This window comes from Papio anubis, chromosome 3, assembly GCF_008728515.1.
Source record: "Papio anubis isolate 15944 chromosome 3, Panubis1.0, whole genome shotgun sequence".
Taxonomy (NCBI): Eukaryota; Metazoa; Chordata; class Mammalia; order Primates; family Cercopithecidae; genus Papio; species Papio anubis.
Genome location: NC_044978.1, coordinates 90,599,901 through 91,176,616, shown reverse-complemented (window position 1 = coordinate 91,176,616; position 576,716 = coordinate 90,599,901). Strand labels below are relative to the sequence as shown.

At 37.6% G+C, this 576,716-nt stretch overlaps 5 protein-coding genes, 1 long non-coding RNA gene and 1 pseudogene across 29 annotated transcripts in view; 4 read left to right on the top strand and 3 right to left on the bottom strand.

Moving 5' to 3' along the window:
• Positions 1-164,820: 164,820 nt before the first annotated feature.
• Positions 164,821-190,069, top strand: GNPDA2 (glucosamine-6-phosphate deaminase 2). Of its 4 annotated transcripts, none has more exons than XM_009206774.4 (7): positions 164,846-164,976; positions 169,248-169,409; positions 173,399-173,500; positions 174,501-174,683; positions 180,626-180,810; positions 183,983-184,157; positions 188,805-190,069. In XM_009206774.4, the coding sequence occupies exons 2-7, from the start codon at positions 169,286-169,288 to the stop codon at positions 188,864-188,866; spliced, it is 831 nt and encodes a 276-aa protein (XP_009205038.2). In that variant the 5' UTR covers positions 164,846-164,976; positions 169,248-169,285; the 3' UTR covers positions 188,867-190,069. The 4 variants fall into 4 exon arrangements, with proteins under 4 accessions (XP_017814160.1, XP_009205038.2, XP_021794338.1 ...); XM_021938646.2 differs by lacking the exon at positions 164,846-164,976 and adding an exon at positions 170,406-170,434 and having other exon boundaries at positions 169,296-169,409; XM_017958670.3 differs by lacking the exon at positions 164,846-164,976 and adding an exon at positions 170,406-170,492 and having other exon boundaries at positions 169,296-169,409.
• Positions 190,070-191,216: 1,147 nt separating this feature from the next.
• Positions 191,217-213,560, bottom strand: GUF1 (GUF1 homolog, GTPase). 10 transcript variants are annotated; one of them, XM_009206765.4, is made up of 18 exons: positions 213,181-213,560; positions 211,423-211,534; positions 211,134-211,282; positions 210,778-210,858; positions 209,576-209,653; positions 208,673-208,756; positions 205,946-206,010; positions 205,250-205,453; positions 203,829-203,968; positions 202,570-202,693; positions 202,008-202,140; positions 201,143-201,286; positions 200,195-200,328; positions 197,386-197,487; positions 196,170-196,289; positions 194,498-194,534; positions 193,479-193,583; positions 191,217-193,382 (listed from the first exon to the last, which is right to left on the bottom strand). In XM_009206765.4, exons 1-17 carry the CDS (start codon positions 213,325-213,327, stop codon positions 193,518-193,520), a joined length of 1,920 nt encoding a protein of 639 aa, XP_009205029.1. In that variant the 5' UTR covers positions 213,328-213,560; the 3' UTR covers positions 191,217-193,382; positions 193,479-193,517. The 10 variants fall into 10 exon arrangements, 9 of the variants coding, with proteins under 9 accessions (XP_009205029.1, XP_003898686.1, XP_009205035.1 ...); XR_646895.4 differs by having other exon boundaries at positions 193,352-193,382; positions 193,479-193,536; XM_031664413.1 differs by lacking the exon at positions 191,217-193,382 and adding an exon at positions 194,333-194,373 and having other exon boundaries at positions 193,516-193,596.
• A 67,015-nt stretch (positions 213,561-280,575) lies between these two features.
• Positions 280,576-342,203, bottom strand: LOC103884504. The gene is made up of 9 exons (XR_001902676.3): positions 341,775-342,203; positions 337,605-337,697; positions 313,319-313,510; positions 308,566-308,646; positions 306,513-306,666; positions 294,921-295,071; positions 292,609-292,755; positions 285,941-286,072; positions 280,576-282,056 (listed from the first exon to the last, which is right to left on the bottom strand). It is a non-coding gene; the product is annotated as an uncharacterized LOC103884504 (long non-coding RNA).
• An 86-nt stretch (positions 342,204-342,289) lies between these two features.
• Positions 342,290-515,198, top strand: RAP1GDS1 (Rap1 GTPase-GDP dissociation stimulator 1). Of its 10 annotated transcripts, none has more exons than XM_021938648.2 (16): positions 342,290-342,483; positions 373,528-373,635; positions 414,500-414,622; positions 422,148-422,273; positions 455,433-455,579; positions 459,929-459,958; positions 468,724-468,852; positions 481,585-481,710; positions 489,179-489,322; positions 489,796-489,927; positions 491,071-491,205; positions 492,438-492,563; positions 493,652-493,791; positions 506,080-506,206; positions 508,773-508,901; positions 513,379-515,198. In XM_021938648.2, exons 1-16 carry the CDS (start codon positions 342,480-342,482, stop codon positions 513,504-513,506), a joined length of 1,854 nt encoding a protein of 617 aa, XP_021794340.1. In that variant the 5' UTR covers positions 342,290-342,479; the 3' UTR covers positions 513,507-515,198. The 10 variants fall into 10 exon arrangements, with proteins under 10 accessions (XP_021794340.1, XP_009205480.1, XP_009205482.1 ...); XM_021938649.2 differs by having other exon boundaries at positions 342,303-342,483; positions 373,525-373,635; positions 493,655-493,791; XM_021938647.2 differs by having other exon boundaries at positions 342,303-342,483; positions 373,525-373,635.
• LOC116274384 lies at positions 424,866-424,994 on the top strand (annotated as a pseudogene).
• A 4,672-nt stretch (positions 515,199-519,870) lies between the features above and the next one.
• LOC101010829 (fibroblast growth factor 13) lies at positions 519,871-523,394 on the top strand. Its single transcript, XM_003898991.5, has one exon. It carries the CDS (start codon positions 521,370-521,372, stop codon positions 522,114-522,116), a length of 747 nt encoding a protein of 248 aa, XP_003899040.2. The 5' UTR covers positions 519,871-521,369; the 3' UTR covers positions 522,117-523,394.
• Positions 523,395-543,010: 19,616 nt separating this feature from the next.
• Positions 543,011-576,716, bottom strand: part of TSPAN5 (tetraspanin 5) — a 181,165-nt gene continuing 147,459 nt past the window's right edge. For 2 of the 3 annotated variants that reach the window (XM_003898992.4, XM_009207220.4), the window contains exons 3-8: positions 558,143-558,289; positions 553,383-553,553; positions 550,811-550,936; positions 548,561-548,608; positions 548,337-548,453; positions 543,011-545,212 (exon numbers count right to left, since the gene is read on the bottom strand). In XM_003898992.4, the coding sequence (XP_003899041.1) occupies positions 545,147-545,212; positions 548,337-548,453; positions 548,561-548,608; positions 550,811-550,936; positions 553,383-553,553; positions 558,143-558,289 (675 nt within the window). In that variant the 3' untranslated portion in view covers positions 543,011-545,146. The remainder of the gene's footprint in view (positions 545,213-548,336; positions 548,454-548,560; positions 548,609-550,810; positions 550,937-553,382; positions 553,554-558,142; positions 558,290-576,716) is intronic. The other variant, XM_009207222.4, reaches the window with a different exon arrangement.

Sequence of the window (576,716 nt, the reverse complement as noted above, 5' to 3'; positions counted from 1 at the left end):
CAGCGTGTTTTTCATACCTCCAAAGGATTGCACTAGCTCCCCAGCAATAGATTCCAACCAGATTGAAATGTCTGAAATAACAGACATAAAATTCAGAATCTGAATAGCAAGGAAGGTCAACAAGATTCAAGATAAAGCTGAAAACCAATCCAAGGAATCCAGTACAATGATCCAAGAGTTGAAAGAACCAAACTGAACCAAAGGTAAAAAGAATAAAGAAAACTCTATCATGCAAACAAAACCCAAGAAGCAGCAGAGGTCATTATTCTTATATTACATAAAACAGACTTTAAACCAACAACAGTAAAAAAGAAAAATACAAAGAAGGACAATACATCATGATAAAAGGATCAATTGAACAGTAAGTGTTTACTATCTTAAATATATGCACACCCAGCACTGAAGAACCTAGATTCATAAAACAACTACTTCTTGACCTACAAAAAGAGTTGGCTACAGAATAATAGCAGGGGATATCAACACTCCACTGAAAATGTTAGACAAATCATTAAGACAGAAAAATAACAAAGAAATTATTGACTTAAATTCAACAATTGACCAATTGAACCTAATAGACATCTACAGATCTTCACTCAACAGCTACAGAATATACGTTCTTCTCATCTGCACATAGAACATACTATATGTTCAAATATTTTTTTTAATTTCTGGCTTAATTTCATTGTTTACCCCCAAAATAATTTAGGAACACGTTGTTTAATTTCTATGTTATTTTGTGATTTGGAGAGATCTTCTTGGTATTGATTTCTATTTTTATTCCACTGTGGTATGGGAGTATACTTCGTATGATTTAGATTTTTTGAATGTATTCACACTTGCTTTATGACTGAGTATGTGATCAGTCTTCAGTAATGGTTCAGGATACAAAATTAATATCCAAAAATAAGGAGCATTCTTACATACCAATAACATTCTAGCTGAGAGTCAAATCAGGAGCTTAATCACATTTACTACAGCCACAAAGAAAATAAATAAAATACCTAGGAACTAACAACAGTTAAAAAAAAAAAAAAAATACAAAGAAGGACACTACATCATGATAAAGGGATAAACTGGGGATCAACAACTAACCAAGGAGGTGAAAGATCCCTACAAGGAGAGTACAAAACTGCTGAAAAAAATTATAGATGACACAAACAAATGGAAAAACATTCTATGCTCATGAACTGGAAGCATTAATATTGTTAAAATGGCTATACTGCCCAAAGCAATCTACAGATTCTATGCTATTCCTATCAAAATAACAATGTCATTTTTCACAGAATTAGAAAAACATATGCTAAGATTCAAATGAACCCAAAACAAGCCCAAATAGTCATAACAATCCTAAGTAAAACAAACTAAGCTGGCATCACATTACCTGACTTCAGACTATACTATAAGCCTACAGTAACCAAAATGGCATGGCACTGTACAGAAATAGACATGCAGACCAATGGAGCAGAAGAAATAACCCAGAAATTAAGCCACACACCTCTAATTATCTGATTTTCAACAAAGTTGACAAAAGTAAGCAATAGAGAAAAGACTCCCTATGCAATATATCATACTGGGATAATTGGCTATCCATATACAAAGGATTAAACTGGACCCCTATCTTTCATATATACAAAAATTAACTCAAATTGGATTTAAAAATATGAGATGTCAAACTATAAAATCCCTAGAAGAAAACCCAGAAAATACCCTTCTCAACATCAATCTCAACATTGGTTTTTGAGGACCTACGGCTAATTGCTTTTGAGGACATAGCCAAAAGTCCTCAAAAGCAATTTCAACAAAAACAAAAATTGACATTTGGAATGCTCTCCACAGCTTCTGCACAGCAAAAGAAACTATCAACAGAATAAACAGCCTGCAGAATGGGAAAAAATGTTCACAAAATATGCATTCCACAAAGGTCTAATATTCAGACTTTATAAGAACTCAAACAAATTGATAAGGAAAAACAAATCACCTCTTTAAAAAGTTAGCAAAGACATGAATAGACACTTTTTAAAATAAGACAACTATCCAACAAATATATTTTAAACTGTTCATCACCACTAATTATTAGATAAATGTACATCAAAACCACAATAAGATATAATCTCACACTAGCCAGAATAACTATTATTAAAAAGTCAAAAAATAACAGATGTTGGTGGGGCTGCAGAGAAAACGGAATGCTTAAACACTGTTGGTGAGAATTTACTTAGTTCAGTCCCCATAGAAAGCAGTTTGGAGATTTCTCAAAGATCTTAAAATAGCATTTGTGAACTACCATTCAACCCAGTAATCCCATTACTGAGTATCTACTCAAAGAAAAATAATTCTATGAAAAAGAATTCTATGAAAAAGACCTGTGGTGTTCATTGCAGCACTATTTACAATAGTGAGGACATGGAATTAACCCTGGTTACCCATCAACAGTGGACTGGATAAAGGAAATGTGGTATATATACACCATGAAATACTATGCAATCATAAAAAAGAATAAAATCACGTCCTTTGCAGCAACATGGATGCAGCTGGAGTCATTATCCTAAGTGAACTCATACAGAAACAGAACATATACCACATGTTCTCACTTATAAGTGAGAGTTAAACATTGGGTACACATGAACATAAAGATGCACACAATGGGCAACTGTGCTACAAGAGGGAGGGGAGAGGGAAGGGGACAAGGGTGAAAAACTACCTGTTGGGTACTATACTCACTACCTGGGAGACAGGTTCAATTATACTCCAAACCTTAGCATCACACAATACACCTTTGTAACAAACCGGTGTATGTACCCCCTGAAGCTAAAATAAAGGTTGGATAAAACAACCCAAAACCCAACATACAATCATATTACCAGACCCACATAATGACAGAAATTGTGACTGATAACCAAGAGAGCAATGGGGACAAACTCAAAGATTGGTGTAGCCAGCTACCAAGACGGTCCCCAATGGTGCATGCCTCCTGGTAGTTTACTCTTTTTTACTCTTTTTTTTTCTTTTTCTTTCCTTCTTTCTTCCCCCCGCCCCTTGAGACAGAGTCTCACTCTATCGCCCAGGCTGGAGTATGGTGGCACGTTCTCCGCTCACTGCAACCTCTGCCTCCTGGGTTCAAGTAATTCTCCCTACCTCAGACTCCCGAGTAGCTGGGATTACAGGCGTCTGCCTCCATGCCCGGCTAATTTTTGTATTTTTTAGTAGAGACGGGGTTTCACCATGTTGGCCAGGATGGTCTTGAAGTCCTGACTTCAGGTGATCCGCCCACCTCGGCCTCCGAAAGTGCTGGGATTACAGGCGTGAGCCACCGCGCCTGGCGGTAATTTACACTTACGTAGTCCCTTCCCACACTGACTATTCCTGACTTTGTAAGCAGTAAAATACAGACAAAATGAGAATGTGACTTTCAAAGTTAAGTCATGAAATACTTTGCATTTCTGCCATACTTCCTTTCAGATCATTAGCTCAGGGGGAAGCCAGCTGCCATGTCATGAAGATTTCCAAGCATCATTCCCAAGCAGGCCTCCTGCCAACAGTCAGCAAGGACTAAAGATGCCTACTAACAGCTACTCATGGTGTAAATGGATCCTGCAGTTCTAATCAAAGCTTTGGATCACTGCAGTACTGGGTGACATCTTGACCGTAACCTCACAAAATACAAGCTAGAACCACTCAGTGAAGCAACTCCTGAATTTCTGACCACCACTACTGTGTGAAATATTCAGATTATTATTATTTTAAAACATGAAGTTTGGGAGTAATTATGTAAAAATAAATAACCAAAACAGGTATTGGTACCTTGAAATGCAGTGCTGCCATGACAACACTAAAAAATAGGGGAGTAACTTTGGAAATGGGAGAGTGCCCAGGAAGTGGGCAGAAGCTGGAAGGACTTTGAAGACAGTGTTAGTGAAGACCTGTGGAGCTTTAACGAGACAGAGAGTAGAAATGTAATGCCTTTTGCAGAGGCTGCCAACAGAGAGACTACAATCCCACTTTCTATAAACAATGCTACACACTTAGGAAAACCTGGATGAAGAACCTGCAGAGTGCTATCCACCATCAAGGATCAGCCCCAGCGCCTCTGCATCTGAACAGAAATAGCAATGAACATTACTCTTCTACGCACAAAAGACTGCTGGTCATCCCAGGAATTCCCTACTACGATGGATCCCCTGTCAGAACCTGGCAGCAGCATTCAATCTGAGAAAACATTGTTTTGCATAAAACACTTGTTTTCAATGTAGCAAGGGACAATTTTGCCCCTTAGGAGACATTTGTCATGCCTGGAGACATTTCTGGTTTTCACAACTGGAAGTCACTGACATTTAGTGGGTAGAGGGCAGAGATACTACTGAACATTCCGCAATGTGAAAAACAGCACCCCACAACAAGGAACTATCTGACCTAAAATGTCAATAGTGGCCCAAGGTTGAGAAATCCCGGCCTAAATAAAATACATTTATTTATTTAGAATTGCAGTTTACTCATTAGTCTTTTAATGTAGTACTTTTGAAACATATTACAGATATTTGCTGGCAGAGACCTAATAGGGATATTTTTATTCTCATTTGCTCGGAAGAACAACAACTGCAGTTCTAAAATCCCCACTCAAGGCTTCTAAAGGGGCTTCCAAGTACCACTGGTTTTTAAATACATTTTACATACACACTTAACTCAGATTTGAAACTCTATTTTGCATTGATTTCCATTTTCCCTAAGCTAAAATAATGACAAATCCTTTGAAATAATAAAAGCCTTTGATTCATTCTGGGGACTTAAGTACATTAAGATTGAAAAAAAAATCTTGAAAATTTTTTACTGAAATATAGTGCTTCATATTCATTCTGAAAAAAACATTTCTAAGTATAAACTAATTTGCACTTAAAAGACCCATATTGCCCAGTTTATCTTATATGTTTATTGACAAATAATAACATATTATTTTGCTACTAAATAGACAGAAGCTAAAGAAAGAAAAGTAAACATGGTCACTTTACTGCTGTCATCTAAAATTAGTTTATTTTTAATCATTTGTTAGAGATATTAAAAGGTTTATGTTTCTGAGAAGGAGGTCGAGTTGATATGAAACACTCGTATTTACACTGTATGATCATTTTATTCGTGATCGCCACATAAAAGCATTTGATTTGACTTCTGTTTATATAAAATATTATAAAGTTCTTTCTGGCAGCCACTTCAACACATATTAAGAGAAAAGATGCAAGTGTCTTAAGCTTTTGAGACACAATTATAATGAAGGCATCTGAGTTTAGTGAATTTAAAATATAGTAAGATAAATTTAAGTCACTATCTTCTGAAGCAATATTTAGCAGTCTCTTGTTTTGTTACCTTACAGTTTATAAGAGACTGGAATAATAGAGTAAATAAAACTATGGAATATGGGGGCATATTTTTAGTGAAAAAGTTGTAAAGACATGCTTTGCAGATGCATAGAAATTGAGTCACTTCCTTTAGTAAATTTATCTAATGCCGCAAGTTGTTGCAGAATCACAAATTTATTAGGGATGAGAGATCATCTTGTCTTACTTCCTCCTCTCACTAGAGAGGAAATGAATCTGACAGTGATGGTTTGACTCAAGTTGAATTAGAGCTCTTGTTTCCCAATACTCATTAATAACTTCACTTTGGCATAAAGGTTTTAAGAAAGTTAATTTAGAGACTAAGTTTATACAAAATTCTGCCAAATTTTTGGAGGATTTTTTCTTTTAACTTTCAACATTTTATAGGAGATAGCAAAGCAAAAAAGAACAGATGGTTCCCTGGAAGACCCCAGCAACTCCTCCTCCAGCAGCCTTAAAGTCAGCTGTCTGAGCTGGGAGGCTGTGAGTGACAAGCTCTCCAGTTAAAACCAAAACTGACATGGAAAGAGACATCAGGGGATGCCAGCAAGAATGAAATCCATATTCTTAAGCTCAGGGTGTCCCAATTAGGATGATTTCATTACTCCAAATCTCCTCCAATATGAAAAGCTTCAGAGAAACCAGGTCTTTCTTCTAGAGCAAAACCATGCCACCCAAGAAAGTCACATGTATTACCAACCCTGCATCTGTAAGTTTCTTTGATCCTAAACCGTATGTCATCCGTAGACTTGGCCAATGCCCATCAGTTGAACAGAAACACAAAGAAGATTAAATAAACCTAATAATAACCTAATAGTAGACTATGAGATACAAAATACAGAATATACAGGTAGTTGCCTGTCTAGCCATTTATATACAGAATATGGTTCCAGGGTACTCCCAAGAGCAATATATCTGTTTCAGTTCTACATTAGGGAGACAGTGCATTTTGTCCATTTTGTGTGACAATCACCCATAAATGGACTTGCTACAGTTTAAGAGAAAAATATAGAAATATGAGGTAGAAATGTGGTATGTAAAATACTGCAACAAAATAAGATAAACTCCTATCACTGCAAAACTTCCTTAGGAAGCATTCGAATACAAGTAATTATTTTATTAAAATACAGGACTAGCTACATAATTCTTCCTGTCAATGCACTATCATTTAGAGAGACAAGAAGATCTCAGATGATTACAATAGGCAATTTTGGCAAGTGCTCAGTGAAGTGGGGTAAGTGTCCTTAATTTACATGGACAGAACTGTGTGTGTGTATATATATATATATATATATATATATATATTCATGACAGTGTAACTATATTTTGGGTTTTCCTCTTAAACCTTTGAGCATAGTATGGTATGTGGTACATATAAATAGAAATCCTATTTAGAGACATTTGTCTCCCTAACTCATTCTCATTCTAATATTTTTAAGCAAGAAAAATTGGATCAACCAAAACTCTAGTTTATCATCAGCTTCTCATGTGTGCATTTCATGACTGATTTAACTAATGTGTGAATTCAGGGGAATAAATAGTAAGAGTTTTTGCAAATTCTGTTAAGGAGTGATATTTCATTTATGCAAAGAAGGGGATCATTTATAAAAAGAATTTGTCATTGCTTCTCCTTCAGAGCAAAAGAAAGCAAACTTTATTTAACTTCCTCAGATACTGATGACCAGGATACAGCAAGGATGAAAAAGAGTTATGGGGAAAAGACTTCTTTTCAAAGGACAGTTTTGCTATTTACCATCTTATGCCCAAATAAAATAGTGTGGGGCAGTTCCAGATAGCTAGTGGTTAAACCCATTTACAGAGATAAGGCTAATGAGTCCTCCTTTTTCACTGGCATTCTGTTGTCCTTAAGAAACCACTTATGTTTAAAGATCAAAAGGAAAGCAACTTCTGATGAAAGCCTTCTTCCTGGTTATCAAAACAATGAGCCAAAAACTTAAAAGACAATCTTCTAACAGCTTTTTTGAGTAACTCAAGCCATATTGACTGGGTTCTTTTGATTCATTCAGATGCAATGCCTGGATACATATATTCCCTGCAGAGAAGCAATAAATAGTAGTTAAGGGCATAGGTTTTGTACTTTCAAAGACCCAGATTAAAATTCCAAGTCTGTCCCTGATTAGATGTCAAGTTATTTAACTTCACTAAATTCTAGAGTCCTTGACTTGTTGATAAATGTACCTAGAGAAAATATCTGTGGCAGAATGAATTTGGGATACCACTTCAAACAGTGCCCAGTACATCATAAATGCTCAATAAATGTCAGCTGTTACAATTAGCCCTTGCTTTCCACTCTCAGCTATGTTAGATAAAGCCCTTCCTTTTTACCTTATGAACAGGCAGTTGAAATAACCTCCTAGCTAGTATCCCTACTTTCTTTTTCTTCTGTGTCACCGTTTTCCCTTACGTTTACATTCTATGAGAGCATAATTTCAGAAAGAACAAAGAGAAAGTGAGAGGCAGAAACAGACATAGAGAAGGAACCAGCAGGAGAGAAAAAATAATGATAGCAGTATTAAGCACTCACTCTGTGGCAGGAGCTTTTAAAACACTCTATAGGTATTTACAAATTTTATCCTCACAATAGCACAATGAGATATACACCAATTTTATCCTTCAGTTAAGAAAATGAAGACATAAGTGAAAGAAGTTACTTAACCAAGGTCATACAGTGATATTATAGAGCGGTACAGAGATGACATTCAAAATATGGAATAACAGCAGAGGCACAAACAATCAGAACCGAGAGAGAACCATCCTGGTGTATATCAGCCAACTCTCAGCCCAGTGCGAAAAAACAGCAGAGTTGGATTCAAACCCAGGCACTCTGGATCCAGAGCCCTTGCTCTTACCTACTAGAAATAAGATCAGTGAAAGAATGTCATCCCATAGCTAACAGGACAGGTTAGTTTGTTTCTTGGGGATAAAAATCTCTCTAATCAAGTAGATATTTTGAATCATCACATTGTGAGGACACATGATAGCAAATTAATTCTCAATCATTTTTGTAGAAGACTGTTCTATGCAATCACCAAAAACAGCAGCTCTTCTAAACACCTATACAATTTTCAACCCACACATAAATCTCGCGTAAGAGCTTTTAAAATAATTTTTACAGAAATTCAGTAGGAAAAGTCTCTAGTTGAAGATGAAAAATGCACCTGGTAATTTAATATTATTAACATCAACACATGAGACAACATATGTTGAATAGAAGATAGCTTTCTGGAACATAAAATTTCTGATTTTTTGTTTTTGTATTCTCTTCAAATAGTCAGTAGAAGTTGATATACCCAGATTACAGGCATGATTAAAAGGGTACTTCTTTACTTCATTGCCACAATTTGTGCAAATGTCTGTAATTTTGTGACACTCACAGAAAGAAGCATATTTAGAAGTTATGAAAGGGTCAAGCATATTTAGAAGTTAAGAAGCTTTTATTATTTTGGGATTTTTTAAGAAATTAACGCATTTAAAACAGGATATCTAACGTACATGCACACACACAGACATTAATTGCATATACAGTAAAGTGTAACCAATGTTAAATAGAAATAACACATACCTTAAAATAAGGATAGATTTTCCTAAACTTTCAAGACTGGGTGAGAAGGTTAGAAAGTAAAATTAAGAACAAAAAGTGTCGGTGGAAAACCATGATGATTATGTTGAGAGCAATTCATAAGGCCCCAAATTGTGTAGTAATTGCTATCTACCACACAATCCTTGAGGTCACCAGATCCCCAATGTGAGCAAAAATTTCTTTGTCCTCTGATCAGACAACTGTAAAAACACTAAGCACATAGGCAGTAGGATGGTGAGCCTGAGGAATCAGGAAAACATTGGGATGTCTAAACAGTCTGATATTCAGCTGTGCTATCATTAACAAATTGCTCACTCTTTGCTTTCCCTATCTTAATCCTCTGGCCAGAATTTCTGCCCAAATTCCAGGTTACAGTAGAATCAGATTGCTCACGTAGCACTAAGATTGCCAGAACTCGTTGGTAGAATAATCCAGAGATTTTTCTTAGGAGAAACTGATTTGCCCTGAAATATTCAGTAGTTTAATTACCTTTAATTCTCAGTTCACTGTTTTGTATATGATTCAGATCTCAGATAAAATCTTAAGACAATCATCATCAATATGATTTAATAATACATGCATAACCCTTAGAAGTATATAGTATGCTTTCATATATACCATTCTATCTAAATACTAACTATTGTAGAGTTTTTTCTGGTATGTGGGTAAAGATAAGGATGCGTATATAGCCTAAAAAACTTGCCACAGATAATACCAGATCTAAAATTTCCAAAGTTTTCTAGCATAAATTTTAAGCTCTTCTACCAATTTAGGTTGTCTTCTGTAGAGTCCTCCCTCATATCTATTTCCATTGGGTGCCTCTCTTCCTACCAGCAATTCAATGTCTTTTTGCTCTTGATCAATTACTAAGGATCTCTTTGGCCCATATGTTTGCAACCCACGGGGTTCTGCCCTCTGGACTCTGTCTCCTCTACTCTTGCTGCATATAGTATGGTTGTCTTGTGACCCAACTCATGAGGTCACTGCCCTATACTATATAAAAGAAGCTTGATGTAAGAAAATATTCATGTGTTTTAAGGGGATTTATTGTCCATTCTAGAGTTCACATTAGTATTTAAAGAAGTTTCTGTGAAATAAAAGACTTAAATTAATCTAATGTTAGAGACTTTTTAAATTATGGTAAACTTTTTGGTTATAATATTGCCTTCTACTCATAGCTGCACTTTCAAATTATTAGGAATTCTGGGTTTTTTTCCATTTTTCTAGCTATGAAATTAGGTCATAGTAATCCTAAGATCTAAAGAGTATAAATCTTCCATAATTAGAATTTTATAATTCTCAGTCTCTTCTTACATAACATGAGCCATATTTATTCTACTGTACTTCTTATAAGCTTCAATTTGAATCTTTATCTACATAACAGTCATTTTCCCCCAAAGATTCTTACTACAGCTGGCACCAGCACAGAAACTGTCTGATAATCCAGATTGTTTTCTCAGAGATCTGTTAAGTACTATAAATTAATGTGCATCACAAGGTGAAGGAAGAAGACATAAGCTTAAAAGAAATTGGAAGGCATGCATGCAGGAAGAAAGACTGAAAATCAAGAAAGAATTTTTTACTATAAATAACAATTTTCTCATGGAAGAAAGAAATGGCTCTAAAGATTATTCTAAGTAAAAAGGTAGTTTTAAAAAGGATCTGGGAGAAGTTAGCCTTTCTGGATTAAGTTTACACCTTTCTCAAATTTTGAAATTTGTGAAATCTTAGTTTTTAATTTGGAGAATACCTTAGCATGCAAACTGTTCAACTCCCATTCTGTATAAGAGTCGGCAATATCTGCCACTTACGATCATTCAGGGTCTACTTAAAACCATGGTTCATTCTACTGAATTTGCCTCCTTAAGATACCTGCCCATTTTTCTTCATTCTGACATTTGAAGTTAAAAGAATAAATCTTATCCCTCATCCACATATTACCATATCGAATGATCCAGTTATTATTTTTCTCTTACCAAGCAAGAGAGCTATTTTCTCTCCACCATTACATTTATTGGGGTTACCTCCCACTGGACAATTGGATACATGAGCTTTGGAATAAATTAAAAAAAAAAAAAATACAGCAACAACAAAAACATCTTTCTCTGAGAGGATTTCATATTAAATCCTATAAATTTTAAAGAAATCAACAAAAAGTAATTTTTAAACTGCAGTTTAATGTTTAGAACAATATAGAAATACTTGATTTTATGGATTGAGTTTCAACAACCAAATCTATTCAGTGCTACAACTTTATAATTTACTATACTCGGTAGCATTAAAAGATAAAAAGGAAGAGTGGGAAAATTCTAAGTAAACATTGGTTCACACGTTTTAATACAGAAATGCCTGTTGTAATATTAGGTGCAATGGGAAACTAGTCTTGAATGCTGGCATTGAAAAAATGATAACTCAAAAAAAGTGGAGGAGGGGGAAACTTTTACTTTCCAATGCTAAAAATGAAGCAAGTTGATTTCTAACTGGACATCAACACAGGAAACTTTACAACTACATGAGAATTGCAAACTTGAAGAATTTCTATTGCAGTAGGTAAATAGGCAAGTCTTTTCTGTACAGATTTTTATTATTGTAGAAGTAAATATTTTAGGGTCTCTCTTAGTTATGAAAATGCAAATATGGTCAAAATAGGCAGCCAATGCCTTGAGGAGAGTACAGTATATAGCACAACATTTTTCTCCTATGGTTTAACAAATGTCCATCTTGGAAAATCTTTTAGTGTCCAAAGATGGGGTTGAACAGGGTGACAAAATCCATTTTCCAAAAGCTTCTAGATATCTTCTTTTTAGTAATCATCTTGACTACTTTTTAGGAGGATATTGGGGAATATGCCCTCCTTACTTGCTGGACAACCTCACTATCTGCTTTCTGCAGGCTATAATCTCAGCCTCAGTTTCTTTCAGTTCAAACTGGCTTGCCAATGCTTTTGTCAACACATTCCTGACAATTTAAAAATGCACAAGGGAATTTAAACACTTCAACACGAATCTACACAGCACAATGATTCTACTGTTATTCCACAGGATGATGAGGCTTCCTAAAAACTACTACTCATTGGTTCTTATTTAGTGCTCTAGAGTTCTTTATGGAAGAGTTCTTTATAGTCACCAAGTAAATACTTACAACAATAAAATATTATGTAGAAACATTTGGTGGTTTTTCTGTTCTTTAAAGGTTAATGTGTCTATTTATAAATTAAGAAAATGATAGCATAAGAAAATGATAGCATAAGAAAATAAACAATAAATTGGGGAAAGTCCACATTATTGTCTTAGGTTTACTTTTTTTATTATTTTTAATCGTATGGGTACATAATAGTTGTACATATTTATGGGCTACATGTGAAATTTTGATACCAGGATATAGTGTCTAATGATCAAATCAGGGTATTTGGGACATCCATCATTTCAAACATTTATTATAGCTTTGTCAGAAAAATTTCAAATATATTCCTCTAGTTATTTTGAAATATGCAATAAATTATTGCTAACTATAGTCATCCTGTTGTGCTACCAAATATTAGATCTTATTTCAGCTATGTAACTCTATTTTTGTAGCCATTAACCAACCTCTCTTTACCCTCCCCTCTTCACTACTCTTGTGAGCCTCTGCTAATTATCATTCTATTCTCTTCAACTCCATGATACCAATTTTTAGCTTCCACATATGATAAAGGACATATATTAAAAATTCACAACTAATATGATACTTAACAGGAAAAATAATTAAAGCCTTTCCTCTAAGATCTGGAACAAGACAAGAATGCTCACTTTCACCATTTTATTTAATGTAGTTCTACCCAGGGCAACTAGACAAGAACAAAAAATAAAGAGCATCCAAATTAGAAAGAAAGAAGTCAAATTATCTTTGTCTGCAGACAATATGATCTTATATTTGGGAAAACCAAAGACTCCACCACAAAAACAATTACAACTGATAAATGATTTCAGTAACGATGAAGGATACAAAATCAGCTGACAAAAATCAGTAGCATTTTTTTTATTACAACAGCACGCTTTTTCTGAAAAAGTAACCAAGAAGCAATCTGTTTACAATAGCTACAAAAAAATGTAAAATACTTAAAAATGAACTTAACAAAAGTAGTGACAGATGTCCACAATGAAAACTAAAAAACAATAGTGCAATAAATTTAAAAGGACACAGTAAATGGAAAGATAATTCATGTTCATGAATTGGAAGAATCAATATTGTCAAAATGTCCATACAACCTAAAGCAATCTATGGATTCAATGCAATTTTTGTCAAAATACCATTGACATTCTTCATAGCAACAGAAAAAAAAAATCCTAAAATTTATGTGGAAGCACAAAAGACCCAGAATACCCAAAGCCATTCTGAGCAAAAAGCAAAACTGAAGGCATTACATTACCATACTTCAAATTATACTACAAAGCTATAATAAACAAAACAGCATGGTTCTGGCATAAAAACAGAAACATTATTATTAAACAGGATAGAGAACACAAAAATAAATTCATGCATTTACAGTAGCTTATTTTCAACAAAGGCACCAAGAACATACATTGGGGAAAAGACAGACTCTTCGATAAATGGTGCTAGGAAAACTGGATATTCATATGCAGAAGAGTGAAACTGGACCCCCATCTTTTGCCATATACCAAAATAAAATTAAAATGAAATGAGACCTAAATATAAGACCTGATACTATAAAATGACTAAAAGAAAACATTGCAGAAATGCCTTAAGACACCGATCTGGGCAAATATTTATTGAGTAAGATGTCAAAAGCACAGGCAACTAAAGCAAAAATGAAAAAGTGATATCTGTACTGGTCCGTTTTCATGCTGCTGATAAAGACATACCTGAGACTGGGAAATTTACAAAAGGAAGAGGTTTATTAGACTTACAATTCCATGTGGCTGGGGAAGCCTCACAATCATGGCAGAAGGTGAAAGGTGAGGAGGAGCAAGTCACATCTTTCATGGATGGCAGCAGGCTAAGAGAGAGCTCATACAGGGAACTCTCTTTTTCTTCTTTTTCTTTTTTCTTTTTTTTTTTTTTTTTTTTTTTGAGTCAGACTCTCACTCTTTTTCCCAGGCTGGAGAGCAGTGGCACAATCTCAGCTCACTGCAACTTCCGCCACCTGGGTTCAAGTGGTTCTCCTGCCTCAGCCTCCTGAGTAGCTGAGATTATAGGCACATGCCACCATGCCCGGCTAATTTTTGTATTTTTAGTAGAGATGGGGTTTCACCATGTTGGTCAGGCTGGTCTTGAACTCCTGACCTCATGATCTGCCCACCTCAGCCTCCAAAAGTACTGGGATTACAGGCATGAGCCACCACACCTGGCCCTGGAACTCCCATTTTTAAAACCATCAGATCTTGTAAGATTTATTCTCTATCACAAAAACATCACTAGAAAGACCCGCCCCCATGATTCAATTATCTCCCACCGGGTTCCTCCTGTAACACATGGAAATTGTGGGAGTTACAATTCAAGATGAGATTTGGGTGGGGACAAAGCCAAACCATATCATTCCATCCCTGGACCCTCCCAAATCTCATGTTCTTACATTGCAAAACCACTCATCCCTTCCCAACAGTCCCCCAAAGTATTAACTTATTTCAGCATTAACTCAAAAGTCCACAGTCCAAAGTCTCATCTGAGACAAGGGAAGCCCCTTCCACCTATGAGCTTTTAAAATTAAAAGCAAGTTAGTTACTTCCTACATACAATGGGGGTACAGGCATTGGGTAAATAGAACAATTTCAAATGGGAGAAATTGGCCAAAACAAAGGAGTTACAGGCCCATGCAAGTCTGAAATCCAGCAGGGCAGTCAAATCTTAAAGCTCCCAAATGATCTCCTTTGACTCCATGTCTCACATCCGGGTCACACTGATGCAAGAGGTGAGTTCCCATGGTCTTGGGCAGCTCTGCCTCTGTGGCTCTACAGGGTGGAGCCTCCCTCCCAGTTGATTTAATGGGCTGGCATTGAGTATTTGCACCTTTTCCAGATGCACAGTGCAATCTATCAACGGATCTATGATTCTGGGGTCTGAAGGATGGTGGCCTTCTTCTTACAGCTCCACTAGGTGGTGCCCCAGTAGGGCCTCTGTGTAGGAGCTCTGACTCTACTTTCCCTTCTGCACTGCCCTAGCAAAGGTTCTCCATGAGCAACCCACCCCAAACTTCAGCCTGGGCATCCAGGCATTTCCACACATCTTCTGAAATCTAGGTGGAGGTTAACAAACCCCAATTCTTGACCTCTGTGCACTTGTAGGCACACAAAACATGGAAGCTGCCAAGGGTTGGGGTTTGCACCCTCTGAAGCTACAGCCCGACCTCTACATTGGCCCCTATCAGCCACAGTTGGAGTGTCTGAGATACAGGGCACCAAGTCCCTAGGCTGCACACAGCACAGGAACCCTGGGCCAGACCCATGAAACCAAGTTTTCCTCCTGTGCCTCTGGGCCTGTGATGGGAGGGGCTGTGGTGAAGACCTCTGACATGCCCTGGAGACATTTTCCCCACTGTCTTGGGAATTAGCATTTGGTTCTTCCTTACTTATCTGTAGCCAACTTGAATTTCCCCTCAGAAAATGGGGTTTTATTTTCTATCACATTGTCAGGCTACAAATTTTCTGAACTTTTATGCTCTGTTCCCTTATAAAACTGAATGTCTTTAACAGTACCCAGGTTACCTCTTGAATGCTTTGCTGCATAGAAATTTCTTCTGCCAGATACTGTAAATCATGTCCTTCAAGGTGAAAGTTCCACAAATCTCTAAGGCAGGGGCAAAATGCCACCAGTCTCTTTGCTAAAACATAACAAGAGTCACCTTTACTCCAGTTCCCAACAAGCATCTCATCTCCATCTGAGACCACCTCAGCCTCAACCTTATTGTTGATATCACTATAAGCATTTTGGTCAAAGCCATTCAACAAGTTTCTAGGAAGTTCCAAACTATCCCACATTTTCCTGTCTTCCTCAGAGCCCTCCAAACTGTTCCAGCCTCTGCCTGTTACCCAGTTCCAAAGTAACTTCCACATTTTTGGGTATCTTTTCAGCAACCTCCCACTCTACTGTTACCAATTTACTGTGTTAGTCCATATTCATGCTGCTGATAAAGACATACCCGAGACTGGGCAATTTACTAAAGAAAGAGGTTCATTGGACTTACAGTTGCACATGGCTGGAGAGGCCTCACAATCATGGCGGAAGGTGAAAGGCAAGGAGGAACAAGTTACGTCTCACATGGATGGCAGCATCAAAGAGAGAACTTGTGCAGGGACCTCCTATTTTTAAAACCATCAGATCTCATGAGACTCATCCACTATCATGAGAACAGCACAGGAAAGACCCTCCCCCATAATTCCATCATCTCCCACTGGGTGTTTCCCACAACACACAGGAATTGTGGGAGTTACAATTTAAGATGAGATTTGGGTGGGTACACAGCCAAAGCATATTAGTATCACATTAAATTTAATAGTTCTGCACAGCAAAGGAAACAATCAGTGCAGTGAAGAGACAACCTATAGAATGGTAGAAAATATTTTCAAATGATTCAACTGAAAAGGGATTAATAAGCAGAATACAGTAAAACAGCACTTTAGCATCCTGTTTCTCAAAATTCCAATTATACTTTTTAGTATTTTAAAACTCTAGATGTTTTTTAATGACCTATTCAGTTTATGTGTCACTTCTGAAAACACAAACCTGCATTATCTATACCTCTGGCTACATCTTGGCTAATGCTTTTCTCTTACATGGAATTCCTATAAATATCCACTTATCCTTCAAGAAGGTTGGCCTACTGTCATGGTTTGCCCAAGACTCTCCTGATTTTCATACAAGAAGTCCTGTATCCCTAGAAAACCCTCAGTCCCAAGCAAACTACAATAGTCCATTCTACCTTCAGGACCAAGCACAATGACCTTCACTCCTCCACTTGATCAACTCATTCACTTGATTGAATACTAGAACTTTTCACTCTTCAAAACTGCTTATCTACTAAATGCTTAAAATGGTTTATCTCTATCTTCATTTTTTTAAAACATGTACCATAACTTTCATGCTTCTTTACAGTTAAAAAAAAGAAAAAAACTCATACCAGTGGATTTCTACTTTATACCAAATATTTCCTGTACTCTACACAAATCTATACTCTGCTCCTCTGCCACCTATTATCTGCCCCCTTGCAACTCTGAGTTTGGTGTTTGGGTGAGTTCAGCCAATGAGTTATGGACATGATATCAGAGGGTAAGAGAGTGAGTTTAAGAAATTTATTCTCCTGTCAGTAGGCTTCTCTTAAAATGCAAAATGCTCTTGTTCATTCCCCTCCCTGCCCCGTCTTGTTCTCTCACTTGCTCTTTCCTACCCCCACCCCCAACTTCCTTCCCTTCCCTTAATTTTTAGGTTTACATGAGGTAACAGCCTCCCACTGTTGATAATCCAGGGAAGTTTTACCATGCTTTGTGAATTCTCAATAATGCTTTATCATGCTTTACTGATTGCCTATGTATTAATATATAAACTCTTAGCTTTTACCTCTTTTAAGAATACCATCTATTTTCTACTAGAAACTGATACATCCATTTTTTTCCAAGACTATAAATTTTATTAGCTGTATTTTTTTTCCAAATCCCCATTTAATAATTCATTATTTTAATCTCTATCTCACCTGTTTGCTGTTGTGGTTATGGCCATTCAGCAATTCCTCTAAACATGTATCAAACTAATCATATGCTTGCTCTTTTTTGTTACCCCAGTGATTGAACACAGCTGGTAAAAATAACACACTCAAGCAGATTGGTGACTTTTCAAATTAAGATGTGAGTATGGCGGCTGGGTGCGGTGGCTCACGCCTTTAATCCCAGCACTTTGGGAGGCCGAGGCGGGCGGATCACAAGGTCAGGAGATCGAGACCACGGTGAAACCCAGTCTCTACTAAAAATACAAAAAATTAGCCGGGCGCGGTGCCGGGCGCCTGTAGTCCCAGCTACTCAGGAGGCTGAGGCAGGAGAATGGCGTGAACCCGGGAGGCGGAGCTTGCAGTGAGCCGAGATCGCGCCACTGCACTCCAGCCTGGGAGACAGAGCCAGACTCCGTCTCAAAAAAAAAAAAAAAAAAAAAAAAAAGATGTGAGTATGGCCAAAGTCATTGGCCTGGAGGCCAGAAGAGATAAGAAGAATGGTTAGGATAGCCACTAAAGACTGAGCTTTGAATGCTTAAAAATCACTTGTGGTTTAGAATATCCTAGAGCACAAGGCATAGCTGATCATTTATGTGAGAATTGATAGTGAACAATAAAAAAGTGGTAAAAAGAGTGAGGAAGAAGAGGCAGATGGAGCCTAGATGAATCAGTCAGAATGTGACATCACTTCTAACCCCAGCTTATATTCATATTCTAAAATAACTGATAAATCAGAAAAGATTGAAGAAAAAAGAGAGTTAAAGAGTAGAGTGATATTAAATTTAACTTATTCCAAAAAAGGCATGAAAACCTGATAAAAGCTATATATTCAAGGAACTAGCTAGAATAGATCTTTAAGGAACTTCTTTGAGAAACTAAAGAGAACTATTCCTTCTCATCCCAACTGTTGATGCCCAGCATGTCTTTGAACAAAGGTATTCCCTATATACACAGTTTTTAGAGAAATTTCATTAGTGGTCACTGCCTTTTTATTTAAAATGAAGGTAGATTTGGCCATCATATAAGTAACAGGAGGTAAAATTGTTTTGTTTTTCTTAGGTAACACAGGGAAGAAATACAGTTGAGTCATTTCATTTCCGAAAAGGAAAACAATGGCTTTTTTGAACTAAGAATCCTGGGAGCTACATTTCCTAGAAACCTTTTTAGTGTGATGCCTATTTAGATATCACCAATAAAAGACGCTTGTTGGAAAGTCAGAGGTCATTATCTTTCTATTTGTTCAGACTTGAGGGCTTTAGCAGATGGGTAGTTTTGCTAAAGCCTTCAGGTGTTCTCCCATGAATCATCTGCTAGGCATTGAACACAGATGTGCCTATTGTAAATTGTTTTCTAAATTTCCTGAGCCAGATCAGCGGAATGACTTCCTGATTCACAGAAAACTAACAGAGAAATTGAGAGTTAGTGGTGGTCTTCCCCTGCCTTCCCTGATCTTCACCTTTAGGTTTTCCAATATCTTCAAAGATTCTTCCGTGTATTAAGACCCTGTCTTCTCAAAATATCTAGAGTATTTTGTTTTCTGACCAAACTCTGAGAGAGATTAGGTTTCTTTTCCATGATCAGACATCTAACCAAACTTTCTTGTTCTATAGAATAGATTTCTAATCATCAGGCAAAATGTTACAATAATGTACTCTGTCTCATATCATGGCAGGAGTACAAAGTGACTGAGTAAAAAAGTGAGGCAAAAGGAGGCAGGGCAATTAACTGCCACCATCTCCCTATAAGTAGATTGATGATCAAAGACTAACAATGAGCAAAGCAATGATAAAAATGAGTTGATTCTCAGGCAATATTGTAAAACAAAGAGAGTTATGGCAAAAAGAGTAAGGAAAACAATAACTGACCAAAAGGATTTTGTTCTCTGAGAGTCTTGCTCTGAAGTTCAAGTATAGGTCATTTGATCCCATCAAAATTGAAATCACTTTTCTCCATAGAATTTTATGGTTGTTCACCTCACTGGTCTATTCCCTGCTCTTTAGAAAGAATAGGTGGGTAGCTACGAGGCTGAGTATGGTAGGTAGCGGGAAGAGCTACTTCACTGGCTATTTAGTGAAATTCTCTTTTGTGATTATATAGTTAATATTCAGATTTAGGAGAAAATGGTAAAGCCCATATGGTAATTGCCTTGTGTGTTTTTCATTTTTTTTGTACTTCAGTGACAATAGAAAAATTTTATTGGCATAATCTGAGTTCATTGATAATTACGTTTTTCCCTTAAAATGCATCTGGCAAGATGAATGTGTTGTATTCCTAATATTTATTATTTCATACAACTAAGAAAATTGAAGGCATTGAATAAATTAGGTCTTCACTCCTCTGATCAGGCTTAAAAGTAACTGAAGCTATGAGTTTCCAATTCCATTTAGGATAATAAGCCTTGGAGGAAAGGAGCTATTTACAAAAACTTTTGTATCTAATAGACAGGTGCTGGAGACTGAGAATGGTAAAGGAATGGGGAAATGCTGATATTAGCTGAAAGAAGCCCCATTACAGAATAGGTTGTTATGAGGTATATTTGGATAATGTCTTGACACCCACGTTTGGTCCTCCTGATTTTCCCCATGAGAGAACAAATAACAGCACACAAGGATTATATGCAACCAACTCATATCACATTCATTGCCAGACACAAGCATCCTGAAAAAGAAGACTTCCTTCTATGATTTGAATGTTTGTCCCTTCCAAAACTCTTCTTGAAATTTAATTGCCATTGTAATAGTGTTACAGGGGCAGTTAGGCCATGAGGGCTTCACTCTCATGGGTAGAATCAGCACCATCATAAAAGAGTGAATTTGCACCTCTCTTGTTATCTCTTGTCCTCTCACTTTCTCCCATGTGATAAAGCAACAAGAAGACCCTCATCAGAGGCCGACACATTGATATTGGACTTCTCAGCCTCCAGAACTGTGAGCCAATAAATTTCTGTTCATTATAAATTATTTTATAGCAGCACAAAAATGGGCTAAGATATTCCTACAGCAAGAGTTACTTTCCTTTAAGCCAAGAGTGGAAGAGTAAGGGATGGATTAATCATACTCTTATTTTTCCACTTTAAAAAAAAAAAAAAACAAATAACCCTCTTTACCTTTCTGGTGTGTGATTTTAAGATTGCTTAATTTGAGATCGCTTAATTCAGTGGCAATAATCAGATAGATTAGAGAGCATCAAAGTAAGCTGTTGAAACAAGCCAGCTCAGGGATCATTCTGCAACAGCTTACATGTGCATTTCCCTCTTTTGGAACTGTCTATCCTAGAGGTAAATTATTTTTTATCCACATTTTTCAAATCTAGAAAATTTCTCAACAATTCTCATTTTATAAGTAAATGTCTGGAAAAGAAGGAAATAACCTACAACTCTTTCTGGCAAGGTAGTGAGAAATTTGTTTATGGTCAAGCAGTAGATATCATGGATGGTTCTTTTTTGGCCCCATCAAAGGCTTCTTCAGGCTGACTTGTTTGTTGTAATATATTCAGAGAGGAGTTGTGTCTTGACATTTTCCTGGCAGAGATGATCTCGTATGCTCCCTGTTGTGGGTTGGTTTTCCAGAAGCAAACAATGAGAAAGTGGCTGGCATGCAGGATAACCATTAGAGAATGTGACAAGGGAAGGAATCAGGATTGGGCAGAGTGAGGAGTTGAGCAGTGATGCAGTCCCAGCACAGCCCCACTTAACCCCATGCAGAGCTCTGCTGCATATGGCCCATTCCTCAGTGGAACAAAATGACTGGGCCTTTTTCCACCACCGTGCTTATTCATTTGAGGTAGACTATACTGGGAAGGCCATCACTGTGGTGAGATAGCCCTCTTAGGCTTAGGCCAACACTGCAGAAGCTAACAGTTGGAGGCCAGCTGCTGACAGCTGGAACAAGTCTTACCGTTAAGGGAGATGTGGGAGACCATTTCCCTGTTCACCACAGTCCCTTCCATGTATTGATTACAGTTGCTTTTAGTAGGAATTAGATTTCAGTGGGAGAGGCTTCCTGTTATTTTTCACTTTCAAGTCCAGAATCATTTATCTGGTTAGGTCTTAAATGATAAATAAGGACATCTAATCTCCGAGTCTGTTGGATGTGGGCTGTTTAAATTTTTAGTGTTAGTCTCCCTCTCATCTGGATACATAAATTAATTAAAATATTTTTCAAGTCCAAACAAGTGGGGCTTTTAAACATACCTATGACATTTTAAAACAAGTTTAATTCTACAGTATAACTTCCATCAACCAACTCTTGGCTTAATATGGTTTCACTGAATCTACCTTGGCTTTGAAACCTAGATTTGATTTATCAAGCCTGTCAAGGCCAAGATACATCTCTCTTTTTAAAAATGGTTCTGTCTTTAATGATGCGGGGAGCATGATTTACTGGATAATGTCATCAGCCACAGCCATTGTTGATGCTAACTCTATAGAATACTGTGTACTGAGAGGCAGATTTAGCTTATCCACTTCAAAATACTGGTAGAACACAAAAAGCCTGTGCTCACTTGGCTCTCAGTAATCATGCAACCAACAGTGGACTGTAAAGTGGCCCACTGAAAAGAGCCAGCAGGCTTGAATAGCATCCTTTTAATGACCTTTTTATTATAATTGATATTGTTCAAGTGGTTTCAATAAAAAATGGGTCTGTGTGTGAGCTTAACAAAATGGCTAGATCTCCCTTATTAAGTTTTTATACTGGTAAAAAAAATATATACATTTTTGGTCATTGTCTCCTCTTTTATTATTCAGAACACTCTACTTTGAAAATTTTCCATTTGAATAGGAGTTGTTTTCACTTTTCCCAAACATCTGTCAGTACACAGCAATGCTCTACCAGTTGTTATTTTGTGGGGGGTTAGGGCAATTCTATTCTAATTACTCCTACCTGGTTGGTTCTTGAAGTACAAAAATACAAATATGAAAATAGACATTTTCATAACCCAGGCTCTAATGTCTATCCTATCAGTTAGAATTCTTAGAATTTACCCAATATCTATAGTATTCCCAAAAAGATGGAACACTTCATTTCAGAAAAGAAGGCTCTATATAATTCATTCATCTTGCAAATGGATGGAACTAGATTTTTAAAATATCTGGCACAATTCAGTCATTGCATGTTAGGTGTAGAATACTTGAGGACATTAAGAGGGCTGGTAGATGAAAATTAATTTCAGAGATGTTAATATATGAACAACTAATGAAATGTAGTAATATGATACACTTATTGCCTCTGAGCATCATTTTTCCGTTAGTGGGTTTTAATTAATGAAAATTCTTATAACGATTACTCTATGGATAATCTTTGATTTATCACTGGAAATAGTAAGCTCTGACAAGGGTAGAGCACACAAAGAATGTACCTGCAATGACACATGTGTAAGCAGACATGTCATTATCAGTCATGAGAGCAATAAATATTTTAATATAATTCAGTCAGTTGACGTAGAGTAATACTGCTTATTAGAACATTGTTATTTAAATTAACATTATACAGCAACTCTAAGCGTAAATTGGGATCAAATATGGAGACACTATATTCTGGTGACAATGATAAAGTACAGCTAGGCAAAATATGGGGCTGAACATGTGAGCATTCAAAGGTTATGACAAAAGAGTATTGTTTTTTAGTACTAAGGAGAGCCCCAAAGAAGTTATTGTTTTTATAAAACGTTCAACTCAGCTTCTCAAAAACAGAGAGAGAGAGGAAGAGAGAGCACTGGAAAAAGAGAGGAAATGAATCTTCATGCTGGGTATTTAATGCATAATTGATGGAAAAAAATGTTGTTTTAAATGGACTGTGATACTTTCAGTAAATGACTCAACACCTAGGGAATTGAAATGTCTCATCTTCTTCCACTTCGAGGTGTATGTGTCTAGAGAGAAATCTCCGTTGTCTATTTGGGAGTTCTCTACAGAAGTCACAATGTCCCTAGAAGTGGCAGCAAGTGCCTGTAGTCCCACCTATTTGGGAGGCAGAGGTGAAAGGAGTTTGAAGCCAGCCTGGGCAGCATAGTGAGAAAAAGTCAAGGTGTCTCAGAGACTTAATTGGACTGGACTCTGGAAAAGAAATAGTTCTTTTCCTCCTAGAATGAGACCTTCTCTTCAGTATCAGAGAGGGTCATGAATCCTTGTGAGAGTAATACTGACAGTCATTTTCTTGAAGTATACGTGCAAGAAGACATTCCAGTATGTATGGTTTATTATTGAGTCAGTCTATAGTTTAGAACCATGAACAAAGGTAAAGAAAAATAAGTTTTGTCACCATACACACCTTGAGGGCCGCAGAACCATCTCTGCCTCCAGATATTGTGGGCCAGCTAAGCAATGGCATCTAGGCAAAGATGATTGGATCTTACAACAATTTAAGGAAAGTGCAGAATTTTGCAATAATAAAATAGCTTATTTATCACAATCAATTATATTTACCTATCATTATCTAATGAAGAGGAAATAATCAGGGTAAAGTGCACAAAATATGCTCTTTCAGTTTAAGTGAGATTGGAAATGCAAAAGCTAAAAAGATCAACATAAAAATTGAGAAACATGGAAGAAGTTACAATATAAGATACATACATAGCTAAATCCTATGTCAGAAACAATTGAAATCTTTTTTCTTTTTCTTTTGATAATGATGTGTGCCTCAGAATCATTCTGGAAAGCACTGAAGAAAAGCTATGAGAGAGCATCATCTTGGAAGCTATCTGCATATTAAATGAAATGATTAAAAAATGACCTTGGAGAATCACCTTTTGTGACCTCTACAGGACTAGTTCCAGTGTCTAAAGTTGTCATTTTGATTTATGTTTTAGTACTAACTTCTGGAAGTGTCACACCATGGAATGTATCCAAGCAACCCAAAGAAAATGTGGTCTTTAAAAAGTTGAGGGAAAAGAAAAAATGTAATTGAAACATTTTTAAAAATTTATCACATCTCACAGAACCCCCCTTCTGTTTGATTTGTTTTTCAATATTCCCATATAAATAGAAAGAGTGAATTATATTTTTCTATTATGCTATTGTTTCCATCAATATCTTCTGTTGCAGTATTTACTGCTTTCATATTGTTATTTCATCCCTTAGTATATGAAGGAACAAATAAAATATGGCAACACAGTATTTCAAAGCCAGCACTTAAAAAACTATAAATGGAACACATCTCTTGTGGCAAAGAGGAAAGAATTGCCATAAAACTATTCATATTTACTTTGTTACTTTTCTATCCTAAGTATGTCTCAAAATCTTTGCAAAAGAAGTTAAAATGGTTACTCATGGGATTTTTGTAAGAAACGATCTTCATTATTTAATATTTGCTCTTGGTGCTAAATTGATGCCAGGCTTGACAAGTTAATACATTTTCCAAAGTTACTGAAAGATTATTAGATCCACTAGGCTATCAATCTTCCTATGGCAGGGATTCTATCTAATCTAAACATAAACCTTTGCATTCACTGTATGCTGATAAATCCTAATAGAAGGAAATGTTGGGCAATCATAATGATCGTGACAATAGTGTCATTATTCAAACACAGTACAACATCTTTATATTTAGCTATTTTCTAAACATGGCTATTATATTTCAGAGATACTGTACCGATTGATATGGTTTCTTCCTCTTTTTATTTCTGAAACTATTTACATTTAATTTTTAAAAATCTGTATACCAGTTACCTATATTAACCAATCTAACCACAACTCGTAAACATTATCAAACAACTAAATAGCACTAGAGGTTTGGGGACCTTTTTATGCCGAAAAAGAAATACTAAGATGAGCAACTACAGTAACATGATGTAAATCATGAGAAATAATTTGGAGGTTAAAATAAAAATTTCAAAAAAAATTGAGTGAATTACTTACCTCAAACCTTAGCCCTTTTTCATGGTAACTAAGACTCTCTGTCTGCTCCAGCTAGCTTCATTTCCAAACCCATAGCCACGTGCTTACATTCATCACCACACATAGGCTGGTGCCCAGACAGGCAATTGACTACTGAGAAGTCTACTTCCTGAAACATGTCATCTAGTCAAGTAACAAAACTGTTGCCATGTAGAGAGATGACTCCTTTACCACCTTCCATGAGATGAGTGATGAGAACATGTCTCCAAAACAGCATTTGAAGTCCTGAAACTCACACTTACTAAGCTTGCACTGAGACTTAACCGCTGGTTCTTCCACTCTAATCAGCACATCGCTGACAAGGAAGACCAATACCTATGCCCAAGGGCACTCTATCACTGTCAGGGAAATCATTAATTTAGTCTTGGACAGAATTTACAAATGGTTGATGACTGAAGAGACCTTTAAAAATTCTTGGTTGTTCCATAACTTTGGAGGGGGAACAAATTCTGGATTTATTTCCTGCTTATGGAAAGTTGCTGTTGAATAAGGTAACAAGTCCAAGCTTACAATCTCTATTTACCTAGACCTCACCTGTAACTGAACTACATGCCCCTATAATTCCATCCTCACCCCCCACACTATCCTGAAACTGTCATTGTGTTTCTAGTAGAAATTAAGATATACATTTTTCAGTATTGAGTGCCCAAACTACACTAAACTTAACATCTTTATTAGATAGATAGTACTCCATAACTATCTCCCTTTGGTTGGAAAATGCCTTTAATGTGGATCTGCCAGAATTCCAGACCAATCTTAAATGCCATCCTTTTACATTAAAGTTCCCTGTAGCCACGTAAAGTACAGTCATCTCTGCCTAGAAAGCTCATGATAAACAGCTTTTCATAGCAGAGATTGCAGAGCCAGCCAACCACATGGTAACATGGACTGTGACTTTTGCCATGTTATATGTAGTGGTGTTGTGGTTCCCAAAAGTGTTTATTCTGCCTTCCCATCATCAAGAAAAGTGTAGCATTCAGTTTGCATATTGGTACCCTACTGCACTCCAGGTTAGTGTTAATAACCAGATTCCTACTGTGATTCCTGGTGGAGACTTGGCCAAGGTACAGCCATTGCTGAAGATTAGACTCACTTGATCATAGGTTTGCCCTAATCTATTTCAATCATGCCTAGGAATGTGCATAATGGGTTGGATGAGGAAGAGTATGATGGGCATTTAAGAACATTGCTATCCCAGAAAAGATATTGAGGAATTTCTTTGGTGTGTTCAGGGTCTGTTGATGGAGACAGGAAGGGGAGGAGCAGTAGTTATCCCTCCTGTCTGTCCTACAGCATGTCTCACCCAGAGAACTTCTGTCTCCACACTAATGAATATTAGCATAGCAATAGCTATGATTAGGTTGCCTTCACTTTCACCTATGATTGTGTTTGATTTTTTTCCATGTGTACCTGTAAAATTTTGACATTATATCTCTGAAATTAAAAGTTTTGTAACAAAAGGATATAATTAGCAATCTCAGCCTATGCAAGTAGATATTAAAAGCAAAATTCTAGAAGAGGCCATAACAAAAAATGTAAGAAAATAAAAAATCTTTTTGACATTACATTAAAAATATAATAACTGAAATTTAAAATGTAGTAGAAGGAAAAAATAATAAGATAAACAAAGAAGAAGACAAAATTTTTGTTATTTAAGACAGAGCTTAAGAAATCTCTGAGAACAGCTTAAGTAGGGTGTGTTAGATAGTATGTCAAAGTGGGGGTTTTTGCCTGCTTTCTATTATATTTATAAAGCCTAGAGCTCAATATTTGTTTCAGAGGTATCCAAAATATATTTGTTGATATATTAATGAATTAATAAATAATTATAAAGCATGTAAATTGACAATTTAGAAAGACGTAAATTATTAAAATGAAGAGACAGATAAAATGCAAGAAGGATAACATCTTTCTAAGAGGAATTCTAGAAATTAGGATGTAAAGAAAATGGGAAAAATTTAAAATATATATTTCCTGAGATGAAGGAGAATATAATCTCTAGAATGAAAGATTTTATTTTACGCCAAAAATATTAATGAAAAGTTAATCCACACAGATGCATATCCTAGCAAAATCTCAACACCAAAATAAAAAGCATGTGTTCAAAATATTTAGAAAATAGATCTAGATAAAACAGATCTAGATTATCTACCAAGGAAAAAGAATCTGGCATCAAGTTTCTCATTAGCTGAAATGAAGGGTAAGAGACAATGGACCGATGCCTTTGATATTCCTGAGGAAAAATTAGTTAAAGCCTGGAATTTTATACCCAGTCAAAATATCAATCAAATTTAAAGAGAAATTAGAAGCATTTCCAGATCTCGGAGATTAAAAAATATCTCCTTCCAAACATCCTTCAATAAATAAAATTACTTGCGTTCCTGAAAGGTCAAAAAGGAAGTCAAGAAAGAGAAGCACACTCGAATTCATTGGCTTTATGCAATGAAATCTCTGTGCCATCGATAAAAATAAAAGCAGGAAATCAATGGCTGCTATAAAAAAATTCCTTAAAGAGAAAATCAGTTCCATTCTACATTCTATATGATTGATATAAAAATGTATGGGTATTTTGCTGCCAGTAACAACAAAGAAAGAATTAGAAACACTTTTGAGAACAAAAAGCTGTATAAAAAACATAGACCACATATTGAGCACATTAAAATATAATTTTGAGCATTAAGAACTTGGAATGTGCTCTTTTTTTTTTTAAGCACAGTTTCAGTTAGGAGTAAAACTCTTTTCAATGTGTCCCTTTACAGTACTTTGATTGCAATATTTATTTGTTTTTAATGTTGTTTGTGCATATTTGTCACACTTACATAATGTTAATGTTTATGAGGTTGCTTTGTTTATAATTTTTAAAATCAAACCGGTGAGAAAACACAGAAGATAACATAAGACTTGACAGAACAAAACAGAACATAAGCTGACAAAATCAAACAGTGGCACGGTGGGCAGAACTTAGGAAATGTAAAGGGCAAGAATAATGAAAGAAAAATGGGTGTACAATATTTTCCACTTATACAATGTGAGATAAATAACTACTCTTAAATTACATGAAGCAAGAAACGTTTGTTAAAAATATTATTTAAAGTCAAACGTGTGATACTAGAAGAATCATAATAATATAAATAATAAAAATTGCATATAGAAATCGGGAAGGTAGAAGTTAGTGTGATGATCTCAACTCATCTTTCATAGCAGCGAGTTAGTAGACACTGTCTAAAGTTGATAAAACAAGAAATAGAAATAAAAACATAAAATTTAGAGATCTAATGATAACCACATAAGAGCCGAAAACAAAAAGCAATTTCAAGTGGTTACAACTGTAGATTACAGCTGGAAGTAATGATAGAGAAAGGAACTTTCATTTTGTTTAATTTTATATTCTTTTACACTATCTGAAGATACATACATATATATATATAAAAAAACATATTTTGCTCTTTTTTAATACAATAAGACAATGGTTTATTTTAAAGTTATATGCACACCCATATCACTAACTAGTTTTTATCTATTGACCAAATCAATTAGAATAGCAATTAATCTTGGTTATTGTTATAATTATTATCTTACCCTATATTTTAGAGCATTCTGCAAAGTTTTTATGCACATTCTCTCAGTTAATCTAATAAGTAATTTATTATCCCCATTTTATAATTGGTGAAATTTTATTTCTGAGCAGTTCAATAATTTTCTTAAGCAATTAACTTTTTCAAAAAGCTGTGTGTGTCAGAAACTGAGATAGGCACAGGGGATCCAGTGGTCAGGGACACAGATGTCATTCCTGCTCTCGGGGAGTTAACAGTTCAGTTGAGGTGTCAACGTTGATGACACAAATTAATATTCAACTAAAAATGGAGATAAGCGATCCAAAGGAAAGCAACATATTTCATGAACACCTGTAAAAACTAATCTGTTCTAAGTGGGAGTATTGGAAGTTTTAAAGGCAAGGAAAAGAGTGCTTTAGAGAGAAAAGTTGTATGATTAATGGTCCTGAGAGATGGAGCATTGTCTACTCAATGAACTACGGCTGTGGTGGCTGGAAGCATGATCATAGCCATAATGCACGTACATGTGTTTCAGTACTCACAGCACATGTGAGTCAGCACTGAAAGATGGAGCTGGATCATGCAGGAACTGTATATAATGTTATAAACTGTTTTCTTTATCCTAAGGACAATCAGAAGCCTTTAATAGACAAGGAAACATACTACAATCCTATTTACATTCTAAAATAACGATTCTGTGTGGAGAATCTGTACATGAAGGCCTGTGGTTTCAATGTAGATACCTGGTCTCCAAGTCTGGTATTATTTCCATAGTAACTGCCTTTTGAGATACACCTATATTTTGGATGACTAAATAACTTATATTCGTATTTTCTTCTATTAGCACAATTGCCAGCAAAATGTGAAGAAATGAATATTATTACCATTTTAAATATTGCCCAGACCGGTACCTTACATAGGGAAGAAAAATCAATTAATTCTGGGTGAACAAATGGATATATTTATTCTACATAACCTTTTAAATCACTACACCAGAGATAACATTCATATATCTCTTTGACCTGTACTTCCTTTCCATGGAATACCAATTATTTCTCTTTGCTCTTCTCCTCCCACAAATAAGGAAAATGTGTCTTGGATAGTTTCAACTCACAATAGTAGTGACATTGTTATAAAGTACAGAGGAACAAACTAGGAGAAAGGGAAGGAGAAGAAAAACACTAAATTCTCAAACAGCAATTTAATCTAAGAAGGGCTTACATCATTGCAAAGGGTTATGTGAACCCTGTATTAGGGAAATAAGGTGATAGGAAGAGAATCAAACAAACAAAAACCTGGAGTTCTGAGGAAGTAATTAGCGAGCATGGAATGAAATGGGTAATCACGTTAACAAGCACTACAGGGGCGGAGCAAGATGGCAGAATAGGAACAGCTCCAGTCTCCAACTCCCAGCGCCAGCGACACAGAAGACCGGTGATTTCTGCATTTTCAACTGAGGTACTGGGTTCATCTCACTGGGGAGTGCCGGACGATCGGTGCTGGTCAGCTGCTGCAGCCCGACCAGCGAGAGCTGAAGCAGGGCGAGGCATCGCCTCACCTGGGAAGCACAAGGGGGAAGGGAATCCCTTTTCCTAGCCAGGGGAACTGAGACACACAACACCTGGAAAATCGGGTAACTCCCACCCCAATATTGCGCTTTAAGCAAACAGGCACACCAGGAGATCATATCCCACAACTGGCCGGGAGGGTCCCACGCCCACGGAGCCTCCCTCATAGCTAGCACAGCAGTCTGTGATCTACCGGCAAGGCAGCAGCGAGGCTGGGGGAGGGGCGCCCGCCATTGCTGAGGCTTAAGTAGGTAAACAAAGCTGCTGGGAAGCTCCAACTGGGTGGAGCTCACAGCAGCTCAAGGAAACCTGCCTGTCTCTGTAGACTCCACCTCTGGGGACAGGGCACAGCTACACAACAACAACAACAACAACAACAAAGCAGCAGAAAACTCTGCAGACGCAAACGACTCTGTCTGACAGCTTTGAAGAGAGCAGTGGAGCTCCCAACACGGAGGCTGAGATCTGAGAACGGACAGACTGCCTGCTCAAGTGGGTCCCTGACCCCTGAGTAGCCTAACTGGGAGACATCCCCCACTAGGGGCAGTCTGACACCCCACACCTCACAGGGTGGAGTACACCCCTGAGAGGAAGCTTCCAAAGCAAGAATCAGACAGGTACACTCGCTGTTCAGAAATATTCTATCTTCTGCAGCCTCTGCTGCTGATACCCAGGCAAACAGGGTCTGGAGTGGACCTCAAGCAATCTCCAACAGACCTACAGCTGAGGGTCCTGACTGTTAGAAGGAAAACTATCTAACAGGAAGGACACCTACACCAAAACCCCATCAGTACATCACCATCATCAAAGACCAGAGGCAGATAAAACCACAAAGATGGGGAAAAAGCAGGGCAGAAAAGCTGGAAATTCAAAAAATAAGAGCACATCTCCCCCGGCAAAGGAGCGCAGCTCATCGCCAGCAACGGATCAAAGCTGGACGGAAAATGACTTTGACGAGATGAGAGAAGAAGGCTTCAGTCCATCAAATTTCTTAGAGCTAAAGGAGGAATTACGTACCCAGCGCAAAGAAACTAAAAATCTTGAAAAAAAAGTGGAAGAATTGACGGCTAGACTAATTAATGCAGAGAAGGTCATAAACGAAATGAAAGAGATGAAAAGCATGACACGAGAAATACGTGACAAATGCACAAGCTTCAGTAACCGACTCGATCAACTGGAAGAAAGAGTATCAGCGATTGAGGATCAAATGAATGAAATGAAGCGAGAAGAGAAACCAAAAGAAAAAAGAAGGAAAAGAAATGAACAAAGCCTGCAAGAAGTATGGGATTATGTAAAAAGACCAAATCTCCGTCTGATTGGGGTGCCTGAAAGTGAGGGGGAAAATGGAACCAAGTTGGAAAACACTCTTCAGGATATCATCCAGGAGAACTTCCCCAACCTAGTAGGGCAGGCCAACATTCAAATCCAGGAAATACAGAGAACACCACAAAGATACTCCTCGAGAAGAGCAACTCCAAGACACATAATTGCCAGATTCACCAAAGTTGAAATGAAGGAAAAAATCTTAAGGGCAGCCAGAGAGAAAGGTCGGGTTACCCACAAAGGGAAGCCCATCAGACTCACAGCAGATCTCTCGGCAGAAACTCTCCAAGCCAGAAGAGAGTGGGGGCCAATATTCAACATTCTTAAAGAAAAGAATTTTCAACCCAGAATTTCATATCCAGCCAAACTAAGTTTCATAAGTGAAGGAGAAATAAAATCCTTTACAGATAAGCAAATGCTTAGAGATTTTGTCACCACCAGGCCTGCCTTACAAGAGACCCTGAAGGAAGCACTCAACATGGAAAGGAACAACCGGTACCAGCCATTGCAAAAACATGCCAAAATGTAAAGACCATCGAGGCTAGGAAGAAACTGCATCAACTAACGAGCAAAATAACCAGTTAATATCATAATGGCAGGATCAAGTTCACACATAACAATCTTAACCTTAAATGTAAATGGACTAAATGCTCCAATTAAAAGACACAGACTGGCAAACTGGATAAAGAGTCAAGACCCATCAGTCTGCTGTATTCAGGAGACCCATCTCACACGCAGAGACATACATAGGCTCAAAATAAAGGGATGGAGGAAGATTTACCAAGCAAATGGAGAACAAAAAAAAGCAGGGGTTGCAATCCTAGTCTCTGATAAAACAGACTTTAAACCATCAAAGATCAAAAGAGACAAAGAAGGCCATTACATAATGGTCAAGGGATCAATTCAACAGGAAGAGCTAACTATCCTAAATATATATGCACCCAATACAGGAGCACCCAGATTCATAAAGCAAGTCCTTAGAGACTTACAAAGAGACTTAGACTCCCATACAATAATAATGGGAGACTTCAACACTCCACTGTCAACATTAGACAGATCAACGAGACAGAAAGTTAACAAGGATGTCCAGGAATTGAACTCATCTCTGCAGCAAGCAGACCTAATAGACATCTATAGAACTCTCCACCCCAAATCAACAGAATATACATTCTTCTCAGCACCACATCGTACTTACTCCAAAATTGACCATATAATTGGAAGTAAAGCACTCCTCAGCAAATGTACAAGAACAGAAATTATAACAAACTGTCTCTCAGACCACAGTGCAATCAAACTAGAACTCAGGACTAAGAAACTCAATCAAAACCGCTCAACTACATGGAAACTGAACAACCTGCTCCTGAATGACTACTGGGTACATAACGAAATGAAGGCAGAAATAAAGATGTTCTTTGAAACCAATGAGAACAAAGATACAACATACCAGAATCTCTGGGACACATTTAAAGCAGTGTGCAGAGGGAAATTTATAGCACTAAATGCCCACAAGAGAAAGCAGGAAAGATCAAAAATTGACACTCTAACATCGCAATTAAAAGAACTAGAGAAGCAAGAGCAAACACATTCCAAAGCTAGCAGAAGGCAAGAAATAACTAAGATCAGAGCAGAACTGAAGGAGATAGAGACACAAAAAACCCTCCAAAAAATCAATGAATCCAGGAGTTGGTTTTTTGAAAAGATCAACAAAATTGACAGACCACTAGCAAGACTAATAAAGAAGAAAAGAGAGAAGAATCAAATCGACGCAATTAAAAATGATAAAGGGGATATCACCACCGACCCCACAGAAATACAAACTACCATCAGAGAATACTATAAACACCTCTACGCAAATAAACTGGAAAACCTAGAAGAAATGGATAATTTCCTGGACACTTACACTCTTCCAAGACTAAACCAGGAAGAAGTTGAATCCCTGAATAGACCAATAGCAGGCTCTGAAATTGAGGCAACAATTAATAGCCTACCAACCAAAAAAAGTCCAGGACCAGATGGATTCACAGCTGAATTCTACCAGAGGTATAAGGAGGAGTTGGTACCATTCCTTCTGAAACTATTCCAATCAATAGAAAAAGAGGGAATCCTCCCTAACTCATTTTATGAGGCCAACATCATCCTGATACCAAAGCCTGGCAGAGACACAACAAAAAAAGAGAATTTTAGACCAATATCCCTGATGAACATCGATGCAAAAATCCTCAATAAAATACTGGCAAACCGGATTCAACAACACATCAAAAAGCTTATCCCCCATGATCAAGTGGGCTTCATCCCTGGGATGCAAGGCTGGTTCAACATTCGCAAATCAATAAACATAATCCAGCATATAAACAGAACCAAAGACAAGAACCACATGATTATCTCAATAGATGCAGAAAAGGCTTTTGACAAAATTCAACAGCCCTTCATGCTAAAAACGCTCAATAAATTCGGTATTGATGGAACGTACCTCAAAATAATAAGAGCTATTTATGACAAACCCACAGCCAATATCATACTGAATGGGCAAAAACTGGAAAAATTCCCTTTGAAAACTGGCACAAGACAGGGATGCCCTCTCTCACCACTCCTATTCAACATAGTGTTGGAAGTTCTGGCTAGGGCAATTAGGCAAGAGAAAGAAATCAGGGGTATTCAGTTAGGAAAAGAAGAAGTCAAATTGTCCCTGTTTGCAGATGACATGATTGTATATTTAGAAAACCCCATTGTCTCAGCCCAAAATCTCCTTAAGCTGATAAGCAACTTCAGCAAAGTCTCAGGATACAAAATTAATGTGCAAAAATCACAAGCATTCTTATACACCAATAACAGACAAACACAGAGCCAAATCATGAATGAACTTCCATTCACAATTGCTTCAAAGAGAATCAAATACCTAGGAATCCAACTTACAAGGGATGTAAAGGACCTCTTCAAGGAGAACTACAAACCACTGCTCACTGAAATAAAAGAGGACACAAACAAATGGAAGAACATACCATGCTCATGGATAGGAAGAATCAATATCGTGAAAATGGCCATACTGCCCAAGGTAATTTATAGATTCAATGCCATCCCCATTAAGCTACCAATGAGTTTCTTCACAGAACTGGAAAAAACTGCTTTAAAGTTCATATGGAACCAAAAAAGAGCCCGCATCTCCAAGACAATCCTAAGTCAAAAGAACAAAGCTGGAGGCATCACGCTACCTGACTTCAAACTATACTACAAGGCTATAGTAACCAAAACAGCATGGTACTGGTACCAAAACAGAGATATAGACCAATGGAACAGAACAGAGTCCTCAGAAATAATACCACACATCTACAGCCATCTGATCTTTGACAAACCTGAGAGAAACAAGAAATGGGGAAAGGATTCCCTATTTAATAAATGGTGCTGGGAAAATTGGCTAGCCATCAGTAGAAAGCTGAAACTGGATCCTTTCCTTACTCCTTATACGAAAATTAATTCAAGATGGATTAGAGACTTAAATGTTAGACCTAATACCATAAAAATCCTAGAGGAAAACCTAGGTAGTACCATTCAGGACATAGGCATGGGCAAAGACTTCATGTCTAAAACACCAAAAGCAACGGCAGCAAAAGCTAAAATTGACAAATGGGATCTAATTAAACTAAAGAGCTTCTGCACAGCAAAAGAAACTACCATCAGAGTGAACAGGCAACCTACAGAATGGGAGAAAATTTTTGCAATCTACTCATCTGACAAAGGGCTAATATCCAGAACCTACAAAGAACTCCAACAAATTTACAAGAAAAAAACAAACAACCCCATCAAAAAGTGGGCAAAGGATATGAACAGACATTTCTCAAAAGAGGACATTCATACAGCCAACAGACATATGAAAAAATGCTCATCATCACTGGCCATCAGAGAAATGCAAATCAAAACCACAATGAGATACCATCTCACACCAGTTAGAATGGCGATCATTAAAAAGTCAGGAAACAACAGGTGCTGGAGAGGATGTGGAGAAATAGGAACACTTTTACACTGTTGGTGGGATTGTAAACTAGTTCAACCATTATGGAAAACAGTATGGCGATTCCTCAAGGATCTAGAACTAGATGTACCATATGACCCAGCCATCCCATTACTGGGGATATACCCAAAGGATTATAAATTATGCTGCTATAAAGACACATGCACACGTATGTTTATTGCAGCACTATTCACAATAGCAAAGACTTGGAATCAACCCAAATGTCCATCAGTGACAGATTGGATTAAGAAAATGTGGCACATATACACCATGGAATACTATGCAGCCATAAAAAAGGATGAGTTTGCGTCCTTTGTAGGGACATGGATGCAGCTGGAAACCATCATTCTTAGCAAACTATCACAAGAACAGAAAACCAAACACCGCATGTTCTCACTCATAGGTGGGAACTGAACAACGAGATCACTTGGACTCAGGAAGGGGAACATCACACACCGGGGCCTATCATGGGGAGGGGGGAGGGGGGAGGGATTGCATTGGGAGTTATACCTGATGTAAATGACGAGTTGATGGGTGCAGCAGACTAACATGGCACAAGTATACATATGTAACAAACCTGCATGTTATGCACATGTACCCTACAACTTAAAGTATAATAATAATAAATAAATTTAAAAAAAAAAAAAAAGGACTACATACAAGATACACAAACACAGACACACAAGGCCCACTTATCATCAATCATGCAAACAAATATATACATGTATGCATGATTACATGTATTTACACAAATCTCAACAAATACAAACTCTATCAGCAGTCAGAAGACAGCAATTACACACATAAAATGGCCAAGCATGTCTGGGCATGGTGGCTCATGCCTGTAATCCCAGCGCTTTGGGAGACCAAGGGGAGTGGATCACCTGAGGTCAGCCTGGAGACTATGGTGAAATCCCGTCTCTACTAAAAATACAAAAATTAGCCAGGCGTGGTGGCACACGCATGTAGTTCCAGCTACTTGGGAAGCTGAGGCAGAAGAATTGCTTAAACCCGGGAGGCAGAGGTTTCAGTGAGCCGAGATTGTGCCACTGCGCTCCAGCCTGAGTGACAGAGTGAGACTTTGTCTCAAAAAAAAAAAAAAGGCCAAACACGCAATTGAGTGCCAAAGAAAGCTGGTATTCTCTACCTAAAATTTATATCTGTACCTACGTGTGCTAAGATGTTTCAGGTGACTATCAATACCTACAGAAAAACTCAGAATGCAAGGGAATGACAGGAGGTAGCTGTGATTTTCTGCTTAGAGATGCTGAAATTCCACCTTCAGATGAAATATGGCCCAGTGACTTTTGTCTTATTAGCCCCTGATTTATCATGTGACGTTCAATACATTTACTTTAATATCAGACATAGGCAAAAATAGTCATTTTGGCAAAAGACTTCAGCACGTTCATTTGGTAGAAAAATGTTGGAAACACCTTATGATAATATTCTTATATTTGCTTCTCAGCTGATGGTGTCTGGAACACCCACACACACGATTTAGTTAACAATATGCCAGAAACTATTGTCCTTGCTTTTACTTTCCCACGCATGATTGTATCCCTCCTTCCACTAAGCTTGTTTTTCAGGTTGTAAAAAGATTGGAACACAATGTCTATTTCTATTAGCTTTGAAGAAAAAGCTAATAAGATACACTTCTAGCTGAGAAAGTATATTTTAAAAGTTTATGTTCATGGTTCGTAATAATGAAATAAAAAGGATTGAATCATTTGAAATGGATTTGCATTAAAGAATTATGAAAAGAAAATCTTGCACACATTAATATGTAGAAATCTTTTGGCATATAAGACAGTTGAAAATTTATCAAAGATTTGATTTTTTTCAGGACACTTAATGGAATATTAAGAGTATGTAATTGTCTTTAAGATTCTGAGGCATATTTTGACTTTCACATAAACAGAATTAAATTATGAGTTTATAATGTTAACTAAATTAATAAATCCTCTATGAAAAAGCCTCCGATTAATAATAGGCCCAGATTTGTAAGGGATGTCATCTTTTAGTATTGACTCTGTGATGGCAGAACCTGACAAGAGACAGAAGCTGTCTGTAGTACAGGTCTCATGAGAGTCTCCAAAGGCCATCTGAGGGCCCTCTTGTCTCCCTGAGCTCAATGATCCAATTGCCTGAGATTTTTTTTTAAAAAGTTTCCTGATTTGTTTTATCAACATAACACACATACTGTATTTTATTCTTGCCTGGGGGCATATTGAAAGTGAATCTATCAACGAGAACTTTCCAATGGTGAAGAAAATCAACCAACTCTAACTTATCTAAGAAGCAACAAGTTCAGAAAGAACTGACCACCCGAGCTGTGAAAAAAAGCAGGAAAGCAACTGAAATTTGCAGATGATCATCCTATGGAACTCATTTTATGATTTAAACTGATGGTATTTTGTATTTGTATATTTCCACATGGGAATAAAAAATTCCTGGAGGTGACACCTAATTATCCTTGGGTTGGTCACCTTCATATTTTTGTAAACCTAAGGGGAGGTTAGTTTTGGGGTAGGTTATGGTGAAATGCATAAAAGTCATCTCCCTAAAGAAGGAAGAATACTGCCAGAGCAGATGGACCAGAGACAGAACCATGATGTGTGTATAAGATTGTGCTAGCCAGACTCCCAAATGGCCCCCAATAAGCTGCATGTCTTTGTATAGTGCTATAGTTTGAATGGTTATTTCATAGGTCCAAATTCATATCTTGAAACCTAATACCCAATGTGATGCTACTTGGAGGTGGGGCCTTTGGAAGGTGATTAGGTCATGGAAGCAGAGCACTTAGGAATGGAATGACTTCCCTTATAAAAGAGACCACAGAAAACTGCCATGCCCCTTTTTCTATGTGAAGACGCAGCAAGAAGATTCCATCTATGAATCAAGAAACAGGCCTTCACCAGACACCGAATCTGCCAGTACTTTGATCTTGGTCTTCCCAGTCTCTAGAACTGTGAGAAAGAAACTTTTGTTCATTGTAAGTCACCCAGTCTATACAGCATTTTGTTATAGCAGCCCAAATGGACTATGACATAGTCTTCTGAATGTTGATGAGGACTGGTTTCGCTGACCAGGAGAATATAGTAGAAGTGAAGATTTGTGTCTTCCATGCCAAGAACATAAGTTCTTTGGAGTTTCCATATGAATCTCTTGAATTGTTACTCTAGAGAAAGCTAGCTTCCATCCTACGAGGTCACTCAAGTGGTCCTGCAGACAACCCCATGTGAAAAGGAACTGAAACACCCACTCTCTTTAATAGTCAGCACCAAATTGCCAGCCATGGAAATGAAACACCTTGGAAGCAGAACATTCAGGCCCAGTCAAGGCTTCAGATGACTGCCATCCCAGCCAGCACCTGACTGCAATCTCATATGAGACCTGAATCAAGAGCTGCACAACCAAACTGTTCCAAATTCCCAACCCACAGAAATAATGAGAGATAACAAATGATTATAGTTGTTTTAAGTCATTAGGATTTGCATAATTAGTTATATAACAATAGATAACTAATACAGTGACCTTTAGCCACTAAAGGGGAATATAAATTTGAGAGATTTATAAGTCATATTATCAGGAATTAACGTTTATTAATTAGATATAGTCCCTAAATAAGTGTATACTAAGCACCTATGACATAGTGAATCAGTATCATATAGTCATTAGGAACATGGATTTTGGAACTAGACTGCCTGCATTAGTATCCTAGTTACTTTACTGCGTGCACTTCAGTAATTTACTTATCTCTTATCCCTTTGGAGGATAGTACCATTTTTCTCATGTATAAATTGAGAATAATAAAAATGATATGTAAAGATTAATTATAAAGATTATGGTGTGATCCAGTAAAACACAGAATTTTGAGTGTCAAGCATATAATATTTCTTCTTTGTAGTATACATAGATATACTCAGGCACTGACATACATGCATATACTCATGTAATCCTTATGATAACTTTATGAAATATTTAACTATACTTCCCATTTTACAGATGAGGAAACTAAGGCACAGCTAATAAGGTATAGATCCACGTTTCAAATCGAGATGGTTTGTCTCCAGAGCTTGCACTTTTAATCATTATGGTATAGCATCATTTAATTAACTAGGACATGCTTCATAAATACCTGATATTATTGAGAAGTCATGCTAGTTGATGTCAGAAACAATATATTTACCTTTTTTTTTTTTTCTTGAGGAGGTTACATTTTAGATGAGAAGGCAAGATTGATGCTAGGAAAACCAAAGATGTGTAAGGGACAGTTTGCTTTTTAGAAAACGAATATCATAGTGAGTGATAATCACACCACTTCACTCCAGCCTGGGTGATGGAGTAAGACACTGTAAAAGAGAGAGAGAAAATAAGAGAAAGAGAATAAGAAAGAGAAAAAAGGATGGAAGGAAGGAAGAATACAACTATGTTTTTTTCTATATAGAGCACTTTAAAAATGAAGATATTAAATGTGTTTAGAGTACACATTTATTTCAATGTTTAATATTAGAAATGCTTTGCTCTGGCCAGGCGTGGTGGCTCATGTCTGTAATCCCAGCACCTTGGGAGGCCAAGGCGGGTGGATCACGAGGTCAGGAGATCGAGACCATCTTGGCTAACATGGTGAAACCCTATCTCTACTAAAAATAGAAAAAATTAGCCGGATGTGGTGGTGGGCGCCTGTAGTCCCAGCTACTCCGGAGGCTGAGGCATGAACCTGGGAGGCAGAGCTTGCAGTGAGTCAAGATCACACCACTGCACTCCAGCCTGAGGGACAGAGCAAGACTTCATTTCAAAAAAAAAAAGAAATGCTTTGCTCTTTATTTAGAAGGTTTGCCATAGGAACTTAACTCTTGCTTATGTCAATTAGTGTAAGATAATATTGGTTTTGTTATGTGTTGCTTCCTGTAAAATGACAGTTTCTGAGCACCCATTGAGGATGTTAAGTGAGGACTTCCTGTACTTATTGTAACCTACTTTTCCTGCTTAATTCTATCATGACCGCCTTTCTATGTAATATATTGCTCCATTTTAGATATACTATAATTTATTCAAAACAATCTCAAGCTATTGGGTGTTTAAATAATCCTGACTCTTCAGATTTTTTTTTTTAATTTTACTTTAAGTTCTGGGATATACATGCAGAACATGCAAGTTTGTTACATAGGTATACATGTTCCGTGGTGGTTTGCTGCACCTATCAACCCATCATCTAGGTTTTAAGCTCCGTATGCATTAGGTATTTGTCCTGATGCTCTCCCTCTACTTGTCCCCCACCCACTAACAGGTCCCAGAGTGTGATATTCTGCTCCCTGTGTCCTTGTGTTCTCATTTGTTGTGGGAAGTCAGGGACCCCAAACGGAGGGACCAGCTGAAGCCATGACAGAAAACATAAATTGTGAAGATTTCATGGACATTTATTAGTTCCCCAAATTAATACTTTTATAATTTCTTACACCTGTCTTTACTGCAATCTCTGAACATAAATTGTGAAGATTTCATTGACATTTATCACTTCCCCAATCAATACACTTGTGATTTCCTATGCCTGTCTTTACTTTAATCTCCTAATCCCGTCACCTTGGTAAGCTGAGGATGGATGTCGCCTCAGGACCCTGTGATGATTGCGCTAACTGCATAAATTGTTTAAACAATATGAAATCTGGGAACCTTGAAAAAAGAACAGGATAACAGCGATGGTCAGGGAACAAGGGAGATAACCATTAGGTCTGGCTGCCTGACAGCCAGTTGGAACAGAGCCATATTTCACTTCTTTTGAAAGCAAACAGGAGAAATATCACTGAATTCTTTTTCTCAGCAAGGAACAGCCCTGAGAAAGAGAATGTGTTCCAAGCGGGAGGGTTCTAAAATGGCCATTCTAGGAATGTCTGCCTTTTACAGTTGCAGATAAGGGATGAAATAAGCCCCAGTCTCCCATAGCGCTCCCAGGCCTATTAGGAAGAGGAGATTCCTGCTTAGTAAATTTTGTCTGCTCTCAAACCCTGTCTCCTGATAAGATGTTATCAATGACAATGCATGCCTGAAACTTCATTAGCAATTTTAATTTCACCCTGGTGCTGTGATCTCACCCTGCCTCCATTTGCCTTGTAATATTTTATTACCTTGTGAAGCAGGTGGTCTCTGTGACCCACACCCTATTCGTACACTCCCTCCCCTTTGAAAATCACTAATAAAAACTTGCTGGTTTTGCGACTTGGGGGGCATCATGGAACCTGCCAACATGTGATGTCTCCCCCGGACACCCAGCTTTAAAATTTCTCTCTTTTGTACTCTTTTAAAATTTTAATATCTTTTCAAAACTCTCTTGGCTTAAACAATAAGCCTAACATAAATGACATAAAAGTGAGATGCCATTATGAGCCATGGGAAAGTCTATGGAGAAGCCTACACAGAAGTGATAAAACTTGAATAAAGCCTTGAGGAGAGGGTAAGAGTTAAATAGGCAGAGTTTATAGGATTCCAGTTAGGTAAATTGGCATGTACAATGATATGGATGTGCCAGAGGAAAGAATATAGTCTATATGCTGTATGTAATGGGTAGAGATTGCATGTATTTGAGTAGGAGGGAATATGGTGAAACTAAGGTTTCATAAAAGTTAATTTGTTAATGTTGTACAAAATGTTTTTATAATGACTTAAGGCCTTGATGAGGTTATAATGGGAAAACATTACTTAGTGGGTCTCTTAGTATATAGTATACTTAAGGGACTAAGTGCATTGCCACTTACCACTGCCAGACAAGAAGACCTCTTTCTTCATCATTAAATTTCAATTATCTCAATAAGTTCAATCTCTTCTCAAACAGTTTCATGTGCAGCAAATAGAGTAAATCAAAAAGGTTGCTCTTAGGATCCAAGAGCTGAGGTTAGTGAATAGCCCACATAGCCCAGCTGTCCTTAGGATAAGGAATCAATTTACTGAGTATACTTGTAAGCCATTCAAAGCTGACCAACTAGAAAGTTCTATGCTAAAAGAGCAAATTACCTCAGACTATTGTAGTTTAAATTCTATTAATACTCTCAAAATTCCTTTCTCTTTACTTCTATATTGACAAAGTTACCATCTTAATTTAATTTCCAGTTAAACTATTCTTGTTACCTTCGTGACTACACCAGTTGGCATGCTTGGGGTCAGGTTCCAGCCCATGCTGAGGTCCAAAGGGAGTGGGTGGATGAGTAGCAGGAAGACTTGGGGGCTGCAAGGAGGTGAATGATTTTAATCCACAGCAGCTCCCATCCACAGCTTTCTCACACTGTCTGCCCTGTCTCGGCTGCTTAGTCTGGTGGCCCCCACAAAAGCTGTGCCACCAGCTCTCCCTTGCCTTCAGGGTCAGAAGCTTAACTCTTTCTCTCTCTGGGCATGAGCGAGCCAAGCTGTGTTATGGCTCCCTTCTGTCCATTTGCAAAGATGGATAGCTGTAACTCCCTTTCTCTGGGCACCATCATGCCCACCATGTCAAGCCATGTTGAGCTGAGCTGAGCCAAGCCAAGAGCCCCTGTACAGTGTTAGCAGGACAGTTATACCTTTTACAGACAACAGTGGCTTAGAGCCAAGTATGAACTTAGACAAACAGGTTATATAACAAGTGGAGGTGTGCACTTGCTTGTCAAACTTGCTGAGTCCTGCAGGCCTAGACATCTGCCTTGACCTATTCCTTGACCAAAGCACATCCATGTATCTTATACATGTGTAAAGAAAGCCTTCAGTATCATAAAGTTATTTTTATTTTACATAAATAAATTTGTATTCTCTGTTCAATGCCTTGCTCATTCTTTGTTATATTTTATTACCTAATTGTTTTCAAACCCTGACCAGAGAAAGTTTCTGGAACTTTGAGCAGAAATTATCTACATGACAGAAGTATTTAATATATTACTGTCTAGCTTTAGCCAATCTTTCCTTGAACAATGTTACCGTCATTTCCATCTATAAATTAGTCAAATGAAGTAGAATGCACCTGCTGACAATTCAGATGCTACTGCCAAAAAAAGCTTCCTCTTTTTAGCCAATTCCAAGTAATTAGTAGTGGCTTCCTGCAATGCTGTGGAAAGAAGTCTATTCTCATCTGGGCTGAGGTTTGCCAATGATCTACCAAGGATATGAAATGGAGTAGGACCAGCAGATGCACTTTCTGACTCCGATTTTCATGTCATTGACCTTAAAAGAATTATTTTCTTTTAAAATTTCTTTTATATTTTTGTTTTCCATGTTTTGGGGAACCAAATACAAATTATGAAAAGGGAATTTAAGAAAAAGGTAGAAGAGGCAAAAGAGGATGCAGAGTAAATACAGGCAGGTAGAATTTGCAGAGTGATGACAGTGAGAATTGGCTGCTTTACTTTCCGTGTGTCCAGTCAGTCCTTGTCATACCGAGCCCCTATTGACTTCAGTGGGGATGGCACCCGGTTCATGAAGCCAAAGAAGAGACCCAGAGCCAGTAAACAAGACACAGGGTTTACATACAGGGGAGAGAGTTCAGTGGCAGCTGGCTGAGCAGGAAAATCACAACTGCTTGCAAACAGCATGCAGTTTACACAGCATTTTCACTTAACATCCTACCCTAATATACTCCACCTGGCAGCCTTCATTTGGGCCAAAACTCTGGGTCTCAATCCCCTGTATGGCCCATGTTCCACAGGATGGGGGCTCAGATGTTCCTCATGGACAAGGAATGAATCTCCAGGTTTGCCACTCCTGGATTTCCCAGCTCATCGCCACACCCTGGGCCTGGTAGTTAAAGATCGACTCCTGACCTAACCAGTTATGGTATCTATAGATTCTGGACATTGTATGGAAGAGCATTGTGAAAATCCCTGTTCTGTTCTGTTCCATTCTGATTATTGGTGCATGCAGCCCCCAGTCATGTACCCACTGCTTGCTCAATCAATCACGACCCTCTCACGTGGACCCCCTTAGAGTTGTAAGCCCTTAAAAGGGACAGGAATTGCTCACTTGGGGAGCTCGGTTTTGGGAGATGTGAGCCTGCCAATGCTCCCAGCTGAGCAAAGCCCTTTCCTTCCACAACTCAGTGTCTGGAAGCCCAGTTCAGGTGCATCCGCCATATACGTTCATTCTAAGGGTATGCTGAAGTTAGTGCTATCAGGTGTGTTTACCCCACAGTCCTGACAGCCTTCATCGCTAATAGATTCTCTGTTTCTAGAGTTTAGAAGCTAATATAGTGGCTTATCAGAGTTAACTCATCAAAATCAACACTGATCTGATTTTCAGTTAACCCAGACTATCCACGATATCAGAACTATGCAGTATTAGGTAAGTTATTCCTTCTCTGATTTAATTTCCTCATCTTAAAAGAAGGGTTGATATAGCCCCTATCTCACACAGTTGTTATTAGGATTCAATTAAATGATAGACATAAAAGTACTTAGAACACAGGAAGTGCACAATACATTTTACCTACTACAACAATGATGATGAGGATGATGATTTTCAACCAAATCCTTTTTTCCCTTGCAGAAAATTTCCAAAATGGACATAAAAGTTAATGTGTTGTTGATCTGTTCAGAAGAAAGTCTATATAGTTAGTCACTATAGTTAAAGTTTGAAGTTAATTACCTCTATTGGGACATTAAAAAAGATTAAATCCCTCACAATAACCACATAAGCACAATAAGAAAAATAAATAATAAAAATAAAAAATTACAATATTTGTTCATGGACACAGTATTATTGACACTCACTTCTTTATATGTTCAATATCAGACTTTTGTTCAATTTGATCATTTTGGTTGGAGATACTTATAAAATAGTAAGGGAGAAGACCATCCCTCATATTGTCTTATGCCCTATTTCTGCCTCCAAAGAAAAAGAAGTAAAAACTAAAAGGCAGAAGTGAAATCCACAGGCAGACAGGCCAGCACCACTGTTGGGGTCTGCGTGTTTCCTAAACAAAGGAATGAACACACAAGACAACACAAGACAAGACAAACATGGCGGCCGCCTCGAATGGTGCACTCTGCTTTATTTTATACAGTCGTTTGTGGAATGTTGCCAAGTCACAAGACCCATTGTTATTTTTCTGACCTTTCCCTGACTTTCTGGATTTTCAAGATGTTTACACATAAACAAGCCCCCAGGGTCTGCTGTTTGCAGCTGGCTCCTTTGTCCTCTCTGTTTACAGGGAAGGAATGCCCTGCTTCGTTTGCAAGAGCAGGACTTATCGGGAATGTCTCATTTGTGAGCACGTAGTCCTCTACATTTCCCCTTTCCTTTTTTACAAGTTTGAATTTCTTTTAAAACCATCATTACATGTTGGTCTCGCTGGGATTTGGTGTTTGCCCTTTGGCACCATCTCCAGCAGACTGTGAAAATGACAAAGGCAAGAACAACAATCAATACATTACTAGTAACAGAGGTCGGCAAAGTTTTTACAGGGCTCATAGGGTTCAAAGACGTCAAACTTTGTGCAATACCAGTCATCAAATCTGCACCAGTCAGCAACGGTAACTGATTGCGAAATGTTTCAGAAATGTTCTGTGTTAATTCTTGTATTTCTAGGGAAAGATTGTTATGACCAATTAAAAGTCTCTTTATCTCAGTCCAGTTATGTACAGTGCTGTTAAAAGGAACAGGAGTAATACAAAATTGGGTAGTGTTCCAATCAAATTTCAACAAAGCTCGGGTATCCCAACCAAGAAACCACTTGCTCCAGATTATCCACTTGTTCAGTCAAATGAGCATCTATGTCTCGTTGCTGCTGCCACAACAAATGTGATTGTTCATGCCATTGTTGCACAAATTCTGTATTTTGTATACTCTGGTGTAGAGATAATCCAGCAACAGCGGTGGTGGAAGCAATTGCTACAAGTCCTATCACCGCGGTCATGATGATTCCAACCATCCTCTGACTGCAGTGGACAAGATCTTGCATAACCTTGTAAATTTGAGTAACCCCAGCAGATTCACTCCAGGTACGTGTTAAGTTTACAGGTAGCCAGGTTTCTTTTCTGGCTCTTAGTATATATAAATCGGAATAAGACTCATTCCAATTATTATTCCACCAAGTAGTATTTATACAACGTAAGAATGTACAATTGTTTGTACAGTTAACAACCCCTGTATAATTATCCCATTTAAAAATTCCTGTTAACAAATAAGGTTTTCTTGCACATGCAATAACATATCTAGAACTATTTCAATGCAAAGATATATGGAAAGGGTTAGCAATATTAGTAAGACTTAAGGACATGTTTCCCGTGAAAGTGAACATTGGTTTACCAGCAGCTAGCAACTTCCAAATATGACCTTGTATTTGTGAGGTATTAGCCAAATGTGGCATAGGGGGTGATAGACCACCATCATGCCAAATAATAGTTTCATTGCCATCTGCAGCAATGCTGTGATTACCTTTATGCCAACGCAGGTTGACATGGCTGAATTTAGTCTGAAAATCTCCATATACACTCCAATCTGTAACAAGGTATTTACGACTCTTCCCTTTTACTTCTAACAGCAATCGTGGCCCACTACTTCTACATCTAGTCCACTCTAGTTGGGAAACACCTCTGGACACATCAGGGATAGGGCATAAAGATAATGTACTTGGCAGAGTTTCATTAAGTACTGCAGTATGATTATACTTAAAACTTTGAGCCACAATAATCATAGTAAAGGCAGAGATATGACTATGGTTATAGCGAACAGCCCAAGCCTCATGAGAAAGATGTAGACAATGTGGATTACCCCCAAGACATATAGGTAACCCTTCAACCCCAAATTGATATGAACTATTTACTGTGCCAGTGTTTAATTCAGGATCCTGGTTTTAAAAAGGCGATGGCATCCAAGCAGTATCATTAGTAAATACTGGGACTTCTCTGTCTCCCCAGGCCACACCTTGATATAAGGGTGGAAAAAGAATATAAGCCCAGTATGTAAATTCTCCAGCTGTTACCTGACAATTTACTATGGCCAGCATAGCCAGGAATAAAGTCAGTGGGGTTTTGAGCTGCCCAGCTTGTTGAACAACCCCTTCAGCTTCTTAACTTTTTCAGTTGTCCCCATGTCGGGGGCTCCGCACGTCGAGTTCCGAAGGTGAATGTTCTCTGAGCACTCAGATTTAGCTCCTGGAATTCCTTCAGGAACTCTTCAGATCAGCTCCTCTTCGCCATGGCACCGTTTCAAACGTCGAGATGGAAACCACTTGTCTCCAGCACCTGTACGGACAAGAGCATAGCCTCGGCCACATTGTAAAACTTTTCCTTTTAAATATTTCCCTTGTAATGAAGGATAATACACCCACAGATTACTGTTTTGCGGCTTTTCTAAAGGCTGTTGAAAATGTTTCACCGATGCAGACTGCTAGAATTGGTGCCAATGGTTGAGAAAAATTTAAAGTAAAAAGGGCTTTCAGAATTTGATGTTTTGGGGAATCTCGCCCATGTCCCCCTTTTTGTTTTAAAAGTTGTAATTTTAAGGTAGCATTGGCTCTTTCAATAATTGCTTGACCTTGACTGTTAAATGGAATACCAGTGGAATGATGAATATGGTATAAAGAGAGGAAGGCAGCCAATTTGCGAGAGCAATAAGCAGGGCATTATCAGTTTTTAATTCAGCAAGGACTCCCATAACTGCAAAGCAAGTAAGTAAATGAGTAATAACAGAGTCAGCCTTTTCAGGGGGTAATGGCGTAGCCCACTGGAAATGTGACCACATATCAATAGTATGATGAACATATTTTAAACGACCAAAGGAAGGAACATAGTTACATCCATTTGCCAAATGTGATTTTGTTGAATGCCTTGAGGATTAATACTTGGACTTTAAAAAGGTGCAATAATAGGAGCACAAGATGGGCAGGCTCTGACAATAGCTCAGGCTTGATGGCGTGTTATAGAAAATCGCAGTTGTAATCCTAAACTATTAGTATGATGTAGTTGGTGCTCATCCTGAGCCCATTGGACACTGCCAATAAGTAAAGAATCAATCTGACTATTGCCAAAAGATAAAGGTCCTGGCACAGTTGAATGAGAATGAATATGAGTGATTTAAAAAAAGGGGGGGCAGTGAGGAAGTAAGAGTTACAAATAATAAAGAAAATAGTTTTTGTAAAGGAGTTTGAGGAAATAATGGTAAAGAAGTCTGAGAAATATATTTAGTTACATATAGGCCAGTCTTGTAGAACCATAAGAATGGCAAAAAGTTCTCCTTGTTGTACTGATTCAAATGGATAGTGAGAAATTTTTGAATTGTCTGAAGTCCAGTATCCAGCCTTTCCATTGCTTGAAGCATCAGTAAAAATGGTGGGACCTTTAACTGGAGTGTAAGAGATAGTATTATATGGCAGTAAAGAATATTGTTGCAGAAAAGCAAATAATTTATTTTGAGAAAAAGAACCAGTATACTCAGTGCAAGCCACTTGCCAACCCTTATGAATTTCCAACAGAGATTCAATGTATTGATTAGATAATCAGGTAATAATTTTTATAGGGTCAGCACCAAGCAACTGATGAGCTCGATGTCATCCTTTAATAATTAATTTAGCCAATTTATCAATATATGGGTGAATTTTTTAAATGGCTTTATTAGCCAAAAACAGCCACTCCAGAATATTATTATCTTGGTGTAAAACAGCCATTGGCGAATGGGGAGTATCAAAAAGACACAACGAAAGTGGAAGATTGGGTGCAATATAATCAAGGTGAGCTTCACTAATTTTATTTTCTACAAATGACAATTTTTCTTTAGCTACAGGGGATAAAGTACCCATAGGTTGAATACAAGTATTTACAGTTCTAAGATCAGTTAATAAGTGGATTTTCCTTTTTTTTTTTTTTTTTTTTGATGAGACAAACACAGGGGAATTCCATGCAGAAGTACTTGGTTCAATATGCCCCTTGGCCAATTGTTCCTTAACTAAATTCTTTAAAGCCTTAAGTTTTTCTTTAGATAATGGCCACTGTTCCACTCAAACAGGAGTTGTAGTTTTCCACTTTAATTGTAAAGCTTGAGGCTTGTGGACATTGGCTAAGGGTTTAAAGGATTGTAGCCCATTTTGAACATCATATTTTTGGCAGCTGAAGAAATATGAGGAATGCTTAAAAAGGCACCAAATTATTGTAAAAGATTACAGCGCCAAAGGTTAATATTAATGGGAACAATATAAAATAACACTTTTCCTTGTTGTCCTTCAGGTCCTACACAGCTCAGGGGCTTGACACTTTGGTAGACTATAGAAGCAGTACCTATGCCAGATAGAGTAACCAACTTTTGTTTCTTTTTCCAATGATCAGGCCATTGAGCCAAAACATAAAGGTTTTTGATCAGAAACTAAAGTTTCCCAGAAAACAGTTTTCCCAGTATTACCAAAACCTCCTTGACAAGACACATCTCTAGATAAGAAAGGGGAAAAAAGCAATAAAAGCAATTGTGCAATATGTTCCCCTGCCTCTAGGCACATAAATTGTGAGACTTGTACCATAATAAGGATTTCATCAGTAAAATCAGGATCAGTAATTCCTGGGACCACCATTAACTCCCACATAGTGCTGCTGCTTTGACCTAGTAAAAGTCCTACATGTCCCTTTGGCAAAGGACCACACACTCCGGTAGCCAACTTATATATTCCTCCATTAGGAGATAAAGTATAAGGTTGGACAATAGCTAGGTCAGCAGTGGCACTCTGCTTAGTGGCAGCATAAAGCTGAGAAACTGGGGTAGGGTAAGATGTCTTTAAGGAGGACTCAAGGTCATTTCTTGATGTTGTAAGCCACTGGTCACTGGGTACTGGGGTAGGCCTGCATTATAGTTGTTGGGGCCCCAAGCCTGTGGGCCCTGATTCCCGTTTCCCAGGAGGGGTGACAATAAATTTCCACTTTTATCAGTTTTTGAACGGCATTCATTGGTCCATTGTCGACCCTTGCCACATCGTTTACACATATCAGATGGTAACCTTTTTTCTTTTAGAACAGAAGAGCCTAATTTTTTCAGCATTCCTTTTTAAAATGACTGAGTTTCCCACATAGATGGCATATACCTTGTTTAAAATTGCCTTTTAAAGCCTTAGAAAGTGCCCCAGCAAACAATTCAGCATTGTAAATAGCTCCTCCAACACCTGCACAAGCCCGAATGTATTCAGCTAAATCACCTCCACTAGCCTTTAGAAAACGCAGCAATTTTTGGCACTCGGGATTAGCACTCTCAAAAGCCAGAGTATCCAAAAGAATTTTAGCAGCAGGGCCTGAACCTACAGTCTTTAATACAGCATCTTGAAGATGGGCTAGAAAATCTGGATATGGCTCAGTGGCTCCTTGTAGGATCTTTACAAAAGATAAAGAAGTTTTACCCCCTATTTCAACCTTAGTCCATGCTTTTATAAACAAGGCTTTAATCTGAGTGAGAGCAATATCATCTAGGCCTACCTGAGCATTAAGAGTGGTGTATTGTCCTGAACCTGTAAGCTGCTCTTCAGTAGGTCCTGGGGGATTTCAGGTAGCATTTTTTCTAGCTTGTACTCTTGCTTCCTCCCACCACAAACTTTTTAATTGAAGCCATTGCAAACGATCAAGGACAGCCTGTCCCAATGTTTCTCAGTCAATAAGAATCATCATATGTTTTGAAGAGAAGGAATCGAGAAGGCCAAGAACAAACGGTGACTGAGGTCCATAATTAGAAATTGCAGCTTTCATTTCTTTCAAAAATTTAAATTGCAGGGCTGTAAAAGTCACATTCTGGCCACCGTTTGGGAACTGAGCATTGGAGCCAAAAGCAGCCCGTGTTATTGGGAATAAATCTAATTCCTCGAAATCATCCTTTCCTTCGATTCCTTCTTTTCTCCTACAGGAGGAAGAGGCACGGAGAAAACCTGACCTGACATAGGAGAAACAGGAGCAGCGGTACCTTGCAATTTTAACAACTGTTGTAACAGCTCTAAAATACTGCAAATCAGAATTTCCTTCAGATGAAGGAGGCATTAGCTCTTTTTCCAATTCCTTGTCCTCAACAACCGGGATGTAAATATGTTCCTCTCTAGGATCATTCTTCTCTAAAGCTTCAGATGCCTCACCTCCTGTGGCAGTATTGCCATGCTTTGAGTCAGCTTCAAGTAACTCTAATGCCTGAGTAATGGAACTACACAAAGTCCACAAAGTCAGAGGCATCGTTTGCCCTCACTAATGAACTCGACGCAGGACTTTAACCACTTGTAACCATTCCTTTCGATTTAACTGCACTTTGGTTTGATATTGAAACCAATAACAATGCTGTTCAACATGGGAAAACAATCGCTTCAAAGTCTTATGTTCCTTAACTAACTTCTACTCCTATAGACATCAACAGTCCCTGGAGTAACCACAAATATTCAGAGGCCAGAGAGGTGGAATTCCCCATAATTTTCCCGTGGGTCCCCCTTTCTTTATTTACCTGCCTGGGGAGTTCCCCCTCCGGTTCCTTGCTCTCGTGGAGCCACAGACCCTGCTCACTGCACCAGATGTTGGGGTCCATGTGTTTCCTAAACAAAGGAATGAACACACAAGACAACACAAGACAAGACAAACATGGTGGCCACTTCGAATGGCACACTCTGCTTTATTTTATACAGTCGTTTGTGGAATGTTGCCAAGTCACAAGACACGTTGTTTTTCTGACCTTTCCCTGACTTTCTGGATTTTCAAGATGTTTACACATAAACAAGCCCTCAGGGTCTGTTGTTTGCAGCTGGCTCCTTTGTCCTCCCTGTTTACAGGGAAGGAATGCCCTGCTTTGTTTGCAAGAGCAGGACTTATCAGGAACGCTCTGCTTCATTTGCAAGAGCAGGACTTATCGGGAACATCTTGTTTGCGAGCATGTAGTCCTCTACACACCACACCCTGGGCCTGGTAGTTAAAGATTGACCCCTGACCTAACCAGTTATAGTATCTATAGATTCCGGACATTGTATGGAAGAGCATTGTGAAAATCCCTGTCCTGTTCAGTTCCATTCTGATTATTGGTGCATGCAGCCCCCAGTCATGTACCCACTGCTTCCTCAGTCAATCACTACCCTCTCACATGGACCCCCATAGAGTTGTAAGCCCTTAAAAGGGACAGGAATTGCTCACTTGGGGAGCTCAGTTTTGGAGATGTGAGCCTGCCAATGCTCCCAGCTGAGCAAAGCCCTTTCCTTCTACAACTCAGTGTCTGAGGGGTTCTTGTCTGCGGCTCGTCCTGCTACATTTCTTGGTTCCCTGACTGGGAAGTGAGGTGATTAACGGACAGTCAAGGAAGCCCGTTAGGCAACTTAGGCCTACCCTGTGGAGCATCTCTGTATGGGATTCCAGCCAGATTGAGCAACATGGATCCTGAGAATGCTCCCGGGTAGGCAAGTGCCCCGGTGGGACACCTCGCCAGAGCAGTGCATGGCAGGCCCCCATGGAGGATCAACGCAGTGGCTGAACATCAGGAAGGAACTCGCACTCGGAGTCTGGACATCTGAAACTTGGTAAGACTGGTCTTTGGGACTTGCCCACTCCATTTGAGTGGAAGCATGGCCACGGCGTGCCTGTGCCGGTACTTTAGTTTTTGTTTTTGACTTGACTTGGATTGCTTGATACTTTGGTTTTCGTTTTGACCTGGCTTCGATTTTGTGATAGTCTGATTTTGGTTTTGATTCTATTTTGGTGTAAACTGTAAAAGTGTGTGTGTGCCCTTTTAACCTGTTCTTTGTTTTGTGGAGTGTGTGTGGTGTGAGCATGTGTTTTGTCTCAAGAAAGCATGGGTCAGGCACAAAATAAGCCCACCCCACTAGGAACTATGTTGAAAAACTTCAAGGAAGGATTTAAGGGAGATTACAGTGTTATTAGGACACCAGGAAAACTTAGAACTTTGTGTGAAATAGACTGGCCAGCATTAGAGGTGGGTTGGCCATCAGAAGGAAGCCTCAGCAGGTCCCTTGTTTCAAAGGTATGGCACAAGGTAACCTGTAAGCTGAGGCACCCAGACCAGTTCCAGTACATAGACACTTGGTTACAGCTGGCTTTAGACCCACCCACCCCCACAGCGGTTGAGAGAACAGCAGCATAAGCAGCTGGCAGAGGCAAGGAAAGACAAGCAGAGAGAGAGAGAGAGGAAAGAGACAGAGAGAAAAAGAGGCAGAGAAAGAGGAAGAGACAGAGGCAAAAGGAAGTCAAAGAGAGAGAGAGAGAGAGAAAGTCAAAAAGAGAAAGAGAGAGAGATACAAGTAGTTAAGGAAAACAGTGTACCCTATTGCTTTAAAAGCTAAGGTAAATTTAAAACCTATAATTGATAATAAAAGGCATTCTTCCTAACCCTGTAACACTCCATTACCACTTTGTTGTCAGTGTAAACAAGGGCATATCCCAAAAGCACTAAGGCCACTGATAACCCGTAGCCTTCCTATCAAAAATCCTTAACCCAATGACCTGCAGATGGCCTAAATGCATTTAAGCTGTAGTGGCAACTGCTTTCCTTATAGAAGAAAGTAGAAAAATAACTTTTAGAGGAAACCTCATTGTGAGCACACCTCACCAGTTCAGAAGTATCCTTCTTTTAAAAAAAAAAAAAAAAGATGAAAGATGATTTAACATTTTTAACATTAACCACTGAAAATTCCCTTAACCCAGCAGGTTTCCTAACAGGGGATCTAAATCTTAATTACTATACAAAGGTACAACCAGACCTAGGAGGAACTCCCTTCAGGACAGGACGATAGATGGTTCGTCCCAAGCAATTGAAGGGGGAAAAAAAAGCCATCTATACCAATTCTAGGTTAATTTGGACTAAACAAGGTCTTATTAATAGCAAAAGATAATTGAAATCCCAAACTTACAAAGTTTTCAACAAAAGTAAAGTTTGCTAAAAGTTAACAGTGTAACATGTTTTATAGTAACTTCTAATCTTGTGGCCTTAGACACAGACATAAAGGAAGTTCACATTGGAAAAGAAGGGTTATCATCTTCGAATAAAAAGGGAAAAAAAGGGTGGGGCAGTATTTATGTAAAAAGAATGTTATATGGCATATTCTTGTCCTGAAATAAGTTAACTGGTGATTTAAAGAAAGAAATGTTCACAATAAGTCAGAAAGTTGAGGCATGTTGAAGGGTTATATGTGAAAGTTGTGAAACAAAAAAAGTTATTAAAAAAAGAATTTATGCAAGAAATGTTGTATAATTTAAAAGTAATTAGGCCTCCTGAATGTAAAACTATTGAAGAAAGAGTTTATGTGCAAGGTGCATAAGGAAAGTAAAATATACCTCTGGTAAAAGGATTATAAGAAGGCATAAGAATGTGGAATTTTACCTATATTAAAAGGCTAAAAAAATTGTTTTGAAAGTTTAAGCAAGTTTTAAAATGTTAATTGTAAAGGAAATTCTGTGTGTAAACATATTGGCTAAAGTTAAAGGGGTATCATCCAGTTTTTTCTGTGAACTGAACATAAAAATAAAAACACAACGGGTTTTTCTTAAAGCACTAACCTGCTCTTTAACAAAAATCATAAAAGGTTTAAAAGAGTCTATAAATCTTACCTTATGGTCTGACATTAAAAATTGAATAAATATGTCCACAAAGTTTTATTAAAACTAAGTTTAACATTAATATATCACTAATATAAAGGTGAAATTTAGCTTATCTGGTATAAAAATCTTGTAGGTAGCATTGTCAAATATAAAATGTTGTTTGGCTTCTTTGGTCTAAAAGCTAATAAAAAACAGGAGCTAAAGGAAATTTCTCAGTAAAAAGGCACCAAGGACTACAAAGTCCGCTGCTGATGTTCCCACATTTAAAACAAAAGGTCAATTTCTTGAATATTATATACTTGGTTTAGCACATGTACTACCACTAGAATTTCCAGTAAACCAGCACCAGCCTAAAGAACACCCTTCTCATCAAAGGGTGGAAAGAAGAAAACCTTGAGCCAGCCTAGGAAATACCCTACCTTGTGCTGCTAACCACCAAGACTGCTCTTCATACAGTGAAAAAGGAATGGACTCATCACACCTGAGTCAAAGTGCCACCCCCTCCAGAGTCATAGGCCACAATCCCAGAGGAAAACCCTACCAAATTAAAGCTAAGAAAAATTTAACTCTTTCATCTATTCTATTACTCTTTCTTCTTTCCTCGCTCTATTGCTAAGTATCTAGTTATTAACATGAGCAAGTCAATTTTGCCTCAAACTATTGCTTTCTTTGTTACCCTATGGGGACTTGCCAAGTCAAAGACAGCTCTCTACTTCAGAAAAGCACCTATTTCCCCCGACTCTCCTCAGACTAGTCACCAGTAAATTAGGACCATTTAATCCAGGAAGATTTCGATAAAGACCCTAGTTTCAATCAGGAGTCTCACCCCCGATATAGAGCTTTTATGCCGTAGTTGGTCCAACATTCTGTGGACCACTAAAGAGCAAGGATGGACTGCCTCAACCGTTTTTTGTAATTTCCTAAAATCATACATTCATTTTATTAGAGGATCATAGAAGTTAAAGACTTAAAACAAACCTTGTCAATTAAGACAGGATACCAAGATGCAAATGCCTGGTTGGAATGGATCAAATATTCCATCTGCACGTTAAGCAAAAGCAATTATTATGCTTGTGTACATGGCAAGCCAGAGGCCCAGATTGTCCCCTTTTCACTAGGGTAGTCCTCCAGTCGACTAGGCGTGGGCTGCATGGTAGCTCTTTTCCAGGATTCTACAGCCTGGAGTAGTGCCAAGCTGTCTCTGCTATATCCCGAAGTTCGACACCCTGCAGGTTAGCCCCCGAGGGTCATCCAGCTTCCATCTCCCAACACTAAGTTCACTTCGTGTCTCTCGTGACAGGGAGGAAACTTAGTGTCCTGGAGACCTGAAGGGATGCTGTGAGCTTAAAAATTTTCAAGAGCTTACCAGTAAGTCAGTCCTTGTTCGTCCCTGAGCGAATGTGTGGTGGTATTATGGTAGACTTTTGCTGGACACTCTGCCAAATAACTGGAGTGGCACTTATGCTTTAATCCAATTGGCTATCCCTTTTTCCCTGGCATTTCATCAACCAGAGGGAGGGCAGGTAATAGAAGAAGGATGGATCTGGTTATTGGATGGAAGAATAGCCATGCCACAACTGCTAGGAGCCACAGTCGTACTGGCTGTGCATGAGACCACCCACCTAAGCCAAGAGTCACTTGAGAAGTTGTTAAGCCAGTACTTCTACATCTTGCATCTGTGAGCCCTTGCCAAACAGTGGCACAGCAGTGTGTCACCTCCCAGCAGCACAATGCTAGGCAAGGTCCAACCATCCCGCCTGGCTTACAGGCTTATAGAGCAGCTCCCTTTGAAGATCTCCAAGTGGACTTCACTGAGATGCCCAAATGTGGAGATCTCATCCCTAGGTTTGGACTGCTCTTACAAATTGGCTCAGACAATGAGCCAGCATTTGTGGCTGACTTGGTACAGAAGATAGCAAAGGTAATCAAGTGTAGATCAAGGATTAGAATGTAGGCCCCTTGTGGCTATGGTGAAAAGGACCCCAGACCATCATCTTGACCACTCCCACAGCCATAAAAGTAAAATGAATCCCAACCTGGATCCACCACAGCTGCGTGAAACCCCCAGCACCTGAGACCTGGGGGGGTGAGACCAAGCCCGAATAATCTCTGCAAAGTGGCTCTGATCAAGATGACAAGCCCTGCTCCAGTCACACCCAGAAGCTGACTGGTGCACGCATGACCGAAGCATGAGGAAACTCACTGTGGGACTTATTTTCCTTAAATTTTGGACGTGTACAGTAGAGACTTCAACTGACCTTCCTCAAACTAAAGACTGTTCCCAGTGTATACATCAGGTCACTAAGGTAGGGAAAAAAGTTAAAACTGTCTTTTTGTTCTATAGTTATTATAAATGTGGTAGAACTCTAAAAAGGACTTGTTTGTATAATGCCACAAGTGCAAGGTATGTAGCCCAGGAAGTGACAAGCCTGATGTGTGTTTTAACCCCTCTGAGCTTCCCATGTCCACAGTTTTTGAAATGAGATTAAGGACTGAAGACTGGTGGGGACTCATAATTGGTACAAGAAGTATTAGCCAAAACAGAAGAAATAGGGGTGCCCAAACACATACTCTTCAAATTTGATGCCTGTGCTTTCATTAATAGCAATAAGTTAGGAAGGGGATATGGCTCTTTTAATTGAGAAAAAGGTTATATGACCAAAAATAAGTACATTTGTCATAAATTAGGACTATGTGGAAATAAATGTGGATATTAGTTTTGTGTCATTTGGGCCACTTGGATAAAGAATGAAAAGGATCCAGTCTACCTTCAGAAAGAAAAAAAAGTGGCCCTTCCTGTACTGAGGGACAAAGTAACCTCTTAGAGCTAGTAATAACCAACCCCCTTTGATCCTCACTGGAAAAAAAAGGGGAGCATGTGACCCTAGGAATTGATGGGGACAGACTGGATCCTCGAGTAAATATCTTAGTTAGAGGAGCAGTTTACAAATGCTCTCCTGAGCCAGAATTTCAAATTTTCTATGATGAACTGAATGTGCCAGTGCCAGAAATTCCAAGAAAAACAAGAAATTTGTTTTTGCAATTAGCTGAGCATGTAGCAGAGTCTCTCAGTGTCACTTCATGTTATGTATGTGGAGGAAATGTAATGGGAGATCAACGGCCATGGGAAGTCCGAGAATTAGTACCTACAGACCCAGTTCCTGATGGATTCCCGGCTCAAAGGAATTACCCTGATAATTTCTGGGTCCTAAAAGCATCAATTATTGGACAATATTGCATAGTTAGAGAAGAAAAAGAATTCATTCACCCCGTAGGATGACTTAGTTGTCTAGGACAGAAACTGTATAATGGTACTACAAAAACGGTCACTTGATAGAGTTCAAGTCACACAGAAAGGAATCCATTTAGTAAATTCCCAAAGTTGCAAACCGTGTGGATCCACCCGGAGTCCCACCAGGACTGGACAGCCCCCACTGTGTTATACCAGATTTGTGGGCATAGAGCTTATGCCAAATTATCTGACCAGTGGGCAGACAGATGTGTTATTGGCACTATTAAACCATCTTTCTTCCTACTGCCCATAAAAACAGGTGAACTCCTGGGTTTCCCTGTCTATGCTTCCCATGAAAAGAGAAACATAGCTATGGAAAATTGGAAAGATGATGAATGGCCCCTGAGAGAATCATACAATATTATGGTCCTGCTACTTGGGCACAAGACAGCTCGTGGGGATACTGAACCCCCATTTACATGTTCAACCAAATCATACAGTTACAAGCTGTCTTAGAAATAATCACTAATAAAACTGGCAGAACCTTAACTATTCTGGCCCAGCAAGAAACTCAGATGAAAAATGCTATCTATAAAAATAGACTAGCCCTAGACTACTTGCTAGCAACTGAAGGATGGGACTGTGAAAAGTTTAACCTGACCAATTGCTGTCTGCACATAGATGATCAAGGGCAAGTAGTTGAAGATATAAAAATACAACAAAGCTGGCACATGTGCCCATGCAGGTGTGGCATGGGTTTAATCCTAGGTCCATGTTTGGAAAATGGTTTCCAGCACTAGGAGAATTTAAAGCTCCCATAATAGGAATTATAATAGTAATAGAAATCTGCTTGTTGCTTCCCTGTGTGCTGCCTTTTCTCCTTCAAGTAATGAAAAGTTTTGTTACTACCTTAGTCCCATCAAAATGCTTCAGCACAAGCGTACTATACGAATCACTATAGATCTGACTTGCAAGAAGACGTGGGTAGTGAGGATGAAAGTGAGAACTCCTACTAATGAGGGAGGTTCTCAAAGTGGGGGAATAAGGGAGGAGACCATGCCTCATATTGTCTTATGCCCAATTTCTGCCTCCAAAGAAAAAAGAAGTGAAAACTAAAAGGCAGAAATGAAATCCACAGGCAGACAGCCCAGCGCCACGCCCTGGGCCTGGTAGTTAAAGACCAGCCCCTGACCTAACCAGTTACAGTGTCTATAGATTCCAGACATTGTATGGAAGAGCATTGTGAAAATCCCTGTCCTGTTCTGTTCCGTTCTGATTATCAGTGCATGCAGCCCCCAGTCACGTATCCAATGCTTGTTCAATCAATTACGACCCTCTCACGTGGACCCCCGTAGAGCTGTAAGCCCTTAAAAGGGACAGGAATTGCTCACTCAGGGAGGTTAGTTTTGGAGAGGTGAGCCCACCAATGCTCCCCACTGAGTAAAGCCCTTTCCTTCCACAACTCAGTGTCTAGGGGTTCTTGTCTGAGGCTCATCCTGCTGCAATCATACACATGTTCTACTTTAAATGAATGATACTGTCAATGGTTATATATTAAAAAAATTAAAAGATGACTTACATGTATCTCTGTTAACATTTGCACATAAACATATATATTTGCTGATAAAGTCACAGCTATGTGTTTGCATTTACTTACAAAATAGATAGTGTGTCTTAAATTTTCTTATACACTGCACATATAAATACATAGCCAAGTTAATATTTATACAATGTTCTCTGTGAACTAGTAATGGGACAAATCCACACAGAAACATATTCCTGATATAACACTTATGTATATACATTTGGGAACTGAGATGTAATGCACACAACACATAAGTGTGTTTTAGAGTTTTTAGCCTTTCTCTCACTCTCCATTTGTCAGCCAACATTTATCAGTGTTTCCCACACGCAATCTCAGAAGACTCTTTAATCTGCCCCTGATTCTACTTCTAGTTTACTTCTAATAGTAATAGTGGGTTGAATAGTGTCCTCAAAAATTCAGGTCCACTTGGAGCTTCAAAATGTGAACTTATTTGGAAATAGCATCTTTACAAACTTAATGAGTCAGGGTAAGATGAGGTCATACTAAATGAGGGTGGATGCCTGTATCAAAACATCTCATGTGCTCCATAAATATATACACCTACTATGTACCCACAAAAAAATTTTAAAAGTAAATAAAAAGTAAGTAAGAGTAGAGTCTAAATCCAATGACTTTTGACCATCTAAGAGGAGGAGAGGCACACACAGACACACAGAGGAGAAAGCCATTTAAAGATGGAGGCAGAGATTAGAGTGATGCAGCTAACAAGCCAAGGAACACCAAAGATTGTGGGGAGCCACCAGATGCTACACAGAAACAAGGAAGGATTTTTCCCTGGAGCCCTCAGAGGGAATGTGGCACTGCCAACACAGTGATATAAGATTTCTTGCCTCCAGAACTGAGAGAATAAATTTTTGTTATTTACAGTCACCAAATTAAATAGTAATTTGTTACAACAATCCTAGAATACTAATGCACCAACTTTATAGAAATTGTATTTAAGGCAGGGTGTGATGACTCATGCCTGTAATCCTAGCACTTTGAGAGGCTGAGGTGAGTAGATTGCTTGAGCCCAGGAGTTTGAGAATAGCCAGGGCTACATGGCAAAACCTTATCTCTACTAAAAATACAGAAAAACAAACAAATAGCTGGGTGTGTTGGCACGGGCCTATACTCCAAGCTACTTGGGAGGCTGAGGTGTGAGGATTACCTGAGTTTGGGAAGTTGAGGCTGCAGTGAGCCAGGATTGCACCACTGCACTCCCGCGTGGGCAACCAGAGTGACATACTGTCTAAAAAGAAAAAAAAAAAAAAAAACGGCCAGCACGGTGGTTCACACCTATAAACCCAGCACTTCAGGAGGCAGATGTGGGCAGACCACCTGAGGTCAGGAGTTGGAGATCAGCCTGGCCAACATGGTGAAACCCCGTCTCTACTAAAAATACAAACAAAATAGCCAGGCATGGTGGTGGACACCTGTAATCCTAGCTACCTGGGATGCTGAGATAGAAGAATCGCTTGAACCCAGGAGGTGGAGGTTGCAGTGAACCAAGATTGCGCCATTGCACACCAGCCTGGGCAAAAAGAGTGAAATACCATCTCAAAAAAAAAAAAAAAAAAAACACCTTGTACTTAAACAGGTCATTAAAATGCAGGTGGGTTCTTCTTTCTCTAAATGTAGGTTAAATGTACCTAAATTTAAATATAGGTTAAAGAATCTTTGCTAGGAGAAAGAAAAAAAAAAAAGCTAGGTAAATATACTCTCTACGTGGTTTTGAAGATATTTCAGGAGCCCAAAAAACCTCTAGGTGTTTATTCTGGGCTAGAAGTCAGACGCAAAAGTCTGGAATGGTTAAGTTGTCAAGAGAACAAGGGAGACCTGGAAATCAAGGATCCCTGTCTTGCCTGGTAATAGCATAACTTGTCCCAGAGATCTTTTAAATTCTAGGGGAAAATGAATGTATTATTCCACCTGAGAATCTTGTTACTTGAACCAAATACAGGTGATAATCCAAGGTCGGTGCCACAACAGGGAAAATAGATTGGTCTCAGTTGGAGTCTCCAAGCATCATGCATCGCACTTGAGTCAAATTTCATGGTCTCACTCTCTTGAATTGTGTTTATCAGCAACAGCAGATTACATTATAAAAGTTAGTGGTGTGCTTTTAGAAACTGCAAAGTAAAGGTCACTTCAAAATTGTATTTGGATCAAGCTGTGTTCTACATTCTATTCTTTGTACCTCACTGCTTATTATTAGAAATTTTCAAAGGGGAGTATCAGAGTAGCAAAAAAAAAAAAAAAAAAAAAAAAAAAAAAAAAATAATTTTATTAAAAAAAAAAAAAAAAATTTATTTATTTTTTTAAAAAAAAAATGCTTCTGAAATTCTTCAGTTGGCTTTTGATGATTCACAGAACCATAGTGCAGCATGAGAACAAGTCTGTTAAATGTACTCCCCAAACTTGGAGCAGGAAAAAAAAAAAAAACTGAGGAAGATGGCTATTTTTCAAATGATATAACATATGCAAAGTGCCAGGAATATAGCATAAGTACTCACTAAAAATTAGCTCCCGTCACAGTTACCCAAAGCCTCCCTCCTTCTCCTCTTCCTTCAACTCCTCTGCATCCGCCTTCTCCTCCTGTAGTGTAAAAATCAGAGATAGATTGCCTTGGCAATTCCAGAGTCTCCACAAGCCACATACTCAAAAATAAATTTCTAAATTCTTCTCCATTTCCCATTGTCCTGTGCTTACTAGTACTAATTCTAACAACTAGGATACATCACATCATATACTTTAAGGCAATTGAGTGTTTTCTCACTTTTTTTGCACAGAACATTAAAAATTCAGTTCTTTAGAATGTATCCATGAGCTTATTGTTTTATGGTTTTTCTTGTTTTCCTGGTAAGGTCTGAATGTTGCTGTTTTCCAAAATTTTATATAGTGAAATCCTAATCTTCAAGATAATGGTATTCGCAAGTGCATCCTTTTGGAAGGTGATTAAGTCATGAGGGCCCAGTTCTAATTAATGAGATTAGTGCCCTTAGAAAAGAGACCCAAGAAAGCTACCTTGCCCCTTCCACCATGTGAGGACACAGCAAGAAGGCACCATCTATGAACCAAAAAACAGGCTCTTACCAGACACCATATCTGTTGGCATTTTTATCTTGGATTTCCCAGCCTCCAAAACTATGATAAAAACATTTCTTTATTTATAAGCCACCCAGTCTATGGTAGTTTGTTATAGCAGCCTGAATGGACTAAGACATTTCTATTAGAGGCTTATAAATTTTTTTCTATTTTATATGACGGCTCAAAAAGAAAAAAAAAAAACCCACATTATGGAGTATGTCCATGTCAAAGGGACATGGGAGCTAACTAAAGGAGCTCCCAGTGACCAGCACTGGAACAATTTGAACAACAAAATTAATAAACTAGTATTGTATTACAGCCCCATAAAATAAATATTCATGAGTTTATAAAAACATAAATAAACAATTGAATAAATAAATAAGAAGAGACAAATCTTCCCTGTAGAAGTACAATGTATCTAGAATCTGTGCACACAAGGCTGTGGAGCATAGCTCCTCATTCCTGAGATGTGGACTGCACATAGCGGCATCTTTGCAAAGAATACGTTACAGAAAGGGTTGGGGGGGATGGTAACTGACAGTGGAGAAGCCTGAGAAACGCTATCTAGCCAGATGATCAAGGTTAATATCAACAATGACAAGGCATGTTGATAGTGTGTACCCTTGATATGATGTGATAAGAATGGCACTTTATTTCCTCCCAAATACACCTAATCCCACTTGAAGCATGTGAAGAAGATTAGTTGCATGCCTGCTGAAGCATATTCTATGAAACACCTGCCTAGTATTTTTCAAAACCAACAAGGTCATCAAAAGCAAGGGAAGTCTGAAGAATTGTCAATAGCCTAGAGTAGCCTAAAGAGACATCACGACTAAATGTAATGTGTTATCTTGGATGGAATTCCAGAAGAGAAAAAAAAAGGATATTAGTTGAAAACCAAAAAATTCTGAATATGGACTTCACTTAATAATAATGTGTAATTCTCTTTAATTTTTATAAATGTACTGTATTAATGTTAGATATTAATAATAGTGGAAGCTGGCTAGAGGGTAACGGAAACTCTCTGTACTATATTTGTAATTTTTTTGTAAATCTAAAACTATTCTAAAATAAAAAATTTATTTTAAAAATATATACACAGATGTACTCTTGGTTTTCTAAATATAGTTAGCTAGCTTTCTCAGGGAGCTCACCCAATCAAGCACTGAATTAAACCTCAAAAAAATCCTTATGAGGTAGGTACTATAATTATGGCATTTTTACAGATAAGATAACAGACTGAAAGAGTTTAAACAGCTTTACCAAAGACTACCCAAAAGTGGCAGAGCTGGAATTGAAATACAGAGAGCCATGTTCTGGAACCTATACTTTTAATCATTATCTTGTACTATCTCATAAAGTCACAATACACATAGAAAATACAAAAAATCTACACATGTATTTTTTAAATTAATAAATTATTTTAGGAAAGTTATTGCTTACAAGGTCAAGATAGAAACATCTGTTATAGAAGATGTCCAATTAGAAGCAGCTGCAGTATGTGACACTCACAGAGAGAAATGAAAGGGGAAAGCGAATACCGCAACTTCACCTGAAATATCCAGGTACTCACACTGGGATTGATCAGGGAAACAATTCGACCCATGGAGAATAAAGAAAAGCAGGGCAGGGAGACGGCCCACCTGGGAGTGACATAGAGCCAAGGCAACCCCCATCCCCAGCCAAGGGAAGTGGTGAGTCAATGTGCAACCCCAGGATACCACACTTCTCCCATAGATCTTTGTCACCTTCGGATCAGGAGGTCCCCTTGTGAGACTGTGCCACCAGACCTTGGGTCAGACACACAGCTGTGTGGAGTCTCAGCAGAGCATCTGCTCAGGCATATACAAAGATTCAGAAGATTTACATACCAGGATTCCCAGCAAAGGTTACTGCAACTCAGGAAAGGCAGGAAATCCAAACATACCCCTAGGAAGGGGACAGAATCCAAGGGTAAAGCAACATCATTCTGCGGGCTCTACTTCCACAGCACCTCACAAGATAAGACCCACTGGCTTGGAATTCCAACCAGCCACTGGCATCAGGATGGAGCCTACCTGAGACAGGACAGATTCCCCAGTGGGGAGGGACAGGCTGCCATCTTTGCTTTTTGGTCGACTCAGCTGTTCCAGTCTTCAGGCTTTGCAGAGTCCAAACAGTCCAGTCAAGGAAGAGTTCCCCTAGTGCAACACAGCTGCTTTGCCAGAAAGTGGCCAGACAGCTTTTTAAAGTGGGACCTGTATCCATTCCTCCTCACTGAGTGGGACCTCCCAGCCGAGGCCTCTAGCCACCCCTGCCCACCCATATTCTATGTATAGAATTCTAATTTCTCCCTGGGACAGAGTACCTGGGGGAGGGGCAGGCCATCATCTTTGCTGTTTGGGTGACTCAGTGGTCCAGCCTGCCAGCTTTGGAGAGTCCAAGTCAACCAGGGCAGAGCTGGTTCCCCACCACAGCATGGCTGTTTTGTCCAGGCATGGACAGACTGCTTCTTTAAACAGGACCTGGATCTATTCCTCCTTACTTGGCAGGTCCTCCCAGCTGGGGCCTCTGGCCACCTCTGCCTGTGTTTTACAGCCAATAGAGCTCTGTTTCCTCCCTGTGATAGAATGTGTGGAGGGGCAGGGTAGGCTGCCACCTTTGCTGTTTGGGCATCTCAGCCAATCCAGCATACAGGTCTTGGAGAGCCCAAACCAATAGGGGGCTGAAGGGATCCCCACTACAGCACAGCTTCTCTACCAAAACTCAGTCAGATTGCTTCTTTAAGCAAGTCCATGATCCTGTTCCTCCTGACTGAGTAAGACCTCCCAACTGGGCTCTCTGTCGCATTTTATAGGAGCATTTGGGCTGGCAACAAGTCAATACCCATCTGGGACAGGACTTCCAGAGAAAACCGCAGGCTACCATCTTTGCTGTTTCACAGCCTTCACTGGGGATATATCCAGGTACTGGAAAAGCCAAAGCAACTAGGGTCTGGAGTGAACCCCCAATAAAATGCAGCAGTTCTATGGATGAGTGGCCAGACTGTTAAAAGAAAAACAAACAAACAATAAACAACAACAAAAAAGCAACATCTCCATCCAAAGGCTGGCAACCTTAAAGACAAAAGGTAGATAAGCCCACAAAGATAAAATAAAAAGCAGCACAGAAATGCTGAAAACTCAAAAAACCACAGTGCCCCCTTTCCTTCAAATGACCCCAGCACCTCTCCAGCAAGAGTACTGAACTGGGCTGAGGCTGAGATGGCTGAAAAGACAGAAGTAGGCTTCAGAATGTGGATAAAATGAACTTTGCAGAGTTAAAGGAGCATGTTGTAATCCAATGCAAAGAAGTTAAAAATCATGATAAAACAATGCAGGAACTGACATACAAAATAGCCAGTATAGAGAGGAATATAACCAACCTGATAGAGCTGAGAAACACACTACAAGAACTTCATAATGCAATCACAAATATTAATAGCAGAATAGACCAAGCAGAAGAAAGAATCTGAGAACTGGAAGATTGTCTTTCTAAAATAAGACAGGCAGACAAGAATAGAGAAAAAGAATGAAAGAGAAATATGGGATTCTGTAAAGAGACTGAATCTGTGACTGATTGGGTTACTTGAAAGAGATGGAGAGAATGGAACCAAGTTGGAAAACATACTTCAGGATATCATCCAGGAGAGCTTCCCCAACCTAGCTAGGTAGACCAACAATCAAATTCAGGAAATCCAGAGAACTCCATGAAAAAACCATCTCCAAGACACATAATCATCAGATTCTCCAAAGTCAAAATGAAAGAAAAAATGTTAAGGGCAACCAGAGAGAAAGGCCAGGTCACTTACAAAGGGAAGCCCATCAGACTAACAGAGGATCTCTCAGTGGAAATTCTACAAGCCAGAAGAGATTGGGGGCTAATATTCAACTTTCTCAAAAAAAAAAAAAAAGAATTTCCAACACAGAATTTCATACCTGACCAAACTAAGCTTCATAAGTGAAGGAGAAAGAAGGTCCTTTTCAGACAAGCAAATGCTGAGAGTATCTGTTATCACCAGACCTGCCTTTCAAAAGCTCCTGAAGGAAGCACCGAATATGGAAAGGAAAAATCATAACCAGCCACTACAAAAATACACTGAAGTACACAGACTAGTGACACTATGAAGCAACCATATAAACAAGTCTGCAAAGTAATCAGCTAGCATCATGATGACAGGATAAAATCCACACATAACAATACTAATCTTAAATGTAAATGTGCTAAATGGCCCAAATAAAAGACCCAGAATGGCAAGCTGGATAAAGAACCAAGACTCATGGTATGCTGCCTTCAAAAGACTCATCTCACATGCAAAGACACACATAGGCTCAAAAGAAAGTGATGGAGGAAAAATTATCAAGCAAATAGAATACAGAAAAAAGCAGGGGTTGCAATCTTAGTCTCTACAAAAACACACTTTAAACCAACAAAGATGAAAAAGGACAAATAAGGGCATTACATAATGGTAAAGAGTTCAATTCATCAAGAAGAGCTAATTATCCTAAACATGTATGAACCCAGTTTAGGACCACCCAGTTTTGTAAAGCAAGTTCTTGGAGACTTTCAAGGAGACTTAGATTCTCACACTATAATAGTGGGAGAATGTAACACCTCACTGACAATATTAGACAGATCTTAAAAACAGAAAATTAACAAAAATATTCAGGACCTGAACTCAGTTCTGGATTAAGTGGACCTGATAGATATTTACAGAACTTTCCTCTCAAAAACAATAAAATACATTCTTCTCATTGCCACACAGCACTTACTCCAAAATTAATCACGTAAATGGAAGGAAAACACTCCTCAGCAAATGCAAAAGAACTTAAATCATACAGTCTCAGAGACTATAGCACAATCAAATTAGAACTTAAGATTAGAAAATTCACTCAAAAGCATGTAATTGCACAAAAATGGAACAACCTACTTCTGAATTACTTTTGGGTAAATAATAAAATTAAGGCAGAAATCAAGAAGTACTTTGAAACTGATGAGAACAAAGAGACAACATACTGGAATCTCTGGGATGCACTAAAGCAGTGTATTAAGAGAGAAACTTATGGTTGGGTGCAGTGGCTCATGCCTGTAATCCCAGTGCTTTGGGAGGCTGAGGCAGGCAGATCATGAGGTCAGGAGATCAAGACCATCCTGGCTATCATGGTGAAACCCCATCTCTAGTAAAATTACAAAAAAATTAGCCAAGTGTGGTGGTGGAAACCTGTAGTCCCAGCTACTCGGGAGGCTGAGGCAGAAGAATGGCATGAATCTGGGAGGCGGAGCTTGTAGTGAGCTGAGATTATGCCACTGCACTCCAGGAGGGTGACAGAATGAGATTCCATCTAAAAGAAAAAAAAAAAAAAAAAGGAAATTTAGAGCACTAAATGCCACATTAAAAAGCTAGAAATATCTCAAATTAACAACCTAACATCATAACAAAAAAAAAAAAAAAATAGACAACTAAGACCAAACACTCCCTAATGCTTGCAGAAGACAAGAAATAACCAAGATCGGAGATAAACTGAAGGACATAAAGAGATGAAAAACCCTCCAAAAAATTAATGTATCCAAGGCTGGTTTTTTGAAAATATTAATAAAATAGACCACTAGCTAGACTAACAAAAAGAAAACAGATAATATTCAAATAAATACAATCAGACATGATGAGGTGGATATTACCACTGACCCCACAGAAATACAAAAAAAAAAGAAATCATAGAATATTATCTCTGCACATAAACTGGAAAATCTAAAAAAAAAGCAGCTCTCCCCCTCCAAAGGAACATAGCTCCTCACCAACAATGGAACAAAGCGGAGAATGACTTTGACGAGTTGAGAGGAGAAGATTTCAGACAATTGAAATTCTCTGAGCTAAAGGAGGAATTACAAACCCAGCGCAAAGAAACTAAAAGTCTTGAAAAAAGATTTGACAAATGGCTAACTAGAATAACTAATGCAGAGAAGTCCTTAAATGAACTGATAGAAATGGAAACCATGACACGAGAACTACATGACAAATGCACAAGCTTCAATAACTGACTCGATCAACTGAAAGAAAGAGTATCAGTGATTGAAAATCAAATGCATGAAATGAAGCAAGAAGAGAAGTTTACAGGAAAAAGAGTAAAAAGAAATGAACAAAGACTCCAAGAAATATGGGACTATGTGAAAAGACCAAATCTATGTAAGATAGGTGTACCTGAAAGTAACGGGCAGAATGGAACCAAGTTGGAAAACACTCTGCAGGATATTATACAGGAGAACTTCCCCAACCTAGCAAGGTGGGCTAACATTCAAATTCAGGAAATACAGAGAATGCCACAAAGATACTCCTTGAGAAGAGCAACTCCAAGGCACATAATTGTCAGATTCACCAAAGTTGAAATGAAGGAAAAAATCTTAAGGGCAGCCAGAGAGAAAGGTCAGGTTACCCACAAAGGAAAGCCCATCAGACTAACAGTGGATCTCTCAGCAGAAACTCTACAAGCCAGAAGATAGGGGGGCCAATACTCAACATTCTTAAAGAGAAGAATTTTCAACCCAGAATTTCATATCCAGCCAATCTAAGCTTCATAAGTGAAGGAGAAATAAAATCCTTTACAGACAAACAAATGCTGAGAGATTTTGTCATCACTAGGCCTGCTCTACAAGAGCTCCTGGAGGAAGCAGTAAACATGGAAAGGAACAACCGGTACCAGCCATTGCAAAACCATGCCAAAATATAAAGACCATCGATGCTAGGAAGAAACTGCATCAACTAGCGAGCAAAATAACCAGCTAATATCATAATGACAGGATCAAATTCACACATAATAATATTAACCTTAAATGTAAATGGACTAAATGGTCCAATTAAAAGACACAGACTGGCAAATTGGATAAAGAGTCAAGACCCATCAGTTTGCTGTATTCAGGAGACCCATCTCACATGCAGAGACACACATAGGCTCAAAATAAAGGGATAGAGGAAGATCTACCAAGCAAATGGAGAACATAAAAAAGCAGGGGTTGCAATCCTAGTCTCTGATAAAACAGACTTTAAACCATCAAAGATCAAAAGAGACAAAGAAAGCCATTGCATAATGGTAAAAATATATATGCACCCAATACAGGAGCACCCAGATTCATAAAGCAAGTCCTTAGAGACTTACAAAGAGACTTAGACTCCCATACAATAATAATAGGAAACGTCAACACCCCTCTGTCAACATTAGATAGATCAACGAGACAGAAAGTTAACAAGGATATCCAGGAATTGAGCTCAACTCTGCACCAAGCGGACCTAATAGACATCTACAGAACTCTCCACCCCAAATCAACACAATATACATTCTTCTCAGCACCACATCACACTTATTCCAAAATTGACCACACAGTTGGAAGTAAAGCACTCCTCAGTAAATGTACAAGAACAGAAATTATAACAAACTGTCTCTCAGACCACAGTGCAATCAAACTAGAACTCATGACTAAGAAAATCAATCAAAACCGCTCAACTACACAGAAACTGATCAACCTGCTCCTGAATGACTCCTGGGTGCATAACGAAATGAAGGCAGAAATAAAGATGTTCTTTGAAACCAATGAGAACAAAGATACAACATACCAGAATCTCTGGGACACATTTAAAGCAGTGTGTAGAGGGAAATTTATAGCACTAAATGCTCACAAGAGAAAGCAGGAAAGATCTAAAATTTACACCCTAACATCACATTTAAAAGAACTAGAGAAGCAAGAGCAAACACATTCGAAAGCTAGCAGGAGGCAAGAAATAGCTAAGATCAGAGTAGAATTGAAGGTAATAGAGACACAAAAAAATCCTTGAAAAAATCAATGAATCCAGGAGCTGGTTTTTTGAAAAGACCAACAAAATTGATAGACCTCTAGCAAGACTAATAAAGAAGAAAAGAGAGAAGAATCAAATATACGCAATAGAAAATGATAAGGGGATATCATCACTGACCCCACAGAAATAAAAACTACCATCAGAGAATAGGATAAACACCTCTATGCAAATAAACTAGAAAACTTAGAAGAAATGGATAAATTCCTGGACATATACACTCTCCCAAGACTAAACCAGGAAGAAGTTGAATCCCTGAATAGACCAATAACAGGCTCCGAAATAGAGGCAATAATTAATAGCCTACCAACCAAACAAAGTCCAGGGCCAGACAGATTCACAGCTGAATTCTACCAGAGGTACAAGGAGGAGCTGGTAACATTCCTCTGAAATTATTCCAATGAATAGAAAAAGAGGAAATCCTCCCTAACTCATTTTACGAGGCCAACATCATCCTGATACCAAAACCTGGCAGAGACAGAACAAAAAAAGAGAATTTTAGACCAATATCCCTGATGAATATCAATGCAAAAATCCTCAATAAAATACTGGCAAAACGAATCCAGCAGTACATCAAAAAGTGTATCCATCATGATCAAGTGGGCTTCCTTCCTGGGTTACAAGGCTAGTTCAACATACGCAAAACAATAAATGTACTTCAGCATATAAACAGAACCAAAGACAAAAACCACGTGATTATCTCAATAGATGCAGAAAAGGCTTTTGACAAAATTCAACAGCCCTTCATGCTAAAAACTCTCAATAAACTCGGTATTGATGGAACATATCTCAAAATAATAAGAGCTGTTTATGACAAACCCACAGCTGATATCATACTGAATGGGCAAAAACTAGAAGCATTTCCCTTGAAAACTGGCACAAGACAGGATGAGCTCTCTCACCACTCCTATTCAACATAGTGTTGGAAGTTCTGGCCAGGGCAATCAGACCAGAGAAAGAAATAAAGGGTATTCACTTAGTAAAAGAGGAAGTCAAATTGTACCTGTTTGCAGATGACATGATTGTATATTTAGAAAACCCCATCATCTCAGCCCAAAATCTCCTTAAGCTGATAAGCAACTTCAGCAACTTCCCAGGATACAAAATCAATGTGCAAAAGTCACTAGCATTCTTATACACCAATAACAGAGAAACAGAGAGCCAAATCATGAGTGAACTCCCAATCACAATTACTTCAAAGAGAATAAAATACTTCGGAATCCAGCTGATATGGGATGTAAAGGACCTCTTCAAGGAGAACTACAAACCACTGCTCAGTGAAATAAAAGAGGACTCAAACAAATGGAAGAACATTCCATGCTCATGGATAGGAAGAATCGATATTGTGAAAATGACCATACTGCCCAAGGTAATTTATAGATTCAATGCCATCCCCATTAAGCTACCAATGACTTTCTTCACAGAATTGGAAAAAACTACTTTAAAGTTCATATGGAACCAAAAAAGAGCCCGCATTGCCAAGACAACCCTAAGCCAAAAGAACAAAGCTGGAGGCATCACCCTACCTGACTTCAAACTATACCACAAGGCTACAGTAACCAAAACAGCATGGTACTGGTACCAAAACAGAGATATAGACCAATGGAACAGAACAGAGTCCTCAGAAATAATACCACACATCTACAACCATCTCATCTTTGATAAACCTGACAAAAACAAGAAATGGGGAAAGGATTCCCTATTTAATAAATGGTGCTGGGAAAATTGGCTAGCCATAAGTAGAAAGCTGAAAGTGGATCCCTTCCTTACACCTTACACAAAATTTAATTCAAGATGGATTAGAGACTTAAATGTTATACCTACAACCATAAAAACCCTAGAAAAAAACCTAGGCAATATCATTCAGGACATAGGCATGGGCAAGGACTTCATGTCTAAAACACCAAAAGCAATGGCAACAAAAGCCAAAATTGACAAATGGGATCTAATTAAACTAAAGAGCTTCTGCACAGCAAAGAAACTGCTATCAGAGTGAACAGGCAACCTACAGAATGGGAGAAAAAAATTTTGCAATCTACTCATCTGACAAAAGTCTAATATCCAGAACCTACAAAGAACTCAAACAGATTTATAAGAAAAAAACAAACAACCCCATCAAAAAGAGGACAAAGGATATGAACAGACATTTCTCAAAAGAAGACATTTAAGCAGTCAACAGACACATGAAAAAATGCTCATCATCACTGGCCACCAGAGAAATGCAAATCAAAACCACAGTGAGATACCATCTCATACCAGTTAGAATGGCAATCATTAAAAAGTCAGGAAACAACAGGTGCTGGAGAGGATGTAGAGAAATAGGAACACTTTTACACTGTTGGTGGGACTGTAAACTAGTTCAACCATTGTGGAAGACAATGTGGTGATTCCTCAAGGATCTAGAACTAGAAATACCGTTTGACCCAGCCGTCCCATTACTGTATATATACCCAAATGATTATAAATCATGCTGCTATGAAGACACATGCACACGTATGTTTATTGCGGCACTATTCACAATAGCAAAGACTTGGAACCAACCCAAATGTCCATCAATAACACACTGGATTAAGAAAATGTGGCACATATGCACCATGGAATACTATGCAGCCATAAAAAAGGATGAGTTCATGTCCTTTGTAGGTACATGAATGCAGCTGGAAACCATCATTCTCAGCAAGCTATCGCAAGAACAGAAAACCAAACACCGGATGTTCTCACTTATAGGTTGGAATTGAACAATGAGAACACTTGGACACAGGAAGGGGAACATCACACACTGGGGCCTGTTGTGGGGTGGGAGGAGGGGGGAGGGATAACATTAGAAGATATACCTAATGTAAATGATGAGCTAATGGGTGCAGCACACCAACATGGCACATGTATACATATGTAACAAACCTGCACGTTGTGCACATGTACCCTAAAACTTAAAGTGTAATAAAAACGAAAAAAAGAAAAAAAAAAAGGATAAATTCTTAGACACATACACCCTCCCAAGGCTAGGAGGAAATTGAATCCCTAAATAGAGAAATAACAAGTTCTGAAATTGAGGCAGTAATGAATAGCCTATTAAAAAAAAAAAAAAAAACCCAGGAGCAGATAGATTCACAGCTGTATTCCACCAGAGGTACAAAGAAGAGCTGGTAGTATTCCTACTGAAACTATTCCAAACAACTGAATAGGAGGGTTTCCTCCCTAATTCATTCTATGGGCCAGCATCATCCTGATACAAAAAGCTGGCAGAGATACAAAGAAAGAAAATGTCAGGCCAATATCCTTAAGGAACTTTGATGCAAAAATCCTCAACAACATACTAGCAAACTGAATCCACCAGCACATCAAAAAAATTATCCACCACAATTAAATAAGCTTCATCCCCGGGATGCAAGGCTGGTTCAACATATGCAAATCAATAAATGTAATTCAGCACATAAACAGAAATAAAGATAAAAACCATGGGATTATCTCAATAAATGCAGAAAGGCCTTTAATAAAATTCAACATCCCTTCATGTTAAAAACTTTCATTAAACTAAGTATTGAAGTAACATACCTCAAAATAATGAAACACGTGTATGACAAACCCACAGCCAATATCACACTGTAGAGACAAAAGCTGAAAGCATTCCCATTGAAATCCAGCACAAGACAAGGTTGCCTTCTTTCACCAATCCTATTCAATACAGTATTGGAAGTTCCTGCCAGGGCAATCAGGCAAGAGAAAGAAATAAATGGTTTTCAAATAGAAAGAGAGGAAGTCAAAGCAGATGGCATGTTCTTATTATCTAGAAAACTCCATCATTGTGTCTCAGCCCAAAAGCTTCTTAGGTGATAAGCAACTTCAACAAACTTTCAGGATACAAAATCAATGTGCAAAAATCACTGACATTCTAATATACCAACAACAGTCAAGCCAAGAACCAAATCAGGAATGCAATCCCATTCACAAGTGGCACAAAAAGAATAATCCTACGCAAAAAGAACAAAGCTGGAGGCATCATGCTACCTCACTTAAATCTATACTATAGGGCTACAGTAACCAAAACAGCATGGTGCTGGTGTAAGAACAGACACATAGACCAATGGAACAGGATAGAGAACCCAGAAATAATAGTGCACACCTACAACTATCTGTTCTTCAAAAAAAAACCTGACAAAAACAAGCACTGGAAAAAGTTTCCTCTATTTAATAAATGATGCTGGTAGAACTGTCCAGCCACATGCAGAAAATTGAAACTGGACCTCTTCCTTATACCATATACAAAAATCAGGTCAAGATGGATTAAAGGCTTAAGGGGAAACCCAAAGCTGTAAAAACCCTAGAAGTAAACCTAGATAATATCATTCAGGACATAGTCACAGGCAAAGATTTCATGATAAAGACACCAAAAGCAATTGCAACAAAAGCAAAAATTGACAAAAATTGATTAAACTAAAGAGCTTCTGCACAGCAAAAGAAACTATCAACAGAGTAAACAGTAAACTTACAGAGTCAGAGAAAAATTTTTCCAATTATGTATCTGACAGAAGTTAATCTCCAGCATCTATAAGGAACTTAACAAGTTTACAAGAAAAAAAATTTAAAAGTGGGCAAAAGACATGAACAGACACTTCTCAAATACACACACACACACACACACACACACACACACACATATATATATGCAACCAAGAAACATGAAAAACTCAACATAACTGATCATTAGAGAAATGAACATCAAAACCACAATGAGATACCTCACATAAGTCAGAATGGCTATTATTAACAAGTCAAAAAACAACAGATGCTGGTGAGGTTGTGGAGAAAAGGGAATGCTTTTACAATGTTGATAGGAGGGTAAATTATTTCAATCATTGTGCAAGACAGTGTGGCAATTCTTCAAAGATCTAGAGGCAGAAATACTATTGGACACAGCAACGCCATTACTGGCATTTATAAAGGAATATAAATCATTTTATATACCCACAAAATTTTTATTTTATGCCCAAATTATAAAGGTATATAATGAACACATGCATGTTCATTATACCTGAACCTGGAATGGAATACTATGCAGCAATAAAAAGAAACTAGATCATGCTCTTTGCAGGGATATGGATAGAGGTGGAGGCCACTATCCTTAGCAAACTAACGCAGGAACAGTAAACCAAATACTGCATATTCTCACATATAAGTGGGATCTAAATGATGAAAACACATGGATACATGTTGGGGAACAACACACACTGGGGCCTGTCAGAGGGTAGTGGGTGGGAGGAGGGAGAGGATCATACGAATAGCTAATGGATGCTGAGCTTAATACCTGGCTGATGGGATGATCTGTGCAGCAAACCACCATGGAACACATTTACCTATGTATCAAACCTGCATGTCCTGCACATGTACTCCTGAACTGAAAATAAAAGTTGGAAATTAAACAAATAAAATAAAATACAGATGAAATAATCTATTGTGTTTCTGAAAGTTCCCATAACAATTGACTAGAAAATAAAAATGTTAAAGGACATACTATTTACCGTGGCATCAAAATTATGAAATATAGTAAATCTAGACCAGATGTGTAAGGTTTCTACAAACAAAGCAATAAAACATTATTGAAAGAAATTAATAAATACTTATAGAAATGTAGGGGTATAACATGTTTATTTGGGAAAGACTTGATATTATGAAGAAATAAATCCTTAGATTCTTCTAAAACTTCTAAAAAAGTCAATGAAGTTACAACAGGATATACAGGTGTGGAGTGTGGTAGTGTGTGTCTATCTTTACAAATTATCTTAAAATTTAAATTGAATGCAACAGACTCAGAATAGTTAAAATACTATTCAGATAGATGAAGACAAAAGAATTATCACTAAAACAACTGGATAAAATATTGGAAAAAAATAAATGTACTCTTGTGTCACATCATAAATAAATATCAAAACTAGGTATAATATAGGTGTAAATGTAAAAGACAAAACTAGAAATTTTCAGAATGTACTGTAAGAGAACATCTTTATGACCTTGGGGTAGGAAAAAGCTTTTTAAACAAAACACAAAAAGCCTAAACCAGAAAAATTTCTTAATTGGACTACATAAAAATTAAAAACTTATATCCTTCAAAAAATATAATCAAGGAAGATAAAGGCAAGCCAATGTACAGAAGAAAATATAACACACATATATGACTATAATGAACGCCTACAAATCAAAAATAAAAAGCTAGCCAAAATAAGCAAGACAGTTAAACAGTTACTTCATAAAACAGGACAGCACTAACGGCAAATAAATATATGAAAATATTTTCATCTTAGAAGTAATCAGAGAACTACAAATGAAAATCCCAAAGAAATACCACTAGAAAACCATTAATGACTAAAATTGAGACTGAAACATTTTAACAGGGATATAGATTAACAGAAACTATCATACAGTGCTGGTGGAATTATAAATTGGGACAACCATTTTGAGAACAGTTTGGAGTAAGCTACTACTATTGAAAATACGCACACACTATAATAGAAATTCCAGTCCCATCTATATAACAAAGAAAGATGGGGACACATGCAGCAAAACATATATACAAAACTGAGTATTATTTACAAACACCTCAAACTGGAGAAAGGCCAAATGTCTATCAACATTCAAAAAGAGGAAGATGAAGAGAGGTTGCTAAATGGGTACAAATACAATTCCAATTGAAGAAATGAAAATTAGTGTTAGATAGATCAGTAGAGTTAATATAATTTGCAGTCATCTATTATACATTTCAAAATAGTTTTGTGAATTTGAATTCAATTTCAAAATAGAATTCGAATGGTTCTGGTATAAAGAAAAGACAAACACTTAAGGTAATGGATATCCAAGTACACAGATTTGATCTTTACCAATTGTATGAATGTATTAAATTATCACATATATCCCAAAATTATGTACATCTATTATGCATCAATTAAAAAAATAAAACAAAATAGATCACAATTTGTGGAATAATAAAACAATAGAATACTATGCATCAATGAAGGTGAACAAACTGCTACATGAAACAACATGGATGAGTCTCACTAAACATAAACATTGAGCAAAGGAAGCAGATAAAATGAATCATTTACTGTATGATTTGATTTATATGAAGTTTGACAAGAGATGAAACTATAGTGTAACGATTAGAGATTTGTGCTTCAGTGAAAAAACTGCAAAGAAAAAAAAGCGTATATTATAAAAGTCAGAAGCATGTTTACTTTGGAGGCTGGGGTGGTGAATCAGTGGTTGGACACAATCAGTACCGGACATGAGGGGGAATTTTGTGGTGGTGGCATGTTTTATTTCTTGATCTACATGGTTGTTCATTTTGCACTTTATAATTCAATGGGTTATAATTTTTTTTACACTCCTAAACAGAATATATTTTTAAGATGAAAATATGTTACTTTATTTTACATTTAAATATATATTTTTTATATATTTAATGCATATAAATCTTAGTATATATAATTATAATTTATATTATATAATTATGCACATTGTACCTTATTATAAAATTTTACATATATAAAATAATATTTATTTAGCATAAACAAACTTTTATAAAATAGTTTATTAAAAAACAAACTAATTTTACATTTTTATTATAAAACAAGGCACATTTTATAATAAGAGATTTTCTTATCCTTAACTGTCACAGACACCCTTGGGATCCCATTCCCAGGTATACCTAACTTGCAAAATACCTAACCAAAATGAAAGCGAAACAGAATTTCATTCTAGAAAAAAGATATATTTACCAAGGATGATTGGAACTTCTTCTTTAATTACAAATTACTCATGGTTTCCAAGAAAGTCTTTCTGCAGAAGGCAAGACTATAATCACTCTCAGAGCTATACAGTGTCCCTATTGTGCTGTTAGACAGGATGGTAATTAACATAGTCACAACTATAACTGTCAAGCATGAAAGCAATGCTGAGTGTATTTCTGATCCAGCTGCTATCAGCATGGGGTACAAAGATTGAAAACATTGCCAAGAAATCAGTCTCCTTCATCAAAATTGGGCTGGCTTTGAGCAGTAGTTCAGAAGCTTTCTGAGAACAAACACAAGTACAACTAATTGCTACCAAGAAAATTAATATAGAAGGCTCTATTCTGTATTTTACCTGTGGTTTATGTGCAGGTGTTCTAAATGCTTGCCAAGAAAGTAATACAAGTTGTCTCAGGAAACGAAAAAGAGGTGAATGGCATCTCTCTCAGTACACAAAATAAATATATCAATTGTCAAAACTAGTTACAATCAAGATCAACTTGTTATATTTTGTTATATAAAGCATCTCATTTCTAGAAATTAATAGTGAATGTTACTGACACACTAAGCGAGCAGTGAGGGGTCATTGGTATGAGAGAAGGAATCAGAGGCCAGTGTTCTCCAGCAGAATTTAGTATAGAGTAAGATAACTATCCAAGAAATGGACTGCACAGGTTATGTCCCCTAGTGGCTACATCTAGGTTACATACTCAGGGCCACAAACAAAAGTTTTTATTTTTTTTTCAGAGTCCCTTTCTATAAAATAATTTGATTAAAAATACATTACAGAAATCCGTGAGTCTGTGAAAGATATAGCAAGCAGAAGTGAACAGGGGAAGAAGTTTAACTGCAATGCAGACCTAACAAAGTCTTGGCCAACCTGTGAACACCTCTAAAGGGAATATTACCTGTCAGGGTGGTTGATGCCAGGCTAAAATGGCCAGACCTTAGATATCTAACCCTCAGTCATCAGTTGTGGGCTTCCAAAGGAATGTTGTGACCTGGAGTGAAACAGCTTTGGGCAACTAAGGCAAATCCTGAAGGAGCTGAGATCTGGAGGCTGCCTGTTGACTGCAATGACCACAGCTGGGCATCAAGATCTCTGAGGTAGTATCTGCATGATATATTTCTATGTCTACCATAGTTCACCATGATGTCTCTTCTACTGACTTTTCCATAAACGTTAGAGAGACAGACTCTCCAGGATTGCTGCAGGCCTCTTTTTCTGAAGGAAAACAGAAGAGGGAGGGAGTGAAAGTTAACCTTAGGAAGGCAATTGATTCTCATCGTCTTTCTTCTCTGCTATGCATTCTAGAATTCCCTCACTCTCAGCTACCAACTCTGCTGAGCTTAGAAGCTTACCTGATGGTGTGAAACAAACACTCATATCTGAAATCCCTGAACCATGATAATTGTGTTCTTCTCCAGCTGAGATTGCTATCACTGTCCATTTATAGTTACAATAAAGCAAGAAAGAACCAAGAGACATTGTCTTAGTCCAGTCTACTATAACAAAACTAGCATAGATTGTGTAGCATAAGCAACACACTCATTTCTCACAGTTCTGCTTACTGGGAAGTCCAAAATAAAAGTGCCAGCAAACCTTGTGTCCAGTGAGGGCCCAATTATTGGTTCACAGACAGCCATCTTCTTGTTATATTCTCACATGGCTGAGAGCAAAGAGAAAGAATGTAAGCTCTCTTCTGCCTGTTCCGATAAGTGTACTAATCCCAGCATGAGGGTTCTATCCTGATTACCTAATTACCTCCCAAAAGTCCCATGTTCAAATGCCCTCACATTGAGTATTAGGGTTTCAATATATGAATTTTGGGTTGACACAAGTAGATCATAAGAGGAACTCGAGTAGATTACCTGTTTTTATTTATGTCTCTCTCTATCTGTATTGTGAAACAGCAGTCTGAACAGATGATAACTTTACTTTTGTCTGCTGGTTCCCAAAGAAATAGAGCTCAAACTGCCCAGGGAGCAGTGACAGTTTATGATTCAATGGTACTATTTTTGTACCACTGGTGAAAATGTTCCCCCTTTGGTAATCAGGACCTGTAGCCGTGCAGAACTCAGATTTGTAAAGACAAGATATGCAAATTCCTCATCAGTCTCTGAAATTAATGGTATGAGGTACCATTCTTCTTTCTACACTTTGGTTTCTGAACTCATGCATTCCTTCCTTCGAGGGCATGCACTACATATAGGTCTTTATGTAAATGTGTACAATGCAACCTAGACTATAGTGCCTTTTCTAGCAGAATATTGCTGCCAAGTTAGTACACCAGCTATACCTTCAACAGGCTGTTTCAATGCTCTCTCAAGCTAGCAACTTGGAGTGACATTAGCAATAGCTCTCACAGTAATAGGCCCATTTCCACACCCCCTTTGCTGTAAAATAGTTTATCTCGTCTGACACAGTTTTGTGTGGGACCACAAGCCAATGAATAAAATACTCTCTAAGTCTCTGGATAATGTGCTGATCAAAATTCTATTGACAAAAAAAGAAAACCAATAACCATGATACATGTCTGCATAAAAAAAACACTGGCTATCTGGAACAGAGGTCCTGTTATAATCAACTTTTTATCAAGTGTCAGGTTGGTCTCCTGAAGAAATGGTTTATTGGGGTTTCAGAATTAGTCTGTTGCTAGTAGGGAGGAAATTCATGGGCTAAGCTAGATCCGGTGACATAAGTGGGAGTTCACAATTCTGGGCCTAGGCACAGTTCCTATATCTACTATGAAGTAGACACTGTGGCCACTTCATCCATGAGCCTATTTTGCCAGCATTGGGGTAGCTGCTGAAAGAGTCTGGCTAATGAAAATTGGCTAGGTCATTTTGTCTACTTGGTTGTTTGTGCCTCCTCAATGGTTGGTATTTGCTAGTGGTTGTTATGTGCAATACAAAGATCCTCAAACTTCATTCACTTCCATATGTTCAGCTACACACCTTTATCCCAAATCTTCCTGTTCATGATCTTCCATTCTTTTTCCATGAGTGTGTGTGTGCATTCTAACCTTGGGTCACTTCTCTTTTCATACTAAGTCAATGCCTGGATGCATTACAATCACTCTCCCCATTGGAAAGATTTTTTCTGTATCACAGTTTTTCAAGGCATCTTTGAATATGGTTATAGTGTAGCTGGTATCCATATTTGGCCTACACTTACATACCAAACTGACCCATCTGGAAGCCAAACTCAGAAATGTTTCATTTCTTAAATTTTAGTCCTATAGTATGTCATACAGCCATAGAAATGAGCTGAGAGAGAAATGCTTGTACTACTACTGGTGGGAGTCATAGGGTTCTCAACTACCTGTTTATGCAAATTTCTTGTGTCCTTTGAACCTGTTTGTGTTCAATCCTGGATATCACACTTTCATCTTATAATGGGGTCACTGTTGGTATTATCTGACTATGACTTAGTAACACTTACAGGACCTAGCTCATGATACTTCTGTCCACAAGGTCACTTGCAGTCCCATGGTCAGACCTGGTAGCTTGTCAAGAGTTATTTTTCAAAAGACATAATATTCCCTGGTTTTATGGCATTTCTGTATTATCCCAGGAACCTCTCTTATGCTTCACACAAAATCAACAAGGTCCCATTTCCTATCACTGATACTTTTAACATGTAGATTCCAACAGATTGCATAGTTCAAAAAGAAATACTGCTTATGTCACAGCCTCAGTCTGCTCAGAGCTCTTTCCTGCTCCATCCATACTCAAAGATAGCAACATTTTAAATTTGTTTTGTCACTCAGCATCTAGGCAAAGCAATATACCTAGGTGTCAGATATGCTGTCTCCAGAGCACAAAGTAGCCCACAATACACTGTGCTTTCTTAGTCATTGCAGAAGAAGCAATATGTAATAATTTAACTTTGACTTTGGACAAGGATGTACTGACAGGTCCTGGCCACTGAACCTCTAAAATTTTCCTCAAGTGGTCAGCCCCCAAATCTTTTAGGGTTTATTTCCTACTCTCTGGAGCAAATTTGCCTTACTGAGCCTGCAGCAAGGCTAGCCACCTCTTGCTCATCCAGCCAGATCTACATATTATTGATGCAATGAATCAATGTAATGTTCTTCAGGATATAAAAAAAAAAAATGGTCCATATCTCTTTAGATTACATTGTGAAAAGAGAGTTAACATAGTCCTGGGGAATAACTATATGCGTGAGGCCATATTAATCCTCCTAGCAAAGATACTATCTTTGGCATGGTAGTTGTAATTACAGCTATTATTTACTAGAGTTTGCTGTAATGCACAGTCATTTTACAGGATACATCTAGTTTCTGCAGTGGCCAAACTGGTAAATTCACAGTATATGTGATAAATATCACCATCTCTTCATTTTTTAGATTCTTAATAGTAACTCTATACTCTCCATCTATGCCCAGTTTTTCATTATGCACCTTTTAAAAAAAAAATTATCTTCACTGAAGGCAGAGAGGGCATATTCAGAGGCTTTCATTAGGCCATTGCCCTGCACCCAAGGACCAAATATGCAATAGTGCCAACTTACAAGTATCTAAATCCCAATTATATAGTCAGGATAAATTAATATATAATTCAGGGTAAATGATTACCATGGATTGTGAATGCACAACCTCAGTGACGTTTCCTTCCTGCAACTGAGCCTGGCCCAAAGGGACTGAATGTAGGAAACTCTTGGCTGGCTACCATCTTCAGGGTTGGGTAATAATTCCTTCCTTGAAGAGGGAATGGAGTTGCACAGCTCCTTGTCTACAACAATAGATTAAAATTCAGATGTAAAAGTAAACAGACAACTAATGAGAGGAGAATAATGTAATAGGGAAGACTAGGCTTTCAGAAATCAGAAAGTTGTGGTTTCTAAGGGGAAGGAGATGATGAAATAAAAGTCCAGTTAAGAACCAAGATAATCCAACAGACAAGAGACTTGTATCACTACAATTGTCAGTAGCAAAGAAAAGCAACACTCCACCTCCTCCTAAAATGCAATGTGCTTTGTATAGATATCAGCTTCAAAGTAATTCCCTATGCTCTTTGCATTACCTTTTTGCTGCTTTTGAACCTCGCTTACATAAAGTCTCTTAAGCAGAATGGTTTGTAGACCATAATCAGAAGCTTAAATTTAATTCTAAACATTAAGAAATGCCAATTCAAAGTTTTTTGTCAGAGTAGTGATATGATCTGATTTACACTTTTACTAGCTCTCTTAGGCTTCTCGATCAAGAACGTATTGTGAGGGGAAAAAAGTAATAAGTAAGAATTCCAGTTAAAAGACCATCACACAAGAGTTCTGGAATAACAAAGTAAGTCAACTCCATGGTAAGCACAAAAAACACTTGCCCAAAAATGGTCAGAATCAACTTTTTTTAAAACTCCAGAAATTAGCCAAAGGCTTGCAACATTATAAAGAGCATTTTTTAAAGAAAAATAGCTGAATCTTCATAATGACAGACAATTTTGTGGCATATTAATTTTCTCTACTTCCATCCCCCTTGCCACATCTCCAAATATCCTTGAAAATAATCAGTCTTGCAAAAACAGTAGCTGTAAAAATTCAACAATATAGCAGCTACTGGAGGGGGCACTAGAGCACCTCCCTAAGACTCATATACAAATATTGTTACTGTTTGGCATGCTTTGCAGCTCCCTAGAGAATTCTCATTCACAGAGCTTTTCTTTGTTTTATGTAACTCAGCATTCACTCAGTGGTATAAGCTCTATACCCAAGACATTTTTCAGAAACAGTCAGTGTTAACTGTTTATCAGAGCCAATTAGGGCAGCAACACCAGTTGGAACAAACAAACAGAAACTAACCGAAAACTTTAGGTCTTAAAGTTCTAAATCTTTAAGGAATATGGAGATTAAAATGTTCTTAGGAAGACATACATCTAGAGATCTAGAAGGCTGTGCACATGTGCAGGGCAATGTGCTTGCCCAGGAACAGTATGAAAGGCCATGATCGCTCACCTCTGGCTGATTATGAGACTCTGCAAAACAGGATGTGAAGACTAAGGTAGAGTTGTTAATCAATGAAACCTTGAAGGCATACACCAACACACACTGTGTTACAGCACAGCAATAACAACAAATATGAAAGTGAGGAATTCTGATATCAACATTTTTCATATTATGCAATTTAAAATATCTAGTTTTCCACAAAAATATTGGGGCATACAGAGAAAGAGAAAAGTATGGCCTATATACAAGCAAAAATACATTCACTAGAAGCTGTGCCTGAAGAAGCTCAGATGTTAGTTTACTAGACAGAGACTTTTAATGAGTTAAATAGATGTCTGTGTGTGTGTACACACATGTACACATATTTTTCAAGTACTAATAAAACCAAGTCTAAAGAATTAAAGATATGTGTGAGAACAATGTCATAATAAGAAAAATCAATAAAAATAGAAATTATTTCAAAAAAACAAAAATTCTGGAGTTGAAAAGTAAAATAACAGAAACGAAAACTTACTAGTGGGGCTCAACAGAAGAGTTGAGCTGGTGGAAGAAAGAAGTAGCAAACTAGTATCTATCTTACTAAAAATAGTAAGATAGGTTAGTTGAGATTATCTAGTTGTATTAGTCCATTCTCACACTGCTATAAAGAAATACCTAAGACTGGGTAATTTATATAAAAAGAAGTTTAATGGGCTTATGGCTCCACAGGCTGTACAGGAAGTATTGTGGCATCTGCTTCTGGGGAGGCCTCATGGAGCTTTTACTCATGGTGGAAGGCAAAGTGAGAGCACTCGTCTTACATGGCAGGAGCAGGATTTAGAGAGAGGGGAAGTGCCACACACTTTTAAACAACCAGATCTTATGAGAACTCACTGTCACAATGACAGCACCAAGGGGGAATGTTGTTAAACTATAAGAAACTGCCCCCATGATCCAATTACCTCCCACCAAGCCCCACCTCCAACACTGGAGATTACAATTGAACATGAAATTTGGATGAGGACACAGATCCAAACCACATCATTCCACCCCAGCCCTTCCCAAATAGCATGTCCTTCTCAAATTGCAAAACACAGTCATGCCTTCCCAACAGTCCCCTAAAGTCTTAACTCAAAAGTCCAAAGTCTCATCTGAAACAAGGCAAGTCCCTTCTTACCTATGAGCCTGTAAAATAAAAAACAGGTTAGTTACCTCAAGATATGACTGGGGTACGGGCATTGGATAAATATTCCCTTTGAAAAGGAAAAATGTGCCAAAAGCAAGGGGCTACAGACCCCATGCAAGTCTGAAACCCAGCAGGGCAGTCATTAAATCCTAAATATCCAAAATAATGTCATTTGACTTCATTTCTCACATCCAGGCATGCTGATGCAAAGGGTGGGCTCCCAGGCCTTGATCAAACCCTGTGGCTTTCCAGGGTTCAGCCCCCGTAGTTGTTCTCATGGGGCTGTCATTGAGAGGCTGCAGCTTTTCCAGGCATGTGGTACAAGCTATTGGTGGCTCTATCATTCCAGGGACTGGAGGATAGTGCCCTACATCTCACAGCTCCATGAGGCAGTGCCCTAGTGGGGACTCATTGTGGGGGCTCCAATCTCACATTCCCCTCTGCACTGCCCTAGAAGAGGTTTTCTATAAGGGCTCTGCCCATGCAACAGACTGCTGCCTGGACATCCAGGCTTTTTCATACATCCTCTGAAATGTAGGTGGAGGCTCCCAAGCCTCAACTCTTCCATGTTGTGCACCCACAGGCTTAACATCACATGGAAGCTGCCAAGGCTTATGGCTTGCACTCTCTGAAGCAGCAGTCCAAGCTGTAACTGGGACCCTTATAGCCATGACTGGAACTGGAGTGGCTGGAATGCAGGGATCAGTGTCCTGAGGCTGCACTGGACAGTAGGGCTCTGGGCCTGGCCCAGAACACCATTCTTCCTCCTAGGCCTCCAGGCCTGTGGTGAGAGGGGCTGCTGCAAAGGTCTCTGAAATGCCTTTGAGGCCTTTCCCTCATTCCGTTGGCTATTAACATTTGGCTCCTCTTAATTTATGCAAATTTCTGCAACCTGCTTGAATTCTTCCCCAGAAAATGGGTTTTCCATCTATACTGCATGGCCAGGCAGAAAATTTTTCCAACTTTTATGCTCTACTTCCCCTTTAAATATAACTTGGAGTTTTACATCATTGATTTTCTCACACATGTGGGAATAGACTGTTAGAAGCAGCCAGGCAACATCTTGAACACTTTTCTGCTTAGAAATTTCTTCTGCCAGATACCCTAAATCATCACTGTCATGGTCAGATTTCCACTGTCCCTAGAGCAGTGGCACAATTCCTCCAAGTTCTTTGCTATAGGATAACAAAAGTGACCTTTGCTCCACTTCCCAATAAGTATCTCATCTCCATCTGAAATCTCCTCAGCCTGAACTTCATTGTCCATATCAATACCAGCATTTTGGTCACAGCAATTTAACAAGTCTCTAGGAAGTTCTAAATTTTCCCTCATCTTCTTGTCTTCTGGGCCCTCCACACTTTTCCAATTTCTGCCTGTGACCCAGTTCTGCAGTCACTTCTGCATTTTCAGATATCTTTATAGCAATGCCCTACTCTTCAGTACCAATTTTCTGTATTAGTCTGTTCTCACACAACTATAAAGAAATGCCTGAGATTGGGTGATTTATAAAGAAAAGAGGTTTAATTGGCTCAAAGTTCTGCAGGCTATACAGGAACCATGGCAGCACCTGCTTCTGGGGAGTCCTCAAAGTGCTTTTACTCATGGTGGAAGGCAAAGTGGGAGCAGATGTTTTACATGGCAGGAGCAGGACCAAGAGAGAGAAGTAGAAGTTGCCACTGTTTTGTTTTGTTATGTTTTGTTTTGAAACGGAGTCTCACTCTGTCACCAGGCTGGAGTGCAGTGGTGCGATCTCGGCTCACTGCAATCTCTGCCTCCTGGGTTCATGCCATTCTCCTGCCTCAGCCTCCTAAGTGGCTGGAATTACAGGCACACTCCAATACGCCCAGCCAATTTTTGTATTTTTTTAGTAGAGATGGGGTTTTCACCATGTTGGCCAGCATGGTCTCGATCTCCTGACCTTGTGATCCACTAGCCTTGGCCTCCCAAAGTGCTGGGATTACAGGCGTGAACCACTGTGCCTGGCCAGTTCCACACACTTCTAAACAATCCGATCTCACAATAACTCACTATAGTGATGCAAGCACCAAGGGAGGATGGTGTTAAACCATGAGAAACCACCCCCATGATCCAATCACCTCCAACCAAGCCCCACCTCCAACATTGGGGATTACAATTGAATATGGGAATTGGGTGGGGATACAGATCCAAACCATATGAAACAGAAAGGAAATGAATACAGAAAAGTAAACACAGTTACAGAGACATATGAGACATGAACAAGGCTATCAACGTATGTATTATGGAAGTATCAGAAGGAGAAGAGGGATAAAGAAAAAGACAATGAATATTTGAAGAAACAGTGTCTAAAAGCATCCCAAATTTCATGAAAAAGTGTAACCTACACATCCAAGAAGTTTAATTTAATAAACTAAAAATAGAATAAACTCAGAGACTCACACATTGACACATCATTATCAAAATGTCAAAAGGAGTGAATTATCATGTGGAAGAAATCCTCAATCAATTAACAGCAGATTTTTCAAAAACTGTAAAGGCCAGAAAGTAGTGAGATGACTTATTCAAAGTATTGGAAAAAAAATGAGTGTTAACTGAAAATTCTACATTCAGCAAACTTATCCTTTAAAACTAAATTTAAGTATTCCAGAAAAATAAAATAGGAGAGAATGGAAAAGGACACTAGGCCATAACTTGAATCCTCACAAATAAATAAATAGCATCAGTAAAGGTAACTACATCGGTAAACGTAAAAGACAGTATAAACGTATTTCTGTTTGAAACTCTTTTTCTCTGCTATATTACTTAAAACATAATTTCAGAAAGCAATAATTATAAAACAATGCTAATTGGCTTATAATGCATAAGAATATAATTTGTATAAATAATAGCACAAAAGAAGAGAAAGAAATAGAAATATATGCATACAGGCATACATATGTATGTGGTTTTATATATTATTGAAATTAAGTCAATATTAATCTTAAAAATACCATTTCAAGTTGTCAATTACAAATCCCAAGGCAATGTATAAACAATATTTCCTAAAATATAATAAAAGAGACAATACAAGAATGAAAGTAGTATAATTAAAAGTATCTACTTAACACAAAAGGGAGTAATATTGGAGGAATAGAGAAACAACAAAGAAAAAAAAAACTTACATAATTAGTAATCATGTTAAACTTAAATGGATAAACATTCCAATCAAAAGGCAGAGGTTGGCAGAATGAATAGGAAAAAAGAAAGAGTCAACAGTATGCTTTCCAGGAGAGATACACTTCAGTTGAAGACAAAATAGACTGAAAGTTAAATGACAGGAAAAGGTATACTATGGAAACAATAACCAAAAGAGAGTTAATGTGGCTATAATAACAGACAACACAGACTTCAAGACAAAAAATGTTGAAAAGGAGATGAGAGGACATATTACAATTATAAAATGGCCAACACATCAGCAAAACAATTATAACTATATATATATATATTTCTAAATATATATAATATATATGTATTTAGATATATATATTTCTAAAACAGAGTCCCAAAATACATGAAGCAAAAACTGACAGAATTGAAGGGAGAAATAGTTCAACAGTGGTAGTTGGAGCATTCAATACCCCATTTTCAACATAGGATAGAAAAACTATCCAAACAACAAAGATAAGATTTGAAAAATATCATAAGCTAATGAGACCTAACAGACATCTATAAAGCACTCCACCTGACAACAGCAGAATACTCATACTTCTCATGTGCATTTGAAACATTCCTCAGGATAAACTTTATGCTAGGTTATGAAACAAGACTCAATAAATTTAAAATTATTCTAAATAGAGAAAGTGGTTTCTCCTATCTTAGTGAAATGAAATTAAAAATCAAGTATAGAAGGCCATTTGGAAAATTCACAAATATGCAGTAAACAACACATTCCTAACCAATAGGCCAAAAACTCACAAGGAAAAATTAGAAGATATTTTTGAGATAAATGAAAACAAAACAACATAGTATAATTTATGGAATGCAGCTAAAGTAGTGCTCAGTTCATGAGTTATAGCTGTAAACACCTATGTAATAAAAGAAGGAAAATTTCAAATAAACAACCTAATAAACTTAAAGTTTCCACTTTAAGAAACTAGAAAAAAGAGCAAACTAAATCAATGCAATACAATGGGAGAAAATAGTATGAATTATAGTGGAAATTAATGGAATATAGAATATAAAAACAATACAGAAAATAGACAAAACCAATAATGTGTTATGTTAAAAGAAAAACAACAAAAAAGACAAACATGTAACCAGACTGAACAAGAAAAAGAGTCACATTATTAAAATCAGTATTAAAAGAGGAATAATTTCTACCAACCTTATGAAAATAAAAAATATTAAAATGGATTATTAAACAAATGTATATGAACAAATTAGATACCTAGATGAACAGATTTCTGTAAATTTACAAACTATAACAACTAACCCTAAAAGGTATAAAAAACCCAAATAAACCTATAATGACCAAATAGGTTGAATTACTAATTTTTAAGTATCTCCAAAAGAAAAGCACAGGAACACACAACTTCACTGGTATATCCTACCAAATAGTTTAAAATTAACACCACTATTAAACTCTTTCAAAGAGCGGAAGATGAATGAACACTTCTCAAGTCATTTTAAGGAGGCAGTTTTCAAACCAGATGAAGATATTACAAAAAGGAAACTACAAACCAATATCTTTTGAGGAATATGTACACAAAAAATCTCAACAAAATACTAGCAACAGTTCAGTAACCTAGAAAGGATCAAGAACCATGAACAATTAGGATGTATCCCAGGACTGCAATGTTAGTGTAAAACATCTTGCTATGGTTTGAATGTTTGTCCCCTCCAAAACTCATGTTGAAAGCTATTTGCCTTGTGGCAGTGTTGAAAAATTGTACCTTTGGGAGGTAATAGGGCCACGAGTTCTTTCCTCTCTTGAGTGGGATTAATACCATTATAAAAGGGCAAGTCTGGCCCCCCATTGTCTCCTTACCTCCCACTGTCTGTCATGTGGGGACCCAGTATTCCTTTCTTCCAGAGGACCCAGCAAAAAGGCCTTTAACAAATATCAGCACTTGGATTTTGCACTTCCGAACCTCCAGAACTGTAAAAATATAAATTTCTGGGTTTTGTAAATCACCCAGTTGTGGTTTATCAGCACAAAATGGACTAAGACACATGAGAAAATAAAGCTGTGTCATATGCCATATTAATAAAAGAAAGTAAAAAAGCACATGACTATTTCAATAGAGAACTGGACAAATTCAGCAACTCTTTATGATAAAAGCTCTCAACCAAAGTAGGAAGAGAAAGAAACTTTCTAAATTTGATAAAGGGTGGCTATTAAACATGCTCAGCTAATATCATATTTAATGTTGAAAGTCTGAAAGATTTCTTCATAAAATCGGGAACAAGCATATCAACTCTCAACAATTTTATTAAACATTGTGTCCAAGGAACTTCCCAGGTAAATTAAGCAATAAAAAGAAATAAAAGTTAACCAGATTTGAAAGGAAGTAGTAAAACTATGTTTCATAGATGACACATTCTTGTATACAAAAAAATCTTTAAAACTCCACCGAAAAACTATTAGAACTAATAAATGGGTCCAGCACATTGCAAGATACAAGTTCAATATACTAAAATCAATTGTATTTCTATATACTAGCAAAAAAAGACAAAATTAATAAAGCAATACTATTTATAGTAGCATCAAAACAATAAAATATGTGTATATTTAATAAAAGTAGGGCAAGATTTGTACATTAACAAGTATGAAATATTGAAAGAAATAAAAGAATAGCTAAATAAATAAACATTCCATGATCATGAATCAATATTGTTAAGATGTCAATACTCCCCAAATTAATTTACAGATTCAATGCCATCTTTATCAAAACTCCAATGACTTTTTTGAGGGTCAGAAAAGGGAAAGTTGATCATCAAATTCATTTGGTGGCCACCAAACCAACAGCTAAACAATTTGGTGATATCTGTACAATGGAGTACTACTCAGTTATATATATATACACACACATACACACACACACACAAAAAAAAAACACAACTGCGTGGGTCCATCCTGCAGACCCTGACTCAAAGACAGATGAATAATGTACACTGACGTAGATAGCATGCCTGATTGCTTTGCCAATCTTGCATTACTGGGCAGGCTAAGAGCTCCCCTTCTAATGCTGCATGCTTAAGATAAGGTCCCATAGCTGGAGCATGTCTCTTGTCCTTTTTTCTATTTATTGGAGGAGGGGGCTCAGGTAAAATCTCCGTTTCCTCTTTGTTATTTTTGACCCGGTGATATTGGGGCTGAGGGAAGAGGGGGCGGTAAGGCAGGTGACAGTTCCTCCTCCTTTCACTTTTTAGGTTCTTCTGTGTGTAACGGAACCAGAGCAGCTCTAACTAAAGCCCAAAGCATTTGGCTGTTACTGGGACCCGTTGCCCTTGTGCATAATGTTGTTTAAGATTTCCTCTGGCTGGGCGCAGTGGCTCATGCCGGTAATCCCAACACTTTGGGTGGCCGAAGTGGGTGGATCACGAGGTCAAGAGATGGAGACCATCCTGGCTAACACGGTGAAACCCCATCTGTACTAAAAACACAAAAAATTAGACAGGCGTGGTGTCGGGGCACCTGTAGCCCCAGCTACTTGGGAGACTGAGGCAGGAGAATGGCATGAACCCAGAAGGTGGAGCTGGTAGTGAGCCGAGATTGCCCCACTACACTCCAGCCTGGGCACAAAACAAGACTCCATCTTAAAAAAAAAAAAAAAAGAAAAGAAAAGTAGAAAGCTGAAACTGGATCCTTTCCTTACTCCTTATACAAATATTAATTCAAGATGGATTAGAGACTTAAATGTAAGACCTAAAACCGTAAAAACCCTAGAAGAAATCCTAGGTAATACCATTCAGGACATAGGCATGGGCAAGGACTTCATGTCTGAAACACCAAAAGGAACGGCAACAAAAGCCAAAATTGATACATGGGATCTAATTAAACTAAAGAGCTTCTACACAGCAAAAGAAACTACCATCAGAGTGAACAGGCAGCCTACAGAATGGGAGAAAATGTTTGCAATCTACTCATCTGACAAAAGGCTAGTATCCAGAACCTACAAAGAACTCAAATAGATTTATAAGAATAAAACAACCCCATCAAAAAGTGGACAGAGGATATGAACAGACATTTCTCAAAAGAAGACATTTATACAGCCAACAGACACATGAAAAAATGTTCATCATCACTGGCCACCAGAGAAATGCAAATCAAAACCACAATGAGATACTGTCTCACACCAGTTAGCATGATAGTCATTAAAAAGTCAGGAAACAACAGGTGCTGGAGAGGATGTGGAGAAATAGGAACACTTTTACACTGTTGGTAGGACTGTAAACTAGTTCAACCATTGTGGAAGACAGTGTAGTGATTCCTCCAGGATCTAGAACTAGAAATACCATTTGACCCAGCCATCCCATTACTGGGGATATACCCAAAGGATAAATCATGCTGCTATAAAGACACATGCACACGTATGTTTATTGTGGCACTCTTCACAATAGCAAAGATTTGGAATCAACCCAAATGTCCATCAGTGACAGACTGGATTAAGAAAATGTGGCCCACATACACCATGGAATACTACGCCACCATAAAAAAGGATGAGCTCGTGTTCTGTGTAGGAACATATATGCAGCTGGAAACCATCATTCTCAGCAAACTATCGCAAGAACAGAAAACCAAACACCGCATGTTCTCACTCATAGGTGGGAACTGAACAATGAGATCACTTGGATACAGAAAGGGGAACATCACACACCAGGGTCTATAGTGGGAGGGGGAGGGTGGAGGGATAGTATTAGGAGATGTACCTAATGTAAATGACGAGTTAATGGGTACAGCACACCAACATGGCACATGTGTACATATGTAACAAACCTGCACGTTGTGCACATGTACCCTAGAACTTAAAGTATAATAAAAAAAAGAAAAGAAAAGAAAAGAAAAAGAAAATTCTTTGCAAGAAAAAAAAATATGTTTCTCCTTAACTTATTCCTAGAACTCTACCTATGGACGATGGTTTACAACCGTTTGCATTAGGTCCCTTAATTGAGCCTGCAAAACTGAGGCTCCACTAGCCTTATGCAGCTGTTTCAGTATTTTTATAAACTGTTTTGGTTGAGCTGATAACTGTTGTCTCATGATGAAACCTCAGCCTGAACAATGCCCCCCGAACTTGGAAATCCCAACTGGGCACCAATGACTTACTGACTCACTGACCGCATAGTCCTTTTCACTTTCATTTTCAGGGGATCCATCACACTCCCTTCGCAGTGTTCCTCACACAGGGCACCAGCTGGGGGGGTCCATCCCACAGACCCTGTCCCAACGACAGATGAGTAACATACACTTACACAGATATTATGCCTGTCAGTCCAGCTGAGTGTCCAGGCCACTTACAGATTCCAAGGAGAGTGCTGTAAAGAGTAGCAGCTGGGGCCCTGACTCACTGGCCCTCCTGGCATTTATTCAGTACACATTAAATGATAAAAGCTCTCAAGTAAACACATCACTAGAAGGTAATTACCATTGCAGATCCCCCCCAGTAGAGAACAATCATGCGCCCTTCGATGGTCAAAGATTAGTCTTAGGACCACATGATTAAACAAGCTATTTAGATAGACTCCTCTACATTCCTATGTTAATTATCCTTGCTATAGCTCAAAGAGGATTAGCCTGCCTTCAGCCATAATTTTATCTTAAGGCTTTTGCAAAAACCTTCAGGACTTCCAAGAAAGTTTGTGTTTATTTTACAATTTCTCCCACTATCCTGACGAACCCTTACACACCACAACATTAATAAATGGTAAAATATTGTTATAGAAAAGAGATGCAAAATAAGTTATGCTGGATAATTTATTTATGTGAAATTCAAGAATAGTCTAAACTAATCTAGGACTATAAAAATAAGAATAGAAATTATTGGACAGATGGAGATGGAGTAGAAGTGGATGTGAGATAACCTTCCAGGCTTATTACAATATTTTATATTTCAACTAGGGTGTAGGATACCTGTCTGTGAACATTTATCAATCTGTATACCTAAGATCAGTGCATTTCTCCTTCTCTAAATTATACCTCAAATTTTTAAGAAGTACAAATCAAGTGCTCGCTTCGGCAGCACATATACTAAAACTGGAAGTACAAATCAAATTCACCCAATTATCAATTTTCTGAAAGCCAATTATTTATTTTTAGGTTGACGTTTTTCTCTGCCTCTTCCCCGAATCTAATTTTTCTATGTCATTTGCAAGTGAATGAACTTCCAACAGGCATTTCTTTTTTATATTTTCAAACTTACATCTTTCTGCACCTGCCCCAGAAGCTCCCAAAACAAATCAAGTGTCATTTTGTGACAGTTGTTTCATGCCAAACTATTGAAACAGGAGTAAGGCAGATAAAGATATGATGCCACAAGATAAGAGATGATAGCAGACTCTCATTTAAGTAAAATATAATGCATTTGCATATAAAACGTCTTGTTAGGGAAAGAAAATTCAAGAACGGTGCAAAAGCAAAGAATGGAGTCAGGCCACTTAAAAAGAAACTAAACCTTCAAAAAGTTGTTAGAAAAGAATTTTTAAAATACCTCCTCATTTGAAATAAAAATATGGCTCACAGTAACTTCTTGTCAGCTTCCATTTGAATATAGGAAAAACATCTTCTTTTTTTAAATCCTCTTTTAAAAATTGATCTCATGGTAATAGTGAACAGCATGGTGGTTACCAAAGGCTGGGAGGAGTAGTGGGCAGGGGAGATAAAGAGGGGTTGGTTTTAATGGGTACAAAACTACAGCTAAATAGTAAAAATAAGATCTAGTGTTTGGTAGTACAATAGAGTAACTATTGCTAACAATAATTTATTGTATATTCCAAAATAGCTAAACAAGAAGATTTAGAATATTCCCAACACAAATTAAATGATAAAATTTTGAGATTACGGGTATTCCAGTTACCCAGACTCAGTACACATTGCATATTTGTATCAAAACATCACATGTATCCCATAAACATGCACAACTACATATCCATAAAATTTAAAAATAGATGTTTTAAAATGTGCTTTTTAAAATCTTCTGCTGTGGCATTTAAAGCAAACACATGGGCCAATGGAACGGAATAGAGAACCCAGAAACAAATCCACACACAATGAATTAATTTTCAACAAAGGTGTCAAGAACATACTCTGAGGAAAAGGCAGTCTCTTCAATAAATGATTCTGGGAAAACAGGATGTCCATATGCAGAAGAAAGAAACTAGACCCCTCTCTCACACAGTGCATAAAAACCAAATCAAAATGGATTAAAGACTTAAATCTAAGACATAAAACTATGAAACCACTACAGGAAAAAAAATGGAGAAAAGCTCCAGGATATTGGTCTAGGCAAAAATTTCTTGAATAATACCCCACAAACACAGGTAACCAAAGTAAACATGGACAAACGGTCTCACATCAAGTTAAAAAGCTTCTGCAGAGCAAAGGAAACAATCATCAAAGTGAAGAAACAACTTACAGAATGGGAGAAAGTATTTGCAAACTACCCGTCTGACAAGGGATTAATAGCCAGAATATATAAGGAGCTCAAACAACTCTACAGTTAAAAAATCTTGTAATCTGATCAAAACATAGGCAAAAGATTTGAATAGCCATTTCTCAAAAGAAGACTTACAAATGACAAACAGATATATGAAAAGGTGCTCAACATCATTGATCATTAGAGAAACGCAAATCAAAACTGCAATGAGATAGCATCTCACTCTGGGTTAAAATGGCTTATATCCAAACTATAGGCAATAACAAACGCTGGTGAGGATGTGAAGAAAAGGGAACCCTTATACACTGTTGGTGGAAATATAAATTAGTACAACTACTGTGGAGAACAGCTTGAAGCTTTCTCACAGAAAAGTAAATATAGATAACATATGATCCAGCAATCCTGCAGATGGATACATACCCAAAAGAAAGGAAATCAGTATATTGAAGAGATATCTGCACTCCCTTGTTTGTTGTAGCACTGTTTACAATAGCTAAGATTTAGAAGCAACCTAAGTGTCCATCAACAGATGAATGGATGCTGAAAATATGGTACTTACACACAATGGAGTACTATTCAGCTATAAAAAAGAATGATATCCAGTCATTTGCAACAACATGGATGGAACTGGAGATCATTATGTTAAGTGAAATCAAGCAACTACAGAAAGACAAATGTCACATGTTCTCACTTATCTGTAGGATCTAAAAATCAAAACAATTGAACTCATAGACATAGAAAGTAGAAGGAAGGTTGCTAGAGGCTGGGAAGAGTAGTGGGGGGAGGGGGAGGAGGTGGGTATAGTGAATGGGTACAAAAAATAGAAAGAATGAATAAGGTATACTATTTGATTGCACAGGAGGGTGACTACAGTCAGTAATAACTTTCTTGTACATTTAAAAATAACTGAAAGAATGTAGTTGGATTTCTTCTAACACAAAGAATTGAGGGGATGAATACCCCATTCTCCATGATGTGATTATTTCACATTGCATGCCTTTATTAAAATATCTTACATACCCCACAAATATATACACCTACTATGTACCTACCAAAGTTAAAAATTAAAAAAACCTGCTGTATTAACATTTTAGTAGCTTTCAGTGATTATTTTGATTCCTCTTCTAGGTTTCAGTCTCTCTCTTTTTTCAATTAATTTCATTTTCATGGTTGATGCTTTAAAAATGTCTTCAGCCTTTAAAGCATAATAAAATATATATGTTTTGTTCTGTGTAACAATACACACACACACACAAATTATATCTCACATTTTATTCTTGTAATGAAAGTTATTGCATTTTTGCTGAGATTTACTTGTAGGTAATTGACAAATATATATCACACTTCATTTAGCTGTATGTGAAATGCTACAGTATTTTTTGTTTTCTTTTTCTTTTTTTTTCTTCTTTGAAGAAATGTTTTTATATGTCCTTCTCTAAAGAAACATTATCTTTCAGAAAATCACACAGACAGCTAAAAGATTTATTCCAGCCCCATACCAATAATATTATTGCCACTTCACCATTTGGGATTTGCCTGGATGAATAAATGACAAAATAAATAAATAAATGTATTCTCTTGAGTTTATTTTTCAAGCAAGTAACCATATTTTACATTATAAAAGCAGCAACTTATTATAGCAAAGCCATAATGTCATACTTTTTTTTTTCAACTTTTTAATGACAGGATTTAAAACTCATAAACTCTAATCAAGTAATTTTTTGATGTATTTACTCTTAGTTACAAGGATGCCCTTTAATCATTTAAATGTTTTCTCTTTTAAAAAATAAATAAAGGTACTTAATGGTAGCAATAACATTTTTATAATTCTAGTTTTGATGGTATATTGTGCACCTGAAGACACCACAAACAAAATTAAAAAGTAAAAATGGGGGGTAAAATATTTGTAGTAAATAAGATCAACCACAATTAAAATCTCTTGGAAAGATGTACTTAGTTCAGTCAACTCACAAAAAAGAAACAAAAACTGATAAATAAACATATGGAGAATGTGACCCCCTTGGAACCAAATATGCATTAAAGTAGTACAATACTATTTTTTTCCTAGCAATTTGACAAAATTTAAAATATCAATATTTATTGTTGAATACGATGCAATAAGTTAGCTGAAGGGAATTTAAATTGGAATAAGCTCTGTAAAGGACTTTAGTTACATATAGCAAAGCCTTGGAATTACTCATACTTTTTTATATAGAAGTTCCACTTCTAGTAATTTATTCAAAGGATAAAGCACAAAGTATTATCATAGCAGATCTTTCTCAAGTTTAAATTATTAGAATTAAAAATGTTTGGTAACTGTATTAGTCCATTTTCACACTGCTGATAAAGACAGTGGGCTTGCTGATAAAGACAGTGGACTGGGCAATTTACAAAAGAAAGAGGTTTATTGTACTTACAGTTCCACATGGCTGGGGAAGCCTCATAATCATAGTGGAAGGCAAAGAGGACCAAGTCACATCACGTGGATGGCAGAAGGCAGAGAGAACTTGTGCAGGGAAACTCTCATTTTTAAGACTCATGACACTCATTCACTGTCATGAGAACAATACGGGAAAGACTCACCCTCATGATTCAGTCATCTCCCACTGGGTCCCTTCCACAACATGTGGGAATTATGGGGGCTACATGATGAGATTTGGGTGGAGACACAGAATGAAACCATATCAGTCACCTAAATGTACAAAATTTGGGCACTAAAATAAATTTAAAAGAGCCTATATTTGATGAAATGCCATGCAATGCCCCTCAAAATCACATTTTTCTAAGACTTAATGCTAGCAGTAAATGCTCATAATTCAATCATAAGTGAAAAAACAAAAGAAAACTAATAAAAACAAACAACTATACACCTACCCAGTTTGACTACCTGTACATGACAGGGCTCTCTCTCTCCTGAAAAATTCAGGGGAAATTAAATTATCTTCAATGGATTAAGTTTTATAATCAGCACAGACTGACTCAGAATAGGCATGTGCAAAAACCTCTGAAGGGGCAGGAGAGCATCCATGCAACCAGCTACCATCTCTGGAGGGGAAGCCCCCATATATTATATCACTGAGATTTGTCACTTACTTGAAAATGTTGGCTAAAATGGGCAATTAAAAATATAGATAGAAATATGATGACATAAAAACAGATGATAGGCAACAGATTGATGAATCAATAGATAGAGTTATTCTTTTACCAACCTTGTGATATCTGACTAAGGGTTAGATCTCATGTATAGATCTGCTGACTGTAGTTTAGTGCCTTATTATTGATAAACATATACAAACTTTCTAAAATCTATAGTTTTCTGTATATACTTCTTCAAAGCTAGAAAACAACTTAAAGTGAATTGTAAGTAATATCAGTGTAAAATCTTTTTTAAATGTTTTCCATGATTTTATTTATAATTATATACATTTGGCTCACCTAATCCTAATTTGAGAGCAATTTCTTTTTAGCGACTTCCATTACTGTGTCTTTCCACAGCTTTCATGTTAGCCTTCAAAAATATAGTAATTCCATTTCTTTATCCAGTCATATTTCATTAATTTACAGAAATTTAATTTTTTTGTTTTGTTTTGTTTTTGAAATAAAGTCTCGCTCTGTTGCCCAGGCTGGAGTGCCATGGCACAATCACAGCTCACCGCAAGCTTGAACTCCTGGGCTCACGTAACTCTCCCTTCTCAGCCTCCATAGTAGCTGGGACTACAGGCACATGCCTGTAGTCTGGGTAATTTTTTGGTAATTTTTACTAGAGACACGGTCTTGCTATATTGCCCAAGCGTGTCTTGAACTCCTGGCCTCAAGTGATTCTCCTGCCTTTGTCTCCTCAAATCCTGGAATTACAGGCATTACCCACAGTGCCTGCCCCAAAATTTAAATTTTAATTTGAGTTACTTTATACCAAAAAGTCTAAACTGTGTGACATTAGGTTAGTGGTCAAGTCAGATAGAGAGGAAAATGAAATGAGGAAGCAATAATTACAATTTATGTAATGCAGTGCTAAAAAGTGGAGAAAAAGAATAACGAGACTAAACTTCACTCCAAATAGCTGAATAAACACCAAAAGTCATCATGGAACTTAACTTTAATGCATGATTAATTTTGAAAAATCTGCTATTAGCTTCAATACAGAGATTCACAGTAAGAAATCTATGGCTACATATCCTTTTGCTAACAGTATTTGCCATATGTTACAAACAACGGAAGTGTCTTTTCCAAGTTCGGTGAAAAGACTATGAGTTGTAATTCTGGAAAATTTCTACTGTTTTGGTTTTCTGTATATCATTTCCAATAACCTTGTAAATTGTCTCAATATGATATATGGTAGGAATTTTAAAACACGTGTTGCCTCCATTTCGAGCCTCCTCACTATTTCCCACAGGTAACAGGACCTTTAATCTAGCTATATATAGTAAAACTCCAAGCAGAAGAGATGGACATGGTTAGAAGGGACAGAATGAAATTCTCACAAGAAGGTTGTCTGGGATTGTGTTATGGTTCGAATGATGGTGTCCCCTCCAAATTCATGTCAAAATGTAATTCCCAATGCAGCAGTTTTAAGAGGAGGGACTTTTTTAGTAGTAATTAAGTCATAAGGGCAGAGACCTCATAAATGAATTAATGGCCTCCTAAAACAGGCTTCAGGGAGAGTTAGCCTCTCCTGCTCTTCCACTCTTTCTTACATGATTATGTGCCATTCCTTCCCTCCAGAAGATACAGTAACAAGAGTACACCATCTTGGAAGCAGAGACCAGGCCCTTACCAGATACCAACCTTACTGGCACCTTGATCGTAGACTTCCAAACCTCCAGAACTCGAGGATAACCTTCCATTTTGTATAAATTACCTAGTGTCCGGTATTTTGCTATTACAACCCCAAAGGATGAAGAGAGCTTGTTCCATTGCTGAGAGCCCAAATAAGAACATTTTGTCTGTTTTTGGTTGAGCAATTTGGGAGACCCCAATTTAAACTAATTACATCATATATAAAATAGTTTTTCAACTCAGGTACTTAAATAGGACATAAGCGTGCTGCAAACTATTGGTGACTATACATTTTTTACAATGATAAATTTTTTGCAATTCAGACAAGTTTACCATAGTTAAAATTATGTTTGAATACTCTTTGTGTGACTTTCTTTCTGAACACTATTGGAATAAAATTATCCACGAGTTTCTCATATTTCCCTGTGTCTTGCAAGCAGTGTTACTAGCAGATATTTTTCTGGACTATCTTTTGAAGGATGTTTGGATACCAAGGACCCATGGAAGATGGAGATATTATCTACCTCTGAGGCAGAGGGCAAGTCTGTTTTCTGTGCAGTATAATAAAAATAACGTCTCCCTTCAGAGCAAAGATCGGTCAAGTTTCCTTTCAGCCATCTTATAATACATTGGGGTTTCCTAAGCATGAAGTTTCTCAGCTGTGATACAAACACAGTGGGCACAGCATCCACCTTGACCCATCTACATTGCTCCTGTCGGGCTTAGTGTGGGTAAGAGCATGGGGATCAAATGAAACGTGAAATGCATGCTACCTGCTGTGCCAAGGGTAATACAGTCCTTTGTCTTTGAACAAAAATAAAATCCCATGTCTGCTGGTGAGATCCACGAAACAGTGGCAGGCTAACTTGTTAAATTATAGGTAGGATAAAAATCTCAGACCCTTCATAGTTCTTGATAAACTTCTAAATTTAAAATCAATATTTTTGCACACATGACCTCATCTGCTTTGACAGACTGATCTGTATTCACAATACCTCTTAATATTGCCAGGTTGTCACTATAAATATATGGATTCAGAAGTCTCCTAATTTTAGTATAATAGATTCCCTAAAATGTGACCTTCAAAGAACATGGGGTTTTTTTTTTAACTTATATTATTTTCAAGCAAGAGACTTGGACTTCAGAGGAATCATCTATTCACTTTCAGAGTCTTGTGGACTTTTATAACTTCAGCATTCAGAGATAGAATTAGCAAAAAAGAGGGCTAGTTTGGCCATTCTTATCTGTGTCAACTACAAAGGAACTGTCACCTAGCTCATATCACTGAAAATTTTTCTTTCTGATACCTGTTCAGTTCCCTGGAAAGGTATGTACGGTTTGTTTTAAAATGTACATTTCTTCTGTCAAGGCATATATCCAGTGCTAAAATATAAAATATCTTTTTAACTGTATTTAACTTTTATTCCCCATATGCCTTGGCAGAATTAGCTAAACCTGCAGATATGAATATTAAGATTGGGTATGAATCATGTGGGTGTCCTATTAGGAGGTTTCACAAATCCTTGAACTGATTCACCTTCAGTTATAAGCATCTCACCTATACTCCTGCTATAGCAGCCTAATTTATCTCTGTATATTAGTCAGGGTTCTCCAGAGAAACAGACCCTATAGGATACCTATAGATATAGAGGAATATATTCATTATTAGGATTTGGGTTGCACAATTATGGAGGCTGAGATGTACCACTATCTGCCATCGGCAAGCTGGTAGGCCATGAAAGCCAGTGGTATAGTTTCAGACCAAGCCTGAAGACCTGAGAACCAGGGATCTGATGGTATAAGTTATGGCTCAAATCTAAGGCCCAAGAATGAAGACAGCCAATGTTTGTAGACAGGAGAAGATGGATGGACTTGCTCAAGTAGAGAGAGCAAATTTGTCTTTTCTCTATTTTTTAATTTTGTTTGGGCTTTCAATGGATTGGATGATGCCCATCTACATTGGTGAAGGCCACTTTCTTAGTCTACTTATTCAAATGCTAATCTCTTCCAAAAATTCCTTCATATTAACACCAAGAAATAATGTTTTACCAACTGTCTGGGCATTCCTTAGCCTTGTCAACTTAACATATAAAATTAACCGCCACCTCTTGATTTCACTATTGCCTTCCAACAATCTTCTACAGATGGCCACCAAAGTAATTTCAAATATAAATTGTATCATAAAATATTCTGTAACTAAAATGATTGTTTTGGAAATATATTCTCTAACTCTTAAAGGACCCTTAATCAATAAATTTGCACAATATGTTAAATCCATTCAGTTACTTTGGCACACATTTGGAGCACATACAAGAAAGGAATATTGCTCAAGGTTAAACATTCCATAAATGTTTCAGTGAGCTTTTATTTATGCCTGGGGTGAGCATTTGTTTACACCTGCTTTCAAAACTTTCCAAGGTAAAATTATTGCACCTCTGCTCTCTGATTTAAAATTTGTGAGTTTCAATTGCACATTTATTTAGATACTGGGTCAAGCCTCAGATTACATTTTAGCAATAATATTAACATTTCCCACAGGTAGCCTCAGCGCATCTCCATGCAGAAAAAGAGGGTTTCTATTCAGATGTGTTTTTATCAAGTTTCTCACTTTTAAATCTTTTTTTACTCCTTCCAAATACCAAACATGAGTTTTACACTTAATCAACAACTCCGAATGACTGTACTCCCAGTACTTGTCAAAGTATAACCACAAAATCAATACTGATCAATACTTCTCACAAACTATGTTGAATGAAACTATTTCTAAATGATTATCTGAATAGGTAAATTCTTATCTGAAGAACAGATAAACTCATTCATCTACTATGAAATATCTCATTGAGTTATGTAGGATCGTCAAAGAACTCTGAAACTTTTGGCTTACCCAAAAACTTACTGTGAGAGAAATTCAATTTGACATTAGATTATCATTACTTTTTGACAGTTTTTTAAAATAATAAATTGTATTTCAGTAACAGTGGTAGCTTAATATTTTGTGTTGACTATGTGCCCACCACAATTCTAAGAATCATATGTGGCCGGGTGCAATGGCTCACACCTGTAATTCCAGCACTTGGAGAGGCCAAAGCAGGTGGATCACGAGGTCAGGAGATTGAGACCATCATGGCCAACATGGGTGAAACCCCATCTCTACTAAAAATACAAAAATTAGCTTGGCATAGTGGCACATGCCTGGAGTCCCAGCGACTCAGGAGGCTGAGGCACTAGAATCAACTGAACCCGGGAGGCAGAGGTTGCAGTGAGCCGAGATTGCACCCACTGCACCACTCCAGCCTGGCAACAGAGCAAGACTCCGTCTCAAAAAAAAAAAAAAAGAAAAAGAAAAAAGAAAAAAGTATCATGTGCATAAGATTTCATTTACTCTTCTCACACATACACAAAAACTTGAGTTAAACCCTATGATTTTCAATATTTTAACAATGAGGAAATTAAACCAACAAAGATTAATTTTCTTAAGCCCATTCATCTTGTAAATAGTGGTAGGAAAATTTGAACCCAATTTAAGACCCCATTCCTTAATCATTATAGAAACCACTACTGTAGTTAATTTCAGGATGTAACTAAGGAGCATGTTATTGCATTTATATAGTGCCCTCTTCATGAGGACTCATGGAAGGGAAAGTTCCTTCATATCAGTAGAAAGACAAAGAAATATTCTTCTTTGAAGCCAAACATTCTCCTTAATTTTCTAGACATTATAAATTATGTAAATAAAAATTTATTCTAGGGTTTTTAAGGTTTTAGGTCTAACATTTAAGTCTCTAATCGATCTTGAATTAATTTTCATATAAGGTGTAAGGAAGGGATCCAGTTTCAGCTTTCTACATATGGCTAACCAGTCTTCCCAGAACCATTTATTAAATAGGGAGTCCTTTCCCCATTTCTTCTTTGTCTCAGGTTTGTCAAAGATCAGATGGCTGTAGATGTGTGATATTATTTCTTAGGGCTCTGTTCTGTTCCATTGCTCTGCATCTCTGCTTTGGTACCGGTACTATGCAGTTTTGGTTACTGTAGCCTTGCAGTACAGTTTGAAGTCAGGTAGCGTGATGCCTTCAGCTTTGTTCTTTTGGCTTAGGATTGTCTTGGCAATGCGGGCTCTTTTTTGGTTCCATATGAACTTTAAAGTAGTTTTTTTCCAATTCTGTGAAGAAAGTCATTGGTAGCTTGATGGGGATGGCATTGAATCTATAAATTACCTTGGGCAGTATGGCCATTTTCACGATATCAATTCTTCCTATCCATGAACATGGAATGTCCTTCCATTTGTTTGTGTCCTCTTTTATTTCACTGAGCAGTGGTTTGTAGTTCTCCTTGAAGACATCCTTCACATCCCTCGTAAGTTGGATTCCTGGGTATTTTATCCTATTTGAAGCAATTATGAATGGGAGTTCACTCATGATTGGCTCTGTGTTTGTCTGTTATTGGTGTATAAGAATGCTTGTGATTTTTGCGCATTGATTTTGTATCCCGAGACTTTGCTGAAGTTGCTTATCAGCTTAAGGAGATTTTGGGCTGAGATGGTGGGGTATTTGTTTCTCTAGCCTGATTGCCCTGGCCAGAACTTCCAACACTATGTTGAATAGGAGTGATGAGAGAGGGCATCCCCGTCTTGTGCCAGTTTTCAAGAGCAATGCTTCTAGTTTTTGCCCATTCAGTATGATATTGGCTGTGGGTTTGTCATAAATAGCTCTTATTATTTTGAGATATGTTCCATCAATACCGAATTTATTGAGAGTTTTTAGCATGAAGGGCTGTTGAATTTTGTCAAAGGTATTTTCTGCATCTATTGAGATAATCATGTGGTTTTTGTCTTTGGTTGTTTATATGCTGGATTACTTTTGTTGATTGGCATGTATTGAACCAGTCTTGCATCCCAAGGATGAAGCCCACTCGATCATGGTGGATAACATTTTTGACGTGCTGCTGAATTTGGTTTGCCAGTACTTTATTGAGGATTTTTGCACAGATATTCATAAGGAATATTGGTCTAAAATTCTCTTTTTTTGTTGTGTCTCTGCCAGGCTTTGGTACCGGGATGATGTTGGCCTCATAAAATGAGTTAGGGAGGATTCCCTCTTTTTCTATTAATTGGAATAGTTTCGGAAGGAATGGTACCAGATCCTCCTTGTACCTCTCATAGAATTTGGTTGTGAATCCATCTGGTCCTGGACTCTTTTTGGTTGGTAGCCTATGAATTATTGCCTCAATTTCAGAGTCTGTTATTGGTCTATTCAGAGATTCAACTTCTTCCTGGTTTAGTCTTGGGGGACTGTATGTGTCCAGGAATTTAAACATTTCTTCTAGGTTTTCTAGTTTATTTGCGTAGAGGTGTTTATAGTATTCTCTGATGGTAGTTTGTATATCTGTGGCATTAGTGGTGATATTCCCTTTATCATTTTTTATTGCATCTATTTGATTCTTCTCTCCTTTCTTCTTTATTAGTCTTGCTAGCAGTCTATCAATTTTGTTGATCTTTCAAAAAACCAGCTCCTGGATTCATTGATTTTTTTGGAGGATTTATTTTTTCTCTATCTCCTTCAGTTCTGCTCTGATCTTAGTTATTTCTTGCCTCTTGCTAGCTTTTGAATGTGTTTGCTCTTGCTTCTCTAGTTCTTTTAATTGTGATGTTAGGGTGTCAATTTAGAACTTTCCTGCTTTCTCTTGTAGGCAGTTAGTGCTATAAATTTCCCTCTACACACTGCTTTCAATGTGTCCCAGATATTCTGCTATGTTGTATCTTTGTTCTCATTGATTTCAAAGAACATCTTTGTTTCTGCCTTCATTTTGTTATGTGCCTAGTAGTCATTCAGGAGCAGGTTGTTCAGTTTCCCTGTAGTTGAGCGGTTTTGATTGATTTTCTTAATCCTGAGTTCTAGTGTGATTGCGCTGTGGTCTGAGAGACAGTTTGTTATAACTTCTGTTCTTTTACATTTGCTGAGGAGTGCTTTACTTCCAACTATGTAGTCAATTTTGGAAGAAGTGTGATGTGGTGTTGAGAAGAATGTGTATTCTGTTGATTTGGGGTGGAGAGCTCTGTAGATGTCTATTAGGTCTGCATGGTGCAGAGCTGAGTTCAATTCCTGGATATCCTTATTAACTTTCAGTCTCATTGATCTGTCTAATGTTGACAGTGGGGTGTTAAAGTCTCCCGTTATTATTGTGTGGGAATCTAAGTTTCTTTGTAGTTCTCTAAGGACTTGCTTTATGAATCTGGGTGCTCCTGTATTGGGTGCATATATATTTAGAATAGTTAGCTCTTCTTGTTGAAATGATCCCTTTACCATTGTAATGGACTACTTTGCCTCTTTTGATCTTTGTTGGTTTAAAGTCTATATTATCAGAGACTAGGATTGCAAGCCCTGCCTTTTTTTGTTTCCATTTGCTTGGTAGATCTTCCTCCGTCCCTTTAGTTTGAGCCTATGTGTGTCTCTGCACGTGAGATGGGTATCCTGAATACAGCACACTGATGGGTCTTGACTCTTTATCCAATGTGCCAGTCTGTGTCTTTTAATTGGTGCATTTAGCCCATTTACATTTAAGGTTAATATTGTTATACATGAACTTGATCCTGTCATTATGATGTTAGCTGGTTATTTTGCTTGTTAGTCAATGCAGTTTCTTCCTAGCATCGATGGTCTTTACATTTTGGCATGTTTTTGCAGTGATTGGTACCAGTTGCTCCTTTCCAGGTTTAGTGCTTCCTTCAGGAGCTCTTGTAGGGCAGGCCTGGTGGTGAAAAAAATCTCTGAGCATTTGCTTGTCTGTAAAGGATTTCATTTCTCCTTCACTTATAAAACTTAGTTTGGCTGGATATGAAATTCTGGGTTGAAAATTCTTTTCTTTAAGAATGTTTAATATTGGCCCCCACTCTCTTCTGGCTTGGAGAGTTTCTGCCGAGAGATCTGCTGTTAGTCTGATGGGCTTCCCTTTGTGTGTAACCCGACCTTTCTCTCTGGCTTCCCTTAACATTTTTTCCTTCATTTCAACTTTGGTGAATCTGACAATTATGTGTCTTGGAGTTGCTCTTCTCAAGGAGTATCTTTGTGGTGTTCTCTGTATTTCCTGAATTTGAATGTTGGCCTGCATTGCTAGGTTGGGGAAGTTCTCCTGGATAATATCTTTCAAGTGTTTTCCAACTTAGTTCCATTCTCCCGGTCACTTTCAGGTACACCAATCAGACATAGATTTGGTCTTTTCACATATTCCCATATTTCTTGGAGACTTTGTTCATTTCTTTTTACTCTTTTATCTCTAAACTTCTCTTCTCACTTCATTTCATTCATTTGATCTTCATCACTGATACCCTTTCTTCCAGTTGATCGAGTCGGTTACTGAAGCTTGTGTGTTTGTCACATAGTTCTCATGCCATGATTTTCAGCTCTATCATGTCATTTAAGGACTTCTCTACATTGGTTATTCTAGTTAGCCATTCGTCTAACTTTTTTTTTCAAGGTTTTTAGCTTCTTTGTGATGGGTTCGAACTTCCTCCTTTAGATTGGAGAAGATTGATCATCTGAAGCCTTCTCTCAACTCATCAAAGTCATTCTCTCCACCCAGCTTTGTTCCATTGCTAGCGAGGAGCTGTGTTCCTTTGGAGGTGGGAGGTGCTCTGAGTTTTAGAATTTTCAGTTCTTCTGCTCTGTTTTTTCCCTATCTTTGTGGTTTTATCTACCTTTGGTCTTTGATGAAGGTGATGTACAGATGGGATTTTGGTGTGATATCCTTTCTATTTGTTAGTTTTCCTTCTAAGAGTCAGGACCTTCAGCTGCAGGTTTGAGTTTGCTTGAGGTCCACTCCAGACCCTGTTTACCTGGCTATCAGCAGTGAAGGCTGCAGAAAAGTGAATATTGCTGAACAGCAAATATTGCTGCCTGATCGTTCCTCTGGAAGCTTTGTCTCAGAGGGGTACCCAGCCGTGTGAGGTGTCAGTCTGCCCCTACTGGGGGGTGCCTCCCAGTTAGGCTTCTCAGACATCAGGGACCCACTTGAGGAGGCAGTCTGTCCGTTCTCAGATCTCCAACTCCATGCTGGGAGAACCACTACTCTCTTCAAAGCTGTCAGACAGGGGCATTTAAATCTGCAGAGGTTTCTGCTCCCTGTTGTTTGGCTATGTCCTGTCCCCAGAGGTGGAGTCTACAGAGGCAGGCAGGCCTCCTTGAGCTGCATTGGGTTCCCCCCAGTTCAAGCTTCCTGGCTGCTTTGTTTACCTCCTCAAGCCTCAGAAATGGCAGGCACCCCTTCCCAAGCCTCGCTGCCACCTTGCAGTTAGACCTCAGACTGCTGTGCTAGCAATGAGGGCAGCCCCGTGGGTGTGGGACTCTCTGAGCCCGGTGCAGGATATAATCTCCTGGTATGCCATTTGCTAAGACCCTTGGAAAAGCACACCATACCGGGGGAGTGACTCGATTTTCCAGGCACTGTGTGTCACAGTTTCCCTTGGCTAGGAAAGGGAATTCCCTTACTCCTTGTGCTTCCCAGGTGAGGTGATGCCTCACCCTGCTTCAGCTCTCAATTGTTGGACTGCACCCACTGTCCTGCACCCACTGTCCAACATGCCCCAGTGAGATGAACCTGGTACCTCAGTTGGAAATGCAGAAATAACCTGTCTTCTGTGTCGCTCACACCAGGAACTGTAGCCTGCAGCTGTTCATATTCAGCCATCTTGGAACCGCCCTCACAAATAGAGTTATAATCAGCATATGCCCACCCTATTCTCTTTATCTCTAAAGCAATTTAGGTAGTCTCTTTCCTTACTCTACGCTCACCATTGTTAGGGACAGTGAGCCTCAATTCTTCCTCCTCAGAGGAAAGAATTTGAGAGGCATAAGGCAGAGTGAGAGACTGAGGCAAGTTTTAGAGCAGGAGTAGAAGTTGAGCAAAAGTTTAGAGCAGGAATGAAAGAAAAAGGGACAAGTGGGCGACTTGAGAGATCAAGTGCCCTGTTTGACCTGAATTCTGACTTGCAGTTTTATACATTGGCATATTTCTCCCCTCCCCCTTCTCCCCTCATTGTTTTCTTAGGGTTGCTGTCCACACATGCAGTGGCCTGCCATCACTTGGGATGGGCAGTGTGTTTACGAAGTTGTGCACATGGTCACTTTTTCCTTTGCCAGTTGCATGTTCCTAGAGGAAGATTACATACCAGTTAAACTCTGCCATTTTGTCTCTTAGTGCGCATGCTTGAAACAACTCACCTGACTCCTAAAATCTTATCAGAGAGCTGATCATTAGTTTCAGGTTTCTCTATCTATTGGGAGACTGCCTTTCCCTGGCACTTGATGCAACTAATTATTAGGTTGGTGAATAAGTAATTGCTGTTTTGCCATTACTTTTATTTTAGACAGTTAACAACCACTTGACCATCACTGATGGTCATCTGACGTTCCTGGTTGGGGAGAGGGGTCCTTTCCTTCTTTGCTAATGTCTGACTAACTGCCTACTATAACATTTCACACTTCAAGAGTCCAAGACCCCAATTCTTTGGGGAAAATGGATGAAAGTCAGTCTTCTCTAACTGCCTCCTGCTGATAGCGGGACCATGGTGGTTGTTCTATGGGCCTTGGGCTCTTGCTACCTGTCAGGGCAGTGTAGCTCCATGGGTTGGCAAAAGCAGTATCTAGCCAGGTCCGAGGGAAAGAGGGGCATGATTTCACCTCTGTCTTGTCCCACTGATGGGCATCCTATGGGTACCCTACAGAAGGGTGGCTCTTGAACATTAAGGGGATGTATCACTCACTGAGTGCTTGAAGGCCTGAAGGCAAGAGAAGACAAATCAGGTTATTAGATTTAGAAGTTGTCAAAATGAAATAAGTGAGTGAGGACAGCTTCAAAAAAATATCCTGAAGCTGCTGACATGCCCAGGTAGCTGAAAGCTATAGTCAGGCCTGCTAAGACTTAGAGGGATGGATTTGCTAGCCAATTTCAATATGTACCCAGCATTAGAATATTGATCCAAATTTTTGCATTATCCATCCCTCCTATTTCTTCTGAGCTGAGGCTAGAGATCACTAGTTGGTTCACAGAAATAAGCAGGGTTAGTCTAAATTGCAGACAAATCTCAAAAACAACTGATGAGACTAGAACCTAATAACAGGTACCATGGTACATGAACATAATTTTTCTCTCACCAGATCTCATTTCTATTAAAAACAAATCATGATAGAACTGATTTATTTGCAAAATAAGCTTTAGTCTTATTATACTTGGCCTGGCTATTTGTATAAAGGATAGCAAGAATAACTATTTGCCATATAGGCTACTTTTTAAATTGGCTTTGATGGAACTTTGTTCCAAGAGAAATCTCAGATAAGAATTTTTAAAACCTTAAGCTCAGCCATGGGTTTAAGTCTTCAAATACCTGTACCATCAAATACCTGTATCAGTTCAATAAATTCCCTTCCACTTGAGGTCCCAAGATAACTTGGGGCTCCTGGGCCTGTCACAAAGTGATATTCTTTACTTACCACAGGTCAGAAAGCCTATACAGGGACTGTGTAGGGTAGGTATGAGGCCAGTTTTCCCAAAGGGCTTTTATTGGATCTATAAGTCAAATATGATTACTTAATGGAAAACACAAATTCCAGTTAGCAAGGCTTTGCAAAGTCTTGGTAAAATAACCAGTTTCCAATTGTGTCCTGTTGCAAAAGAAAACAGATTCTTACTGCACTTATGCAAATAACTATATTGACATAAGTTAAGAATATTCATAGTTTCCCAGTTATAGAGAAACCAGGTACAGAGAAACAAATATGCTCCGAATTTTGTTTACAGGAGTATACTTTACTCAGTTGTTAAAAGGTGTAAATAGAAGGATTATTTCAGTCTTCTATTAGGTCAGTCCATACAGTTGACTTATGTTCTGCTTAACATTCATGAACATTTCAGCTCTCCATAAGTGTCCTGAAAGTTTTTCCTCTATTCTCATGTCACAATCTCCAAATCAGAAACCTGCATTTAAGAACACCAGTTAGAGTCTGATAGCTGATGATAAAAACACATTTTAAAGAGGACCAAAATGGGGCCAGGTGCAGTGGCTCAAGACTGTAATCCCAGCACTTTGGGAGGCTGAGGTGGGTGGATCCTGAGGTAAAGAGATCAAGACGAGCCTGGCCAACATGGTGAAACCCCATCTCTACTAAAAATACATAAATTGGCTGGGCGTCGTGGCACATGCCTGTGGCCCCAGCTACTTGGCAGGCTGAGGCAGGAGAATTGCTTGAACCCAGGAGGCAGAGGTTGCAGTGAGCTGAGATCACGCCACTGCACTCCAGCCTGGTGACAGAGCGAGACTTCATCTCAAAAATAATCATAATAAAAAAAGAGGATCAAAACAAGACAACAATTTTATGTGGATGAAAAAAAGTCTTAGGGAAGCCACAGTCAAAGGCACAGTTGACAAGGAAATTTGTTACCTTGTGGCACAAAATAATTTAACACTTACAATTATTACTGATAACTTTTACTAAGTTACATTAGAATTATAGAAGTTTCACATGACTTTGGCCAAATATTACCTTTGCTTTAGTGTACTATTAATGTTTAATCTAGTTCCTAATAAAACCTTATACACAAATCTATTCAATCTTTATCCGTTTGACTATAAGGTAAGATTCTCATCACCCTTTATAATTTTCTGTTAAAGAACAGAATGATGCTCTAAAAAAACATGCTGTGCTTTTATTCCAATGTTAAGTTTATGGAAAAACTGAAAAATACCTCTTTAACTTTAGCCTATATGATCACACACAGAATTTCTTTGACAAAATTATTTGACAAACCTCCCACAACTTGCTTTAACCTTCAGCTTTATCCTGTCTACTTTATAACAATCCTTTAACCCTCTAAGCTAGGCAAAAATTTACATTCCTATGCCTTCTTATAATCTTTTACTAAAAGTACATTCTACTTTCCTTACATGCCTTGCATTGAAAACTGTTTTTCCAGTAGCCTCAAGCATATGTTACACTGTTAGCACTTAGCAACTTTTACTTTTGGTGTACAACTTGGTAAGTAAATGATGTTAATTATGTACTCGGTGTGGAGTCTAGGACATCAGATGGAAATACAGATAAGGTTTGACTCTTACAAGCATAGCTAGGGAGCATGGATAACTCTGTATATCCCCAGGCCTTATCTAAAATTTAATGACTTTAAAGTGGGCAAGCTGTACATTTAAGAGTCATAGTAGCAGTTTATGAAGCATTTATTATGCCTAATAACCTTTACAATTATATACTATTTATTTATGTAAATTCCCTTTCATGAATCCTTTTATGACCTACACCAAATATCTATTAGGACTTTCTGACTTGTCCTAAACATCCTTCTTTTTAAACAACCAGTCATTTTACTTTGGGACAATAATTTACCATACAAGATCCTTTCTCATATAAAATCTACTTTCTTTATAACCTTCCTTAGCAAAAATACTTCTTTACCTTAATACTCTTTGAATTAGACAGAAATCATTTTCCTTTCTGTTAGTAACTCATGGTTTGTACTATGTGTTGCCATGAGAAGTACCTGTGAAGGGGGAGCAGATAAAGAGTTTATCTATATACTGTAGAAGTTATCCCCCCTCAAGAGATTGCTCAATTAGAGTTTTTGCTAGGGCCTATCCAAATAAGTGTGAGCTATTTCAAAACCCCTGAGGAAAGACAGTCCAAGTCAAAGTTATTGCTTAAATATTTAGGTATTTCTCCCCAAGAGAAATAGAGATATTAGAGCAAAAGACAAATTTAGAGGTTGAGTAAGTATTAAACTGGCACTCATTTTGAAAAGTATGTTTTTGCCCCAAAGGGTCATGATTCTTTTCTTTTGGAGGGAAGAGGTGCCATTTACCCAATTACCTGACAGGATTTGGAGGACACCTGCTCAGAGAAGGAGATTAGCACAGAGTAGGAAGCTCTTGAACCCAAAAGGGAAATTTATAATTTTATATGCCACCTCCAAAATTGCTCTTGCCCTGTTGATGATGATGTCTAATCTGGGAGCTGGCTGGAGCAGAGAGCCCCTTCAGCTCAAGCTCATCAAAGGTTGGGATTCTATCCCGGGGGCTCTTTGGACTTCAGGGCAATCCAGTTTTAGTGGCTAAGTTTGTGGCAGAAGGGACAAGCCATGCATGGCTTTTTCCCATTTAACCCAGTGGGGCAGTTTGCCTTCCAGTGAACCTGGCTTTCCCTATCAATGGCAGTTACCTGGAGGAGTGTCCTTAGGACAATCTGGAGGGGACTGGAGAGCTTGTAAAACAGCCAGTAGTTGAACCTGTCTCTTATTTCTGTGTTTTTTCTTCTTTTTTCCTCTGTCCTCTTTATTCCTGCTCTCAGTTGTAAAAGACTGGAGGCTAATTTGAGGATTTCCTGCATAAGATTACTGGGGTCTAAGATGATTTTTGTATTTTATCCCAGTTCATTTTTAGGTCAAACAGTATTACATAGGAAAACTAGTTTTTTGTTAAAGGTTTAGGAGTATCAAACTTCTTTCAATTTTTGGGAATCATCCAAGCGGCAAATCCTCTGTCATGGAGATTCTATTACTCATTTGTGAAGAGATAAGACAGGAGAAAAAAAGGAAAAAGAAGGTGTCCCTCTTGCTATCTTATTATCCTGAATAGGGCATCCCCCATTTGTCCTTCGCAATCTGGAATAAATCTGTCCTATTTTGTAACCTTAACCTTGGTCTCATCTCATCACAATTACCCACTCGAGAACACAGGAGATACCAGAGTGACAGAGAGCTGACTGTTCATCCTTGGGGTTCCAAAATAACCAGTCTTAACCCTGCCTTTATCTCTGTTCTAGTGGTAATCTGTTAACCTGGGACCAACCTTCATCTCTTTCTAACGGGTCCCTTGAACCTCTGGTCTTGGGCTGGCCTATATCCTTGTCTCCATGACCTTATAATGACTCTCACTCAGAGTATTCTACCAACAAAATGATTATCTATTTTCTCAGATTTCTATTTCCCATGGTCTTTGAGTAGACAAGAAGCCTGTTTTTTAGCTAACGACAGCGAGGACTGGACTTCTCTCCCTTTGAATATGATCTTGAAGGTCTTTTTTTTTCCTAATTTTTTTTTATTATTATACTTTAAGTTCTAGGGTACATGTGCATAACGTGCAGGTTTGTTACATATGTATACTTGTGCCATGTTGCTGTGCTGCGCCCATCAACTCGTCAGCACCCATCAACTCATCATTTACATCAGGTATAACTCCCAACGCAATCCCTCTCCCCTTCCCTCTCCCCGTGATAGGTCCCGGTGTGTGATGTTCCCCTTTCCGAGTCCAAGTGATCTCATTGTTCAGTTCCCACCTATGAGTGAGAACATGCAGTGTTTGGCTTTCTGTTCTTGCGATAGTTTGCTGAGAATGATGGTTTCCAGCTGCATCCATGTCCCTACAAAGGACACAAACTCATCCTTTTTTATTGTTGCATAGTATTCCATGGTGTATATGTGCCAAATTTTCTTAATCCAATCTGTCACTGATGGACATTTGGGTGGATTCCAAGTCTTTGCTATTGTGAAGAGTGCCGCAATAAACATACGTGTGCATGTGTCTTTATAGCAGCATTATTTATAATCCTTTGGGTATATACTCAGTAATGGGATGGCTGGGTCATATGGTGCTTCTAGTTCTAGATCCTTGAGGAATCGCCTGCCTGTTTTCCACAATGGTTGAACTAGTTTACAATCCCACCAACAGTGTAAAAGTGTTCCTATTTCTCCACATCCTCTCCAGCACCTATTGTTTCCTGACTTTTTAATGATTACCATTCTAACTGGTGTGAGATGGTATCTCATTGTGGTTTTGATTTGCATTTCTCTGATGGCCAGTGATGATGAGCATTTTTTCATGTGTCTGTTAGCTGTATGAATGTCCTCTTTTGTGAAATGTCTATTCATATCCTTTGCCCACTTTTCAATGGGGTTGTTTTTTTCTTGTAAATTTGTTTGAGTTCTTTGTAGGTTCTAGATATTAGCCCTTTGTCTGATACGTAAAAATCCTCAATAAAATACTGGCAAACCAGATCCATCAGCACATCAAAAAGCTTATCCACCATGATCAAGTTGGCTTCATCCCTGGGATGCAAGGCTGGTTCAACATATGCAAATCAATAAACGTTAATTCAGCAAATAAACAGAACCAAAGACAAAAACCACGTGATTATCTCAATAGATGCAGAAAAGGCCTTTGACAAAATTCAACAGCCCTTCATGCTAAAAGCTCTCAATAAATTCGATATTGATGGGACGTATCTCAAAATAATAAGAGCTATTTATGACAAACCCACAGCCAATATCATACTGAATGGGCAAAAACTGGAAAAATTCCCTTTGAAAACTGGCACAAGACAGGGATGCCCTCTCTCACCACTCCTATTCAACATAGTGTTGGAAGTTCTGGCTAGGGCAATCAGGCAAGAGAAAGAAATCAAGGGTATTCAGTTAGGAAAAGAAGAAGTCAAATTGTCCCTGTTTGCAGATGACATGATTGTATATTTAGAAAACCCCATTGTCTCAGCCCAAAATCTCCTTAAGCTGATAAGCAACTTCAGCAAAGTCTCAGGATACAAAATTAATGTGCAAAAATCACAAGCATTCTTATACACCAGTAACAGATAAACACAGAGCCAAATCATGAATGAACTCCCATTCACAATTGCTTCAAAGAGAATGAAATACCTAGGAATCCATCTTACAAGGGATGTAAAGGACCTCTTCAAGGAGAACTACAAACCACTGCTCAGTGAAATCAAAGAGGACACAAACAAATGGAAGAACATACCATGCTCATGGATAGGAAGAATCAATATCGTGAAAATGGCCATACTGCCCAAGGTAATTTATAGATTCAATGCCATCCCCATTAAGCTACCAATGAGTTTCTTCACAGAATTGGAAAAAACTGCTTCAAAGTTCATATGGAACCAAAAAAGAGCCCGCATTGCCAACACAATCCTAAGTCAAAAGAAGAAAGCTGGAGGCATCACGCTACCTGACTTCAAACTATACTACAAGGCTATAGTAACCAAAACAGCATGGTACTGGTACCAAAACAGAGATATAGACCAATGGAACAGAACAGAGTCCTCAGAAATAATACCACACATTTACAGCCATCTGATCTTTGACAAACCTGAGAGAAACAAGAAATGGGGAAAGGATTCCCTATTTAATAAATGGTGCTGGGAAAATTGGCTAGCCATAAGTAGAAAGCTGAAACTGGATCCTTTCCTTACTCCCTATACGAAAATTAATTCAAGATGGATTAGAGACTTAAATGTTAGACCTAATACCATAAAAACTCTAGAAGAAAACCTAGGTAGTACCATTCAGGACATAGGCATGGGCAAGGACTTCATGTGTAAAACACCAAAAACAATGGCAACAAAAGCCAAAATTGACAAAAGGGATCTAATTAAACTAAAGAGCTTCTGCACAGCAAAAGAAACTACCATCAGAGTGAACAGGCAACCTACAGAATGAGAGAAAATTTTTGAAGGTCTTGATGCATGTTGAAAAGGGTGTGGAAGTTGTCAGAGAATTTGAGGGTACAGAAGTAAGTGGGAGGAAGCAAGAGGGATACTCATAAAAAACCTTCATATACTTGCAGAAACAGTAGCCTTTAGATTTAAGAGGGAAACATTTATTTGCCCTCTTAACATAAAGTAGTAACTTCCAGAGGACTTGGGGCTTGGGGAAAAGTTTGCCAATGGCAAGGGAATAACTGTCCTTCCTCCTAAAGGGGTGCTAACTCAAAAAAAGAAAGTAGGTGGGATCCTTAACAAACCACATGTGAAGCCCCATGCAGGCAGATAAAGTGCTTCAAAAGCCACCAAAAAATTTAGCCCTAGAGCATAACAGGGACAAAAAGTGCATGGTAAGTCATAAAGAGCTGGCAGAGTCCAGGTTCCAATTACTGTTGGTCCCAGCAATGTGCCAGCAGATGGGAAGAGTTGGAAGTAATCTGAGCTGGTAGGGTAAAAACAAGAATAAATCACAGGGAATATTTGCAAGAGAGCCTGTGTATTTGCTTCCATGCTAACGCAAGAGCCACAGGTACATGAATATCAGGGAGTATATATTTAAGAAGTCACGTGGCATGTGAGGTGAAAGTAATGAAAAGGCAGAGATGGATGGTCTTGTGGTGCACACGGCCATTTCAGAATACACGTGGAGAATAGGTCGTGGGGTTTTGGGGAACCTCAGTTGGAAGAGCAGAGGAAACCCCAGATATTGCATGGTCTTATACTTTAGACTAACCACTCTCACAAGCCTCTTGTCCAGGAGGGTCATTAGTGTCTCCATTCCACTCTGCAGACTCCAAAGTCCTTCCCAACCCTGCAAGCCACCCAACAGAGCAAGCTGAGGGATCAGCCATGGGGAGCAGAGCCACTGTGACTGGGAGGGGGTTGGTTAGTAAGCAAGAGAGTGAGAGGGGAGAAGGAAACTGTGTACAAGGACTGAACACCTTCAGCCAAAGAAGGCAAGGCATAAAGGTGTCTTACCACTAGGGAATGTATCCAAGTCATGTGGCACCATGTTAGCAGCGGTGAATCTATATGGGTATGCAGCAACCTCAATTTTTGCTCCCTCAGAAGAAAGAATTTGACTGAAGGGCATAAAGCAGAGTGAGAGACTGAGGCACATTTTAGAACAGGCATGAAAGTTTATTTAAAAGCTTAGAGCAGGAACAAAAGGAAATAAATTGCACTTGGAAAAGGGCCAAGCAGGCGACTTGAGAGATCAAGTATCCTGTTTGACCTTTGACTTGGAGTTTTATATGTTGGCATACTTCTGAGATCTTGTATCTCTTCTCCCAATTCTTCCCTCGGGTGGGCTGTTCCTATGTGCAGTGGCCGGCCGACTCTTGGGAGTGGCTGCATGCTCAGTGTGTTTACTGGAATTGTGCATGTGCTCACTTCAGGCATTTTTCTCATACCAGTTGAGTGTTCCTAGAGGAAGTCATACAACAGTAAACCTCTGCCATTATTTCCTCTTAGTGTTCATGCTCGAGACCACTCACCCAGTTCCTGAGACCTTATCAGGAAGCTGATCACCAGTTTCAGGTTTTTCTATCTATTGGGAGACTACCTTTCTCTGGCGCTGGATGTGCCCAACTGTTGTTTTAGAGAGACGGCTAACAACTGCCTGACCGTCATCTGATGTTCAGCTGACATTCCTGGTGGGATGCAGGGAGCTCTCTCCTGCCCTGATCATGTCTGACTACCTACCTACTATAACACCATTACTGATTCTCTCAGATTCATGAAAATGCTGTGTAACATACAGAAGCTGCTAATATTTTCAGGAATCCATTGTTCTTATTTTATGTTGATAGCAATGTCAATGAGAAGCTCTTTGAGAAGTAATTTGGCAACAGTTATCAGGAACCAAGAATATGTTTTCTCTTTACATATTTCTAAAGAAAAAAAAATTGAAATAAAGTTTAACAACCGTGAACATATCAGAAGTGTTAGCACCTTTTCCTGCTTTCACTTTCCTCTCTCTCTCTATCTCTGTCTCTGTCTCTCTCTCTCTCAACCTCAATAGTGTCACCTCTATTTCTATTTTACATTATTCTCCACTCTTCTCAAAAGTCTTGATCTTCACTGAGGTTTTAATATCTCACCTTGTACCTTGGGTGTTTGCAATATATTTTTATCAGGACAGCACCTCTCTGAAAGAAATTTTAGTACTCATTCCTAATATTATTTATGACTATGACAAATTGGTAAAACTTAACTGTTAAACACTACAGAAACAGGCAGTTATAGCCATTAATGAGATTATCTTAAAACTAACAAGAATATGGAATAATTGTCATACACAAATGCTAGGGTAAAAAGACTGAATTCAAAATTTAATCCATGAAGTGATTAAAAACCACCAAAAAATGAGATGGATATATATGAATAATACCTTAAATGTACAAGGCAAAAGAGTGAATAAAATATATTGCCACTGGTTTAATACATAGGCTTTTGGGTGAATATATTTCTTTCAGAATCTTTGCTATGATTATAATTTTATTTGCATAATGAACACATATAAAATATAGTGGAAAAGGAGTTATAAACAAGATACAGTGTTATGCCTTGAGTCTCAATGGACACTGTTGATTTGGAGATTCTCAGTGGAATCTCAGCTCTCCTACTCTGAGCTCTCCCACTACATACTCAAATTTGCTGCAGTGCTGCAAGGGATAATTTTTAACAATAATTTTAATTCACAAGAACAGAGACTTTCCTACTCACTGCCCACACATTATTCCATTTCTATCTTTTTAGAGGAATAATTCCTTAGCCGTGCCATTAGGTTTCTAAACATAGAACCCCAGAATCCCTTGTCTGCAGAGAGCTTAGAGTCATGTGCACACAGCAGTGGCTCAAAATTCCCATGAAAAGCAGCAAGAAACCATGTTTCTCCAAAATTCCTTTTGTATGGCAAGTTCCACATCTCCTCAGCACCCTTCTTGGGTTTTGTTCCCAGTCATTCCTCTTATATTTGTTTGTTTTGGAAAACCTTCAATCATTTGTCTCCTTTTGGATGCAAGAGAAATCAGAAATGTTTCTGATTTACCAAAGCACTCTTAGAAAAGCGCATACAATTTTTGTCAATTTATTCTTCATAATTAGGCCATCTGCACTGATAACAGAGCTTGAATGCTTTGGAAGTCTTAAGATTTAGAACATTATGATTTCTGTTTTGTAACTTTTCTAACTTTGCCTCCCTTCCATGTTTTTTTGAGAACAATTTTGCTTCCTAAACTCCACTTCATACTTCTCTTTGGATACGAAATCATTCCCCTTCTCAAAAGTTAAATTAAATGAACCTTGTGTACACTGTTATTCCTAAAAAGTAAAAACCAGAATTTAAACATTGTTTCTTTAAGATATGTGCCTCAATTATTTGTACCCATCTTTTAAATTTTATTTTATCTTAATGTATCTTTGAAGTTTTTCTTTTGACAGATAATGGAAAACAAGAGGGAAGGAGGAGGGAAGGAGAAAGGACACAAGCCTGCATTTACTGAGCAGAGCAGCAGCACCAAAATAACTTCCACTATTGTATTCTTTTCCACCTCCAGCAAAGGTGGTATAGTTTCAGACTGGGAACAATTTGTCTCCTTTTGCTTCAGATGACTCTCGCTTTAACTAACATTGTGGGTAGGGGGAGTGGACACGATCTGTTCCAAATGTTCTTAGGCAGAATAACAGAGTTTAGGTTAAATGAACCTAAGAATGCACACAGCACCATTCTGCATTTAGCATATTAAACAACAACCAAAAAAAAAAGCAGATTTTTTTTTTATAGCTTCACATGCTTCTCCTCTTTCCCAGTGGTTTTCCCAGTAGCTCTCAAGCTATTTTTAAACACTAAAAAAATAACAAAGCACTGACACCTTTTCTGAGGACAGATGAGCCTTTAATCTTTCATAACATGCCAGTGAATTTAGTTGAGACATAGTTTTTGGTATAAGTTGTCTGTGATTTGTGTTGCTAGGTTATAAAAATGTCTATGGCCCAGTCCATTTTTCCATTCTTTTGGAGAATGGAATCCTGCAGTAGTTGGGGTAGTTATTCTATGGCCATGCTCATTTTGTAGGCATTTTGTGGCCCTTAATATATTGTCTTAGATCTAGACAACAACCCATCTGTGAAAAAATCTCCATAGCAAGAGGCACCAAATTACAATGATAAGCTAAAACAACCCCAGAGAGCGTGGAAACACAAACACCCTGCCCCCCACCCCCAAACTATAAGACTGATACACAATCCTCTGGAAAATGAGCTGAGAAAAAAACCATAACATGTAATAAATTCTCAGTGAATGAATGGATAACCAAATATGTAATACTACAGAAGTGTTTATATCTGAAGAATATTTAATAAATTTACTTGTGGAGACACCTTACCATTTTAAAATTCTGAACAGACTTTTTATGGAGGTAAAATACACACAACATAAGATTTAACATTTCCCACCATTTTAAGTGTACAATCCAGTGGTATCAATTATATTCACAATGATGTGCGACCATCACCACTATCCACTTCCAGAACTTTGCATTCTGTACCTATTAAATAATAACTCCCCATTGACCCCTTCCCCACCCTTGGTAACCTCTGTTTCTATCTCTATGGATTTGCGTATTCTAGGTACCTCATGTATGTGAATAATATAATATTTGTCTTTTTGTGGCTGGCTTATTTTAAACTGCATTTTCTTTCCAGGTTTGCCCTTATTAGGGCATTATCAAAATTTCATTTCCTTTTAAGACTGAATAATATTCCATCAAATATTATTGTATATTAATATATACACCACAATTTGTTTGCCTCGTGTGCTGATGAATATTTGGGTTGTTCCACCTTTTAGCTATTGTAAATAATGTTGCTATGAACACTGGTATACAAGTATCTCTCTGGGTCTGTGCTTCCAGTTGTTTTGTGTAAATCTTAGAAGTGTAATTGCATGATCGTGTGGTAATTTTAGGTTTAACTTTTTGAGGAATCTCCATCTTGTCTTCCATAGTGGCTATACTATTTACATTCCTACCAGCAGTGCACAGAGATCCCAAATTCAGGAAGATATTTTACTTTTTAAACCCCACCTCTCCTTCTATGTGTGTCAAGCATTTATTGAACATTTATAATCAACCAGATGTCAGAGTGAGTCAAGGAGAAATTAGGCATTGTTGAACTTGTGTTCTTTGAATTGAAAAAAAAGTCCTGATAAGAGTTTGGGTAGTTCAAAATTAAAATCTGATGTTCATTGATTTATATAAAAGTATGTATTGCCTATCAGTTGAACTTATTTGCATTAATAGGGTATTTTCTTTGCTTTATTCCTGTGTATATTATTTTTAGATCCTAGCAATATCAAAAAATGAGTACATTAATAATATTCATGTTGGCTACAGTCAACTGAATGCAAATACTCTAACTTATTTTAGTCTGTCCAATATTTAATAATACTATAACAGGCAAGAACAAGATAGTTATTATAATCATGATTAATTTTAAATGCTTACTAGGTGGTAAAAACTGGGTTAAGTGCTTTACATACATTATCTATGACATAGGAACTATTATGTTCATGCTAGGAATGAAGAAACTGAGACTCAAAGACACTGGGGAAATGTGTCCAAGGTCACATGGTTAGTATATGGTAGAGTTTACACATACCAACTCATCCTGGTCAGATTCAAGTTCAGAATCCTAATTGCCTCATTTATTTTGACAGTGCTTGGTAATAGTTAAATACACAGGAGTTTTATGAGAGGAAATATTAAGAAATAATTTTCAAATTTCATCCTAATTTTCAAGTTTCATCTTAACTCTTGACAGCCATTAACACTGTTCCAATTGCTTCTACACATAGTTTGAAACAGCTGGAATAGGATTATATTGCTATTATTTATCAATTTAGAATGTTGTTATTATTTACTTCTGGGAAATCACATACCTCCTCAGAATAGTATGTATCTATATTTATTGAATATATGAAAGTTTCTTTACACTTTTGAATATAAAGCCCAGCAGAATTGGAACTAGAACATTTAATCAATTTTAGGAATTTCAGAAAGTTTAGCAAAAACTCATCTAAAAGGTTTTTCTAAGATAAAGTCTTCCTTTGGCTTCCTATTTTACTTAAAGTAAAATCTCAAACCCATTACCTAAAACTCATGACATCTCTCAGACCTCATGGCCACAACTCCCACCTCGTTCATTCTCCTCCAGGTTTACAGGACCCTGTGGCTGTTGCTCTAACACACTAAGCAAACTCCCACATCAGGACATTTTCACTTTCTATCTCCTATTTGAAATCCTGTCCTTCCTGGCATTCACGTGGCTCATTTCTTAGTTCCTTCAGGTATCAAGCAAATGTCACACTCCTGACAACCCTCTATAAGATATAAAATATCCCCTCAACTTTATCAGTCACCCAGGCTTCACTTTGCTTTACTCATCTTTATAGCACATTTCATTATGTAACATATTACATGCTTGTGTTAGTTATCCATATCCTTCCATTAAAAAATGATGGTCTTGATTTTGTTCACGTCTAAGTTTTCTTTACATAAGATGTAACTGGTTCTCAATCAATATTTGTTGTTTGAAGAAAGAGAGAAGGAAGGAGGAAAAGAAGGATGATATAAATTATTTCATTTATATGCAGAGCAAGGAACATAAAATATCCTTAAATCCAGGCAATTTGTGATGCTAATAGAGATTTTTTTTATTATTTTTTATTTTTTATTATACTTTAAGTTCTAAGGTACATGCGCACAATGTGCAGGTTTGTTACATATGTATACATGTGCCATGTTGGTGTGCTGCACCCATTAACTCGTCATTTACATTAGGTATATCTCCTAATGCTATCCTTCCCCTGCTCCCCCAATAGGACCCAGTGTGTGATGATCCTCTCCCTGTGTCCAAGTGTTCTCATTGTTCAATTCCCACCTATGAGTGAGAACATGCGGTGTTTGGTTTTCTGTTCTTGTGGTAGTTTGCTGAGAATGATGGTTTCCAGCTGCATCCATGTCCCTACAAAGGACACGGACTCATCATTTTTTATGGCTGCATAGTATTCCATGGTGTATATGTGCCACATTTTCTTGATCCAGTCTGTCACTGATGGACATTTGGGTTGATTCCATGTCTTTGCTATTGTGAATAGTGCCACAATAAGCATACATGTGCATGTGTCTTTATAGCAGCATGACTTATAATCTTTTGGGTATATACCCAGTAATGGGATGGCAGGGCCAAATGGTATTTCTAGTTCTAGATCCTTGAGGAATAACCACACTGTTTTCCACAATGGTTGAACTAGTTTACAGTCCCACCAACAGTGTAAAAGTATTCCTATTTCTCCACATCATCTCCAGCACCCGTTGTTTCCTGACTTTTTAATGATTACCATTCTAACTGGTGTGAGATGGTATCTCACTGTGGTTCTGATTTGCATTTCTCTGATGGCCAGTGATGAGCATTTTTTCATGTGTCTGTTGGCTGTATGAATGCCTTCTTTTGAGAAGTGTCTGTTCATATCCTTTGCCCACTTTTCAATGGGGTTGTTTGTTTTTTTCTTGTAAATTTGATTGAGTTCTTTATAGGTTCTGGATATTAGCCCTTTGTCAGATGAGTAGATTGCAAAAATTTTCTCCCATTCTCTAGGTTGCCTGTTCACTCTGATGGTAGTTTCTTTTGCTGTGCAGAAGCTCTTTAGTTTAATTAGATCCCATTTGTCAATTTTGGCTTTTGTTGCCATTGCTTTTGGTGTTTTAGACATAAAGTCCTTGCCCATGCCTATGTCCTGAATGGTATTACCTCAGTTTTCTTCTAGAAAATGGTTTTAGGTCTAACATTTAAGTCTCTAATCCATCTTGAATTAATTTTGGTATAAGGAGTAAGGAAAGGATCCAGTTTCAGCTTTCTACTTATGGCTAGCCAATTTTCCCAGCACCATTTATTAAATAGGGAATCCTTTCCCCATTTCTTGTTTCTCTCAGGTTTGTCAGAGATCAGATGGCTGTAGATGTGTGGTATTATTTCTGAGGACTCTGTTCTGTTCCATTGGTCTATATCTCTGTTTTGGTACCAGTACCATGCTGTTTTGGTTACTGTAGCCTTGTAGTATAGTTTGAAGTCAGGTAGCGTGATGCCTCCAGCTTTCTTCTTTTGACTTAGGATTGTCTTGGAGACGTAGGCTCTTTTTTGGTTCCATATGAACTTTGAAGCAGTTTTTTCCAATTCTGTGAAGAAACTCATTGGTAGCTTGATGGGGATGGCATTGAATCTATAAATTACCTTGGGCAGTATGGCCATTTTCATGATATTGATTCTTCCTATCCATGAGCATGGTATGTTCTTCCATTTGTTTGTGTCCTCTTTTATTTCACTGAGCAGTGGTTTGTAGTTCTCCTTGAAGAGGTCCTTTACATCCCTTGTCAGTTGGATTCCTAGGTATTTCATTCTCTTTGAAGCAATTGTGAATGGGAGTTCATTCATGATTTGGCTCTGTGTTTGTCTGTTACTGGTGTATTAGAATGCTTGTGATTTTTGCACATTGATTTTGTATCCTGACTTTGCTGAAGTTTCTTATCAGCTTAAGGAGATTTTGGGCTGAGACAATGGGGTTTTCTAAATATACAACCATGTCATCTGCAAAGAGGGACAATTTGACTTCTTCTTTTCCTAACTGAATACCCTTGATTTCTTTCTCTTGCCTGATTGCCCTAGCCAGAACTTCCAACACTGTGTTGAATAGGAGTGGTGAGAGAGGCATCCCTGTCTTGTGCCAGTTTTCAAAGGGAATGCTTCCAGTTTTTGCCCATTCAGTATGATATTGGCTGTGGGTTTGTCAAAAATAGCTCTTATTATTTTGAGATACGTTCCATCAATACTGAATTTATTGAACATTTTTAGCGTGAAAGGCTGTTGAATTTTTCAAAGGCCTTTTCTGCATCTATTGAGATAATCATGTGGTTTTTGTCTTTGGTTCTGTTTATATGCTGGATTACGTTTATTGATTTGTGTATGTTGAACCAGCCTTGCATCCCAGGGATGTAGCCCACTTGATCATGGTGGATAAGCTTTTTGATGTGCTGCTGGATTTGGTTTGCCAGTATTTTATTGAAGACGTCTGCATCAATGTTCATCAGGGATATTAGGCTAAAATTCTCTTTTTTTGTTGTATCTCTGTTAGGCTTTGGTATTATGATGATGTTGGCCTCGTAAAATGAGTTAGGGAGGATTCCCTCTTTTTCTATTGATTGGAATAGTTTCAGAAGGAATAGTACCAACTTCTCCTTGTACCTCTGGTAGAATTCGGCTGTAAATCTGTCTAGTCCTGGACTTTTTTTGGTTGGTAGGCTATTAATTATTGTCTCAACTTCAGAGCCTGCTATTGGTCTATTCAGAGATTCAACTTCTTCCTGGTTTAATCTTGGAAGAGTGTAAGTGTCCAGGAAATTATCCATTTTTTCTAGGTTTTCTGGTTTATTTGCATAGGGGTGTTTATAGTATTCTCTGATGGTAATTTGTATTTCTGTGGGTTCAGTGTTGATATCCCCTTTATCATTTTTTATTGCATCTATTTGATTCTTCTTCTCTTTCTTCTTTATTAGTCCTGCCAGCGGTCTATCAATTTTGTTGATCTTTTCAAAAAACCAGCTCCTGGATTCATTGATTTTTTGGAGGGATTTTTGTGTCTCTATCTCCTTCAGTTCTGCTCTGGTCTTAGTTATTTCTTGCCTTCTGCTAGCTTTTGAATGTGTTTGCTCTTGCTTCTCTAGTTCTTTTAATTATGATGTTAGGCGATCAATTTTAGATCTTTCCTGCTTTCTCTTGTGGGCATTTAGTGCTATAAATTTCCCTCTACACACTGCTTTAAATGTGTCCCAGAGATTCTGGTATGTTGTATATTTTGTTCTCATTGGTTTCAAAGAACATCTTTATTTCTGCTTTCATTTTGTTATGTACCTAGTAGTCATTCAGGAGCAGGTTGTTCAGTTTCTGTGTAGTTGAGCGGTTTTGATTGAGTTTCTTAGTCCTGAGTTCTAGTTTGATTGCACTGTGGTCTGAGAGAGAGTTTGGTATAATTTTTGTTCTTGTACATTTGCTGAGGGGTGCTTTACTTCCAACTATGTGGTCAATTTTGGAATAAGTGTGATGTGGTGCTGAGAAGAATGTATATTCTGTTGATTTGTGGTGGAGAGTTCTGTAAATGTCTATTAGGTCCACCTGGTGCAGAGTTGAGTTCAATTCCTGAATATCCTTGTTATATTTCTGTCTTGTTGATCTGTCTAATGTTGATAGTTGGGTGTTAAAGTCTCTCATTATTATTGTATGGGAGTCTAAGTCTCTTTGTAAGTCTCCAAGGACTTGCTTTATGAATCTTGGTGCTCCTGTATTGGGTGTATATATATTTAGGATAGTTAACTCTTCCTGATGAATTGATCCCTTTACCATTATGTAATGGCCTTCTTTGTCTCTTTTGATCTTTGATGGTTTAAAGTCTGCTTTATCAGAGACTAGGACTGCAACCCCTGCGTTTTGTTTTGCTTTGTTTTCCATTTTCTTGGTAGATCTTCCTCCATCCCTTTATTTGAGCCTATGTGTGTCTCTGCATGTGAGATGGATATCCCGAATACAACAAATTGATGGGTCTTGACTCTTTATCCAATTTGCCAGTCTGTGTCTTTTAATTGGACCATTTAGTCTGTTTACATTTAAGGTTAATATTGTTATGTGTGAACTTGATCCTGTCATTATGATATTAGCTGGTTATTTTGCTTGCTAGTTGATGCAGTTTCTTCCTAGCATCGATGGACTTTACATTTTGACATGTTTTTGCAATGGCTGGTACCTGTTGTTCCTTTCCATGTTTAGTGCTTCCTGTAGGATCTCTTGTAGGGCAGGCCTGGTGATGATAACATCTCTAAGCATTTGCTTGTCTGTAAAGGATTTTATTTCTCCTTCACTGATGAACCTTAGTTTGGCTGGATATGAAATTCTGGGTTGAAAATTCTTTTCTTTAAGAATGTTGAATATTGGCCCCCACTCTCTTCTGGCTTGGAGAATTTCTGCCGAGAGATCTGCTGTTTATCTGATGTGCTTCCCTTTATGTGTAACCTGACCTTTCTCTCTGGCTGCCCTTAAGATTTTTTCCTTCATTTCAACTTTGGTGAATCTGACAATTATGTGTCTTGGAGTTGCTCTTCTCGAGGAGTATCTTTGTGGCGTTCTCTGTATTTCCTGAATTTGAATGTTGGCCTGCCTTCCTAGGTTGGGGAATTTCTCCTGGATGATATCCTGCAGAGTGTTTTCCAACTTGGTTCCATTCTCCCAGTCACTTTCAGGTACACCAATCAGACATAGATTTGGTCTTTTCACATAATCCCATATTTCTTGGAGGCTTTGTTCACTTCTTTTTACTATCTTTTCTCTGTGCTTCTCTTCTCACTTCATTTCATTCATTTGATCTTCAATCACTGATACTCTTTCTTCCAGTTGATTGAGTTGGTTACTGAAGCTTGTGCATTTGTCATGTAGTTCTTGTGTCATGGTTTTCATCTCTATCTGTTCTTTTGAGGTATTCTCTGCATTGATTATTCTAGTTATCCATTCATCCATTCTTTTTTCAAGGTTTTTAGTTTCTTTGCACTGCTTATGTAGTTCCTCCTTTAGCTCTGAGAAGTTTGATTGACTGAAGCCCTTTTCTCTCAACTCGTCAAAGTCATTCTGCATCCAGCTTTGTTCCATTGCTGGCGGTGAGCTGTGTTCCTTTGGAGGGGGAGATGCGCTCTGATTTTTTGAATTTCCAGCTTTTCTGCAGTGCTTTTTCCCCATCTTTGTGGTTTTATCTGCCTTTGGTCTTTGATGATGGTGATGTACTGCTGGGGTTTTGGTGTGGGCATCCTTTCTGTTTGTTAGTTTTCCTTCTAACAGTCAGGACCCTCAGCTGTAGGTCTGTTGTAGTTTCCTTGAGGTCTACTCCAGACGCTGTTTGGCTGGGTATCAGCAGTGGAGGCTGCAGAAGATAGAATATTGCTGAACAGTGAGTGTTGCTGTCTGATTCTTGCTCTGGAAGCTTCGTCTCAGGGGTGTACCCCACCGTGTGACGTGTGAGGTGTTGGTCTGCCCCTAGTGGGGGATGTCTGTCAGTTAGGCTATTCAGGGGTCATGGACCCACTTGAGCAGGCAGTCTGTCCATTCTCCGATCTCAACCTCCATGCTGGGAGATCCACTGCTCTCTTCAAAGCTGTCAGACAGGGGCATTTGCCTCTGCTGAGGTTTCTGCTGCTTTTTGTTTAGCTATACCCTGTCCCCAGAGGAGGAGTCTACAGAGGCAGGCCAGCCTCCTTGAGCTGTGGTGGGCTCTACCCAATTCAAGCTTCTGGGTGACTTTGTTTACCTACTTAAGCCTCAGCAATGGTGGTTGCCCCTCCCCCAGCCTCGCTGCCACCTTGCAGTTAGATCTCAGACTGCTGTGCTAGCAATGAGGGAGGTTCTGTGGGCATGGGACCCTCTGGGCCAGGTGTGGGATATAATCTCCTGGTGTGCCATTTGCTAAGACCCTTGGTAAAGTGCAGTATTAGGGTGGGAATTATCCTATTTTCCAGGTTTTGTGTGTCTCAATTTCCTTTGGCTAGGAAAAGAAATTCCCTTCCCCCTTGCACTTCCCAGGTGAGGTGATGCCTCGCCCTGCTTCAGCTCTCGCTGGTTGGGCTGCACCTGCAGACCAGCACCAACTGTCCAACACGCCCCAGTGAGATGAACCCGGTACCTCAGTTGAAAATGCAGAAATCACCCGTCTTCTGTGTTACTCACACTGGGAGCTGGAGGCTGGAGCTGTTCCTATTCGGACATTTTGGGCACGCCCTGCTAACAGAGATCTTACTGCAGTATTTTGAATCCAGACTGTTGTCCTTCCTTGAGGTTTATAGAGAACTGTTTAATATTTTCCAGAAAAAAAAAACTCGGTTTGAAAGATAACTTAAATGAGAGGGGTAAGCCACTGAATGGAAGACAAACTCAAACAGCATGGGTAAAGGAAAACAATGGAAAGCAACAGGTGAAGCATATCTGGTTGCCAATAGTGTTCTCATGGTCCAGCTACCTCCATTCCATTTAGGGATGACAGTAGCAGTATTAAAATATTTTTTCAAAGCATTCTTTAGACTATAGCTATAAACTTTTAACTGAAGAACCACTCTAGAAATAAAAATTAGATATAGATTTCTTCTTTATTTTCTTTCTTTCTTCCTTCCTTCCTTCCTTTCTGTCTTTCTTTCTTTCTTTCTTTCTTTTTGTTTATTTATAGAGACACGATCTCACTCTATCACCCAGGCTGGAGTACAGTGGCATGATCATAGTTCACTGTTGCCTCAGATTCCTTGACTCAAGTAAGCCTCCCGCCTCAGCCTTCTGACTAGCTGGGACTACGGGTATGTGCCACCAAGCCCCAGTTAATTTTTTTTTTTTTAAATATTTTACAGAGATGAAGTCTCACTATCTTGGCCTATCTGGTCTTGAACTTCTGTCCTAAAGCAATTCTTCTGCCTCAGCCTCCCAAAGAGGATTTTGTCTTCAAATATTCATAATGGATTCAGTTTACCAGGTACAATCTAAGACACAAACACAGCTTCTGGACATATTAGCATTGCCTCCTCCCTATACCCCATTTATGTCACAAAGATGCTAAGCTCCATGTGAGGTGAGGAAATGTGTTAAGCGAATGTTATAAATGTTAACAGCAGCAGTTCATAAACCACCTATTAAAGACTGGGACACCTAAGACACTGTGTGCTCTACAACAGTGTAAAAAAATGTCCAGTTTCTCTTCAAACAAACAATTTTTCTGAAGAAAGAGTACAAGCACCATTTTTTGAGTAACCACATTTAAAAAACCTAACTCCTGTGTTAACCATTCTAATTAAGCTAAAGCAATGCTTCCAGACCAAGAACAGGTTCTCACAGGTGGAGCTGCAACTCAGCAAAGAACATATAAAATTTGAAGCTATAACTTTGAGAACTTTGTTCCCCTTAATGTGCTCAGGCATTTATTTCTGTGCAGCATGTCTTCTCACCATGTCTGCCGCTGCTCAATGCACAGTCACGCAAGCTGACAAACAGCTTGAACATCCTGAAGTGTAGTCTCAAAGGTGCTCAGAATTCTTCCAGGTGAGCTTTATTTCTTCTACAAGTTTTATTGTTTGGCCATTCACACTTAAATCTGTAATACACCCAGCATTAAATTTTATGCATAGTGGAAAGAAGGGGTCAAATTTCATTTTTTTTTTCATATAGGTATCCAAATGAGGCAGCACTAATACTGAATTATCTAGTCTCTCTACTCTTCAGTATCACTGAAATAATATTTTAATTTTGCCTATGCTAGGTTCCTTTTTCAAGAAATCTTTCCACTTCAACTAGAATTGTATTTGTTTATAATATTCTGTTATCATTCTTTATAGAATCTATAGTGACAATCTTTCCCTTCCTGAATGTTCATTTTTGTTTGACATTTTCTTTATCAATTTTACTAAAGTGGTATATATACTTATAGTCATTTTTTGCAGAACTGAGTTTGACTTAGTTAATATTCTATTCATTTCTTCCATTTTAAAAAATGTCTGCTCTGTATTACCTCCTTTATTTGGCTTACTTTAGTTTTAATATGTTTATATTATATTTAATATGTTTATAATAGTTTAATATGTTTATAGTTTTAATATGTTTAGTTTAATATGTTACTATTAGTTTTAATATGTTAATATGTTTATTTTAATATGTTTAATATGTAATATATTAAAACATATTTAATATGTTTAGTTTTAATATGTTTAATATGTTATATAAATATATACATATATTTATATGTATATATTTTAATATGTTTAATATGTTAAAACTTTAGTTTTATATGTTTAATTTTGAAATTCTTACAATGAAAACATATCACTGACAGTGAATATAGACATTTAACATTAAAAATTCCCATTTAAGCACTGTGTCTCACAAATTTTGATGTGTTGTAGCTTTAACTTTTATTTTTATTTAATTCAAAATATTTTGTAATTTCTCCCATGATTTCTTGAGCCATTAAGCATTTATAAGTATATTGTTGCATAGATAATCATTGATTTTTAACTTATTTTCTATGGTATAGAATATACTCTGTATGATATCAATCTTTTGAAATATATTGAGACACACTTATGACCCTGTAGATGGTCTATTTTTGGGAATGTATCACATACACTTGAAAAGAATATATATTCCACAACTATTGGATGAAGTGCTCTACAATTGATCTTAGTCAACAGTCTGAGAAGCAATAGACGAAGTGCTCTAAATATTACTAATTAGGTCAAGGCTAAAATTGTGTATCTTTTTACTGATCTATATCTACTTGTTCTATCAATTGCTCAGAGAGCAGTGTCAAATTATCCAGCTGTGTTCATATGTCAGTTTCTCCCATTGGCTCTGTTTATATTTTTGTGCATGTGTTTTCAAGCTCAACTATTAGGGGCATATATAGTTAGGATTGTTATGTCTTCTTGATTCATTGACCCTTTTATCATTATGAAATGATAAAATGGCCCTCTTTCTCTCAGATAATCCTATTTGTCTTGAAATACATCTTATCTGATACTAGTATAATCACATTAGCTCTTTGATGGTTACTATTTGCATGACATATATTTTTCTGTTGATTCAATCTGTCTGGGTTTCAGCAACCAAGTTGTTTGTTCTAAATAGCATATTTTAGATATTTGTTATAAATAGCATATTTAGGTGTTTGTTATAAATAGCATATTTTCAGAAGTTTTAAAATTTAGTAGTATAATCTCTGCTTTTTACTCTGAGTGTCTAGTTTATCTTTGTTAAATGTAACAATACAGTGGAGTTTAGATCTAACATTTCTAAATGTTTAGATCTAACATTTTATACACCAGAGATTACAAAATTAAGTATTATAACAGTCTACTGACATTTAATCTTATATCACATTATACAAAATGTTAAGAACTTTGCTAGAATATCCTTCCATTTACCCTCCCCTCATGTTCTTTTTGCTATTGTTGTCTTATATTTTACATTTTACATCTACATATTACAAGCCCCACAATCCAAACATATAATATAGCAAACAACTTGTAAGAAATTCAGGGAAAAAATGGTCTTTTATATTTACTCTCATTTTACCATTTTTGGAGCTCTGTATTGTTGCCTGTAAATCCAGGTGTATGTTTAATGTTATTTCCTTTCATCCTGAAGACTTTATTCTAGCTTCCTTGCACTCCAGATCATCTTGAATTATTTCAGCTGTTCTGTATCTGTGAATATCTATCTTGCTTTTCTTTTTTATATTGAATGCTACATATAAAAGATTGACCCATTTTTTCCCTCTGAGTACTTTGAAGTTATAATGTCATTGTCTACCCATCTTTGTTTCTCATGAGATGATGGTGCGTTTTGTATTATTTTTCACACTTATGAACTTTATCTAACCCCTACTCCCAACTGCTTCCAAGGTTTCTTTCTTTACTTTTGGTTTTCAGTCATTTGACTATGATGTTCCTAGTGTTATGTGTATATATTATCTTAATGATGCTTAAGGTATATGTTTCTCTAGGTACGTGTTTATTTACCATATCTGGAGAAATTTAGCCATCATTCTGTTTTTAAAAATTTTTTTAACCTTTTCTCAAGACAGGGTCTCCCTCTATTGCCCAGGCTGGAGAGCAATGGTGTGATCATTGCAGCCTCAAACTTCTTGCCAGGCATGAGATATTCTCCCACCTCAGACTCTTGGGTAGCTAGAACCACAGTTTCAAGCCACAACATTTGGCTAATTTTCTCTCTTTCTTTTTTTTTTCTTTAAGAGATTAGGTATCATTATGTTGCCTAGGCCAGTCTAGAACTCCTGGCCTCAAGCAGTCCTCCCACCTTGGCCTCCCAAAGCTTTGGGATTACAGGCATGAGCCACCATGCCCAGCCTACCTATCATTTATTTAAATAATGTTCTTACTCATATCTTGTGCTTTTTCTTTTTATATTCCAGTTACACATATATTAGTAGTATGATATTGTCCTACAATGCACTGAGGTTCTATTCAATTTTTAAATTATTTTTCTATTCTTCAGACTGTATGATTTCCACTAATTTATCTTCAAATTCATTCACCAACCTTTTCTTCTGCCATCTTCTGTCTGCTATTAAATCTCACCAGTAAATTTTCAAGTAATATTACATTTCAAGTAATATACTTTTAAGTAGAATTCCTTTTTTTTTCTTATAACATCCATTTCTCTGCTGAGATTCTTCATCTCTTCAGCATCATTTCTTTTACATCCTTGAACATATCTATAATAGTTGAATTTTAAATCTTTGTCTTCCAATTCTATAATCTCCAAGAATGTTTCAATTGTCTACTTTTACTTTTAAAAATCAGCCACATTTTCCTGTTTTTTTTTTTTTTTTCTCATGTGTAGTAACTTTTGGTTTTATGCTATGCATTATGGATTGTAAAAACTAGACTCTGGATTCTGGAATCTTCCTCTAAAGAGTGCTGATTTGTGGTTAGTAAATAACTAAATTACTATGTATCTTCAACTTGTGTGGGCTTGATTTTATAATTTCTTAGGGAAGGTTTGTTTTAGTTTAGCCTTAGTCTTAGGCAGAATGCCTAGGCCTGAAGAAATAATCATTATTCCTAAGTCATAGCTCTTTTGGGGTTTCAATTAAAAGCAATTCCCATTTGGAAATATTTAAGTGTCAATTCCCATGATCCTTGTGCTGGGCAGAAATTCAAATCTTTGCTTAGCATTTTCAGCCTACGAGCAGGTTTTCTTTTTATATTCCTTGGAATCTCCACTGTACATGCACAGTTCTGGTTTATCCAATGATGTGAGAGAAGTTTACATGCAGATTTTGGGTCGTTCCTCTTTTTCAAGTATTTTGCTATTCAATTTCCAGCTGGCTGGCAGTCCTGAACTCTAACTCTAACCACTTAAGCTATTAAAACTGTGGCTTTCCCTGGCACCACAGACAAATATTTATTTATTTATTTTTTTAATCACTGACTGATCTGAGGCACAAGATCAGGGATACTTGGCGTAGAACTAGCGCTAGAGAATGAAATAGCACCGGGGTAGAAAATGGAGGGTAAGTGTTCATCTGGGAGTGAATCTTTCTTGGCCAAAAGTTAAATGAAGATATTCCAGCAGCTCCTAGGCTGGGAATCATTGTTCCTGTGGATCAATCAGAACCAGATAAGTCAGGGAAAAGCACCGGTCCAATAATAATTTATTAAGCAGAATTGATCAAAAACACGTTAACTGGATCTAAAATGTTCTAAGAACTTTCCAGGGTATTGGATCCCCCTTGTGTCTTAGGTCACTCACTACAAAAGAACACCTTGTAGTAATAGTCACTTGATCATGCTGTCATAAAATATTTTATTCAACCAAAAAAAAAAAAAAACCACTTTTGTTGTTGCTGTCTTAATATTTGTCTATTATGGCAATAAAAAAGTAAAAACATTTTCATTCCCTTTCATCCAAAAACTTTACAATCTAACAGTTAATGAAAGGTACTCTTAGAGAGATAGCATGACAAGGGACTACTGAAATCATGAAACCTACCACCGTCGTTTTACAAAGTGGAAAACCGGAAAGTAAGGGACTAGATTATGTCCCCAAACAGTGAATGAAAGAGCCAGATCTGAACCTAGCTCTCCTTCCTGAGTCATCGACCCTGTTCCATCTATTTCACTGCATCCTGTCTCCTCCATTATTCCCTGGGGCCCTGGAAAGCATCCAGCCCATAAACTGCCTCAAATTGGCAAAGCATCCTAAAATACATACATGGTTATTTTGGACATAATCACGATTTAGTTATCTCTGAATAAAATCTCGAGAAAAATCAGTAGCTCTACGGAATCACTTAATTTACCAAGGATGGTATTTTAGTCTCTAGGAACGTCTATCTAAATTTAGACTTTTCCTGCAGCAATATTTCTTTAAACTGTACACCACGCACCACAAATTATCCAGTTACATCACTTCGTTTTTAAGTGATTTTTTTTTTAAATCTAGGTAAACAGTGACCCCCAGTGGCAAAACTTGTTAGTATCCGCACACGGTAAAGAAATAAAATGAGATACTGGTCAGGACAGTTTTGACTGATTGTAGAATATTACTGTCCAATAAACATACCCTAACTAACATTAAAAAAAAAAAAAGAAAATTACTCTTATGTATTTCTATGAAATATCTCTAAAAGAGAGATGGAAAGGTATTTCTTATTGTGTAATTGAATACTACTGTTTAATTTTAATTGTAGTGCCATTTTTTTCTTTTATTATATTCTGAAAATTAATTTGGAAATTGATTTAAAAAGCTATAACCATGAATATAAACTAACATATTTAGAAATAACTGACCTTAAGCTACATTTTTATGTTGGTACTTCTTCAGTAAAATCCAGAACACAATCCGTATATCCACGCTTGCAGATTGACTCGTATGTATTAAGTGAGTGAGAGACTAGTAGGCAATGATTATCTCTTTGCTAAATAAATATTACCATTCCAGGAGGCATATGCTGAAGCTGTGAAGATTCTCCAAATTCTTAAACATTATTATAGCATATGATTTCCTTCATAAAATGCCATAACTAAATGAAGAAAAAGTTCTTCACACCCTTATGGATTTCATAAAATAGCTCTAAATTTTTGCACTTATAGAGCTATAAAAATTAATTCATCTTAGAGTACCCACTGAAATAATTTCATGACCTATATTTTCACATTTTTAGGTAAAATATGTAGTGATCTTGCATATGACATACAGTCATGCCATAAGTTGAATTTGACTGCTTGGTTTTAACATAACCCATGCTTCTATTTCATAAGCAGTCATTTTGTGAGACTTCTTTACTTTCTCATCATTTCCAGTTCATTTTCTTTTCAGGTCCATTTTCAACAGAATAAATAGAGTTATTTATCACGTACGTGATAAATCAAAAGCACTAAATCCTTGTGCACGCGTGTGTGCGTGTGTGCATGTAAGTGCACAATTTACAAATATCAAGCATCTTCTGTATCTGGTGGAAATTACTTTGAATTATTGCTAGGATTTAAAATATACATCAAAACACGGACATTTACAGCTAAATGCTCTGTTTGAAAATCATACTGTATATGGGGCCAATAAGATGAGCTCTCATTTAAGGTAACAAGTATCAACATGCTTCTAAAGGAAAATATTAATAATATAAATGTGAACTTGTGACTGATTTAGAGAAAACAGAAAGCAAGCTAGAGCATAAATGGAAGCTATTTAAAATTTTTTGTGTGATGTCTGTAAGATATAGAAAAACTAATTATGACTTTGACAGTAATCTGTTTAATCTGTTTAGTTCATAAGAGCTCCATCTGCCCAAGTTATTTTGCTTCATGAAGAAAGGGACAGGACATTTGCATGCAAAGACCTATTTACAAATTGATGTAATTTCATTTTGGAAAACTGTGGAAATCTACTACTCGGAGTTTTTAGTTTCTAGACTTCTTTTTCCAACTAGTTTATTTATTGAGTAAATAATCATTAAGGTCACTTAGGTTCTCTGGGATGTTAACATAACAAAACAGTGGATAAAACACACTAACAGTTGATTTAACTCTGAGAATATATTCACAATAAATTATCCCACTTTTGATGTTTTAATTTCCCCCACAGGAGCAACAGTCAATAAACAAGTCACAGGATTAAATAACTGACAAACAGCACCAGAATACATAAATATGTTACAGTTCCTTTTAATCTGAAGCTATAGCTACTACATAATATTGAAGTGTGTATATTAAATGTTGATTTGGCTGACATTGTATTGATTACAACCTTTTATTCAATAGCATGTCTAAAAGCTTAGCAGTAACTAAGATTCATATTAGTAACCTGGAGGCCCTAAAACATTCCTCTATGTGTAATAAAAGATTAATTATAATGTTTATGTAGTTTTCTGTTAACTAGGTGGCAAAAGTAACAGTAACAGGAGGAGTAATAATAGTAATAGCAACAGCAGCTTACATTTATGGAGAAAGATGTACTCGTCATTGTCCTAGTCTTTATATCAATTATGTTGACTAATACAACCCTATGAAGTAAAGAAAAATAGGTGGTAAGTGGTATAAGGTAGGTGTTCAAGATGACATAGGTAATAAGTGGTGAAAGTTAAGTGTTCAAGGTCAGACAGACGGCAAGTGGTAGCAATTACATGTCCAAGGTCACAAAGGTATTAAATGGTAGAGGTTTTGTGCCCAAGGTCACATAGATGCTAAGAAGTTAGTTATTCAGGTCGAAATAAAGATAGAGGTTATTTCCTCTACTGTGGAACAGGTGGAAAGTGATAGAGTTATATGTTCAAGATTACAAAAGTGGTATGTGGTAGGATTTACATATCTGAGGCTATATAGGTGGCAAGTAATATTCTCTCTAATCTCAGTTTTCTCATTAGTAATCTGCAGTTTTGGTCTGGCTGACTGTGGAAAACACCACTAGTTGCCGCAAATCTGTCCTTTTTTCTGACACAGTAAGGCAGCTATGGCTGACATGACTGCCTAATGAAGACTTTATTTCCCCGTGCCCCTTGTAGACAGGTGCAGCTTAGTGATTGAGTTCTTACTAATGAAATGTCAGCAGAAGTGACATGTAACTACTTATGGCCTAGCCTGTAAAACCTTGCACTGAGACTCTGTATCCAGGCTCACTTCACAAGCTAGGAGAAAGTACCTGAACCTATCTTCAATGAAGCTGTTGAGGACAGTGGCCTAGGGTTTCGCCCAGAAACAAAGTAGAAACAAGCCAGTTCTCTAAAGGAGTGGCTGGAGCATAGCTATATGCCAACCTAGAATGCTCACCTCAGACTGTAACATGCAAGAAATGATTATTTTCTCTAAGCCACTAAACTTGTCTTATTTGTTATAGCAGCTGAGCCTTCCCTTAACTAACTTGCAGGTGCCTTGAATTCTAAAATGCTGAAGTTTTAAATAAATGAAAAGTTAGTAATGTTATGGTCATAAATTTTAAAATGTATAAAGCAATAAATCATTTGATAAATCTAGAATCCCTAGCACTGACTCCTTTCCATAATATGTTTTATAATATATATCATGTCTGATGTTTAGTTATCTGGATTCTAATCCTTTGCCTTTCTTTATATCATGGCATCAGTTATAACAATTTCAACATCCTCTATCATATTTCCTTAGACTTTAATCCATACCAATATGTTAAGTAAAAACCATAATAAAGAGATCATGGTATTTTGCTGTGGATAAGAAATCATGTCAGATCAATTTTCCAGCATTTGAACAACTTTATGCTCAGAATCCACGATTAAACTGAAAAAAAATTTCTTTCCATAATACCAATCACCTTTAGTTTTAAATAATATAAAAGAGATGAAAACTGTGAAAATAAATCCATGCATTCTTCATCAGAAAAGTGCTTGTAGTAAATAGTATGTTGGATAATTTAAATTATAAAAAATACGTTTGATTTTTTTTTGAAAACAGTCCTATGGAAATTATTTCAATTTTGGAAAGATGAGGGCAAGTCTCAGACATGCTGCACATTAGCTAATTGTAGCGGCTCCATCTTGTTCCATTCACAAGTGTTTCAAAATATCCATTAAGCACCCTATGAATCAGGGGTGGCAGGGTGGGTCACAAAAATATGTAAAACACAATTCGAACTTTCCAGAAATTTCCAATCTAGTTAGGGAGAGGAAACTAATACTTTTGATGTTTAATACAAATATGAAAGACATTCATAGAAAGAATAATTCAATACATGCTGAAGTGAATTAGAGAAAAACTTCCAGAACAAAAGCATCTCAATTTTAATTTTGATTGGCAGCACAAAGACTGTTTCCAAAATGTGAAGAAACTGGAATGAACAAAGTTAATGAAAATAGTGGGACATTTCCAGGTCAGGAGAAGTAAGGAGGTGGAAATCTGGGCCTAACTAGAACAAAAATGAAGGCAGGAAAGTTAAGATGGTGCTAAATTATTGAAGACTTTGAAATGTAAGTTTAGAATTTGTGTTTGACACCACAGGAAATAAGAATAAATTCCATATTTCCAAGAGAGTTACCTGCTGAAATGCTTTAGAAATATCACTATGAAAGGTTTGTGGGAAATGAACTGAATTAATGAGAAACTGAAGACAAATAAACATCAGTTTCATGGAAATATGAAATACACATGTTGGTAAACCGTAACAGCATCATTGATGATGTGGAGAAATCAAAACCTTTATACTATGCTGATAGAAAATGAAAATGGAGAGGCTGCCTTGGAAAACAGCTTGGCAGTTTTTCAAAGTCCTAGACATATAGTTACTATATGACCCAGAAATTCCATTCCCAGGTACATACCAAAGGGATTGAATGCATATGTCTACACAAAAGTTTCATCATGAATGTTCATAGAAGCATTCATCATAATAACCAAAAATGGAAATAACCTAATGTCCAGTGACTGATAAATGAAAAAGTAAAATATGGTATATGCATACAATGGAATATTACTTGGCAATAAAAATAATGAAGTACTGATACATGTTATCGCATGAATGAACCGATAAAACATTATGCTAAGGATAAGACACTGGTCATAAAAGGCCAAATATCACAAGACTCCATTTATATGAAATGTCCATAAGAGTCAAATCTAAAGAGGCAGGAAATAGATCAGGGGTTACCTAGGGTCAAGGGGGTGGAGGGCTATTGGGAGTGATTACTAGTTAGTAAAGGGTTTCTTTTGAGGCAGATAAAAACAAATGTTCTAAAATCGTTGTGATGATGGTTGTATAGCTCTGTGAATATACTAAAAACCATTGAATTGCATACCTTAAATGGCTAACTTTTATGGTATATGAATTATATCTTAATAAACTTATGTTTAAAAAGGATTTGTTGGGATAAAGATAATAGCGGGACAACCTTGAAATTATAGATTTACAAATAGATACTAGAATAAACCCTGTAAATTTAATGTGTAAATATTTAGAACAACAAATATATATTTTTTAATTTATATATTTTATATATATACATTAAACATTTTTAATTTATATATTTTATATATAAAAATATATTTATTATAAATATTAATTTATTAATTTATATATTTTATATATAAATTAAAATGTTTAATTTATATATTTATATATATAAAATTTTACAAGGCTAACCCAAATTGAAGGGGAGGGGACACATATCTGCCTGTTGATGAAAAGAACTGCAAAGTCACATTCCAAAAAGTGTGGGATGTGGAGGAATAGGTAATTGTCACCTTATTTTTCAATCTAACTGAAGAGAATGGTTGGGGGGAGCATCAATAATGAATCCCTGGTTTCTTACCTAGGAAACTGGGTGAATGATGGTTCCATTTACAGAGATGGGGCCAGTAAGGCCCTATACTGGTTTTCCCCCAGAAAATGAATAAATGTTCCATGCATGTTTCCAGTATTCTAAAAAGTAAATCTATACAAATGGCACAACAATAATAACAGTAAGAACTGTGATAGAATAATCAATGTAAGACCCAATTTAAGAAAACACTTATTATTGAAAATAATATGGCATTGGGGGCAAGAGTAGAATCTACTAAACTCTCATAGCAAACACTGCCAGAATGTGTATAAATAAGTCATGATTTCCTTTGACGTCTGAAGCCATATAAAGTCCAATCTCACATGTGTCACATCAAGCTTCTTGTGGGAATTCACAAAATGCAACAATTTTCAAGGATGCTATATAAACAGGCTTTGTATTTATGTGCTTTGCTATGTTTAAATCAAGTTCAAGGTCCTCCCAGGAATAGGAAAATCCCATATGTACTATTACAGAAAAGAGGAGAGTGGGTTTGTAACAGAGAAGGCATCTTTGAGGTGAGGGGAGGCGACTGAAGGTATGCATTGTCACAACCTAGGATGCACCATTGTACAAAAGAAAGGAAGTTAAACTAGTTACGATTTGTCAACATGCATTCTTAGCTTAGCTCAAAGCATATTTTCAGACTATCAGCTGGTTTTATGAATGGGGTTCCAATTTTTGAATTTAACTTGCTTCTAATTATTGATTCCCATTCTCAGTGCAAGTTTCCCATGACCAAATGAAGTAAAAACTTTAGTTTTCTATCTTGGTATTCAAGGCTTTCCCTAGACTTCCCCAATTCATCTCTTGACCCATATTTCTCAGTCCTCTCTTACATTTAGCCAAAGCGATTGTTCAAGTGTGCTGTCCCACAAACACACCTTGTCCTTTGTTTCTTTGTCTTTACTTACCTCTTTATTCTCTGCCTCATGCTTCCTCATGATTTCAAACATTCAAAAATTGTATTTGCCCTTCAACTTAGGACTCCAACCAATTCCAGGAGCTTATTAGAATTTCTGTTTCTTGAACTTCCACTCTACTTTGTGCATCATCTTTGTCACTTATTTCAGTCTGTCTTCTACTGCATTTTTGTCTACCCCCTACATTCTTGTATATTTCCTGATGAGACATGAATCCGCTTTCAGGGTGAAGTTGCCAGAAGTGGGATGTGAGAAGTGAGATCTGAAGCCCCCCAACCCCACCAACAAAATGGTTCCATTGATATCTGCTTTATATACTGATCTATAGAATTCCATATAATATGTCATTAGGGAAAAAAAAGAGTTCTGTAGATGTTTAAAAGTTTTAAAACCACTGTTTGCTTATTTTTGCATCCTCTGCTGTTCTAGACATAATCTTTTTCCCATGGTGGTAGGCAGCGGTATATGTAAGCTAAAATTGTTATGATGTATAAAATTGTTCTCTTACTGCCAGAAGGAACAATAAAGGAATATCAAGTATGAAAAATCACATATTAAGTCAGTTGGCATATATTACTGATAATTGCAAATCATTTGCTAAAAAATAAAAGTGGCAATCCAGCAGAAAAATAAGTACTTTTAAGCACTATTATATAAGGTAATTGTCAGTGATGGGTTCAATTGGGATCAAATAGCCATGAAAAAAAGCAAAATCACAACTTTCTAAATCATCAGAACTTCTTAAAATAAGTAGTGAACTAAGATATGAGCAAGTATTAAATTGCAGTGTGTATTCACTCCTGCACTCCTGACATAAGTATTCAATCATAACTATAATATTTCATACCACCTTAAGCCTCCATCTTTGCTTTATCCACTCTGGTGGGCAAAATAATGCCCCTCAACATATGATCACATCCTAATCCCCCAGACCTGTAAATATGTTATATTAGATAGCAAGGGAGAGTTAAGGTCGCAGACGGAATTAAGGTTTCTTAGCAACTGAAGTTATGGTAAGGAAATTATTCTGGATTATCCAGGTAGGTTCAATGTAACCACAAGGTTTTCTTTTTTTTTTTTTTTTTTTTTTTTTTAATTTTTGAGACGGAGTCTCACTCTGCCGCCAGGCCGGAGTGCAGTGGTGTGATCTTGGCTCACTGCAACCTCTGCCTCCCAGGTTCAGGCGATTCTCCTGCAGCAGTCTCCCAAGTAGCTGGGACTACAGGCATATTCCACCATGCCCAGATAATTTTTGTATTTTTAGTAGAGATGGAGTTTCACCATGTTGGCAAGGACACAAGGTTTTCTTAAATATAGAAGAAAGAAACAAGACAGTCTAAACCAGAGAGATGGCATTATGAGAGTGGTTTTGCTGGCTTCAAAGATTTCAAAAGAAACATGAATCAAGAAATCCAGGAAACTCCCAGGAGTTGTAAAAGGCAAGAAAATGGATTATTTCTTGGAGCCTGCAGGAGGGAATACAGCCCTGTCAACACCTTTATTTTAGTCCAATAAGACCCATTTCATATTTTGACCCATAGAACCATAAGATAAATTTGTGTTGTTTGAAGCCATTAAGTCTGTGGTAATTTTACACAGCAGCAATGGGGAACTAATACACACCTCAAGTTATTTAAACCTTCCCCCGACATGCCCAGAAACTGCTTCCTCCTTATGAAATATCTTTCCTATTTCAGTCACCTGTCATTACTCCCAAACTATATTTATTTGCAAGATGATCATTATAATTTGATAAGATAGTGATGTTTTCTATTAATTTCTTTGTCAGAAAAATTACTAGGAGAGATATTCCAGGCTTAATGAATATTTAAGCCATGATTATACAGCTATTTTAATTAATGTCATTTCAGACACCAATTTAGAAGCAACACATATTTTTAACTCCTCAAATGGCACATACTAACTTTTTTAAGTTGTTATTTTTAATTTTAAGGAGATACACTTGCTGTTTGTGTTATGAGTTGATCTCTCCTAAAAAAACTATTTTTAGAAAATTGGGCATTGTTGCTACAAAGAGAATAAAATGCCTAGGAACACAGCTAACAAGGGAAGTGAAATACCTCTTCCGGGAGAACTACAAACTATTGCTCAAGAAAATCAGAAAGGACAAAAATAAATGGAAAAACATTCCATGCGCATAGATAGAATCAATATTGTGAAAATGGCCATACTGCACAAAGTAATTTACAGATTCAATGTTATTCCCATTAAACTACCACTGATATTCTTCACAGAATTAATTTTTTTAAAAAACTACTTTAAAATTCATGTGGAAGCAAAAAAGAGCCTGTATAGCCAAGATAATCCTAAGCAAAGGAAGAACAAAAATGAAGGCATCACACTACCTGACTTTGAACTATACTGCAAGGCTGCAGTAACCAAAACAACATGGTACAGGTACAAAAACAGACACCAGACCAATGGAACAGAATAGAGGTCTTAGAAATAAGACCACATATTTATAACCATCTGATATTCAACAAACCTGACAAATACAAGCAATGGAGAAAGGATCTCCTATTCAGTAAATGGTGTTGGGAAAACTGCTAGCTGTATACAGAAAACTGAAACTGGACCCTTTCTTTACAGTGTATATAAAAATTAATTCAAGATGGACTAAAGACTTAAATTTAAAACCCAAAACCATAAAAACCCTAGAAGAAAACATAGGCAATAACATTCAGGACATAGGCATGGGCGAAAATTTCATGACAAAAATGGCAAAATCAATTGCAAAAAAAGCCAAAATGGACAAATGGGATCTAATTAAACTAAGGAGCTTCTGCAGAGCAAAAGAAACTATCATCAGAGTAAACAGGCAACCTACAGAATGGGAGAAAGGTTTTGCAATCTACCCATCTGACAAATGTCTAATATTCAGAATTTACAAGGAACTTAAACATATTTACAAGAAAAAGACAAACAACCCCATCAAAAACTGGGAAAGGGATGTGAGCAGACACTTCTCAAAAGAAGACATTTACATGGCCAGCAAACATAATGAATAAAAGCTCAACATCACTGATCATCAGAGAAATGCAAATCAAACCCACAATGAGATACCATCTCATGCCAGTCAGAATGGAGATTATTAAAAAGTCAGAAAACAATAGATGCTGGTGAGGCTGTGGAGAAATAGGAACGCTTTTACATTGTTGGCGGGAATGTAAATTAGTTCAACCATTGTGGAAGACAGTGGCGATTCCTCAAGGATCTAGAGCCAGAAATACTATTTGACCCAGCAATCCCGTTACTGAATATATAACCAAGGGAACGTAAATCACTCTATTATAAAGCTACATGCACACATATATTCATTGCTATTCTTATTCACAATAGCAAAGACATGGAATCAACCCAAATGCTCATCAGTGATAAACTAGATAAAGAAAATGTGGTAAATATACACCATAGAATACTATGCAGCCATAAAAAGAAAGAAATCATCTCCTTTCCGGGGACGTGGATGGAGCTGGAAGCCATTATCCTCCAAACATCACATGTTCTAACTTATAAGTGAGAGCTGAACAATGAGAACACATGGACACTAGGAGGAGAACAACACATACTGGGGCCAGTCGGAAGGGGCTGGGGGAGGGAGAGTATCAGGATAAATAGCTAATATGCACGGGCCTTAATACCTAGGTGATGGGTTCACAGTTGCAGCAAACCATCATAGCACACATTAACCTATGTAACAAACCTGCATATCCTGCACATGTATCAAATAAATAAATACACACACACACACACACACACACACACACACACACATATGAATGAAAAGGAAAAAGAAAATTAGACCTTGTTTCATCTTCCTATAATAGGTATGTAGGTGGAGCGTAAGTGAATGAGAAGAATTATAGTGATCTCATTTTCTAACACAATTTCATCAAGATATTTCAAGAAACATATTTAAAAGATTGTGAGGGTCAGATACAATTGAGAATTGAAGAAGAAATCTTATTAATGTTTATGGATACATAGATTGCTTCTGCTTAAAAAATATATTTATGGAGTGCCTTTTAGAAAATGTGACTCTTTTAATGTAAACATTAAAAAAATCACCAGTCAAGATTTGCCAATATACTGACTTTCATTTAGACAGAGAATCTCTCTAAATCTCAGCTTTTTCATATTTAAAACTGAGCTGATTTTACCTAGCCTATTCCCTAAACAGATTGCTTCTGAGGATAAAATGAGATGATATATTTAACGCAACTTGCAACCTGCCAAATAACATTTTTTTTAATTTATTTATTTTATTTTTTAGAGCTAGGGGTCTCACTCTATCACCCAGGTTGGAGAGCAGTAATATAATAATAGCTCACTGCAGCCTCAAACTCCTGGGCTCAAGGGATCCTCTTGCTTTAGCTTCCTCAGAAGCTTGCACTACAGGTGCACCCCATTATGTCTGACTCCAAGTCACTTATTTTCCCAGTTCCTACTATTAGCCAAACACAAATAATAATTAGGCAACATATTAATAATTAACATATAATATTATATATATATATAAAATATGTAAGAGAATTCTATGAAGACTAACAACACAAATTGGGAGAGAAGTGATGAGGTATCTCTGTACCTAGGGAATCAGAGTGCCTACTATGTGCCAGGCACTAGGCATTCTAAGTGGTTTATGCATGTTATATCATTTAACCCTCCAATCCAATCATGCTATTGTTTTTTTCTTTTTATTAATGAGAAAGGCTGAGAAGATTAACTAACTTTTCCAAGGTCTGGCAACAATAAGTGGTAAATCCAAGTCTTATTTACTTACTAATTCATTCAACAAACAATTACTAAGCATCTATGGTGTGTGAGACAGTGTCCCAAAGATGATCAGTGAAGTCTCATGTCAAAGATGTTCAATCTGACATGTTGTTAGATACCGAAGTGTAATTGTCAAGCAGGCAGTGAATATATGAGAGAAGGCAGCATTTGGATAATTGCCTAAAGGTAACCAGGGAGTTTGGCATGCAGACATCTGAGTGGAAAGCGCTTAAGGGAGAATAAACAACAAGTAGAAAGGCCCTCAGATGAAAGGCTGGTGTGGCTGAGGCTAAGTGAGAAAATGGAAAAGCACCAGAAAATGAAATCAGGATGACAAAGGGTGGAGAGGGGAAGATCATACACGACCTTATAGATCATAGTCAGGTCTTCAACGTTGTTCATGATAAGAAATCAGATTTTATTTCTAGGAGGCCATGTTTTAATGGATTGCTTTGGCTTATTACACTGAGAACAATCAAGAGAGGAAACAAAGACTGGTTAGAACACATCTTCAATAATCCAGAAAACAGAAGGTACCAACTTGTACAAGTGTGATAACAGTAGAGGAGTGACAAATCATAAGATTCTCAATATATTTGAAAGTTGAGCCTACAGAATTTGCAGATAATTTAATGTGGGGTGTAAGAGAAGGAAAGGAGTCAACAATGACAGCAAGATTTGCAGCCTGCACAACCAGAAAGATCAGTTGCCATTCGCTTTTGGGAGGAAAGGGTTAATTGGGAATATCAGGAGCTTAGACTTGGACATAGTAAGGCTGATATTCTTATTGGACATTCAAGTATATTTGTCAAGTAGGAAGTTGGATATATCAGACTGGAGTTTGAGGCAAGAGTCTGGGCTAGAGAAATAAATTTGGAACCCATCAACATATAAATTCAAATCCCAGATCTGTTTGATTCCTAGCTCCTAACTGTTGAGAGCAATTTTCCATTGCATTTCCTCAATTTTCGGTTAGCAAATATTCTTGGAAACAAGAAAGATTTTCTCCCTCTAGGTCAGAGAACAGATTTGTCTCCTGATTAAGACAGTAAAGACGTTGTCTCTCTCAGGAACAAAAATTGGAAATGTTGACTCAAAACATGCAGCTCCTTAAAAGATTGGCTTCCCAAGCTCAGTGTTTCTCAGCTGCAACACAAACCCACTGTGTGTGCAGCGTCCACCAGGGCCCACTCTGCATCACCCCCATGAGCTGAAGAAAGGGCAAGGGAAACAGTGCAGTCCTGAAACCCATACTGCCTAATGCCGCATGAGTAAGAAACTGACTGAATCTGTTCAGGTTCATTATTTCCTTACCAACCAAATTTACAGAAGTGTGGGAAGTGAGTCAATCTAGCAGCTTAAATAGTAGTGGCTGCCTAGGGACTACTTGACTACTTAACAAAACCTACTAATATTTTTTGCTATCCGGGAAAAATGGAACATAATATAGAGGGACTAGAAATGAGGTGGGACTGGACAGAGATAGAATGGAAAAACAAACATTCTAGACAGAAGGAAGATCATAATAAATGTCTTGAGGTGAAGAAGGGTGTAACCATTAAGGGAAACCAAAACTAAGCCTACTAAAGCCTTCATCCAGAGATCTTTTGACCTGCACATTATACCATAACTTCTATCTATCTGAGGTTAAAACCAAACTTATCTTTCCATAACATTATTGTGTATGTTAAACTATCTGAGAATAAATAATCCCATTGAGGTACAAATTCATTGCAGGTAAATTGGATCAGGAAAGAAGCTTACAAATCTCAGCCTTAAAAGTAATAAAAATTGTATCTCAATAAAACTAAGCACAACAGCTCAGTACAAATAGCATATAGTGGGAGTACAAAACTGAAGGAGGTGGGTATGGAGAGCCAGTATAGATTCAGGAGTGGCCTTTTATGCTTTGCTTTGAAGGAACTTAAACTTTGTCTTGAAGTTTAATGAGAATCATTGAAAATTTTGTAACAAGGACAAAGACATCCTCTGACTTGAAGTTTACATATAAAATCACTCAGATACTAGAGAGAAAGTTGAACTGGAGAAGAAGAATTGAGATAGAAGCAGATAAACCCATGAGGCTGTTGTTGCAGTAATCCATGTCAGAAATAATAGAGTGAAGCACAAAGGTATTAGCAAAGGGGGTTAAAGAAGGAGTCAAATTCAAAATACATTTAGCAGTTAAAATCAATTAGCCTTAAATTTCAGTAGACTAATTCCAAATGTAAGTACGAGAATAATTTGCGGTCATTTTCTTGTGTAATAAAAAAAGAGATGGGCACATGTATTATTCAGGGTCCTCCAAAGAAATAAAACCAAAAGGACATACATAGATATGTAGAGAAAGATTTATCATGAGAAATTGGTTCATTTGATTATGAGGGCTGAGAAGTCCCCAAATCTTCCCTCTGCAAATTGGAGGACTGGGAATGCTGTGGCATAGTTCCAGCCCAAACCCAAAGTCCTGAGAACCAGAGAAGCCAATGATCTAAATCCAATCCAAGTCTGAAGGCCTGAAATCAGGAGTACCGATGTCCAAAGGTAGAAGAAGATGGATGGCTCAGCTCATGAAGAGAGAACAAATTTGCCCTTCCCCTGGCTTTTTGTTCTATTCAGGCCCTCAGTGGTCTCAGATGATTTCCACTCCTTGGTGAGGGCCATCTCACTAATCCAAATGCGAATCTCTTACAGAAATATCCTCATAATCAAACTGAGAAATAATATTTTACCAGTTATCTGGGCATCCTTAAGTCTAGTCAAGTTGATACATAAAATAACCTTCACAACACAGTTGCTACATTCTTGTGAGAACTCTGTGTTGACTTCTCCATGCAGCTCTCTCTCTTTTTCAAGCAGTAGCCTTGAGCATCATATCTTCAAACAGCAGTGTTCATAACAGGAAGTAAAAGGATAAGCCCTCTGCACAGACGTCTCTGTTTCTTTATCAGAGAGAAAGGTCTTTCCCAGAAGACTTTAAGCTCATCTCCCTCAATGTCCCATTAGGTAAAATGTCCATTCCTTAAATGCAAGGAAAATTGAGAAAGCAAAATCTGGCCCTTCAGCCTCTAAAATAGGTGGCAGTTTCCAGCAACAAGAAGAGAGGGTTGAAACTGGCTGGTGTACAGATAAGCAATAATGTCTCCCAGAGTCATTGATTAGACGTGGAGGCTGAGAAAGAAAGTGAAATTCAAATTACTGCCAAGACACCTGGCTTGGGCCCTTGACCAGATGGTATTGCCATTCACTGAAATAAACAATGAAGTAGGAATGGATATGGGGTAAAGAGTGCTGAGATCTCTGAACACATCTGAATTTCCAGCTGGAAAGCCTAGGACTCAGTTTCATAGGGATTTGGAGCTCAAGTTTGACAGGAAATCTAGAGTTTAAAATTTCAGACAATATAACTGAAGTCACAGAATGGAAGTACTTGTTCAGAGATACTGTATAAAGTGAGAAGAGAGCCAAAGAAGAAATCTGGGAAAGAAAAGCCCATCTGAGAGATTAAAAAGGAAAGTCCACAAAGGTAAGAAGGAAAGCAGGTAAGAACAATATTTTTAAATGGAAGAGAGGTCAATGGAACTAAATGTTTCCCAGAGACTAAATAGGAAGATAAAGAGTGCCCATCAATTTTAGCAGTGAATATGTCATGGTGACTGTTGCCAAGCAAGAAAACTATCTAGGAAGTTAGCTCTAGAGGATTTTTTTATTGTTGGTTTTGGGTTGTTATGATGCTTATTTTTGAATAAGACCATTGTGAGCCCATGAGGAGAGAGCTGGAAGACAAGGGAGCAAGGGCGAACTATAATAGCTATACAATTGCAATTTACAATTGTCAGGAAGTGTCTGTGCCTTGGATCTTTGTAGAACCAGCACAGTCACCTAACAAGTCTATCTCCTTCTCCCCAACATATAAAATATTAGCAGCCACTTCTCCAATTTCACCTTTTGCTTTTTATTGCCATTTTATTCTCTAAATAATCAATTTTCTTTTTCAAGGTTAACTTTGTTGATACTAGTTTCTTCACTACTCACAAAAGTGGAAAAAAATGAAATGTAAGGAACGTGCTATCCAAAGACAAGCATGATTCCCATAGTAATAATCTGAGACAGAGCTCTAGTTCATATGGAAAAGTTGCTCTTCAAGAAAATCTCCTGAATTTTTTTATCACTCTATTTTGTGTTTCTTTTTGAGTTATCTGGTAAATCTGTTAAACCTAACAAATGAAAATGGACACTATGTTTTATACTGTAGAAAATTTCAGTTTAATGGATTTTTAAATACTTTTTGCTGCCTGTTGCTGCTATTCTATAGAAGGGCATCCAGAGTGACCTGCTATCCATAAAGATGGACTAGAAAAAGGAAAACCCACAGTTTATATGAAAATGCAGTAGTGCTATCAGCATATCCTGTCTTATATCAGTTTCAATCACGCACTCTTGTGTAAAAGTGTAGCATAGCAGCAGCTTTCATTTCAAACAGAAATAACGTTGAATACCGAGCACCTACTAAGTGCAGGCTTTATGCTTAATGCCAAGAATATAGCTGAGGACAAGACTTACAAAGTCCTCATATTCATGAAAGTTATTTAGGACTCATTTTAATAACTCTGGAAGTTTAAATTCTATTCCAAAACCTCTATGAATATGAAACATTTCATTGTATGGTACGAATAGTTTTATCAATAAAAGAGAAGTATTGTCAATAATTTCTTTGGCATATAATCTTAAATTATTTATCCATATGCCTCTAAACTTTTCTCTTTAGCTTCCATTGGTAAATTTTAGAATACACTGACTAAGTTTTATAGCTATTTTTTTACAACAATATATTCTTCAATACAATACCTTGTGTTGTTTAATTCTAAAGTTCTTATTTAACCTTAGTGTTAGTTGTCTTTGGGAAGCCTCTGAGGCTATAATTTCACAGTTTATGATCCCAGAAAAACATTCTTTATTAAATTACAGTCAAGAGACAGTGCTTTACTCTATGTTATTAAAATTGAAATTCCCTAAATCTCATTATATATTCTTACCATGTGCATTTTTATTATTCTTGTCTAAAGAAATCTTATGAACATCTCAGTGCTGATATAAATTTTTCAAATTTTACTGTCTGGCTTTTTTGGCTTTCAAAATCAAAAATTCTTGTTTTAATTTAGAGGAATAGTGAGTAAATTGAAATGGCAGCATATAAATGGTGTTTTATGTTGCTCAGAATGAACCTTCCTGTAATAAATGCAAATATGCTAAGATGTAAACCATGGTGGACAGGTTTGGTAAAATTAGATTTTAATAAAATCCTTAAATCAATAATCATCCATGCTAGCTTCTGATTACACAAAGACTATTTCTTCACCTATAGCAGTTAAATCATCTTATCTCTGCATCAGGAGCTTGTTCCTTCATTCTTACTTGTGAACACTGTGCCTTGCTCATTTAATCAATTGTCCTCTTAATCTTTCTGTGGTAAACCTTTATTCTACTTCAGTGTTTGTATAGAGGGGGGTAATCTGGTTAAGTTTAGTCTTGCAAGTGGTGACTTTCGCCTTTCACCCAACTTTATCAAGCCTAGAATGACTGAAATAAACCTAAAATCTAATTAAAAATAATTAGCCTGCTATGCAAATGTATCTTGCAGTAGTTTCCCCATCTCTCCTTATAACCAGATGGCTGACTAAAAACCCAAATCACATTAACAATCTAAATGCCCCATTTGCCCTCTTAGACTGTACATTTTCTGTAAGAAATGGGTGATGTGAGCATATTCCACTTTCCTGTAGGAAAGCTTTTATTCTATCTAATTATATTTTCAACTATCTGGCTAAAATTATGAATGAAAGCTCATTAAACCTTTAGACACCCCGTATTGCTTGCTTTGTCAATGGAGGCCCCACTCATGAGCCAAGAGACCTGATCTGATACACATTTGCTCCTGCATGAGGCAAAATGTGTGGCAACACCTTTTCTCAGGAGCACAAAACCCATCTTGGAAGATATAGCCAACATCTCTGAGAGCCTTGTCATCATTCCTGAGGGTGCAGGGAACAAAACAAGGCCACATCCTTTCTCTGATGCATTATGGCAGATGTGCATCAGTTAGCAATAGCTACCATGATGTTCAATAATGACCACAAAGCTCGATCACATTAGAAAGGAAGTAGAATAAGGAGATAGAGAATTAAGGTTATTTTTGCAGTCTGTATGCCACAAGATGGCAAGTAGTTATTTCTATAAATTATCTTCTTTTTTAATCAAATCTGACCTTATTTTTGCTTGTATTACATAATCTGAACAAAAACATTTATACACACACACACATGCACACACAAACTTTCTGGGTACCCTTTACTAATATACATGAGCTCACACACTGATCCAAATTTCTTCAGTTTCTACTTCTAGCACCAAGATCCTCCAGATTTTTACTGACTTCTCATCTAGGGACTTACAAATGTTTTCAATTTCCTTTTACATAATTCAGACAAGAAAAATGAAATACAAAGTATTAAGAAAGACATTAACTTTCAATTTATATGAAACTTCCAAATAACATCTTTCTATTTTTATTTCCTGAGAAATTTGAAATTGATTCCATGAACACAGTATTTTTCAACCAGGTTTTATGCTTAACACAGTTATAAATAATTGTTGATAATGACTTTTTAAAAGTCATTTAAAATTTAATAGTCACCCTTTACAGAGAGCAAACAAGTTGTAACAACTGGCAGAAGAAAATATATTGCTTTTTTACTAACCACAGCAACTCATTTTTCAGCATTAGACAGAATTTGGGTAATGAGATTCTACTGAATTGTATTGGAAGGGGTCAACCATTCTTTAAATCCAGCTGAGATCATGCATAGAGATTTGATTTACCCTCTTGACTTACTAAGGAATGGGACAAAATGTATGAAAAAACATATTTGAAAACACTGGACATTGGGCAGTGAAGGACAGAGATTCCTAAGTGATGGGGAACAAAAAAAAATGAGCCCTACAATTGTCTTAGATTAACGTCTACAGAAAGTTTCCATGTTTTAGTATAGGGCGAGGAAACTCAAACAGAGACCCACTGTCTCTCTGTTAAGAGGACAGAACTGGGAGTCCACGAAAGCCAAGGTGGCTAAGTTTGCGAGGCAAAGAACCAAGAGGAGAGAACGTACAGAAGGAGAACTCAGGAGATCTCTGCACAGAAAGAGAACTCTGGAAGAATGTTCCCCTGGACCATTCAGCTGAGTATTGATGAGCACAAGTATGTGAGGAAATTATGTGAGTCTAGGGAGACAGATACTTGAAAGGTGAGAGAACAGTGTCTGAGGCACATGTAGGGAAAGACATATTGTCTTTTCCCACAACTAGAAGAGAAAACACCATAATTCATAAAGTAAAGGTTAAAATACTAAGAAAGTTCTTACTTCTGTAGTGGGGAAAGTTAACCCTAGAAAAAAGCCCTGCTCTAATCCTACCTAAAGACACATAAAAACAAGACTGAAATGGACCAAACTATTTCCTAACAGTTCTGAGTAACTTAGCCATATCCCAGAACAAATCTCAAGGATATTTTTAGGAAAACAATAATATCCAGCCCTCAAAAAGGTAAAATTCACAATGTGACTATCAAATGGAAAATCACCAGTAAGGCAAAGAAGTAGAAAAGTATGAACAATAAGAGGAATAAAAGTTGATCAATTGAAAGATAATCAGAAATAACACAAATGATAGAATTAGTAGATAAGAACATAAAAACATTTATCGTAACTCTGTTCCATATTTTCAAGAAGTTAAAGAGAAAAATTTCTAAAGGAAAACCTAGCAAACTCTATCAAAATCAACTTTTTCAGAACTCTAGATATTAACAAAAGACTGGCAGAAACCTAGGGATGACTTATTCAATAAAAGTGGCTAAATATTAGTAAGAACAGTAAGTTCTGTCGTGTTTTAGTATACCCTAGGTACATCCTCATGCCCCAGATTAGTGGCAGAAACAGGGCTGCAGCACTTTCAAAGCCTCATTTCCAAAGAATAGCCATACTTAGCCTGTGTGTTTAAGACAGAAGAACTCTGGAAGAATCTACTGAAAGACTTGTCTTTATTTTGCCCAACTCAGAACTCATCTAGTGATAAAGTCACTACCAATAGGAAGGAGACATTTGTCAAAAATTCTTAACAGGCAAACTGTTTAGTTGCTGCTGGCTGAGTTGATGGTTAATACTTGGGGTAAACAATAGATCAACCAACACACATGGAAAGGCTGGGGAATAAGATATCATTGGAAACTTGAAAACTCCAACATGTTCTTTGGAATCTAGAATGTCAAACACATGCATAGGGTGATGTACACGCTCAAGAAAGACCCAAGAGACCCCAAGCTCTTACCCATGGCTAACCTATAGGCTCTGTTCAAGGAGGAAGTAAAGGCTAAAGCAGAGTTGTAAACTGCCTGTGTTGCAGGTGTGTCCCAACACACACACACACACACACACACACAATCACTCAGCAAGGACTGTGGAATTATTCAGACATTTAAGGGAATCTCTGTGTAATCATTATCTGATCATTAGGTTAACAGAACAGAGATCTCAGTGGCCACACACATGAAAGAATTTACTTGTGACTTTTGTGCAGAAAAGTCTCTAAACAAACAAACAAACAATAACTACAAACAGCAACAAAACACTTCGTGTGGAAACTAGTAAAAGAAGAGAAACCTAAAGCCAAAGCAAGCAGAAGGAGGGGAATAACAAAGAGGAGAGTAGAAATAAAAGAAATAGGAAATAGAAAAATAATGCAGAAGAATCAACAAAATCAAAAGTTGGTTTTTTTGACTCAGATCAACAAAACTGATGAACTTTTAGGGAAAAAAAAAAAAAGAAAATTATTCCAATAACTAAAATCAAGAATGAAAGAGAGGATATTTCTAGCAACCTCACAAAAACTAAAAGGATTAGAAAGAAGTACACTGAATGATTATATGCCAACAAACTAGGTAATCTAGATGAAACAAATTCCTAGAAATGCACAAACTACCAAAACTGACTCAAGAAAGAAAATCCAAATAGATCAATAGTAAGTAAAGAGACTCAATTAGCCATCAAACAACTTCCAACAGATAAAAAGCCCAGGAACAGACCATTTCACTGGTAAATTATAGGAATTAACACACCAGTTTTTCTCAACAAGAAGAGGAGAATAAACTTTCTAACTCATTCTGTGAGGCCCCTATTACTCTGATACCAAAACCAGACAAAGACATCAAAAGAAAAAACTACAGATTAGCAGCATTATAAAGATAGATGTTTAAATCCTCAGCAAAGCACTAACCAAATCCAGCAACATCTAAAAAGAATTGTACATTACCAAGTGAGATTTAGCCCCTCCCTCTCCCCACTAATAGAACCCAGTGTTAGTTAGTTCAATATAGGAATATCAGCATAAACACCATTTAATAGACTAAAGCAAAAATCCCATCAACAAACACAGACAAGTAACAGAATTCAATATACTTTTCTTTAAAAAAGCACTCAGCAAACTAAAAATAGAAGGGGACTCCCTTAAGCTGATAAATGACATCCATGAAAAACACACAAACCTCATGCTTAATGGTGAAAGACTGAAAGCTCTTCTCCAAAATTAGGAACAAGATAAGGACGTCTTGTATTAAATATTGTTGTGGAGGTTCTAGCCAAAGCACATAGCATGAAAAAGGAATAAATGTCACTCAAACTGGAAAGGAAGTAAAACTATATATAATCTTACATATAGAAAATCCTTACACAGACACACACACACATAACTATTATAGCTAATAAGCTAGTACAGCAAAGTTGCAGAATACAAGACTGACATTTAAGAATCAATTGTTTTTTGTCTTTGTTTTGCTTATTAACCCAGTCCTGGCTTTATTTTTATTTTTTAAACACAGTTTGATTGAGAAAGGAATTATTTGCAAATCTAGAAGTACTGGCTTCATGGATTGTTTTAGGCACCATGATGTTTGATATATGAGTATTTTCATTTTGTTTTAATTTGCTTTTCTTTTTGTATTTTGTTGTTTTTAAAATAATTTTAACTTTTGTATTAGATTAAGGGGTACATGTGCAGGTTTGTTATTTGGGTATATTGAGTGACACTGAAGTTTGGGGTCTGAATGATCCCATTACCCAGTAAGCATAGAACCCAATAGGTAGTTTTTCACCCCTCCCTCTCCCCACTAATAGAACCCAGTGTTTATTTTTCCCACCTTTTTGTCCATGTGCACTCAAATGTTTAGCTCCCACTGATAAGTGAGAACATATGGTATTTGGTTTTCTGTTCCTGTATTAATTTGCTTAGGATAAAGGCCTCCAGCTGCATCCACGTTGCTGCAAAGAATGTGATTTCATTCTTTATTATGGATGCCTTATATGCCATGGTGTGTATGTACCACATTTTATTTATCCAATACACCATTGGTGAGCACCTAGGTTGATTCCATGTCTTTGCCATTTTGAATAGTGCTGTGGTGAATGTACAAGTGCATGTGTCTTTTTTGGTAGAAAAATTTAATTTCCTTTCAGTATATACGCAAGTAATGGGAATGCTGGGTTGAACAGTAGTTCTGTTTTAAGTTCTTTCAGAAATCTTCAAACTGCTTTCTATACTGGCTGAACTAATTTAAATTCCCACCAACAGTGTATCAATGTTCCCTTTTCTCCATAGCCTTACCAGCATCTGTTATTTTTTAAACTTTTTAATAATAGCCATTCTGACTGGTGTGAGATGGTACCTCACTGTGGTTTTGCAAAATCAGTTGAGTTCTTATACATTAGTAAAGGGCAATGCAAATATGAAATTAAGAAAACAATTCCCTTTACAATAGCATCAAAAAGATACTTAGGAATAAATATAACCAAAAAGGCTCAAGACTCATATGCTGCAAACTGCAAAATGTTGCTGAAAGAAATTAAGAGCCAAATAAGTGGAAAGACATCCTGTGTTCATGGACTGATCGACTTAATATAGTTAAGATGGTAATACTCACCAATTGATCAATATATTCAGTATAATTAATATAAAATTCCAATGGCCTTTTTTTTCCCCCAGAAATAGTCAAGTTGATCCTAAAATTCACATGGAAATACAAGGTATCCAGGATAGCCAAAACAGTCTAAAAGAAAGACATGGAGGACTCATATTTTCTGATTTCGAGCTTTACTACAAATTGATCTCAATCAAAATAGTGTGGTACTGGCATAAAGATAGACATGTAGCTCAATGGAATAGAACTGACAGCCCATGTTTCTGTGGTCAACTGATTTTCAGTAAGTTTGCCAAGACCATTTAAGGGGGGAAAGAACAGTCTTTTTTACCTATGATGCTTTTACAATTGAATATTTATCTGTAAAAGAATGAAGTTGGACCTCTACCATATACGATACATAAAAATTAACTCAAAGACTTAAATGTAAAAGACAAAACTATAAAACTTTTATAATAGATCATAGGTGTGAATCTTCTTGACCCTGAACATCGGAAGATTTGAAGTCACCCCTTCCCTTTCCTCCCTGGTTAAGGGAACAACTCCCATAGCAGTTGCTTATGACCTGTTCCCTGACTCATCCCTTCCATCCCTGTTCCCTTGGCACCCTGTTTTGGCCACTGTGTAGGGCCACAAACATACCCTAAATATCATCCAGTGTAAACAGGATAGGTCTTAAAAACAGCACTTATCAAGCTATCTGTGGTGAAGGATAATTTTTTTAAAATTTTCAATTTGTCACAAACCAGTGCTTTGGTAAAATACAATAAAAATGAATAACTGGAAAAATAGAAGGAAAAATGACAGAAAATACAAGCCCAAATTTTTCTAGTTACATAGCTAGCACATCAAAATCATGACATCTGAAGAAAAAGTAGATGAACTGAACTTCATCAAATTAAAAAATGTTTTTCCTTCCAAGGACAGTATCAAGAAAGTGAAAAGATAAATCATAAAATGGGGAAATATTTCTAAATCATGTATCTGATAAAGGTCTACTATTGAGAATATATGAAAACCTCCTATAATTCAACAATAAAAAACCAAATAGCCCAATTTAAAAATCAAGAAATGATTTGAATAGACAGTTCTCCAAATAAGATATCAAAAGTGCAATAATCACATGAAAACATGCTCAACATCATAAGTCTTTAGAGAAATGCATATTCAAATAATTTCATACCCACTAGGATCATTATAATAAAAAAGATAGAAAATAACAAGTGTTGGCAAGGATGTGAGAAATTTTTAACCCTCATGCATTTTTGGTGGAATATGAAATGGTACAGTTGCTGTGAAAACATTTTGGCAGCTCTTCAAAAAGTTAATCATGTAGTTACCATATGGCTGAGGAATTCCACTTCCAGGTATATATCCAAGAGAACTGAAAATAAATGTTCACACAAAAACTTTTGTTTAAATGCTCATCGTAGCAGGAAACAATCCAATGTCTATTAACTAGCAAGCAGATAAACAAAATGTGGTATATCAACACAATGGAATATTACTCTGCAATAAAATGTGATGAAGTACAACATGGATGGAGCTTGAAAATATAGTGCAAAGTGAAAGAAACGAGACACAAAAGGCCACATGTTGATTCCATTTATATGAAATATCCAGAATAGGCAAATCCATGGAGAAAGGAAGTACACTAGTGGTTGCCAGGAAATGAGGTAGGCGAGGGAGAATTGGAAGGGACTGCTAACAGGTGATGAGGTCTCTTTTGATGTGGGGGTGGGGGACAGAAATAGAAAAATATAATTAGATAGTAGTGATGGTTACACATCATTGTGAATATACTGAAAGTCACTGAATTGTATACTTTAAAAGCCTGAGTTTATAGTATGTGAATAACATCTCAATGAAAATTATGTAATAGATAACCTGAATAATCTTGTATTTATTCAGGAAATTGGATTTGTAGTTAAAATTTTTCAAAAAAGAAAACTCTATGTACATACGGCTTCTCTAGTGAATTCTATCAAGTATTTAAAGAGTAAATTATATTATTACAATTCAACACAAATTCTTCCAAAACATTGAAGAGGGAAATTTTCCCACTCAGTTTATGAGTTTGTTATTACTATGATACTAAAACTAGACAAAGACTTCACACACAAATAAAAACTATAAAACAAAAAAAACTATGGACTGATATCCCTCATACACATAGGTGTAAACTTTTTAAACAAAATTTTAGAAAATTGAACCCAACAATAAATGTATAAGAAAGACCCTGACCAAGAAAAACAATGACCAAATTGAATTTTCCCCAGCAATAAAAGTGTACTCAACGTTGAATTCACCAACATATTAAAATGGAAAACCATACAACCATTTCAATAGATACATAGAAAGTGTTTGACAAAATTTAACATCCATTGTTGACTAATAAAACAACTATCAGCTATTAGTGAAATGCCTGATACTAAGGCTGGGCAGGAAAAATACAAGGTACACTCAGAGTCGTTCTGTGTTGGAGTCTTCCTACCATACGGTCATGCATCACTTAATGATGGGGATACATTCTGAGAAATGCATCTTCAGGCGATTTCATTATAGTGTGAATGTTATACAGTATATGCACACAAACCTAGTATATGTACACAAACTACACATATGTGGTATAGCCTATTGCTCCCAGACTGCAAACCTGTACAGCATATTACTGAATACAGTAAGCAATTATAACACAATGGTATATATTTACATATCTAAACAAATAAAAGGTACAGTATAAAAAGTATAAAAATTAAAAAATATTAACAGTACACCTATATAGGACATTTACCATGAAGGGAGCTTGCAGGACTGGAGGTTGCTCTGGGTAGGTCAGTGAATGAGTGGTGAGTGAATGCGAAGACCTAGGACATTACCGTATACTACTGTAGATTTTATAGACATTGTACAGTTAGGCTACACTAAATTCATAAAACAATGGTTTTTTTCTTCAATAATAAATTTACCTTAGTTTCCTGTAGCTTTCTTACTTTATATTTAAATTTTTAAAAAACTTTTTGGCCAGGAGTGATGGCTCACGCCTGTAATCCCAACACTTTGGGAGGCTGAGGAGTGGGGACCACGGGGTCAGGAGATCAAGACCATCCTGGCTAACATGGTGAAACCCCATCTCTACTGAAAATACAAAAAATTAGCCGGGTGCGGTGGCATGCGCCTGTAGTCCCAGCTACTTGGGAGGCCGAGGCAGGAGAATTGCTTGAATCCGGGAGGCAGAGTTTGCAGTGAGCCAAGATTGTGACACTGCACTCCAGCCTGGACGACAGAGTGAGACTCCATCTCAGACAGAAAAACTTTTTGACTCTAGTAATAACATTAAAGTTAAAACACACATTGGAGAGCTGTCCGAAATATTTCCTTTTTTATATCCTTATTCTATAAGTTTTTTTATTTTAAAATCTATTTTTAATTTTTTTTTTCCTGCTAAAATTTTTTTGTTAAAATGAAGACACAAACACACACATTAGCCTAGGCCTACACAAAGTCAGGATTATCAATATCCCTGTCTTTCACTTTCACATCTTATCCCACCGGAAGTTCATCGGGGCAATAATGCACAGGTAGCTGTCATCTATAATAACAATGCCTTCTTCTGGAATACCTCCTGAAAGACCTCCCTGAGGCTGTTTTACAGTTAACTTTTTAAAATATAAATAGGGCTGGGCGCGGGCGCTCATGCCTATAATCCCAGCACTTTGGGAGGCTGAGGCAGGCAGATCACCAGGTCAGGAGTTCGAGACCAGCATGGCCAAAAAGTGAAACCCCGTCTCTACTAAAACTAAAAAAAATTAGAGAGGCTTGGTGGCAGCCGCCTGTAATCCCAGCTACTCGGGAGGCTGAGGCAGGAGAATTGCTTGAACTCAGGAGGAGGAGGTTGCAGTGAGCTGAGATTGTGCCATTGCACTCCAGCCTGGGCGACAGTGCAAGACTCTGTCTCATAATAAATAAACAAATAAATACAGAATGAATACACTCTAAAATAATGATAAAGAGTATAATATAGCAAATACATATACTAGTAACATAGTCATTTATTATCAAGTATTATATCCTGTACATAATTGTATGTGCTAGACTTTTATGAGACTGGAAGCACAGTAGGTTTACACCCATGTAGCCACAAACACGAGTGATGTTACTCTACAGCTTTACATTTACTACAATGTCTGTAGGTTTTCAGTTCCGTTATAATCTTACGGGACCATTGCCAAATATCCAGTCCATTCCTTACCTAAACTTCCTTATGTGGTACATATCTGTAATTCAAGACCGTAATTCAATCTCCACCTTTCTACAGCATTCTTTCTAAAACACGTGTGTTCTAGTCTCTTATCTCTAATTCATAAAGCTTAAGTGACTCCCTATTGCCTATAATACAAACCCTAAATTCTTTGCACAGCCTACTAACTACTTCATCATTTTACCTCAATCTTTTTTGCAGAGACAGTGTCTGGCTATGTTGCCCAGACTGGTCTCCAACTCCTGGGCTCAATCCATCCACCCGCCATGGCCTCTAAAAGTGCTGGGATTACAGGTGTGAGCCACTGAACCTAGCCAAAAATCGCTTTTGCAAACTTACTCAAGGCTATAGTACTAACAAAGCTGTCTATTATCAGTATGTGAGCAATGTTGCTGTTTAAAGCTAAATCAACGAGAATGTAACATTCTGCTCTTGACTAAAGGATGCACCAGGAGTCATTTCATCCAAAGAAGCAGGCTGGATTTACAATCCAGGTGAAGAATTTCATATAACGAGTTTGAGGACACAGCGTTTTACAATTTTTTAACTCGTAGTTTCCACGGAAATAGAACCTTAAGTCGGCTAGGAGTCAAGATTGTATTGTTCCTAATAGAACTCTAAATAGTGTTCTTAATGGAACAGTGTTCCTGGTGGAATATGGTGAAGACACAACAACCTTTTCTCCTTTTGAATGATTGCTGCTTTCTTTACAATAATTTCCACAGCGCTACTTCCTTCCCACTCCTGTATAGACATCTGTGATACCCAGCTCAAAGTTGATTCCAGCTTCCTCTAACCCTTTCTTAGACTCATTCAGCAAAAGCCGGTACCCTATTATAGTCTCTGTTTTCTCTTACTGAGACGCTCCTGATTTCCCATGGTACTGTTTGCCCTTTTGCAAACTTGACTTTGATGAGTTTTTTGACACAAGACGCTTATCTGTCATTGCATTTGCAAATACGCATTCAATAACTTGGAGTAGAGAGAGAAATGTATTCATAAACGGCAAATGTTTTCATGTTGCCAAACAGCAACATAAGCAACAAAGTATGTATGAGCACTACGGTACTACATACGAAATCTCATAAGCCTAAAAAATCTACTGCAAATCCCTCTCTGAAAGATGGCGGGGGGGAAAGTAGCGGTAAAGTGATGTCCTAGAAACTGCGATCATCCAAGCAGGAAGCGCGCCCCGCCGCACAGCACTCGGACCGACCTCCCAGAGTCTCAGCTCAGGAGCCCAAAAGGCAGCGCGCATGCGCAGCGCCTGCCCGCCGCGCCGCGGTTCCTTCCTGCGCCTTTATCTGCATCCGGGTCCGTGGGATTCGCGCTCCACTGGTCCGCCGGGGTCGCTCGTGGGTGGTTGGGTGTTGCTTGTTCCGGCTGTTCCAGCGTCGGAAGATCCATTGGGTCTGCCGGTAAGTTTAGAGGCGGGGGGACGGGGGGACGGGGGGAACGCCAGAAGGGGACTCGGGCCGGGGGACCCAACGGCGACTTCGCCCTGTGCGGGCTTTGTGCCGAGACGGGGACGCTGGGCCGGTCAGAATGGGGTCTCAGGAACCTCGAGGCTGGGGGCGCGTGGGGTCTCCCGTCCTGCCCCTCGCGGACCTGGTTGTCCTCTCAGGATTTGTATCTACGGGAGGAGGCGTCCCTGTCCTCTCCTCTCTCGCGGCTTCCTCCTGACACCTCTCCCTACACTTGTTTAAAATTCCTAACAGTCATCCTCATTTGCATTCGCTGTCGTTTGCCGAGTGAGGGCCAGGCAAAACCGCGGCTGAGGGTATTTGCAGTCCCCGCCTCCCGGGCTGGAACCACAGCCTTCTCTACTGTCTCTGGTCCCTCCTCGGGTCGGTCCCACACGCGCGGCCAGGCCACCCTTACCCTTTGAGGTCAGGTCAGGTTAAGTAAGGAAAAGCTCGGAGCAGAGGTTCTGCAAGTGTAGATTCTGGTTCTGGCCCCGCCATTAACTAGTTGTGTAACTTCACGGGTGTGGAAGTTGCGATCCAGCTTTGAAGTTTTGCGATTTTATATTCAGCAGCCCTTTTTCCTAGCGATGCACATCCAAAATGAATCAGCACCTGAAGGAAGACGAGGGAAAGGGTGGTGCTCTGTTGTTTTTTGATGCTGTCTTGTCGTGATGCCAGGGAATTGCATAAGGCCATAGTAGTTTGGATCTCTGAGGATTGGCAAAAACTGGAAAAGTCAAATCTTAAAAACTTAAATAAATGTGAAGAAATTCTTCTTTCTTCTGGGTGAAGGGATTCATTTGGGACTTTTGGAGATGACTCTGCGCCCTCCAGAGAGTTTAATAAAACAACAAGTTGCCTGTACTTTGGTCTGAGAGACTTGCTTGAACTTCGTTTCGGTGAGGTGTGTGGTGTTCTTAACAAATTTCACCTGATTATGAATATCACCTGTGATAATTTGCAAAAGCAGAGATTCCTTGGACTTCCAGATCTTTGAAACACTGTGTCTAGGGAGAGGGACCTGCGAATCTATATTTTTAGCTAGCATCCTAAGTGATTCTCAACCTATAAGACATCTGTGGCATATGGGCCTTTGAGTCCGATACACTTGGTTTTAAAGTCAGCTCACTGGGCCACTTTTTAACGTCAGCAATAAACTTCTTGGAGTTGCAGTTTTCTGTATCTGAAGAGTGAGAATAATAATTTCAATCTCAGAGACAATTAAGTGATTCTAAGCACTTTGACAATAGAGTTCTTAATCATTTTTGTGTCTACAGAACCTAGCAGTGCTTAGTACATAATAGGTCTTCAAATGTGTGTTGAACTGAGAAAAATAACATGCCCAGGACGCAGAAGACATTGGAAAGCTCTAATGCTTCTCGTCCTCCTTACCTTACTTTTTTTCCCCCCATTTTATTAACAATCAGCTTGCCATATAGTCTTGTTAGAAGTAAATGTATCTTTTGATGGTCATGACAGCCAATAATTGTTTCTGATTCTTTGCTTTAAGTCTAAAATTGTTTTTGACATTAGATTATGGATACATTTAAGTGGAGGCTGAGTCCATTTGTTGTACTGAATTTATGATTTACTATGTAATTTATTTTCTGTAAATAAATAATTGTTATTGGGCCAGAATTCTAGATCATGGTGACCATAATATTTTGTTGTGTGTCGGAATTCGAAACTGTTATCTTCTTAAAGACATTTAGATTCCATACATTTATTTTAATAAGAACTTTAATCTCATTAATTTAGAAAATTTGACTTATTACTCTATGTAAAGTGTGTGGGTACAAAAGTCAGAAATGCCGAAACCATGTTATAAAAAGCTTCGTATTGGTGACTGATGCATTTAAATATAAAACTAAGAATTAAAAATCTAAGGATTATGGGAATTGTTATAGAATGTTGAGTAAATGTTATAAGGGGACGTTTATAAGCTATTGGTGGTAATGTCCGTTCCACTTCTGTAGAAAAGAATGTATGAAGATTTCTCAAAGAACTAAAAATAGAACTACTATTTGGCAATCTCACTACTGGGTATGTACCCAAAGGAAAATAATTCATTATATCAAAAAGATAGCCACACTCATTTTTATCTCAGCACTATTGACAGCGAGGCAGTAGAATAGGGTCTGGAGGCGGGGAACTTAAGGCCAATTCGTGCTGACTTCCTAAAGCTGAATCAAGGGAAAACACCAAGGTCTAGGGGCAGGAAATCTAAGGCCAATTTGTGCTGACTTCCTGAAAGAGAAAGCACCTGCGTCTGGGGGCAGGGAACCTAAAGCCAGTTAACCAATTAACGGAAACTTCTTAAAGCTAAACCAAAAGGAAAAAACCCATCTCCCCATACCCAAGTAGCAAAGGACCAAAGGCTACTCTCCCTACAATCTGCCTTCCGCCACCTCTCAGGTGGAAGGGGAATGTGCCTTGGATTGGCCGTGGACTGAGCATGGGCCATCCCTTCATCTTCATAGGGAGCCAATTCACCTCAGCCTTTAATTAGCCACGGACCAAATCCTTCATGCAGATAAGGTGTAACCGATAAGGGACCTCAAAAGGAGTACTTAAAACCCAGAAAACTTTGTAACCCGGACCCTTGAGCTGCTTGCTTGGGCCCACTCCCACCCCATGGAGTGCTTTTCTTGCTTCAGTATCCCTGCTTTCGCTGCTTCATTCCTGTGTTTCCTTCCTTTTGTGCAGTTCTTTGTTCAAAATACCAAGGACTTGGACACCTCACGCTTATGGCCTTCCTTCCATTAACAACATTAGCAAAGATAAGAAATCAACCTGAGTGTCGGTCAATGAATGATTGGATAAAGAAAATGTGGTATATATACACCGTGAAATTCAGCCGTTGAAAATGAAATCGTGTCCTTTGCAGTAACATGAGTGGAACTGGAGGCCATCATCTTAAGTGAAACAACTCCAAAACAGAAAGAAAAATACCGCATGTTCTCATTTATAAGTGGGAGTTAAATAATGTATACACGTGGTTGATGGAAAGCAGACTGATAGACATTGGAGGCTCAGAAGGGTTGGGGAGTAGGAGTGGGTAGATGATGATAAATTGCTAGGATCAGTGTACATTATTCAGGTGATAGATACATGAAAACCCCAGACCTAGTCACTAAACAATATATCCATGTAACGAAATTGCATTTGTACCCCTTAAATTTATACCATTTTTTTTAAAAAAAGGAAAACAATATGTCTTACAGATATCAGAAACTGTGAGTTACTGTAAGAATGCTGATTTCCACATCTTTCATGGTATTAACCTACATTGTGTAAAATGGAATCGTGTAGCTTTTAAGTGACTGATCTCTTAATATACGTATAATTTTCTTTAGAACAATTTTTGAGGAACTAAAATTGCTTTCTGTGAAGAAATTTCTCCTCCAGAGATCAGTTTATTTAGTTCACTTTGTTTTCTTTTTCTTCTGTTGAATTCTCTTATTAAAAATAACATGTCTAGTGTGATCCCATTGTTACAATTTGAATTCTGACCTTGTTGCTTACTACCTGTGTGACCTTAGTCAAATCATGTGAGTCCATTTCCTCATCTACAACTGGGCATTTTATTTACTTCACAAGATGGCTGTAAGGATTAAAATATGTACACTTGTCCCTGGTATCTGTGGGTGGTGTCTGTTGGTATCTGTTAGGGATTGATTCTAGGATCCCCCTTCAGATACCAAAATCCACAGATGCTTAAGTCCCTCAAATTATATGGCATAGCACTTGCATATCACCTGCACACATACTCCCATATACTTTATCTCTAGATTACTTATAATACCTAATACAATGTAAATGCTGTGTAAATAGTTGTTATACGGTATTGTTTAGGGAATAATGACGAGAAAAAAAAAAAGTCTGTACCTGTTTAATACAGATGCAAACATCTTTTTCCCCTGAATATTTTCAGTTCTTGGTTGGTTGAGTCCTCGAATATGGAATCCACAGAAGGCTAACTGTACTTTTAAATGACCTAGCCCACTGCCTTAAACTCCGTGTCTGCTCAAAAGAGAACAGCTATTATTACTATTTTTAAAATTCAGATTGTATATGTGCATATCCTTCTTCAGTAATGCACTTTTAAAAATCATCAATATATTCTGCTGTTTCAGTGCTCTATTAGTTACATCTTTTAAAAAGTTATTAAATTTAAATTATCTCTTTATTATATAAAGTGTTCTAAAATGGACTTTTCTCAGGTTTGAACTTCTGTTTCTGGAAGCTCTGCGTCGCCATAATGAGGCTTGTAATTCTTGATAACTATGACTTGGCTAGTGAATGGGCAGCCAAGTACATCTGTAATCGCATCATTCAGTTCAAACCTGGACAGGACAGATACTTTACACTGGGTTTACCAACAGGTAATTAACTACTTTTTCCATTTTATATTCTGATGTTACCCAAATTTAATTCTGGTGGAATTGAAGGGTTTCTCTTAGTAAGATACTTTTCTCATTCATTTTTGCCATATCACTAATTGAACATCGTAGTATAAAAGGCCAGAAAAATGCATGTATATAAAAATCTACTGTCTATAGTGTGTTACTAGGTCTTGTGCCAAAGTTTAGTCTCACCTATCACTCCAAAATGCAATAGGATATATTGTAACTTAAGTGTTGTTCATATTTTTTGTACATTTTTCTAGTAGTCCTTTGTTTTGGGGAGCATTGCTTTTACCATTCATACCAGTTTTTAGTTAATTGGCTTTCTTATTAATCATTAAGAGGTACCTAAGTTATGTACTGTTGCCTCTTAATTTAACTTCACCTGCCTTATAAATCCTTATTAATATAGAAGTTATATATTATGTAATGCTTATTAGCCTTTTACTATTTATGTTGCTTCTATTATAGATATATTACAAGTGAAAAATATGTCTTCATCACAGTTTAAGGAGAAGCATTAATTACATATTTTATTGAATTAAGTTTTCCATTAACCATGCTCTTAAAAAACAACCAGGTGGTATCATTTGATCTCATGGCACTTTATTTGACCCATGATTTTCACAAAGAGTATTAGACCTGGAACTAAAGTTGCTCCTTATTGACTACAAGGCATTTGTTCTATACCCCTGAGCCTTGGTTTCCTTACCTATAAGAAAAATATGGATAATAACTTAAGATGCTGTTTTGAGAGTCAGCTAAGTGTATGTGTAAGTCCCTTGTATACTGTAAATAGTCTATAAATTTATAGTTTCTGTGTTTTATTTAAACAGACTATTTTCTCCAGCTCCTCCCCTCATACATGCTAATTACATAAAAACTACAATTGTAATTTTTTTCCACTTGAGTAATTTCCATGAATGGTACTCTTCAAGCTGATTGTTTTGTTTTGCTTTTTCTCTTTTGGTCCAGGGCAGTAGATCTTGGTGAGAATGGCAAAGGTGACTTTTTTCACTGGACACACCAGTACTACACCCCCAGCACCCTCAGTTCTGATATGTGAGCCCTTGGGGTTGAATGTGGTTTCTGTATAGTTTCTATGCTGTTATCCTTAGTTGCACTCCGCCTACCTCTGTTAATGACATTGTGTTAATTACGATGCAGAAAAAACAGTAATTTGAATGGGGACAAAAAGACTTAGAGAGTCTTAAATACCAGCAGTGCTAAACATCTTTTTGTGTATTTAGATCTACAGCTTTGCTTTATTTTGAATAGCATAACTGCTAGTAATATATCTGCCAAGGGAGTATCTCTGGAAAACCTTGTTGAAATTTTCCATTACTCTCCTTCATTGACCATTGACAAGGTTAATTATGTCCCCTTCCACCACTGCTTTTGAGACTTGAACATACATGTCGGTAATTGCTAGTACCAGGCTGTATTGTAATTATCTCCCCATCAAGCTCAATTTCTGGGCAGTATCTGTTCAATTTTATATTTACTCACGTGATCTTAATGAGGGTGACATTTAAAGCCCGTATGCTGTGAGCCTGATCTGCTTCCCAAAACTTATTCCCACCATTTCCTTACCCAGAACTGGGCTAGGTAGATTTGACTGCTTGCAGTTCAAGAATAGGGCTTGAACTTGCCGGCTGCTTTGCTTTGCTTTCACTCATATTCCTCGCATGTTATTTAATGGAATCTATATGAGCTCTGGCACCAGACGTATCTAGATTTGAATCCCTGGTTTCACAGCCATATGATATTTGGCAAATTCCTTAATCTTTTTGACCCAGTTATTCTGTCTTCAAAATAGGAAAGATAATGCCAGTTTCTCCAGGTTGTGAGCTTTATGTGAGGTAATATATAAAAACATTAGCACAGCATCTAGCCACATGGTAGACAGATGTCATCATTGAATCTCCGGCTCCATCTTTGCTCTGCTCTGAGTTAGTTTCCTCTTTGTCGAAATTGTATCCCTTCGTCAAGACTGAATTGAAATGCCATTTTCTTTTATTGTTCTTCCAACTAGCAAGATTGTAGTCTTTTTTATTTGATGTTCTACAATACTCAGACTTCTTTTAGATTATAGCGTTTTTCCTGTGTTATCGCTATTTTGTACTTGCTTATCGTTATATTGTGAGTTCTTACAGGAAAGAAAATGTCTTAATCTTTGTTTTATATAAATCATAGTAGGTACTTGCTAAATTGTGTTAGTAATGACTATTACAAAGCAAATATTAAAATTAAGTTGCTTTAACCAGTTCTTTTTTCTTCAGTCTTTTAGCCACATTGATTACAAAATAGAAAATGATTTTTTTTGTCACCTCAGTTGTGACAGATCACCTTTTTATTCATATATCCTTTAATTGACAGAATCCTATAACTCGTCTCTTGACACTAAAAGAGAGAAGAGATTCATTTATCCTTCCAGAAAGGAAGAGGGAAAGCATATTTATCCATCTTTTAGGCAGGTTTCATGTTAGTGGGCTATAGCGTATTGAGAAAGAAATGTAAAATTTTACTACATAAGTTTTAAATTAATAATTGTAATCTAAAACAACATATGTGCTAAGCTTTTAGAAAATCTTTTATTCTTCTGTTCTGTGAACCTGTGTGGTATTTATTTATAGCCTTGTCTATTCTGTCATCTCAAATGAGAGGCAGTCTTTTTACTATTCTTGAATTTTCTTTATATTTGTTTTTGTCAGAGACTGTTTCATCAGATTTCTGTATGATACTTGGGTTGAAATTTTTTGTGCAGCCTTTTGTTTTGCACTGTTTTGTTTTGTGATGGTGGGTTAACTAGGAATCAGTACTCCAACTAGGATTGGGAGGGCCAGATAACTTCTTATAAGAATGCAATCTGGCCGGGCGCAGTGGCTCAAGCCTGTAATCCCAGCACTTTGGGAGGCCGAGGCGGGCGGATCACGAGGTCAGGAGATCGAGACCATCCTGGCTAACATGGTGAAACCCCGTCTCTACTAAAAATACAAAAAACTAGCCGGGCGTGGTGGCGGGCGCCTGTAGTCCCAGCTACTGGGAGGCTGAGGCAGGAGAATGGCCTGAACCTGGGAGGCGGAGCTTGCAGTGAGCCGAGATCGCGCCACTGCACTCCAGCCTGGGTGACACAGCGCGAGACTCCGTCTCAAAAAAAAAAAAAAAAAAAGAATGCAATCTGGCCTTTCAGTTTGAAGTTAAAATGAAAAAAAAAAAAAAAAAAATTTAGAAAGCAAAGATGAAGGCCATCAAGTGGCTAAATTAATTTATTTTTATTCTGTCATATCATGAAGCACCATCTTTTCACATATCAAACTGTAATTTTATAAAAGAATCAAGAACTCAGATGAAATATTAGAAGATCCTCTTTCCTGTAAGTTCTGTCCTAAGCAAAAATAACTTCTTTTTCTCACTTTACACATTTTAGCTGATACATGCTGAAGTTATCAAAAGATGAGAAACAGGGGCTTCATTTAGAAAGCTGTAAAGCTAAAGTCCCTACTCAGTGTTTGCCAGTTTGAGATTCTATTTTGAAAGTAGGGGCAATATTTAAATTTAGCTCTGTTTTCCCTTTTGATTTCAGTAAATGGTCAACACTTGACCTATTTATATATCATTTGTGCAAGAACTCAAGATTTTCTTTTCAGAAAGGGAGATTTTTAAAAATTCAGGTACATACTCTAGAAGCTTCTAATCTTAGCATTTGTAATAGTATATCCCATACCCAACAACTCAAGGATAATTTTCCAAACTTCAATTTTTATTGACAGATTTCCAGCTTTATTCAGCAAATTCTAGTTTACCAAAATGTTTAAGTACTTGTTAATTGATTATGTATTTAAGTTAATAATTGCCTAATTAATCGGAACGACAGAATATTATTAAGAAGAAAAACAAAGTTAATAAAAAGTTTTTTTAATAGATTATTAAGTCATGTTAGAAAATGGTATTTTTATGTCTTTTAGGGAGTACACCTTTAGGATGCTATAAAAAACTAATAGAATATCATAAGAATGGACACCTTTCTTTTAAATATGTGAAGACCTTTAATATGGATGAATATGTAGGTAAGCTATACTTAAAGATACTATTTGGGTATGTTACATTTTGAAAAAAATGAATGTAGTCTTAGAATATTAGTATATTTGAATTTATGTTTTGAATATAATATTAATGTATGAATATATTTCTAAAATGTAATGTACTGCTTTGAGATGAGATTGGGAGTTTATATAAAAACCTGTATTTTTGTGATAGTAGCACAGAATAGTGGAAGGAATGAAGGACTAGAAATCAGAAGATCTGCATTCATCCTGGGCTCTGCCACTCACCAGTGATGTAACTTTAAGCCAGTCTACTCACATTTCTCATTCTCTTTTTTCTTAAGGCAGAGTTAAAATCAGTGTTGTAAGGATAATCTAATGTATATGTAAAGGTAATTAGTTAAGTATTTTTTCAAATCAAAAGCTATATTGGTAGCCCTGAAACTTTTATTTTTGAGTGTTAACTTGCCTACCTGAAATCTATGATGTATAGAAACTCTGTTAAAATTTAAATATAGCAATACATATTTAATGGTAGCATAAATGATAGCCAAAGAAGTGTTGTGATCCCACATAATCTGCACACATATAGTATGAATAGAGGAGGAACATGGCTATCATTTCACTTGAATGGCTGATTATTTTGAGCTTAACATGAAAGTCAGTTTCATTGATTAAAATTTTGTGTGTTTGAGAATATAGTGATGAAGTGCACATGAACTAGACTTTGTTTGAATCCTGTCTCCTTTGTGAACGATGGGACCTTTGGGAAAGATTCCTATGTTTCAATTGTTCACCTATAAAATGAGATAATAGTATTCCATAAATGTTTTATGAATTAATGCATACATTTAAAGTGATTAATACTGGGCATATAATCATATATTCTACATAAAAATGCTTTTAAATTGAATATGGTATAGAGAAGTTAGATATATTAAATAACACTTATGACTTAAACAGAAAAATAAACTTTAGATTTATTTCTGGGAATACTTAACATTTTTATTAACTTCATCTTTAGGACTTCCGAGAAATCATCCTGAAAGCTACCATTCTTATATGTGGAATAACTTTTTTAAGCATATTGATATAGATCCTAATAATGCACATATCCTTGATGGGAATGCTGCAGATTTACAAGCAGAATGTGACGCTTTTGAAAAGAAAATAAAGGAAGCTGGAGGAATAGATCTTTTTGTTGGAGGTATGTAAAAACCTTTTGTCATTAACTGTTTGTTAGTGTTTGAATTAGGGATTTTTAAATTTAAAAAAGAAATCTTCTCATTGTGTAATGTGAAGAGCACCTGTGGCTGTCCATAATACCCTTTAATTCTGCTACTGATTCCTGTTTTACTTCATTTTCATTAGAAAATAATCTTAAAATTCCCATCTTAATCTTCAAATTGACAGCTGGAATTATTTACATTATGCCTTGAGAGGTACATCCCAATCCGTGTTAAACTCTTACAACTACCTCTTTAAAGTTGACAGTTTACCACATCTTTCAAAATGAGTAATATGTTTCTTTACCTAAATGATAGTTTCTTTTTACTATTTCTTTAAAACTCTAGCCAACCTACTTATCAAATTACAGAGTTTAAATGATTGCATGAGGAACAGGTGGATTTTAGTAGATCACTTTAATTGTTTCATCTTACTGAGTAATCAGTTAAGAATGATGTAAAACTTTTTACTTATCAGCCTTAATATGAGTTAAGCTGTATAACTGTCATAAATTCCAAAATTAATGTTTAATTTGCCAAATTCCACTTGTAATTTTTATATGTGTGTGTGTATACATAATCTACAGTTAAAAACAGGAAGTTCTTTATAAAGACAATATGGTTTTCTATCAGTATAAACTATCGCAGTCAGCTAGCTAATTGCTATAAGAATAGTACAACATCAACTAAACTAAAATCAATTTTTTTGCCATATTCTTTAATATTCAACTAAAAATACTAATGCTGTAAATTATCTGTATATAACTTATTATTAACTTAATAGAACACTGATCAAAATTACATGAATTTGATCTTCAATAGAGCTGTACTGAGGTTAATTTATACTTGAAGTGGCCAAGTATGGTTGAGATAGTTGATTATCTTTGGAGGAAATTTGGTTTTAAAGTCAGATGTAAAATTGTATCCTGTTTTAGCCACTTAGTATCTCTGTGACCTTGGAAAGTTTATTGAAGTTCAGTATAAGTACATCGTTTGTAAAAGAGGATTAATATTAACCATTCCAAAATTTGTGAGAATTAATCATGTTGTAACATGTATAAAATGCCTTACACGGTGCTTGGTATGTAGTTGGTACTCCATAAGTGCTACTTCAGTCTTCTCTTTCTCTCTCAACTGTAAATGCTGAAATAATTGTCCCTTAGAATTACTGAATTCCTTGGGATTTTTACCGAATTCCCTCTAAGGACATCCAGCTGGATTGAAATCTTCTCTTTCAGTTTTTACTTCTACCTAGCAGAGTCAATAACATTTACTTTCTTAATAGAATGGTTTATTGGAGCAAGAAACCAAGTTAGACTATTGCTTTTCAAATTAGAAGGTTATCTGTTTTAAATAAAATTTACTAATATTACTTCTGTAATCCTAGAAAATATGCATACTCCTGCTTTGTACGTATGGCTCAATTTGGGGATAATTAACCATTTGTACCTTCCAATATTCAGGCTAAGACAGTAGATATTTGAGAGTATCTGAGGGGTGTATAGACCATCTAATCTTTAGATTTTCTAAACTCCACACCAGAATCTAGTAGAATTACTGGAGTACAACATACTGCAACTGCTTATATAAAAAACAGTTTTCACTCATTTACTATAATAAAAAAAAAAAGGCTTTTAGTTGTTGGAGGTTCATTATTAAGTGACTGCTTGAAAATGTCTTCATTTGTGGACTTTATTTTCCCCTTGTTAATTTATTGACCTTACATAAGTATGCATATGACAAATCTCTTGTAGACTCAAAGATAGGAAACAGATTTTACTATGGGGAATAACACTGATAAGAACACTTGATTTTGTTCCTTTGCCTGCCTTCCAGAAAGCATTCATAGCATAAAATAATGTTTAAGCCTGTAACTCTTATTCAAGATGTCTGGTAGAACTTTCCTCTTTCCTTATAACTTTAAATCATTTAGTACTTCTTTTTAGTTAATTTTTTTTGGGGGGGGGGTTATGTTTCTTCAGTATAAACCACCTCAGTTCTCCTTTTGAAATATATGTTGCATAAGTTGTAATTATGTTGATCACTGACACCACTAAAATGAATTTGATTTGGTTTTTTAACCAATTAGTCTTAAGCTTCCTGTAGTTCTTTCTCCGCTCCTCCCCGCTCCCAAATATATTTTAAGAGAGTTCCCGTGCCTCTTACATTAACATCTTTACTGTAGTCATGGATGATCCAATGCCTGACATTTTATATGTGCCATCTAAAGGACATACTTGTGCATACAGAGAGAAGGATTATTGCATTTTCTTTGAACTTTTCCTTATTTGGGATGCCCTATTATTGGATATGTATTCATGAAAGAATCTCATTTGTTGATCTAGGTTTATCATCATTGGATTTTTAGATGAGGATTGGCATCTGGGTCTTACGACTACCCTTCTTTTGTTCCAGGGTTTGGTTAATAAAAACTCTAAGAACTGTGCCAAATGGGATCAAAATATCAGCTTTATTAAAGGTAAAGTTGAAATAGAGATTGCAGTTTGGGCTTGAAGCCAGAATGGGGTTTTTCACTCCTACCCTTTGAATTGAAACAGTAGAATGAAAAGAGCTCAAAAATGTTAATCTGCTATTGCTCATTCCAGGGAATTAGAGCAGAGTTCCCTATCCTAGAGGGAAGAGGAAAAGAAAAAGAAGGAAATACATACTTAAATGTTCTCATTCTTCCTCTTGATGGCAAACATGTTGAGAGAAAGGGTAAAGGTGTATCATGCAATTCCTGACTTAACCCCAGCAATAAGATACACAAACATGGATTTTTAAAAATAAAATGTAGCGCTGGTCCCAGTGGCTCACACCTATAATCCCAGCACTTTGGGAGGCCGAGGTGGACGTATCACCTGAGGTCAGGAGTTCGAGACGAGCCTGACCAACATGGAGAAACCCCATCTCTACTAAAAAAATACAAAATTAGTTGGACGTGGTGACGCATGTCTGTAATCCCAGCTACTCAGGAGGCTGAGGCAGGAGAATCGCTTGAACTCGGAGGTGGAGGTTGCGGTGAGCTGATATCATGCCATTGCACTCCAGCCTGGGCAACAAGAGTGAAACTCCATCTCAAAATGAATAAATAAATAAATAATTTTAAAAATCTAGTTTTACAATAAAATCTAAATATATAAACTTTTAAAATATCTTAAGGCAGTAGTGTCTTGGGTTTTTTGTTGTTGTTGAGATGGAGTCTCGTTCTGTCGCCTGGGCTGGAGTACAGTGGCTTGATCTTGGCTCATTACAACCTCCACCTCCCAGGCTCAAGCAATCCTCCTGCCTCAGCCTCCCGAGTAGCTAGGACTACAGGCACCTGCCTCCATGCCCAGCTAACTTTTGTATCTTTAGTGGAGATGGAGTTTTGCCATGTTGGCCAGGCTGGTCTCGAACTCCTGACCTCTGGTGATCCACCTGCTTGGCCTCCCAAAGTGCTAAGATTACAGGTGTGAGCCACTGCACTCGGCCTAGGTGATAGTGTTTTTAAAAAGTAAAAATAAGACAGTGGGGAAAATGTTAACCTTCTGATTTGGTTGCATGCTTGGATTCTTTGCTTTACTAGAAAAAGGAAATAATGGCATCAAAAGTAAATTAACTGGAATGATTCTAGGTTAACTCACCAACTGAAGGAAAAGTTGAAACAACCAAGTCTTTGGAAAAACAACCAGAGAACCTCAGATCTCAGAAGTAGAAACTCATCAATCTTCTCCTTGCAGTGCTATCATCCAGTACTTCAGTTCGCCATGCCTTCTTCCTTACTGTATCCCTGGTCAAGATTCAGATTCACACAGAGATTCTGATTGGTTCAGCCTGAGACAAGTGCTTGTCTCTAGACCACAGTAACTTTACCTAACAGGGATATAGGAAATTAAAATTGTTCCAGCCCCTCTGGTGAGGGGAGCAAGGCAGAAGAGAACAAGGTGGGAGGTGGAAGAAACTATACTGAGCTGACCAAAGAATAGCAACCATGCATTCATTTATCCAGCCATTATTTAATAAGTGCATCCTGTGTGTCACTTGTTGTTCTAAATGGTAAGAATATAGTGATGAAGATAAAGCCCGTACTTTCATGAAGAGTACATGTACACTCTACCCTTAGAACTGTAGGAACACAGGAATGACATTTACTCCAGACAGTGAGTTTTAGAGATGTTTCATAGAGGTGCTGATATCTTAATTTAGACTTAAAAGCTGAATAAAAATTAGCCACATTTAAAAAAATAATTTTATTTCCGGAACCTCAATTTTTGACAGTTACAGCCAACAAGCAAATATCTTGACCCAGCTCTATTATTAACCTTTGCTCATAATTTCAGCTTAGCAGTACTAGCTGTACACTTCTGTAAGGCCCAAATCATCAGTGAGGTCACTAGTAGTAGATCTTAGTAGACTTCATATTTTTTCCTGAAGCTTGTATTTTCCTGATCCCATCCTTCCCTCTTTACACATATATAGAGAAATATAAATGTTAGGGATATGTATACCTAAGAGGAGAAACAGAACACTTTTACAAATCTAGAGAATTTAATGCCTATAATTAATATATATTTATAAGCAAATACATACTTAATAGTAGAAACAGTCAATGCATATTAACCACATGTAGGTCTGGTCTTATGTCTCCTTATTAAAAATTCATAAATTGTTGTCCTTTGGCATCTGTACCTGCTTCAATAGAGTATTCATTTCTTCATTTTTCAAAACTGGGTTACTCTGTCATATTTTATATAAATTTTGTTAAAATTGTGTGCTAAGTGTCAGTAAAATACAGATATCATTAAAGTAAAGACAGAATATAAATGTAAAAGATATTTTAATGACTCAAGGAATTGGCAGATTTATTTTTTGTCTGAGGTTGCCAGAAATGTGACTAGCTACTAGGGTACTTATAAATAAAACTTGATTTATGTATGTCATTGGAAAGATTCTTAAGTTTGTGAAAAGAATTACCTTCCATTTCCTTCAAATAAGAATGTCATATTCCTGTCTATATTTTAGAGGTAATCCTAGAATATTAGAGTTGGCACTAGGTCTCTTTAAAGCAGTGTTTTTAAAACTGGTTGTCACCTATTATTATATCATAAAATCAATATAGCCAGTTACATGCAACATTTTCCTTTTGTTAATGAAATGCAATGTAATAGAAAACAGCTTGTATGGTTCCTAGTAAGGGTAAGTATGATTTCATGTAATTTTTGTCTTAATTATATTTTATATGTTTGTGTTGTATATGTGTATATATATACTAGATTACAACATCAAATGTTATTTCTTACAAGGGTTATAGTCAGAAGTTTGAAAAAGAAAAAAAAACTCTTCACCTAGACATTATCTTGTCCAATCCACACATTTTTATAAGTGAGGAAACTATCCTACAGAAAGGTCTACTAGTTATTGCGCTATCTGGACTACAACCAAGTAAATTAAAGTGTGACTATAAAGATGTCCGGGTAGGAATCAGAAGAAAGATCCGAGTCCTGTCTCAGTATTTACCCAGTTGTGACGTTGAACAAGTCATTTATTTTTCTTGAGCATCAAAATTTCCTTTTGTATGTAGAAAAAGGTGGAGGAAATGAGGGAAATAGATATGGCTAATTTGACCATCTCATAAGATTATTAAATAATATTTAATAATCTGTTATGATGCATGTGAACGGGCTTTATAAATTATCAAATGTATTAATATAAGGTGATACTTAATTTTACTATTAGAATCATGTCAGCTCATTGCTAAGCATGTAGAAAACGTGGAAACATTTGTTGAATCAATACAGAAACAAATATTTTAATGCAGTAATAGGAATTCAAGTATAAAATCAAACAAGGTAAGTGTTTTGTTGTTGTTGTTCTTTAACGCACATTGAACTTTGTGAAACCTATTTACATCATGTATATGTATGTATATTTCTTTTGAAAGGAATTGGTCCAGATGGTCATATTGCTTTCAATGAGCCTGGATCCAGTTTAGTATCAAGGACAAGATTAAAGACTCTAGCAATGGATACCATCTTGGCAAATGCCAAATATTTTGATGGAGATTTATCAAAAGTGCCAACTATGGCTCTAACTGTTGGTGTGGGGACAGTGATGGATGCTAGAGAAGTAAGCATTAAATGTTCTTTGTTGTTTTTCCTTTGATGTCAATGTATTAATATTTTGTAGGGGTTATGATGCTGAATAAGTGATATTTTGATTGCATTCTCTTTGCAGTATAAATTGTTTTCTAGTTTTCAGTAACTAACTTTTGTCAATCTCACTGACATGTTTAGGGATCAATTAAGTCTTTTGAAGCTGTAAACTAAGAATTAAGCACCACCACTTTTGAGGTGCTACTTGCCTGTTCCTGCTCCAGTTTGAGGTCCTAAAATCTTAACTGATCACATGGTTTGTTTTTTATTGTAAGTGTCTCATGAAAGGACTGTTGGGACAATGATGCATTGCTAGTTACACAACATCTTTTTTGGAGCTCTCAGGATGATTTAAATGCTTTTTTACTGTATGTTATGTAGGATGATAGAGCCCTGTTGGTTTCCAGGAGAAAAGAAACTCAGCTGGGGCTGCAACTATTCTACATTTGGTATATTTAAGCATGGAAGAGCTCTGAACAGCAGACCCTGTGTAATTTAAGTTTTTTTAAAATTGGGCTGTCATTTTCTTCCTTGAGAATACAGAACAAATTGTAGTCAGTTCATGGTTGTATGTAGTTAAATTATATGGAAACGCAGAACTTTGTTCCTTCCTGGTAGCCAGATCGGACAGGTTCAGAGGAAAAATGTATAGACAAGGTATGATGAATAAGTAACTTATCTTTTTTCTTTTCTTCCTTAAGAATACAGAAAAGATTAACTTATCTTTTCTTCCTTGAGAATACAGAACAAATTGTAGTCAGTTCATGGTAATATGTAGTTAAATTATATGGAAACCCAGAACTCTGTTCCTTTCTGGTAGCCAGATTGGACAGGTTCAGAGGAAAAAAGTATAGACAAGGTATGATGAATAAGTAACTTATCTTGATATAATTAAACTTGAACATACAAATAGATACAAACTGTCAATCAAAATATATGAGAAACCTAAAAATCATAGGTATATGAAAAAAGACCTTTCAAAGACTGAAATTTCATAGTCAATAAGTTGAGAAAAGGATTTTAGAGCAATCTTATTTCTAAAATATGAAACTGAGTTATGTAATACATTACATTTAACAAGATGTAATACAGTTTTTAATGCTGATTTTTAGAACAAACAGAATAACTCAAATACTAAGTTTTTTTCTTTGGGTCAGTTTTTGCCTAGACAGGAGTGCAGTGGTGTGATTACAGCTCACAGCAGCCTCAACCTCCTGGACTCAAGAGATCTTCCCACCCCAGCCTCCTAAGTAGCTGGGACTTCAGGCGCACACTACCATGCCTGGCTGATTTTTCAATTTTTTTTTTTTTTTTTTTTTTTTTTGGAAGTGACAAGGTCTCACTATTCTGCCCAGGCTAATTTCCTCATTTATTAAAAATTACATTTGACTTAAAAATTCCAACCAAGAAGGGATATGGAGGATTTAATATGAGGTTATAAATTTTTGTAAATCATTTATATCAGTTTATGGGATGATTAAATGTTGATTATTCTTTAGCTTTTTCATAACCTTTTAAAATAGTGTTACTGCGACATTTAAGTAGCATAAAGCTGTATCAGTGCAACATCTGCCTGAGCACTGGTTCTCAAACATTAGTGTACATAAGGATCACCTGGTATCCACACCTAGATTGATTCTTTAAATTTAGGGATTCTGCAGTTTGAACAAGCATACCAAATTATTCCATATAGTTTGTCCTTTCCCATGATGTGAGAAATAATCTCCTTGAGAGTAGAACAGATATAACTAATCACAGATCAAGTCTATTTAGAGAGCAATTTGTTTTATCTACACTTTAGCTGTAAACACCAATAATGAATTCTTCATCCTATAAGCTTCCAGCAGCCTTCTTTCCTCTAAACTCCACTCCCTTCATAACGTTAATGGTAGGTATGTACTTACTTTTCTCGCCAATAAAAGTTTGGTTGTCTTTTTTTTTTCTCAGTATATATACTTGATGTTGAGATTTCTTGCCACCTGTCCCATTACCTTTTTATAGAGTGTGCTTCAATAATGAAAAGACTCTTAGCTCATATTGTCTAATTGTTAGAACTTTTACAAGAGGCAATGTAATTGTTAATCGCTAAGAATATGGGCTGTAGAATAAAACTGCTTGTTTGTATCTTACCAAAACCTGGGCAAGTTACAGAATATGCCTCAGTTTCCTTACCTTTAAAATATGAATAAGAATAGTATTTATCTCATGTTGGTTTTGAGGAGTTGATGTAATTCAAGGAGAGTGCCGAGTATTTCCTCCCATTTTAGGTCTAGTTACAAAATATGTAATACAAAGTTTATTATAAATATTTTAGAACTACAGCAGTTTTAACATTCTTTTTTAAAACAATTGTAATGAGGAAAAAAATGTTTAAAGATGTATTACATTACAAAAATGTATGTGTAGATGAGGTGTTAAGTGGGATCAGTTTCCAGCTGAAAGGTGCTAAAGACAAGATTCTGACACATACATTCACATTTGCAACATGTCATTGCATTATTTCATTGGCAGTTAGGGACTGAGGACCAAGATCTTGGATTTTCTGTAGCTTATAAGGGTAATATCAGTCATATGTGCTTATAAGACAGTTCCTGTGTTTAAATAGATCCCTAATCCGTCTTTAAATCCAGTTTTTATTCTGAGTCAACTTTGAATAGCACATGTTCAGTGAAATGCTCTTCAGGCGTTTCTTGGTAACTCATCAAATTATCTATTGTTTTAGAGTCTTTGCTTTTCTGGCGTAATATCTATTGCTTATCTAGACTACAGCAATTTGGTGTATCATTCTACATTGTATAAATTATTCATAGATTTGTAAGTCTGCTTTTGCAAGACAGTCTTTTTTCTTCATTGTCCCAGGTTTCTTTTATACATCATTTACTGTGTTAATAATTACAGGTATTATAATGTTTGCACTAATACCCCATGAGAAGGTATTGTTTTGCTTTGTTAAACTACAAGCAACATTTTGTGCTTGTTACCTTAAAAAGTAAAAATAAATACCTTGAGCTATGATGTGGAGCTATGTATTTTTCTTTTTCTCTCAGAAAAAATATTGGTGCTGAAGTCCTTGTTTTTTAAAAAAAAAATAGAGCTCATTACTCATTTGGAACAAGTTTTACCAATTGGTGTTCATAATTTTTCAGGTAATGATCCTCATAACAGGGGCACACAAGGCATTTGCCCTGTACAAAGCAATAGAAGAAGGAGTCAATCACATGTGGACTGTTTCCGCTTTCCAGCAGCATCCCCGAACTATTTTTGTATGTGATGAAGATGCTACTTTAGAATTAAGAGTTAAAACTGTGAAATACTTTAAAGGTGAGCACTGAATTTCAAAAGCCGACTGAGATATTCTGTTGTGGATGAAAATTGAAACTTACTGTGACTGTGGAGTTAAATCTCACACTGTGAAGTGTTGAAAAGTGGCAACACAGCTGGTTCTTTCAAGGAATGGAAAGTTCTCAGATAATAGTGTCTTCAAAGTAGTACCTATTTTTTTTGTTTTTCATGAAGAATCTCTTCAGTTTCTATTTTCAGTAAACATTTTTTCTTGAAATCCAAGGTTTAATAATTTACTTTCATATTGAATATATAAGACCAAATAACCTAAAAGAAAATGTATCTTTGTTCATTCTGGATTTCTTTTCGTATTTACCAGTCCCACCTCAATCCCTCTCCCTCACTCCCCTCTAACCTAAATTTAGAACCTAATCAGTGGATAATAGAGATCTCCCACTAATTTAATCTTTACAATTTTAAGCCAATTTATTCCCATATATTAAAGTTATAATGGCTAAATGTTAAAACAGTATGGAATAAACTCTGCAAGTAAGCAGGAGTTTGATTGCCCAGGCTTCATGTTGATTTTCCTTTTTGCTTTTTCCTGTAGTCCAGTAATTCAGAAACCTTACTGTACCAGGCTGTGTATTACAAAACACATATGCTTGATATAATGGTTTTAAGAGATTTTCAAGGGACATTTTGCCTATACCCAATGTCGAACCCATTCTCTAAGAGTCAGCTCCACATACTACACATATGTAAGCAAGCTGTACAAACAGGTAATTTTCATAAAGCACCTGTATTTACATAGCTGACATTAAAAGTTATATAGTTGATCCTATAGATAGGTCAGTGATAAGCATGTAGTAGGTATGCCACTTTTGCTACATGATTATACTTTTTAATCTTTTTTACTCTAGTAACTAGGTATTTATTTTAATGCCTATTGGAAAATACACTGAATAAATGAAAGCTGTATTTTTTGGATATTATTGCTTAAGACAGGGTCCAAAAAAGCTACCATATTTGATTGGCTCTCATATACATTGATCTTGCTGATGTTGGACCGTGTCTTAAAATTGGTGTCAGATCATAGCTTACCGGGTAGCATTTTTTTCTCAGTGGTACATAAAATGATGTGTCTTACAGTCTATAGCATCTCGTATTCAGAAATAAAGTATATAATCTTAAATTTTTAATTCAATGCAAACAAAACCAGTAACCCATATTTCATGTAAATGTGCGAATATGGCAAATATCTTGAAGGTGTTATACAAATAACTGACATTTGGCAAGCATAAAATAGTCTTTTTAAACAAAATACTGATCGTGCTTTGTATATAGTTTTATATTTGTACTTATGTTTCATGAGCATTTGCCTCTTCTAAATATTTGGAAGCATTTTAATGGATAGTCAAGTACATAAATCATAATTTATTTAAACATTTCCTTATTGTTTTAACACTTAAAGATTATTTCTAGTTATTTATATTTAGCATTTAAATTATTAATTTACCAAGCCACAGATATATCAAACTGAAAAATTGAAAAACTGAAAAATTTCTGATTTGTGAATAAAACAGAGCATTTGATGGAGTTTTAACTCTGTTTTCCCAAGTAATCCTTCAGATTTCATCCCAAATAATAGATTCCTTGACTACAAGGAATCCTTATTATCCACAAATTTTAATTCCAGTTTTAAGGAGATTCGTTTAACATGGCCGTTTTCTAGTCCTAATTAAGTCCCAGATAAATGCCTGTACTAATCTGATTTTGTCACAATTTTTTTAATCAGATTTTTACATTTTGGTGAATATTATTTTGGTGAATATTTAGTAAGATATTTAATAACAGCCAATATCTCTATGACCAGGCACTATTCTAAATGCATTTTACGTTTTGATTTACTTATCACAAAAATGTTATGAAATGGGTACTCATAGTCCCATTTTTAAATGAATTAATAGGCTTAACAGACAGAGATGTTAAGCTACTTACCCAAAGTCATACAGCACATATTTGGGCAGAGCTGGGTAATAGAAATCAAAATCAGGCTGATCTCTGGAGTATATAGGCTTTTGTCTATTCTGCTATACTGCCTCCCAGAATAAACTCTAGGTATGATACCATCTACATCAAAATCATACTTCCATATGCTTTTTTCCCCATATCATAACCAGTGCTTCCAAAAAAGGTATATAGACATATGTTAGAGAATTTAAAATAGAAGGGTGGTAGATGTTTATATGTATTTAGTTCTTTTAGTTCATCTAATTGTAAGCTCTTATGAAAAATTTTGAAACAGACCATTCATGAGAAGATAGATGCATTACCTAAAAAGGACACAATATTTTTCACTTTGGAGCTGTCTGTATTTCTGAAGAGGTTTCAGGATATCAGCCTCTGTTAGGGTATCTCCTTCAATATGAAGACAGAATTTAGATATTCTGGGCTACATATGGGCCTCATTTTATAGTATTTTAGTAAAGGGTAGAGAAATTGAATATTCTTAAATAAACACATTTCAAATGTAGTTTGTATACTTTTCATACCTCCATTGAGTTACTAGTATATCAAAATACTGGAGTATGTAAATTCCTAAAATTGTCATCCATAACTCTTCAAATTCCATTCATATCACTACCCTTTCTTCTGTCATCACTAAAAAGTGCCAACCAGCATCTTAAAGGGTTCTATTTAGTGCCTAGATAAGATCTAGGTTAACTAGATCCAAAACAATAGAAACTGTCAGTAAATGCAAGTTTATTTCAGTATACACCTATATAGCAGTATATACCTTTTGAAAGATACAAGTTAATCACAAGACAACAAGTTTAGTACCTGGGGATTTGTTTTATTCATTCTAGCTTTTCATTTTTGCTTTTTAAATAGAACAGTTTATTTTTGATTTTAGTACATTTTCATAACATCATATGAATTTTTTCTCTTACTTTGTATTTAGGCTCCACCTCAGTAGTTTGACAAAGGTAGAATGAGTTCATTTTGAGTCAAAACCATAAGTTACTTTGTATAGACATTGGTTAGAATCTGTGACATTTAACCTTTCTTCTGGTAAGGTTTCAGGAAGTCTGGTGCATTTTTATCAGAAGAATTATTTGTTTGACTTAAGTAGCAATTATTTATTTATATAAAATTCATATGTAGAAAGTTGTCAATTTTTACCTAAAGTCACAGTAAATATTTGAGTTAATACCTAAAAAGCAATTAATAGAATTTTCAAAATAATTATTTCTAGTTTGGAAGCAGTCCTATTTGATGTATAAAAGATATATCCAATGTATAGTAAAGGAAAAAACTTTATAAAGGAGTTGAATTTCTAATGTTTTTCCTGTTATTTTAAGTTGCATGTATTTTAAAGCTCTGTGTATTCTTTCCATAATCAAAGTTGTTAGCAAATGACAGATGAATACTATTTAAGTAAAAAAAATTATTCTCTACAAACTGATACTCTGGAAAATGTTACATCTTCTAAATCATACAGCTGATATTACCCTTATCTTTGTTGTCCCCTCTCCTACTGGACGTGAAGTTTCCGGTGCTAATATGACCTTCAAGTAGGCTGTTGAGAAGCATTCTCTCACTTTCAGTTGCAGCACTAGTGAATGGAATGCTTCCCCCTTCCCTCCTTTACAGTCCTGTTCTTATGGTTAGAATTTCTCCTACTACACAAACACTTCCCAGTGCTCTTTACTTGTCCCTTAAAAGTGGGTCTTTCTCAAAGTTGGGATTTTAGAGTCCTTTTTGCAGCCTTTCTGACAAGGAATATCTGTTCACTAACAAGCAACCTATCTCTCCAATCCAGTAATTCCATTTCCTGCAAAACCGCATTGTAAGTGCCTTTCCCCAGCCCCTCATGTTCTTAATAACCTGGAAATTTTAACTCATTTCTTTACCCTCCAAAATATAAAATCTCTGGTTCACTAATTGGGTCAAAGACAGTCTTCTTAGAACTTTTTTTCTCCCTGAAGTAGTATAGTACTGAGGCATTAAAACAGGAGTAACTGGAAGATCAGCTATTTCCCAAGCAGCTTTCATAGCTAAGAGCAGTCTGCAAGTATCTGTACTAGTTACAAAATGAAAGTTATAATATATCTGATTTAAAATCTAAATTTCTATTCTGAATTAAATGATTTAGTACAGGTTTTCTGTATTTAGTAACCCTCCCTCATTGTAGAATTTGTAATCAACTTTTGTCATAAATACACATGCCAAACTATTAGAAAATAATTTGCCAGATGAATGGATAGGGTAATGTATTAAGAGTGAGACAGCAGTTCTGAGCCCCTGGCTGGAGTCTAGTAGAGGAAGTGCCAGAAGATCAAGATCAACATAAACTTTCAGATGTAATTAAAACATATCATCTAAGTCAGTATTCAAATTTGTCATGCTGAATCTCTTTGAAGACAAGAACTGCTCTTCTGATTACTCCCAAAATGCCTGTACACATTCTAGATCTGACTGTTACATAATTATAAATTGGTATTTGCTAGGTAGATAAAAGACATTCTGAAACATTTCTATTTGTACTTTTCCAATAAACTTGACTATCAAGATGGGAACTAAACAGCTTACTGTGTCTTATAAAAAATACTTTGTTGTCTGAAGTAAATGAAATAGTTCAAAATTAACAAAACAACTAGAACTGTGCTTTTTTTCTTTAAGGTCTAATGCATGTGCACAATAAACTTGTGGATCCACTATTCAGTATGAAAGATGGAAATTGAAGGAGATTGGAGCAAAATTCTGCTTGAATGAACAGAGCACTTTTTACTAAGTAGTAGATGAATTTTCAGCTATGCAATATGATAAAACATGGGGAATTTTGAAGACTGTCATTTTTTCATTTGAGTATCTATGTTAAACATTCCATAATTTGAATATTTATATCTTGTACTTGGGTTTAAGAGAAGTAGCTGGCTCTCAAGATTGGCTATTATAAAGTATTGAAGTCACATAGCCACCTATAAAACAGCATAGAAATGTCTGCCCATTTAAAAAGTCATTTTAAAGGTAGAGTGTACACATCAGGTGCCATTTGTGATATGACTCCAGTGGCATATATTTCATTTTTTAATGACATGACACTCCAAACCTTTCAGATCAAACTGTCATTGCAGACCTTCACTTTTGGAATGCGATCTTTATATTTTCTGTGCATCACCCACATGCTTTTCTGCACGTGGTTGCCTTAGTCATCTTCCTACAGCACTATCTAGACATCAAAAATTGTGCTATATATCGTTGGTAAAGGAAATTTGAAGAGATGACAGTGCCTAAAAGTAGTTTACATCCTTTCGGAAAGTATGTGTAAGTGCATGTTTTTTGTGCACCACCTTCTATAGCACTTTTTTACAAATATCTTATTTTTAACGACTTGGGTTCATGTCCCTAACATAAGTATCTTGACAATTATGAGCTTTATACCTAGCAATCCACTTCAGGAAATTCTTTTGGAGAATATTTTCTGATTATTGTTAACTTAATATACGACTAGCTTTATTCCTTATGTCTAAAATAATAATATGAAGTATATATAAAAGGAATTACTGTAAACTACATTGCCATAGCAATTTACATAAAAGTATATTGTTTTCTATCTTTAACTCAAATAAAGCGTGTAATAAATAAGTTATCTAAATTTTATTTCCAGAAGTGAAACTGAATACATGCATTCAACTCCCAACAATTATAGTATATGTGAACCTGCATTTATTTTGCGTTTGTTGCCATCATGCATCAGGAGTTAGGTTAAAAGATGTCTCTGCCTCTGTGGGGAGCAAAAAAAAATGCTCCTTTTGCTTATTTTGCATTTCATAAGCCCACCTGGTCGAAGAAGCCTTACTTACCTGCTTGTCTATGTGATTAAAATGTATTTAGTTTCTTAAAATATTGAAAGAGCAAATAAATTAATGAAATAAAATTGGTAATAGGATTTTATGGTTAAAAGTGGGGGATGGGGTAAATTTGCTGCTTTAATTCCAGATGATGTTTTAATAGCCTTATGTTTTTTAAGTAACTAGTGAGTCAGTAACATTCCACGTACACTTCCAGTAATAAGAATCATTTACTACAAACTATGCTGACTACTTTAGAAAGTCATACAGCATCACAGTGAAAAAGCTAAAGGTACCTGTTGTGGTACATGATTCACCAGTTATTTCTGTGCTTTAAAGGTCTAAAAATTCTCCTTTCCTGACCTTGATGTTAGGGGCTTACTTGAGGTTCATGTACTCAAGCTCCTCCACAAGCTGAGTAGCGGAAACTCTGGTCACTTTCATTCCTGCTTTCATTCCCTAACTCAGGAGCTAAGCTGCTGTTAGGCAAAGAACTTAGCTTTTTGAAGAAAGAAACCATGGAATCCCAGCTCTGTCTGTCAACAATGGTGACTTTGGAAGATAAACTCTGCTTCTTCCCCAAAATTTTTAAATAGATTGAATGAGGGAAGCATACATAGGTCAGCAGAGTGGTCGTCACATATTAAATTCAATAAATAGTGCTATTTTAATATTGATAACAGTGTTTAGACATATTTTAATGATTGCTAAAATCTTATTAATGTTAGGTCCTCTGAGGAATACACTTATAAAGCACACAACTCCAAGTCACTAAAGTCTTCTGACTGAGAAAGTGGGACGGGGAAAGAAATTAAGCTTATGAAAATGCTTTTTTGTACTATTATAACTAAAACTATTTCCTAAAGAGTCATAGGTTAAAAAAAAAGTCTGACTAAAAAAGGCTAATATTGGTAAATTATTAAATAGCAAGCACACAGTACATACTATGTTCCAAAAACCAATTTGTAACTTATCCCTTGGCAGTGATAGAACACTTTGTTTTACAATTTTTTAGTTTCAAATACTGTCATTTTCAAAATACTGCTGTCATGGTCTTTCAGATTTCATCTGTTTTATCAGAACCTGGAAGGGGGAGGGAAGATACATAAGATGATAATGTATGTATCTAGGACTACATCTCAGGCTACTTCTATAAGTGATTTTAAGTAAATCTCTACTTAATTTATAATTAAGATGATTTCACAATAACTGGGAGCTCAAAATATCTGAGACAGCTCTCGTCACTTTAGAAAGTTTATTTTCCCAGGGTTAAGGATGTGCCCGTGACACAGCCTCTGGAGGTCCTCGCCACATATGCCCAAGGTATTTGGGGCACAGCTTGGTTTTACACATTTTTAGACAGACATGAGACATCACTCAGTATGTGTAAGGTGTACATTGGTCCTGAAAGGAAGGACAACTCGAAGAGGGGCGGGGGCTTCAAGCATAGGCAGGTAAGAAAGAGTTGCATTCTTCTGGGTTTCTGATTAGCCTTTCACTGAATATACAATTTACGTGTGAGAGGAGGGTAGGGGAATACTTACACCTTAATCTGGCTTAGTGAAACACGGGGCACAGGAAGCAACCATTTATGCATTTGTTTCATGTGAGCAGAAGGAAGACTTTGAGTTCTGTCTTTGTCCATAAAGAATTTCCTTGTGAGCAAATTTTATCTTTGTGATTGTCTTCATTTAGGAATAAAATGGGAGGCAGGTTTGCCTCAATCAGTTCCCAGCTTGACTTCCCTCTGGCTTAGTGGTTTTGAGATTTTTTTCTTTCACATAACCTTAGTATAAAATTCATCCTTGACAGTGTTTATCCCTAAAAGGCATTTTCTTCATTCAGTTCATTCAAGCAAGGCAGAAGATAAAAATCAATGGCTAAATAATGTTATCTTGCTATAATATAGTCTGCAGTCTGGTTTGTTCATTGGCTGAATAAACAAGGCAGATGAGAGCTTTGGAGAAATACAGCCATTTAGGTGGCTCTGAAATCTCAAGTTAACTACTCTAAAATCGCTTCAATTATGAAATTTAGACAATAATTATTAAAATGTCATTAAGAGTTCCTGGTAACACCAAACACCTGTCATTTTACACAAATGCGTTTTGAATGTCTGAAAGACAGCTCCTGCCCTTAATTTAGATGTAAACCATTTAGTTTCAAACAACCTGATAAAATCTATAAACATTTTATCATGAACTAGAGCAGCTGTCTAGTTAGTATGTTATTTGAGTTCTGTTTAATAAATGAATTCATATCAGATAAATTAATCCTGCTAACAAATTTGACACTTAAGGTGATTCTGAAAATCCTTTAACTTAAAGTAGATGGAATCTTAAGTATGCGGCCTTTTAGTGTCAGTAAGGAAAAACTGCACGCAACAAAATATAGCAGGTCCTCACTTGTTGAGATTCATGGAAATTGTGACTTTAAATGAAATGACATGGCTGGGCATGGTGACTCATGCCTGTAATCTCAGCACTTTGGGAGGCCACGGCGGGTGGATCACGAGGTCAGGAGTTCGAGACCAGCCTGGCCAACATGGTGAAACTCCATGTCTACTAAAGATACAAAAAATTAGCCAAGCATGGTGGCGCGCACCTGTAATGGAGGCTGAGGCAGGAGAATCTCTTGAACCCGGGAGGTGGAGGTTGCAGTGGGCCGAGACTGTGCCACTGCACTCCAGCCTGGGCGACAGGGCAAGACTCCCGTCTCAAAATAATAATAATAATAATAATGAAATGATTCATAAACCAATTATTTTTCCTCATCAATGTTATAAACCACTTAGAAGGAAATGTCGTCATTCAAGGACCTGCTACGTGACATCTTGCTTAAAGTCAGTTTCTAAGGACCTTACAATGCATTTAAGGACATAACTGCATTAAGGACTTAACAACTGAGTGTCTTTTACCTCTGAATATTTAATGTATTACTTCATTTAATCTTCACAACAACTTACGTAGGTAGTATATAATCTCTATTTTACTCAAGAGGAAACAAAGGTTAATTTGGCAAAGGTCACCTTACTAGTGAGTGGTTGGAACAGGTATCTGAGAACAGGCAACATGGCTTCAAAATCTTAAGCTCTTAACCTACCCACTCATTACTCCCTTTCAACAAAAGGCTAGTAAGTTATTTGAACCTGAATACCCTGAAAGTAACAAGCAAATTTTATAATTTTCATTCTGTTGTCAGCATATTACAAATTGCAGTGAAAAACAGATAGTTTTTAATTTATGAAAAGTCTTTGTTTTCCCACCAATTATTTAGAAGATTGTGTTTTCAGCACTTTTATAAAAGCATCTTTTGGAACTTCAACGTTGCCAATTTTCCTCAGCTTTTTTTTCCCTTCTGCTTGTCTCTTCAAAAGCTTCATTTTTCGGGTAATATCACCACCATACTGAAAAATATTTTTAAAAATTGGAAGTCTGAGTCACTCTAAAGAGAAAATAATCACATGATTACAGAGGCATCAGTACAATCTTAATAAGCATACCAAATTATTTTCCATAAGGCAGACATCTCTCTAATCTTCCTAGCAGATCCTAATTTTACTGTCAAAGAATGATAAAGGCTTTAATTTGGATGGAGGTGAAGATCCCTAAAGAAACCAAGTATTATAATATGCATGTCAAGGAAGAATTATCAATCTCATTACTGATTCTAAGCTTGGAATTTTGACTATAAAGCCACAGTCTAATATAGGAAACTCTTAATCACATAGGAATAAATGTGCCAAAAACTATACTGAGCATTTGGAGAAAGAATTGATCATTCAATTCTCACTATATTTAAGAATAATTTTTCTTAATTTTTGAGATAGAGTTTCCCTCTCACCCAGGCTGGAGTACAGTAGCATGATCTCTGCTCACTGCAACCTCCGCCTCCTGGGCTCAAGCAATTCTCGCGCTGCACCCTCCCGAGTAACTGAGATCACAGGCATGCACCACCAGGCCTGGCTAATTTTTGTATTTTTAGTAGAGATGGGGGTTTTCCATGTTGGCCACGCCTGGTCTCGACCTCCTGGCCTCAAGTAATCTGCCCATCTTGGCCTCCCAAAGTGCTGGGATTACAGGTGTGAGCCACCAAGCCCGCGCAAGAATAATTTTTTTAACAGCTCAATAACAGCACACTGGCAAAGCATATGTCAGGAGAGATTGATTTCAACTGTAAAATAAAGCCATTGTTTTCAAAATCTTTCATTATATGTTAGATCAAGAAAACATGTTACCCAGATCATAGAAATAACTGTTATAAGAATCTTCCTTAGTATTACATATAAGAACAATTTTCATAATTCTTTTGTAAATTTTTATTTTATAAATAAGATGAAAAAATATTTAAGGATATGGGCAAAATGAACCGGTTGCCATGGTCAAGCTGAAATTTACCTATTCAAAAAGAAAACTTGGAAAAATGTATAAAAACCAACAATAGAAATCAGTAAGCTTATGCCCCCTTTGATTTAAAACCCATAAAAGTTATAAAGTAGAATAAATACAACTAGATACATACACATTTTGCCAAAACATTTTTCCTATAGGCTTTCACACTGTAAAAGAGAGAATTTCGTTTAAGTACATAATTCCATACTGTTTAAAAGCACTTTCTTACCAAAAACAATCTCCCCTTTACTAGAAAATTTTAATGACAGTATCATTACCTATGTAAAATTTCCATAAGCATATTAATTAGATACTTCAATTGCTCTTGTATTTATTTTCATGTACTTGGCATAAAAGAACAAATTCAACATGTTTGTCAACACACATTAAGAAAAAAGGTCAAGGCTTGTGGTAGGTTTGATTAGGCCAAATTCAAGCGTGATGTGACCTTGATTACACGAAATATATTACGTTATTTTTTACTCAATCTAAAAATACTGTTACCACTACTACTTCAGAAAAACAAAACATGTTTATTATCTTATTGCCTCTACTGAATGTGGATGGAGTGGCTAGGAAGATTAATATATCTACCCCACCAGTTATAAACTAATCTATTTCTATAATGTTTGAGAAATTTCTAGATCATCTAATTTTGAAAATAGCACCACCTTTATGTATTCCTTTAGAGAGAAAAACCTGTTTTTTTAAGGTATTCTCTCAACACACTTATGTTAGAATGAGCATTTGCTAACTGTCTTAAGTTGCACTTTCCAGGATGTTCCCTGGTTATCATCTCCACTCTGCCTGATCTCAGTATTTACGAAACACAGAATAACTAACTGAAGCAAAATTGTGTTAGGAAATGAAATGTATTTCAAACAGTGGGCCTAAAATTAACCTCAAGTCTATATTAACATGATAGTTGTACTTCCCCATTAGGTTTGAGTAAAGGTAGACTTTAATAACAATTTTCAACTTTTCATAACTGAGGAGATACTTCCTGTTTCCCAGAAGTCTTAGTATCATTAAGGAAAGGAAATGGGAAGTGCTACAAGACACACCCTGCATCTGCTGTTATAAGCTGAGCAGCTTATTCAGTGTTCTTCATTGCTATTTTTGTTTTTTTGTTAAACAGGGTCTATGTTTCCCAGACTAGTCTCAAAGCAATTCTCCTGCCCCAGCCTCCCAAGTAGTTAGGATCACAGACTGAGCCACCACACCCAGCCAGTGTTCTGATTGATGTATTACATTTCCGTGTCCTATAGAAACTAGCCTATCTTCCATGTCTACTATAATTCATGTGAGGTCCCTAATCTAGAATGCAAATCCTAACATGGTATTGGCATTCCTTGGTTTATAACCTCCCTAGCTCTGGGGAAGTAGGGAAGTGATATTAAATACTTTGGGTTTAAAAAAAAAAATTGTAATTTTGTCATTAGGAAGACAAAACCTTTTAGTTTCAGTTTCTATTAATTTATAATCTACCTAAAGGGATAAAACCATAAAGAAATTCCTTACCCGGGAAATTCAGTTATAGACATTCATATGAGTGGAAATTAAAACAGTTCCTCAAACCCATACATATTAATACTAACTGCAAATCACATCACCCAATGGTGTTATATAAGTAATTCAAACTAACAGTCATTACTTAAATCAGAAAAATGGAGAGCACTATCGTACTGTTTCTACAAGTAAGAATAAAGCTTAGGCCAATGTTAAAATGTTCAATATTCTTTCACTTTTTAGGTATATCATTTCTGAAACTGGCTCAAGAACAAAAATCAATTTCAACTCACGTTTCTCTTGCAATGATTTTACTTCCAATAGCAGCTTGAATTGCTATCTCAAATAGTTGCCTAGGAAGAGAATCCTTCAGCCGTTCACATATGGCTTTGCCAATTGAGTGTGCTTTGTCTCTGAGACAGAAAAATACAACTGTTTATATATCCTAAATAAAAATATTTCAAGTATTTCTCTAGGCCAGTTGCATAATCAATGTAAAGGTGATCTCTTAAGGAGGTTCAAATGGAACTTACTTATCATAAATATCTCTTACTCTCTGAATCATGAACAACTTCTCTAAGAAAGCAATGTATGATTACAGGAAATTTAGAAATACAACATTAGAGAATAGAAACCGTTCTTGATTCTCTTTCCTTAGCCACTGAAAACGGTAAACATTTTGGAATGTTTATTTTAAACATATATCTTTCTAGTCATTTTTTTGCATATTTTTGTTATGATCAGTGTTTATGATATATTCTACCCTCTTATTTAATAGACATTTTTGTTACTAAATACTACTCCACAAGTTTTAATGGCTGAAAATAACAATATGGGTGCTTTGTAATTCATTTTAACCAATCTGCTGTTTCTTGAACACGTGGGTTTTTTCCTAATTTTTTTACAAATATAAAAGGGTGCGGTGGCTCACGCCTGTAATTCCAGCACTTTGGGAGGCTGAGGCAGGCAGATCAGAGGTCAAGAGATCAAGGCCATCCTGGCCAATATGGTGAAACCTCATCTCTACTAAAAATACAAAAATTAGCTGGGCATGGTGGCACGCGCTTGTAGTTCCAGCTACTCAGGAGGCTGAGACAGGAGAATCGTTTGAACCCAGGAGGCAGAGATTGCAGTGAGCAGAAATTGCGCCACTGCACTCCAGCCTGGTGACAGAATGAGACTCCCATCTAAAAAAACAAAACAAAACAAAACAAAAAAACTTGTTCCCAATTCTAAATCCATCATCATAAAATTTTCAAAACATTTTTTTTTTTTGCGTGGTAAGGGGAAACATTTCTATTACACTATTCTTTTTGACTATTATAGCTCTGTTCTATTTTTAGCAGTCCAGAGAGAAGTGTGGAAAAAGAAGAGAAAGCAAAGTAAGTAGGGTGAACTCTATTTTAATTACCTTTAAAAGTTTTTTAAATGCAGCTGCTCAAAAATAAGTGAAAAACATATCAAAAGTGAGTATTTTCACATTCCATGATTAGTTTCTATTCAACTTACTTGTGTACAACAGTTACTAGCTCCTCTACAGTATTTCCATTCAGTAGAATATCCATTTTCACAAGTTCTGCAGTCTGGTAGCCTGCATCTTCGTAATCAAAACTAAAAGGAAAAAACTCCAAGTGATAAATATTACACTTCCCAAGAGATTACTTTTTTTACTCTTTACAAAATGTCTTACTTTCTGCCACATTACACTCCCCAAAGAGATCTAACTTTCCATCAAAATATTACACATACAATTTCTTGTGAATGGATCTAAATGTTATCTTTTTATGTTTATTAAATCAAGGGCAAAAACAAGGGGAATATGTTTATAGGGGAAAGGGAAATAAATTGGTGAACCTGACAAAGAAAAGGGTTTATTGAAAACAAATATCATGCCTTCCCATGTTCCCAGCAGCTGGCAGGCTTCAGACAATACTATATATTAATGGATCATTTTCAGATTTATGAGTTGGGTTTCTGTTTAACTTTCTATTACCAATGACAACTCTATGTTTAAATAAATGCTATGACACTCATAAAATGCCATTAATAAATGAGACCTTTGAATTTCCTATTTGGCTCTTCAGTTTGCACCTCCCTTCAGAGGGCTTTTGTGAGGATTAAATGAGTTAATACATGTAAACCACTTAGAGCAATGCCTAGTACATAATACATGTTTAAACAGAGCCAAACAGAGCCTAGTTTAGCATGCAAACAAGCACTTAGTTTCAGCTGTTACTTTTAACAATGTGGTCAAAGCTTGCAATGTTAGTCAAAACAGGTATTTAAATGTTTAACTTATAAAACTGAAGTCTAACAAGAAAATTTCAATTATAGGCTTACAAGTTGTCCCAATCACAGACAAGAACATGTATACTCCTACTGTCTTAATTTTAAAACAACTGGTGCCTGGACTTGCAAAATTATGTTTGGTTTCTAAAGATTTTCAGCAGAAAGGTCATAAAATGACAATAATACACTCTATTAACAGATTCTTTTCAGAAGTATTGTTAAAATATTTTCTTCAGAAAGCATCACTTATTAAACATTTACTGTATGAAAGATACCATGTTAAGTATCCAATGAATACAAAGCAAATAGGAAGAGAAAAAAACAGACGTGGTCCTTAACTTTGAAGTTGTTACAGCTCCAGCTATGTTGTGGTCCAAAATATTAAAAATCTTAAAAATTTCTTAACTCATTTTTTCAAAAGAAATCATTATAAAAATTGTGTTTTCTTTTTCCAAGGAGCCCAATCAATTCCTAACCTCTACTGAAAACACAGGTATTCTAGTGTTCCCTTAGAATGCAGGAAACACATCTGCAATTCCAAAAAGCTACTGGGGTTATGGGTTGAGGGCAAATGCCTGTTTGATTAGACACCACTACAGTTCTTGTATAACACAGGACTCCCTGCTCTGACCTAGTTGCAGTTGATTCTTGCCTCCTGGTATGAAATAAATTTTTCCCTGATCTTAATTCATAGCCTATGATGACTTTCTGTTAAGTGTGGAATTGACTGCATATGTAAAACATCCATCTTGAACATAACAATTACCTTAATGCTGGAAGCTGGAATATTTTATTTTTATGTAGTTCAAAAATGACATTCTCTCATTAAATTCAAAATGTATTTAAGTTTCCAAATGAAAAGGGTTTTTAAGACCACTTATAATTCAGAAAGTAGTACCCAAATGCAAACTAAAATTGACAGACTTCTGTTAAAAATATTTATAAACATTAAACCTAGTAATCTTCCTTTCAACTCTAGTAATTTTAATATGCCTCCCAATTCATTTTACTTTAAATGCCACAGCCACTTACTTGCTCAAGGTCTTGTCTGAAAGAAGACATAAAAGAAAAAAAAAAACAAACAAACTGGGTGACAAAGTAGAAAAAAATTCTCAATACAAAGGAACATGAAGATTCCTTGGTAAGAAGAATTATATATGCTAATTCTCTTCACTGACAAGATGATTGATTAAAGTTAAAATTCCAAGTCATTGTAGCATGTTCGTTAAACACTGAAATTTGTCTCTGCACGTTAACATTAATATTCATGCACTGTGTGGGAGTTCTATAGATGTCAATGTTCATTTTTCCCCTTTTGCTTCCCCATGTTTCATATCTATTTTCTACTATATACTATCCTGTAACATAAGATTTTAGGGCATAGTGAGGGTATCTAGAGTGATATGCCCCAACAACAACAACAAAAAAAAAAAAACAGCCTCTCAGAATGCCATGCCCTGAGTTCCTTATTTGTTATTTAATAGTAACTCTTCTTTCATTTTTATCTGGCTTTTCTCCATGTACTCCTATCAGATACACAATGGTTTTCATGATGTGGACAACCTGGTCCTGGAAAGACTAAGTTATTAAAGTGTTCACTAATGGAGGGGCACACTTAACATTTTTTACAGACTGAATATGCACTTTTATTTTTCAAATGTAAATAGATGCTCTTGAGATTGCATAACATACAAATACATTTTAAAAGTGCCACTGAGGTTACAGTAAATTTTTGAAATTAGGTCTAATTCTTAACAGACAAGGAATACAACTCTTCATGAAAAGGGGAGTAACTTTTTTTGTTAAGAGAAATAAAAGTTAGAAAATAAATCAAAGGAAGTTTTTCTCCTATAAGCAAATCACAAGTAGTCTGTAACACCTATAAGGTTGTTCCAAGTCATTTTAACCTTAGCATATGATTCTCAACTATCTTCAAGAAAGCTGAAATTACTAAAGAATTAGTGTACTCTTGCTCATCAATATTTCAAAAAAGTTGGTCAGGCATCTTAGGTTCTCATTGATTTTTTACCTAGCATATCCAGAAGATAGGGATTTCAAAGAGTCATAAAAATCTACCACAATTTCATTCAAAGGAAAGAGATATTTAAGCATAACTCTATTTTGATCAATAAATATCATATTCTTCTGAACTGCTCTTCGAGCCTAAAAAGGGAAGGAAAAAAATGGGTTTAATGATAACCTACTCAAATACTGAGGAATAATGTATTTCTCTAATGGTCTACTAAAAACTTATAGGCAGTATTTATAATCCAGGGCGAAACATTTTATATTTCAATTACCTTAGGCTTGCTATCAAAGCTTTTAATCTTTATCTAAGAATTTTATCTTTTAAAATAAACACTATTTCATTTAACAGTAAATCAAATGTAACTACATATAAAGTCAAAAATCCTAATTTCTTGTTTTATAAATAATTAGGTCCAGAGAAATTAAAAGTATAAGACCAAGATTACAATCTAGTTTTTAACCTAATTAAAACTCAAGTCACCATTTGACACTTTCCAATATGTATCTGAGTATTTCAAATAAGTATTTTTAAAGAATATAATTACATACCATTTGTGGATTCAATCATTTATTACAATGTGGTGAGAACTAAAGCAAAATGGGAGTACCTTCAAATTTATGGTCCTTGAAGTACTATAATCATCTTTCAAACTACTCAAAAAGGCGAAAAGAAATTATACATTTAGCTAATTATCAAATTTCTTTCCTTTGGGCTAAAATATCAAATCAGTGAATTACACAAATTATCAGAAATATTTTTCTTATTTGAAATCAAAATTTTAAAAGTATATATATCTATATCTATGTATACAGACACAGACATATATATATAAAAGAAAATCTCTTTAAATTCAGTATGCTCAGCAGAAAGAAATCTTTTAAAACAAGTTGGAAATCACTATTTCAGAGGACTAAAACCTAATTTTGTATTAAATTGTATTAGTTATACCTCGCAAAGCATCATTATTTTTCCAGTGTATTCATCTGGTGTGATAATTGTGCCCAAAACAACTGGCTCCAAATATTCTGTTACTTTTGATTTATCAGGGAATTGTGCAGGATTGATAATTGTAATTTCTTTTTCTCTATATTCCTAAAAATTAGAAAAATCAGCAATACTTAAAAAGAAATCTTAATATAATGATCATTTTTCTTGTTTGCTTTATATTTTAAAATCTCTCCCGCTGAAATCATTTAGTATTAATAAGTATTAGTAAACAATATATTCCAATTATTGATATTTACTAAACATATTTCATGGACCATTTAGAAAAAGTATGACAAAAGAATACATTTTAACTTGACATTTAGAAAACATTATAGTTTAATAGTTAATTTTGTTGGAAAATATTTAGATTGCCAAAATTAGTATTTGCTTAAAATGAACAGATTGCCACTTACATGGAATACAATATTGTCTTCATCACTGATTTGAAATTTAAAATTTCTCAGTCACTGGAATGAATGCTTCACTTTTTATGAGAGAAATTACTTATGACCAAAATTACATTTTGCATCTTTGTGCTAGAATCAGAACATTGTTTTCACGACTAATTTTACTTTTTACTATCAGCAATAGACTAGTTTTGATAATGTGGAGATTATATCAGGTTAAGAAAAATACTGCATAAATTAGTTTTCAAAAAAGTTCTTCATCATTAGGCATAGGGTAATTCAATGTTTATTACTACTAATCAATAAATATTTAAAACTTAATCAGCTACTGGTATAGTAAAAAGCTTCTCCTGCATTGTATATACACACATTTATTTTTTCCAAGAGACTAATGCAAAACAGTACTAAATACTAAGTACCTTTATCAATTTTGATGATGAAAGTACAGCTTTATATGGAACAGTAGGGGTTGTTAAAATAACAGAAGCATTATATTCTTGCTCCAGTCGCTGGTTGAAAACTTCCATGTGCAAAAGTCCAAGAAATCCTAGCCTGGGGGAGGAAAAGATAAACCCCAAAATGTTTATGTCCCATGGGCTTCATTTTTTTTTTTTTTTTTTTTAATGAACATATTGTTATTTTAAGGAAGGGATGGAATTGAGTCAAAGAATTTACAATATAATTAAATGCTGGCATAATTTCATTAAATAAGATTAAAATCTTCCACTGGAAATCTATTTTAAATCACAATAAAACTTACCCATAAAATGTCAATCCACAACGTGAAACAGGCAGATAAAAATTGTTTTTGTCCACTTTACACTAATATAAACTTATTTTCAGTAAATGTTCCAGAACAATGCACCATTTTATACCTCCCGTACTTGATACTTTAAAAAAACCTCCCTTTCTTATAAAAATATTTTTAAAATATACCATTTATACCTTTCTTTCCTATAAAAAAAAGTGAATGAATCTTACCTCCAGCCAGCACCCAGAGCAAGGCTACTATCCCGATGAACTGTCACACTGGAATCATTTAAAGTTAGTTTTTCTATAGCACTCTTCAGGTTGTTATATTCAGATTGGTCTATAGGATACATTCCTGGGGATACAATGATTTCTAATTATCACATGATAAGCTGCCTCCAGACCAATCAAACCACATGTGTAGTGCTGCCAAGTTCCAAATTAGTCATTTACCTTTTAAATTACTTTCTTGTATTTTATGGACCAAAATACTAGTTTGCTAAAAATTTATGATAATTTGGTTTCAAAGTATCTTACAAGTCATTAAAGAATATACACCTAGATTGGCACTCCAAATAATGTTTTCAATGTTTTTGAAAAACTACAGGGAAAAGAAAAAAAAAAACATGGGAATTAGGCCTATTAAGGAAACACATTGTAATTGCAAAAACAAAAGCACAAGACATCCCACAACCCAAATGAAACTTTATTATTAGATAAAAATAGGAGTAGAAATGAAAACTATACTGCACTCTCAATTTTCTAAGGCAGATTATCTACTTAAAACCATAGTTAAATTTTGCTTTTTGGTATTTACTTACAAAAACTATGGGAATCACTACTGATTCTCTTTCATCTGACAACTCTGAAGTCCTCTAAAATCCAGATGACTGACTTTGCCTAAAGGTAGGGGTAAACAAAGTTCCTAATTCCCAGTGAGAGAGACTGTAGGGCGAAAATCAAGGGTTAGATACTCGGCACAGAGTAACCTGATGACCTTCAATCAGGTCTTCCTTTCTCCAAAATAAAGGAAGTAACAGATTCTGAAATGATATATACTTGAGGCAACACCATTCTCTGTCATGTCTACATGAGTACAATACAATATTAAAGAAACTCTATCGAAGATGAAGATACTCAGTGTCTAATGATAATCAGTAATAAGAACATCCTAATTAAAAAATGTTTCAAATATAATAATGAACTCCCTAGAAAAGTAAGAAAAATTTATATTACTGTATTCTATACATCACAACTTCTTCCTTAAGAGCTTATTTCTTAACACATCCTAAATGATCTCCCACATATAATTTCATCATACATATGAAATTATAAACTGATAAACAGCACAAAGAATTAAGTGAAACAATAGGCTAGAATTCGTGGTTATTTAACATAATCAGAATGTGTATTTTTTCCTTAACCACTGAGACAAACTTTTAGTTTAAAAATATCATGGCCTTCAACCTTTGAATTTGTGAGCTCCTCACCTGCAAATACCATTGGTTTCGCTGATTTAAACCCAGGCAAGGGCTCCACTGGTTGCTTATGTAAATATAATGTATCTCCTATTTGCGCTTCAGTGACATTTTTCATCCCAGCAATCAGATAGCCCACCTGTCCTGCATATCTAAATAAAATTATTATATGCAAATATTTACTGCTTTAATGTTTCAAGCACATAACTCACAATTAGTTCTACCTTCCCAGGAAACTATCATACACTTTCCAAACTTTCCATACACTTTGAAAATAAGTGCTCCATATCAATTATCAAACTCTGAAGCTTGCCAGCAAATGAACACACCAAGTCTTACAATCCATTAGACCTCTCTACTTATAAACCTATCACCTTTTTCATGATTCTGCCAACCTTTGCAATTTAAACAGCAGTTTCTAAAGTATATTGTAAATACAGTGAAACTAGTAAGTACAAAAGCATTACAATAAGTACACTACTTGTGATGTCTTTTATTAATGAATTGTGTTGCAAATGCTTTAACAATGGAAAAAAAGGTAACTTTTTATCCAAGAAAAATGTGAACTCTGAACAAACTGGACATCTGATGTTCCTCCTTTAGCAAAAGAACGAATTCTGAGTTCAGCTGTAGTTTAAAAAAAAAAAATCCCTACAAAGGTAAAATAATTTACACTTACAATGAGCTTTAAGAACCTTAAATGAAGATGTGATAATGTTCAGTATATATGGCAGAATATAAATAGATGTTAAAATATTTCAGTAAAATAAAAATAGACTTTGACTCAATATAGTGCTGTTTTTAGACATACAACACTCAACACTCAAATGTGATCTGATAGTCATCTGGTTCCATAATTTCTACAAATGAGGAAACAGGACCTCACAAAGCTCAAATTATGTATCCAAGGTCATGTCTCATCAGTACCTGATATGGAGTAGGCACTCAATAAATAGTTCTTTTACAAGTCAATTCAGATGTGTTTTTCTAATGCACACTACCCTTGCTAATCCCACTCCCCAAGAATTTTAATCAAGGTTTTACCATGAATTCCACACTAAAGATTTATTAAGGTTTCTGTTATACCACCTTTACAATGGAAAATCTAGTTACGAAGAACTGTCAAAAATGATACCCAATATGGGTGGAGGGAACTCTTTCATTGTCTCATCAAATGTATCAATATAGGATCCAATCTACCCTTGATCGTAAACCTAGTTATAATTAGTCATTTAGAATAAAAAAAGTATCAACTGACATTTCTATTGTCCTTCACCCAAGATTCCTTCTGACAGAGCATTTACTGTATAGTTGCATTAAATAGTTTTTTTTAAGTTATCAAATGAGGATCATTCTAAGACTACCAAGTTGAGAAAAATGCAGAAACAGAACCACATACAAATGCATTTTAATTACTAATGCAGATTACTTACAATTTATGAGTTGGTTGCTCATTAGGATTCAAAACTCCTACTTCATTAACTTCGTATGTCTTTTGAGTATGTGCAGATACAATTTTATCTCCTTTGGAAACCACTCCGTCAAATAATGCTACATTGGCTATCACACCTCTATACTGGTCAAAGGTGGAGTCAAATACCAAAGCTCTCAGGGGATTTTTGCGATGCACTTTAGGGCTAGTAAATATAAGTAAAAAGTAAATACATATATACTAAATTAAAATCTTAATAAAATTCCTGTTTTCAACTTAGATATTGTACTTAATTTGAGTTCTTGAGAAAGTTTGATACACAACAGCCTAAATAAAAAGACCTTTTTATAAAATATATTAGATTTAATAACCTCCAGTTTTAACAAATTATTTATAAATATATTTGTTCAGCTTAAAGCAAAGGAAAATAATTGCCAATGTACTGAGGTATATTTTATAATGATTGTCATGAAAAGACCTCCATCAATCATCTTTGCTTTTTCTTTACTTTACTGTACTTGCCTTCTATATTTTACTAAAAGCAAATAAATTTATTCTCACTCCCTGCAAGAATATTTGCCACATCTGTTAAGCTAAAATAACAGTTCAAGCTGATAAAATCTTTGAACTATTAAGCATAGACAGTTTTTGAACTATTAAATAGAGACAACTAGTACAAAAATCACCAAATACTCACGGGGGAATTCTTTCAATAACTGCCTGAAGAACACTCTCAACATTTGTTCCAAGTTTAGCAGAAATCTAAAAAGATACATGTGAAAAATATAAGCATTTAAAGTTGACTATACTTTTCTATCTTGATGACCTGTGACTTACGATCAGAAGGAAGAAATAATTCCAACAGTTATCAATTTGAGAAATACAGCAAAAGGAAAAGAACAAAGCAAACAGTATATTGACAAATACCTCTTTTTCTATTATAATTGGGTAGTTCTACAGTTCTAGAATTGAATTACAAGAGAGTCCTGATTATGGCACTGAAAGAGGAATAGACTAAGAGTTCAAAATCTGGGTAACAATCATATCTCTGCATTGAATGCGTGTATTTCACCAGTATCTATCTCCTTGAGTATAAATTCTGTCGTCTAAAAAATGAAGTGATTATTCACACTCTGCCTAAATGTCAAGGTTGTTGTGTGAATAAACAATGTATGTGGATGGCATAAAACCATAAGGCATCTGACTACTAACTTTACTGTTCTCACACCAGAAAAGCAAGCCAACACTCAAACCACATGGTATGACTAACCTTTTTCACCAGTAATAAATGGACTCTCTCTGAAATCCTGATTTCAAACTTCTTACCCTTCCCATTCACTCTAGACCAGGAATTTTCAGTTTCAGCCCTACTGACATTTTGTGCCAGATAATTCTTTGTTTTGGGAGGCCGTCCTGTGCATTATAGGATGTTCAGCAGCAACCAGGGCACCTCATTTACCCACAAGATGCTGGTAGCATCCTTCCCAAGATGTGAAAACCAAAACTATCTCCAAATATTTGCTCAGGGGCAAAACCACCCAACACTGACAACTACTGCTCTAGACTGTAGCACTTTCTTTACAACAGTCCTTAAGTTGTAACTACTGAATATACTACTTGATGCTGTCCATCAGCTCCACCCTCCACTCCATTTCTATTCTTTCCCAGATGGGACTCCAAGATCCATCATTTACAATCGCTCTGGTTCATCCACTTTCTATTCTCTCCTTATTAGAGGCAGCTGGCAAAACCTCAACCTTGACTGCATCCAATTATGTTTTTTCTATGCCCATACACAGAGCAGCTTAACATTACCAGAAAAAAGAAATCAAATGAACGGTATGGTTCATTTCTTGTATCTGACAACAAGCTATCTTGCCTCTGGGCAGCCGTGCTTCTTATATACTTAACTCCAAATCAAGAAACATCATTTAATGCAATGCAGATTTTAAAATTAAGGTTATTAATTTTAAAGTATGAAAATGGAGGTTTGTAGACAGTGCTCAGTTTAGCAATGAACTGTTATGTTTTATGGGTTATGTTGTTTCCTCCTGGATCATAATCTCCTTTTCATATGGATAGTTAATACTTAAGATATAATAATTTCACATCTGGGCTACTATTCATAGCTGGATTCCCTCTATCTCTTCTTACACCTCTTTGATCCATTCTCTGTAAGGCTACCTGAATTTATTTGTTTCTCTTGCTTTAAAATCCTTCCATTGCCTCAGAATAATTTTCAAGCTCTTTAGCACAAGAGTCCCAGCACAACTTGATTCCTGCATATCCCTACAAAGCCTTCTCATCCAATCTACCTTTCTGATCAGTAAACATGCCAAATCTTTTCTAATTTAAGTCCTTTACACACGCTCTTTTCTATTCTTGGAATGCTTTTCAGAAAATTATTCATTCCTCCATGTTTCAGTTTATCAGAGACGCTTTTGCTAAGCTATTCTATGTCATAACATTTCTCTAAGAAAAAAGACTTTTCACTGTTCATTATGGTATTTCACCTAGAATAATAACAATTTGCCAAATGAATTTCCTCGACAAACTTTATCCTAGTCAATAATTCCTATGGTTACTTCTTTGTTTACTTATTTATTGACTGTTTGCAGAAAGTCTGTCTGTCTTTACTTATTTATTGATTGTCTTGTCTGTCTTGTTCACTGCCATACTCTTAGCTGGCATATACCAAATAAGAATCTGAATGAATTTTATTAAGATTAAAATCAGAATAGTTAATTGCATTTTAATATAACACAATCCAAAATATAAAACCATGTATAACTTGCTCTTTTGAAAATTAAATGAGATTGAAAGAAAAACATTACAGTGCTACGCTGACATACTTTACACTACCATGTAGCGTAGCAGTTTGGCAGTGGCTATTTAACAAGCAAATCATCATTTGAAAGGTAAACAAAAATTCAAATTTATAATGGTGGCAACTTTGATATAAATAAAATCCACTGTTTCCTAGCACTACTATAGCTTTTTATAAAATAGGTTTTTGTCAGTTCCAAGAATGATACATACAAATGCCTTGAAATTAGTTTGAACCTGCTCTTCAAAGACAGTATTTCCACTGGGCAAAATGACACACAAGAAATACCGCAGGGAGTTTCAGAAGGCCTGTGTTTTAGTCCTGGCACATTGGCTAACTAAACCCATGATCTTAGGAAAGTGATTAAAACCTTTGCGCCTCAGTTCCTTTAACTACAGCATCACAATAATTTCTGTATGTCCCAACAATATAAAAGGGACTTTTGGTAAGGATAAAAGGAAATTAATAGTAAAAGAAATTTGCAAAACTATTAAAAAAAAGCATATAATGTCAGGTTATCAAATACCATGAAATTTCACTTAGTCCAATTTCCTGTGACTTTTTTCAAAGTATAATCTTTTTAGGAAAGTATTTTACCTTAATACATTCATCACTTGGAATATCAAACACTTTCTCAATTTGGTTTTCAACCCTTTCAGGATCAGCATTCTTCAGATCTATCTTTAAAAAAAAAATCCATTATGTGTTAGTATAATAAGGATAAGATGTATTATGTATTAACAGTATTCAGAGGTAGTTAAAAGCTTACCCACTTCAGCCTAACTGACCCCTCTATGATATTTTTTCAAAAGCAGTAAAATAATCTATATATTAGCAGTACAATTTAATAACCATGATTGAAAAAGAGAAGTTAGGTAGCAGAGCATGCAAAAAAACTTTAAGCAGTTAGCTACCCAGGGCAGCAGAAGAGATCAGTAGTAATTTATCAATTAAGCAGCATGTGAACTGATTTGAAAAGTTAAATATAACATTAAGTCTGACAACAAGCTGTCCTACCTATGGCCTTCTTTTAAACTTAACTCCATTACCAATAAATATAATTTAAAGCAATGCAGATTTTAAAATTAAGATTCTAAATTAATTTTAAAATATGAAATGGAAGTTTATAGACAGAGCTCAGTTTAGCACTAAATTGTCATGCTTCATGTGCTGTATTGTTTCTTCCTAGATTATAAACTTCTCTTCTTTTCCTATGTATGGTTTAATCGGACAAACATGTTTCATCTGCTCTGCATTCCTTCCCTACAGAAATGGCCCTCAGTTACTGTAAGATAATTCAGGGGAACTATCTTCTCAACTCTGTGCAAGGGTGAGTTTAAGTTGCACTTCTGTTACATACAATTCAAAGAGATAAATCCCACCAATATATTTAATAAATAGCAGGAGATCCCTCATATAATAAATAGTACAACTGACATTTAAACACTAATTGTATTTTTAGAAAGTGAAATAACAACACTGTTGTCTCATTGTAATTACCTTATTTATAACTGGAATTACCGATAGCTGTGCTTCAAAAGCAAGAAAGAAGTTTGCTACAGTTTGGGCTTGAATACCCTGAAAATATCAAGACACAAGACACTGAGATGACCATTCTATTATCTATCACAAAACTTGTAATTTAAGACCATTCCACACATCTTCTTCAAGAGACTTTGCATCATGCTAATAATAAAATTAAACAAAATGCCACGTAGCTACCCTTCATACTTTTCTCTCCAACTTGTCTTTGGGATCAAAATGAAAATCGCTGATGGTAAAGCAATAACCACACGAAGTAGAGTGAGCCAACAGTCTACTAAGTTTGAGATAAGAAGCCTTTAAGGAAAGGTACAGGGCAAATCAACTATGATAGCTATTCTTCCATGCATCTGAATCATTCTCTGTAATAATTCCTTTCAGTTCAGAAAGCATTTATTGGAGGGCTTTTTCTGTGCCAGGAAATACATCAGGCATTGGAGAAACAAAAGATGTAACATGGACTCTCAAGGACCTCAAAGCTTAGTAAAGAACACAGTCATCAAGGCAGTTTATAAAGCCCAGTACTGCCTATATAAGGTCAAGATTGACTTTCCTTGATGGGATCAGGAAAGGCTTAACACAACACCACCACCACCACTAAAAAAAGTTGGGTTTTGAATGAAGAGTTTGTGAGAAACATGTATCAAAAGCTTACTTTAGTATATTCACAGCTCTTATATGGTCATCTGCTGAATGTCTTTATGGTTTACACCACAAAAGAGCTTAGTAATGCTATTGATTTTTTAAAAACCTAATACTTCCCAAATTATTGCCTTAAAATCACCTAAAATGATCTGAAACTAATGATTTATTCTTAAGATCTGCGAAAAAATGGATATAGAAACCTCAGATTAAGAAATGCGAAAGTTGGTGGGGTTTTTTTGTAAGATGCATTGATAACATGATGTCACACTTCAAAAAAAAATACAACAATCTTTTGAACAATTCCAATTTAAAAACTAGTCAATTCCAGAGAATGCTTTAGTGTAATAATATTTCAAGTTAATAGGATGAAACCATATGATTTTCAATAAGTAATAAATCTATTTTTCAAACACTAAAATTCTATTTCCAAAACACATTTTAAAGAAAAACTCTTGAAACAACCAAATAGTCATGTCATATCACATGTCACATCATGCAAAATGAAAAATGCCTACCTCATTTGCATCAACCACAAGTAAAACACCCTGGCAAGCAGAAAGTGACCTGGATACTTCATAACTAAAATCAACATGGCCCTGAGAAACAAAAATATTGATACCTGTAAATCTGAGGTAGTTTTTTAGGAAAGGGCATTATGTCAAATTTATTGACTTGATAAAAGTTGTTAAATACTCGTTTCTTTTTTGTACCCTACACTTTTGAAACAACTGACACTAACACAAGAACACTGAGAAAACAAAAAGCAAAGGCAGATGTTTAATATTCAGTTCAAAAATTAAACAAGGATCTGTCTGCACTACTGACACAATGTTGACTTTAATAATACACGCAAAATTAATATTAAACTTACCGGTGTATCAATGAGATTTAAAAGGTACTGCTTTCCTTCACAATTGTGAAAAAGAGATGCTGTCTGTGCTTTAACAGTGATTCCTCTTTCTCGTTCCACTTGCAATTTATCAAGAACCTGCTTATTATTCTTTGTTTTATCAATTGTCCCTATAAACAGAAACACTTACTGATATTTCTCTGGGCTTTTAAAAAAAAGAGAATATTACGTATAAAATTAAAATTTAAGAGTAAAAGTAATTCTCAATAACTCGCAGCCATCAGTTAAGTATGTAATATAAATGAAATACCTGTAAGTTCTAGGAGCCTGTCAGCTAAAGTACTTTTGCCATGATCCACATGTGCAACAATACTGAAATTTCTAATATTTTCAACAGGAAACCTAGACATGTCAAGTTTTTCCTAGAAAGGGGAAATACCACATTTAAGAGTATAAATTTTGCATACTATCAAACAAGTATAACAATTCAAAGAATATTCTTTTAATCGTTGAACAATATCATTTCTAGCATTTATATTGTTTATATTATTCTTCTAAGAATAAAGACATATATGGTTAAGTTCATATTACAAGGAACATCAGTTTAATAGTCAAAAGTAACTATACAGCTAAATAATAATCCCTTAACATTTCTACACCATTTTTAGGGCCAACCAGGAACTGAATTTATAATTGTGAATGACCTTAAGATACCTAGAACTTCTAAAGACCTGAGAATACCTTGTCCAGTAACTTTTGAGGCAACGGAACTACAGAAAAGCTGAAAGAAATCTTCTGCTCCTATCACACATTTAACCAGGAATCAGATTTATTTAAAAATCTGTGTTTCTAACTGAGCCTCAAAATTTTATTTTAGATACAATTTTGCTACTTTACAGCTTCTCTGGTGAGAAAGAAAAACAGATGACATCCAACAAAAGACTTTCACTTAAAACTTAAAAATATTTTTAAATGGAACTCCTGGTTTTAAGTGTACACATCTTTAACGTTTTTACTAAAACACATCACAAACTGCTAGAAATTGTTATCAAGCAAAATATACCAGTTTTTTGTACTCTAAACATTTCTTTCCAATCAACTCTATATTTCACAATCAAAACCATAAAATTAAAATGAAATATAAAATTCACAAGAGCTTTAAGTTTTTTTTATAACAGCCTCATATAAGACAGATAATAAAAGCACAGTTATAGCTGAAAGTCTGCCCCCCCCCAAAAAAAGACCAATTCTGATGTTTGCCCTGTAGATTTTCTTTCCCTTTAGTTCAAAAGGTAGAGAATTGCACCATCTTTAAAACCGTGAATTGCAATATAAATCCATTTCTGAAACCACAGGCATATTAGGGCCAAAGTTGATTAATTATAAGGTTTTGTCTTTCTGCCTACTTACAGCTTGCCTTCAGTCACCTCACTTTTCTGCCTAAACTGTATCCATTCACAATTATCAGAGTTGTTGAACCTCCCACCCTCTCCCACCAGAGTCAAAAGTACACAGGTTTGCTCTGGCTGAGGTAGAAGGAAATAATAAAACTACAAAGACAGAGCACTTCCTGCATTCTAGGTATTAGTCTAAAAAAGTCCACTCCTCAAATCACACAAATCTCACCAATTAGCCACTGGATGTTTGATTTGTTCTGCATTCAACAAATGAAGCAGGAGAGTGACAAAGAAGTAACTTGCCCAGGCCACATAGCTAGTTAATTTACAGGAAAATGGACGTTATATTAACATTTACTAGCAACTTTCTCAGCAGACTTTTTAGGAGAATTAAATAGATGAATACCCGCAAAGCACTTCGACCAGTGGCTCGCGTAAACAAATCAACATTTGACACTGCAAATGAGAAATCCTACGAAGTTAGTGACTTGCCCAAGGTCACACTAGTGAACGGTGGAGGGTCGGGAACCTGAGCCGTGCTCACACTGTGCTCTGCCTCCCTGTAAGCAGGATTCAGAGCTAGTCCCAGAAAGTCCTACACATTTCCAAGATCGCACAGGGTACTCCAATGTTTTAAAACATGGCTATATCAGATTCCAGGGGGCAGTCACCTTGAATTCTGCGGAGCTGTAGACCCTGCAGGTAGGCCAGGACTCTGGAGCAGCCCCAAAGGTCGGCGCGGGCCCAAGCGCGGCCCCAGTGGCCCACCGCGCGAGAGTGCGTGCGCACCCCCAGCCCCGACCCACGAGGGTCCACATGACCCGGGCGACGGAGGCGTCAGGAGAGGGTACCGACAAGCAACAGCAACATAGCCCGTTTGTTTTCAAAGGTACCCCGGGTAGGGTCCGGTGGACAGGACTCAAACAGACCCTGTGAAGCGAAGACAATAAACCCCGGGTAGCTCTGCTCAAGTACCAGCTCCAGAAGCACCCCGAAGGCGCGCCGCACCGCGGCGCAGCTTGCTGACGCCTGCACGGCGCACGACGTCGTGACATCAGCGCGTCTTGGCGCCGGGCAGTGGAGTGGTCACGTGAGTGGGGGCTTTCAATTAACCCTAAAACGCAGTGTGCAGGCAGAGTATATATTAGCTTATATTGTCTGTTGAGTGCTGTGCCAATTCCTTTGCATTGTCTGTTTCTCACTACTGCCCTGTGTTGTGTGTTGTACTGTCAGTTCCCCCATACTACGTCAGGAAATCCGGACCGAGTGACTTGCCCAGGAGGTCGCAGTTGGGGAGCTGTCAGCCTGGAGTGCCGCCCAGGCAGTCTGATTCCCCAACCAGGAGCGGAGGTCTTAGTCCAGGGATAAACGATGCTATTATTAGCACAACGTTGAGACTTAGCCTTCTACCTAGTGTCTAAATAATAATGGCACTTTTAAAATCTGAGGTCGAAATATATTCCCCATGTTGTCAGTGACTGAGCTAATCTTGAAGTGCATCTGAAAGGAAACGGGCCATAACATTGATTGTAATAGTGAAAGAAAAACTTTATCTGAATGACACAGTGTCCTTGATACCACGTCTATAGCTCACCTAAATCTATCTTGGTGCCTCCACAGGTATTTGTCCCACACTTTAGAAAACCGCAGTATCTTATAAGGCTGATATTATAATATTTCCCAACCTACAAACGGAAAAACATATTTATTAGAAAAATGCTGAGCTCCACTGTGTCAGGTTATATACCAGCTCTGGGAACTCAAACAAATTAAGCAAAATGTCTAAAATTACATCATAGATCAATGTAAAAATTATTTGAATCCAATTTTTTGGAAACTAAAGCTCATGTCTTGCAATATCTTTGTCAGCGTAAGTTTATTATTCAACTTGAGAAGAAACAGGAGGTATCTTTTCTGGGCTTTGAAGGATAGGCAGTTTTTTGTTTTTACCCAAGGAGATAAATGGAACTTAAGCAGAGGAATAATCAACAGCATAACACATTTTTCTCAGTTCCCAGTACTATTCTACATACTTTGTATCAATTCTTTTGATCTTCACAGAGCCCTCTATTGCTGGCCCTTTTAATATCTGTTTTATAGATTTCCAAGAAAAATGTGGCCCACGCTTTTTAAATAACTGCCTAGAGTCACAGTTAGTGATGAACCGGGGCTGTGAGTCCACACAGCCTGTCTCTAGAGCCTGCACCTTTAACCACTCCATTAAACTCGGCTCAGCTGAGCAAGGATACAAATGAGGAAAAACACACAATATATTGGGTTAATAGTCAGTAGAGAACACGGCCAACATTCAGGACAGTGGCATTTTATTTGAGGCAAGGATTTCTGAAGAGTTCAAATAATTTACAAACTCATAAATCAAGACTCAGTTTCTCTGTAAGAATAAATATATAATATGGAGATTGCACTCCTATATAGTACATTAATCCACAACTATTGTATGGTTTCTATATTTGTAAATATACTGAAGGGAATATGAGTTTGCTAGGGCTTCCTAGGGCTTCCATGACAAAATACCACAGATTGACTTGGTGGTTTAAACAATAGACATTTATTTTCTCACAATTCTGGAGGCTTAAGAGTTTGAGATCAATATATCAGCACAGCTGGTTTCTTCTGAGACCTCTCTGTTTGGCTTGTAGATCAGTACCTTCTGTTTTCTTACAGGGTCTTCCCTCTATACATGTCTATTTCCTAATTTTCTTACCAGAAATAAGTGAAAGAAAAACTTTATCTGAATGACACAGTGTCCTTGATACCATGTCTATATCTCACTTAAATCTATCTTGGTGCCTCCACAGGTATTTGTCCCACACTTTAGAAAACCGCAGTATCTTATAAGGCTGGCATTTCTGATATTTTTCTTATCAGAAAATTATATGCTTTCTTTAGAGCATAATCACACAATATTTAAAAAGGTTCTCTAGTATTGCTGTTAGGCTGCTAAAATAGTGCCACCGTGTGTCTGCAGTATAAAATACATCTTTCAGTTCATTTTTGAGTCATCTTTGATTTGGGCCGATCCTAATAATTTTAAATTAATTTTCTCATTAAAGACCCTATCTTTAAATACAGTCACATTCTGAGATACTGGGGGTTTGAACATCAACATATGAACATGGAAGTGTTGACACAATTCAGCCTAAAACAAAGGAGTAATAAAAACAATCTATAAATAACTATCACCTCTAAATTCTTTTTCAAAGTTAATGATATTGTGGAGCATTTTTAGCACTAACAATACCATTAATAAATGATTAAAGTAGTATCACATTAGCCATTTAAAGCACTTGCACAATTTTAGCACATAATCACACAATATTAACAAAGGTTCTCTAGTATTGCTGTTAGGCTGCTAAAATGGTGCCACCGTGTGTCTGCAGTATAAAATACATCTTTCAGTTCATTTTTGAGGCCCATTTTTAAATTATTCTGAGTTTTTTAGACTTTTATATTTTTTCAAATTTTGAACATAAAAATTGGATCTTTACCAATATTTTCATATCACACAATAGAAAGTGTATGGGGTAGAGGAGGAATCACAGAAAGAAGAGTTTGTATCACTTTGTGAAGGGCTTTGAATGGGGACTTACTAGTTAGTATTTCACCATTAATCTATGCAGAAACCATTGTAAGGAAGGAAATAACAGTTTTTTGCTCTAGGGGGCTTTCTCTAACAATGGTGTATAAAATGGATTGAAAAGAAGTCAAGTAAGGTCATGAGAATCAAAAGGAAAAGAGAGTATTTTATTTTAATAATCTAGGTAAGATACAGTACAGTCCTGGGTGAATCAGTGGCAGAAAATGAAGAGATGATTAGTAGGCATTTTGGAGACAAAATTAACAAGATTAATTTGATGTAGAGAGAGGGATAAGTCCAGGATAACTCCAAATTTCATCTTAAGAATGCAACCTTGAGCTGTTAGAAACTATATTAGTGTTTGTTCAAGTCTTTTGATATGTGTGTAGGGGTAGGAGAGGGGAGGATGTGGATGAAATCAGTTGTGCTGAGAGTCTGTAGTTTTTATAGGCCAAAGTGGAGGCTTTGCCAGTAAAAGGGATCAAGGAACCTGGCTATAGTTTAGTCAGGAAGAGTATTTTATCAATCTTCCTATTTCTCTTATATACTTAATTTTTTTTTAAATTAACCGACCTTTTATATGTAAATGAATTTTAAAATAGAAAACTGTATATGATTAATATAAATCGAAACAGCATAATGACCCGTTAAAAACTAACAGTATCAACATAATGAATAAAAAATGTGATTCATTTAGACTTTGATTTCTTTTGATTTAAAAGGGAGATTAGTCAGCATTAGGGAAGAATTTTAAAAATTAGCACCAAAATAAGGTGTTGGCTGGAACAAACAGATGCTTTTGGCATCTTTGAGCTTTCCCAAACTGAAACTTAAAGAGACTGGGGTCGTCATCTGTTTTTCTGGAGAACATTGACTAATACAGATGCTTAGAGGTAATTTTTGAAAAATGTAAGAACAAATGGATATAGGCTATTCTGTTTCCTCAAGGCATGTTTCACAAAAGGGTACCCTCAAGTGTATTGAGTTATTCTCTCTTCTTTTCTCAACAACTTTATTTCCTACCCTCTGGCTTCAAAAAGTTATCTAGTACCACAGTTTTTTAAAAAAAATTGTTTACAGATAGTTTTCAGAACTCTAGACCTGAATCATTTTCCCTAAACTCCACTTATAACTACCTATGAGATATTGAATATTAAAAACCTTCTAACAGCAATGTTATTCTCCAATCTATCTGAGCTAGAAATATTGGATACAATGGCTTCTCACATTATTTTTCAAGGTGCTTCACACACTGTCTGACATGCTAGGTATATATACTGGCTGTACACACACACACACATATAAAATGTATATGTATATATTTATAGCCATGCATGGCATGCACTTGCATATGGAGACAGAGAAAGAGATCATATTTAAAATTTTAAATAGTTGACTCACACGATTGTGGAAGCTAGCAAGTAAGAAATTTGTAGACCAGGATGGCAGCCTAGAAATTCAGATAAGAGTTGATATTGCTCTCTTGAGTCCAAAATCTGCGGGAAATTCAAAATCTGCAGGAAAACTCAGGCAGGATTCCTTCTTCAGTTTATCTTTTACCTCTCGTATTTCACTGTAAACAACAAGGAGAAACCAGGCTGCACCTTCAATACTTTGTTTAAAATTCTCCTCAGCTAAATATAAAAAGTTCATCATGGATAAGTTCTTTCCACTCTACAGAACACAATTCAACCAAATTCTCTGTCGGCTTTTCTTCAGTTTCCATTAACATGGATCACCTATTCTCCAGTTTCCAATAAAATGATCCTCATTTTTGTCTGATACCCCACCATCTTTAACATTCATATTTCTAGCGACATTGTTTGTGTTGATGTATGATCTAAGATGATAGAAGCTTTCTCTCCAGCTTTCCTCTTTATGAACTCTCCACAGACTCTCCTTTAACATCCGTAGTTTTTACCAACAATCCCTTCAAGGCAATCGAGTTTTTTTCTGCCATTTACCTCAAAACTCAGTCTTTGTGCATTTCTTAAGTTCAAAACAATTTATACTTTTTCAGGTATTTCTTGCTGAAGCAGCCCACTCCCTTTTGCCACCTGTATTAGTTCTCTAGGGCTTCCGGAAACTGAGTGGCTTAAACAACGGAAATCATTATCTTACAGTTCTGGAGGCTAGAAGTTCAATTGGCAAAGTTGATTTTTACTGGGAACCAGGATGGAGAATCTGTTCTATTCCCCCCTACTAGCTTCTGCTTGATTCCTGGCAGTCTATGGCATTTCTTGGCTTGTAGCTGCATCACACCAATCTCTGCCATATGGTGTTCTCCCTGTGTCTCTTAACGTAGTCTTCTGTCTGTGCATGTCTCTCTCTGTGTTCGGAATTTCCCTTTTTATAAAATACCAGCAGTATTAAATGAGGGCCAAACTAATGACCTCATTTTAATATGGTTATCTCTGTAAAGACCCCATTTTCATATAAGGTCACATTCTGAGGTACTGGGCATTAAGACTTCAACATATCTTTCCGGTGGGGACAGAGTTTAACCACAACAACATCTAAGAGCTGACCTCCAGGCAGGCCCAGAGGTAGCCTTCTGTCTAAATCTTGATCCTGCTTAAGAATCTGGATGAACCTCCTCTTTCAGAGCCTCAAAAATGAATCAGACTGAGACTGTTATATCATAATTTATGGTAATTTGTAAAAATTACGTTAAAATTAGCCTTAAGTTCAAAGACTCTTTTAATGATAGTAACTTTTAAAGTATTTATGTTCAAGCAGAAACATTACAAACCCAAATACTCTGAATAGATACTTATGTGGTAGTTCTAAAATGGCCATAGCAGTATTTCTTGTCTGAATACTTTCCCCAGAAACTCCATTGTTTTAGTTTTCTATTGCTATGGAACTAATTACCACAAATGTAGCACCTCAAGCGATACAGATTCATTAGTTCACAGTTATATAGGGCATAAGTACAGCATGGTTCAGCTTAGTATTTCACAAGGCTGAAATCCGGGATCTAGTCAGCCCGGACTTTTACGTGGAACCTCTAGGGTAATATCTACTTCTGAGTTCATTCAGGCTGCTGGCAGAATTCAATTCCATGTAGCACTGAGATACACATTTCCTAGTTGGCTGTCATCAGGGGGCAGCTCTCATCTCCTAGCGGCTACTCACATTCTTTGGCATGTGGCTCTCTCCGTCTTAAAGCTAGCCATGGTACATCAAATCCCCACTGAGCTTCCAATATCTCACTTCTTCTTCTGCCGCCAGCCACCAGCCAGAGAAAATTTTCTGTTTTAAAAAGATTCATGTGATTAGATTAAGGCAGTCAGATCATCTCCCTATTTTAAAGTCAACTAACAAGTGACCTTAATTATATGCCTTTTGCTAAGGTGACACCCAGCAACAACCACCAGACATATGGACTCAGCAAGCCTTCGCATGATTCCAGCATTTAGTTTCTGAGCTAACACAGATTTTGCCAAGGAGAGCAGGGAAGAGCTTTCCCCATCAGCACAGCCCAAATTGCAGATTTCTGAAAAAGATAAATGTCTCCTTGCTTAAATTCAGTAAATTTTGATGTGTGTTGTGTGTGTGTGTGTGTGTGTGTGTGTAGCAATGGCTATCTGTAACAACTTACGTACATATATTTATTTTATTCTGAGAAATCTGCATTCATTGATAAGTATATTAGCCCATTTTCATACTGCTATAAAGAACTACTGAGATTGGGTAATTTATAAAGGAAAGAAATTTAATTGACTCACAGTTCAGCATGGCTGGGAAGACATCAGATAACTTACAGTCATGGAAGAAGGCAAAGGGAAAAGCAAAGCACCTTCTTCACAAGGCGTCAGGAAGGAGAAGTACTGAGTGAAAGAGTGACAGGGGACGAGCCCCTTATAAAACCGTAAGATCTCGTGAGAACTCACTCACTATCACGAGAATGGCACAGGGCAAACCGCCTCCATGATTCAGTCACTTCCACCTGGTCTCTCTCTTTACACATGGGGATTATGAGAATTACACCTCAAGATGAGATTTGACTGGGGACACAGAGCCAAACCATATCATTTATTAATCACTCAACAAATATTAGCTGGATGTTTACTACATGTCAGACACTGTATTAAGCAATGGGCATGCGAAAATGAAATAAGTGTGGTTGTAGTACTGATAAAATTTACGATAAATTTAAAAAGCCATTTTATAAAAGATAATAATGTTACAATGTTATAATTACTTTGATATAATTTTCAATAAAATATTATAAAGGAATGGAGAAGAGGCCTCTTCTACAGCCAGAGAGTGGTGGTATCAGGAAAGTCTTTCCATGGCAGGTGACAATAATACTTAGTTATACACATTAATAATGAACTTGCTGTGTGTCAGGTACTCTTCTATACACTTTGTAAATATCTCAATCTTCAAAGCAACCTTATAAATAGGTATTATTGCCCCTGTTTTACAGATAGGGCAGTTGAGCTTGGGCCAGTTGAATAACTTGACTGAGTTCATACAGCTCATATGTAGTGAGGGGGCATTCAAACACCACTCTGGCAGATTTGAAAACTATTCCCTTGACCACAGAGTTATGCCCCTAACTTGGGGGCTAAAGGATAAGTCAAATTCAACCAGGCTGAGATGAAAGTGAGGTGTGAGTTCCAGATGGAAGATCCTATGTGAACAGAGGCATGATATATGCCTCTATATGTTGCAGGAATTTAGAGTTTGGCAAGAGGTGAAGTTGAAAAAGAAATTAGGAACCAGACCAGGGAAGGAGGAGCTTGGATTTTATGTTGCTGGTAATTGTAGCCCCTGCAAGGTTAGAAAGATTTTACACAGGGGAGTAGCGTGGCAATTTTGTGTCTCATTTAGGTCATTTTGACAGCTGCGTGGAAGCAGGGAATAAATTAGTTTCAAGATATAAATGATGTCAACCTACATGGGGACAATGATACTGTGTCTGGAGAAGAAATGTGTTTGACTGGATGGTAAATTTATCCTGCCTTAATATAGAATATGAAAGAAGCAATTGCCTATTACAAATCCAGAGTAAAGAAAATTTTTGCATTTCACACTTGAAATGTATCAACTGATTGCTGGTTTCCATTATGCCTCCATTATCATCTATTGGTTAAAAAATTAAGCATGGCAGGGAGAGGGAATATTTTGTTTAGTTTTGCACTGTAGAGACTTGTGTCATTCTTGTCAGATGAAGACCAATTCAACTACTTTCTAAGCTTGTTGTTATATTATTCTAAAACAAAAATCTCAAAAGCAAAGTTTATTGTTCTCCAAGTCTTCAGTGAATCTTATTGATTCAGGAAGTTAGTAATAACTGAAAATGACTTGTCTCTGGCATCCTTCCTTTTGCTCTTTAGGGTGTACAGAAACTTGTTTGATGCCTTAGCTTAAAGTCTTTGCTACTCATGCACCAAAGTATATACACAGAAAAGGCTTGGCTATTTTTTCACCAGTCCGGTAACTTTCACAAATCCCAAGGCAATCCCCAGGCAATGGTCGTGGCCTTTGTACTGTCCTATATTTGGGAACACACATATTCACACATACATCTTTCAAAGGTATGTCTTCTTCAGAAACCTATGTCGTGGAGCAATGGTATTTTGTTTAGGAGCACATTATTAAGAGTTTTGATAGGTTTCACTATTAAAAATAAAATATAGTATTAATGTGTGATTTTTATCCCCATAAAATACTAGGAAGGATAAGATTAGAAGTGTTTAAATTGGAAAATATCCCAACCCAACATACACAACAGTAGCTAAATAAAAGGCATCAATTAAAGGCACTTTGGAGTTTGGGGAGTTTGGAGCAGTGACTCATGAGGCCTGTAATCCTGGTGATTTGGAAGGCAGAGGCAAGAGGATCACTGGAGACCAGGAGTTCAGAGCTACAGTGAGCTATGATTGTGGCACTACACTCTAGCCTAGGCAATGGAGTGAGACACTCTTATCTCTTGGGGGAGTAAGACGCTTTGGTTGTTAACTATGTTTTTACAGGAAAGTGTATTGTAAACTTTAAGTTACAATTATAGAGCTTAACCTGGTCTAAATAAGAAGTTCTGTTGGCTTTTATCACTGCCAAGTCTCTTTAAGCCTTGGATTTATCAGAACCACAGGTCTGTTTCTCTGATAGTCCATTGGTTCTGCCTTCCTCCATAATTTGGTTTATTCTTGTCTTACATCCTTAAAAAATGAGTCAGAAGCAATTGAAACACTGTTTTTTCTTATTCAGATACAGGGAGAGAGCACCAGTTTTCACAATTAGTGAAATAATCTTTTTTTGAGGTGTTGATCTGGATCTACTAGTAGCACTATGGAAGAAATTCTGATCTGAGCCCCACAACTCTTATACAATGTCAGCAGGGTGTTCCCCAAAAGGGAAACTGGGTGCTGACAGGAAATGAGAAGGTGGATTGGATATTGAGTAGCCATATATGTCCATCACAAGGATTAAAGAATTCTTAAGCAACCCAGAAGAGTACATTTCTAAGTGCACAATGCCAAGGAAAATAGATCTTTATTCCTTAAGGAAATTAATTTTCCTGTGACTTTGTCTTTTTAAAATATTACTTTAGCATCTATTTCTTACCTGTGTTATTTTTTGCTTCTCTGACATTTTGTATTCTTATGTGAGTCATTTTTTGCATAGTACTGATCAATTTTTTCTCTAATAATTCCTCCTATTTTGTCACTAGTTTTAGATTTATTAAGCACCTCACAGTAGTATTCATTCATTTGAAAGTGAATTATCTTAGAAAAACATCATTTCCTTTTGTGCTTGTTTCTCTGTGGCAGTTGTGGAATTCAATATTTATTTATGCTCGCAAGGAAGGTAATTGTCACATGTTAAATAAAGAATATGAGAAATAAACACTTTTAATCTTGCAGTAGGAATACGAAAAAAAGAGAACATTTTTTTAGGCCTAAAAGGATTTATTCAAAAGAATCCCTACAGAATCCAGTAGATTGGAGTTTGCAATAAAATGTCTTAGCAGAAATTTTTGGCACATTTAGGCGATATATCAAGCAGCTTTGCAACACAGATAATGTCTCCCCATCAGAAGCTTCTGCTGTGGCCATGTTAAAAATATAAATATTTTTAGGTACACTTACAGTATTTGAAATATTTCAGCAGGTGTGGGGGTGTCCTTATATACCATATAGTCCAAAAATATAATTTTATGCTTAGAAAACTGACATGCAGAGAAATTAAGTAAATTGCCATAGGTCACAGAGCGGGAAGAAGAGAACTTATGTTGTAACAGAAATACAATGCTAGCCTACAAGTTTACAGGAAGCTATTATTAGGGAAATCTCTGTGACAAAACTTGATGGCTCTCTTAGGGGAAAAATTTGATGATGTTTTCCCCTTGGAAAAAGATGAGCTGGAGGCCCTCTGGTACCAGGTTAAGTTTTGTTCTATGAATGTAATGTCTCCCATTTTCCTTCTTTGTCATAATAGATGATTTAGGGAGAAATAGCATGAGCATAATACATCAAGAGAAGATGTAAGAATGGCTACAGGTTTATCTTGTAAGGTAAATTATCCAGTTTTCTTAGAAAATGAAAATTGCACCGTATTAACAACATATGTGAGGGTAAGTTCTTATATGTTTAATTAGTAGTTTAAAAGATTTTGATGTGAAGACATATTTAAGTTTGTCAGTTTTACTGACAAGTTATTGTATTAGTTATCTACTACTACAGAACAGCACACATTTTTTATCTTATAGTTTCTTTAGGTCAGGAAACTGGGCATGGCTGAACTGGGTTCTCTGCTATGCAACCTATCACAAGGCTGCAATTAAGATATCATACAAAGATCAGCAGTCTCATATGAAGACACAACTGAGAAAGGATCCTTTTCCATGCTCATTCAGTGATTTGGGGCTGTATTCAGATCTTGTGGTCTGATGGACTGAGGACCTCTTTTTCTACTCATCCATGAGAAATGGGACGGGTAGAAAGTGAGGCTTCCCTGATTTCCATGCCACCTGGGTCTCACCCATACTTTAACTTGCTTCATCAAAGTGTGCAAGCCAAAAAGGCAATAGAGTCTGCTAGCAATATAGAAGTCATAATATTTTTCACTTAATCACAGAAATGACATTCCATTATCTTTTCCATATTTTATTGGTTAGGATCAAATAATCAAGACTATGCTCAAGGGGAGGGGATAACACAAGAGCATGAATATCAGGATGCTGGGATTATTGGTGACCACATCAGAAGCTGCCTATCACAGTTAGAAAACAACCTTTCCAATAAAGACTGTCAGTAAAACTATTAATATTATTCTATGAAAACCACAGTGCGATATCCACAGCCTAAAAACATGCTCAGCAATAGATTTTTATATAGAAATATTGATGCAATAGAAAGAAAAAAATATTTTAAGCTAATTTTGCTATATTTAAAGCCACATAACATACTTAGGCAATAAAACAATGCCAGAAACTATTTATAATCCAAAACTTCTGATTTCCCCAGCCAAAAACAATCAAACATATGTAATAATAAAATTTGAAATACATCTTTTTAATATAAATATTTGTCTTTAATATATAGTAAGCAATTTAATTTATCAGTTTTATTAATTGCTGTGATTTATCACTGTTTTTAGTTCCACAATATGTATATGTGTGTGTGTGTATGCACACACAATTAAAACAAGCTCATGTAAGTCATAAAGATCATTACATTATTTGATACATTTTACATCATTTGATAAATATATTTAAAATAGTCCTGAAAATCAATTCTGCCACATGAATTTGAGAGTATATGTCTTATTAGTCTCATTTTTCGAATGTCTGCTGTGAACATAATACTGTATATTTCATTTATCATTAATCAATTTATTCATTAATCAGAAGAGAAATAGATTTATATGTATATCTTATTTTTAATAAACTGCTAGTTGTAAATGACTATGAAAAGAGAAAATATATTGATGGGGTTTTGCTATGTTATATGATATTTTCAAGTATATTACACTGATAAAATATTAAGAAAGCCTCTTACACAGAGATTTTATTATAAATAGATACACATTAATTTTCTTAAGGTAACAAAAAAGTGAGGTTAAAAAAAGTCTCGTTTGAGCATTCATTAATTCAGCAAACCTTTATTGAACATTTATTGCATCTCAGGAACTGTGCTAGATGCTATGAAGAATATATGAATGCAGTTAAACTCTCAAGTGAATCACCAGAATAGAGTATAAGCCTTGTATATAATTATAGTAGATGGTAAGTGATGGCAACAATGAGATATCTGAAAGAAAGATTTTCAACTTAAAGCAGTGATTGCCTATGATATAATTGGACTATATGATATGCTGTGTTTCACCCCAACTAGTTCTAACCAGCTGAAGCTTTTAAGCAATCATGAACATTGAACATTCACAAACCATGGCTGATAAGTGAATGTAAACTTTGAGTGACTCCAGGATATTGGACCATTACTGAACACAATTGAAGACTCTTTTTTTTTTAAATTTCAAAAACTTTTAATTGCTCAAAACAGCACAAAACGACATCGCACTATGGTAATATCGAGTCACAGGGGTTACTCTACAATAGTGAACGTTGTACTCTTCTCAGAAACGAGAAATCAAAGGGCGCGCAGGAGAGGAGATGGGGGTAAAACAACAGGACCAGGTGAGTGGGCATCAAGGTGAATAAACGTGACATATTCCACAGCGAAATATACTATAATACAACAAATCAGAGGCCCTGGATGACACAGCCCGCTGCATCTCCAGGCAGAGTTTAGGCGCTGAAAAGATTGGCTGCTCGGTTCAAATCCTTCTGACTTGCTCGCAAGCCTTGCTCCTTGCCGGAAGCTCGGGGTGTGGGGCAGAAAGCTCCAAGCAGGTTCCCCCAACCCCGGAGCCTGGCCTGGCCTGGGTTACATGCTGCACATTCACGCAGCAGGTGCTGCTGCTGGTGGCCTGCTCCATTGCCCTAGCCTCACTTGTGGGTGACGTTACACAGTCGCCCTCCTGGGCTGCCTCCAAGGACAGGTTCTCCTCCATTCTCCACTCTTTCCATGACAATTTGTGGGAGGTGGCACAGTGGCTGCGCAGAAAGCAGCAGCCCTGTGTGGGAGGCGGCAGCCGTGGTGTTGAAGGAGGGGACTTAGGAACAGCTGTGAACCCAGGACAAGGAGTCCCCAGCCCACCCTCAAATCTCCCTCAGGCTGTGCCCTATAGGTGCAGAGTGATCGCCCATGAGGAATGAGCTGTCCTTCTAGCGGCCTAAGGATAGGCAAAGGGGCAGAGGACAGGGGCAAGCAAAAGGAAGTTGGCCTGAGAAGCAAACAGCAGGCCTCACATGGCAGATTCCACACCTCTCCTGCCATGACTGGCCCCAGCTTTTCCTCCAGAAAGATTCCTGCCAAGAATTAGCCAAGGAGAAAACACACACACACATACACACACACACACAGAAAAAAGATTATACTCTGTACACAGGTAACAACAAAAAAGAGACAAAACCTCACATGCTAAAATTACAATGAAAGTGTGAACTTCACTCTTTCTTAACAGGTGAACGATGGGGCTTGTTTTAACTAACCTTGGGCAGACTTACGGACTGGCAGTCCTATCCAGAAAGCAAACATCAAGTATTCATTAGCATAACCATCACAAACTCTCACCACATCCCTATTGCATAGTGCTCCCTAAAGTTTTTCCCTCAGAAAACTACTCCTTGAATTTCTTCTCTGGTGTGTGTGCTCTTGCCTGGCAAATCAATAAACTCTGTGCTCACTTTGATGATCACAATAGTGGTTCTGGTCTTTCCTTTATTATTAGATGCCAAAACACCCATCTGAACTTTAGCAATTAGAGCAACTACATTAATCACTTAAAACCTAAAATCTATAGGAGATGAGTTCAAGAATATCCAAAACCACTTCAAGAAAAAAGAATAACGTATAGTAGTTCCTTCTTACACGTGGTTTCTCTTTCCAAGTGTTGTAGTCCATTTGTGTCGCTATGAAGGAATTGCTGAGATTGGGTAATTTATAAAGAAAATTGTTTTATTTGGCGCACGGTTCTGCATGCTCTGCAAGTAGCACAGCATCAGCATGTATGTCAGATGAGAGCTTCAGGCTGCTTTTGTTCATGGCAGAAGGCAAAGGGGAACTGGTGTGTGTAGATCATATAGCGAGAGAGGAAGCAAGAGAGAGTGGGGAGGAAGGTGCCAGGCTCTTTTTCACAATCAGTTCTCACAGGAATTAATAGATCAAGAACTTATTACTGTAAGGATAGCACTAAGCAGTTCATGAGAGATCCACCCCAGAACCCAAACACTTCTCAGTAGGCCTCACCTCCAACATTGCGATCACATTTCAAATGAGGTTTGAGGGAACAAATATCCAAACCATAGCAAGCATACAGTTTCAGTTACCTGTGGTCAACTGTGTTCCAAAAGCATTAAATGGAAAATTACAGAAATAAACAATTCATAAGTTGTAAGTTGAGTGTCATTCTGAGTAGCATGATGAAGTCTTGCCCTGTCTTGTTCTGTCCTTCTTCTACTCCACTCTGCCCAGGACATGAATCATCCTTTTGTCCAAAGTATCCACACCATGTATGCTCTTTGCCCATTAGTCACTTAAGCAGCCTTCTTGGTTATCAAATCAACTAAAAGAAGGGTGATTACAGTACAATAAGATATTTTGAGGGAAAGAGAGAGAGACCACATTTACATAACTGCTATTACAGCATGTTGTTATAATTATTCTGTTTTACTATTAGTCTCTTACTGTACCTAATTTTTTTTCTGTACAATTTTTATTTTAGACTTTCATGTAAATTTATTTTTTAAAATTATTGTTATACTTTAAGTTCTAGGGTACATGTGCATAACGTGCAGGTTTGTTACATATGTATACTTGTGCCATGTTGGTGTGCTGCACCCATCAACTCGTCAGCACCCATCAACTCGTCATTTATATCAGGTATCACTCCCAATGCAATCCCTCCCCCCTCCCCCTTCCCCTCTCCCCATAATAGGCCCCAGTGTATGATGTTCCCCTTCCCGAGTCCAAGTGATTTCATTGTTCAGTTCCCACCTATGAGTGAGAACATGCGGTGTTTGGTTTTCTGTTCTTGCGATAGTTTGCTGAGAATGGTGTCTTCCAGCTGCATCCATGTCCCTACAAAGGACACAAACTCATCCTTTTTTATGACTGCATAGTATTCCATGGTGTATATGTGCCACATTTTCTTGATCCAGTCTGTCACTGATGGACATTTGGGTTGATTCCAAGTCTTTGCTATTGTGAATAGTGCCGCAATGAACATACATGTGCATGTGTGTTTATAGCAGCATGATTTATACATTAAGCTTTATCACAAGTATGTATGTATAGGAAGAAACAGTATATATAGGGTTCCATACGATCTGTGCTTTCTTAGGCACCCACTAGGGGTCTTGTAATATATCCCGTAGGGATAAGGGGTACTGCTGTACAGAACAGCACAACAGTTGGTATAATGTAACAAATGGTTTCAATATAACTAAAGAAAAGCACATGTTCATCAGAAGGAAGATAACTCAGAAACAAACAAGGAAGAAAGAGCATTGAAGAGAAAAAGGCTGACAGTACCTCTATAGGATTCAAAGTTGTGAGTGCCTTGAACCAAGAACTCTATCTGCTGGCTAGAGATGGTGACAGATAAAAACCAATTAACTTGGTAATTAAAGACCTGGTCCCCATTCTCTGATTCCGCCTTGCTAAGTAATATTTCTGTAATCTTTTGTCTTCCGCGTGGGTTTATCTGCAACACTTTTTGTTGAATGTACATTTTTATGTTAAGAATTTGAAGGTTTAAGTCCAATAATTCTCACCTCCCAATGAATGATGTCTTCTCCCTGGTGGGAAACATATAGGATTAATAAATTATGCTGCTTTTTATTGTTGTTAAGAAGATGACATAAAGAGACCTGTGTACCCTTTACAAGTGACAACAAATGCATGTTGCAACAAATGGAACCTGTAGTACTTGCAAACTTTGTGTAAGAAACTTTACTATCTACAAATCTTACCAGCTTCTGTTCAAAGAACAGAGATGCTCAGTCAATTCGCTGACTCCCTATTTGAATTTCTTATGGATCAATTTATAATTCACTTCGCCACAAATGTTTCTTCCCAAGACAGGCCTTTTTCTACATTAGACCCCCTGTGTGGTTCTTGTGGGATGTTAATATTTCTAAAACCCTTGTTGTTTAACTGAGAGGGTTCACAAGACGTGCCCATGAGATATTTAGAAGCCCTTCTAAGTATACCCTTACATCTGTCTGAAGTCTTAACAAATAGTTTACAGTCACAACCTTGAGTTTATCTCTGAGCCCATACTTTAATGGTGGCATCCTAAGTTTTATCTTTGTGCTGAAGCTATTTTCTACTTTGAGAATTTTTGCTAAGAGAGACTAAGGTTGGAAAACTATTTTGTTTTCAAATCCAGCAAGTCCTGGCCCTTTGAAATTTCCTCTAAATTCCATTTAGAATCTTAACAGTTCCTGCTTTAGTTTTTGTAGTTCAGTCTCTTTATATGTTCTTATAACTTGCTGCAAGAAACTGTTTGGCATTTTCTGTATTTTGTCTGTAAAGTTCTGCTGTCTATTTTTCACATTAACCTGGGCACCAGTATTGCCAAACTTTTTGGTACTACATAAAATAAGGCTCAATTTTTTCCATCCTACAAAAATGTATTTTTCACTCTCCTTCAAATCCTCACCGTGGGACCCTTTGAGCTTCCACTAATAGTCTCCTTGAGGCACTTCCATCTTTTTCCTACTACTTGGTCTCAGAGCCAATGTAACATTTTCAAAATCCAATTCAATTCACCAAATGTGTTCTAGTTATTTATTGCTATATCACAAACCACTCCAAAATTTAGTGATTCAAAACAATCATTCCTTTTGTGCATTCATCTGCAATTTGGGAAAGCCTGGCAGGAATGACTTGTTTCTGTGATGTCTGTGGCCTCCACTGGGATGTCTCGACCAGCTGGGAACGTGAAAATCAGGCATCTCTTTCTCTCTCATCTTGTAGTCAGTCTCTCCATGTGGTCTCCCCATACAGCCTCTTCAGCATCACAATCTCAGGTACTTATTACATGGCAGTCAGACTCAAAGAACAAGTGTTCCAAGGGATCCAGACAAAATCTAAATGGCTTCTTATCCAACCTTGAAAGTCTGAGAACATTGCTTCCTCCATATTTTATTGGTCAACCAAGTCACTAAGGCCAACCTATATTGAAGGTGAAGGAAATTACATCCCTTCTTAAAAAAGAGTGTCAAAGAATTTGTAGCTATATTTAATCTGCCTCAAACTGCAAAGTGTTCAATTGCATAGGTGTATCATGATTTAATTAACTAGTCCTCTAATACTAGATATGCAGGTCACTGTAGGTTTTTTTTTTTTTTTTTTTTTTAAGACAGAGTCTTGCTCTGTCGCCCAAGCTGGAGTACAGTGGTGTGATCTCGGTTCACTGCAAGCTCTGCCTCCCGGGTTCATGCCATTCTCCTGCCTCAGCCTCCTGAGTAGCTGTGACTACAAGCACCCGCCACCACGCCCGGCTAATTTTTTTGTATTTCTAGTAGAGACGGGGTTTCAACGTGTTAGCTAGGATGGTCTTGATCTCCTGACCTCATGATCTGTCCGCCTCGGCCTCCCAAAGTCCTGGGATTACAAGCGTGAGCCACCGCACCCGGCCAAGATTTTGTTTTAATATATATCACTGATTAAGTCTTTAGGATAAGTTATTTTTGCTAATAAGATTTGCTATAAAATTTGCTAAATCAAGGGAATATAGATGTTTTATAGTGCTTTTTAACGCTTACCCACTAAAGATTTTTTAAAACAATATATACTAAAATAAACTTTATATGAGATTTTTGGTTGTCTTCAGCCTTACTAAAACTAGATATTTTTATTTTGTTTTATCTTTGCTAACTCGATAGGTCAAACATTATGTCTTATTTTAGTTTAAAATTATTAACAGTGAGTTTAAATGCTTTCCACAGGTTTTTCCATTATGAATTGGTCATTTCTTTGCTCTTTATTTTCTTTTTCATTTTAATTTTTTTGCCCTTTTATTTTGAATTAGGAGATAATATCTTAAGTGTAGTCTCTATAGCCCTGATCCAGTTGTCAGCACTATCATTTATACTCTCTATAATTTGCATTATTTTACTAGATTTTTTTACATTGCTTCCTAAACGAACACGTCTTTGTTTCCTACTCTTCTCTGACTGACTTTGAAGCCATGTGTGCGTATTGTAAGGGCAAGCTTAAGTTAAAAAAATATAATTTATAACTACATTTAATGCACACTTGCAAACCACAGTACACTGTGGCTCTGTAAAAGGGAAGGAATGAAAATGGGTGCTGCTTTCAACATCTTCATGTAATGGGTTCCCGGTCTTCCTCATGATCCAGCCAACTCTGCAGATAAACCCAGGCAAACAGGGAGAGTACAGTAATTGTGTAGACTAAATACTAGTAATGATTAATATATTTCATATTTTTATATAGAAATAAATATAAATAATAGTGATATGGTTTGGCTGATATGGTTTCCTCATCCAAATCTCATCTTGAACTGTAGCTCCCATAATTCCCACATTTTGTGGGAGGGACCCGGTGGGAGATGATTGAAGATAATTGAATCATGGAGGCAGTGCCTCCCATACTGTTCTCGTGGTAGTGAATAAATCTCACAAGATCCAATGGTTTTATAAGGGGTTCCCCTTTTGTTTGATTCTTATTCTCCTGTCTGCTGCCATATAAAATGTGCCTCTCACCTTCCACCATGATTTTTCTTTATAAATTACCCAGTCTCGGGTATGCCTTTATCAGCAGCATGAAAGCTGCTAACACAAATAGTCTACTATTGTTTTCTCTCTCCATTGGATCGTCTTGCACAGTTTCACATCAGAATTTTGGGTGAAAGTAGTGTGATACATGAAAAGCTTCGTTCCCCTAGTATGTATTGTCATTGGGTGCTGCTTGTCTCTGATCTTGTAACAACAGGGTAGTGGGAAGACTATAGTTCCCAGGATGCATAGAAGCATTATTAGTGTCTTAGTCTATTCAGGCTTCTATAAAAAAGTGACATAGACAGGGTGGCTTGTCAACAGTGGAAATTTATTTTTCTTAGTTCTGGAGGCTGCAAGCTGAGAACAGGTTGCCAACATAGTGGAATTCTGATGCGAGCTCTCTTCCGGGTTGCAGACTGCTGAGTTCTTATTTTATCCTCACATATTGGAAAGAAACAGAGCTAGCTCTCTGGCCTCTTCTTATAAGATTACTAATCTCATTCATGAGGGCTCCATCCTCATGACTTAGTAACCTCCCAAAAATGATATGTTTGGCTTATTTGGTATAAAAATTGTACAGGAAGCATTGTCAAATATGAAATGGTGTTTGGCTTTATTTGGACTGTATTTGTATAAATGTGTTATTAGAATGTGTTCCAAAATTATGGGAAACTTCTATAATTTTGATATAATTTAGTGTATGTTATTAACAGCTATAGTTATGTAAATTTGTTGTATGTCACAGAAGTAACCAAAATTCTTAGTCAATTGTAACTTTAATAGTGGCTGTCCTAAAACTTTTGTCATCCTTAGACATTTTGTCTTGCTTTAGTCCTTTTCAAAAGGTAGTTTATAATCAGATATAGGACCCTAAGTGCAGGTCTCTGATAACTTTAAAAATTGTGCTATTGGAATAGAGAAAATAAATGGAGGGGGGCGGAGCAAGATGGCCGAATAGGAACAGCTCCAGTCTCCAACTCCCAGCGCGAGCGACACAGAAGACCGGTGATTTCGGCATTTTCAACTGAGGTACTGGGTTCATCTCACTGGGGAGTGCCAGACGATCGGTGCTGGTCAGCTGCTGCAGCCCGAACAGCGAGAGCTGAAGCAGGGCGAGGCATTGCTTCACCTGGGAAGCGCAAGGGGGAAGGGAATCCCTTTTCCTAGCCAGGGGAACTGAGACACACAACACCTGGAAAATCGGGTAACTACCACCCCAATACTGCACTTTAAGCAAACGGGCACAGCAGGAGATTATATCCCACACCTGGCTGGGAGGGTCCCACGCTCACGGAGCCTCCCTCATTGCTAGCACAGCAGTCTGCGATCTAACCGCAAGGCAGCAGCGAGGCTGGGGGAGGGGCGCCCGCCATTGCTGAGGCTTAAGTAGGTAAACAAAGCCGCTGGGAAGCTCGAACTGGGTGGAGCTCACAGCAGCTCAAGGAAACCTGCCTGTCTCTGTAGACTCCACCTCTGGGGACAGGGCACAGTAAACAATAAACGCAGCAGAAGCCTCTGCAGACGCAAACGACTCTGTCTGACAGCTTTGAAGAGAGCAGTGGATCTCCCAACACGGAGGTTGAGATCTGAGAAGGGACAGACTCCCTGCTCAAGTGGGTCCCTGACCCCTGAGTAGCCTAACTGGGAGACATCCCCCACTAGGGGCAGTCTGACACCCCACACCTCACAGGGAGGAGTACACCCCTGAGAGGAAGCTTCCAAAGCAAGAATCAGACAGGTACACTCGCTGTTCAGAAATATTCTATCTTCTGCAGCCTCTGCTGCTGATACCCAGGCAAACAGGGTCTGGAGTGGACCTCAAGCAATCTCCAACAGACCTACAGCTGAGGGTCCTGACTGTTAGAAGGAAAACTATCAAACAGGAAGGACACCTACACCAAAACCCCATCAGTACATCACCATCATCAAAGACCAGAGGCAGATAAAACCACAAAGGTGGGGAAAAAGCAGGGCAGAAAAGCTGAAAATTCAAAAAATAAGAGCACATCTCCCCCGGCAAAGGAGCGCAGCTCATCGCCAGCAACGGATCAAAGCTGGACGGAGAATGACTTTGACAAGATGAGAGAAGAAGGCTTCAGTCCATCAAATTTCTCAGAGCTAAAGGAGGAATTACGTACCCAGCGCAAAGAAACTAAAAATCTTGAAAAAAAAGTGGAAGAATTGATGGCTAGAGTAATTAATGCAGAGAAGGTCCTAAACGAAATGAAAGAGATGAAAACCATGACACGAGAAATACGTGACAAATGCACAAGCTTCAGTAACCGACTCGATCAACTGGAAGAAAGAGTATCAGCGATTGAGGATCAAATGAATGAAATGAAGTGAGAAGAGAAACCAAAAGAAAAAAGAAGAAAAAGAAATGAACAAAGCCTGCAAGAAGTATGGGATTATGTAAAAAGACCAAATCTACGTCTGATTGGGGTGCCTGAAAGTGAGGGGGAAAATGGAACCAAGTTGGAAAACACTCTTCAGGGTATCATCCAGGAGAACTTCCCCAACCTAGTAGGGCAGGCCAACATTCAAATCCAGGAAATACAGAGAACGCCACAAAGATACTCCTCGAGAAGAGCAACTCCAAGACACATAATTGTCAGATTCACCAAAGTTGAAATGAAGGAAAAAATCTTAAGGGCAGCCAGAGAGAAAGGTCGGGTTACCCACAAAGGGAAGCCCATCAGACTAACAGCAGATCTCTCGGCAGAAACTCTACAAGCCAGAAGAGAGTGGGGGCCAATATTCAACATTCTTAAAGAAAAGAATTTTCAACCCAGAATTTCATATCCAGCCAAACTAAGTTTCATAAGTGAAGGAGAAATAAAATCCTTTACAGATAAGCAAATGCTTAGAGATTTTGTCACCACTAGGCCTGCCTTACAAGAGACCCTGAAGGAAGCACTAAACATGGAAAGGAACAACCGGTACCAGCCATTGCAAAAACATGCCAAAATGTAAAGACCATCGAGGCTAGGAAGAAACTGCATCAACTAACGAGCAAAATAACCAGTTAATATCATAATGGCACGATCAAGTTCACACATAACAATCTTAACCTTAAATGTCAATGGACTAAATGCTCCAATTAAAAGACACAGACTGGCAAACTGGATAAAGAGTCAAGACCCATCAGTCTGCTGTATTCAGGAGACCCATCTCACACGCAGAGACATACATAGGCTCAAAATAAAGGGATGGAGGAAGATTTACCAAGCAAATGGAGAACAAAAAAAAGCAGGGGTTGCAATACTAGTCTCTGATAAAACAGACTTTAAACCATCAAAGATCAAAAGAGACAAAGAAGGCCATTACATAATGGTAAAGGGATCAATTCAACAGGAAGAGCTAACTATCCTAAATATATATGCACCCAATACAGGAGCACCCAGATTCATAAAGCAAGTCCTTAGAGTATTACAAAGAGACTTAGACTCCCATACAATAATAATGGGAGACTTCAACACTCCACTGTCAACATTAGACAGATCAATGAGACAGAAAGTTAACAAGGATATCCAGGAATTGAACTCATCTCTGCAGCAAGCAGACCTAATAGACATCTATAGAACTCTCCACCCCAAATCAACAGAATATACATTCTTCTCAGCACCACATCGTACTTACTCCAAAATTGACCACGTAATTGGAAGTAAATCACTCCTCAGCAAATGTACAAGAACGGAAATTATAACAAACTGTCTCTCAGACCACAGTGCAATCAAACTAGAACTCAGGACTAAGAAACTCAATCAAAACCACTCATCTACATGGAAACTGAACAACCTGCTCCTGAATGACTATTGGGTACATAACGAAATGAAGGCAGAAATAAAGATGTTCTTTGAAACCAATGAGAACAAAGATACAACATACCAGAATCTCTGGGACACATTTAAAGCAGTGTGTAGAGAGAAATTTATAGCACTAAATGCCCACAAGAGAAAGCTGGAAAGATCTAAAATTGACACTCTAACATCGCAATTAAAAGAACTAGAGAAGCAAGAGCAAACACATTCCAAAGCTAGCAGAAGGCAAGAAATAACTAAGATCAGAGCAGAACTGAAGGAGATAGAGACACAAAAAACCCTCCAAAAAATCAATGAGTCCAGGAGTTGGTTTTTTGAAAAGATCAACAAAATTGACAGACCTCTAGCAAGACTAATAAAGAAGAAAAGAGAGAAGAATCTAATCGATGCAATTAAAAATGATAAAGGGTATATCACCACTGACCCCACAGAAATACAAACTACCATCAGAGAATACTATAAACACCTCTACGCAAATAAACTGGAAAATCTAGAAGAAATGGATAATTTCCTGGACACTTACAGTCTTCCAAGACTAAACCAGGAAGAAGTTGAATCCCTGAATAGACCAATAGCAGGCTCTGAAATTGAGGCAATAATTAATAGCCTACCAACCAAAAAAAGTCCAGGACCAGATGGATTCACAGCTGAATTCTACCAGAGGTACAAGGAGGAGTTGGTACCATTCCTTCTGAAACTATTCCAATCAATAGAAAAAGAGGGAATCCTCCCTAACTCATTTTATGAGGCCAACATCATCCTGATACCAAAGCCTGGCAGAGACACAACAAAAAAAGAGAATTTTAGACCAATATCCCTGATGAACATCGATGCAAAAATCCTCAATAAAATCCTGGCAAACCGGATTCAGCAACACATCAAAAAGCTTATCCACCATGATCAAGTGGGCTTCATCCCTGGGATGCAAGGCTGGTTCAACATTCGCAAATCAATAAACATAATCCAGCATATAAACAGAACCAAAGACAAGAACCACATGATTATCTCAATAGATGCAGAAAAGGCTTTTGACAAAATTCAACAGCCCTTCATGCTAAAAACGCTCAATAAATTCGGTATTGATGGAACGTACCTCAAAATAATAAGAGCTATTTATGACAAACCCACAGCCAATATCATACTGAATGGGCAAAAACTGGAAAAATTCCCTTTGAAAACTGGCACAAGACAGGGATGCCCTCTCTCACCACTCCTATTCAACATAGTGTTGGAAGTTCTGGCTAGGGCAATCAGGCAAGAGAAAGAAATCAAGGGTATTCAGTTAGGAAAAGAAGAAGTCAAATTGTCCCTGTTTGCAGATGACATGATTGTATATTTAGAAAACCCCATTGTCTCAGCCCAAAATCTCCTTAAGCTGATAAGCAACTTCAGCAAAGTCTCAGGATACAAAATTAATGTGCAAAAATCACAAGCATTCTTATACACCAGTAACAGACAAACAGAGAGCCAAATCAGGAATGAACTTCCATTCACAATTGCTTCAAAGAGAATCAAATACCTAGGAATCCAACTGACAAGGGATGTAAAGGACCTCTTCAAGGAGAAATACAAACCACTGCTCAGTGAAATAAAAGAGGACACAAACAAATGGAAGAACATACCATGCTCATGGATAGGAAGAATCAATATCGTGAAAATGGCCATACTGCCCAAGGTAATTTATAGATTCAATGCCATCCCCATCAAGCTACCAATGAGTTTCTTCACAGAATTGGAAAAAACTGCTTTAAAGTTCATATGGAACCAAAAAAGAGCCCGCATCTCCAAGACAATCCTAAGTCAAAAGAACAAAGCTAGAGGCATCACGCTACCTGACTTCAAACTATACTACAAGGCTACAGTAACCAAAACAGCATGGTACTGGTACCAAAACAGAGATATAGACCAATGGAACAGAACAGAGTCCTCAGAAATCATACCACACATCTACAGCCATCTGATCTTTGACAAACCTGAGAGAAAGAAGAAATGGGGAAAGGATTCCCTATTTAATAAATGGTGCTGGGAAAATTGGCTAGCCATAAGTAGAAAGCTGAAACTGGATCCTTTCCTTACTCCTTATACGAAAATTAATTCAAGATGGATTAGAGACTTAAATGTTAGACCTAATACCATAAAAATCCTAGAGGAAAACCTAGGTAGTACCATTCAGGACATAGGCATGGGCAAAGACTTCATATCTAAAACACCAAAAGCAACGGCAGCAAAAGCCAAAATTGACAAATGGGATCTCATTAAACTAAAGAGCTTCTGCACAGCAAAAGAAACTACCATCAGAGTGAACAGGCAACCTACAGAATGAGAGAAAATTTTTGCAATCTACTCATCTGACAAAGGGCTAATATCCAGAACCTACAAAGAACTCCAAAAAATTACAAGAAAAAAACAAACAACTCCATCAAAAAGTGGGCAAAGGATATGAACAGACATTTCTCAAAAGAAGACATTCATACAGCCAACAGACACATGAAAAAATGCTCATCATCACTGGCCATCAGAGAAATGCTAATCAAAACCACAATGAGATACCATCTCACACCAGTTAGAATGGCGATCATTAAAAAGTCAGGAAACAATAGGTGCTGGAGAGGATGTGGAGAAATAGGAACGCTTTTACACTGTTGGTGGGATTGTAAACTAGTTCAACCATTATGGAAAACAGTATGGCGATTCCTCAAGGATCTGGAACTAGATGTACCATATGACCCAGCCATGCCGTTACTGGGTATATACCCAAAGGATTATAAATTATGCTGCTATAAAGACACATGCACACGTATGTTTATTGCAGCACTATTCACAATAGCAAAGACTTGGAATCAACCCAAATGTCCATCAGTGACAGATTGGATTAAGTAAATGTGGCACATATACACCATGGAATACTATGCAGCCATAAAAAAGGATGAGTTTGTGTCCTTTGTAGGGACATGGATGCAGCTGGAAACCATCATTCTTAGCAAACTATCACAAGAACTGAAAACCAAACACCGCATGTTCTCACTCATAGGTGGGAACTGAACAATGAGAACACTTGGACTCAGGAAGGGGAACATCACACACCAGGGCCTATCATGGGGAGGGGGGAGGGGGGAGGGATTGCATTGGGAGTTATACCTGATGTAAATGACGAGTTGATGGGTGCAGCACACCAACATGGCACAAGTATACATATGTAACAAACCTGCACGTTATGCACATGTACCCTACAACTCAAAGTATAATAATAATAAATAAATTTAAAAAAAAAAGAAAATAAAATAAATGGAACTTCTAGGACTGTCATGGAGAGCTGATGTTTTAAACATTGCTAATCCTTTTGTTTTCAGAGTCAAGAGAACTTATTTCTTTTGACCTATTTGCAACTTTTAACAAGTGAGTAAAGTGTACTCCTGGGAACAAAATTTGGAGCATATCGCTTTCTCTCTATCGGATTTTTCCAGGATTTAGAAACTATCTATGAGTATTGTCAACTTACGGCAGTATAATTATTTGCATAAGTGCAATAAGAATCTGTCTTCTTTACTTACAGGACACAATTGGAGAAACTGGTTATTTTTGCAAGGCTTTCACTAAAATGTTATTCATTCTTTAAGGAATCAAAGTGGACTTATAGAGCCAACAAAAGCCCCTCAGGAAAACTGGCCTCATGCCTTGTCTACGCAGTCCCTGTATAGGGTTCCTGACCTGTGATAAGTGAAGAATGTTGCTTTCTGATAGGCCCAGAAGGCCCAGGTTATCTTGGGACCTTAAAGTGAGGAGTTCACAGGCATTTTCAGGCATAGATAAGTCTGTAGCTGGGCTTCAAGGCTTTTAAAAGTACTTTTTTTTTTTTTTTTTGGTCAGGCATGGTGGCTTTTGCTTGTAATCCCAGCACTTTGGGAGGCCGAGGTGGGTGGATCACCTGAGGTCAGGAGATCGAGACCAGCCTGACCAATATGGTGAAACCCCATCTCTACTAAAACAAAAATACAAAAATTAACCAGGCTTGGTTGTGCACACCTGTAATCTCAGCTACTCAGGAGGCTGAGACAGGAGAATCGCTTGAAACTGGGAGGTGGAGGTTGCGGTGAGCTGAGATCATGCCACTGCACTCCAGCCTGGTTGACAGAGAAAGACTCCATCTCAAAAAAAAAAAAAAAAAAGTACAACCTGAGATTCCTTATAGAATAAAGTTTCAGCAAAGCCAATATTAATAGAGCCTATGTGAAAAATAATTATTCTTGCTGCACTTTATGCAAATAATCAGGCCAAGTATAAGACTGAAGTTTGGTTTGCAAATGAATCAATCCTATCATGACTTGTTTTTAATAAAAACGAGGACTGGAGAGAGAAAAATTGTGCTTCAAAAAAAAGTTATAATATATATTGTTAGCTATTCTTTTTTTTTTTCTTTTCTTTTCTTTTCTTTTCCTGCAGTTTGGAATAAATCCTAAATTCTTTGTTGGCTAAAAGTCCCCTAACTAATGCTTTCAAATCTTTACTTTAAACCTGGAAATTCCACTCCTTACCCTCATACCCATTATTTATCCTATGGTATGCGCCTGCCTTAAATGTGGTCCTAAAACTATAGGTGACAATACTAACGTTTTTGCCATGCAAGCCTTGGAACCACAGCCAGGCCTGTGTGAGTGTGCTCAGACAGTTGCAAAGAGGTTCCACTCCTCTTACCTTGGGGTCAGCGCCTACCACCACTATGCCCTGATCAGCAGGAAGAAGTTAGGGCAGTCTTTGCCCTTTTTTCATCTTCTTTAGCAAACACCTTGAGGTTAAAGTTTTATAAAACCCACAGGGCGGGATTGAAATGGCCATTGCAAAATTATAACTTAGACACTGAAAGAGACCTAACCTAACCAACTCCATCTTGCTTCTGATCTCTAAGCTGTCCTTGTTCATTTCTGGGCATAGGTGGAACTAACTTTGGGAGGAACTTAGTTTATAGTTTAAAACGAAGATGGTAACAGCGCTTTCCCAAAACAAACCCCCTTCTTGCCTCGGGACTAGACTGCCTTTGTAGGATTATCAAATTTAGCCACAAGATTAGAAGTTATTATTTAGGAGTCATGCGGCTGGAGGATACAAGACTCTGACCCTCCGTAAACTGCTCCTAAGATCAGTGCCTGTGGTTTTTTTGCAGACCCTGCCATTGATGGATCAGCTGGCACCACCCAGATTGATTGATAAACTGGCTCATATGATATTCTGGCCCCCAACCAGGAACTGACTCCGTTCAAGAAGACAGCTTCAACTTCCTGTGATTTCTTTTCTAACTTGACCAATCAGCACTCCTGGTTCACTGGCTTCCTGTCACACACCAAGTTGTCCTTAAAAACTACGATCCTCGAATGCTCAGGAAGATGGATTTGACTAATAATAAAACTCAAATCCATAATAATATGGTCTCCCCCCACCCAAAAAAAAATAAAATAAAAACCATGTTACTGGTCATCTGACATGAGGAGACAAAGAGAGAAAAACAGTGCCTGAAGACAGAAACAAATCATGATTAATGATTTGGCAGCAAAAGAGGAGGAGCCTATCAAGGAAAATAATAAAATTGTCCAGGGCTTATCGGCATATGTGGTTAGAATTAGAATAAATAATGGCAGGGAAGCCAGGAGCAGAAAGGATAGAGCTCTGAGAAGTGCTTGTTCAACAATCAGAAATAAAAAGAGATTTGGTAAGATAAAGATTGACAAGACTACAATGAATTTGGCAATTTTAATACACTATTTCAATAAAGATCATTTCAGTCTTGAGGTGGGGAAAAGACAAAAGGCAAATGGCAGTGGGTTGAGCAGTAGGAGGGACACTTCATTTTCTAAGACAGGAGGAAAGAAAGTAAAGATGAGTGCAGATGTTTATCACAATGGAAATATGCAAATGCAGGCACATGGAAATAATACAACAGCAGGACACCTAAGCTCAAGTGAAATAATTACAAGGAAAAGCAATGCTTAAGAGATTTCTCAAACATCATCTTACACAATTGGACTAGCCATTGATGTCTAGGAAATGTCTAGTGTATCAACCTCAAATGCAGCTATAAGTAAAACATTAATTTAGTTTCTACTGTCATTAGTACAGAGTGCTGCAGTGATGGTCTCACAAGAATTTGAATATTGGGTAAACAAGATTGTCCTTGAAGAGGTAAACTATGTGCTTACATATAATCAATTTATAGGCAAAGTAACTCAAAAGACAGAGTTCCTGCCAAGACAAGTAAGCAAGAGTTGACTATTCCTTATTGACTATATTAACACAGTTGATGAATGAGTGTATCCAGATAAAGGAGAGGGAGATACTGATTGGCCATGGAAGTAGACTAGAAGAGGAATCACCAAGGTAAGCCCAACTAAGCACTGGGCATGTCCATTTGTCTTGCTGGCAAGGCTATTCCTGTTGAGAGAACTATGTAAGTCAGGTTTCTCTAGAAACAAAAGCAATAGGTGTGTGTGTATGTGTGTGTGTGTGTGTGTGTCTGTGTCTGTGTCGAGAGAGAGAAAGATTTATTGTGAGGCATTGGCCTACACAGTTGTGGGAGTTATTACCTCCAAAATCTGCAGGGTAGACAAGCAGGCTAGAGACTCAGGGAAGAGTGGCAAGGAATAATTAGAGTCCAAAGGCAGTCTGCTACCAGAATTCTCTCTTCTTTGATGTACCTCTGTCTTTTTCTCTTAAAGCCTGCAACTGATTGGAGGAGACTACCACCCATGTCCCCTTAAGGCCCAAGGGTCATCTTTGGTTAACCTGTGATGAATGCTACCTGGCCTGGGACTCACCCTTTAGGTCAGTGGGCTTCCCTCTGGCCCAGGGAAGGTCCATAAATGCTGTCCAGGAGCCTAGGCCTAGATGCAGGGACCCCAAAAGCCTGCTTCTTACTCCTTTGTGGTAGAGCTGGTATCTAGGGTGCAAGACAAAGTCCACTTTACTTTTCCTTCTGCTTTTCTCAAACAGAATGAGCCTTTCACTGTAGCCACCACAGCTGGGAATGTGCTAGGTCACCACGGAAGCCAGCATGTCTCAGAGCCCAAGGCACATGGCATACTCCCTCGTTATCACTGCTGGTTATTCAGGGTGCAAGGGCTCTTTAGTCAGCAGAAGATGAATCCTGCCAGGACTGGGTCTTTCTTTTCAAGGCCTAAGGTTCCCTTCTGGCCCAGGGTCTCATCTGGCAATGTCATCTAGGAGATAGGGCTTAGAATGAGGGCCTCGCAACTCTGCTCAATGCCCTGTTTTGCTAGGACTGAACTGGTGTCCAAAATGCAAGACAAAGTCCTCTTTACTCTTCTTTCTCCTCTCCTCAAGCAGAAGAAAGGACTCACTTTCTTTGCTGAGAACTGTGCTACCTGGGGTTGGGGGAGAAGAGATGTAAGCACTCCGTTAGCCACCCTGGCTGGTGTCCCAGTAGGTTGTATGCCCTCCAAGTCTGTTAGCTCCAAGTCCAGCTCAGCACTATGACCTGCCTAGGAACTGCAGTCCCAATGACTCAGACTGCCCTTCACGTTTATTTACAGTCCCAGAGCACTTTTGCCAACAGTGGCAGGGCTTGCTGGAACTAGATTCCAACTGCTAGGATGGGCAATTCCCCTCTGGCTAGGGCTGGTCTAAATGTCCCCTCCATAGGTAGGCTTCAGCTGAGTTCAGCCCAGTTTTGCTTTCTACTGTGGCAGGACAACACTGAATTCAATGTGCTTTCCCTCCCCTAAGAGCACAGATTCTCTCTCCTTGCCACAAAGCTACTGCCAGGAGACTGGGGAGGGGTGACATCAGTGATTGAAGACTGCTTTTCCTACTCCCTTCAGTGGCTCTTTCAGTGATATGAAGTTAAAACTAGGTATTGATTGCTCACCTGACTTCAGTTTTTTATGAAAGTGTTTTTTGTGTCAATAGTTGTCAAATTTGGTGTTCCTGTTGGGAAAATGATTGGTGGAGGATTATATTCAGCCATTTTGCTCCACCCCTCCCTCTAGATTTAGATGGTTTCATTAAGGTTGTGTATCTTTGGCTGGAATACTCTATGAACGTCATGTTGTTCTTAGCAGTATTTCTCATCACTTGATGACTATTTGTCACTGTAATATTATAAAATATATGCTTTATTTGGTCTCCAACCCATACAACTACTAAAATCCTTAGAATCCCCAAAGTATTTTTGTATGCTAATGATTGACTGATGGTTGGCAGCTTCTAGGTAGCTTCAGGACGGGCACTGGTCACTACAAAAACCAAGGCAGGATTAGGAGGTTGAGACTTTCAGCCCAGCCTGTCCCCAACCTCTGAGGAGGGTAGAGGAAAGTTAAGTTGATCATTAAAGGCCAATGATTTAGCCAATTGTGCCTATATGATGAAGCTCCCATAAAAACCCAAAAGGACTGGGTTCAGAGAGCTTTCAGGTAGCCAAAACCATAAAGACTCCTGGAGGATGGCTCACCTGGGGAGGGCACCCACACCCCCTTCCATGCCTCAGCCTATGCATCTCTTTATCTGTGTCCTTTGTAATATCTTTTATGGTGAACTAGTAAATGTAAATGTTTCCCTGAATTATGTGAGCTGCTCTAGCAAATTAATCAAACCTGAGGAGTCAGTTGCGAGACCCCAATTTATAGCCAATTGTCAGAAGCACAGGTAAAACAACCTAGGACTTGAGATTGGCATTTGAAGTGGGGAGTGGGAGGCTGTCTTGGAGACTGAGTCCTCAATCATGGGATCTCCAGGGAGATACTGTCAGAAATGAATTGAATTGAATTAGAGGATATTCAGCTGGTGTCTGCTACAGAAATGCTTGGTGTGGCAGGGAGAGGGGGAACCCACACATCTGGTCACAGAAATATTCTGTGTTGTTGTAGTGTGAGAGCAGAGAAAAAACCGTTTGAGTTTTCTCCACCCAGTTCCATTATTGGTGATGTTAACTTTGATCACTCAATTAAGGTGCTGTCTGCCAGGTTTCTCCACTATAGAGTTACTAGTTTTCCTTTTATAATTAATTGGGAATTTGTGATTGGATAAGTTGAGACCATGTAAGTTTCCTGTTGTGTATGGGATAGTTTAGCATCCAACTGATTACCTGAATCAGTTGTCACCTAATAATAGACTTTTTACTTTCCATTGCAGAGAAATAATTAAAAGAGGCAACAGTCAGAGACTCCTTGAACTCATGGTATATCATCTGTCTCTGATAGACAGCTGAGCTAAGAACTCTAGGAACCATTCCCTGAAGACCAAAAATGAGAATTATGCTAGAGATTTTAAAGGAAGCAAATATTTCAAATTTGGAAGAACCTGCTTCTACTATGGGCTATTTGACCATTCGTGAGAAGAGGTTCACACGCTAGTTTGAATCAATTGTTCAATAGCTGAAATCAACCAGAAAAAAAAAAAAAAAAACACTCACATAAACCTCTGGCTAAGGAACATTCCTAAGACAAATCAAAGAGAACAGAAGATATACTAAGACCAAGTGTTAGCTTAAGATGCTCTGAGCCTTAACATCTATCAAAATAGAAAAACAAGGTGACTACAGGTCTAGGGTCAGTATGATCCTGACCTAGATTGAGAAGAGGCCCATCTGTGTTTTGTGCTCATAAAGGAGGAGACTACCCCTGTCTTATGCCCAATTTCTGCCTCCAAAGAAAGAAGAAGTAAAAACTAAAAGGCAGAAATGAAATCCACAGGCAGACAGCCCGACCCTACACCCTGGGCCTTGTTAAAGATCAACCCCTGACCTAACCGGTTATGTTATCTATAGATTCCAGACATTGTATGGAAAAGCATTGTGAAAATCTCTGTCCTGTTCTGTTCCGTTCTAATTACCAGTGCATGCAGCCCCCAGTCACATACCTCCTGCTTGCTCAATTGATCATGACCCTCTCACACAGACCCCCTTAGAGTTGTAAGCCCTTAAAAGGGACAGGAATTGCTCACTCAGGGAGCTCGGTTTTTGGAGACATGAGTCTTGCTGAAGCTCCCATCCAAATAAAGCCCTTCCTTCTTTAACTCAGTGTCTGAGGGGTTTTGTCTGTGGTTTGTCTTGCTACCTTTCTTGGTTCCCTGACCGGGAAGTGAGGTGATTAACAGACAGTTGAGACAGCCCCTTAGGTAGCTTAGGCCTGCCTGTGGAGCATCCCTGTGGGGGACTCTGGCCAGCTTGAGCGACATGGATCCTGAGAGTGCTCCTGGGTAGGCAATTGCCCCAGTGGAACACCTCACCAGAGTAACGCATGGCAGACCCCTGTGGAGGATCAATGCAATGGCTGAACACCTGGAAGGAAGTGGCATTTGAAGTCTGGACATCTGAAACTTGGTAAGATTAGTCTTTGGAACTTGCCCACTCCATGTGAGTGGAAGCATGGCCTGATCACCCATGACATGCCTGTACCGGCACTTTGGTTTTTGTTTTTGACTTGACTTGGATTGCTTGATACTTTGGTTTTGGTTTTGACCTGGCTTGGATTTCTTGATACTCTGATTTTGGTTTTGATTCTGGTTAGGTGTAAACTGTAAAAGTGTGTGTGTGCCCTTTGTACCTGTTCTTTGTTTTGTGGTGTGCGTGTGCTGTGAGCATGATGTTTTGTCTTGAGGAAGCATGGGTCAGGCACAAAGTAAGCCCACCCCACTAGGAACTATGTTGAAAAATTTCAAGAAAGAATTTAAGTGAGATTTTGATGTTACTGTGACACCAGGAAAACTTAAAACTTTGTGTGAAATAGACTGGCCAGCATTAGAGGTGGGTTGGCCATCAGAAGGAAGCCTGGACAGGTACCTCATTTCAAAGGTATGGCACAAGGTAACCTGTAAGCCAGGGCACCCAGACCAGTTCCCGTACATAGACACTTGGTTATAGCTGGTTTTAGACTCCCTGCCCCTGGCCCCACAGTTGTTGAGAGAACAGCAACATAAGTGACTGGCAGAGGCAGGGAAAGACCAGCAGAGAGAGAGAGAGGAAAGAGACAGAGAGGAAAAGAGGCAAAGAGAGAGAGGAAGAGACAGAGAGACAAAGAGGGAGTCAAGAAGAAAAAGAGAGAGAGAGAGACAGAGACAGAGGCAAAAGGAAAGTCAAAAAGAGAGAGAGACAGAAAGTCAAAGAAAGAAAAGAAAGAGAGAAATACACAAGTAGTTTAAAAAAAAAAGTGTACCCTATTCCTTTAAAAGCCAGGGTAAATTTAAAACCTATATTTGACAATTGAAGGTCTTCTCCATGACCCTACAACACTCCAATACAACCTTGTTGTAAGTGTAAACAAGGGCATAGCCCAAAAGCAGTGAGGCCACTGACAACCTGTAGTCTTCCTATCAAAAATGTTTAACCCAGTAACCCACAGATGGCCCAAATGCATTCTATTTGTAGTGGCAACTGCTTTGCTAACAGAAGAAAGTATAAAAATAACTTTTAGAAGAAACCTCATTGTGAGTACACCTCACCAGTTCAGAAGTATCCTAAGGGGGGAAAAAAAAAAAAAGATGATTTAACATTAACCACTGAGAATTCTCTTAACCCAGCAGGTTTTCTAACAGGGGATCTAAATCTTAATTACCATACAAAGGTCCAACCAGACCTAAGAGGAACTCCCTTCAGGACAGGATGATAGATGGTTCCTCCCAGGTAACTGAAGGAAAAAAAAAAGCCATCTATACCAATTCTAAATTAATTTGGACTAAACAAGGTCTTATTAATACCAAAGAGCAAAGGATAATTGAAATCCCAAACTTACAAGGTTTTCAATAAAAATAAAGTTTGCTAAAAGTTAACAGTGTAACATGTATTATAGTAACTTCTAATCTTGTGGCCTTAGACAGTCTAGTTGACAGACATAAAGGAAGTTCACTTTGGAAAAGAATGTTTATCTTCAAAAATAAAAGGGGGGAAAGGAGGGGCAGAATTTATGTAAAAAGAATGTTATAGGGTAAATTCTCGTCCTGAAATAAATTAACTGGTTGTTTAAGAAAGAAATGTTTGTCTGAAAGTTGAGGCAGGTAGAAGAATTGTCTGCAAAAGTCATTAAAGAGAAAAAAAAAGTTATAAAAAAAATTATTCAAGAAATGTTGTGTAATTTAAAAGTAACTAGGCCTCCTGAATGTAAAACTATTGAAAAAATAGTTTATGTGCAAGGTGTATAAGGAAAGTAAAATATACCTTTGGTAAAAGGATTATAAGGAGGCATAAGAATGTAAATTTTTGCCTACATTAAAAGGATTTTAAAAATGTGTTTTGAAGGTTTAAGCAAGTTTTAAAACATTAATTGTAAAAAAAAAAATTCTGTGTGTAAACATGCTAGCTAAAGTTAAAGGGGTATCATCCAGTTTTTCTGTGAACTGAACGTTAAAATAAAAACACAATGGGTTTTTCTTAAAGCACTAACCTGCCCTTTAACAAGATTATAAAAGGTTAAAAAGAGTCTATAAAAATCTTACCTTATGGCCTGACATTAAAATTTGAATAAATATGTCTACAAAGTTTTATTAAAACTAAGTTTAACATTAATAACACACTAATATAAAGGTGAAATTTAGCTTATCTGGTATAAAAATCATACAGGAAGTGTTGTCAAATATGAAATGGTGTTTGACTTTTTTGGTCTGAAAACTAATAAAAATAGGTGCTAAAGGAAATTTCTCAGTAGAAAGGCACCAAGGACTATAAAGTCCACTACTGATGTCCCCACATTTAAAACAGAAGGTCAATTTCTTAAAAATTATGTACTTGGTTTATCTTCCACTTTACTTTCCCTCAAAACTAAAAGTCTTTTAGCACGTGTACCACCCCTAGAATTTCCGGTAAACCAGCACCAGGCTGAAGATCACATTCTCATCAAAGGGTGGGAAAAAGGAAACTTGAGCCAACCTAGGAAGGACCCTACCTTGTGCTGCTAACCACTGAGACTGCTGTTCATATAGCAAAAAAAAGATGGGCTTATCACACCCAAGTCAAGAAAGCACCACCCTCTCCAGCGTCATGGGCCATAGTCCTGGGAAAACCCTACCAAACTAAAGCTAGGAAGAATTTAACTCTTTCATCTATTCTATTACTCTTTCTCCTTTGCTTGTTCTATTGCTGACCATCTAGTTATTAACATAACCAAGTCAATTTCACCTCAAACCATTGCATTTAATGCTTGCCTTGTTATACCCTGTAGGGACTTGTCAAGTCAAAGACAGCTCTCTACTTCAGAAAAGTACCTCTGTCCCTCCTGACTCTCCTCAGACTGGGCACTAGTAAATTAGGACCATTTAATCCAGGGAAATTTTGATAAAGTCTCCAGTGTCAACCAGGAGTCTTGCCCCTCAATGTAGAGCTTTTATGCTGTAGTTGGTCCAACGTTCTGTGGACCCCTAAAGAGCAAGGATGGACTGCCTCAACAGGTTTTTGTAATTTCTTAAAATCATGCATTCATTTTACTATAGGATCATAGAAGTTAAAGACTTAAAACAAACTTTGGCAATAAAGACAGGATACCAAGATGTAAACGCCTGGTTGAAATGGATCAAATATTCCATCCACAAGTTAAACAAAAGCAATTGTTTTGCTTGTGCACATGGCAGGCTGGAGGCCCAGATTGTCCCTTTTCCACTGAGGTGGTCCTCCCAGTTGACCAGGCATGGGCTGCATGGTAGCTCTTTTCCAGGATTCTACAGCCTGGAGTAATAAGTCGTGCCAAGCTCTCTCTGCTATATCCCAAAGTCTGCCACCCTGAGGATCAGCCCATGAGGGCCATCAAGCTTCCATCTCCCCACACTAAGTTCACTTCGTGTCTTTCATGACAGGGAGGAAACTTAGAGTTCCTTGGAGACCTGAAGGGATTCAGTAAGCTTAAGAATTTTCAAGAGCACATCAATCAGTCAGTCCCTTGCTCATTCCCGAGCAGATGTGTGGTGGTATTGTGGTGGACCTTTACTGGGCACTCTGCTGAACAACTGGAGTGGCACTTGTACTTTAGTCCAATTGGCTGTCCCTTTCACCCTGGCATTTCATCAACCAGAGAGAGGAAAAATAAGACATTGTAAAGCGAGAGAAGTCCCTTATGGGTCTTTTGACTCTCACATCTATTTAGATGCAATTGGAGTCCCACGGGGAATACCAGATCAATTTAAAGCTTGAAAACAAATGGCTGCAGGATTTGAGTCAATATTTTGGTGGGTGATAGTTAATAAAAATGTAAATTGGATAAACTACATCTATTACAACCAACAGCAACAAGCTTTGCATGAGTTAAAAGAAAAACTCATGTTGGCCGCAGCCCCAGGGCTACTTGACCTGACAAAACCCTTTATATTCTATGTGTCAGAAAGAGAAAAAATGGCAGTTGGAGTTTTAACCCAGACTGTGGGGCCCTGGCCAAGGTCAGTGGCCTATCTCTCAAAACAACGAGATGGGGTTTCCAAAGCCTGGCCCCCATGTCTAAGGGCCCTGGCAGCAATGACCCTGTTAGCATAAGAAGCAGATAAATTAACTCTTGGGCAAAACCTGAATATAAAGACCCCCTATGCTGTGGTAACTTTGATGAATACCAACATCGTTGGTTAACAAATGTTAGATTGACCAAGTACCAAAGCTAGCTATGTGAAAATCCCTGCATAACCACTGAAGTTTGCAACACCCTAAACCCCGCCACTTTGCTCCTGGTATCAGAAAGCCCAGTTGAACATAACTGTGTAGAAGTGTTGAATTCAGTTTATTCTAGTGGACCCAACCTCCGAGACCATCGTTGAACATCAGTAGACTGTGGGTGGGTATGTGGGTGGGAGCAACTTTGCCAACCCCTGCAAAGTGATTCTGAAGAAGATGACAAGCCCTACTCCAGTCACACCCAGAAGATGACTGGTCCACACACGGCTGAAGCGTGACAAAACTCATCGTGGGACTCATTTTCCTTAAAATTTGGACTTGTACAGTAAGGACTCAACTGACCTTCCTCAGACTGAGGGCTGTTCCCAGTGTATACATCAAGTCATTGAGGTAGGACAAAAGGTTGCTATGGTCCTATTATTTTATGGTTATTATAAGTGTACCGGGACTCTAAGAAAAACCTGTTTGTCTAATGCTATTCTATACAAGGTATGTAGCCAGGAAATGACCAACCTGATGTGTGTTATGACTCATCTGAGCCTCCCATGACCACAGTTTTTGAAATAAGATTAAGGACTGAGGAATGATGTGGGCTCATAAACAATATGAGTAAAGTGTTAACCAAAACAAAAGAAAAAGGGGTGCCCAAACAAGTCACCTTGAAATATGATGCCTGTGCTGTCATTAACAGTAATAAGTTAGGAATAGGATGTGGTTCTCTTAATTAAGAAAGAGGCTATATGGCAGAAAATAAGTACATTTGTCATGAATTAGGACTGTGTGGAAATGAATGTGGATACTGGTCTTGTGTCATTTAGACTACTTGGATAAAAAATGAAAAAAATCCTGTCTACCTTCAGAAAAGGAAAAGTGGCCCTTCCCATACCAGTGGTCAGTGTAACCCCTTAGAACTAGTAATAAGCAACCCCCTTGATCCTCGCTGGAATAAAGGGGAGTGTGTAACTCTAGGAATCAATAGGGCTGGACTGGATCCTTAAGTAAATATTGTGGTTTGAGGAGAAGTTTATAAACGCTCTCCTGAGCCAGTATTTCAAACCTTCTATGACAAACTGGATGTGCCAGTGCAAGAAATTCCAGGACTAACAAGAAATTTGTTTTTGCAATTAGCCAAGCAGGTAGCCCAGCCTCTCAGTGTCACTTCATGTTATGTATCTGGAGGAACTGTAATAGGAGATCAATGACCATGGGGAGCCGGAGAATTAGCACCTACAGACCCAGTGCCTGATGAATTCCCAGCTCAAAAAAACCATCCTTATAACTTCTGGGTCCTAAAAGCCTCAATCATTAGACAGTACTGTATAGCAAGAGTGGGGAAGGACTTCACCCTTCCTGTGGGAAAACTCAGCTGCCTTGGGCAAAAACTGTGTAATAGTACTACAAAAACAGCCACCTAGTGGAGTTCAAACCACACTAAGAAAAATCCATTTAGTAAATTCCCAAAGTTGCAAATTGTGTGGACCCACCCGGAGTCCTACCAGGACTGGACAGCCCCCACTGGATTATACTGGATAGGTGGGCATAGACCTTACACCAAATTACCCAACCAGTGGGCAGGTAGTTGTGTTATTGGGACTATTGAACCATCTTTCTTCCTACTGCCCATAAAGACAGGTGAACTCCTGGTCTTCCCTGTCTATGCTTCCCATGAAAAGAGAAGCGTAGCTATAGGAAATTGGAAAGATAGTAAATGGCCCCCTGAGAGAATCATACTATATTATGGGCCTACTACTTGGGCACAAGACGGCTCGTGGGGATACCAGACCCCCATTTACATGCTCAACTGAATCATATGGTTACAAACTGTCTTAGAAATAATCACTAATAAGACCGGCAGAGCCTTGACTATTCTGGCCCAGCAAGAAACTCAGACAAGAAATGCTATCAAAATAGATTGGCTGTTGACTACTTGCTAGCAGCTGAAGGAGGGGTCTGTAGGAAATTTAACCTTACTGATTGCTGTCTGCACATAGATGATCAAGGGCAAGTAGTTGAAGGCATAGTTAGAAATATGACAAAACTGGCACATGTGCCTGTTCAAGTGTGGCATGGATTTGATCGTGGGGCGATGTTTGGAAAATGGTTCCCAGGGCTAGAAAGATTTAAAACTCTTATAATAGGAGTTACAATACTAACAGAAACCTGCCTGCTGCTCCCTTGTTTGCTACCTGTGCTTCTTGAAATGATAAAGAGCTTCATTGCTATCTTAGTTCACCAAAATGCTTCGGCATAGGTGTACTATATGAATCACTATTGATCTGTCTTGCAAGAAGACATGAGTAGTGAGAATGAAAGTGAGAACTCCCACTAATGAGTGAGATTCTCAAAGTGGGGAATAAAGAAGGAGACCACACCTCATATTGTCTTCTGCCCAATTTCTGCCTCCAAAGAAAGAAAAAGTAAAAACTAAAAGGCAGAAATGAAATCCACAGGCAGACAGCCCTACACCATGCCCCAGGCCTGGTTAAAGAACGAATCTGACCTAACTGGTTATGTTACCTATAGATTCCAGACATTGTATGGAAAAGCATTGTGAAAATCCCTGTCCTGTTCTGTTTCATTCTGATTACCAGTGCATGCAGCCCCCAGTCACATACCCCATGCTTGCTCAATCAATCACGTGGACCCCCTTAGAGTTGTAAGCCCTTAAAAGGGACAGGAATTGCTCACTCGGGGAGTTCAGTTTTTGGAGACGTGAGTCTTGCAGAAGCTCCCAACCAGATAAAGCCCTCCTTCTTTAACTCGGTGTCTGAGGGGTTTTGTCTGTGGCTTTTCCTGCTACTCTCAGAGAGAAAAAGGGGATGTCTGCAAGGGACCAGTGATTCTGTTGGTTCACTAGTTCAGCAGTGGGACCCACAATTCATGTCAGGCTGTGAGAATCTAGTTTTGCAAATAGTATTGGATGTTCTTCGTCCTTTCCCTTCATGAGATGGGCAGCAAAGTGCCTACCTACAGGGCTCTTTCAAGTCATACCCACTGTGTTAGGCAAAGCATGGTGCTGGAAAACAAAAAAGAGATAAGACAAATAAGAAAACTGAAAGAAATTTTAGGGATAATTAGTGTTTGTCATTTTCAAGAATTTTTGTAATTTCTTAAATTCCCCTTTGCTTATTATAAGGTTTAAATTGTGTTGGTTTTGGTCTGCAGTTAATTAAGCATTCCTATGAGTTGGAGGCAGCACTGAACAAAAAGGTAAAGGTATTTCAAGTATAGATTATAGCCTTTAATAAAAGGGCAGCCTCACATGTGCTCAGGAAAGCTGAAGTAAGAATGGATTTTTTTTTAAACAGGATTTTGTTCTGTGGCCCAGGCTGGAGTGCAGCAGTCTGATCATGGCTCACTGCAGTCTCAACTTCCTGGGCTCAAGTGATCCTCCCACCTGACCACCCAAGTAGCTGGGACTACAGGCATGTGTGCCACCAGGCCCAGCTAATTTTTTATTTTTTGTAGAGATGGGGTCTCACTATGTTGCCCAAGCTGGTCTTGAACTCCTCAAGCAATCCACCTTAGCCTCTCGAAGTGCTGGGATTACAGGCATGAGACACTGCGACTGGCCCAAGCATGGATTTTTTTGCATTGATCATTTGGAGTACACCCATAAAATCAATTCATAAGTCAGTATAAATGATTATCATGTTTAAATACCATGGAATAAGAGAGAATTACATTCACTGTGTATTTGATCTGTAATTTGGCCCTATCTAATCCTTAGAAGAATCATGTAATTTTTTATTTATGGAAGAGAAAACTAAAGTTCAAAAAAATGCTATGAACATGTGATTTGTAAGTTACAGGGCTACTGTAAAAGCCCAGATCTGATTTCAGAATCCTTTTCACAGTGCTATAGTGCTTACATGTTACTTTCATACTAAGAAGTATTTGAGAGTAACGAAAGAAAAGAAAATGAGAAAAAAAATTATTTGTAAGGTAATTAAAAGATGCTGATTATACATCATTCGAATTTGAGTTTGGGTTATAAAAATCTTTGGTCCATGGAAAAAATTGTAAGTCCTTTGTCGCTATGATCTTTGCTTACTGTACAATAAATAAACACAAGGAAGAAAAATATTACCATGGAGTTTGCTTATGAATTGCTCTTCTAGTCTTATTTTTAAAATTATTTTCCTGAGCTTTTGAACTGATTGAATTCTGGAGGAATTTATTCTATTCCTTAGAATTAAATCTTCAGATTCTTACAATGCAAGTCCTTTGGTCTATGCTGAGTCAGTAAATTCTGTCTCCCAGGCAACTTTGTATAAATCAAAGCTGAAGGTCAGACCAAAGTTAATGCATTACATTAAAGTAAAATAGAATTGCTTTGCATTTCAATTTGTTCTATTTGGTTTTCAATGTTTAAATGCCCCTATTGCCATTGTTGGTTATTCTCAAGAGTTTGAATCTCTCATCATTTAAAATCTAAAGAATTTTATGAAAGAAAAATTAAATTTTAAAAAGTTAAATAGTAGTTAAGCAAAATAATCAATCAAGTAATAAATCTGCATCTTCATGAGTAATGAGTGATTAAAATCTAAATAATGAAAAAACGTTGCTCACCTATCAAGTGAGCAGATTTAGAAAATAGTATCCAGGACTGGTCAGGTGCAGAGATATTATTTCCTGTTTTGGCTCCACATTCCTATAGCCCTACACACCCCTAGTTCAGGCCCTCATTATCCCCTGCCTGGACAATCACAGTAACACACTTCTAACTTGTCTGCCTGATTACAGTATTGTATTTTTTAAATCCCATCTTCACATTGCAGCCTGAGATATACAGTATACTTGAAATAAATTCTAGCCATTTTACTGCTGCTGTTTCTCAGCTTCTCAGTTTCCAGGGTGGAATAGTTAATAATGTATCTGTAAAGAAATAGCTAAATGCATGGTTGCAGTTCAATTTTGCCATGGTTAGTACAGACAATACAAATCTCACTAAGTCCAAGATTTGTTGCTCTGGCAGCCACAGGAAGCCAAATTAGAATTAGAATGTTGCTTAATAAGCATGGAATTAGAATACGAACATTCGTTATAGAATTCAAGTGGTTAATGGGATCAGGTTAAAGAAGCTTGGCACTCTCACCTCATCAGGACACTTTCATCAGCCTGATCATTCTCTGCCCTGACAATGCTTGAGTGGGTATTAGCAACTTTTCATTTTGGGTTTCCATTTTCTCTACTCCAAATAGAATTTACCTTTTTGTTTATACAGTCTCTCCAAATAGGGCATAATACCACTGCTTAGGGTTTTACTTATTAAATGTTAATCATATTCTAGACCTGCCTCTTGAGACTGCAGCCAAGTTATTTTGATTGGAGTTTGGAGTATTCTCAAATTCTTTAGTTCTGCAATTCTACAAAGTCTCCAAGTCGATTCCTACAAGGTCACAAATTTATGCAAATAGTGCTTTGCATAGACTAGGTACTCAACTATTGCTTAGGTCTGGGGATAACCTAACTGGGGATGACGATTGCTTAGGTCTGCGGATGACTTACACAGACACTGTTCCTGGTTTTTTGTTTTTAAGCCACTAAGAATAGCTTTCTCAGAAGGCAATCTTATTTTTCTTGTTGATAATTTCTTGATGTTCCTTTCACTGTTGACACTATTACCAAAAATAGACCATTTGGGAGGCTAGCTAAAAATTTTAAGTAATCGGCCGGGCGCGGTGGCTCAAGCCTGTAATCCCAGCACTTTGGGAGGCCAAGGCGGGTGGATCACGAGGTCAGGAGATCGAGACCATCCTGGCTAACATGGTGAAACCCCGTCTCTACTAAAAATACAAAAAACTAGCCGGGCGTGGTGGCGGGCACCTGTAGTCCCAGCTACCAAGGAGGCTGAGGCAGGAGAATCCTCGAACCCAGGAGGCAGAGGTTGCAGTGAGCCAAGATCGCGCCACTGCACTCCAGCCTGGGCGACAGAGCAAAACTCCATCTAAAAAAAAAGAAAAAAGAAAAAAGAAATCCTTGAACCCTTTTGTGTTCGAGGAAATGGCTAACTACAAAATACAACCCTGGCCTCACATGTTGGAAGGTGTCTCCATCCTTCCTCATAACTCCCATATGGCTCCCTTGTTTATCTGTATCTATAAAACCCCAAACCTCTCCCTGTTCTTTGAGATGTTTTAATGTTTTTCATTAATAAATGTTTTCCCTATTGCAATCACCCAAATAAAATCATCCCCTTAATTGTCCAGCGTTCTTTGTCACAAACCAAATCGTAATGCTCAATGCCACTTTAACATAAAATTAATTGGGTTAAGTGAGTTAATACATGAATATATAGCACTTCGAATGGTGTCAGACACCTATTATATGTTCAACAATGTATTATCCATAATGCCTAAATTATCTATAGATATATCGGTGTATATTATACATATATTAATTATGTATGTATAATTATAATTATTATTTTTAATTGTTATTAACTCCTAATCAGGAAAGACAGTTCAGAGAAATCTACTCATCCATATATTTTATTTCCAGTGCTGTAGTCTGAACTAAATTGACCAGAGAAGGAGGAGCAAGAAAAGGTCAAGTGAGTGACTGGGAGAACAAGCGAAGGAAAAGTAAAAATATATGGTTGGTTTTCTCCTATATTCCCAATGCTACTTCCAGACAATAGAGTCAGCACCCTCCCTTCCAGTCTCATCATTTGAAATGTATATCTTCAGCCGGGCACGGTGGCTCAAGCCTGTAATCCCAGCACTTTGGGAGGGCAAGGTGGGCGGATCACAAGGTCAGAAGATTGAGACCATCCTGGCTAACACGGTAAAACCCCGTCTCTACTGAAAATACAAAAAAATTAGCCGGCATGGTGGCGGGTGCCTGTAGTCCCAGCTACTCAGGAGGCTGAGGCAGGAGAATGGCGTGAACCCCAGATCTCACCACTGCACTCCAGCCTGGGTGACAGAGCAAGACTCTGTCTCAAAAATAATAACAATAATAATAAAATCTCTTCTCCCACTTCAAAGCATTATAATTCTCCTCTAGCAAAAACTTCTTCCTTCTCCTTTGATACCTTCATCCTTCAACAGCATATTCTTTCTGTACACCAATATCTTCTACATTCTGAGGGAATGTCACAGCTCCAGTTCCTTTAGTTCATATTTCTTTCCTTCCTTGACTCTGTAGACCTTCATCCCCATTCCTTAGTCAAGCACCTGCAGAGCCTTTACTTTGTTTTTCTCTTCACAATAACTGACCCCTGGATTCTTTAAATCAGAAATCCTTCTCCTTTAAGATAATTTCTTTTGTACATGCCACATTTCCTGCTTTTACCTCACAAAGATTAACTAGGCAGTTACCTTCATCATGACTTTAAGTTACTGAACCATTCCCTCTTTCTCAGGTTAACGTTTACCTCCTTGCCTCTCAACACCCTATTCAAACTCCCTTGTGTTTGTGATGCATTCAGCTTCAGATAAGAGAAACCATAAGTAAAAGAGGCTTAAATCAGGCTAGTCTGATGGTAGTGGGTTATCAGAATTTATTAACACTGGTGTCACTAAAGTTGGTATATAACCCCCCCATTGCTAAATTGGACTGGATTTTAAGAAGAAAAAATAAATAAATAAAAATTTTAAAAATAAAGTGGCTCAAATAAAAATTCTCTGAGAATAGGAAATGATTAAAAGTAAGCTGAGATACTGATCATTTAGTCTTGAGTAGTCGCTTGAGGCACAGATTGTCTCCAATACTAAGCAGCTTTGTCCAGCTACCCACATGTAGCACATGAGTATGTGTGGTGAGACACGGAAAAGGGTCAGAAGCATTGGCCTACAGTAATAGGAGTTTACTGGCTCATTTTTTTCCCGGACCAAACTGAAGGTCGGGCTGCTTATTCTCATGGCCCCAATAACAAGATGCAGATGAACCTGGAGAGAAGAGAGTTTATTTCTGTAACCGGTTACAGGGAGAAGGCCTGGAAATTGTCACCAGACCAATCAAAATTAAGAAGTTTTCCAGAGCTTATACATATTCATCTAAAGACATAAGTGATTAACTTCTTTTAATCTATAGCTAAGATCTGAATCCTGAAGACCTTCCTCGGTAAATTTACTTCATCTAAATGGGTCTAGATGTTGGGGTGATTACCCTTATTTTGTCTACTGCTAAGTCATGGAGGTTTGAGGAGTTCCTTTAGTCCTCAGTAAACTTGTTTGTGGAAGTCTGGGGAGTTTCTTCAGACCCCCAATAAAAGTTGTTTAATCCTGGCCGGGCGCGGTGGCTCAAGCCTGTAATCCCAGCACTTTGGGAGGCCGAGACGGGTGGATCACGAGGTCAGGAGATCGAGACCATCCTGGCTAACACGGTGAAACCCCGTCTCTACTAAAAAAATACAAAAAACTAGCCGGGCGAGGTGGCGGGCGCCTATAGTCCCAGCTACTCGGGAGGCTGAGGCAGGAGAATGGCGTGAACCCAGGAGGCGGACCTTGCAGTGAGCTGAGATCTGGCCACTGCGCTCCAGCCTGGGCGACAGAGCTAGACTCTGTCTCAAAAAAAAAAAAAAAAAAAAGTTGTTTAATCCTAAATAAGAAATTCCTTCATTACCTTGTCATGCTTTAAGGCCCAGGAAAGGCCCAGGCAAAACTCTTGGTGGGCTTTTGCTACATTCCAGCCTTTGTATAAGGGCACTGGCTCTATCAGCTTTTAATATTTAACTTAACCACTCAGTTAGTACTGAAACAGTTGTTACGAAGAGCTGTGTTAGTGAGACCTGGCCTGCTACAATGTGATGCAAGTCCCAGGGCAGACAGTTCTGGGCGGATACTTACAATGCCATTGGGCACCTATGCACTCTCTACCTTTTTGGTCTGCCATCCTTAGCATACTGTCATTTTTCTTTTACTCTTTGCCTCATGGTACCAAATGACATCAGTGCCTCTAGGCCTCAAAACCACAAACCAGGCAAAAACAAGAGAGGGAAAGTAATGGCACCAAATCACATTTGCTTATAATCCATTCACTAGAAGCATATCACATGACCACTGTAGTTTCAAGAAAGGCTGAGCAATTGAGATTTTAGGCTTTACAGACACCATAATAAAGTAAAGAAAAAGGCAGGTATGAAATGTGGAGTGGGCGTTATGGGAGCTGTGATGGTTAATACTGTCAACTTGATTGGATTGTAAGATGCAAAGTATTGATCCTGGGTGTGTCTGGTGCCAAAGGAGATTAACATTTGAGTCAGTGGACTGGGAAAGGCAGACCCACCCTTAATCTGGGTGGGCACCATCTAATCAGCTGCTAGCATGGCCAGAATGAAAGCAGGCAGAAGAATGTGGAAAGCCTAGAATGGCTTAGCCTCCCAGCCTACACCTTTCTCCCATGCTGGATGCTTCCTGCCCTTGAACATCAGACTCCAAGTTCTTCAGCTTTGGGACTCGGACCGGCTTCCTGCTCCTCAGCTTGCAGATGGCCTCTCGTGGGACCTTGTGATCATGTGAGTTAATACTACTTATTAAATTCCCCTTTATATATACATCTATCCTATTAGGTCTATCCCTCTAGAGAACCCTAACACAGGAGCCAACATATAGAATCTGACACACCATGACTCCAAAATGGCAATATTTAATACAGCCATCTCTAGCAGAAGTTCTACACCCTAGATTCTCCTAACCATGCAGTGTACCTATGGCATCACACCCAACTCTGAATCTACCTCAGTGTGTGCTCCCAGCCTCTTACTAAAGAATGAGATGATAATGAAGAAAGACTGAGGTCAATTCCATTATTAATTCTCACACTCTAATTGAAATCCAGTCTATTTTAAGCTTCCCTTCCAGTGACATCCTAAAATAAACTTAATTGTAGTTATTATGCATCTTTCTTTTAAATGCCCATTGCTTTTCATCATAGGAAATAAAAACCTAATATTAAAGCTGTGTTGTGTCATATGTCATGCCAGAATCTCTTCTATGTGCTTAATGCCAATAGCAAAAGCAGAAAGAGCAGTAGGGCCATTTCAGGAACCCAAGCAAGTGGCAAAAACATAAAGACTGAGGAGAGGGCTATTGTGAGAACTCAAGTTGAAAGGGGCTGATCAAGATTGCAGCTATTATTTGGCAATGATATGAAGAGGTGAGGCAAGGAATTAGGAGGCCTTGAAGTCCAACCAAGTAGAACTAATGAACTACATTATGTCCTAACCTGGTCTCATTTAAAGGCTTCTGGATCTGTCCCCAAAAGTGTGCCACAATTATTCTTAAAGTCACAGTACTCTGAACCCACCACATGACAGATTAATTCAACTCTTACCTCCACTGGATTTGCTCTTAAATTTCTCTTTCTTACCTTGGCATTTCATGATATTTCAATATTACATTTCTAACTAATCACAGAATAACCCCACTCAAATGTTTATCATCTTCCCGGGAACATTATAGTGATATCTGGAGCAAAATGGAAAAGAAAGTCACCTACACTACCATCCCTATGGGATCAGTTACCATTTGTAGAGCATAAGCTATGAAGAACTTCTTGCACAAACTCCTAAGGAGAAGAAAGGTGCATGATGGTACCTTGAGCTCGAGCTTGAACTGAATCTTGGCACTTTGCTTTAGAAGAGTAGGAGCTGAAAAAACTGCCATTTCAAAACTGCCAACAGTTTTTTGTTTCACGAAAACATGGAAATAGATCAGAGACAACTGGCTACTTTGACCTGATTAAACTCTTGAATGATTTGTTATGTAAATGTACGGCAAAGGCAGAATTAGAAAAGATGGGATTTTGTTTAATTATGTAAAAGCTTTTTTACTTGGTAGACAAGAGTTGCATTTCCACAGATTTAGTTCCCTTGAGGGAATGTCTCTCCTGAGATTAAGACTCCTCTAAACCTGAAAATGGTTGCCTTTCTTGGGAGATGTGAATTGAGGACATTGCTGGTAGCAGATAAGGACCTAGGGACCAGAGGTTGAAGGAACTGCTTATGTAAGATACATTCTGTGCCCTGGGCATGAACAGTGCTGCTTTGAGCTCCAGATGGTGAAGTGTGATACTGAGTTGAAGAGACAGCCTCCTCTGTCCAGAATCTTTAATACACTAACAGTAAGGAGTGTCAGGTTTTAGAACCTCAGACCTGGAAACGGTATTCAACGCATTCTCTCTCCTGTTGTCTCTTTTTCTCTCTCTCTCTCTCCCATTGTCTCTCTTTCTCTCTCACTCTCTTCCATTGTTTCTCTCTCTCTCTCTCTCTCTCTCCCCCCCCATTGTCTCACTCTCTCTCCCTCTTTCTCCCATTATCTCTCTCTTTCTCTCTCCTTTGATCTATGCCCTCTCTGGTGTTTTATTATCTCCTACTGCAAATAGGCATTCTCCACAAGACCAAGAAATAAAACCATTGGCATCTATTTTCATAAAATTTTAACTCTGGTATTCAAAAGTTAGTTCCATTTACAACAATCCTGGTAAAATACTGACTTGGGTCACATGACCTACCTCACCATAGGGAGAGGTATTCTCATTGACCTGGTCTGAGCCATACACCCAAGGAAATAACCTTTGCCACTAGAAGAAGGGATGGGAGTTGACCAGTAACCTGACTAATGTACTTGACAACTAAAAACAATAGCTAGCCCTTGCAGTATGTGAAAAGCTGAGAAAATATTTTATCCCAAGTCTGGGCATATATCCATAGCTTCAGAGCCCCATCTGTGCTCCCCTGTACTCTCAGACAGGTCCTTAAGGAAGGAAAGAGCAGGCATGTTATCCACCAGTACTAAGAAGGACACACACATATTTGTGAATGAAGACATGAATAAAAGTACCGAATGCATTGTTCCCTAACCCTGGACCTTCCCCTTCAGTCACTTTGTTCACTCTGCTCTTTTTCTTCGTGTGATGAGGTCACCTAGGGCAGAGGAGACAGGTAAGAGCAGTGTGGTCTTGCCTGTCCTGAGTCGTGGCTCAAAAATAGGTTTGAGAGACATAATTCATCTTCAACAATATGAACTTGAACAAGTTAATCCTTATAAGTCTGTAAAGCAGAAATCCAAGATTTTGGATTTTTAAATGCATTAGTTGGCATGAGTGTGATCAAATTTAAACTGCCTATAGAGTCAGATAAACTTAATATTTATCATTTGCACTCAAAAATATCAGGAAAACTAATTTTTTAAAAGAAAGAAAAATAGTTTGATTTTATAACAATAATATAATTATAGTCATTAAAAAATGTTTTACCACAGATTCCTAATTATCATTCAGGACAATAAAAATTATGCATTATGATTAAGTATGTGTCAAATTTATGTTTGCTATTTATATGTGCTTGTGATGCTTAGTTCTGAAATCTTGTCAAGATTTAAATCTGCCCACAGTTGTAAAATGAAACAAAACAAAACAAAACAAAAACCCAAAACTGGAGAAAGCATAGGTTAGTATCTCGTGAGTACCTCATTGTTGTCTAATGTTACATGTCTTTGTTTTACCTTCCAAACTAGATTGCAAACTTCTTAAGATGTTTTACATTTGGGATGAAATAATTCTAAGTTGAGAATGGATACCAAGACTATTTAGAATTCCTGATACAGATAAGAAAAAACATCCTTCAAACCAGTGCTTCTTAAGCCTATCAGACCTAACACCCTGTGTTTAGAATAAATGCTTTGAAGTAACCATTTTATTATCCTGAAATGTAACTCATTGTTGGCATGACGAAGAAGCATATAATTTCACCACAAGAAGACAATCTAGTACCCTGTCTATAATACAAAAAAAGGAATTTAGTCTAAAATAAAAAAATACATTTTATTGTTGTAAATTTATAAGCACAGCTAAACAAGAAGACCTATAAAGTAGGTCGATTCTTTTTTTTTTTTTTTTGAGACGGAGTCTCGCTCTGTCGCCCAGGCTGGAGTGCAGTGGCCGGATCTCAGCTCACTGCAAGCTCCGCCTCCCGGGTTCACGCCATTCTCCTGCCTCAGCCTCACAAGTAGCTGGGACTACAGGCGCCCGCCATCTCGCCCGGCTAGTTTTTTGTATTTTTTAGTAGAGACAGGGTTTCACCGTGTCAGCCAGGATGGTCTCGATCTCCTGACCTCGTGATCCGCCCGTCTCGGCCTCCCAAAGTGCTGGGATTACAGGCTTGAGCCACTGCGCCCGGCCTAAAGTAGGTCGATTCTTGCATCTATTACCATGAATAGCTTGCAATTAAAAGACGTAAGAAAATATTCAGCTGAATATTGTGGATACTTTTCTTTATATTTGTTTGACATTTGAAATCACCATGAAAGGGGCAATAAATGCCAACTGATCAGAGTAAGTTATACCAGCAATTCAAATATCAGGGGTAGAGTTGGATGTCGGTGACAGGATTTTCCAAAATGGTGAACAGCAGTTGGCAAGATTTACAAGAAAAAAGCTACAATTTTCCCTAGATTTGCCCCACAGTTGCATTCCTAAAAAATTTCAAGCATACAAAAATCTTCTGAACATGCTTTTGTTTGTAGGTAGAATGGTATTGGATTCTAGGCTCAGAAAATTATAAACAGGCTTTCCAAGTCATAAATATGCAGTGAGACATCTAAAAGTGGTACAAGACACAGAGCAGTCTTACATTTAATGAGACTGTTCTCACAGTACAGGATATTTAAGATGCATAGCTCCCAATCACTAAATGCCAGTAATGCCACCCAATCATTGTGACCAAAAAAAAACATCTCTCACAAATTCTAAATACTTTCTAGGAGAGTGCCCTTTGAGAATTACTTCATTAAAGTTCGCAATAAGTTTCTACCTACTAAAAGATGGAAAGTAAAACCCCTCAGCCTGAGAAATTAGGAGTTCTGTTTGCAATGTAAATGGGGTATATCTTTTGCCAAATCTATGCCTGCGGCAGATTGTTTCCAATGAGATAAACTTGTACACAATATATTACTGCTAGTTCTGTGTTTGTTAGAGAGAGAGAGAGCTTATGTTGCTCAAATGAAAAGAAGTCAGGAAGACAAAGCAAGAGCTGGAAATTTGTGCAGACTGGTTCCCACTTCAACAAGATTGTAAAGCAGTTAGATTGGGTTTGGCCCACACTGATGTAATGTAGTAATGTGGTCTCACACAAGTCATTTTTCAAGACCAAATAACCCACATTTGGAAATTGTACTGTCTGCTCCACCACAGGGCACTCATTTTGGGGAAGCCAAAGAATAAGACCACATATCAGAGGGTAGGGTTTACTGCACCATGTTCCCATTGTTAATTTTCTTGGCAACAGGCCATCATGACAAAGGAAAAGACTTAAAAGGTAGTTCTTAGAAGAGGTGAAAGGAAAAGGTTTTTTTTTTATGGCAGACAGAAGTTAGGGGACTTAGCTTTGGAAAGGGGCAGCAGGTTTCTGTTGAGAAGAAGTAAACTGTTTCTGCAGAATTAGAGCAGGCAGATGCTGGACAGAAAACAAACATCTGCCACAATATATTAAGCCAGGATATCAGAAAAAGGAGCTCAGCAGGATATACTTAGGAAAGGGCTTCAGTCTGCTTATTTTGAGAACTGCCAGTTATCCAGTGTTAAGTTATCTGTGTTGTTATCAAAGTCAAACATTAAAAACTTACAGCCTAGTCTTATGCATTGTTTTGGATAACTGAGAAAAGGTCAGCATGTTGGAGAACTGAAGAGACTCAATAGATCATATGAGAAGGCTAATACTCTCATCATGGGCAGAGGGTTTAAAAGCTAGGACCAATAATTCAAACTTTCGTGTATTACTTTCCACTTCACAACTGCTGGAGCAACAGAGTTTTGGGAGAACTGCTCCATGATGAAGCACCTTCATTAGCTTCTTTCACTTGGAATTCCTAAAGTGCTACCCAGAAGCACAGAAAATCATTTAAGTTCATCCTAATACCAATAGAAATAGAGATAGAAAATAGTTTTTCCTTTGCTATGGTTTGAATGTTTGTACTGTTCAAAATTCATGTTGAAATTTAATTGCCATTGTAACAGTACTAAGAGGTGGGACTTTTGAGATGTGATTAGGCCACGAGGGCTCTGTCTACATGAGCGGGCTTAATGCCATTATAATAAGGCAAATTTGAACCTCTTTTGTTTCTTTGTCCTTTCGCCTCCCTCCATTTGATGATGCAGCAAAGGCCTTGCCATATGCCAGATCCTTGATCTTAGACTTCCCAGCCTCCAGAGCTGTGAGAAAATAAATGTATGTTCATTATAAATTACCCAGTTTCAGGTACTCTTTTATAGCAGCACAAAACTAACTATGACATCCTTCCTCAACACAAAGTTAAGAATTAGAAGATTCTTAACTTCCCTTTGTCTTGCATCTCTATATTTAGGTCTTGAATAAATAGAAGTAGATGAAAGGAGGAATAAAAATCACTTTTTTTTTTTTTTTGAGAAAAAATCTTGTTCTGTCACCCAGGCTGGAGTACAGTGGCATGATCTCGACTCACTGCAACCTCCGCCTCCTGGGTTCAAGCGATTCTCCTGCCTCAGCCTCCCTAGTAGCTGGGATTACAGGCATACGCTACCATGCCCTGCTAATTTTTTTGTATTTTTAGTACATGGTTTTGCCATGTTGGCGAGGCTGGTCTTGAGCTCCTGACCTCAGGTGATCTGCCCACCTCGGCCTCCCAAAGTGCAGAGATTGCAGGCATGAGCCATCATGTCTGGCCTAAAAAGCACTTTTTAAAGAACTTAATGGCTTCTAACTTTCTTCCTGAGCCCTAAATATTCTTGAAGAAAAATATTAAGCTAAATAATAGGATTAAAAACATTAATTGGAATTTTAAATGAAGCTTAAAACAGGAAAAGTATATTTCTTTGTTAAATAAAAAATTTAGTTAATAGGTACAAAGAAGAGGTTTCAAGTAGAAATGTAAAATGAAAAATAAAACCACAAAAATATTTTTCACCTATTAGATAGATCCTTTAAAAGATTAATAATGCCAACATTGCTGGTAGGAGTAGATTAGCACTATATATCAGATTTTAAATGAGTGGCAATTTTAGTATTGAGAATGTAGCCTAAGGAAATAATTGGACATTGTGTTGGAGGATCCCCAAGACCACCAAGGTGGTCTTCACAGGGCTCAGCATATGCTCATACTCATAATTTATTACAGTGAAAAAAGACTAAGCACAGTCAGCAAAAGGAAAATGTGCACTGGGCAATGTCCAGGGAAAACCAGGCACAAGCTTCCAAAGGTCGTCTCCCAGAGGAGTCACACAGGATATGCTTAATTTCCCCGGGAACCAGTTATCACGACGTATGTGAAATACCAACCACAGAAGCTCTTGAGACACTCAATGCCCACGGTTTTTATTGGGGGTGGATCACATAGGCAACTTTTCCTTGGTATGTACCAAAATTCCAGACACGTAAGGAAAACAAGTGTTCAGTAAAAACCATATTGTTTATACAAACAGATTAGGCATAGTGAGCTACTATTATCAGTTAATGGTAGGAACCCTTGCAAAATGTAAGTTACCAGACATCAACCAGAAGCCAAATTTACAAGCAGGCCTTTCTAAGGACAGGAATTCAGTCCTGTTATATTAACTACTTTCAGGAAGGCAAATATAAAAATAAATGTTCAAAAATATTAATCAGAGCACTGTTAATACTAGTTTTTCTAAAAACTGGGGAAAAACTATATTTCCATTAAAAGGTGCTTATTAAATAACACATTAAGTCTCCATAAAATAAAAAAAAAGTATAGCTTTCTCAAATGAATGGTTCAAATATGTATTCGTGGCCGGGCATGGTGGCTCACGCCTGTAATCCCAGCACTTTGAAAGGCCAAGGTGGGTGGATCACCTGAGGTCAGGAGTTCAAGACTAACCTGCCAACATGGAGAAACCTCATCTCTACTTAAAAAATACAAAATTAGCCGGGTATGGTGGCAGGTGCCTGTAATCCCACCTACTTGGGAGGCTGAGGCAGGAGAATTGCTTGAACCTGGGAGGCGGAGGTTGCAGTGAGCTGAGATCACACCATTGCACACATGCCTGGCAACAAAAGTAAAACTCCATCTCAAAAAAAAATTTTTGTATATATACATATAAAACATATATTCATTAACATATAATATTCAACTTTCTACTTCTCATCTTCATTTATATATTGAATAGACATATATTTATTATATCTAAAACCCATAATTTTCCTCCTTGAAGAATCAGCATCAGCATCACCCATACTCTGCTCCATCTCAGTTTTAGTCAGTCGATTATTTCAGTTGCTCAGGCTAAAAACAGTAGACAGGTTCCTAATTCTTCTATATTTTTCATATATCACATGCAATTTATCAGCAAATCTTAGTGGATATACCTTCAAAATGTATCCAGGATCTGACCACTTCCCCTTATCTCCTTTCCTACCACTATGGTCTAAGACACCATCAGGTACTAGGATGTTATTGCAATGGTGTCCAAGGCTCCCTCTGGTTCTATCTTTATTCCTTGTAGCATAAACTTATAGTCCTCCAATCAATTTGTTTCTCTTTTTTTTCTTTTTTTTTTTTTTTAATTTTTAAATTTTTTTGAGGTGGAGTCTCTCTCTGTGGCCCAGGCTGGAGTGCAGTGGTGCGATCCCGCCTCACTGCAACCTCTGCCTCCCGAGTTCAAGCGATTATCCTGCCTCAGCCTCCCAAGTAGCTGGGACTACAGGCATGTGCCACCATGCCCAGCTAACTTTTTGTATTTTAGTAGAGACAGGGTTTCACCGTGTTAGCCAGGATGGTCTCAATCTCCTGACCTCGTGATCCACCTTTCTCAGCCTCCCAAAGTGCTGGGATTACAGGAGTGAGCTATCATGCCCGGACCTTTTTTTTTTTCTTAAAAAAAATTTAGGCTATACACATGGTCATCACTTCCTCCCCCATTAGGGACTGTATTTTCAGTCTCACTTGAAGCAAGATGTGGCTATATGATTAAGAAGGATGGGATGTGAGCAGAGGTGAAATGTACAACTTTTGGTTCATCTCTAACACATAAAACAAGCCATTTGCCCTAGAAACTCTCTCTTCCTCTTTTCTGCAAGATGTCATGATCCTGCGAACACAAGCAAGATAAAGACATGATTGAAAGGATAGGGAACAACAAAATAGATGTTGTTAATAGATTAATCTGGTTCCTGATTGACCACATGGAACAGAACCATACTACCAACATCTCAAGAAGTAAACCTTATTCAAGCTTCTGTAATTTGGCAGTTCTCTTTGTTCAGCATAACTACTGCCATGACCCCAATACACTCCCCTGTATTTATTCTCAAAACAGCAGTTATATGATTCTTTAAAATGTTAATTGAATCATGTTATTTCTCTATGCAAAATTCTTTTTTTTTTTTTTTTTGGTGAGACGGAGTCTCGCTCTGTCACCCAGGCTGGAGTGTGGTGGCCGGATCTCAGCTCACTGCAAGCTCCGCCTCCCGGGTTTAGCCATTCTCCCGTCTCAGCCTCCCAAGTAGCTGGGACTACAGGCGTCCGCCACTTTGCCCGGCTAGTTTTTTTTCTTTGTATTTTTTAGTAGAGACGCGGTTTCACCGTGTTAGCCAGGATGGGCTCGATCTCCTGACCTCATGATCCGCCCGTCTCGGCCTCCCAAAGTGCAAAATTCTTGAATGACCATTCAGCTTATTCAGAATAAAAGCCAAGGTCTTAACTAGGTCCTAGGCAATCTTGTCCTCCCAGGTCTGTTTGGCCAGTTTCTGTTCCTACTCACCCATTCCGCTGTAGCCATAGGGGTCTGTTTGGTACTCTTTGAAGGTGCCAGGCACTCTCCGATCCCATCACAGCTCCTTTGTAGTTGTCATTCTCTCTGTGAGAATGACAGAAACTCTCTGTGTCTAGAAATCCACAAAGCTAACTCCCTTACCAACTCTGAGTTTTTACTCAAACATTATTTTCTCAGTGGACCTTCCCTGACGAACACTTGCACACTCCCTAAGTATCTTTCCTGTCTTCCTGCTCTCTGTAGCCCCTATTGCTTTCTAATATATACTATAACTTCCTTATGATATAATTTATTTATTTAATATGACTTTCCCTTCAAAAGTAAGCTGTATGAAGGCAAAACATTTGATTATGTTTACTGATAAATTCCCAGCACATGAAATAGTGCCTGACACATGGAAGATGAATAATAAATGCTTTTTGAATAAACATCATTAGGAATGCTTTTGTCCATAAATTAAAAAAAAAAAATAGCAGGAGCTTAAAGCATATAAATACACTTACTGTTTTTTGTTTTTGTTTTTGTTTGAGACGGAGTTTCACTCTTGTTGCCCAGACTGGAGTGCAATGGCTCGATCTCTGCTCATTGCAACCTCTGACACCTGGGTTCAAGTGATTCTCCTGCCTCAGCCTCCCGAGTAGCTGGGATTACAGGCATGGACCACCATGCTGGGCTAATTTTGTATTTTTAGTAGAGACAGGATTTCTCCATGTTGGTCAGGCTAGCCTCTAACTCTCGACCTTAGGTGATCTGCCTACCTCGGCCTCCCAAAGTGCTAGGATTACAGGCGTGAGACACTGTGCCTGCCCCACTTATTGTTTATGTTACAAGAAAACCTGGTTAGTGTCACAGATTGTCTACATTAGGTCATCACTACAATGCCAATAATATTTCCCTTTATTTTCGCAAGAGGGCTGCTATAGCTCCAAACAGTACGTCTTCATACAATACAACCTCGAGCAGAAGAAACTGAAGGAGGGAAAAAAAAATGATCCTCTTACATGTCTTTTTTCAGGATGGTAAATCTTTCCCAGGTATCTTCAGTAGACTTCCTCTTAGGTCTCATTGACCAGAGTGGCATTACACTGTCATTTCTAGACAAATTATTGGCAAAAGAGAATGGATAGCTATAATTATTATATATACCAATCAAGATTTATCCCAGGGGCTGAATGAAATGCTATCTAAACTAGAATTCTGTTAACATAAATGTAGGAGAAATGGTTGTTGGGTTGGCAGCCAACAGACTGCCTGAATGACATATAAATGAATATTGTTTACTGCAAAATTATAATTATATAATAAGGTTACCTTCTATAATAAGCATTTTAAGGTTATAAGGTTATCTTTTAATGTTTAATGTAATTAAATAGGAAAAAGCACTCCAGAATGATAGTGTATCAGTTAACATTGCTTTTAGTTGCATGTAACAGAAATTGGATTAAAATTTAAATGCTTAATCAGAAAGGTTTTTTTCCTTATAACAAGAATTTCCAAATTAGGCAGTTCAGGACTGATCAAAGGGCTTCATGATGCCACAAGGAACTCAGACTTCATTATGCCAGACAAAAAAAGGACAATTTTTGTCCTTTGGGCCAAAAAAATGACTTCACTCCTAGCATGTTTGCACACCATGCAGACTAGAGGTGGTTGCTAGGCAAGTCAGCTGCCTTCCCAGTAGCGCCTACTCAGTGATTTCTGCTTGCATCTCCTTGGCCAGAACTGGTTCTCAGGGCTTGTCTGGGGAGGTGAGTATTTTAGCTAGATCCAAACAGAAATTTGGATCTGTTATTAAGAAATAAGAAGAGAATGGATATTTGATAGGCAAGTAGTGTCTGCAATTTATGTTTACCAAATATATTGACTGTGACTACCATTGAGTGGTTAAATTATAAGGGATTCTTGTATTGCCTCAATTGTTTTCAAAATGCATGTTCTTTTAAAAAAAAAATATTGGAAACAAGCATAATAGAGCTATTTTCATTTGGCAGGGGAAAGTAGAAAGTTTAGAGACTTGTTCCTATAGACTGTACCAAAATATTCCTGACCTTAAAATATCTGCTCCAAATGATCATGTCGGAATATCCTTACCAAATATATAATTTTGGACATATACTCTCAGAGCCTCAGTTAACTTGTCCATAAAATAAGGACATTATAACTACTCCCAAAGTTATTGTAAAGTTTAAATGAGATAATGTATATAAAATATTTAGCACAAATCCTCACTATATGGTAGCTTTCATGAATAGTACTTAAGATCGAGTGCAGTGGCTCACACCTGTACTACTCGCACTTTAAGAAGCTGAGGTGGGAGGATCACTTGAGCTCAGGAGTTTGAGACCAGCCAAGACAACATACTGGGATTTCATCCCCACTGAAAATAAAAAAAAAAAAAAATTAGCCAGGTGTAGTGACACCTACCTAGCTACTCAGTAGGCTGAGGTGGGAGAATCACTTGAGCCCAGGAGGTCAAGACAGCAGTGATCTGTAATCGCACCACTGCACTCCAGCCTGGACGACAGAGCAAGACCCTGTCTCAAAAAATAAAAGTAAATAAATAAATAAACAAACAAATAAATAAATAAATAAAATAGTACTTAGATACATGGTAGTTGTAAAATAGTCTTTAAATTAACTATATGTTTTATTGACTTTATTTAGCTATATCTGTTATATTACCTCATCTTCGAGTATTTACTATGTAACAGAAACTATGCTAAATATCTTAATATTGTCATTTAAACCTCAAAATAATCTATGAAATAGATAAATTATTATCTGTATTACATAGATGGAAAAAACTATGGCTTAGGGAAGTTAAGCAAATTGTTCAAGATTATATAGGGCAAAATGTGGCAAAGCTTGAATTCAGATCTAGGCAGTTTGACACAAATTTTTCATCCTTTAACCGATCTCCTACAACACAAATCTGAAAGTCCTCTATTTTAAAATTACAAAAAATCATTAGCCTGCTTATAAATCAGTTCATCTAAGAAATTACTTTGGGTATTTTAATTTGCAAGTCTAGCAAAAAGAACTGTAGAATCAGCCAAAACATATCCAAAAATTCAAACCTTGTCATTGCAGCTTTTATTAATGACGGCATCGTGGTTAATAGTTCTGCTCTAAACAATTTTTATAAATTCTCAAATAGTATGAATTCATACATTTTATAAAAATACATACAAATGCAAAATTTTCAAGTTAATTTATTTACTAATTACAATTTGGCTAAATCAGTCTAGAAAACTAACAATGTTATGAAAAAGAGTCAAGTAATCCATAACAAAAGAGCAATATAAATAGATACTCTTTTTCAGTTATTGTACTGGCATAACTAGTCGTATTAACTGCTCGCATGACTTCATTCATAAGTATAAAATTAATAAAATGAGAGAATAACAGAATAATGAGGTTTTAGTTTTAAAAATACTAATTAAAACCATTAGACAAATAATTTATTAGTTATCTTAACTGAATCTAAAAGAAATATATTTCTCAGCAAAATACAATGTTTAAAAATTCAGACAATTTTATAGCAATGATCTCTCTAAGGCTACTGCAATTTACCAACACAAGTAAATTGAGTTCTGTAAAAGTTAATGAGTGTCTGATACTCCCTGCTGGCTAGAAGAAAACGCAGAATATAGGAGCAAATACATTACAAAAAATGATTTTTAAAAAATGCTTATGAGGTATAGCGGTATACGGAAGAGAGAAAGATTATATGCAGGAGTCAATAAGAAAAACTTTAGATAGGATATAGCAGAATACATCTCTGAAAGATAAATAGGACTTTTTCAGATAATTTCCACAAAGAAAAGCAGTCCAGGCAGAGGGACCAATATAAGCAAAAGCATAGAGAATATATAAAAGAATGTGGCGATTTTGAGGAATTGCACGTTCTTCAACACTCCTAAGCATAAATTTTGAGGAAAAAAATGACATGAGCTGCTAGAGATGAAGCAGGTGATTCACAGAGGATCTTTTTGGCCATATTGTAGTTTAAGCCTTATCCAAGGTCAATGGGAGAGACACTGAAAAATATATATCGGTGAAGTCATATGGTCATATGGCATTTTAAATAATCACTTCTATCATACCGATGGAAGACCCTTGCATCATTATGAACTTTTTCTTTTTTTTGCTTCTAGTAGTAGTACATTTTGCCTTAAAATGTTTTTGATATAGTATAGCTTTACCAGTTTTGTTTTGGTTAGAATTTGCATGTTCTAGACTTTTTAACCATTTTACCTTCATCTTCACAGAAAATAGTTAGAGACCTTTTCCTCAATCTAACAATGTATTTTTTTTTCCAGATGGAGTCTCACTGTCACATAGGCTGGAGTGCAGTGGGACGATCTCGGCTCACTGCAACCTCTGCCTCCCGGGTTGAAGTGAGTCTCCTGCCCCAGCCTCCCAAGTAGCTGGGATTACAGGTGCACGTCACCATGCCTGGCGAATTTTTTAATTTTTAGTAGAGGCAGGGTTTCACATGTTGGCCAGGCTGGTCTCGAACTCCTGACCTCAGGTGATCCGCCCGTCTTCACCTCCTAAAGTGCTGAGATTACAGGCGTGAGTCACCGCACCTGGCCTCAATCTAAAAATTGTAGTCTTTAACTGCAATATTTATCCATTAATATTTAATGTAATTTTACCAGTATTATTATAATTTATTTTCTATTTGTCCCACCTGTTCTATATTCATTTTTTCTTTCCATTCTTTTACTCTTTGGAATTAGTGAAGTAATTGTTGCTGTTTATTTCCCCCTTCCCACCATTTGCTTATTGGTTACATACTTTTTATTATTTCATGGGTTATGCTATAGCAGAGTTTATCAACCACGTTACAAGTGACATTTTGGACTGAATAATTATTTATTGGGTTTGGGGAGGGCCATTCTGTGTATATTGTAAGATTTTTAGCAACATTCGTGGATTCTACACATTAGATACCACTAGCACCACTCTCCCTCCCCTAATTATAATAATAAAAAATGTCCTTAGACATGAATGAAAGTCCCCTGGGGGACAAAATATCCTCTCTTGAGAACCACTGCTCTAGATCTGGGATGTTCAATATGTTAGCTAGTAGTCACACGTGAGACCTTGACATGTGGTGAGTACAAATTGAGATATGTTATAAAAGGTAAAATGCTATAGATTTTGAAAACTTAACATGATTGAAAAAAACAGAACTCTCAGAACACCTCACTTTAACTCCGTTAACTATTCCTTTCCTCTTTTTGTGCTATTGTTGTCAAGGGGTTTTTGGTTTGGTTTTGTTTTCAGAGACAGAGTCTTACCCTGTTACCCATGCTGGAGTGCAGTGGTATGATCATAGCTCACTGCAACCTCAAACTCTGGGCTCAAGGGATCCACTTAAGCCTCCTGAGTAGCTAAAATTACAGACACACTGCCATGTCTGGCAATTTTTTCTTTCTTTCTTTTTTTTTTTTTTTTCATAAAGATGTGTGTCTCACTTTGTTGCCCAGGCTGGTCTCCAGCTCCTGGCCTCACTTTGAGAGGCCAAGTTGAGAAGATCCCTTGAGGCCAAGAGTTCGAGACCAGCCTGGGTAACAGACTGGGACCCTGTCTCTACAAAAAAAAAAGGAAAAAATTTTCTGGGAGTGGTGGTAAGTGTCTGTAAACTCAACTACTCTGGAAGCTGAGACAGGAGGATTGCCTGAGCCCAGGAGGTAAAGGTTGCAGTGAGCCATGATCACATTACTGCACTCCAGCCTGTGTGACAGATTAAGGCCTCGTCTCAAAAAAAAAAAAAAAAAAAAAAAGCCCATGTGCAAACACAATATGTGGATCTCTATGGAATTGTTTACCTGTTTCTTTTTATATATTTATTTATTTAAGACCACAGGCACATGCCACCATGCCCAGCTAATTTATTTTCTTTAGAGGCGGGGTCTTCCTATGTTGCCCAGGCTGGTCTTGAATTCCTGGCCTCAAGCAGTCCTCCTGATCCTCCTGCCTCTGCCTCCCAAAGTGCCGGGATTTCAGGTGTGAGCCATCATACGTGGCCTGTTTCTGTTTTTTTCTTGTGATGTGGTCATTTAGTCTGTGCTCTGGTATGCCTACAGTTTTCTACTAAGTATTGGGCATTGTGTATGAAGAGTTGTAGTAATAACTTGAAGCTTTCAATGATGTTTTCTTTCTCTGGAGATTACTTTTTATCTTTTCTGGTAGGCAGGCAAATAGAGTTCGATCACCTGAATATACTCTGGGATTGTACTGATTCGAAGCTGAGTTTCTTTTTTTTAAATTAAACTTAATTTAGTTTAATTTTTTTGTAGAGATATGGGCTCGATATGGTGCCCAGGCTGGTCTCAAGCTCCTGGCCTCAGGCAGTCCTCCCACCTCGACATACCAAAATGCGGGGATTACAGGAATGAGCCACCATGCCTAGCCTAACAGCTGAGTTTTGGTCTTTGCAATGGCTCTATATTTTCAGTTTGCACTACTCCTAGGATTATCCTTCCAACAAAAAATCTGGAGTGTTTATACAAGTCACTTGCCTCTGATGGACCCTGAACTCCAAATTTTATCTCCCCAGCATCATAAGATTGAAAAAAAAAAAATCCTGCTTAATCAACTTCTTGGTCAGTGCTTTCTGTTTGATTTCTTTCCTTCCTTCCTTCCTTCCTTCCTTTCTTTTTTTTTTTTTTTTTTTTTTTTTTTGACAGAATTTTGCTCTTGTTGCCCAGGCTGGAGTCAATGGTGTGATCTCAGATCACTGTAACCTCCACCTCCAGGGTTCAAGCAATTCTCCTGCCTCAGCCTCCCGAGTAGCTGGGATTACAGGCATGCACCACTACGCCTGGCTAATTTTGTATTTTTAGTAGAGACGGGGTTTCTCCATGTTAGTCAAGCTGGTCCTGAACTCCTGACATCAGGTGACCACCTGCCTCAGCCTCCCAAAGTGCTAGGATTACATGCTTGAGCCACCATGCCCGACTTTCTGTTTAATTTCTAATCCCCTCATTTTGTATCACCCACAATCAGCAAATTCCTTGAGGGGATAAACAACAAAGACTGTTAGGATCATCTCAATTTCTGTGTCTTCTTTCCAAGATCTTGGTTGATACGTTCCTAGTTCCCAGTTGCCTAGCTCTCTGATATTTTCAAACCAATTTTCTCAGCAAGGCAACTTTACTTTCTACAGAAAGGGTGCTTTTTGGAAGCCTGACTGTCACGAGAGCACCCTGAACAAAGAAAAACAGAGATTTTTATTCCTGACGCATTGGGTCCTTACTTCTGTGTCCTGTCTCCATTGGCTGGAGCTGGACCATACAATCTAGACTGATCCCAATTGGCTAAAAGCTTAAAACTTTCCTAAAAAGGCAAATGTGCAATGGAGAACAAGGAGAGGAAGGGGATTGTTTATGGGAAATTAGGAGAATAATAACATTTCCAAATAAGGAAGGGGTGTAGGCTATAAGCTGGGAAATGCCTGGGCATGTTCAGACATGTTTGAGCAGGTTATAGGCCAGAATAAATAACTTGGTTAAAGTACAAGGACATAGAATGTACTTATTCCCTTACTATATTTAACAGCTACACAGGGCTTAACAAAGAGTTATTAGCAAAAAGCAAGGAAGCTTGAAGGAAGTTAGTTTTTAAAAGAAACTATTATTTCTAACACTTATTATTTATTCTTTAACAAAAAGGGAAACTTTAAAGAGGAACTTTTTACTTTTCACACTAGTGACAGAGCCTTTTGGGTACAGTTGTTCCCAATTGTGTGGTTTATACAAATAGAGGTGACAAAAAATATTTTATTGATCACTTTAGGACAAATTGCTAGAGACAACAAAACCCATTGCAGAACAACAAAAGTCTCTAAATTCCTTAGCTTTAATGTTTTAGCAAAATGGGTATGTTTTGTATAGCTAATTGCTACAAGTCTAACTAAAACCAAGATGATAGTAGCTCAATGCATGGACTTTTTAGATAAGTCAACTTTGTAAACCTGCTTTTGGGTTTAGTTTTTGACTCCTGTGTTGCTTAAAAGGTTTTAAGTGTTCATGAGTGCCTGTCCACCTCCATTCCCTTCTAGCCTAGAATGTTTAATTTGCTGTAAGTCTTTTAGCTCTAAGTCCCTTGACCTTCCAGGCCACTGAGGGACAGACTGGAACTGGAATAGGTAGATACACCACCCTGGCAACAATATGGGAAAAAATAAAAGTTTAGCTGTAGATGCTGCCTCTAGAAAATATCAGACAAAGGGGGAAAATGAGAAATAAAAATAAAATTCTAACCCCCCAACAGACTGAACAGACCATCTGGTGTCTCTTGGCCAAGAAGACACCAGAGTAACCTTGAAAACTGGGTTCTCAGCCATGATAGTATTGGAAGTCAGACACACCTCCTTATGCCTTATCTCCCTTGCTAACCACCATTAGCCTTTTTTTCCCTAAGGGGTAAACAAAAACCAGCCCTTTCAAAAGGCTGCACCACTGATCTCAACCAACCTCCTGAGACTGCCCTTCTTTTTTGCCTAAGAGACCACAGACTAAGAAGTGGTTCTTGCCAGTCTTTGAAGGATGTGAGAATGTGTAGTAAGGGATTTTAGTCCTCTGCCTCACTTTTTGACATCACAGGGCGGAAATATCCACCCTTGAGTTATGCTAACATCGCCATCTTTTAAACATGTTACCCGTGAAGATGAATGAAGCTCAACTGCGCATGTGCATGTGTTTCTCCTTTTATAAATATTCATGACTCCTATAACCTATTGAATATGTACAGTCAGCCACCTAGTTCAGCATGAATTCCCTTTTCCCCTCCCTCCAAGTGTTGATTTTTGTCCGGAGGCTCTGCACGTTTCCCAGACTATTAGAATGGCCACCCTGCCAGCTACAATCTTTTATAAGAAATAAAGCTCTCCTTTCAAAATTAAAAACAACAACAAACACAAGATGAGTCTGCCTGGTCAGAAGTAAAATATCCTCTAGACCTATCTCTATGCAGGATGTCTGTGAAGAGGAAAACAGAAAACGAAAGCTACTATAGAGATAAGGAAAATATGAACTACTAAATTTTCTTCTATTTCAGATTTTTGAAAAATAGGAAAATAAGAGACACATTTGGAAGGTAGAATTATTAGAATGTAGTGATTGGATATGTAAGAAAGATGTGAAAGAGATGAGAGAAATCAAAGATGCTTAGATGATGGATAGTGGCCACACTAGCTGAAAAGGACATGCAGAAAATAAAAAGGGATTAAGAGGGTAACAAGGCCAGGTGTGGTGGCTAACACCTGTAATCCCAGAACTTTGAGAGGCCAAGGTGAGAGGACCACTGGGGCCCAGGAGTTTGAGACCAGCCTGGACAACATGGTGAAATCCCCATCTCTACAAAAAATACAAAAAAAATAGTTAGGGGTGGTGGCACATGCCTGTAATCCCAGCTATTTGGGAGGCTGAGGTGGGAGTATCACCTGAGCCTGGGAGGTTGAGGGTGCAGTGAGCCGAGACTGGGTGACTGCACTCCAGCCTGGGCAACAGAGTGAGACCCTGTATCAAAAAAAAAAAAAAAAGAGGGATTCACAATCAAAAAGGATGTGGTCCAGGGGGAAGGGATAATGAATTCTGGTAGGTGTCTATGGATCTACTAAGCAGAGACAATCATTAAGCAACTGGATTGAGGGGAGGTATTTGGGCTATTGAGACAGATTTGTAAGTTATCTGAATATAAGTGGTGGCTAAAATTATGAAGTCAAATGCAATCACGCAGGTAGCATTCTGTAAGTAGAATATGAGAACAAGCCTTGGACACAACCCTGGGAAACTCAAATATTTAAGAAGAAGGAGGTATATAAATATCAGTTTAGAATCAAACTCAATTAATTATATAGAAAAATGGTAAGTAGTCCAATTTTTAAAAATGATTCCATGAAAAATAATTACTTGTGGATATTAGGTCCTTTATGATATTTAACAAATTAGTATATTTGTAGGTCCATAGGACAGTTATTAGTCATGTATTTCCACAAAGATGTATATATCTAGAACATACAGCAGAAACACCGGAAGGATATAAATGAAACAAAGGTAGTATATGTAATTTCAGGCTGGAGTTGGTCTGGTATTATTGGTTTAGGGAGTAGGCTCTGAAGTACAAACTGTAGAATCCTACTGCCCACATTTGCAACCTACCTTTTCCACTTCCTAGTTGTGTGATACTGGGGAAGACTCTTAATCTCTTAAAGCTCCAATTTTATTATTTTTACAATTAAAATAAAAATAGTTGCTATTCCATTGGGTTGCCATGACAATGAAATGAAATAATGTGTAAAGTTCTTGGCATAGTGTCTGGCATATAATAAGCTATCAATAAGTATGAAAAGTTATATAACTTCAGACCAGTTAAGTTACATGAAAGTAAAATTAATATGAACATTTAAATTGCTATTGAATTCAAGTTTAAAACACCCTTTACCTATGTTTAAATGGCAGAGTAAATCTAGTTGTAACACTTTTCATTCTTTTGATTATCAAAACTAATTCAACCTGGAATGTTTTCTTTTTCTATGTGTTGCCCCCCAAAATGAAAATAAATACAAACTTCCCACATAGAAATAAACCATTTTTTGTCAAAGTAAATATGTACCTGTGTTCCTTTGCTTGAATTGCTTTTGCACATATAACTAAAGTAATAAATGCCTTCCAAACTAAGTAAAAGTTCTATTATCTAAAGTGACTTATTAATGTAAAACTGTATCCTGTATTTACCATGTGTTGGGCTGCAATCAATCATGCTACCTAAAGATCTAGGTACTGCTCTATTTTAAATTCCACATCAGTCAAATATTTCTGGGAATTGAATTCTTCTAAACCGAGAACAAAATTTGTATTTGGCCAAGATACCAACTTCGTTCTTGAAGTCAGTGAGCTTTAATGATTCACAAGGTAAGTGCTTGCTATTTTATCCAAAGACAATAAGCAAGTTCAATTCAGTACTGAAACATTGACTTTGCTTTCTCTTGCCTGTAGAAATCTTTTCAGCATTTTTCATTTCTAATACTGTCTCCATCTGAATGTTCATAGTTTGAATGTACTAATGCATTCAGAAAACATTTTTTCAATTAATCCATTTTACTTGTGTGCAAGGAAGAGAAGAAAATTATATCCTTTATGCTCTCATTTTCCTCATATATATATATTTTCACCCTGTCTTATGGTGATGATCCTTATGTTTTACAAATTGGAAACTTTGAAAATGAAATAGCTACCTTGTGCTGTCAAGACTCTTTTTGTTCTAGGTAGTGGAAATATAATACAAATTATTTGTCCCTTAAAAGAAATGTATAGGCTAACTAACTGCAATGTGCAGAGATGGTGCTAGCTCAGACACAACTAAATCAAGGGTTTCAAACTACAGTATCATCACCATCATTATTATCATATTCATTGTTCTCTCTGTGCCTCTTTCTCTTATCATTCTGGGAAGAAGATGTATTAGTTTTCTTGTTGCTGCTATAATAAATGACCACAACCTTAGTGACTTAAAACATCAAAAATTTATTCTCTTAAAGTTCCAGAAGTCAGAAGTCCAAAATGAGCTTTACAGGGCTAAAACTTGAGATGTGGGCAGAGCTAGTTTCTTCTAGAGGTTCCAGGGGATAATCTATTTCTTGACTTCTCCATGGTCTAGAGGCTGCCAGCATTCCTTGGTTTGTGGCAGCATCATTCCCGTCTCTGCTTCCATGGTCATGTTGCCATCAACTAACTCTGATCTCCTACTTCTCTTTTGTAAGGACTCCTATGATTATATCAAACACATCCCAAATGAAATATCCAGATAATTCAAGACAATCTGTTCATGTCAATATTCTCAATGTAATCATATCTTTAAAAATTTGTTTTATGGTGTAAGGTCACATATTCATAGGTTCTAGGGATTCAGATATCAACATATTTGGGGAGGTGATTATTCAGCCAACTACAGAGGGTCTCTCAGAATGCTAACTTTAGCAAAAGTACCAGGAAGAATTCCTATTGACCCAGCTTGGGTAATATGCACATCCCTAAGACAATCACTATGGCCAAGGGGATGAGGTTGACAGTCGGACAGCCTAATTTGCACAACCACTCCTGAAGGATGTAATGAAAATGTTGTGACAGTGGTCCCACTGGGTCTATATGTATTTGGAGAGGGATGGCTTTCCAAAGGAAGAGTTGCTATTACCAGAAGAATAAAGAAGGGATTATGAGCAGACTCCCCTCTCCCCTCACCAAAAACCCACACAAAAAGCAGAGGCACACTATATATTCCCATTTGAACAACACTGTCAATACTCTTTGGTAATAATAACAACTGTGAACTGTTCTTACTTTAAAATTCCATGTATGAGGATGTATACCTGTCTATATGTTTTTGGTTTGGACCAAAAAAGCAATGAATAAGAGTGCGAGATTTAAAGTCAGACAGACCTGGATTTATAGCCTGACTCTATCCTTTCTGGCTATGTAACATTTTAGACATGTTATTGAAATTTCCTGATTTTCAGATTCCTCACAGGTAAAATAAAGTTGCTTACTATATTGAACATGGATATTTGTCATGTTTTCTAACTACCCAGCATATTTTGAAAACAATTTTACCACACCAGAAAATCCTCGGTCTTTAGAGTCCCGCTTCCACAAGGTAGAATGCAGAAAACTGAATTCTCAGCCTCTCTTACTGCTGGATCTAGGGATATGACAGTGGCTTTGGCTTCTATGAGTCTCACACATGTAAGAATTTGACAGATAAGTAATGGAGTTTATGTGGACTGTTTTAAAATCTTGCATACAAGAAGAAGAAGGCTCCAGTCAGAATCCATTTTTCTGGTACGGTGGACAACAATGCTGCCGTCTTGTGGTGGTAGCAACAACACTGTATGCAGTTTAGTTTCTTGGTGATTTCAAGGTCAAGTTCCAAGCACAGATGTGGCCCAGGCAGGGAGTTGGGAGTTGAGAGTTGGCAACACCTTCCCTGGTGCTCTGTGGGACAGCAAGAGAAGCAGCAGTTTCCTCTCTGTGCCAACTTTGCCATGTGATTTTCAGAATTGTTCCTAGGAGCTTAACTTCAAGTCTAGCTCTCCAGGCCTCCAAATGCTTCTGTGAGCTAACCAAGTCTTTTTAAAAACTCCCTTTTCTGCTTAATCAGCTAAAGAGAGTTAGCTTTAGTTAAGTAATATTAAGAGTGATTACTACATATTTACCTCAGAGAGTGATGTTGCAATTAAATAATAAATTATTATGCAAAAAGGGACCAATGGCCAGTCAGTACACATACCAGATCTGCTAGAGCAAAATTTGTTGGGGGAAATTCATGGAGACAGGAGCAGTAACAAGCATGCAGTCCCCTGTTGCATTGTAAAGTGGAACACAGAGCGCTAGCACGGTCTCATGTCACGTTCTGGGATAGGGCCCCTAATCCCTAGTGTGCAGACTTTTAAGATGACTGATTGGAAGCATTGGCTCCTACTCTCAGGTGATCAGGGATCAGGATACTATAACAAGATGACATTGCAAAACCTTGGCTCCAGCCCTAGTCTGTAAAGTGAGCTTTTATATTTGCAGCAAACATGAGCCCTTCCCCTGGCATAATCAGGAACCTAAGTGCAGGTCTTATGGTTGACCAGGATTCACTGCCTTGATGTTTGGCTGTGGCCAGTTTTCATACAGCTTTGTAGAAGGCCAATTGCTTTTTTTTTTTTTTTTTTTTTGGTTTTTTTTTTTTGGAGGCCACCCTGCAAGGAATCATATTTGGGCAAGTTAATTCTTACCTCCTGGACTGGGTTGAATAGTTTTCCCCCAAAATTCATGTCTACTTGGAGTTTCAGAATGGTCCTTATTTGAAAATAAGGTCAGGCAGGGTGCAGTGGCTCATGCCTGTAACCCCAGCACTTTGGGAGGCCGAGGCAGGTGGATCACAAGGTCAGGAGTTTGAGACCAGCCTGGCCAATATGGTGAAACCCCGTCTCTACTAAAACTACAAGAAAATTAACTGGGCGTGGTGGCACACACCTGTAGTCCCAGCTGCTTGGGAGGCTGAGGCAGGAGAATTGCTTGAACCCAGGAGGCAGAAGCTGAAGCGAGCTGAGATCATGCCACTGCACTCCAGCCTGGGTGACAGAGTAAGACTCTGTCTCCAAAAAAAAAAAAAAAAAGAAAGAAAAGAAAAGAAAATAGGGTCTGTGCAGATGTAATCAACTTATGAATAGGTCACCTGCAGGAGACAATTTCAACATGCGGACAGCTTACCACCTCAAACGTTGTGTGTCTCTTCTCTGCCTTAGGGTTTTTTCTGGGACAGACTGTGGGAATCTGCTCTACCCAAGTCACTCAAAGCAACAACAATCAATACGAGCTTGAAGTAGATTGATAAATGCCCCAGGCTTTCCAGCCTCCCACAAGCTAGTTTTAAAGCACTGGAGAGACTCTCTCTCTCTCTCTTTTTATATATATGTATAGACTAGACCATATATGAAGATAGAACTCTGACCTACAGTCTGTAGCAACCACCCTAGGAAATCATACCATATCTACCGAAAGCCAGGCTATTATTTATAAGTCAGATTTGTAGGAAGTCAGACCACTATCTCCAGTAATCAGTCCAGTAAATCAAACAATAATCCCTATAACAATTGGCCCAAAATGGCCAGGACTTGATTGATAACTGACAGCTTCCCTAATTTTTGTCCCTGCTTCCAAATTAGGATGAGTCAGAGAAAGCCAAATATGTACCCCTAATCAATCACACAGAAAGCCCCAAATCTGGTTAGCCCACCTATAGCTTTCTTAAGCCAACAGCTTCAAATCAGGGCATACCTGAAACTTCCTCTTTTTTCCACTATAAAGCTTTCCACTCCTATGTCTGTCTCTACCAAACCCAAGTGATGAGTCTAGTCTATATCAAAACACAAGTGATGATGCCTGACTCTCTTGCTATATCAAGGTCTGAATATATGCTTTGTCTGTTCTCATTTGGTCTTCATTTATTTCCATATATGGGGTACAGTTTCTCTGGGGATCCCAACAAAATTAAGCCCCAGTTGCCCACTGCTGTACTTTGCTCATTGATGCACTTTTTATTGGCTTTCCCTGCTTCTCTATCTCAGTTTGGTTTCCTCAATTTGCCTACCATGAGGAATTATCTCCCAAATATATCATCTGCACCTAAGCTCTTGTTCCAGGGTCTGTTTTGAAGGAAACCTAATGAAGATAGACCATATTAATGGAAGCACAATTTTAAGACAATTATATATATTAACCTTGAATATTTCCTATAAAAAGAGGCAATTAAAACTAAAATTCCAAAGTGAATGCATCAACCATTGTTTTCTTCTAGTCAAAATGTTAAAATACTGAATATCGCTTTTTAAATGTTGGGATTATTCCAATGCCTTTCTATGCCATTAATGTATTTGGCATACATTTTTCATTTTCTAAAAAATGTTGGCAAAATTCCCTAAAGTGAATAGTCATTTAAAAACTTTTTAAAAATTTTTTGTTTATTCCACATGTTAGATATGAGTTCTAAATTTCTTTTCAAAGAATCAATATGTTAGTAAATCAATTCTTTGCCTTCTACTTTTAAACTTAACTTCCACATAAAGCAATCTTTTTCGATTATCTGCTCCACCCTGACTCATTTCAATCACCTGCTCCACCCTGACTCATTCCGATTACCTGCTGCTACCTGCTCCACCCTAACTTATTCTCCACCCTGCATAACCATTTTTCCCGCCAAACCACTCACCCCGTCACTCTTTTTAGCTAATCGTAATTAGTTTAGCCTGTGCGGCCTAACCCTAGCCAATAGGGGAACAACACAGTAGCAGGGGCCACGGGCATCAGGGATAAGAACCCCTTCCCCTCCTTTGTCCAAGTGTGCGCTCACCATTGCTCTATCTGTAAGGGTGCACCCTTCTATACAAGTAACTTGCCTTGCTGAGAATTAAAAAGAAAATTTTATATTCAAGTACTATTTCTTTTGCAGCACCGAAACTTTATTTATAACACACAGGTAAAGGTTTAATGTGTGATTGTACTAAAAATAGGACTGAAATTTGAGAATGCATTTAAAGGAGAAAGAGTAATAATCAATAATATTCTACTGGTTGGAATAGAGTTTATAAGAAAAGCTAATTACATTTACAGAGTAGTTGAAAACCTGGGACTTAGAATATGTGAATGATATTCATTTGAATAAATTAAGAGAATTGAATCATCTTTCCTGCAAAGTGATCCAGTTACATTTAGTCAGGGAATATTCATGTTTAGACTCAGTGTTTCTGGAAACCCAAAAAAACTAGAGCACATTTGCCCTGCAGGTTCTAACTTGGAAATTCAATTACGATTTATTGATAAAAAGACTGCACCAGTGAAAATATGTTATCCTAATTTAGGAATCAGTAAGCATTTCTGTGATTTTTATGCCCTACAAATTATATACTTTCATTTATGCCTATCTGATGTCCAAGTATGTTGGTAAATGAGATGCCTAAAACAACATGTGGGGTTAGAATATAATTATGTTAATGCATAAAAAAGGTGGCATTTGTAGTCTAACCGTAACAGAGCTTATGTGAACTGTTTTAAAAACTTGCTCACTAGGCCCATTGCAGTTTCATAGTGTCCCTTCTGTCTGTTATCTTTTACACCTGGCTGATCCACCCACACACCATAAAGACAAAGTGAAAGCACCAAAAGAAGTTTTAAGCAATTACCTCCACACATTTCCATTTCTCTCTCCCAAAACTCTCATCTCCGTCTGGCCTGCTCTAATTTTTGATGGCCTGCATGTATAATAGAGTTCCAAGTGAGGCTGAATTTAGAACACTGAGTGACAAGCTGGCAGCATGTACTGCTTTACGTACCTGTAGCCTGTCCTCTTGGAGATTTTCTCTGTTTTGCTCTTAGTTGTGTAAGATGTTCAGGCACCTGTTCTCTTGCGGGGAAGTCCCATAACCTGATGTTTGTCAAGACTTCTTGGTATGCAGAGCTTGCGTCTAGGGTAGGGTATGGAAAATTTGCATACTAATGAAGGAGCCTTTTAGGGAAAAAAATGAGTCAAGATCTGAACGACTAACTTCCCTTTTGAGGTTTAACGTCGTTAGAAAATTTCTGACAGATTGAGGTGGCTTTGCTCAAGATTTTTAATTGGAAAATGGCATCAAAGGTTTTGAAATAGAAGTCTCCCTCAGTGCTTTGGGCTTAAGACCCATCCAACTCATGAGCCTAGCCATCCAGAATAAGCAGTTTCAGTTAAAGCACATGTGAGAAGTGGGAAGTTCCTAAGCTACTTCAATTCCTAAGAACCTAGCACGCGGTCAGTTTTGGAGATCCAAGGCTAAATGTGTGTCTGTATAAACTTGAAACCTAACTATGGTATAACTGTACAGTGCTAAAGAGATCTAAACAAAGAAAGGATATCATTGCAGCAGTAATAAATAGGCATTCTTTAGACTGCAGAACAAGTGCTTGGTAGAAAAACCAAGTGCAATAATAGAAAACCTCTGATGTTAAAGGCCTTCATGGAATTTTCAGTTCTCTCTCTTCCCTTCTTTTTATGAATAGTTTTTTTGTGGGGAGGCCATAGGAGGCAGACATTGATATTTCTGCAAATACAAGAATGAGATTGCTAATAGATATAGACCAAACTGATAAATTAAGTTGTGGTTTCCAGCTCTGCTCGGTTTTAGAGTTTTGGCAGACTCCCTGTATTCCTGTGTCTCTGAGTATAAGCTGCATATATTGCAAAACTTAGATAAGAGTCTGTGGATTCCATGGGAGCATAAAAATTGAGCAGAAAAATAGTTAATTAATTTATTTTTTAAAAATCCACATAACTCGAAATATTAGAAAACATAATAAATTAAAACATAGAAATCAGTATGTAGATTTACAATGTAGCCCGTTTTGGCCAGGTGCAGTGGCTCATGCCTGTAATCCCAGGATTTTGGGAGGCCAAGGCGGGTGGATCAACTAAGGTCAGGAGTTCAAGACCAGCCTGACCAACATGGAGAAACCCTATCTCTACTAAAAATACAAAATTAGCCAGGCATGGTGGAGCATTCCTGTAATCCCAGCTACTCAGGAGGCTGAGGCAGGAGAATCGCTTAAACTTGGGAGGTGGAAGTTGTGGTGAGCCAAGATCACGCCATTGCACTCCAGCCTGGGCAACGAGAGTGAAACTGCCTCTCAAAACAAACAAACAAACAAACCAAAAACACAACAATGTAGCCTGTTTTACAAATCTCAAAGATTTAGGTGGCCAGTAGGAAGTTGGCTAATTGGGAAAGATGCTGAGATACAAGATTGGCTGAATAATTAGAGAAGGCATTCTTAGTTTTGGAATGGGGAACTGGGAAGTAGGATAAGAGCTAGACCAAAAAAAAAAAAAAAAGAGACCAAATATAGCCCAGAAACTCTAACTGATGTCTTAACTCTGTGCTTTTAAATCAGTTTCACACTTCTATTCCTTATGTGCCTGGTACCCAGTCAAAAACAAAAAAAAACAAAAAACCCTCTGGACAAAAATGTGTTGGAAAATAAAATGAAAGAAAGTATCCCATTTACAAAATCAGATTTCATAACTAAAATACTTAGGAGTAAAAATTGAGAATCTACTTGGAGAAAAAATTAGGGAATTTTTAAAACTTTAAATAAATGGAGATATGTTTTGATCTGGTATAGAAAGACCAATCTTATAAACATGAAAATTCTCCCGAAATTTAGTAAGTTGATTCAATGTAATCCCTAGCAAAATTCCAAAGAGTTGTCTTCTTTTATTTTTTGATTTGCAAAAGCAATACAAGAGCTCACCTATAAAAATAAATATATGAATAGAGCCAGAAAATTTCTTAAAAAGAAAATTAATGTGGGGAAAATATTTCTATCTGGTATTAATATGTATAAAGCTTTAATATTAATGAATGTTATTAATAGCCAAAGAACAGGCAGATCTGTGAAACTAAAGAATTCAGAAGTAAGCTCAAAAACAAATGGGAATTCAGTGCATTAATAAATATATCTCCTTAAATTACTGAGAGAAAAATCAGTTGTTCAAAAAACCAATATTGAAAAACTGGGCTAGCAATTTAGAAAGCTCTCAAAATAAAACCCAGATATATAAATACTTGATTGTAAAAATGAAATCATAAGAGAACTAAAAGAAAAAACAGAGGATTTTTTTTTAACAATCTTAGACTAGGAGGCTTTTTATAGGAAGACTGAAAATCCGAAGTCGTTAAGGAATAGATTACATTTGACTGCATGAAAACTAAGATCTCCTGTAAGACTAAGTGCCTGTAAGAAAAAGAGTCTTACCACAAAGACAAAATACAACAAACCACCTGAAGAAAGCATTATTTGCAACATATGACAATAAAATCTTAATTTCTTTAATACACAAATAAGACTTACTAATCAATAAGAAAAAAGGCAATCAAATAGACAAAATAAATGGCACTGTCTATAGACCTGTAGATCAATTTAAAATACTTTACTTCACTAAGAAATGACGCAGGCACAGAAAAAGTCTCCTTCATGAGTCTTAATTCTAGTAGGAAGGCTGACAGTTAGCTGGTGAACACTTGTATAGCCATACTAGTTGCTTATGACTTGTGCTTACTCTTATTGGTCAATGCCCATGCCCCTTTTAGTTGTTAAATATTTTAGGTATCATCACTGCTGGCAGAGTGTAGGCAGACAATAAACCAACAAGAATGTATAGCAGAGTTTCTCAACCTCTGCAGTACCGACATTTAAGAATGGATAATTCTTTGCGTGAGAGCCTGTCCTGTGCATTGTAGGATGTTTAACAGCATCCCTGGCCTCTACCCACTAGATGCCCACAGTAGCAATCACCCTCCCCATTTGTGAAAACCAAACATATTTTTAGATATTGCCAAATACCTCTCTCCCCTGTTGACAACCACTGATATATGAATAACATTTCAGGTAGAGTGTTATGAAGAAGAATAAAGGTGGGTGAGAAGAGACAGAATGAAGGAGGCATAGGCAACTTTCAGTGGGATGGTAAGGTAAGAGCTCCCTGAAAAGTTGGCACCTGAGCAGTGAGCTGAAGTGAGTGAGCCATGCTGCTACAGAGGAAGAATTCCAGGCGGAGGGAACAGCAAGAGCAAAGAACCTAAGACATGAACATGTCTGACATGCTTGAAGAATAGTGAGAATACCAATATAGTTGGAGCAGAGGGAGAAAGAGTGGGATTGAAAGATAAGGTCAGAGAGGACGCCAAGAGCTGGTCTTTTAGGGTCTTGTAGAACACAGTAAGAACTATGAATATTACTTTGGATAAAATGGAAAACCATAGGATGGTTTTGAGAGAAGATGGATGCGGTCTATCTTACTCCTCTATTTTAAAAAAGGAATAAAAATAGCTGAGAATCTTATTAAAAAATAATCAACCAGTTGCTATTAATTCAAAAGACTTTTAAAAATTGATATACCACCTTTCTCAACTTAGGACATTAGCAAAGAATTGGAAGTTGAAATACCCCGTCATGGGGAAATTTTTGGGAAACAGGCACATTCCTCCACATTAATGGATGTAAATTGGTACAATTTCTTTGAAGGACAAGTTGTTAATGTCTATCTATCTATCTATCTATCTATCTATCTATCTATCTATCTATCATCTACCTATCTAATCTATCTAGTTTTTTTGTCGTTATTGACAAGTTCTCACTCTGTCACTGAGGCTGGAGGGCAGTAGTGTGATCATGGCTCACTGCAGCCTCAACCTCTCCGGGTTCAGGTGGTTCTCCTACCTCAGTCTCCCAAGTAGCTGGAACTACAGTCATGTACCACCATGTCTGGCTAATCTTTGTATTTTTTGTAGAGAGCGGGTTTCACTATGTTTCCCAGGCTAGTCTCAAATTCCTGGCCTCAAACCATCCCCCCAATCTCGGCTGCTGAAAGTGCTGGCATTAATGGCATCAGCCACCCCAGGCCCAGGCAATTTTTTTTTCTTTGAAACAGTGTCTCACTCCAGCTCAGGCACGAATGCAGTGGTGTGATCATGGCTCACTGCAGCTGCAACCTCCTGGGCTCAAGCAATCCTTCCACCTTAGCCTCCTGAGTAGCTGGGACCATAGGCATGCAACACCATACCTGGCTAATTTTTTATTTTCTGTAGAGACAGGGTCTCACTATGTTGCCTAGGCTGGTCTTGAACTCCTGGGTTCAAGAGATCCTCTCACCTTGGCCTCCCAAGTGTTGGGATTACAGGCATGAGCCACCACACCTGGCCTGTTAGAATTTTAAATTTTAAGTGTTAAAATGGACACAGTAGGCCAGCAGGGCGCAGAGGCTCATGCCTGTAATTCTAGCACTTTGGGAGGCCGAGATGGGAGGATAATTTGAGCCCAGGAGGTGGAGGTTGCAGTGAGCCGAGATCCAGTCACTGCATTCCAGCCCAGGTGACAGAGCAGGACCCTGTCTTAAAAAAAAAAAAAAAATTGACACAGTAACTACATTTCAAAGGAACTTATACAGATATACTCACACAAATGTGCAAAAAAAAAAATGTAAAATTATTTATTGCAACATTGTTTGAAAGCGAAAATTGCAATTAGCTCAGTGTTCACTAATATTGAACTGGTTGTAGAAATTGCAGCAAATCTATATAACAGAAATGGTTCAGTAATCAAGAAGTTTAAGATAAATCTATATAGGCTGATATGGAATTCTCCAAAAAAAACATTGTTAAAGAAAATAAAGCTTGGTACAAAAGCAGCTTATAGCATGATTCCATTGTTATTTAAAAGAATTTAAAAAGCACATGCGTGTTTGCTTTAAGGATATTTAATGTCTTTATATCTGGTTTCAATTAACTGGTTTGTTCCCTATAATTTTCATTGAACATAATAAAAAATGATCAGTAATGAATGCTCCATTCTGCTTGGATTTTGATTCTCAGGACTATGCTTATTTTGTAGATTTTCATTGGGGAACTCTTCATGGGTTTTGTGTGTGTGTGTGTGTGTGTGTTTGCTTTGTTTGTTGAGGTATTATCTGACTTACATTTACACTTTAATATAACTTCATCATAAATATAATAATTTTTAAAGTAAAAATTCCATATTTCCATGTGGATAGAAAGTTTCTGGGAGGATATATAAGAAACTAGTAACGATGATTTGGAGAGTGGAAGTAGAAATGAGACGGGGTGGGAGACTTCACATTTCATTTCACAGTTCTATGTACTTGTTTAATTTTTTATCATGTGCCTATTTTCTATAAAATTAATAATTTAAATTAAGCAAGAGAATCTTCTTCAATACCAGTGCCATCTTATAAGTGATCCCTACACTAGTGGCCCTGAACTTTTGTCTCCAGGGCCTGTCTCCCATTCCTGGCCTAGGATTATCTCTTGAAAGGGATAACAAATTTGATTTTCCTGGTTTTTATTTTCAATTCTCTGAGACTCCACTTGCTTTCACTCTGGCTCCTGTTCCTCCTAGTACTTCAGGTAACCATCGCATGATCTAACCTGTAGTCCATCTGTCTGCTTAACTAGCACCCAAACCTGGCCTTCCATAAAAGAGAGTAAGATAAAACTTTCATAAACCTGCCCAATATAAGCAACACTATCATGCAGGAAATGCTACTGTAATATTTTGTGGAAATAGACATCATTAAGATGCTCAATAACTGCATTACATCCAATTTAGAATTGGTGGTAGTTGTCATGTTTTTGTTTTTCTGTTTGTTTTTGTTTTTGAGACAGGGTCTCGTTCTCTTACCCAGTCTGGAGTACGGTGGTACAAACACAGCTAATTAGCCTTGACGTCCTGGGCTCAAGTGATCCTCCTGCCTCAGCCTCCTTTGTAGCTGGGATTATGACAAAATGGCATGACACCATGTCTGGCTAATTTTTTAAATTTTTTATAGAGACAGGGTCTCACTTTGTTGCCCAGGCCGGTCTTGAACTCCTGTGCTCAAGAGATCCTCCCGTCTCAGCCCTAAAGTGCTAGGATTACAGGTGTTAGCCACTGTGCCGGGCCATGTTTTTGTTATGGAATGGTAATATTATTATGGATTTTATATGCTTTAGGGCTTTGTAAGCAGATGCATGCTTAGTTCAGATTTCTACCATATAACATGCATTATTGCAAAAGAGTAGCTGAAGTTGGTAATTTTTTTCTTACTGGTTTTCAATGGGCCCATTTTTGGTGCATCCCCGGTCAGAGAATATATGGGAATATTGTTTCACATAGACTTGAGATCATATGTAGTTTGCAAGGGAGAGTTTCTCATCTGTCTCTTACCCATCCCTCATCTCCAGGGTTTGTTTTCTCTCACCATTTTTATACACTACTTTCCTAACCATTACTTCCACCTCCCAAGTCTAGGGTGAGTACTTTTTATCTCTGCTACTGTGATAGGTTACCCTGAGTTGTTAACATGTAGCCAATAATAAATGATGACATTCCCGACATTTTCACAAGGAATAAAACAATGTATATAGGTGTACATGTCAATTTTTGATGTCCAATCTCATTTCATGCTTCTTCTAACCTTTATTTTGTGCCATTATTTCTAACATCTATTTCTGGGCAAAGTTTTCTAGATGAAAACTTCCCGATTTGTTGACATTTTCTGGTTGAATAACTGTCAGATTCTCATTTGGCCTTTACACTTCATTCAGCTCCAAGTGGATAAACACTAAAGAGGAAAAAAAAAGCAGATATTCAGAAGCAGCCTAAATAACATATGGGTTTTTTTTTTTACTACTGACTCTGCCAATGTCAGTAGTAGTATTGCAGCTTCAATTAATAAATGTGGATTGTTGCAGCCAAAACACAATTATTATTTTTCCAGTAACTGTATTAAAAGAGTATTAAAATGATTATTCAGGTACCCGACTCTTTAAGGACAGATGGGATTCTATAAAACTGTCTGAAAAGCTAATTTGGCAAAATGCTATTTGTTATTTTAATTACGGAATTGGGGAGATAGTACCATGCAAAACAAATTCTCCATTTGGCTGAGTCCAGAGCTTTCCAGAAGGAAAAGATTGCTATGGTGATCATCATTGTGCTTTGCTGGCTATCGTCAGATAATAGCATTCCAGATGAGCAAGGCACCTAGTGATGAGCAATTTTTGCCTTAGGTTTTTGAACATTTGGGCAGATCTTAGCAATGCCTTCTCTACTTCATGATCTACTCTTTCATTATTTCCTTCTATTGCAGAATCCTGTTTTGCCTGAGTATGTCCAGGTTCTTCATAGAATTCTCCTACCTTTTATACTTTTTAAATGTTAAAAATTAAAAATGTTAAAAAATAATAAATAAAATAAAATATGTTAAAGGACCTGAACAGATAGGTGGCTAATACATGTTGTATTCCTCCAGCAAGTATCTTAACTTCAGATAATGTGTTAGTTCCCTATTTTGTCAATTTTGTAAGTGTGAAGTTTCATTTATTCAGTAATGAATGACATCTATGAGTAACATTTCATGTATAATAAACTTCACTATTAATATAGAAAGTATGGATTATTAGCAACAGAATTTTAATTAATACTCAATTAGCCTGGAGTCTCTCTGAACCTACTCTGGCTCAGGAAGCTGTCTGATTTAAAAAAAAAAAAAAAGAAAGAAAAATAACCTTCCAGTTCGCCTTAGAAGAACTGCTACAAATATTTTTTAATGTAAAGATCTGTTTTCACTTGAGATATAAAAGGAAAAGACTGAATTTTACTTGTTAGTGTAATAATTATTGGAAAATGACAATAATGCTTTCAAAATTATGGTTACATAAGAAATCAGAACGTTTTTAATGTTTTTAAAATAAGCGTTTGTTTTTTTAGACAGGCTGTCACTCTGTTGCCCAAGCTGAAGTGTAGTGGCATAATCATGGCTCATTGCAACCTCAACTTTCGGGCCTCAGGTGATCGTCCCACCTCAGCCTTCCTAGTAGCTAGGACTACAGGTGTGTGCCATCACACCCGGCTAATTTTTGTGTTTGTTTGTTTGAGACAGAGTCTCGCACCATCACCTGGGCTGGAGTGCAATGGCGTGATCTCGGCTCACTACAACCTCTGCCTCCCAGGTTCAAGCGATTCTCCTTGCCTCAGCCTCCCAAGTAGCTGGGATTACAGGCACCCAACACCATGCCCAGCTAATTTTTTTGTATTTTTAGTAGAGACAGGGTTTCACTATGTTGGCCAGGCTGGTCTCGAACTACTGACCTTGTGATCTGCTCATCTCGGCCTCCCAAAGTGCTGGGATTACAGGTGTGAGCCACCACACCCAGCCAATTTTTGTATTTTTTTTTTTAATAGGGTTTTACCATGTGGGCTAGCCTGGTCTTGAACTCCTGGATTGAAGCAATCCTCCCACCTCAGCCTCCCAAAGTGCTAGGAATACAGGTATGAGCCATCACACCCAGCCTAAAAATAAGTTCTTAAAGTTAAGCTACAATATGCAATTTGGATGAGAAGTTTCTTGAAATCTAATTTTAATTAATTGTTTTGTTATCACTATATTTTGTGATCAAATGTAATAACTGATGGGGCCGGGCACAGTTACACACGCCTGTAATCCCAGCTACAGTGAGGCTGAGTGAGCTATGATTGTGCCACTGAACTCCAGCCTGGACAACAGAGCCAGACCTTGTCTCTAAAAAAAATAATAATAATAATTGATTACTACTAATAAATATGTAACTGTCAGTTTTTTGCTTCTTTAATAACTGTATCGTATTATCAGCTCTCACAAAGAAGAATTACTTTCATTACATTTTTTTCTTTTCCAATGTCTTTATAAAACAGGTTCTCTAAAGCTATGAATGAATAAATAATTTTGAGCCAGATCTTCTTTCTTACCTCAGGTATCTTCTTTTTAGAACTTCCTTTGAAGGGATGACAGGCCAAAAGATGGAAATGGGAAGCAATAGAGGGAAATCAAAATTTCACTGCTGGTATTTAACATTATTGTGAAGTCAATTCACCAACTTCAAAAGAGCAGTGATAGGAACTGGCAAAAAAAGAGAGATCAGACAGAATAAGTAAACAGAGGTTTGAATGAAAGACTGAGAAACTTGGATTTAATTCTACAAGTAAAAGTAAGTCAGTGAGAGTTCCTGACCAGAGAATTGACCCAATAAAAAATTACTTTTGCAAAGATTAATCTGCAACTCTGCTAGGAATAAACAGGAGTCAAGAGATGGAAAACAAAATTAATACAGGAATTTGATTATAGTTATTCTAGCCAGAGGTCCTGAACACCTGGAGTAAAGTGGTTATTATGCAGAAGACAGACAGTATTTAAGGAATGTTATAAAGAAGGAATGGGCAAAGTTTTGGGACTGATTGATATGGGTAACAAATGATGGGGAGAGATAAAAAGGATTCCCTGATTCTGCCCTTATTAGGGTAGCAAAGTCAACAAATATTTTCTGTGTAAGGACATCTTTTTAAGAAACTCATAGTCACCTACAAGATCATAGTCGTAATTTAAAAATCCAATCATGGAGAAAAATATTTAACAAATAATTGCTATTAACTCAATAATGCTTTTAGATGAATATATATTTATAAATAACATCCACTATATGTCTGTTCACACTGTGCACTGTTTGACTCTTCTGCATATTGACATTGATATAAATGTCAATTATAGCACAACCTAGAGTTGTGCAGTATACAACCTACCCTACTGTACACAGTAGTCATAGACTGTAGCATTTATGTATCTCTGAAAACAGTTAAGCAAAACTTGAGGAACTCCCACTTATTCAGTCCTCGGATATTATCCAGTTCAAGATGACTTCAGGGATGTTTTCGAAAGACTCTATAATTCACCAGGGACAGTCATCTATATATCAGATAACAATAAGAGGAAGAAAAACAAGAGGACTATATTGCTATGAACAGTGATGGGAAAGTTCATAGAAAGAAGAGTTCTTCTTCCCTACAAAATCCCTTAGCCTCTCTGCTTTCTAAGATAACGTAGGGACTAAGAATTATCTACTCCACTATATTAGTTTCCTAGGGTTGCTGTAACATTACCACAAACTTGGTGGCTTAAAAAACATAAATTTATTTTCTTACAGTTTTGGAGGCTAGAATTCCGAAATCAAGGTGTCAACAGGGCCATGTTTTTCCTGGAGGCTCTAGGGAAGAACCGTTGCTTGCCTCTCCCAGCTTCTGGTGACTTTCAGCAATCCATGGCATTCCTTGGCTTGTAGCTGCATCACTCCAATCTCTGCCTTCCTCTTTACATAGGTTTCCTCTCTGTGTCTTTATGCATCTTCACATTTTCTTATAAAATCACTTATCATTGGATTTAGGACCCATCCTAATCCAGTATGATCTGATCTTGGGATCCTTAACTAATTACATCTGCAAGGACCCTTTCAAATAAGGTTACATTTTGAGGTTCTGGGTGAACACGAATTTGGGGGGAACTTTATCTAATCCACTACATATATCTATGTGAAAAACCTAAATATTTTGCAGGCCATGCTTTCAAGTCTCTTAAATAAAATGCTACCTCTTACAGTTGCTGAATTTTACAAAGGTAAAAACGCAATATGTTCAGATTCTAAAGCTCAAATAAAAAAATAACAGCCTCAAGACCACAATAGGGGTGGGTTACAGCAAAAATGCTTTGGTTGAACAAAGCAGCACAGGGCATCAAAGAAAAGTCAATGTCTCCAGGCTCCTGCTTTAACAAACTCTTGAGAACATAGCCTTCCCTTGAGTAATGACTTTCCCATTCATTGTTTTGACGTACTTTTTCCTACTTGTGTTAAAGTCCTGCTTTTATTTCATTATGAAAGAAGAAAATGAAGGAAAGAAAATAGGATATAATTATATGGGCATGTTATCTGTTTTCATAAAACAAAACCTTTTATTTTGTTGTTAATTGATGTTTACATTGTACAATTAGTTATTATATTGATTTTTCCTTTCTTAATCTAGTTTCGTATATTCATTCATTGAAGCATAATTGGAATGTTTTATCGAAAACATTATGATTGTTTATTAATATAGAATAGAATATTTGAGACTTTTAAAATATTAGTTTATAATTCTTTTTGAAGTTTGTATAGAATGGTGAATTTTTAAAAATTCATCACGATGTTTTTTCCTAACATGAATTATTTATCCTTTGCATAAAAAGAGGTAATTTTTTATTTATAAAACTATCTTTCTTCTTATTCTTTGTTGCTTTCACATTTTCACATAGCAAATTAAAGGAAAAATTACATTATTGCAGGAATTCAGTAATCTTTTCCTAAATAAGGTTAAATTTGTTCTGCTATCTATATTAAATAATAACAGAGGAGATAGGTTTCACCAGAATACTAGGGGCTGATGGCAAAAAGATGGGAGAAACTGTACCCCTGCTATTAAAGGACTGAACAAACTAGTGGTAAAGAAATAATTATAGGCTGGGTACAGTGGCTCAGGTCTATAATCTCAGCACTTTGGGAGGCCAAGGAGGGAGGATTACTTGAGGCCAGGTGTTTGAGACCAGCTTGGGCAACATAGCAACACCTATCTCTACAAAAAAATTTTAGGAAAATTAGCCAAGGCCGGGTGCAGTGGCTCATGCCTGTAATCCCAGCACTTTGGGAGGCCAAGGCGGGTGTATCACCTGAGGTCAGGAGTTTGAGACCAGCCTGACCAACATGGAGAAACCCCATCTCTACCAAAAATACAAAATTAGCCAGGCGTGGTGACACATGCCTGTAATCCCAGCTACTTGGGAGGTTGAGGCAGGCAAATCGCTTGAAATGGGAGGCAGAGGTTGCGGCGAGCCGAGATCTTGCCATTGCACTCCAGCCTGGGCAACAAGAGTGAAACTCGGTCTCAAAACAACAACAACAACAACAAATTAGCCAGGCGTGGTGGCTCATGCATGTAATCCCAGCACTTTGCCAAGGCAGGCAGATCACCTGAGGTCAGGAGTTCAAGAACAGCCTGGCCAACATGGCAAAACCCCTTCTCTACTACAAATACGAAAATTAGCTGAGCGTGGTGGCCCATGCCTGTAATCTCAGCTACTCTGGAGGTTGAGGCGGGAGACTCTGTTGAGTCTGGAAGGCATAGGTTGTAGTGAGCTGAGATGGTGACACTGCACTCCAGCCTGGGTGACAGAGTGAGATTCTGTTCCACATAAAAAAAAAAAAAAAAAAAGAAGGGACTAGAGACTGTGGGTTTGCGTTGTTGTCATGGGCAATGGGGTATAGTGACCTTTACTGACATGGAAGGCTTGGTAGAAAATGAGATGCAGAGGAGTCAAGAGTTTTGCCTTGTCTGTGTTAAGTTTGAGATGCTAATGAATCCAGGAGGAGATACCAAGTTAGGAGAAAGATACACAAGTCTAGAGAAGAAGAATTTAGAATTGGAGATTGGAGATCAGTCTACAGGTCATCTGCAGCATAAAAATGGCATTTAAAGCCAAGTGTTACCTATGATGGGTTCAACTACACAGGGAGCGAGGAACTTCTTTCCTCACTACCAAAGGCTGTGTGAAGTGCACAACCTTCTCCTCCCACCTTAGAGACTCTTGGAGAGGAATAGTGGAGAGAGAAGAAACCTGAGAAACTAAGCATGCTACCTTAAGTGACTACACATTAATCCAAAGAGATATTTAAAATTGTTTTACTAGATTATGTCCACAGATTTAGAACAACATTTTCGCCCACCACACAGTAAGTGAGGGGTTATGGGAAATATAGGATCAGCCCTAGAGAAAATAAAGAAATTCCATTTTCTTTGCTCATCTTTGCTCACCTGAGTATAATGTGAATAAATCTAAGCTCTTTTATCACATATAATTTTAAACGCAACAATTCTTACTATTAACAAATATCTGCTCCTATTACTTCCCTGAAATGAAATTCATGTATAATAAAACTAACCTACACAGAGTTTCAAAAATAATCAATATAATATTTAACATTATATCTTTATAAGAGAAATGAGAAAAAAGTAATTTGTAATAAAATAGTATGTGTTTCAGTATGTCAATGCTCAGGCACAGCTATACTAGAATACCTGAAGCAGTCAGATGCTTGCATCTATTTATAGTTACATGCCATAAATGTGACAGCCACAATGCAGGTACATTTTTGGCAACTCAAATATCCCAAGCAGCATCTACCGACAGTGGCAAGATTCTCCAAAATAGCTAACAAATTTTGTAAAACTCTGAACAAAAGAAAAGTATATGCTTCCCTCAATTTACACAATACTTCCATTTCTAGAAAATTCTTGTTTATATGCTGAAATAGATTTTCACCTATATTAATTGCTAGGGAGACATTTGAAAGTTGTGCAGGATGTAGAACAATATTTTGTTGAGAAAGACTGTTCAAGCACTGCAGGATCTAACCTCCCCGGTCCCTGCCCAATAAAAGCCAGTAGTACTTCTAATCTCTGGGACAACCAAGAATGTCCCTACACATTAGCAAATATCCCTAGGGAACAGTCTCATTCCCACTGAGGACCACTCTTTAAGTGATGTAAAACTATGTTTTAGTTAATACAGAATCAATGAAAATATGATAAGCAGAAATGTGTCCACACAAATGTTTTGGAAGATACTACCAATGGCATAATATAGACTGAAATGGGTGGAAATTAATGGCTAACAGTTCCATCCAGTGACTGTTGCAGTGCTTCAGATAATAGATTATAAAAGCTAGATTAAGATCATGGTATTATAAAGGGAGAGAAGAATACAAATCTAGAAACTGTGTAAAGCAAAATGAAAAATATTTGAAGGTCAATTAGACATAGATTGGGGAAGACCTGGAATGTAGTATGGCTCTGAGCTTTCTAACTTAGAAGACCAAAAAATTATAATGCTATTAATCATGTTAATAAATACAGAAAAAAAAGATTTGAAGGACATGGGGGTAGAAGATAAGTTAAATTCAACTTCATGCACATATAGCTTGAAGGAACTGCAGGGTGATTTTGCTTCCACCTAATTTATTATCATTAATTCATTCAACAAGTATGCATTATCGACTGTCTGCCTGGTATTGAGTCTGTGGCAGTAAGACAATCATGTTCCCCATCCTCAAGGAACATAGCATTTAATGAGAAAGACTTACCAATAATTATACACATAATTATCTAGTTATAATTGCTGTGAGTGAAGTTGTGATAAGTGCAATAGTTTGACATCCAGAGAAAGACTGATCTACGTTTGGGCAGTAAAGAGATGATCCTTGAGTGGAAGGCACCAGCAAATTTTATGCTATCCAGTTTCTCAACCATATTTCTTTATGTCCCTCTGCATTGGTAGGATATGACATTGATTGAAAAAATTATCGAAATGACCTATTGTCTAATTTCCTCACCCATTGTCTTGTGATCTTTGAGCCAGGCTTGCAAACTTTATGATCCATCATGGCTTTCATGTGAGAATAGAGTTGTTACATCTTCTACAGCAAAAAATGCCCACAATTGAACCCATTGGGAAAAAAATAAAACAAATCTTTTTCCCCGTGTAAATTCAGACTCTTTATTACCAAACACTCCTAACTCTTAGCGGGGCCATAAGAGTAACTGGTCTTTTAAAAGACTCATGTACTGCTGGGCATGGTGGCTCATGCCTATAATGCCAGCACTTTGGGAGGCCAAGGCAGAGGGATCACTTGAGCCCAGGAGTTTGAGACCAGTCTGGGCAACACAGTGAAACCCTGCCTCTACAAAAAAAGGAAAAAATTAGCTGGGTGTGGTGGTGCATGCCTGTGGTCCCAGCTACTCGGGAGGCTAAGGTGGAAGGATCACTCGAGCCCAGAAGGTGGAGGCTGCAGTGTGCTGTGATTGCACCACTGCACTCCAGCCTGGGTGACAGAGCAAGACCTTGTTGCAAAAAAAAAAAAAAAACCCTCTCATGTTGGTTCTTTGGTTCTTTCAAAAATTGTATGAGACCAACAATCTTTATAAGGCCAGGAAAGCAAACACCCAATCTAACAAAATTGCAGATCAGTTCCAGCAAAATTAGCAAGTCCTCAGCCCGAATCCTGAGTGCCCACACCAGTACACAGGAAGGCTGAGATTACCCAGGGCTCCTCATACCCCAGCGGAGACTGTATCCCAAGGGAATCCTTCCCTCTTCAGTCATACCTTGTGAAGAAAAGCTGGTGGAGCAATTTTTGAATAAGATAAAGTCTTAAAAAATATCAGAATAAAAGGGAGGGCGTTACATAAAGTGAACGTTGGTGAGTTATAAAAATCTATGGATAAATTAAGTTTCTTCTTCCTATAACATGGCCAAATGATGTTCACAACATGCATCTTCAAATCACTCAATATTGAACTGGCCAGGAGTCATAGCATCAACTCAGGACAAATGGGAAATATTTTCCATCTTTTGCAATTTTCACTGGAAAACTGTATTTCAAATATAATTTTAATAAATAAATCACTACTCTTCTCTAATTCAGTTTGAAAAACCAAAATTTGTGTGAACTTCTGCATTTTACCCCTAGACGCAAGTCCTAGTTAACATACACACTCAAACTCTCTACTTTTATTTAACAGGAAAATCTAAAATATTAAAATCCAGCTGGGCATGGTGGCTCACGCCTGTAATCCCAGCACTTTGGGAGGCCGAGGCAGGTGGATCACCTGAGGTCAGGAGTTCGAGACCAGCCTGACCAACATAGTGAAACGCTGTCTCTACTAAAAATGCAAAAATTAGCCGGGTGTGATGGCATGCGCCTGTAATCCCAGCTACTTAGGAGGTTGAGACAGGAGAATCGCTTGAACCCGGTAGGTGGAGTTGCAGTGAGCGAAGATCTCACCAGTGCACTCCAGCCTGGGTGACAGAACGAGACTTCCTCTCAAAAAAAAAGAGGCCAGGCGCGGTGACTCACACCTGTAATCCCAACACTTTGGGAGGCTGAGGCAGGCAGATTACCTGAGGTCAGGAGTTCGAGACCAGCCTGGCTAACATGGTGAAACCCTGTCTCTACTAAAAATACAAAAAAAAAAAAAGAAAAGAAAAGAAATTAGCCGGGCATGGTGGCATGTGCTTGTAATCCCAGCTACTTGGGAGGCTGAGGCAGGAGAATCGCTTGAACCTGTGAGGCGGGGGTTGCAGCGAGCCGAGATCACGCCACTGCACTCCAGGCTGGGTGACACAGCAAGACTGTCTCAAAAAAAAAAAAAAAAAAAAAAAAAAAAATTATAATCCAGGCTATAGTGAAAACAAAAATTTAACATCTATCTTCACTTAAAAAATATCTCAGGACCAAAAGACCATGAATTCATAAAGCTTCCAACCATCTTGCAAACACCTGGTAGTTCTGTTAAGAAAATCTAGGTGATTAGAAGTTTTTGGAAACTTAATTAAAGAGGGGTGCTCCTAAAGATGAAGACAGTTTTGCATCTGTGACATGCTGTTTTCCTATCATCCTTGATAGTTTGACAACGACAGACACATGCATCTCTTTGTAGCGTAGACAGGGTCTATGGAACATCTACAGAAGAGTAATTAATTTGTGTAAATGTCTAATTTGGAAGTTGTTGGAAATTATGTACTAAAATATTCTGAGTATTTTTAAGAAGTTGTATGATATATACGTGATTAAATAGATAGTGTAAGTCACCAATTATTCTCTTTTAGTGACAGTTCTAATGCAGATAGAATTCGTTGCATTTCTGATGATAGGTGTGCTTTAAAAAACTTGTTTCTGCTAAGTAAAAATGATAATTGTGGAAAATATTCAGCTACCTTGATAATTGGGGCCAGGAAAGAAATGATGATAAATAGATTCAAATCCTAGGGCATAAATTCAAATCAAATGTATTTCGATAATGAGGTCTCACTTAGCTATAATCTCTTTGGGAGCCTCTATTCAAATTCTCAGATATGGGAACTTGGAAAACACAAGCTGATGCAATATTCTGAAAAATCCTCCAGGGAAAAGAACATCTACCTAACAAGCGTATCAAACGAATTTTGTTCAAGAATTTAAACCAAAATGTTAAAGCTAAAAGAGCAATAGTGGATTATGAAAGTAAAATTACTTTGCATTATCATTTTAAATCATTCTCTCTGTTTGGGAACTGTAGTAATTCCTTTCAAGAATATATTCCTTATCTGAAATGAAAGCTACAGTTATTTTGTCTGCTTTGGGTCAAAAACAGTGTCATTTTCATGATAGCATTTAGCTTAATAAGAGTAATAAAACAAAAGACTCCCATAAATGCATAGTAGTATATAAATGGCTCCTACTTTGGCCACACCCACCTAAAAATAAGGAAAGATTAATGTTTATAATAAATCCCACTGGATTTGAGAATATTTTTGAGTTTGAATATGAAAGTTCCTATGAGGAACATTTGCATTTTGCCACTGCAATAAAATAAAGCAAATTGTAAATAAGATAGAATTTAATTAAAAATACTTCACTAAATTGTAATTCTTAAATGCCTAACAAACCATTGTGATAATACTCTCACTGACTAGTTAAGATGGAAAAAGCTTTTCAATTTTAAGTAGTTTTCTAAAAGTGTAAGGAATCCTCACACTAATCTTGGTTTACAGTTTAAAATGTTAATTAGGCTACCTTCTAAATTACTATTAGAAAGTAATCATTGTGATATTTGTGTGTGTATGTGTGTGTGTGTGTGTGTGTGTGTGTATAGGCCAGAAAAGAAATGATGATAAATTCAAATTTATCAAATTCAAACATTATAGAGAGAGAGAGAGAGACGGAGTCTCGCTCTGTCACCCAGGCTGGAGTGCAGTGGTGTGATCTTGGCTCACTGGAAGCTCTGCCTCCCGGGTTCACGCCGTTCTCCTGCCTCAGCCTCCCAAGTAGCTGGGACTACAGGCACCCGCCATGACGCCCGGCTAATTTTTTTTTTGTATTTTTAGTAGAGATGGGGTTTCACCATGGTCTCGCTCTCCCGACCTCATGATCCACCCGCCTTGGCCTCCTGAAGTGCTGGGATTACAGGCGTGAGCCACTGCGTTCAGCCTTTGTTTCTATATTTTAATGTATTCAATAAAAATTTAGTTCTATGAATTTAGCAAGATGTAAATACTTGTGATTATGTAGTCAAAATTCTTATACATTATTCAGTAGGTATATACTATCTTCTTACGTTGGTACAAATAGGAATCTCATAGAATACTTATAAAATTTAGAATCTTTGATAGACCAGGAAGGACAATTATAAGTTACCTACTATGAAATCTATGCTAAAAATTTGTTTCTGAATTATAAAATCAAACATGGTCAAAGCAAAAGTTTTAAAAAGTTTGTTTAGTATTCATTTATACTTCTGTGACTGGCTTCATTCACTTCTATTCTTCTATTGGGTTGGGTGCCTTTTTACTATCGATTTTAAGAGCTCTTTGTTTATTATGGATGCTGGTCCTTTGTTTAGCAGATGTTTGGCAATTTGTTTTTCTAGTTTGTGGTTTATTGATTATTTTTTACTATGTTTGAGATTATTTTTCATACAAATCTTTATATAGTAGCTTCAGAATTATTCATTTAGTACCTTCTAATTTTCATGATATTCTTTTAAAAGTCTACCTTATTCAGCCACATTTTCTTCTTATACATTTATAATTTTGTTTAATAAAACTTAAGCTTTTTATCCAGCTATTTGGATTATGTTGTTAAGAATAAGGTAGATAGCCCTTTTTCTAATTTCCCAAGTGCCTAGCCACTTATTTCAATATAATTTATAATCACTTTTTTCCTCTCACTTGAAGTGATAATATCTTCTGCAGTAGACAGAAGATATATATCACAGATGCCCACATCCTAATCTCCAAAAACCTGTAAATATGTTAGGTCACATGGCAAAGGAAAATTAAGGTTGCTAATCAGATGAAACTGTGATGTGGTGTGTACCCTGGATTATCCAGGTAAGCCCAATGTAATCACAAGAGTGCTTGTAAGTGGAAGAGGGAGGCAAAAGGGTCAGAGTCAGAGAAAGAGTTGAGAATGCTATGACTGAATATTGGGGCAAGGGCCATGAGACAAGCAAAGAAGGCAGTCTCTAGAAGCTGGAAAAGGCAAGGAAACAGATTCTCCCCAGAGCCTTTTGACGTCACCTTGATTTCAACCCAGAGAGACCCACTTTGGACTTCTAATTTCCGGAACTGTAAGATAATAAATTTGTATTGTTTTAAGCCAGTAAGTCTGTGGTAGTTTGTTACAGCAATATATGGCAGATGCACCTGTCAACAATAGCTTAACTTAAGCCTACCCTGAGAATGACCTTATAATCTAAGAAGAGGGTGTGTTTCAAGTTTCAAGTTAAGGAATCCAGGAGCGGCCAACCTGAAGATTTATTCCTTATTCTGCGAAGAACATCTGAACCCCTAGTCCATTCCATGGAGCACAGGCCATATTGAGGATCAAGGCCCTTTGTTTTGGGTTAAAGGAAGGTTGCCTGGTGGAGGCTGCTAGGGGGAGGGTGCTAAGTGAAATTGCAATATAAACTGCATGCTTTTTATACTTGGTTGCAATCCTCCCATCCTGCCCACCACTACTGCACCGCCCTGTATGTAAGTCCTCTCAATAAGCCCTATGTCTCGTTTGCTGGTTCCAGGTCTCCTCTTTGGCCTCTCGAACACGGTGTCATCCATATTGAAGTCAATAGATGTCTGGCAGAAGAGCAGCAATAGAAAACTAAAATGCCTTCTTTTACAAACAAGAAAATAGATAAAGTGGCATTAATTTTCTAATTAATAGTAAACTTGGTTAATATAGAGGGCTTCTTACTTTTACCTATGTACTTACAGTTAAAGCACTTATATTTATAATTAATAAAGGAAAAAGGAGAAAGCTAAAACTTAAAAAAAAAGGACAAATATTTGAATTGAACTACAAATAAAACTATTAAAAGATAGAAGGCAACTACTACAAATAAAACTATTAAAAGATAGAAGGCAACTACTATGCCATTCAACAGTACTATGGAAAGTTATGGCAGATAACTCTAAGGACTGGACAATCATATTGTTTTTTAACTTTAGAGTATAATTTACTTTATTTCTTGGGACAGAGCCTCACTCACATCCAGGCTGGAGTGCGGTGGTGCGATCATGGCTTATTGCAGCCTTGACCTCCAGGACTCGAGTAATTCTACCACCTCAGCCTCTTAAGTAGCTGGAACTACAGGCACACATCATCACACCCAGCTAACTTTCTAATTTTTAGTAGAGACAAGGTCTTGCTATGTTGCCCAGGCTGACATCAAAATTCTGAATTCAAGTGATCCTCCCACTCTGGCCTCTCAAAGTGCTGGGATTACAGGTGTGAGCCGCTGCATCCGGACATAGAGTATAATTTGTATGGATGCACTTGACATTTTTAGAATTTCCAGAGTCCCACAATAAAGGCCACAATGAGGATGCCATAGAATGAACTTTTGCTTATAAGAAAGAATGAAACTTTCTAGATTATGGTACCTTACCTTTCCACCCAATGTATGATTTCCTTTCCACACAAAAGTTGGACAGAAGAACTTCTTACACAAGTGAATAGTGTAGTTTACACGGAGAAACTTTCTAAGTGTGCTGCCTTTCTCATCTCATCCTTCTGGTGCAGAGAAAGCGTGAAGTTTTAGGCTTTAAAAGAGTGTTGAGAGATTTACAGTTAAGATGACACTAAATATAGGTGTTCATGCAACATATGGAACCAAAAATATATATGTAATAGATAAAAACATTAAGAAAGAAAACCAAAAAGACTTAGTCAGATCCAAATACAAGATAAATATCCACGGATAAGAAGCAGAAGAGAAATGCCACCACCTCTGCTAGATTCTAAACCAAGACTAGGCACTGGTGGCTGGAATTTGGTTTTTGCAGGCTAAAAGGTCAGAAAATATACCATGCAAGATAGAAGACTGAAACTACATCTATTGCTCAAAGCTAAAACCTGAGATGGAACTCACCTCCTAAAAGGAAATAAAAAATAATTGTTGTATCTGCTGCTTTGTTCATAGTTCATTTGAAACTTTAGGCTCAGGCAGGGAGAACAATAGGCACAGTTCCTTGAATATGAGGCAAAGCAAGCCACCAGCTGGCTTGATAAACAAATTTGCAATATTACCAAGTCAATATTTGTGTACCAAAGACTCCAAACTCATATGATGATACCTGATTTTGGCCTGGGAGCCAGGGCATCTGAGCAGAGGTAACCATACAACCACCAGACAAGCAGATGTGAACACAGAGGTTGAGAGAGTAAGAGAGAAATGCAAAGTGAAACTTCAAAATACGTATTTGTATGTGTGTGTGTGTGTAGCCAACAGCAACACCTAATAAAATAAAAAATCAGATGAATCCATCTCAGATGAAATTAGAGAGCAGTCTAAAAAAGATATTAAAATAAATTCTTAGTAAGTTAATTGATATGAAGGTAAAGTTTCAAAAACAAAAAATTTTAAACAAAAGGAGAAAAAATAAAGGATACAAAGATAAAAGAAGAAACAGATACATGTGACAATTACAGAACTTACAAAAATTAAAAATAGAGGCCAGGCACAGTGACTCATACCTATAATCCCAGCACTTTGGTAAGCCAAGGCAGGTAGATCACTTAAGGCCAGGAGTTCCAGACCAGCCTGGCCAACATGGCGAAACCCTGTCTCTAAAAAAAATACAAAAATTAGCCAGGGATGGTAGTGCATGCCTGTAATACCAGCTACTTGGGAGGCTGAAGCAGAAGAATCACTTGAGCCTGGGAAGCAGCGGTTGCAGTGAGCCAAGATTGCCCCACTGCACTCCAGTCTGGGTGACAGAGTGCGACTCTGCCTCAAAATTAAATAAATAAACAAATATAATAAAATACAACTGCACACTACTAGCATAGCTAACTAGAACCCTCCTACATTATTGATAGCAATGTAAAATTGGACAAACACTTTGGAAAACTTCTTCGCAATTTCTTATACAGTAAAACAAGCATTTCTCGTATGACCCAGCAATCACATTCCAAAATACTGGCTCCAGAGAAATAAAAACATGTGTCTACACAAACTCCTATAAGAGAATGTTTATAACAAGTCTATTTCTAATAGCCTCCAAACTGGATAAAACTCAAATGTCCATCAACAGGTGAATAATGAATGGGTAAACAAATTGTGGCACATTCATACAATGAAATACAACTCAGCAGTAGGATGTCACAAAGTACCAATACATGTAAGAACATGGATAAACCTCCAAAGCATCATGCTAAGAGACAGAAATCAAACACTGAGTTCTATATGATTCTATTTACACAACATTCTGGAAAGGGTAAATCCATAGAGATGGTAATCAGATCATTGTCAGAGATTGGAACTAGAGGAGGGATTAAATAACAAGGAGCATAAAATAATTTTTGGGGTTAATGGAAATGTTCTATATTATCACATTATCAAGTTTACACATTAGATAGTAAATTTCATTCTATGTAAACTATACCTCAATAAGCTTAAATTTTAAAAACAAGAATAAAGAGAAAATATTAAAAGCTACCAGAGAGAAAAGGAACACATTTTGACCTCCAGCGGGCCTCTCCTCTGTGATAATAGGTGCCAAAAAGCAATGAAGTAATACCTGTAAGCAATGAAGAAATATAATTATGAACCTAAAATTTAATATCCAGTTAAACTATTATTTGGGTTAAAATACATTTTCAAATATACAAAGACTAAGATTTTTATCCATGGATTCTCACTAAAAGAATAAAGAATGTCCTTCAGCAACAAATAAAACCAGCAGGGATGCAAGATTTATTTTTTAATGATATGCTCAAAAAATAATAAAAATAAAGTTAATTAATATTAGTATTGACTGTAAAAAAAAAAAAAAAAAAAAAACCACTACTTTTGAAACCCCATCTCTACCAAAAATACAAAAAATTAGTTGGGCATGGTAGTGGATGCCTATAATCCCAGCTACTCGGGAGGCTGAGGCAGGAGAATCACTTGAACCTGGGAGGCAGAGGTTGCAGTGAGCTAAGATCGCACCATTGCACTCCAGCCTGGGCAACAAGAGCAAAACTCACTTTCAAAATAAAATAAAATAACAATCATAACAGCATGGGAAAGTGTAATCAGTAAATAACTCAAGCATGCTAAGAATATTTTCATGTTTGGAGAAGCATAGAAATGGCAAATAAATTAAAACGTATAAAAAATTATAGTTAAATATTATGTGAATAACTAAGGGTTACCACTAACATACATATGTGTATGTAATACATATATATATAATTAGTATAATTTGTATGTAATACATATATATAAAATCAGTAGTACCTGACTCAGCAGAGGAAAAGTATGAAAATAGAAAACTTTTGGTCCAAGAGAAGACAGAAAAAAATGTAAAAGCAACAACAAAGAAGTAGGGAGAAAACATAAAATAAGATAGTAAAAATCAGTACAAATGTACCAGAAATAATAATAAATAAGATTATTAGATTGGATTAAATAACAAAACTTTACTCTATGCTGCTAGTAATACACTAAACTGAAATAAAGACCATAGACACAGTTAACAAGAAAAGATAAAGATATCCTATGCAAATACTAACCAGAGGAAGGTTATTTTAGCAATATAATAAATAAAAAATAAATTAAGGGCTATAAAAAAATAGAACATTAATTGAAAAAAATGATATAACAAAATAGTAACAGAAAACAGCCACCTGGATGTTAACAATAATTACGTTACAATAACATAACAGCCATGAAACACATAAAATAGAATTGCAAAAATTAACAAACTCTATAGTCATTATAGAAGATTGTAATGCCTCCTTATCAGAAACTACTACGACAAACAGGCAAAAAATTTAGAATATAGAAGATTTGAACAACAGAATTAACAACATGATGTATATAGTCCTGCTCCCTATGGGTTTACATATCCTTTTCTTGCATGCTTAGAACATTTATGAAAACTGAGCATCTATTAGGTGACAAAATAATAACAACGTATATTAAATTATAAATTAATAATGGCAAAAATAGATATACATTTGTAAACTAAAGGATGCACTCCTAAGTTCTTCATAAGTTAAATAGAAATGCAAATGATGAAATATTTATAATTAAATGAAAATAAATGTAATATACTAAAAAAAATCCTGTGACATACAACCAAAACAATAATTGTAGAGTAATTGTACAGTTTTAAATGCATTTATTTAAAAATAAGTGAAATTGATTTTAAAAGTCTTAAGTTGACTCAGGAAGCTAGGGAAAGAACAGTGTCTTAAAGTTTCTAAAAAGCAAAACTGGGCGCAGTGGCTCACGCCTGTAATCCCAGCACTTTGGGAGGCCGAGGCAGGCAGATCACCTGAGGTCGGGAGTTCAAGATCAGCCTGACCAACGTGGAGAAACCCCGTCTCTACTAAAAATACAAAATTAGCCGATGTGGTGACGTAATGTAATTACATGCCTGTAATCCCAGCTACTTGGGAGGCTGAGGCAGGAGAATCGCTTGAACCCTGGAGGCAGAGGTTGCGGTGAGCCAAGATTGTGCCATTGCATTCCAGCCTGGGCAACAAGAGCGAAACTCAGTCTCAAAAAACTAAATAAAAAGCAAAAGTAATAAAATAATGACGATAGAAATTAATAAAAGAAAAGAAAAAAATTTAAAGCAACATATAAAAATCAATAGCATTCCCATATACTTATAAAACACTAGAAAATGTAGTAGTCACAAAAGTCACTAAAGACATATATTGGGCCTAAGAATACATATTAGCCTAAGAACATATAAGAATAAATCTATCAGTATATACAGAGAATAATTTTGGAGGAAATTGCAGAAAACTATTAAAAAACTTTCATTAACGAATTTCACTGTCTTATTGTTCAGGGAACAACAACAACACAAAACAACCAAGAAAGATGACAAAGGCCGGGTGCAGTGGCTCACACCTGTAATCCCAGCACTTTGGGAGGCCAAGGTGGGCGGATCACGAGGTCAGGAGATCAAGACCATCCTGGCTAACACGGTGAAACCCCGTCTCTACTAAATATACAAAAAAATTAGCTGGGCGTGGTGGCGGGAGCCTTTAGTCCCAGCTACTCGGGAGGCTCAGGCAGGAGAATGGCGTGAACCCGGGAGCGGAGCTTGCAGTGAGCTGAGATCCGGCCACTGCACTCCAGCCTGGGCCACAGAACGGGACTCTGTCTCAAAAAAAAAAAAGGTGACAACGAAGACCTGATTCAATGGAGAAATATGCCATGCACATATCAGAGAATACTCAATGTTGTTAAGATGTCAACCTCACCCAATTAATCTATAAATTCAATGTAATTCTAATGAAAGTATCCAAATGGATTTTTCATGGACCCTGAGAACTGATCTAAAATTTCACACAGAGAGCAAAGGATTATAATTAAGCAAGATAATTTTCAGGAAGGACAAATTGGGAAAACTTACATTCCCAGATAGCAAAAAAAAAATTTTTTTTTTTTTGAGACGGAGTCTCGCTCTGTCGCCCAGGCTGGAGTGCAGTGGCCGGATCTCAGCTCACTGCAAGCTCCACCTCCCGGGTTCACTCCATTCTCCTGCCTCAGCCTCCCGAGTAGCAGCGACTACAAGCGCCCGCCACCACGCTCGGCTAATTTTTTGTATTTTTAGTAGAGACGGGGTTTCACCATGTTAGCCAGGATGGTCTTGATCTCCTGACCTCGTGATCCGCCCACCTCGGCCTCCCAAAGTGCTGGGATTACAGCCTGAGCCACCACACCCAGCATAACTTCTTATGAGAACACGATTATTAAACAGCATGCCATACACACAGCGATAGATCATGAAATAGCATAAAGATCACAGAAACAGATTCATGCCTAAATGGAAACTTAATTATGACAGAAATGGCATTACAAACTACTGAGGGAGTTATGGGCCCATCAGTGAGTTTGTTGGTACAATTGCTATCCATATGGAAAATTAAAATTATCATGCAACATACAGAAAAATCTGTTCTAAGTTAAAGAAGGAATATTATGAAAAGCAAAACTTAGAATAAAATAGAGAGAGAGGACAGGGAAAGACATTATCAAAAGCCAAATTACAGACCATGAAGGAAATGTTTGATACATTTGACGTTATTAAAATAAAAAAATCTTATTTTACAAATGTATATAAACTGTATAAGAATATACATATGTGTAAAACATATATATGTATGTGTAAATACTCATGTATCTTAATAAACAACTCAGCAGAAAAAAGTTGTAGGTAATTCAAAGAATCATAGAAGGAATAAGACATAAGAATTAAAACAACACAATAAGAATAAAACCAATAAAATAAGAAAGCTCAAAACCAATAACAGACAGTATATAAGCCAAGGGGAAGAATATGAGTGGGTGAGCACTGTGTACAACACTGTATTCCCCCACAGTTTGTAAGTGCAGTAGCATCAGTGTAATTTGCATTCAGCTGCTATTACTTGATGACACAAAACATTAAAAGATTGGAGAAAATGTGATTCGATTTTACTGACATCATTTCTTTATATACCAATTTATAAATCTAATTCATGTCACAGAAACTTGAATGGTAGCAGAACAGGCTAAATCTAAAGCTGAAGATGCATAAACCTATCAATTACACTTTTATTTATATGCTCTAGAGAAAATCTCAGATATGTGCACAGGGAGACATGTTCAAGGATGTCCATTGCAGCATTCTTCATAATAGTAAAAAAAAAAAGACAGGTATAAGGATGTCCATTGTGGCATTTTTCGTAATAGTAAAAAATGTGAAAAAAGTATCAATATAATTCATCAGAGGAATGTAAAAGTCAAGTGTATATTCAAATAACAGAATACCATGTCAATTAAATTGAATGAACTACAGCCACATTAACATACGTAACTTTTAAAAATCTAATGTTGAATGAAAAGAAGTTGCAGAATGATACTACAGAGACCATTTATATAAAGTTTTAAAATATGCAAAATACATAAAATTGTTTATGGATGCATATATATATAAAATAAAGATGGATATAATTATATAACTATGGATATATAAATTTTACATAAACTAAGTTTCTTTAATTAAATCAAAGGTTATTTGTCTTTTCAGGGCAGATAGAGGCACTTTGCTCCGTGAGGTTACCCAAGGACACTGACTGGCACGGTGGCTCTGCCTTAACATGTGGCTTCCTAGGCTGTTTCAGTTACCACTTTCCAGCCAGTGAGAAAAAGGAAGCATCTTTAAAGAGGTTATCTAAAGTTGCATCATCACTTCCACTTACGTGCAATTGTCCCTAATTTAGTCTTGTCTTGCTGCAAGGGAGGCTGGGAAATGCAGTTTATTCGTGTGGCCACATGCCCAAGAAGTAAATAATGTACACGAGGAGTAAATAAGGCGCTGAGCCCACCAGATAGATGTCTCAGTCACAATAGTAAAAATATAAAAGCAGACATGGGAATGAGAGTTGTTGTCTCTAGGAAAGAAGAGAAGGAAAAGAGATGAGGGAGGCTACACAGAAAGCTTTAAACGTGATGTTTAAAAAAATAATGAATATCAAGTTCAACAGAGCTTAAAGGGAAAAATAAATAAGTTTTTAGAAAATGAATACAATCTGACAAAATGTTAGAATTTCTTAAATCTGAGTGATGGAGATAAAGGTATTCATTATCCTATTTTTCACAGGTTTGAAATATTTTATAAATAAACAAATAGCCTTTAAGTACCTCTAGTAAGTGAATAATAATATGCAAAAGAACAAATAAGTAGATAGTAGTTGTAGTTGTCATATGATGCAGTTTTCATCTACATTAAGTGTTTACCAAACATATTGTAATAATTAAATCAACAAAATCAGCATTACAGGCTTTCTAAATAATGAACGGTGCATACTAAAAACATTTTACATATTTTCACTTTTTTGAGACAGGATTTCACTCTGTCGCCCAGGCTGTGAGTGCAGTGGTGCAATCTTGGTTCACTGCAGCCTCAACCTCCCGGGCTCAGTTCACCTCAGCCTCCCAAGTAGCTTGGATTACAGGCACACGTCACCACACTCAGCTAATTTTTTGTATATTTTGTAGAGACAGAGTTTGGTTTAACCATGTTGCCCAGGCTAGTCTGGAAGCCCTGGGTTCAAGTTATCTGCCTGCCTCTGAAATCCCAGAGTGCTGAGATTACAGGCATGGGCCACCACACTCAGCCCCCCCATTTTAAGTATTTTAAAAATGCTGAAGTTAACCTGAGGTCCTTAAAGCGCAACCACTGCCTAGCCTTCTTAGCGAATCTGAGAAGGCTGAACTGCCCTAAGCACACCCACTCAATCTGTATCTTGGCTGCATCTCTTTTTGGTGAGTGACAGCTGTTTTAAGGGGCTATATGCAAGGCGGGTTGGAGGTAGAAAACTAAGAGAATCTAAGAAAAGAAGCGTATCCAGTCCATATCACTTAATTACAGGGTACAAATCAATTACTCAAATCAAACACATACATAGTTTTCTCTAACGAGGTCTAATTCATAAATTTTAATTAAAAAGGAAGATTTGTACAGTCCTGTCATCAGAACTGAGTTTTCTCATAAGAAATCAAGAAACTGGCAGATACATATGTTTAATTTACTATATTGTAATCAGTGAAAACGTACGCTTTTAAACCAGCTACAAATTTTAATCATGAAAGTACTTATTTAGATTTGGAAGGATTACAAAATGCAGGGGAGGTAAGACTGTTTAATAAACTAACAGAAACTGTGTTAAGCTCTATTACACAAACAATTGCCTCATCTTTTGAATTGTACATGATAAAGCATATTAATTTCTGTGTAAACAAACACATTACTTGATATGGTATGATTGTATGTTTTTAAATAAATGATAAATAAGTAAACTATGTATTTATCACTACATGCTTCCACAGATCTCATGGATTTTACATTTCTTCGTTTTCTTTGGGGATATATATCTCTATCTCAATGAAAAATTCCACACAAATCATTGATTCTGAGCTAGATACTTTTTTTTTCTAAGGATAGAAGTTCCTAATTTGCCTATAATTCTTACTTTTTGTACCAAGCAATTAATGTGATGGCTTAAATGTAATGGGTAAGTTAACACAAATATTATATATTAAATACTTTATTAACTATGTAGCCCTGGATTGCTTAGAACAATGTTGCTCAGAGTGAGTTTTGTGTACTGATGCTAATCTACAAACTGTTAGTGGTTGTGGTGTAGTAAGCTCAGAAACTCAGAATATAGCTTTGGCAACTGTTATAGCAATTTGACAATAATTTTATGTCTATTAAATCTACAAACATTATTTTTGTTGAATTTTTCAAGTAATTCATTTCTAATATGTTGGTATTGGTCCACAACTAACTGGAAATTCAAAAACTTGGTTGTCCCCACAGATAGTATGAGAAATACCAGCCAAAAAAAAAAATAAAACAAACCTAGTAGCTTTGACCTAAGAGCCTTAAAGCTCCCAGACAGATTGATTTTATATAGTACTGAGAAAAGTCATTTTAAACAATGTTAATAAGACCTTACATTTATTTAACATTTAATAGTTCACCAAGCATCTAAGTCCAGTAGGATAGGGATCATTATCTCCACGTTATAGATAAGGAAACTGAAACTGAGGTAAGTGATCTGGCCAAGGTCACCTAGTCACTAGATAAAAGAGCCGTAAATGGAACATGCATCTTACAACGCTAAGCCAATATTCTTTCTGGTACATCATGCACAAGGGTAAAATAATGCTGGTTTGATAGAAAAATTGAAACCATGATTGTATCACTCAACTTTGAAATGAAGTTATTCATGCTTTTAAATTCAATTGTTCTTGGGGATACAGAGAAACAAAAGAACCTATTCAGATCTGAACTTGGTGTTTTAGACTGCAGCCTTTAATGTCGAGGAATCTTAGACTTTTACTTCCATTGTGCACACAAGCTCAGGGGTAATAAAGTGTTAATATTTTGTTGATGTATCAAGTTTGAAATGCGAAGGAGTGAAATAGAAGGCCTACATTTAAAAAACTAACTTTTTTCACTGCTATGCAATAGATGTACATATTTCCAAATAATAAAGTTATTAGAGGTACACATGATAATTGAATACATTTATATAATTTCCAATGATCAAATCAGTGTGATTAGAATATCTATCACCTTAAATATTAAATATTATGCCAGAAACATTCAAATTATTGTCTTCTAGCTATCCTGATATATACAATAGATTATTATAAATAGATTATTGTATAGTCACCCTACCGATCTATCAAACACAAGGTCTTATTTCTTCTAGCAAAATTAACTTTAGAAGGCATGTTCTAGTCAGTGCTGTCTAATCATGCCACATATGGCTATTTAAATTTAACTTAGTTAAAATTTTAAGTTAAAAATTTGGTTTTTTAATTGCTTGGGCCACAATCCAACTGCTTAATACCCACACATGACTGATGGTTACCATATTGAACATCATAGCTATGGAACATTTCCATCACTATAGAAAATTCTACTGGACAGTGCTGTTACAGTTTTCCAGACAGACACTTACCTTTGATGAATTTAAAGTAGAAAGATACAGAAATTAAAATCAAGAGTCTCCTACAATAAGAAAAATCTAGTTATATATATGCAACAATTATTTCCAAAGCCAAATTGTTTCATACACTATAGGCAGTCAGTTAAGATAGTGAGGGGAATTTTATCCTAAATTTATTAGATACAGATTAACATAAAAAACATAAAACTTGCATTGAAAGAAGTCTAATTTTGAGATAGAAATTTATCATGAAAGTAAATAGTCAGTATGCCTCACCTTTATACTTTAAAAAAAGAAAAGAAAAATATGTAAATAAGATGTAATTAAGGCGAAATAAAAGAAACATTTGATGGCTCTCTGAGAATTTATAGCAATGCCAGCATAGCAAATCAGAAAATTAGGCTCAATAACACAATTAGGACACATTGGAATTATGGTGGAGTAACCTTATTATTTGGTAATAGAAATTAAAAAGGCAGAGTAGAAAATCTAAAGCAATAAGACAAAATGAGTTTTTTGTAGCAAGCAAATCAACCATGATTTAGAGTCCAGGAAATGGAATGTGTTTTTAGATCCATCTCTGAAGAAAGACATATGGCCAGCATCCTGAAGGCTGCTTCCTAGCCAGCTGCCATGCTCAAATCCTAAGGTGCATTTCAGGCAAAGGCACTCTTCATTGTGTATGATCTCGTCTCTCACTCTGATGGAGTATGCTGGACTCACGTGAAAGCCTCAAAAACTCCTTTTACTGCTTTATCTTAAGGCTCACATCAAAGGTAGGCCAACACTGTGTTCCACATTGCCTTTCAAGGTCAGGGAGGTCTGAAAATGCATCCAGTCTCCATTTTATTATTCTAATGACATGACAGGAAGAAAGCAAAGCACTAAGGAAGGACCAAGAGGGATGACAATGCAGAAGAGTGCTGCAGGAACATGTGTCGCAGTCCAAGGGTATTTAGAGTAACTTTACTCCTGGCATGTTACATCGTTGACCCATATGTAGGCTCCTCCTCTTTTAGGGTAGATGGAGAGAGAAAGAGAAATTTTTTTTTTAATGTCTCACAAAAACGAAATATATTTACTTCCAAAATATCTCTTCTGAAATCAACTGAGATAACCATAGTTTACCCATTTTTTTTTTGAAGGCTCTGTGAACAACCTATCTGATTCTTGCTAACAGAAAGAAATTAGTCGGAAATTTAAAAGTAGGTGTCAGTGCTGGAAGAAGTGATCACAGCGCTCACAAAGTGATGACAAGAAGCAAAGAGGTGTTGAAGGAGAACTGGCTCTGAAGGCAGGTGGACCTGTGTTCGAATTGAGCCTGAACCTCTTACTAGCTCCATAGGAGGAGTTGATAACATTCAATCAGCTACATTACCCGCAATTATCTAGGGGTAAAGGTATCTATCTTGCAGAAGAAGATAAACAATGTGGCTAAATAAAAGTAATTTTTAGAAAATCTAAAGTTGCCACAGTTGGAATCCAATGGAGAGGCAATAAAAAAGCCAAAGAACATAACATTTTTACATAATCATTAGCAAATTATCCCAAGAATGAGAAGGGTAATTTTAAAAATCAAGTTAGCTACAGACTAATATCTAATGGCAATTGAGTCTAACTGCCACAATGTGGAAAGTGAGATCTGATCACTGCAGATTAGCATTAGCAGGGGCCTCTATGCAAAGGCTTTCAAAGATCAAAGTGGAAAGCATAAATGCGTGAAGCGGCAGAGAGTGGTACAGCCTGTAAAGAACTGAAGAGGCTACACTAGTCAAAAGGTATTCAGATTTTAAAATGTTAAAAACCACGTATGCTGCACAAAACAAATCTGAAGGCAGAATTTGACTTAAGGGATGCCAGTTTGGAACTTCATACACAAAGACAAATTCCCATCTATGGATAACTTATACACAACATAAAACAAAAAAAAATCCTGTCAATCCAATATAATTCACTTTGCACCATAAGGGGATGAGGATGTGGGAAAACAAATACTACCTACATTTCTAAAAAAAAATTAGTATTTATTGAATATTGAATTGAATTGAATATTGTGGTCACTATTCATTCCACATCCTATCCTTTCATTAACTGCAGAAAAGGGTGAAGGAAGAAGGCATTAAAATCATTCAGTAGAGGAAGGTATGGAGAGAGGAGTATGGAGTCATAAAATATCCCAAACCAGGAACAATGGTAAAGGTGAGCCTTAGGAGTAGGAAAACATCCTGAAAAGCTGGGGGAGAACATCTTGCCTAGAAGAACAAGGAACAGATATTTTCCTTTCTTCTCCCTTTGTCTGTTTGGTTTAAAAGACTGGATTAAAACTTTTATAGGAGCATTAAAGGAAGCTGAGGGAGTCATGGATTTTTGGTCTGTCGGCTTTTGTGGCTTTAAATCTTTTAGCCTGTGAGCTTTCAGGATTTTGCCTTTTGGGGCTGAGGAACTTCATGGGTCTTTTGGACCTTTGGAATTCTGGGGCTATGTTGTCTCTCTTGGACTGAGGAATGCTATTGTTTTACAGATACAGGGATGGAAAAAGTACAGAGCGAATTGTTTGAGATTGACTCTCAGCCTCAGGCTGAAGTAAGAGAAGCGAAGGATAACTGTATATGTCTTTCTGAATTCCTTTAGCAGATGCTTGTCATTTCTTTTGACTGCCCAGCATTGGAGTCCTTTTCTGGATTTGGGGAATTCTCTGCCTTATAAATCTTGATGGGAGACAAAGACTCCCTGCCCCATCTAGAAGCTAGATACTCTCTTTCCTACTTTCCTTTGCAGGTAGAAAGAAATGTATCCAGGCTCCACTTTGACTCAGGAGTTAGTGGCACAAGGAAGCAGGCACTCTGCAGAATCCAATCCAGAAGCTGCAGTGGTAGCAGTTCTATAGTAGCCACAGTTAAGTGTTTCTTATATGTTGGCAGCTATTTGAGATGCAGCATCTGGGCAGTGGTGCCTTTATGGGACTAATTTGGCTTCAGACTTCAGAGTTGGTTTCTATCTGTGTAACCTCCAAGCTTGGTTCGACTTCCATTCTAGAGATTCTGGGAGGTAGCCAATATCCTTTATGAAAATCCTTTTCTACTTATTCTTAGCAGAGCTGGTTTCTATTGCTTACAACTAACAATTCTTACTGATACAGCTCTGAGGTCCAATCCACCAGGAAATTAAAGAAGAAGTTCAACAAACAAGCTCTATTGAGAAACAGACTGCTGTCATACTGTGTTGGGAATCTGAGCATAGTAGTATAGGTGAGGGTATGAATAATTTAAGAGTTATGTCCACTTATACTGATACTCTACTAAAACTAACTCTCTCTGAGGTCACCTATGACTTTCTTATTGCTAAATCTAATGGCCTCTGTTAACTTCCCACATTTACATTTTCTGCCATATTTGACAGTGTTGACCATTCCTTCCTCCTGGAATCTTTATTATCTATTGACAGGGAACATCTTGAGGGCAAAAATTTATCAGGACTGTCTTTGTACTCCCAGCACATTGCATTTTGCCTGACACATCGCACTCAAGATTTCAATGAATAAATGCATGAATACATATTGTATTTTTAACTATGATGAAAAGAGAAAGGCTAATTGAATAAAGCACACAGAAAATATTGGTGAAGAGTGAAAAAGTGACGGTCACCTATTTTGAGTATTTTAAGCCCATTTTAATGCAGTGATCAGCAATAGATATTATATAAGCAATGTATTGATTAATAATACAAACAAGACAAGTAACTGTCATCGAACTAATATTTATCAATGGAATTGGTCTATTTGTTAAGACACATTGATTTATCAATTAAATTGAAGACTAAAAACATAATGAAGAGTCACAAAAACTGCATGTAGTTGTCAGAATCCCAAGAAACATCAAAGGCCTGTGAATATTTAGTTAATCAAACAGGTTTTTACCTCAACAAAGTCAAAAGTTCTCTTGTCCATGTAACAAGATCATCACACTTTCTGGATCTTCAGAGATCACCAGATTGATGTTTACCATACTTAGATGAAAATCTGAAGATAAAAGTGATATTTAGCTGGGCAAGACTGAACCTCCTCTGTAGAACACCAATAGTTAAATAGGAAAAATCAAGATCAACATGTCCCAACCTAACCAGATATCAATCTCTCTGCTATTACTGATCAAGAACCGGGATCACAAAACTGTCATCAGTGGGACAAATCCAGCCCATCATCCGTTTTGGCAAACAAAAGTTGATCAGAACACAGCCATACCCACTTGTTTATATATTGTCTATGGCTGCATTTGTTCTGCAATGGCATAGTTGAGTAGTTGGGGGACAGAGTATAGCCCAAAAAGAGCCTAAAATATGTACTACCTGCTCCATTATAGAAAAAGTTTGCTGACTTTTAATAAAAAAGATATGGAGAAAGAAGAGAAGTCTAATTTAGATTTCTGGACCTACACAAAAGTGCCCTGAAAATGAGAATTCTTTTGCTCCATCCATCTCACTCTCAGAGCTGAAACGTTTCCTCTATCCTCCCTCTTCCTCACTTCACTACAATCAAGGCTTACAACTGTGAACAGTTTATTTATTTTTTTCCATACTTTGGAACACTTACATCAAAAGTAAACAGTTTATGGTAATTAAAATATGTGATTAAAAATCTAACCACTTCTAAATTATCCCAGTTCTTTTCCTTGAGTTCTCACATTGTTCTCTCTTTTTTCAAAAGTAATAGTTTCCTTTTCATTGACAATCCTTCTTCTGACCACTCCTTGTCAACCTGTCTCTTTGCTCTTATTTTCCCACAGATTTTTCTTTTTTCTTTTCTTTTCTTTTCTTTTTTTTTAAGACAGAGTCTCCCTCTGTCGGCCAGGCTGGAGTGCAGTGGTGCCATCTCAGCTCACTGCAACCTCCTCTGCATCTTGGGTTCAAGTGATTCTCCTGCCTGAGCCTCCCGAGTAGTTGGGACTACAGGCGCATGCCACCATGCCGGCTAATTTTTTGTATTTTTAATAGAGATGGGGTTTCACCATGTTAGCCAGACTGGTCTCAAACTCCTGACCTTCTGATCCACCCGCCTCAGCCTCCCAAAGTGCTGGGATTACAGGCGTGAGCCATTGCGCCCGGCCTTTCCCACAGATTTCTTAAATGCAATATGTGTTCTAAGAACTATATTCTTCCAGCTCCATACTTGCGCATGCATCATTTATCTTTTTTCCAGAGCTTTCACCATCATTCCGTACAGCTAATTCCCGTTCACTTTAACCTTTACTTTAAACCCCACACCTGCATTTCCAAACGCTGTAAATCTTCATGTGGGCGTGTTGTGTTCCTATTCACATTTGTCTGGCTTGACATCTAAATCATTATCTCTGCCCACAAAAACAAATCATAAAATATACACAAAAATAGTACAGCTGCCGGGCGCGGTGGCACACGCCTGTAATCCCAGCACTTTGAGAGGCCAAGGTGGGCAAATCACAAGGTCAGGAGATCGAGACCATCCTGGCTAACACGGTGAAACCCCGTCTCTACTAAAACTACAAACTTAGCCAGGTGTGGTGGCACCACCTATAGTCCCAGCTACTCGGAAGGCTGAGGCAGGAGAATCGCTTGAACCTGGGAGGTGGAGGTTGCAGTGAGCTGAGATCCCACCACTGCACTCCAGCCTGAGCAACAGAAGGAGACTCTGTCAAAAAAAAAAAAAAAAAAAAGCACTGCTGTTCATTGTCTAACGTTCTCTGGGTTAATTACATCACTCTCCTACCAGTTGCCAAAACTAGAAACAAGAGAACCTCTCACCATCTACATCTAACCAAACATAAAATTCTAAAGATTCTTGAGTTTAAAATGTATCTGGAAATTTTCTCCTCCATGTAATTTCCAATACTCTATTTTATAGTCTCATCATTGAATACCTTCAAAATAGCTGCAACTGTATTCCTGTTTTGCTTGGGCTATTTCTCTAATTCATCTTTCATGTTGTTCCCAGAATTATCTTCCTATAATACAAATCAGATCATGAAACATCTCTGTTCAAAAATCTTCAAGATTCCCCTTGACCTACAAAGTCCAAATGCTTGGAGTGGCATTCAAGGCTGATCATGGTCTAAGCTACCTTTTCAGATCTATTACCAACTTACCTCCATCATAAAGTTTGAACTCTGATAGCACTGGATTATTTTTCATTTTCTGAACATAGCTGTAACATGTTAACATATATTTCTATTATATTATGTTCCAAAGAGTTGAGCCATACTCCCCACCCGCACCCCTAGGCTAACCATCCTACAATGCACTTGAGGAAAAATAGGTGGCCATAGTTTGGCTGGCAATTAGATTTTGCTTGCTGAGACATGTATGCAAGGTGGCTAGATTTTCAAAAGGGGGAAAGGGAAAAGGGGACCTCAGTAAGGTGGTTAGAAAGGCTGCTGAGGAGGTTCTGAGCCAGAACCAAAAGAAATAAGGCAATTATACGAGAAAAACTTCACAGAAAGAGCAGTTTAATGCTGTTTGCTGTATCATTCCCTCCTGTTTTCCCACTAAACTTGTAGTGAGTCTATATTTCTAAGCAGTATTCTCACAGTTGGGTTTATTTAAGAGCTAAAACCTAGTGGCCTGGCCTGAAGGTATGCGTGAAGTGATTCCTTTGAACTATGTTAGCCTCAATTTTTATGTTGAAAATTTCTTTAAAGGCATGAATCATATTTTATAGTAACTGATCTTTGTTTATGCCATTGATTTGAATTCTATCCAGCTCTATCCTGTTTTTCTCTTGTACCTAGTTCCCCCTTATCCACAGTTTCACTTTCTGTGGCTTCACTTACCGGTGGTCAACTGTGGTCCAAAAATATGAAATGGACAATTCCAGAAATAAAAAATTCATTAGGTTTAAATTGCCATCATTTTGAGTAGCAGGATGAACTCTCTCATTTTCCTGCTCCATCCCACCTGGGATGTGAATCATGCCTTTGTGCAGTGTACCCACATTGTAGATGTTACCCACATGCCCCTTAGTCAGCTTGTCTCAGTTATCAGATCAACTGTTTCAGTATCGGTATGGAAATGCTTGTGTTTAAGTAAGCCTTATTTTATTTAATAATGACCCCAAAGTAGAAGAGTAATGCTGCTGGCACTTCAGATATGCCAAAGAGAAGCCAAACATATGCCAAGGAGAAGTTGTTAAGCTCCTACTGTGCCTAATTTATAAATTAAACTTTATCATAGGCATATATTTACAGGAAAAAAACATAGTACAGTATATACAGAGTTCAGTACTATTTGAGGTTTCAGGTATCCACTGGGGTGGGCTTGGAATGTACCCTTTGTGGATAATGGGGGGACTACTGCAATTGTTATTTTAGTACTATTTCTGTGGTCTTTTTCTCCCAACCCCTTATAATATAAGAAGCTGGAAAAATGAGGTGCTCCATTCCACAATGGTATCTCCTATATAATCCTATCAACGTCATCAGCATGGCACATGCTCAGAAGTGCTCCTTGAGCCTATTCATTCTTTCTCTGAAACAGAAGTCTAAAGCTATGAAGACATTTTAGAAAACAGTTATGTCATTAGACATCTCTCCCACTACCAAACAAATGTTGTTGACTATGGTCCATTCTCCCATTAAATAACATTAGATTTGAGATACTTTTTAATGAGGCTTATAATATTATTTAATTCTTTAATAATTCTTTAACTTTTAAAGCTGTCTCTTCCACTGCAGTCAATTAGAGCATACAATTGATGTTTAAAAGAAAATCATGCCAGGCACTGTTCTAACAGTGCCAGTTAACAAGAAAGACAAAATCCTTGTTTTCATTGTTATCCCACTCTAGTACAGAGAAAAAACAAGCAAGCAAATAAAATAACAAAATACCAGAAAAGAATAAGGGTGTAATACAATAAAACAGGATGATGTGATAGAATGACGATTTTAGATTTGTTTGTTTGTATACATTATAAAAATGAGGCAACTGAGTTCTTCCAAGATACTTGATCTGTGACGGGAATGACCAGAAGGAGGCAGTTATAGAAATATCTGAGGAAAGAACATTCCTCACTGAGAGAATATGTAAGGTAGGAATGTGCTTGGCACGTTCGAGAAACAAAGTGTAAGGGGAAAAGATTTAAAATGATGACAAAAATACAAGCATAGCATAGATCACTTGAGGTCTTACTAGCAGGGTAACAAATTTCAGTTTTCTTTTAAGTGAGTGTATTAGTCTATTCTTGTGTTGCTATAAAGGAATACCTGAGACTGGTAATTTATAAAGAAAAGAGGTTTAATTGGCTCACAATTCTGCAGGCTGTACATGCACAGCTCCTGTATCTGCTCAGTTTCTAGGGAAGCCTCAGCAAGCTTTTACTCATGGCTGAAGGTGAAGTGGGAGTAGGCTCATCACATAGCCAGAGCAGGAACAAGAGAGAGAGAGAGTGGGAGGTGTCACACAGTTTTAAACAACCAGATCTAGTGTGAACTCGCTCATCACCAAGAGGATGGTGCAAAGCCATTCATGAGCGAGATTCTCCAATGATCCAAATATCTCCCACCTCCAGTGGATTACATTTCAACATGAGATTTGTCAAGGACACAAATCCAAACCACATCAGTGAAGTAGGAGGTTTTTGGAAGATTTTAAGCTTGGGAGTGATGGACCTGATTTTATAATGATGGTTCTGACTGTTCTATGGAGATTAGATTGTAAGTGGGCAAGATAAAAGGAAGGAAGACTAGCTGGGAGGCTCTTCAAAAAGTATAGACATGAGAAGATGGTGGCTTGGACCAAGGTGGTATAACAGTAGAAGTGGATAGATGTGAAATATGTTTTGAAAGAAGGAGGAATTCAATGGATCAAATGTGAGGGCAACAGAGAAAGAAAAAGGACAATCAACAGTGACTTCTAAGGTCAGGTACGGTGGCTCACGCCTGTAATCCCAGCACCTTGGGAGGTCAAGGCAGGCACATAACTTGAGGTCAGAAATTCAAGACCAGCCTGGCCAACATGGTGAACTCCATCCCTACTAAAAGTACAAAAATTAGCTGGGCGTGGTGGCGCATGCCTGTAATCCCAGCTACTCAGGAGGCTAAGACAGGAAAATCACTGGAACATAGGAGGCAGAGGTTGCAGTGAGACAAGATGGTGCCACTGCACTCCAGCCTGGGAAGCAAGAGAAAAACTCTGTCTAAAAAAACAAAACAAACAAACAAAAAACACACAAACAAACAAAAATCCCAACAATGGCTTCTAGGTTTTTGGTTTAAATAAAATGAAATAGTAAGGAATGGGAAAGGAGCAGATTAAGGGGGAGAGGATAATCAAAATTTGTCTTTTAGCCACATAAAAATTGAATTGTTTATGACATGCAAGAGGAAGGATCATTATAGGTAACTGGATATACACATCTGGAGCTCAGTGTCAAGATCAGAGATGACATATAGTCTTGGGAGTAAATGGAGACATTCAGGGAAAGTGTGTAGAGGAGAGAAGAGAAAAAAAGGGGACGGGAGGCCACCAGTATTTAGAGGACAGCAGAGAAGGAGCCTCTGAGTTACAAGAAAAAACAGAGCATGAACTCTTCTCCACTAAGCTGCAGACTCCTACATCCAATGCCCATTTTATAATCACTACCAAACAGCCAACAAGATCTTCTTTTCTTATGTTACTGTATGTAGAAATGCTAGGATTTGCCTATAAGATGCTGGTCCAATGTGCTTATTTGTTTTAACAAGACAAACATTTCCAAGAACTTTCTTATTTTGAGTGATATTTCTAGTGCTGCAAGCCACTCACAGGTCATTTCTGAACTCAGCATACTGTTATCTGACTTCAGCAATTGGATGTCATGCTTTTCCCCCGATGGCACAAGTCCTGTTGCACATTTTTGTTCTGGGGGGATGTCTCTGTTTTATTTTGAGCATTTTATGCCTGATTAAACTCCATCTCAGCAACTGAAGAACTTCTTAAGAGAAGCATTTTTAGGTAGAAAACCTGGGAGCTTAGCTTATTGTTCACTACTAGTGTAAAATTTGGTGAATCCTTGAAACACATTTGTCTCACTTCTACAATGTGTGCTTTGAATGTCATTCTGTACTATAAAAAACAAAACAAATACAAAAAATAAAAAGTATGCCAAAAGTTCTGGAACAAACATTAAGTGAATGATTGAAAAAATAAATATATGCATGTAATATACACCCAAAGTCTAGGAGTTAAACCAGGTCTCTTTATCATCCAGAGGTCTTGTCAAATACTAAGAGTTTTAATTCTCCCTGATTTGGTGGTTAAAAATTGTGTGTGAGATAGATAAACCAGTAGTATCAATTTCTTCATTCTTCTCTCTCCTGTCCAGTTCCTTTCCTTCAATGTAAAAGTCATTGGCTGGGCACGGTGGCTGACCCCTGTAATCCCAGCACTTTGGGAGGCCAAGGCAGGTGGATCTCGAAGCCAAGAGATTGAGACCATCTTGGCCAACATGATGAAACCCCATCTCTACTAAAAATACAAAAATTAGCTGGGTGTGGTGGTACGTGCCTGTAGTCCCAGCTACTCAGGAGGCTGAGGCAGGAGAATCACTTGAACCTGAAGGTGGAGGTTGCAGTGAGCCGAGATCATGCCACTGCACTCCAGCCTGTGACAGAGTGAGACTCCATTTCAAAAAAAAAAAAAAGTCATTGTTTAAACAATTGTCTGTATGTAGTTGGTGCTTAATAATTGTACTGCAGTGAGACTTTTTGGTATGAATTCTCTATCATGCCAGGTGTCTTGAGAACCTGGAACCATTAGTCACCCAAGTCACTGTTTTACTGAGCTGTTTTACAGTTTTAAGCAGACCATGTTGCTAGAGCAAAATATCCACTCTCCTCATCCTTAAAGAATGTAGTTTCTAACATGGGGTGTGCAAAACAAAACAATGGGAAGCAAGAAGAAAATATATACTTTATAAATATAAACTTTATACTTTATTTTGTATAAATTTCATATAAAGTATAGACTTTGTACTTTATTTTGTATCTAGAAAATATGGAAGGATTTACGTTTTTCTAACACATAATGTAATGACTAACACTTGTTCTCACATGTTCCAGAAGTCAAATATAGTACAGTGGGTAGCCCCAGTAGGGCTTGGCAGCAAGACACTCATAAATTCATTCCTCTTCTATGTATTACACTGCACCACAGTTTATGTTTATACTGTACCACAGTTTATGTGCTACACAGAACATTGTCAATGTGATTATTTTTTATAAAGTAAAATCTTTGAAATAATAATAGAGTCATTGTGATACTTTGTAATAAGACAAGGGCTGATCATGAACTTTTTTTTTTACCACATAGTAACCAGTTCACCAGTTATCTTGCAGAAATGACTGTCCAACTAAAAGCTGAGTAGCAACACTTATGTTTTAAAAATTTTAATAAGTGTTCCTAGTATGCTGACCTTTTCTATGAATACAACTGACTGTCAGATTTTTAAAAACAATATTATTAATCAGTTCTTTCAAGGTAAAGGTGACATTTTTAATAATGAAGGAGAAAATGGCTGCTGTTCAAAAAACATTTGTGCTATGGAGAGAGAATTTTTAAAATAGAAACTTGAAAATGTTCCAACATTATCTAATTTTATTGCTGAAAGCAATTTAAATGTAGAAACTCTTAATATCTGCACATTTAAAAACTTGGAAAAATAGAGTTTTAAAAACTGTTTGTAAAAGATCTTCCAAATGAGTAGTTTCAATGTTTTGAACCCATTTCTTAAAGATACAAAAATGCAATAACTTCTGATTAGTTTGCAAGAAAAAGTGATGATATTGGGGATGATATATATTTGCTAGCTGAATTTCAATAAAACTCTTTGCATAATTGGGGATGGGATTGAAAATAAATGAATATCATGATTTAGCAAGCACAACTAATGGTGCACTTCTTCCATCTGGCTGTACTTATTTTTGTGAGATAGCTCTTTCAGCTAAAATAGCTATTAACACCAACATGGGAATACGCTGAACTTAGAACCAGACTTCTGAGCCACAATATCACAAGGTATAAAATCAAGATTTTTTAAAATTGATGACGCATTTTTAGTCAAATTGTTCTCACCAGAAAAGGCAAAAAAGTTATTAAACCATTGATAAACAATATGAAATAATTCAAAAAATATTATTTAATCTTTATCTCACCATTCTTAATCTTTGTTTTTGGTTGTTTTACAAAGTATATATTATAGCAGAATATTTGTTTGCTTGTTTCTTTGAGATAGAGTCTTGCTCTGTCACCCAGGCTGGAGTGCAGTTGCGCTATCACAGCTCACTGCAACCTCTGCCTCCTGGGTTCAAGCGATTATCGTGCCTCAGCCTCCCGAGTAGCTGGGATTACAGGCATGTACCACCATACCCTGGCTAACTTTTGTGTTTTTAGTATAGGCGGGTTTCACCATGTTGGCCAGGCTGGCCTTGAACTCCTGGCCTCAAGTGATCCACCCACCTTGGCCTCCCAAAGTGCTGAGGTTACAGACATGAGCCACCAAGCCTGGCGAAAATATTATTAAATATATATAATTAATAATTATTTAATTATAATATTTGAGGAGTGTTCAAAAATTTTAGTAAGGGGTGCATGATCATAAAGAAATTTGGAAATCACTGCTTCAGTAGAACTAGTCCTGTCATGCCTCAAATTTCTGTTTACTTCTGTTATGTTGGGAGGTACAAGTCCCTCTGTCATCTACTACAATTTGCTCTTTCATTCCCATACTGCTTTGTAATCTTCTAAACTGAACCCCCACTTCTACCTCAGTCTTTCCAATCTACCCTCAAAAAATTCTGGATCTATGATCAATAAACTTCCTGTTGTAGCTAATGTCCACAGATGTTTCCCATTGGATCACATCTCCTGGTATTGATATCATTGTGAGTCCCTTCTCTTGAATCTGGATTGGCCTCATTCTTCAATTTAATCAAGAGAAAAAGGCAGAAGTGATGCTGTGCCAATTCTGGGTCTAAGTCTCAAGGAGGCCTAGCAGCTTCCACCTTTGCACTTTTGCAAGCCCTGAGCTGCCATGTAAAATGTCCAGCTGTACTGCTGGAAGGTTCATGTGAAGAAAGAGAGACTTTGAGATGAGAGAGAGAGAGAGAACTAGCCATCCTGCCTGAGCCCAGCTATCCCACCACCTCCACTAAAGCAGGTACCAGTTACGTGAATGAGCCATTTTGGCTGTTTCAGCCCTGTCAAAGCCTCCAGTGATTTCAGCTCCCTCTAATATCATGTGAATCAGAAGAATCACCCAGCTGGGCCCAGTCAACCAAAAGTATCTTGAGGGATAATAAAATTGTTATTTTAAAACATTGAGTTTTCACACGGTCTATTGGACAGCAATACACAACAAAACCCTCTCTTACGTACTCAATCCTCTGGGAACTTTCCCTTCAAATTTTTGACTTGTAAGTAACTTTCCATTTGAGGACAAAATTTTACCCAGTAGTCCTCTCAAGTGACATTTGCGTTTTCCCTCACACCCCACCTACTAAAAGCCCAATACATCACACCCATGTGATGACTCAGCTAGTAACCTTTCTCTCAGTTTCTAGACTTCTTAGTTCTTACCCTACTCCTCCTTAACCACCTGTTCTCATGGTCACACCCTAAAACTTATAAACTGAAACACCTCTGAAATACAAATTTTAAACATTTTATCCTTTCAGTTCACATGTGCTATTACTTGCACTGCAACCACTCCTTGGCCACATCAGGACCTCAAATAAACAATGAAAATTGTTGAGGAAAATAACACAACCAGGCTGACATATTAAACTCTTCATCAATGATTCCAACCTTAAATGGCCATTCAACACAGCCCAGCAAATACTATTTTATTTCTGCCTTAGGTTTGCAATCACAATTTTGGATACAACAGCTTCATGCTCTCTTCTCTCCTCAAATCATCTATCTCCCATGCCCCTTCTCTTACCTTCCATTAATGACCCCTTCTCTTGCTTCATAAATATAATCGAAGTTATTCAGTGGGGACTTGCCATCTTCTTGCCATCAAATCTACCAACCCTCCTGTGTATGATGGTCTTCATTTCTGTTACAAAGGTTCATGTTGGGTGTCCTTCTTTCAGGACCTTCACCCACTCTTGCCTCTCCAAAAGTTTTGTACCTCTAGTTATTCTGTCTATCCTGTGTCACCAACAGATCATTTCCTTCAGTGTAAAACAACAACAAAAATATTTTAAAATATCGTATTTCCCCTCCTATGCCATTTCTCTGCTCACCTCCACAGCAGAACTTCTTTTAAAAAGTGTGTGTATACACAGAATCATTTACTAGTTCTTCAAACTCTAAATCTAGCTTCCCTTCACAGTATTCACAGAAATCATTCGTGCTAACTGACCAACAATTTTCACATTGACAAATCCAGAGTACGATTCTGTTGCCATCTTATTTCTCTCCCAGTTTTCCTTATTTCAGTACATGACATCATCATTCATCCAATCACTTAAACCAGGAATTTAATACTTAACCTGAACAACTCCTTTACATTCTCTTCTAAATCCAATTCATCAGCAAGCCCCAGCTTTTCTACCTGTAGACAACCAAACCTCTGGTTTTTCTCCTTCTCCACCACAACTGCCCTGGTACAGCCTCAGCATGTCTCACCCTGATCTCTGCAACAGCCTCCTGGAAGCTCACCTTATTTCCACTTATCTCCATAGCTGCCAGAGTGATCTTTCCAAATTGTTGGTCGGTCTATGTAGTTTCATGGGTAAAACACGTTCAATGCTTTCTTTTAGTATGTAGAATGAAATTCTGATTCCAAATCATGGCCTATAAGACCCATCTGATAGGAGTGTAAGGATAATACTTATCCTCACTCCACACATTTCATAGAGAGGCAAGAACTTTCTATCAACAGGAAGAAGATCATGGAAACATTCCTGGTCCCTCTCATTAACTGCCTCATCTCCTCTCATCCCTTAGTACTCCTTTCTCTCCCTGAGAGGAAAAGATAATCCTCTCATTGGTGAGAGGGGAAGAGAGATTGAGCATGTGTGTCTTACTGGGTTCTTTCCCTTAGAGTGGCTTAATTCTCTGCCAGTTACTTAGTAGCCTACCCTGGAAGGAAAGCCTGCAGTTCCGCTTTGCCTGGGTCAATAGAGAGGTAAATTGATTCAGGGTGATGACAGTGGGAGGAGTATTTGGAAGCCCATTTGGCTGCAATTCTCCAATCAGCAAACTCAGTAATAAGGCTGTCATTTTGATCTTCATCTAGTGACTCTTGAGTCTCATCTCCCACCTTGGTTCCAAATTCTGGAGTAACACAGAGGACTTTTATTTACTGGCACCCACTAAAGTGCCAACTTTCACATTATTTGACTTTTCGCTGCCTCTGCAACTTCATTTGTTGCCATTCTCCCCTGTTTACTAGGCTTCAATTACTCTGACATTCTTTAATTTCCTAAAACATAGCCACAATTTTCTTGTTGCGCTTTGCACTTGCAGCTCCCTCTGCCTAAAATGTTTCTCCTCTGGCTTTTTCATGATTGGCTCTTTCTCATCTTTGGGTCTTAAATTAATTATCGTGCTCCAAGAGTGGCCTTCAAACACAAAATGTTACATAAAGGTGCTTCTCCACTGCCATTTTTGTCAATCACAGCTCCTTATCTGCTTTCCTCACAGTATTTATCATATCACATCTTCATGTGTAGTTTGTTTGTTTATTTGCTTATTGATTGTCTTCCTCACTCAAATGTACTCAATGAGGGAATAGGTCTTTCTTGTTCACTATTGTATCTTCAGGACTTAAATCACAGTAGGCTAGTAATAAGTAGTTGTTGAATAAATGAATGATTACATGGAACTAGCAATTTAGAATTAATACCTGGTTTTCTGACTTGATAATTACAAAGTATTTATTTCAATTCATTTCCATGTGAATTTTTCATGTTTCAGTAATTGTTTTGTTCCCACGTAAGCAGAAATTGTTTCTCTTTTTGCCATAAAAACCAAGTTCTAAAAATACAAATGCCTTAGAGAGATGTTACTTCAAGAATGCGGGGGTCAAGTTAATGATGTTTATTGAAAATTACATTGTGGAACTTTGACTAAGTTTTAGGAGGGAAAAAAGGACATAAAAAGGAAATTTATGGTACATCTGAAGAGACAAAAATGTATGTCACTGACATGATTAAAGCACACATATAAAATAAAAAGTAAGAAAAGTCTATTTTCCAGCATGATTAGAGAAAGTTAATACATTTATTAAGTAAATTTACATATACATATCACATATGTATCATTTATACATATAGGTTCTTACTAATTTTTAAAAATTGGAACAAAATAAATTTGATATTAACTACTGAGGTAAGCAAAATAATGCCCTGTCCCACTCCCCTAAGATGTTCATATGCATGTCCTAATCCCTAGACCCTGTGAATATGGCACCTTATGTGGCAAAAGGGGTTTTGCAGATGTGATTAATTAAGAAGCATGGGATTATCCTGGATTATTTGGGCAGACTGGATATAACCACAAGGGTTTTCATAAGTGAAAGAAAGAGGCAGGAGGGTGAAAGATGTGATTACAGCAGCAGAGGTTGAGTGATGCGATTGCTGGCTGGCAGGGGCCACAAACTAAGGAATGCAGGCAGCCTCCAGAAGCTTGAAAGGGCAAGTAAACAGATTGTCCCCTAAAGCCTCCAGAAAGAAGCCCTGCCCTGCCCACACCTTGATTTTAGCTCAGTGAGATCCATTTTGGACTTCTGACCTCCAGAACTGTAAGATAATAAATTTGTGTGGTTTGAAGCCACTAAATCTGGGGTAATTGTTAGAGCAGCCATAAGAAACTAACACAACTACATTAAGCAAACTTTATTCAGCCTTTAGTATTTTAGAATCTTGCAGCCCCTCAGGATCATCATATGAGAATCAATTATTGTGAACTGTAGGTAAGTAGACATGCTGGTTAATGAGGTTTTCCTATTCAGAAGGCTGAATAAGCCAGCTTTTATTACAGAACTTTTGTAAATACTAAGAATTGCTTAATCAGGACTGGCTGAGATTCAATTAGAAAATGTCTCCTAAAGGAAGTGAGTCTTCAGGTGAACTTTCAAGGAGATAAAAGAGGATCTTTGAAAAGGAGATGGCAGAGACTTCAAGAGGATCTAGAAAAACCCTAAGAGATGGGAGGATGGGTAATTACTGGCAACTGGAGCTACATAGAAGTATATGAAGGAAGTAAGATAATCTCATCAGAAACACCGTTTTGAATTACAGCTGACCCTTGAACAATTTAGGAGTTAGGAGCACTGTCCCCCAAATCCCCATCAAAAGTCTCTATATAACTTTAATTTGACTGCCTTAAAACTTAGCTACTAATAGCTTACTTGTTGACATTACTGATAAAATAAGCAGTCAATTATCTCACAGTTTTGAGTGTTTTATATTATATACTGCATTCTTACCATAAAGTGAGAGGAAAGGTTAAGAAAATAATAAGGAAGAGAAAATATATTTACTATTTACTAAGTGGAAGTGGATGATCATAAAAGTCTTCATCCTCATTGTCTTTGCACTGAGTAGACTGAGGAGGGGGAGGAACACAAGGGGTTGGTTTTACTCTCTCAGGTGTGGCAGAAGCAGAAGAAAATCCAGGTATTTGTGGACCCATAACATTCAATCTTGTGTTGTTCAAGGGTCAACTGTACTTTATTTTTGCCTAAAAGACCACTCTTAAAACACATATACCTATTTCACAAGACTTTGGAAGGGATGGCTATAAGCCTATTGGCATAGATTACTTGACTAGCTTCCTATTGCTCTGGAAAGGAAAGCACTTCTAGATAGAAACCGAACCAGACAGGTAACCATGCCAGTGTGGATAAGTAGGTAAGATAGACTACTCTTCCTCATGGAATGTCACAGTGGAGGTAAGCTTAGGGGTGAGGAACAAATTTACCCAAGGCAGTATGATGAAATGGAAAGACCATGGACTTTGAAATCAAACAGACCATGTTCAAATTCCAATTCTACATTGTATTGGTCATGTGACATTAGACAAATGAATTAAAATATTTTGATTCTCCATGTCCTTATCTGTAACATAACTAACTTATGTGGTTAGCATTATATGAGAGTTTCTGATACAAATAATTCCAAGAGCATCAAGGACAAATTTCAGTTACTTCCCAGTTTTCCCTTAGGCTAGACCGAGGTAGAAAGAATGGAATGCTTTAAGACATGGAGGATGTCTTCAGTGAGTCTGTGAACATGTGTACATGTAGGTAGGTAGGGTGGAGGGTGGAGAGTGGAGATGATTTTAGGTGGTAGAACTAAATCTCTCTACTAGAACCAAACTCCATGAGAAATATATTTCGTACATTTGAAAGACAATTCATGGCTTCTCCCCTTGACATGCAGATATTATAATTCACAATTTTTACCAACAGGAAATATGAGAGCCAGAGACAAAGTCAACTGCTCAGAGAGACAAAATTAACTATCAGAGGTAGTTAGCGGTGGAATGAGACTCGACATTCTCATTTCCTGGACTCTCTTTCCCGCTATGGTAATGTTGTCAGCCATCAGGTTTCTTGGTGTTCTCAAGCCACCTCTTATTTTATACTTTGGCACAACTTTACTATGAAATGTGGAAGATACAATGATGTGAGAAAACTCAGTGAGGCTTCTTTAAAATGAGAGCTCATTCTTCTCTGAGCAGATATCACTCCTAAGAACGAGTTAAGAACTGAGGTGGGCAGAATGGCAAAGCCAGTTGAAATTATTATAAAATAGGCTAAATATTATTTCAAGAATAACTGAACCTATGTCTTAATCAAAAGTATCTTTGTTAAACATCCATTCATAAAATGATATGATAGTAATACAGAGATTCTTCTTACATCTGTAAATTTAAGAGAAGTAGGAACAAATATTAATAAATCATATTTTAAAGGCATGAACATCTTTATTGAAATAAAGATATTTTACAACATTGTATTATTTTTTAATGTGTGGAGGTCACACAATATATAGGGCATTTTCCCTCAACACATTTATCTGCATATTATTTTTGCTGTGAGGATCTGAGCCAGAGAGGCTTAGAAATTACTTCTGCTTTTTTTACTTATTAGTTATAGATCCTAAGTTAAATTATTTAATCTCTGAGCATTTTTCATTATTTGTAAAGCTGACATAATAATACTTCACACATAGCACTGTTATATTATTTAATAGTAATATATGAGAATTTCTGACACATAAATAATTCCACACAACCTCTAATCAATCATCAAGCCAATACTACTTCCTTAATATTTCTCAAGACTGTCTATTACTCTCTAACCGCACTGCTTTTAATTTACTTCAGCTTACTTCTGGAATATTACAAGAGTCTCTTAATAGTCTCTCAGTCTCTGGTCTACACTCCATTCTTAGCCATTTTCTTTTTTTTTTTTTTTTAATTATACTTTAAGTTCTAGGGTACATGTGCACAACGTGCAGGTTTGTTACATATGTATACATGTGCCATGTTGGTGTGCTGCACCCATTAACTCGTCATTTATATTAGGTATATCTTAGCCATTTTTTACTTTGCAACTACTAAAATATAAATTTAACAATGTCGCTTTTAAACTTAAGAGCCTCTAATGGCTCCTGATTCCCTTAGGATACTGTCCAATATCTTAGGTCAGATGTCAAGGCCCTACAAGATTTGATCCCTCTAACTTCTCCATTCTTGTCCCATGACCTTCTCTCTTTCCCTACATCTTTGCATGCTTCATGCTAGCCAGAAAGCACTGCTTGCAGGTTTCTTAAAAATTCAAACTCTTGCCTCCAGGTCTGTGTACATTTAGCCCTCTGCCTAGTTGACTCTATTCATTCCTCAGGTCTCTGCTCAGATAGCATCTTCTCCAGGAGGCTTTCTATGATACAGTTAAATGTTATACCCATATTCTTCCACACTACCCCAGTGTGGTAGTTGTAGCACTGTATTTTAACTATTTACTTGTCTGTCTCTATCACTATACTCTTTCAGTACCAGAAATTCACCCTGTGTACCTAATTCCCAGACAGAATGACGCATCTCTCAATATTACTTAAATTACAATAATTACGGCCGGGTGTGGTGGCTCACACCTGTAATCCCGACACTTTGGGAGGCTGAGGCAGGCGGATCACGAGGTCAGTAGTTCGAGACCAGCCTGGCCAATATAGTGAAACCCCATCTCTACTAAAAATACAAAAATTAGCTGGGTGTGGTGGGGGGTGCCTGTGGTCCCAGCTACTCAGGAGGTGGAGGCAGAAGAATTGGTTGAACACAGGAGGTGGAGGTTGCAGTGAGCCAAGATCACACCATTGTACTCTAGCCAGGGCAATGGAGTGAAACTCTGTCTCAAAAAAAAAAAAAAAAAAAAAAAAAGAAAAAAAGACAATAAATTACAATAATTACTAAAATTATAATATTATTAAATAACAATAAATATTACTTTCTTTGATGCACTACTTTTCCCCCTTCGATTCTGTTTTTGCCACGCTATTCCATTTCTCAAGAAACTTTCAATGGTTTCTTATTTCCTAACTTACCAAGTTTAAATTCCTCTGGCTGGCTTTTTCAGCCCCTCACAATCTGTTCCTCATAGTAAATTTTTAATCTTATTTCTCAAGATGCCACAATAAGTACACCTGCATCTTTTTTCTATTTTTTTATTTTTAGACAGAGTCTCACTCCCTCACTCAGGCTGGAGTGCAGTGGTGCAGTCTTGGCTCACTGCAACCTCCACCTCCTGGGTTAAGGTGATTCTCCTGCTTCAGCCTCCCAAGTAGCTGGGGACCACAGGTATGCGCCACCAGGCCCAGCTAATTTTTGTATTTTTAGTAGAGATGAGGTTTCACTATGTTTTCCAGGCTGGTCTTGAACTCCTGACTTCAAGTGATCTGCCTGCCTTGGCCTCCCAAAGTGCTGGGATTACAGGTGTGAGCAACCACATCCGGCCAATATGTACTCTTTTTAATGGTCTTATGAATATGGCATAGAGGTGTCTTACCTCATTCTGTTTCCCTGTCTTGGAGTAAATTATTTTCTTCCCATCCTTTCTAGAAAATTATATCCATTCTTCAGGTATGTTCTCCTTATACAGCTATAGGAAGAGATTTTTAAGAGAGATTGGTCTTACTCTCTTGTTTTGCATGATATGTACTTACAGCGATTTTTTTTTTTTTTTTTTTTTTTTTTTTTTTGAGAGGGAGTCTTGCTCTGTCACCCCAGGCTGGAGTGCAGTGGCAGGTTCTTGGCTCACTACAAGCTCCGCCTCCCAGGTTCACACCATTCTCCTGCCTCAGCCTCCTGAGTAGCTGGTACTACAGGCACCCGCCATCACGCCTAGCTTATTTTTCGTATTTTTAGTAGAGATGGGGTTTCACTGTGTTATCCAGGATGGTCTCGATCTCCTGACCTCATGATCTGCCCACCTCGGCCTCCCAAAGTGCTGGGATTACAGGCATGAGCCACTGCGCCTGGCCCTTATAGCTATTTCTTATAGTATCTAGCACAGTACTGAGCTCAGAAGAAATGTTCAATAACTACATGACTGATTTTAAAGTGGTATGTCCCATCTAAAAACTGTATATAATCTAAGTCTGTAGTTGCTTGAAATATGTGGACATTAGTTTGAGGTGACAGCCTATGAAAACAATTTAGATTTTACAACATTTAGAAAACGGCTACAATATTAAATAAATGGAGGGCGGGGGAGAAAGAGGTTACATTGAGGTTAAGACATTTCAGTTGTTCAACCTGGACTAACTGGATCTCACCAACGAAGTCTTTGAAAAATAAACAGTTTAGGCAAAAGGCTGTTCACTGGCAAATCATTTTCTATCACTGCAAAGTTCAATTAACTACTCCAGTGAAATTCCCTTAAATGATATTCAGAACATCTTGGTGAAGAGGAGGCAATCAGTTCTCTATTATACTTTTACAGAACATTCTCTCCTCTCTTTCTACTTCCTGTTGTGTTGCCCCTCCCAATAGTTTTCCTCTAAAGAATTTAAATCACCTTCTAACCTCTTTAAGCTTACATGCATCAATGAGGTGATAAGTCTTGCCAAAATGTACGGCTTCTGATCTTTTCTAAAAGACATTTTCCTTGATACTCCCCCATAACAGCTATTTAGCTAATCATAAACCAATTTTCAACAGAAATTGTCATTCAAATAAATCTGATACTTTATAAATGACATTTCCTAGATTGAAGTTGAAAACCTTTGCACTGGGCCAGAACTTCCTGTTTTGTAGCAGGCCTGATAAAATCCTGACCATTGCCTAACCTGCAGTTTGGGTATCAGTAGATTGATTTTGGAAGAGTCTCTTGACATCCCTGATGTCAAGAGATGTTGATATAAGGTGTTGCTGTCTTGTACTGGCTGCTCTCAAGATCCTGACCTCAAGTGATCCTCTGATCCTCCCTCCTCAGCCTCCCTAAGTGCTGGAATTATAGGCGTGAGCCACCATACCTGGCAAATGTTTATTAAGCACTTGCTACGTGCTAGCACTGTTTAGGCATGGGGGTTATAATGGTAAATAAAGCAGACAAAAATTATTTCCCTAGGAGAACTTACATTTAAATGTGGAAGACAGTCCAAAAGCAAAATATATATTATTTTACTGATAAGTGCTAAGGAAAAAAATAAAGTATAGAAGTGGGCATATGAAATGGGAAGGAGTGTTGAAATTTTAGATAAGATAACCAGGGAAGATCTCATGCAGGTAACTTTTGAATAAACACATAAAGGAAGAAAGTAAATATATGAGAAAGAAACGTTATATTTTTATAATAGAACAAGAAAGGAGAGGGGAAGGGAGGTGGCATTGTGTGTGCAAGGAGTAGGCAATATACCAGTCTGGAAGTAATTCACTTCTGCATGTAACAATCAGTATTGGTTCTCACTATGGTTCCAACACCAGTGCATTAGAACTCAGTATATGCACTAAGCCTGAACAACCCTTTGGTTTTAATTCGTAGGAAGGCTAAGGAGATGGCTTGTAGATTGAAGTAGAACAAAAAAGGCACTTAAACTAGTGTCAGATGGGAGGTGAGAAAGCCACTTCAGCTGCTTTTGCTAATTTCAGTGCTTGCATCCAAATAAATGATAGAAGATACTCTATGAAATTATTGTAATATGTAATTAGATAAGGAAGTAGGAAAAATAAAGCAAGTTAACTTGAGAATCTGGAAGAGGTTAATGAAGGTTAAGGAGAGATGAACAAAAAATGATGAGCAGCAATGCAAAGGCCCAGGCTGGTCTTCTGGAGGAGTAACAAAATGAATGTGTGACATGGCAGATGTGGGGGCAGTGAGGGGCCCTGAGGGTGGGGTCTGCGTTGGTGTATTATGCGTTGAATTGTGTATCCCTCCCTGATTCTTTTTTTTTTTTAATTGAAACAGGGTCTTGCTCTGTGGCCCAGGCTGGAGTGCAGTGGTGCGACCTCAGCTCACTGTTACTTCCGCCTCCCGGGTTCAAGCGATTGTCCTGTCTCAGTATCCCAAGTAGCTGGGATTATAGGCACGTGCCACTACGCTCAGCTTGCTTATTTATTTATTTTTTAGTAGAAATGGGGTTTCGCCATGGGGGTTGGCCAGGCTAGTCTCCAACTCCTCACCTTAAGTGATCCGCCCGCCTTGGCCTCCCAAAGTGTTAGGATTACAGACGTGAGCCACTGTGCCTGACCCCGGCTAATTTTTTGTATTTTTAGTTAGACATAGGGTTTCGTCATGTTGGCCAGGCTGGCCAGATTCATATGTAGAAGTCCTAACCCCTAGTACCTTAGAATGTGACCTGATTTGGAAATGGGGTCATTGCAGATACAATTAATGTTCATGAGGTCATACTGGAGGATGGTTCACCCCTAATACGTTATGACTGCTGTTCTTACTAAAAAGGGAAATTTGAACACACAAGAACACTGGAAAACAGCCATGTTCAGATTGGAATTATGCTGCCACATACCAAGAAACTACCAGAAGCTACGAGAGAGGCCTGGACGAGATGCTTCCCCAGTGCCCTCAGAGGGAGCACAGCCCTGCCTACACTTTGATTTCAAACTTCTGGCCTCCAGAATTGTGAGATAATAATTTGTTGTTCTAAGCCACCCAATTTGTGGTATGTTACAGCATCCCTAGGGAACTAGGGATTATTTTGAGAGGCAAACAAGAAGAGCATCCTAAGAGAGTGAGATGCCTGATAGTCTCGTGCATCAGAAAAGTCCCATATAGTTGACTTCAGCAGTTAAATTGTATTTTCCTGTTTTACCAAACCTTTTTAATTATCGTTTCTTACTGTAGAAAAATCACATAAAATCTGCTCTTTGCTTAACAAATTACAGGGCCCCTTCAGATTTGTGTGCTCGAAATACCAGTCACCCAACAGAAACTGATGACTGTGACAATAGGCGACTAATTAAAAAACAAACAAACAAAAAAAGCCCTGTCTCAACATTGGATTGACCGAGTGAAAGTTGACAGGGGAAAGACACCTCGATTCAGCTATCTTTCTCCCACAGGTTGTACTGCTGACTGCACCCTCTCCCCTGAAGGACTGCGGTCGCTGCGCCTCGGAGAGCGACCAGATTCCGCATCCCACCCAGGAGGAGCCAGGGCAAGATTAGGGTTTCCTCCAGCCTCCTCCCACAGGGCAGAGGACCGAAGCCAGCCCTGGCCTCACGCGCATGCCAGGTCGGGAGGACGCCCTCAGTGGGAGCGCCCTGCTCAGGTTCTCCCCGCGGCCGAGTGGTGGTGGGAGCGGGCGGCGGCCCCGGGATCACAGGACCTCCGCCGGGTTAGCTTGGCTGTGCCGCCGCCAACCCAGCAGGACGCCTATTTTCAAGCCTGGGGAACGTAGTTCCTCCCGCTTTCACAGAGAGCAGGATGGAGCCCGACGGCACCCCGGTTAAAGGGCCTTTCCAGCGCCCTCCGGGGAACGGAAGGCCGCGCTCCTCCGGGAGGGAGAACGACACACTCTTCAAGGAAATCCTGGGGCGGGCGCTCTCCTGGCTGCCGGGACCTCTGTTTCTAAGCTGGCTACTGCTAGAGCAGCCTTAACTGTCCCAATGACACCCCTGCTATAGAGCACCCTCCCGGCGGCCGCTCCTCGGCCAGCTGCCCAGCGGGCGTCCTCAGGTGTCCCCAAGAGGCGCAGGCCTAGTCGCCTACACGTACTTTCCAGCTTCGTGTCGAGGCGTCAGCTTTGGCTTCCCACCACCCCTCCCGGCTCTGCGGCGGCTCAGCCTCTTCTCCGGTTAATTCTGGCCTGTGCTGCCGGGTCGTCCCGTAAAGAAGGCGGGCCCGGGTTCCGGGTGGGGGGGTTGGTGGGTCAGGGTGGGAAAGCAAGGCAGCGGTGAGTCCTCTGCTAGCAGATCGGGCTCAACAGCCCCATTCCCTGCTTTCTCCGGGCCCACCCTCCGCCCCTCAGACGGCCGCCATGAAGATCCTCTGCCGCGGCTGCAGCCGGTCTGCGAACACACGCCCACCCGCACGCTTAGCCTCGCTCGCCACAGAGAGAGGGGAGGAAAAGGCACTGAGCATGCTCAGTGGGGAGGGCGGGGCGCTCGCGGGCCGCGAGTCGGAGCCGCTGTTCTTCAGGCCGGCTACCGCGCCTCCGCCGCCCGCTCGCTCGGAGCCGCGCCCGCCGCAGGCTGCGCCCGCCAGCCCCGCCCCGCCCCGCCCCGCCCCGCCCCCCGCCGCTCGTCCCCGCCGCGGCCGCGCCGCCTGCAGCAGCACCAGCTGCTCCTCCCCGGCGGCCGCCCCCCGCGGGTCCCTCCCTGGCTGCGGGAGAGACGGAGGTAGAGGGAGGACACAGAGCCGCGCCGCCCGCACCGGAGACCTTCTCCTCGCCCCGCCGGTTCCTCACCCTCGGGGAGCAACATGGGTAAGTCATCCTTCCTCCCCCGTCATCGCCTGACATTTTTTTCTTTCTCGGCGTGCTGCAGGGTGGAAAGCATTTCTCGCGCAAAGTTGCCGGATTTCTCCAGTCCCCCGGTGTGAGACTGTGGCTGTTCCTCCGGGGAGAGTCAGCGCACGCGGAACGCACGCTGGGTGCCGGGGCTGGGAGGGTCCCGAGCGCGGGCTGGGGTGGGGTCGGCCGCGGGCCGGACCGCCGCCCGGCTCCCCGGCACCTCGCCGTCTCGCCTCCCCTCCTCCATTCTTCCTGCCGGTGCCCGGGCACCACGGAGCCTGCCTCGCGGGCTCGCATCCGCGTCTCCATCCCCGTTTCTCCGGAGGCCGCCCGCTTCCTTTTCCCCCGCGTCTGCTGAGCTCGAGGCTCGGGTCCGACCACGACCACTTAATGTAACTTCCTTCTCTGTCAGTGCGACCTTTCCCGGTCGTGGAGACTCCTCATCCCGGGCGGGGAAGTGGAAGCAAGTAGTTTGTGAGGGAGATCTTACAACCTGCACGGAAATTATTTTCCAAGGGGGAGAGCGGACAGCCCCATAGGTTGAAAGGATGACTTGTCAGAGGCCACGAGGAACGTGAGGAAGGATAGAGCCGCTCGCTGTAGAATTAATGCTGGGTGACTACAGTGTGCAATATTCCTGTACTCAGCCTATTTTTTGGATTCCTTCGTCTGTCTTCTGTAGCAGGAAACTGCGCCCTGTAACGTTGTTACCGAACTTACATGGTAGTTATTCTTTCCCAGCTTCCCCCTGTCTAATCTACATAATCTGATTTTACTTCTTTTGTATTTATAGTTAATCTGAAGATACTGGTTTGGATGAGATATTTAAGAGCAAATATGTTTTATAAAACGATATATAAATTTAACCTAATTTTTTTACATCATCTATTGCTTAACTGTTACATTCAGTAATCACAGAAACGTCTGATGAATGCTGTCGTGTAATTAAGAGCTCAAAGTTTCTTTTAATAGTAGCGATAAGTTCCCCAGTTTGCTGCCACTCCTGTCTGTCATAATATCCTCTTTTTAAAATTTGCTCCCTTGGCATCTGTCAACTGGGACTTTTCCCACCCCTTCTGTGCGAGTTATTTAAAGATTGAGATGAATGTGATCCTTTCATCTGTTAATACAGTGCTCAACACGTTCAAAGTTAGGTTGCGCAACTCAGAATCTTCAAGAAGTATCTAAACCTGGGAATGGTGTCCATAGAGTTTTCTGGAACAGCAAATACTTCAGGCTTTGATCGCGACCTTTGGCCATATATCTGGAAGAGGCCAGGGTTGATGGAGGAGGTGGTATGAATCAAAAACGGTCTACGGCTCTGAATTTTGTTTTCAGTTAAGTTTTTTTTTGTTTGTTTGTTTGTTTTTAATGTGAGTACTCTTGATATGCTGAGCAAATTTCTGTAAAAATTGGGTGGGCCGTTTATGCGTGTCTACCCTTTCTCTTAAAGTAGAATTTTAAATAGGTATTATATCAGATTATTGGACAAGCTGTGTATTTCCGTCGAACATACAAACGTTTATGTATGTTTCCTTTGAACGTACATACACAGATAAATGTGTGTACGTTCAAAGGAAATACTCAGTATGTCCAATAACCCTATCTGATATTGGACTGTAAGTTCAAGTTTGGCTTGAAAAATACATTTTCCTATGTTTCCAGGTGAGCCTCAAACAAACCATTTAACATTTTAACTTATTAAATCCGTACTTTTTCAGTGGAAAAAATCCAATTTCGTTACAACACTAGTGAATAAAAATACCTAAAAGAGATGAAATTATCTACTTAAATATCATCTTCAAAATCTTGAATGCTATTGCTTGATTTTTAAAAAGGGCCAAATAGAAACCTATCTCTCATTTTGAAGCCATCTCTGATACTCTTTGGTTAATCGCTCTCTCTTCATAAGCACTGTTTGTACCTTATTAGAAGCTTTTTAGCACTTATATAATCTACCATATAATGGAGTTGTTTATGTGTGTGTGCTGTGCATTTAATCTTGAGTCCCAGAAGATGAAAAATGTCCTATTATTTTTTGTGTTGCCCACACTGCTTTTCAAATAGGAATTCAGTAAGTCTTTGGCAAATTGTTGAACTTAAAACCACCTATTATTTTCAGCTTTTGCATCTGAAGATTTAGTCTCTGAACAAACATTTGGATTGGCACATAGTACCTAGTTGGGGGATAAGCAGAAACAGAAAGGTATAATTGTACCATATTTCCCAGTACACTGTAGGTAGGTTTTGAGTCAACCTCAGGCAATGGTAAGGCAGTTTCATGTATGATCAGTAGGTACATACGATAATTTAAAATTGAAACCTTGGGTAACAGTTTTATATCTGAGCCAAGGAAGTTAGTATTACAATTCATGTACACATAAGAAGGTAGAAGGTATACTGGTTAATGATGGGGGGAGGGAGAAGTGCTTTTTAATTTGTCTCAAGAAATAAATAAGGTTGATTTTTAAAGATGTGCTCGGCTGGGTGCGCACTTTGGGAGGCCGAGGCGGGTGGATCACCTGAGGTCAGGAGTTGGAGACCAGCCTGACTAACATGGTGAAACCCTGTCTCTACTAAAAATACAAAAAAAAATTAGCCGGGCATGGTGACGGGCGCATGTAATCCCAGCTGTGTGGGAGGCTGAGGCAGGAGAATCACTTGAACCCGGGAGGCAGAGGTTGCAGTGAGCCGAGATCATGCCATTGCACTCTAGCCTGGGCAAAAAGAGCGAAACTCCGTCTCAGAAAAAAAATATATATATATTTTCTCGTAGCAATAATTTCCTACACAAGAGAGTGAAAGAAAATTCCTATATGACTTTATGGCCATAGCTACTATTTTATGTATATGTCATATTTCAGATTCAACATACGTTTAGTGTTTGTTGGATATCAACAGTGTGCAGTGTACTGTACTACAGTGTACTGGGAGGACAAAGATAAAAATATATTCATGTTTCATGTTTATAATCTTAGCGGGAACAATATGACACATACACAAATTATAATAGAAGTAAATATATGAGTTATATAAAAGACTTTTACATATATTATAGATTCAGAGAATGGAGAGAACGTTTTGGAGAAATGGTGTTATTTGAACCAAAGGTGGATTAAACTTCTTAAAGGTGGAAATGGGACTGTTAATCAGAATGGAGTTGGTCTGGGGTTGGAGGAGAAGTGACATAAATGAAAATAGAGAGATAGGAAACATTTTATGAGTTTCTGGGATATGATTAAACAACATTGTTTGGCTAGAGCAAAAGGTAAGGAAATAGTGGGTAACAGACATGAAAAAGTAGTACAGTGATAGCTAATGGCCAGATAATGGAGGATCTAAAATGCCAAGCTGAAGAATTTTAACCTGACTTACCTATTGAGAGACCACTAAACTTTTTTATGCAGTTAAGTGATGGATCACGTCTGTGGTATAGAAAAATGTGTCAGTTGAGTGCAGGGTGGCTTGGATGAGAAACTAGAGAACACTTCAGAAGATTGTTGTTGGAGTTCGGACGAAAATGTTTAATGACTTGAACCAGGTTATGGCAATGGGAATAGAATATTGCAAATGAAGAATAGGATTCACTTGGCAACCTATTGAGTATGGAATTGAGAGTCACAGGTTTTAGCCTGGGTGATAATGAGGATATGAGACTCTCCTGATACATACTCAGTTAACAGGAAGAGGAAACATAGATACTCAATTTTGTACCTATTGAGTTAGACTATTTGGTCTGTCCTTTAGTCTCTGCTCCTTGATGACAAGGATGTTGTCATATTGGGATTTGAATACATTTCTAACACTAGTGTCTGGCACATAGTAGCTATGTAGAAAAATTTGTTGACTGACTGAAACTAGATAAAAAATAGTTAACAAACATTTATTTTAACTTTTGAGTGTACAATTTGAATTAGAGATCTGGAAGTTATCCACAAATATCCTGAGGTGATACTTGAAGTTACATCAGTGGATGAGAGTCAACAAAGAAAAAAAGGAAAATTGTCCATGGTAAGAATCTTGAGGAATGGGGTTCCTTAAGTTTCCCGTAGTTAGGGAAAAAGGAATGATACGATTTCACACTGAAAAACACAGAAGTAAGAGTGAAAGACTGGCATTGGTATATGGTTGGTTTTAAGAAAGAGTGAATAGTCAATAAGGTCTGTTTTTTCAGAACAGTCAGGAGGCAGATAAGGACTGAGAACAGGCTCTAAGTGCTTTGGTTAGGATATTACCCAATATATTTTTCTAAAAAGCCACTTTAAGAGGTTTAGTAGATATGGAGGTCAGTTGTAAAGGCTAGGTGAATAGTAAGTGGAAACAGTTCACTAGGTGTAGTCATGCTGTATTTCTCACCTTGTTTAAAAATCTGTGAGAAAACATAGATTTTTAAAAATATTTTTAACTCACTCTGCTTGACATATTACATTTTAGAAAATATTTTAAAATTTTAAATGTATTTTAATTTACAAATATTAAAAAATTATTTTAATGTTCCATTTTACATGGACTGACGTGCTGTTTTCTTGTCTAGGAATAATTTTTAATTTCACCATAGTGCCTCACATTTCTTTGACATTTCATTTTTAATGTCTTTGTGACTTAGTATAGTACAATTTTTATTTTTATAATGTCTGTCATGCAGAGTGAGTCTAGAATGATTTTATAATTTTACACAGCATTTTGCCTAAGTAATACTCTTTACTGATGAATGGTTTTATCACTTTTACTCTTAGACTTTGTGAATTTGAGACTTCTTTAGATTATAGGTATACTTCTAATTATATTTTTAATTCCTGGAGTTGTATTTTTCTCTGTAAATGTGTATCAAACTTATAGTCATTTTATTTTGCCTATATTTCCAAGTCCAGGAATGGTTTTCATAGCTAAATAATAAATACAAATTTTGCCTGATCTTTGCAAGTCTAGGCAGGGTGATAAAATATTTTTGAAAGCTAGTAATTACTAAAATTTGTGATTTCAAAAAAGCATAGCTGCTAGATTGGTAAATTTAAAAATGTTTCTTTGGTTGGCATCATATCTGTTTTGTATATGTCTTTTTTCATATGAGAGAAGGGTTGAATTCACTATCCTTGGTAGTCATATTCTGAAGCCTATACTACTACTATTTGAAAAGTTAAAATAGCCTTAATTTGTTTTAAGAACCAAAGTGATTTTGCTTTCATAGTGGAATCTTGGAATTTCTAGGTGACTTTGGGGAAATAGTGTGGATGTTTTCCAGAAATTCCTGATTGAACCTCAGATTGAACATAGCATTTCTGGAGTTATTGGTGGCACTAACAATAGCCATCAGAATTACCTAAATTTTAATATCCAGTCATGAACATCAGGAGGAATGAAGGAGGAAGATCCAGTCCTTTGGGAACCTGATGTAATTTTATATAGCCAAATGTTTGGATAACTGATGGGGAAAAAGTTTAATTTAAAATACATGTTGATGTTGAGTTCAGTTTGCCAGTATTTTGTTGAGGATTTTTCTATTTATGTTTATTAAGGATATTAGCTTGTAGCTTCTTTTCTTGTAGTATCGTTGTCTGACTTTGGTATCAGGGTCATGCTGGCCTCATTAAATGAGTTTGGAAGTATTTCCCTTTCTTCATTGTTTGGAAAGAGTTTGAGGAGGATTGGTATTAGTTCTTTTTTTTAAAATAATTTCAACTTTTGGTTTAGGTTCAGAGGGTACATGTGCAGGCTTGTTACATGGGCATATTACTTGACGCTTTGGAGTATGAATAATCCCATCACCCAGGTAGTGTGCATAGTACCCAATGGGTCGTTTTTCAGCCCTTACCTCCCTCCATTTGTCCCTCTCTAGTAGTCCCCAGTGTCCGTTGTTCCCATCTTTATGTCCATATGTACGCCCAGTGCTTAGCTTCCACTTATAAATGAGAACATGTGGTATTTGGGTTTCTTGTTTCCATGTTAATTTGCTTAGGTAGTGGCCTCCAGCTCCATCCATGTTGCTGCAAAGGACATGATTTCATTCTTTTTTGTGGGTGCATAGTATTCCATGGTATATATGTGCCACATTTTCTTTATCCAATCCACTATTGATAGGCACCTGGGTTGATTTCATGTCTTTGTTATTGTGAATAGTGCTGCGATGAAGATCCAAGAGCATGTGTCTTTTTGGTAGCATGATTTATTTTCCTCTGGAAATATACCCAGTAATGGGATTGCTGGGTCAAATGGTAGTTCTGTTTTAAGTTCGTCGAGAAGTCTCCAAATTGCATTCCACAGTGTCTGAACTAATTTGTATTTCCACTAACAGTGTAAAAACATTCCCTTTTCTCCACAGCCTTACAGCATCTGTTTTTTGTTTTTTGTTTTTTTTGTTCTGTTTTTTGTTTTGTTTTGTTTTTGCTTTTTAATAATAGCCATTCTGACTGGTGTGAAATGGTATCTCATTGTGGTTCGATTTGCAATCTCATCACATTAAGAGGATCATACATCATGATCAAGTGGGATTTATCCCTGGGTTGCAAGATGGTTGAACATACACAAATCAATAAATGTGATACACCACATTAACAGAATGAAGAACAAAAATCATATTATCATCTCAGTTGATGCAGAAAAAGCATTTGACAAAATTTGACATACTTTCATTTTCAAAACTCTCAACAAATTTGGTGTAGAATGAATATGCCTAAACGTAGTAAAGGTCATATATGACAAGCCCATAGCTAACATCACACTTAGTGGTGAAAATCTGAAAGATTTATCTCAGTTTGAGGAAAAAAACAAGGATGCCCACTCTTGCCACTGCTATACTAGAAGTCCTAGCAGAACAAATAGACAAGAAAAAGGAAAAAAAAAAAAGCATTCAAATTGGAGAGTAAAATGATCTGTTTATAGATAGCATGGTCTTATACATAGAAAGCCTTAAAGACTCCTTGAAAAAAAAGACAAAAACTATTAGACCTAATAAATGAATTCAGTAAAGTTTCAGGATACAAAATCAGCATAGAAAAATCAGAAGCATTTCTGCACACTAACAACAAACTCTCTGAGGATGTAATCAAGAAAACCATCCTATTTACAGTAGCTACAAAAATATAAAACATTTAGAAATAAATTTAACCAAGAAGGTGAAAGATCTCTACACTGAAAACCGTAAGATATTGATAAATTTGAAGAATTAAATAAACATATCCCATATTCATAAATCGGAAGAATTAATATTGTTACAATGTTCATATTACTGAAAGTGATATGCAGATTCAATGTAATCCTTATCAAAATTCCAATGAAACTTTTCACAGAAATAGCAAAACAATTCTAAAATTTGTGTGGAGCCACAAAATATCTGAATAGCCAAAATAATCTTGAGCAAGAAGAACAAGGCCCGAGGCATCACACTACCTGATTCAAGTCATGTTACAAAGCTATAGTGATCAAAATAGTATGGTACTGGCATAAAAGCAGACACATAGATCAATGGAACAGAATAGAGAGGCCAGAAATCAACCCAAGAATTTACAGTCAATTGATCTTTAAAAAAAAAAAAAAGCCAAGGAAACACAGTGGGGACAGGACAATCCCTTCAATAAACACTATTGTCAAAACTAGATATGCACATACTGAAGAATGACATTGGATCCTTATTCACCCCATATACAAAAATCAACTCAAAATGGGTCAGAAATTTAAACAAAATATTTGAATTTGAAAAGCATAAGATACCTACAAGAAGATACTGGAGAAAAGCTCCATAACATTGGTGTTGGCAATGATTTTTTGTTTATGGCACCAGAAGCACAGGCAACAAAAGCAAAAATAAACAAGTGGGACTTCATCAAATTAGTAAGTTTCTCTATAGCAAAAGAAACAATCAACAAAATGAAAAGGCAGCTTACATAATGAGGGGAAATATTTGCAAGCCATATATCCGATTAGGGGTTAACATGTAAAAATAACCAGGAACTCATACAACTCAATAGCTAAAATAAAAATAGAGGTTGAGGATCCCTAATCCAAAATCTGAAATGCTTCAAAATCTGAAACTTTTTGAATGCTGACGTGACACTCAAAGGAAATGCACATTGCAGCATTTGGATTTTTGGTTTCAGATTTTTGGATTAGGGATGTTAAACCAGTTAGTATCATGCACATATTCCAAAATCTGAATAATTTCAAAATCTGAAACGCTTCTGGTCTAAAACATTTTGCGTTAGGGATACTGAACCTGTATTTACCTAGATGTAAATAATAAATGAAGATATTAGAATAGGTTATTGTCTCAGTCCATTTTGTGCTGCTATAAGAGAATGCTGGAGGCTGGGTAATTTATAAAGAACAGAAATTTTGTCTCTCAGAGTTCTGGAGTCTGGGAACTACAAGATCAAAGTGCCCGCAGGTTTGGTCTTTGGTTTCAAGATGACGCCTAGTTGCTGTGTCCTCCAAAGAGGAAAAACCTTGTGCCCTCACCCAACAGAAAAGCAAAAGAGAAAATCCATTCTGGTAAGCTCTTTTTATGATGCCATTAATCTATTTATGAGGACAGAGCCCTCATGACCTAAATACCTCCTATGAGGCCCCACCTTCCAGTACTGTTGTATCGGGGATTAAATTTCAACATGAGTTTTTGAGGGGACAAAAACATTCAAACCATACTAGTTATAAAGACTATTTCAGTTATAAAAGCCTGTGATTCCCTGAAACTAAAGTTTGAAATATACTCTGTATCATTGGTATCTTAAATATAATCTCTGTATAACTTGTTTTTCTTTAGTGTTCAAATGGTAATGTATACTTGAGGTAGCAACTTAAGGTTCGAACCAACTTATTAGCTTTGTCTAAATAAATGACCTAAAAAACCATTTCCCATGCTGGCTAAGATACGGATGCTGGATTCAAATTGCAGATGAAATAATTCTCTCAGTGCTTCTATTTATACCACTTTGGTTACTAGAAGCATTTCAGGAGTTAAAACCAAGGACTAGGATAGTGATAAATGGAAGTGGTTAAATTGAGCTCCTAGCTATGATTGGTTGTACAGTTGACCCTTGAATAACATGGATTTGAACAGCACAGTTCCACTTCCATGTGGATTTTTTTTTCAATAAAAGCTATACCAAGTGAGTCTGCCTCTCCTGCCTCACCTTCTCCACCTATGCCACACCTGAGACAGCTAGATGAACCCCTCCTCTTCTCAGCCTACTCAGTGTGACTGTAATAAGGATGAAGACCTTTATGATGATCTAATTCCATGTGATGAACAGTAAATAAATTTTCTCTTCCTTCCATTTTCTTTTCTCTAGCTTACCTTATTGTAACAATATGGTATTTTATGCATATGGTATATGATGCATATAACATACAAAATATGTGTTAATTGACAGTTTATGTTATTGGTAAGGCTTCTGGTCAGCATTAGGCTATTAGTTAAGGTTTTAGGGAGTTAAAAGTTATGTGTGGATTTTTGACTGAGTGAGAGGGGGATTAGTACCCCTAGTGCCTGCATTGTTCAACGGCACTTGTAAATTCCAAAGTCCTTTTTGTTCACAAAATGATTTTAGGTTCTTATTGGTACTGAAATATATTTATTAATATCTGGACTACATCTTTGTATTTAGCAGATTAGTAGACCTCTCTACATGTATAGTTAATTAAAACTCATTGAATTCAAAATATAACTCATTTTATAATTTTTAATAATGATAATTAGAGGGGTGCTGGTAAATGTTTAACTAAAAGCCTTTCTCCAAAATAGCCCTGATTTGTGATGGCTGTCAATTTCCTGTGGTGTAAATACTCCCCCCATGGCCAATTTCAAGCTACTAAAATAGTGTCACTGAATGCAGAGTTGAGAAGAGATAAGAGGTAGCACGTCATTATATACCGTATTCACCATACAGACATAATCTCATTAGCACATATAATAGTAACATGTAAAGTAAGTAGTGATGGTTTTGAGTGTTAATTCTTGTTTTAGTGTAACTCATTTATGTTTATATAATTTCAATAATGGCTGTTTTAATAACTGCCTCATAAAAATCCTGAAAATTTAATAATTATATCTCATGGGGTAGTACAGGGGGCTCTAGTACACCATTGAGTTCGTAATTACCATTTATTAGGAATTATTGATGTCAGTTATGCTACATTTACATATTTTTAAAACAATTTTAATCCTTTCAACAATTCTGTGAAGTAGGTGACACTGTCCCCATTTTACCAAATCAAAGAATTAAATAATTTATTCAAGGGGACAACTAACACTCCAACATCCTGATTTAGAGCAATGGTTCTCAAACTTTAACTTGCATAGAATAACTTGAAGAGCTTGTTTGTAAAAAATACTGGGCCCACCTTCAGAAGTTCTGATTCAATAGATGTGGGGTGGGCTGAGAAATTGCATTGTCAAGACCTTCCCATGTGATGCCACACTGGGAACAGCACCACCATCAAGCATAGGCTGACAAGCTTTTTCCATAAAGGATCAGATGATAAGTATTTTAGGCTTTGTAGCCCATGAGGTGGAATCAAAGATATTACGTATTAGGTTGGTGCATAAATAATTGTGGTTTCAGACTGTGCATTTTAAATAATTATTGCTGGGCGCAAACACATCTTTATAAAATAGGAACATTAAAATCAACACATTTGGAAAGGCTTTTCCACCTTTCCAATTTGCTGCAAATGCTGAACTACCGTAGAATGGTCGACATTGAGTTCTTCGGTAACTTTATAAGAGGATCAACACATTTTAATGTTCCTATTTTATAAAGATGTGTTTGCGCCCAGCAATAATTATTTAAAATGCACAGTCTGAAACCACAATTATTTATGCACCAACCACATTAAAATCAACACATTTGGCCGGGCGCGGTGGCTCAAGCCTGTAATCCCAGCACTTTGGGAGGCCGAGATGGGCGGATCACAAGGTCAGGAGATCGAGACCATGGTGGCTAACACGGTGAAACCCCGTCTCTACTAAAAAATACAAAAAATTAGCCGGGCGAGGTGGCGGGCGCCTGTGGTCCCAGCTACTCGGGAGGCTGAGGCGGGAGAATGGCGTGAACCCAGGAGGCGGAGCTTGCAGTGAGCTGAGATCCGGCCACTGCACTCCAGCCTGGGCGACAGAGCGAGACTCCGTCTCAAAAAAAAAAAAAAAAAAAAAAAAAAAATCAACACATTTTTGCCAGTGAGAAATAACTTTATTCCTGTAGCGTAAAAATCCATGCTTCAGGATTTTACAAACCCTTGGAAAGCATTTTCTGCATCCTGCTGATTGTGGAAGCATTTTCCCTGCTAAAAGTTGTTGAGATGCTTGAAGAAGTAGTAGTCAACTGGGGAGAGGTCAAGTAAATATGGCAGATGAGGCAAAACTTCGGAGCCCAGTTCATTCAACTTCTGAAGCTTTGTGCGATCTGTGGTCAGACGTTGTCATGAAGAAGAATTGGGCCCTTTCTGTTGACCAATGCCGGCTGCAGACGTTGCAGTTTTCAGTGCATCTCATCAATTTGCTGAGCATACTTCTCAGATGTGATGGTTTCACCGGGATTCAGAAAGCTATAGTGGATCAGCAGCAGACCACCAAACAGTGACCATGACCTTTTTTTGGTGCAAGTTGTGCTTGGGGAAGTGCTTTGGAGCTTCTTGGTCCAACCACTGAACTGGTCATCTCCAGTTATATAAAATCCACTTTTCAGTTGTCATATAAAATCCACTTTTTGTTGCACGTCACAATCTGATCGAGAAATGGTTCATTGTTGTTCTGTAGAATGAGAGAAGACAACATTTTAAAACAACGATTTTTTTCTGATTTCGCTCAGCTCATGAGGCACTCACTTATCGAGCTTTTCCACCTTTCCAATTTGCTGCAAATGCTGAACTACCGTAGAATGGTCGATATTGAGTTCTTCGGCAACTTTATAAGAGGATCAGCTTTGATGGTTGCTCTCAATTGGTCATTGTCTACTTCTCATCTCCCACTACACTCCTCATCTTCTAGGCTTTCATCTCCTTTGCAAAACTTCTTGAGCTACGACTGCACTGTACGTTTGTTAGCAGTTCCTGGGCCAAGTGCGTTGTTGATGTTGTAGTTGTCTCCACTGCTTTACGACCCATTTTGAACTCAGAAATAAGAAAATAGCTTGTAAAGAGAACTGTGCATTAAAATGATGTATAACATAACCACATTTATTTAAGAATGTATTCAAGCATCTAACAGCAAATTTCAACAGTGCAAACACTGAAGTTATGTTTGCACCAGCTTAATAGCAAAGGAAAAAAATATATATGAGAGAACATAAATGTTCATAATTTTTTTTACTGCATTTGAAATATGATAACATTAATTGAACACAATTTATTGTGATGCAAAATGAAAAAACTTTCATTTTTCATTTTCAAATGAAATTTTTTTATTTATATTTTTTGTTTCGAAGTTTTTTTGGGATAACATTTCACTTATTAGAATTCAAAGTTATCCTCTTATCAGAATATATTATAGATGTTCATCTGTTAATGCAGACCTATAATGCAATTTTACAAATTTAATCTTGGAGGCATTTGTTTTTCCTCAAACAAATAAGTACTGACAATTGTATATGATCTTAATGAGCATATTCATTGTATGGAAGGCACTAATAGAATTCTCTCAGTACAGCTGTAATTGTTGGCAAAAACATTGTTTTGTTTTGTTTTTTCTAGACTTTTTTTGATATTTGCCGTTTAGTATGCAATTACATTGCAGAGTAACCACTTCCAATTTAAGGTTAGGTGGGAGCTCCTTAATTGTTTGGTTTAATGGATTTTGAGATATAGAAATTTCCTTTGCACTTGCAGTGAGTTCTGAAAAGCACTGCAGGAACTATAGTTTGAGCTTGCAAAACATATCTATTGCAAATTTGTGTATGGAGGGAGATCTTTTTATTTTAACATTTGACAACACAGGAAGTATATATAAAGCCATTATTACTTGTAATTGGAACAGTGTTGTCAAAATGACTTTTATTGCAGTATTTTCTCATATAAGCACTGCTTTGCCTTGACTTTTAAGTCAGATTCATTAGGAAACTATCAAATTTGCAGCAAATTTTAATTTCCAAAGCCATAGTAGTAGTTAAAGGCATTTCTTTTTGTTCAGAAAATTTCGTTTGTGCCCTTGAGCTCAAAAAAATCACAATAAAACTCTGTAACCACTAAGCCATTAGACTTCTGTGTCATAAGGCAAGTCCAGATTTTGTTTCCATTTCTGATCAAAATTCACGGAACTTATGATGGTTAAATCTTTGAGAATAAAGAAGTTCACTGGTGACATTACTGGTTCAGTGATATATGATAAATTAATGTTTTCCCTACTGGTTCAATGATACATGATAAATTGTTTTTCCTATTGATGAATAATAGAATGAAGTACCATAGCTTTAAATACCTATGCTTTCACAAACTTAGTACATTTGTTCAACTAAACCTTTTTCTGGTCTTCATTTATTTTTGTCACCATCAGTTGCAACACATCTTAAGAGATTCCACTTCAGGTTATTCTGAATTGGTGCTTTCTCAACTCGGGAAATATTCTTGCTTATTATTATTTTATGGAGACTCTTCGGAGAGTCTAACTCTTCCGTGATTTCAAGCTTGGAATTGACTTCTTGAGAAAAAACTAAGCAGTATCATTAATATCTGCCAGCTCATCAAGAGCCAAAGAAAACCTCTACAATTCTTTTGCCTTGTTCTTTAGTTGAATGTTGGTATTGCTCCCAGTGTCCTCATCTCCAATAGTGTTATTCTCTCTGAAAGATTATTCTTAAACAAGTTTATTTTCTCTGGAAACATTGGTTGCTACAGCCAAATACAATTTAATTAACTCCCCATGGGTAACTGGATTTCCTTGCTTGGATAATAAATGAGACACCCAGAAACTTAATTTGTTTGCAGCTGTGAGTGTGTGTGTCTGTGTCTGTGTGTGTGGAAATTCTTGTGATGAGATACTTTGTTTTATATTTTCCTGATTTCTCTGATGATAACTTTCCTTTGTCTTGGGAATGTGATGTGTGCTTAGTCTGGTAATATTGATGTATATTGATAGTACAATGGTTTGCCATCTAACTCAATAACAAAACAATTCACGTACTACTTTAAATGCCTTAAAGGCGTGACATGCTTCTCTTATTTTGACAGGATGATCAAATGTGGTATAACAGTATACTATGGTTTTTGAAGCACTTGACAAGTCATAACTGTCACTGCAATTTGTAGTGCATCCAGCAACAGTGTAAAGTGAATCATTCTGTTACAACCCCTCAACTCTGCTATCATAATGCAAACACAGCTATAGGCAGTGCACAAAGGAATGAGTTGTGTCCCAATAAAATTTTATGGACACTGAAATTTAAATTTTACATAATTTGCATTTCATGAAATATGTTCTTCCCTTAATTTTATTCAACTGTTTATAAAAGTAAAAGCCATTATTTTTGCATTACTTTTACTTTCACTGTTACATAAAAGTATGTATGGGTTGTGGACTGTACAAAAATTTTACATGGGCAATGGGCTGTAGTTTGCTAGTTCTTGCTATAGAGTAAAGCTGTGCTACTTCACCTTTCCACAAGACTTTTTCTCTCTGAATTCCCTATCTAAGTGAATGGTATCACCATTCATCGTGCAACCGTTCCTAAAATCTGGAGTCATTCTTTGAACATCATTGGGTTCCCTAAGTCTTAACAATTCTACTTCTTTGAATTAATCCTCCCCGCCCCTTTACTGTAAACATGTAAGTTTAGGCCCTTATTACCTCTTCTTGTGACTATACTACTCTTTTAACAGATGTTCTTTCCCCTGGCATCCCTCTTCTTGACCAGTTTTTACATGTTGCTAGAGTACTGTCTTAGTTCATTTGGACTGCTGTAACAGAATACTATATATATTGGGTGGCATATAAACAACAGATTTTTTTTTTTCTCACAGTTCTGGAGACTGGGAAGTTCAAGATCAAGGTGCTGACAGACTCAAAGTCTGGTAAAGGCCTGCCTCCTGGTTTATAGGTCATCTTTTCTCTGTAACCTCAGATGGTGGAAGGAGTGAGGAAGCTCTCTGGAGGTCACTTTTATAAGGGCACTAATTCCATTAACAAGGGCTCCACTCTAATGATCTAATCACCTCTCAAAGGCCCTACCACCTAATACCATCACATTGGGAGTAGGATTTCAACATATGAATTTTTAGGGGACATAAACATTCCATCTTAACAAGTACTCTTTCTAAAATATAAATCTGATTGTTTTACTCCTTAGACATATTTTGTAATGATTTTCCATTACCTAGAGCAAGGTTCCCAAACTCAAATGAAGCTGATTAAAGGTAATTAAATGGTGATTTTTTTTTTGACATGCTGTTCTTTTTTTTTTTTTTTTTTTTTGCATATTGAGTAAAAGAGAATATTTTTTATTTCCATGAAGATGACTTTCTCTTATTTTTCTTGAAGTATGTCTTTCTTTTTGTCTTTCATTTTCTTACTTTGAATAAAAGAGAACAGCTTAGAAATACATTTCTCCACTGTAACAAAGACAGCAGCAAAAACATGATGAATGGCATCTAACACTGGACGTCATTCTAAGGATACAGAAGGAAATGCTGGGACTTTGGCAGCTAGAGCATTTGCCCAACCTGGAAGAGGATTCCGTGTGCAACCACAAGTTTTGCCCTAGGAATGTGGGCCCAAGGAAGTCAGATTTTTGACTTTTCAAAAGAAGTCAGAAACCAGATTTTTAAGTCTGAAATCTTCAGATGGCTGGTTTTGGACATGGAAAAATATGAGATCTGGAACCTCAAATGATGAAATTATGGTTCTCTCTCTATTTGGCTAGATTAGGGAACTGAGGATCAGTAAGGTCAAGAGACAGGTCTGAGTTCATGTCTTTTGTTAGGAGCAGTGTCAGGCCTAGAATGTTGATCTTTCAACTCCTGTACTAATGTTCTTTTTATTATACCAGGCTAGCTCCAATTTGTTGCTGAAAAAAAAGCAAATGCACACATACATACACACACACACAAACATGAACAAGCTAATACTAAGGATTCATTCAAATGAGTGAGTTAATGGAAAACTCTTGACCCTTTCGGACATTTCCACTAACAGAATCCAGGCACTAATCACCTCATTCCTGTAGTACTGAGATACTAGACTTTCTGCTCCCCAGTCCTTTCTATATACTATGACCAGATTAACATTTTTAAAAAGATCAATTGTATTACTTTCTTATACAAGAATCTAATATTGCTTCAGTTGCTGTCATGTCAAGTCTAAACCCTGCTGAGCTTTCAAGACCCACAGAAATTTGCCATCTCTTATTTCTCATTACTCTCTGAAATACATCTTCCTTTGATATTTCACTGTCCCCTGTATTCTTTGTCATAACACCAGTGATAACACCAGCACATCTTTGATCCTGTTATTATATTACTTCTTCTAGAATAGCCTGTTTTCTTCTGTCTTCTTAATCATTTTTCATAGTCGAACTCATTAAGACGGCTTCTGAGTTCTACTCACTTCTCATTTTTGTGGTATCTACTACTACTTGGATTTCAAATCTCATTGAGTGATGTAGTTCTATTCATTCAGTGTTTCATATTTCTTTTTGGCATTCAGTAAATACTTGTTTGTAGATGTTACAAAGTCACTACAGGTTTAGGTCATGCTCCTACTCTTAACAACAGTATCCTACAGTGATAATAGAAATGTTTGTAATAGAGTTTTCAAGCAGCAGCCTATGGGCCAAATATACCATGTAGATGGATTTTGTTAAGGAAATTTTAGAAATTGGAATTAGTTGTCAACACTTAAATATCAAGAAATTTCTGATGAAAATATGCTTTATAGCCGAGTAGTGGCTTATGCCTGTAATCCCAGCACTTTGGGAGGCCAAAGCAGACGTGTCACTTGAGGCCAGGAGTTCAAGACCAGAGTGGCCAACATGGCAACATGAGTACTTTGTACTCAAAGTACAAAAATTAGCCTTTAGTCCAAGGTACTTAGGAGGCTGAGGCATGAGAATCCTGTGAACCCGGGAGGTGGAGATTGCAGTGAGCCAAGATAGAGCCACTGCATTCCAGTCTGGGCGACAGAGCAAGGCTCTGTCTCAAAAAAATAAAAAATGTACAGTCCCTTAGGCTGCATTTCCATTAAACAGTGGTCTGTAGTTGTCTTTTAGACAGGGTATGAGGTCCCCCTAGTTTTCATCACTTCCTATTATCTTATATCCTTCAAATTTCACTCATTAAAACTCCTGTTTATCTGGTTCCTGGAGGTATCTGAATTGCTAAAGATTTAATTATGTTCAAAATTATTGTAAAGTTGGATTTATGTTACTTTTTGAAAATGAATATTTTAAAATTAAGAAGTTAATTATGAAAATTTAATCATACAAGTAGTCAAGAGCACAGTTAACTACTTATGATCTATATAGTTAGTAATCATGGTTAAACTGAATTTTTAATTAATTAGAATGATATAAGAAATCATAGAGATATGGGATAGAATCTCTGCTCTCCCTTGAAGTGTGTATAGCCTTTGGCAAGTTACTTTAGCTCTTTTATATCCTCATTTTATATATACCCATAAAATATTATCATTATCATTCATTAAGAACCACAGAATAAATTCCAAATGAAGGAAATGAGGGACCTATTTTGTAAGGAACTAATACAAATTTTAATATGGAAACTTTCAATCTCAGTTACTTCATAAGGACTTCACTAGCCCAAACCAAGATCTGTTGAATTTTTTCTTTCCTTATTTTTGGCCTTGTAGCATTAAATAAATTTTATAGGGAAAATGATGGCATTCCATTTTTAAAAGTCATAGTATAATAATAGGGCCACTATATTTTTTCTAAAGAACACTATTTTTTTATATCTTAGCATTTTATAATATATAAGAGTTCTATAACTATTTAAAATAATTATATGCAAAAGAATTACATAAATGATACATAATTTTGAAATTTTAAAATAATTACATTTAAAATTTTTTTTAATGACATAAAAAAGAATTGTACAAAATAATTTCAGATAGCTGGTACATTCTCTTTGGAATTTTTTTTTCCTAGTCAGGGAAAAAAACAGGAATTGAACTTTTTTTTTGTGACTTAGTTTTTTAGAGATGTAAATTATTTATATATACTTACATGTATGCATATATTGTGTAATTTATATTTTTGACATTATAAAATATTTTCTGAACTTTAAGTTCTGTACTTTAAGTTCTAGGGTACGTGTGCAGAACGTGCAGGTTTGTTACATAGGTATGTATGTGCCATGTTGGTTTGCTGTACCCATTAACATTAGGTATTTCTCCTAACGCTATCCCTCCCCCTGCCCGCCCCCCTACGACAGGCCCCCATGTGTGATGTTCCCCGCCCTGTGTCCAAGTGTTCTCATTGTTCAGTTCCCATCTATGAGTGAGACTTGTGGTGTTTGGTTTTCTGTCCTTGTGATAGTTTGCTCAGAATGATGGTTTCCAGCTTCATCCATATCCCTGCAAAGGGCATGAACTCATCCTTTTTTATGACTGCATAGTATTCCATGGTGTCTGTGTGCCACATTTTCTTAATCCAGCCTATCATTGATGGACATTTGGGTTGGTTCCAAGTATTTGCTATTGTGAATAGTGCCGCAGTAAACATACGTGTGCATGTGTCTTTATAGTGGCATGATTTATAATCCTTTCGGTATATATCCAGTAATGAGATTGCTGGGTCAAATAGTATTTCTAGTTCTAGATCCTTGAGGAATTGCCACACTGTCTTCCACAATGGTTGAACTAGTTTACACTCCCACCAATAGTGTAAAAGCGTTCCTATTTCTCCACATCCTCTCCAGCATCTGTTGTTTCCTGACTCTTTAATGATCACCATTCTAACTGGTGTGAGATGATATCTCATTGTGGTTTTGATTTACATTTCTCTGATGACCAGTGATGATGAGCATTTTTTCATGTGTATGTTGGCTGCATAAATGTCTTCTTTTGAAAAGTGTCTGTTCATATCTTTTGCCCACTTTTTTGATGGGATTGTTTTTTTTCTTGTAAATTTATTTAAGTTCTTAGTAGATTCTAGATATTAGCCCTTTGTCAGATTGGTAGATTGCAAAAATTTTCTCCCATTCTGTAGGTTGCCTGTTCCCTCTGATGGTAGTTTCTTTTGCTGTGCAGAAGCTCTTTAGTTTAATTAGATTCCATTTGTCTATTTTGGCTTTTGTTGCCATTGCTTTTGGTGTTTTAGTCATGAAGTCCTTGTCCATGCCTATGTCCTGAATGGTATTGCCTAGGTTTTCTTCTAGAGTTTTTATGGTTTTGGGTCTAACATTTAAGTCTTTAATCCATCTTGAATTAATTTGTGTATAAGGTGTAAGGAAGGGATCCAGTTTCAGCTTTCTACACATGGCCAGCCAGTTTTCCGAGCACCATTTATTAAATAGGGAATCCTTACCCCATTTCTTGTTTTTGTCAGGTTTGTCAAAGATCAGATGGTTGTAGATGTGTGGTGTTATTTCTGAGGCCTCTGTTCTGTTCCATTGGTCTGTCTCTGGTTTGGTACCAGTACCATGCTGTTTTGGTTACTGTAACCTTGTAGCATAGTTTGAAGTCAGGTAGTGTGATGCCACCAGCTTTGTTCTTTTTGCTGAGGATTGTCTTGGCAGTGTGGGCTCTTTTTTGGTTTCATATGAACTTTAAAGTAGTTTTTTCCAATTCTGTGAAATTCATTGGTAGCTTGATGGGTGTGGCATTGAATCTCTAAATTACCTTGGGCAGTATGGCCATTTTCATGATATTGATTCTTCCTATCCATGAGCATAGAATGTTCTTAGATTTGTCTGTGTCCTCTTTCATTTTGTTGAGCAGTGGTTTGTAGTTCTCCTTGAAGAGGTCCTTCACATCCTCGTAAGTTAGATTCCTAGGTATTTTATTCTCTTTGTAGCAATGGTGAATGGTAGTTCACTCATGATTTGGCTCTCTGTTTGTCTATTATTGGTGTATAGGAGTGCTTGTGATTTTTGCACATTAATTTGGTATCCTGAGACTTTGCTGAAGTTTCTTATCAGCTTAAGGAGATTTTGGGCTGAGACGATGGGGTTTTCTAAATATACAATCATGTCATCTGCAAACAGGGACAATTTACCTCCCTCTTTTCCTAATTGAATACCCTTTATTTCTTTCTCTTGCCTGATTGCCCTGACCAGAACTTCTAACACTGTGCTGAATAGGAGTGATGAGAGAGGGCATCCCTGTCTTGTGCCGTTTTTCAAAAGGAATGCTTCCAGTTTTTGCCCATTCAGTATGATATTGGCTGTGGGTTTGTCATAAATAGCTCTTACTATTTTGAGATACGTTCCATCAATACCTAGTTTATTGAGAGTTTTTAGCATGAAGCGCTGTTGAATTTGGTCGAAGGCCTTTTCTGCATCTGTTGAGATAATCATGTGGTTTTTGTCTTTGGTTATGTTTATGTGATGAATTACATTTATTGATTTGCGTATGTTGAACCAGTCTTGCATCCCAGGCATGAAGCCCACTTGATCATGGTGGATAAGCTTTTTGTTGTGCTGCTGGATTCAGTTTGCTAGTATTTTATTGAGGGTTTTTGCATCAATGTTCGTCAGGGATATTGGTCTAAAACTCTTTTTTTTGTTGTGTCTCTGTCAGGGTTTGGTATCAGAATGATGCTGGCCTCATAAAATGAGTTAGGGAAGATTCCCTCTTTTTCTATTGATTGGAATAGTTTCAGAAGGAATGGTACCAGCTTGTCTTTGTACCTCTGGTAGAATTCGGCTGTGAATCCGTCTGGTCCTGGGCCTCTTTTGGTTAGTAGGCGATTAATTATTGCCTAAATTTCAGAGCCTGTTATTGGTCTACTTAGAGATTCAGCTTCTTCCTGGTTTAGTCTTGGGAGGGTGTCTGTGTCCAGGAATTTATCCATTTCTTCTAGATTTTCTAGTTTATTTGCCTAGAGGTGTTTAGAGTACACTCTGATGGTAGTTTATATTTTTGTGAGATCGGCGGTGATATCCCCTTCATCGTTTTTTATTGCGTCTGTTTGATTCCGCTCTCTTTTCTTCTTTATTAGTCTTGCTAGCGTTCTATCAATTTTGTTGATCTTTTCAAAAAACCAGCTCCTGGATTCATTGATTTTTTTGTAGGGTTTTTTGTCTCTCTATCTCCTTCAGTTCTGTGCTGATCTTAGTTATTTCTTGCCTTCTGCTAGCTTTTGAATAGTTATTTCTTGGCTTCTGCTAGCTTTTGAATGTGTTTGCCCTTGCTTCTCTAGTTCTTTTAACTGTGATGTTAGAATGTTGATTTTAGATGTTTCCTGCTTTCTCTTGTGAGCATTTAGTGCTATGTATTTCCCTCTACACACTGCTTTAAATGTGTCCCAGAGATTCTGGTACGTTGTGTCTTTGTTCTCATTGGTTTCAAAGAACATCTTTATTTCTGCCTTCATTTTTTTAATTTACCTAGTAGTCATTCAGGAGCACATTGTTCAGTTTCTATGTAGTTGTGCGGTTTTGAGTGAGTTTCTTAATCCTGAGTTGTAGTTTGATCGCATTGTGGTCTGAGAGACAGTTTGTTGTGATTTTGTTCTAGGAATTGAACTTTAAAAAAAAAAATGCCTTCAGAGCTGTGAGAAACACATACCATGAAAGATATTTTTTCACAAGAAATTTGTCAGATTTTAAAAACATTTTTTTTAACTCTTCTGAAAATTATCCCCATTTGAAGATTATTCAAGTAACTTCATGAAAGATGAAACTGATCATTACAAAAACACAAAACTTACATTGATGTAGTTATGTTTCAGAGAAATAAAAGTGTTGATTTGTTTTTAATATTATAAGCTATATTTGGTGTCAGAAATACAGTTAAAGCAAAGAAAAAATTGTATGAACTGATGGTTTTCCTTTAGTTGCAGAAATGCATTTCTGGGGATGGTGGTGTGGTCTTAAGCTCTAATAAAAACTGTCCAGTGTGTCATATTTCAGGCTTTACTGTGTTGTGTACAAAGCACCATCAGTCAAATCAGCAACACAAGACTACCATATTAGGCATAATAAACAGTGACAAAGTAAGTAGTGCAAGTAGTCATATTTTCTGGTTTTGAAATGCTTAAAGTCTAGTAGATAAAGAATAATAGAAAATGAATGATAAAAAAGGACATAATTTAGATTGTCAAAAGAAAGCACAGAGCCCTAAGAATTTAAATAAGAGGACAGATTATATTTACCTTTTCAGCACCTAGTATGGCTTCTTGGACGTGCATAAGTGCTCATTATTTAAAATGATCTGGAACTTTTTTCTAGAATTTATTATTTATTCAGTAAAACACTTATTGAAAGCTAAAGTGTGTATTCAGCATTGTACTACCCTTGAGATACTATGCAGACTGCTTCCTGGTACCTTTCATTGTGATTTTTTTTTTTAGTCACATATTCAGATACATAGACCGTTGTTACCTAGTACAACTAGCTAACGTGTTTGGATTATAAATTCATTTTTGAAGAGCTTACATCTATATAAAGGAAGGTACAGACAGTCCTTCGCACAGTTCTGATTAGCACGTATCTGTGTAACTTTCATTTAACTGAGCAAAGTTCAACTGCCTATACAGAAGGAAGAGCCTGTACTTGCAGGCACACGTATATCTGGATTTATCTGAACTTTGGCATTTGTTCTGGGCAAGTTATTCAGCTTCTGAATTCAGCTTTCTTATTACAGTCAGATAATAATATCTGTTTCACAAGGGAATTGGAAATAGTACATAAAGTGATATCCATATAACTTTTAAAAATAATGTTATCTGTAGGTTTTTTCCCCCTAAATTTTATTTTAAATTCAGGGGGCACATATGCAGGTTTGTTACCTGGATACAAATGATCCCATCACCCAGGTACTGAACATATTAAATAATACAGAGGAGTTTTTCAACCCCATGTAATTTTAAATTTCTGTTTCCAAAGCTAAAAATATAATCGTTTTTAGAAAACTTTATCTTGTATTCGGAGCTAAAACCAATCAAAGAATATAATGCTGTTTATTGTACTATTTTAACCAAACCATGTGGTGAATATTAAGTTATGGTAGCCGATTATATTTTCAGAAGATGATCACAACAATGTCTCTTGCCCCACATATTTTTTTAAAACTTCCTACCACTCATTAAGAATTGGGGTCTAATTCTCCTATTGAATCTGAGCGCACTTATGTAACTAGTAGAATGCACAGCATGTGACTTTCCTAGTTTAGGTCATAAAAGGCAATGCTGCTTCCACTCTGATTGTTGGAATACCAGCCTGCTTGGAGCCCTGAGAAATCCGAGTACCTGGAGGCTGCTATGTCAGGAAGCTGAGCCTTGTAGGAAGGTCCCAGGTCTCAGGTATCAGATTTCAGATCAGAAATACTAGTCTTCGAATCCTTTCATGCCAGTCACCAGCCATGTGAGTGAATGAACTATTAGATGATTCACATCATGCCAGCTTCAGCCACTGAGTCACTCCCAGTCACCCCTAGCCTTTGAGACTCTGCATCAAGGCCTTGGATTTTGTGAAGTAGAGACTAGCCCTTTGTGATTCCTGGTTCACAGAATCTATGAGCATAATAAAATGGCTTTTGTTTTATGCCAGTAAATTTGGGGTGGTTTGTTATATAAAAACAGTAGCTGAAACAGTTATAAAATTTAAAAGATACATTTTCTCAGTGAGCAATAGATTGCTGTTAAAATTCATCAAAGTAGGAACTACCTGCTGAATAAATGTTAACTGAGCTTTTCTTTCATTTCAAAAGAAATAGCCTAAACAGAAGTTTGCCTAGAGAAATTTGGTTTCTCTACTTGTTCTTTATTCTGACATTAATTGTCTTGAAGAGATATTAATTGACTGTTCTAACAGCCAGGAAAGAAATATGTATGTTTAAAGAGTGCTGTGGGTTTTAACATAGCTTTATGATAATTTTTTTACCAGTTTGGCTAATGAAAAATGTCAATTAGTACTTTTAAATTAATAAGAATAGTTTCCACAAAAGTTTAGTATTTTTATTAACACAGGAGCCTAATAAAACTTTGTAGGAAAAAAGGAATATCTGTACTGATCTCTCCAACTGAAAATTGTTATCCCTGATACTAATTTAGTGTTAATGTAAAATATTAGCGTCATCAGTAGTATATTTGGCAGTTGTTTTGAGTCATATCTTTCCTGTCACTTCTTAGAAGACAGTGGATTTTCTAGGTTGGTCACCATTGAATAAAATTATAGCTCTGTCATAAAATTATCAAGGGATTTCTGTTATGTAGTACATATTATGATTTCCTAAAATAATATGATAATTATAATAATGGGCACTTTTTATTAAGATGGTTGCCATGGCTGGGCACGGTGTGCTCATGCCTATAATCCTAGCACGTTGGGAAGCTGAGGCAGGAGGATGGCTTGAGCTTAGGAAGTCGAGACCAGCCTGGGCAACATAGAAAGACTGTGTCCAAAAAAATAAAATTAGCTGGGCTTGGTAGTCAGCACCTGTGGCCCCAGCTATTCAGTTTGCTGAGGTGGGAGAATCGCTTAAGCCCAGGAGGTTAAGGTTGCAGTGAGCCATTATTGTGCCACTGCACTCCAGCCTGGGTGACAGAGTGAGACCCTGTCTCAAAAAAAAAAAAAATTTATTGCTGTGAGTGCCAGGAACCAAAGCATTGTAGGCCTGTCACATACAGACACAATGTATGTGTGTCACAGAGAGAGCCTAATCACATACAGACATAATTTTTCAACTTTATGGGAAAAGGTCTTTAGGTATTGTGTGAAATAAAATATTACAAATTGTATTTTGCTCTTATTTATTATAATTTAGTATTGTAGCTATGAAGATCATCTGTCAGACTCTTCACCCTCTAATCAAACAAAATAAGTAAGACTAGAATGTTTCTAGTTCAGACTAAAATAGATTTTTAATTCCATTTAAGAATGAACGAGGCCGGGCGCAGTGGCTCACGCCTATAATCCCAGTACTTTGGGAGGCCTACGCAGGCGGTTCACCTGAGGTCAGGAGTTCAAGACCAGCCTGGTCAACATGGTGAAACCCTGTCTCTACTAAAAATACAAAAAAATTAGCTGGGCGTGGTGGCGGGTGCCTGTAATCCCAGCTACTAGGGAGGCTGAGGCAGAAGAATCCCTTGAACCCAGGAGGTGGAGGTTGCAGTGAGCCAAGATCGCGCCATTGTGCTCCAGCCTGGGCAACATGAGTGAAACTCCGTCTAAATAAATAAATAAAAAAGAATGAAAAATGACAGCTCAGAAAATTATTATCACATTTCTAAAATAATTAGAGAAGATAATTTAGAGCGAAATAAAGTCACTGTTTTTAGTATAGCCCGTTTTAATACAATTATTTCTTAAGACAGTTTATGTCATAATTTCTTAGAAAACATGCAAGTGCAAGTAACTCAAAAGTAATGTAGGTTTCCAGGATTTACTAAATTTTCACTATAGGGAGTAGCGTGAGTATCCTAGAATAATTTCCTGTCCTAGAGGAATTTTCAGTCTAATAGTAGAACTATACAGGTAGGGTTTTATTTACCTAGAACTATAAAACTAGCAAAATGAAAAATACAGAAAAAACAGAACTGTATGAAATTCTACAAAAATAATCTCATAAGTAGATTACAGGCTTATTGATGAAGTTAAGTTTTGGGATTTAACCACTTGGTGTAGAGTTCAAACTGCTTGACTCACACATAGGACAGGTTGATTACATTCATATAAGCCCTTATATTTTATGAAATCTTATAATTAATTATAATTAACCTGGAATGAAAGAGATGTATCTAGTGGATAGATGTGTGCGTAACTGGTGAATAGGCACAGAGTTACAATGTCATTGCAACCTGGAGAGTCATACTGGGTGCAAAGCCGATGTGTATGAATAGGTATGACCACATGTTAAAGTAATAAATTAATGAATTAAGGTAGAAGTTAGGTGTGTAACATTTATGAAATTTAGTTTGGAGTTTTCATTAAATAGAATAGTTTTTAGCTCTTCTGTTTCTCTTCAAATATTAGAAATATTTTTAATTTTCCAAGTACTGCGTGAATTGCCTTTGAAATATTGCGCACATGCACCCTGAACAGTTACGTTTTTGCTCAGATATTTCTTTTTCAGATCACGTGTACATAATGTATATTCACAAAACATATTTAGTATTTAGGTACATTCCTGTTAGATCTTGCTTCTGTAGAACTTAATCGTGGAAACTAATTTATCAAAGTAGCCCATTCACATTGGCTTCATATTCTTTTTGATTTTCAATTTTATTGGGACCAAGTAATAATTATGAAGGTAGTGATAAATGATTAAACTTTAAATACTTTTTCTAAGCTCTCAGTTTTCTTAATTTTTTTTTCTAGTTTATATCTTAACAGCAAGCTTCTGTAGCAGCAGTAACAATGAAGAGAGGCATGATTTTTATTTCGTATCATTAGAAGTCAGTGAAATGGGGAATAACTGGAGAATTAGATTATAATACAGTAGTCTCCCTTTATCCACAGGGGATATGTTCCAAGATCAAGAGGCATAATTTTTGTACTTAAACTTTTTTAGCTTGCTAAGAAATAAGATAATTTGAATGGTGACTGAATATGTGATAATTAGACAAGGTAGCCCTTTTTTTACTGTAGATATGTCACCTACCCATGAAAATGGGACAGCTTATTCTCAGCAATGACAAAATTCTAAAATATGTTGGAATAAATTTAACATTAAAGAATCTACATAAAAATAGAAAATTTCTTGTTTATCAAGGTATAAACAAAATATGGGAGCCTAGAAAAGGAAGGTTCCTCTGACTGCAGGAATACAGAAAGCTTCATGTAAGACTTGGCATATTATTTGACTTTGTCAAGTAAGTAGCCATGCTATATGTGGAAAATGCACAGAAAGGAATTTTAGAAAAGAATTTAATTCTCACAATTGTAAAAATGGAGGTGTGCTTGGGAAAAAGCCAGTAATGTAGTGGGACTGACATACATGATGTTGTGTGAGAAAGTAATGGGAGATGAGGACATAATGTGAGTTTTAAAAGTTTCTGATTGGTTTAGGACCAGCTCTGGTAAACAGGAAAAAAAAAGAAAAGAAAAGAAAAGTAGGAAACTGAAATACAACATAGTAAAACTGAAAATATTATAATTTTTAAACACAGATCTTTCCCCTTGACATGCTAACAGAAACTATTATTCCTACTTCGTTAGACAGGCTTTTAAAAGTATCTTCATTCTGTCAGATACTAAGCCCTTTAGATAAGTAAAACATAATATTCAAGAGAGATTGCTATTATTTCCAGCTGCTAAGCCAGGTGCCCCAAATTGACTTAATGCCATTCATTTTGAGATAAACTTGAAATTCTTCCATTCACGCATTGGCTGTATTCTAGGTACTTGAAAACCACATTAGCACAGAAATAATTTTGTTTTTTAGATTTGATGTGGATAATGATGCTTTTAAAGTAAAGCTTCGTTACTAGATAGTTATGTGAAAATTATAAATACAGAAAAAAATTGAGGGACATTTGAAGTGAGGTAAAAATGTCTTGAACTTTTATAAGCTCAGTTAGCAGTTCTTATGTACTTGTCTCCTGTCGGTTTTATCATCAACAATGGTATAATTGTCCAAAGATAACAAACATGTATCTATCTATATACCCATGTATCTACTTACTAGTATATAGTAAATGATAGAATTCATTAACATTTAAAAGTACAATGTTTTAGATCCAATAACCTTGAAAATAAAGCTACCGTTTCTGAATAATATTGTGAGGAAGATAAACTGAAAAATGCCACCACAAATAACAAAGAATTTCACGACTTCCTAGTTTAAGATGACATTGTCTTGAGATTGGTTCTTTGGGAAAATCCTTTCTTCACAGTCAAGTATATTCTTTGATGATGGTGATGATCTTAAGTACTTTTATAGTCAAATTATTTAAATATTAAAACAGCCTCACTTTCCTCATTAGTTTTTCTTAGATTGATGTTAAGAAAAGAGAGGAAGTGACAGCTAAAAATTTAGGTCTTATGAAAACTATTCCGTTGCAGCAAGTAATTACAGACCAGTAAATAATTTGTTTCTGGTTTATAGAAGAGAGAGATTGGAGTATAAAGAGCCTCTGGTGCCTAAGATAAAAGAATAAAAAGGCTTGGCAAAGTTTGAAGGTTTTAGTGGGAAAGTATAGCTGTCTGTCTTTAACAGGTACTTTTGAGAAATGTGAGGAATGATAGTTAGCTGTTCATGGTTACCAGAAGTTGCATCAGGTTTTATGCAAATGTAACAAGGCCTAAAATGTGGCAGTTCTTTATATTGATAGGAAGATAAAGCAAGTGGTCTGTCCAGCTGGATAAAAGAAGGAAGGACAGAAGGAAAGAGCATACCATCCTAATATTATGAAGGGCATACATATGTTATTCAGGAAGAGAAGAGGCTGTGTGCACAACTGGGGTCACACTAATTTCAAAGGGGCAGATAGAGAAGGAAGATCTATTGAAGAAGACCAAAAACAAGTGTTGAGACTGATGTTTCTAAGTTAAGAGGTGTTTCAGAAATGGAAAAACAGTCTGTTGCTACAGAGATATCAAATAAGAGGACTGAGAAAAATTCATTGGCTTTGTCAAGGTATCATTTAAGACCTTTGACAGAGTAATTTTGATAGGCTTTTAGAGGACTTGGTTAGATCAGGTTTTAAGGAGTGGTTGAGTGGGTAAGAAGTGGGAGACTCAGAATTAATGACCAAGTCAACTTTGCTTTAACCCTTTGAAGATGTCGCATATTTCACAAGACAAGCTAGACCATATGTTGATATATAGGAAAGAAATTGTTTTAAGAAAAAATTTTATTTTATTTGTTAATACTTCTCCATTTCTATCTCTGCTTACTGCCTCATTACCAGCCAGAGGCTGACAAATTTTCATTAGAACAATTTCAATGTTTTTAAGGAAATATAAAATACAGGTCTCTGGAATTACACAAAAAGTAATTTGGATGCTAAGGATTTGCTACTGAAATTTACTCTCATGGTTTGAAGGAGTACAAAAATAATATCCTCTGTTTCTCACCCAAGTTTAGAACCACTGGAGATATAAGCAGATGAGTCGTCTGCTACAATTTAAAATATCTGCTTTGAAATTGATAAAGTCTAGAGTTAAGGTCTCTATTTGTAGACTCATAATGGGATTACTTACAATTTACTGCTGAATTACCATATTTACTCATTTTGTCACTGGTACACCTGGACAGCCACAGGTTTAGAACAGAAAATTCTTGTTCCTTCTGAAAGAACAGGAATGCAGAAGGGGTTGAGCCATACACGTCCAGTAGTCCTTCTCAGCCTTAATCAGATAAATCAGATAAATCTTTCCTCTTCTGGAGAATGGAAACTTTCATATTGTTTCAGCTTAGCAGGGCAACTAACCTTTAAGGAACTGCCAGGTGTCCAGTTTTAGTGTATCAATGAATATCTGCAATTATCTGAAAAGGCTGTTAAAAATACTCACCTGTTTTCCAACTACGTACATATTGAGACTAAATTTTCTTCATTTATTCAAACCAAAACAGCACAGTAACCAAGATTGAATACAGAAGTAGATACAAGAGTCCAGTTATCTTCTGTTAAACCACATTATGGAGATTTCTTTTTTTTTTCCCCTTTTTTTTTTTTTTTTTTTTTAAAGAGATAGGGTCTTGCTCTGCCGCCCAGGCTAGAGTCCAGTGGAGCAATCCTAGCTCACTGTAGACTCAAACTCCATAGGTTTAAGTGATCCTCCCACTGTAGCCTCCTGAGTAGCGGGGAATACAGGCACGTGCCACCATATGCAGTTAATTTTTTTTTTTTTTATTTTTCTTAGAGACGAGGACTCACTTTGTTGCCCAGGCTGGTATCAAACTCCTGGCCTCAAGTGATCCTTCTACCTTGGCCTCCCAAAGTGATGGGATTACAGGCATGAGCCACCGGGCCTGGATGAAATTTCTAAAAATGTAAAACAATGCCTTATGTAAGTGACAGGTGGGTGGGTGCGGCAAACCACCATGGCACATGTATACCTATGTAACAAAACTGCATGTTCTGCACATGTAAGCCAGAACTTAAAGTATAATAAAAACAAAACAAAAACAATGCCATTCTTCTTGCTAAATTTTTTTGTTAGGAAATAATACTTTTTTCATTAAAATGCTAGTTATGTTAATATGCAATAGGTTTATAATTGTTACAGTAAATTACTAAATAAATTGAAAGAAGTTTCAGTTTTGATTTTTTAGTATGTTAAATGTCTATAGCAATAATATAAACAAAAGCTCTTTGGGATTCTCAGTAACTTATAATAGTGTAAAGAGGTTTTGAGAATCTGTGATCTAGAGGAATTTACATATAATTTAGGAAGAAAACATAGCTTTATAATCCAAAATATGCATGTTAGGGCTTAAAACAGTACTTTGATGTAAAGTGTTTTTTAAATGACAGTGTAAGTTTTGTAGTTATCACAGTTTGTATTATTTGGAATTTTTCATATTATTCATATTATTTTGAAATTTTTCTAAACTTTTTTTGTGTCTTTAATGTACAACAGAGGAAGTGAACAGTGAAATAAAATGTTTGCAAAACTATATAATTTTTTTGTGAACATTTAATTTTTCTAAGCCATAGATGCTTTCCTGAACAAGCTCAGTAAGTTGTAAGAATATGGAAAAAAGATGTTCATTGATAATCTTTGGAATATTCCTGGTATCTTACACCTAACAGAATGAGTATTTCATATCTGCGTTAAGTGAACAAAGTGTATTTAAATTTTTTTTTTGATAGTACAGTCTAATGCCATTTTGGAATGTATGTGGAGGTTAATTTGCTATTATAGGAAGCTCTCCAGTTTAGTGGTACCTGTTTATCCTTTTGTCGTGTGACATATGGTGGTCATAGGGTTGGTGAGTTTCTGATTTTTCTTTTTTTTTTCTTTAAGCAGATAGTCTCAGTGATACCTTGAAGAAGCTGAAGATAACAGCTGTTGACAGGACTGAGGATAGTTTAGAAGGATGTTTGGATTGTCTGCTTCAAGCCCTGGCTCAAAATAGTAAGTTTCATTATGTTTACTCAAATTCCAAAGAGGAAAATCAAATCAGTAGTCATTCAGAAACTGGTATGTAGTTAAGCACATAACTTTGTATTCATATAACTTGAATTCTTTTGAATCATACCCCTGAATACTGAGATTGTTTTACGTGTTCTACCCTCCTACTTACCCTCCACGCCCCCACAAGATCCTCAAAGCCAAGTTGATAGGCAAAGAAAGGAGGAATTGATGGGTAGTGATGACATTAATACCAGTCCCAGAGAGAGGCCATTGTTTCATTTCTAACAGTCAAGCATCATAGTTGTTTTTCTTAACACCTACGTCTGTGCTTTAAAAATAGACTGTTTTATATGTCGGGAGAGTGGGGAGGGATAGAGAGGAGAAACAGAGGGGGAGCTTAAAACACTTAACATTTTTTTGGGATCTTATATTTTAAAATAATTGTACCTTAAAATAATATGTATGCATAGATAAATTTGGAAGGAGCCATTAGTAGTCATCAAAAATCTTTTGAAATTGGGGTAAGATTTCATCTTTGATGTGATAAATAATGCTAGAGATAGAAACTGTGCAATTCTTCATTGACTAACACATTATATTGCATTTTATTTATCCTATTTCTATGCACTAATTTCTGTGTTATCACCATTAATAGATCAGTATAGAGTGATTTTCATTTGTTATGTTAATTCTACTTGGTTGTGCTAGAGTTTGTTCTGTACTTGTTTTTAATTATGCTCTTATCCTATCCTGAAACTAATTATGTAGCTGACAAAGAATCAAGGGGAAAGTATATATTGTTAAGGTTTTAATTGTAAGGTTTCAACACTTGTTGATGCATGTGTTTTTTATTTTTTAGTAAATCTTGATTAGAAAAATCTAAAATAATTGCAGTACTTTTCATCAAAAAAGCACATTTAAGAGCTAGCTTTTAAAATTATTTTTCAGTAATTATTTTGAGGTTATAACTGTCATGCTGTTTAATCTTAGAGATAACAGGAAGGGATTTGAAACAAGGAGTTCAATAAGAGCATCTGGGTAGGGCTCAAAATGGTAAAGAAAAAGGACAGGAAAGCAGAATGTCTAAGACTGCTATCCATTTTAGTAGACACATGTGGCTATTTAAATTTAATACAAGTAAATAACATTTAAAAGTAAGTTCCTTAGTCTTACTTCTCAGTAGCTGTATTTGGCAGATAACCACCCTCTTGGGAATCACAGATATAAAATATTCCCATGATCACAGAAAATTCTTATGGATAGCACTGGTCTAAAAACTGGAAAGAACCGCACGATGACCTAATTTTTTTTCACATGTGCCTGTAATAGGCAGCTTTACACAGTAACGTAATTAGCCTAAGTAAATTGAGTATCTCAGGTATATTTTTTTGAGCAGTTTTTTATTATAACCTTCGTCTGTTTCCAACGACATTTTTTTTCTCTGTTAGACAGTAAACTTTTAAATAGACTGTTTGCTTTAGGTACTGAAGGACATGAAGGGTCATATTCTTGATCATCTTTAGAGGTTGCCCATTTGTCTCCTAGAGAAACTAGAAGACAGGATGAAGTTGAAGGGAAATGAAGAAAAAAGGGAGTAAAAAGTTTATAATTTTAAAAGAACAGATTTAAGAAACACTGAGAAATTCATAATTATTAGATTAAATTAGCTTAGATTAGAATAAGCCCATTGCGGGCTTATTCACTGTACCTTTTGTTGAAAATGGTCTTGAAATTGTGTATCACAAAATGTTAAGGCCACGTAACCACAAGGGATTAAAACAATAAACTCTCACCAATTTAATGACGTCCCAGAAAGGGAACAAAAGGAATGTCTTGTTAACAATCTGAAACAAAATTTATAAATGTCCTCATGCCTGAGACTACTGACAAAAAAGAATTGGACTTTGGAAGAAGGAGTTCATGCAGATGTTCAGTCTTTGATTTAGGAGTTACACCTGTCATTGGATCACTTACTGTATGTTTAGCACTGGGCTGGGGATTATAGCCACTATCTAATCTTTCCTATAGTCCCATGAGGTAGGTATTATTATCACCATTTAAAGGATGAAGTAACAGATTAATAAGCTTATTTGCCTTGCTCTGGAAGAAGTCGGAGTTTGGATTTGAACTCTTGATTTACAAAATAAAAAATTGTAATCTGAGTAAAGTGAAGCTTTTTGCGGAGTTCATGTAACGTGAAATCGTTCCAAGAAGCTAGGTTTTAACATTGTGTTTTAAATTTTTGTTTTTTCTTTAAAACAGTTCCAAATTTTTATTAAAGCAGATAAGCCTTTTTTCTTGAACTATAGTGATCCATGTATTTTATAGGCATTTATTGGCATACTTTATAAAGTTAGCATATAGCTTTTTAACAAGAAAAAGTAAAATATATTAGTGAGATGTTAATTTTCTACAGTTCTTCCTTGAATAAGGTGATTGAGCCATTGCTACTTCTGTCCTCCTAAATGTAAAATTATAAAACATTTAACTTAGAAGAATCTGTGCTTGCTTTTTTAAACAACAACAACAACAAAAACACAAGAGCTTCTAGTTTCGTATTTCTTCCTTAAAAGTGTCAGGTGTTTTAACTAAAAATAACACTGTTTCCACCACAATTGCACCTGATCAGGAAAGAAAGATTTCTCCATTCTGTACAAATATAAGATGGTAATGTGTGTAATGGAAATATAAACAAAATTTTATTTTATAATCTACTACCCTGTTATTGGAAAGGTTATCTCAGAAAGGAACAAAATAATGCTTTTGAAAGTTTTACACTGTGTGAATTTAGTGTATTTGAATTGCATATTACAAATGACTGTAATCTGAAATTAGAATTTTTACTTTGATGTATGGCTTTAGAGTGGTTTTCTTTTTTTACCATTGGCAGTATTTCTCTCTGTAACATTTATAGTATATGTGTCTATCTTAAGAGACAAGAAGTTTTGAATACTTACTAGATTTTATGAAAACATTTTGTTTAAGCAAGCATTTTGTGTAAATCTCTGATCTAAATTAATACAAAGTCATTCATTCACTCATATAAATACATCAGATCTCAGTTTTAAAATGTTTTTGGTAAATGTGTGAAGGCTACCAGCCAATAAATCAGCTTCTGTTTATTTTGGTCTCTTTTGATTCAGATTATAGTTAGAAGATTCTCAGTAAATGCTTATTTGATTGTAGTATGGTTACTCTATTTTATGCTTATTTGGAAATGTAAAAGAATAGACACCTGTTTTCATACCTAAACATTAAGACAGGAATTGTCTTTGGAAAATGTGGCATCTAAATCATCTTGCAAGAGAAACTATTAAATTAAAGTCCCAAAGGCAAGAAAAAATTAACCTATTTGTAATACAAATTCTATTCACTTTATTCCATTTTGTGGATGAGGACCATTTTGTGTTGCCAGGGGGGACCATAAAGTGATGCCATACAGCTTTAAATTCTCTTCCTGAAGAAGTAAGCTGTCTTCTCCTGCCTCGTTCTTTTTTTTTTTTTTTTTGTCTTTAACGTAGTTTCTTGCTTGATGGCAATTCCCATTTCATATGAGAGTCATGTAATTGTTTATTTTTATAGAACAACTCTGTGAGATACTGTGTGTTTACTTGTCTTCAAAGAAGAAAAGCATTTAATGTCTAGTTCCACATCTCTAACCTTCTATCATAATATTCACTCACATGTTGAATTCTTGGTTTATTTTCTAGCCCTAAGGTAATTTGCTAGCCCTTATTCTTTATTTCATTTGTTGTATTGATTTTTGGCTCCCTTCTAGGCTACAATCCTAAGCATACATAATTATAGGCACACTTCATTTTATTGTGCTTTACTTTATTGAGCTTCAGAAATACTGTGTTTTTTTACAAATTGAAGGTTTATGGCAACTCTGAGTTGAACAAGTCTTTCGGTGCCATTTTTCCAACAGCATGTGCTTACTTTGTGTCTCTGTGTCACATTATGGTAATTCTTGCAATGTTTCAGACATTATTATTATATCTACTTTGGTAATCTGTGATCAGTGATCTTTGGTGTTACTATCATGATTGTTTTGGGGTGCCGTTAACCATGCCCATATATGATGGTAAACTTAATTGATAAATGTTGTGTCTGTCTGACTGCCCCACCAACTAGCTATGCCGTATCCCCTACTCCCCATCTCTGTTCCTCTCCTCAGGCCTCCCTATTCCATGAGACACAATGTTTAATTTAGGCCAATTAATAATTCTACAGTGGCCTGTAAGTGTTCCAGTGAAAGAAAGAGTCACATCTCTCTCACTTTATATCACAAGCTAGAAATGATTAAGCTTATTGAGAAAGGCATGTTGAAAACAAAGACAGGCCAAAAGCTAGGCTTCTTGAGCCAGTTAGCCAAGTTGTGAATGCAAAGGAAAAGTTCTTGAAAGAAATTAAAAGTGCTACTCCACTGAATACATAAATGATAAGAAATCAAAGCAGCCTTATTGCTGATAGGAAGAAAGTTTGAGTGATCTGGTTAGAAGGTCATACTAGCCACAACATTCCCTTAAGCCATGTCCTAATCCAGAGCAGGGCTCTGATTGTCTTCAGTTCTGAGAAGGCTGAGAGGTGAGGAAACTGCATAAGAAAAGTTAGATGCTAGCAGAGGTTGGTTCATGAGGTTTAAGGAAAGAAGTCATCTTCACAACACTAAAAGTGAAAGATGAAGCAGCAGCTGCTGATGGAGAGGCTGAAGCAAGTTACCCACAAGATCTAACTAAGATCATTGATGAAGGAGGCTATGCTAAACAACAGATTTTCGGTATAGATGAAACAGCTTCATATTGGAAGAGATGCCACCTAGGACTTTTATAACTAGGGTGGAGAGGTCAATGCCTGGCTTGAAAGGACAGGCTGACTCTCTTGTTAGGGGCTAATGCAGCTAGTGATTTTAAGTTGAAGCCAGCATTCATTTACCATTCTGAAAATCCTAGGGCCCTTAAGAATGATGTTAAATTTCTCTGCTGTTCTCTGAAGATGGAACAACAAAGCCTGGATGACAGCACATCTATTTACATCATGGTTTACTGAATGTTTTAAGCCCACTGTTGAGACATACTGCTCAGAAAAAAAGATCCCTTTCAAAATATTACAGCTCATTGACAAAGCACCTGGTCACCCAGGAGCTCTGACAGAGATGTACATGGAGATAAATCTTATTTTTGTGCCCGTTAACACAACATCCATGGACGAAGGAATAATTTCCAAGTCTTATTATACATTTCATAAGGCTGTAGCTGCCATAGATAGTGGTTTCTCTGGTGCATTTGGGCAAACTAAATTGAAAACATTCTGGGAAGGATTCACCATTCTAGGTGAATTCTTATGCCATTAAGAATATTCGTGATTCATGGGAGGAGGTCAAAATATCAACTTTTTAAAAATTATTATTATACTTTAAGTTCTAGAGTACATGTGCACAACGTGCAGGTTTGTCACATAGGTATACATGTGCCATGTTGGTGTGCTGCACCCATTAACTTGTCATTTACATTAGGTATTTCTCCTAATGCTGTCCCCCTGCCAGCAACCCACCCCACAACAGGCCCCCGTTTGTGATGTTCCCCACCCTGTGTCCAAGTGATCTCATTGTTCAATTCCCACTTGTGAGTGAGAACATGCAGTGTTTGGTTTTCTGTCCTTGTGATAGTTTGCTCAGAGTGATGGTTTCCAGCTTCATTCGTATCCCTGCAAAGGAGATAAACTCATCCTTTTTTATGATTGCATAGTATTCCATAGTGTATATGTGCCACATTGTCTTAATCCAGTCTATCATTGATGGACATTTGGGTTGGTTCTAAGTCTTTGCTGTTGTGAACAGTGCTGCAATAAACATACGTGTGCATGTGTCTTTATAGTAGCATGAAAATATCAACATTAACAGGAGTTTGGAACAAGTTAATTCCCTCTCTTATGGATGACTTTGAGTAGTTCAAAACCAGTGGATGAAGTAATTGCAGATGTGGTAGAAACAGCAGGAAAACTAGAATTAGAAGTGGCACTTCAAGATGTGACCGAATTGGCTATAATCTCACGATAAAACTTGAGCAGATGAGGAGTCACTTCTTATAGATGAGAAAAGAAACTGGTTTTTTGTTTTGTTTTTGTTTTTGTTTGTTTTTTGTTTTTTTGTTTTGTTTTGTTTTGTTTTGTTTTGAGACGGACGCTCTGTCGCCCAGGCTGGAATGCAGTGACACAATCTCAGCTCAGTGCAACCTCCGCCTCCCGGGTTCAAGCGATTCTTTTGCTTCAGCCTCCTGAGCAGCTGGGACTAAAGGCGCAGGCCACCATGCCTGGCTAATTTTTGTATTTTTAGTAGAGATGGGGTTTCACCATATTGGCCAGGTTGGTCTCGAAACTTCTGACCTTGTGATCAACCCGCCTCTGCCTCCCAAAGTGCTGGGATTACAGGCGTGAGCCTCCGTGCCCGGCCTTGAAAGTGGTTTTTTGAGATGGAATCTACTCCTGCTGAAGATGCTGTGAACATTGAAATGACAGGAAGAATTTAGAATATTACATAAACTTAGGTGATAAAACATTGACAGGGTTTGAAAGAACTGACTTCAGGCTTTAAAGAAGTTCTATAGGTGAAATGCTATCGAACAGCATTGCATGCTACAGGTATCTTTTGTGAAAGGAAGAGTCAATCAGGATGATAAACTTGGTCTTATTTTAAGAAGTTGACATAGCCACCCTAACCTTCAGCAACCAGCACCCTTATTAGGTGGTGGTTAGTCAGCAACCTTCAACATTGAGGAAAGACCCTCCAGCAGCAAAAAGATACGACTTAGTGAAGGCTCAGATGATTGCTAGCATTTTTTAGCAATAAAATATTTTTAAAGCAAGCTGTGTACACTGTTTTTTTAGACATAATGCTCTTGCACCCTCAGTAGACTACAGTACAGTGTAAACGTAACTTTTTTTTTTTTTTTTTGAGACAGAGTCTTGCTATGTCACCCAGGCTGGAGTGCAGTGGCATGATCTTGGCTCACTGCAACCTCCTCCTCCCACGTTCAAATGATTCTCCTGCCTCTGCCTCCTGAGTAGCTGGGATTATAGATACCCACCACCACACCTGGCTAATTTTTTGTATTTTCAGTAGAGATGGGGCTTCCCCATGTTGGCCAGGCTGGTCTTAAACTCCTGACCTCAGGTGACTCACCTGCCTCAGCCTCCCAAAGTGCTGGGATTACAGGCATGAGCCACCATGCCCAGCCTGTAAACATAACATTTATATCTACTGGGAACCAAAAAAAAAATGGTGTGATTTGCTTTATAGGGATATACACTTTATTGAAGTGATTTGGAACCAAACTCACAATATCTCTGAGGTATGCCTTTATGTACGTACATAAGGTGTTAATCTAGATTACTCCATGAGTCTTCTCCAGCAGTAAAAACTTTTGTTGTCATTTACTTTAGTCAGCTTTATGCATTTACTATTTTTGAACAGACTTACTTTCAGGTAGCAAAGTTACTTCCTAAGTAAGAGACTTCTTATTATCAACTTTTTTTTTTTTTTTTTTTTTTTTTTTTTCAGTGTTTGCAATCTCTGAACATACTCCTGCTGTTTTAGTAGAGATGAAAAATTATTATTTTATTCTTTCATAGTAGTATCTTGAATAGATTTTTACCTTTTTATCTAGAGTTATCAAATGTTCCACAGAAGTGATGTATTTCTTTTGTGAATGGAATTCATTGGGTTTTTTTTTTTTTTTTTTTTTTTTTTACGTCCTTTACTTTTTTTCATATTATATGCCTCTTTTAGTGATTGTGTTCATTGTCCCTGAGGACTTAGCACTGGTGCTCCTTATGAACTACTGAAGATTCAGTTTTTACCAAATAAAGATAGCATTTGAAGAATATAGGGGATTCTCAACTAAAGTGTCAACTAAAAAGACATTGACAATTCCTGATGAGTTGAGACTCCTGGATTGCCATAGGATGGTGATGGCCTCCTAAATCTGTATCTTTCCATGCATTCTCTAAAAGTCCACACAGATCCACGAAGAGATAAAACCAACTAACAATATTCTGTGTCTTCAGCATAACTAGGAGACGGACTTCAGATTATTACGGAGATAAATAAATATCCAAATTTAGCCTACTCAGCTTCAGAGACCACTGCAGAAAGAGTTACGACTGCGGAGACCACAAGGACAAGAGGAGAGGGAAATGGGGAACCAGGAGCCCAAGGGTAATAGCACACAATGAAAATTACCTTTAAAAGAAAAAATTCCTACCCTAGTAGGAAAATAGTATGATCTGGTCTTAGATTAGATTCTGACATTGGCTACTCAAAAGTACATGGGACTCCAGGTGACAGGTCAAGAAAGCACCACTTTGGGGATGGAGTTGTTCACCTTTATATACTTGGTGATGAAAAGAAAGAAGCAAGAGGGAGAAATGAAGTGTTCTGTAGAAATAAGGAAACCACAAAATCAGAAGACATACTAATCACCCCACTTTGGCCTCAGTTCAGAAGAGGGAGCATTTGAACTAAAAATCCTGGGTATTTATCCCAAATTGTTGGCTTTACTGCATTCAATTTTTATGACTAGTCAAGGAAAATAAAAAATTATACACTGAATAGGAAATTTCAGATAAGGTACATACATAGGTGCTACAAAAAAGAAAGCAGAAAATAAGAATCAAAACATTTTAGCTATTAAAATTTTTCAGTCTAAGCCATCTGTGAGGCAGTTATCATTAACAGAACACGATGACCCATGTTAAATATTCTTAAATAAGCCTTTGCAGATATGAACAGAAGAAACCTTCAAGTTATAAATTCAGAAACTTAGAACCAAAGTAAACACCAGGAAGATGTAAAATTAGAGTTGACCAGAAGAAATTGAAGAAAATGACAAAATTGTTTTAAAAATTAAGACTAAATTTCAGGGTACCCAAGGAAGAATAGAGGTGATTGAAAATTTAATAAGAGGCATTGAGGAAAGAGATGGAACCAGGCAAATGAGAAGACAAAGGATCAGAGAAAAGATAATACAGAAGACAGTCAAAAAGATCCAACATACATGCAATTGGAATTCATAAGAAGGAAAACAAAATTGTGAAACAGAGATAGTATTTAGAAGTATAAGCTTTCTGAAAGTAAAAGAAGACCAGAATCTGTTTATTGAGAGGGCCCACCATATATTTGTGAACATTGATCTGAAACAGTCAACTGAAAGACATAGTGTAGGAAAATCTTTAGACTTTAAAGATAAAAATAAATACAGAGGAAAAAATCCTTACGGCCTCCATGCAAAAATATTATTTACAAAGGAAAGAAAGGCCAGGCATGGTGACCCACACCTGTAATCCCAGCACTTTGGGAGGCCAAGGTAGGCGGATCACTTGAGGACAGGAGTTCGAGACCAGCCTGGCCAATATGGCAAAACCTCATCTCTACCAAAAATACAAAAATTAGCTGAGTGTGGTCATGCATGCCTGTAATCCTAGCTACGTGGGAGGCTGAGGCATGAGAATTGCTTGAGCCCAGGAGACGGAAGTTGCAGTGAGCAGAGATTGCGTGACTGCACTCCAGCCTGGGCAGTAGAGTGAGACTCAGTCTCCAAAAAAAAAAGGAAAGAAAGTCAGATTGGCATCAGACTTCCACAGAGCAATACAGAATTCAATAGTGGGGCAGTATTTTCGGTAACTGAAGGAATAAGAATTTTATATTGAACCAAGCTGCCCCTTAAAAATCAAAGCTGTAGAAGAATCCTGTTAAAGGTAAAAGAATCCAGGGAATACTGTACTCTTATCCTTACAGAAGAATCTTCTTAAACTTGTACTGTTTAATACAGTAGTCACTCTTCAACATGGCTGTTGAGCATTTGAAATGAAGCTAGTCTAAATTGAGATGTGCTGTACATTTAAAAAACATAGCAGATTTCAAATACTTAGTACAAATTTAAAAATGTAAAATACTCATTAATAGTTTTAGAAATATTGATTACATATTAAATCTTATTTTAAAAATTTTGTGAAATATTTACAAATGCTTTGTTTCTCCTGAAGCTTTATAGGCCAGCATTTCTTGGATTGTGGGTTCTAGCTGATCAAAGTGCTTTTAAGACTTGGGCCAGTCATTGTGATATGATGGAAAATGCAGGTTAGAAGAAAATAATAAGTAAATTAATTTACTATAATATATAATATAATTGGGGTATTCAGTAGAGGAAGAGAACTTTTTTAAAAAATTATTTTAAGTTCTGGAATACATGCGCAGGGCATGCAGGTTTGTTATATAGGTAAATGTGTGCCATGGTAGTTTGCTGCACCTATCAATCCATCACCTAGGTATTAAGCCCCACGTGCGTTAGCTGTTTATCCTGATGTTCTCCCTCCCTATAACCCCCTCTATAGACCCCAGTGTGTGGTGTTCCCCTGCCCGTGTCCATGTGTTTTCTTTGTTCAACTCCCACTTATAAGTGAGAACATGCAGTGTTTGGACTGCTGTTCCTGTGATAGTTTGCTGAGGATAATGGCTTCCAGCTCCATCCATGTCCCTACAAAGGACATGATCTCATTCCTTTTTATGGCTGCATAGTATTCCATGGTGTATATCTACCACATTTCCAGTCTGTCATTGATGGGCATTTGGTTCCATGTCTTTCTATTGTGAATAGTGCTGCAGTGAACATACTCGTGCATGTATCTTTATAATAGAATGACTTATATTCCTTTGGGTATATACCCAGTAATGGGATTGCTGGGTCAAATGGTATTTCTGGTTCCAGATCTTTGAGGAATCAGCACACTGTCTTCCATAACAGTTGAACTAATTCACATTCCCACCAACAGTGTAAAAGTGTTCCTGTTTCTCCGCAGCCTTGCCAGCATCTGTTGTTTCTTGACTTTTTAGTAATCACCATTCTGACTGGCGTGAGATGGTATCTCATTGTGGTTTTGATTTGCATTTCTCTAATGATCAGTGACGTTGAGCTTTTTTTCCTGTTCATTGGCCGCGTGTCTTCTTTTGAGAAATATGTTCACGTCCTTTGGCCACTTTTAAATGAGGTTCTTTTTTCTTGTAGATTTGTTTGTAGTTCCTTGTAAATTCTGGATTTAGACCTTTGTCAGATGGATAGATTGTGAAAATGTTTTCCCATTCTGTAGGTTGTTGGTTCACTCTGATGGTAGTTTCTTTTGCTGTACAAAAGCTCTTTAGTTTAATTAGATCCCATTTGTCAATTTTTGCTTTTGTTGAAATTGCTTTTGATGTTTTTATTATGAAATCTTTCCCCTTGTCTGTGTTCTGAATGGTGTTGCCTAGATTTTCTTCTAGGGTTTTCATAGTTTGGGGTTTTACATTTAAGTCTTTAATCCATCTTGAGTTAATTTTTGTATAGGGTGTAAGGAAGGGGTCCAGGTTCAGTTTTTTGCATATAGCTAGCCAGTTTTCCCAGCATGATTTATTAAATAGGGAATCCTTGTCGAAGAGCAGATGGTTCTAGATGTGTGGTCTTATTTCTGAGATCTCTATTCTGTTTTACTGGTCTGTGTGTCTGTTTCTGTACTAGTACCATGCTGTTTTGGTTACTCTAGCCTTGTAGTGTAGTTTGAAGTTGGGTAGCGTGATGCCTCTATCTTTGTTCTTTTGCTTAGGATTGTCTTGGCTATATAGACTCTTTTTTGGTTCCATATGAATTTTAAAGTAGTTTTTTCTAATTCTGTGAAGAATGTCAATGGTAGTTTAATGGGAATAGCATTGAATTTATAAATTACTTTGGGCAGTGTGGCTGTTTTCATGATAATTGATTCTTCCTGTCCGTGAGCATGCAGTGTTTTTCCATTTGTTTATGTCCTCTCTGATTTCCTTGAGCAGTTGTTTGTAGTTTGGTAGACAACATTTTTAAAGGAACCTTAGGTTCATTATTCTAGGGTTACATTCTAAGGAGAAGGCAGTATGTAGGGTCTAAAATATGTTCTATGTACTTAATCTAAAGCAGAAAGGAGAGAACAGTATATATCCAAATATATTCTTACCTAAGAGTTTATAGAAAAGGGAGCACGGAAAAACTTGAATCTGGGAGTGAGAAAGACCATCTTAAAATCAATCTCTCACAAACCATGAGATTAGTAACAGAAACAAGATATATAACAGTGATACTGGGTGCTGTTTGCCTTCTGATATGCTCTGAAGCACCATACTTTATAAAAGGCAAAAAAGGACTCTCATGATGTGCAGTTGCCAGAAGGATATAAATCTCCATTGGTATTTGTAGTTGGTGATTGAAGCCTTGGCAGAAGATCTGGGTTTGCTAACATTAGCTAATGAATGTTACCATTTTTGCTTCTTAAGTTTGCTACATTTGAAAAACTTTTTATGTTCCTAACACAGAGAAAATGTGTAAGAGAGAAATGTGATTTGAAATGATGCTGTATGCCAAATACATACTGAAGAAGATTTGCCAGTCTCAGTATTTATAGTACCAGTACTGATTTACTATCACTAAGGACTTCACTTTAAATTATACCTAGGGAAGAAGAGACGAATTTGTTCTGCTGTGTCTTTCTAACATTATTTTTCGTCAGGGTTCCATGTCACTGCACCTATAGCCAGCTGTGTGAGTAGTCTGTGGACATATACTTGATTGAAGTTAACTGGCTTCTCTAATCGTATAAGCAGTATAAGACTGACAATGTGTCAGTCCATTTGTGCTGTTATAACAGTACCACACACTGGCTAAATTACAGATAGTAGAGATTTATATTTCTCCCTGTTCTGGAGGCTGAGAAGTCCAAGATCAAGGTGCTGGTAAGTTCAGAGTCTGGTGACATGCCATACCTCATTGATGGCACCTTGTTACTGCATTCTCACATGACAGAAGGTGGAAGGGAAGGAGAGTGAGAGAGCGAGGCAGCTCTCTGAGGCCTCTTTTATAATGGCATTAATCCATTATAAAGGCCTCACCTCATACTACTGTCATATTGGGGATTAAGTTTTAATATATGACTTTTGGGTGGTACACAACTTTTAAACCACAGCACCCAGTATGTTGTGAATGTGTTCAAGAATATAAGACATGTAAATTGGCATATTAATTGATATAATGAATTGGAAATGAATTAATATTTGTATCTGAATAAGAATTAGGTATTCTCAACAGAAAGCTAGTTTGATACAAAAGAAAATAGCTTAAAGTAATAAATAGATTAGATAAATGTGTTTTCATTATCTTTACTGTGATTGTAGATGTTTGAATTTGAAATTAAAGGCAAGGGTAGTATCATGCTACTTTTTACTTCAGTAGTACTTGAAAGTCCAAGTGGGTTGTATTCACTCTAGAACATCTAAATGCTTTCATTTTTACCTCTTTCTTTTCAGATTTTCTGAAAAGTACCCATTTGGCATTGTAAAACAGAGAAGATTAAAGTTTCATCATTAAGTATACCTTGGAATCTATGATGAGACATTTTTTGGAAATAATAAAATTTAGTGAATCATTTTTTTCTAATGTAAGAGTCTTTGTAAAATATATGTATTCTTGTTATTATAATTTATTTGTACTATATGTTAAAATTCATTTTTACACACACACTTTTGAAGCTACACATTACTAGATTAAGAAATATCCTATGTTTGTCAGACGTTTTAATAGTCATTTTTTCTAAGATATACACATTCATATTATAAATTCCAGTCATTCTTTACATACTAATTCTCATTAGATAAATATTTGTCCCTGAATACACAAAGGAGGATATAAATTATACTGAATTTCACTAGTATACTAAATGACCTTGATTCAAAGATTATAAAACTTTGTTGTATTTTCCTTCTTATAAAAAAGTTCCCTTATTATTAACGCTCTCAACAAATAATTTTTTTATAAACAAGCTTTACAGCAATAAAATGGTAGAGACTTACTACTTTCAACACTTATAAATTAATAATTTCAACACTTATTAACATACACACTATGTGTGTGTGTATGTGTGTATATATATACACACATACATATACATATATACACACACATATACATATGTATATATGTATGTATATATACACACACACACTATGTGTGTGTGTATGTGTGTATATATATATGTTCCAGGCATGGTGGTATGTGGCTCTATTCCCAGCTATGTGGAAAGCTGATGCTCAAGCATAGAAGTTTGAGGCTGCAGTGAGCCGTGATTGTGCCACTGTACTCTAGCCCGGGTGACAGAACAAGACCCTGTCTCAGAAAGAAGAGAAAGGAAAATAATTAAAGCACAGTTTCTTAAAAAACAAAAAGATTTTAAACCACAAATTTTTTGCCAAATTAATAAGTGTTGAAAGTAGTAAGTCTCTACCATTTTATTGCTGTAAAGCTTGTTTATATAAAAATTATTTGTTGAGAGCGTTAATAATAAGGGAACTTTTTTATAAGAAGGAAAATACAACAAAGTTTTATAATCTTTGAATCAAGATCATTTAGTATACTAGTGAAGTTCAGTATAATTTATATCCTCCTTTGTGTATTCAGGGACAAATATTTATCTAATGAGAATTAGTATGTAAAGAATGATTGGAATTTATAATATGAATGTGTATATCTTAGAAAAAATGACTATTAAAACGTCTGACAAACATAGGATATTTCTTAATCTAGTAATGTGTAGCTTCAAAAGTGTTTAAAGCTACATTCAATAAGGCATTGCTTTTGCCACCAGAAAATTGTTTACACTTACAAGGTCATGTTATATCAGCCTTTAAAGTATATCTATATGCCTTTAAATTACTAAGTATTCATTTATTTGTTAGTTTATATTCAACCCTGAAAACGTGAACTTAATTGCTTATGATTTCAGTTACTTTAAAAAATGTAGTTTTACACAGATTCACATATTGAGTGCATGATGCCAAGTGAATTTTGGTATTTCAAGATTTAATAATATATGAATAGAAATTTTTAATAAATTAGTACAAAATTTTTAAAATACTTGGCCTTAAAGACTGTTTTTTGGCCCTAGAGGAAAAGAGAAACACATTTAACTGGGAAAAGAGGTAATTGAATTGGAAAGAATTTTGAATGAATCTTAATTCACACAAATCTGTCATTTATCCATTATGTTAAATTGTGTGGTTCATGGTCATTTTATTCTCTCTTAAATCTCTAATAACTGAAGAAATGTGAATATTTCATGTTTTTAGTAAGGTAGGGTTGAGGTATAATTTTCTAGGGTAATATATGTATATACATATGTATATAATGGGTTATATAATTAAGAGTCTTATTTGAGTTAACTTTTTAAGAAAGAAATTCACTTACTAAATGTAGGTCGGCTCATTAGAATATTTGGTGAGTATTCAAACAGAATTGAGCTCATACTGTTGTGCTGTGTCATACTGCTATTAAATACTTAGTTTAACGTTTAACATAAATGTTAAATACTTCATTTAATCAGAGATTGGGAGCATTTTATACAGTTATATCATGCTTTGATGAGGTAAGATTTAGACTACACACCCCTCCATCTTCAGGTCTCATTCATTCATTTATTCAACACTTAGTATTTATTTATAAATGAAAAAGGCATATACAAACAATGAATACACATTGTGCCAAACATTGTGCTATCTCCCAATAATTACAGAAGCTTATTTCTTTCGATCAGTAGAGACTGATCGATAAATGTTATATTATAATTTATCATAATAAGTGCTATCATAGGGGAATGTTCAGTGTCTATACTTGATCTTAGCCAGACGGCTGAGAAGCAGTGAGGTACGTTCAGTATCTAATGGGACTACATATTTACTGACCTTAAAGTAAAAATTGTGATGTCAAAAAGGAATAATCATAAAATAATGAAGGGCAAAAGGAAATGATCTGACTCTAGTACTTAATTCAGCTTATTAAAAGTTCAAATATTTGATTTTTGATTGAATTGGTTCTTTAAAAAATTGTTTTAGAAGACCCCAGAAGTACTGTATGTAAAGTAGAATGAACTAACTTATATTGTATTATGCTCTGAATTACTCTGATAACATGCATGCTGATGTTTTTGGATCATGTACCAGTCTTTGAATAACAAGTTCTAGATGTATGCCAAATAGTCCACTAGCCACCAAGCCACATGTGGTTATTGAGCACTTCAAAGGCAGCAAGTTGAAATTGAGATAAACTATAATCTCAAAGACTTATTGCTAAAAAAAAAAAAAAGATTTAATTTTTATATTGATCAAAACTTAATTTTATGTGTTTCTTTTTACCTTTTTAAATATTGCTGCTAGAAAATATAAAGTTATATATGCAACTCACGTTATATTTCCCTTGGACTGCAATGGCTCAGACAAATGCTTCTCAAATTTTAGACTGCATAAAATTATTTGGAAAGATTGTTAAATTATAAATACTTAGGCCCTATCCCCAGAGATTCTGATTCAGTAGTTTTGGGGTGGGGCTCAGGAATTTGCATTTCTAATAATTTTCTAGAGGATGCCAATATGCTAATTTATGGATGGCACTTTAAACCATAAGGTTTTAATGTAGACAGTATCTTTTCAGTGGGTTGAAAAGAATGCTGCCTAGAATGAATCAAAGGCAATACCAGTTTTCACACAGTCTGTTATCTGGTCTAATCTGTAAATAAGATACTGTCATACTGTCTAGAGGAATATAAATGTAAGCATTTTGCTAGGCCTCTGAAGAAAAAATGCAGAATTTTGTCAAAGACCATAAGTATTTTTTAAAATAAGTATGTGTTTGTTGTTGTTATTTCTTATAAAGAGAAAAGAAAATAACTCTTTGTAAAATGGGAAAGTAAAACCTAGTTTGTCATTTCCAAGACAACAGAATTTACTTACATTCTAAGCAAAGGAGGGGGAGAACGTTGTAGGAAAAATCTTACATACCTATGAAAGTCCCATTGTGTGTGAAATTAGAGAGAGAGATCTTTCATTTAAAGTATTTGCTTTTTCCTATTTTCTTGTCATAGATACATATGGTAAGAAATATATATGTATATTTATGTGTGTGTGCACACGCGTGTGTATGTTTTGAGACAGGGTTTTGCTTTGTTACCCAGGCTGGAGTGCAGTATTGGGATCCATGCTCGCTGCAGCCTTGAACTCCTGCACTCAAGCAGTCCTTCTGCCTTAGCTTCCTGAATAGCTAGGATTGCAGGCATGCCTCACCATGTCCAGCAATTCATTTTTACTTTTTGTAGACATGGGGTTCACTATGTTATCCAGGCTGGTCTCAAACTTCTGACCTCAAGCAGTCCTTCTGCTTCAGCCTCCCAAACTGTAGGGATAGCAGGCATGAGCCACTGCAGTTGGCTTCATTTTTATGTTCTTAAAAACACTTAAGCAGGGGATGATGAAATTGGAATGAGGAGTAAGATAAGGCAGCAAGAAGTCAGAGTGACAGGAGGAAGAAGATAGAGGATAGTAAATAATGGAAAGCAGTGAGGAGATAGATGATTTTACTAAAGTTGGGGAACAAGGCTTATGGTTTCTTCTACTATGATACTTGTAGACCTGTTTAGCTACTATTCTCAGGGCCAGGGAAAGCATTTTAATGATAGTATCGTCTAATCTTACAATTCATAAACACCTTAGTAACCCAGTCTCCAGCTAATAATTCTGTCTCATCCTTACCAAATAGTTACTCAGCCTTTATGAAGAAGGAATCTTCCATCATTCTTTATGAGGGGATCTGTTTCATTTTTTCATAGCCCTAAGACTGGAAGACACTTTTTAATGTTGATCCCTAATCTTCTTTCCTTCAGTTGCTGCTCATTGGTCCTATTTCTAGCTCCTGGATAAACATACAATGTGCTTTCTCCCTAATAAGTCCTCTATACTTGGTGATAACTGTCATATTCCTTATTTCCTCATTTGGCCCTCATATGATGACAAGGAGACAGTAGATGGTAGAGCAGAGGTTGATACTATTTTTTCCTAATACTTGTGTGGTATGTTTGTGTTCTTACTTGGAAATATTTGTTGGAAGGGCTAAGATGATCCTTTTTCTAGGAGCAGTGGTGTATTAGGGTTCTTCAGAGAAATAGAACTAATAGAATATGTGTGTGCGTGTGTGTATGTGTATGTTTGTGTAGCTATATATAGATGTATAGATATATATGTAGAGATAGATAAGTATGGGCAGTGGGGAGAGAGATTTATTTAAGAAATTGGCTCATGCAAATATGGGGGCTGCAAGTCCAAATCTGCAATGTGGGTTGTCAGGTTGGAGACCTCGGGAAGAGCTGATGCTGTAGTTCATGTCTGAAGACTGTCTGTTAGCAGAATTTCCTCTTCTTTGGACAAGGTGTGTTGTTTATTCTATTCAGTTCTTCAACTGATAGGGCAATGCCTGCCCCAGTGTCCTACATAAAGGGCAAATCTGCTTTACTGAAAACCTACTGATGTAAATGTTCATCTTATCCAAAAACACCTTCACAGAGACATCCAAAATAATGTTTGGCCAAATGCCTGGGCACTGTAGCCCAGCTAATTGATACAAAATTAACCATCAGAAGTGGAATATACATTTCTGGGTATCAAGATGGATTGTATTGTACAATAGTTATATGTTGGGATAACTGCTAGTGAGGAATACCTTAGCATTAGAACTTTACACAAAGAAGCTACAGTTGGGCCTGATGTGTTAGCTCACACCTATAATCCCAGAACTTTGGGAAGCTGAGGCCAGGAGGATCTTTTGAGCCCAGGAGTTCAAGATCAGCCTGGGCAACATAATGAGACCTCATCGCTACAAAAAAATTTAAAACATTAGCCAGGCATGGTGGTAGGTGCCTGTGGTCCCATCTACTTGGGAGGCTGGGGTGAGAGGATCACTTGGGCCCAGGAGATTGAGGGTGTAGTAAGCCATGATCATGCCACTGCACTCCAGCCTGAGCGACAGAGCAAGACCTTGTCTCAAGAAAAAATAAGAATCTATAATTGATTTTACTGAGATTTTTCATGATCACGACCTACTTTTTAATCATTGAAGTAAACCTCACAAGGAGGCTCCAAAAGGCAGAGAAATTGGGTGGTTGTTTTGTTTCTTAAGAGATATAAGGAATCATAGTCTAGGTTTTAGCACACAATGTTCCATGAGGTGAGTTCATTTTAGATGCTTATAATTTTCTTTTCCATGGTTGGTTATACATCTTTTCATTGTACTAAAGGAGCAAGCAGAATGTTTTTATTTGGCTCATAGTAACTTAGTTATGGATTGATTATATTTTCATTCTGATGTGTGCATGTGGGAGGGATAATATAAAGGCAAGGTAATTTTCTGCAATGATTTCTGAAAGCTTAAAGAACATTTTTGCATACATTTGCTTATGAAAAAACTATAATCCAAGACCTGATTAGCTTAATGCAAAGTAAAAAGTTTAGTCTCTGCATGAGCTAGTAACTGGTAATTATATGAAAAACTTCTATTCTTAACTTCAGAAAAATCAGGGTTACTTGGTGAGAGAATCTTACCAAGATGCTTGATGAGAGAATCTTAAAATATAAGACAGTCTCTTTGTGAACTCAATCCTCTTTCCCTTAGGAGTAATTGTAACTATGACAACATCAATACATGTAACTTGCTTCATCTTTAGTATTCCCATAGCAGTTTATACATCCCTCCAATTGAACTTACGTCAGTGTGTATTCATTGTTTGTATATGCCTTTTTCATTTATTCTGTTATAACTCTGTAAGAGGAGGGATGCAGTTCTATTCAACTAGCATGAATTGTGTACCACTATGCGTTAGTTGGTAATCTTGCCCTGGAGAGTTTAGTGGTCTACATAGATAAGTAATATATAAGTTTTAATATAGTATAATATATTATATAATGGAGCTGATTACAAAGTGTTGTAGAAACAGAGAGATGGATTCAACTCACATTTTTAAGAGTCTTTCAAAGTGTCACAGAGGGGATGACATTTTATCTGGATCCTGATGGGTAAATAGACATTTTATAGGTATATTGTTGTCCTTTTCCTTCTACCTAGCTTTTCTTCAAATCTTGGATAATACCAGTCATCTACTTTTTACAGCTTCTCAATACTGGTAGCCTTCAACTGTTGGCCAAAAAATTACTCAATGGTAGAGAATGTTGCTTTTAGAAATTTAGTGTCTGTAGTTTCAGCTGATAGTGCTTTTACCTATTCCTTGCTTGTAGAATGCATTTTTCTTTTTGTCTTAGAATATGCTTTATTGTCCTTAATAACTCAGCTCAAATGTTATCTTATTTGGAAACTTCGTGATATTTATACATCTTTGATTGTTTATCATTATAGCTTGTACATAGCCTCCATAGTGGTATCAATCACATTGAATTGTGATAATTTATTAACCTCTCTCTGTCTCTTACTGGACAGTTAGCTCTCTGAGGATATGATTTGTGTCCTCTTTATTTTTATTCCCAAGATAGTAGCGACTCAGTTAAAATACACTTTCCTTGGATGATCTCGTTCTCTCCATGTCTTTGACTACCAAATATGCTCTAACAACTTGGAAACAATTACAATGCTGTGTGCGAGTACTGAAGTGGGGGTAAGTTTGATAAGCAGAACCAAAGAATGCTGAATTTTGAAAACACAATGTATTTTAACCAGCTAAATGTGGGGGCCTGAGGATTATGGGAAGAAGAACATCCTAAGCAAAGGGAGAGCATGTACAAGGTCATAGTGGTGAGAAAAGAATCTAGTCCATTAAGAAACTGAAAAGCTTGGTATGGCTAGGAAAAAAGGTACATGCAAAGGAGGATCAAGGATCAAGAGGTGAAAAATGGAAAGGGCATAAGGGATCATATTATGAAAGGACTTTTATGTCATGCTAAACATGATTTTTTACTTGAAAAGCAAGTAAAAATCAGATTTGTGTTTTAAAAAGATCAGTGTGGAGACAGTGTGAAAGGAACAAAATGTTGGCACACCTAATTACCAGGAAAGGTGATCTGTTGACAGTGATGGAGAATATGGCATATAGAGAGAGTAATAAATGTTTAGAGTGTAGGAATATGGCGTACATAGAGAATAATAAATGTTTAGAGTTCCAGGGCCTAGGAAATGTGAAAGGAAAATGACCAAGGGTGAAAGGATAACTGAACAATGTTGAAGGGTCCAATTAAGATTATAAATTATGAATTTGTAGTGATACCAGCTAACATATTTAATAACATAATTTACTGTTTTAAAATCACGGAACAGGCAAAGTATATGGCTAGATTTGTCCAGTGCTAGAATTTAATAGCAAGGTGAAATAAATAGATAGGGTTTGGGGTACTGCAGTAATACTAGAGTTGTTGAAATCATTGGTCTTTTTTTTTTTTTTCAGTGTAGGTAAGCATGACTTGAATTATGGAAAGAGGGCTGATAGGGAAAGAAGGAGGAGTTGAAAGAATATAGGTTTCAATGAGGCTTAAAAAATGTTTAAGAAGTATAAAAGACATGGTAGAAGAGAAGACTAATCAGAAAGTGATTTCCAAATAAAAGCTTTCAATCATAGGGTAGTTCTACCTATGATTATAGGCTTTGGGTGTGATATTGTGATGGATTGTTAAAGAGCAGTGGAAGTTATTAAAGTCAGGGAGTGTGAGGCCAAGTTATTAACCACTCTGTGTAGATTCAGAGTTGTTCAGGACGATGGCAGGAGTTGGAGGGGAGAGACAAACTGGAAGTAAGCTCCAGTGTACTGGAGGGTTGTTGTGGTACTAATGATGAGAATGGGGAAAATATGTTACCAGATGGTAGAGGTTGAAAAGAGAGAAGCTGTCTTTGAGTGAAGCCAGAAGACAAAATGTCTCAGATATTTTTGAGCTAAGAAAATACAACTTCAGCTCCAAGCCTGGGTCTTGGGGTAGAAAGTGGAGAAAAGAGAGTTGAGAAGTTTTTCATGAGAGTACTTCAAGGGAAGTCTCCTGAGAAGAATTAATCTAGCTAAAAGTGAAAGGTAGGGCCTAGAGTTTTGTGAGTGTCTGGCTTTAAGAGATTCAAAGGGTACAGTAAAAAGTGTTCAAAACTAGGTCTGAGGGGAAAATTCCAGTGGAAGGATGCTGCTATAGGGTGGGAAAGTCTTTTATTGACTGTCGTGCAGTTAATCTTTTCCCAGTTGCTTTGCTCTGTCCGTATGGTTTGGGAGATTGTGATCTGTTTTGTCATTATAATCTTTTCTTTTCCTCTCTGCTTGGGAGGGTGAATTCTGGTTTGACTATTATTTCCCTCTTTGTTCCCCTAAATTAGGTACTGTTAAGGGGCCTCCATCACACTTTTTTACCCTTATCATTTAAATAAGGCCAGCTTGTGATACCATGCATTCCCTCTTACCTTAGAACATCTTGCCTTGGCCTTTCCCCGTGCCAAATTGTAGGATTTTTACAATTTCAGCATTTGTCTTAGGTATTAGGGAGATCTAAGTAATTACTCTAGTGCCATGATATTTAGTAAATCCAGGATCAATATGAAAACCTTTCAGCACTCATGTTAGGCTGCTGTGTATTACTGTATCTCCACAGTCTACAAAGAACATTATATGTTTTTAGAACACAGACATCTCCAAATTCAGGACTAAGGTCATATTGCCAGTCTGGCTTCTACTGTCATGGGGTAATTAGATGTTAAGGTGATAGAGTTGGAGGAGGAGGAAGTATGGGAGTGTAGTGAAGAATGGGAACTAAATGCAGTTTTTGAAGACGAGGCTGAACTGATAGATGATTGTGAAATATTGCATGTGGGAAGAGTTTTTGACATCTGCAAGATTCTGCAAACCACACTAAGTGTCTTTATTCCCTAAGCTATCATGGAACCTTAAGTAGCCACAGGAGTCGTGCCTTAGTGTGGGGTGTGGAGAGGGAGATAGTTTTTTGGTGAGCATCCTAGTGGTTTTAACAGATGTGATGCTCTGTGCTGTTACCTCAGCCCTAATATTTGACTATGTTCTTTTTTTTTTTTTTTTTTTTTTTTTTTTGAGACAGAATCTTACTCTGTCGCCCAGGCTGGAGTGCAGTGGTGCAATCTTGGCTCACTGCAACCTCTGCCTCATGGGTTCAACCGATTCTCGTGCCTCAGCTTCCCGAGTAGCTGGAATTACAAGCGCATACCACCACACCCGCTTTTTCTTATTTTTAGTAGAGATGGAGTTTCACCATGTTGGTCAGGCTGATCTCGAACTCCTGACCCCAAGTGACTTGCCGGCCTTGACCTCCTAAAGTGCTGGGATTACAGGTGTGAGCCACCATACCCAGCGATATCTGGCTGTGTTCTTGGACGCTGAATGTAGCCACTCTGGATAGATACTTTGCTTAGTCTAGCTTAGTCTCTAATACCTTTCATTTTAGCATGGGACCTACAAAAGGAAAGAGTACAGAGATCCTCAGGGGATGCGTTCCTAGACCCACAGTGGATGCCTGAGACTGTGTGGGTGGTTCTGAACCCTCTATATACAATGTTTTTTCCTGTACATACATACTTGTGATAAAGTTTAATTATTAGGCACAGTTAAAAGAGTAACAACAATAACTAATGATAAAATATAATTATTATAACAATATACTGTAATGAAAGTTACATGAATGTGTACTCCCTCTCTTCCCCCATCTCAAAAATACCTTATTGCACTGTACTTAACCTTCTTGTGATGTGAGATGATAAAATACCTTCTTGATGAGATGAAGTGAGATGAATAATGTGGGCATCGTGATGTAGCATTAGGCTGCTGGTGACCTTCTGGGGATATGTCAGAATGAAGGTCACTTGCTTCAGGTGATCTGAGACTGTTGAGCCATGGTGATGTTGATGGTTGGATTTCAGGAGCAGATAATGTTGATGTCTATGTCAACGACTAATGGACAGGTAGCATATACAGCATGGATAAAGGACAAAGGAATGAGTCACGTTCTGAATCAGGTGAAAGTGTAAGATTTCATTATGCTACTCAGAACAGCATGCAATTTAAAACTTATGAATTGTTTATTTCCAGAACTTTCCATTTAATATTCTCAGACCACAGTTGACTGTGAAAATTTCCAAAACCATGAAAATGAAATTATGGAAAGTAAAACTGCAGATAAGGGGCAACTACTGTAGTTCTCTGGGGAAAATGAGGTTCTGGAACCATGGCTGATCATCATGCAGGTTAGGCTGATAGAAACCTAGAACAGATTAGGTGCCTCTGTACATTAAGTATGTTGTGGAATTTTTGTCAAAATATTAAAACTGCTTCTATACATATCTGTCTCCCTTACTAAACTATAAACTCTCTCAGAGCAGAGTCTGTATCTTGTTAGCCATTTGCTTAGCATGTGCTAGGCACTTAACTAAGTATTTAATGATGAGTCATTGCATGAATCTAGTAACTTTCTTTTGAGTGGCTAACCTCTCAAAAATTAATAATGTAATTGAAATGTATGTGTAGTGGTAATATATCATATTCCCTCATTAGCATGTATTTCTTTGAAAAAGCAAGAAATTTTCTCAAGAAATATGGTATAGGTTTCCTCATACTTTTTATGATGTATTAGTTTACTGGTAGTTTTTCAGTCTCATGTGTATTTTAAAAGCCATTATAGTCGACTGTTGGAAAATTGGGTTTTGTGGCTGGGCATGATGGCTCACGTCTGTAATCCCAGCACTTTGGGAGGCTGAGGTGGGCAGATCACTTGAGGTCAGGAGTTCAAGACCAGCCTGGCCAATGTGGTGAAATCTTGTCTCTACTAAAAGTACAAAAATCAGCCTGACATGGTGGTGCATGCCTGTAATCCCACCTACTCAGGAGGTTGAGGCACAAGAATCACTTGAACTCGGTAGGCGAAGGTTTCAGTGAACCAAGATCACGCCACTGCACTCCAGCCTGGACAACAGAGTGAGACTGTCTCCAAAAAAAAAAAAAAAAAAAGAAAAAGAAAAATTGGGGTTTGAACTACACAGGTCCACTTATAAGCAGATTCTTTTCAATAAAAGTTGCACCAAGTGTGCCTGCCTCTCCTTCCATCTTCTCCACCTCTTCTGTCCCTGCTACCTCTGAGCCTGCAAGACTAAGCCCTCCTCTTCATCTTCCTCCTCATGGTATGAAGACCGTGAGGATGAAGACCTTTATGATGATCCACTTCCACTTAATGAATAGTAAAATATTTTGTCTTCTGTATAATTTTCTTAATAACATTTGTTTTTCTCTAGGTTACTTTACTGCAAGAATATGGTATGTAATACATATACAAAATATGTGTTAATTGTTATGGGTAAGGCTTCTGGTCAATAGTAGGCTATTAGTTAAGTTTTGGGGGAGTCAAAAGATACATGCAGGTTTTCGACTTACAGGAGGGAAACTCTTGTATTGTTTAAGGGCCAACTGTATTTAATTTATTTACTATTTTATCAGCAATAATTAAATCCAACATATATACTTACTCGTTTTTATTGGTTGACTTGGTGGCCTAAAGTATGTTTCTCTTTTTAGATTAGTGTTGATGGGTTTTGTGTTTTTTGTAGCCAGAGTATCTTGCGAAGAGCTGTTTGAAAATGTTTACATGATTCTCTTTTTCTTTTCAGAATGATTCAGTGCGGTTGTAGTGCTAGATATATTATATGGAATTGTCAGCAGTTTACCGGTTGATTCTTTATTAGTATTCCTCATGTCTTAAACAAAAATGAATAATTGTTTATCTTTTCTCAAAGTCTCTCATCTGTTCAGTAACAATCACAGTTTTCTCTGACGGTCTTGTGTTTTACTTTTTCTTTTAAGTGCTTTGGTTTGATATTTCTTTCATTCATTTCTTAGAATAGAACTTAACTCTTCCCTCTTCCAAACATACACTTTTTAAACACTGAACTTCCTCAAAATACTTCATAGTTAGCACAGCCAGTATCTTAGCCATCCTCCCCAATAAATCAAAAACGTCTACCAAAAGTTACATTCATTGTCATTTCAGCATTAGGCCATCTTTTAACCTTTGGGTAATTAGTATCAAATTTCTACTTGATCAGTAATGTCTCCTTTTTTTCTTCCCCATTCCCAACCCCTTTCTTGAACCTCATTTGGTAACTGTTGAATTTCTTTCTAGGATTATACTTGAAAGGAAATTGTGATTTATTCCCATTAAACTTTAAAAACTTTTCAGCTTTGCTTAAACCAACATGATTCTATTTGGATTTGCTTTCTTTTTCACTACAGATCTTAATCACTTCTGTTTTTTATGCCCTGTGTTTCTACATTTATTTATTTTTTCTTTATTAATACTTAAATTCTTTCCCTCCTCAGCTCCGGCACCCGTTTCCCTTCCTTTTCTTGCTTACAACCCTTCTCCTTTGGGGAGGTTATAAGATTAGAGTGAGATGACCCTCAGCTCCACTCACTAGGTTACAGGAGCCATACTAATTATACAGATTAGTTTAGTCATGTGAGCTATGGTGGTTTTGGTCTCTTCTTTTTTGGAGGGTAGGTGGAAGAAAAGATTTTTGTGTTGCTCTGAATTGTGTGTTGTGTGTCTGTAAGAGCTGGAATTAGTATAGTCGTTTTTCTACTGTGGTATAAGCTAGTCTGATGACAGTGCCACACACAGACGAGGAGAAAGTTGAGAAGATCTCAGAGAAATGAGGCAGGAGCCTTGATTAACCTGTTTACGAAGCTCCTTCTACTTCTAGACTTTACAATGATGTGATCTCTGAGCTAATAAATTCTTCTACTGCAGCACAGTACAGTAGTTTCTGTTACTTCCAGTATATCCTAACTGGTATATACAAATAGTAACTTTTTTTAAAAATCTAAAGTACAGTGAGCATCTTGTTGGTGAGCCTAAATAACAGAGAGAGGCTCTCTTAACGGAAATGATATTTAGGAATAGGGCATTGCCATGGGAATACATGTGCCATGATAAACTATGTGTGTTTCAAGGAAATAAAGGAAAGCAAAGATTTTTAATAGAAAAAAATGAGGAGGATTACATAATTGTCTTGGCTACAAGGATCAGTAACAAGGATCACACTGGTCTGAGGTTGGACAGGCAGTTGCTGGGCAGATGTCTTTCCAGAAGTATTTTTTGTGTAAGGTTGTGATGGCCTTTGTGTAAGGTTATAGTTTTTGAAGAATGTTTTGTGACAGTTTTTGTCAGGCATTTATGCATGAGAACCCTATTTTCATGGTCTTTCCTAACTCTGTTTGTTAGGGTTTTTTTGGTTTTGTTTTTAACACAAGTGACTCTTGATTCCAACAGCTTTCATTTTCTCCCTTTTGATCAAGATCTTTCTCTGAAAGCGTTGATGATCAGTCTTCCTGTAATTAGGTTTTGATTGTCCCTTGGTGCTGAGATGGACTGGTTTGGTCCCACATTGGAGAGGGTGATTGGTGACTAGGAATCAGTGTTAAAATTCTTATAGCCACATTTGAGCAACAAGGGAGGTTAAAGGTGAGTGGCTCTTGGTCTAAGCATATCTGGAGACCATCATTAAGTTTAATTTTGTCTGTTTTGTAGGTGTTTGCTGTCATCTCAAAGTGCTGAACTAGTATTATTTTGTTAGGAGTTATACTTCTGCAAAAATTTAACAAGTAACAGATACAAAATTTAAGAAAGGAAAATTCAAAGTAAAATTCATAATAATATGGCAATCCCAGTTTGCATAATGGTTTTGAGCCATGAAACCTAACGTAAAGACAACTAATTAAATTATTCCAATGGCCATAGAGAATTCAGTGAGACCTATTGTAACCATATGGCCTGTTTTCTTATTTTACGTATATGGGGTCTCAGCTTTCCCATAGGAATTTATCCAGTTACAGCATGTGATATTAGCAATAGCACAGGCATTTTCTTATTTAACCAGTTGATACAAAAAGATCTCTTAGGTTGCATTCTTTCAAACTACCAGCAGAAGCCACTGATTGTGCAATTTCAGTTATGGCATTCTCCTATCAAGTGAAAAAAGTAGCATTGAGATGGATAAGAGTCTTATTATTAAAGTCTTGTTCCAGCACCTTGGGAAAAGCTGTCTACCGTGTAAAAATGTCAACTTCTTATCTTGGTTTGTAGTTTGAATGTCTCTAGTTAGGGCATCAGGTGGTTTGGTGAACTTCCCATGTGACTTGTACATCAGGCCCAGAACTTGTTCCTTCAGATCCATCTAGTTTCAGTTTATAAAGCTTTAGGAAAATTTAGGATTCATTCTAGTCTATAGGTAGATAAGAACTATTTTAAGACAATGCACAGAGCTACAGTCTAATAACAAACATGTGTTTTATAGTTTTTTTTAATAAACATAACTTTCTCTGTATAGTCATCCTGATTTATTTATTTTTTTTGAGACAGAGTCTCTGTTGCCCAGGCTGGAGTGCAGTGGTGCAATCTCAGCTCACTGCAACCTCCACCTCCTGGGTTCAAGTGATTCTGTAAGTCATACTGATTTTTATCAAAGATAATCAGAGTAAGACAAACTTGTTTGTAAAATAAGTTTAGTTTTATCAAAAATTGCCTGTAAGAAGTGATTTGATTACATGGTGTTCTCAGATTTAAAAACTCTTAAGGCTACAAAACTAAACCAAGGCAGACTTTAGATTTTATCACTATGAGAGTGGGAACCCTTGAAACCAAGCATTGTATACACATTCTCAAATATGATATTGCAGTCAAAGCCTTGGTAACACAATCAGTGTATTTTATTGTATCTAGATAGAAAGATAATAGATTTTTTTATTGAACCTTTCAGTTAACCATATTGCCATAAGAATACTCACAAATAATTTTTGAATGGTAGGGGCAGTCAAATAAAGAGAAAATGCAACTGTTTCTACCTTTGTTCATAAAAGTGTACTTTATTAAATTGCCTAAAAGTTTCCTTAAATCTGGGAAACAAAACATTTAAGTAAAGAACTAACAGTGTTTCAAATAGAAGTCATGGAAACATTATCTTTATCTTTTATTTAATCTCATGTGTTTTTATTTTTGCTTCATCTTAGCAGTCTTTTGAACCTATCAGTTTATTAGTGTTCTAGAAAAAAAAAGATTTAGTCCATTAATCTTAACGTTATTAGAAACCTGCATTTAAAGGACCCATTAGGGCCAGGTGCAGTAGCTCATGCCTGTAATCCCAACACTTTGGAAGGCTGAGGTGGGCGGATCACGAAGTCAGAAGTCCGAGACCAGCTCACCAACATAGTGAAACCTCATCTCTACTGAAAATACAGAAAATTAGCTAGGCATGGTGGCAGGTGCCTGTAATCCCAGCTACTCAGGAGGCAGAGGTAGGAGAATCACTTGAACCCAGGAGGCAGAGGCTGCAGCGAGCCAAGATCATGCCATTGCATTCCAACCCAGGCGACAGTGTGAGACTCCATCTCAAAAACAAAAAGTGCCCATTAGGGTCTTTTCTGTTAATCTGATTGTAAATACTTTTAGAGAAAAATTCAAAACAATTAACTCTGAATGTCAGAGACTTAGAGTGGCTATGGTTAAAAATCCAGTGGAAGTTTATTATAATTAACAGACAAGAAAATTTAGTTGTATTTGTGGCATATGACATATTATCTAGAATTCTGACTGATTACATTAGATTTCTGCATTTTATATCGTTTTGGAACATTCATTATCAATAACATATACGTTCATGTAACTGAAAGATCTAGTGTCACGTACCATTTGACAATGTTTCTTATTCAATTTATCCAGTAACCCTAATCGCTTAATATCTCTACAAGATGAGAGAGACATTCGTTGATGCTCTCTAGGAGCCCAATAGGAAAATCCCAAAGTTAACTCTAGGTCAAAAAATCTTAATTTAGAATTTTGAGCTTGGGAAAGCCTGCCAAAGATGTCAAAAGATTCAAAACACTTGAACAAAACAGTAGCACAGGTCACTGTGAAATCAATCTTGTTTATTATTATTATTATTATTATTTTATTTTAACCAGAGTAATAAAAGACTTCAAAAGCAATACAGGAAGTTACGTGGATTTTTAAAATCTTAACCCTTACAAAGATCAGTTTCCCCAACCAATCAAAAATCTATTAAAGACCACATGAAGTTATCTTGATAAAATGCAAAGTGTTTGTTTCTTTGGCCAGTTACCAAAAAGATAAAGAGAATTTTTCTGCAGTATAATTGCTTCTCCTTATGGTAAACCCATTTAGATAGCCTGGAAGTTGAAGCTGATTAAAAAGGTACTTCAGGTTAATCAGACAAAGGAGAAGTGTATCTAAGGTTATGACTCTATACCATATTATAGAGGAATGTAAACAATAAAATTAGTACCTTGAGCAGGGGAATACGTGGATCTTAGCAGCAGCATGAGAAATTTCCTGTTTACATGGAATAATTCAGATACATCAAGAAAAGACAAGAGTGCAGAATCAGGTTTTACTAGGAAGCATTGCTTTTCTAGACCTTCAAGAAAGAACATTTCAGTTTCAGGTCACAAAAGCAGTGTTGGAACTCGAGAAAAAAGGAGCTGATGAAAAAATTAGAAAGAGAGAGTCCCAGTTATTGTCCCAGCTAAACAAAAAGATGTATTTTTCAAGAGGAGAAAGGAGGAGAGCAGAAGGCAATGATGCATGACCTGCAAATCATGTGCAGTGAGATACAGCAGAATTTAAACTTCTGAGCTCGAATATGAGAAGCTTTAAGAGGAAAACTCTACCTCAAGAAATGAAATTACCATTCTAAATGAAAAATATGGCATTTCCAACTTGAAACTAGGGAAATTAGATGGAATCTGTTAGAAGATTTTAGAAGTAAAAATCAAAATCTCAGTACTTCAAGAAAACCTTGTTCTAACATAGGGGACAAAATTTTTAGTTTTGTATCTGTATTTTTAGTATCAAAGCTCAATCTTTACAAAGACTTGGAAATAATTCCCTTCTAATTATAACCAACTTGATCACACAGCATTTCTTTCCTAAATTCATCTTTCTCAAACCTTTCATGAGCTGCATAAACCTTTGACCACATGGTTAGACTTCTTGTTTTGTCCTATACTTCCTCTTTCTTAAATAATACACCATCTTTAGGGCAAAAATTTACAAGATTTTTTCTCATACAAAATTATTCTCTTGTTAACCTTTCTTACCAAAAATATAACTTCATACCTGTAATTTTTTTCATAGCTCTCTTTCCTACTTACTGTACATATTAGTTCCTTTTCTGTCTTATTTCCTTCTTAAATCATATTTTGAAACAACCTTTAACCTCTGAATTAGACAAAATTATTGTCTCAATAGAGAATACATTTTTATACTTTCATTATTATTGAAAACACATTTTTGTGTACTTTGTTTACAAAATTATATATATTAGAATTTTAATTCTTAGTAACATTAATTTTTAGTGAAACATAGGAAGCAAGATATTTTGAACTGTTCATCACACATCAGTATTTTTATAGATGAGAATCATTTTGTAATTTCAGAAAATGTTTCCCCATAATTTTTATGTTATAAGTAGACCCAAATGTATTTAGTCTTTTTATAAAATTTAAGAAGCTAAGAGCAAATTTACAATTATGTTCAGCAATTTATGTTTTAATGTTTTTTAAAACTCTTACTTGGAAAGACCCAGACATTTAATGAATATCTATTACTTAATTTAACATAACATTGGGAATTTAGATTGCCTGAAAAGTTCAAGGGTAAACATTTATCCTGTCTACATTTACCTGGCTTATCTTTAGCAGTTATACCTAGATTACTTATGAAAGTTGAGATACTGGGTAAAACTAGTCATCATTTCAAGTTATTTTTCTTTTAACCATTTATTTAGACTGAATATCAGGCATTCACCTAAGTAAGAAACTTAAATGTATTGGTATTTTGCCAATAACTCAGAACACACAGCTGTTTTTATTAAACTAGTGTTGCGTTAGTCTTACCAAAGAATTATACCAACAAAGATTATTCTGTTTTAGGTTGGGTTTATAGTTTTATGGCCTTAAAACATCTAGCAGAGACAAATATAATCCTCTCTGACCAGTACACTCAGGCAAAAATGTATGCTGATAATTTTGAATACATTTTTAATTAAGTTTTAAAACCAGCTTATTTATCAAAGTTTTTTTTAAGTCATGTGAACTAAAAGACATTTGGCTTAATTACTGTGTATTTCATATAAGCGCTTATTTGTTTAATCCGATCTGAATGGAATTCCTTAAGGGATTTCTGGCCAAGTACATCAGATTTTACTATGTAGACATAACATACAACATAATATATATGCATATGCATAAAACACATAAGCATATATACATACATACACAAAATTTAGGGGTAAAACAGTTTCTGTAGCAGCTTAAAAAAAAGAAAAAACTATTTTACTCTCCCCCGACCTTTGACTCAGTTCCACATGAGTTTAGGGTTAAATTTTCAATGTTTCCATTTTTAGCTAGGGATGGCCGAATTGTATAAGAAAAACAAAATTTCTAAGTGGCATTGAATTTTCGGTAACAAGTCTGTCTTTTGTTTGCCAGTCTGATTTGCTTGACTAGTCAGTGTAGCAGGGAAATTGTTTAGTGGGTTTTTGGTTTTTTGTTTTTCGCCCCCACATGACAGAAAAAGCAATTTTTATGCTGGACAGAGATACTTTATATTATTTGTTTGAGCTCAAGACTTTCAAGTGTTTGATCTGAGATCCTAACTTTTGTGAACACTATGTAGTTCTTTTTCTTTTAGACTATGAATCCTTCAGTTAACTGTTTCTTTACCCTAAACAGTTGTTAGTCAAGCAAACCTAAATTTACATTTCCAAAAGATACCTGAGTCGTTAGTTGTCATCGAGCTGTTATACTTTGTAAAGCTATTAATTTGAAAGTCGTTTAAGACATTTATTTATTTATTTATTTATTTATTTAATTTATTTTTTAATCTTGGCTGAAATTCCACAAGCAGTGAGTTTTTTTGTATCAACGCCAGTAGGAAAATCAACAGAATCAAAGTAGACAAAAAAAGAGAGAGAGAGATAGATAAAGAAGGTAGAAGCCTTTACATGTCAGCTTAATATTTGCAGGTTTTTTGTTTTTTTGAGAGGAGAGTTTGAATAATGACCATTTGAGCTCTGGATTTTCCTGGATATACTTGGGCCATCAGTTAAAGAATGAGAATAGGCCATAAGATGTAGCCCGCTGAAGTCCCCTAGAACCTGACATGCCTTAATGTTTGAGAATTCCGTTCCTTTTCTTATTAATCTCTCAAAACTAAGGAAAATCTCATAAATTCTGTCAGGGAGTGTCAGGACTGTTGTTTTAGGTGCTGGTGACTGCCCTACTGGCTTTTAATTAATCATTCTGTGTCCATTAGGCTACAAGGAGCAATAATAAGAGTGATGCCAGTCTGAGGCTGGTCATGGAGATGCTGGGCAGATGTCCTCACTGAGGTTGCAAGTTTGTGATGGTCTTTGTGGTTTTTGCAGTCTTCTGTGATAGTTTTTGTTATCAGGGATTTATGCATGAGAACACCCTCTTCATGACCTTTTCTGGCTCTATTAGGGTTGTTTGTTTTTAAACACAGGTGACTCCAGTTTGATTTGGATAACTTTCAAATTGTATAGAATTTGGAAAATATGAAAAAGTTTTTTGTTTTATTTTACAAATTTGAATTATTTCACATAAATGTAGCTTCTTTTAAAAAAAACTTATCTGAGCATTTATCATATTAAATATTATTTTAAAATGATATCTCAATGATTATGTAATGTTCTTTTAGATTGCTAGACCATAGTGATAGTTATCTTTTAAGATGATACTGTGAGCCACTTGACTTTTTCCTTTGGCCAAGATTAATGTTGATTTTAAGTGACTTCTTACCTTTTTTTTTTTTTTTAACTTTTCTGTTGTCTTGTTTTCCTGGAAAAGTGGAGTAAATTTTATATCACACTTGTATAAAGTAGTATTTCCTTAAATAGATTTCTTGGGTTACTCATTTTCTTAGATGCCCTATTAAGAAGTGACTTACTTGATAAACAGTGTGTAATCACATTGGCTCACAGTAAACATTAGCAAATTGAGGACTTCAAAGAATCTTGCAGATGCCAAATCTGTTTATCTTTATTTACTTCATATTTTCCCCCAGAGTATTTGACAATAAAATGGAGATAGATCTTTTGCTGAAAATAGTTTTTCATTTTGTTTTACTGTATCCTCATTCTCTTAGTCTGCAGTAAGAAATCCATATTTCTTATAGGTAAATATTCATATCTTCAGTAATTCAACTTCTTGGTGAACCATCTAGTTATATACTCTGCTTATACCACGATCATTAACACGTTTCCTCATGGTGTTTACATTCTCAATAAATATATCTTATTTTTTAACCATGTAACTCCTAAATTTTTTAGCAACTGCTTTATGACCTACTTAGTGGTAATTTTAAAGAAAATAGTCAAACTAGCAGATCTCCCTGCTTATTCTAGTGATGATTTCCACACACATAACTTCTCCCACTCCCACATCCTACATTATCCCTTGAATTGAGATGAGTACAAGACTATCAAAATCGTTTACTGTAATTTTATAAAACTTAGTTTTTTAGTGAATCTATTTCTGATGGTGAATCATGGTATAAATGGGTTTTTGTTCTGCTCTCTTTCTTTTCATGACTGCATATATCCTTTTTTTAAACTCTTGCATTTCATGTTCCTTTTGTTTGTTTAAGATCCTCAAACAATTTTCTTCACTGGAGGAAAAGTTGTCATCAGTGAAAGAATTGCCATTTTTTAAAATTTCCATCTCTGCCACCCCCACTTCAAACACTTTCATTTTCTTTTAGAAACATTAATTTCTCATTTGTCTGGCCCATACTTTAAGCTACTTATACTCAGCATATTTCTAATTTCTCATTTGTCTGGCCCATACTTTAAGCTACTTACACTCAGCATATTTCTCTTCTGTGTTTTCATTCTGGTTTTTGTTTTTGTTTTTGTTTTTCTAGAGGCAGAGTCTCGCTTTGTTGCCCAGGCTGCAGTGCAGTGGCACGATCTCAGCTCACTGCAAACTCGCCTCCCGGGTTCAGGTGATCTTATGCCTCAGCCTCCCGAGGAGCTGGGATTACAGGCATCCACCACTATGCCCAGTTAATTTTTGTATTTTTAGTAGAGATGGGGTTTCACCATGTTGGCCAGGCTTGTCTCGAACTCCTGACCTCACGTGATCCACCCACCTCGGCCTCCCAAAGTGCTGGGATTACAGGTGTGAGCCACTGCACAGATTCTTCAGTCTGTTTCAGCCTGCTTCATTCTTTGTATACGCAGTTGCCTGTCTCTCATTTAATCACTGCCTCAGTTTAGCTGTCCCAAAATACTATACATCTCTTTCTCACTCAGTTGTCTTACCTTAGTTCTTACTCTTGTAAAATGTATTAAATAACAATATTTTTCACAAAATGGTTTGGCAAATCAGGTCAAAGTATAGTCAGCAACATGTAACTTCTGAATGACGGTTGTAGTGGGAAGAGCTTTGGAGAAGAAATCACAAAAGCTGGTTTCCTATTCTTTTTCCAATATAATCTTCTAATATGGTCTTATTTGTAATATGAAGAACATGACCTATCATCCCTATCTCAGATGACTTTTAAAATGAAGAGATTAATGTGTTTGAAAATGCTTTGAAATTTTTACAAATGCTCTTAAAAAAATGAAGATCCAGTGTTTATGGAAGTAGATAACATTAAAAAGATTGAATAGCTTTCAATCAGGTACCTTTTAATGAGGACAATGTGAGTCTAATGAGTAGGAATTAGCTAAAATGGTAGGGTGAGGGGGGTGGCATTTCAGAGAGGGAACATTATATGCAGAAAGGAGTTATGAAATAAGATGATTAATATAGATTACTATAAGTAATTTAGTGTGGCTAGAGTGTAGGATGTCCATGGAGGAGTATCAGGAGAAAGGATTAGGAAATACGGATATGCTTGAATGTTTAATGAAAAGATATGGAGGATTGCTTAAAAATTTAAAGGAATGATATAAACTTTACATGTCCAGAAGTTAATTCTTGTACTATTGTAGATGAAAGATGGCGAATGGGGTGGGGAAGGCAAACTGGAGTTAGGGAGACTTGAGGAGGCTGTTGCATTTAACAAAGGTCTGAACTGAGAGCTTGAAGTAATATGAATGTAGAAAGGGAGAAGATAGATGCAAAAAACAATAGTGAAATGGAATCTGTGGGACCTATGTTCTGATTAAAAGTAGGTGGCAGGAAGTTATTCACTGAAAGAGAAAATTTTATAATTATTCTAGGGCTCCTGGCTTAAATGGGTTTCCTACCATTCACTGAGATAGAGACCAAAATGAATTTAAAGGAAAGAGGGTACATTTGATTTTGATTTTGTTAAATTTGAGGTATTTAGCGTATACCCAAGTGCAAATGTTTTGTTTACTGTTGCATAAAAGGAGAGAGGATTGGGGACCTGTCTCTTTGGTAAGCCTTGGGTTTAGATCAGATCACCCAAAACAGCATAGGGCTGTCTTTGTTACACCCTATTTTTAAAATCTACCCCTTGAGAGATATACAGTTCCCCAGAAATCTTGATACCCATGGCCCTGCTTTGTTTCATATTTCTGGTCCTTGTCGTTAATCCCAAGTCTGAGCCTTCAGTGAAAACCTGTCTTCTCACAATCTGCCATAAGGATCCCTAGGCCACTATTTTACCATTCTTTATTGTTCTTACAACTCTAAGTAAAACTTAAAATGTTTTTTATTGCTCTAAAGCTATATTACCAATCTAATCCAAATACACTTTTAACCTAATAGAGTCTTAGTAATAGCAGTCATTATTTTTATTTTTCTAACTTGGGGTTTACTATAAATTGATTATCACTTGCTTTTCATTAGTTTATCCTCATGAAACCTGTATGCTAATATAACATCATAAATTCAGTTTATTGTAGTAGCATACCTGGAAATCCCCTCTTGGTATTTAACTGTAAAGCCAATTATTTTAATATATTTACTTGGCAGTTGTCTTTGGAACTTGAGCCTTTCTCAAGCTATAACCTTAAATTATGAGCTCCCTCCCATTCTCCATACTCCCTCCTTTGTAATACTTTGTATTGGCCTTGAGGAATTGCGTGAGTTGTGCTTTAGCCTCTGCTCATATGACATTATAGCCTGGCTTCTTGATTTACTCTTCTTTCAAGTTTCTCTGGCCTGATCGCCCAATTTTCCTTTTCTTTCCGATATCTGGCGGTGTCATAACTAAGCTGCCTCCTTGCCACCAGGAGGTCAGATGGAGTGAGGACATAGGGCTTCAGGGACAGAATGAGTGCTAGAAGAACTTCAAGGGCTATTGTGATGGATATGACTCCTGCCCCAGCTCCCACAGATACTATTTTAAAGTAGCAATTGCCCGTCATATATGGGTCCTTCAAAATTCAAAAACTGCCAGCTGCCTAGAATTTGTAGGCATTCTCAAACGTTTTTATGACTGCACCTAGATGCGAAGGAGGAGAAAGATGTTGAATTGATTCCTGCAAACATTTAAAAGGAGTGTGGTTAAAATGTCAATAGTAGTCTGGCTACAGATAATGAAGAGTCCTGATCACAGTGCATGGTTTTTTATCTTGTTTTTTTGTTTGTTTGTTTTGTTTTGTTTTGTTTTAACAAGTAGGCATTCATTTGGACATGTAAACATCAACCTCTGACTACTCCTTAGTGCCATTTTAAAATTGTTTCAAGGGTTTTCACAGATAACCTGAGAACATCCTTAGTTCACAGGTCAGTGTACATTTTGAAATACAGTGTAATGCCAGTGCAAAAAGTATATATGAAATGAAGTTAAAACTTTGTAGTTTATGCAAGTTGGAACAGCTATTAAAAAGTTAAAAAATAACGGATGGTGAGGTTGCAGAGAAAAGGGAATGCTTTTACACAGCTGGTGGGAAGGTAAATAGTTGAGCCATTGTGGAAATTAGTTTGGCAATTTTACAAAGAACTTAAAACAGAACTACCATTCTACCCAGCAGTTATATTATTGGGCATGTACCCAAAGAAATAGAAATCATTCTACCATAAAGACACACACACATCGCAGTACTATTCACAGTAACAAAGACATTGAATCAACTTAAATACCCATCAACGATATACTGGATAAAGAAAATGTGGTACATACACACCATGGAATACTACACAGTCATAAAAATGAATGAGATTATGTCCTTTGCAGCAACATGGATGGAGCTGTAGGTCATTATCGTAGGCAAACTAACGCAGGAACAAAAAACCAAAGACCACACATTCTCGTTTAAGTGGGAGCTGTCAGGCATGGTGGCTCACGCCTGTAATCCTAGCACTTGGGGAACCACTTAAGGTAGATCACTTGAGGCTGGGAGTTCAAGACCAGCCTGGCCAACATAGCAAAACCCCATCTCTACTAAAAAATACAAAAATTAGCTGGGTGTTGGGGTGCACACCTGTAATCTCAGCTGCTTGGGAGCCTGAGGCATGAGAATCACTTGAACCCCCAGAGGCAGAGGTTGCGGTGAGCTGAGATTACACCACTTCACTCTAGCCTAGTTGAAAGAGCAAGACTCTGTCTCATCAAAGAAAAAAAAATATATACACACATATATATGTGTGTGTATATATATATGAAGTGGGAACTAAACATTGAGGATATATGGACACAATGAAGGGAACAGCAGACATTGGGACCTACTTGAGGAGGGAGGGTAGAAGATGAGTATTGAAAAACTTCCTATCGGGTACTATGCTTATTACCTGAGTGACTAAATAATCTTTACACCAAACCCCCGTGACACGCAATTTACTCATGTAACAAACCTACCCATGTACCCTAAACCTAAAATAAAAGCTTAAAAAATAAAAAAGAATACACTTTGTAATTAATTATTGGACAGTGGTGTTTTTGTGATAAAGTACAAATTTGTTCTTTACTTTTTTATGTCAAAGAAAAATGGTAGTTCCCAGACATTTACATTCTAAACCTATATAGAAATCTATATGCTAGCAGGTAAAAATAATCCCTGTTAGATTTTTCTAAATTGTAAATCAGATTTATATGAAAAAACAGGTTATATTTTTCCCTTTTATTTCTTTGGTAATAGCAGTGAAAATACTATTTTCAAATTCTGGATTCCTGTTTAGTACAGCTATTCTCCCAGTTCCCTGGATTTAATCTGTGGAAAGTGTCATTGGAGTGCAAGAGTTAGCATTGTTTTGTTTGGTTTTCCCCTTGCCCCTGACATTCTACTCTGATATTAAGCCACTCTTTTAGTTATAGTTAAATGAGACATGCATGGGTGATTTGCAGTTAACTGTTCGCCTCCACACACAACAAATGCCTCGGCTTCATATCTAATCATGATTCATGCCTTATGCCAGACACTTGCTGTCATCCCAGTACCAGCAGATGGTGGGGCTAGACCCCTGGGGCAGTATGACCCAATGTTCTAAGGTTATATATCTTCTGGTAGCAATGGTCAGAAAAGAAAAGATTGTAACATGGCAAATTAAGTTTACCTCTTTATGGCTTTTTGCTTAAAAAAAAAAATAGGTGTCACATTTTCAAGTGATACCATAAAAACGTATTTTTTAGTCCAATAAAATAAAAGCATAAACTGGAGTGTTATCATTCCTAAACTCCAAATCCTGGTAGTCAAGGGATACATGGAACAATGGTTTTTCGCTTTCCTCAAACCCATAATTAGAAATACATTTTACATACAGTACGTATATACTTACATATGCATATGCATATACATAATTCATACCAAAATTTCAGTAGTAGTGTTTGACCTTACCATGTGCAATTTTTTTTCTCTTTTTTGTTGTTGTAGATGTTGTTAATTCTTTCTCTCTTTTTAACCAGTTTTAGTCTTCATTCCCCAAGTAGATTTTAGTGCTCACTAGTGGATTGGGACCCACAGTTTGAAAAACTGTATTAAACAATCAGCACTTATTATAAAGAAATATGCTACTTACTTTTTTGTGGACTTTCTCAAATTATAAAAAATGATTTTCCTACTCTTTACTGATCACATCAGCTACCATTTAGTTAACAAGAACTTTTTAGGGTTCTCTATTACTTGTATGTATATCCAAGGACCTAAAGGACATAGAGGAGCTACATATAGAAACAAATTTCAATTGAATGTTTTAATGAGCCTTATAACCCTCTAGCTTTAAACACATGCCATTTCTCTTCATTGTTCACAAGTAATCATTTTATTTCTTTGAGCTTTTCTTTATTTTTATCTTATATTTTAATAGGTCATTCTTTTTAACATACATGAAGTAGCTTCTTTTTAGGCCCGTTATTTGTATTTTAAAAAGAAGGAAAGGAAAGAAGTAGGGCGTTTTGAATTTCTGTGTCACCAAATAGAATTCAGAATACTATGGGTTGTTGCAATGTGCTATTTCCTTTCTTCATTAATGGTGATGTGAATGAGTTGTATGAAAAACATAGTAGTCATAGGAACCATGTAATCCCTTGACTATCACTTTTCATTCCATATAAAATGATAGGAGGTGAGTTTTTTTGCCTATATAATATACATTTTTAAAAGTTGCCTATGGCATTGTAGAGAACCATAGAGCTTATATAAAGTGATAGCTCTTAGAATTCAGAAGAGATATAGAAAAAAAGCATTTATATTCTGAATAGACAGGGTTAGAACTAACACTGAGAGGAAGTTTGGTACACAAATGATATATTCAGAGAGAACTTTATAGTCTGGCTGTAAATAAACAAAATATATTATCAGGTGTTTTGTGCAGATTAAAACTCAAGGTAAAAGCAGCTTGTGGAGCAGAAGGTAATTTTATATAAACACATATATTTGAATGTATACTGAAACTAATTTATATTATGGGTGGGAAAAATTCTTGAATAATTTATTGTAGATAACGGTTGTCAGTCTTACCATTAAAGATTTTCATTGAAGCTCTTTGTGTGTATCTCTTTTAGATACGGAAACAAGTGAAAAAATCCAGGCAAGTGGAATACTTCAGCTGTTTGCAAGTCTGTTGACTCCACAGTCTTCCTGCAAAGCCAAAGTAGCTAACATCATAGCAGAAGTAGCCAAAAATGGTGAGGTTTACCTCAAGAACTTTTCTGCTGGGAACATCTTCAGTTTTACATCTTACTTGTCAGTATGCTTTATTAATTTATGTTTTAATTTTGTAGATTAGATGTTTTTTATTTCTATCTATCTTTTGTTTGACTCTTCATGTAATTGTTTTAAATGGCTATAGTTACAGTCATTCATACATGTCTCATTTGATAACCCATTCCTTCTCAGTAGAATTATGGGAAAGCTCTGCTGCCCTCAGCTGTACCTGTGTTACTTATTACTTTTGGTATAAGATTCTTGAACTTGCCACCGAGTCATTCATCTTTATTGACATAAGAGATAATATATTTTTAAATATTTATGTTTGTTTGTGTTATACCCACATAAACTCACTGTTCTTTTTTAGTTTTGCCTATTGTTCCAACATTGGCACTTCAACAGTATAGTTGGAATATATGTTCTATTTTCTACACTTACCTTTGTGGAAAACATATATTTCTTAAGTTTCCATGTAAGAATACTTTGGAAAAACAATGACAACAAAGTTTAGATTATAGAATACTTAATCCATCCCATTGTGTACTATTTATACACTGAGAGATTCTTTGGGTGAATTATAGCATAAATATTTGCAAGTGGTTTTAGTTCAGTCAGTTTAAGAAAAACACTGAATTCCTAAAACAATTTTTAAGCATAAGAGAAGGCCATACTATATATAATACCTTTAGTGTGCCTCAATTTGTCAGTTTTACATTATTTTTTAGCCTTTTATTGTAATATGATTCATATATTATTCTTTAAAGGGAAGGAATTTAAAAATTCTGGCTTCATCATGGCAGGTGACTTTGTAAAGTATCAGTCAGTATATGTTGGTTTGGGCTGGTTAAACAATGTATTTTTAGGTGTGTTGCCAAAAAGAAAATTGTATGAAACTGTCATTTGTGTAGAGGTTCTGAAAATGCATTTCAAGTTAGATTCCATATTGGTATATCATTTTTTGGTGGTTGTTAGAAAATTGGCCACTTATCACTCTTATATGTCACATCTAAGAAGCAGATCTAGTTTGAAAATGAATTCTTTCCAGACATTGCTTGTTAACCTGGACCAACCCTTATCTGAATTTTCTTAGATACAAGCATCTTGGTTTTTAAGAACAAGTCTTTTATTTTTAACTTTGTTAGAGTCACAGTATAGAGTTCCAGAAATCAAGGTAGAGACTCCACAATTTTTATCTTAAAATCCTTTTTCTTAAGCATTCTTGTAGTGTAAAATCAGAAATTTTGGATAACAGATTTTGTGAAATGGATTGCCATTCCTCTATTGTCTTACTTAATAAAATTCCTCATAATGCTCTGTCACAATTTCATGACAACTCTGCTTTGAAGAGTTTCTTGTAGTAATACTCTAGTAGATGATAGCTATGTTCTAAAGACATAATAGAATTTTTAATGTTTATGCTTTTAATCAGAGGCTGATAAAGGGCATGTCACTAACCTCCACTGGTTAAAATAAATACGATACATTGGTATGTTTATTACTCCATGACCACAGCCAATTACTTTTTTAAGTGATTGGCTGGGAAAGTGGACCAGAATCTTGTTGAGTGGTTTTTTTTGTTGTTGTTTGTTTGTTTGTTTTTGAGACAGGGTCTTACTGTGTCACCCAGGCTGAAGTGTAGTGGCAGAATCACGGTTGATTGCAGACGTGACCTCCCGGGGTCAAGCAATCCTCCCCACCTCAGCCTCCTGAGCAGCTGGACCATAGGCATGTGCCACCATGCCTGGCTAATTTTTAAATTATTATTATTTTTTGTAAAAACAGGGTCTCCCTATGTTGCCCAGGCTTGTCTTGAACTCCTAGATTCAAGGGGTCCTCCCACCTTGGCCTCACAAAGTGCTGGGATTACGGGCATAAGCCACTGAGTCTGGCCATTGAGTGTTCTTTTCAAAAGAAATACATAACTTCAGAAGTGCAACCTGGCACAACATAGTATACTGATTGGGCATGTATTTCTTGGTAGAAATTGATGATGAAAAAGATTGTATGAACCAGAGAATATGAGGTTGGAAGGTAATTTGTTCATCTTTACTGTGCACAGAGGAGAAATATTAGCATATACTTCTTCGATTCACGTAAACCCCAAATAGGTTTTTGTACATAGAAAAAGAATCTTTAAAAATTAACACACCTTTATGCTGACATTCAAAATTTAGAGGATTTGTAAGAAGTTCCATGGGCGAGTTTAATGTGGGAGGGTAGCTTTGACCATAAATTATAGTAAAAGATTTTTTAGACCTTTTAAATGTGTTATTCCTTTATATGATAGACTTAAGACTGATAGGAGGCAAAGGACAAATAAGATATGACATATCTGTGAATATTTCAGAATTGGACTCTCAAAAGTATTTAATAATAATAGTAATACTTCCTAATGCTAGCTATGATTTTGTGCTCACATAATTTAAGTGTTGTCTACATTATTTCAATCCCCTATGAGATAGGGTTATTTTATACACATGAGAAAACATAGAGGCTAAATATCTTGACTGTCGTCACACTTAAGTGATAATAGTTGGATTTTATTCACTAGTTTGTTTCTCTCCTTTCATTTCTTTTCAGTAAATGAAATTTTATGATGGCAGTGGAATGTGTAGAGGTGGTCTGAGTACAGGGGTAGCAGCATGTAACATGAAAGACTGGGCTGGTAACTGGTGTGAAAATGTGTAAAAACCAGCAAAAGTTGAACTGCTGTTTGTCTGTTCTTCTATAGCAGTTCCCTGCCTTTGACCTGTAGCAGCAACAGACTCATCCGGGGACTTGTTAGATGCAAATTCTTGGATCCATTCACCCAGACTTACTGAATCAGGGACTCAGGAGTGGGCCCAACCATCTGTTTTAACAAGTCCTCTAGGTGATACTGATGAGTATAAAGCTTGAGAACCAAGTTTCAGTCTAAAGCAGTACAGAATCAGGAGTTTCGATTAACATTATGCTTTTTTGTTCTTCTGTGTACTTTATCATATTGCAAAGTGTTTATCAAAACTTCCACCTGAGTGCTCTTAACAACAAAAGAGTGAAAGTTTACACCCAAGAGGACCTGGGAAGAGCACTAACCAGAAATACAGAAGTCTCCTGTTCTATTTTATTGATTTTAATTTTGCCCTCTATTCCATAACAGGTACATGTACGTGTTTATTTTAGTATGAAATGCATGTGTGCCCTAGAAAAATCATTGAATAAAGTTGAGACTCCAGAAGAATGCACTGTGTTGTCAAGTAGTTGAAAGTATACCTTCAGACCTCAGTGTTGGAAGCTTAACCTCCGTCATTTTGTAAGAATTATTATCAGTACGTTTTTTTTTCTTTTTCTTTTTCTTTTTTTTTTTGAGACAGAGTCTCACTCTGTTGCCCAGGCTGGAGTGCAATGGCGCGATCTCGGCTCACTGCAAGCTCTGCCTCCTGGGTTCAAGTGATTCTCCTGCCTCAGTCCCCCAAGTAGGTGGAATTACAGGCGACCGCCACCACGCCTGGCTAATTTTTTGTATCTTTAGTAGAGATGGGATTTCACCATGTTGACCATGCTAGTCTCGAACTCCTGACCTCGTGATCTGCCCCCCTCAGCCTCCCGAAGTGCTGGGATTACAGGCATGAGCCACTGTGCCCGGCCAGTACTTCTTTAAAAACAAGGGCAGTACAAAGTGTGAATGAAAAATATAAATGTCAGTTTGACAACCCACATATAAAAGTGACTCATTCTTTGTATTCATGCCTCATGGTTTTCCTTGTTTTTCAGAATAAAAATATAAAAAGCTAAGCGTTAACACAGGGAGGTTATTAGAGAAAATTCAAATGTGAATATAATGATTTAGTCTAATAAACACTGAGGTGGACTCTACTACTCAGTGTTTTTATTTGGCTTGAAAATTTTGGTTTAAAAGAGTTTTAATAAAATAGTTTCTTCAGGTAGCTGAAAGTGGAGAAAGTAGACATTAGATTTTTTAATATTTGAGGAGATGTGAGGGGGATATAAATCTCAGTGTATATAAAAGAAGATAATTTTATTTTGTGGTTTTCATCACAGCCTGTACTTTATGATGCTGCTGAATAAATGTGTAATTCAAGTAGGTTTGAGAAAGTAAAAGCAAGAAAGTAAAATGTTAACACTCTAGATTTAGAAAAGAATAGAAATAATCAATAATTATTTAATGAATATATTACTACAGTCAAAGGGAACAACATTGGTCTTAGGTGGAAATCAACTTTTTATTTTTATTGATATTGAAATAGAGCAGTACCTATTTCCTTAAAACCTCTGCATTGAATTTCTACATTAACCTACACATGTTTTGCAAAGAAAAAAAAAATGAATTCTGTGTTGTGTAGGCAAATACAAATATGCAGAAATACTTAATGGCTCCTGCTTTCTGCAGCATAATGGCATCCACTAACTTTGATTTCTATTCGCTGTCATTCTGCATGTATCTTGGTTTCAGCCTCTTTCCCTTGCAGTACTGCCCCCTCCCCGAACCAAAATTTTCAGTTCTCTGAGTTCAGATTACCTAGAGAGAATCTGATTTTTTGCCTGTTTCTTTTTAAGTTCATTGCCATTGTTCTTTAGGAAATCTTTCAAAGTAGACCATTTTTTAGGCTATTGAGTCAGAATCCAGCCAGCTGTGAAAGGTAGCTGATGTGAAACGCAGAGGTATAGGTAGTAGGAACCCCTTTGAAGAAAGATGACTGTCAGCCATTCTGAAGCTTCTCTAATGTAGTATGTATAACATTTTAAACATATTCTTACACATCCCTGGCATTTTTTTTTAATATATCTGCCTGAAGCGTGATAATTTTATGTCTTTAAAATTAGATAGCGAGGGCTACCACTCTTTGGTTAAAAAAGTAAATTAGCTGAAAAGCAAAAGATTTTTAGAAGAAATTCTTTTTTACTTTATCCAGAGACTGACAGTGACTAAAAGCTGAGGAATATATTAGCTTTGTTTTATCTTTATATGTTTTTGAGTAAAAAATGGTTCCAAAGAGTTTGATTCCATAATTTTTCTGTAATTATTTACCCTCTACTATTCCAAGAATACTTGAAGCTATTGATTGTAGAGTCAAAATTTTGAAAGATTGGTATCATATAGGCAAAACATAAAAGAAACACAGCAATTCATCAATGTTGCCATTGCCTGAAGAATAGCAGTAACAAAACAAGTAAAATAATAAGATAAACAAGTTTTATTTATGAATGAGTGCAAATCAGACCATTCCTAAATTTCTTGTTTTAGTAATCAATGAAATCACCTTACTGTTGGGAACCAGGCATACTTCAGTGAAAAGGATAATGAACATCTGTCTTTAATATGAGTTAGTAGCATGTTAATTTAAGATTTGAAATCTAGACCAGGCCTGGTGGTTCTCACCTATAATCCTAGCACTTTGGGAGGCCACAATGGAAGGATCACTTGAGACTAGAAGTTCGACACCAGCCAGGGCAGCATAGTGAAACTCTGTCTATAAAAAAATTAAAAATTGGCTGGACATGGTGGCTCATGCCTGTAATCCCAACACTTTCGGAGACTGAGGCAGGTGGATCACGAGGTCAAGAGTTCAAGACCAGCCTGGCCAACATGGTGAAACCCCATCTCTACTAAAAATACAAAAATTAGCTGGGTGTAGTGACACTAGCCTGTAGTCCCAACTACTCGGGAGGCTGAGGCAGGAGAATCGTTTGAACCAGGAGACAGAGGTTGCAGTGAGCCAAGACTGCGCCATTGTACTCTAGCCTGGATGACAGAGCAAAGCTCCGTCTCAAAAATAAATAAATAAATAAAATTATCTAGGCCTGGTGGTACACGCCTGTAGTTCCAGCTACTCAGGAGGCTGAGGTCAGGGAGGATCCCTTAAGCTCAGGAGTTCGAGGCTACAGTGAGCCATTATCATGCCATTGCATTCCAGCCTGAGTGATAGGGTAAGGCCTTGTCTCAAGGAAAAAAAGATTTGAAATCTATGAAGGGTGTCAAGTAACAATTAACTAAAGAGGTCGATAAGAAGATTGGTGTGTCCTCTTCTATAGATGGTCATTGAATGCATGAACATGTATAGGATAATTCATTTTCTTAGCATGAGTAGTAGGATACTTAATACTATTGAGTTTGATAACATCAGTGATAAACTCAAAGCTTAGTTGTTGAGATAGGAAATAATCTCAATCAGAAGTTTACATGACAGGGGATTTTTCAGTGATAGAGTAAGAAAGAAGGAGATGATAGGAATTAAATCCTTTATTTAGGGAGAGAGGAATACCTCTGTGATTTACAGCTATTTTAGGCGGAAAAGAAGTTGTCTCAGAGGTGACAGCTGACAGAATATCCTATATGGTATGCTCTAAGAATTTGAAAATGAAGGGAAAGAGAGGGAGGATTGCTTGTGAGGGTACCTGTGGAACAAAGTAAGGGGTAGACCACCTTGATAGAGGGAAAAGGTAGTGATTTTTCTAGTAGGACAAGTTATAGATGGATAAATTAGTTCTTTGTTAACTAACTTTATTAACCAGAACATCCTTATGGTGAGTTGTGATGTCCAAAAAGGTAATTCAGTTATTGGTTATTGGAGAAATTTCACCAGTTACATATTTCCTTATGTTTTGTAGTAGTCCATCATGAGACACTGTAAAAAAAAAAAAAGTTTTTCTAATCATGACTGTGGTGGTATCATGGGGAGTTAATACATAAGAGAATGGCATGCCATAAAGATAAGGAAAAAATGAATTTGAAATTTAAGAAATCTTAACATTTGATTCTTTAGACCTGTAAATGTGTGGGTATAGCAGCAGATATGAATGAGCCATAAAATGGATTTTAATAAAGGACGGGAGTGAGGATAAGAAGAGGATGATTCCACCATATCTTACCAATCAAAAAGGACATATTATTTTTTAACGGTTTACTGAAACCTTTTTTTATATATATATATATATAGGCTATATATAAAAAAATATATGTTTATATGTATTTAATAACATATATTACATATATAAACAAATATATAAACATATATATATTTATATGCATATAGCCTATATATATATATATATATATATAGGCTTTTTTAGAAAACAGTGAAAAATTAGACATTACGATGGCTTAGCTTATAACTCTAGTACTTTAATTATCAGGCTCATAGAAATACATTGCCATTGTTTCCATCATCACACATAATGCTTCCAAAGCACATCCAGTTATTACGAGAAGATAGTGATAAATTAGCTGTGACATAAGTTAATTAAAAATCCCTTTGGTTTATGGCAGAGACTGTCAGCAAACAAAAATATGACCCCAGTCAGTTTTGTGTATTTTATGAAGCATTTAGTAGGGCTGTAACAGGGTACTTTTGAACAGAAATGTACTCTTCAAATATTCAGCCACCTTTTCAAGGTGACTTTTAAATACTACATATTAAAAGTAGGTATTTATTTTATTAGGGGAGGTGATTTATGTAAATTGTGAATTGTTAGATTTTTAATTAATATGTCTCTTATTTTCAGAGTTTATGCGAATTCCATGTGTGGATGCTGGATTGATTTCACCACTGGTGCAGCTGCTAAATAGCAAAGACCAGGAAGTGCTGCTTCAAACGGGCAGGGCTCTAGGAAACATATGTTACGATAGCCGTAAGTGTTGACATCTCAATAATACACATACATTTTTAAGAATTATGATATTCAGACTAATCTGCTTTGGTGTTAGCAGTGACTTTTCTAGGCTAAAACACTAACATGGGCCAGCGTGATTTAGCACTGCTTATTTAGCAGAATTTATGGAGATTCGGGTCATTGTATTCTTATCTAAGAAATCACAGGAAATAAAATGTTTTCCTCTATTATCACAAATGATATTTTCAGAGGAAATTAAGTCAGTTTCTAAGAAATTGGGGCTTTAAGTTTAGACAAAATACATATGTGCATCTTCTCAATTAGGTTTCATTGAAGTATTATCTCTGAATGGGAATGCTTATGGACACAATTTTTTAAAGTTTCTACGTCTGTCCAAATACATTTTTAATTACTTGCAATTCAGTAAAACCAATCATAAAAACCATTCTCTTCTCAAAAGCTAGATTGGCCCATTGCATTCGCATTGACTCCATTCCTATTTGTCATTATATCATTGTCATCCTCACCACCTTCTATAATATACTGTTCTACTAGGCAAAAAGAAAGCAAGAACTGGGGTATGGGTATATTGTAACAGCGTTACAATTTCTACTTCCCCTTTCTACATGTAAACAAAATACAGAAAAATATTTTAAGTATATTTAGCTTAACTAGGCTTATTCTGATTTTCCTTAGAGTTCTATTTGCTGAGCCAAAACACATATTTTATCATTCACCTGTAAAGCCTCCTAGGAATTTAGTTTTATTTCTATAACAAGGATAACTTTTAATGCTTATTTTTCCCATTGAGTGTTTAACTCAAATGAGTTTTATTTTGTTATAAACACGCAAGATTTGGCGCTTTTATAATAGGCAGTCCTTCAAAAAGTGATTTATGCATATGAGCCAGAAAGAAAGGACATAAATATATTCATTTATGATATAAGAAAGAAGTAGGGAAAAAGATTGAAACTACAGTTATAACTTATATATAGCAGTAGTGGTAAAGCTAGCCTCATTTATTCTCCTTTTCTTACTTTTTCTGAAATAGGAGTTACAATAGCCATAAGTATTGAAATATCAGTAATTAATCTGAGGACATAGATGTCTTAATATGAATTTTAACTTCAGTTTTCAGTCCCCAATATAGCCTGCAAATCTGCCTATCTGCTCCTTCATTCCAGTTCTTTTTATCATAGGGTATTAGCTTTATTTACAAAATTCTATTGCTTTATGTTTATAATTTTGTGTTTTCTTATTTAGGATTTTTATTAAGCACCATAGTTTATAATATCAACTTTCAAGATTGAATCATTTATTGTATATTTATATGATTAATGTTAGCAGTATATATTAGACCTCAGCTGAGTAGTAGTCAAAGGTTAGTTACATGTACTTGGAGAGTATTGATTATTACTGTTTTTATTGTTACTTTTCTGTGTTTGTTACTAGAATTTAAGGGTACCAAAAGTATTCTTTAAACCTTGTTCATTTTAGTTATTCTTGAATTATACATTGTTTGAACATAGAGAATATTACCTGTTTTGAGAACTTTTGTCCTGGAGTTTTTCCTATTAATAAAATAGGAGAAATACACACAGTGATATTTTGTTTCATATTGCTTTGGTTTTTAATGGGCATAGAGTAATTTTATTTCCTGTGTATTCTAAAGAACCTTGAAGTTAGGGTAATAAATGTCTAGTTAAGATTATTCTTTTGATGAAACTGAAGTCCATTATTATAGTATTTATTATATCTATTTACTTTATCTTAGGGGATATACAATATAAAGTTCTATGGATATCCTTTAAGTTATGAAGTTAATTTTTTTCTTATTATAAATATTTATGACCAACTTATCTTCATTTAGTTCAATGGAAGTCATAGCTAAATGATTAATTAAGCATAGTAAATACAGGCCATATTTTTATACTTTTAAACTTTAGTTCAGGAAATGAAGTTTGAAGTCTTAAAAGTGAATGTAAGAAGTGATTTATTACTTACAATAAATCAGGTGATGAAAATGTATTGTGCTATGCTTTCATATGCATATAATTTCCATAGACTGCATGCTTTCTTACCCTTTTATTCAAAATTAAATCCTGTGAACTTCTTAGTGATTTCTCTAGAATGATTACAGGACAATTACAGTGTTTATACTTGAATTACAAGAATAATATAAAACCCTGTAAATGTGATGGCATGTGGTTGATTGGGGAATTTACTTGAAATGCATTTCTCAATTTATTTTGTGACAACTGGATAGTTTTCCTTTTTAAACAAGTTTTTAGTGGCTTTTATTTTAATTCATCAACCTTCTTCACTCTCGGGAATGTAATGCTTCGTTTTTAAAAGGAGTATAGAAAACTACATGATAGCCCTGTGATCAATACAAATAATCTTTTTCTTTCAAATAAAGTATGTTTTAAAGAGTTCATATATTTGTGTTTTATCAAACTTACCTATGGGGCTAATCAGTTGATTTCCATTTTGTTAATGTACTCCAGATGAATAACTTTTTTAACGTAGGTTTATTCAGTATGATCGTAGGCTTACAGTAGATAGTAAAGTTGATGTAAATAGAAAGTGGTATAAATAATTCACTGTTAGATCACTTCTTGGCCTTTTGGCTAAGATCAAGTGTAGAATTCACTATTGGAGATAAAAATTTGACAAATTCATACATGTTCTGTAGATTTTTACTTTGACACATGAAAAGTAAAGCATTTGCTAGCATATTTCAGTTAGCATAGTGTATTTGAAAGGAAGTGAGCTCCAACTGTAGAAAGAATTACCATAAAATCCGTGGAAATCTTTGGAGAAAAACTAGGTCAGATTTCAATTTTACCAGCCTTGACAGTGCCCATTTTAGGAACTTTTCCTAATGAAAGAAAACGGCCTTATGTAATCCTAACTTGAGGTAACAAACTGGCATACTGCTAAATGGGACGGAGTAAAGTTTTGTTGCTGATGAACTTTTGGAATCCCAGTCTCCCTTTTGCATATAGAGATGAAAGAATCACTGGCTGGGAACGTTTTTCATTTAAAATGCTTGATCTTTTTTCTTCCAGAGAGCTGCAAGGCACTTCATTTATGGATTTCTCTTTCGAAGTATCCAAACAGACTTCTGATACAAGCAATATTTTAAAATTCTTCTGCCCTTTAACTTTGCCAAAATAACTCTTTTTATGAGAATTTTGACATCTTTCAGATCAGACAAGAAAGGAAAGTTGTATTTCAATTTGGAAAGAAATAATCAAAATTGTGTGTTTGATGGGCTATACCAGGGAATGTGGTTTTAAAGCGCAGTAGTATCATATTTCAGAAATGCATGCCTTTGGCCTGTTTACACTTCCATTTCAAAGGTGTTGTGAAAAAGAGGATTATGTTCTTATATAGCTGTCTTTGTGGCATTCCTCATTTCATTGATTTGTTTATGCAACTGTGCACATTTTAAATTGCTGATATACTTTAATGGCCTTATAGTTTTAAAAAACTTTTTGTTAAATTCCCATCCTGTATTTATAATTCCTGGGGATAAATTGGTGATTTGAGACTAGTATTCTGTTTGTGGATATTACTGCTTGAGGTAAGGAAATAATTGTTACTTGATCTACTAGTTGAAAGATATTAGTAGAGGCCAGAAGAAAATGATTACATGAAATTAAATATTTGTGCCTTTTTATACACGTAGGAAGAATAATGTACAAATCAAATAAAGATGTTTTAAAATTAAACAAATATACCTCTTTATAGAAATAAAGTGAATGCTTACTATGTAACTGGTACTATTATTGGAAAGATATGCACACTTAAGCTTATATGATATGCTTGCATACATGAGATAAAAAGTTGTATTCTTCCTTGCTGATGAGTAAATAAATATTAAAATGAGGTGGTAATCAGGCTTGCCAGGGCCAGTGTTTATGACGTGAAATATTGTTTATTCATTGACATCAAGTGTATATGGGAAGGATGCTGAAACATATGCATGTATCCATTTGTATATTGGTGATTCTTGTGCTACACTATTTTAATATAAAGGCTTTATATATAAAAATTCTTTATATAAAAATAGTGTAGAAGGAATCATAGTTCTTACTGCAAATGCTGAAAAATAGTTACCAATAATTCTACAATATTTTATCATGCAAGTTGGTCAGAAAAGTATATATTAATATAATGCAGACATACTTTGAAATCGCCAAAGTAATCAAAGTATATTTGCAACAGTTATATTCAAAATGGAACTATTTATATCCATCATTTAAAATAAATGCTTATTTCAGTGATATCAATTAGGTTATTTGATGAGTTATATTAGTTACGTTATTAAAGTCTCATGTAAGTCTTTGTATTTACTCTATTTTCTGTGTTACTCAGTTTTAGAATAAAATAGAATTATCAGTCAATAAGTAGCATAAAAATAAGATTCTTCAGTTTTCATCAATCTGTTGTATTTTATGAGTTTTATTATTTAAGTACATCATGTATATAAGAATATACAACAATATGTTACTGCTACTTTTAAAGATAGTAGTTATGACTGTTATCACGTGAAAGCATTCCACTATAAAGACATTCTAAATATAGATTGAAGTAGATGTTGTTTTGTAACACTGTCGTAAGCTCTAAAAACAAGCATATGCCATTAAAGAACTTTTTAAATGGTAGAGAAAGTAAAATGAACAAAGGAGCACAACTTGAGGACAATTACAGAGCACACATTATATGTATTTTTTTATCAGAATGAAAATAAATAAGAATATTAACTGTAGCTGTTTTTTAAAGAAATTAACCAAATAGTGCATTACTTAGAAAAGAATTCGTTTACAAATTAATATAATTATAAATGTATAAAATTTTAATATAACCCCTAGAAAGTGGATATTGCAAATGAATGTGATTTACAGCTCTACCATTCACTAAGTTGTCATTTAATTTTTCTGATTTTAGTTTCCTTATTAGTAAAGTAAATTTGTTTGGATTAAATATGTTTATATGAAAAGTGTGTGACTCAATGTAATACATACAGCAACATAGAAAAGATATTTACATAAAGATATTAAAGCCAGAAGCCATATAAAGAGAGGCAAAGATAAATCTGGTGGGAAGCAAGGATAATATGCTTAACTGTGTATAAGCACTGATTTCACTTGAGCTTCTTGGCAGCTTATGTGGAAAAAAAAACTTGATATACCTTGTAATTTTTATTTTATTATAGAAAGGAATATTTTAGTTCTTTAATCAAAAAACTTTTGAGACAAAATAGTAGGAGGGACTTATCAGGGTGTCATTAATACCCCAAATGATTCTGTGCACATACCTGGTTACAATATGTAAGGATATTTACTGGCATTACAGTGTCCCTAGTGACTGTTCTACAAAAGTTGCCCAGATGTTTTCCATGTGATTGTTTCTTGTACTAATCTTCAACAGAATCTGGGAAATAATACTGAGAACATTACAGAAGGTTGTTGTATTTGGGTAGTATATCCCAAGTGTGTTGTTTTTTTGGTGGCTAAACTTGCTTAAAGGATTCGGTTTAAAAATTTGAAAAAGTTTTGACTTGAATATATTTCCTAGTTCATTTTAAAACCAGAATACAATTCTGGTTTCCATTCATTGTACTTTGTCCTTTTCTCTCTCTTGTGTGATATATCAAGTTGTATTTCTTGAGATCAAAAACCATGTTTATCTTTGATTTTTGAGCCCAGTATCAGTTTGATGGAAACCTGACTAGCATGAAAGTGAGTATTTTAAAATACCACTTTAGTTGTGGTACACAAATCTGTACATATGTTAGAATTGCTTAGAACCATGCATGGCCATACACATACACTAATGCATGTAAAAACTGATGAAATATGAATAAGGTCCAACATTGTACCAATTTGTCAGTGTCCTGGTTGTGCTATTGCTTAGTAGAGTTATGCAGTGTTACCATTGGAAGAAGCTGGATAAAAGATATATGAGACCTTTTTGTGTTTTTTTTTTCTTTTTTTTAAATCACTTCTTGTGAGCCTCTAATTACTTCTAAATAAAAAGTTTTAAAACTTCACCTATCCAGAAAGCATATATATTCTCTTCTCTATGGGAAATGACCTTGTTGTTTCAGCAGTACCTGAGGTAGGAGGTGGGGGTAGCAGGTATATATACACATACACACAAAAATTTAAAGCGTAGCTCACAGCAATAATTTTAATGAGTTTGTGCAATTAATGTGAAAGACAGAATTCCCTGTAATTTTTTCTCCCTCCAAATTGGACTTTTATGGAAAAAAAAATCAACAAAAACCTAACAGCCCTAAAATAAGTTTTAGGGAGTAGGAATTCATATTTTTGGGATTAGGACCCAGGGACAAAAGCAGAGTAAATTTCTTAGAAGGGGAATAACTGATAGGGAAATAATATAGACCAAAAAAGTGAAATTATGAACTCAAGTAAACAAGTTGGTGTTAAAATGAGAAAGGACATTTCTGCCATAGAGAAAAAAGAAGATAAATGAAAGTATTGAAAAAACCTTAATTAGTAAAGAGGGCACTCAAAGGTGTTTCTGGGTATAGTTCTATCTTCCCAGTAAGGTAGACGTCAAGCTCATCTGTTAATAAAAGTCAACACCAGAATGATGGTAGGAAGTGTGTGGTTTTGGGGGCAAGTTCAGAATTGGGGCTGTGGAACATGTGAATCATGAAGATATGATTTTTTAAAATAGCCAAATAGTAATACAGGTGTGCTATGGTAGAGATCTTGATTGTGCATCCATTAATGTATAGTGTGGACTTAAAATGTCTGTAGGCTAAGGAATTATTTTGACTTTATATGTGGACAGGAAGGAGCCTCTGAAAGTAACTTGAAGAAATTGATATTTTCAGTTTTGTAGCATCATATAGTCTAGTTTTGGAATGGACAGAGATGTGAGGCAGAGATTTCAGGAAGCCGTTATAGGAGGCCAAGTGTGGTGTGGTAAATAGTGACTGCGGCAGAGAGAACGGAATTATAATGTGAAGTGAGAGACAGTACTCAGATAGTTATCAGTTTGGCTGGTTCTTACATAGCGCTGTACCAGGTTTAAGCAATGTTAAGTACTCTATCTCTTCAGATAGTTTATACTTTGAGAAACTATGATCTTTCCATTTTTGTACTTGGTATTAAATTTAAATCCCTCTTTTATTAAATGGTATTCAGAAATGCAAGATTCTATAAAGTTTACCTTAAAAATTGTAGGACAAAGAACACATATTACTGCTTTTTTTCCCATGCTTGATTACTTTCCAACTACTATTTTATAAAAAGCTAATGTCTTAGGGAATACATGAAATAGTAATTTCTGAGTCATTGTTCTTAATTTTATAGATACGAAAGTAGAAGCAACCTGTGAGAGAGTATTGCATATACCAAAAATATTAGATGATTTTTCTTGGATTCAGTAAGAAGTCATATATGATTGCCTTCCCCTGCCCCACCTCACCCCCATTCTCTGAGTCAGAAGGCTGAATGGCTTTAGAATTTTCCTTTCCTTATTAACAGGACTTAGGTAGGGTGGGAAAAGTCTAATTATAGAGGCCTATTTGGGGGTTTAAAAACATTTTTGGTCTAGATCTGTTTTTTCTCCTTACCTTTACCACTCTCATTTCACCTATTAAAATTTAGATATGTGAAACGTAAGATTTCCAGTTTGCTTGTTGAAACCCTATCAACACATATTATCCAGTGCTCTTTTTAATGGGGTTTTGTTTAAATTTTTTAAATTTTCTTATTTGTAAACAAGTTGAAGTACTGAGAACTTTCTCAACTTTTGATCAACGTTTTCCTTGCTACAAGTAGGGTTCATTTTCCTTGGTGGTGAGGAAATATGAAAAATAAATGCTAGTAAAAGTGAATAATTCAGGGCCAGGCATAGTGGCTCACACTTGTAATCCCATAATTCTGGGAGGCCAAGGCAGGTGGATCACTTGAGATCAGGAGTTCAAGACCAGTCCAGTCAACATGGTGAAACCCCATCTCTTATTTAAAAAGAAAAAACTAACCAGGCATGATGGCATATACCTGTAATTCCAGCTTTGGGAGGCTGGGGCATGAGAATTGCTTGAACCCAGGAGGCAGTGATTTGAGATCACAGCATTGTACTCCAGCCTAGGTGACTAAGACTGTCTCAAAAAAAAAAAAAAAAGTGAATAATTTACATTTTTCCTGCTGAGTAAAATGTTTTTACCCTTTGAGAAACTATGCTGTCGTCAGTTCAGATTAAATTCTATATCATAACTATATATACATTTTACATTTGCTCACACACGTATATATAATCTAGTATAATTTAAGTATGAAGTAGTTTGGTACAAAAACAGCTTTTATATTTACAATATTTATAAAAGCTTTTGATCTTGAACAATTGGAGTAATAAATTGGAACAATAAATTACATACATTATTATTTAAATGCTATGTAAAATTCACTTTCGGTAATTTTTGGAAATAATTGAGTTAAATGACTTTATGATTTGTTTATAAACTAAAGATATTCAGTCTTTTGCTAATAAAATGATACAGAAATATAAAAATATAGGAAGTAAAGAAAGCTTTAGCGATTTCTTTAGGAAATGTATTGCGATTTATGAATCCTTTATTAGATAAAGGGTTTTTTAAAAAGTAGAATTATTGAACAATTTAAACTGATGTGAGAAATCTGTTGGACTACAGAAATTAATACTAGTATCAGCAGGCACACCAAAAACTGTGTCCATCAAATGCTGGGCCATAACCTCATTTTATGCTGTATCCTTGGTACTAGTGCTTTGGGAAATGAAAGATTTAATTCATTTTCTTTTCCTGATCTGGCATTACAAGTGTAAATGTATATACACCTTGAAGTTTTCCCACCTAAATGCAGGTTTTTAAACCTGAATATAATATCAGAAAATTGCAAGTTGCATACTTCTCTTCTGATATGTGTGCACTTAACAGTCATGGTGGCTTTTTTCTTCATGACTCACTTTTGTAATTTTACTTATGTAATATGTTATAGCTTTTGCTTTTATATCTAGTCTTTCAGGGATTTTGCCTGAATCTGGAAGGTGAATAAATTGTGTTTTGAGTTTTAGAAATGATATTGGTGAGCTTTTTTATTTGAATGCTGAAAACATTCAATTATGTCTAAGGTACGTAATGGAAATTCACTGTTGGCAAAATTATAGGGGGAAATGTAAGCATTAGAATTTAATTTTCTTTCCTAGTAGACTTCATAAATACATTTTAACTTTGTCTTGAAAAACATCGTAGGGTCTGGATGTGGTGGCTCACAGCTGTGATCCTAACATTTTCGGAGGCTGAGATGAGAGGATCACTTGAGCCCAGGAGTGCAAGATTAGCCTGGGCAACATAGCAAGATCCCATCTCTACAAAAAATAAATTTAGCTGTGCATAGTGGAGCACTTCTGTAGTCCTGCTACTCAGGAGACTGAGGTAGGATGACATGAGCCTGGGAGTTCAAAGCCGCAGGGAGACATGATTGTGCTACCACACTCCATCCTGGGTGACAGAGCAAGACCTTGTCTGAAAACAACAACAAACACAATGTAGGTATGTCTATTACTGTTTCCCTGCTCCAGGAACTTGGCAAAATTAAAAGCAGTATATTTAATAGGAATGGAAAAAAAGTCTTCATAATCATGCAGATCAGAATGGCCACTATTTCAGACTTAGAAAAATACGTTGCTGCTCATGATTTACATCACTGGCTTTTAATCTCTTTGAGTGTGAAAACTTCCTTTTTAACACCACAAGTTATTGTTCTCCCCCTTTGAGGATGTAGGTCACATATTTTATAGTAATAACTATACTTACAAATGTATGTACTGAGAAGATATGAAATAATGAGTAAATGCCAGGAAATTTTCTGTGTCTTTGTATTCTTTGGTGTATACGTACAACGATTTAATCCACAAATATTGATTGAACAAACTCTGTTTAGGGGACACTGCCTGTGATGGGGATTATGGGGGGAAATATGAGTAAGACGTCTCTATCCTTGTGAGGCTTTCACAGGAGGAGGTAGATAATAAACAAATACTACAGAAAAGATATTTATAGATCGTGATGATTGACATCAAGGGAATACAAAAGGTGATGTATAATAATGGAGTGTATTTGAGTGTGAAGAAAGTTCTCTCTGTGGATGTTAATTAAGCTGAGGTCTGGAAAATGAGAATGAGCTAGCTAAGAAAAGAGGAAGAATATTCCTTATAGAAGTGTAGTAATCGAGCTAAGTGTGGTGGCTCACATCTGTAATCCCAGAACTTTGGGACCCCAAGGCTCAAGGATTGCATGAGGCCAGGAGTTTGAGACCAGCCTGGCCAACACAGCGAGACTCTGTCTCTACAAAATAAAAAATGAACCGTTATGGTGGTACGTGTCTGTAATCCCAGCTACTCTGGAGGCTGAGGTGGGAGGATCACTTGAGCCCAGGAGTTCTAGGCTGCAGTGAGCCATCACACCACTGCACTCCAGCCTAGATAACAGTGGGACCCTCTCTCAAAAAAAAAAAAAAAAGTGTAGTAATTGTAAAGCCCTGAGAGGGGAAGGGATTTGGTAGAAATTCAGAAAGGAAACCAGGGTATGTGAGATACTATGAACAGGGAGTTTTGTGTGATAAAGTTGAAGAAACAAAAGTGTAGATGATAGAAAACCTTGTGAATCATCTTAGAAGTAGTGAGAAGTTGTTGAAGGCAAGAAGTGACATGACCTGATTTGGATTTTAAAAACATCACTGTTGGAGCTGCATGGAAAAGGAGTTGAGAAGGATGGAAATTAAGAGTTAAGAAGGGAAGCATTGAGACTAATTGAAAGACTTTTGTAATTGTCCAGGAACAACATAATGGTAACTTGGATTAAGTTATGGTAGTGTGGAAAGAGGGGGAACTTGGGAAGTGTTTAGAGTGATGGATTGGATTGGGAATATGAGAAAGGGAGAAATCAAGAGTGATTTCTAGGACTTGAGTACCTGGACAGAAGATGGGGCAATTTGCCGATGTAGGAAAGAACAGAGGTTGTTTTTTATTTCTGGGTTTTTCAGTTATTGCTGCTTTTTATTTTGTTTTGCTGCAGGCATTATTAAGTCTGAGATTCTTCGCAGAGGCACAAGAAGAAATGGCACATAGGCAATTTCAATATCTTTATATTCTTTTACATTTGGGGAATAAACATTCAAAAAGTTAAAGTAATCTCCTGCATTTAGCAAAATGTTAACTGTTTCTTAGATAGAATATGTAGATTCAAGGGAACCAAGAGAAATTAGAAAGCTTAAGTGAATAAAGCTACCTTGAAGTCATAGTTTTTTACGTAGGAGGGAATTTAAAAGTCATCTTAGCCACCCCTGCCAAATTTTATAGATAAAAAACTGAGACCTGAAAATTCAAGTGACTTTTCAGAATCCACAGTTAAATTGGTGATAGTGTTGATCTAAAAACCAGGTCTCAGGTTCATTGTTTCTGTAAATATATCTGAGGAAGTTATCACTGTCGAATACATAAATGCACTGTCATTAAATACATTTATGCTTCAATGTGAATAATTCTGAGCATGCGGGTTTTGGAATATGTTTTAAGGATTTTACTAAAAGCTGTTCTTAAGCCAACATTTTGTTTAATTTGTTTAAAGATCACAAAAATAAAATTAACCTAATTGAAAGAACATAGAGTAGAACCAAGTGATGGAGGAAAAACTTTTTACATTTTTCCAAGTATAAAAGCTTTATTTAAAAAAAAAATATATATATATATGATGCGAGGGCTGGGTGTAGTGGCTCACGCCTGTGATCCCAGCATTTTGGGGAGGCCAAGGCTGGAGGATCACTTGAGGACAGGAGTTTGAGACCCACCAGAGCAACATAAAGAGATGCCATCTCTACAAAAAAGTAAAAGAATTAGCCTGGCGTGGTGGCACACACCTGTAGTCCCAGCTACTCCAGAGGCTGAGACTTGAGCCCAGAACGTCAAGGCTGCAGTGAACTCTGATCAGGCCACTGCATTCCAGCCTGAGTGACAGAGCAAGACCCTGTCTCAAAAAATAAAATAATACTGTCCTAATTGTTCTGAATAAATTTGCTCTTTCCTGTGATAGTGATATAAGGAATTTATACACATCTAATATTTTTTAAAATGTAATTTTATCACTTTTGTTCAATTTTTCTGATTGTTAATATGCCCTTTTAAATATATCTAATTTATTGGCACAGCAAAGTAAGCTTTTCAATTTAGTAGCTCTCTAACAAAATATTTTCTCATTCTGTGCTTTAAGTGAAATAGAACGGGGATGAAAGTGGCAAAACCATATAAACATGTCCATGAGCAGCAAAAAAGTCTTTAGTGACCTGAGAAACCTTAACATAAACAGTAAGAAGCAAATAATAGGACAGAAACGAACAGATTCTTTACTCAGAATGTTTGTCATCTGAAGTGAATACTAAGTGATTGTTCTCTTTCTCTCTTTTTTCAACATAATATGAGTCAGTTAATAAGTAATATATATGTAGTATGGTTTAGCTAATATATATGTGATATGGTTTAGATTTAGCTCACCCAAATCTCATATTGAATTCCCCCATATTGTGGGAGGGACCCAGTGGGAGGTAATTGAGTCATGGGGGCAGATCTTTCCCATGCTGTTCTCATGATAGTAAGTCTCATGAGATCTGATGGTTATTATAAGGGGGAGTTTTTGCACACAAGCTCTCTTTGCCTGCTGCCATCCATGTAAGACATGACTTGCTTCTCCTTGCCTTTGAAGCCATGATTGTGAGGCTTCCCCAGCCACATGGAACTGTAAGTCCAATTACACCTCTTTCTTTTGTAAATTGCCCAGTCTTGGGTATGTCTGTATCAGCAGTGTGAAAACAAACTAATACAATAAATTGGTACTGGGAGTGGGGCGCTGTGGAAAAGATACCCGAAAATGTGGAAGTGACTTTGGAACTGGGTAACAGGCAGAGGTTGGAGCAGTTTGGAGGGCTCAGAAGAAGACAGGAAAATGTAGGCAAGTTTGGAACCCTACAGACTTGAATGACTTTGCCCAAAATGCTGATAGTGATATGGACAATAAAGTGCAGGCTGAGGTGGTCTCAGATGGAAAAGAAAAACTTGTTAGAAACTAGAGCAAAGGCGATTCTTGTTATGTTTTAGCAAAGAGACTGGCAGCATTTTGCCCCTGCCCTAGAGATTTGTGGAACTTTGAACTTGAGAGACGATTTAGGGTATCTGGCGGAAGAAATTTCTAAGCAGCAAAGCATTCAAGAGATGACTTGGGTACTGTTAAAAGCCTTCAGTTTTTAAAGGAAAGCAGCATAAAAGTTTGAAAATATGCAGCCCGACTATGTGACAGAAAAGAAAATTCCATTTTTCTGAGGAGAATTTCAAGCCAGCTGCAGAAATCTGCTTAAGGAAGGAGGAACAGAATGTTAATCCCCAAGACAATGGGGAAAATGTCTCCAGGGCGTGTCAGAGGTCTTCACAGCAGCCCCTCCCCTCACAGGCCTGGAGGCCTAGGAAGAAAAGATGGTGTTGTGGGCCAGGCCTAGGGCCTGCTTGCTCTGTGCAGCCTAGGGACTTGGTACTCTGCATTCCAGCCACTCCAGCCATACCGAGCAGGGGCCAAGGTACCCCTCAGGCTGTGGTTTCAGAGGGTGGAAGCCCCAAGCCTTGGCAGGTTCTACGTGGTGTTGGGTGCACAGAAGTCAAGAATTGAGTTTGGGAACCTCCACCTAGATTGCAGGAAATGTATGGAAACACCTGGTTAGCCAGGCAGAAGTTTGCTTCAGGGGTGGGACCCTCATGGAGAACCTCTGCTAAGGCAGTGCAGAAGGGAAATGTGGGATTGGACCCCCACACAGAGTCCCTACTGGGGCATCACTAATGGTAGATCCATTGATGGCTTGCACCATGCACCTGGAAAAGCTGCAGACACTCAACGCCAGCCCATGAAAGCAACCAGGATGGGGGCTATACCCTGCAAACCAGAGGGCAGAGCTGCCCAAGACCATGGGAACCCACCTCTTGCATCAGCATGACTTGGACATGAGACACGGAGTCAAAAGAGGTCATTTTGGAGCTTTAAGATTTGACCACCCTGCTGGATTTCAGACTTGCATGTGGCCTGTAACTCCTTTGTTTTGGCCAGTGTGTCCCATTTGGAATGGCTGTATTTATCCAATGCCTATAGCCCCATTGTATCTAGGAAGTAACTAACTTGCTTTTGATTTTACAGGCTCATAGGCAGAAGGGATTTCCCTTGTCTCACATGAGACTTTGGACTGTGGACTTTTGAGTTAATGCTGAAATGAGTTAAAACTTTGGGGGAGTGTTGGGAAGGAATGATTGGTTTTGAAATGTGAGGACATGAGATTTGGGAGGGGCTGGGGTGGAATGATATGATTTGGCTGTGTCCCCATCCAAATCTCATCTTTAATTCCCATGTGTTGTGGGAGGGACCCAGTGGGAGGTACTTGCATCATGGGGGCAGGTCTTTCCTGTGCTGTTCTCATGATAGTAAGTCTCACGAGATCTGATAGTTACCATAAGGGGGAGTTTTCCTGCACAAGCTCTCTTTGCCTGCTGCCATCCATGTAAGATGTGACTTGCTCCTCGTTGCCTTCTGCCATGATTGTGAGGCTTCCCCAGCTATGTGGAACTATAAGACCAGTTAAACTTCTTCTTTTTGTAAATTGCCCAGTCTTGAGTATGTCTTTATCAGCAGCATGAAAACAAACTAACACTGTATGTATCACCTAATCTTGATTAATTGAGATCCATATTATGCACTGCTTTATAATGAGAAAGGAATGGAGCTATGCCAGATTGTTTTGAGTTGGTATGTATTTCAGGAAATCATAAATAAATGAGAATGATGAGCAGTTTTCTTAAAGGTGACTTTATGTTAAAATTGATTGACTAACAACCAAGCCTCCAGGTAAAATATTTAATTTTTTATGAGTGAGATCAATTGCATTATTTTTACGTGAAGATCTATATTTAACAATCCTTATTTCTTTTAGCCTTGAACTTTTTTCATCATTTTATGATTTGTATGATTATGTTATTGTTAAATTAATTAGAAAAGTTACACATTTAAAATTTGTTTCATAGAATGGGGCCGATTCTTTTCTGTAGCTCTGTTGATTTCAGAGAAGGAGAAGCCCTATGTTTACCTGTATAAATCAGAAAGTTCCACTTCAGTTTGATATGCATGGACTGAAGTCCTCTTATACACTCAGGTATACACTTATTGTTTTAAGAATTTTTCATTTTTACAGTGTATTAGTCTGTTTCACATGCTAATCAAGACATATCCAAGTCTGGGTAATTCATAAAGAAAAAGAAGTTTAATAGACTCACAGTTTCACGTAACTGGGAAGGTCTCACAATCATGGTGAAAGGTGAAGGAGGAGTAAAAGTGTGTCTCACATGGCGGCAGGCAAGAGAGCTTGTGCAGGGGAACTGCCCTTTATAAAACCATCTGATTTCGTGAGACTTATTCACTGTCACAAGAACAGCACAGGAAAAACAAGCCCCCATGATTCAATTACCTCCCACTGGGTCCCTCCCATGACACGTGGGGATTATGGGAGCTATAAATCAAGATGAGATTTGGGTGGGGACACAGCCAGACCGTATCATACAGTATATGAAAACTTCTTAAATATAATTTTTCAGTGGCACATCATTCTTTTAATGCTTAATAACCATATACTCACAAATACACACTTACAGTATGATCTAGCTGTTTTATTCCTAGATACTTGCCCAAAGACTTATACATGAATGTTCAATGCAGCATTATTCACAGTAGCCTAAAACTAGAAACAACCCAATGTCCATCAGTATATTTGAGTGGATAAAAGATATAGTGGTTTATCCAAACAGTGGAATACTATTTAGCAATGAAAAAATACTTATATACGTGATGACATGGATGAATCTCAAAATCATTAGATTGAGTGAAAATAGACACGTAAAAGAATACTTACAGCTTGAAGTCATTTCTATAAAATGCAAACTAATCTATACTGACAGAAAGCAGTGGTTACCTGGGACCAGAGGTGGAGGGAAAGATGGGTTACGAAAGGACTTGAGGGTTCTTTTGATTGTGATGAAAATGCTTAGTATGTTGATTGTGGTGTTGGTTCCTAAGGTATATAGAGCTGTCAGCACTCATCAGTTACACACTTTATGTAGTTTATTTTACCTACATTTTTCCTCAGTAGAGCTAATAAGGAAGGGAATCTAATTAGAATCTAAACAGAAAGGTGCACAATTTTTGTTTCTTTTTACATACATGTTAAATTGCAATAAGGGCTTGAAAGACACTCTGGAAAGCATGGCTATGAATCTCTTTCTGACTCCTCCAGGTAAAAGTAATTTCCTTATTTGTGCTTCCATTTTACTCTGAATACTTAATTGTGTTCACTGCTTAAATTATATGTTTTCCCTCACACTTCCCTCTTTTTCCTGTCACCCAGATAAAACTGAAATGTCTATCTTTGTATTCTCAGGACCTAGTTCAATGTGTGCAACATAGTAAGCATTCAGAAAAGTGATAAAGGAGGGAGAGAATGCTAATTTGGTTGCAGATTTTGAGATATATTGATGAAACTGACTATGTAATACATTTCATTAATCAGTATTTAAAATAAGGAAATTTTACTCCTATTAAACAGGATTTAACTTAGATTACAAGTGAACTAGAGAAAAATGTGTTAATTTTACCATGTAAATCTACCTGTTGTGGATTCATTATTTATAGATATTAGGTGAATGTATTCATGTTTATTATGAACATTTTATTCCTGTGCAGTTTCATATAAACCCCTTTCTCCTTTTTTCTCCATTCATTCCTCCAAAAGAGGTATAGTCTCTTCTCTGTGCTTCTATAACACACCGTAAAAATTGTTTTAGAGCTTTTTTTTTTTTTTTTTAACGGAGTCTTGCTCTGTCACCCTGGCTGGAGTGCAGTGGCGCGATCTCGGCTCCCATCTCACTGCAACCTCCACCTCCTGGGTTCAAGCGATTCTCCTCCCTCAGCCTCCCAAGTAGCTGGGACTACAGGCGCATGCCACTATGCCCGTCTAATTTTTGTAGTTTTAGTAGAGATGGGGTTTTGCCATGTTGGCCAGACTGGTCTCAAACTCCAGACCTCAGGTGATCCACCTACCCCAGCCTCTCGAAGTGCTGGGATTACAGGAGTGAGCGGTCACACCCAGCCATATTGAAGCTTTTATTCTGTTTACTACTCTGTCTTCCTCATTGGAATAGAAACTCTTTGAAACAAGGTCTTATATTGCTGTTTGTGTCTACTGTACCTGACACAAAGGTTAAGTTAAAACTTAATAAGCATCTGTTCTGTCATTGTGAATGTGTGGATTTATTCCTAGTTTTATCAGTTTTGTTTTATATATTCTGAAGCTCTGTTTATAGGTATTTGTATATCATTTGGGATTGTTATACTTTTTTTTTTTTTTTTTTTTTTTTATTTTTAGTAGAGGCAGGGTTTTACCACGTCAGGCCAGGCTGGTCTTGAACTCCTGACTTCAAATGATCCACCTGCCTCAGCCTCCCCAAATCCTGGGATTACAGGTGTAGTATTGTTGTATCTTCTTGTTGAATTAACCCTTTTGTTGTTTTATAATGTCCCTCTTTTATCCCTGATAATACTGCGTATTTTTTATTTTTTATTTTTTTAGATGGAGTCTTGCTCTGTTGCCCAGGCTGGAGTGCAGTGGTGCGATCTTGGCTCACTGCAACCTCCACCTCCCAGATTCAAGTGATTCTCATGCCTTACCCTCCCGAGTAGCTGGGATTATAGACACACGCCACCATGCCTGGCTAATTTTTGTATTTTTAGTGGAGATGAGTTTTCACTGTGTTGGCCAGGCTGGTCTCAAACTCCCACCTTGACCTCCCAAAGTGTTGGGATTACAGATATGAGCCTCCATGCCCAGCCAGTACCGCTTGTTCTGATGTCTACTGTGTCTGACAGTGTAGACACATGAGTTTTCCTTTGATCAGTGTTTGCATGATATATCTTTTAGCAACCTTTTCTTTTTATTATTATTTAATATTCTTAAAGTGGATTAATTATAGGCAGCATGGTTGGGTCTTGCTTTTTTACCCAATCTGACCATCTCTCCCTTTTAAGTGACATTTAGATTATATGTATTTAATGTGATCTTTCTGTGGTTGGCTTGAAATCTACCATCTTCCTAGTTGTTTCTTTTTTTCCTCCCACAAAGGTGGGTTTATTTGTGAACCTAGTTCTTTTCTGATAGTCTGAACTGTTCTTTGTTCCTCTTTCCCTCTCTGTCCACAGTCTTTTGGATTCTTCACATTTATCTCCATTACTGGTTTCTTGTGGTTTTTGTTTTTGAGGTGGAGTCTTGCTCTGCCACCCAGGCTAGTGTGCTGTGGCGCAATCTTGGCTCACTGCAACCTCTACCTCCTAGGTTCAGGTGATTCTCCTGTCTCAGCCTCCTGAATAGCTGGAACTGTAGGTGCACACCACCATGCCCAGCTAATTTTTATATTTTTTAATAGAGATGGGGTTTCACCATATTGGCCAGGCTGACCTCAAACTCCTGACCTGAAATGATCTGCCTGCCTTGGCCTGCCAAAGTGCTGAGATCACAGACATGAGCTCCTGTGCCCAGCCCATTATTGGCTTCTTTTGCCTCTTTGTAAGTTTTTAGTGGTTGCCCTGTGGCTTGCAATATTTATTCCTAACTTATCACAGTTTATCTTCAAATATTATGTCATATTAGTTTAATAACCTTACTGTATACTTCCAGTTCCTCCCTTCCATCTTTTATGCTTTTGTCTTCTATTTCATTTTTACATATGTTAGAAATCCCAAATACATTGATGTAATTTTTACTTAAAAATTTGACTCATGGTCTTGCTGTGTTGCCCAGGCTGGTGTGTAGTTGTGCAATCATGGCTCACTGTAACCTTGAACTCCTGGGCTCAAGTGATTCTCTCATCTCAGCCTTCTGAGTAGCTAGGACTACAAGTGCATGCCACAGTGCCTGGCTAATTTCTTTTTTTTCCTTTTCTTTCATTTTTTCCTTTTGAGTAGAGACAGGTTCTCACTATGTTGCCCAGGCTGATCTCAACCTCCTGGCCTCAAGAAATCTTCCTGCCTTGGCCTCCCAAAGTGCTGAGATTATAGGCTTGAGCCACTGTACCTGGCCTGTTTTTACTTTAGACAGTCAATTATCTTCTAAAAATAGGAGAAAAACTGTCATCTGTTAACATACTTTTATCATTTTCAGTGCACTACATTCTTTGGGTAGATCCAAATTTTTGTCTAGTATACCTCTAACTGAAAAACTTTTACTAACGTTTTTTGCATAACAGGTTTGTTGCAATGAATTATCTCTTCTGTTTGCTTGAAGCAATTTTACTTAACCTTACTTATTGGCAGATATTTTCACTGGGTGTAGAATTCTAGGTTGGACTTTAAAGATGTTATTTCATTGTCTTCTAGCTTGCATAGTTTTTGATGAGAAGTCTGCTTTATTTCTTATTTTTTCTCTTCTTTTTTTTCCCCCTTCTGGCTGCCTTTAAAAGATTCCCTCTCTCTCCCCCTTTCTCCCTCCCACCCTTTTTCCCTCGTTTGTTTTCAGCAGCTGGCTATGATAGGTCTAGGTGTGTTTAGTTGCTTTGCTTTGCTTGGAGTTCTCTAAGTCTTAATAGATTTGTAGCTTGATGTCTTTCATTTTTGGAGAAATTTTCGGTCATTAACTCTTAAAATATTTTTTCTACCCTGTTCTCTAGCACTTCATGCTCTGAAATTCCAGGTACAGTAGTTCTACCTTATCCACAAAGGATACATTCTGAGACCCTCAGTGAACACTTGAAACCAAGGGTAGTACCAAACCTGTATATGTCATGTCTTTTTTTAATATATTTTCACACCGGTAATAAAGTTAAACCATGAATTAGGCATGGAAAGAGATTAATACAATAACTAATAGAACAGTTATAACCATATGTCAGCATCACTGCTCTTACACTTTGAGGCCATTAAGTAAAATAAGGGTTACTTGAACACAAGCACTGCGATAGTGTGACAGCTGATCTGACAGTTACTTAAGTGACTAATGGGCAGGTAGTGTATCCAGCATGAATACACCGGGCAAAGTTGGAGAGTTCATGATTTGAATGTGATGGTGTTAAGATTTCTTGTTACTCAGAACAGCGTGCAGTTTAAAACTTTATTTTTTTATTTCTGGAATTTTTGTATTATTTTCGTGCTAGCATTGAGCATGGGTAACTGAAACTGCAGAAAGTCAAACCATGGATGAAGGGAGACTACTGACTACTATACACTTAGGGTAGACTATTTGCTGTTTTCTTTCCTTCAGCTCTTGGGTGCTCTGGGTTACCCCACTCCTACTTGTTTAGTTTGTTCATGTTTTAGTTTGTGTAATTTCTATTGATCTATGAGTTCACTGAGTCTTTTCTTGGTTTTGTTGAGTCTGCTATTCAACCTGTTGAAATAATTCTCTGTGTTGCTCCTTTCTAGCATTTCCATTTAACTTTCCTGTAGTCTCCATTTTTCTCCAAATTTTCACATCTGTTCATGGATATTATTCACTTTTTCCACTAGATCCTGTAATATAGTCATCATAGTTACTTTAAAGTCCCTGTATGATAGTTTTAACATCTGGCAACCTGTGAGTTTTGTTGGTTTCATCTTTGGACAGTGAACTATTTTTTTCTTAAAATGCATCTCAACTTTTTATTGCAGCTGGATATTATTGTAGGAAAACAGCTTAACAGTACTTAATCTCTGGAATTGAGCACACTTCCTTTTATTTTAGGGTGTTCGCATATGGTAAAGGTCAGGCCAGTGTAGTCGGGAGTTGAACTAGGTTCACATATTGTTGTTGCTCACCTTACTTCAGTGCAGTATGTTCTTCAGATTCCTTTAATAGTTAGCTGTTCTTACTTTATGCTTAGAGTATGGGTGCTGGAGGACTTTCCTTAGTGTTCTTGCTTTGCCTTCAGGCTTGGACCCGTTCCCGCACAACTGTGGGCTTTTTCAATGCTCTTGCTCCTCTCCCAGTGGTAAATTGTTGTTAACAAGGAACATTACTATTACAATTAGCCTGTAGAGCAAAATCCCATTTCTAAACAATACCCAATTAAAAAAAAAAAAAAAAAGAAAGAAACTTAAATATTTCACAATGTTGTATTATATTGTATTATATGAAGCGGTGTATTAGTTTCCTAGGGCTGCTGTAACAAAGTACCACAAACCAGGTGGCTTAAAATAAGAGAAGTTTGTTGTTTCACAGTTCCAGAGGTTATAAGTCTGAAATCAAGATGCTCACCAGGGCATGCCTCCCTCTGAAACCTATAGGGGAGGAGGACATTTTTGCCTCTTCGTAGCTTCTGGTGGCCCCAGGTGTTCTTTGGCTTATGGTAGCATAACTGTAATCCTTGACTCTGTCTTCACATGGCATTCTCCTCTGTGCATCTCCCTCCTCTTATAAGGACACAAGTCATATTGAATTAAAGATCTGCCCTACTCCAGTAGGACCTCACCTTAACTAATTATATCTACAATGACCCTGTGTCCAAATAAGGTCACATGCTGAGGTATTAGGGATTAGAACTTAAACATAGATTGAGGGAGGGCACACAGTTTAACCCATAATAAGTAGAAATGACATCTGTGTCTCCAGAACATTACTCTCATATCAGTAACATCTCCTACAGAAAAAGATACTAAACTACAGAATATAAAAGCCAGGCTAAGAATACACTAACATATTAGAAATATTTTTGATACTTGATTCCTTTTTAATTCAGATAAACTTAAAGATGCAACTCAGTTTTTAAAAATCACATTTTAATATGAAATTTACAAACTCTATCCCATTTGTCACTAAATTGGAACATTCTTCACACACAATTCTGGTAAAAAATAATTTAGTCATTTCCTTAACTTGTGATATGATAGTTTTGGAATTTTTCATTAATATTTCTCATTTAGCTTTATAAGACATCTAGATTTTCTAATGTGTGGCTAGTGTACACTGAGAACCAGTGGGCTGAAGTTTAAAATGTAGGACTGTAGCCTCAGTTATAAAATCAACTGATATTGACTACAAAGACTGAAAGCAGTATTTGTGTCCTTACATTTAAAATGAATCTAATTTGTCTTGCCCATTGCTTTAAAATCCTTGTTCAGAATATATCATACATGTTCAAAATCTATCATAATAAACTGTTTGTTCTTGGAGACTAAAAAGTGGGATACCAGTAGAGTCTAAAGGAAAAACTGTAATTTTACCAAGTTAAAAGATTATATAAATTGTTCATTTTATTTTTTTTATTTCAATAGGCTTTTGGGGAATAGATGGTGTTCAGTTACATGAATAAGTTCTTTAGTGGTAATTTCTGAGATTGTGGTGCACGCATCACCCGAACAGTGTACACTGTACCGAATGTGTCTTTTATCCCTCACCATGCCCCACTCTTTCCCCCAAGTCCCCAGAGTCCAATGTATCATTCTTAAGCCTTTGCATCTTCATAGCTTAGGTCCCACATGAGTGAGAGCATACAATGTTTGGTTTTCCATTCCTGAGTTACATCACTTAGGATAATAGTCTCCAGTTCCATCCAGGTTGCTGCAAATGCCATTATTTAGTTCCTTTTTATGGCTGAGTAGTATTCCATGGTGTATATCTATATACCACATTTTCTTTGTCTACTCGTTGATTGATAGGCATTTGGGCTGGATCTATATTTTTGCAGTTGCAAATTGTGCTGCTATAAACATGCACATGCAAGTATCTTTTTTTGAATAATGACTTCTTTTCCTCTGGGTAGATACCTCGTAGTGGGATTGCTGGATCAAATGGTAGGTCTTCTTTTACTCTTTAAGGAATCTCCACACTGTTTTCCTTGGTGATTATACTAGTTTACATTCCCACCAACACTGTAAGTGTTTTCATTTCACCACATTCACACCAACATCTGTTTTTTGATTTTTTGCATGTGGCCATTCTTTTAGGAGTGAGGTGGTATCACAGTGTGGTTTTGGTTTGCATTTTCCTGATCATTAGTAATGTTGAACATTTTTTTCTTTTTTTTTTCTTTTCTTTTTTTTTTTTTTTTGAGACAGAGTCTCGCTTAGTCGCCCAGGCTGGAGTGCAGTGTCGCGATCTCGGCTCACTGCAAGCTCCGCCTCCCGGGTTCACGCCATTCTCCTGCCTCAGCCTCCCGAGTAGCTGGGACTACAGGCACCCGCCGCCTCGCCCGGCTAATTTTTTGCATTTTTAGTAGAGACGGGGTTTCACCGTGTTAGCCAGGATGGTCTCGATCTCCTGACATCGTGATCCGCCCGCCTCGGCCTCCCAAAGTGCTGGGATTACAGGCGTGAGCCACCGCGCCCAGCCTGAACATTTTTTTCATATGCTTCTTGGCTATTTGTATATCTTTTAAGAATTGTCTATTCATGTCCTTAGCTCACTTTTTGATGGGATTGTTTTTTTCTTACTGATTTCTTTGTAGATTTAGGATGTTAGACCTTTGGTGGGTATATAGATGGTGAAGATTTTCTCCCACTCTGTGAGTTGTCTGTTAACTCTGCTGATTATTTCTCTTGCTGTGCAGAAGTTTTGTTGTTTAATTAAGTCCCATTTATTTATCTTTGTTTTTGTTGCTTTTGGGTTCTTAGTCACAAAGTCTTTGCCTAAGCCAATGTCTAGAAGTGTTTTTTCGACGTTGTCTTGTAGAATCTTTATGGTTTCAGGTCTTAGATTTAAGTCTTTGATCCATCTTGAGTTGATTTTTGTATAAAGTAAGAGATGGGGTTCCAGTTTTATTCTTCTACATGTGGCTTGGCAATTATCCCAGCACCGTTTGTTAAATAGGGTGTCCTTTCCCCACTTTGTTTTTGTTTGTTTTGTCAAAGATCAGCTGGCTATAAGTATTTGGGTTTATTTCTGGGTTCTCTATTCTGTTCCATTGGTCTGTATACCTGTTTTTATACCAGTACCATGCTGTTCTGGTGACTGTGGCCTCATAGTATAGCTTAAAGTCAGGTAGTGTGATGCCTCCAGATTTGTTCTTTTTGCTTAGTCTTGCTTTGGCTGTGCAGGCTCTCTATTGGTTCCATATGAATTTTAGGATTGCTTTTTCTAATTCTATGAAGAATGATGATGGTATTTTGATGGAAATTGCATTGAATCTGTAGATTACTTTTGGCAGTATGGTCATTTTCACTACGTTGATTCTGCCCATTCATGAACATGGATGTGTTTCCGTTTGTGTCGTCTATGATTTCTTCCTGAAGTGTTTTATAGTGTTCCTTGTTGAGGTCTTTTACATCCTTGGTTAAGCATATTCCTAAGTATCTTATTTTTTGCAGGTATTATGAAAGGGGTTGAGTTCTTGATTTGAATATCAGCTTAGTCACTCTTGGTGCATAGGAGAGCTACTAATTTGTGTACATTAATTTTGTATCCTGAAACGTTGCTGAATTCATATATCAGTTCTAGGAGCTTTCTAGATGAGTCTTTAGGGTTTTCTAGATATGCAATCATATCATCAGCAAACAGTGACAGTTTGACTCCCTCTTTACTAGATTTGGATGCCCTTTATTTTTTCCTTTTGTCTGATTGCTCTGGCTAGGACTTCCAGTGCTATATTGAATAGAAGTGGTGAAAGTGGGCATCCTTGTCATGTTCCAGTTCTGAGGGGGAGTACTTTCAACTTTTCCTCATCCAGTACAATATTGGCTGTGGGTTTGTAGTAGATGGGTTTTTATTACCTTCAGGTATGTCCTTTCTATGCCAGTTTGGCTGAGGATTTTAATGAGAAAGGGATGCTGAATTTTTTCAAATGCTTTTTCTGAGTCTATTGAGATGATCATGTGATTTTTTAAAACAAAATCTATGTATTTTAAACATTCTGTATATGTATTATTGATGTGTGTATGGTTTTTTTTTGAGACAGAGTCTCACTCTTGTCACCCAGGCTAGAGTGCAGTGCCGCCATCTCGGCTCACTACAACCTCCACCTCTGAGGTTCAAGCGATTCTGCCTTGGCTTTCCAAGTAGCTGGGACTACAGATATGTGCCACCACGCCTGTAACTTTTTGTATTTTTAGTAGAGACAGGGTTTCATCATGTGGGCCAGGCTGGTCTCAAACTCCTGATCTCAGGTGATCTGCCCACCTCAGCCTCCCCAAGTGCTGGGATTACAGGTGTGAGCCACCGCGCTCGACCTGATGTGTGTGTGTTAAACCATCCCTGTGTCACTGGTATAGAACCCATTTGATCATGGTGGATTATCTTTTTATAATGCTGTTGGATTCAGTTTCCTAGTGTTTTGTTGAGGATTTTTGCATCTATGTTCATCAGGGATATTGGACTGTAGTTTTTTGGTTTTTGTTTTTTGTTTTTATTATGTTCTTCTCTGGTTTTGGTAATAGAGTGATACTGGCTTCAGAGAATGATTTAGGGAGGATTCCTTCTTTCTCTTTCTTTTGGAATAATATCAGTAGGATTGGTACCAGTTCTCCTTTGAATATCTGGTAGAATTCAGCTGTGAATCTGTCTGGTCCTGGACTATTTTTGCTGGCAATTTTTAAATTACCATTTCAATCTCACTGTTTGGTTTTGGTCTGTTCAGGGATTCTGTATCTTCCTGGTTTAATCTAGGAGGGTTGTGTATTTCCAGGAACTTACCCATCTGCTCTACGTCTTCTAGTTTATACGCATAAAGGTGTTCATAATAGCCTTGAATGATCTATTGTATTTCTGTGGTATCAATTGTAATATCTCATTTCATTTCTAATAGAGCTTGTTTTCTTCGTTAACCTCACTAGTGGTCTATCCATTTTATTTATCTTTTCAAAGAACCAGCTTATTGTTTCATTTATCTTTTGTATTTTTTGTTGTTTCATTTAGTTCTGCTCTGATACTGGTTATTTCTCTGCTGGATTTGGGTTTGGTTTGTTCTTGTTTCTCCAGTTCTGTGAGATGTGACCTTATATTTTCTATTTGTGCTGTTTCAGACTTTTTGATGTAAGCATTTAATGTACAAACTTTCCTCTTAGCACCACTTTTGCTATCTCTCTGAAGTTTTAATAGGTTGTGTCACTATTATCGTTCAGTTCAAAGAATTTTTAAATTTCTATCTTGACTTCATTGTTGACCCAGTGGACAACATTGTTGACCCGCTCATTCAGGAGTGGGTTATTTAATATCCATGTATTTGCATGGTTTTGAAGGTTCTTTTTGGAATTGATTTCCAATTTTATTTCACTGTGGTCTGAGAGAGTCCTTGATATAATTTCAGTTTTCTTAAATTTACTGTGACTTGTTTTGTGGCCTATCATATGGTGTGTCTTGGAGAATATTCCATGTATTGATGAATAGAATGTATATTCTGCAGTTGTTGGGTGGAAGGTTGTATAAATATATTAAGTTCATTTGATGTACAGTATAGTTTAAGTCCATTGTTTCTTTGTTGACTTTGTCTTGATGACCTGTCTAGTGCTGTCAGTGATGTATTGAAGTCCAATCCCCCAGTGTTATTGTGTTGCTGTCTATCTCCTTTCTTAGGTCTAGTAGTAATTGTTTTATGAATCTTGGAGCACCAGTGTTAGGTGCATATATATTTAGGATTGTGATTTTTTCCTGTTGGACTAGTCCTTTTATTATATAATGTCCTTTTTTGTTTTTAACTGCTCTTGCTTTAAAGTTTGTTTTGTGTGATATAAGAATAACTATTCCTGCTCACTTTTGGTGTCCATTTGCATGGAATATCTTTTCCTACCCCTTTAAGTTTATATGAGTCCTTATGTATTAGGTGAATCTCCTGAAGACAGCAGAAACTTGGTTGGTGAATTCTTACCCATTCTGCCAGTCTGTATGTTTTAAGTGAAGCATTTAGGTCATTTACATTCAATGTTAGTATTGAGATGTGAGGAACTATTTTATTCATTGTACTGTTTATTGCCTGAATACCTTTTTTTTTTTTTTTTGCGTTGTGATGTTGTTATATAGGTCCTATAAGAGTTACTCTTTAAGGAAGTTCTGTTGGTGTATTTTGAGTATTTGTTTCAAGACTTAGGGCTCCTTTTAGCAGTTCATGAGTGTTGGCTTGGTAGTGGCAAATTCTCTCAGCATTTGTCTGAAAAAAGCTTGTCTTTCCTTCATTTATGAAGCTTAGTTTCACCGGATACAAAATTCTTGGCTGATAATTGTTTTAAGGAGGCTGAAGATAGAACCCCAATCTTGTAGGGTTTCTGCTGAGAAATCTGCTGTTAAGATGATAGGTTTTCCTTTATAGGTTACCTGATGCTTTTGCCTCACAGCTCTTACGATTCTTTCCTTCATCTTGACTAGATAACCTGATGACTGTGTGCCTATGCAGTGATGTTTTTGCGATAAATTTCCCAGGTGTTCTTTGAGCTTCTTGTATTTGGATGTCTAGATCTCTAGCAAGACTGGGAGAGTTTTCCTTAATTATTCCCTCAAATACATTTTCCAAACTTTTAGATTTCTCTTCTTCCTTGGGAACACCAATTACTTTTAGGTTTGGACGTTGAACATAGTCCCAGACTTCTTGGAGGCTTCATTCATTTTTAATTCTTTTTTGTCTTTGCATTGGTCTAACACAAAAGCCTGTCTTCAAGCTCTGAAGTTCTTCGGCTTGTTCGATTCTATTGTTGATACTTTCCAGTGCAGTTTGCATTTCTCTCACTGAGTCCTTGACTTCCAGAAGTTGTGATTATATTTTTAATTATGCTATTTCACTACTAACCCTTTCATATCCTGTATCATGTTTTTGATTCTTTTAAGTTAGACTTCATTTTTATCTGGTGCCTCCTTGATTTCAGCTTAATAATTGACCTTCTGAATTCTTCTGGCAATTCATAGACTTCATCTTGGTTTGGATCCATTGCTGATGAGCTGGTATGATCTTTTGCATGTGTTGTAGAACCTTGTTTTGTCATATTACCAGAACCGTTTTTCTAGTTCCATCTCATTTGGGTAGACTATGTCAGATGATTCAAGTGATTCTCCTGCCTGGAGGGAAGAGCTGGGATTCAAGGGCTACTGTACATATACTTTTGTCCCATGGTGTGCTCCCTTGATGTAGTGTTCTCCTCCTACCCCTAGGAATGGGGCTTCCTAAGAGCTGAACCGTAGTGATTGTTTTTGCTCTTCTGAGTCTAGCCACCCAGCAGAGCTACTCAGCTCTGGGGTGGCACTGGGGAGTGTCCGCAAACTGTGTGATTTTATGATGTGATTCATCTTCAGGTCTTGTAGCCATGGATACCAGCACCTGCCCTGATAGCAGGGGGGTGAAGTGGACTCTGAGAGTCCTCAGTTGGGTTTTTGTTTAGTGTGCTGGTTTTGTGTTGGTTGGCCTCCAGCCAGGAGGTGGCACTTTTAAGAGCACATCAACTGCGGTCCTTTAGGGAGGATGCAAACTTGCTTTAGGGACACCTGGTTAAGTATGGTTTCTTGGGCAGTGGGCAGAGCCATAGAGCTCCTAAGATTATGACCTTTGTCTTCAGCTCCCAGGGTGGGTAGAGAAAGACCACCAGGTGGGAGTCAGGGATAGGTGTCTGAGCTCAGCCTCTCCTTGGGTGGGGCTTGCTGTGGCTGCTGTGGGGGATGGTGGTGTGGTTCCCAGCCCAATGAAGTTATATCTCCAGGTGGATTATGGCTGCCTCTGCTGAGCCATACAGGTTGCCACGGAAGTTGGGGAAAACTGGCAGTCATGGGCCTGATCCAGCTCCCACACAGCCCACAATCCTAAAGGCTGGTCTCACTCCCACCATCCCCTAACAGCACTGAGTCTATTTCCAGGCAGCTGATGGCCAGAGCTGAGAACTTACCCAAGTCCATGAGCCTCCATGTTGAGAAAGCAAGCATACTCACAGTTTTTCAGCATTTCAGATAGTCTGCAGTGATGATCCAGTTCCTTCAAAGGGTCTCTCAGCTTTTCTGCTATGTTCCTCCAGTAGTTCTTGGAGCAAAAGTTTGTGTTGTGAGCCTCCATGTCTGATTGGGAGCTGCAAACTAGTCCTGCCTCTTATCTGCCATCTTCCCAATATCTTGTTCATTTTTTGTTGTGCTTCGAAATATTGTTATTTAAAGTGTATTCTTTATAAGTTTTAGAAATTTCTTTCACTCTCAGTGAATGGATTTGTGACTCTCCATGAGTTTTGATATGGATATGAAAATTGTTATTATACTGTGCCACTTAAAGCCCTGAACCGATTATATATGAAATAGATCTTATCAATCAAATCCTCTGCTTAGTGTACATTTTAGACAGCTATTGTGTGATATAAGTTGGTCTTAATATTTAAGTTACAAATACTCTGTAAAGATTTGTTGGAAAATATACCAACAGGTTTTCACAAGTGAATCTTTAAGGATAGATTCTCAATTAATGCTAAGAAAGTGCTGTTACCTTGCTTGACTTAATGGCATAAGTAATATACATTTTTAAAAAGTGTGTAGGCCGGGCGTGATGGCTCACACCTGTAATCCCAGCACTTTGGAAGGCGGAGGCAGACAGATCACGAGGTCAAGAAATTGAGACCATCCTAGCCAACATGGTGAAACCCCATCTCTACTAAAAATACAAAAATTAGCTGGGGGTTGTGGTGCATGCCTGTAGTCCCAGCTACTTGGGAGGCTGAGGCAGGAGAATCACTTGAACCCCGGAGGCGGAGGTTGCAGTGAGCTGAGATAGTGCTGCTGCACTCCAGCCTGGCGACAGAGCAAGACTCCGTCTCAGAAAGGAAAAAAAAAGAGTGTGCAATGAGGGAACATTGAACTAGACTTAGACTTTCCAAGTTGCAATTCAGAATGCTGATATTTAATCATCACCATTTCTTTAAGCAAATTCTTCTCTCTGCATGTATGTGTGTGTGTCACTCTCACAATCCATCCTCAAGGTGAATAGTAATTTATCAATATCTGTCAAAAGCCCCATTCATTAAAAAATTATTGAGTACCTACTATATACTAGGCATTTACCTTCCACAAGGAGGAAACGTAGTAAAATCCAAAGTTAGGATACACTGTAAGACATGCCACAATAGTTAGATTCAGTGGTTGTATTTTAGGTCTTTTCCTCACCCTTGGTGTACCTGATAATAGTGTTTAACGTGGTAACATTTTTTTTTTCTCATTTGTGAGACATGATAACCATGACACAAATTTTATTGCTGCTTGCTTTTGATTACAGAAGGGTAATGGAAGTGCAGTAACTCTTTAGATTTAAAGCCCTGCTCTTACCTAATGTGAAGAATGATCACACTTGTGCTGGAAACTACTTTGTGTGAAAGATCATCATTAAAGGATTTAATAGGACTTTAAAGAGTGGGCTGCACTTTTTCCAGTGGTTGGATGCTTCATAGTTAAATGAGGAAAATTGAGATGTAAATTATATTTTTAGAAGTGACAGCTCAGGATGCTTCATAGGTTAACTGTTACTTACGAGAAGAGTGAAAGATGAGCTTACACTTAGGGATACACAAATTTAGGATAAGGAACCTTTCGAAAATTATTTTTAAGTGAACAATACTCTTGATAATGTAACATGAAGTATAGAGTTAACTATGGAAAACCAATTTATATGGACTTGTGCAATGATAGCTATTGTATTTAAAAATGATTTGTTATCTAAATACTACTGGAAAAAGTGAGTTGTAAGATACTTCTAAAGATGACTTATGTCACTGGTTTTGCTAAAGGAACATAATATTATCATTTATTCCTTTGAATCTTTAAATCCTATTAAATATTTTAATAAAATACTTTTACTTTGTTTCTCAGGCTGATTTGTCCAAAGAAAGAAAAAAGCTGTATAATCATTCCTATAGTGGTAGTTAATATTTTTTGAACCCCGATCACTATTATTGTAATACATGCTTTGCTTTTCTTCTCATATTTGGTAATAACATAATTTCTAGTATAGAGATTGTGTTTATGCCTTGCAAACAATTCTCAGTAACACATGAGTTAAAAAGCTATGTTATAGACAATTCGGAGGAGGGGGGTGGAAGGAAAGGAAGAGATGAAAAGCACTGTGACTCTGAAACACAAATAGGTAATTTGCTTTGAATTGTATTGTGTTTTTATTGCTTCAAATTTGTTGAATAAGTTTGTATTTTAATTTATTGAATTTTTGAACATTTACTAGCTTAGTCTGGATAGGAAGCCAGCTTTCATTCACAGTTCATTGCAAATAGGTGCCACATAGTTTCTAAGCCCCAGTTTCCTGGTATATGAAATTCCTAGTATATGAATACAAGGCTTAGTTTAGCTATTCTCTAAGATGTCTTCTTCTAAGTCCTAAGCATACATAATTTATATTTCAAAAGCCCAATTTACTCAGCAATTAGAATAAAAAAATATTCGAGCTTTGCAATTTAGGGATGGGATGTACTATACCTTCACATTATTGAAGGTCTGAACATTTAAATTTGTAATCCTAATGTTCAGTTTTCTGAGACATCATCCACATTGAAATTGCCCAGTAATTTAGATAATTTACATCTATGTTATGGAAAACAAAAATTTGGAAATTAGATTTCTAACTGAGATTTGACCAGTGTTCTTGGCTGGTTCCTCTAGCTAGTTACTCTGGCAGTATAGGAATTTTCTGTGATCTGATGAGCTGATTAGCATATGGTCCTGTTTTCTGTCTTTATAACAATACAATAAAACTAAGTGGATAAAACTGTTTTGTTTCATTTTAGTGTGGATTTCCTCAAAATTTTTCAAAATTATGAACATAGTATTTCTGAGGTCTTACTATATAATTTGTGTGTGTGTGTGTATATACCATAAGAAATTACATATTTTAAGTTGTATCGTCTAATATGATTCAGCAACAGTAATAGAGATATGACCTAGTTTCAGTTCTTATATTTAGAAAATGAAAATCTTTCAAATTGTAACTAACTTCATAGCTATAATTCCTTTGTGAGTCACTTCTTTTGCTGATCTTTGTTCTACACTTCTGTAGCTGAACAGTACAGTCCACGTGGTAGCTACTAGCCAAATTTAGCTGCTGAGCAGTTTAAATGTGGCTAGTCTGAGTTGAGATGTAACTGTAAGGGTAGAAAACAAACACTTGGATTTTGAAGATATATTGTGAAGATGATAATACAAAATGTTTTGTTAATTTATTGATTTCCATGTCAGAGTGCTATATATTGAATTGAATAAAATATTACTAAAATTAATTTTTCACCTGTTTTTTTAATGTGGCTATTAGTAAATTTAAATTACACATGTGGCTCACATTTATGGCTCACACATTTCTCTTGGACCTCTTCTAGAGGGCGGTTATATTTTATATAAGGTATCATTTAGAATGACACATATTCTTCTTTTAATTTCTTTTCATTCTTATGTTCAAAAGTTAGAAAGTAGTCTAAAGCTATTTATATGTTCCAACAGTTAAGTGACATCTGTTTTATACAATGTAGATGGACACATAATGGAAGTTATGTTTCACCATCACTTGACCACTTTTTGTAATGTTGAATTATATTGGTGTGCCCTAGAAGAGAGGGAATAAGGAAAAAAGAAACAAATCAAGCTCCTGGACTATAGGAAATGCCATTAACAAAGACCATACTACTAATATTCAGAAATTACATATTATGATTTAGAGTTATACCATATGGTTTTCTTCGATAATAGCTGATTTTGAAAACCAATGGTAAAAAGTTGTATTTAGTGATTTTTCAACCTGAAGGACAAAAACTTATACCAATAGAATATCACTTAGTTTCTGTTTTTTTCTCTTACACAGCATTGTCATTTGTGAAAGGAGTGAAAGTTTTCACATCATAAACTTCTAGGACACAGGGAAGTTCTGTTAGTTCCTGTATGATGCCAATGAGAATAATCTTATTTTGCCTAAAAAGTGATTGTCTCTTTTCCCCATCCCACCCCCATTTCCATGTTTATTTCTTTTGTTTTGTTTTTTCTGAAAAGACATATTTAATGTCCTGCCTAGGTTTATTTTCTATTTATTCACAAAATAAAGAATAACACTGTTATGTTTTGTATTTGAAATTGTAAGGTACATTTCTTTTTTCTTTTATTTTTAATTTAACTCTTTGTTTTACAGATGAGGGCAGAAGTGCAGTTGACCAAGCAGGTGGTGCACAGATTGTAATTGACCATTTAAGGTCACTGTGCAGTTTAACAGATCCCGCCAATGAGAAGCTCTTGACTGTCTTTTGTGGCATGCTGATGAACTATAGCAATGAGAATGGTAAACAAAACTGAAAACTTGCTTTATCTCTGGGGGAAAAATTAAAAATTATCTTTACTATAGTGCAAAACAAAAATATTTGAAAAATGAACAAATTATTCATAAGTGGCATATAAAATTAATAATTAGCCAACATTAAATTTCATGTTTCAAAAATGTAAAATGGTTAATTTACTAACTGGGACTAATTTTTGAAGGGCTGCCAGTGTTGATCATTATCAAAAACAAAAACTCCACAGCCATATAGTATGATTTAAGCATTCTTACTATGAACATTTTAAAAATAAACAATATTAAAATAGTTTTATGTTCATTATATATATATACCAGTAGCTTTAAAATATGAACACTGTTTGCAAAAGTAAAATTATTTTATCTAGATGCTAGGTTTACTTTGAATAATTTTTTAAAACTCTAATAAAATCTGGCTTTAGAAACAAGTTCAGAGCAGTTGCAGAGATCTCATTTTAGAAATTTAATAAATTATTGTAAACAGCAGTTTCTTTTCTCTGTAAAACACTTTTAGACCCTAGCAAAAAGTGACATGTCAATAATTTTCAGACAGCCTATATGGTTAATTAAATGAATATAAATCTGTGATATTAAGACTTCACAATACATTTGTGTCACAGAATATCCATTTGTTTGTTTATCATCTTATATGAATCACTGTGTGGATCAGACATTCAAATTTTGTTATGTTCCTGGTATGTAACACAAATAAGGTCTTTCTGTGGTTTGTTTCATAATGGCATTTTAAGTTGTGATATTTTGGCAGAGACGTATTTTATTTGTATATTAGACATGCAGTATTATTCTTTACTTTCATGTGTTCTAGAAACACATGGCCCTTTTGCCATATTTTTTTTTTCCATATTTGATAGTTGTGGGTCCAAAGAAATATTCTCAATAATTTAAAAAAAGATAAACCTTGACAATAAATGGCTACTGACATTTGGCCCTTGATGTTAGTGACGACAGTGAATGGTAGGGACTGTGGTAAATTGAAGAGCCCTTGTCGTATTGAAAGGGGAAAACCACCACTCTTCTCTAGCCAGTTGTTTCTGTATGACAATTTGGCCAAATACTGCCCAATCTTTTTATTTTGGGGATGGGAGGTGGGGGAGAAAGCTGAAATATCTAGCTTGTTACATGACATCTGAGTTTTAAATGTTGGATGGCATATTTTTAATACTATAGAAGCTAAACAGAAAGTACCTTCAGGTCTCATCCTGTCCAAGGGCTTTCAGTTTTAAGTCTTTGAATTAGGATAATAGCGTTTTTATTGATCAAATGGCTTACCTATTAAACTTGAGCTAATTATAAATGGTAGTCTTCATAGGATCAGTTACATCTATTTTTCCTGTCTTCTGGTGGAATCAATTTTGAAGAGCAAATGTCCTAAATATAAACATGAGAAACAGAAACGACAGAGCCTGAGAAATCCACAAAATACATACATATTTCCTAAATAATTGAAATTTAACCATAATCCACAGGTATCTGAATTGCATTAAGAAATCATTGGTCAGATTTTCATATTGTTTCCTTTGCTTTTAACTACATTTGGGCTTGGACATTTGAGAAAGTAGGAAGAATGCTAAATGGGAAAAGGTTTTAGAAATATAAATGAAAGAAATTTTATGAAGTTACTCCAGTTTTGGAAGTAGTAGAATTAGTCTTGTTATGCATCTAAACTAGTCGTTAGTTCTTTGAGGAAGCTGTTAAAAAAAAATCTGTATAGAAGTATTAATATATCAGATGGCTGGTCTTCAAATGCATCACTATTTCCAATCCAAAGCAGTGATTAAGTCCCTATTATAGTGTATCCCAATGTGTAGAGAAGTGTTATGATTAACAGCATGTGGAGTGCACAGTCTAACTGTATAATATATATGTGTTTTTTAAAGAGTAGGCTTTTTTCTAGAGCTCAGGCATTCCCAAGAAATAACTTAGAGATTTCAGAAAGCTATATTAACTTTTCTCTGAATATTATTGGACAAATGGTCTTTTTCTTCCATTATTTCAAAAGCTGCAGTTTGAATGCAGCTTTTAAAACTTATCGAATAAAAAAGACATAATCGAGTATTTTTAAGAAACAAATGCGAAACTTGTAACTATCATCATCTTTCCTCTACTTCCTTTTTACATTTTGTCTGTCATGAGTGTCTTAGTTTGTGAAGTGATTTCTTTTTCTTCTAATGTGCTTTCACTGAAATTATATCCTTTTTGTTTGTTTGGCATAATTATTAAAGTATCTTTATTGTTATGTCCATCATTTGCTTTCTCTTTTCCTTTAAATTTATGTTTGAAGACTTAACTATTACATCATCATTACTGACTTCAGATTGTTTGGTATTGATCATGTGTACCTAGATAAGTCCCTGAAACAAAAAATAACAGCTTTTTGAAACTCAGGAGGCACTTTCTATTAGCACTAATAAGTGAAGTTTCTTTTTATATGTATTTACTATGTAGAACATCAGTATACAGCACTCTGCTAATTTATGAGTAAAATATTTGAGTGACAAATAGCTTTTTCCTGCTGTAGCAGAAAAGCTAACTGCCCTTGGACCCAATAACGTAAGCCTTATCTGTGGTTAGGAAGTTATTGTTCTTTAGCTGTATATATAAAATGTTTTAAATGTGCTGATTAAAAAAAAAGTACTGAGAGTATTCACAAAAATTCACCAACATAGTTTCCCTGAAGAGAATATTTTCAAATTATTTATTAGTCCTAAAATTGAAACTTAGAATGTCTTGATTCAGATGCTTCCTGTTCATACAGTAAAACTCAGAACATATCTACTTTTTAAAGCCATTAAATAGGGAATAAAACAAGTTTCCTGAACACATGCAAGTCATTATATGTTATGAAAATACTCAGTAAAGTCATTTTTGTACCATTTGCTAAAGCTGTATATGATTCATAATTTATCAGTTTCAAAAGTTTTAAACTAGCTCAAGACTCTACACTTTCAAGCTATGAGCTAGATATATACTTTTGTTTCCCTATTGGTGAAGCAGTTAAAACTTAATACTCAGGTAAGTGTAGAATAATCTGAATAGCAAAAGTTATCATTGCTTAGCCAAAGACTTGTATCAATAATATTGTATAAATAAAATAATATTTAAATAACACAAATAAAACTTTGTTTCGTAAAAATCATTTAAATTCATCCATTTTGGAAAAAATTATACATGTTTTTCACGTGGCGAAAAAGCACTCTTTGATTCTTTTGCTCATGAAAATAGCCTGAATATTTGACAATTATGGCTATAGAAAAGCATGTTGACAATTTGACGTTCAGTTTGAGGGAATGTGTTGAACTTGCTATTTTTTTTCTTCATTTAATTACAACTTTAGTTACTGTATAAACCAAAGAACTCAAACCTTTAATTGTAGGTATTTTAACCTCATTAGTTTCTTAACTTATCTGTTTCCTAGCTTTGGTTACCCAATGCCAAATCATTACAGTAATGACTGCAAATTTTGTTCAGTCATCCAGCTGTTTTCAAATATAACACTGCTTTAGCACATAGGATTTTGGAAAATATTCATTGATGGACTTTTCTGGATACTTATTATTGTCTAAAATTTTCATTAGCAAATTCAATACTTGGAAGAGAAACATGTTATTGGAATGCATTTGCTTCATTAAGTAAGTTAGAAGCATTACAAACTCTTTCCCACTGTATTAGTTGATGTTCCTTATCTACATATGGTACACGGTGGCAGCAGAAAGGGGCATTGAAAACACACTGGTAGTAACAAGTACCAGATCTGTAATTAAAAATTTCCCATAGGTGATCCACAAACTTGTTGAGTCTGCATATGTACACTTGAATTAATTGCACCTTTGAATAGAAACAAACCAGGGATCTAAAGCAAAGTGCTAAAGACCAAAACACCACTTTGTTGAGGAATCTATTGGTAGTCACCATTGTTGTACGTAGACATAATTAATCAATAAATATCTCATGGAAAGTGTAATTGAGGGTTTAACTCTTTCTCTTAGTATAGTTGTGCTGGAGATACAGAGAGAAGGAAAATTCTTTTATAACTCTAAAGAAAGTGGTAAACGATAAACATTAAACACTAAAGTTATTTATTTTACATAAGCTATGCCATAAGAGAGAAAAGTAGAGGCAACTGAAAGATGCCATCAGGAAAGGAAAAAGTATCTTCTAAAATTATTAACATATGCAGTTTATGGCTTCTTCATCTGACCTATATTTTATATATACATGTATGATATGTGTATATATGATTTCTACAAATAGAGCCGATTTTTCTAATATTTTAATTACTCCTCATTATTGAAAAACTAATTTCTCTTTTTTTGTAGTTGCTGAAATCTCTCTGAGATACCTACATGGTAATTCTTACATTTATTTGCTGCATAGGCTGATGATAACTAAGCTATGGTTGAAGGGAGGCCATGTATGTAATTTAGGAAATGTAACACCTGTGGTATATTATTGAAGTATGACAATTGAATTTAAATATTAGGCTCATTGTTTAAATTCACTTGTTTAAAAAAGGCCTGTATTTCTTCTCCCCATATTAAAGATTGTTTAATGTGTAATTAACCTTAGCTGCTACTTTCATTTCAGTCAATAGCAACAATTTCTTAGTTCGTGATTAAAAACTAAAAAGCTTGTTGGCCTGAGCTGCATGTTTATCCTTATCTTTCAGTATTACAATACTTTATTACAGGTGAAAAAGAGCATTTCCTAGATGTTAGATGTTTAGAAAAATGATTGGCTTCGCATGAGTGAAGAACTATTTTTAAAGTTTACTTACTATGGTTACAAGCTAATTAATAATGTATATATTTCCTAAATAGTAAAATATTTTTGCCTTACTCTAAGGAAAAAGAACAAAACAAAATTTAAAAGGTAAAATTGTATATTTGCAATTTATTCTTTTGTATCTTATTTAAAGTTTTACTCTCTCAGAGATCCTTGTTCTGATACTGTCTTTTTTTCTTAATGAGACTAATTTTCCATCATACTACCTTACATGTATTTTCTGGGGTTTTTTTCCCCCTCTATTTATGAAGACATGGGAGACGTACATTTAAGTTCACATCTTTTGAAGCCGTTTGTCACTTTATACTCCAGTGAGTTAAATGAAGTGTGTTGAAGACTTACTGGACAGCTGAAAAGTACTTAGGCTTTTTTATTCTTTCTTTATTATACTGATGTTGTTCTTTATTTACTGTTGTTCTCTTTTTTAAAAATTTCTAAATTTTTGCTGTTTGTCCAACAGCTTTCTAGTCAGTTTGCTGAAGCAGGTTGCTTTCATAAAGTTCTACCACAAGTGTTATTTTAAACAAATTGTTTCACTAAGGAGTAGAGCAGTTAGTTATTCTGGTGCCTCTTGCTAATTCAACCTATTAAATTTGACCAATTAGACCAGGTTAGCTTTTAGTGATAATCTTCCTAGACTATTACTATAATAATGCTGTTACTTAATGAACAGTCTGAGAGCTTGATTTTCAGTAGAGGTGTATCAAATGCACATTTTGGTCTAATTCCACATGGTCAAGTATTGGCGTTTATATTCAGCTTCATCTATTAGAGAATGAACTTATGAATGTAAGAAGCTGAAATTTTATCTCAGAAAAATAAATTATTATAGTCTTTTTTGTAATTTTAGTAGCCTAATACTTAAAATTTGACATTATATTATTACAGGAATAATACTTTCTCAGCATTGTTAGCTTCTAGATTGCTCCTGCAATTATGATAGTACATTTAATATCATAATACCACATAGATGCCCACTTAGCTGAGGGCAGTGAAGGGGCAAAATATGTTTGGAGTTCCCCATTCTTTAATATGGTTTTCTCATTTTTATTTACTTTATGTCTGGATTGAAGATTAATCATAGCCGTTATCAAGTATTATTTTCTTTTTTTTTTTTTTTTTTTTTTTTTTTGAGACGGAGTCTCGCGCTGTGTCACCCAGGCTGGAGTGCAGTGGCGCGATCTCGGCTCACTGCAAGCTCCGCCTCCCAGGTTCAGGCCATTCTCCTTTTCTCATTGTGAAAATTTGAAGTGGAAAAGTTGGTTTTCTGATTTTGATTTCATCCTTACAGGATGTATATCATCATTAATTATTGGTGCATTTTAATATAATAATATACATTTACGTTTCAACTGATAGAATTTCAACATATAAAGCATATAGGCAAATTTTCTCTTTACATGAAATGCTTACCTATATTTAAAACTAAATATTCAGATAGTAACAAATCTGAAAGACCAGCTCTTTACTGTAAGTGTTCCTATACTAGTTGAAATATGATGATATGAGGCACATAGTCATTGATCATGCACAAAGTTTTAGGTTCCATAAATGGTGTTGAAGTAAGCATTGAGCTGTTTGGCCTTCCAAAAGCTGAGGCTAAAATCAGAGGTAAATAATAGATTAGAGCCAAATATCTGTATTTGCATGTCTAATTTAGGCCACTTACAAATTCCATTCAGAGAGGTGCTGAAACCAGAAAAGCATCATGTACAAATTAACTTTTATAAAGATTATTAATCCTGTTTTAACTATAAGTGAAATCCAACTAACACTGAACTGCCTATATTGTTTTATTTACCAAAAAAGTTTTTAAGTCCTACTTGAAAAACTAAAAAGTGAAATGCTTTTGGATATGCAGATGTATCTTGTTAACAGAATTTGTGCCTTGCAAATAACTTCTGTGCAATTTTAAACTGTAAAATCTAAATTATAATAATGCCCCTTGTTAACTAGAAAAGATTTTTTTTTAAGCTAATATATTCTTTTGTAAAAGAAGGGATTTCTATGTTTTTAAGCATATGTTTGCAAGATACACATGTTGGGATATAAATTAATTTGACATTAGCTTAATTTGCTGTACCAAAATTCAAGCTTAAATTTATACTTACTGTAGATGTGATCTTTATCTCAGCAGTGCTGTATGAAAGCAGAGACTGGATTGGTTTCTCTTAATAAATGCTGCTTAAGCAACAGCTGGCAGTAGTCCTCTTTAAAAAAAAAGACCACATTTAACTTAAAAGACCAGTTTTTTTCTGAGATGAAAGCGTAGAGTTTTCTTTAATCAGAATAAACATATATATAGAATTTTTTTTGTAGCAGGATTCATTGTCACAAAAGTTGATCTGTAGCAAATAATTAACCTGGAGTAAATACAGGGAAAAATTATCTACTAGATTAGGGCATAATCACTCTAGTTGTCATTGTATTGAGAACAGTAAATGAGTAAGTTTCTTAATAATAAAATATTTTTACTATCTCATGATTTTTGCTTTGGCATTTTTTTGTTGTTGCTTCTGTTTTACATCAATCTCATGCATATAATTTTGCCATTTATATTTAAAACTTTTACAAAAGGGAAATTTTGCCATGTAGAGACACTTTTTATTTTCAGAACCCAGAAAGAACTTTAGAACTACCTTTTCTAGTTTTTTATTGTTAGCATCTAGGAAGAAATGTATAAATGTATTGTTTTAAACCTCCAATATTGTCAATATCAGTGAATCTTGACTTTTTTTTTTTTTTTGAAATTTCTATGTATCATTGAAATGTATAATAGGGCTTAAATTAAAGCGATAATCTGGGTGCAAAACACATGCATGTTTGACGTAAAGAAGGCTTTAAAATAATTGAATTTTAAACACATATAAATAATCTAGTTTTATATCCTCCTTTAGAATAAAATTCTCCACTTTATAAACATTTGAGTATATAAAGTTTTTAACTACTAATCATCCCCTTGGTAGCCACATTTAAGTCAGTTTACTTTTCAGTGTTAGAACTAAAACTCACTTGAACTTGAAGCTCTACTTCACTATTGTATCGTTTCTAATTTTTAATTTTCATATCCTTTTTTGGAAATACAGATAAGTCATTAAGTCAAAGGTAGTTTTCTTCAGTCTTTATCATGCCCAAATCATTTTTAGCCAATTTGTATTAGAACTTTTCATCAAGAGTTTTATTTGCTTCCTTCACTGTTTCAACTATGCTCAACTCATTTGACTGTAGATGGGATTTTTAATGCAAGCCTGTAAATGGCAATATCATATCATTATACTGTGAATAATATATCTACGTACTAATGTAGAGACTGTATTTTGAATTGTGTTGTCTAGTTTTGACAGTTTCATTCTTAAGTTCTGTTTACCAAAAAGCTTAATAATCTTACAATATTGTCTATCTGTAAGAGCCCTAGGAACGAGGTAAACCTGTTATAATCTTCTTAAGAAACTTATTTTTAGTAACTTCAGTTGAGCTACTGGAATTCTCAGCATACTTTTCTGGACCTATAATCTAGTTATACCAATGTTTTAAACATTAAACTTAAAACTCAGGGGGGAAAAGGTTCCTCAACTTGAGATCTTCTCTCCAGATCTCCATTCTTTGGAGTTTCCATGAGTGTGACCTGAAGAACTTGGAACCATTGAAATTCAAATGTAGGTAGGTAAGTGTTCACACCAGCGCATGCGTTGATTGCCTTATATCTCTTTGTATATGCATCTGTATTGCACCCCCTCAGTGCCTTTCTTCCTCTTCCTTCCCATAGATCATGTAGGGCCTGTGTCATTTTGATATTATGTAATTTTGTAAATCTGTATTTGGTCAGTATTTGTCTGTGATGTGTGTCAGGAGCAGTCAAAACAGAGTCTTCAGACATTTATGACATTGTGCTGTCTAAAGACTGTCTTTCACACATAAGTGTTGGCTATGTATGGGCCTGGGTTACATTTTTGTGAATTGCTGTGTTTGTTGAGCTCTGATAACATTCCCCTGGAGTTGCTGATATTCACTGAGGGAGGCAGAAGTCATAGTCTTGCAATTGCTTCACTTAGTCTCCCTAATGTATCTAGAGAACAAGAGCTATTTCTAGTTCTAAGAATTTCTTCCTGTTTGTCTTTCACTTAAAAGTCATACTCTTGATAACATTCTTGATATCATGGATGTCAGCTATTATCCTCTGAAAAACATTTGCAAGCTTTCTTTGGGCAGTAAACAAAAAAGATGATCAAATGAATCATTTATTTCTGTCAATAAGAATATCAACTTATCGTACACAAACAGGACCCCTGCTTAATCTTTTCAAAAAACAACTGCCACCACCTACTGAATTGTAATATCTACATAGTAACTGAAATAGGTAGACTCAATCTGGAATAATCTCTTAGGCTTAAATAGAGTTTCTACTCAAATAAGCAAGATGAGATGTTAGGAGCTTTATTAGTGTAATTTCTCTGAAAATATCAGAGTGCCAAAATCTAGGATTCCTACTAAGCTTTTATCTTATTTTTTTCCTGTTGTCACTTCTGCTAAGCACATCATTGAACTTCAGAATATTTTCCATGTTTCCCACCCACCTCCCAATCTCTTATAAAAATTAGGTAGTCCTGGCAGGCGCGGTGGCTCACACCTGTAATCCCATCACTTTGGGAGGCTGAGGCAGGTGGATCACCTGAGGACAGGAGTTTGAGACCAGCCTGTCCAACACGGTGAAACCCTGTCTCTACTAAAAATACAAAAATTAGCTAGGCGTGGTGGCAGGCGCCTGTAATCCCAGCTACTCGGGAGGCTGAGGCAAGAGAATTGCTTGACCCTGGGAGGCGGAGGTTGCAGTGAGCTGAAATCACGCTACTGCACTCCAGCCTGAGTGACAGAGCAAGACTTGGGCTCAAAAAAACTGTTTTGAAAATTAGGTAGTCCTTTGACAGTGGTTCTTAAATTTTTGGTCTTATGATTTTAGATGTCTAAATATTATAGAAGACCTATAAGACTTTTGTTTATGTATTTGGGTTATATCTGTCAATATTTACTGAATTAGAAACTTAAATCGAGAAAGTATTTAAAATTATTTAGTATTTCATTTTAAAATAAACCCATTGTGTGTTAACAGAAATAACATTTTTATGAAAAATATTTTCCCAAAAAAATTGCTGCAAAGAGTAGCAGTTTGTTTTACTATCTGTAATGGTGAAGAAAACAATGGCTACGGCCAGGCATAGTGGCTCATGCCTGTAATCCCAGCACTTTGGGAGGCCGAGGCGGGCAGATCACGAGGTCAGGAGATCGAGACCATCCTGGCTAACACGGTGAAACCCCATCTACCAAAAATACAAAAAAAAGTTAGCCAGGCATGGTGGCAGGCGCCTGTAGTGCCAGCTACTCCGGAGGGTGAGGCAGGAGAACAGCATGAACCTGGGAGGCGGAGCTTGCAGTGAGCCGAGATCATGCCACTGCACTCCAGCCTGGGCCACAGAGTGAAACTCCATCTCAAAAAAAGTAAAGAAGACAATGGCTACTAATACAATTTGGTGCCATTGCTGGTGTTCATGCTAAAGTGCCAGCAGTTTTACCTACCATTGCTTTCGAACCATTGGTACCAATGTCAACACAGTGGCAAGAGCAAATAAAATCTTGGCATTTTTATGAAAATAGCTTTGATTGTGTGATCCTCTGAAAGGGTTCCAGGGACACTTTGAGAACCATATTCTAGGATGCCTCTTTGTCCATAAAATGGAAATTTATATCAAGCTGTTTCTGTTAAAAGTGGTTGTTTTTTTTTTTCTCTCCTCCTCTGGGCCTTCATTATACAAGTAGAATGGCAGGCCTGCAGTCAGTGTGAACAAATTTTAGAATTATTTGAGTATGATGATTGTTTTAGTTAGCATCATAGAAGTAGATATAAAAGAGAGCACCCAGTTGGTCCACAATGAGTTCATCCAATTGGATGGCTATATATTTTTCTCTTTTGTGTGGTATGTGTGTTATATGTGAGGATATAATGAATTTGGCTCCTGGGTAGTTATAAAACACTTTTTCGTGAAGCAACATGATTTTCATGAATTATGGCAGTACCTACAATGTGCCATTTGGCTATGCTAACTTTTTCTCCCAGTCTGCCACAATTTGAAATATTACTGCTTCAATTTGTATACCAAAGATTGTATTAAGCACTATAACATTTCTTGACTTTTCATCCCTCTTTTACCTGGAACCAAAATTTGTAACATTGTAAAAGCAGTCCAAAAAAGTGATAGATATGCCAAGTTAGCAGAACATGAAAAGCATTATCTTCTAAGTGGTATTCTTCTGTTATCTTCTTCATAAAATGTGTTATTCCTCTGATGTCCCTGGACTGTTGGATTTTTTATAGTTCATACCAACAGAACTGAGGGGGTGTGTGATGCTTACATATATGCAGACATACAGTGGAGTTTGACTCACATTCAATGCATGCGCTAGTGCTCACGCTTACATACCCGAAATTTAATGATTCATCAGCTCTGCAGTATTTGACAAAGTAATCAAAATGAATACATTTATAAATAAAAATACTGCTAAAAAACAAGGATCTGCAGAGGTGACCCTCTAGTAAAGAGCCCTATCTACTGGTAAGTAACCTAAATAATTTCTAACTTGGAAAGCTCCTTGGTGCATGATTATTACAAATACTATAACCATAATGCAACTATTCTACCAATGTAATATAGATATAACACTATTGTTTAAGTATTTTACCTTTAAGTGTTCTAAATTATTAATTACTAAATTGCATATTCAGAAAATTTAACATCAAAAGTATAAATACAGATTACTTAGTTGAGTATATTTTAATTCTTATCTCCTTTTAGAGTTCGTAACTTCATTACAGAATTTGAAATTGTTTTATTAGAGTATTTGAACTCTAAACATAAACTCCCATTTTTTCCATGTTTATTTTTTATTCTTATTTTGGTAAGAGGCCCATTTCTATTATATATGGGCTTCCACAACCAAACCAGATAATTATCTGTAATTAGCCAGTCATCAGTTTTCAGGGACAATAAGCCTCTGTTGACCATCTCTCATACTTCACTCTAAAAGCAGGAATAATTAACAACAAAGACCACCAGGCAGTGATGAACTGGCATATAAGATAGCTCAACTCTGTATGTTCTTTTCTGAAAATCACCCACCTACTTCCTTATCTATAGATTAAGAACTATAAAGAGTAATAATAAAAAAAAAAAAAAAAATAGCAGGCCAACCCTGCCAAGGGATTGGAGCTATGAGGAACATGTATTTTTGTAAGAAAGAGTTTTGTCTTTAGATTGCAAAGAGATAACTTAAAAGAATTTGGGGAAAATTATTAGCTTGAAAATGGCATATCATTTTAAAGAGAAAAAAATTTTGAAAGAGCGTTTCTGTATCTTTGGATGAACCAGTTGTGGACAGTTATAGTGTTTTGCATAAACATATGAATTTTTGTATTTCTTTCTTAGCTTATTCTAAAAGGCAGTACTTTTGGTTTTCATTTTGGTTCATTTACCTTCAGCTTTGCTACAGGTATTCTATTATTGCCATGAAGAACCCTTGTGGAAATCCAAGGCATGTTTAGTACTTCAAAGTCAATTAGTTTCTTAGAAAATGAAGGCAAACAATGATGACAAGGCCATGTTAACCTCATTCTCTTCACCTCTCTAAGCCAAACTTTCCTCTCTCTCACTGAGATGATCTGTCACTATAATTAAATAAAACTTTAAAAAGAAAAATATTTTAGGTAACTTTTTTTTTTTTCTGGTATATCTCTTCCTAGCAGTCATCAGGAATGCTCTGGTTGCAAATATTCAGAACCAGTCATTTTTGTGTATTTATTATATACTTTTAATTTTGTATTATGAAAAGTGTTTTTAAAGGATTCTAAGATTTTTTTCTTTCTTGGTCTTTATTAAACTTGCTACTTTTCTCATGCTTTTCATATTCTGTGATTTCCTGTAATGCAAATGTTACTCTAACTTTTTCACTCAAAAATTAGTGGTAATGTTTGTTTATACTTATTAAAGGCCTGCTTTTTAATGGTGTAAGACCCCGTTTAAAAAACTAATGATTTGATAGTCTTCAAACTATTTTTATTTCTAAATGCCTTTTGGTTATTCAAAGGATTCAAAACTAAACTCTTCTGAACTAATGTTTAAAATGTTCAAGACAATCATGTGAATGGACTTCATTTTCTATTACTGTAATTTAAATAACTTTGAGTTTCCAGTAGGGAAAATAAGAGTTGTTTTCTTCTTATAATGTTCATTTGGCATGTCAACACTTTCTTTTCTGTTGTTGTTGTTTTTTGTTTTTACAGATTCACTTCAAGCTCAGCTTATCAATATGGGTGTTATTCCTACCTTAGTGAAATTACTGGGCATCCACTGCCAAAATGCAGCTCTTACAGAAATGTGTCTTGTTGCATTTGGTAATTTAGCAGAACTTGGTAAGTCTTAGTCATGAACCACAAATGTAATTAACTTATTCATGTGCTTACAATAAATTTTTCTTTAGATATTAAGAAGCTAGAAATCCACTTAGATTGTATTAATTTTTTGAAGCATTTGAGATATTTGCGTCAATATTTTAAAAAGTAAGTCCAATTAGATCTTATGATTGCATTGTTTATAATGAGAGCTATTTTGTTTCCCTAATAATTTTATGTATTAGTGTTTAAAGCTTACACTGTACATTATGTAATAGAGTTGAATATTTAAAATTGTCTCCACATGACTTTAATATTTTTACATGAGGGATGGCAATTGTATGTCCGTGGGTAAAAATAAGATTGAAATGTGTTGCATAGTGGCTCATGCCTGTAGTTCCAGCACTTTGGAAGGCCAAGGTGGGTGGATTGCTTGAGCTCAGGAATTCAAGACCAGCCTGGGCCCATCTTTACAAAAAAATACAAAAATTAGCTCGGTGTGGTGGCTTGTGCCAGTAGTTCTGGCTACTCAGGAGACTGAGGCAGGAGGATTGCTTGAGCCCAGGAGGCATAGGTTGCAGTGATCCGAGATCACACCACTGCACTCCAGCCTGGGCAGCAGAGCCAGACCCTGTCCCAAGAAAAAAAAAGAAATTTATTACATTTCATATAAATTGCATGCTTCTCAGGTAAAGAGGAATCTAACAGACTAAGGTTCTTCATCCTCTTTTCATAAAATCTCAAAACATGACAGAGGACTTTTTTCTATGAATGTATGTGTTACAGTATTAGAAAACAAAATCTGTGGAAGCCTTGAAATTCAGAAGGCAAACAGAACCAGACCAATGATGGAAACACATCCTAGTCATAACACAGAGGAGGATGATGGCCTCAGTACCTCCATCTCTTTTCATTTTTCTCTTTGTTATGGACTACCATTTCTTTCTTCTTCCCCCTGCCCCCCGCTTCTTATCTTCCTTCACAACTCTAGGTCTGAATCTACTCCACAATCATGTTAATAATAAATTATTATGGGCATAGTGAAATGAAATGGTGTTTTGTCATAGCTAAATACAGTAGTTACAACAAGCAAATATATCAATTCTGTTATGTACCACATTTTATAAATAAAAGCACAAAGTCACTAATCTTGGTTTTTCTAACTGAAAGCTCATCTTGATTTTAATATTTTACTTTTGTTTTGTCTTCCAGCAAAGGGAATAGAAATTATTTATTAAAGATATTTATTAAAAGTCATTCTTACTTAGTGGGTCAATCCTAGTATTTGTGAATGTTTCTCATTTTCTCTCTTCATCTGTTTTTTCTTTTTTATGCTAGCCTAATTAACACATTTTTTCTGTCATCCAAGTGAGACCAAGAATAAAAGAACATTCATTTAGTATTTGACAAAGTTATTCTTTTTTGTGATTAAAATGGAATGTAGGAGTTTGTGTTCAGTATGGTTGGCAGAAATAAAACAGAAATTGTGTTATAATCCCATACTGATAGTGTAACAGAAACATGATTGGTTCAAATCTTTCTTCATTTGCCTTTGGTTTTATGAAAATCAAAGAGTGCAGGTCCTTCGCTGTTACATTTTAATGTGAGTAGTTTCTAGAACAGCACGGTCCAATACAGTAGCTACCAGCCGTGTGGCTTAATGGGCATTGAAATATGAAGTCTCAATTGAGATGTGTTCAGTATAAAATACACAATCGATTTCAAAGACTATGAAAAATATAAAATATCTCACCAATATTTCATATGTTGATTGCATGTTGACATGATAATTTGAATATATTGGGTGGAATAAAATATTAAAATGTTTAACCTTTTTAGCACATCTTACTAGAAAATCTAAAATTATATATATGGTTTCATTTTTGGCTCTCATTATATTTATGTTGGACAGTGGTGCTGTAGAAAATGAACTGCAACAGAGCCATCCTTCACCCTGTTAAGGCCCCTCCCTTTTGAAGTTTTAGGAGAGTACATGGAAGAAAGCAAAGATTAATGAAATTTCTCTCACCTAACTTTAAGGGAAAAGTCAGTACCAAGTAAGGAAATTACAATAATCCTTGGATAGGTTGTGCTGAATACGAACTTACGTAATTGTAGTTGTTTGCTGAGGAGTATTTCATCTCTTTTATGGTTTTGTGTCTAAATCTTGTAAATCCTTCAACATCAGGAACTGTGCAGAAATCCTGCTTGACCTCGTGAGAAGAGAGTTGTTGTTTGTTACCCAAAACAGTCATCGTCCACCTCTCAAATGAGAGTCAAGGAAAAGTATTAGTCATTATTACCTCCTCTTGTGAAAAGAATGTAACAAGAACTGTGGCAGTGGAAGAGGGTGGGCTTTGAGTTTAGTCATAGGAGTTACAGGAGTCTTTTAAAACTTTAAAAAACTTATTCCATGTAGTATGTCCATATAAGGAGTCTTATATTTTACAGTAAAAGATGATCTTGGATCTGTATCAAACCTTACTCAGCTTTACAGCACCCCTATGAAGTAACTTGGGCCTAATCCTTATCGTTAACCCAACCCTGTGATTTATTTAGTAATACTAATTTAGGATCATACATACAGTTGAGAGCTTCTTTGAGAAGAAAATTCATTTATCTAAGTTATGAACACATGAATATCGAAGTATTTTAGAGTTCTAAGACAGCTTACATATTTGAACCCCAAATACTTCAATATGTAAATATTGGTATAACTCTTGCTCTGTTTAAGACATTATAATAATATAAATACAAAATATTAACATTTCTCCAAAAATGCCTTGCATAAACCCAGATTCCAAATTGCTCACGTTAGGGCAACAGTTTTCAAACTTTTTGACTATGGTCCATAAGAAGAAATACATCTTCATATCACCACTTACTGTATTACCTGAAACTAAACAATACTTATTATCCTTAACATATTCAGTGTACTCGTCCTAAACTGATCACATGACTTGTTAGTGGATCTCTGTCTGGCATTTGAAAAAAACAGCATTATAGGATTTCTATTAGTCATAAATCATTTGGAAAGCAGTTTTTTGTATTAGAGAAAAATAATTCTTGATGTACATTCTTTTTAAAAGAGAATTTGAATTCTCACACAAAGCATCTTTAAGTGATAGTTCAAATAGTTTCATGTCTGATTTTAGTGTCCATAGTTATTTTTACTATGTACATAATAGGCTTAGCTTGTCTTACAAGTTTAATCAAAACGTTTGGTTGTTTTTTGTTTGTTTGTTTTTGGAGACAGAGTCTCACTCTGTTGCCTAGGCTGGAGTGCAGTGGCGAGATCTCGACTCACTGCAAGCTCTGCCTCCCAGGTTCACGCCATTCTCCTGCCTCAGCCTCCCGAGTAGCTGGGACTACAGGTACCCGCCACCACGCCTGGATAATTTTTTTGTATTTTTAGTAGAGACGGGGTTTCACCGTGGTCTCGATCTCCTGACCTCGGCCTCCCAAAGTGCTGGGGTTACAGGCGTGAGCCACTGCGTCCAGCCTCAACTTTTAAAGTAATTAGGCAATTAAAAATTTTAATGGATATAACAAATTCTCAGTGATTATGTTTGCTTTGCTGAGTATTTATAAAAGTTTTTCTTAGATAATAAATATATACTTGCTAACTGATGTTTTAAAGTTTCCATAATGTATACCATGCCAGCCTGTGCTTTCTCACTAAGCAGTGTTTTTACTGAGCCCTGTGAACTCTAGAGATACCTGCAAAAGTATTGTTGGAAGAGTCAAAGGCGGGGAATGGTTTAATATTTAATTCAATCATTTTATCCTTTGGGAAAAAAGTGAAAGGTTTTTCAAAAGCTAAAACCCCAGAAATAAGCAGAAGTATTTGCCCTGTAACTGTTGGTCAACTCTGTTAACCAACCCTTTTTAAACATAAATACTCTTTAGGATAGCCAAAGTTATCAACCGTCCACCTCTTATACTTTCCAGTCTTACACTTCTTTTGGGTATCTCAGTGGATAGTGCTTGGCACATATTATTAAATGAATAATAATATGAATGACCAGATCAATACTGTGATATCAGCGACATTTGGGAAATGGGAGTGTATTAATCCGTTTGCACTACCGTAAAGGAATGCCCAAGACTAGGTAATTTATAAAGAAAAGAGGTTTAATTGGCTCATGGTTCTGCAGGGTGTACACTAAGTGTGGTGCCTGCATCTGCTTCTGATGAGGGACTCAAGAAGCTTGTAATCATGGCAGAAGGTGAAGGGGGAGCAGGCGTGTCCATGGTGAGGCAGGGAGCGAGAGAGAGAAAGGGGAGGTCACAGACTCTTAAACAACCAGATCTCACATGAACTAACTCACTTATCACCAAGGGGATGGTACTAACCATTCATGAGGGACCTGCCCCCATGATCTAATTACCTCCTACCTGGCCTCACCTCCAATATTGGAAATTACATTTCAACATGAGATTTGGAAGGGACGAACAGCCAAACCATATCAGGGAGTTTTAATTGGCCAGATAAATAAATAAGGAAAAATAATTTGAGGATAAAAGCAGAGCACTGTATACTGAGAGAGCCCTGACCTGGTAGGAGAGATAAGAGGTAAGTAAAGAGTTGCAAAGACAACCTTGTTTACCTTGCTGATTTCTCTAGTATACAGGGAAAACATGCCATTGAAAAACTGCTTCCAAACACTTTGATACGAGTTGCTGTGTTAAAATACCAGGTTTGTTTGAGAGGCTGCATAGACCACCTCTATTCAGCCTAGTCTCCCCCAATCTATGTTAAAAGATAATTATGCACCCAATTTAGGTTCATACTCTAATTTCAGTAGTTACTGCCCTACACCCCATTTGAAGGAAGAAAGGATAAAAGAAAAATAAGTTTATCTAAGACTTCTCAAGTTTATATCATGAGTCTGTTATGCCCATGTAATAACTAGGCTATATACATCGACACGTGGAACATGTATGCCCCAGAATAATGTTTCCCCTTTCAGAGTGAGCTTTCTTGCCTGTTAACAAGTACTGTATTTTTATTGACTCATGTAAATATCAAGTGTTTAAAATTCATGTCACATACTTCTGAATATGACATATTACTAAATGCTACAGTTACTTTTTGTCAATGTTTTTAATAAAAGTGTTAAATTTGTGTACTTTTGCTGACTAGTGATGAAATGTAGCAGCTTAAAGATGAAATGGAAATAATTTAACAAGTGCAGTCTATTTCGCAGTTGGGACAGAAAGGAAAATACAGCTCTGCTTTATTAAGCTTCATAAATTTTATAGGATTAAAGATGTTTTCATTTTTTCCATAATAATGAAAAAAGATTGTTTTCCTCCTGATTGTTATTTATGCACACATAATGTTAAAGAGAAATTGGCCTTTAACCCAACACTCTTTAATATAACCATGGAATTTTTTTTGTTCTCTTCGAGTCCCAATTAATGTGTGTACATAATTTTTTATACTTAAAAATCATAGCATGAATATGGTTTTAAAGTATGCATTCTTATTTAACATGGAATAAACAGAATGAGACTTCGCCTCTTTTAAAATTTTAATTGGAAACTAACTAAAACTCTACGGTAAAGAGATTTCTTCTTAAAGGCTTAAGACCTCAAGGATTGGGAGCCCAAGGCAGGAAGACTGATTGCAGCAGGAATTTCAAGACCAACCTGCACAATATAGTGAGACCTCCCCCCTACCCATTCTCTAAAAACAAAAAGCAAACAAACAAGAACAACCTCAAGGAAAGGGAATAACAAAGAAAAGCAGGAGAGAGGATTGTGCAAGAACATCTTGGGACCTGGGAAGAAAGGCAATAACTTACATAGCAAACCTTTGACATCTAAATCCTGGATAAGAAACCAAGAAACCCAGTTTGCATTTCACAATCTTCAAAGAGCTTGGGATTTGGTGGCGTCAAGATTTCTAGACCCTCTTTCCCCTTCACACCTTGTGATGACTACCCCTTGCCTATCCAAGGAGAATACTATACTTCTTGTCAGGATAGAAGAAAAAGAGGGTTTCTTGATGGGGGATATCACACTAAATTGAAGTAAAAGGTACCACAGTACCAATCCATAAACAGGTTAAGTGAAATCTGAATGCTGAGAACCACAGTTTTATTGTCCTATTTGTCTCCCAGAATATAGACTTAAAGTTCTTTATATTGAGGGTTCTCTACAAAAGGCCAGCAGATTACCCTATAGGGAATCTTGCAGTCAACAAGACTACTCATACTCATAGCTCATAATCAGTTTTTTTTTTATTTTATTATTATTTTTTTAGTTCCTAACTTCTTCAATGGCAGACAGCTCAAGAGGTGAGGGCAACTTCTAAGATGGGAGATAGAGAAAAGCAACAGTACCCTATTCTTAAGGAGAACAGAAAAGAGCTTGAGCATTAAGAACAGTTGCTAAAATGGAAGACAAAAACTGGAGAAATATTTGTAAAAGTAAAGCAAAAAAAAGAAAAAATATAAGAGGATCAGACCAAGAGTATTAGAAAAGTTAACAGGAGGAAACTGCCAAATAACTCAAGTATCACAGAACTGAAATACAAAATTTCCGACATTGCAAGTATCTGTCAAATAAATGTCCTAGTGAACGAAAATACACCCAGACCATAGCACATCAATGTGAACTTTTACAATGCTGAGGACAGAACATCTTACAAACTTCTAGAGAGGATGGGGGAAGTAAAGTTGAATGCAAAAGATAATTCTGTGGAGAAGCTTCTAGAGAGGATGAGGGAAGTAAAGTTGAATGAAAAAGATCATGATTCCGTGGACATATGTCTCAAAACAACATTGGCAGCCAGAAGAAAATGCAATATTGCCTTCAAAATTTTTAGGGAAGCCAGATCAATTAGGCAAGAAAGAAAGGGTGTCAAAGTTGGAAAGGAAGAAGTCAAATTGTGCCTGCAAACATAATCTTACATCAAGAAAAACCTATAGACTCCACCAAAAACCTCTTGGAACCAAAAAATGAATTCAGTAATGTTGCAGGATACAAAATCAGCATACAAAAATCAGTAGCATTTCTATACACTCACAGTAAACTAGCTGAGAGATCAAGAAGGCAATCCTATTACAATAGCTATAAAACATAGGAATAAACTTAACCAAAGAGGTGAAAGACCTACAAGGAAAACTACAAAACACTGATGAGGGAAACTGAAGAGAATACCAACAACTGGAAGAACATCCCATGCTTATGGATTGGAAGAGTTAATATTGTTAAAATGGTCATACTACTGAAAGCAACCTACAGATTGAACGGAACCCCTGTCAAAATACCAATGATTTTTTTTTTTTTTTTTTTTTTTTTAGAAATAGAAAAAAAAAAGTAACTTAAAGTTTTCATGGAACCACATGTAAAACCCAAACTATGAAACTAGTAGACAAAAAAGAGAAATGCTTCAGGACATTGGTCTAAGAAATGTTTATGAGTAAGACTTCAGAGCACAGGCAATATAAGCAAAAATAGGATCATATCAAATGAAAAAGCTTTTGCAAAGCAGAGAAAACAACGGAGTGAAAAGAGAGGCTACAGAATGGGAGAAAATATTTGCAAATTATTCATCCAACTGGGGATTTTTTCCAGAATATCCAAGGGACTCAGACATCTCAACAGCGGGGTCTGACTCTGTCTCACAGGCTAGAGTGCAGTGGCCACCTTAGCCTCCCAAGTAGCTGGGACTACAGGCACATACCACCATGCTCCATTTGTTTTTGTATTTTTTGTAGAGGCAGGGTTTTTACCATGCTTCCCAGGCTGGTCTCGAACTCCTGGGCTCAAGCAGTCCACCTGCCTCAGCCGCCCAAAGTGCTGGGACTATAAGCATGAACCACTGTGTCTGCCTCAATCCTGTTTTTAAAATGGGCAAATTATCTGAACAGATGCATCTCAAAAGAAGACATACAAATGACTAACCAATGTATGACAAAATGTTCAGTATCACTAATCTTCAGGGAAATGCAAATCAAAACAATGACATATTATCTCACCTCAGTTAAGATGGCTATTATTAAAAAGACAAAAATTAACAAATCTTGGTGAGAATGTGGAGAAAAAAGAACTCGTACACTGTGAGAATGTCAACTAGTACAGCCACTTAGGAAGGTTTCTCAAAAACCATAAATGGGCCAGATGTGGTGGCTCACACCTGTAATCTCAACACTTTGGGAGGCAGAGGCAGGAGGATCACATGATGCCAGGAGTTTGAGACTAGCCTGGGTGACATAGGGAAACCATCTCCGCAAAAAATTTAAAAATTAGCCCGGCATGGTGGCACAGGCGTATAATCCCAGCTACTTGGGAAGGTGGGGTGGGAGGATCGCTTCAGCACAGGATGTTGAGTAAAGTTGCAGTGAGCCATGATCACACCACTGCACTCCAGCTTGGGTGACAGAGCAAGACTCCATTTCAGTTTTAAAAAAACACAAATAGAACTACTATATGATCCAGCTGTCTCCTTACTGGGTATTTATCAAAAGGGAAGAAAGTATATTGAAGAAACATTACACACCCGTGTTTATTGCAGCACTGTTCACAATAGATGTGGGATCAACCTAGGTGTCTAAAAACATGAACAGGTAAAATGTGGCATATATATATACAAAATGGAATACTATTCAACCACCAAAAAGAATGAAATCCCGATTTTTTTTTTTTTTTTTTGCAACGACATGGATGGAACTGGAAGACATTATGTTAAGTGAAATAAACTAGGAATAGAAAGTTAAACACTGTATGTTCTCACACATGTGGAAGCTTAAAGTTTTTTATAGAAGTAAAGAAAAAAAAGGATACTAGAGGTTGGGAAAGGTAGAGGGAAGAGGAATAATAGGGAAAGATTAGATACAAAAGATACAAAATTACAGCTAGATAGGAGGAGTAAGCTTTAGTGTTCTCTACCACTGTAGGATAACTACAGTTAACAATAATATATTACATAGTTTCAAATAGCTAGGAGGAGAATATTGAATGTTCCCAACACAAAAGTACTTGAGATGATGAATATGCTAATTACCCTGATCTGCTCACTATTCATTATATGTAACATCACAGTGTACCCCATATACAATATTATTTGTGAAATAAACTTTTTTAATTTTTTGAGGGAAAATGACTTCCAACATAGAATCCTATACTGTGTCATACTGTCAGTCAAGTGTGAGATTATAATAAGGATATTGTCACACATGAACATCTCAGAAAATTTATTTCTTAAATACTTTTCCTCTGGAAGCCACTGGAAGTTCAGTTCCACCAAAACAAGGGATTTAAATGAAGAAAAACTACATAGGAACTGAGAACGAAATCCAACAGGAATCCCAAGTATTACAGTGATGTTATTGTCCCAAGTGGCATGTTTTTAAGGAGCAACCAGTCCAGGTTGGGTTAGGTCAAAAAACTGATGGGATGGTGCTTGGGAGAGTTCTTACAGGAAATGAAATTGATTAATATCTAAAGTGAATGTATTAAGAGAAGATTAGACAACTGATGGAGTGTTGGGAGTTGCATTAATAATAAGCACATAGAAAACTACGCAAATGAGAAAACACTATTCCAGGAAGAATGAATTAGTGTATTGCTGAAACACAACTAGTGATATAAACAAAATTACATATAATTAGAAAGATGGAGAGTATGATGAACACAGGAAAGAAAGAAAACTAATGTTTCATCTTTCATAGTAGAAATCTGATGAGAAATACCAATTTTTAGCAATACAAATATGTAATTTAGATATATGTAAGTAAACAGTATGAATTAGCTAAAAGAGCTTTATGTATTTGTGAGGAAGAATAAATGGAGGAGAGGAAACTGGAGTCTGCTGGTAATAATATTAGGCCAACTCTTTGAATTCATAGAGTTTTAATAAAAATAAAACCTTAGTAAAAGAGGCTTCTTGCCAAAGGCCTGTTGAGGGTCTGTGGCACTTAATTGATAAATATAATGTCCAAATTATACTTCATTCTGTCTTTTCACTCTATTCACCTGCAGGTTAAGTACAGATTTTGTTCTATAATTCCTGTATTAATAATGATGCATAATTTCCTTGTGCTGGCAAACAGAGCCTGAGTTACATGGCAGCAGTGACTCGGTTTCCTTTTATTAAATGTTTGGAGGAAAAGAATGTGGATTAGAAGGAATAGAGTGCCAACACTGTTCTTTTAAAGAAGAGTAAAAACATGTAACTAGATGAATAATGATGTCTATATACTTTACGTATGATTTTATGTTTTTGAAATTCATCTCACTTGGACAATTCTCTGAAGCAGAGGAATAACCAACAAAGTTCCAGGGATAAATCATCTCTACTTATTTTTTATTTTATTTTTTTCTTTTGGGGACAGAGTCTCACTGGGTCACCCAGACTGGAGTGCAGTAGCATGATCTCTGCTCACTGCACCTCTGCCTCTCAGTTTTCAGTGAATGTTGTAACCTCCTGAGTAGCTGGGACTATAGGTGCATGCCACCACGCCTGGCTAGTTTTTGCATTTTTAGTAGAGACGGAGTTTTGCCATGTTGGCCAGGCTGATCTCGAACTCCTGGGCTCAAGGGAGCTGCCCACCCCAGACTCCAAAAGTGTTGGGATTGCAGGGACAAGCCGCCATGCCCGGCCTCATCTCTAAATGAAACCTCCTCTTTGGGTGGAGTTTGCTGACATTTGCTGAATATGATCTCTGAGAGTTTCAGTATCTTATCGGAAAAGACACCCTACCCTGACTTTTCCCCACTCCCTTGGCATGTGAAGAGCTAAAGCCGTAGTGTTTTATGGCATTAAATAATCATACTTAAAGTCTTGGGGTAGATTTTTATCATTTTGGAATAGATCCATTGACATGTGCACCAAAGCAGTGTAATAAAATGTTGATCAAAACTATATTTAACCATATTAATGTGTGTTTCTCCTCTTTTAAAATTGAATTTGCAATATATTTTACTTGATAGTAACACAAGAGATTTACCAGAGACTAGCAAGTGGAGTGTAACCTTTATAATTCATTTACATGTTCATTTAGTTACTCATAAATAACTTCATTTTGGACACCTGCTTTATACCAGGGAGTAACCTGTGCACTGTGTTTCTGGTGGTTGAAGCAGTATGTACTGTCGTTGCCCTCAAGGAGCTTATAGTTTAGTGTATAAGATGGACATTTATTTTTAAAATAGTTTGCAAATAAACTACCGTATAATTACAATTTATGATAATTGCTAGTATGAGAAAGTAACAGAGTAAGGTAAGGGACTGATTTAAATTAGAAGCATCAACTCTAGGTGGGAAAGATCATTTTCAGACAATATTTTCAAAATGTCTACCTCCCACATACGTATTATACAGTAGCTTTCTCACGACGCTGCTGGAAGATGCTGCCACCAAAACAAAACAAATGAAAGAGAAAAGGCATAGATAACAGGATATCTAATACAGGAAGGAGAGAAGTGATCCATTAAGATAATGATAAAGAGAACCCAGGATGCCAGCTGTGCCACCAGAGAGACCAGTATATATTAGATTAGGTCAGAATTCACTGAAAGAAATTTCTAGAAAATAGGATAATGCAACCAAAGACATTAAGAGGAGAATTGGAGAGAAATGGAATTGATTTGGGTTGGATTTTGGAGGTAGATTGGTGGACCTTGGTGATTGATTAGGTGTGGAAGTTGAGTGATAAATGAGCTATGACTGCTAGATTCCTGCCTGTTCAGATAGACGTAGTGTTCATATACTGAGTTGAGGGAACACTGGAGGAAGAAGATTTCAGAGTATGTCGAAAGCCCCTTTTCGGTATTGAGTTTAGAATGCTAGAGAGATCCTCAAGTAGAGATGTCAAATGGGCAGTTAAATAAATAGCCTGATGTCCAGAAGAGGGTTGTGAATATTTATGTTGTATAAATATCAACACAGAGATGCTGTTTGATGCCATGGAAGAGAATTAGATAGCCTCAGGTGAGAATAAGGACTGAGAACGTAAAGCAAAGGACGAATCCTAAGGAACTAGAATTTATAGAGGTCTTGTGGAGAAGGAGGAACGATTATTAAGAGATTGCTGAGTGTAGAGGCAGGTAGGCCAAAACTAGTAGATTTAGTAATGCATATGAGTTGAGAGAGTAGAGGCAGTGTGTATAGACAATGTTATCAGAAACTTGTTTGTAAAAGTGAAAATGAGATTGAATGGTAGTTGATAGAGGTTGATTGGGGGAGGATGTTTGTTTTAAATATATTTTATGTGAGAAATACCAAAGTATATATAAATGCTGATCAATGGTGAGGCCCTAGGAGAGTTTGGAGATGCTGAGAGGCAGGAAGGAATGAAACTCTAATTACTCATGCAGAATTAGTCTTCAATAGTAGATACGTCAGGACCAGGGTAGGAAACATGGCACTTTAATGATACTAAAGATAAGTCACCTTTAATTCATCCATATAGAATATAATGTTATGAGAAATTTTTCGTCTTTGACTAAAATCCTTAAAACTGTGAATTTATGACTTAGTAATTTTATTGTTGCCGTGATTACCTATATGTTATGCTAGAGAACCTTTTTTTATAGCCCAAATATAATTAGGTCAGAACATTTTCTCTAAAGCCTTAGACATTTTTCCTTTTCAGGGACATTAAAAATGCATTTGATTGTTCCTATATTTGAAGAGTATTTGTATTTATCAGTAATGGTACAAAATGACCAAGTATTGAAAGTAATAGAAAACAGTTTCTGGGCTTAATTTGGTTTAAGTTTTTCTTTTTTATTTTACAGAGTCAAGTAAAGAACAGTTTGCCAGTACAAACATTGCTGAAGAGCTAGTAAAACTCTTCAAGAAACAAATAGAACATGATAAGAGAGAAATGATTTTTGAAGTTCTTGCTCCATTGGCAGAAAATGGTGAGAAAAATAAATGCACCTTTGGATTTTCAATCATGTATACTTTAAATTTTTTTTCTAATATTATTTAATTGCCAGCCATTTGACTCAAAACCATTCTTTATTAGTGATATGTTTTATTTTGCATATCTCTAACTTTAGATAATTAGCTATGTTATCTACTCCATAACTATATCTACATTGGCCAAAGCAACTTTCCAGGTTCCTTTGATTTTAAAATCTTAGAAAAGATACTTCTGTAGCTAACACATTCTTGTGCCATTCTGGAAAAGGCAGCTGCGAGGCTGACCTCTACTTCTATACACTTGTAAAGCAAAGGGGATAAAAGTTGGAGTCTCAGGCCTGCCAACAGCGAAGATAGTGGTTAATCACTCTCTTCTTTGGGCACAAAAATCTTAAGAGATGCATCGCAGAAATAAGAATGAATCAGAGGAAACAAACCATTCCATATTAGTAATTTTTCAAATATAATGTCTAGCACATACTCAAAGAGGATCTGATGTTAATACATGAGACAAAACATTATAAGCAAGACTAGGCAGCAAATCTTCAGATACTGGAATTATTAGACACTGATTCAAAACAGGTATACTTATTGTGTTCAAAGAGGTAAAAGTAAGCTTAAATAATTTAGAAGGAAACTGAAAACTATTTTTAAAAAGTGACGTAGCAGATTTAAGAATGAAATAAATGGAAATTTCTGAATTGAAAAATACAACCAAAGTTAAGAATCCAGTGGGGGGCTTAATAGCAGATTTAATAGATACTGTTGAATTAAAGAACCAGTGAAGTGGAAAATGGGTTGGAAAGAAATCCAATATGAACTAAAATGAAAAAAGAACCTATTTACATAAAAGAGAATAAGAGGTCAGAGGATAAAGTGAGACATTCTCATATGCATTTTTTGGAGTCCCAAAAGGAGAGTAGAGAAGGTGGGGAGGGGAGTGTGCAGAGGCAATATTTTTTGGCAGGGAATTTATCAGAAATTATGAAAAATGCAAAGATCCAAGAAGCCCTTTAAACCCAAAATACGATAAACAAAAAGAAATCCATATCTAGATTCCTCATACTGAAAATGTAGAAAACCAATGACCAAAATCATTATCTTCAAAGTAACAACAGTTTGTCTGACAGCTACCTTCTCAACAGCAACAATGGAAGCCAGATGTTATAAATGTGGTTTGTCAGAAGGAAAGTGATACAGATGCAGGGGAGAATAAAGACCAAAAAAACCAGTGAATATGTAGGTAAATCTTATGAACATTGAATATATTTGAAAAATAACTTACTGTGAAGTTTACAATGTACATTTATATGATTTAAAATATACCACAAACTGAGCATATAAATAAGAAGAGAGGTAAAAGGAGTTAGAGTCCTAAGACACTTGTGTTATCTGGAAGACTCTGGTTATTTAGTCACTTCAACTTTTAAGGTGACTACTAAAGTAATTTTTAAAAATCATGTATAACTACCGAACAAACTGAACAAATGGAAGGGACTTACAGAAAGATTTTTTAATACCCTAGCAATGCAAAACAAGAAAAAAGAAGAAAGAAAAAGGAACATGAATTATAGAGGACAAATAGAACATAAAAATGCAGTTTTAAGACACAGTATTTCAGTAATTATGTTAAATGTGGCCTAAATGCTCTAATTAAAAGACCATTTGTCACTTGTGTTTTAAAATAAACAGTTATACTACTTAAGCAATACTTATTAAATAGGAGATTTAAAAGATTGAGAATAATAGGATGGAAAAAATGTACCACTGAAACCTAAAGAAGGCTGGGGTAGTTATATTAATATCAAGTAAAATATTTTAAGATGAAAAGACTTGCTAAAGAGGGTGACTTTAGTAATAAAAGATCCAATTTACCTAGAAAAAAAATGACCATCATACATTATCCCAAAACATACAAAGCAAAAACATTCAGAACTATGAAGAGAAATAGACAGATCCACAGAAATTGAGAAATTTTAATACCTCTTTCAGTAATTTATAGAATAAGATAGAAGAATAAGGTTATAGAAAATTTGAAAATGATTAAGACAATTGATTTAATAGACTTATTTTAGAACACTTCAACTACAGAGTTCTTTCAAGTACATATGAAACATTTAAGAACATGTATACTTGTCATGAAAGAAAGAAATTTCAAAAGATTGCTATCATACAAAGTATTTCTTTGACCTAAGTGAGTTGTCTAGTAACCATTTATAAAAAGAAAACCAGGAAATCTCTGTATGTTTACATAGTAGGAAATATACTTCCAATACCTCAGAGGTCAAAAAAGAGTTGTAATGGAAATTAGAAATTTTTCTAGTAGTGAAAATGAAAATAGTCTATCTCAAATCTTACGTGATACAAGTAAAGCCCTATTCAGAGGGAAATATTTTGCTCAAAATGCTTTTATTAGAAAAGGAAAAGAACTAAAATCAGTGAGCTCAGTATTCATCTCAGGAATTTAGGGGAAAGAAAATATAAACCCAAAAACCCAAAAGGTAATTTTTCAATCCTCACCTCCCAATTTGTGTGAATATGCTCATAGTAGTCTCTGATAATCTTTTGTATTTCTGTGGTAGCAGCTATAATGTCACCTTTATTGTTTCTGATTGTGCTTATTTGAATCTTCTCTTTTTTTTGTTAATGTAGCTAGTAGTCTATTAATTTTGTTAATCTTCACTTGTACTCCCTAAATCTACAAAAAAAAAAAATTTAGTAGTTAACTGGAATAAAATACAACAATGTTGACAAAATCCACAAGTAATATATATTCTTTTAAAAAGCAGAAGAAAAGATAGGGAATCAACCTAAGTGTCCATCAGTGGATGAGTGGATAAAGAAAATGGGGTGTGTATACACACACACACACATACCATGGAATACTACTCAGCTATAAAAAAGAATGAAATAATGTCTTTTGCAGCAACTTAATTGGAGGGCATTAATTCTAAGTGAAGTAACCAAATGTCACCTATTCTCATAAGTGGGAGCTATGCTCTAGGTACACAAAGGCATACAGAGTGGTAGAATGGACTTTGGAGACAGAAGGATGGAGGGAGTGAGATGAGGGGGTAAGGAGTAAAAAACTACTTTTTGGGTACAGTGTACACTATTCAATGACGGGTGCCCTAAAAATCCTAGACTTCGCCACTATATTATTCATCCATGTAACCAAAAACCACTTGTACCACTAAAGCTATTGAAATTTTAAAAAATAATAATAATAAGCAGAAGGAAGGAAATGTAAAGAGCTGAAATAAAATGGAAAACATACAGTGCAACACAAACATATAATTGCTACAGTTGAGTCTGAAAAGACATTGGAATTGATAAACCCCTAGTCAGATTCATAAATGAAAAGAGAGAGAAAGCATAATTAACCAAAATTAAGAATGCAAGAGGAGGAGACCTTACCACAGGTCTTACAGCTATTAAGAGGATATTATGAACAATTTGATGCCCATATATATGTGTATGTATGTGTGTTTGTGTGTGTGTGTGTATATATATATACACAGGAATATATATATATATATATATACACACACACACAGGAATGTTCAGAGCAGCATTATTTATAATGAAAAATTGGAAACAACCAATATCCATTAACAGAATGAATAAATCATAGGATATTAATATAATGGAAAAATATAGAGTTATGAAAAGGAATGAAGACAGCTATAACTATTACTGTGGATGAATCTCATCATGTTGAAAGGAAAAAGCCAACACTGAAAAATACATATTGTATGATTCAATTTATATAAAGTAAAAAAAAAAAGTAAAACTAAATTGTAGTTTTTAGGAATGATTGTTTACTTGGTAAAACGAAAGTATAGAAGTGATTGCCATAATAATCAAGATAATTTGAGATGAATGAAGGAAGGGGTTTGTTATCAGAAACAGAAATGTAGAGATAGGCTTCCTGAGTTGTTGGTAATGAATTTCTTGATCTAGGTGATAGATCCATGGTTATTTGCTTTCTAATAATATATTAAACTTAACTTGCATATTTTATGCACTTCTCTGCATTTGTGGTTTTCTTCCACTCTTTAAAAAAAGTTTTAAAATACCTGTATATGATGCATACGTGATACATACATATGTACATTTGTACATGTGTGTGTAAACAGTGGTGATAAAGATACATGTCCTTGGACAGAATGGTTTTGGTAAATGTGCTGGGCTGTCTGCTTTGGCAGAATGTGTTGCTAATCCTATTTAAGGTAGTTTAAGCGTTCCATATATTTGTTTTCAAGTATTTGATTTCAGTCAAATTTTGAGATCATCTGTAAACTTTAACATTGACACATTTAGGTTGGGTGTGATGGCTTATACCTGTAATTCCAGCACTTTCAGAGGCCAAGGCAGGAGGATTGCTTGACCCCAGGAGTTCAAGACCAGCCTGGGCAAGACAGCAAGACCCTGTCTCAAAAAAAATAATTGATTAAAATGTTAAAACTACAATATTGACACATTTAAAATTTCTTAAATGTCTTAGGTCCTATGTTTTAGGGAGAAATTGGTTTTTCATCTCATTGGCGTTTTGGCAAAGTGAAAACTTTATTGTGACCTTCAGTCACTTTTATGTCATAAAATTACCTGTAACTTTCCTTGCAGTATTTCAAAATAACAATATGTTTATTACTGTTTTCCCCTGTGCCTTCACATCTGTTTTATAATTGCACAATGGATAGAATGATACCATTGAAGGCATATTTTTGGACTAATTTTTTGCATGTATCATCCTTGATTTTCTCAGTACACAAAGGAGAGTGATTTCAGCATTAGAAGTAGGGATTTGTGTAGTTCAAGGTTTTTAGTATTTTTAAGGTTTTTTCATCATAGTTTTTAATTCTAGTCGCCACACATCTCTAGCCCTAGCATTCTGTAACCAAGGAAACGCCCTACTTTTAGCATGGCACAGTGCAAGTATACCTTTTAAAGAAATATTCCAGGTTGAATACTCTGTGTATTCTGAGATAATATTCAAAAGAAGAACAGTGATCCTAGTGATTCAAAAACGCCAAATTTTAACACATTAAAATTGCCTGAAAGTCTTAAGTATTTATTTTTACAAGTCTTTATTTTTCCTAAATGATAAGGTGAAGCTGCCATTGCCATATATGGATGCATATACAGTTTAGGGAAACCAATGACTAAAATAAAATCCAACTAAAAAAATAAAATTTAAATTTAAAAGTTTCTAGCCAGGTAGTGGCTCATGCCTGTAATCCTAGCACTTTGAGAGACCAAGGCAGGAAGACTGCTTGAGGCCAGGAGTTCAAGCCCAGCCTAGGCAACATAGCGAGACCCTTTCTCTACAAAAAAGTTTAAAAATTAGCCAGGCATGGTGGCATGCACTTTTAGTCCCAGCTACTCAGGAGGCTGAGATAGGAGTATTGCTTGAGCCCAGGAATTCAAGGATGCAATGAGCTATGATCACACCACTGCACTGCAGCCTGGGCAACAGAGCAAGATGCTGTCTCTTAAACAAAAAATTTGTGTTGCAAATGTATTTTTCATGTCAGTTGATTAGCATTTATCTTAAGGCGTATCAAGTACACTCAAAGCATTTAGATAGGCCAGTTTAGGTTAAAATACAAAGATGAGTAAGGTGTATCTATCTGGGGAACCAGCCCCCAATGTTTCAATGTAGGTTCTTTCTGTTTTCCCTAAGTGTTGGCCCATCTGAGAAATAAAGAGAAAGAGTACAAACAGAGGAATTTTACAGCTGGGCCTCCACATCCCATATCAGTAGGTCTGTGATGTCTCCTGAGCCACAAAACCAGCAAGTTTTTATTAGGGATTTCAAAAGGGGAAGGGGTATACAGGGAGTAGGTCACAAAGATTAAAGGGCAGTAAAGATCACAAGGCAAAGGGCAAAATTAGAATTACTGATGAGGGTCTATGTTCGGCTGTGCACGTATTGTCTTGATAAACATCTTAAACAACAGAAAACAGGGTTCGAGAGCAAGAACTGGTCTGACCTCAGATTTACCAGGGCGGGATCTTTTCCCCACCCTAATAAGACTGAGGGTACTGCAGGAGACCAGGGCATATTTCAGTCCTTATCTCTACCACATAAGACAGACACTCCCAGAGCGGCCGTTTATAGACCTCCTCCCAGGAATGCAGTTCCTTCCCCAGGGTATTAATTATGAATATTCCTTGCTGGAAAAAGAATTCAGCGATATCTCTCCTACTTGCACATCCATTTATAGGCGCTCTGCAAGAAGAAAAATATGGCTCTATTCTGCCTGACCCCGCAGGCAGTCAGACCTTTGGTTGTCTTCCCTTGATCCCCAAAATCGCTGTTATTCTGTTCGTTTTCAAGGTGCACTGATTTCATATTGTTCAAACACCCATGTTTTACAATCAGATTTCATCTTGTTCAAACACACATGTTCTACAATTGATTTGTACAATAGTGGTCCTGAGGTGATGTACATTCTCAGCTTATGAAGATAACAGGATTAAGAGATTAAAAACAGGCATAAGAAATTATAAGAGTATTATTTGGGAACTGATAAATGTCCATGAACCTCTCACAATTTATGTTTTTCTGCCACGGCTCCAGCCAGTCCTCTGTTCAGGGTCCCTGACTTCCCGCAACATATATCTGCTTAGGAGATAGTTGGAGACAGATATGGATGCAAATATAAGCTCTTCAATGAAATAAGTGTTATAATGAAAGAATACTTAAAGATATTAGAAGTATAATAAAAAGTTTTGATGTGGGGGTGGAGTTTCCTGTGAAGATCAGTTTTAAAAATATAATTGGGATGTAAATTCTGTCTCTAAAATACCTTATGCTATGTTTAGCCATCAGAAAGGTTCAAAGTTATTTTCTTTTAACTTTTATTATGAACATTTTGAAACGTACTCAGAAATAGCATTTAGTAAACCACCATGTATCCATCGCCCAAAAGCTTTAAATCAAAGAAAACCTGAAGCCCTTTTTAAAAACATGACTTTATTTATTTATTTATTTATTTATTTTTATAGACAGGGTCTTACTCTGTTGTCCAGACTGGAGTGCAGTGGTACAGTCATAGCTTACTCTAACCTTGAACTCCTGGCCTCAAGCAATCTTCCCACCTTGGCCTCCCAAGGCACTACGATTACAAGCGTGAGCCACCATGCACAGCCCTATTTTGTAGTATTTTATGGCTTGCCCTTTAAACATGAGCATAGTATCTAGAGTAATAGTGGAGTGACACTAGTTGCCTTCAGAGCTGAGTATCAATTTGTTTAGATGCTGCAAGACATTGTGAAAAATGTGACAATTTCAAACTGAACTGTCAAGATAGTTTACTTTGAAGATTTGAGTTTCAAAAATGTATTATCTAAATCATGCATTTTCTTAGTTTCTTATAATTCTTTATAATGGATTTCTTATACCAGAGCTCCTGTTTTATCTCAAAGTTTGATTATTTTGTTCACATTGTTCTTTAGATGCTATTAAACTACAGCTGGTTGAAGCAGGCCTGGTAGAGTGTCTACTAGAGATTGTTCAGCAAAAAGTGGATAGTGACAAAGAAGATGATATTACTGAGCTCAAAACTGGTTCAGATCTCATGGTTTTATTACTTCTTGGAGGTGAGCTGTAATTTATGCCAGCCAAAGAATGTTGTTTTCAGATTTTTTTTAATTTATTGTCTCTTCTGTAAATACTACCCTAGGCATTTTCTCATATTCCTATCTCACCTGCTGTTGAGGTGATGATTTTGACATCTTAAACATGTCATTGATAGAACCAGACATAACGAACCCGAAAAAGAAGTGTCTTCACCATCTTCCAACGTTTGAAGAGCTGTCCCATAGAAGAGATAGCTTTGGCACCAAGGGACTAAAGAAAAGCTAGATGGCTCCCTAGGACTTGGACTAGAAAAATGCTAAACTCTATTGTCTAGTATCTATTAAAAGTTTATTATAAAAAGAATCATTACTTTTCCTATTATGAATGTAACAGTTTGTGAAGTATGAGTTTCCCAGTTGGATATTCACCTAAGAATATGAATTTGTTACTCTTAGTTTTCTCTTGTTTAACAATTTGTTTCATTTACCTCCAGATGAATCCATGCAGAAGTTATTTGAAGGAGGAAAAGGCAGTGTATTTCAAAGGGTACTTTCTTGGATTCCATCAAATAACCACCAGCTACAGCTTGCTGGAGCATTGGCAATTGCAAATTTTGCCAGAAATGGTAAGCATATTAGTTCCTCCTTTGTTAGTCAAATACTCTGTATTTGTTTATTTTTGCTTTGCCGTCACATATACTAAAACTGGAACAGTTTAGAAGTTCTGTAATATGTGTATAATGCTGCTAACTTTTCAGAAATCTGAAATACTTATAGTAACATTCCTAACAAATTACATATTTTATGCAATTCAACTAAATTCTAGTAGTTTAAAGATCATGAAGTGCTTCTTTTGAATACTTGGCACTTCAGAGCTTAGTAAGTTTGAATCCCATTCTAGTATACATATGCTTTCTTTTGCCTAGTGATTTTATTTTGGATCTAATTATTGAGTATTCATTCTAGGATTATTGTGCCTCAACTTATACTTTTATGCCCATAAAACTTAAGTATGAATAATCCCTTGGCTTTGTGTAGAATGTTTAATTTAGTTTAATAATATTTTAGGGGGCACCCGACTTCTATGTTATGAAATCTGGCACTACTAAAAAACTCAAATACAGTCTAGAAACTAATTCTTATGTTCCTCATGAAATATACTATGTCTAGGAAATACAGTTTATTTTTCTTTTTAGTTTAATCATCTTCCAATACGAACTGTTGGTATATATTATAATGGCTGACTTACTCTATTTTTACTTCTCCTTTTTGGGAGTGACTCCCTAATAATGGAGGTAAGAGTGCCATAATATGGATAATTATTGAAACTAGATATGGGGTAAATAGTGGTTCATTATAATATTCTCTCTGCTTTGTAAATGTTTGAAAAATAATTTAGGTATCAGCCATGATAGCAAAAGGTAGAGTACTATCACTATAACATTGGGAGAACACAAGCATCACAATAAATGAAAAATATTGGACATTCTAACCATGTGTTTCTACTTCTGATATATTATCTGGCTCTAAACTGAAGATTTTTCTGGTAATTTTTCTGATTTTTAAAATTTTATCTAGTTTAAGAATTTTTATAATACTTCTCACTCAGTGAACAGAAAAACCTATAAATCTGATGGGAGAAAGATTTGGAATTCATTTTATTGTATACCTCCATTTTCCCTAATGTAGATAATAGCCAGACATCAGTATTATAAGATATTTATAGATATTTTAAAGAGGAAGAAAAAGATGTGTGGTTTTTTTTTCAGATGGAAATTGTATTCATATGGTAGACAATGGGATTGTAGAAAAACTTATGGATTTACTGGACAGACATGTAGAAGATGGAAATGTAACAGTACAGCATGCAGCACTAAGTGCCCTCAGAAACCTGGCCATTCCAGGTAAGACTTAAGAATAGAAGGCAGCTATGTAAAAAATAAAATCCATCATTTGGGGAAGCTATTTACTGTATGTGATTTGTGATCCTGCTCTGATGAAGAAAATTAAAAAGAAAAAATAGTCTTCACATTGTTTACATTTTTTCATGCTAATAAATGGAGATCATATGTTAAATAAGTTTTGTGAGACTGTACAAGAATAATCTCTGCCTTCATTCAGATATCCTGTTACCTTGTGTGAATTCTTAGATTTTCATCATGTTGTATAGTTAAGCTTTTTTGCGGTTTTTTGTTTTTGTTTTTTTGAGATGGGGGTCTCACTCTGTCAGCCAGGCTAGAGTGCAGTGATGCAATCCTGGCTCACCACAGCCTCTACCTTCTGGGCTCAAGTTATCCTCCCATCTCAGCCTCCTGAGTAACAGGGACTGCAGGCATGTGCCACCATGCCCAGCTGATTTTTTATTTTTTGTAGAAACAGGATCTCACTATGTTGCTTAGACTGGTCTTGAACTCCTGGGCTCAAGCAGTCTGCCCACCTTGACCTCCCAAAGTGCCGGGATTACAGGTGAGAGCTACTGCACCAGGCCTTAAGTATCTTTAGTTGAGGTAGAATAATGACATCAATTAACAGAGTCCCCTCAAGAATGACTTTCAGTTGTTGGTGGTGTTTTTCCATGAGCAGACGTGCAATATTTTAAAATAGCCTTAATGTGCCTTTGGAAGTCATGAAATCACATTATTATGGAAGATACAACAAAAGATAGTTAAAACTATTCTTTTATTCTACTTTCTAAAAATAAATATTTGGTTAGATGAAATAGTACAATTACATGATGATCTAATCCATTTGAATTCATTTGGTTTATATAGGATAGTAACATTTATTAATGTCTATAACATTTATATTAACGCAGTTGGATCAAAAACGGAATTGTGCTTTATTGTTGTAAGAGGGTAACTGTGTAAGTAAATGTTTCGGATTGGGTTTAAAAAGCCATGATATTGTCATAAAAATTATGATATTGTCTGTTATCCGCTTATACACAAATAGGATACGGACACACACATAAACAACTGAATTCCATTCTTAAAATTGACAAAAAAGTGACAGAATTGTTTCTAAATGGAAAAATATAACATGGATCTTAAAGACACTCAATAAACCTGTATTGAATTGAATGTTTATCAACAGGAATGCTAATACCATTTTAACCATAGTCTCTCTTTTTCTACAGTTATAAATAAAGCAAAGATGTTATCAGCTGGGGTCACAGAGGCAGTTTTGAAATTTCTTAAATCTGAAATGCCCCCTGTTCAGTTCAAACTTCTGGGAACATTAAGAATGTTAATAGATGCACAAGGTAAAAGAAATGTTTTCCCCAACTTGCATTTTTGGTATGATAGTCTTAATGTGCTTCTAGTTGAAAAAAGACTTGTTTCTCGCTTTCAGGATTATGTAATCATAAAAAATAGCAAATAAAAGATTAAAAAATTAGTTTTGGAACTCCATTTGTTAATTTTTGTGCTTGTTATAATTGATTATTTATTTATTTATAACTATTATTTATTTATTTTTGAGACAGAGTCTTGTTCTGTCACCCAGGCCGGAGTGCAGTGGTGTGACCTCAGCTCACTGCAACTTCCACCTCCTGGGTTCAAGCAATTTTCCTGCCTCAGCCTCCTGAGTGGCTAGGATTACAGGCATGCTCCACATCTCCTGGCTAATTGTTTTTGGCATTTCACTAGAGATGGGGTTTGTTGCCTAGGCCGCTCTTGAACTCCTGGCCTCAAGCGATCCACGCACTTCAGCCTCCCAAAGTGCTGGGATTACAGGTGTGAGCCACCACGCCCAGCCTATTATTGACTTTAAGTAGAAATTATACCATATCTCTCCTTATTAATTCTTATAATCCTGGTTTTAGTTTGCTTTATTATCAATTTCGGGGGAGGGCGTTGTGTTTTGGCATTCTATACCCATTTTCACCTTGGCTTTGAAATCAAATTTCATTATTGTGACAGTCAAAAATCTTAAAAATTTGTCTTGTGGCAGGGAGAACATTTTTCTATTTGCAGAAACAGCAGTCAGAACCACTCCTAGGAATGAATTATGTTTATTTACTTATTTCTAAATTCTAAACCCTTTTCTATATTGATTGCATAGAGTCCTAAGAACGCTGCATTATAGTCTGCCAGAGCACTAACAGACTAGCAGGCTTAACCAAAAGAGTATGAAATCATTTGTTTTTGTATTTTCTATAAAATTTCACAATGTTACAGAAAAAGGCAAATAGCCTGTCATATAAGGAGTATTTGCAGTTCCAGCTTTAATGAAATTGTTGTGCTGTGTTTTTTTAGATGTATTTCTCCTTCACACTCTTAAATCTTTACGAATTACTTCAGCTGATTGTCTGTTAGTGATTCATTCCTTGGTTTGCCTTCTTTCCTATAGCAGAAGCTGCTGAACAACTGGGAAAGAATGTTAAGTTAGTGGAGCGTTTGGTGGAATGGTGTGAAGCCAAAGATCATGCTGGTGTGATGGGGGAGTCAAATAGACTGCTGTCTGCCCTTATACGACACAGTAAATCAAAAGTAAGTTCCAGAGGAAACTGTTCACTAGAAAACTTCAGAGCGTCTTTTTCAGAAACCCAGCATTGTAGGTCCTAACAACTGGGATAATATTTACCTGAAAGTATTGTGAAGATTCAGTGAGATCATGTGTATAATGTGCTTAGCTGGTACATGGGATATAGGAAACACTCAGTAAATGGGGGTTGCTGTTGCTGGTGCTATTGTTGTTATTACTTTTACCACCACCATTACCAGCATTAGTGTCAAACATTTCTTTGTGCTGGGCATTGACCATGCAGGCTACTGATATTTAGAATTTAGAAATTAAATGATATCTAGATAGTATATGATGTCCAGAGCTCACAGAGTTAGAAAAAAATCCATTCTTGTGACTGTGCAGCTTTCTGGCACATGGTAGATAACCAATAAATGAACAGATGAGCTGTTTCAAAGATCACAATAGTGAGTACCCAGGCCAGCAGTTCAGCAGCTGATTTAGTATCTAGATTATATGATTTTTAAATTTTTTAAATACTGTTTTTTTCTTTTCTTTCTTTTTTTTTGAGACTGAGTCTTGCTCTGTCGCCCAGGCTAGAGTGCAGTGGTACAACCTCGGCTCACTGCAACCTCTACCTCCCAGGTTCAAGCAATTCTCCTGCCTCAGCCTCCAGAGTAGCAGGGATTACAGGCAGGCGCCACCACGCTCAGCTAATTTTTGTATTTTTAGTAGAGATGGGGTTTTACCATGTTGGCCAGGCTGGCCTCGAACTCCTGACCTCATGATCCGCCTGCCTCGGCTTCCCAAAGTGCTGGGATTACAGGCATGAGCCATCATGCCCAGCCTTTAATACTGTTTTCTAAGGTGACCCTTTCAGTCATTTCTCTTATACAACTTCAGTAGTGATTATATATGAGGAGAAAGTTTAGAACTCAAACCCACCAGATGTTTTCATTTATTTTTAGAACAGATAAGAAGATGCCAAGAGAAAAAGCGTAAAACTAAAACTGTTCTTGACTTGTATAAATCTCTTTCATATAAATAATTCACTTCACCATAATAGCCATCCCAGCTGGTTAGCCTCAGGAGTGTTCTTCTCCATCAGATGCTAAATCTTGAGAACTTTCCCTGGGGAAAAGCAGCTGTTAACTAGGACCTTCCTATTACCTGTCTCACCCAGACCACCCTAAAATCTTATACATTTTCCCTGACACAGGACCAAGTAGTATGTTGGCAAAGCGGAAGTTATCAAGAGAGAATAGCAAAATGGCTTCGTTGGTACGCCTTTCACCCCTTCTCCATCATAACTGTTCTCTCATGCCCATTTGTTCATTTAACAGTTAATATTTGAGTTCTTGCAGTGTAAATACTACAAAATAGTGTTTCTATAAAGGAATTAACTATCTATTGAGGGGACAGACATAAAAACAGCTAGCTTAAGTACAGCATTAAAGCTACATATGCTATTCGGATGTAACAGAGGAAAGAAAGACTAACACACTGTCTGAGTGGTCTGGGATGGTGTCATAGAAGGAGTGCTATTTTAGGGGCTAACTAGGAATCTCTCAGGAGGAAAGGGAAAGAGAATGAAGGAAAGGGCCTTTTCAGGCAAAGACAACAGGATGTACAAAAAGTACAGAGATGTAAAACAGCATAATTTTAGAAGGAAACTGCAAATAAAGCAGTATTGCTAGAACATAGAGTGTGGAGAGAGACAGTGGCCAGAGAGGTTGAAAACTGGGAATTAAGTAAATTATATGCCAAGTTAAGGTGTATGGACTTGATTCTGTAGAGGATTCTGGAGCACTTAAAGGATTTTAAGCAGCAAGTTGCCATTATTTGGGTTTTTGTTTTTTCGGGGTTTTTTTGAGACAGAGTTTCACTCTTGTTGCTCGGGCTGGAGTGCAATGGCACGATCTCCACTCACTGCAACCTCCTCCTCCCGGATTCAAGCAGTCCTCCTGCCTCAGCCTCCTGAGTAGCTGGGATCACAGGCATACACCACCATGCTCGGCTAATTTTGTATTTTTAGTAGAGACAGGGTTTCTCCATTTTGGTCAGGCTGGTCTTGAACTCCTGACCTGAAGTCATCCGCCCACCTCAGCCTTCCAAAGTGCTGGGATTACAGGTGTGAGCCACCACACCCAGCCATTTAGTTTTCTTTAGAAAGATGTCTCTAGGGTTTAAAGGGGGTAGAAAGAACAGTTATTGCAAAAATATATATGAGAGTTGATAAAGGACTGAATTAAGGTTTTGAGTTAAGCAACTTGAAATTGCTGATACTCAGCCATTTTTGAAACAAATTTCATATGGGTTATTCAACTAGAAGCAGTGAGGATGGAAAAGAAGAGACAGAATTGAGAAAGATATGGGTGGTAGAATTGACAGATTCAAAGTAGAATTAAAGGAGGAGGTAGTTTTAGAGCTAATTCCAAGTTTGGGGTTAACCACCAGATTGGATTATGCCATTCAACAAAATAAAACACGATAGGAAGAGGTGCAGCTAACACTCCCTAAACTTGCCCACTCACCCATGCTCTTTGGAGTCATTACCCTTAATCTTTTTGCTCTACTCCAAGAGAATCTCCACCATTGGTTTGCAGGGGTGTATAATCATTTGGATTTCCCTGGGCCATATTGGAAAAAGAATTGTCTTGGGCCACACATAAAATGCATTAACACTAACAATAGCTGATGAGCTTAAAAACACACACACACACACACACACACACACACAACGCAAAAAAAAATCTTAAACACCGTTGGCATTTGAAGAAGAAGAGAAATCTAAAAGTTTAGAAAAGTGCGTTGGCTCACGCCTCTAATCCCAGCGCTTTGGGAGGCCAACGTAGGCGGATCATTGTGGTCAGGAGTTCCAGACCAGCCTGGCCAACATGGTGAAACCCCATCTCTACTAAAAATACAAAAATTAGCCAGGCATGGTGGCACGCACCTGTAATCCCAGCTACTAGGGAGGCTGAAGCAGGAGAATTGGTTGAACCCGGGAAGCGGAGGTTGCAGTGAGCCAAAATCGCACCACTGCACTCCAGCCTGGGTGACAGAGCAAGACTCCCAAGACTCTGTCTCAAAAAAAAAAAACTTGGAAAACATACTTGGGGGAATAATCAAGGAAAACTTCCCTGGTCTTGCTAGAGACCTAGACATCCAAGTACAAGAAGCTCAGAGAACACCTGGGAAATTCATTGCAAAAAAAGATCATTGCCTAGGCATATTGTCATCAGGTTATCTCAAGTTAAGACAAAGGAAAGAATCTTCAGAGCTGTGAGGCAAAAGCACAAGGTAACCTATAAAGGAAAACCTATCAACTTAACAGCAGATTGCTCAGCAGAACCGCTACATGCTAGAAATTATTGGGTCCCTATCTTCAGTCTCCTTAGACAAAACAATTATCAGCCAAGAATTTTGTATCCAGTGAAACTAAGCTTCATAAATGAAGGAAAGATACAGTGTTTTTCAGACAAACAAATGCTGAGAGAATTCACCACTACCAAGCCAGCACGACAAGAACTGCTAAAAGGAGCCCTAAATCTTAAATCCTGGAAACACATCAAAACAGAACCTCTTTAAAGCATAAATCTCACAGGACCTACAAAACAAAAATACAATTTAAAAAATTGGGAGGGTATACAGGCAACAGATAGCATGATGAATGGAATAGGACCTCACATCTCAATACTAACATTGAATGTAAATGGCCTAAATGCTCCACTAAAAGATACAGAATTGCAGAATAGATAAGAATTTACTAACCAACTATCTGCTGCCTTTAAGAGACTTACCCAACACGTAAGGACTCACTTAAGGTAGAGGGGTGGAAAAAGACATTCCATGTAAATGGACACCAAAAGTAAACAGGAATAGCTATTCTTGTATCAGGCAAAACAAACTTTAAAGCAACAGCAGTTCCAAAAGACGAGGGACATTATATAATGATAAAAGGCCTTGTCCAACAGGAAAATACCACAATCCTAAATATATGCACCAAACACTGGAGCTCCCAAATTTATAAAACAATTGCCAATAGACCTAAGAAATGAGACAGACAGCAACACAACAGTGGGGGACCTCAATACTCCACTGACAGCATTAAACAAGTTATCAAGAGAAAAAGTCAACAAAGAAACAATGAATTTAAACTATACCCTAGAACAAATGGACTTAACAGGTATTTACAGAACATTCTACCCAAAACTGCAAAATATACATTCTATTCATTAGCAAATGGAACTTTTCTCCAAGATACACCATGTAATACTCCACAAAACAAGCCACAATAAATTTAAGAAAATTGAAATTATGGCAAGTACTCTCTCAAACCACAGTGGAATAAAACTGGAAATCAACTCCAAAAGGAGCCTTCAAAACCATGCACATACATGGAAATTAAATAACCTGCTCCTGAATGATCATTGGGTCAACAATGAAATCAAGATGGGAATTTAAAAATTCTTCGAACTGAACAACAGTAAATGATACAACCTATCAATACCTTGGGGATACAGCAAAGGTGTTGCTAACAGGAAAGTTTATAGCCTGAAATGCCTACATGAAGAAGTCTGAAAGGTCAGTAAGATACAATCTAAGGTCACACCTCAAGAAACTAGAGAAACAAGAACAAACCAAACCCAAACCCAGCAGAAGAAAGGAAATAACCAAGATCAGAGCAGAACTAAATGAAATTGAAACAAAAAAGACAATACAAAAGATACATGAAACAAAAAGCTGATTCTTTGAGAAGATGAATAAGATTGATAGACCATAACCAAGAAAAGAAGAAAGAAAATTCAAATAAACTCAATTAGAAAAGAAATGGGAGATATTACAACTGACACCACAGAAATACAAAAGGTCATTCACAGCTACTATGAACACCTTTACATGCAAAAACTAGAAAACCCAGAGGAGATGGATAAATTCCTGGAGAAATACAACCTTGCTAGCTTAAATCAGGAAGAATTAGATACCCTGAACAGACCAATAACAAGCAACAAGATTGAAATGGTAATTTTAAAATTACCAACAAAAATGTCCAGGACCAGACAGATTCACAGCTGAATTCTACCAGACATTCAAAGAATAATTGGTACCAATCCTATTGACACTATTCCAAAACAAGAAGAAGGAATCCTCCCCAAATCATTCTGTGATTAGTATCACCCTAATACCAAAACCAGGAAAGGACATAACAAAAAAAGAAAACTACAGACCAATATCCCTGCTGAACTTAGATACAAAAATCCTTAACAAAATTACTAGCTAACCAAATCCAACAACATATAAAAAAGATAACTCACCATGATCAAATGGGTTTCATACCAGGGATGCCAGGATGGTTTAACATACCCAAGTCAATAAATGTGATATACCACATAAACAGAATTAAAAACAAAAATCACACGATCATCTCAATAGACGCAGAAAAAGCATTCCACAAAGTCCAGCATCTCTTTATAATTAAAAATCTTAGCAAAATTAGCATACCAGGGACATACCTCAATATAATAAAAGCCATCTATGACAAACTCACAGCCAACATAATACTGAATGGGAAAAAGTTGAAAGCATTCCCTCTGAGAACTGAAACAAGATAAGGATGCCCACTCTCACCACTTCTATTCAACAGTACTGGAAGTCCTAGCCAGAGCAATCAGACAAGAGAAAGAAAGAAAGGTCATCCAAATCAGTAAAGAGGAAGTTAAACTGTTGCTATTTGCTAATGATATGATTGTATACCTAGAAAACCCTTAAGAGTCCTCCATAAAGCTCCTAGAACTGATAAAAGAATTCAGCAAAGTTTCCAGATACAAAACTAATGTACACAAATTAGCTCTCCTATATACCAAGAGCAACTAAGCTGAGAACCAAATCAAGAACTGAACTCTTTTACAATAGCTGCAAAAAATAAAATAAAATAAAATAAAAATACTTAGGAATATTCCTAACCACGGAGATGTAGTTTTACAAGGAAAACTACAAAACACTGCTAAAGAAAATCATAGATCACACCAACTAACGAAAACACATCCAGTGCTCACCGATGGGTAGAATCAATACTGTAAAAATGACCATACAGCCAAAAGCAATCTGCAAATTCAGTTCCTGTTAAAATACTACCATCATTCTTCACAGAACTAGAAAAAACAATTGTAAAATTCATATGGAACCAAAAAAGAGCCTGCATAGCCAAGGCAAGACTAAACAAAAAGAACGAATCTGGAGGCATCACATTACCTGATTTCAAACTATACTATAAGGCCACAGTCACCAAAACAGCATGGTAGTGGTATAAAAATAGGCACATAGGCCAGTTGAACAGAATAGAGAACCAAGTAATAAACCCAAATACTTACAGCCAACTGATCTTTGACAAAGCAAACAAAAACAAAGTGGCGAAAGGACACCGTATTGAACAAATGGTGCTGCGATTATTGGCATAGAAGAATAAAACTGTTGCCTCATTTCTCACTTACACAAAAAAAATCAACTCGAGATGGATCAAGGACTTAAATCTAAGACCTGAAACTAAAAATTGTAGAAGATAATATTGGAAAAAAATCCTTCTAGACATTTGCTTAGGCAAGGATTTCATGACCAAGAACCCAAAGCAGATGCAATGAAAACAAAGGTAAATAGCTGGAACTTAAGCTAAAGAGCTTTTACATGGCAAAAGGAACAGTCAGCAGAGTAAACAGACAACCCACAGAGTAGAAGAAAATCTTCACAATCTATACATCTGACAAAGGACTAATATCCAGAAGCTACAGTAAACTCAAACAAATTAGCAAGAAAAAAACTAACAATCCCATCAGAAAGTAGGCTAAGCACATGAATAGACAATTCTCAAATGAAGATATACAAATGGCCAACGTATGACAAAATGCTCAGCATCACTAATGATCAGGGAAATGCAAATCAAAACCACAATGCCATACCACCTTACCCCTGCAAGAATGTCCATAATCAAATCAAAAAATAATAGATGTTGGCATGGATGCAGTGAATAGGGAACACTTCTACACTGCTGGTGGGAATGTAAACTAATACAACCACTATGGAAAACAGTGTGGAGATTCCTTGAAGAACTAAAAGTAGATTTACCATTTAATCCAGCAATCCCACTATTGGGTATCTACCCAGTGGAAAAGAAGTCATCATACGAAAAAGATACTTGCGCACATGTTTATAGCAGCACAATTCACAATTGCAAAAATGTGGGACCAACCCAATGCCCATCAATCAACGAGTGGATAAAGAAACTATGGGGCCTGGTATGGTGGCTCACGCCTGTAATCCCAACACTTTGGGAGGCCGAGGCAGGCAGATCACGAAGTCAGGAGATCAAGACTATCCTGGCTAACATGGTGAAACCTCATCTCTACTAAAAATACAAAAAATTAGCCAGGCATGGTGGCAGGCACCTGTAGTCCCAGCTACTCGGGAGGCTGAGGCAGGAGAATGGCGTGAACCCGAGAGGCAGAGCTTGCAGTGAGCCGAGACCGCTCCACTGCACTCCAGCCTGGGTGACAGTGCGAGACTCGTCTCAAAAAAAAAAAAAAAAAAAAGAAAGAAAGAAAAAAAAGAAACTATGGTGTGTGTGTATATATATATGACGGAATGCTACTCAGCCATAAAAAGGAATGAATTAATGGCATTCACAGCAACCTGGATGAGATTGGAGACAATTATGTAACTCAGGAGTGGAAAACCAAACATCATATGTTCTCACTTATAAGTGGGAGCTAAGCTATGAGGATGCAAAGACATAAGAATGACACAATGGACTTTGGGGACTCAGGGGAAAGGATAGGAAGGGGGTGAGGGATAAAAGACTACAAATATGGTGCAGTGTATACTGCTTGGGTGATGGGTCCACCAAAATCTCACAAATCGCCACTAAAGAACTTACTTATGTAACCAAACACCACCTGTTCCCCAATAGCCTGTGGAAATTAATTTTTTTAAAAACTCACAGAAAAATTTCATAATGTTTTAAGAAAACTACGAATTTGTATTGGGCCACATTCAAAACCATCCTGGGCCGCAGGTAAGACACGCTTGGTTTAGAGTTTTGGCAAACCATAATTGTATTAACTGATTTACAGACATGATCCTGGCACCTGAATTTGGAACGCTCAGATAAATTCCTGTTACATGTAGTAGTAAGGCTAATGGAAACCTTAATTAATCTAGTATCTTCAGTATCAACTAACAGAATTATGTAACCAAACCATTCATGGACACAAAAATATGTCCAGAGGAAGATGCATCCCAGCTTCTTACAAACATCTGAATTTAGGAGCCAGAACTATTTAAATGCTATAATATTTAATAAATTTGAAGATTTTGAGGCTCTTCTGTGAATTTTATCATAGATCCGCCTTTCCCTTATCTAACCTCCTACTTCTCGCCCATCCCCAAAAGCAGAGTTCAAATGCCCATCACCATGCAGGTTCTTTGAATGATGAGAGCTATGGCATGGTACCCTTTTAGGAAAAGGTGGGTGGGGGGGTGTGTAGCAGAAAACAACTTGAAATTATATAGGATTGTAACTTTATAGTTACATATTACAACTTTAGGATTACAATTCAATACCTTTATATATCTTTCCTACAATTGAGAGTATACTGCTGCTAAGCAGCAGAGGAGCCTTGATTCTCACACTTTAATAATCAGAACTATAAAGTATATTAATTGCGTGAGTTCCAGGTCAGAGCTGTTATTTTCAAACTTAACCAACATTAAAGTAGACATGACTACTTTTGAGCAGCAGTTCAAGTTTGTTTCATCAAATTATAATCCCAAGAAATCTTCCACAAAGAAAGAGTTGCATAGGTAGATTAGTTATGGAAATAGTAAATTATTTTTTCTTTGCCTTTGAGATTCACAGCACACATTAATACTGAAGAAACCTTTTTAATTTTATTTGAATCCACTGATTCCCAAACTGTTTGACCATGGATCCTTTTTGCAGGTGACATCTATTATTACACTGGACATACTTTGGAAAATACTGTTCTGGAATAAGTTTTTAAAATTATTAAACACCAGGTTCAAATGTATTACATTCCTATAGATCCTTAGCCAGCTATGTGAATCACAGCTCTCTCCTTGTGTTGTTCTTAAACTTTGAAGATCGTGCCCCACGCTGAATTCCGTCTTAGAGTTCAACCCTTCAGAAGTTTGCACTGACTCACAAGGTTTCATGCCGCTTAGTCATCTCAGCCCTTTGCAGTGTATTCCTGTGCTGATGCTCTTAAAGTCACACCTTTCTTTGAAAGAATGCCCTAGTCTAGGACTGCTGACCAACTACCTGAATCTTCCAGTTATAGACATCAAAAATGTAAAGAGGAATATAGGTTGCCTTTATACCAGGAATATAAAAACTCCCTGCTATCAAAGCCAGCACTTTTCTTTACCCTTTAAGAGTAGAGAATTCTTTATCAGTTACCAGGCTAAAAACTTGTTTAAACCAATGTATTTAGTCATTTGCTCATTCATCCAACAAACATTTATTTAAATCCCATATTGAAAAGGCTTTGATGATACAATCTTGAAAAAGAAAATTTTTGTTAAGTGGCTCACCAACTTAGTGGCTATGCCAACCTGCAATCTTATAAATTACCTCAAATCAAAGCCTATCTGAAAATATTCCGTTGTGATCAATATGACACAGTTTTCAACAGTCTTAAGCTGGGTTGATTTCACTAATCAAGGGCAAATTGACCAAATGCTAAATAGATGAAACTGTTAGCATGAATAATTTGCCTTAGTTTTATATTATTCTAAAATTTAGCTTTCTATAAGAATAGAACTATGAAATAAAATACTGTTTCAAACTGCACAAAGCATCTCCAGAATTTTTAAGAACAAAGACCCAGTAATCAGCCATCCTACCTGGGCTTGAGCGTTGGCTTTACCACTTATGTTCTGAACTTGGGCAGATGACTTAATCTGAGCTTCAGTTCCTTCATCTATATGAACAGGAGATGATATCTAGCTAATGGGATTTTCTGCAGGATTAAAATGTACTGATATCTATAAGCTACTCAGTACAGTGTCCAGTTTGAAGTTTTTGCTCTATAAAGGGTTGCCATCAGTATTATTCTGTCACATATGACAAATACAATGTTTTTTCTGTTTTTTATCCCATATTCTGTAAGGCAAAGTGATTCCATAGAGTAACTATTCAATAAACATTTGTTGAAGTAGTTGATGAGAGGACAGGAAATTTTTTTAAGTTCTAGGATACATGTGTACAACATGCAGGTTTGTTACATATGTATACATGTGCCATGTTGGTTTGCTGCACCCATTAACTCGTCATTTACATTAGGTATTTCTCCTAATGCTATTCCTCTCCCCTCCCCCCACCCCATGACAGGCCCAGTGTGTGATGTTCTCCGGAGGGCAGGAATTTTAAAAAGGAGATACTCAGGTGTCTGTTCTGGAAAAGTGAGATGAAAAGAAGCTATGCCTGGCCAAAGAGAGGGCACTGTTCATTTCTGATGTACACATTTCCTTAGTTCATTCCCTGCTCTTCCTTCTGCTACACTGGTCCTTTAAGTGTGATTAGAAACGTAGAGGACAAAATGACAGTTCAAGCATCTTCCCTAAATGATTGCATATGTATCTGTTCATCTCTTGTGGTATTCTTTTTTCAAGCTCTGTTGTGATTTTTATAAAATTTTTTACTAAGAATTCTGTATCTGTTTCACATAAACTGTTGCTGAGTAAACAGTAAATTGGGGAGGTTAGAAAAAGCTTTCTAAAACAGATTGATGGGAAAAAGTGTATTAGATGCCAGAACACAGCTACCATAAAAACTTAGTTCTTGGACTCTATTGATTTAGCATGTTTGATCACTAAACAAGTTTGAGCTCAAAGCAAAGATACTATCTAAAAATAGTTTCCTCAAAAAATTTTTATGAAATGGAAGCATAAAGGAAACCCTTTAAAAATATTTTAGCAAATTTGAAAAATATTTGCTAAAAATATTTTAGCAAATTTGAAAAATATTTGCTAAAAATATTTTAGCAAATTTGAAAAATTTGAAAAATACAATTAATTTTGAAGCTGACTCAGAGGCTGCTTTTTTAAAATATCCAGACCTTCAAATTATTAAAAATGTGAAAATAGAGAAAATTATTTTTAAAATATTTCTATTATTGAGACCTCCCACTACATCAGATTTAGTTCAAGAGTTCTAAGACAATGGAACCCTCAGTGGAATGAAGACCAAAATGGGTACTAGAAATAAAGGTGGACATTGTTTTTTTCCATCTAACTTTTGCCAGATGGTCTTATATGTCTTTTGTGTAATAACTTTGTAATAACAAAAACCTATGAGATATATACTTACATCATTCCAGTGACATGGAGATACTACTGAGATAAGAGAGGTTCAATAATGTGCTCAGTCAGTGGGATTTATTGAATCCAGAGCTTGATGTCTCCTCTGCCATGGAGAGAAGACAGAGCTCTAAGCACCATGAGAAATGAAGGCAGATGGAGAATTTTAAGTTCTGCTCAGTCCTTTTGCATGTAATTCAGTTTTCATATTTGTAAGATTAAATCAAGGGGTAAAAAGTACTTTACCCTGGAACATCTGCAGAACAACTACCTGGCACTATCATGAAAATTTAAAAGTAACTTTTTTTTTTTTTTTTTTTTTTTAAGAGGCAGGGTCTTACTCTCACCCAGGCTGGAGTGCAGTGGCGTGATCATAGTTCACTGCAGCCTTGAGCTCCCTGGCTCAAGCAGTCTCCCACCTCAGCTCCCTGAGTAGCTGGGACTGCAAATGTGTACCACCATGCCTAGCTAATTTTTTTATTTTTTGTAGAGATGGGGTCTCACTGTGTTGCCAGGCTGGTCTCAAGTGATCCTCCTGTTTTGGCCTTCCAAAGCACTGGGATTACGTCCTGAGCCACCATGCCCAGCCGAGAACTTTTTTAAATTCCAAGTTTTATTCTTATTTGTCGATCCCAAGGTAGGTCAACATTTGAGGCAATGGCACTTTTACTTCTTTGGCTTTGGTAGCTTCTAAGCCTTCTGTTTTTTTAATATGAACGGCAGTGGTCTTTTCTACTTAGGCAATTTAAGTTGTCATCTTTTGATGAATGTATTTAAAGCTAAAAGCTTTTTCCTTCTGTGGAGAAAAAACTATGATTAAATCAAATGATTCATACAGGACACTGTCACAAAACCACTCAACAATGAGTTGACTGATTTTAATGCATGTTCCTAATGTTTAAAATTAACGTTTATAATTCTCTGATATTTATTTATTGTAGGATGTAATTAAAACCATTGTGCAGAGTGGTGGCATCAAGCATTTAGTTACTATGGCAACTAGTGAACATGTAATAATGCAGAATGAAGCCCTTGTTGCTTTGGCATTAATAGCAGCTTTAGAATTGGGTAAGTACCCCAGTGACAAACTTATTTTCTTCTATTTTTATCTTGGATGAAAGGAAGCATAGAAGTGGAGTTGAAGTCAGACAGAACCTTGACTGGAAGCATTTTACTAGTGTCTGTACCGTTCTCTGAATCTATGGAAATCATTCCGTATAGGTTGTTACAGCTGTCCCCTTTGGCTGTGTTTTTGGTAACATTTTTAGGGCAATGCGTTAAGGTAAGTTTAACTTTTAAATAATGTCTCAAGTTACAGCCGCTTAGAGAATAGAGAAAACATTTTCAGCAGGCTTCACAGAGAAACCAAACAATATTTAGAATATGACAGCATATGAAGAGTCTGCTACTCTCCCCGTGACCCTGGCTTTCTCTTCTATCTCTGCTCATTCTCTCTACTACCGATTCTTTCTTGCTGTTCTCCTTCTTCATCACCGTGACTTCTGTTGCTTGGTAGCATTGCCTTACTCTAATGTCTTCTGTGTTACTCTTCTGTGTGTTTTGCATTCAGAACTCCCCCAAAGCAGAGGCTAAATAATTTCATTAGTTTCAGTTTAACATAGCATTTTTTGTTTGTTTGTTTGTTTTTTTGAGACAGTCTTGCTTTGTCACCCAGGCTGGAGTGCAGTGACGCAATCTCAGCTTGCCTCAGCCTCCCGAGTAGCTGGGATTACAGGCATGCACCACTGCGTCTGGCTAATTTTTGTATGTTTCGTAGAGACGGGGTTTCACCATGTTGGCCAGGCTGGTCTTAAACTCCTGACCTAAGGTAATTCACCCACTTCAGCCTCCCAGAGTACTGGGATTACAGGCGTGATCCACCATGCCCGGCCCTAACATAGCATTTCTAATGGGCAGAATTCATCATGAGAAGCTAATTCATAGGCATCTAGTTTATGAATAGCATCAACTAGATGGCTTAGGAGCCAACCCAAGACAGTCAGCCAGGGATGGTATAATAGAGTCACATGGCCTGTGGTTAAAGCCTAAGGCTGCTTTACACAAAGAGGACTTTACGCTTAGTAGGGATGTCCTATCCAATTCAAAGCCATTTGGATAAATACTGTTAACTGATAGCCTCTTAATTCCCACTGATGACTTATATCCATAATTCTCACACTGGGGCGAATGGACCCTCCAACCCCAGTTCCAGGAAGGGGAAACACTCATGTATTTTTTTATGTGCATAGAGTGTGTAATGATCAAGTCAAGGTGTATAGGATATCCTTCTCCTTGAATGGTCTATTGTTGACTGGAAGCCTTACCAATAACACAGTCAGTGAACACACATTCTGTATATTATATACTATATTCTTATAATAAATCTAGAGAAAAGAAAATGTTAAGAAAATCATAGGGAAGAGAAAATATATTTACTATTTATTAAATAGAAGTGGATTATCAAGAAGGTCTTGATCCTTGTCTTCACATTGAGTAGGCTGAGGAAGGGGAAGAACAGAAGAAGGGGCTTAGTCTTGCTCTCTCAGGGATGGCAGAAGAGAAGAAAATCCAGGTATAAGTGAACCCACACAGTTCAAACCTATGTTGTTCAAGGGTCAACTGTATATTCTTTGGTGAAATGCCGATTTTTGTCTTTTACCCTGTTTTGTTTTTTTGTTTTGTTTTGTTTTGTTTTGACTATTGAGTTTTGAGAGTTCTTTATATATTCTAAAAGTTTATAGTTCTATATTTTACATTTAAGTCTGTAATCCATTTTGAGTTAATATCGGTGTAAGGTATGAGGTTTAGGTTAGGGTTCATTTTCTTTGTCCCATGGATGTCTAATTGTACTAGCACCTTTTGTTGAAAAGCTTTCTTTCCTCCACTGAACTGATTTTGTACCATTATCAAAAGTCAGTTGAGTGTATATGTGTGAGTCTATTTCTGGGTCTTCTATTCAGTGCCTTTGACGTAAGTGTCTATGTTGCCACCAATAATATGCTATCTTGATTACTGCAGCTATAGAGTAAGCCTTAATACTGGATAGAGGACTTTCTCACACTTTATTCTTCTTTATCAAGATTGTTTTAGCTATTTTAGGGCCTGTGGCTTTCCATATAAGTTTTAGTGTAAGCTTGTCTATTTTCTATAGAAAATCTTGCTAGGATTTTGATTGACATTGCATTGAGTCCTTATCTTTTACTTGTGGAGGAAATTATGTGATTTATAGGATTTGCTCCAAAATAATTTGAGATGGTTGAAAGTAGGTGAATGAGACAGATTGGCCATAATTCTTTAAGGTGATAAGTGCATAATGTATATTATTATACCATCTTTTCTGATTTTGCATGTGTTTAACATTTTCCATAATAAAAAGTTTAATTGTCTCATATTAAAAGAAATGTGTTAGTATTAAATATTAAGCTCAAACACCTGAAATGTCTACTGAAATCTAGTTCTGTTTATTCTTTTCACGTGGTCTGAATTTAATATTATTTTTCTGGGTCATTATTATTTATCAGTTCCATTTGGAAGGTTTCATATGGTCAATTTCTGGAAAAGGAAGCAGCGTTTATCCTGAGGGTACTGGGTTCATGCACAGTAGATATAACTTATACTTTGTTTTATTTTGTAGGCACTGCTGAGAAAGATCTAGAAAGTGCTAAACTTGTACAGATTTTACATAGACTGCTAGCAGATGAGAGAAGTGCTCCTGAAATCAAATATAATTCCATGGTCCTGATATGTGCTCTTATGGGATCTGGTAAGTATTGTTCTGTCATCTGATGTCCATAAACATATGGTTCACATTAAATATTAAACATGGAGTAATAGTAGATGATGGCTTTGGGTTTTAAAGCCATTAGAAATTAGTTTATGGAGGTTATAAGATTGCTTTTTTCCCCTGTTACTGTAACCACTCATTTCTTTATGGTGATAACATTGAAAATCTCTTCTAGCTGTCTTGAAATATACACTACATTGGTATTTTCTAGCCATCCAACTGTATAATAGATAGAATTACTTTTCACTTAAGATATTCCCAAAAGATTCTTACTACAATAGAAAGTATCATATAGTGAATCTAGACAACATTCAGTATTGCAAAATCAGTAAGTCTCATGAACCCTAAAATGTTATTTTATAGCAAGCACAGGTTCTGATTTTGTATGCCATAATATTAACTAAGGAATTTGTTTAGGAGGCCAGGCACGGTGGCTTATGCCTGTAATCCCAGCACTTTGGGAGGCTGAGGTGGTGGATCACTTGAGGCCAGGAGTTTGAGACCAGCCTGGCCAACATGGTGAAACCCCGTCTCTACTAAAAATACAAAAATTAGCCGGGAGTGGTGGCACACGCCTGTAGTCCCAGCTACTCAGGAGGCTGAGGCAAGAGAATCGCTTGAACCCAGGAGGCAGAGGTTGCAGCCGAGAGATTCTGCCACTACTCCAGCCTAGGCAACAGAGCAAGACTTGGTGTCAAAAAAAAAAAAAAAAAAAAATTGTTCAAGAAATCATTGGTATATCTTCTATGGACATTGGCATATCTTAGTATATGTTCTGTGGACACTTGAAAAGAGTGTGTATTGTGCAGTTATTGGGTACTGTTGTATAAATGTGAATTTGATTCTGTTGGTACTAGTGTCAAGTTTCCTGTATTCTTGCTAGTTTTCCAGTTAATTGTTCTGTCAATTGTCGAGAGGCAGGGTGTTGAAGTTTCCCGCTATAATTGTAGATTTGCCTATTTCTCCTTTCTGTTCTGTCCATTTTTGCTTAACATAATTTTCAGCTCTGTTGTTAGGTACCTACACCTTTAGGATTGCTGTGCTTTCTTGAGGGATTGACCATTTTATCATTATATAATGTACCTCTCTCTGGTATTTTGCTTTGCTCTCATCAACTTTATCTGACTTTAACATAGCTACTTCTGCTTTTTATTATTATTACTATTTTATTTTCTTTCATGTGCCACTACAAGAAGCCATCCTATTTTCTTTTGAATAACATTCACATGATCTTTTCCCACTCTTTTAGTTTCAGTCTGCTGTATTGTATTTGAAGTGAGTTTCTTGTATGCAGCCCAAAGTTGTATCATTTTCTAATCTACTCTACCAGTCCCTTTTGTGTATTTAGACCATTTACATTTAATGGGATGACTGATATGGCTCAAGTCTGCAATCTTATTTTTGTTTTCTGTTTGTCCCATTTCTTCTTTCTTTTCTTTTTTTTTTTTTTTTTTTTTTTTGAGACAGAGTCTCACTCTGTCGCCCAGGCCGGAGTACGACGATCTCGGCTCACTGTTCTTTATTTCTGACTTCCTATGGGTTAAACATTTTTTAGTCATTTACATTTATTCTTCCTCATACATATATATATATATGTGTGTGTGTGTGTATATATATATATATATTTTTTTTTTTTTTTTTGGTGACAGAATCTTGCTCTGTTGCCTAGGCTGGAGTACAGTGGCGTGATCTTGGCACACTGCAACTTCCACCTCCAGGGTTCAAGTGATTCTCATGCCTCAGTCTCCTGAGTAGCTGGGATTACAGATGCCTGCCACATCACACCTGGCTCATTTTTGTATTTTAGTAGAGGCGGGCACTCTGTTGCCCAGGCTGGTCTTGAACTCCTGACCTCAGGTGATCTACCTGCCTTGGCCTCCCAAAGTGCTGGGATTACAGGTGTGAGCCACCACGCCAAGCCTCTCATATATATCATTCTTAAATATTTCTTCTACATATATTAGAATCACATTAGACAGTGTTACAACTTTTCTTTCAACCACCAAACATATTTCAGAAAACTCTTTGAAAGAGAAGGGAAGCCTATTGTATTTACTCACATTTTTAGATTTCTTATTTTTGTTATATCATTCCCTTTCTGTTTAGAGAACTTCCTTTAGCCATACTGCTAGCAACAAATTTTTAGCAAAAAAAAATTTTTTTCTTTCGTAATGAAAGGGAAATGACATTCTCAAATGAGAGAAAATGGGTATAGGATTCTGGATTCACAGTTCTTTTCTTTCTTTACTTGAAAACTATTGTGCCACTTTTTTCTAGCCTCCCTGGTTTCTGATGAGAAATCCGCTGTGTTCCTATGTGTGTTTTTTTCCCCTGTAGGAAACGTGTCATTTTTGTCTCTCAGGACTTACTTTGCGTTTAGTATTCAGAAGTTTGACTATGATGTGTCTTGGCGTGAATTTCTTTGGGTTTATCCTGTTTGAGTTTGCTCAGCTTCTTAAATTGACAGGTTTATGTCTTTTGCTAAATTGGGAAGTTTTGACTATTACTTCTTCAGGTACTTTTCAGCCCCATTCTGTCCACTCTTTCCAGACCTCTGATGACACTGATGTGAGATCTTTAATTATAGTCTTGTAGGTCCCTGAGGTTTTGTTCTTTTTTACCCCCAGATTATTTTCTTTCTGTTGTACAGACTGAGTAATTTCTATTGTTTTATCTTGGAAGTTCTCCGATTACTTTCCTTGTCCCCTCTATTCTGATGTTGAATCTATTTTTATTTCAGTTATATATTTTAGTTCAAAAATTTCCATTTGCTGCTTCTTTATATCTTCTATTTCCTTGCAGAGACTTTGAGTCTTTTCCATTTGTTTAGGCATTTTTAGAATTGTGGTAAAATATACAAAACATAAAATTTACTGTTTTAACCTTTTTTAAGTATATAGTTTAATGGTGTTAAGAACGTTGCTGTGCAATGACCACCAGCATCCATCTCCAGAACCACCTTCATTTTCCCAAACCGAAACTCTGTACTCATTGACCAATAACTCCCCATTTACCCCTCCCCACAGCCTCTGGCAATCACCATTTATTTTGTGTCTCCATCATTTGACAACTCTAGGCACCACATATATGTGGAATAATCAATTTTTGTCCTTTTTTGTCTAGCTTATTTCACTTAGGTCTTTAAGGCTGATCTGCATTGTATCACATGTCAGAATTTCATTTCCTTTTAAAGCTGAATAATTTTCCATCATATGTATATATCACATTTTGTTTATCCTTTCATCAATCCATGGACATTTGGGCCATTTCCACCTTTTGGTTTTTGTGAATAATGCTGCTGTGAACATTGGTATACAAATATCTCTGAGTCTCTGCCTTTAATTATTTTTGGTATATACTCAGAAGTGGAATTGCTAGATCATATGATCATTCAATGTTTAATTTTTTGATTAAATACTGTTTTTATTAATTAAATAGTATCATACTCTTTTTCACAGTGGCTGGACCATTGTACATTTCTACCAGCAGTACACATGGATTATAATTTCTCAACATCCTCATCAATATTTGCTGTGTTTTAGTAATGGCCAAACTTATGAGTGTGAGGTGGCATCTTACTGTGGTTTTTATTTGCATTTCCCTAATGATTACTGATGGGAATCTTTTCATGTGTTTGTGGGCCATTTGTATATCTTCTTTGGAGAAATGTCTATTCAAGTCTTTGCCCATTTTTAGAATTGAAGGGTTTGTTGTTGTTGTTGTTGTTGTTGTTATTGTTGAGTTGTAAGAGTTGTGGTTTTTTGAGACGGAGGTTCGCTCTTGTTGCCCAGGTGGGAGTGCAATGGCGTGATCTCGGCTCACTGTAACCTCTGCCTCTCAGGTTCAAGCGGTTCTCCTGCCTCAGCCTCCTGAGTAGCTGGGACTACAGGCATGCACCACCATGCCCAGCTAATTTTGTATTTTTAGTAGAAACGGGGTTTCTGCATGTTGGTCAGGCTGGTCTCAAACTCCTGACCTCAGGTGATCCACCCACCTTGGCCTCCCAAAGTGCTGGGATAACAGGCATGAGCCACCATGCTTGGCCCAAGTTGTAGGAGTTTATACCAGTACCCCACTATTTTGATTATTATAGCTTTGTAGTAAGTTTTGAAATCAGTTAGTATGAGAACTCCAGCTTTGTTGATTTTCAAGATTGTTTTGGAGATTTAGGAGCAAGGTCCCATCTTTAAACTTTTTTCTTTTAATTAAAAAAAAAAAGGAAGTTTTAATTATTTTTTTTAATTATAATACATTCCTAAGAAAGACATTGCTAGGCTACTGCTATGTCTTTTTCCAGAGTTGTTTCTAGTTTTATAGCTTAGTCTTGCCAAAATAAACATTTTGGGTATATGTTTTGGATAGATTGTATAATAATATTAGAACAACCTAACAAAATCATATCTGTTTTTTGTTTTGTTTTGTTTTTTGTTTTTTGTTTTTTTTTTTTGTCTTCCAGAATCTCTACACAAGGAAGTACAGGATTTGGCTTTTCTAGATGTCGTATCCAAACTTCGCAGTCATGAGAACAAAAGTGTTGCCCAGCAGGCCTCTCTCACAGAGCAGAGACTTACTGTGGAAAGCTGAGAACTGCCCGATACACGGCATCATGCCATCTCTAATTTCCCCTCTGTCCTCCATCCAGCGGCTTCTTCCGCTTCATTCTCTACCATACCACTTGTGCATGCATGTAATGGTCTAATACCAGTTGAAGAACTGCTGTAGGTACCTCCCTAATAAGATTTCTAAACCCATAGTTAGTGTGATCATGACTTTGTCAAAGGCAAGTCTCCACCCATAACTGTTCTCTTGTATCCCTGTTGCTTGAGCTACATTAAGTAGAATGTGCATGTTGTAGTCCTATGATGATGTAAACTTGGTACTACATAATGACTTGCTCCACACATGCAGTAAACTACATAATGATGTACTGGTAAACTAGAAACAAAGAATGCAGCAGGATCTGTCCAGCATATTAAAGATGAAACTGAATTGGAAAAATAGCTCCATTTTTTGGTGCTTGGGAAGCACAGTGACCAAAAAAGCTGTATGGCTGCTTATTCATTAGTCTTTCCTACTAATGTCAAACCCATGGTACCTAGAGTTAAATAAAATTCCAATGCCCTTACTCTTTAACCTATTGTTTCTCCTTTAGACTATTGAAACTGCCACAAACTTGGCAAGACTTTCTGAGGTTTCTGATTCCATATTTAATTGACTATTATCAATAGCCTGATATTGAAAAACATTTGTAGTTTTCAGTGTGAAACTAAGGGGTTGAAGAATCGCTATTGGGTTTTGCCTGTATTTTAGATTCTGATACATATGCTGTTTCACTCAGGAACTACTTCTACCAGTTAATCAGCATTATCCAGCACTTGTCTTTAAAAGTCATTTGGCACTTGTTTGTTTTCAACAGAGACAATTGAGTATAGTTTATTGAAGAATGGAATTTTTTTTTTTTTTTTTTTTGCTGTTTTTCATCATTCAGCTAGAAGGTGAGAAGTTTTATCTTCCATGGTCCTTTTAAATCTTGTTAGAACTAGCAGGACGTAGGTGGAAAGATGAAGAAATAAGCTTGTCTAGACTAAAGAAAGGAAAGCAGGTTATAAAAGCCATAGTAGCCAGTCCAGTTTATTCTGCAGATGGCCTCATACCAATCGCTGTTAGTTTCCCACCTCCACTTTCCCACTGAGAACTGCAGCAATTTTAAAGGATATGAAAAAGCCAAGACTCAAGAGATGAGAAGACCCCGTTGGCAAAATATAGTGTACTCTTCACTGCCACTGCCACCACCAAATGGGTTTTTAGAGCTTTGAAACACAATCTTTGTAAATTAATGAAAACCTCCCTGTGACCCACCTGCCTTCTCCCCATACCCAAATTTGACCACTACTGGCCTAAAGGCAAGATGGGCTTCGATATAGAAGGACTGCAGGACAGTAGAAAGGGCTGCCACGGCGGTGACAAGAGCTCCTTCCTCTCCAACATGTGATGCTACACATCTCTGTGGGTGATCTAAGTTGGACTTTTGACTCTAAAACAGCTATAATCCAAGAAAGATAAAATTCTAATGGAGGTAAAGAATCCTGACTGACTGTTCCCTTTGATGTCCAAATAAGGGACTGTCGTGAGTACTTACGCTACACTTACTATAAGAATGATATTGTTTGTCTTTCTCCTGGGCTGGATAGCGGACTATATTATAGGCTTTGAGAGACATCTGTCATGTTGCATAACTGTTCATATTAATAACTTAATAAATAGTATATGAAGCTATAATGGCCTCATTTGGTTTTTTTCGTATATTTTATCTATATTTCCAACTCCTAGAATAGGGCTTGCTATTGATGTTCAACAAATATTTGTTGACTGAATGAATGAATCCTGCATCCATGAAGTTTCCAGACTGCCTGAACTAATTCCAGAAAGAGAGACTGACTGACTGATAGAGAGTTTGAGATTTGATAGTTTGTCTGACTTTAGGGAAAAAATTTTAACAAAAGCATCCTAAAATCATAGACGTGAGAGAAGTTACCATCTAGGCCAGCTACCAGCCATCAATTTGCTAATATGCTAGGAACTCCCATCTCCAACAAAATAAAGTGCAATTCAAAGTACTCATCATTGTATAGAAAGACCAGAAGGCTGTGATGGGGGCTACCAAATTATATGGTACACTGATGTGCCATTGCAGTGGATGGGAGAGTCTATAGACTGTACTCTCCCTTATCTCCTACTAAATCTTAGTCCTAGAGACCACTATTAAGTTAGTTTGCTACCCACTAAGAGCACATTCCAAGGGAGACGACGGGAGGAAAGAATAGCACAACAAAGCTCTAACTGTCCATCTTGAGCCAGTACTAGAACATAGATGAAAAGCGCAGGAATTCAAGCAAAGAAGATGCCTGAGTGCAATGCACTAGAATACCCCTTTTCCCCCAGCCCTGTTAGCAACTTGGAGTCATGTCAACCCACCCGACTAGACTGTAACCTCATTGTGCTCAAAGCAAACACTAGCCCATAATCCAGTGTTTTCCTTGATTTAAAAAAACATGTTTTGAGCATACTGTCTGATAAGAATGGAGACACAGAAGAAAACTTTTTCATCTAAAATGATTTCTTGAGTGGAATAGAATGCAGTTCTCATATGCAAGCATTAGTCTGAAGGGTTCTGAAAAATGCTACATGTGAAGAATTCAAAAAGAAATGCTCTTTGGTATAATTAGGAGGCTTATTATCTAATTCTCTTGAACATACTGGGTGAGGATATCTAGATGTTAAGACATTTACTTAGGTGAGCATTACCCTTTGTATCCAGCTGTTACTGGAATCAGTAAGCTTAAAAGCCAGTTAACATTAGGACACTATAACATTTGTATTATACAAGTGTCTATTAAAAAGCATGTAACAATATTTGGGATTAATCTTTATAGCTGTAGCCAGGAAAACTAAGGTCTTTTTTCACAGGTGTGATCTCTAACTTTGCCTACATACATACATACATATAAATAATATCCATGTAACTTCGCTCTGTTGTCCAGGCTGGAGTGCAGTGGCACAATCTCGGCTCACTGCAACCTCTGCTTTCCAGGTTCAAGCGATTCTCCTGTCCCAGCCTCCCAAGTAGCTGGGATTACAGGCGTGCGCCCTGACGCCTGGTTAACTTTTGTATTTTTAGTGGAGACAGGGTTTCACCACGTTGACCAGGCTGGTCTTGAACTCCTGACCTCAAGTGATCCACCTGCCTCGGCCTCCCAAAGTGTTGGGATTATAGGCGTATGTTTTATAGGTGCGTCCGACTCAAGTGTTACGTACTTTAAAAGGGTGATACAGTGCGAAGAGTACTGTCTTATCTATAGTCATATCCTGGGTCTGTTACATACCAGCTGTGTGACCATAGCCAAGTAAACTTAAACTCTTTGGGCCTGATTCTCAATAGGACAAGTTTAATAATCCCTACTTCCCTTAGGATTTTCATGACAATTGAAACTTTTAGACATTCAAGACAAGGTGAGATGGAATTGTGATATCTTAGGGCCTAACCTGTATACTCCTCTCTCACTGCTGCAGGATTCCCAACTAAAAGGATTCAAAAAACAACCCTCAAACAGAAAATAGTATACCTATTAATAGTTTGTAATGTAGAAACAAAACGACTCACGCCTGTAATCCCATCTACTTGGGAGTCTGGGACAGGAGAATCGCTTGAACCTGGAAAGTGGAGGTTGCAGTGGGCCGAGATTGTGCCACTGCACTCCAGCCTGGATGACAGAGGGAGACTCCGTCCCAAAATAAAAATTAAAAAAAACTTTTAATGAAATTGAGCTTTTTAGCTGTAGCCACAGAGATTCTGTCTAACACTTTGAAAATGGACAATACACATCTGTCTCCTATTTATAACACTGAACAGGAACTTAATATGATGACAATTCATTTTTATATATTAGAACCAAAGTATCAAATCAAACTTAAGCCAGGTAGGTACTGCTGCCTGCAGTTCTTCTGACCTTTGCTCTCTTGATCTGGTGGTCTGCTCTGGTCTACCAGCAGGAAGCCCAGAGAAGGTCAGCACCTCTGACCTTGACCTCCCTTTAGGGAGGTTCTGCTCAGCATGTTGGTGCTTAGTTCCTTTATGTCTAGCATAGGCACATCAGACAGATACCTAAAACACTTAGAACTTAGGAAGGAAGGGATGATTGAATACAATTATAAGATGATATGAGAAAATATTAACCAGAGGAGCTTTGACTTCAGACTCATCTTTGGAGGAACCCAAAATAGTTCCTAATTTCAGTTAAAGCCAACTATCGGTAGACAGTTCCGTTGCCCCACCCTCCCTTTTCTCAAGTTTCCAGAATGCAACCCACTCTCCACCATGCTTCTCCTACCATGACTTCCTTTTTTGTGTAGGTAAGAAAAGTAGAAGACGTGTTAATGAATCATATTCTGCTCTTTTCACCCACACAGCCTCATCCCCTAGTACCCAGCAGAAGTTAGAGGAAGTAACACAGCAGAGTGTCCATGTAGATACATCATATCCCAAAGTAATAACTATTAAGTCCTCTGCTTCCCACTTGCCTATTTCTTGTCCTCTTGTTACCCTATCACGATTGTGAAACGCAGCGACTTCCCCTAAGCCACAAGTGAGAACAAGATGTTCACTGACCTGAGAAAACCATCTGACAAAAATTCATTTCCTGTTAATAAGAAAACAGCTTGGCATTTGTGTTATAATATGATCTGACAGTTCATAGAAAGCATGCTTTGTTGTACCTGTGCCTAACGTCTGATGCAAAGCTTCAGAATGATGTTCTGGCATGCTTTCCCACAGCATTTGGCCAGTGTGTATTTTACATGGTTGAAGCATTGTGCCATGTGTAGCTATATCCTTTTTTCCCCCGACTTAAGAATTTCTCACGTTACTAAGAACTCAAGTTTTTATAAACCTCTTTTTTAATGGCTGCATATTTTTTGTTCTTTGTTGTGTTCTTTGTGGTTTTGAGACGGGGTCTTGCCCAGGCTGGAGTGTAGTGGTGCAATCTTGGCTGACCACAGCCACAACCTTCTGGGCTCAACTGATACACCTCAGCCTCCCTAGTAACTGGGACCACAGGCATCACCACTATGCCCAGCTGCTTGTTTTTGTTTTTGTTTTTTAAATGTTGCAGAGATGAAGTCTCGCTTTGTTGCCCGGGCTAGCCTTGAATTCCCAGACTCAAGCGATCCTCCCAAAGTGCTAGAATTATAGGCATGAGTCACCATAATCCCATATTCTTTAATTATATGGCTGTACCAGAATCTTACTTAACCTTTTCCTGCATCTAGACATTCAAGATATATTCTGAGTTTTAAAAAAACAAACCCCAAATGCTAGGTTGTGTGTGTTTTCAGGTGCTAGGGTAGTTCCTCAACTAAAACCTATCTGACCTGCCAGTCCCTCTATTTTCTGCCCCTAATTGTTAAATCGAAGGCCCCAGTCCTTTCTTCCTCAGGGATCCTAATCAATTCCTCAGTGTGGCAGAGCTGCACTGCCCTGCCCAGCCTCTGTGCAACCCTTCCTGATGCACCCTTACTTTTCGTCACCTCTTTAACACTCTACTCCAGCCAAGCCCTCCCCACTCTCCCAAGGGAACCCACAACAGCACCTCCTGGTGGGCAACCAAGCGTTACATCACTTATATCCACTCAACATCTACCACCAGCCCGTTACCAAATGTATCAGAGTGGGTCCAGAGTGTATCAGAAGAGGTATAGAGCACACTCTACAAGTACCTATGGAACTGATGTTTAGCTAATTGGAGTCTAATTGCCTCTTAGCACTGCCATCAACTGCTAGCAACATATTTGCACCTCTAACCAAACCTGTGAACCACCACTGATTTCTTCCAAGCTGATAAACACTCTCCAGGCACCACTCACATGGAGAGGGGAGGGAAGGAGTGGAGAGCCTTTTCTTCCAAAAGAGTCATCATGAAACACTCTTCATGCTCTTCATGATTCTATCACCTGGCCAACCCGTTTCGTCCTCTATAGACTAGGGATGGCAAACTAGGGGCCCTCGCATGTGTTTTGTTTGGGCCACATGGTTATTTTTGGTTTTTTTTGAGACGGAGTCTTGTTCTGTCACCCAGGCTGGAGTGCAGTGGTGCCTTCTCAGCTCACTGCAAGCTCTGCCTCCCGGGTTCACGCCATTCTCCTGCCTCAGCCTCCCAAGTACCTGGAACTATGGGTGCCCGCCACCACGCCTGGCTAATTTTTTGTATTTTTAGTAGAGACGGGCTTTCACCATGTTAGCCAGGATGGTCTTGATCTCCTGACCTCGTGATCCGCCCACCTCAGCCTCCCAAAGTGCTGGGATTACAGGCGTGAGCCACCACACCCAGCTTGGTATTTTTTTTTTACAAAAAGGAAGAAGAAAAGGAGAAAAGATGAATAGCTTTAAACATTTATAATTTAAGTGATTTTGAATAAAAATCCATTTCTCTGGCTTTTCTTTTAAAATGAGGAGATCTGGCAACCAGGGACTCTACATTTCGGGAGAAGAGCATGTGGCTGGGGCCTCCTTGGGACAGAATACGTCTCTCTACCGGATTAGATCCCCACCTGGTCATTCAGCTAAACTGCATAGCCCCTGGAAGCCTATGCATCTGTGACCCTGTGGATAGAGGCTGTCTGCTTCCAGAGCAGGAGAAAGGGAAATGGGTTTTTAGGGACAGAGAACAGCACTATGGGAAAGGCCATGTTTAAAGGAGGTCCAAATATTTGACTGACGGTCATTTGTATGACCTGTACAAACTTGCACTGCCTTTAGCCCCCAGAGAAAAGACTTGCCATCCTGATAGTCAGTGACAGCTGCAGTCTGACAAGTGGCAGGAACATGAAAACAGCTGCAAGCCATGCCCAAGCCTGCACTCACCACATCCTGCTGATAGGAGGGAGCTGGTGCTGGCCCTCCTGTCCCTCTCCTCTCACAGGGCTGGCAGTAGCTTGTGGTGACTGCAGGAATTTACAAAGTCCCTTAGCTGGGTCAGAAATGTAGCGCTTCTCCTGAGGCCAAAGGCATCTTCACCATCTTCTTTATCCCATGTGTCAGGGGATCTTATGCAATATGGAACCCTGCTCACCCAAGCTTACTGCACTCTGCTCTTGGAGGCCTCCCTTTGGAGAATTCCTAACATGACTCTACCTGCCAACCTCCCAGGCTAACCTATCAACCACAATTTCCTCTGTGTAGCCAACCCCACAGAAATGAGCCTCCTCATTTTAAAGGGCTCATACAATTAGAAGTTCTGCTCCATTCCAGCTAAGATTCCAGTGAAAAGAAACATTCTGCTCCTAAATGTTTCAACAACAGCATGTACCAAAGAACAGTATGTTCCCTATATACCCCGAGTGAGTAAGCCCCAACAGGCTCACAGAAAGACCAGATAATTCTCCATGACTTAAGCCAACAAGGGTTACACAGACCAGGAGCTAGAGCATGACAATGGCAGAGGAATAGTTACCAAACCGTGCGTTCGCTCGGGGTGGCCAACCCATAGCCAAAAACATGTCAGAACTCCTACATCCCTGCCATATTGGAAAAAGAATATAGTATCAAAAAGTGTTAAAAATGTCTTTGTGGAGTGTCCTCGGGGCGTAGGGGCCGACCGCACGCAGTCGCGCAGCGCTGCCTCCGCCTGCCAGTCTCGCCCGCGATCCCGGCCCGGGGCTGTGGCGTCGACTCCGACCCAGGCAGCCAGCAGCCCGCGCGGGAGCCGGACCGCCGCTGGAGGAGCTCGGGCGGCAGGCTGAGCCCCCCGCTCCTTGGCTGAAGCCCGAGTGCGGAGAAGCCCGGGCAAACGCAGGCTAAGGAGACCAAAGCGGCGAAGTCGCGAGACAGCGGACAAGCAGCGGAGAAGGAGGAGGAGGTGAACCCAGAGAGGGGCAGCAAAAGAAGCGGTGGTGATGGGCGTCGTGGCCATGGCGGCGGCTATCGCCAGCTCGCTCATCCGTCAGAAGAGGCAAGCCCGCGAGCGTGAGAAATCCAACGCCTGCAAGTGCAGCCCCAGCAAAGGCAAGACCAGCTGCGACAAAAACAAGTTAAATGTCTTTTCCCGGGTCAAACTCTTCGGCTCCAAGAAGAGGCCCCGAAGAAGACCAGAGCCTCAGCTTAAGGGTATAGTTACCAAGCTATACAGCCGACAAGGCTACCACTTGCAGCTGCAGGCGGATGGAACCATTGATGGCACCAAAGATGAGGACAGCACTTACACTCTGTTTAACCTCATCCCTGTGGGTCTGCGAGTGGTGGCTATCCAAGGAGTTCAAACCAAGCTGTACTTGGCAATGAACAGTGAGGGATCCTTGTACACTTCGGAACTTTTCACACCTGAGTGCAAATTCAAAGAATCGGTGTTTGAAAATTATTATGTGACATATTCATCAATGATATACCGTCAGCAGCAGTCAGGCCGAGGGTGGTATCTGGGTCTGAACAAAGAAGGAGAGATCATGAAAGGCAACCATGTGAAGAAGAACAAGCCTGCAGCTCATTTTCTGCCCAAACCACTAAAAGTGGCCATGTACAAGGAGCCATCACTGCACGACCTCACGGAGTTCTCCCGATCTGGAAGCGGGACCCCAACCAAGAGCAGAAGTGTCTCTGGCGTGCTGAACGGAGGCAAATCCATGAGCCACAATGAATCAACGTAGCCGGTGAGGGCAAAAGAAGGGCTCTGTAACAGAACCTTACCTCCAGGTGCTGTTGAATTCTTCTAGCAGTCCTTCGCCCAAAAGTTCAAATTTGTCAGTGACATTTACCAAACAAACAGGCAGAGTTCACTATTCTATCTGCCATTAGACCTTCTTATCATCCGTACTAAAGCCCCATTATTTAGATTGAGCTTGTGCAAAAGAATGCCAAGCATTTCAGTGAACTAAATCTGGGAGAAGGACTGCCAAATTTTCTCATGATCTCACCTGTACTTTGGGGATGATAATCCAAAAAGATTTTACAGCACTAATGCTGATCAAAATTTGCTCTCCCACCAAGAAAATTTCAAAGACCACAATTGTTCTTCAAAAACAAACAAAACAAAACATAACAAAATTAACTGCTTAAATGTTTTGTCTGGGCAAACAAAATTATGTGAATTGTGTTGTTTTCTTGGCTTGATGTTTTCTATCTACACTTGATTCACATGTACTCTTTTCTTTGGCATAGTGCAACTTTATGATTTCTGAAATTCAAAGGTTCTATTGACTTTTTGCATCACTTAATCCAAATCAACCAAATTCAGGGTTGAATCTGAATTGCCTTCTCAGGCTCAAGGTAACAGTGTTCTTGTGATTTTACCAATTATTTTTTCTTTTTTTTTTTTTTTTTAGATTTGTAGTATTCTGGTCAAGTTATCGTGCTGTACTTTGTGTGTAGAAATTGAGTTGTATTGTCAACCCCAGTCAGTAAAGATATCTTCAAAAAATTATCCTCAGGTGTAGATTTCTCTTAATTCCATCTGTGTATCATGTGAAACTATTGCTGTGGCTTCTTGTGTAAAGACGGGAACTGTGGAACTGTGATGTTGTCTTTTGTGTTGTTAAAACAAGAAATGTCTTACCTGTATATGTATGAGTCCTCCTGTCATTGTATTTGGCATATGAATATTGTGTGCAAGGAATTGTTAAGACTGGTTTTCCCTCAACAACATATATTATACTTGCTACTGGAAAAGTGTTTAAGACTTAGCTAGGTTTCCATTTAGATCTTCATATCTGTTGCATGGAAGAAAGTTGGGTTCTTGGCATAGAGTTGCATGATATGTAAGATTTGTGCATTAATAATTGTTAAAAATCTGTGTTCCAAAAGTGGACATAGCATGTACAGGCAGTTTTCTGTTCTGTGCACAAAAAGTTTAAAAAAGTTGTTTAATATTTGTTGTTGTATACCCAAATACGCACCGAATAAACTCTTTATATTCATTCAAAAAAAAATGTCTTTGTGGCAAATATGAATTATTTCTTCAATATCCAGCTCTCCTTATTAACAGAACCCCAATTTTCTTCAGGGACTAGTATGCCAAGCTTCAAATAGTCCAATTTTCCAGCTTTCCAAGCTAGTGCTACAGTTCTATAGAAATCCCCGGATATGGCATCCTTTAGTGAATAGAAAGGAAAAGACCTGCTGGACAAACACTGTTTGCCCCTTCACCTGTTCCTTTTTTTCCCCTCCTTCTTGTCTCAGATAGGGACCCAAGAAGTACAGCAGCCCTTTAGCAACCATTAGGTAGAAATGTGAGGATGAAGGCCTGTACCTTAAGGACAGTGGAGCAGAAAGGTACAAAGAGCCTGGGCCCACAGGAGCATCAACGAGCTGGAGTAGCAGCCCTATGCTGAGAACCCTCATGCTGATGGCAGGAGACACACACCGGCCTGTTGAAATCCCTCAAGCAGGGTTTTCCATTATTTCAAATGGAATGAAATTTTGATTCATGAGGCTAGTTGTTAATGTATCAAAATCTCCCCTAGGACAATTTGTTCTGCTTAAAGGCCATGGCCACAGAACTCATGACAACAGAATCCAAAGGATTTAAACAACTGGGGCTACCAGTTTTAACCCTCAAAGTTCAAAAATACCCCAAACAGCCTGACTCTCTAACTCAACAGCCTTCCTCACTACCCAAAGATTTACTGAACACTTACTATGTCAGGCACTGTGTTGGAAGAAGATAAACATGAACCTGACTATTGAGCAAACAAGTAAGGGCTTTAACCAAGGCATGAACAGAGTTATGGGGTTCTGTAGAGGTGACTCTGGGTGCTCTGGGCATCCTGGGGCAGAGGGTACATAGGAAGGAAGGGTGGAAGCAAAAGAAAAGGCTGGGAAAATAGAGCAGCAGAGATGGCGGGGGCAGGGAGTGGGCATTCGCCATTTTAACTTTGTATTATATAATGGAAAAACCAAGGTTTCTACATAAAAGATGTGTATATTTGCTTTATGTTTTGTTCTAGAATCAGAATTATTACTAATGAGGGTGGGGCAGGCTAGCTTTCTGCTAATTTCCTTTCTGGAAATTAATAGGTAATTGTGATGAATTCCTAATGTTGAGAGACAATTCTCGATGGGTGTCTTGTGTTTCTATACCTCTGTGAAAGACAGCTTCAGCTCTTGTCTTTTTAACTACCTTTTCAAGGATGTTTACATACCAAGTAGCCTTGTAAGATAGAGACAGTGTCTCCCTGGGACAGGCATTTATTTTTACTGTACAGAAATAAAGATAAGGTCTCCCTCGGGGGCAAAGGTTGGTCAGGATCGCTTGCAGGCCCCTTTATGAGACTGGGGTTTCCTAAACTCAGGGTTCCTTTGCTGGGTCATAAACCTGCTGTGTGTGTAGTATCCATCTGGGTCACTGTTCCCTGTGGGACTTGGGAAGCAAGAGAAACTACTGCAAATATGAGATTCATTTTACCAGAGGTGCATGCATAATAAAGTCCTTTTAGTCTGACCCAGGAGTCTCAGGCCTTCTCTCAGCATCTATGTACCTGTGACAGGCTAACTTGTTAGCTTGCAAGGAGGGTAAAATCTCAAACACTTCACAATTTTTGATGCTTAAACTAAGATTTTTAGAGAGGAATGGTCTGGGATACTTTTATGGGGCTAGAGATTGGAAAAGAAGGTAATTCTGAAGTATCTGAGTTGGGTGACTGGGCAGAAGACTGGGCAGAAGATGGTGGTGGTGTTAAAAGGAGGAACACAGAAAGGAAAGCGGGTTCCTGTAAAATGAGTTGGCTTTGACACATTTGGTTGGAGATGCCTAGAGGATCTTGAGGACGAGATAGGCAGGTGGGCAGGTTCTTATTCCAGCTGAACCATGAGTACAGGGGATGCTCCATAAACAAACTGAGCCCCCCAGGCCTCAGTGCTCCCCTTGGCACTTCCTAAACTCACACGTCATTGTGTTGTCTCAGGGTCTCCAGAACACACCAACAACAGATCCACTTTTTTAAAAAGTATGCTTAAATCAGTCAGACATGGTGGTGTGCACCTGTAGTCACAGCTATGTGAAAGGTTGAGGTGGTAGGATTGCTTGAGCCTGAAAGGTAGAGGTTGCAGTGAGCCGTGATCATGCCACTGCACTCCAGACTGGGTGACAGAGCAAGACCTTGTCTTAAAAAAAAAAAAAAAAAAAAAAAAAGGTGTGCTTTTCCCAACACTTAGGGAGTCAAATTCCCGGAGCTGGAGCCTGGGCATCTGAATTTTTTTAAAGCTCCAAAGGTGATTCTGATCTGCAGCCAGAGTAGAAAAACGCCAACTATTAGAACCAAGGGCAATGACACTTTCCCTAAAGTCCTCGGAGTGTGGCCTGGCCAACAAGAGTCCTCACCTTGTTTGGTGAAGTAGGTGGCCATTTCCTGAATTGGTAGCCCAGGATTTCTGTTCGACCTCCATCCTTTTTGAGGCCACTGAGTTCTGACTCAGGGACCAATTATCACTTGCCAAGTAAAGCACTGTACTTAAAGAGATCAGATATCCTGAGCCAGCCAGCTCCTAGATGTTGCTCTAAAGTAGACATTATCTCCCAGAATGGTTCAGAGATTTTTCTGCTCCCCTAAACTTTCTGGAATCCTGCCTGACACATCCTCTGGATTAATCATCAGGATACCCTCATGCCCAGCATATGGGGCATAGCCCCAGATACAACCATTCCCTACCCCCATCATCCTTATGAAAAGCCATGTTCTCTCAGACTTCTGAAGTCTTTTGCTGATAGTTTGAGACTTTGAGCTTTTAGAGGAGGCAGAGGGGATGGTTGTGTGCTTGGTTAGCTCATGGCCTTTCTCCTTAGCTTTCCGCATGCCCATGTGTACCTCATAGCCCTTCCATGTGCTGGCATGACTTCTTCCTGTCTTGGAAAGGCTTTTTTCTCTATATGATCATGTCATCAGCAAACAGCAACAGTGTGGCTTCCTCTTTACCAATTTGGATGCCGTTTATTTCTTTCTCTTGCCTAATTGCTCTGGCTAGGATTTCTAGCACTATGTTGAATAGAAGTACTGAAAGTAGGCATCCTTGTCTTGTTCCAGTTCTCAGGAAGAATACTTTTAACTTTTTCCCATTCAGTATAATGTTGACTGTGGGTTTGTCATGGATGGCTTTTATTATCTTAAGGTATTTCCCTTCTATGCCAATTTTGCTGAGGGTTGTAATCATAAAGCGAGGCTGGATTTTGTCAAATGCCTTTTCTGCATCTATTGAGATGACCATGTGATTTTTGTTTTTAATTCTGTTTATGTGGTGTATCACACTTTCTGATTTGCACATGTTAAGTATGCAGGGATGCAGAACACATCCCTGGTATGAAAAGCACTTGATCATGCTGGATTATCCTTCTGATATGCTGTTGAATTTGGTTAGCTAGTATTTTCTTGAGGACTTTTGTATCTACATTTATCAGGGATATTGTTCTGTAGTTTCCTTTTTTGTTATGTCCTTTCCTGGTTTTGCTATTGGGTTGATACTGGCTTCATAGAATGACCTAGGGAGGATTCCCTGTTTCTCTGTCTTTTGAAATAGTGTCAATAGAATTGGTACCAAATCAATCTTTGAATGTCTGATAGAATTCAGCTATGAACCTGTCTGGTCCTGGACTTTTTTTTTCTTAGTAACTTTTTTTACCATTTCAATATCACTGCTTATAATTGGTCTGTTCAGAGTTTTTATTTCTTCCTGGTTTAATCTAGGTGGGTTGTGTATTTCCAGAAATTTACCTATCTCCTCTAGGTTTTCTAGTTTATGTGCGTAAAGGTGTTCTTGGTAGCCTTGAATGTTTCTTTTGTATTTCTGTGGTGTGGATTATAATATCTCCTGTTTCATTTCTAAGTGAGCTTATTTGGATCTTCTCTCTTCTTTTCATGGTTAATATCACTAATGGGCTATCAACTTCATTCATCTTTTCAAAGAATCAGCTTTTTGTTTCATTTACCTTTTGTATTTTTTTGTTTCACTTTCATTCAGTTCCGGCTCTTTGTTATTTCCTTTCTTCTGCTGAGTTGGGGTTTGGTTTGTTCTTGTTTCTCTAGCTCCTTGAGGTGAGACCTTAGATTTTCTATTTGTGCTCTTTCAGATTTTTTGATATAAGCATTTAATGCTATGAACTTTCCTCTTATCACCCACCACCTCTGCTGTATCCCAGAGATTTTGATAGGTTATGTCACTATTATCACTGAGTTCAAAGAACATTTTTTTTTTGTTTTTTGACAGAGTCTCACTCTGTTGCCCAGGCTGGAGTGCAGTGGCATGATGTTACAAGCTCCACCTCCCAGGTTCACGCCATTCTCCTGCCTCAGCCTCCTGAGTAGCTGGGACTACAGGCACCAACCACCACACCCGGCTAATGTTTTGTATTTTGTACAGACAGGGTTTCACCGTGTTAGCCAGGATGGTCTCGATCTCCTGACCTTGTGATCTGCCTGCCTCAGCCTCCCAAAGTGCTGGGATTACAGGTGTGAGCCACCGCACCTAGCCGAGTTCAAATAACTTTTAAATTTCCATCTTGATTTAATTGTTGACCCAATGGTCGTTCAGGAGCAGGTTATTTAATTTCCATGTATTTGCATGGTTTTGAGGGTTCCTTTTGGAATTGATTTCCAATTTTATTCTACTGTGGTCTGAGAGAGTACTTGTCATAATTCTGATTTTCTTAAATTTGTTGAGACTTGTTTATTGGCCTGTCATATGGTCTATCTTGGAGAATGTTCCATGTGCTGATGAACAGAATGTATATTCTGCAGTTGTTGTGTAGAATGTTCTGTAAATATCTGTTAAGTTCATTTATTCTAGGGTATAGTTTAAGTCCATTGTTTCTTTGTTGACTTTCTTTCTTGATGACCTGTCCAGTGCTGTCAGTGGAGTACTGAAGTCCCCCAATATTATTGTGCTGCTGTCTATCTCATTTCTTAGGTCTAGTAAGAATTGTTTTCTAAATCTGGGAGCTCCAGTTTTAGGTGAATATGTATCTAGGATTGTGATATTTTCCTGTGGGACTAGTCCTTTTATCATTATACAATGTCCTTCTTTGTCTTTTTTAACTGCTGTTGCTTTAAAGTTTGTTTCGTGTGATATAAGGATAGCTATTCCCTCCCATTTTTGGTTTCTATTTGCATGGAATATATTTTTCTACAACTTTACTTTAAGTTTATTTGAGTCCTTATGTATGAAAGACTTCATAACCAAGAATCCAAAAGCAAATGCAACAAAAATAGAGACAAATAGATGCAACTTAATTAAACTAAAAAGCTTCTGCACAGTGAAAGAAATAATTAGTAAACAGATGACTTACAGAGTGGAAGAAAATATTTATAACTTATACACCTGACAAAGGACTAATATCCAGAATCTACAGGGAACTCAAACAAACCAGCAAGAAAAAAAAAAAAAAAGATCAAAAAGTGGGCTAAGGACATGAATAGACAATTCTCAAAAGATGATATATAAATAGCCAACAAGCATGTGGAAAAATGTTCATCACCTATGATCAGGAAAATGCAAATAAAAACCACAATGCTATACCATGTTACTCCTGCAAGAACAGCCATAATCAAAAAATAATAGATGTTGGCATAGATATGGTGAAAAGGGAACACTTTTACACTGTTGGTAGGAATGTAAATAAACTAATGCCACTATGGAAAACAGTGTGGCGATTCCTTAAAGAAGTAAAAGTAGATCTACCATTCCTAGGTATCTACCCAGAGGAGAAGAAGTCAGTATATGAAAAAGATACTTGCATATGCATGTTTACAGCAGCACAATCCACAATTGCAAAAATATGAAACCAGCTCAAATGCTCATCAATTAGTAAAGAAAATGTGGTGTATAGACATACACACACACACACGTATGTAAACATACATACCATGAAATACTACTCAGCCATAAAGAGGAATGAAATAATGGCATTTGCAGCAAACTGGATAAAATTGGAGACCATTATTCTAAGTGAAGTAACTCAGGAATGGAAAACCAAACATTGTATGTTTTCATTCACAAGTGGGAGGTGAGCTATGAGGATGCAAAGGCATAAGAATAATACAATGGATTTTGCGGACTTGGAGGGAAAGGGTGGAACAGGGTGAGAGATAAGACTACACATTGGGTCCAGCGTACACTGCTTGGGAGATGGGTGCACCAAAATCTCAGAAATCACCACTAAAGAACTTATTCATGTAACCAAACACCACCTCTTCCTTAAAAACCTGTTGAAATTTTTAAAAATGAAAAAAAAAAAAGTTTGTTATCTCAAAAAACCAAATACCACATGTTCTTACTTATAAGTGGGAGCTAAATGATGAGAACTCATGAATATTGAAGGGAACAACAGACACTGGGGTCTACTTGAGAGTGGAGGGTGGGAGGAGGAAAGCAGCAGAAAAATAACTATTGGGTACTATGTTTAATACCTGGGTGACAAAATAATCTATACAACAAACCCCCATGACACAAGTTTACCTGTGTAAGAAACCTTCACATGTACCCCAAAACCTAAAATAAAAGTTTTAAAAAGAAAGGGTTGTTCTCCCTTTCCCTTGCAGGGCCCTTGATGGCTAGCCATGTAGTTCAGCACACATATTCTTACTACCATTTGAACCTAAACTAATGAGATTCATAAGAATCTCTATTGGCAATATCACAAGAGTTTTCTCAGCTTATCCTTGATCCCACCTTCTAGTAACATAACTATTCCAAAATATGGTCAGTTAAGGAATCCGTCAAGCCTGGGAGAAACTCAGAATTTATTAGCAAAATAGTTTATTCAAAGGCTGAATCTTTATGCACATTTGTTTTTTCTATTTGATGCTTAAACATAATTGGGGAGGTGTAGGAAGGTGGATGTGCCCTAGGAGGGTGTATTAGTCTGTTTTTACACTGCTTTAAAGAACTACCTGAGACTGGGTAGTTTATGAAGAAGTGAGGTTTAATTGACTTGCAGTTCTACAGGCTGCACAGGAAGCATGACTGGGAGGCCTCCAGAAACTTACAATCATGACAGAAGGTGAAGGGGAAGTGAGCACCTTCTTCACATGGTGGCAGGAGAGAGAAAGGGAGGTAAGTGGCAAGTACCACACACTTTTAAACCATCATGAGAACTATCACGGGAACAGCAAGGGGGAAATCTGCCCCCCAATCCAATCAACTCCCACCAGGCCCCTCCTCCAATTTGACATGAGGTTTGGGTGGGGACACAAATCCAAACCAGATCAGAGGGTTAAACATTTGCTATACTCAGGATGTAGGCCTGAGCTCATCCAGTGTTTGACTGACAGTTGCCAGGCTCAGTTCCGCTTTTAAAAATACATCTTGGCGGTTGGGCACAGTGGCTCACCCCCTGTAATCCCAGCACTTTGGGAGGCCGAGGTGGGTGGATCACCTGAGATCAGGAGTTCAAGACCAGCCTGGCCAACATGGTGAAACCCCTTCTCTACTAAAAATACAAAAATTAGCTGGGTGTGGTGGCACACGCTTGTAATCCCAGCTACTCAGGAGGCTGAGGCATGAGAATTGCTTGAACCTGGGAGGTGGAGGTTGCAGTGAGCCAAAACCATGCCACTACACTCCAGCCTGGGTGATAGGGCAAGATTCCATCTCAAACAAACAAACAAACAAAAAAAACAACAACAACTATAAACAAAAACCACATACACATCTAAAACATCTTACAGGCAGGTAGAAACACTGTTTTTTTGTTTTTCTTCGAGACAGAGTCTCACTGTGTCACCAGGCTGGAGTGCAGTGGCGCAATCTTGGCTCACTGCAACCTCCGCCTCCTGGGTTCAAGCAATTCTCCTGCCTCAGCCTTGTGAGTAGCTGAGACTACAGGCACGTGCCACCATGCCTGGCTAATTTTTATATGTTTTATAGAGATAGGGTTTCCCCATGTTGGCCAGGATGGTCGCTATCTCCTGACCTCATGATCTGCCTGCCTCAGCCTCCCAAAGTGCTGGGATTACAGGCATGAGCCACTGCGCTTGGCCAGAAATAGTTCTATTTTACAAAATAGAAGTCTGTCTTTTAGGTGAGCGTATGCTCTCTATCTAGAACAAAGTTATTCTCAATATCTTGTAACATGCTCAAAGAAACAGCCTAGCTGTCTTACTTCAGGCTGCTATAACAAATTACCATAGACTGGGTGGGTTAAACAAGAAACATTTTTCATGGTTCTGGAGGCTGGGAAGTCCAAGATTAGGGAGCCAGCATTGTTGGGTCTTTCATGAGGCCCCTCTTCCTGGTTATGACCTCAATGGCCTCCTTGGTGGGTACATAGAGAGGAGAGAGAGGAGAGAGAGGAGAGAGAGAGAAGACAGAAGAGAGAGAGAGATCCCATCATACGGGCTCTACCCTCATGACTTCGTCTAATCCTAATTACATCCCAAAGGTCCCACCTCCAAATACCATCACATTAGGTACTGGGGCTTCAACATATGATTTTAGGGGGGACACAAACATTCAGTCCATAGTGCTACCAAGCATCTGGGTGCTAGAGACATAGAGGTTAACAACACAGGCCACTTCCATGGAGCTTGCATTTTAACAGAAAAGATGCCATTCAAGTTAGTTCAAGTGTGATGAGTTCTTCTAAAGAGAAAGCTGCAGGAGCACATCTTAGTTGGGTGGAGAGGGGCTGAGTTCTGAGAGGACCTCCCTCAAAGTCAGCTCAGGTGAAATCTGAGGAATAAATGAGATTTAGAGAAAAGCATTTCAAACCTTGTAATCTTAGCAACACCCCTATAATATAGATATTACCATCTCTACCTTATAACACACTACATCTTATAAGGGAGGGCATCAAGGATGGGAAAGATAAAGTAACTTGTCTAAGGCCATGAAGTAAGCAGTGGTCAAGCTCTAAGTGTCACTCAGGTCTAACTGGCACACAGACTAGTCTGAGACTTTCTTAGGACCAGAACTGTTTTGGATTATTTTGAATTTTGGAATACAGCTGACCCTTGAACAACATGGGTTTGAACTGAATGAGTCCATGTGTACATGAATTTTCTTTCTTCTCTGCCATCCCTGAAACAGCAAGATCAATTCTCCCTCTTTCTCCCCCTCCTCAGCCTCCTCTACATGAAAATGAGGAGGATGAAGACCTTTATGATGAGCCATCCATTTTTACCTAATGAATCCAATGTGTACTTAAAGTAAGTTAGAGAGAAGAAAATCTTATTAAGAAAATCATAAGGAACAGGAAAATGCATTATTCATTCGGTGGAAATGAATAATCATGAGATGATCTTTCCTAAAAAGCCATGACATACACTTTAGAGTCATTTTCTTTTTTTTCTTTTTGAGATGGAGTCTCGCTCTGTCACCCAGGTTGGAGTGCAATGGTGCAATCTCAGCTCACTGCAGCCTCTGCCTCCCAGGTTCAAGAGATTCTCCTGCCTCAGCCTCCTGAGTAGCTGGGACTACAGGAGCGCGCCACCACGCCTGGCTAATTTTTTGTATCTTTAGTAGAGACAGGGATCCACCATGTTGGCCAGGCTGGTCTTGAACTCCTGACCTCGTGATCCACCTGCCTCAGCCTCCCAAAGTGCTCGGATTACAGGCATGTGCCACCACGCCCAGCTGAGAGTCATTTTCTTATTTCATTCCCTTTAATTAAGTTATTGTGGGGGAGGTTTCGGGTAGGGGTACTTCCCTGCTCTAAATGTCTCAGCAGCGATTAAATACCTCCATCACTACAGATTTTGGTTTCTGTAACTGGCATTTTAATATCTTATTAAGTTAGCAGAAATGGTAATAAAGACATTAATGAGGTTTTTTCCTCTTTTAATCTAGGTGCAAATCTTGACTTAAAATTAACAATTTTCTATTTAAAACCTAAGTATCAATGATAAAGCATTAATTTTGCACAGCTTTAAATAAGGCTTAACTCTAGGTGTCACAAATTAAATGTTTTTAATCCTTGATCCAGTTATTCCATTATTAACAATCTATCTTTAGGAAATAACTAGAGTTATGTGCAAAGTATAGGAAATGCATAAGAAAGGTCATTGCAAGGATTTCCTATTTAATAAATGGTGTTGGGAAAACTGGCTAGTCATATGCAGAAAGCTGAAACTGGATGCCTTCTTTACACCTTATACAAAAATTAACTCAAGATGGATTAAAGACTTAAACGTAAGACCTAAAACCATAAAAACTCTAGAAGAAAACCTAGGCAATACCATTCAGGACACAGGCATGGACAAAGACTTCATGACTAAAACACCAAAGCATTGGCAACAAAAGCCAAAATAGACAAATGGGACTTAATTAAACTAAATAGCTTCTGCACAGCAAAAGAAACTACCATCAGAGTGAACAGGCAATCTACAGAATGGGAGAAGATTTTTGCAATCTATCCATCTGACAAAGGGCTAATATCCAGAATCTACAAAGAACTTAAATTTACAAGAAAAAAAAAACAAACAACCCCATCAAAAAGTGGGCAAAGGATATGAACAGACACTTCTCAAAAGAAGACATTTATGTGGCCAAGAAACATAGGAAAAAAAGCTCATCCTCACTAGTCATTGGAGAAATGCAAATCAAAACCACGATGAGATACCATCTCACACCAGTTAGAATGGCAATCATTAAAAGTCAGGAAACAATAGATGCTGGAGAGGATGTGGAGAAATAGGAACACTTTTACACTGTTCATTGGAGTGTAAATTAGTTCAACCATTGTGGAAGACAGTGTGGCAATTCCTCAAGGATCTAGAACTAGAAATACCATTTGACCCAGCAATTCCATTATTGGGTATATACCCAGAGGACTAGAAATCATTCTACTATAAAGACACATGCACACGTATGTTTGAGGCACTGTTCACAATAGCAAAGTCTTGGAACCAACCCAAATGCCCATCAATGATAGAATGGATTAAGAAAATGTGGCACATATACACCATGGAATACTATGCAGCCATAAAAAAGGATGAGTTCATGTCCTTTGCGGGGACATGGATGAAGCTGGAGACCATCATTCTCAGCAAACTAACAAAAGAACAGAAAACCAAACACTGCATGTTCTCACTCATAAGTGGGAGGTGAACAAGAACACATGGTCACAGTAAGGGGAACATCACACACCAGGACCTGTTAGGGGTTAGGGGAGGGATAGCATTAGGAGTAATACCTAATGTAAATGATGGGTTGATGGGTGCAGCAAACCACCATGGCATGTGTATACCTATGTAACAAACCTGCACGTTCTGCACATGTACTCCAGAACTTACAGTATAATTAAAAAAAAAAAAAAGATCATTGCAACTGTATTTTAATTCAAGACAGCCCAAATTTCTAACAGTGATTGTATTAGTCCATTCTCACACTGCTATAAAGAACTACCTGAGACTGGGTAGTTTATAAAGAAAATAAGAGGTTTAATTGACTCACAGTTCCACATGGCTGGGGAGGCCTCAGGAAACCTACAATTGTGGCAGAAGACAAAGGAGAAGCAACAACATCTTCACAAGGCAGCAGGAAAGAGAGCAAGTGAGGGGGGAAGTGCCAGTTTTAAACCATCAGATCTTCTGAGAACTCACTATCATGAGAACAGCATGGGGGGAACCACCCCCATGATCCAATCATGGTGTTAGGTGATTAGGGGTTAGGTTAGATCCCTCCCCTAACACACGGGGATTACAATTCGAGATGAGATTTGGGTAGGGACACAGAGCCAAACCATTTCAGTGATGAACTGGCTAGTAAAATTATGGTTTATCTATACCAGCAGCTCTCAAACTTTGTGGTCTCAAGACCCCATTACACTTTTAAGAATGTTTGAGCCCCTTGAAGAGCTTTTGTTTATGTGGGTTATCTATGTGAATATTAGCAATGAAAGGGAGAAAAGTTTAAGACAGAAATACACAAGCCCACATTCCATTAGCTGTCAGAGTGATGACATCACATCATGTAGCTATCAGAGTGATGACATCACCACATCAGCATATCCAAAATTAAGAACAAAATGGGAAATAATGTCTTAGTATTAAGAAATAGTTTTGACCTTGTGAACCCTTGGCATCTTAGGAAACCCTTGAATCTATAAAATAGAATAAGATGCCACCAAAAAAAATGTTGTATAAAACATTCACTGACACTGAAAAATCCTGATTTTAAAAAAGCAGACCACAGAACAGTACGAACAGGATTATACAATTTAAAACCAATTTTAAAAGCAATGGAAAGACACACTGTAACATTTTACAAGTATATACCTCTAGCTGGTGAAAATACTAGTTATTTTTTTCTGCATTGAGGTTTTTATTTATTTATTTATTTTGAGACAGTCTTTCTTCGTTGATTAGGCTGGCATGATGGTTAATACTGTGTGTCAACTTGATTGGATGGAAGGATGCAAAGTATCGATTCTGGGTGTGTCTGTGGGGGTGTTGCCAAAGGAGATGAACATTTGAGTCAGTAGGCTGGGAAAGGCAGATCCACCCTCAATCTGGGTAGGCACCATCTGCTCAGCTGCCAGCGTGGCTACAATATAAGCAGGCAGAAAAATGTGAAAAGAGAGATTGGCCTAACCTTCCAGCCTACATCTTTCTCCCGTGTTGGATGCTTCCTGCCCTTGACCATCAAACTCCAAGTTCTTCAGTTTTGGAACTCGGACTGGCTCTCCTTGCTCCTCAGCCTACAGATGGCCTGTTGTGGGACCTTGTGATCATATGAGTTAATACTTAATAGACTCCCCATATATATCTATATCCCATTAGTCCCGTCCCTCTAAAGAACCCTAACTAATACAGCTGGTATCCAACTTCTGGGCTCAAGTGATCCTCTCACCTCAGCCTCCCAAAGTACTGGGATTACAGGTGTGAGCCACTGTGCCTGGCCAAGATTTTTTTATAATCAAAATAAAATGCATTTAACAAACATATACTTAATGCCTATTTACAATCACCTGTATTTTCCTTCCCAGACCCGAAAATTTCAGCTTAGTAGCTTTAGGAAAGGTATCACTAAAAAATATCATACAAGGTATTAGTTTTGCACAGCTGTAAACAGGGCCTACTTCTTAAAGTGTGGTCTGCAGACCACAGCATCAGTGTCACCTGGGAGCATGCTAGAACCGTGGATTCTTCAGCCTCACTCAACACTACAGAATCAGGACCTGCATTAAGACCCAGATGATTTGTGTGCACAACAGAACCTGAGAAACCATGGAGGCACGTTAGAATGACCTGGGAGTTTTGGAAACAGTGTGGAAGAGAGCACATGTTTTTTGTCTTTTCTTTTTTTTTTTTTTTTTTTTGGAAACGGGGTCTCGCTGTCACCCAGGCTGGAGTGCAGTGGCAAGATCTCAGCTCACTTCAAACACTGCCTCCCAGGTTCAAGCGATTCTCCTGCCTCAGTCTCCCTAGTAGCTGGGACTAGAGGTCTGTGCCACCACACCCAGCTAATTTTTTGTTTCTTTTTTTAATAGAGACGGGGTTTCACCACGTTGGCCAGGCTGGTCTCCAACTCCTGACCTCAAGTGATCCGCCCACCTTGGCCTCCTAAAGTGCTGGGATTACAGGCATGAGCCACCACGCCTAGCCGTTTTTTGTCTTTTCTAATGCTCTCAGGCGATTCTAATGTGCATCTAGGGCTGAGAAAGTGCTGCGCTAATGCAGGGGCCTGGCTTGAATCTTAAAAAGAACAAGATTGTTACCCCAGTCTCTACCTACTTTAATACAACGTCCTCCCACTGCAACATGTAGTGACCTCCCTGCCAGCTCCCAGGGCCTAGAATTTCACAGGAACAGCAGAACTAGACGGAGAAAACAGCTGGTGTTTTAATTTGCTCAGGGTACTATAACAAAATACCGTAAACTGGGTAGTTCATAAACAGTTGAAATTTGCTCACAGTTCTGGAGGCTAGGAAGTCTAAGATCAGGGTGTCAGCACAACTGGAGTCCACGGACAACCCTTCCGGGTCGCAGACCGCCTCCTTCTCGCTGTGTCCTCACATGGTGGACGAGGGCAAACGAGTTCCCACAGGCCTCTTTTATAAGGGCACTAACTCCGTTAATGAGGGCCCTGCAGTCATGATCTAACCACCTCCTAAAGGCCCCACCTGTTAATGCTATCACGGTGGGGATTAGGTTTCAACCCTGACAGCACAGAGCTTGTACCTACATTGTCCAGTTTTACAAGAAATTCTACTTTTCACGTCACCTTCTGATATGGTTTGGCTGTGTCCCCATCCAAATCTTACCTTGAATTGTAATAATCCCCATAGGTCAAGGGCAGGGCCAGGTGGAGATCATTGAACCGTGGCGGTGGTTTCTCCCATACTGTTCTGGTAACGAATTAGTCTCATGAGATCTGATGGTTTTATAAATGGGAGTTCCCCTGCAAAAGTTCTCTTGCCTGCTGCTATGTAAGATGTGACTTTGCTCCTCACTCACCTTCTGCCATGATGGTGAGGTCTCCTCAGCCATGTGGAACTGTGAGTCCATTAAACCTCTTTCCTTTATAAATTACCCAGTCTTGGGTATGTCTTTGTTAGCAGCGTGAGGACAGACTAACACACCTTCACTGTAGATGAGGTAGTTACTAATCGCCTCAATTACCACTGCTGTCATTCAGCAAGCCTTCGAGTGCCTGGCATATGCCAAGGACTGGGCCACAATTCCAAGACTCTCTATACTGGACCTTCTTACTGCTTACCTGAGCTTTTCCCCACTCTTTCGTCTGGAGGTTCTGGGCCCTCTCCAACCTCCCCAGGGGCATAGGCTTTATTATGGCTCCCTCCACCCTCCCCAGGGGCCCAGATCACACCTCTCCTCCTTCTCGAGACCATCTTCCATTAACCCCTGTGTTCTTCCCGTAGCTCAACCAGGCACCATTTTGAGGAATGTCAGTTTAGTTCTTGAAGTGGATTTTCCACGTGTGGGGTTTTCCCCTCCATCAGTTGACATTTCCTTAGGAACTTATGCAGCATGCTTATAACACAGTGCCTGGAACACTTCTAGTCAATAAATGTGACCTGTTATTTCAAGGGATAGATGATATATTCACCCCTAGTACCCAGCCTGCAGCAGGCAGTCAGAGAACTAGTGGGCTGATTCAGTCGCAAAGTAACAAGACTAAAGACAGCACAAGTGTGGAAATAGGCTATTTTCTTTATAAAACTTGAATCACTCTAACAAGTTGAATTTAAGATAATTTACTTCAAATAAATACAGAATACAGACCATGAGTTAATCATAATAAAGCATTCTTTATGTTTAAAATGTCCCACAAAATGTCGATTTTTTGTTTGTTTGTTTTTTTGAGATGGAGTCTCACTCTGTCATCCAGGCTGGAGTGCAGTGGTGTGATCTCGGCTCACTGCAAGCTCTGCCTCCTGGGTTCACACCATTCTCCTGCCTCAGCCTCCCAAGTAGCTGGGACTACAGGTGCCCGCCACCACACTCGGCTAATTTTTTGTATTTTTAGTAGAGACGAGGTTTCACTGTGTTAGCCAGAATGGTCTCAATCTCCTGACCTCATGATCCGCCCGCCTCAGCCTCCCAAAGTGCTGGGATTACAAGCGTGAGCCACCGCACCCGGCTGATTTCTTTTTTATGGTTTTTGTTTGTTTGAGTCAGGATCTTGCTCTGTTGCTCGGGCTGGAATGCAGCAGTGCAATCATGGCCCACTGCAGCCTCCCATCTCCTAGGCTCAAGCAATCTTCCCATCTCAGCCTCCCACATAGCTGGAATTATAGGCTCATGTCACCATGTCCACCAATCAGAATTTTTTTTTTTTGTAGGGACAGGGTCTCACTATGTTGTCCAGGCTGGTCTCAAACTCCTAGGCTCAAGCCATTCTCAGGGTGAGTCTATAAAGTGAAAGCAAATTTATTCAGAAAATAAAGGAATAAAAGAATGGCTACTCCATAGACAGAGGAGTCCTGAGGGTTGCTAATTGCCCATTTTTATGGTTATTTTTTGATGATGTGCTAGATGAGGGGTGGATTAGTCATGTCTCCCCTTTTTAGACCATGTAGGGTAACTTCCTGATATTGCCATGGCATTTGTAAACTGTCATGGCACTGGTGGGAGTGTAGCAGTGAGGACGACCAGAGGTCACTCTCATTGCCATCTTGGTTTTGGTAGGCTTCTTTACTGCAACCTGTCTTATCAGCAAGGTCTTTATGACCCGTGTCATGTGCCAACTTTCTATCTCATCCTGTGACTTAGAATGCCTAGCCATCTGGGAACATAGCCCAGTAGGTTTCAGCCTCATGTTACCCAGGTCCTATTCACAATGGAGTTGTTGTGGTTCAAATGCTTCTGACAAGACCAAAGCAAAATCCAGGTGATTCACACCGGTGGTATGTATGCATGTGTGTGTGTACTTCTAAGTACAGTGTGTAGAAGTAACACACTGGTGGTTCTAGAAGAAATATCAAGATGTTCTATTCCTTGTTTCTGGAGAGTTGCTTATGTTGAAGAGGAACTGAAGTGCAAACCAGGGTCCTGGGGCCTTTTGTCACAAAAACCTGTGAAGTTCCGATGGAGGGTGGTGTTCCCTGGGAGGGAGGGTGCAGAGCATTGCCCTCCCAGCCCCAGTGAGGGCTCCGTTAGGACAATGCCTCGCCTGGAAGATGAGCAGCTTTAGACAGTCACCATCATCATCTAGAAACCACATTTGGAAACTGGTGGGAGGGCAGGGCCCAGCTCCATCCTGCCTGATCAACTCCCAGCAGCAAGATCCCAAGCAGGATGGATGGTGATGGGAGCAAAACGTCCTGTTCTCTTATCTTTCCAAAACAAGCCTTGCCATTTTTCAGGAGCGTGTAAAGGAAATAAAACACCTACTCGCCCTAAGCAGGCAACATAAGCTGTGTACCTTCAAGTTTCTCCAAAGCACAAGCGCCTCTGAACATAGTGTTTTTATCCCTGAACTATTCCAACTCCAGTCCGGAGTGGTTTTACGCATTCGACACTAGAGGGCAGGCCATTAAAACGTTCCCGTTCAAACGAGTTGCTCTGCAAATGCAAGAGCTGACACTGCACCTGACGGTCCGCTCCACATCTGAAAAGTAGCTTTCCCGCACTGAGAATGTGTTCGGTGAGGGGCAAGAGCGTGGGAAGCCTGCTACTGCTTTCCTTTCGGGGCATATTTACAGTGAAAGCCCGTGAACTCGCCTGCTCTTCCCTTAGATTTACTTTACTTGGGAGTTCCTAGAAGCGGAGAAATAAATCACAATGGCCAGTGCGGGTCCCCAGAGGTTTAGCCTCGGCTAATGGATAACAGGAAGGGGCTAAATCAGCGTCCTCTCGCTAGTGGCAAGTTTACAAGAGAACCACTCAGCATGAAAACTCCACAACAAGCTGTACTTAATCCCTCAAGAAGTCCTAAAAACTGTAGTTTTATTTTTATTAAGTTAGAGACGGGGTCTTGCTCTGCCACCCAGGATGGAGTACAGTGGTGCTATCATACATCACTCCTGGGTTCAAGCTGTCCTCCTGCCCCAGCCCCCAGAGTAGCTGGGAGTGCAGGTGCATGACGCCAGGTCCAGCTAATTAAAAAAAAAAAAAAATTTTTTTTTTTAGACATGGGGTCTTGCTATGTTGCCCAGGCTAGTCTTGAACTCCTGTCCTCAAGCAATCCTCCTGCTCTGGCCTCCCAAGGTGCTGGGATTACAGGTGTGAGCCACCTTGTCTGGCCTAAAACTGTAATATTATAAACTCTGTGTGGCAAACCCCTCCAAACAAAAAGTCTAAGGATAGCTCTGCTCCAAGTTCACAGTTTGGCTTCTCTGCCCTGCTGCCACACACCCCCCACCCCCATCTGACTGCCTTGTCTGTTATCATGTGTAGATTTTTCTATGGATTTTATTGTGTCATCATGATAAAGCCAATGTTAATGTATTTTTCTGGCAAACGCTGTGTTTTCCTCCTCACTCAAAGACTAGGCTTCTCACTCCAGAAGCGGGCAGCACCTAGAAGCAGCCCCATGGCCTCACGGGAGAGCGCGCTGGCCATGAAACCCTGCTGGCCAGTGTTTATGGAGGGCTTCCCAGTTCTTCATTGGAGGTCTAAACAGGATTTCCCTAGAGAAGGAGGGCTTCGTGGAATAAATGACAAGGAGAGCTGGGGTGGCCTGCCAGGTCACTGGGCTCCAGCTCCTCATTGTTCAGCCCACAGGCTTCCCAGGGCGCCTGTCCAAGTCAGCCGGAAACAGACGAAACTGCAAAATCACTCCATTCCTGCCCACACAAACACAGGGAAATGAATGATCACTTTGCATAAGAAACCTCCCAAGAGACACTTTAAGGATCCCCTTGAGGAAAGGACAACTGGGACCTGTGGCAGGAGGAAGGCTGAAAGAAAAGTCCGGGTTTATTATTCCCTGGGAGAAGGAAGAGGAAGAACAAAGGAAATGCACTTAAGTACTTCATGATGCAAAATTCTGTTTAATTTCTGAGTTCACATTTAAAAACTGTATATTTTTAAATTATAGAAGAAATGATGTTAGTGGTAACCAGTCCAACAACAGAAATAGGGAAATTTAATAAGCTTCCCCTAAAGTCTACCTTCTACACACTGAAGAAGCTTCCTCCAAGTTTTTGAGTTTTATAGACAAAGCATCCTTTTACTTCTGAGCTGTCGTTTTTTCTCCTTTGTTAGCTTATAGTTTGCAACAAGCAAAGCGGGCCAATGTAGACAATAAGAAAACTCAAGAAGCAGGGATTGGCCATCTCCAATCATCACTGATAAATTTCCTTAAAATCAAAATAACATTGTTGTTTCAAATAGATGAGAAATGAGGCAAAATATTTCTTGAACAAGTCTGACACTATGCTGTCAGGATCTAAGTGTGCTATATGAACCTTAACATTTGTTTTCATTTGATCTTTGAAAAAAGTCTTTAATCAGTTCTAACGACAGAAGTCTTCTTCTGCAGTGATAATTCACAATGAAAGACATTTAAGCTGACATTCCTCTAATGGGTTTTTAAGATTCCAGCTCCAAGGGACTGTGAGAAATTATTTTCTTATAAAAAAGGTTGTGAATATTATCAACATTTATCTAAGCCCATAAGTCATAAATCCCACCAGGCATTAAATTTTCAAGGGAGCTTTTAAAACATATATACCCTGTCTCCCACTCCAGAACTGCTAGGGGTGAGGTTGGGGGAATCTGTATTTCACACGGTCCCCAAGTGATTGTAACCAGCAGATGACCTCATGGGCAGAGATTTCCTACATACAGGGCTCTCATCGCTGTGTCTTGTCAGTCAGCATTTGTAAGTACAAAGGAACCTTTCCCTTCCCAACTACAAAATCTTACCTTTCTGTTTCCCCTCCTAGAAAACCGGATCAGAACAATGCTTCTCAAAATGTAGTTCCCAAACGAGCCGCAAACAGCATCACCTACGATCTTACCAGAATACAAATTCTCCAGCCCCACCCCAGACCTACTAAGTTACAAATTATGGGCATGGAGCAAATGCACTCATGTGTTTTAACAAGTCCTCCCAGTGATTCTGACACCTGCTAAAGTTTGAGAACCACTGGATTCGAAAATTTCACAATTTCAAGAAAGAAGTAAATGAAGAAAGACACAACTCCATGTAAGGTAGAACCAAGTTTATTAATGACAGCCTTTATTACAATCACTCTCAAGTGTAAAAAATAAAGGGTGATTAATTAATATTTAAAACTCACTCGGACTTGCTGTTTGGCCTTTCAGTGAATGTGCCAAAGGGCAGGGATCTTGCCTGATTCTGAATCAACTGGCCAGATGGAGTTCAATGGAGAATGAGGCAATCAACAAAAAAGACAAACGATGCCAACTGGAGAGCTCGTGTCTTCTCCATGTTGGAAGGACATTACAAAATGGCAACTGTGGTGGGGGCAGAGATGAAGTCAGACAACCTTACGGTCGGAGTAAGACGTGAACACCTCTACCTATACAGAGACAAAAACACACACATGCAGAGCCATACACACACCCAAACTGTGAACACAGTTTTGAAAAGAATTTCCTTTCTGTCCTTTCTCTGAGCAGACTGACATATTCATCAGCCACCACCACGCACCATGGGGCTGAAATGGAAAACCTCGCTTCATTTCCACAAAGTATGCTAGCTGGCTGCCCAGTTATGTGCTGGCAATTCTGTCCGCACCGAAAAATGTGCCTGTGGTTTTCCCAGCGTTCCACAGACTGATATCTGCTCCCCCGGAGGGCAACATCCGGTGGACACCAGCTGGGTTAAAATCTAGAGGGCAAAACTCGTTCCTCCCACCTAAAGTGGGGGCAGGAGCGGCAGCACCAGGAAGTGGTTTTCCACTTTGTGTTACACAGTACTTGCCCCAGTTCAACGCATTCCCCTCCAAAGTATTTGTGCTTTGATACCATCCTGATGGTTAGTCTGCAATAAGAGAACTGAAGGAGCTATGGCCATGCACTATTTTCTTTTTTTAATAAAAGCAAACTAAAGAGGAAGAAAAAGAAATCATTAGGAGCTTTTGACTGGGTCAATGTTGTTTCAAAATCGGGTTTAATTCCATTCAAAGAGAAAGAAGGGGAGGGTGCAGAAGAGGCCACTCAGATCGACTCTGGAAGAGATCACTGAGACCAGGGAAGTATTTGGATGGTACAGCTGGTCTCTTCCCAGCCAGGCTGGGAGGACATGCCACAACCTCCCAAGGCTGTGAACCTAGGAAATAAGTGTTGACCAAATAACATATTTCAATGTTTGTAGAAAAGCCGGCAGGAAAGGGAGATGATAGATTCAGATTCACAGGTCATGCAGGTTAAGATTTTATCAAAAATTAATGCTTGAGCTGAGTAAGAAAACACTAAAATTTAAGTGGAACCATATCATAGCTTTCACCTTTGGAAGACGAAAAACAACAAACATACAAAACAAAATGACCCAGAGTATTCCAGAGTTTCCAAAAATTCAACTGCTAATTTTGGCAGGGTGAGAAGAAGGGGGTATTTAACTGATACTTCCTTCATTAACCTCATTTTCTCCTTGAATTTCACTGATAAAGCTCAGGCCTACTTAGAAAAAAGAGCAGTCCTGCTAGAATACAGCCTCGTGAAGTCTTCCGATGCCCTTGCTCGGTGCACATGAAATACACAACTTCTGTTATAAGGAGACTTTCCAGGATAGACCAAGTGCGCTCGCCCGAGTGACTTGAATACCATCACAAAATCTGAACCCAAGACGAGTTGTTTTCTTCTTCAGATCAGAGTGGCACGTGTTTCCTAAAACGTACATGGAGGGATGCCGACAAACCACTGCCCTCCCAGGTGACGGGCTGAGTCTTTGAGGAGATGCACTCCTTCAGACCATGGAACAGAAGGTGGTCCGCCCAAGGTGTGGCGAAGAGCAAAGCTGCCTTCCCAGCCCTCCAGTTACAGAAGATGAGGACAAGACTGCATTTTCCGCACATTCAAGTACATCTGGGTCCCCCACCCTCCCTTTTTTTCTTTTTTGGTAAGCATCCAACTGTCCATAAATTCATGGCTACAGTAGAGATTCACGGCGCAACGACTTTCATACTGGTTATTTTTGTTTTTTAATTCTGTCAGTGAGCAGCATTTCCCAGTGTTACCCCACGAATGGCAGCTCCATTAGGCGAGACTGTGGGCTGCATCTGTGATGAGGTCCGTGCAGCTTGAAGATGAGTTCGGCACGTGGGAGGGTCCCAAAAGCTGGGTCTGTCCAGTGTCTTGCAGCAGCAGCTGCAGGGGCTCTACCAGCTCGCCCTGACAGCTTCGATATCACTAACCAAATTCTGGGCCAGGCATATCCCAAAAATCTGAGAAAGGAAGAAAATGTGAGTCAAACAGTGACACTTGTAACTTTTACTCCTGGCCACTGTGTCCCATTTTTTAAAAATTGTTGATTTTGGAAATTTAAGATGTAATTCATATGTGGTAAAGAGCATCCCTGCAATGTGTATAATTCAGTGGCTCTTACTACATTCACAAAGCTATGCAACTATCACCACTATCTAATCACAGAACATTTCATGACCCCGAAAAGAAACCCAGTACCTGTGAGCAGTCATTCCCATCCCACCATCCCTACAGACCTGGCAACCACTATTCCACTTCCCATTCCCATCCCACCGTCCCTACAGACCTGGCAACCACTATTCCACTTCCTGCCTCCATGGATTTGCCTCTTTGGGACATTTCATATCAAGGGAATCATATAATATGGGGCTTTTGTGACTGTCTTTTTCATGTAGCAAAATATTTTCAAGGTTCATACACATGTACTATTAATTTATTCCTTTGGATGGCTGAATGATATTCCACGACATGGATATGCCACATTTTGTTTACTCCTCAGTTGATGGGTATTTGCATTGCTCTCACATTTTGGCAATTATGAATAATTCTGCTATGAACACGAGCATACAAGTTTTTGGGCAAATATGTTCTCAAATCTTTTGGGTACACTCCTAGGAGTAGAATTGCTGACTCATATGGTATCTCTATATTTAACTTTTGAGAAACTGCTAAATTGTTTCCCAAAGAGGTTGCAACATTTTCATTTCCATCAGCAACACATGAGGGTTTCCTTTCCTCCACATCCTTGCCAATACTTTGTTATTGTCCGTCTTTTTCATTCTAACCACTTCAAAGAGTATGAAGTATGTGGCTTTGAATTGCATTTCCTTAATGACTACTGACATGGGCATCTTTTCATGTGCTTATTAGCCATTTAAATCTTTTTTTTTTTTTTTTAGATGGAGTCTCCCTCTGTCCCCCAGGCTGCTGGAGTGCAGTGGCACGATCTCAGCTCACAGCAAGCTCTGCCTCCCGGGTTCACGCAATTCTCCTACTTCAGCCTCCCGAGTAGCTGGGACTACAGGTGCCTGCCACCACGCCCAGCTAATTTTTTTGCATTTTTAGTAGAGACGGGGTTTCACCATGTTAGCCAGGATGGTCTCGATCTCCTGACCTCATGATCCGCTCGCCTCAGCCTCCCAAAGTGCTGGGATTACAGGCGTGAGCCACTGCGCCCGGCCTTTTTTATTGTTGAGTTTGAAAAGTTATTTATATTTTATAGACACTAGGAGTTATCTTTTCACGTTCTTGATGGTATCATTTTCAGCAGAGTTTTTAATTTTGAAGTTCCATTTATTTACATTTGTGTCGCTGCTTAAGCTTTTGATGTCATATCTAAGAAGACACTGCTTAATCCAAAGTCACAAATATTTATGCCTACGTTTTCCTCTGGAGTTCTATAGTGTTAGCTCTTATATTTAGGTCTTTGCTTTGAGTTAATTTTTACATATGGCGTGAGTTAGGAGTCTAAATTCATAATTTTGCATATCCAGTTTTCCCAGTACCATTTGTTGAAATGACTGCTCCTTCCCTATTGAATGGTTTTGGTTCCCTTGTCAAAATTCAACCTGACCATACATGTATGAGCTTATTTCTCCTTCTTTTTTATTTTTTATTTTTGAGACAGGATCTTGCTCTGTCACCCAGGCTAAGGTGCAATGGTGTAATCTCAGCTCACGGCAACCTCCCAGGCTCAAGTGGTCCTCCCTTCTCAGCCCCCCAAGTAGCTGGGACCACAGGCATGTGCCACCACATTGGGCTCATTTTTTTATTTTTACTTTTTGTAGAGACAAGGTCTTGCTATGTTGCTCAGGCTGGTCTTGAACTCCTGGGCTCAAGTCATCCTCCTGCCTTGGTCTCTTGAAGTGCGGGATTACATCCATGAGCTACCACACCTGGCCTGGTTTTATTTCTTGATTTTTGAATTTTATTCCACTTATCTATATGGCTAATCTTACTCAAGTACACACTATGTTGATTACTGTATAGCTTTGTACTAAGTTTTTAATTGAGTAGTGCGAATTCTCCAACTTTGTTTTACTTTTGCAAATTTGTTTTGGCTATTATGGGTCCCTTGCTTTTCCACAGGAATTTTAGGATCAGCTTGTCCATTTTTGCTAAAAAGTGGTTACAATTTTGATAGGGATTACACTGAATCTGTAGATCAACTTGAGGAGTGTTGTTACCTTAATAATATGAAGTGTTGCAATTGTGAACACAGGATATCTTTATATTTACTTAGGTCTTCTTTAATTCGTTTCAACTATGTGCTCTTAGGAAAGGATCACACCAACAACATGAAGAGTCCAGCTCTTGAGACTGGCCAGGAGGAAAAGTTGGTGCTCCCTTCCTTCACTAGCACTTTGGCAAGGTGGTTCAGGGAGAGAAAGGGTTATGACATCTCTGTGAAACTCCCCAAAACCTTCACATCACCACTGAGATCTACTTCTAATTATGCATGTTTGACTCAGTTGCCACAATGCAGTATTATTGAACCCATGTAAATGATGGAATGCCTGCAGGCAACTACTGATCTAATTAATGTCTCCATCTTAGAAAAAGACAAGCTTTCCTAAAGCATTTCATGATAGTAGCATCTAAACTCAGAGCTTTAATAAAACACAAACCAGGCCGGGCACGGTGGCTCATGCCTGTAATCCCAGCACTTTGGGAGACCGAGGCGGGCAGATCACAAGCTCAGGAGATTGAGACCATCCTGGCTAACATGGTGAAACCCCGTCTCTACTAAAAATACAAAAAATTAGCCGGGTGTGGTGGCAGGCGCCTGTAGTCCCAGCTACTCTGGAGGCTGAGGCAGGAGAATGGCGTGAACCCGGGGGTGGAGCTTGCAGTGAGCCGAGATCATGCCACTGCACTCCAGCCTGGGCAACAGAGTTAGACTCCGTCTCATTCATAAATAAATAAAAACACAATGCCCACCAAATCATTTAGGTCTGTTCCTCAGCCCTCCAATGTGTCTTAAAAACTATGACAACCAAGGTTTTTAAGCAAAGCTCCGATCCTGGCAAGGGCTCTCCCAGGGCATTATTTCCCTGTGATATCCATAAAGGACCCTTATCTTACCTGCAGCAATGCAATGCCTATGAAAATACCAGCAACGATGGTTAAATTGTCCTGCAACCACTTCTCAAACTGGGGCACACAGCCTTTCGTGTAGATTACAATCTGCTGGTCAACTTCCTTCACAAGGGAAGAGGAGAGCACACTGTCACAGATAGAGCACCAGGCACAGGCCAAAGCTCCTCCAACACCCTTTGTGCTAAGCAACAAGATGAGATTCCACTTACTGGTTTTTGCCTGGCATCATAGCCACACTGAGTGTTGATGACATCTTCCTGGTGAAGAAAGGAAAGAGAAAAGTGAAATTTACTCATTAGACAGAAAGGCCACCTAGAAATGAGCAGAAGACTCCTGTTACGCATTAGTAATAAAATATGCATCTGAGCACAAAGACTGCAGCACTGTGCTAAACACTTTGTATACATGACCCCATGTCATTATTGCAACAGTCTTAAGAAGTAGGTATTAAAATATGCCCTATTTTACAAATAAGGAAAACTAAGGCTTGGGGAATATCAGAAAAGACAGCAAGTCTATCAGACAGGAGGCTCAAGTTTCAAAGTGGTGCCAACCTCAAGAAGATTTAGGGAACTGGAGACACAGATAAAAAACGTAACTAAAAGGGCACCATAAATCTTCATGTATGCTCTTTTGGATGGACTGCTGCTTTTAATCTGTATACTTCTACGTTACCTAAATGGTTTTTCAATGAGCTTTTAATAATTGAAAAAACAAAACAATGCCCTGATTACATAATCACATGGACTTCACATCTCACAGGGTCTGATCAGAAACATGTTTCCACTTTTTCGGGTTAGTTCATTTTCCTCCTCTGCAGGGTGGGGAGCAGATTTTATTAGCTTAGAGCGCAAGGAATGAACTAGCTCTACCCAGAGGATCTGTAGGTGAAAGGGGAAGCATTAATGCCTCTGAGAACACAGAATTCTCCCAAGGGGATGTTCACATGGGACAGGGACTGGCGACAGGAAACGCGCTGTGCGGCACCCGCTGGCCAGTGCGAGGCCACCGGGATGAGCCCCTCAAGCTCTGAGCGGGCACTCTGCCTCCATGTGGCTCTCCTCAGAAGGGAGAGGAGGTTTGAGCTGGCGGGAAAGGGCAGCTGGCGGGGCAGCACAGTCCTTAGTGACTTTGTCTCCTCTTTCAGACCAAGAGAAACAGCCGAGGTGGTCCCGCGGGGGCAGCCTGCAGGGAAGTTCTGCTTTTCCACTCCAAGACCACAGCTCCTTTTAAGAGCTCCACAGCCTCCATCATAAGGAGGAGCAACCCCACTGAGCTCATCAGCACCCACTTGCCTCTGCTTCTGGGGAGTAAGGGCGAGCCTTGGAGACCGCAGGGCCAGAGAACCATTGAGGAGTCCCAGAAGGGCTCTGCAGTTAGGAGCACATACAGATGCACGGAGTAACCTCTCATGCTTGTCATTCTAACACTACATAGTTACTTTTTTTTTTTTTTTAAAGAAATGTGGTCTCACTGTGTCACCAGGATGGAGTGCAGTGGCATGATCATGGCTCACTGCAGCCTCAAACTCCTGGGTTCAAGTGATCCTCTCGTTTCAGCCTCCAGAGTAGATGGGACCACGGGTGTGTGCCACTACACATGGCTAATTTTTAAATTTCTGTGTAGAGATGGGGTCTCACTATGCTGCTCAGGCTGGTCTTTAACTCCTGGGCTCAAGGGATCCTCCCACCTCAGCCTCCCAAAGGGCTGGGATTCCAGGTGTGAACTACTACGCCTGGCTTAAGAATTGCATTTTAAGTCATTCTATATACCAGGCACGATTTGACCCAAAATATAATTAAACCTGTGGCAAAAGTGAGAGATTTATAGATTTTGTATTTTATTTTTTATAATAAAATGCAAACTGCATGACTGTAGTCATGATGGCATTCAGGAGTCCAGGCAGCTGTGGTCTTCCCACACAGCAGTCCAGCCCTATCTTGTCTCGAACTCTCCTCCTACTTCTAATAGTTTCCCTAGAACTAAGCCAAAAAGAAAAGGGTTACTAACCCCAAACCAATGCAGAGAGTTCTCATATGAGCCTGCCCCTCTCATAAAGAAAGGCTAACAGATGACACAGGCAGGTTGCCTGGGTCTCATATTCCACTCCATTGCCTGCTAGCAGTGCAAGCTTGGGAAAGTCACTTACACCTCATGTGCCTTGACTTCTTCCCCCTGAAAAGGGAGGGTATTGGTGGTATCTGCCAGTAGGAATGTGCCCAACTTAAATGAGCCAACGCACATAAAGGCTTAGAATAGAAACCAGCGCACACTGCTAAATTAATGCCAGCAATTATTACTCCTACTAGGAAGATTTGAGCACTATACCCCCTACAGGAGCTACAAATAGGAGTAACCAGGTAAGAAGAGGTTTCAACAAAAAAATCACTCTGCTCATCCCATGCACACTCTCAGCATGATGTACAGAGAAGGCCAATAGTTCGCTGGCATTCACTTACTGCGGGATCTTTAGTGCAGCAGGAGAATGGAACGCCACATCGCTCTCGACTTGCATTGGAATCTGTGCAATTGAAGTAAATATTTAGGTTCCAATCATCAGCTCCAAAAGCCCCACAGCACTGCCACTAGAGCAAACAGGAAAGAATTAGAACATCCCAACTTTGAGGCAAGCAGGTGCCTACACTCACACCCGCCAAACGACACCCAGCTTCTGCCAGCTCTGACCTTTTTTTCTGTCCCAAACTTTACTTTTAAGCCAAATGGAACCTAAATGGCCCATATAAAAGCTTCCAAATTAATTAAGGCTGAAGGTTTGTAGGGATGTGTTGGCACATGATTTAGACAACTGATGAGACCCGTGGTGTTAGGTGGAAGAAGGGCAGAGCAGCTATACAGCAGGGCTGAGTTAGAACAAGATCTGCTTGGCTTGGGCACGTCATTCTAGAAGGAGAAACAAGAACATTCTAGAAGGGTAAATAAGACACGAACAACAGTGGTAGTGACTGAAGGAGGCAACTGGGGTTATGGGTGGGCTACCTATAGGCTTACTTTTTCAAAGTTTTGATGTCCACATTCTAATAGTTTTTTAAAGATCTGTTTTGTTTTATGGAGGTATAACTGACATACAATAAATTGCACATTTTAAAATATACAATTAGATAAATTTTGACGTCTGTATACGTCACAAAACCATCACCACAATCAATGGATATATAGTTGATGTATCCATTACCACCAAAAATTTTAGAGGTTAACTTTTCATCATATTTGTTTCTACTCTGAATTTTTTTAAAAACAAGAGCATGTGTTTTACACTTTCAACTTTAAAAAGTCAGTCTTCCAATTAAAATATCATAAAACAAGCAGTTAAATTCAGTGGTTCTTAAATGGGGCCTGAGTGGTAGGGTTCTACAAACTTGCAGGTCTTTATATACCTGCACTGAAAAGTCGGGTAGGCTGAGCTTGGACTTGGACAGCGGCGTCTGTGGCATTTATGTATAAGGCAGTACCAGAGGGCAAGCAGAAGCCCAGTGAATGGTAGCATACAGAAGCCCCTTCCTCACTTCCCTGGGATGCACTTTCTCTACTTCTCTGAGTTAAATAAATATCAACCCTCAACCATTTGAAGACCTTCTGGGCCAATAGCTACTTCTAAACATTACATTCCATGATGCAAAAAGAAAGTCACATGAAACTGTAGTATTTCCATATAAAGCACACAGCGTTCCAAGACAACATGGTCCCTCCAGGGCTTGGGTTGTGCATTTCAAGGTGTGCCCACAAAGCTCCATCAATGTGTCATGCAATCCAGTCAGGAATAATGCCTGGAAAAGGATTATTAGGGAGCCCGCACCCATTAGGACCTAATAAAATAGTGAAGTCAGCTGAGGACATGAATCAGGGCTTAATTTCCCACTTAAGGTACAGCTTACTCCAGGACGAAATGTTGCTGCCACTGAACAAAACCACATAACCCAGCTCAGTCCTGAGTGCCTAAGGAAGGGGTTGGCCTCCCTCATGACGCATGTCGACATGGCTGCTGCCTCCCTTCATCACAGGCAGAAAACTGTCCAACCCCAAGAAGGCTACCATTCACTGGGCCTCTGCTTGCCCTCCGGCCCTGCCACATACATAAATGCCACAGACACTGCTGTCCAAGTCCAAGCTCAGCCTACCCGGCTTTTCAGGGCAGGTATATAAAGACCTGCAAGTTTGTAGAACCCTACCACCCTAAGCCGAATATAAAAACATGTATGTCTCATGAGTGTCATAATATCCCTGTGAGTCAGAGAGTAACTAGTATTATTTCCATTTTACTATTCAGGAAATAGGTCAAGGTCCTGTGAGCCCAGGGTCGCTTATCAGATTTTGGCACTAGACCTGTGTCTTTTGGTCCCTTGCATTCTGAGTGAAACAGGACATCTGCTGCTTTGCTGGCACTGAAGGAGCCATTTCACAGGCATGCTCAGAGACCAGAGGGAGTGGCTTGGACTCCAATGCTCAGGGACCAGAAGGAGTGGCCGGGATTCCACCGCGCACATTCTTCACTTGTTAGAAGCTACTAGGACTTAGGAGTTTCTAAGCTTTTGCTTTTAACTGCATGTGCGATAATAATATTTGGATAGGCACATTTTAGGAACTCTGTGGCAGATTATTCTGTTGATAAGTAGATTATCATGAGCTGTGAAATATCAAGGATTACCAAAAAAGGGGGCAAGGGATAAGAAAGAATCCATATTTAATAACCAAATAAAACTTTAAACCTGGAGTAAAACAATGTTCCTCAAATGCAAATAGGAAAGGACAGCCGTGATTAGAACTTTTTGCTCAAGCGTTTTCTTCTTTGTTCCTCTAACTTAACAGAAGTTGAAACAAGCGAAAATAGGACATTTCCATTTAGAATACAAATCTTGTAAGTCATAGAGCAAGTTGGAAAATAATAAACAAACACACACCCACGCAGAATAGTCAGGTAGTTTCCAGCTGGCAGATGCAGAAACCAGGAGGGATATTCACTGGGGTCATCGTTCAGAGAACTTTCAACTGGAAAACAAACCACTTTAAACTTACATATTCCTGGGTGAAGTCTATGAGGTTTTGCAAATCAATGTCATCCCGATATGCTCTGATGTTGTTGTTTATAAAGAAATACAGCTGGTCTTTGATCCAGTCTTTGAAAACAAATGCTAGTACTCCGGCAGTGAGCTCCAGGAAGAAAATAATTCCCAGGAACACAGAAAACTAAGACGAAAGACACACAGAGAACAGTTATAAGGCTATTTTGATCATATATAGCTAAATGGTTCCTCTCTAAACAGGTTTGTAATTACATTGGATTGTTATACATCTCCAAAGTAGATAATCTTCAGTTTCTGCTGATTCATTAATAGAATATTACACTCCAAGAAAGGACTTTTAAAAATCATTTCATAATCACATTTTAGGGTCTCTAGTGGTCCATTTGGTAATTAACCAACAAAGCCCATAAGCAAACATGGATAAGAATTTCTCATTAGACCCACATTAAGGCCTAATGGATTTCTCATGATTAATGTACTGCCAGATGCTTGAACAATGACCTGCCATCATCTCTAGTAAGCTTCTGTAACTGGAAAGATAGATTATTCCAATATTTTAAGATCGCCTGTCATTTGTTACTGTGGCCTTGATTCTCTATGCAATATATTTCTTTTATGGATTCAGACACCATTTTAATTCTCTTTTGCACCTACTATACAGGGTAAAGTAACAGATGTGTTCATCTTAGATGAAGGGGTCAAAGAGGAAGTAGTGGGATGGGCAGTGACTGTGAAATGAAAGTTATTTCCCATCATAAAAACAAAATGAAACCCTCAGTTGAGGGCTTTCCTGGGAATGCTAGCTGGGCTTGCCTTCCTCTAGGAAGCATGGGCCCCAGCAACCTTTTAAGTGACATCAAAATGCAGCCAAAGGGAGACTCTGCTTAATGCAGACAACAAGAGGTCTGAAAGAAGGGCTCAAGACCATGAGGCAATGTGGTAACTGCCCGTAACTCTGGAGAAATTTCCCTTCCATCTAGAAGACTCAGAAGAGTCTCAGCTTAGTCATATCGACTTACTGCTCACGCCCACTGTTTTTTCCACCTCCTACCATCCTGTATTCTTAACCTTTTCAAAATTTGTTGTTAAAATAGATTATGAGAAATGAGCTGTGAAGGGTACACTGAACAGAGAAGGTACAATGAACAGAGGGTACACTGCGGGTAAACTTCTGGTGACAACAGCAGAGAGGGTGACATGGTGCCACAACTGCTGGGCAGAGGTCCTCAAGGCCACATGCAGAACAGTGAGCAGCTGAGGAGGCAGGGAGTGCTCAGGTGACCTGCGGCTCTACCTTCAGCAAGCAGACAAGGAGCTGCCAGCCAAGAGAAAAACGTATTGGGGAGGGGTGCAAAGGAAACAACAGTTACTCATTAAAAGAACAAAAGACAAAAAACATTTATTCATTCAACAAACATCTACTGAATGACCCACAATGGGTCAGGCCCCGAGGGAGGTGGGCTTTGCAGAAGCAAGGATGAATAAGACCATACCCCTTGCCTTCAAAGATGTCCCAGTCTTACATGATTAGGAAGGCTCGGACAGGGAGTGGGTATCTGCAGACATTAGATGTCTGCAGATCTCACAGTGTTTGTCTAGGGTGCCAAGTACTGCTCTGTGAGGGTGGGCATGGGAGGAGGGGTGGAAGGTGGAAATAAGTGCTTGGCAAAGTTTTTGGACTCCCAGGTTTAGGCCCCAATTCTAGACCCTCCGGCTCAGCCCTTCAAGTTTCCCTAGAGTTCCTGGTTATATATCCTTCATGAACTCACCAGAAATGGAATTTAAACAGTTCTTAATTATCATCGGTGATGCCAATAATTTCAATTTAAACTTTCCCCAATCTAGAAAAATGACCAGAAAAAATATCACACCACTTCTGCTCAATGCCTACCCTACAGTGTAAATAACTCCTTGCCCTGTATTAGGTACCACCTTAAGCATGTAAATATGAATTATGAATTATCACAGTACAGAAATGACAAAATTATAGCTAGCATGCATGAGCACAAGCAGGAAACACCAAGTCAGGGAAATATTTTAATTTGCTTTTTGTTCTCACCTCCATAAAGGTTAATTGCATTTTACAGTTCCCCTGGTAAATTTTCTCTTCATGTTACATAATATAACATACCGAAAGTTGAGTCCAAATTCAATTCATATAAAATATTTGGCAGATACCTACATGCCCCAGGCCCTGTTGAGCTAATTTCCTCTATTTCCAAAGGTGCAGAGACTGACTCACAGGCTTCATCCTAGAGCCTCGGTCAGCTAAGAAGGTCTATTTCCATTTTGCAGTATCTTAGTTCCTGGATTTTCCCTCAGCAGTTCTCCTAGGGGCATCAGATCTTTGGAGCTATTTGGAGTCCTGTGGACATTTACTTACTACTTATCTCATACCTCCTGTTCGAAGATTATTCCAGGCCAGTTTTTATTGTTTGTACTAAATGGAGAGAGGCCTTTTAAGATATTTTCCAAGTCTCAAAAGCCAAGAAACAACACAATTCTCTTCATTTCCAACATGAGACTTTATAAATTAAGGTGTTGATTTAGAGAAATGTGTAGTTTTCTGCCTATTCAGTCAACACTGGACATTTCAATTATAAGAAATGATAAACTATATTAAAGGGGTTACCACTATAAATGAAACTATATTAAAGTAAATCACAATTAACGGGACTGAGCAGGTGCAGTGGCTCATGCCTGTAATCCCAGCACTCCGGGAAGCTGAGCCAGGTGGATCACTTGAGGTCCAGAGTTCAAGACCAGCCTGGCCAACATGGTGAAACGCCATCCCTACTAAAAATAAAAAAATTATCCAGGGATGGTGGTAGGCTCCTGTAATCCCAGCTACTCGGGAGGTTGAGGCAGGAGAATCACTTGAATCCAGGAGGCAGAGGTTGCGGTGAGCCAAGATCACGCCACTGTACTCCAGCCTGGGCAGCAAGAGTGAAACTCCATCTCAAAAAAAAAAAAAAAAAGGATCCCACATTTTGGGGCATGGAGGCTGAAACCAATAAAATACTGGCAACAGATGAGTATGACCAGGACCCAATGAGGCTACAGGAAAGGTGGCGAGGTAAGCTGGCAAGGTGAGCTGAACATGGGAGCACTGAGATGCCTCATGCCAAGAAGACTGGCAGGTTGGCAGGTGGCGATCAGGGACAGAGCTCTCCTGGGGGCTCCCCAGGTTTCTGACTAGGTGAAGAATGAAGCATTTGGTTGTGTGTGTATGTGTGTGTGAGAGAGAGAAAGAGAGAGTGAGAGAGACAGAGAGAGAGAGAGAGAGAGAGAGAGTGTGTGTGTGTGTGTGTGTGTGTGTGTGTGTAGCAAAGGAGGGATCTGGCAGATAAGGCAGATGGAGTCTTAGGAAACTAGCTACAGCCACTGTGGTCCAGTGTATCCACAAGAGAGAACCAGCTGCTTGTGAACTTATCTGTAAGACCAGGTACCCCTTGGTTTTCCTTGTTAGAATGAGTCATGCTAATTTTCAGGTTAAATAGCCTCCAAAAGCTTCTCCGAGCCACAGCTGCTCAGAAATGGGCTGCCCTGGGTGGGGCACAGCGTGTACCCTCTTCTCAGGGATGTTTAAGAAAAGATGCTGGAGGATGATGTGGCAGAAATGCTGGGGAAGACAATCACGCATTACATGACTATTGGACTACTTCTTGGATTTTTTTTTTTTTTTAATGAAAATGTCCCTGGATGATGATGTGTCAATAAAAGTTGGGAATAATTTTGGTAACAGGAAATATTACACTGCAACCGTTCTCCAGAAATCTCTACCATCCTTCCTCAGCAAATGAAGGTGGGTGCTTTGGATCCTTTCTCTGTTCTTAGAAAGGGGAATGGATGCTTCATATAGAGGGCTATGATTCAGACGCCCACCAGAGTGCCAAGCTCCATGCTGACAGGCACATTTGGCTACATTCAACAACCCTATGTAAGATACATAAATGGCACATGCCATTTTCTTTTTTCTTTTTTTTTTTTTTGAGACAGAGTCTTGCTCTGTCACCCGGGCTGGAGTGCTGTGGCCGGATCTCAGCTCACTGCAAGCTCCGCCTCCCGGGTTTACGCCATTCTCCACCATTTTCTTCTCCTTTGAAAGGAGTCTCCAACACAAAGGCTTTCACTTTTCATTCTCTATTTTAACTTTAAATACCAATGAACCCCCTGGTGAAACCTCTCCTCTACAAACATTCACTCAAGACAGTGATCACACCAACTACACCACATCTAAAAATTACAAAGGAGAACTTTGTACCAGCTAACGACAAAGGAGCTTTACCTTTTAGTGTTTTGCCATATTTAGCAAAACCTACTGCTTAACAGATTTAATCTGGACAGGCCACAGTCACTGTGCTTTTGCCTGGTTTCTCCAAACCAACGACCTGCACAGTTCCCCACTTACTATGTGCATTAAAACGGTGGGGAGGAATCACTTAGAAGAAAAATATATACACCTACCTTAGTCCTGAAGATATCTTAGGGAATAGAATCTAAGTCTGTGATATATATGCACGAAATCTCCATGGATGGCACGGTGTGGTCGTGGGGGTGGTGGTGTACTTATTAAGGAGGCACGACTGGGAGTCAGGGCTAGAGAGCTCTCTCAAAAGAAAATAATGACCTGGGCCCTACTTTTGCCAGTGCCTTTGGTACAGCTCACTGTCTTGCCTGTAGATAGGGTGACCCCCTGATGGAAGGTGACGTTTTGGCTCTCAATCTGAGAGTAGACAGTGGGATACTTACAAACTTGAGAAGGAAAGTGTTTTCCCGTAGCGCTCCAATGCACCCTGCAAATCCCAAAATGAACATCACTCCTCCCACCACAAGGAAGAGCCAAACTGGGTCAAAGCCGCCGAGATCGGTGATGGAAGAGATGTTGGATAGAACTCCCTGGGAGCAGAAAAGAACACACAACAAGGCACCAGGATGTGGGGTCAGTTTTCCAACATGTAAAGACTATCGCATTTGTCCTTTCCCCTCCCAAAGAAAACCTGCAGAGGGCATCTGATTATCAGGTATGTGATTAATACTCAAGAGAGGAAAGGAAGAGAGAAAGAGAAAGAGAAAGAAAGAGAAAGCGAGGGAAAGAAAGGGAGAGAAAGAGAGAGAAAGAAAGATAGAGAAAAGAGAGAAACAAAGAAAAGGAAGGAAAGGAGGAAGGCAGGAAGGGGTGGAGGGAGGGAAGGAGGGAGGGAAACTGCTTTCTTTCCAATGTCTAAATGTGTTCATACTTTTGGGAAAACTGTATGTAGAAAAAAAGTTGCCAAGAAACAGTTCTCAGACCCTGTAAGGAGAAGATGTGGTGTTACCTTTGGTTTCAATGTCTGCAAATATAAGTGGTCTTCAGTAAAAACAAACAAGCAAAAAAAGACAGATGCATAAAAAACACACATACCCCATGACCCCCCAGAAAGCGGGAGGTCATCTTTAAGACCCAGGACACGCAAAAGTTAGACAAATGCCTACTGCAAAGCCCTTGGCATTTCTCTGGAAATAGGGTCGAGCTAGAAGCTGAAAACTAACACAGCAGCCAGTCCCGATTACAAACACCTACAAATTTTTTTTTGTTTTTGTTTTTTTTCCAAGAAAAAAATTGTACCTCAGGATCTACTCTTGAGCTTCATGGGAGACCTTTATTAGCCTGAGATCCCAAAAGCCTTGTGTGGTTTGCTCTGGTGGCTGTTCTGAAGCTTGCTATTGGGGTATTTCTTACCACCTTCCTTTGAGTTGAAATTTAAAAGATTTACAAATCAAAGTTTACTTCCTCACTTTCAACTCTTACTCTTCTGCCACAAGAACACCAAACAGACCCTGAGTAATTTCACTTTTCCACAAACAATGACATTTCTTTACTGAAATCCCCTCTTCCCTTATGTGTGATACCACATCAAATACCACCCAGAACCTATGTTACAAGATTATTTTGAAACTGTGGATGTGCATGGGCCTTAAACAGCCAATATCACCAATATTTTAATTTTACTGAAGTTGTTTGGTACTCTCAAATCAAAATACCTCCAGAGCATCACAGTATAGTTTGCTGTAAAGCCTTAATAATTTAAAAAATTGTTTTCAAAGCACTCCCAATAACCTGTAAGAACAGGAAGCAATCATCCGATTTTATACTTGAGGAAAATGGAACTCAGAGCAGTCTGGTGACTGGCTGAAGGTGACAGACGCCATTGCTTCTTTGAAACCAGTACACAATGTCTATTTCAGTACCAAGCAGGGGCCATACACTTGCTTCCCAGTACATCCCAGTCAGCACTAATCAACATCTGAACTTAGGAGTTTTAAGTTTTAATCCATTTAAAGGTTGCAGGTAGGAACATTTGGAGAAGCATATTTCATTTGTTCTATTTTTTCTGCCTGTTTCTTCCTTTAGGGGGGTGTCAACTTACGAACAATAATAGGATATTAAGAACAGAATGCATATGGGGAATAAAGAACTCTTAAAATGTAAAACTTAAACCTAATTTTAAAAAGTCTAAGGTTTAATGTCACAGACAAATGGCTGAAAGGCTATTAAAGCAGTTGGGATTGAGGGTGTATTCATTAACTTCTTAGGTGACATCAAAGAAGGCAACCACACCCTTCACGAGGCTGCATAGACCCAAGGTTTGATCCAGTTTTGTTTCTTGGGTTTCCAAGCAGCGAACTATGAATATTTACTCCAGGGGGGAAAAGGCTGAAGGAAAACACAGAAATACCTATACATATGATGCTGAGAAAAAACTTGCCAGAGAAGTCAGACAAAACCCAACCAACAGGCTGGGTGGAGTGGCTCACACCTGTAATCCCAACACTTTGGGAGGCTGAAGTGGGAGGATCGCTTAAAGCCAGGAGTTTGAGACCAGCCTGGGCAGTAGAGTGAAACCCTTTCTCCATAAAAATAAACTTAAAATAAAAAATCCAAGCAACAGTGGTAAAGGCCCAGGATTGTTAGGATACCAGCCTCTCCCCCAAGAATGCCTTTAACCACAGATGTTAGTACCTGAAGTTTTCATGTTATGGACCTTCTCAGTCACGGGAAGAGAGAGACGACTTTGGGTATACATGAAAACATTCTTAAAAGATTTTAAGTTTAATTATGGGAGAATAAGACACAGTTAACTTGGCACCAGAAAGAAGAGGTGGCAGTAGCAGAACTGACAGAAATGTCAGTTCCATCATAAAGAGGCATTTCTAATACTGAGAGATAGGACTAGCTGGATTTCCTAAGCCAACTAAGAATTCCTAAGCCAAGCTGGGAAAGGTGACCGCACCCACCTTTAAAAACGGGGCTTGTAACTCAGCTCACACCAACCAATCAGGTAGAAAAGAGCGCTCACTAAAATACAAATTAGGCTAAAGCAGGAGGTAAACAAATAGTGAAATCCTATATCGTCTGAGAGCACAGCGGGAGGGACCGTGATCCGGATATAAACTCAGGCATTTGAGCTGGGAGTGGGCAACCCCCTTTCGGTTCCCTCCCATTGTATGGGAGCTCTCTTTTCACTCTATTAAATCTTGCAACTGCACACTCTCTGGTCCGTGTTTGTTCTGGTTTGAACTGAGCTTTCGCTCGCCCTCCACCACTGCTGATTGCCGTCATTGTAGACGCCACAGCTGACTTCCACCCCTCCGGATCCGGCAGGGTGTCCACTGTGCTCCTGATCCAGCAAGCCGCCCATTGCCGCTCCCAATCGGGCTAGAGGATCGCCATTGTTCCTGCATGGGCTAAGCGCCCGGGTTCATCCCAAGCGAGTTGAATAGAGCTATAACACGCACCACATGGCCCAAGATTCCATTCCTTGGAATCCCTGAGGCCAAGAACCCCAGGTCAGAGAACAAGAGGCTTGCCACCATCTTGGAAGCGGCGGCCACCATCTTGGGAGCTCTAAGAACAAGGACCCCCTTAACAATATCACCAAGTCTGTTCAATGCACCAAAGAAGGCTGCCCTGAGAAATACGAGATTCCCCAACAGGGGAGCTGATGCTGTGAACCTTTGTCAACAGCGTTCTAGGAAAGATTCCCAAAGTGGATGGGAAATTAGGCCTTAATGACCTTTAAGATTCCTTTCAACTTTAAGAGTGTTCTATGATTTCATCCATTTTTAATGGGCTTTTTAGTTGCAGCTCACAAGTCTGAACAAAGATCAGATTGCTCCCAAACCCTCGCCCATGATCCATGGTTGTACACGAAGAGCTCCGCGGATAACAAAGACAATGATCTGCGCAACTCAGCAAAGCAAGCAGCAAGCTAGCAAACATACCTATGCCCGAAATATCAAAATAATCCCTGCCCCAAAGACAAAGAACTATGATCCCAACTGTCAGGAGATTCCTAGATCATTTACACTCTCTGAGTTTAATTTGGAGGATGAAAATTGCCTACTCAGACAAACTCATTTTAATACTTACTCTCCCTAGTCTGCAGAGGCAGTTTTAATTGAGAGGCCTTCAACTGTTTCCACGGAAACAACAATCATTTGGGGACTGAGCTGGACTGCAGGTTCGACTTATTTAATCCTAAATTCTGGCAAACATAGAGCTGCAAACAGAAACTACAGAGTGGGAAGGGGAACTAATCTCCCACAAAGCATAGGAAAGACTACCAAGAACTGTATTTTTAATGAATCCAGAATAGACCCATGTAGTTATCAGTTGAAAACTAACTCAAATCTTTTTTTTCCTGGGTGGAAAGAATATATCCTTTATCTATCTAATTTAAATTATTTTAAATTTTTAAAAAACTGAAATGGACATAAAATTATGTATTGGCCGGGCGCCGTGGCTCACGCCTGTAATCCCAGCACTTTGGGAGGCCAAGGTGGGCGGATCACGAGGTCAGGAGATCGAGACCATCCTGGCTAACATGGTGAAACCCGGTCTCTGTTGACAATGCAAAAAATTAGCGGGGCGTGGTGGCATGTGCCTGCAGTCCCAGCTACTCGGGAGGCTGAGGCAGGAGAATGGCGTGAACCCGGAGGCGGAGCTTGCAGTGAGCCGAGATCCTACCACTGCTCTCCAGCCCGGTTGACAGAGGGAGACTCCATCTCAGAAGAAAAAAAAGAAAATTGTGTGTATTGTACATGTCCATGTTTTGAGGTGCGTGTATATATAAATAGTGGAATGACTAATTCTGGCTAGTTAGCACATGCATTACCTCACATAGTTACCATTTTTGTGGTGAGAACACTTTACATCCACTCAGCATTTTTCAGGAATATATTATTAACCATCATCACTACCTCAAATCTTGAAACACAAGAAGTGAATGTGGAAGTCAATGCCCAACAGCCAGTATTTTTTCCCCTTGGGATTAGGCTTACTTACCTAGCAGGAGAGAAAAAACAGACTTATTCTTTCATCTGTGCACAATTTCCCAACATTCCCTGAAGAGCAGCAGTTTTATTGCTTCTGACTACATGGAGGGATTGGGAGGCCAAGGTGGGCGGATCATCAGGTCAAGAGATGGAGACCATCCTGGCCAACACAGTGAAACCCCGTCTCAACTAAAAATACAAAAATGATCTAGGCATGGTGGTGCGCGCCTGTAATCCCAGCTACTCGGGAGGCTGAGGCAGGAGAATCGCTTGAACCCAGGAGGCAGAGGTCGCAGTGAGCTGAGACTGAGCCACTGCACTCCAGCCTAGCGACAGAGCAAGACTCTGTCAAAACAAAACAAAACAAAACAAAACAAAAAACAAAAAAGCTGAACATAATCCTGACAACAGTGATTCAGATTACAAAAATGATGGGGAGTTGACTGTTCAGTCTTCTGTTGTCCTAAAGATGGGGTCTCTCTCTGGACTTTTTCATTTCATTAAGCTCAATTTGACAGATGAGTAAGAAGTGCTAGTATACGCCTGCTGAAGAGTAATTATAATTAAACCTTGTTGTTGACAAGAAGCTGTAAGAAAAAAAAATCTAAGATTACAATTAAGTCTGCCAAGTAATTTAAAACAGGCACTCAGATTCATGGTAAATCCTTAGGAATGTGCAAGAACACCACCAGCAGACACCTAGTCTTCTGGGAACCTGAGGCCCCCTGCTTCTTCGTCTGGGAACAGCACCACCTCCTCCTTGTAAGGATGCCTTTGCCCCTCCTTTCACTCCATGGCCCCTCAGAGCTGCCAGGATCTCATACGATCCTACTGGCCTGGTGAGGCCTGAGAAGCCTGGATTCCCTTCCTGAAGTGCCAGGATTTAGAACAGGCACCTTTCTCTAGTGGTTGAGACTCTAAAATGCCAAACTCCAGAGCCTTGTGAAGCATGTCATATTTCTTACCACGTGAAGACAGTCAGATTGCAATGAGAAGCAGAAAACCAGTGCTCAGGAAGAAACAAAGAACAAGAGTAGGGAGGGAAAATCCAGATAGCATTATAAATTCCCAGACCAGTGGTTCCTGAGGCCTGCCCTAGAGCTCTGTGTGTCACTCCAGGAGCCTTAGATACACTCCCTTGATGGCTTACACTCCTTCTCTTTGGGTCTTCATTTGCATCTGAGAAGTCCTGCACAACACAAAAGCTTTGAATAAACTATGCTTCAGTCCTCCATGCATGTAAACACACACACACAGGCATGTAAACATGTACACACAGACATGCACATAGACACACAGAAACACACACACGTGGCCAAAGCTGGGAAAAAATGTGGGTATAGGGAGCAAAGGGATACACCGGGTTTTAAACGGTCATTTTCCCCAGCTGGCTGATATTTCAAGTCAACGTAGTAATTAAGCCAGTGTAAACAGTCTTCATTCATGTTAACTCACTATGAATTCAGCGTCATCAATGAAATGAGCAGTTCTGGGGAACCTGTGTGGAACTTTTAGGTGCTTTGTCTATGTTACTGACAAATAATGCATAACATGGTTTAACCTCCAATTCTGCATGTAAACTTGAATGTTCAGCCCTTGAGTTTAAATACCAACTTTTAAAATCTCAAACACGGAAAAAAATCAATACATTGGGAGGCTGAGGTAGGGGGATTGCCTGAAGCCAGAAGTTCGAGACCAGCGTGGGCAATAAAATAAGACCCCATCTCTAGAAAAAATTTAAAAATAAGTCAGGTGCACTGGTGTGTGCCTGTAGTCCTAACTACTCGGGAGGCTGAGGCAGAAAGATCACTTAGGCCCAGGAGTTGGAGGCTGCAGTGAGCTATGATCACGTCACTGTACTCCAGCCTGGGCAACAGAGTGAAATCGCATCTCAAAAAGTAATAAAACATAAATAAGCAAATAAATACAAAATGTTATCCGACTACTCTCTTCTGGACCTGTTTATGCCACAAGGGCACACACAGAGCTTGGCATCTATATTCCATAGGAAGTTCTCATCCTTCTCCTACCTGAATCCTAAAAGCAGAGCAAGCCCTAGGGGCTAAAGATGTCAAGGGTACTAGACTTTGCACATAACGTCAGAAAATAGCCCATGAAGCTGAATCTAACTGGAACAAGGATAAATGAGCAAGAAGCAGAGTAATGGGCCACACAGTTATTTCCATCTGTTTTATCTGACATACGAAAGTGAGATTCTGAACAGTAGTAGCAGAAAGAGAAAGATTCAGAAAGAGAGAGAGAGAGCCAGAGACCAAGACTGCAGGTGATGAGAAAAATATATTCAAGATGATCGATTCAGAATGCTGTGTGGGAAGAATTCCTATACATATATCTTATTAATACATTAAGATTTTGTTAGTAAGAACTGATATAAATGAATGTATTCATAAGAATTCTTCATATGCAGACTATATGCTATGTCAATATTCTTCTTAGGATCCTTAATCTTCTCTTCTCCTGCCTCTAAAGTCTACAGCTGTTGTTGCAGCAGGCAGCAGAGGCAAAAAACAAATTGACCATAACATAAAATGCTGCTATAAAGACAAAATGAATAGCAGTCAATTTAAAAAGTTGAAAGAAAAAATATATTCAACAAATTGTCCATTCTGCAAATTAGCTTTTGGACAACTAGCTCTGGCTTATCCATTTGAAGCCTTTAAGAGATGATTCTGCAGTAGGAGATTTCCATTATCCACTAGGAACCAGACAGCATCTCTCCTAACTTAGCAAAAAGACCAGTATATGTCTAAGAAGAAATAAGACACATTAGTGGTCCATGTCTGAGGCAATAGCACTATAACAGAAGTTTAGAGAGCCAACAAGCAACAGTGTATCCATTTGCACCCATCATGGTACAAGGGAGACTGTGATATTCCAGCCACTTAAGACTAGCCTGCTCTAGAGTGGCGCAGAGAGAGCATTCCAGAGTCAACCTCCTACTGAACTGTACTTAAGCCAGTGTGGCTCACCTCCAGTATCCCCTGGGATCCAAGTAAATCCAAAACTCAGTGGGGTAGCCTGGACGATGAGGGAGACAGACAAACAGACAGACACTATAATACAGACTAGCTTGTCTTGAAACCCAATCCTAAGCCCAATTGAGGCTTAGGCAGATGAGGTAACCTGCCTAAGATCACACTTACTACCTGTGTCATCTTAGGCAGATTACCTCATCTGCCTAAGCCTCAATTTCTATATCTGTGAAAATGGTACTCTACATTCTAAGGTTATAATGAAGATGATAGAGACAATCCAAGTAAACCCAAACACGATGTGAAGTGCTTCGAACATAGTAAGAATTCAATAAAAGTGTATTGCCATCATCAGTTATCACTATTATATTAATAATATAATTCTTAGAACAAGAGGAAGACACCAGACACTGGAGAAGCACCCAGGAGGAGTGTCTAACCCAACTGCTCTGGAGAAGAAACTGTTTTGCTCTGGGTCCTTGCCCTGCCTGACCCCCTCTAAGGAAAGCCATGGCCACACCTGATGATCATGCCTAACAGAGGTGACCATCACTGACTTGTTAATAAGATCTTTTTGGGGGGAGAATTGGAAATAATCTAAGACATGGAGAGAAAAGGCAGAAGGGGGAGGCCATGAAGAAGCTGAAGCCAGGAGTAGGCAGAAGTCATGAGTGGTGGAAGCTTAGGGTACTGAGAAGTGGTGCAGCAGAGAAGAGAGTAGGGAGGAGTCAGTGACTGCGGTAAGACAGCAGTGGTGTTGCCAATTAGCAGTTGTGTTGCCCCGATGGTGGCACATGGAACCAGGAGAAAGGACACCTCTGTTGCTGAGGTGCTGACTGGCACACTGGTTGTCAGTCACCACTCCGGAGTGACCTTCCAGTGGCTAAACTACGTTCTATCCCCTTTAGATCTGGCTGTTCAGTGGTTTGATGAACATAGTATGTCTCAGTAAGAATGTGAAAAACCAGACAACTGGCCAGGCGCAGTGGCTCATGCCTGTAATCCCAGCACTTTGGGAGGCCGAGGCAGGCGGATCACGAGGTCAGGAGATCGAGACCATCCTGGCTAACATGGTTAAACCCCGTCTCTACTAAAAATACAAAAAATTAGCCAGGCGTGGTGGCGGGTGCCTGTAGTCCCAGCTACTCGGGAAGCTGAGGCAGGAGAATGGCGTGAACCCAGGAGGCAGGGCTTGCAGTGAGCCAAGACCATGCCGCTGTACTCCAGTCTGGGCGACAGAGATAGACTGTCTCAAAAAAAAAAAAAAAAAAGACAAACCAGCCAAGCTTCCCTCTCCTCATTACTGCCTTATTCATTCAGCTGTCTCTGGAATTTAAGCAGCTTCTTCCCCATGCTTCTGCAATTAAAGGAATATGTTATGAGCAACTATTTCTTCTTGAAAGAGGTTTCTATGCACATGCAGAAATGAAAAGGCAAACAAAACTCCAGAAGGGTTCCACACCAATAAACTTCAGGAGTGTCTGTGGTTTTTTTTCATCACCAGCACAGAGGAGCCTCTGTGTGCCACCTGGCAAGCTTCTTCTCTCAACCCACACAGAAAAGAAATACAAAAATAGCATTAATAAACCCCAAGGTCTGGGACTCTTCTGCTTTTGCATATACAAGCACATTCCTTCCAACTGCTGGATAAGAAAGAGAGAGAGACAGGCCTATGAAATGTGCACCCAAAGCTAGGCCAGATGGACCCCTCTGACATTTATGAGACTGGCTCTTGATTCACCCATCCCTCCATAAACCAGATCCTCCTGACAACAGCTTTCCTAGAGTAAGAGATAGAGAAGCATTTCCCTAGCGAGAAAGGGTAACAAGGAATGACATTTCAAAGGAAATACAGCTACTCAGAGAGGGGTGGTCCTGGAGAGTTGGAAATGTGGTTCTGAACAGTATACACAGGAGGACCAAATAGAGACCACAGGGCCACAGAGGAACCTGTCCCTATAAAAACTTGTCAAAGATGCTCCGCCGCTCTGTAAAACTCCAAACATCCGTCTATCTAAGGAACTGCTGCAGAGGCCAGAGCGACGACTAGGAATGAGAAGAAAGCTTGTCAGGCCCTGAACAGTCCAGGGAGATGTAAGGGAGCAAGAGCAGCTTAGTTCATGCCTGACAAAGAGATACAAGGATAAAAGACGACTAGCAGTTTCAAAGATGCATGGCTCCTTCCCATTTTTTCTTGTCAAGAAAGGTCATCAGTGAAACTCAAGTAATGCTTTTTTTGCAGATTAAAAAGTGGCCATGACCTGCCTTTGAGGAGAGGAGGAGGAGGAGGAGGGGCGGTCATCTTTCAGGTCTCCATAAAATCCTGCAATCAAGTAGCTGTTGGGGAGGCCAGCGGTACCAAGTTCCATCAGCTGGCACTGCTCACAGGCAGGGAAACCACCATCCCTACCCACTCTGGTGGGAGCGACTGCCCCATCAACACGGAAACAGCCACATGCAAAAGGGCAGCCTTTCAGAAATCACCCCTGCTCTCAGCCATTCCAGATAGTTTCATTTACATTCAGAAGACGGGAGACATACCTAGAAACATTCCTGCCTAGGTGTAAAGTTTAAGCTGAAAGATTTAATAGAGGCTCTGGTATGGACTGAATGTTCATGTCTCCCCCAAATTCACATTTTGATACCCTAAGCCCCAGTATGGTAGTATTTTGAGGTGGGGCCTTTGGGAGGTAATTAGGTTTGGAAGATGTCATGAGGGTGGGACCCCCATGATGGGATTCATGTCTTTATAAGAAAAGGAAGAGGCTGGGCGCAGTGGCTCACGCCTGTAATCTCAGCACTTTGGGAGGCCGAGGCGGGCAGATTATGAGGTCAGGGGTTTGAGACCGGCCTGGACAATACAGTGAAACCCCGTCTCTATTAAAAATACCAAAATTAGCCAGGCATGTGCCTTGTAGTCCCAGCTACTCGGAAGGCTGAGCAGGATAACTGCTCGAACTCAGGAGGCGGAGGTTGCAGTGAGCCAAGATCACGCTACTGCACTCCAGCTTGGGCGACAGAGACAGACTCCATCTCAAAAAAAAAAAAGAAAAGAAAAGAAAGAGGCCAGGGCCCTCCCTCTCTCACTCTACCATGCCAGTACACAGCAAAAAGGTGGCTGCAAACCGAGGGCCCTCGCTAGGAACTGAATCTGTCACCACCTTGATCTTGGACGTCCCAGCCTGGCGAACTGTGAGGAAGAAATATTTGTGATTTAGGCCACCCAGTCTATAGTATTTTGTTACAGCAGCCTGAGCTAAAACAGCATCTGATCATGGTGCCTCAAAACTCAAGTGAAGAAAGGTGAAGTCTGGACTAGCCGCAGGTGATCCTCTATTCTAGGACCTCAAAGATACGCGACTCGTTCATTTATTGAGCAAATACTTTCATGAGGATCACCTGTGAGTAGCCAGGTATTATGTTAGTCAAGGGTATTTCTAGCAAAACATACAGCGGCACCCTCAGGAGCTGAGTCTAGAGGGGAGACGGTTAAGAACAGAGTGCACAGAGCAGAGGCACAAGCAGTGGGTGTTATGGGGGTGCATGGGGAGGGACAGAAGGTCCTACCAGCAAGACTGGAGACAAAGTGACAGGATCTGGCCCAGTGGGGCCTCTACATGACAAGCGGTGAGAGGAGATGAAGAGGCTGATTGGGCGAGGCTGGGTTTGCATCTGAAGGCGTTTGGAGCAGAGGAAGCTCCAGGCCATTCTCAACTTAGAAGCCCGCTCAGGTGACAGGTGCTGTGGAAGCAGCTGTCAGGCTCTGGGGTGATCCAGGTGAGATCTGCTGAAGGCCCGAACAAAAGCGGCACCAAAAGAGCTATACTGCTTAGCAGTGACTCCAGCCAGGCACTGGGCTACCTGGACTATTTCACCCTCACCAGAAACCAGCCAGGCAGGCACTCTTACCCATGTTAGGAGACAGACACGGAGAGGAACTAACACGCCCAGGTAGCCCAGGTCAGCCCAGTGACAGAGCAGGGATCTGAGCCTGGGCCACCTGACCCCAGAGCAGGGTTCACACCACTCCCTGTGATCTACTGCAGGAAGATGGGGTAGCAGCGGGCAGGAGGATTCTTATTTCCAACGTAACATCATACATGTGTTTCCAAAATTTTAAGAAAAATACACAATATGATGTTATAACATTCTTGCCTCCAATTTCACTGATCACTATCTGAAAACCAAAGTGAGTAGGAGACAAGACCTCCCCTCCACACCCCACCTCCACCACCACCGGCAAAGGACATCTTTCTTTTGTGTGCCTCGGTGAAATATGGCAGGGACACAGGGGTCAGAGGAGGACTGAGAGGGGAGGCAAGGTTTCTCTGGAGAAGTAGTTGCTGTGCTGTGACAGCACTGCCGGGGGCCTCGGGGTGGGGTGTGGACAGCCTCTTTCTCACCCTAAACCTCAGGAGGAGTTCCAAGGGCACCTCCCGGGAGCTCTGAAGTAGTTCTCTGCACTTTACCCACACAGCCATTAGGGCCCGACTCTGCCTAGGAAGGGCCTGTGGGCTGCTGCCTCCTGCCCTGGCAGAGAGAAGGGCCGGCCGGCTGCTCTGGTATCAGAGGCAGGCGAGGACAGGCACGGGCTGTTCTGGGGGGACTGACCTCGCTCCCAGATGAGTATGTCCCAGAGAGAACACGGGGGCAGCATGGAAGAGGTGGCCTGAGGTCATCCTGGACGCTGTCACATAGGACTGCCCGCAGGTATGTGAAGAAGTGACCTCAGAGGGCAGAGCTCAGAGGTGCACTGGCTGAGAAAGGTGGCCAGGTACGAGCAGGGCTGCCAGGCGGTCACCTAGAATTGAGACAGCCACCAAGCTCAAGGAAACCACTAGGCACAGGGACTCAGCAGGGGAGCTTCACAAAGACCAGAACATCCTCCTCTTTAACTTCCACCAGGCCCAGAGAGCACAGCCCACCCCAGCTTCTGCCCGGGCAGGCGGTGGGCAGAGGCATCTGGGGAGGGCCAGGGACCAGTAGGAGGATACAGAGGGCAAGGGCCCATGTTCCCTCCCCTCCTCAGGGGCCAAGGCACATGGGTTCGGCAGGGAGCACATTTTAATGCAAAGTTAGGTTTGGAGTTTTATTATCCAGCCTGTCTAATCACTGGGCCTGGATCTGTGCCTCACAGTGAGAGGAGGACTGTGATATCTGAGAGTGAACAACAAAGTCATTGAAATTTTGACCCAACTAAATTGGCATCCCTGAGAAATACCACTGAATACAGTTTAAAGGGGAATACACAGAGAAACATTAAATTTTCTTCCCATATACTTCATGTGTGTGTGAAACATTACTGATTAGAACACATCAGATCACATAGCTTCCAGGTACTGACCATAAGCTGTTTGGTTTCCAGCTCTTTTTTGTTTTTTTTTTTTTGAGACGGAGTCTCGCTCTGTCGCCAAGGCTGGAGTGCAGTGGTGCGATCTCGGCTCATTGCAAGCTCCGCCTCCTGGGTTCACACCCTGCCTCAGCCTCCCCAGCAGCTGGGACTACAGGCGTCTGCCACCACACTCGGCTGATTTTTTTGTATTTTTAGTAGAGACGGGGTTTCGCCGTGTTAGCCAGGATGGTCTCGATCTCCTGACCTTATGATCCGCCTGCCTCAGTCTCCCAAAGTACTGGGATTCCAGGCGTGAGCCACCGTGCCTGGCCGGTTTCCAGCTCTTTAGATACAGCAGAGAACTTGAGGGAATCACTGGGATAATTGAGGAAGACAATTGCAATCTACTTTCAGTCGATAAAACCAAGTCTTCTAGAAGTATTTTCAGCATCTCAGAAATGTCTCCTTAAATAAGTTTCAATGCTAAGAAATCCATTTTTTTTTCTGCTCAAGTCATTGGAGTAACCATTTTCCCCTATTGCCTCCCTCCGGCTATAGAAACTGGCCTGTACTGCTCTGACATTCCTGAATCAATGAATTTCACTGAGTTTTCCTTTCTGGGCAAATAAGCAAAGGCTTTCCAAGATGAGTCTCCTGTATAATTGTGACAGGAAGAACTGGAGGGTTCTGCATTGAGACCTAAAATCAGACTGTGGGCTGGGAAAAACCCTCCAGGAAGAAGAATCATTATCTACAGCAAAGCAAAGCCAAGGAGAAAAGCAATATGGCGGCTACAGCTCCTCTAATTTCCCATTCTCCCTACTGGGATCAGCAATGGGCACCAGCTCTTTCCTTTCACCCAATCCTAGAGAACCCAGCCTAGTGAGTGCAGTGGAGGATGATGGCGGACCGGCCAGAGGACTGGGAGGGAGAGGGCCAGAATTCCAGTTTAACATCTCTGCGCTTTGGTTTCCTGCCTATGAAACAGAATGTCATTCTCTTAAACTTAACTCAAGGGGATCCAGAAGTCAGGGAAGTGCAAATGCAACTCCTTTATAAAAAGCAGTATTTTTTTCCAGTGTAGCATTTTACAATGTATAAAGCTCTTTTTGCATATTCTCATTGGCTTAGTCACAAACAGTTTCTGGGCATCCATTGTGTAGGAGGCACTGTGCTAGGAACTGAGAATAAAGGGCAAAGACAGGCTCCTGTCCTCAAGGAGTTTCCAGGCCAGATAAGCCAGGAGTAGGTATCTGCTCTGCCTAGTGGGCTAGGTGCTGTATTAGGGAGGCAGGGGCAGAATGGGAACATTCAATTCACACTAAGGATCAGGGAAAGGCGTTTTCCCTCCTCTGAAAAGCTGAGTTCTCCCTTGCCCCAATACCTTTACTTCTAATTGTGAGTGATCACTCTCCCTCTTGCTCCCACTTGAGAACTAAGTAATAAGCATAAGAGTTGGGCAAAATGGAAAAGGAAGGCATCCCTAATTTTTCCATGAAATGAGATAATCGTATATAGATTTCCACTTTTGCAACGGAAGTAATTTTTTTCTTTTCTGATATAGACAATATATGTATTTTGTTTCTAACCCCGTATTATTCTCAAGTCAGACTCTGGAAACCACACGTATTTACCTCCTTTTATTCTGTAAGTATCGCTAATATAGTATGCTTACTGGAGATGTGAGGCAAGTACTGACTTCTATAACTCCATGATAGAGCCAGTGTTTTAAAGAATGCTGTCATTGCTCACTTGCTCATTCATTCTTTCATAAGTAATACCTCTTGAATACTTGCTACGTGCCATCTAACATTCTAGATACTAGAGTGTAGGGGTAAACAAAAGTCCAGGCAGTAAACTTGTTAGCATCTAAGTGATGAGTCCCATGAGATGGAAAAACACAAGGAAGGGGAAGAAAGGGTTGGGTCAAAGGTGACATTTGAGAAGAAACCAGGAAGTAAAAGACAGCACTGATGTGGTTTTCTGGGGAACAGCATGCCCAGCAGGGGCAAGTGTAAAGGCCCTGGGGTGGTGGGGTATTTTTAGGATGCGGGAGGAATAGTAAGTTGATAAGTAGGATCAGAGGACACAGTGAGGAAGGACACAGTATGAAAGCAAATGTCACACAGGCCATGGGCACCATATATGGCTTTGAATGAGAAGATAAGCTCACTGGAGGGCTAGAAGCAGAGAAGTAACAGGATCTGTCTTACATTTCCAAAGGATCGCTCCAGCTGCTTCATGGAAACAGCCCTAGGGTGAGGATTGGGGTGCAAGAGCAGAGGCAGGGAGATAATTGGAAGGCTTCTGCACAAATGCAGGCAAGATGTGGTGGCCACTTAGACCAGGGTATAACAGCGGAGGTGGTAGAAGAAATCAGATTTTCAATATAGTTTCAAAGACAGTATTTGCTGATGGGCTGAATGTGGTATGAGGAGAAAAGAAAGCAGCGTGTCGGGAATGAGCAAGTAGAAGACTGGAGTTGTTTCTTTACTGCAATTGGGAAGAGCAGGTTGGGAGGGCACGACAATCAGGTGTGTTGTTTTGAATGTGTTAAGTTTCAGAAGCCCACTAGACATTTAAGTGTGGATGCTGGGTAGGCTACTGGCTATGCGAGTCTAGAATTCAGATGAGGTTGGAAGCACAAATATTAATTTGGACGTCATCAGTGACAGATGGCATGTAAAGCTCCAAGTCTAGATGAGATTTCTTAAGATGAGTGAAGGCTCAGACTGAGCCTTGGGCACTCCAAAATTTAGAGGTCAGGGAAATGAGGTGGAACTAGCAAACCCATGTGAGAAGGCACCACCTGCGAGGTATGGAAACCAGGAGAGTGTGATATCCTGGAAGCCAAGTGAGGAAAATGCTTCTAGAATTGAGGAGTGATGCATTATGCCTTAGTCCTTGCTTTGCTGATAAAGGTTCCCAAGTACCTGGATGAGAAAATGATGTGCTTCAGGACCCAGCATGGGTTCGATAAGAAAGTGTTAGGTTCAGTTAAGTGCCTAGGCCAGTTAATCAGTGAAAAAGTGAAAGATACCATCTATCTACAAAGACAAGACACAGAAATATAGTCTGATGTAATGACAAGTAGATGGATTAGAAACTGCTTGACTGATGACACCCAAGGGCACACATAAGTGAATAAGTGTCAACCCCAAAGGAAATTTCTAGTGACATGTCACTGGGCTCTGTCCTTGGCCTGCTCAACGACATATCACTGGCGTTTATCAATGATAACTAAACTTGACTGCAGTCACAACAATCTAGGAGGTTTGTTAAAATAGAGCATCCCAGTGTCTATCCTGGACCTACTGAATCAGAATCTTCCCAGGTGGCATGGTGGGGCAAATGGACAGTCTGCCTTAGCAGAAGGAATAGAGAGAGGAGGTTGATCAAAATGTACAGCTGAAACCAAGCTGGGCGGAATGGGGAAGATGCTAGATGGAGGCTCTGGAGTGATCTCAGCAGGTGGACAGGGGGGCTGAAATATCACTGTGTCATCGTGGAATCCTGCGACTGCCTCTGAAAATCAGCCATAGGTGGGGTGGATGGGGTAACCAGTTGGGTCTGCAACCAACTTGGGATTCTCAGTGAGCTGCAGACACTGTAATCTACAGTGGATCCCAAGCTAGATTGATCAGGGGAGAAAGGACGCAATCCAGCCACACACTCTACAGCCCCTAAAGCTTCCTCTCCGTGGTGCAGAAAACACACCAGAGGGGGGCCAGATGAGCACCAACAAAATGGACAAGGGTTCCAGCCCACATCCTGCAAGGACCACCTAAAGAGAAGCAGATGTTTAGCCTGGAAACTCAGAAGGAACCAGGACCTCACCCTGACATACTTCCCAGGTTAACATGTGGAAAGACTTATTCTGTGGGATCCAACAGGGTAGATCCAGAATCAGTGAGTGAAAACTAGTGGGACATGATTCTAATTTGGTGGAACGAAGGTCTTTCCAACAGGAAGGGCAACCTAAAGAGATGGAAATGGTAAGCACTTTGCTGTGGGAACCATTAAACATATATATACCCCTAAGTAGCATTTATTGCAATGTATTATTTTATGTATATGCACATACCCTTCCTACAACTGGATAAACTCCATGAGGACTGAAACTATGACACTTCATCCACATTTCCCTAGAATTCAGCACAAGCCCTGCCCATGCTATGTGCTCAATAAATGTTATTTGAATGAATGAGCTGACTATCACTGGATGTTGTCAAGGATGTTGTGGAGGTGATTCGTGTCACATAATTATTAATGTTCCTTCCAAACAGCAGATCCTATGATCACTGAACAATTGCACATAAATCGGCTTCCCCGGAGACAGTCATCCTTTGCATCTTTACAGTTGATTTAAAACTCAGACAAAATGAATTCTTTAAATTATTATGTTTAATGTTGAACTGCACTATTAGCCCTAGGTTTAAAACTCAGACTGATATTAAGTGTGGGGTAATCATTTTTGCTTTCAATGCTTCTGTACTTCACATGAATATGTTGAAAGTCCTATCTGTTAAGAAAATGTGTTTCTTCTAGTGGAAATCTCATCCTTCCAGCTATGATCTGGTTTGGGGATTTACCCTCCAGGCCTCTTATAAGTAAATGTCGCCACATCTGGGTCTGGGGGATGTACTGATTCATGGGCTGGTGGTGTCAGCTCAGCAGGTGCACAGTGTCCACCACACTGTCTACCAGGCTGGGGTACACCTTGAAAACTCACTCCAGCAGAGGCCTGGCCCAACTCAGAAATTAACCCAAAGGGCTTTGAGAGAGCAGTCACTGCAGTTACCAAGGAGATCAATACACTTTACATCCTCCTCAAGAGACCACAAAACAAAACCAATTCTCTGGTCCATAGATTGGAGTCTGAAACTCTCCCAAAATTTGAGGCCGCTTTCAAAACTACCTTTGTGTTCTTGCCCCATATTAAGAGTGGACAGCCTATGGTCATGTGTCCAGGGGAGGAAGCCATGTCTCCAGTGGGCATCTGCCTCACAGCAGACACTGTGTTGAGGGAGGTCTCATTTAATCTTCACAACAATCCTATAAGGTGAGAATAGTATACCTATTGCCAAACAAGGAAAGGGCATCTCAGAGAAGTTAACTCAGTTGGCCAACATCACACAGATGAGATGTGTGGGTTCCACACATCTCAAATAGTGGAGGAGCCAGTATTTGAACTCAGGTCTGTTTACCCCTGTCTTAGTCGGCTGTATAACACGGATCACACACTGGGTGACTTAAACAACAAACATCTGCTTCTCATAGTTCTGGATGCTGGGAAGTCCATGATCAAGGTGCTAGCAGATTCGGTGTCTAGTGAGGGCTTTCTTCCTGGTTATGTCCTTGCCTGGCAGACAGAGAAATAATCTCTCTTGTCTCTTCTGTTATCAGAAGGGCATTAATAATCCTATTCATGATGATTCCGCCCTCATGACCTAATTACCTCCCCGCTAAAGCTTCACCTCCAAATATCATCACATTGGGGATGAGGGCCTCAGCAAATTAATTTGGCAGGGTGGGGAGACACAAACATTCAGTCCATAGCAAAGCCGCAAAGCTGTGCTCTTTTCCCACCTAGCAACCAGAGTGGTCTTAAAACAAAAGTTTTATTAGACTTTTCAGAATGCTCCAGTGGCTTCCTCTTGTACCTAGAATACATCCAAACTTC

Excerpts from the sequence above, each read along its gene's own strand:
- GNPDA2 (XM_009206774.4), top strand. The coding sequence starts at position 169,286 with ATGAGGCTTGTAATTCTTGATAACTATGACTTGGCTAGTGAATGGGCA. Across the intron at positions 180,811-183,982 it reads CAGTGATGGATGCTAGAGAA|GTAATGATCCTCATAACAGG; the intron begins GTAAGCATTAAA and ends ATAATTTTTCAG. Across the intron at positions 184,158-188,804 it reads AACTGTGAAATACTTTAAAG|GTCTAATGCATGTGCACAAT; the intron begins GTGAGCACTGAA and ends TTTTTCTTTAAG.
- GUF1 (XM_003898637.5), bottom strand. The coding sequence starts at position 213,327 with ATGTGGACCCTCGTGGGTCGGGGCTGGGGGTGCGCACGCACTCTCGCG. Across the intron at positions 208,757-209,575 it reads TAATTCCAGTTATAAATAAG|ATAGATCTGAAGAATGCTGA; the intron begins GTAATTACAATG and ends TTTTTTTTAAAG. Across the intron at positions 201,287-202,007 it reads CATCATCAAAATTGATAAAG|GAATATAGAGAAAAAGAAAT; the intron begins GTACTTAGTATT and ends TCTAATTTTTAG.
- RAP1GDS1 (XM_021938647.2), top strand. Across the intron at positions 422,274-455,432 it reads AAACATATGTTACGATAGCC|ATGAGGGCAGAAGTGCAGTT; the intron begins GTAAGTGTTGAC and ends TTTGTTTTACAG. Across the intron at positions 508,902-513,378 it reads ATGTGCTCTTATGGGATCTG|AATCTCTACACAAGGAAGTA; the intron begins GTAAGTATTGTT and ends TTTGTCTTCCAG.
- LOC101010829 (XM_003898991.5), top strand. The coding sequence starts at position 521,370 with ATGGGCGTCGTGGCCATGGCGGCGGCTATCGCCAGCTCGCTCATCCGT.